The sequence below is a fragment of the Hippocampus zosterae genome, chromosome 18 (genome assembly GCF_025434085.1).
Source record: "Hippocampus zosterae strain Florida chromosome 18, ASM2543408v3, whole genome shotgun sequence".
Classification (NCBI taxonomy): domain Eukaryota; kingdom Metazoa; phylum Chordata; class Actinopteri; order Syngnathiformes; family Syngnathidae; genus Hippocampus; species Hippocampus zosterae.
Window position 1 is genome coordinate 16,485,677 of NC_067468.1, and position 494,838 is coordinate 16,980,514.

The 494,838-nt window shown below is 50.5% G+C and overlaps 57 protein-coding genes and 2 long non-coding RNA genes across 124 annotated transcripts; 26 read left to right on the forward strand and 33 right to left on the reverse strand.

Annotated features, from left to right (window-relative positions):
* Window positions 1–3,108: 3,108 nt before the first annotated feature.
* Window positions 3,109–6,470, reverse strand: cdk9 (cyclin-dependent kinase 9 (CDC2-related kinase)). The gene is made up of 8 exons (XM_052051993.1): window positions 6,298–6,470; window positions 6,075–6,188; window positions 5,644–5,725; window positions 5,149–5,239; window positions 4,859–5,025; window positions 4,515–4,686; window positions 4,111–4,259; window positions 3,109–4,011 (listed from the first exon to the last, which is right to left on the reverse strand). Exons 1-8 carry the CDS (start codon window positions 6,336–6,338, stop codon window positions 3,646–3,648), a joined length of 1,182 nt encoding a protein of 393 aa, XP_051907953.1. The 5' UTR covers window positions 6,339–6,470; the 3' UTR covers window positions 3,109–3,645.
* Window positions 6,471–6,707: 237 nt separating this feature from the next.
* Window positions 6,708–11,999, forward strand: fpgs (folylpolyglutamate synthase). Its single transcript, XM_052051992.1, has 15 exons — window positions 6,708–6,878; window positions 7,812–7,940; window positions 8,083–8,136; window positions 8,380–8,444; window positions 8,578–8,692; window positions 9,035–9,112; window positions 9,284–9,345; window positions 9,524–9,626; window positions 9,755–9,832; window positions 10,079–10,226; window positions 10,315–10,398; window positions 10,658–10,808; window positions 10,888–10,963; window positions 11,066–11,132; window positions 11,291–11,999. Exons 1-15 carry the CDS (start codon window positions 6,726–6,728, stop codon window positions 11,671–11,673), a joined length of 1,746 nt encoding a protein of 581 aa, XP_051907952.1. The 5' UTR covers window positions 6,708–6,725; the 3' UTR covers window positions 11,674–11,999.
* A 563-nt stretch (window positions 12,000–12,562) lies between these two features.
* skp2 (S-phase kinase-associated protein 2, E3 ubiquitin protein ligase) lies at window positions 12,563–16,451 on the forward strand. The gene is made up of 10 exons (XM_052051869.1): window positions 12,563–12,731; window positions 13,289–13,557; window positions 13,850–13,961; window positions 14,138–14,281; window positions 14,422–14,556; window positions 14,783–14,881; window positions 15,137–15,264; window positions 15,363–15,414; window positions 15,618–15,725; window positions 15,810–16,451. The coding sequence occupies exons 1-10, from the start codon at window positions 12,718–12,720 to the stop codon at window positions 16,018–16,020; spliced, it is 1,272 nt and encodes a 423-aa protein (XP_051907829.1). The 5' UTR covers window positions 12,563–12,717; the 3' UTR covers window positions 16,021–16,451.
* Window positions 16,452–16,462: 11 nt separating this feature from the next.
* Window positions 16,463–22,136, reverse strand: nadk2 (NAD kinase 2, mitochondrial). Of its 2 annotated transcripts, XM_052051871.1 has the most exons (13): window positions 21,988–22,136; window positions 19,293–19,515; window positions 19,119–19,207; window positions 18,920–19,008; window positions 18,660–18,741; window positions 18,402–18,485; window positions 18,006–18,145; window positions 17,816–17,909; window positions 17,641–17,736; window positions 17,438–17,493; window positions 17,301–17,354; window positions 17,102–17,225; window positions 16,463–17,026 (listed from the first exon to the last, which is right to left on the reverse strand). In XM_052051871.1, the coding sequence occupies exons 2-13, from the start codon at window positions 19,512–19,514 to the stop codon at window positions 16,888–16,890; spliced, it is 1,269 nt and encodes a 422-aa protein (XP_051907831.1). In that variant the 5' UTR covers window position 19,515; window positions 21,988–22,136; the 3' UTR covers window positions 16,463–16,887. The 2 variants fall into 2 exon arrangements, with proteins under 2 accessions (XP_051907831.1, XP_051907830.1); XM_052051870.1 differs by lacking the exon at window positions 21,988–22,136 and having other exon boundaries at window positions 19,293–20,231.
* On the forward strand, window positions 20,372–24,736 carry LOC127591603 (excitatory amino acid transporter 1-like). The gene is made up of 10 exons (XM_052051862.1): window positions 20,372–20,460; window positions 20,661–20,800; window positions 20,899–21,036; window positions 21,169–21,373; window positions 21,467–21,509; window positions 21,881–22,167; window positions 22,255–22,488; window positions 22,581–22,775; window positions 22,867–23,001; window positions 23,907–24,736. Exons 2-10 carry the CDS (start codon window positions 20,662–20,664, stop codon window positions 24,115–24,117), a joined length of 1,587 nt encoding a protein of 528 aa, XP_051907822.1. The 5' UTR covers window positions 20,372–20,460; window position 20,661; the 3' UTR covers window positions 24,118–24,736.
* Window positions 24,737–25,066: 330 nt separating this feature from the next.
* spra (sepiapterin reductase a) lies at window positions 25,067–26,705 on the forward strand. The gene is made up of 3 exons (XM_052051875.1): window positions 25,067–25,358; window positions 25,679–25,969; window positions 26,197–26,705. The coding sequence occupies exons 1-3, from the start codon at window positions 25,067–25,069 to the stop codon at window positions 26,385–26,387; spliced, it is 774 nt and encodes a 257-aa protein (XP_051907835.1). The 3' UTR covers window positions 26,388–26,705.
* A 699-nt stretch (window positions 26,706–27,404) lies between these two features.
* LOC127591606 (histone-lysine N-methyltransferase Smyd1-like) lies at window positions 27,405–30,827 on the forward strand. The gene is made up of 10 exons (XM_052051868.1): window positions 27,405–27,541; window positions 28,061–28,237; window positions 28,408–28,621; window positions 28,696–28,826; window positions 28,903–28,941; window positions 29,221–29,407; window positions 29,511–29,603; window positions 29,680–29,843; window positions 30,067–30,235; window positions 30,608–30,827. The coding sequence occupies exons 1-10, from the start codon at window positions 27,405–27,407 to the stop codon at window positions 30,659–30,661; spliced, it is 1,365 nt and encodes a 454-aa protein (XP_051907828.1). The 3' UTR covers window positions 30,662–30,827.
* A 1-nt stretch (window position 30,828) lies between these two features.
* Window positions 30,829–38,809, reverse strand: dqx1 (DEAQ box RNA-dependent ATPase 1). 3 transcript variants are annotated; one of them, XM_052051858.1, is made up of 13 exons: window positions 38,553–38,809; window positions 38,357–38,465; window positions 36,523–36,905; window positions 36,226–36,419; window positions 35,062–35,515; window positions 34,610–34,909; window positions 34,156–34,255; window positions 33,835–33,993; window positions 33,262–33,453; window positions 33,006–33,131; window positions 32,635–32,825; window positions 32,072–32,262; window positions 30,829–31,758 (listed from the first exon to the last, which is right to left on the reverse strand). In XM_052051858.1, exons 3-13 carry the CDS (start codon window positions 36,841–36,843, stop codon window positions 31,542–31,544), a joined length of 2,445 nt encoding a protein of 814 aa, XP_051907818.1. In that variant the 5' UTR covers window positions 36,844–36,905; window positions 38,357–38,465; window positions 38,553–38,809; the 3' UTR covers window positions 30,829–31,541. The 3 variants fall into 3 exon arrangements, with proteins under 3 accessions (XP_051907818.1, XP_051907817.1, XP_051907816.1); XM_052051857.1 differs by having other exon boundaries at window positions 38,357–38,809; XM_052051856.1 differs by lacking the exon at window positions 38,357–38,465 and having other exon boundaries at window positions 30,952–31,758.
* A 60-nt stretch (window positions 38,810–38,869) lies between these two features.
* thnsl2 (threonine synthase-like 2) lies at window positions 38,870–44,370 on the reverse strand. Of its 5 annotated transcripts, none has more exons than XM_052051864.1 (9): window positions 44,224–44,370; window positions 41,390–41,621; window positions 41,093–41,287; window positions 40,768–40,920; window positions 40,217–40,456; window positions 39,819–39,967; window positions 39,588–39,713; window positions 39,324–39,478; window positions 38,870–39,103 (listed from the first exon to the last, which is right to left on the reverse strand). In XM_052051864.1, the coding sequence occupies exons 2-9, from the start codon at window positions 41,610–41,612 to the stop codon at window positions 38,878–38,880; spliced, it is 1,467 nt and encodes a 488-aa protein (XP_051907824.1). In that variant the 5' UTR covers window positions 41,613–41,621; window positions 44,224–44,370; the 3' UTR covers window positions 38,870–38,877. The 5 variants fall into 5 exon arrangements, with proteins under 5 accessions (XP_051907824.1, XP_051907827.1, XP_051907823.1 ...); XM_052051867.1 differs by having other exon boundaries at window positions 41,390–41,548; window positions 44,224–44,364; XM_052051863.1 differs by lacking the exon at window positions 44,224–44,370 and adding an exon at window positions 42,061–42,197.
* Window positions 42,909–53,291, reverse strand: tbc1d13 (TBC1 domain family, member 13). Of its 2 annotated transcripts, XM_052051873.1 has the most exons (15): window positions 53,230–53,291; window positions 51,406–51,486; window positions 50,961–51,007; window positions 48,572–48,735; window positions 47,489–47,562; window positions 47,366–47,406; window positions 47,188–47,249; window positions 46,967–47,066; window positions 46,738–46,820; window positions 46,441–46,600; window positions 45,770–45,980; window positions 45,447–45,610; window positions 45,108–45,268; window positions 44,965–45,022; window positions 42,909–44,630 (listed from the first exon to the last, which is right to left on the reverse strand). In XM_052051873.1, the coding sequence occupies exons 4-15, from the start codon at window positions 48,592–48,594 to the stop codon at window positions 44,565–44,567; spliced, it is 1,203 nt and encodes a 400-aa protein (XP_051907833.1). In that variant the 5' UTR covers window positions 48,595–48,735; window positions 50,961–51,007; window positions 51,406–51,486; window positions 53,230–53,291; the 3' UTR covers window positions 42,909–44,564. The 2 variants fall into 2 exon arrangements, with proteins under 2 accessions (XP_051907833.1, XP_051907832.1); XM_052051872.1 differs by lacking the exons at window positions 50,961–51,007; window positions 51,406–51,486; window positions 53,230–53,291 and adding an exon at window positions 48,825–48,884.
* Window positions 49,332–58,069, forward strand: zer1 (zyg-11 related, cell cycle regulator). 2 transcript variants are annotated; one of them, XM_052051860.1, is made up of 17 exons: window positions 49,332–49,543; window positions 49,628–49,759; window positions 50,535–50,752; window positions 50,871–51,021; window positions 51,341–51,795; window positions 51,983–52,156; window positions 52,233–52,347; window positions 52,537–52,683; window positions 52,783–52,956; window positions 53,187–53,402; window positions 53,485–53,526; window positions 53,695–53,814; window positions 53,933–54,048; window positions 54,341–54,529; window positions 54,933–55,030; window positions 55,203–55,305; window positions 55,528–58,069. In XM_052051860.1, exons 3-17 carry the CDS (start codon window positions 50,586–50,588, stop codon window positions 55,613–55,615), a joined length of 2,355 nt encoding a protein of 784 aa, XP_051907820.1. In that variant the 5' UTR covers window positions 49,332–49,543; window positions 49,628–49,759; window positions 50,535–50,585; the 3' UTR covers window positions 55,616–58,069. The 2 variants fall into 2 exon arrangements, with proteins under 2 accessions (XP_051907820.1, XP_051907819.1); XM_052051859.1 differs by lacking the exon at window positions 49,628–49,759 and having other exon boundaries at window positions 49,335–49,543.
* A 231-nt stretch (window positions 58,070–58,300) lies between these two features.
* On the forward strand, window positions 58,301–65,010 carry LOC127591666 (endophilin-B2-like). Of its 8 annotated transcripts, XM_052051969.1 has the most exons (13): window positions 58,301–58,499; window positions 59,218–59,359; window positions 60,975–60,986; window positions 61,242–61,370; window positions 61,549–61,682; window positions 61,764–61,856; window positions 62,439–62,501; window positions 63,765–63,788; window positions 63,897–63,986; window positions 64,190–64,290; window positions 64,382–64,473; window positions 64,549–64,622; window positions 64,872–65,004. In XM_052051969.1, the coding sequence occupies exons 1-13, from the start codon at window positions 58,437–58,439 to the stop codon at window positions 64,977–64,979; spliced, it is 1,125 nt and encodes a 374-aa protein (XP_051907929.1). In that variant the 5' UTR covers window positions 58,301–58,436; the 3' UTR covers window positions 64,980–65,004. The 8 variants fall into 8 exon arrangements, with proteins under 8 accessions (XP_051907929.1, XP_051907926.1, XP_051907930.1 ...); XM_052051964.1 differs by having other exon boundaries at window positions 58,303–58,499; window positions 64,382–64,622; window positions 64,872–65,010; XM_052051966.1 differs by lacking the exon at window positions 63,765–63,788 and having other exon boundaries at window positions 58,302–58,499; window positions 64,382–64,622.
* LOC127591669 (uncharacterized) lies at window positions 60,043–63,738 on the reverse strand. The gene is made up of 2 exons (XR_007959921.1): window positions 63,260–63,738; window positions 60,043–61,819 (listed from the first exon to the last, which is right to left on the reverse strand). It is a non-coding gene; the product is annotated as an uncharacterized LOC127591669 (long non-coding RNA).
* A 1,202-nt stretch (window positions 65,011–66,212) lies between the features above and the next one.
* On the reverse strand, window positions 66,213–70,658 carry pip5kl1 (phosphatidylinositol-4-phosphate 5-kinase-like 1). The gene is made up of 10 exons (XM_052051972.1): window positions 70,527–70,658; window positions 69,300–69,500; window positions 68,850–68,900; window positions 68,623–68,777; window positions 68,070–68,194; window positions 67,618–67,652; window positions 67,480–67,535; window positions 67,147–67,259; window positions 66,892–67,054; window positions 66,213–66,736 (listed from the first exon to the last, which is right to left on the reverse strand). The coding sequence occupies exons 2-10, from the start codon at window positions 69,498–69,500 to the stop codon at window positions 66,295–66,297; spliced, it is 1,341 nt and encodes a 446-aa protein (XP_051907932.1). The 5' UTR covers window positions 70,527–70,658; the 3' UTR covers window positions 66,213–66,294.
* A 474-nt stretch (window positions 70,659–71,132) lies between these two features.
* dab2 (DAB adaptor protein 2) lies at window positions 71,133–79,927 on the reverse strand. Of its 2 annotated transcripts, XM_052051962.1 has the most exons (15): window positions 79,734–79,927; window positions 77,029–77,301; window positions 76,253–76,392; window positions 75,986–76,084; window positions 75,744–75,875; window positions 75,581–75,664; window positions 75,065–75,091; window positions 74,963–74,998; window positions 74,716–74,778; window positions 73,753–74,301; window positions 72,603–72,723; window positions 71,939–72,517; window positions 71,710–71,864; window positions 71,494–71,561; window positions 71,133–71,411 (listed from the first exon to the last, which is right to left on the reverse strand). In XM_052051962.1, the coding sequence occupies exons 2-14, from the start codon at window positions 77,171–77,173 to the stop codon at window positions 71,508–71,510; spliced, it is 2,184 nt and encodes a 727-aa protein (XP_051907922.1). In that variant the 5' UTR covers window positions 77,174–77,301; window positions 79,734–79,927; the 3' UTR covers window positions 71,133–71,411; window positions 71,494–71,507. The 2 variants fall into 2 exon arrangements, with proteins under 2 accessions (XP_051907922.1, XP_051907923.1); XM_052051963.1 differs by lacking the exon at window positions 73,753–74,301 and having other exon boundaries at window positions 79,734–79,925.
* A 3,925-nt stretch (window positions 79,928–83,852) lies between these two features.
* c9 (complement component 9) lies at window positions 83,853–87,368 on the forward strand. The gene is made up of 11 exons (XM_052050352.1): window positions 83,853–83,985; window positions 84,301–84,391; window positions 84,526–84,676; window positions 84,776–84,917; window positions 85,003–85,141; window positions 85,210–85,431; window positions 85,666–85,906; window positions 85,989–86,120; window positions 86,378–86,553; window positions 86,670–86,904; window positions 87,029–87,368. Exons 1-11 carry the CDS (start codon window positions 83,921–83,923, stop codon window positions 87,184–87,186), a joined length of 1,752 nt encoding a protein of 583 aa, XP_051906312.1. The 5' UTR covers window positions 83,853–83,920; the 3' UTR covers window positions 87,187–87,368.
* A 311-nt stretch (window positions 87,369–87,679) lies between these two features.
* On the reverse strand, window positions 87,680–90,099 carry LOC127591598 (fructose-1,6-bisphosphatase 1-like). Its single transcript, XM_052051853.1, has 8 exons — window positions 89,858–90,099; window positions 89,281–89,443; window positions 89,078–89,170; window positions 88,867–89,007; window positions 88,634–88,771; window positions 88,445–88,564; window positions 87,974–88,163; window positions 87,680–87,838 (listed from the first exon to the last, which is right to left on the reverse strand). Exons 1-7 carry the CDS (start codon window positions 90,025–90,027, stop codon window positions 87,975–87,977), a joined length of 1,014 nt encoding a protein of 337 aa, XP_051907813.1. The 5' UTR covers window positions 90,028–90,099; the 3' UTR covers window positions 87,680–87,838; window position 87,974.
* Window positions 90,100–90,916: 817 nt separating this feature from the next.
* Window positions 90,917–96,129, forward strand: trim23 (tripartite motif containing 23). The gene is made up of 11 exons (XM_052051845.1): window positions 90,917–91,081; window positions 91,716–91,878; window positions 92,085–92,206; window positions 92,275–92,553; window positions 92,642–92,824; window positions 92,907–93,122; window positions 93,201–93,335; window positions 93,748–93,877; window positions 93,969–94,079; window positions 94,444–94,568; window positions 94,763–96,129. Exons 1-11 carry the CDS (start codon window positions 90,983–90,985, stop codon window positions 94,940–94,942), a joined length of 1,743 nt encoding a protein of 580 aa, XP_051907805.1. The 5' UTR covers window positions 90,917–90,982; the 3' UTR covers window positions 94,943–96,129.
* Window positions 96,130–96,388: 259 nt separating this feature from the next.
* ppwd1 (peptidylprolyl isomerase domain and WD repeat containing 1) lies at window positions 96,389–99,854 on the reverse strand. Its single transcript, XM_052051844.1, has 11 exons — window positions 99,680–99,854; window positions 99,285–99,387; window positions 99,082–99,185; window positions 98,844–98,964; window positions 98,196–98,643; window positions 97,923–98,113; window positions 97,655–97,844; window positions 97,364–97,545; window positions 97,213–97,294; window positions 96,689–96,871; window positions 96,389–96,604 (listed from the first exon to the last, which is right to left on the reverse strand). Exons 1-11 carry the CDS (start codon window positions 99,804–99,806, stop codon window positions 96,461–96,463), a joined length of 1,875 nt encoding a protein of 624 aa, XP_051907804.1. The 5' UTR covers window positions 99,807–99,854; the 3' UTR covers window positions 96,389–96,460.
* Window positions 99,855–100,114: 260 nt separating this feature from the next.
* On the forward strand, window positions 100,115–147,401 carry cwc27 (CWC27 spliceosome associated cyclophilin). 5 transcript variants are annotated; one of them, XM_052051847.1, is made up of 17 exons: window positions 100,115–100,310; window positions 100,400–100,496; window positions 100,582–100,694; window positions 100,866–101,009; window positions 101,081–101,179; window positions 101,252–101,355; window positions 101,465–101,534; window positions 101,604–101,683; window positions 101,895–101,925; window positions 101,995–102,119; window positions 108,576–108,676; window positions 111,043–111,152; window positions 111,260–111,369; window positions 113,052–113,210; window positions 139,486–139,589; window positions 142,771–145,335; window positions 146,287–147,401. In XM_052051847.1, the coding sequence occupies exons 1-15, from the start codon at window positions 100,269–100,271 to the stop codon at window positions 139,520–139,522; spliced, it is 1,422 nt and encodes a 473-aa protein (XP_051907807.1). In that variant the 5' UTR covers window positions 100,115–100,268; the 3' UTR covers window positions 139,523–139,589; window positions 142,771–145,335; window positions 146,287–147,401. The 5 variants fall into 5 exon arrangements, with proteins under 5 accessions (XP_051907807.1, XP_051907806.1, XP_051907809.1 ...); XM_052051846.1 differs by having other exon boundaries at window positions 142,771–147,401; XM_052051849.1 differs by lacking the exons at window positions 142,771–145,335; window positions 146,287–147,401 and adding an exon at window positions 138,462–138,545.
* adamts6 (ADAM metallopeptidase with thrombospondin type 1 motif, 6) lies at window positions 117,010–145,892 on the reverse strand. 2 transcript variants are annotated; one of them, XM_052051841.1, is made up of 24 exons: window positions 145,741–145,892; window positions 145,189–145,565; window positions 143,168–143,339; window positions 142,014–142,219; window positions 141,842–141,925; window positions 141,585–141,733; window positions 140,536–140,579; window positions 137,859–137,964; window positions 136,089–136,235; window positions 131,141–131,282; window positions 129,183–129,290; window positions 126,735–126,880; window positions 126,037–126,100; window positions 124,885–124,987; window positions 124,366–124,499; window positions 124,101–124,224; window positions 123,688–123,768; window positions 121,901–122,064; window positions 121,685–121,823; window positions 121,395–121,524; window positions 120,619–120,823; window positions 120,208–120,384; window positions 119,965–120,121; window positions 117,010–118,567 (listed from the first exon to the last, which is right to left on the reverse strand). In XM_052051841.1, exons 1-24 carry the CDS (start codon window positions 145,838–145,840, stop codon window positions 118,458–118,460), a joined length of 3,369 nt encoding a protein of 1,122 aa, XP_051907801.1. In that variant the 5' UTR covers window positions 145,841–145,892; the 3' UTR covers window positions 117,010–118,457. The 2 variants fall into 2 exon arrangements, with proteins under 2 accessions (XP_051907801.1, XP_051907800.1); XM_052051840.1 differs by lacking the exons at window positions 117,010–118,567; window positions 119,965–120,121; window positions 120,208–120,384 and having other exon boundaries at window positions 120,670–120,823; window positions 121,395–121,823; window positions 129,183–129,286; window positions 131,141–131,220.
* A 157-nt stretch (window positions 147,402–147,558) lies between the features above and the next one.
* On the forward strand, window positions 147,559–150,965 carry LOC127591599 (placenta-specific gene 8 protein-like). 2 transcript variants are annotated; one of them, XM_052051854.1, is made up of 6 exons: window positions 147,559–147,766; window positions 148,143–148,270; window positions 148,727–148,843; window positions 149,454–149,578; window positions 150,580–150,724; window positions 150,880–150,965. In XM_052051854.1, exons 3-5 carry the CDS (start codon window positions 148,759–148,761, stop codon window positions 150,682–150,684), a joined length of 315 nt encoding a protein of 104 aa, XP_051907814.1. In that variant the 5' UTR covers window positions 147,559–147,766; window positions 148,143–148,270; window positions 148,727–148,758; the 3' UTR covers window positions 150,685–150,724; window positions 150,880–150,965. The 2 variants fall into 2 exon arrangements, with proteins under 2 accessions (XP_051907814.1, XP_051907815.1); XM_052051855.1 differs by lacking the exon at window positions 147,559–147,766 and having other exon boundaries at window positions 147,857–148,270.
* A 932-nt stretch (window positions 150,966–151,897) lies between these two features.
* cops4 (COP9 constitutive photomorphogenic homolog subunit 4 (Arabidopsis)) lies at window positions 151,898–155,143 on the reverse strand. Its single transcript, XM_052051852.1, has 10 exons — window positions 154,980–155,143; window positions 154,511–154,590; window positions 154,262–154,413; window positions 154,067–154,170; window positions 153,837–153,990; window positions 153,482–153,632; window positions 153,089–153,259; window positions 152,786–152,901; window positions 152,531–152,615; window positions 151,898–152,284 (listed from the first exon to the last, which is right to left on the reverse strand). The coding sequence occupies exons 1-10, from the start codon at window positions 155,051–155,053 to the stop codon at window positions 152,151–152,153; spliced, it is 1,221 nt and encodes a 406-aa protein (XP_051907812.1). The 5' UTR covers window positions 155,054–155,143; the 3' UTR covers window positions 151,898–152,150.
* A 336-nt stretch (window positions 155,144–155,479) lies between these two features.
* On the forward strand, window positions 155,480–164,336 carry lin54 (lin-54 DREAM MuvB core complex component). 2 transcript variants are annotated; one of them, XM_052051842.1, is made up of 14 exons: window positions 155,480–155,628; window positions 157,913–158,547; window positions 159,343–159,454; window positions 159,553–159,692; window positions 159,790–159,945; window positions 160,488–160,680; window positions 160,745–160,818; window positions 160,897–161,094; window positions 161,200–161,294; window positions 161,683–161,751; window positions 162,352–162,454; window positions 162,535–162,672; window positions 162,768–162,970; window positions 163,415–164,336. In XM_052051842.1, the coding sequence occupies exons 2-14, from the start codon at window positions 157,942–157,944 to the stop codon at window positions 163,614–163,616; spliced, it is 2,289 nt and encodes a 762-aa protein (XP_051907802.1). In that variant the 5' UTR covers window positions 155,480–155,628; window positions 157,913–157,941; the 3' UTR covers window positions 163,617–164,336. The 2 variants fall into 2 exon arrangements, with proteins under 2 accessions (XP_051907802.1, XP_051907803.1); XM_052051843.1 differs by lacking the exon at window positions 155,480–155,628 and adding an exon at window positions 155,665–156,815.
* Window positions 164,337–165,244: 908 nt separating this feature from the next.
* Window positions 165,245–174,826, forward strand: sec31a (SEC31 homolog A, COPII coat complex component). Its single transcript, XM_052051839.1, has 27 exons — window positions 165,245–165,548; window positions 166,351–166,430; window positions 166,530–166,653; window positions 166,722–166,923; window positions 166,997–167,092; window positions 167,279–167,419; window positions 167,501–167,643; window positions 167,756–167,855; window positions 167,946–168,107; window positions 168,287–168,439; window positions 168,580–168,804; window positions 168,926–169,000; window positions 169,286–169,318; window positions 169,596–169,632; window positions 169,794–169,972; window positions 170,101–170,227; window positions 170,363–170,508; window positions 170,656–170,832; window positions 171,430–171,633; window positions 171,717–171,818; window positions 171,921–172,023; window positions 172,225–172,503; window positions 173,296–173,351; window positions 173,435–173,647; window positions 173,726–173,836; window positions 174,015–174,086; window positions 174,152–174,826. The coding sequence occupies exons 2-27, from the start codon at window positions 166,352–166,354 to the stop codon at window positions 174,329–174,331; spliced, it is 3,519 nt and encodes a 1,172-aa protein (XP_051907799.1). The 5' UTR covers window positions 165,245–165,548; window position 166,351; the 3' UTR covers window positions 174,332–174,826.
* Window positions 174,827–175,631: 805 nt separating this feature from the next.
* Window positions 175,632–177,940, reverse strand: enoph1 (enolase-phosphatase 1). The gene is made up of 6 exons (XM_052051837.1): window positions 177,577–177,940; window positions 177,138–177,239; window positions 176,848–177,050; window positions 176,470–176,602; window positions 176,074–176,197; window positions 175,632–175,814 (listed from the first exon to the last, which is right to left on the reverse strand). The coding sequence occupies exons 1-6, from the start codon at window positions 177,658–177,660 to the stop codon at window positions 175,675–175,677; spliced, it is 786 nt and encodes a 261-aa protein (XP_051907797.1). The 5' UTR covers window positions 177,661–177,940; the 3' UTR covers window positions 175,632–175,674.
* Window positions 177,941–177,982: 42 nt separating this feature from the next.
* Window positions 177,983–185,729, forward strand: LOC127591586 (heterogeneous nuclear ribonucleoprotein D0-like). Of its 17 annotated transcripts, none has more exons than XR_007959915.1 (8): window positions 177,983–178,444; window positions 179,234–179,402; window positions 179,853–180,014; window positions 180,098–180,413; window positions 180,551–180,697; window positions 182,815–182,930; window positions 183,284–183,384; window positions 184,686–185,729. XR_007959915.1 is itself a non-coding variant. In XM_052051832.1 (8 exons), the coding sequence occupies exons 1-7, from the start codon at window positions 178,272–178,274 to the stop codon at window positions 182,895–182,897; spliced, it is 951 nt and encodes a 316-aa protein (XP_051907792.1). In that variant the 5' UTR covers window positions 177,986–178,271; the 3' UTR covers window positions 182,898–182,930; window positions 183,284–185,729. The 17 variants fall into 17 exon arrangements, 11 of the variants coding, with proteins under 11 accessions (XP_051907787.1, XP_051907786.1, XP_051907788.1 ...); XR_007959916.1 differs by having other exon boundaries at window positions 183,284–183,348; XR_007959917.1 differs by having other exon boundaries at window positions 182,815–182,926.
* si:ch73-234b20.5 (uncharacterized protein LOC449923 homolog) lies at window positions 184,845–189,843 on the reverse strand. Its single transcript, XM_052051838.1, has 4 exons — window positions 189,694–189,843; window positions 188,292–188,496; window positions 186,779–186,943; window positions 184,845–186,242 (listed from the first exon to the last, which is right to left on the reverse strand). Exons 2-4 carry the CDS (start codon window positions 188,292–188,294, stop codon window positions 186,105–186,107), a joined length of 306 nt encoding a protein of 101 aa, XP_051907798.1. The 5' UTR covers window positions 188,295–188,496; window positions 189,694–189,843; the 3' UTR covers window positions 184,845–186,104.
* Window positions 189,607–196,318, forward strand: LOC127591584 (aryl hydrocarbon receptor-like). The gene is made up of 11 exons (XM_052051821.1): window positions 189,607–189,764; window positions 190,985–191,163; window positions 192,625–192,725; window positions 192,810–192,899; window positions 192,980–193,091; window positions 193,164–193,273; window positions 193,583–193,770; window positions 193,942–194,051; window positions 194,148–194,289; window positions 194,619–195,732; window positions 195,838–196,318. The coding sequence occupies exons 1-11, from the start codon at window positions 189,706–189,708 to the stop codon at window positions 195,919–195,921; spliced, it is 2,289 nt and encodes a 762-aa protein (XP_051907781.1). The 5' UTR covers window positions 189,607–189,705; the 3' UTR covers window positions 195,922–196,318.
* A 786-nt stretch (window positions 196,319–197,104) lies between these two features.
* LOC127591585 (kinesin-like protein KIF2A) lies at window positions 197,105–203,892 on the forward strand. Of its 2 annotated transcripts, XM_052051822.1 has the most exons (21): window positions 197,105–197,285; window positions 197,958–198,052; window positions 198,119–198,238; window positions 198,317–198,371; window positions 198,502–198,636; window positions 199,115–199,215; window positions 199,295–199,390; window positions 199,495–199,549; window positions 199,632–199,794; window positions 200,107–200,197; window positions 200,266–200,329; window positions 200,409–200,500; window positions 200,651–200,793; window positions 200,889–201,093; window positions 201,175–201,285; window positions 201,405–201,472; window positions 202,914–202,991; window positions 203,165–203,309; window positions 203,382–203,483; window positions 203,552–203,687; window positions 203,761–203,892. In XM_052051822.1, the coding sequence occupies exons 1-21, from the start codon at window positions 197,225–197,227 to the stop codon at window positions 203,844–203,846; spliced, it is 2,202 nt and encodes a 733-aa protein (XP_051907782.1). In that variant the 5' UTR covers window positions 197,105–197,224; the 3' UTR covers window positions 203,847–203,892. The 2 variants fall into 2 exon arrangements, with proteins under 2 accessions (XP_051907782.1, XP_051907783.1); XM_052051823.1 differs by lacking the exon at window positions 202,914–202,991 and having other exon boundaries at window positions 203,761–203,886.
* Window positions 203,893–204,365: 473 nt separating this feature from the next.
* Window positions 204,366–218,882, reverse strand: LOC127591582 (membrane-associated phosphatidylinositol transfer protein 2-like). The gene is given in 27 exon segments (XM_052051817.1): window positions 204,366–206,251; window positions 206,254–206,514; window positions 206,679–206,807; window positions 206,878–207,061; window positions 207,345–207,494; window positions 207,575–207,723; window positions 207,791–207,907; window positions 208,001–208,117; window positions 208,202–208,350; window positions 208,649–208,849; window positions 208,923–209,081; window positions 209,304–209,423; window positions 209,492–209,662; window positions 209,784–209,959; window positions 210,034–210,248; window positions 210,312–210,431; window positions 210,917–211,106; window positions 211,182–211,335; window positions 211,548–211,763; window positions 211,843–211,947; window positions 212,063–212,158; window positions 212,311–212,646; window positions 212,786–213,019; window positions 213,081–213,202; window positions 213,303–213,517; window positions 214,395–214,540; window positions 218,455–218,882. Coding segments are annotated over 26 exon segments (4,413 nt in total). The 5' UTR covers window positions 214,473–214,540; window positions 218,455–218,882; the 3' UTR covers window positions 204,366–206,002.
* A 501-nt stretch (window positions 218,883–219,383) lies between these two features.
* On the reverse strand, window positions 219,384–226,407 carry LOC127591583 (M-phase phosphoprotein 9). Of its 3 annotated transcripts, XM_052051820.1 has the most exons (23): window positions 226,319–226,407; window positions 225,383–225,649; window positions 225,019–225,169; window positions 224,843–224,932; window positions 224,395–224,717; window positions 224,035–224,237; window positions 223,705–223,817; window positions 223,370–223,480; window positions 223,071–223,285; window positions 222,852–223,004; window positions 222,446–222,533; window positions 222,102–222,275; window positions 221,980–222,027; window positions 221,662–221,726; window positions 221,494–221,595; window positions 221,279–221,422; window positions 220,997–221,133; window positions 220,790–220,924; window positions 220,521–220,641; window positions 220,363–220,454; window positions 220,139–220,299; window positions 219,977–220,051; window positions 219,384–219,881 (listed from the first exon to the last, which is right to left on the reverse strand). In XM_052051820.1, the coding sequence occupies exons 2-23, from the start codon at window positions 225,607–225,609 to the stop codon at window positions 219,771–219,773; spliced, it is 3,039 nt and encodes a 1,012-aa protein (XP_051907780.1). In that variant the 5' UTR covers window positions 225,610–225,649; window positions 226,319–226,407; the 3' UTR covers window positions 219,384–219,770. The 3 variants fall into 3 exon arrangements, with proteins under 3 accessions (XP_051907780.1, XP_051907779.1, XP_051907778.1); XM_052051819.1 differs by having other exon boundaries at window positions 220,139–220,454; window positions 221,309–221,422; XM_052051818.1 differs by having other exon boundaries at window positions 220,139–220,454.
* A 410-nt stretch (window positions 226,408–226,817) lies between these two features.
* On the reverse strand, window positions 226,818–228,860 carry LOC127591637 (cyclin-dependent kinase 2-associated protein 1). The gene is made up of 4 exons (XM_052051917.1): window positions 228,541–228,860; window positions 227,763–227,857; window positions 227,458–227,584; window positions 226,818–227,299 (listed from the first exon to the last, which is right to left on the reverse strand). Exons 1-4 carry the CDS (start codon window positions 228,605–228,607, stop codon window positions 227,232–227,234), a joined length of 357 nt encoding a protein of 118 aa, XP_051907877.1. The 5' UTR covers window positions 228,608–228,860; the 3' UTR covers window positions 226,818–227,231.
* A 1,134-nt stretch (window positions 228,861–229,994) lies between these two features.
* Window positions 229,995–241,209, reverse strand: sbno1 (strawberry notch homolog 1 (Drosophila)). The gene is made up of 33 exons (XM_052051918.1): window positions 240,818–241,209; window positions 239,124–239,243; window positions 238,942–239,040; window positions 238,621–238,851; window positions 238,420–238,552; window positions 238,235–238,335; window positions 238,062–238,158; window positions 237,212–237,372; window positions 236,978–237,111; window positions 236,820–236,910; window positions 236,258–236,419; window positions 235,992–236,127; window positions 235,804–235,909; window positions 235,271–235,424; window positions 234,996–235,178; window positions 234,706–234,803; window positions 234,469–234,620; window positions 234,187–234,396; window positions 233,848–234,021; window positions 233,597–233,766; window positions 233,382–233,513; window positions 233,170–233,305; window positions 232,979–233,091; window positions 232,829–232,900; window positions 232,556–232,655; window positions 232,394–232,468; window positions 231,993–232,139; window positions 231,795–231,889; window positions 231,450–231,536; window positions 231,137–231,274; window positions 230,967–231,043; window positions 230,610–230,803; window positions 229,995–230,387 (listed from the first exon to the last, which is right to left on the reverse strand). The coding sequence occupies exons 2-33, from the start codon at window positions 239,241–239,243 to the stop codon at window positions 230,245–230,247; spliced, it is 4,221 nt and encodes a 1,406-aa protein (XP_051907878.1). The 5' UTR covers window positions 240,818–241,209; the 3' UTR covers window positions 229,995–230,244.
* Window positions 241,210–241,889: 680 nt separating this feature from the next.
* Window positions 241,890–248,854, forward strand: kmt5aa (lysine methyltransferase 5Aa). Of its 2 annotated transcripts, XM_052051929.1 has the most exons (7): window positions 241,890–242,296; window positions 242,918–243,059; window positions 243,443–243,686; window positions 243,778–243,865; window positions 244,308–244,367; window positions 244,649–244,839; window positions 245,396–248,854. In XM_052051929.1, the coding sequence occupies exons 1-7, from the start codon at window positions 242,288–242,290 to the stop codon at window positions 245,604–245,606; spliced, it is 945 nt and encodes a 314-aa protein (XP_051907889.1). In that variant the 5' UTR covers window positions 241,890–242,287; the 3' UTR covers window positions 245,607–248,854. The 2 variants fall into 2 exon arrangements, with proteins under 2 accessions (XP_051907889.1, XP_051907890.1); XM_052051930.1 differs by lacking the exon at window positions 241,890–242,296 and having other exon boundaries at window positions 242,983–243,128.
* On the reverse strand, window positions 246,889–254,212 carry rilpl1 (Rab interacting lysosomal protein-like 1). Of its 8 annotated transcripts, XM_052051922.1 has the most exons (10): window positions 253,491–254,212; window positions 252,880–253,027; window positions 251,999–252,117; window positions 251,545–251,775; window positions 251,063–251,224; window positions 250,297–250,347; window positions 249,156–249,316; window positions 248,987–249,085; window positions 248,301–248,388; window positions 246,889–247,415 (listed from the first exon to the last, which is right to left on the reverse strand). In XM_052051922.1, exons 1-10 carry the CDS (start codon window positions 253,803–253,805, stop codon window positions 247,410–247,412), a joined length of 1,380 nt encoding a protein of 459 aa, XP_051907882.1. In that variant the 5' UTR covers window positions 253,806–254,212; the 3' UTR covers window positions 246,889–247,409. The 8 variants fall into 8 exon arrangements, with proteins under 8 accessions (XP_051907882.1, XP_051907883.1, XP_051907880.1 ...); XM_052051923.1 differs by lacking the exon at window positions 248,301–248,388 and having other exon boundaries at window positions 251,063–251,179; XM_052051920.1 differs by lacking the exon at window positions 248,301–248,388.
* Window positions 254,213–255,081: 869 nt separating this feature from the next.
* Window positions 255,082–264,787, reverse strand: LOC127591639 (huntingtin-interacting protein 1-related protein-like). Its single transcript, XM_052051919.1, has 33 exons — window positions 264,373–264,787; window positions 264,187–264,251; window positions 263,405–263,546; window positions 263,144–263,200; window positions 262,954–263,034; window positions 262,517–262,593; window positions 262,372–262,433; window positions 262,052–262,192; window positions 261,756–261,813; window positions 261,597–261,672; window positions 261,349–261,471; window positions 261,060–261,182; window positions 260,621–260,804; window positions 260,436–260,524; window positions 260,203–260,319; window positions 260,034–260,132; window positions 259,453–259,635; window positions 258,861–258,971; window positions 258,559–258,753; window positions 258,247–258,394; window positions 258,022–258,108; window positions 257,774–257,881; window positions 257,550–257,686; window positions 257,262–257,372; window positions 257,086–257,144; window positions 256,979–257,009; window positions 256,829–256,891; window positions 256,657–256,757; window positions 256,478–256,583; window positions 256,281–256,404; window positions 256,154–256,215; window positions 255,493–256,035; window positions 255,082–255,409 (listed from the first exon to the last, which is right to left on the reverse strand). The coding sequence occupies exons 1-33, from the start codon at window positions 264,451–264,453 to the stop codon at window positions 255,368–255,370; spliced, it is 3,786 nt and encodes a 1,261-aa protein (XP_051907879.1). The 5' UTR covers window positions 264,454–264,787; the 3' UTR covers window positions 255,082–255,367.
* A 1,496-nt stretch (window positions 264,788–266,283) lies between these two features.
* Window positions 266,284–269,000, forward strand: denr (density-regulated protein). The gene is made up of 8 exons (XM_052051960.1): window positions 266,284–266,477; window positions 266,936–267,030; window positions 267,614–267,633; window positions 267,707–267,791; window positions 267,884–267,964; window positions 268,056–268,172; window positions 268,260–268,399; window positions 268,670–269,000. The coding sequence occupies exons 2-8, from the start codon at window positions 266,946–266,948 to the stop codon at window positions 268,712–268,714; spliced, it is 573 nt and encodes a 190-aa protein (XP_051907920.1). The 5' UTR covers window positions 266,284–266,477; window positions 266,936–266,945; the 3' UTR covers window positions 268,715–269,000.
* A 399-nt stretch (window positions 269,001–269,399) lies between these two features.
* On the forward strand, window positions 269,400–284,703 carry clip1b (CAP-GLY domain containing linker protein 1b). Of its 3 annotated transcripts, XM_052051955.1 has the most exons (21): window positions 269,400–269,552; window positions 270,431–270,581; window positions 270,775–271,313; window positions 271,817–271,941; window positions 272,232–272,433; window positions 272,511–272,708; window positions 273,027–273,130; window positions 273,216–273,276; window positions 274,018–274,122; window positions 274,608–274,769; window positions 274,843–274,938; window positions 275,334–275,391; window positions 275,612–275,697; window positions 276,229–276,303; window positions 277,583–277,668; window positions 279,058–279,148; window positions 279,230–279,395; window positions 279,698–279,750; window positions 279,827–279,939; window positions 280,110–280,393; window positions 284,622–284,703. In XM_052051955.1, exons 2-20 carry the CDS (start codon window positions 270,473–270,475, stop codon window positions 280,342–280,344), a joined length of 2,664 nt encoding a protein of 887 aa, XP_051907915.1. In that variant the 5' UTR covers window positions 269,400–269,552; window positions 270,431–270,472; the 3' UTR covers window positions 280,345–280,393; window positions 284,622–284,703. The 3 variants fall into 3 exon arrangements, with proteins under 3 accessions (XP_051907915.1, XP_051907914.1, XP_051907916.1); XM_052051954.1 differs by lacking the exon at window positions 284,622–284,703 and having other exon boundaries at window positions 280,110–282,563; XM_052051956.1 differs by lacking the exons at window positions 274,018–274,122; window positions 284,622–284,703 and having other exon boundaries at window positions 280,110–282,563.
* On the reverse strand, window positions 283,100–287,659 carry bcl7a (BAF chromatin remodeling complex subunit BCL7A). Of its 2 annotated transcripts, XM_052051958.1 has the most exons (6): window positions 287,460–287,658; window positions 286,099–286,180; window positions 285,572–285,668; window positions 285,338–285,487; window positions 285,074–285,156; window positions 283,100–284,995 (listed from the first exon to the last, which is right to left on the reverse strand). In XM_052051958.1, exons 1-6 carry the CDS (start codon window positions 287,549–287,551, stop codon window positions 284,927–284,929), a joined length of 573 nt encoding a protein of 190 aa, XP_051907918.1. In that variant the 5' UTR covers window positions 287,552–287,658; the 3' UTR covers window positions 283,100–284,926. The 2 variants fall into 2 exon arrangements, with proteins under 2 accessions (XP_051907918.1, XP_051907917.1); XM_052051957.1 differs by having other exon boundaries at window positions 283,100–285,156; window positions 287,460–287,659.
* A 776-nt stretch (window positions 287,660–288,435) lies between these two features.
* On the forward strand, window positions 288,436–315,913 carry LOC127591612 (microtubule-associated serine/threonine-protein kinase 4-like). The gene is made up of 30 exons (XM_052051876.1): window positions 288,436–288,905; window positions 293,697–293,835; window positions 294,775–294,911; window positions 297,973–298,004; window positions 301,040–301,120; window positions 306,275–306,363; window positions 306,453–306,522; window positions 306,618–306,696; window positions 306,911–307,064; window positions 307,148–307,227; window positions 307,304–307,513; window positions 307,584–307,685; window positions 307,751–307,883; window positions 308,905–308,966; window positions 309,050–309,141; window positions 309,245–309,453; window positions 309,527–309,665; window positions 309,747–309,879; window positions 310,020–310,185; window positions 310,277–310,378; window positions 310,460–310,582; window positions 310,654–310,766; window positions 310,882–311,018; window positions 311,088–311,257; window positions 311,509–311,697; window positions 311,783–312,012; window positions 312,102–312,224; window positions 312,365–312,501; window positions 312,581–312,765; window positions 312,836–315,913. The coding sequence occupies exons 1-30, from the start codon at window positions 288,768–288,770 to the stop codon at window positions 314,884–314,886; spliced, it is 5,805 nt and encodes a 1,934-aa protein (XP_051907836.1). The 5' UTR covers window positions 288,436–288,767; the 3' UTR covers window positions 314,887–315,913.
* Window positions 315,914–319,664: 3,751 nt separating this feature from the next.
* On the forward strand, window positions 319,665–334,140 carry pik3r1 (phosphoinositide-3-kinase, regulatory subunit 1 (alpha)). Of its 4 annotated transcripts, XM_052051878.1 has the most exons (15): window positions 319,665–319,928; window positions 321,183–321,745; window positions 324,857–324,949; window positions 325,078–325,152; window positions 325,503–325,634; window positions 325,874–326,075; window positions 326,164–326,246; window positions 330,078–330,279; window positions 330,368–330,548; window positions 330,631–330,756; window positions 330,827–330,969; window positions 331,049–331,225; window positions 331,412–331,486; window positions 331,574–331,744; window positions 331,826–334,140. In XM_052051878.1, exons 2-15 carry the CDS (start codon window positions 321,400–321,402, stop codon window positions 332,013–332,015), a joined length of 2,196 nt encoding a protein of 731 aa, XP_051907838.1. In that variant the 5' UTR covers window positions 319,665–319,928; window positions 321,183–321,399; the 3' UTR covers window positions 332,016–334,140. The 4 variants fall into 4 exon arrangements, with proteins under 4 accessions (XP_051907838.1, XP_051907837.1, XP_051907839.1 ...); XM_052051877.1 differs by lacking the exon at window positions 319,665–319,928 and having other exon boundaries at window positions 321,139–321,745; XM_052051879.1 differs by lacking the exons at window positions 319,665–319,928; window positions 321,183–321,745; window positions 324,857–324,949; ... (2 more) ...; window positions 325,874–326,075; window positions 326,164–326,246 and adding an exon at window positions 327,554–327,844.
* Window positions 334,141–336,412: 2,272 nt separating this feature from the next.
* LOC127590774 (tenascin-like) lies at window positions 336,413–353,257 on the reverse strand. 3 transcript variants are annotated; one of them, XM_052050200.1, is made up of 27 exons: window positions 353,139–353,223; window positions 352,189–352,293; window positions 349,782–351,405; window positions 348,891–349,154; window positions 348,577–348,692; window positions 347,849–348,002; window positions 347,496–347,765; window positions 347,002–347,187; window positions 346,739–346,828; window positions 346,400–346,663; window positions 345,497–345,772; window positions 344,756–345,028; window positions 343,748–344,020; window positions 343,399–343,671; window positions 342,229–342,537; window positions 341,075–341,347; window positions 340,114–340,236; window positions 339,573–339,716; window positions 339,373–339,492; window positions 339,156–339,293; window positions 338,941–339,074; window positions 338,465–338,597; window positions 338,167–338,318; window positions 337,875–337,971; window positions 337,642–337,803; window positions 337,362–337,525; window positions 336,413–336,923 (listed from the first exon to the last, which is right to left on the reverse strand). In XM_052050200.1, exons 3-27 carry the CDS (start codon window positions 351,367–351,369, stop codon window positions 336,813–336,815), a joined length of 6,087 nt encoding a protein of 2,028 aa, XP_051906160.1. In that variant the 5' UTR covers window positions 351,370–351,405; window positions 352,189–352,293; window positions 353,139–353,223; the 3' UTR covers window positions 336,413–336,812. The 3 variants fall into 3 exon arrangements, with proteins under 3 accessions (XP_051906160.1, XP_051906161.1, XP_051906163.1); XM_052050201.1 differs by lacking the exon at window positions 352,189–352,293 and having other exon boundaries at window positions 353,139–353,257; XM_052050203.1 differs by lacking the exons at window positions 341,075–341,347; window positions 342,229–342,537; window positions 343,399–343,671; ... (1 more) ...; window positions 344,756–345,028; window positions 345,497–345,772 and having other exon boundaries at window positions 353,139–353,214.
* A 4,588-nt stretch (window positions 353,258–357,845) lies between these two features.
* LOC127591560 (TNF receptor-associated factor 2-like) lies at window positions 357,846–364,822 on the reverse strand. The gene is made up of 11 exons (XM_052051777.1): window positions 364,666–364,822; window positions 363,498–363,710; window positions 363,262–363,340; window positions 362,986–363,084; window positions 362,725–362,886; window positions 362,321–362,395; window positions 362,176–362,250; window positions 361,562–362,107; window positions 360,993–361,170; window positions 360,763–360,911; window positions 357,846–360,638 (listed from the first exon to the last, which is right to left on the reverse strand). Exons 2-11 carry the CDS (start codon window positions 363,683–363,685, stop codon window positions 360,420–360,422), a joined length of 1,770 nt encoding a protein of 589 aa, XP_051907737.1. The 5' UTR covers window positions 363,686–363,710; window positions 364,666–364,822; the 3' UTR covers window positions 357,846–360,419.
* A 655-nt stretch (window positions 364,823–365,477) lies between these two features.
* Window positions 365,478–369,221, reverse strand: LOC127591562 (GRAM domain-containing protein 2B-like). Its single transcript, XM_052051781.1, has 13 exons — window positions 368,797–369,221; window positions 368,579–368,672; window positions 368,089–368,158; window positions 367,887–367,990; window positions 367,731–367,826; window positions 367,524–367,595; window positions 367,191–367,271; window positions 366,951–367,107; window positions 366,677–366,772; window positions 366,371–366,443; window positions 366,180–366,284; window positions 366,004–366,073; window positions 365,478–365,933 (listed from the first exon to the last, which is right to left on the reverse strand). Exons 1-13 carry the CDS (start codon window positions 369,123–369,125, stop codon window positions 365,895–365,897), a joined length of 1,386 nt encoding a protein of 461 aa, XP_051907741.1. The 5' UTR covers window positions 369,126–369,221; the 3' UTR covers window positions 365,478–365,894.
* A 1,322-nt stretch (window positions 369,222–370,543) lies between these two features.
* On the reverse strand, window positions 370,544–374,552 carry c18h2orf42 (chromosome 18 C2orf42 homolog). Of its 2 annotated transcripts, none has more exons than XM_052051776.1 (9): window positions 374,119–374,552; window positions 372,994–373,289; window positions 372,106–372,766; window positions 371,714–371,836; window positions 371,534–371,638; window positions 371,351–371,455; window positions 371,161–371,261; window positions 370,925–371,087; window positions 370,544–370,838 (listed from the first exon to the last, which is right to left on the reverse strand). In XM_052051776.1, the coding sequence occupies exons 1-9, from the start codon at window positions 374,183–374,185 to the stop codon at window positions 370,636–370,638; spliced, it is 1,824 nt and encodes a 607-aa protein (XP_051907736.1). In that variant the 5' UTR covers window positions 374,186–374,552; the 3' UTR covers window positions 370,544–370,635. The 2 variants fall into 2 exon arrangements, with proteins under 2 accessions (XP_051907736.1, XP_051907735.1); XM_052051775.1 differs by having other exon boundaries at window positions 372,994–373,348; window positions 374,119–374,259.
* Window positions 374,553–374,665: 113 nt separating this feature from the next.
* LOC127591564 (cytotoxic granule associated RNA binding protein TIA1-like) lies at window positions 374,666–380,969 on the reverse strand. The gene is made up of 11 exons (XM_052051783.1): window positions 380,730–380,969; window positions 379,701–379,797; window positions 378,928–379,026; window positions 378,173–378,227; window positions 377,610–377,697; window positions 377,379–377,454; window positions 377,196–377,301; window positions 376,767–376,865; window positions 376,516–376,600; window positions 375,851–376,135; window positions 374,666–375,714 (listed from the first exon to the last, which is right to left on the reverse strand). The coding sequence occupies exons 1-11, from the start codon at window positions 380,753–380,755 to the stop codon at window positions 375,591–375,593; spliced, it is 1,140 nt and encodes a 379-aa protein (XP_051907743.1). The 5' UTR covers window positions 380,756–380,969; the 3' UTR covers window positions 374,666–375,590.
* A 1,079-nt stretch (window positions 380,970–382,048) lies between these two features.
* On the reverse strand, window positions 382,049–384,610 carry dtwd2 (DTW domain containing 2). Its single transcript, XM_052051790.1, has 6 exons — window positions 384,310–384,610; window positions 383,980–384,070; window positions 383,632–383,726; window positions 383,205–383,403; window positions 382,860–382,988; window positions 382,049–382,373 (listed from the first exon to the last, which is right to left on the reverse strand). Exons 1-6 carry the CDS (start codon window positions 384,495–384,497, stop codon window positions 382,194–382,196), a joined length of 882 nt encoding a protein of 293 aa, XP_051907750.1. The 5' UTR covers window positions 384,498–384,610; the 3' UTR covers window positions 382,049–382,193.
* A 124-nt stretch (window positions 384,611–384,734) lies between these two features.
* On the forward strand, window positions 384,735–390,481 carry LOC127591565 (homer protein homolog 1-like). Of its 3 annotated transcripts, XM_052051784.1 has the most exons (10): window positions 384,735–385,600; window positions 386,797–386,953; window positions 387,043–387,174; window positions 387,254–387,346; window positions 387,586–387,627; window positions 387,902–388,044; window positions 388,231–388,390; window positions 388,591–388,701; window positions 388,780–388,860; window positions 389,238–390,481. In XM_052051784.1, exons 1-10 carry the CDS (start codon window positions 385,596–385,598, stop codon window positions 389,424–389,426), a joined length of 1,113 nt encoding a protein of 370 aa, XP_051907744.1. In that variant the 5' UTR covers window positions 384,735–385,595; the 3' UTR covers window positions 389,427–390,481. The 3 variants fall into 3 exon arrangements, with proteins under 3 accessions (XP_051907744.1, XP_051907746.1, XP_051907745.1); XM_052051785.1 differs by lacking the exon at window positions 387,586–387,627 and having other exon boundaries at window positions 384,739–385,600; XM_052051786.1 differs by lacking the exons at window positions 387,586–387,627; window positions 388,231–388,390; window positions 388,591–388,701; window positions 388,780–388,860; window positions 389,238–390,481 and having other exon boundaries at window positions 387,902–388,048.
* Window positions 390,482–391,169: 688 nt separating this feature from the next.
* jmy (junction mediating and regulatory protein, p53 cofactor) lies at window positions 391,170–399,304 on the reverse strand. Its single transcript, XM_052051773.1, has 10 exons — window positions 398,181–399,304; window positions 396,041–396,214; window positions 394,785–394,935; window positions 394,540–394,709; window positions 394,100–394,265; window positions 393,837–394,036; window positions 393,649–393,723; window positions 393,476–393,568; window positions 392,941–393,388; window positions 391,170–392,706 (listed from the first exon to the last, which is right to left on the reverse strand). Exons 1-10 carry the CDS (start codon window positions 398,922–398,924, stop codon window positions 392,396–392,398), a joined length of 2,532 nt encoding a protein of 843 aa, XP_051907733.1. The 5' UTR covers window positions 398,925–399,304; the 3' UTR covers window positions 391,170–392,395.
* Window positions 394,180–401,137, forward strand: LOC127591569 (uncharacterized). Of its 2 annotated transcripts, none has more exons than XR_007959908.1 (3): window positions 394,180–394,290; window positions 399,804–399,926; window positions 400,997–401,137. It is a non-coding gene; the product is annotated as an uncharacterized LOC127591569 (long non-coding RNA). The 2 variants fall into 2 exon arrangements; XR_007959907.1 differs by lacking the exon at window positions 394,180–394,290 and adding an exon at window positions 399,193–399,309.
* LOC127591563 (betaine--homocysteine S-methyltransferase 1) lies at window positions 401,065–403,481 on the reverse strand. Its single transcript, XM_052051782.1, has 8 exons — window positions 403,383–403,481; window positions 403,164–403,296; window positions 402,864–402,976; window positions 402,525–402,716; window positions 402,075–402,222; window positions 401,822–402,004; window positions 401,433–401,661; window positions 401,065–401,306 (listed from the first exon to the last, which is right to left on the reverse strand). Exons 1-8 carry the CDS (start codon window positions 403,404–403,406, stop codon window positions 401,126–401,128), a joined length of 1,203 nt encoding a protein of 400 aa, XP_051907742.1. The 5' UTR covers window positions 403,407–403,481; the 3' UTR covers window positions 401,065–401,125.
* A 1,422-nt stretch (window positions 403,482–404,903) lies between these two features.
* dmgdh (dimethylglycine dehydrogenase) lies at window positions 404,904–413,204 on the forward strand. The gene is made up of 16 exons (XM_052051772.1): window positions 404,904–405,195; window positions 405,799–405,967; window positions 406,193–406,291; window positions 406,880–407,044; window positions 407,282–407,486; window positions 408,898–409,146; window positions 409,590–409,788; window positions 409,857–410,026; window positions 410,161–410,314; window positions 410,383–410,548; window positions 410,617–410,747; window positions 411,009–411,226; window positions 411,493–411,650; window positions 411,727–411,786; window positions 412,154–412,288; window positions 412,689–413,204. Exons 1-16 carry the CDS (start codon window positions 405,071–405,073, stop codon window positions 412,899–412,901), a joined length of 2,616 nt encoding a protein of 871 aa, XP_051907732.1. The 5' UTR covers window positions 404,904–405,070; the 3' UTR covers window positions 412,902–413,204.
* Window positions 413,205–413,479: 275 nt separating this feature from the next.
* Window positions 413,480–424,335, forward strand: arsb (arylsulfatase B). Of its 2 annotated transcripts, none has more exons than XM_052051780.1 (8): window positions 413,480–413,999; window positions 414,653–414,839; window positions 414,947–415,137; window positions 415,341–415,548; window positions 415,752–415,995; window positions 416,772–416,842; window positions 417,433–417,555; window positions 424,219–424,335. In XM_052051780.1, the coding sequence occupies exons 1-8, from the start codon at window positions 413,748–413,750 to the stop codon at window positions 424,233–424,235; spliced, it is 1,293 nt and encodes a 430-aa protein (XP_051907740.1). In that variant the 5' UTR covers window positions 413,480–413,747; the 3' UTR covers window positions 424,236–424,335. The 2 variants fall into 2 exon arrangements, with proteins under 2 accessions (XP_051907740.1, XP_051907739.1); XM_052051779.1 differs by lacking the exon at window positions 424,219–424,335 and adding an exon at window positions 417,916–418,998.
* A 3,503-nt stretch (window positions 424,336–427,838) lies between these two features.
* Window positions 427,839–429,123, forward strand: lhfpl2a (LHFPL tetraspan subfamily member 2a). Its single transcript, XM_052051791.1, has 2 exons — window positions 427,839–428,271; window positions 428,665–429,123. Exons 1-2 carry the CDS (start codon window positions 427,839–427,841, stop codon window positions 428,919–428,921), a joined length of 690 nt encoding a protein of 229 aa, XP_051907751.1. The 3' UTR covers window positions 428,922–429,123.
* A 44-nt stretch (window positions 429,124–429,167) lies between these two features.
* On the reverse strand, window positions 429,168–436,072 carry LOC127591566 (secretory carrier-associated membrane protein 1-like). 2 transcript variants are annotated; one of them, XM_052051788.1, is made up of 10 exons: window positions 435,846–436,072; window positions 434,660–434,772; window positions 434,456–434,542; window positions 433,994–434,101; window positions 433,816–433,927; window positions 430,991–431,119; window positions 430,743–430,902; window positions 430,559–430,660; window positions 429,958–430,075; window positions 429,168–429,890 (listed from the first exon to the last, which is right to left on the reverse strand). In XM_052051788.1, exons 2-10 carry the CDS (start codon window positions 434,720–434,722, stop codon window positions 429,750–429,752), a joined length of 1,020 nt encoding a protein of 339 aa, XP_051907748.1. In that variant the 5' UTR covers window positions 434,723–434,772; window positions 435,846–436,072; the 3' UTR covers window positions 429,168–429,749. The 2 variants fall into 2 exon arrangements, with proteins under 2 accessions (XP_051907748.1, XP_051907749.1); XM_052051789.1 differs by lacking the exon at window positions 434,660–434,772 and having other exon boundaries at window positions 435,846–436,071.
* Window positions 436,073–436,637: 565 nt separating this feature from the next.
* Window positions 436,638–443,244, reverse strand: prkaa1 (protein kinase, AMP-activated, alpha 1 catalytic subunit). The gene is made up of 9 exons (XM_052050048.1): window positions 442,867–443,244; window positions 441,449–441,590; window positions 441,126–441,219; window positions 440,432–440,576; window positions 440,201–440,288; window positions 439,885–440,109; window positions 439,185–439,704; window positions 438,991–439,117; window positions 436,638–438,825 (listed from the first exon to the last, which is right to left on the reverse strand). The coding sequence occupies exons 1-9, from the start codon at window positions 442,961–442,963 to the stop codon at window positions 438,554–438,556; spliced, it is 1,710 nt and encodes a 569-aa protein (XP_051906008.1). The 5' UTR covers window positions 442,964–443,244; the 3' UTR covers window positions 436,638–438,553.
* Window positions 443,245–444,834: 1,590 nt separating this feature from the next.
* On the reverse strand, window positions 444,835–449,740 carry aif1l (allograft inflammatory factor 1-like). The gene is made up of 6 exons (XM_052050049.1): window positions 449,548–449,740; window positions 449,347–449,408; window positions 447,953–448,019; window positions 446,373–446,414; window positions 446,088–446,253; window positions 444,835–445,488 (listed from the first exon to the last, which is right to left on the reverse strand). The coding sequence occupies exons 1-6, from the start codon at window positions 449,570–449,572 to the stop codon at window positions 445,398–445,400; spliced, it is 453 nt and encodes a 150-aa protein (XP_051906009.1). The 5' UTR covers window positions 449,573–449,740; the 3' UTR covers window positions 444,835–445,397.
* A 4,298-nt stretch (window positions 449,741–454,038) lies between these two features.
* Window positions 454,039–485,166, reverse strand: lamc3 (laminin, gamma 3). The gene is made up of 28 exons (XM_052050197.1): window positions 484,376–485,166; window positions 481,698–482,002; window positions 476,997–477,127; window positions 475,707–475,891; window positions 473,538–473,726; window positions 472,623–472,743; window positions 471,246–471,344; window positions 470,241–470,377; window positions 469,935–470,054; window positions 468,886–469,084; window positions 467,548–467,651; window positions 465,423–465,662; window positions 460,116–460,304; window positions 459,804–460,049; window positions 459,581–459,734; window positions 459,370–459,512; window positions 458,910–459,088; window positions 458,043–458,223; window positions 457,612–457,832; window positions 456,646–456,722; window positions 456,441–456,575; window positions 456,044–456,206; window positions 455,805–455,951; window positions 455,633–455,735; window positions 455,268–455,470; window positions 454,809–454,949; window positions 454,646–454,745; window positions 454,039–454,512 (listed from the first exon to the last, which is right to left on the reverse strand). The coding sequence occupies exons 1-28, from the start codon at window positions 484,749–484,751 to the stop codon at window positions 454,250–454,252; spliced, it is 4,851 nt and encodes a 1,616-aa protein (XP_051906157.1). The 5' UTR covers window positions 484,752–485,166; the 3' UTR covers window positions 454,039–454,249.
* Between the last annotated feature and the right edge of the window lie 9,672 nt (window positions 485,167–494,838).

Consider the following 494,838-nt stretch of genomic DNA (forward strand, 5'->3'; position numbering starts at 1 on the left):
GCAATGTGCAGATACAGATGTACTTGAAACCACAGATATCATGGACGCGGAGAGTGAATTGGAGCGACGTCGCAAGTTGCAGCCATCTTCACCCAAAAAGTCTCAACCCTCCGCTTCATTGAGTTCTAGTGCCGTCAAGTGATGATGAAACAAATTCATTGCACAATATGAGGAGATTGGGATTGTTGTCATGGCTTTCTTTGATCCTTCCATGTTTCTCCTGTAAAATTGAATTGCACCAAAAAAAAAAAAATCAAATCTGACTTGACCGGCATCTTTCTGAGCCTCTTCTCACATAACCAATTGTGTAAACTTCTCGCTTACAGGTTTTAGTTGCCTGACTCCATTTGTCATTTCAACCACTTCCTGTCAAATCCCAAACACCCCGCACGGGGGCTTGCATCCGACCAAATGGCATCGTCTCTGCGATTCCAATCACTGTTCCGTCATCAAGGTCGAAAGTCTTCATAGTGTAACATGAAAGTCAGAATTTCGCCCTCCCTGGAAAAAGACCTTTCGCGTATTCGGATGATCAAGCGAGAGCTGCAATGATCTCATCACAGCTCTTTGAGTCGCCGCATTAAAGCGACATGTAAAAAGCGCCTCGGGAGCGAAGCGAAAGGGCCCGGATTCCTCCTAATGACTTAATGTGCCCCCCCCCGACTGTGTTCATTTCAGAGCAAGCCAAGCTCATCTTCTCCCCACTGGGCACCTAATGCAATTACACCCTTGTATCTGCAGGGGGCTCTCTCTCTCTCTGTCTCCTCCAGCTCCACATCAGCCCACCGCTATGACTTTCCGTGTGTGTGTGTGCGCGCGCCCGGCGTGAAGGAAGAGGCAGAAACCGAGACTGGTAGGTCTCATGCCCACGATACGGTTAATCAATCATCGCGCCGCCTTAATGACACCCTGCTGCTTCCCTAATGTCTTCTGGCAGAGGCGGCCCGCTGCTGGCGCGGAGCTCACGCAGGCACACATATGGTCGCCTCCAATTGAGTGACAGGACCCCTTTCGCGCGTGCTGCCCCGCACGCCGGTTGCCATCAGCCGCGTAGAAACGCCGTTGGCTGACTCAGAGGGTTGGCCAAGGAGCGAACCGAGAAACCAAAGGGAGCGAAGAATGATGGAGTGATGCACCCAGCAAGAAAGAAAAAAAAACAGTATTTCCCACCTGAGTGGCTTGGCCTCCAAGGCTTCCAAAAAAAGTAACTTGTCAAGAACAAAGTAGCCTGACAATACATTGCACGGCCGCTATATTCCATACCCCCCCACCCCCATCTCCCCTCAATATTTAAGCAATATTTTTTGTTGGTTTTCACAGTAAAGTCTGAATTACGATGGCTTGTGGTGCCATTCGGTGCGGCAACATGTCAGGAAGCGCTGAGCTCTACTGGAGGAGATGCGGCACAATTAACGGCAATAAGAGGCAGAGAAGGCCGCCAACTGAGCTGCGGTAATTGTCACTTCGAACACAGCAGAAAGAATAACTGTTAAGTATTGTTGGATGCTCTTTGTGAGTGTCGCCGCTCCATTTGTGAGGAGCAACAATGACTTGAAGGTTTAGAACCATTGCAACATCCATGCTAATTTTCACTAGTCCATCTGTAGGGTTTGCATTAAAATTCTCTTTTGTTTTATGAGTCAGTTTCAACTAGAAGTAAGGAATATATCGATTCTCAGATTGTACCTCTATGACCAAACCTCTCAGTCAGCCAACAGCGTTTATATGTGGCCCAAATTAGCATGTGCCCCAAGCAAAGCCAAGTGTATCTAAAAAAAAAATACAATACAAAAAAACACCACAAGCCATTTGGACCGGTTTCAAAGTTGAAAATCCTGTGGCAGCACCTGGCAGAGCTGACGGCATCACTTTGCTCCAACCTCTTATCGATGCAGATAAATCGTGCGGTCCCTATGACATCGAAGAGGTGGAATCCATTTGGTATGCAGGATGCTGTCGGAGGCCCATCTGTCCACTGGAGCGCTCTGTAATTTATGTTAGTTGTTGTCGTTGCTGTCAGCTTCTTTCTCTATGGATGCGACAGTGGCGGAGCGCTCGAATTAAAAGAGCAATCCATCATTCGAGTCGAGTTTGAGCTTGACACTTCACACAGAGTGAGGGGAAAGGGTCGCCGAGGTGGTTCATGGCAAACATAAGAAGTCAGATTCAAGTGACTTTAAAAGCCACTGACTGACTACAGTAGAGAGCTGTGTTTTTCAATCTTTATCGTGCCAAGGCACGTTTCTTTCACTTGGTGAAAATGCGAAGAAAAAAATCATTTTAACAAGTAAGTTTTATATCGTTATTAGAGTCAAATATACATCAATGCCATATTTGAACATCTTTCATATTTATTCTCACTCACTTTGATAAATGGTTTGGATGAACACGAATCTGGTATCCTGGCAGCAATCGATGAAAGACAAAACTCTTCTATGTTTTTAGTTTTTACACTATTCAGGCCATTTCTTTAGCCGCTTTGGGTCCGAACATCTCATTTACAATGGCCTGGCAGGCGGCAAGTATGAATTGCTCTGCCATTTTTTTATTTAGCCACAAGTTCAACGACACGGTACCTTGCTTTCAAGGATCTCTCGTTTACCTTTTGCGATTTTCTCACGCACGTCGCTTGTTTCTCCGTGTGTTCACGCAGGCGATTAAAATACTCCACGTTGTTGTTTCGAGGTAAAGGGCGTTTTGTTTGGAGATGGACTTTAAGCTTACTTGGGACAATAGTGCTGTTGGAGAGTTGCTTTTCGCCACATACCGAGCACACCGGAGTCTGCGCCGTTGCCTCTCCGGTAAAAGTCAAGCCAATCCAAATGAAAGCTTTCGTCCGTCGTATTGTTTGGCGCCGGAAACTTCGCTCGTCTCGAAACACAAGGCGATTCGCTAGCAGCTGCTGCTCCCTACCGGCATGGAAGAGTACTACAACAATTACTTTGCCGGTGGGAAATTTCCCACGACACACCACAGGATTTGAAAAACACTGACCTAGAGGACTTCCATGCAGTTGAAAATACCCGAGGACAAATCTTAAGACCAAATTTCACCATCTAAATGCAACGCTCCTGTGACTTTAAAATAAAATTTCAAAACATGCACGTATTCCAGGGTTTTGATTTTAATTCAAAATAGACACATTTCTGTACAGAACAAAACCCACTATATCCACAGTCCTCCAGTGTCCAAATATATATTTTGGGGATGTCACAGTTGCCCGTGCGAGGAGTGCGATTTTCCACACTTTAATCCCTCAAAACGCTCCATGTGTCCAAAAAGCCGGACGAGTGAGAACACTTAAAAAAGGGAAAGAAAACTCTCAAGGTTTTATATTCAAAGTCCGACATGGCCACTCTTTGAGCGGAATGTTCTCATCAGTCTTTTCAATTGTAAACCAAGTCTTGTGTCAAAGCACAAATGTATGTTGCGCAGGTTTTGGGATTGACTGAACAGCAGTCGCAGTTGCCATCCCAAGCAGGAAGCTATCACGCGGCAAAGCCGGACACGATATGATTAAGGAACATGTCGTTTTCCTTAAAATGAGGCCACTAGCCATGTGTTTTCAATTCAAACATTCACCAAGTTGTGCTCCTCAAAAAAAAAAAAGACAAAAAAGAAAGTAAGCCCCAAAGTTTTTCTTGTCTAAAACACTCGATCAAACTCAGTCTGACTGGTGGTGGCGGGGTTTCTGTTCTGGTTGGGGGGCTGTTGGGGCATGTGCCCTCTCCGCCGAGGAGGAGCCAGATATTCAAACATGGAGGTGTTGTGGGTGGAAAGCATGTTCTTCAGGTCCGACGGCATCGGGTCGGACCAGAAAAAGTCATGGTTGAGCGCGTCGTCGCTGTCTGTACGCTGGGCCGGGTCCAGGACCAGCAGCTTGTCGATCAGATCCAGCGCGTAGGGGTCTTTGACGTAAGCTTTCAGGCGATCTTTCACTTTCCTCTTTTGGCCTTTGGGGAGCTCCATTTTCTGGTACAGCTCGTACTTCTTGTCTACGCCTGGCCAAACCTTCAGAAAACAAAGACCATCAATGAAAAACGGCGCTGCCTCGGCTAACAAGTGGCCCGTTTGTTTTTTCAAGCTGTAACGAGGTTTTTTTCGACGTACCTCAGCCGTGATGGAGCCACAAAGCTGGCTGATGAGAGTGAGCTGGTGCTGCTCGGTGTTCCCTTGCATGATGGGACTTCGCGTCCACATCTCTGCCATGATGCAGCCCGCTCCCCACAAGTCGATTGGGGGGCCGTAGTCTCGCTCACCTAGACCACACAAAGTAAAATCTTAGTCAAGGCTGCGGTTTGTGGAGGAAAGGGGTGCGGGGGGACAACTGAAAGCAGTCAGAAAGTTGGCTTTATTTTTTTTTCACAACTTTGCTCGAGCGGTCCGCGCTTGCATCTTTGTTTCGTGAAACATGAAAAGCTACAGAGGTGTTTTGCATAATTGTCGTCATCTGATTTATGAGTTTCTGATTGATGTTCACGCCGCTCTCGTTTGGCAGAATTTTGTCTTCTTACCAAGCAGCAATTCCGGAGGTCTGTACCACAGTGTGACCACACGGTTGGTGTAGCGGTTCCCTTGGCTGTTTTTGGCCAGGCTGAACGCTCGAGCCAAACCGAAGTCGGCTAGTTTCAGGACGCCGTCTCTGGTGATGAGCACGTTGGCCGCCTTCATGTCTCTGTGAAGGATCTGACAACAAAACGGCATCATGTACTCTATTAGTAAGGTGAAGAAGAAAACTGGTTGACCTTGTCGTTCCCGTCTGTTTAACAACAAACATTTGCTTTTCTTTTTTCCTCGACAACCCTGCGTATTTTTACACTACTTTATAAGATGTGCTCCAACTGTGAATTGGCCCTACCTTGTTTCTGTGAATGTAATACAATCCATTGAGCAACATTTGCATGACTTTCTTGATCTCCGCCAGGGTGAACTTCACATTGGTGTTGCTGAGCAGCCCGGCCAGGTCGTGCTCACAGAAGTCAAACACAAGGTAGATGCTGCCTTTGTATCGATTATACTGGGTAGCTGGAAGAATGATTGCAGACAAACATCATCCAAGCAATCAAAGGTTCACAACATATATTGCATTTTTGCGGTTGATTGACGTCACACCTTGAAAAAAAGAGCAATGATTGTTTGGACACCAACCTTTGGTTCTGCAGATCTCAATCAGATTCACCACATTCTCGTGTTTGAGCAGCTGCAGGATCTTTATCTCTCTCAGGGCAGTGATTGGGAACTGAGACAACAACCAGAGAGCAATTTTCCAAACTCAAAGTTTAGTCACTTGGACACACAACGACAGGTCTAGAAAAACGGTGCCCGATTAATTGAAGCTAACTGATGCACAGCGCCATTCATGCAGAGATGCTCAGAAAGGGCAAAACCTCTGGAAGTGAATCAATGATCCTAGAAAATCGGAATCTGGGGATCGGTCTCTAAGCTTGGTTTCCTTGCAATAAATTGATTGATTGATCGAAGATTAGGCTAATTGATGCCATTGAGAAGTTTGAGGCTGTCTAAAATTACAGACTATCCGTTTCCAAAACAAATGCTGTCTGGACTTTCCCCTGGATGGAAAAAAATAAAATCAAATAGCTGGGGCCAGACTAGCCTTAAAAAGTACTGAGGAAAACGTCTTACCCCTTCCTTCTCATTTTCCATTAAAACTTTCTTCAGTGCAACTTTCTTTCCAGTCTGTCGGTGTTTTGCTTTGAACACCTCCCTGTGAAAAACATGTTAAAGTAGACGAGTTGATCACGGGTAAACTCATATTAAACAATTGTGTGGTGTATTAAACTTTAAATGTATTATGGTTTTCTTATTATAAATGCGACAGAGTATATTAGACCAGAAAAATACACACAAATATAACCACGCACTCGGCTGCAACACGTTTGTTAAATAAAGTCTCACAGAAGAGGTCATCGTTATTCGTTGGCCGACCAGCTGTTAACATTTCTTGACATACGCTTAGTCGATTGCTTTGTTTACAAATCGTTAGCAACTAGCTTGGCAAGTCATGTTGAAACGTGGCGACGATTCTCTCTCAGGTATGTACATATATTACTCACCCAAATGTCCCTTGTCCTATTTTTGCTAGTTTTTCATATTTGGAGAACTCGTCACAGAAGGGGAATTCAACTCCATCGTAGTATTTGGACATAATGGCGGCCTCCCGGTCAGGCCTGCAGAGGAGACATTGCACTTGATATTAAGCGAACTATACACACGCTGAACAAACCAAAGTGCACATTAGAATCATAAGTAGGAAACATTTTGTGTATGCAATCTTACTTTTCAGCCCCGCCGGAGTTATTGTTTTTTTCTCGCTGCATGACTGCTTTCTCAATTGAGTCCGTTGTTTAGCATGTACAAGGAGTGCAGCACTTTCTTCTTCGTTTTGGCTTCGGTTTGCAACCAGCGTTCAAGCGCATTACCGCCACCAATTGGACTGGAGTGCAAAACAGTCGCTCGTTGGAACACATCAGCGCGACTTCCGGTGTTGCGAAACCAAACAATAGCAACGTGGGAATGTCAGCCGTTGCAGGTTAGAAGAGAAAACGCCCCTCATCGGTAAAGAGATTTGTTTTCAAAGGTCTCCCATATTTTTTTGGAGTGAAAATCTTTATCGAGACTATAAACAAACATGCGACATAGTAATTTGCTTCCGGGACGTCATGATAGACGTCACGCCCCAACACCATATTTGGCTCCAACTTCCCATGACAGCTCAACATGCAATAATGGTTTGTCTATCGTGCGTGTGGAAACCGTCCGTGTTCGCGGCGAGGCTCAGAAAGCGAGTCTGGCCGGGCTTTTCTGTTCCACACTATAGCACCAAGACTGCGCCTCATATTCCGGGAATGGACTACCAGGTCAGCACTGTCCGTACGAACCTTCCGCGGCACGCCGGTCGCTAGCTCGCCTGCTGGCTAACTTCTCAGACAAATTTGAACCGCAACTTTTGAGTTGCGTCAAAGTTTTTCCTCGGTAGTCATCATGGCTGACAGGAGGACGCTCCCAATAGGCCTTATTTGAGGAGAGAAAAATAGGCGAAGCCTCACGACTGTCCAGTCTCGATCTCGTGCGTCTGTGTCATCCGAAGCGTGGACGGAACTTTTGACTCAAACCGAAAGGCAATGATTGTGCCTTAGCCAAACGTCAAAGTGCAATTAGATAGAAAACCCAACACTGCTATTCTCTTTGCGAGTTAAATGGAAAGAGGCGGAGTCGAGGTTATTATGATGCTGTTTAATCGTCGCGGTGATGCCAAAGACTCTTATGTGAACTCGCAGTAAACGTTAAATCGCTCCCCGTGATTACTAAATTGCGATTTTCTTACCTCAATTGAATATGTAATCGCAATATTATCATTTTCAAGGTCCGCTCCCTAATTGTGAATAATATATGGGTGTGGAATACTGCAATATCAATTATTTAGAAATGTACTGAAAGTAAAATACATTTTTATCATCCAATGAAAGGCATACATTTTTTTCATGCGGCAAAATAAAGAGGCTCAATGTAGTCTTGGTAACTCAATTGTAATATGTAAAATGCTTCATGTAATTGTGGACAGCTTAATTGGGTTTCTAATCAAGTAGTAGTTGTGTTCTTTGAAAAAAAAAAAAGACCTTTGTTTTGTTGACAAAGGCGGTACACCTCATCAATGAACGATAAGAGCTCAATTTGAATCTGTAAATCAATACTGTATTCACAACTGTATTACATCAGCAAGATTGGGGCGATTGCGTGATTAATTCCAAAGTAGTAGCGGCTTGTAAAGGCTTTGCCCGCTTGCGTTTTAGGATGCAGTTTGTACCCTGAACACGCTCCAGACAAATGCCAGTGCTCTGGAGCAAGTACGGCGAGACCGGAGCCGACCTGAATTGCAGCTTCAGGCCATGCGGGGATTCCTGGAACGGGCCGGCCTCACTGTAAGTACTGTAGTAAGCTCAAATAGTCCGAAAGGTCACATTATATGGCTATAATCATTACAAACAAAGCTATTGCTGTTTGCTGTGATCCATTCATTACTTATTACATCATCCAGGTTATCTTGTGTTTTGTTTTTCAAAGGTGAAGGAACTAGACCACCTCAACATCATTCACGTGACCGGAACAAAGGGCAAGGTGAGTTGACCTGCTGTGAATGATGAAAGCAAAGCAAAGCACGTTTTTGGAACATGCAAGTTGTATGCTTTAATTAGAAAATATTTATTGAGTTATTAATGATTGCGTTCTCGGATTTAACTCGTGCAACGCCTCATGTTTTATGTACATCACTTTGTGGTTAAAGTCCTCAGAGAATAAAGTGAAGTCATTTAAGAAGGAATTGCCTAATACAAAATGCAATTTCCTTTTTTGTGTTTTCAGGGGTCAACGTGCGCATTCACTGAGCACATTTTGAGAGGTTATGGTTTCCGAACGGGATTTTACAGGTTCACACCGTTTTATGATTCATTCGACTCGCAATTCCGCGTGGGCAGATTTGGATTTTTTTTTTTTTTGGTGGAAAGCGCGTATCGAATGCTTATCAGCGCTTGTTTGTTTTTTTTTTCCCTCTGGTTGCAGTTCACCACATTTGGTGGAAGTAAGAGAGAGGATTCGAATCAACGGACAGCCGATTGGAAAAGACCTCTTTACCAAATATTTCTGGCAGATTTATGGACGGCTGGATGAAACAAAGGTGGGTCGGGCAACAGGTCGGTCGCACATGTAAGACTTGACGGCGTTTCATTTCACGTGGTACCGTCCATTAGCGAATACGTAGAAAACCTGCTGAGCATTAAGGCTTGTGAAATGGTTTTCAGTTGAGTTGTCTCGTCCCAAATGAGGCCCTTGACATGGCGATGAGGATGAGCCGCACGTGGCACCGGAATTGGTTCACATGACTTGCATCAAGTGACGTGGAATTCTCTCGTGACTGTTGTCGAAAAGTGCTAGCGCTTGCTATCCTGAAACTCGCTGGCATGTTCATTGACCCATTTGCAAATTAGAATTATAATATTTTTTTTATTTTTTATTTTAGGAAGCCCACGATGGGACAATGCCCGCGTACTTCCGCTTCCTCACCATCTTGGCCTTCCACGTCTTCCTTCAGGAAAAGGTGGGCATTCAGATTACAGCAGGTTTTCCAGTTTCAAGTTCAGATTCCATCGCTCCCGTGCCGCATAGCCAACAATTCGTTCCTCTACTTATCCAATGACATTGCTCAAGATATGCGCAACTACATTTGGAAGGAATCCTGCCAGTCTGATGTTTCGGTCTTTTTGTTCAGGTGGATTTGGCCGTGATTGAAGTTGGGATCGGTGGCGCGTATGACTGCACCAACATTATAAGGCAAGAAACGATTTCTGCTGTCATCATAAGCTCCAGGGAAGAAAAAAAACGAAGCGATGGACAGACGGGCTTTGCCGTTGTATTTGGAGCTACGGTTTGGATGTGTATCCCGTGGAAGCGCCGGTCGCAGTTAGTGTTTGCTCATATTTACCTTTTGCTTGGCTGCGCATCTCAACAGGAGACCGTGGGTGTGCGGCATCTCTTCTCTGGGGATCGATCACACGCAGATCCTCGGAGACACCATCGAGAAGATTGCCTGGCAAAAAGGGGGCATCTTTAAGGTCAGCACTTCATTGCTTTAAAAAAATTGGGCTTTTCCCCCCCCATCATGCGGCGGGATTTTTTGCTCTAACTCCCGTGTGCCCTTTTTCCTCCGTGTTTCTTTGTCCAATTTTTTATTTTTTTTTAGCCAGGGGTCCCTGCGTTCACCGTCAAACAGCCAGTAGAGGCCATGGAGGTGCTGAGGGGAAGGGCCAAAGAAATCAGCGTAAGCAAGCGTCCATTTGATGTACCCGTTTTTGGGACAGGGACCATAATCATGGAAAAAAACAAATGTCGAATTGCTAGTTTACTGCCCACCAATTCAATCTGGAACCATTTCAAGTCAATTCTTGAGCCTTTGTGCAATTTGGCCGAAGAATGTCTGATACCTTTCTTGATTTCGACAACCTGGGAATAGTTTGAAACAGTCTGGGTGTCAATTGATTTTGTACGACTGACCTTCTTGTCGCAGTGCCCCCTGTGGGTGTGTCCGGACTTTGAGGACTACCAGGCCAACTGTGGACCTTTAAAATTGGGCTTGGCGGGGCAGCACCAGCGATCCAACGCCTCGCTGGCCCTGCAGCTGAGTCACACTTGGTTGCAAAGGAGATGCCTGCCGGGTAAAGGCTTGGAGACTTGCGGGGGAAATTTAAACCTGGGGAAAAAAATTCAGAGGATTCTAAGCTTTTGTTTTGTTTTTTTGAACAGAGGAAAAGTTTTTATCTGCCGTTGTTGAGACTTCAAGTATACCTGCAGCAACTCCCTTCACGCCCTCCCCCGTCATGAAGAAAGGTACATCTTTGGAAAAGCCGGCCAGTAGCGCGCTCTATTTTGGGACCTTGAAAAAGATGATTGTGTTTCATCATTTAGTTTTTTTCCCCCCGAAAAGAAACACACAGCAACATTTAGTCATTAAAACAAATGTGCACATACGTCGGCCGCTTTGAATCATAAGCGTACGCGGGTCTCCGTGTTAAAACGTGCGATATTTGCGGAGAAACGGGTCACACCGGCGGATTGACTTCTTACCGTGCTTGTGTGTGCGCGTCAGGACTGGCAGACACCGAGTGGCCCGGACGAAATCAAACGATTCGACACGGCGCGGTCACGTACTTCTTGGATGGCGCTCACACCATGCGCAGTATGCAGGCCTGCGTCAGTTGGTTCCGAGAGACGGCGGCCCAGCGAGAATTGAACACGAGGTGCGCGCACGCGCACGCGAGCGGCGGTCTCGGCGGTCAACGCCCGATGGGAAGATGAACCTTGAAATCTGTGTTGCAGTGGACCCGTTGCGAGAATCTTGCTGTTTAATGCCACAGGGGAGAGAGACTGTGCGGCCATGCTCAAAGTTCTTGCGGTGCGTAGCTGGATGTACTGCTTGAAAAAAAAGGATTACGGTACATTACATTTGAATAAGACCAGATGGTTGACACTTTTTTTTTTCCTCTTCTTTTTTCAGCAATGCCATTTTGATTTTGCCGTGTTTTGTCCTAACATCACAGAGACCACCACGTCGGCTAATGCAGGTAAGAGTCCTCCGCTAGCTTCATTCACCGAAAACGTTCTTTTGCACGATTTGTAAATGGCAAACGCTTTCCGCAATTTCTCAGTGTGGATCGCGCGTGTGTCGTGTGGCACTTTGACCTTGATAAAGATGAGCAAAGCTTTCCCTTTTGCTTGTCAGACCAGCAGAACTTCAACGTGTCCGTGGAGCACATGCTGACTCGCTGCTTGGAGAACGAGAGAAGCTGGCGTCTGCACCAGAGCACGGGGAAAGCCAGTGGCACGCCGCTGCTAATCGAGGACGGGCTGCCTTTGGTCCCTGAGGAGAAAGAGACCACGTTGGTGTTTCCCTGCATCCTCAGCGCCCTCCAATGGATCACACAGGGAAGGGACGCGGCGCTGTCGCACCCTTCCAAAAACGCCATGCCCCTGAAAGCCAGCGTGATGGCCAAGGCCGCCCCACTGTGCGACGCAGCCGAGATCCACGTCCTGATCACTGGAAGCCTCCACCTGGTGGGAGGGGCACTCAAACATCTCGTCCCCGAATCCTCCAAGTACATTTGAGGCTGTTCAAATTGGAATTCCAACACAGGAATATGAATGTCAGTTTTAAAATGGACATTTCGTGCGACCCACAATAACGAAAGTGAGACTAACGATACCCCGTGTCAGTCATTTGGAGCGAGGCAGCCCCCCCCCATTCAGAATGGCCCAACTCGCATCAAACCTTTTGCACAACGGGCCGAGCTCAAGTCTTAAGTCCCACGTGAAGTCAATTGTGTTTACATAATGGGTACATTCAGCAAAACGAGCTAACGTTGTTTGTACTTCACTGATTCCAATTGCTACCTGTTGTATTTTCAATAAAATAAAAACATGTCGATACTGTATTGGAAGAACATTTATATTTGGAATACTTTTTTTTTTCTTTGAAAGAAAGCAGCTTCCGTCTTTTTTTTGGTCCATATTTAAATTACATTTGTCCGTGTAAATTAAACGAAAAAAAATTCTGTACAGTGTCTTGTATTTCGATTGTCGTAAGAGTTCTCTGCACTTTCATCGGATTGTAATACATGACGTTACACGTCCTGTTTATTCGTGTCAGGTGACCAAAATGTGTAGATTTCACACGGACGCAGGCCCTTACTTTAAATTGGTATTCAGTGGCATAAACACGAATGTTCACCCTGCGCAAAACTCGAGTTAACGATTTTTAAATGACACTTTTCACTTATCAAGTTTGTTGGGGATGAACGTCATTTGTAAGTCGTGAGTACTGAGTGTATGAAAAATGACATTTTTTCCTCTCACCATAGTTCCTACAAGGATGTGTATACAAATACAAATTTATATTTCAAATACAAATAAGGTTATTGTCGAATACGAATTCGTGTATTTAGTGGCAAAACTAGGAGAGTGCGCATGCGTGGATTAACCCGGACGAGACCGGATGTACAAATTGGCGCGGCGTAAGTGACGTCACTGTGCAAGGCGCCCTGCAGCTGGCGGTGAGTTTAAACGCGTCAGAGTTGAGGGCTGCAGGACGTAAAGTCGGAGGTGCCGGGGAGGGTTTTGGTCCACTTTTTTTCCCCCCCTAAAACAGAGGTGATGCCAGGAGACAGGTAACGTTATATTTCTTCACGCTTGATTTAAAACTGAACTTTGGGCCATTCCATCCCCCGTGTAACGAAACAAAGTTCCTCGGCGATGTTCCCGTTTCCGAATGGCTCTGGTCTTTCATGCTTAACTAGTTTCTAGGTTCAAATTGTGCAACGCTAAAAGTCTATCCGGTAAGACGTCCACTTTAAAATTGCCGGATCGCAAAATGAACAAGATTTAGCCTTATGCGTCCAGCGCACCGTGCTTAGCGGTGGTGGAGCCTTCTACCAGCCATCTATCCTTTCTCCGGAGTTTAACAATCCTTATATTCGGGGAAAGCCTTGCAGAGAGAGGTTTCTACGGTCGCTTTTCCTGAAAGTTGTATGCGCACGCGTTCCAGTCATTTAAATGACCGATGTTGAGAATTTGCGCGGTCAAAATGTTGTCCCAATATGGCGGGCGACGCTATCTTGCAGGGAAATGTTGTCTCGCGTTGCATTGTCCGCAGATCTTGAACGGCACCTTGTCATCCGCAATAAGGACGCAAAACGACACGCGTGTTGATTTCTCTCGCACCCAGCGTGCCTCTGCAGGATTTGCTTGGCTTCCATGTGCAAGGCTCCATGTTGTCCCAGGCCACGAGCAGCAGCGGCGGGGGCAGCGGCAACAAGCGCGAGTGGCAGCACGTCCTGACCGAGGGCCTGGACACTGAATGCACCCCAACGGAGCTCATCCAACAGTGGTCACCCGGGCCCAAACGCCAACACTCGGGGTGGAAGGGCAAAGAGAACGACGGAAAGCCTTTTGTCATTTCCAGACGATCGAGGAAGAGGAAGGAATCCGTGCTGGGTAAGAAGAGTTTGGGGTTTGTTTGTTTTTTTGAAAGTGTGCTAATTCGGTCATGCTGTAAAACTGCAAAGAAATGCATTTAAAATCAACCGCAAAGCTTCAGGTGTGACCGTAGTTGAAAAGTTTTGTGAAACATAAAATTGAGTTTTCCTTTTTTTAAGCATTCTTATTTTATTTTGCTAACGACTGTTTTATGTTATTTAGTTAGTTTTCCTCAACTAAAATAACAGCCGACCCCGTCCTGTCCTGATCATATCTGGTACCAAGTGTGGTGTGTTGATGGTGTTCGCAGAGGTTTCATGGGACCACCTACCAGATGAGCTGATCCTCAGGATCCTCTTCTTCCTCCCTCTGCAGGACCTCCTCAAGGCGTCCGTCACTTGTAGGCGATGGCATCGTTTGGCGTAAGTCTTGAGGCCCCCCCACCCCAAAAAAAATTTTTTTTTTAATTGTTAATGCAGCACACACGACAGCAAGAGGAAGATGCGATTGTTGTAAAACGATCTTTCCGATTGCGCAAACCTGAGTGGATGATTTGAGAAGCCCTTGGGTTGATGGCCTCTCGCTCGTCCCCTTCCAGGTTTGATGAGTCACTGTGGCATAGTGTGGACCTGGAGGGGGTGAGCGAGATGGCTCCGGCGCTGCGGCAGGCCTTGAAGACGGGGGTGCGCAGGCTGCGATGTCCTCGCTCTTTCATCAACGACCTGCAGCTAACGGGCATGTGGTGAGTTCCGGCATTCGTGTGGCTCGTCTGTCTGAGTTTAGTACCTAATTGGCCCTAATCACTTAGGAACTCTTTTTTTTTTTCATTTCCCCGCGTGCCGAATTCTACCAAACTCGATTGCGTTTTGTCCTGTTGTTTAGCGCACTGCAGATTGCCGAAATGGACCTTTCCAGCTCCATCATCACCACGCCCGCCTTGGAGAGCATCATCTGTCGCTGTCATCTGCTCCGGTGTCTTAGTCTGGAAGGCCTGCAACTGTCCGACAGCATTATCAGGTGAGTTCTCTCCTCCCCGCTGCCGCCGCCCCCTCTGGAATTGTGATCACAGCTTGCTACAGCCACGAACTGTTGTGAAATGCCAAATATGGTCACGTCATGTTGTAAAACGCAATTTACTCTATGTACTCCAAAGCGGGTGCCTTGCAACTGTTGCTAACGCGGACGTGGATTTCTTTTTGAAACGGGAGGACTCACATGTTGCCGCTTGGAATTTCTCTCGCAGGAGTCTGGCCCAGAACGCGCACCTGCGGCAGCTCAACCTGAGCGGCTGCTCCGACTTTGCCGCCGATGCTCTCGGCCACATGCTGCGATCCTGCTCCAGGTCCGACGACTCGTGATGTGAAATGCGAGCTTGGTGACACACTTATTTATTTTTTGAACTCTCCGAGATGGTGCTCTGGGTTTAAAGATAAATGGGAGCGCAAGGAAATTGCCGCTGCATCTTTCAACTAAGGGCGCCATCTGGAGGGGTGGCAAGAAATCACAAGTGCTTTCACCAAGCTTCCTTTTCCACCCATTTGCCATCACGAGCGCCCAACCTTCGTCTTCCTTTCCTTTTGTCGTCTCCTCGCTACAGAATAGAACAGTTGAACGTGTCCTGGTGCCAGTTCACCAACGATCACGTGAAGAGCGTCGTCAATCACGTCAGCGCCGCCGTTACGCACCTCAACCTCAGCGGCTACAGAGACGGCCTCACGCTAGATGGTGAGATCTTGACATCTTGTCAACTACGATTGAATCTTCGGGCGCAAACACAAAAAGATATCAGGGGCTGACTGTTCTCACTCTCTCTCCCTTTCTAGATGTGAAGGTCTTGGTTACAAGATGTCCTGATATTCATACGCTCGATTTGAGGTATGTTTTGTGTGCGTCAAGTGTTTTTGGCGACACAGCCATGTGCTTCCTTTACTCGAGAAAAATGACAAGGGGCTAAATTGCGTTCAACTCTTGTCGAAAAAGTCACTCTGCCGTAAGGTCGCGTTTACCTTCAGATGCCGCGGTAGAGTACTCGAGGAGGATTTTGTTCGTCCGCCCCCCTGAGTTCTTTTCCGTTGCAGCGACAGCGCCCAGTTGATGGCCGACTGCCTCCCGGCGCTCTCCGGGCTGCCGCGTCTGCAGCATCTGTCCTTGAGCCGCTGCTACCACATTCACGTGGCCGCCCTCAGGTGGGCTGCGCCCGCCGTCGGCGCCGCCGCTCTCGTTTTAGGGGCCGTCTTCATTGCAGTCGACTTGCGTTCTTGGCTTTGCAGTGACCTCGGGAAGACCTTCCCGGCGCTGCGTTACTTGGAAGTCTTCGGCCTCGTCAACGACGGCCACTTGTCGTCCTTGAGGAAGGAAAGCCCCGGCGTTTCCATCAACGGCATGCCTTTCTCGGCCGTCGCCCGGCCCACGCCGGCCGGCGCCAGCCACGGCATGTGGGACAGGAAAATTCGACTGCGCTTCAAGCCGTCGGCCTTTTGACCTTTGACCTCCGGTGCAGGAGGAGTCCAAAAAGAAACGTTTGTAGGTCGCTTAGGGAATTTATCAAGCGACTGGTGTTGTTAGCAAGCTTTCGACGCCACGTTGAATCTGCGGAGAGGCTCATAACATGTCGGATGAGGTCCTTCGACATTTCTGAGAGTTGGTCTCCAACCTGTCTTCTATTCAGTGTTTCAATGATATTTTTTCTACATGGAACTCGAGTATAAGTGGCAGATTTTCTGACAAATCGGCCAAAGTTGCATCCGATCGGCCGCCCCGCCGCCGAGTGCGTGCCGGACTGAAGCGGGTGCCAACGAAAGCTGCTCTTTGCAAGACCGGATCAAGTTGGACCTTCTTGTCCTTTTGGATGAACGGTTGCCGTTCGTATTTTCTATTCAAATGGAATTCTCATCTGCAAATAAAACAAGAGAGTGCCAAAGCCTTTCTGAGCGTCATTTCCATTTTATTAGTGGACGTCGAATGTGCTCACGCTTGACCTTTTTTCTTTATGCGCCAAATAGTACGGCGGTGCAACGGTTTGGCTCGGCACTCCCCAACCCCCCCACCCGCCGGTAACCGGGCCACGGCCCATTTTGCTGGCACTCGAGCTGACTTCAACATAACAGGCACTCCATCTCAGAATCACCAAACGAGCTGCTTTTTTTTTCCTACTCGACATTTGACCAGGAGCAAAAGGCCCCTCTCGCCGTTCAATTCTCTTTCGCACGCTCATCTTTCTTTAAAATCTTATCGGATGCTAGCACAACTACAAAAATATCTTTTCGGAACAAAGACAAAAAGTATTTCCCCCCGAAACCCACGGTTGTCGTAACAGTTGCCTCGTTGTCGGTCTTACGCGCTGCGGCCTCAGTTATCCAGAACGAGCGTGCGGAGGCGATCGTCCTCGCTCATGCCGATGGTCGCGATGGCGCCGTCGTTGAACTCGAAGGAGCTCCCGCCGTCCACCACCATGCAGGCGTCCCAGCAGCGAGAGCGAACGCACACTCTAAAGGGAGAGAGAGAGCACAGTTGAGCCCAGAGAGCGTTCGGTCTCGGGAGGCAAGCGGCGGCGGCCACCGACTTGCTGGCGAAGCCTCTCTGCCGGCTACTGGAGAACACTCGGTTCACAATCGGCTCCCGGATGCTGAAGAACAAGCGGCGGTCCTCGGGACTGAACACCAGCGACTCGTTGTACTCGTCGGTCACTGAGCGCGCAAAAAAAAAAAAAAGGACGGCGTTGAGAAAAGCCAACTGTGAAGAAGGGCCTCGGACAAGCTCACCTTTCTCGATGAATTCGAGGTGGAGCGGAATGGCCAGGCCCGTTTGGCATTTTCCTGAAAGAAAGAAAGGAGCGACGCGCTGACGGGCGACCGGAGACATGCTTCGGTTTCACAGACTTTTTAATAAGGCGAGGTACCTATTTTTAAGATCTCGTTCACCGCTTGCTCAGCAAGTTTGTTGATGTTATATGACCTGGAGGCAGGGGAGGAGGGAAAAAAATAAACAAGTCTTCAACAATCAAGCGGTCGGGCCTCGATTCCCCTTACGGAGAAATAAAAAGAACCCACGCAAACGGCCGAAAACCCCTTTTGCAGCGTATCCACAGCTGGGTGCGCTTACCAGGCTTTGGATCCTGTTCCTGTACAAATGCTGAGCCCCGAACTCTTCTGCTTTTCCCACGGGCCGTCATCCACCGAGATCTCATAGTAGGACGCCCTGAAGGAAGAGAGCAAGTTCAAGGGGGGGGGCGACAAGCCGAGACGGACGACCCTGATGGCGGTCGCTTCGGCGCCACCTGGACGAAAGAGACTCTCCGATGAAGATCTCATTCAGGCTCCTGACGGGGAGTAGCCGGGGCTTAGAGGAGCTTTCGTTGGGCGTTCCGGTTTCTGGGAAAACGGACAAGAGGAGCCACGTTTGAGAGCAAACAAAAGCCCGCAAAAGTGTGGCGAGGGGGCAAAAAAGGAGGCGGGGCCGAGACCTACTCTGTCGGTTGCCGACGGTGGTGATGCGATGGGCCTGGCTGTGCTGCACCAGGCTCAGCTGCTGCTCGTGCAGGTCGAGTGGCGTGGGATTTACGCCGGTGCCCTCAAGGTGCAGTCGCAGCCTTTGGCGCCACTGCCACCTGAAAGCCACATCGAGAAGCTCAGAAGCAGATGCGCTCCCCGATACGACCACACAGCCTCGCTTTGATGCCGCGTACTCGGCCTGGCCCGTGAAGGACATTTTTCATTGAGTGGAAATCAAAAAGTACATTCCCTCAAATATCAAAACCACGCTCTCCTAACTCAAGAACATCAACATGAAAACAGTCAGTGATTGCAAAATAACAGCTCCTTGCAAGATAAACGACGCGCCGATGAACAAGAATATTTACGCACCTGAACTCACCACGGAAGAGTTTCCCCAGCGCCTCTGGGAATTTGCGAGTGTACTTGACAGGCAAGCACAGATGACCCTCTGACCTTTTTTTAGAGACCAAAATACACAAGAGTTTGTGATTTCTATTTTTTTGGAGGGGGGGGGGGTGAGGATGATGAGACAATTAGTTGGAGCAGAGCATTGTATTTACTTCAAATACAATATTTATTTATTCAAATACAGAGCACTGTATTTGAATGAATTGTGTTGTGTGGTACCTCTCCGGGTCTGTGTTTACTCCAACAACTGGTTTGTCCTTGCTCAAAACTTTACTGGCAACAAGCAGCATTGTCCCGTCACCTAACAAAACAAGCTGCAGTTAGAGAACGTGGAACTGGACAAGTTTTTGAAGTTTTAGGAAGGAAAAAAAACAACAGGTAGCCACCGCCATGCTCCCGCTCGACTTTGCAGTTTGATAGAGTGGCAGATCGTGTATGTGAGAGAGACAAAGAACTAAATGAAACGTACGCAAACTTACCTCCAGCAGATATGATGGCATCTGCCCACTGCACTACTTCGGCATCATATTCGCCCCTTTTCACCACTTTCACTTCAATTCCTTCATTCCTACAAACACATTTCAAAGTGCCTTACGCAGGAGCACCCACCGCAAGGCAAAAAAAAAAAAACACCATCTCCAAGTTTAGCCGCGATGATCTGTTTGGACGGCATCTTACTGCAGGCTTTTCACAATGTGCTCCACGTTGCTTGTGTGGATGTTGTGTCTTTCCAGCAGGCCGCTGTAGCTGGAACCCTTCATAGCAAGCTGCGAAACACATTCAAAGTTCATGTTTTGTTTAAAAAAATCTTCAATCGGCTTTCAGCATCAAGTAAGGACACTCAAGTCTCACCAGGTGCTTTAGATCCTCCTCGGAGAGTCCCGCATAACGATAACGTTGCTGTTCGAACTCGTATCGAGTCGTCTTGGTAACCACCGCGACTTTGCCAGGTTTGAAGCCGTAGTTTGGTTGGGTTGAAGAGTAGCGCGAGGAGGTGTGAATTGGACGTAGGGAAGTTCGACTCGCCACGTGACGCCCAAAGCACACCAACGTCGTCACCGAACGGCTAGCCATGCTTTAAGAAACGCAAAAACACTCAACTCCGAGTACCCCAAAGTGTGCTGAGCGACGTACCCGTTCGGTGCGAGTCGTAAGCGTCCAACAGAACGACTCGCGTCAAGTTTGTTCATCCATTTGTAGTGGCGAGGGTCTCTTCAATAAGAAGCGGGAGTACTACGCAAAATCTGGAAGGTCACCGTGTCCACAGGCTTACGTGAACTGTGGAGAACTTTTAATAGTTCTCCAGTCGCTAACATCGAACACTGGTGCACATGTCATAGACGAAGTGCTTTTCGTGCCCGTCTGTTATTGCGGGTACCAGTACAAGGCTAGCACGTTGTTAAAATATTGTAAACAAGAAGTCCCATGCTTGATGTAGCGACTGGTTCAATCTTATCGTAAATTGGACCGAAACTGCGTCCTACACACACTCCCACTAATGGCTTTAATAAACGACGGGAAAATTAAAATTCCAAAACAAAGTGTGGACCTGACCGCTCGATACGACCGTGGAGCTTCTTTGGCAGTCCAACTAGCACGTATTTTTCCTACGTAATGACGTCAACGCACTCCTATTGGCTACGTGGAGGATGATGTCAGATTAGTGGGTGTGTAGTGTTAGTAAAGTCGTTGAACATGTGGTGCGTTTCCAGTGAGGTAAAATAATTGGAATTTAAAAATACGTCGGTTCAATACTTTTCATCTTAAGACTTTGAGTTACAAAGATTTTCTATTGAATATTAAGATGTCATGTATGTCAGAGGGATAAGCGACCAATGGGAGATCATTTTCCAATTTGTCTTCTGCGGTGTCCCGCCCTGTCCCTTTTGCTCCCTCTCTCTCCTCCCGATTATCGTATGGGTAGGAGAGCACCATCTATCTCTCCTCATATTCTGCGTTCTGCAGTTTGACAGGCTGCTCCTCAAAGAACCCCAACGGCTTTTTTCAGTACACCTGCAAGGTAGGCCTTAGTTAGCTGAGAAGTACTTAACAGCATATTTTCTGCCTTGAAATGACCGGCTCACATGTTGTGCATTGCATGAGGTGCTTGTGAATTGTTAGTATTTAATTTTGTGTGTGTACCAATCAGATTTACATAAATCATCCCAAAACTTCACTTCTCAACTTCACCGACTGTAAATTTGTGCTCGACTGCAGCAGGATGCAGCGTTTCAGAGAAGGCATCCACATCCGCACCATGAAAGCCAAGAGGAAAGTGGAGGAGATCTCCAAAGAGGACATCCAGACTTTCCTAAAAAAGAATGCCTTTGTTCTGTTCACGGTCGGTGCAGTGATTGCAGGTGGGTATGCCTCATCAAAGTAGACAGAGGGAGCGGGGGTCGGGGGGAAAGAGTATTCATATGATACGGAGGCTCCTTCACCTCCGTTGCCTTTTCAGGGATCATTTTGGGCTTTGCGTTGCGTCCCTACAAGATGTCCTATCGAGAGGTGAAGTACTTCTCTTTCCCTGGAGAGCTACTGATGAGAATGCTGCAGATGCTTGTTCTACCCTTACTGGTCTCCAGTCTAATAACAGGTATAAAAAAATTTAAAAGAGCTGTCTTGGTCATAAATCTGTCAGCGGATCATGGATGATATTTTGTTTTGTGTCGTGCTTTTTGAAAATGTGTTTGTTTGGGTTATGTTTGTCGACCCTGGTGCGCTTTAGGAATGGCAGCACTGGACAGCAAAGCCTCGGGGAAAATGGGCATGAGAGCTGTGATTTACTACATGACCACCACCTTCATCGCCGTCTTCATCGGTATCCTCATCGTCCTGATCATTCACCCGGGAAAAGGATCGAAAGAGGAGTTTGGGAAGCAACAGATGATCGAGCAAGTCAGTCCAGCAGATGCCTTTTTGGATCTGATCAGGTAGCTGGCAATGAAATACCAAAAGTAGACTATCGGACGCTGCTTGAAACCTTGCTGCCCAGTTCAACTGTCTCTAACTGACTGCTTTTTCAGAAATATGTTTCCTCCAAATTTGGTGCAAGCCTGCACACAACAGGTGAGCCACCGGAATAAGAACGTCACGCAAAAGTGGCCCGTTTTCGTTCCGTATTCAAAGCCGTGTAGACATTCACCCTCCTGCTAGCCACCAAAAGTCTCCCGCTTCACCTATTAGCATCGTCACTTCTAACAGACCTTTTTTCTCCATTCGGTGTTATTCTACTGCGTAACAAATGCATAATGATATAAAATAATGCAGAGAACAAAAAAAAAAGGACCAATCCGGAATAAGAAATACGCTTGACAATGTAAACAGATTCATTTTGAAGTTATGAGTCTCCATACGCCGTTAGCATCCTTGCTACTTGGAAACGTGAATGATCAAAATGTAACACGAGCGATTGCCGCTTTCGTCCTCTCTTTGTCCAGTTCAAAACCAAATATGGAAAACGAGTCATTCACGTGAGCGTGAGCGTCGTCGTGAACGACACCCTCTTTAACGCAACCAACGGCACCGAGGAAGTCACGGAGCTCACCCGAGAGGAGGTGATCCCCGTGCCCGGTCAGGTGAACGGAGTCAACGCGCTGGGCTTGGTGGTCTTCTCGATGTGCTTCGGGCTGATCATCGGCAACATGAAGGAGCACGGCCAACTCCTGAGGGATTTCTTTGACAGCCTCAACGAAGCCATCATGCAGCTGGTTGCTCTCATCATGTGGTGGGACTTCACGTCGTTTGCTTCCTGTAGCACATGCATCTCCACCGCACGCGCACGTCTCTTAACTTGACCTCCTTGTGCCGTCAGGTACGCTCCCATTGGTATCCTGTTCCTCATTGCGGGAAAAATAGTGGAGATGGACGATCTTACGCAAATGGGGGGCCAGTTGGGCATGTACACCATCACGGTCATCATTGGTCTGATGATCCACGCCATTCTTATTCTTCCCACGCTGTATTTTGTCATCACTCGGCAGAACCCTTTCATTTTCATTGCCGGGCTCTTGCAGGCTCTGGTCACCGCATTGGGCACCTCTTCAAGGTGAGTCCCCAATCCGACCGCCCATCGCGGAAATGGTAGTAATCGTGTCCCGTGTCGCCGCCAAGTCTCATTTCCGCGCCGTCGTCTCGCAGCTCGGCCACCCTCCCCGTCACGTTCAAATGCCTGGAGGAAAACAACAAAATCGACAAGCGGATCACTCGCTTTGTGTTGCCGGTGGGTGCCACCATCAACATGGACGGCACCGCTCTCTATGAAGCGCTGGCGGCCATTTTTATTGCCCAAGTCAACAACGTCGAGATGAACTTTGGACAGATCATTACCATCAGGTAAGAATGTCCAAACGGGGGGGATTGGGGGGGGGGGCTACGGCAAAGAAGACCAAATCCATACGGATGAAGTCTCTGCCCTGTGATCAAGCATTACAGCGACGGCAGCAAGTATCGGAGCCGCCGGGATCCCGCAAGCAGGCCTGGTCACCATGGTGATTGTGTTGACCTCCGTTGGACTTCCGACTGACGACATCACTCTGATCATTGCGGTCGATTGGTTTCTGTGAGTATCCCGGGTGTTCAAGAATGTGACGCCGTGTAGAGGCGAGCCCGCAGTCAGACGCGGACAGACGTGAATGACCGTTGTCTCTCCAAAGGCCCAAAGTATCCCCACCTCGACCACCACCACCTAGTGACACACTTTTTCATTCTCCCTCAAGTCCTGCTCCACATCTTTCCCTTTGTGTTGAATATTTTCTGCAGTGAGTTTTAACATAGAAACATAATTAGGTTTCCCAAATTAATAATTCCAATTAGAAGACCCTGCTCGGCAAACTGGGGCAATGTGGAAAAATCCCTGTCTTCTCTACCAGGCTGGTCCAAATATGAACATCTCTCCTTTTTATAGACCACAGCAGAACAGACGAGTAGCGAGCAGTATTTACGAACATTGTTATGATTTGGATTGGATTGGATTTCCGTTTGACGTGAGCTTGGAGAAGCGTGTAAAGGATAAAGAAGAGGGGGGCTGAGCACCGGGCCTTGGAGGACACCTTGGAGGACCGGGGCTGTGTCGGACTGAGATTTATTAATGCTGATGAACTGGCAGTGCCAGTGATGTTAAGAGAGGACTTAAGACGGGTGCGGAGGATGGAGTCATTTACCGGGTCAAGAGCGGCACTGAGGTCGAGTCGGATGAGAAGAAGGGCTGTTGCCGTGCCACGATAGGATCGGAAGCCGGATTGAAATGGCTCGTAGAGGTTATGGGAGTCGAGGAGGCGACAATTCGTTCGAGTACTTTTGAAACAACAGAGGACGGACTGAGGTCAGACTTAAAACCGAGTAACGGGTCACCAAGATTCAACCACATTGCCCCCACTAAAATCAAAACGTTCACGCAGTTTAATTTGGATTGCGAAAAACGTACCGTCCAGTGACGTTGCGCGTCCTCTTTCTTTTGTGTGCTAGTGACCGCCTGCGTACCACCACCAATGTTTTGGGGGATTCCATTGGAGCCGGCATCATAGAGTTCCTCTCTCGGCACGAGCTTCGCAGCAAGGATGTGGAGATGGGAAATTCTGTCCTGGAGGAGCGAGAGAGAAAGAAACCGTACAAACTCATTTCACAGGATAGTGACTTGGAAAATGACAAACGCGGTCACAACGAATCAAGCATGTAGTTCTTCATCAATCGCTGCTCCAGCTTTTGAACGTGTGCAACCGATGCCGTTTTGTTTTGCAAAGTCTCGCTTTGAGTTCACGCCACGATTGGTTTTTACGTTGATCCACAAAAGGCACATTGAATACATTCCTCTTCCAGCCAAAATAACCCAGACTGGTTGCTTTGATTACATAGTCTAGGACTGCTGTTTTTTTTAATACTTAGTATATGAATGAATGCTCATTGATGTAATGTCATATGATCTTCATCTAAGGGGCGGGGGCGTGCATGCATGGCTTTGTGGCCAATTAGGTATTTGGCGTGAAGTGCCGCAATGTATTTTTAAAATAAAGCCAAAAAGACTTAAAAAAGCAGGTTGCAGGTTAGAACAGTGTCAGACGATACTGATTTTTTTCACCAATCGTTCTTATCGCTTCAAATATTGTTGCGCGTAACTTCCTTAAAGGCTTTCCATAAATCTACTATGGTCTCCTATTGCTATTTAATATTACCATGTTAAAAATGCATGTGTGGACGTTGACATTTTTAATCAACCCAGACAAATAAACACATTTGACTGTTGGATGGAAACGATCAATATTTTATCGCAAAATAAAGTGTTTGCATTGTCTACGTTTTGTGTTGTGGGCTTGTGGATGTTGTGTTTCCGTGGCCGAACTGCTGGTTCTCCGGATTTCTCCCATTGGTCAGATTTCAAAGTAGTCCTTTTCGAAATGGACGTCCCCCCCCAACAAAATCTCAGACGGGGAAAATGAATGGGTGTCAAATGTTGCGTGAAACCGAGAGATGGCGATAAGACAACAAGCGGTGGCGCGCCACGCCTATTGAACAAAAGAAGAAGAGCCCCAAGTATACCTCAGCGAATTGACAGCCGGGAGATTAGAAATCGTTCGGTCACGGCCCATTTGACAAGTGTACTCCCCGCGTTGCAGTGCGCCGCCGAGGCAATGGAGACTCTCGGCCGAGCTCTGTGCATCATCACCGGCGCCTCCAAAGGTTTTGGCCGGGCCGTCGCGAAGGAGATGGCCCGGCTGGTGGAGCCCGGTTCGGCGTTCGTCCTGGTTGCCCGATCCGGGGACGAACTTCGGACTCTTCAGACGGAGCTGGCCGAGTCCGGCGTGGAGGCTCGGTGTGTGGTCTTGGATCTGTCCCTCAACGAATCACCGGAGAGGGTCGTCCGAACCGCGAAGGAGGTTTTCTCACCGGACATGGAGCACGTTATTCTCGTTAATAACGCTGGTAAGAACATCTTGTCCTGTCGGGCAGATGTTGGTTTGGAACCGACAGCTGGCCCATATGTCCCCCTGCAAAAATACTCAACATGTGTCAGACTGTGGATACTTGCAAAACACAATTATCAAGTTATAAACCGTCGTTTAGACGAAGGTTTCGGGAGCAGTTTTTAAGATGGTTCCACATTGGTCAACCGCAACGCACATAACAAAAAAAAAAATTTTTTTTAATGTTTTGTTTGATCGAGTAAACTTTAAGAGCGGAGACAAAAGTTTGTTGCCAAATTAACTATTCCCGGGCGCCCCTGCCTCATTGTGTCTTCTCAGCCTCACTAGGTGACGTGTCCCGTTTCGGCAAAAGCTTCACCAGCATGGCCGAGGTGACCTCCTACCTCTCCTTCAACGTCAGCTCAGCTTTGTGCCTTACTGCCGGCGTGCTGCAGGCCTTCCCCGAGCAGTCGGGTCTGCGCCGCTGCGTGATCAACGTCTCCTCTCTGTGCGCCCTGAAGCCCTTCGCCTCCTGGGTGCTGTACTGCTCTGGCAAGGCCGCCCGGGACATGATGTTCAAGGTTCTGGCAGAAGAGGAGCCGGACCTGCGCGTGCTCAACTATGCTCCAGGTGGGGAATCCGTTACATTGATGTTCATGTATTTATCCTGTCGTGTTTAATTATAGCTCAATGAATACAAATGTCAACTTTTTGAGGTATCAAGAAATAAAGGAAAATATGGCCATGAGGTAGCGCAGATATTGTGCAAGTGTTACACCGCAGCGGTGACGACTTTGGCTTATTTTCTAAAATGTGTTCTACCTCCCTTTTTTTTTTTTTTTGCTCCACGTCACCAGGTCCTTTGGACACAGAAATGCACATAGTAGCCAGGACCGAAACGAGGGACTCCAGCTTAAGGAAGGTCCTTTCTGACATGTTTGCCGAAGGCAAGCTAGTCAAATGCGAGGCCTCATGTGCCACGATGATGAAGCTCCTCCTGGAAGACAAATACAAATCGGGAGATCACATTGACTTCTATGACATATAGATCAGGCGGCTGAACACGCCGTTGCTCATTAGCCGGGTGTGGTCCTGACTGTTGACACGTCTTAAAAGATGTTCTGTGGTTCCACTTACAAATTAACGCCGCGATATTTGTCAAGATCTGTTTTGAAACAAATGTGCCGTCCCACTTTGTGATTTGAAACTAGAAAATGGACCAAAGCCTTAATGTCTTTGAGGTAATTCCTCTCATGTTATGCGTCTCACTAAATATTTTGTCTTGTACACATCAGGAACTATGAAGAAAAATTGAAAATTGTCGAGTACTGTACTACCATCTATATTATATCACCAAATCAATAAAAATTGCACAAATGACTTTTTTTTCGTTGTGATTTCTTGTTCACCTCATTCAACCGCCTCCTGTTTTTGCAGTGACATTCCAACCCTGAGTGACACTTGGCCACGAGTATGACTTGAGTCACATGGTTAGTTGAAAAAGGTGAAGGGGGGGGGGCAGAGTGAGAAAGGAGGTGCCATGACTATTCATAAACATGTTTAGATTGTATTTTTGGAGCGATGCGACTCACGCCCTTTGTAACCTCCGTGACATCATTTCAAAATGGCCGTGACCTTCACTTTTTCAATCCATCCTTGATTTCCGACTTGCCTCTCGCTGCGCTCACCATCCAAGAAAATCAAAACAAGTGTCGGCGTTTCTCTTGCTTTTCAGTGATGGAAGGTGACAGGTGCCGCCGACAAAAATAACTCAGAGGGAGGTACCCCAACAAGGGAAAAACTCCCACCTTGGGCCCTCGGCCCCCCTCACCTCTCTGTGCCGCTTTTCCCTCCCACACTTCGGACCCCTTAGAGGAGGCAAATGTATTTTTGGGCCGTAGCAGGGGTCGGGCCAAGGAGCCGGCCCCCCTTAACGTGTCTGAGAATCCCGTGAGGACCTCGCACTTCCCGAAAGCCTTTCCAGGCCGCGGCAAGCCTTCTGCGACTCTTTTCTTCTCGTCTGTCTCCGTTTTTTTTTTGGGGGGGGGGTTGTTCAGCCCGCACAATGACGGTGGGGAACATGGACAGCGTCGAGCTGTTTGACGCTGGGGAGAAAGGTCGCGGCCTAAGAGCGGGCAGAGACCTCAGCACCGGGGAGGTGGTCTTTGCAGAGGCCAGCTTTGCCGCTGTGGTCTTTGACAGGTAGGAGGAGCCTCTTGTTGTTGTTGTTGTTGCTCCGTTAGAATCTAGCAACAATTGTTTCGCAGTGAGCATGGTTTGGGTTTTTTTTTTGACTGCAGGTGCTTTCCAGCAGCCTTGTCTGGGTTGTGAGCTTATTTCCAAATTTTCCAACTGCCACGACATCAGCAAAAATAAGATGCCTTGGCTGACAAGGTGCAATTTTAACCTGAACGTGACTTTATTTTGGACTTGCGTGTGTTAATTGTTCACTGGAATCAAATCCTTTGTAGTTGACTCGATCGGTCTCCGCAAACATGAATGGTAAAGTCAATTTAAAAGGAGTGATGGGAAAGAAAGTGCTTCGTGAAGCTTCATGAAGCACTTGCGATTTGTTGGTACTCCTCTAGAGGGCGCGCTTCGTGAAGCTTCATGAAGCACTTGCGATTTGTTCGTATTCCTCTAGAGGGCACGCATACTTGAAAGACGCATGCTTTTGACGTCATGCGTCAATAAAACGTTTCTGGACTTACTCTCCCTCAGCACGTCCACGCAGGTGTGCCACAGCTGCTTCCGTCAGCAGGCCGAGCTACATGGCTGCGCCCAGTGCCGCTTTGCCTTCTACTGCAACCGCACTTGCCAGATTGCATGCTGGGATGAACACAAGGAGGAGTGCGCGGCCATCAAGAAGGCTGGCAAGGCACCCGCTGAAAATGTTCGGTAAGAAAAACATCCCGGCGCCAAACGAGCGCCAAGTTTTGGGGGCCGAGGGGGGCAGACAATTCACAATAGTGCAAGCTTTTGCTCTTAGCCATGCTCGGGTTTTTCCCCCCCCTTTTTGATGTTTTGAAAAATGTATTGTTCTTCTCCCGCTTGTATTTCACCTGCAGTCTCGCGGCTCGCGTGCTGTGGCGCCTTCACAAGGACACCGGCATGGTGTCTGACAGTCAACTGATCTCAGTGGAACAGCTCGAGGACCACGTGTCCGACCTGCCGGAAAAGGACCTTCGACAACTCCAGAGGGATGTTGAGAGTTTCCTGGGCTACTGGTCCTACGGGAGGAAACGACACTCCGTCGACTTCATCTCGCATATCTTTGGCATTGTAATATCAAACAACGCCACCCGTGACGTTTCCCCCGCGGCCTTCGTCTTGACACGCCCCCTTTGTGTGCGCAGATTACGTGTAATGGCTTCACAATGAGGGAGCAGAACGGGCTGCGAGCCGTCGGCGTGGGCCTTTTCCCCAACCTGTGCCTGCTCAACCACGACTGCTCACCCAACTGCTCCGTTGCCCTCAACCACGGCAAGTAGGTGTCACGCACGACAACTGAGGGGAAAGAATTTTCTGGCTCATAGAAACTCATTTGCCGCTTTCTTTTGCAGCCAAACCGCCGTGAGCGCTGCTCTCCATTCTCAGAGGAGGTATGTGTCTCACCATCGAGAGGAATGGGAGAGATAAAAGCACTCTTTGAAGTATCAGCGATCAGAACTATAGGAAGGGATAAGCAAACGGTGTGGGATGCACAGTCGGGGTGAGATCTGAATAAAAACTGGTTCGGTCTGCCCGGGGCGCAAAAGAACGTCCTGGGTGACACTCACCTGTACAAACGTCTTTCGATGAAAGCGTATGTCCGTTCTTCGCCGTGGTCATTTTCCCCTCTTCCACATGATGAATCCAGTCGTGGGGTCTTCTCCGTACAGGATCGAGCTGCGAGCTTTAGGACCAATCCCTGAGGGTCAGGAGTTGACTGTCAGCTATGTGGACTTCCTAAACCTGTCGGGTGACCGCCAGAAGAAGCTGATGGAACGTTACCACTTTGAGTGCACGTGTCAGCGCTGCAGCGGGCGCCTCAAGGATGACCTGATGATGGCCGCAGCAGAGGGCAAGGTGAGAAGGGGAGAGGAGGAGTGGGGGGGGGGGGGGGGGGTGCATTTGATGGAACACAGAGCACTCGAAATACTTGCGCCCCATGCTTGCGTGTCCCTCACAGCCGTCTGCCGAGAAGCTGAAAGAGGTGATCGCCTTTAGTGAAGATTGTCTGGAAAAGATGGACAAGTACCGTTCCGAGAAAGATTTCCACGAGGTACGCCTTTGTCGTCCCCCCCGACCCGATCCCCAATCCCCTTCATGTGTGGCCACTGGCCTGTTTCTCCTCTCAGGTGGTGAAGTTGTGCGGCGAGTGCTTGGAGAAGCAGGAGAACGTCCTGGGTGACACTCACTTGTACAGGCTGCGTGCGCTCAGCGTAGCCAGCGAGGCGCTTTGCCGCCAGCGGTTGTTCTCCGAGGCTGCGGCGTACGCCAAGAGGATGGTGGACGGATACACGTAAGGCAGGCTTCACTGCAGTGTCCGGCACATACCTGAACGCCGCAGTGCGCTTCCCCCACAAATCTGGTTGTTTTCCTGTTCTCAATCACACAAGCAAGGCAAATGTGCTAACTGCTAATAAATATGTCTTAGAAGTAAATATACACAGGGTTGCAAGTTGAGGAAATCATTTGAACCTCAAATAGGTTAACTGTGTTGGACCCCCCCCCCCCTTCAACAGGAAGTTATATCCCCACAACAACGCTCAGCTGGGCTTGGCCATCATGCGCGCAGGCGCCATCCACTGGCAGTCGGGCCAGACTGAGCTGGCGCACAGCTTGATCTGCAAAGCTTACGGCATTCTCATGGTCACCCACGGGCCCAACCATGCCATCACCAAAGACTTGGAGGTACAGCGAGACGAGACGAGACGGGAGCGAGCGAAAGTCAAGCTAAACGGAGCAGAATGCGGCGTTAGCGGACTTGTCTCACCACGCGCTTAAGTGTTTCAGTTCTGGAAGACGCTCTATTTTTAATGCGGGTGTGCGGAGGCCCGCGCACGGGTGAAAAACGGACCTCCATCGCAATCGACCCATCTCAATGTTGTGTTAAGCGTCACCTGATATCGTCATTCAGAAAAAAACAAAACAGTACGGTACTTTTTCTTTGTATTGTACACTAACGGGAGTGCTGCCAGGGATTTGCGGGGTGGGGATGGGCGCAGGCTGTAAAAAAAAAGTGAAAATAACCACGACGATCTGCATTTTTCTGCCTTCCTGTAGTCCATGCGCATGCAGACCGAGAAGGAGTTAAAGAAGAGGAAGACGTTAACCTGAGCCACGCTGATGTCAAGAAGCAGCTTCTCTGTGGCTCGCAGTCGTAGCAGGTCAGCTCATGTAAAAAAGATGGCTGCTCAAGCACAACAAGTACAGTCAAGACCGATTGTTCAAAGCAACTGGAGGACGTGCGGAAAAAATAAAATGTGCTGTCGTGATCGCGCAATGAGTCATTTGTCATTTTTATTTTGTTCTTTTTTTATAACAATGTCAATTTATTTCGATGTCAGGCTCTATACAATCATAAATATCCAACGGAGCGCATGTCAACACGTAAGACGACTTCCCAAGAAAGATTGATTGAAGATATTTTAATGACAAGGAAGAACTTCTTTTTAGATTCATTAATTCAATACCTTTTAAGACTTCTCAAGGTTTCCGTGGAAAGTTCAGATGCATCCAATTAGATACAAATCCACTTTTCGTTATTTCCAGAAGAAGGAAGACTGTAAAGTCTTTTTCAAAGTCTTAAAAACAAGTTAAAATATTTTGCCTGGAAAGTTTTTTTTTTCATAAAAGTGCATCGTCACACACTGCATTTCGAAATTGCAGTCCGAAGGTGAATTTCAATATTGTCAGCTTCCTTTTTTCCCTACAAAGTTGCTGAAAGGTGGATAGAAAGACAGAAATCCGATCATATAAAGTTAAACACCATCGAGTTTTTGTTTTTCCCATAAATGGACAGAATTCTATAAATAAGTCAAAAGTAGAGTAGTACACCTGAATCAAGACAAAAGACATATGAGGTTGGCATTTTCCCCAAATGATGAGAGAGAACTTACTCAATAAAATATATACGAGTGTTTTCCAGTACCGGTCAATAATAAAAGTCCAATTTAAGATTTAAAACCCTATCAATCCATCAACGACATGTTAGTGTTCATTGCACAACGCAGAGCTCGGTGCTGGCCTGATTTTGATCGTCTGCAGCGGCGGCGGCGGCGTCCGGGCCTCTGCGGGCCCCGCCGCGAGCGTCCGTGACGCCATCTTGTCGGTAGGAGTGAGGCTCCGTATCCTGCCTCAGCTTCACGAGCAGTTCCTTGCCATCGCTCGAGGGCAGGTTTCCCAGGAAGTACTGCGGCGTGAGCTCCACAAGCCTGCAATGCAAGACGGTGGAAGGTGAAATTGAACAACAACAAAAAACATTTTTTTTTAAGTAGCCACACACTCAGGCAAGGAGGCAGCGAGGCTCCGTACAGATGCAATGCAAATCAAAGCATCCTCGAGCGTTTTCTTGTTTTTCTGTTCAGTCACATATATTGTTATAATATTATTGATAATATTTCTGGCAATACGTTGAACATCGTAGCTATCGCAATGTTATCGTGGGGGCCACATATCGTCGTCCCAGTAGCAAATGGTCTCGTCTCAGCCCCGAGTGCCGAGTCTCGAATGCGCCGGTTGACTTACATCTGTGGGTGGACCTCAGATATGATGCGTATGCAGTTGTCACAGGAGATAGTGAATTCGTGGTAGAGGACCCAGGTAGGGGGGGCGGGACGTGGCTGACGACACAGGTACGAGGACAGCGGGTGCAGGTGAGCCACGTGGCGGTGAGTTAACAGGAGGTAGTTACCGGAGCCGTCGACATCATGAGCCACCTGAGGAGGAAAACGACACCAATCCTAATGACTGAAAAGAAATGTACCGTGTGTACGGATAGTGGAGGATGAGTCTTTTTTTTTTTTTTCCTCGACAATAATGAGTGAAAATAGGAAGGGTAGATGAATTTGCTTGCGGCCGGGCTGAACGATGAATTGCATTTGATGGAGCACTGATTTTTCCAGAACCCATTTCGTGCTGCGAGAGTCACCAAGTTAGCCGGCCGTTTGTGTTTACTCAAAAGTAGAGACACGTTTTCCATCCTGCTAAAGTGCTATCGTTGACGTTTGGCGCAGTGCATTGTGGGAAGTGAGACGTCAACATCCGGAGCTGAATATGGTTCAATACGGTACCTCAAAGTGGGAGCTTACTTTAAGGAAGAGGCCGGAGATGAGAGCTCTCTTGATGTTTGTGCAGTTGTCTTGGCATCCAAAAGCAGGGTGTGACACAGGAAGTTCAATTCGCCGCATGACCTCCAGCAGTTCGGCCCTGATCACCACAGCCACCCGCAAGGCCGCGTGGTTCAGGAAGTGCGTGGCGCACCATGCCTCATCCTGATTATCTGCAATTAGCACGGGCGGTACAAGTCAGCGATGCGTTTGCTGAGCCACTTCACGGCTATAAACGACGCGCGTTTTATTCCGTGAACGTGTCTTGATAATATTCCAGTACATTCCCATATCACGCTGCAGCGAACAAACTGCGAATGACTGAAAAAAAATTGCGCGCACGGGCAACTTACTTTCCACGTAGGCGTTAAAAATGTGAATGAGAGACATGTGGTCGCCTTCCACGTGCATTAGAGGTCGCCAGTGAGCAATAGCAGCCTCCTCTCTGCCAGGATCTGGCCTCGCAAAGCAGGAAGGAGCTGAGCCAAGACAAAGAGGAGACCATTGACTTACAAAAGGAGCTGATTTAAATTGATTGTTTTTTTTTCCAATTGGGTAACACTTGTCAAATATATTTTCAAGCTTTCGAGTTGAACTTTCAATCTCTACCCGTCAGCATGGCAGCTATTGTGAGCAGCTCATCCACGCAGTCATACTCGCAGGCTGCGATCAGGGCTTTCGCCAAATGCGGCTCCAGTGGCAGTTCTGACATGATGATGCCCACTTCTGATAGGTTGCCATCGTCATCCAGTGCTGCTAGGTAGTCCAAGTCTTCCAAGGCCTGCATTAAAGCCTCCGGGGCTGCGAGCGATGGAATGAAAGACGGACAGAGAAAGATCGAGGAGAGAGACCACGTTGAGCATGCAAATGGGGCGCCACGGGTGTACTTTAAGTTTGGGCTTTTAGCACTAGCGCTCCAGTTCGAAGCAATTAGGCGACTGTTGCCCCTCTTTGAAGTGTATGAATAAATCGGCAACAGACTTCTTTTAGAATCAAGGACTACAGCGAAAATCAACTCGACCCAATGCAATAGGGCACGTGTGTGCAGAACTTTCAAGATTTTCCATTCTAAAAAGACATTTATGAATTTACCAGACCATTTTTTTCAACCATCAGGTTAGCGTGACGTGCGCAAGGGTCAGATTAACACAGTCTTATTTTTTGCGACATACAAAAAGGTACCTGGTCTGTCTAAGAATTTGCATTGACCCATGTCGGCAATGTCCAGTCTCTTGAGCAGCAAGACTAAATGGCTGAGATTTTCCTCCATGACCCCTGGACAATGCGCTTCGCCCATGCCGTGATCATACACGGACTGGGGGTAAAGGCGCAAACACAGCCCTACATGGAAACAAAACGGAAAACATTCAGGAAACTCTTCCGGCATCCGTGAGCAAAACATCCACACAGCAAATCCGAGTGTTTTTGCAAAGTCGGGTCATTTGTGGAAAAGTCTGCGATGCATTTGACGCTACTACGGCGCAGCTGTAACCTTGAGCCTACCGGGAAGGTTGCTGTTCACTCTTTGAGCTCGCATGTCCGCCTGGGTCTTGCTGATTGTCTTCAGCATCTGTGAGTTTGCTCTTATCTGAGGATTGTAAACCTAAGGAGGAACATTAAGAAAAAAAAAAACATTTGACATGTCAGAAATGTGTGCTAGTTATTTTCCGATTAGGCTTACTCGAGACTTTAAATGAGCGCTACATGCTACATTGCTTGACTTGCAAATCCAAGGTGCAACTGGTAGGCAGATTTGTTCACAAACAAATCCTTTTCAAAGTTGGTGGAGGTAAACGTGTTTGTACCCAAGAGGACCCGAGATATACTGTACAATGTTATCAGGGGTAACCAATATATCGATCACGATCGCCCGTCGATTGCCAGTGTGTATATTTTTGTTTGAGTGCACACTGCACCCCAAGCATCCTATCACTGTCTGTCATGACCGCAAACTTACAGTTTTGAGTTGCAGGCCCGTGTCTATGACATAGCGGATGTCTGGCAGGGAGAACGAAGCCTCGGCCAGGCTATTAGTCAGGATGACTTTCCTCTGGATGGCCGGATCTTCCACAACCAGCGTTGCGCTGTCCTTTCCCTCTGGCCACTCATTCTCCTTGTGAGCCGACATGTCTGCGTTGTACACTCGTTGAGTCAGCCCACCCAGTCCGGCGTGGAGGGGAAGGATCTTGAGGGAACCAAGTTGAGGACTCAGGGACACGCGCTCCGCCTCGAGCTGTGTAGCGCACTCCTCAATTTCCTACACAACAAAACAATGAAGAGACTACTCGTCAGTTCTTTCCAACATCCAGTGATGGACTGCTCAGCAAAACCAGTGAGGTGATTTGGGGATGTTGACAAGTTATGATGATGCCCGGAATAATCGTCAAGCATAAAACGTAAAACTTTCACCTGCGCACTAGCAAGAAACACCATCATATCGCCCTCCTCTCCCCTACGGTGAAGATCGAGAACCATGTGACAGGCAGCGCCCACAGCATCCTTCCCAGGTGATAGCTCCCGATACATGGTCTCCACCCCGTTCCGGTTCATAGAGTTCCTCTCCTCTTGGACCGGGCTTTCTTTTTCTTCTCCACTTGTAGGTGCCTCAGAAGAGAGGTTGTCCGTGTGGAGGTGAGGGACGGAGGGTCCCAGGAAGGAGGCGAGCCGAGGGGCGAGACTCGGGTGGCTCAGAAGGACCACGCGGAAGTTATCCGGCCTCTGGCGGCAGACGTCGCACAGCAGGCCAAGGAGCACGTCCGTTGCCACGGTGCGCTCCTGGAGCTCGTCCAAAACCACGAGGCCATATTGATGCAGCAAGGGATCCGACATCATTTCCTCCAGCAGAAGAGTGTCGCTGACAAACCTGAAGACAGAAAAAAAAAGGTCAACTCGAACCATCGCAGAGCACACCGTCAGGCAGGTGTCAGGGAGCTCCAAGATGTGGTGGTGGGGGGGGGGGTCGAGCCAAAGGGCGCCTCTTCAGGCGTCTGGAGGAAGATTAGCCCCTCGCCAATATTTACCTACTGTTATTTTATCCCGTAGCGGCTCAAACCTTCCGTTTCTGTTCTTAAATATTCTTCTGGAAGAGCGGACCCTAACCAAATATTAATGTTCTAGAGTTGATGTAGTACAATGTTTCCGCCGTTTAAAATTGCGGGGCGGCCACCTCCAGCTAATTTTGTCTGCGCCCCCGCCAAAAAAAAAAAAAAAAAAAGATTGATGATTTATTTTACAGAGTTTGAGAGTGCAGTGAAGGCAACACACAGGTGTCAAATTACATTGCCGTAACACATTTACCTCCGCCTTTGACTGCAAAGTGCAGGGAACAAAGAACACTCAAGGCGTGGCAGCAAGTAAAACACGGACCATGTGACATCATACAAAACTGGCAAAGTCCAATAATGTCACCTCGTTGGACTGCGGGATAACCATGACACAGGGCATGTTTTAGACGTGGGGGAAAATGAAATCGTTTTATGAGAAAGAGTTTTCAAAAGTAACAACTACTGTATTATTTTTGAAGATTGAGAAGTCGTCAGGTTTGCAAAAGACAAAATGTCACGTTGTCCTGACCTGAGCAAGGTATCTGGCGTGCAACTGTCATCATGAGCCACCCCGTAGCCCACCTCCAGACCCAAGCTGAGGTCCATCTCATCGGCCACACGAAGGGCCAGACTGACGGCCGCCACCGAGTGAGGCTGGGAACAACACACCGTGCCCTGAGAGAATTCGTAGGACAAAGCATATTCCACACACCACTGTGGCACCTGGAAGACAAGAATGAGGCAGAGAAAAGTCAGCGGGAGGAGGAAGTCGTAGCATGTTGTATCGCAGAGGCATGCGATGCACTTTTGATTAAAATCGACTTACCTGGGTGCTTTTTCCAACTCCGCTGGGTGCGCTGAGCAGCACCATGTTGTGACTCTCCAGGTGCTCCAGGAGAGTGGGCCTTAACGTCCATATGGGAAGTTGTTGCCTCTCTTGCAGTAAGGTGTAGTAGCGGGAAGAAAAAGGCAGACCATCGAATGGGTTCACTTCAAGGTCTCGAAGACCATCCTCGTCCTGGGCCCCATCTTGTCCTTCTACCCCATCCTCCTCCAACTCCCCAGATAGAAGGGAAGACATGGATAGAGAGTCCAGCGCTTTTGAAAGCCCAGACTGGGGACAGGGCTTTGCTGGTGATGAGGACATCAGCAGCGGGTGGCAATGAGGACTAAATGAGAGCGAGAGGCTGGTTTGCAGTGGGAGTTCACCTGCACAACGGTGAAGAAAAAAAAAAATGAATGCACCGGATTCCAACCGAAAACATTTTGATAGTACGGCTGAACAGAAGCCTCACGGTTCCTTTCGAATGGTGCGTGCACACCAAATCCATCATTACTTTTTCACAAAGGGTGCTTCCAAAAGCGCCCATCCAATATTTTGTTACAAAAAGCCCTAACAAAACCTAAGCAACAGGACATAAGTGAAGGGTCACATAATGCAAAATGCTCTTTAGTTGTCACATGCACACAAACAGTGTGATAGAGGCAAAGAGTTGGGGGAGCAGGAGGGGCAGGAGAGAAGAAGCGCGGAGATTGCGAGAGAGTCAGGAATGCAACTCAAATGTGCATTTCAGTACTAAAATGTGGGGAAATGGACAAAGTTCAAGCAAAGATGAGACACCGTCAAGAAAGTTTACAATGAACACCAGGGCCAATTGCTTTGTACTCTCGTTTCGTGAAATGGGGTTTATTTCCAAACCCAAAGGTTTCGGGTTTTTAGTCTGGAAATGTAAAAAAAAATGTTCCTGCTATCCTGTGGATTGTAAACAGACAAGGCTTCAAATCATCTTCATTCACAGATCGATTCATTTAATCAGGTGACTGCTGAAACACAATTTATGATTGGAAGTAACATCGGTAGGTCAAAAGATTTGCAGCTCAATCACTGTAGACCGAACACTTTAAAGCATTTGTGTCATACAGAATTACTGCACTGGTGCTGATCTGTTGGGTTTACTGATCTCAAAATGTACTTGAAGCGGGTTTACAATGAAATACAGACATAGCAATACATATCATACAACTACTTTTTATTAAGACTGAGGATTTCGGGCTTTCAAGAACCTACTTCAATATGTTCCTTTCTTTGCATCCTGACAAAATTGCTCGAGATTTTAATTTAAAAATCGAGATTGAAATGTTGAGGACTGATGGTTGGCCATTGTTTAATCTGATCAAATGCCATTGAGTTAGTTTCATCTGTGATCTTTTGTATTCATATTTTAATAGTAGGCCTACTCCTTTATTAGGTTCTTGGTTTTTACTTACTTAGTTGGTTACTTATGTAACGATTTAAGCGGTCAATCCAGGTGAGGTCAGCAATGACGCCACGGTAGTGACGTCACCATTGTGGCATTGGACCACTACGCTGTTTGTGTATCCTTCACTCAATTTTCAAAATTTCACACATTGAAAGGAGAAACTGTGTCGTTGAGGCATTTACTTTGCAGACGCCCAATTGAACGTATGCAATTCATTTATATTCACTTAAAGCAAACGTTTTCGAAAGGACACTTCAGTTGTTTATATTCTTCCCTTTGTCCGAAACGACTGCTCTTGGTTGTACATTTCCGCTGACCAAAACGAGTCATCAAGTCACACGAGACATTTTTTTCCCAGCAAAGCCCCAAATAAGCAGGTAGAGTCAAATCATGTCTGACCTGTTTACCATAACGCCTGAAGTGAGGAAACCAAGTCGAAAGTGTTTATGTCCCGTCCAAAGATGTTGTGGCGGTCGATTCCCTACTATCTCACAGGCCGCCTCCTCATCTTCAAAAGCAAGTCGATTAAAATAATTTATACGGAAGGTGGAAAAATGCCAACAGCTGATCACAGTCACTTCCTACTAATCCTCACCCATCCAGCTTCCTTCCTGACAGCTGACAGAGAGACAGTCAAGAGGTGTTGACGGCACTCTCTAACAGGCGCCATGTTTGCTAGCACGCTGTCAAATGGAGCGTTGCGTTCACAAGTCCTCGGAAAATACAAAATCAACATGGAAGCACGTTTGGCTCTGCCTTCATTAAATTAAAGGGAATCTTTCTGGCTTACATAATTTGAACTTAAAAAATGTTTTCATCCGTGTTTGATTATGAATTGCTTGTGCAAATGATTTTTAAAAAATGTATAAGATATAAATTGTAGCAATCAAGCAAATAAAATCTCTGAGTAACTCCTACAATCATCTGTAAAAAGCCACTCCGTTTTTCCTGGCTGAGCTCACAGACTGGATTGTCATTCTCAGTCTCTGCTCCCAGTCTTTGCACCAGTCAGAGGTGCGTTCCAGGTTCTGGAAACGCGAGGGTAATTTGTCCAAAGCCTTGATTGCATCGGGTAGGTCGAAGTTTAAGCCGGCCCTCCTTAATGATGCTTGAAACTTGGCTGGGGATGCTGTGGCAAAGTAACACCTGGAAAAGATCACAATTGGAATCAAATATATTGGCCAAGTATGTGATAAACACACAAGGAATTGAGTTTGAACATTGGACGACTCGTCAAGTCTTTCTAAACTAGGGGGAAAACCTTTGGGAGCAGTTACAGATACACAGATTTTCCCTCTCGCGAGTTCGTTTTGGAACGTAAGCCCAACAATAAGCGAGGCTTCACTGTATACTAGAATGACATCACCTTTTCACAGCAGGATCATGGGGACAGTGGAAGTGATGCCATACGGCCACCGCAGTGTGAGGGCACAGCACATATTGGTTTTCCTCCCAACATCGCCTCATTATCGCTATGATGCCTTCATCATTCACTGTTCCACTTGACAGCGTACGAGACAACTACAAGTGCAAAAGTGGGAAGAAAATGCAACGCTCGGTCAAAGTATTGGAATGTTACTTTGCGCATTGTTGAGCGATAGTGGGAGCAAGAAGTCGACATAGTCTGTACCAGTTTGTGGTGTTTTTCAAGCAGAGTGTAACGATGTAACTGTTGAAACTCCTCCATGATGTTCTTCACCGCAGCACAGTCTCTTTCCAGAAGCAGCCAAAAGACTCGCTCCATGTTATAAGGGTCCTAAATCACAAATCATGATGATCAAAAGGCATTTCCACTGTTTTATGTGCGACCGCGTAACAATATGCGACAATGTCAGGCTACTGACAGGTGCAATAGCAATACCTGGATGTCAATGGCAGGAGCCAGTGTCCGCGTGACATTACGTGCCATGGTGAAGTCACCGGAAGTTACTGTCCTGTGAACAATGTCATTGGCATTCACCATGGCCACCAGCTTTAGGGGCAACCCCATCATCTTCACGATGAAGCCAGCTGAGACAAAGATGGTCAAAAATAAGAGATTAACGAAAGAAAAAATACCTGTCCTGTTTAAATGCACTTTCAAGTGATCCTGTTCCAAGTTTTTAATGTCATCATGAAACCTCCTGCCTTACGTTTTACACTTAGGAAGGGCCAATTGAAAATGGATTCTTCCAGAGGTGACGAGTGATCTCAAACCAATGGTACGTGAGCATTGCGACATATTTTATTTTGCATTTGTACTGTGGGTCATCAGCCTACCTGCAATGTTACCTGCTCCCCCGGTGGGCACCACCACCTCCAGTTCGGGAAGCGGTTGGTGAGCCTCATCCTGCGCCATTCCACTTAGCTGCAAGTACGCATAGATGAAATGCGCAAGCTGGATCAGGATACGAGACCAGTTCACAGAGTTTAGGCTCATGAGGCCATAAGATTTCACCAGTTCCAGATCAGCAAATAAATGACGCAGAGGCTGGTCGATGTCATCTGATGAGCCGTCCGCTTTGAAAACACAAAAGGCAGTTAACCAGTTTGAAAAGAAAAAAGAAAAAAAATTCTAACTCAACTACATGAACATTGTTTATACTCCCTGAGAACATGCTGGCAATGAGCACAGCACTGACATCTACTGCAGTGGATGTACAATTACACTACGACGGGGGGGGGGGGGGGGGGGGGGGGACATGTTCCCTGGGGTCACATGCGCCAACCGCCGGCATTACACTGCACGCTCCCATGTGGTCCTGCCCCATTAGTTGAGAAGGAACGGTCGAGACTCCAGACCAAATGCTGACAGTTTGCAGCATGTTCACCTGCAAAGACGTGGATATTATCCTCCAGGCAAGTGATCATTTGTTTCTCCTGGACAGGGGTGATGCGTCCTCGAGGGTAAACCACCACCACATCCACCCCGCAAAGCCCTTTTGCACTCTGGATGGCCGAGCCACCTGTATCACCTGACGTACCTACATTGGAATGCAAGTGGAGAGAGGTCACGGAAGAAATATTTAAATTCTGTTGCAGTATCCGCAAGTTACCGTGACTACTGGAGCCCACCCCCAAATAAATGCATTTAAAAAAAAAAACAGCCAACATTATAACATTCAATATTATTCATGACAGCTGCGACTTTCATACCAACAAGAACAGTGGCTCTGCGTTTCTCCTTCTGCAGGAAGTAGTTCAGAAAGCGCACTGTGCAGGTCATAGCCAGGTCCTTAAAGGCGAGCGTATCTCCATGGAAGAGCTCCAGGATTGACAGGCCATCATTCAGCTGGACAATTCTGATCACATCAGGCACAGCAAATCCAGACAAAGCAGAGTGCACGAGAACTGTGACAGGGAAAGAAATGCAATTAATTGTAAATTATACATTTCCCCCCCGAAAGGATTTCAAATCCTGTAGTCCTCTTTCCCCTCCGACAGTGAGCTCACCATTCAGGTCCTCTCTGGGAATTAGCCGAGAGGGAATGAAGATCGAGGCTACTTCCGCCACCAGTTTGGGATAAGACAGTCCACTCCAGCATCTTAGAGTTTCTGGAGTCAGCGTGGGAATACTCTCGGGCATGAACATCCCACCATCAGGAGCATAACCTGAGAAGAGTACATCCCGGAAGTCCCATCCGTGGACTCCGCCACGTGTACTGCAATACTTCATTAAACAAACCTAAATAAACAAAAGCAGGTTATGCATGAATTGGAGTGTGATAACGCATGTAATTGTAATACAATTTAAAAGGCCACAAATATCTGTGACATCAGTAGACTTTTTTATACTTGCTTACATTCTCATTCATAGCCATCCTAAGAAGCTGCCTGTTCACAAAGACCCGTGTGTAAGTAAATTACTAACTATATACATGCATATAAACGTTTCTGGCCGATTAACGGTTGACAAACACAATTACCTCAGTACCGTACAAGCTATGTAGGGAACCCCGGTTGAAGATGGCGGCTAAGTCTGCACGTCAATAAATAGCCAGAGCTCCCTCGGGTGGGTATATATGTCTATTACTCTATGTACACGCAACAAGCAAGCAAGGATAGCGGCTAGGGTTTAAACTTTAGTCGAATGGATTCTCTTCTGCACCGCGACAATTACATACCAGTCAGATACTTTTCAAACTTGTCGGTTTGTCCGCACGCTCACACAATGACGAATAGACACGCCAAGCGACCTTTAAACCTTCGTCTTCGTCATTTTTATAGAGTACGTACATGAGTGATCCCTGCCGTTAATGGTAACTTATAGTGATGTGTCGTTCGCGAACGAGCCGGCTCCCAGAGCCGGCTCTTTGAAGTGAACGATGGGAGCCGAAAAAAAACAACACGGTGGAAAGTGGAAAGGTGAGAAAATGGATAGGAAACGCAGTGAAATATGGACTCATTTCAATTTAAATGATAGTTCAAAGGCAGCGTGTAGACTGTGCATGTTGAGTATGTTCAGAAGAATGTAAATAAAGCCATATAAATAATAAATATTTGATGTCTTTTTTTGCATTAGTACTTCGTTTTACACATATTACGTTATTTGTGGTATTAATTAATTTCATCAACAAAAAAACTGAGGAGCCATTTGGGAGCCGAAAGAGCCGGATCTTTTTAGGGAGCCGATCCAAAAGAGCCGGCTCTCTAAAAGGAGCCGGAATTCCCATCACTAGTAATTTACCGTCAAAGGTCAATCTCACCACACTCTCGCGGGGAGTCGCGCCTACCGTGCCTTCAGACACCCACGGAATTCATAAACGCCAACATTAACCGTGTCATCCAACCATCCATCCATCGATTCAGTAAGTCCTTGGAAATTACGTTTTTTTAAATATATATATATATATATACTCTCTCTGTCATTTTATTCAGTGTATCTACACTTCCGGTTTCAACTGTATGCTCAGCTTAACCTGACATGGTCAGCGGCATCATTCCGGTGATACAAATCAACTGCCTGTAAAGGAGGTTACACCATCATTCATTTTAATGCACACCTGAAAACGAGTAAAAACATATATACAAAGTATTAACACTGGAGCCATTACAAAAATCATGATTATAAAGTTTGAAACATGCAACTCGACAGATTTTACATCAAGTACAGCAGGGGGTGTCCAAACTTTTTCGTTTGAGGGCCGCGCAACGAAAAATGGAAGGACGAAAGGACCACTTTCAAATTCTTCAACTTTTTGAAATGTGCCAACGTCAGTCAAGAAAGCAATTCTCGATTGTAGCTATATTGTCTAGCTAATTTCATCCTCTTTCTGTTAAAGGCAAATAGTTGAGGATTTTTTGGAGTGGATAACAGGCATCTATCTCACAGGTAGACCCAGCTCCGAGACCCCCAAAAGAAAACAAACTGTAGGAAAGTGACCATCGTTTCCCCAAAGAATTTCTTGAGGATCATTCACATGATGTCATCATAAATCAGCCACATAGCACAAAGTGGCCGCTGAAAAATGCCCCCTCAGGCTGTAATTCCGACACCCCCCCGGTAGACCAAGGTTGCCTTGCTGTGATTTAATCAGTCAGGAACCCGCGAGGAAGCATTTACAAATTAACAAGTGTAATATTCTTCACGTTTATCGCCACAGTAGGAAAACGTTGAACGTCCCCCAAAAGTGGGTTGAACGATTGCACGAAAGGCACAGGAGCCGCAAAGGAAAATTAAGATGGATCACAACAAATCCCCCCCCCCCTCTCCTCATCAAGACAAACCGAAACGTACAAGCCCGTAGTCACATTCTGCCACATCCAGGATGTCGCGTCAAATGTGCAAAGCGGAAGACGTGTCCCGTCAAAGCTTTCGCTAGAGTTTTCACGTGCGACGTAAACCTGGCTCCGTCAAGTAGTTGTAAAACGTTTGACATGTAAAAATAAATTTACCGCACTGATGGCATAACATCTTCGGTAGTGTGAATTATCTTGGGATGTCTTTTTCAATCCTTTCAATATTTCATGCGGTCAAGGGCGATCAAGAGGAAAACATTTTGAAATTCATCACAGGGCTAAAGGCACAATGCTGAAGTATCGTCGACCTTATTTTCCAAATCACCTTGTCTGATCACTTCTTAATTACCTTTCAAGTACCTTCAGTGATCAGAAAACTATAGACGGGATTCATCACATTTCAAAAACACGCAACAATCAAAAACGTAGGAAAGGGGGGGGAAAAAAAACATGCACTCCTGCTCAAACCAACCGAATACGCTTCAAAATACGAATGCAGTGTTCAAATATCGACTCCGTTGTTGCACATCTCTGGAATGTTTTCATACCGATTGGTTGGAGCGATGTAACAATGCCTCCCGGTGTCCCCGAAGCAAACGTGGTCAGGACAAGTCTCCGCGGGAGAGATGGCTGAGGACAGGGAGGATGACCTCGCGGGACCTGCTCCCCCACAATGCACCGAGACGCGTTTTCCTCCTCACCGCGCCATCATTCTCTTCGCGGCCCCCCTCGGACCATCATATCAGTCATCCTGTTAAAAGGCAAGTTTTTTGTCCTCCGCAACACATGCGTGAAGGGTTTTAAACATAATTGCTAATGCTTTGTCGTCGTTCGGGCCTCCGCTCGACATCTGACAGGAAGCGGCGGATTGGAAGCGTTACGAAGAGGCTTATGAGTTGTCCCGCAGCTCTTTGGCCTTGGTCAGGATGGTATGGACATCTGAGATGGGGTAATCCTGAGGACAAAATGAAAGCGTTAGCAAGGGCGACATCCTTTACCTTGGAGAACATCTCGGGGTTTACATTCCACAGCTGTCCCTCAAATGTTGTCGCATTCTTCCCACCCATGACCGTTCCACAGTCTTGACACTTGGTCTTTTTTTGTTTTTTTCTTTGTCGCCCAACGTAAAACGAACCACGAATCGTCTCGCCGCTTCCTACCAGCGTTATCGTATCTATTTTAGCTTTTGTTTCGTTTTTGTCTGGAAAAAATATACATTTGTGAGGAAGTGAATAATTAAATTTCTTAGTCCACACTGGTTTAAAAGCCCGTCGGCTAAAGACACCCACCTGTAGTAATCTCATATTCACTGTGAAGTCTCCTGCCAGAAGGTTCTCCCGGATCAGTCTGTCAATGTGTGATGTGAAAGAGAAACCGTGAACGTGACGCAGCACGAGTACTCATTTCATCAATGTGGGCTATAGTCTCTCACATGAGCATTGCGCAGCAGACCAGGATGAGGAAGTGGAAGCGGTCCTGGTCAGAAAACAGAGTATCCCAAATGCGGATGACATCTGGTAAGAGGAACTCCTGTGATAACAACAGGGTCAGCCAGCGGAAGGTGAAGTACTGAGGCTTGATATTCTGTTCTAGCTATGTGCAAGGAAAAAGGAGAAACACACCATTAATGACAAAAAGAATCCCCCCCCCCTCCTTTACGCCTCGCGATTGACAGTCTGCGGGGTACCGGTCGATTGCGATGGACATATCGGGCACCCGTGATTTAGGCGGGAAGACAAACTGGACTGAGAAAATTTTCTTGTATCCTTACAAGCTTGAAATGGAGCTCTTGATCTTTTTCTTTGAGCATCGAGTACACACTCTCCATCTTGTACGTTATGCCACACTGGGAATCATCCAGGCTCTTGATGAAATTATCTCTGTTTTCTGACATGAGGTTGGTAAAACAGAAGAATGTGTCTGCTTCTGCATGCTCTGCAACGGAAAAAAAAAAAAAAACACTATTTCAAGTGTACAAGTGTTGACTTTGACCTTCCGGTTGCTTCAATCAACATTTTCAAATAACTGTGCCTCAGGTAGATGAGTCTACGGTTCAACAAATTGTTTCACTTGAACGAAATGTTAACCACCAACCTTTCCATTGGCTGTTGGGGTCTGTGGCAAAGGTGTAGTAGATTGGACCAACAATTTCATTCATGCCCTGGACGTAAGCAATCCCAGGATTGAGTTTGGCATAGATGAAGAGAATACGTTCCACCACTTCCCAATGCGCTTCACTCCCATTGGGCAACACCTCGTATTCATTAGATGGGTACAGGTTCAAAGACTTTCCGGGGGAGCTGACCTTGGAGGACAAATGCAATTCACTCAAGTGGCTTTATCGTGGGCAATGACTGCATCAAAGCCCAAACAAGTGGTTTCGCATCGCAGTTTGCAACGTCAAATTAGCAACTGCTAACTTGTTTACACGCGTCACACAAACTTATTTATGCACATGTCACACAATGAAAAGTAGGTTGCAAGAAATAGGTGCACTGTGCCACGATCCAACATTCGGTGGGGAAATGGTACAGCATTTGATTAAAAAGAACACGATGCCAACACTGAATGAAGCATGGCGGTGGTTTTGCGACCCATCACCTGCTAATGTCAGCAAGGAGTCAGTGTTGACATTGCTAAAACGTGCTTAGCAAATCATCGCCATCAAGCTCCAATGGTAAATGTGGAGAGGTATTCTCATCGCGCAGACCGGATCAAATGTGTTTCCCCAAATATAGTGTATGAAAGAAGAACTTAGCACTTACATTGGTTACTCCGCTGCGGTTGCGATTGACCGTTTGTGCTTTCAGGGTGGTTTGTTCCACTCGTCGACGTAATGTCTCATAATCATTCTGAGGGTCCAAGATGAGTTGGCAAGGGTAGTCTGTCGGACGCTGAAAAAAGGCCATGTCTGGATACAGCCTCCTGTCAAATAAAAGCATTTGTATTTTACTGCAGGTGCAAGAAACCCCACATTCAGGAACTCGAGTGAACTTCTGATGCAAGAGGACAAAGAAGATTTTGGAAGAAACAAATATTACAGTATTAATTTAGGTGCATACCTTACATCCTTATCAATTTGAAGTAGAATTTCATTATCTTTGAAATATGTATTCCACCTGCTCTCTGGATTCGGATTTAGAGGCTGAAAACAAAGCAAGAATAAACAAAAACATTTGCTTGGTTTGAAACCTTTGTGTGTGATAGATCTCTGTGGCTCAGACATCTGTCATGTCACACAAACTGTGACATGAGTGCCCTATTGCAATCTATTTGGCGATTTACACTCACATGGTCTTCCATTGTAACGTCTTCTCTGGATAGGCCCAGGTTGGCCTTGGCAATGCCAGGTTGGATGATCATTTCTTTCAGAAACTGTGAATACACCTCCCTGTATGTAGTCAATGAAATGTTTAGGACAATTTGACCACTGCCATTTCTCATATTTTTCACTGCAATCTCCATCCAATCATTAGCAGTGTTGCATTGAACACGTACAATGTTTAGCCTACCTCTCCTTTTTGAGGAACGAGTCCCATCGTGTCTGATCAAGAGGAAGGTAATTGAGAAGGATCTGAAAAGAGTAGAAAGCAGATTTTTGACAAACGTTTGTGATCAAAAGGGTCATCCACAACTCGATGTTGGGCTGCACGTTGAATAATTGGCCTGCGGGTCATAGATGATGCTTACCTTCCAGCTAAGTGCCCGTATGCCTCCTTCAAATGGAATTCCTGCGATGAATAAAGAAAAGGACGCTCAAGGGCTGTTCGGCAATGACTTACCAGAGCAATAGGACCCAAGACAGAAACTTACCATTGAAGCACAGCTCCCTCAGTGTTTGCAAGTTTATGTTTTCTTCTGTCAAAGCTACTTTGAAGTCCTGTATTCTACGGAAAAACAATGGAGAATGTTTTTATCTGAACCTTCCTAATGGAATTGGAAACATGTACATTCTGCATACCCAAATATTTTCAATTTGAGAATATCTACAGGATAGACTATACTTCACAGAACTTAAGCACATATATGCGCACATGCAGTGTAAACCATGTACACTTATACGTATGGATTGTTCTCAGAGAACTTGGTCCAGGTGTGTGACATTTGAACCCAAGAGTAAGCTTGTGCAAACTAGTTAAAGATATATATGCTTTAAATCAAACCTTCCTCCGGTGCAATACAAATAAATAAAGATAGTTCACGTTCACTCAGCCCTGGAGATTGTTGAATGCTATATTTTTTACTACGATGTCACCCATGTTGACACGAAGCACTCCTCCAATTTGCCATTTGCTAATGGTTAGAGAAATGAAAATGTCAAACGTGATTTGGATCAGTTTCTGAATTTATCAGGCGCTTATGTCCCGTTATTAATTAAAGCAAGACCTGTAAAAATAAATAAGCACAGAACACAAATAGTTATTTGACGGCAAAATACCATGAAATCATTGCAGAAAATGAGGGTACGTCTGACGGAAAAGGGGTTTGAATGCCAAATGAGCACAGTCGGTCGATTCAATTAAACCGAGTCTGACTTTTTGAATTTAGCTTGGAACACGTTTTCACAGTCAACAAGAGAGCAAAACGTTTGACGTTAGAGGCTCGTGTTAGTTGGATGTTATCAGCTGACATGCTAACGGGAAGCTAGCATCGCTAGCTTGTCAAGCGAACACCTAAATATTAGTTTTTGGGACAATACCACGATGTACTGACGACATATGTTACATTTCAACACAACACAAAATTGTGTGGTCCGGTGTGGTCCGCAATAGCTCTTGAATGTAAGTTTACGGTTCTGCTAGCCCGAATTGTGGTCAGGATGCTTTTGTCGCTGTAGTAAATACCGATTGTGTATTGCATGCTATTTTCACGCCCATCATCCCTTGCAGAACGTACCTGTTTTTGTATGAAACGGACATAACTGGGCAAGCGGCGATATTTTCATGCAACTAGTTCCAAAAAGGTGCCTGAAAAGTCGTCCTGTCACTTCCGTCTTCACAACACAGTGAGAAGGCACCACACTACAATCTACGCAGCCCGGTGTTCTTGCTTGCACGTGACTGTACGTACAGAGGAGGGGAGGGACATAAGTAAGTACGGTACCTTGACTTTCGCGTTTAAGTCATTCGAGTTTCGAACTCAATCTTACTTGTACAACAGATGATTTTCCCCATTGAAATGCCCTTCTCCGAGTGCCGCAAGACTGCAATCAAGTGGAACTGGAATTATGAGGACATCTGTACTTATGCCCACTTCTGTCTCTGAAAATATAAGAAAACCCCCCTCCCAATACTCTATTAATCCAAAATAGAGTATTGTTTCTTCAGTTCCTCCGTTAAAGTGTGGTTGTCTTACCCCTAGTTCGCTGAATGGGTGTCTTAATTAACTGCGACCTTAAATTTAGGTTGCACATTGGCCACCCCACGGAACCATTTCTGGCTACGCCCCTGTAAGAGCGCTGCATCCTGCAGTGCACAATCAACATAATACTGTAGCAGTCGATGCATTTTTAAATTTGGCAGATCAACTCACATTTTTGTTCATTTCTATAAAACAGGCACAACTGCACCACTGTCCACAACAAAGCTGCAGTACCACAAACTGATACTGCGCATATAGCCTAGATGTGATCAGACTTTTTGGGTACTAAATCTCATTGCATTGACAATCATGTTTGTTTTTCCACCCCGTGCATAGCAACGCGAGGAAACGAGGAAGAGGAACAGGAGGAAGGGAGGACTTGTAGTAGAAGTAGGAGGAGTCTGTTTGTTGACATCAGAAGAAAACGAAAATCAGATGAGCGAAGACTGGTGGTAATAACTCCGTTTCTCGCCTTTAGCCAGACGGAAAGCCTTGGCGAAAGCTAAGGTAGACCATCAGATGACGACTTGTCCACTGAGACACCGCTGACCACTGACGGTTTTCTGTGTTTCCACATATGTTTTGGGCTAGCGCTAGCCGCACTGCTACGTTCGCTAACACTGCAAGGAAAGTCATCGTTAGCCCAAAGCTAACGTAACCCGAAATACACAAGTGATGTACACTACCGGCTACTGGAAGCCCAATTCAGAATAACAACTACCTGTAAGTCGTGTGAGTCATTATGGACGCGCAAATAACCTTTCGCTACCCGATCATATCTGACTCTGTCGCGTTGGTGTTAGTTAAGTAAATTGTTCCACTTCATCGCTAACTAGCTTGTTTGCTAACTTAGTGGCTTTGGATTCATTGCTTTAGTGCTAACAACCTCGTAATAGCCCAGAGAAGACGAAGAAAGTATACATTTAACTGAGGTGAACCTGGCAAGAGTCCCTTTCGCTTAATCATACGTCAATAGGTCATATTGTTTTAAATGTTTGAACAAGTTGCAAAGTAGCCAACTTCAGTCGTTAACAAGCAGCAAGATGGCCAATATTGTGTTTTTGCTTGGCATGTAAATTGGAAGTACAGATTCCGTGGAGTGGCTTGTGTCCTTCACCGCGTGACATTATTTCCCCTTCACACATTCCCTTTTTATGAATAATTTCAACATTAGTCCTATAGATAGAATTTAATGAAACAATGTTTATTTTTCTTTCAGTGACAAGTATGCACATGCAGCAGCCTTGTGTTTACATATAGAGAAGTTCTGATTATATTGACACTTATATTCAGCGGTGTTAAAACTTTTTTCCTACAATATTTACCCCATTATTTTCCATTGTGAAGTTAATCTCTCCTATATGTGACTGTAACGTGTTTCTTAAGCTCTGGAGGAAAAACAAATGAGCAAAGGTTTGTCAAAATTGTGGTACTCCCCACCCTCACTCAAGTCCTCATCCTCATCATTCATTTAATTTGTCGCTACTTGTCTCATCAGGTCCCCTGCACTGCCAAGTCTTGGATCTGAGCCAGACAAAAAGAGGCTAATATGGCAGCCAAAGCAGGAGACAACCCCGACAGCCTCATGACTCTGGCAACGGTATTCTGCCTGAGGAACCTGAGAAAGACGATGTGCTATCAGGGTTCGAGGGACAAGCTCTGCTTGCGCTCAGACATCTTTCTTCCCAGTGAAATCTGTGACAAATTGGTCAACGTGTATGTATATGGCCTTACCACGATGGCACGTTGCTCATTTCACTTAGTTAGTCAGTTGCGTGTGCCCTGAATGTATTGCAGAGCTCATGCGTCCTACCTTTTTTGTTTGTTTAAATAGGTACATGGAGTTGGTGCATACAGAGAGTAACTTTGAACCGGAAGAGAACTTTTTCCAACTATTCTCAGAACCTCGGAGCACCAGACTCACCAGGGTGCAGCTGAAAGAAGACTTTGTCCGTGACAGAGACTTGGAGTCTATAAAGAAACAGGTAAAAGGCTGGACTGTATTATTCAATGAAGATCACTTTTCGATTGTTATTTGATTGTTAGGGTGTAATAGAACAGACCATCTGTGGGGATTTATTATTGACTTAATGCTGTTTGCGTAAAGTGCTCGTCCAAATTTGTTTGGCCGTGTGTGATGTCATGTCAGTTGGGCTCGTGTTTGCGTGTTGAAAGAAATATGCGATTGGAAAACGCTTTTGGTGGGTTGACCCCAACACTCAGGAGGAATGATAAGTTCTTGAAAAATAAATACATTTGTCCTCCATTAAAAGTCCTTAAAATATGTTTCATGTTTTCTTCCAGGACCTGATTGAGCTTCACCTCATGTACTGCAACAGTCTGTCATCCCGCAGCTTGAAAACACTGACCTGCTTCCGCGAGACGCTGGTCTCTCTTTGTCTCTTTGGCTGCAGCAACATCTTCTATAGGAAGGGTGGCGCCCCACTCGCCTGCAATGAAGACACGGAGGATGACGAGGAAGAAAGCCCCGTGTCGAGGCAGGCGTTAAAGACGGACTTTAACTTTCAGGGTTTCAACCGCCTGCGGTTGCTCAACCTGGGTGGCTTACCAGATGAGATGCATGCCGAGACGCTGCTCAAACCCTTGAAGTCGCTCACCTCACTCGATCTGTCTAACGTACAGTTATTAGGAACAGCTTTTCTCGCTCAGTGGAAAGACAGACTGGCATCTCTTGTTCTCTACAACGTGGACCTTTCAGAAGAGTTGGTCAATACGGTGGTGGAACTTGTCAATCTCAGGTAAGTACCAAGTTCTGCTTGCATTTTTTTCCATGTCTGTCAGTTGCCGAAAACTTGGTCAACATAGTGTGGATACGAAAATATATTCATGGGTTTTTGCACCATAAGCCTAGCTTAGTTGATAACCAAATAATTGTGTTATTCACTGTCCAAGTCCACCAAGAACTCATGAACCTGCATTCCTCAGGCATCTTGACATCTCACGTGAGTGTCGGAGGACCTCCAAGTTTAAGATGACCAGGAAAATCTTGACTGCTATTGTTCAGCGACTGGTCAATCTGGTCTCACTGGACATCTCGGGTCACATCATGCTTGACAACTGCACAGTTCCACACTTAGAAGAAGCTATGGGTCGGCCGAGGTGGGTAAATAACACAAAACCAAGCAGATATCAGAAGCTCTTCCGGGATTTTCTGAGATCATTTTCTCTTCTCCAGTAACGAGCCTTGCAAGAGCAGCATCTACCCTTTCCAAGAGCTGAAGAGGCCTCTGCAGTTTTTGGGTTTATACGACACCACCCTTTGTAATGTGACGCATATCCCTGCTTATAAGGTACAACTGACAGAAAAAAACACAGCCCCCATACCATGGGGAATGGCTGCCATTCAGCCAAAGTGTTTCTGAGGGGACCCTAACGCGGAAACAAACGATCTGATAAAATAAGACAAAAGTTTGCGTGTATTCATAATGCTTATTAACAGCTTTTGTTTTGTGCTTGTTGGCGTTGTGGCGCATTGGCAGGTGACTGGATCAAAGAACGAAGACCAGGTCCTGAATGCTATTGAAGCTTACACCGAGTTTCGCCCTGAATTGGCCCACAGAGCCATCAATCAACTGTTTGACATCGCCAGGATACAACATTGCATCCAGCTACTCCGAGCGCTGCGGGTATGAGAAGGACATTGACTAATCGACAAAATTATTTCTGCCCCCACCTCAAAAAAAAAAGGGTCTGTTTACATGACTGCTAAAAATGTCTCGTTTTAGCTCGTTATAGCAGCACTGAAGTGCCATAAATACGACAAGAGCATTCAGGTGACAGGTAGCGCTGCACTCTTTTACCTGACAAACACCGAATACCGCAGCGACCAAAGTGTCCGTCTTCGCCAAGAGGTCATTCGAGTGGTTTTAAATGGAATGGAGCAATACCAGGAAGTCACCGTAAGTGTACTCTTCTTCTGTTTTTTTCCGATACAAGGGTCATCCTTCAAACAATTCTCTAAAATCTGAAATGTACCTTGCTGTTCAAAGTATCTTCACAAAATCGGAAAAGTATTGACGTAAAATTGATTCTTCCCCATAGTGAGGATGTGTGCTGTGTCATTTGTTTGTTTGATATGATTGTAAATGGAATAATCTTGCCCCCCCCTCCACCACCAACTCAACAAAAGGTTCAAAGGAACTGCTGCTTGACTCTGTGCAACTTCAGCATACCTGAGGAGCTGGAGTTTCAGTATAGTCGGGTCAACCAGCTGCTGCTCAAAATCTTGGAGCCGGCAAGGCAGGACGAATCCATCCAGAGAATCGCTGTGCACCTCTGCAATGCTTTAGTCTGCCAGGTCGACAACCACCATAAGGAAGCTGTGGGAAAAATGGGATTTGTTAAGGTAACATCAAAATTCAGTTTCTCCCCCCACCCCTCTTAATATTTCTTCTTGTGAGGTTTCACAAAAAGACCTTTGTTCCCAGACAATGTTGAACTTGATACAGAAGAAGTTGCAGGATCGATTGGTGAGTTACAATGTCACAGAGTGTGGATCCTGAGATCTCAAAGTTTTCTTTGGAAGACCTCAGTATGATTCCGAGGTTTTGAATTCTATGTTCATTGATTTAATGGAAAGTAGATATGCTAGAGCTACAGGCTCAAGAAATCACATTGTGCGTTTTGTTTGCATTCAGTGTGACCAGGTGATGGAGTTTTCTTGGAGTGCTCTGTGGAATATTACCGATGAGACACCAGACAATTGTCAGATGTTCCTCAATTGTCATGGGATGAGTCTCTTTCTGGACTGTCTGAAAGTGAGTGTGGTCCCACAAGTTCCAAAAACGCACAAGGACCTATGATATATCAGTTGCGTTCTTAGTTTTCTTTTATTGTGATACAAGCTTCTTCTGTCTTTTTGAAATTTTATTGAAGGGGTTTCCAGATAAGCAGGAGCTGCATCGCAACATGTTGGGGCTTCTGGGTAACGTAGCCGAGGTCAAAGCGCTCCGACCAAAGCTGGTGACACCGCAGTTCATCTCCGTTTTCAGGTAACGCATTACTGAGGCCAGCGAGGCGTCAAGTCAATTCCTATTTTTGCACATAAAAGTACAAATTCTCTGTTGAAGCGACGTACCGGAACAGGTACTCATGACCAAAGTGTCCTCATGAAAAAGATAATAAGACAGTATTTGTTTTGATACCTCTCAAGAAGTTTGACAATTGGAAGGCAAAACTTGCATGCACTTCAATGTTTCCAAATGGTATACAATGCCATACTTCCTTCCTTTCAAACATTGGTCATAATAGTCTTTTCTGTTTTCCCCGTCACTCACGTGGCAGCAATCTACTAGACAGTAAGGCCGATGGGATCGAGGTGTCATACAATGCATGCGGCGTGCTTTCCCACATCATGTTCGATGGACCAGAACTTTGGTCGATGGAAGAGCCGCTAAGAGACACGGTGATGGACAAAATGTGGGATGCGATTCAGAGCTGGGATGTCAGCTCACGTCGCAACATCAACTACAGGTGACAATCTCTTCCTCACCAAGGAAATAATGTGGCCAGCGGATGTTAGTTTACTTAGTTTTGATTTTCAAACAATAAAATGATTGGGGGGGGGGGGGTGTTCATTCAAAATGATTTTCTGCGTTTTTTATGAAAATGAAGCAATAGTGCGGCAATCTGATTTACCAGTAGAAGTGTGAATCATCATTTCCTTAAACGTGCCACCCGCCCGAAATAATTGTCATTGGTTGCGAGTTGTGAACGCAGACATAAAAGGCAACAAACGTGTAATGTAAAGCTCATAGAAAATTACAGTCAACGCCTGCCTAGTCGCATCGCAGTTCAGCAAAATGGTTTTGACTTAATCAAGGGGGCATGCAGCTGTCATGGGGTCTCCTCCGTTTAAAATGTTCTATTCTCTCAGGTCTTTCGAGCCCATTCTGCGACTTCTGCCTCAAAGCATTGCTCCAGTTAGTCAACACTGGGCCACGTGGGCTCTTTACAACCTCGTGTCAGTTTACCGTGAGTATCTTAAGATTCAGCCTACATGTCAGAACATAACATTTCACTTTACTGTACTGTTTTTTTCCCCTCACTTACACACATAGACAGTGGCCTGCTGATCTAAATACATTTTGCGATATCAGGAATAATGTTCGCATTGGTCCAACCTTTGCTCCTGTTCCGTGTGCAGCGAGCAAGTACTGTCCCCTGCTCATAAAAGAAGGAGGAATCGGCCTTTTGGAGAGAGTTTTGGAGTTGGAAAGTTCCCAGCCTGAGACGAAGGATATGGCCCAGTAAGACAATCTTTTTCACACACCCATGCAATTTACATGTCATCACATCATAAAGTCAAACACAAAAGATAAATAGCTCAACAAAACAACTTCAAACTAAACACAACACCAAATGGAAACACAACTGCTTTGTTTGTCATTAAAAACACAAAATAGAGCCAAGTAATTCCTTTCTGGAGGATTGCATCATCCCACAGATGAATCTCTTGACTTTTCTTTCAGGAAAGTAATGGAGCAGTGCGAGAGCTTTAAGGAAGACCCCATGGAAACAAATCATGCCCAGGAGGTAAACTACGGACAAAGAGGTTGACGCCGCTGAGCCCCTGTATTCGGCAAACATCGAGCAGAACAACCGAAAGCTCCTCGTCATTACCACAAGGGTCAATGTGTGCATTTTCTTATTGTGATTAGTTTTCATTTTGTTGGCAGAACTGTCTCTCTGACCCTTTTCACAGCAGTTTGGGCACCGGCTTCACATATGACGTCTAGGGGTTAAGGCACGGTGCATGGTGTTTTTACCTTCGCTGCTCACAAGCCTCTCATCTGATGGGATGGGGGTGGGGGGGGGGGGGGGGGGGTCGTGTGGATGGCTGATTGTTATCGCCCAATGTGTGTTTTGTGAAATATTTCATGATAGAATATAGCAGCTGGGTTGATGCTTGATTCTCGGCGGAAGGAAACACAACACACATCAATAACCAGGTAGCATTGACCACGGCGGAGGCTAAAGGTCACGTGGTGTCGTGCGACACCCGCATAAGGTGGCCAACCTCTCCCAGTTAGCTCGCTGAGCTGCGGTCACATGAAGCTGAGCCAAGAGGCACGTAGGCTGATGTTGGCTTGAGGGAAGACTCTGCAGATAGACTTTTTGTTATATATGTAAATATTGTTTGTCCCTTTTACCGTGTGTACGTTTTATAATATAATTGTAAACAGCCACAACTGTACCCTCTATTTAAAATTATTTAGATTGGGCCGGCATATGCTTCTGTGCATACTCAATCACTCAAACTACGGTTTAACGATCCCCGGTCGCTAAAGGATCGTTTGGATGTAGTTGCGGCCTTTAAAAATGGAATGCTGTCCTTGCTTGCCGTCGGTGCAATTGCATTGATTTCCTTCAAATTTACATGACACATTTGTTGCCTTTTATGTCTGCGTTCACAAATCACAACCAATGACAATTATTTCGGACGGGTGGCACGTTTAAGGAAATGATGATTCACACTTCTACTGGTAAATCAGATTGCCGCACTATTGCTTCATTTTCATAAAAAACGTGGAAAATCATTTTGAATGAACACATTTTTTGGAGCAAGCTTCCCCCCCCCCAATAATTTTATTCTTTAGAATGTGAAGGTGTCAAATAAAGGTTATCTTGCAAGTAGTTGACATGTGTTGCTCTCACTTGCGGGTGCAGGAGTCCACATACCTGACTTGTGTGTTGCATTCACTTCCCGCTCAAGTGTGAGAGTGAGTGGTTATCTGGCGACCAGTCGAGGGTGTGGGAAACCGGGTTATGCTTTAGCTCACCCGTGACCCTGAAGAGCACAAGTGGTCAAGTTGTCACACAAGGATTACAAATGTTGCTGTGAAAATAATAGCACCCGTTGTCGAGGTTCAGATTAGAAAGCTTTGCAATTACGCCATTCAGTTCCGTTTGTCATTTTGGTGTTGGTGAGGAGCCAAAGTGAACATAATCCCTGAATTGTAATTTATTTCTATGTTAGTTGGGGGTTTTTTTGTGTGTGTGTGTGGGGTGGGGGTGGGGGGTAAGTTACTGAAAAGATAAGATTTCCGACCCGCACGATGGAATGTTTTGTTGATAGAATTTTCAAAGTCTCTCAAATACATCAATCGGTTTTCTGTAGCGCTTAAGGTCATCAGGGCCACAAGTGAGCTGGAGTTTAACCCGTTGGACTCGGGCCGCGAGGCGGAGCACAACCTGAAATGGTCGTGCCCTTCTACATGCAGATGGAAAAGAAAGACACATGATTACACCGTTTAAAAAAAAAGTGTGAACTCAAAATTTGAAGGCAACTGATTTTAAATTAGGCAATTCAACAAAACATTTTAAGTTTTGTCAATGTGAAAATTGCCCTTCCCGCATTTTCAACAAAGAATCACGAGTTGACAGAACTAATTGCCTTTTCATTTGCCCTCCTCCCCCTTTTTTCCCCATGACTGTCAATAATTTATATTTTAAAGTTGTAGCCTTAAAAAAAGTTCAAGTTGTCATATCAGTCAAGGATCCACGCTGGCTTTACTAACTACTCTTCTCGTGTACAGTTTTTATTTTTGCGGTGACTCAAGGCAGTCTCAAATCTCTAGTCGTCAGCGATCTGAGAAATAAATGCACTTCTTGACTTCAATTTTATATTTCTGTGTGTAGGATTCATCACCATTGCAAATATGTTCATTAAGGTGGAGTTTTCAGCGACGAGGATCACGATGGCTCAGTTTTCCTAAGCTTTAATCGAGTTGAAAATGTGTCGCGGCGCTGTTGCTACTGTTGAGACGCCGTCTTTCCTGTTCACACATTTGTACTGAAAGTAGAGAAAATCACTTGGGACTCTCAAACCATTTGTCGGTTTCACCAATCGTCATAAAAAGCCTGCAACTGGTTTCTTCTGTAACGGCAAGTGTAATCCAGATTTGAGTGAACATCATCCACACGCTGTGGATTTTTTGGGTTCCTGATCTAAATTGTACCAGGCCATTAGTGTAAAGGTGAACAAGCAATAAAGATGGAGTGGTAAACAAAGTGTGGTATGTTTTTTAAATTCGGTTTTAATATTAATTATTGTTTGTTACTTTTCATTAACTATATTAGCCCTGGTTCACACAGCCTCATAATATTGTATTATACTGAGCCCGGATCCACTTATCTGGGCCTTTCAGAAGGGGCGCTTGCATTGTAGCGTTATTATTTGTTAATGCTACTATTACTGAGAGGGGAAGAAAACCAGACTGTCTCTTTAAATGCAGGGAAGGGAGTTGATTTCCGATCGTTGGATGGGGCGGATTTACTGCTTCAGTCTGCTGCTACATCATCTCAGCTGATTCAGAGGATTCCCCCTGCTGGGAAACGACCAAGTAGCCCCTGTGCAAGATTAGCACAGCCGACCAGCATGGACTTTAACGTCAAAAAACTGGCTTCCGATGCAGGGGTCTTCTTCACCAGGGCGGTGCAGGTAAGCAAAATCGCTTGGACAGTCCCTGAAAGACCCCCCTCGATTTACCGCGTCAGTATGGAACTGCATCAAACGCTGATGAATGCTGCGGGCCTCTGCTCGATCTACCACCGCGCCACCCCAAAGTGCGGCGTTCTAAGTAATTTCTGTTTGTGGAAACCCAAAACCACTCGAGTTATTTTCGCGTCGCCGGTAGCACTGTAAGCCGATGAACGTCTGTCAAGCCTCCAATTATTGATAACTGCGAGGCTTGAGTCACGTGATTCCACGCTCTGCTGGGTACCGCCAACAGGAAGCTCCAAAACTCGACAACTCTAACGCCAGACGTAATGTATTCCAATTTTAACAGGCACTCGCAGTTTTCAAGTGACCAAGTGGACATTCGTTGAAATTGTATACTTCCCGATAAAGCTCAAAACGCATGTACTCCAGTGCCTCCGTTTAGGGGGTCGGGGAGCGTTTTTTTGGGGGTTACCACGCACACAGCTCACCATCATGCGAGTAGGAGCGTACATCAATCGCTTGATCGGATTCTCAGCAGACCGATGCAGTCATCTCATCACTGCAGACGCTGCCGACAATGGCCTGTCAATGTCCAACTACTAGGACCTGAATGATTTGATTGATATTGGGTTTCTTATTTTAATGATTATTACTTTTTTTGTAATAAGATGTGAACGAGACAAATGTAATTTACATTGAGGACCTTGGAATCTAGTTCACAGAAGAGAAGTTTGGCCAGGCTGAGAAGACTGAACTCGATCCTCACCTTGAAAACCTGATCGCTCGGGCGGACTGTACCAAGAACTGGACTGAAAAGATCTTGAGACAAACAGAAGTGCTCCTGCAGCCAAACCCAAGTGAGACCTCTCATAGTTTTTGGTGTTTTGGGGAAATAAACAACAACAAAAACATAATATCCCGCCAAGAAATTGCATTTTACACCAATAGTCCGAGACTTCAGAGGACGGCTTGTTCACAAACAGGGACACAGTGAGTTCTTTTGCATCGGTGTTTACTATAGTCTTAGTTGTCTCTCTTTCTACCACAGGCACAGTGTAGAACTAGAGACAAACATAATGGTACACAATTAAATACACAAAGCATGACGGAATATATAGAAACATAAAATACAAATGAAACACACACACCACCTGGCCACCTAGTAAACAGACGGGGGTGTTTAGTAGTGAGGGGTAACATGACACGGGGCTTAGATGCTTGTATCGAGTAAAAGCGGGCGTGGAAAAGGAGGTCTTGTTTCAAGGCGCGTGTCAGTGAGGTCATGGTCACATGACCAGGGGACAGCGACGTCTCGTTTGGAGCTACTTGTGCCGAGCAGAAAGCGTCACGTGATCATGTACGACGAGCCTCGTACTTGTAAAGACGGGTTGAATCTAGCGCCAAAGCGTTGCGAGTTGAGGTGTTCGGGGAGAGAGATTGTACTCCTCGTATTGTTTTACGAGGTATTAACCTTGAATTAGTTGTTACAATCATTACATTCAGTTAGCTATGCATTAATTGTAGTCAATCACACAGTTAATTCAGTAGCCCAAACATAGTTTAATCGTCTCAATCACAAAGCATGACGAAAAGAGCAGAAAACAATGTCTTCCCCTTAATTAGAGTGATTCAGCGTGTCCCTACACAAATTATGACACAACAGTGTATTAAAATACTTAAACTTGGAAATAAAAACGTTTTTTTTATTCCAGCTCTAAAAATGCTTACCTTGCCCTGAACATCCAGAGAAAAAGGAATGAGTCAAAGGCGGGAGTTCTACTTTAAAGAGGCGGTGCCACATTAATTATTGAAGTAGAGAAACACGTAAAAATGTTGGTTCCACCCTTTCATAATGGAGGATATAGGAAAAGAACAAGTATTTATCATTTCACTAATTTTGTCAAATGATAAATTCTGTCCAGTTGAGTCATTCAGATTATTTGCAGTATAGAGTATTATGATTAGTTTATTCTTTCATAACTTTGCTGCTGTGAATTGGGAATGTCTCCATTGCGAGACGAATCAAGGTTTTCTTAGCTTATCAAATACACAGAATTTGGAGTGAAGTTTACATTATTTCAATCTCAAATACAAACTGCAATACTTCTCACTGTGCAGCAGGGGTCCTTAAAAAGCTATATTTTAACAACACTTCATCCCAGAAGGATTTGGGAAGTGAGAACACCAATTGTAGAAGCTTTGTAGGTAAAATGCATTGCCATTCTTGCCTGATGTACAATTTTAGTTGCTCAACTGCCACGGCTCTCCATTGTCATATTTTGCACTTCATCATTTTCAATGGGAGACATGGCCTGGACTGCAAGCAGGCCAGTCGAGTATCCACACTCTTTTAAAACGAGGCAGCGCATGTTTCTCCAAGTGGATGGCGGAAAGGAGATTGGTAGAAATAGTGTAGTGGTCGAGATGTGTGTTATTAACTATGTTTTTTTTTTTTAACCCTTCACGCTTCAGTTGACCACACTGGTGAGTTCGGACTTTATTTTCCAATGCAAGTCATATTCGTATATTGAAGAAAGAAAGAAGATGTGAGCATTGACGAAAAACATTTAAGTGTCCCATTTCTGCCGTTGACAATATTTCACCAGGTATATTCTGCGACGACCTTGTGGTGAACATAGTTTCTTTGACATTTTAATTTGACTTCAGAGAAACCTAAGAATTAAACACACTTATCGGACATTTCAATTAAAAGTCTGTCCTCTTTCATGGTCTACGTAGGTGCTCGAATAGAGGAGTTCATCTATGACAAACTGGAGAAAAAGCTTCCTTCCAGGACAACAAATGCAGAATTGCTCGGCCAATACATGCTGGACGCCGCCAATGAATTTGGCTCCGGGACACCGTACGGTCAGTTGAACACGATGAGACTTTGTAGGATGCTGCCATTGACGTTGCCAAATTAATAATATTCAGTGTGCGGTGGTGATTAAACATCATGATTTGGGCAATCCACTCGACAACCGATTGATCGTTATACACCATCTGAACATAATTTGAGTTTGTTTGCGCTTGCTGCCAACTCTAGGTAGCACCCTGATTACAGTCGGCGAATACCAGAAAAGGCTGGGAACTGCCGAGCGAGAGTTCCTTCAAACCTCTGCCACGACCTTCCTCGCCCCTTTGCGTAACTTCCTGGAGGGAGACTGGAGGACTATATCGGTGAGTGCCACTGTCAGCAACATTCACTTGCCTTTGTAAGCCCAACACGTTTTCTTGCCGCATGGCACACGCCTCCCGCAGAAAGAGCGGCGAATTCTGGAGAATCGGCGGCTGGATCTTGACATCTGCAAAGCACGCTTGAAAAAAGCCAAACAGGCCGAGGCCAAGGCAGCAGTGAGTTGGATTATCATCATCATTATTATTATCTTTTCCCTTATCCAAGTACCGGTAGGTTCGAATTCAGTGAAAAGTAGTGAAAAGGCGTTAGGAATTATTGTCATCTGAATCGCTCACTTTCCTCTGAAGACTTCACTTTACTTCATAAGACATTATTTTACTACTTAGTTTATTATTATTATTATTTGTGTGCTTCATCAACAAATTTACGACGACTAAACGAAGCGGCCCAGATTTTAGCGGAGCACGCATACCAAAGGAGGCACGTCGCATTGGCATGGCCCCTTTTTACACGGCTTTTCAAGCATGACAACTCATCTGACGGCATGTGTTGCTTTTCCACAAGCCTTTTGGTTAAGTTGGAGCGAGCGATTGACTGATTTTTGAATCTCAGACTATGTCATATTGGTGCTTTGGGCTCATCTTTTAAGACTGGCGCACAATGTTGGTCACGAGTTGTTGTTTTTTTCCTCCCTGCACATATGATGCTTTTGTCGGCGAAGATGTTTTGCTTCACTAATGACTGAAAACGCACGACTTTGCCAATGTTTGTTCCCTCCTCCCTGCTCTCGTTTGTAGGCTGCACCCGATTTTCAGGAGACAAGACCTCGAAATTATGTTCTTTCCGCCAGTGCATCAGCGGTAAGAATCACAATAGCGTTTTTTTGGGTTTTTTTCCATTTGTGGTTTGATGCACATGCATGTTGGAATGAATGCTTCTATGTGCATGCCTACTCCAGGGAAGGAAATTACTGTGCACCACATCAAATGCTACTTCTTTTAGTTTGTTTCTTTCTTTCTTTTCCTTGTTTTAAAACCGAATTGGATACAGAGCGGCTGGGAGAGTTGGGATGTGGAGGCAGAGCCTCCTAGTATATCAGAGCAGCACAAGGTTGGAAACATGGGCCTTTAGTCTGATGTGTCAATCTTGTGTTGATTCTAGCTCGAGCTGACATTTTTGTAGAAATGTCAACCCTGTTTTGTGTACAGTATTTGGACAAGAACGTGCTTGGTTCCGTCCCTCATCAAACCGGAGGTCACCTGTAGTCAGTGTCACCAAAACGTTTTGCTCACTAAATTAGCACCAGAAAGATTTTTAAACATTTGATGAACATCGATTATATCCATTCATTTCAAACACTACTGCACAACAAATGTAAAATAAACTACGAAGAAATGGCCCAATGGGTAATAATAAATACGACTTATAATGTAAACCTAATATTTTGGAAGTTGTCATCCGACATGCGGCGTTAGCATCCTTGCTACTTGCTAACGTGACCGATCAAAAGACGACACGAGTGATTGCTGCTTTCATGCTAGTTCTTCGCGACTAAACTGCTCACGTTGACGTGATCGAACTGTGCTCGCCTTTTCACCCTTCCCACTGGATCACTTACGTGCTACTTGTTCAAATGCTTCAACGGCTTTCTTGTATCGACTGTTTTTTTTGACGACTTAGCATGCACCACAGCTTCTTCGTCCACGTCGCTTGGGAGTAATTTCTCTTGTCCAAATTGCTTCATCTTCGAAAGACACGGATACTACTGTATCTCTTTCTGTTTACTTTACCGGCTTCTTCTTTCATTTCTCGGCCAAATCTGCTCACTTGAGTTCACTTGCAAGCCAACGTCAGAAAGGGCGACTCCGACTGGCGAGAGTCGCGCACGTTTCCCTCCACGTCCGCCGATTTGCTCACAGCTCGCAGGCGCGTTTGTCTCTGTGCGGACCGCTACCAAACGGGCCGAGGCTATAATATGTCAGGAAAAGATGATTTAAAATTCTACATTCCATAGTCCTCCTTTTTATAGTTTCCCCTCATTGTTTTAGATCCATCGACATTTCCATTGTTAAGTTGACGTGGTGTTGCTGAGAACTTTTTTTTTCTTCTTTCTGCTCTCTCAGCTGCTGAGTGAGGAAGTGGACAAAGTAAGTCCCACAGCTCCTTTGCCCATCAATACAACACCAAATTTAAGCGCGTGTTGTTTACTGCTAATGACAAATACGATGCCTCAATTCTTCCTGCTCCGTGTGCAGGCGGAGCACGAGCTGCGCGTCGCCCAAACCGAGTTTGACCGACAAGCTGAAGTCACCCGGCTGCTGCTTGAGGGCATCAGCAGCACCCACGTAAGCGCTCAAGCATTAACCGTGACACTCGCGCGCGACCGCGCAGAACAGCCCAAAGATGCAATGTTGGATGTGCAGCCTCAGCTAAAAGTGATTTCACAAGAAGCGCTCCTTTGACGCGTGTCGTTTTCGTGTGAGGCTGCGACTGTAAATAATGGCCAATCATTTGTCCGACTCTTGACGCTCTGCTCTTTTGTCCAAAGCTGAACCATCAGCGTTGTTTGCAGGATTTTGCGGAAGCTCAGGCCACCTACTACGCTCAGTGTCATCACTTCATGCATGAGCTCCAGCGGGAACTCAACAGGTGAGCGCAAAAAACACTTCCAACGTCGTGAACGACTGTCCTCTCTCTTGACTGAACTTGGGAAAACAAATTGTCGGCGCTCTTCATGCAGATGCGGCAACGCGGTGGGCACCCCCCAGCAGTCCGCCGCCTGTCCCAACCCCGTGTCTGCTGCTGCGTTCCCATCTGGAGCGCCGTCACCTGGTACCGCAGCGCCCGCTTCTTCCGGCTCCAAGGCCAAAACGCCGCTCGTGGAACAAACGCAGCTTCCTATTACAGGCACCAGAAAGGCCAAAGTCCTGTACGACTACGACGCTCACGATTCAAGTGAGCTGTCCCTCTTGGCTGATGAGGTACGTTTCTCAATCTCATTACATACGTAAGCAGAAATGTCACCAGCCCGGCTGGCTCGAGTTCAACTCGCCCTTTTCACTTTTGTTGGTTTGTAGCATTGAAATGTAGGAACGGGACTTGGGGAACTTTGGCGCTAAGAACGTTTTTGTGGAATTATTCAGACACCCAAAAAATTGAGATGAAATAATACAGGATGGATGGGGTAGAGCTAATAAATGACGTCTTATTTGCTTTTGCTCACGTTTCAGCTTATTAGCGTCTACACCGTACCCGGAATGGATCCCGACTGGCTGGTTGGCGAACGAGGCAACGAAAAGGGAAAGGTGCCCGTCACCTACCTTGAACTGCTGAGCTAAAAAGGACCAAAATCCCAAACCAAAACACGCTTGTGTACTAACGTCGCGCATCAACATCACGGCTAATACTTTGCCTGATATTTGGAACACGCAGTCAAACGGTCTACGAATACAAAAAGGAGCGAGCCCATTGGATCTTTGGCTTCGGCGACGGATTGAGGTCACATGGAATTGTAAATGCCGATAGTTTCACACTTTAGCGCCCGGCGCGTTTCTTTTATTTATTTTTTTCGGAAACAAGTTGAAACATTCTCACGATATTTGCGTCCGCATTTCTAACTCGTTCGCTACGCTTCCTGCATCCTGACAACAGGACATAGCGTGCAGGTGCGTTGTCACGGGGGAGGCGCCGGAGAGTATCGCCTCACCTCTTCTTGCGCGGCCAACCAAGTTGACGGCGCGGGAAAACGCTTTTGTCGATGTTTTTCTGCCGCTCGTTGGAGGGGAAAGCTCCGTTTTGTTTTTTGCGACGCCTGTTGTCCCGGACCTTTTTGAACACGCCGTAGATTGACCTCCAACGACAAAAATAAAATTAGCTTGGAGAATCGTAGCGCTAACCGGCGCCGTTTAGCGTTCATCAATTTCCGTTTGAAGTGAGCGCAGTTACATGAAATCGTCAATGTGATCGTACTTCATCTGTGGTTTCTTTCTGTGCAAAAATTGATGGTTAGAAATAACTCGTGACGTCAAGTGCCGGCCGGGGAATTGTCTTCACTAATGATCACGTCATAGTTGGACTCGCTTTCCCCAAAATAAGGCCAGTTGCGCATGTAACAATACAACAGAGTGTTTTGTGTGTGGGGGGGGGGGGGGGGGCATGTCGGTCCCGCAATTCGGAATTTCCTTTGGCTGCTGATGTTTCGAATTGGATGTCTTACGTGGAATACCCCAACTTCTTTGCACTTGCTGTTGACCCGGTTTTTGTTTGGCTTGGAGCACAATAAACTTGCATGAGTGGAATGGCAGCTGCAGCGTCGCCTCTTGATTTTCGACGTTTTACTCAAGTCGGCCATTAGTCACTCAAGTCACTCATTTGCCGCGAGGAAAAAAAAAAAAAACACCGGAATTTATGGATACCACCGTGACCACACCCACCGGAGATACCGCGAATGGGGGTTGTAACTCCTCCAACGGCCAAAGCTTATCAAGTGGCTCACCTAAAGCAGAATCCAGCTCGCGCATCGTGGCACGCGAAAGGTCAGAGGTGAGATTCAAACCCTTCGGAGTCAGAACTGTGAGTTGCCAGTGCACCGAGTTGCTTTAATTGCTTGCAGATGAGTAGTCGAGACAAGTTTGGTTTGGAGTCAGCGGCCGCCTACTTGCTATGCTCCAGCACCCACCGGCAAAGCCGAGTGCAATAAATGCGCGGACTGACTGTGGAGAAGGTGCGGCCGGGATGCCTCAGTCTCTTCCACCAATATTCCAGTCTCTTCTTCAAACTATAAACTGTAAAAATGTCAATGATGCCAATGAAGTAGCGCTGCTCGGGTCCATCGATGACATGCAGAGCGTTTTTTAAGTTGAGCAGTAAACGTCGGTTTTGGACCTCCGAGTCGGGGAGTCCTTCGCTTTCCCCGGCGGCAAGGTGATGCGCTTCTCCGCCCGGGCCGTCTCTCGCTTGCGCTCGCTTCGAAGGCTCGCTCTCGGTTTCGGATGAAACGCAAGCGGCGGCGTCGTCGTCGTCGTCGTCCTCCGGGACAGCTCCGGGAACACAAGGCGTGTCCTGGGCGGCGGGGCTGGTGCTTGGATTCACCGATCTACAACAAGTGGTGCACGGAGCATTTTGTTGATGAAAAATACACCCCCCCATCCCCCGTTACGTTTTCCTGCACTTGTAGCGGACATAAAATGCGAATATCTTTGACAATTTGGGCGGTGTTCTCATTCCGAAAGTACAAATCACGTTACTCACCGCTTGGTTCGCACGATGAGCGAAGCGAAGGAGAGCGCCTGGTGACGCTCGTCTCGCTGCAAAGGTTGGTGGGCCAGCAGAAGGCTGTAATCCAACACGTTGAGGCTTCGCAGAAACTCGGTGTCGATCTCCATTTGTCGCAGGAGCCAGTAACGCTGCCGCTCTGTGTGCAGACATTGCCGGATAAAAGCTTCCGTACAGTCCGCGCGCGCGCAAGGGTCGAGTACGAAATGAGACGCGGCCCTTGGCCCTTACCGAGAGTGATGTACTGGCCTTCGAAATTGAGGTCTTTGAGGACCACAATAATCTGGCATCCATCCGGTGAAGGATCCGTCCAGCGACTCACTTCACAACCTTTGATATCGTACCTATCGTAAAGTAGCAGCACATCATCCCAATCAACATGCTTGGATCTCAAGTACATTTTCAGGTGTAACGTGAGCGAGCTCCGAAAAGGGGGAGTTTGCCGACAAAAAAATGATTTATGATTTTTTTTTTTTTTTTGAATGGGAGACATCGAAAACAGGGCAGACCGGGCACGCTGGGATCTCATTTGGATTCCCGTTGTGCCAAAAAAACGGTTCTTACCTGGCACTTATTCGATCATCTGGATAAAAGACACTTTGCATCACGATGAAGTATTTCTGCAAAGGGGAGCAAAACCTACTTGACATCCATCCGGGTTCTGTTCCACCGAAATATTTGATGACGCAAACACCCGCTTACCTTTTGCCTGTAGGAAATTTTGATTCTGTGAACACCTTGCAAAAAAAAACAAATCAATAAATTCATGAATTAATAATCATGTAATTACAAATGAAAATCAGTTATGTGGTGTCCGAGTGTGAACGGGAGAGGCGCCGTGTAAAAGGTATTCATCAAGGGGTGTCCAAACTTTTTCATTTGAGGGCCGCCGACAGAAAAGCGGAAGAGTGAAAGGGCCACTTTCAAATTCAGTCCAAACCCCCCCCCCCAAAAAAAAGCAATTATATTTTGTCTATTTCATTTCATCAGCTTTCTGTCAAGGGTGTTTAGGCAAACAATTAAATGTTTGCCGACTCCAATCATCTGAAATTAGCAGTCGAAAGTGCAATTACACCCAATATATATGGGGGGAAAAAAAATCGGAAATCTCCGACCCCATGTAATGGCCATTTCAAGTGTGTTTCCTTGCATACCGAGCAACTTGACCAGAAGAGAATGGGGGTACTTCTGCAAATGTGCCACATAGTTGTTCAGGTTGTCCAGAAGGAATCGGATTTCTCGTTCATTCTGGGTCTTCAAAAAGAAGCGTTTGTCATTCCTAAAAATGGAAAGACACCAAAAAAAAGCACATCTCAATGAGAGCTCATTCACCCAGATTATTTCTTTCCCGTGTTTGTCAGTAAGTAAAATGCCATCTTTCGAGTAGTTTTTTTTTCCCCGCCAGTGGAGGCTACAGCTTCTTGTTAACTTTCAAATTGGCTTGTAGCGGACGTGTGCATATTTTGAGCAGGATGTCTCTGATCCACTAATGAAAGGACGCTTTGATTCTCTCCCCTTTCATCGAGAACCGCTTCAAACAACAAGGCGGATGCGGGGAAAAGTAGCTCAGATCGCATGACTGCCGGGGGCGAGGTGGCGCGAGGGCCTAGTCAGAAGTCTGCGTCACCCCAATTGCACCCCTTTCCAGCATTTCTGGGGGTATTCTAGACCCTAGAAAAAAAAAATACTTGTGCAGAGGTGACTCACGTGAGGAAGAAGTCAGCCTTGCTTTTGGAGTTGCTGATGAACTGAAGGTAGCACTCGTCAGAGCAGAGCGACTGCTGATACTCCTGCTCCGTCACGCCTAAAGAGCGCCGTAGGTTGGCAAACACCGGGCCCGCAAACGTCTCCCATGCGAAACCCTACACAACACACACACACGCGTAAACCGGCAAACCATACCACTGTGAATGAGACCATGACATTCGCCTCGCCTTGTGAATCCGAGTGTCCTCCGCTCTGAAATCCTCTTCGACCAGTTGACTCTAAAGTGAAAGAGAGAGTTTTGCGTCTGTAGTTTCTTACTTTTTGTGATCATTAATGTGACGTAAATGTAAAATGTTAACGTGGGGGAACAAACAACGCGTTCTCTATTGTTTTCAGTCTCAGTTGAGACATTGTTATCTTGTTTTCAACTCTAAACATGGCGGCGGCAGGGCAAATCCGGGCAGTCAGCAGGCTGTGCTCCACTGAGCTGAGCTTCACCGTGACGTGGCGGCGAACAATAGTCCGTCCATACCGGCAGTACAATTAAGAGTGTTAGTCCAGCACTACCGGTATGGACTCTGCTTTCGATTCAAGGGGCTTGTTTTGGGGACCACCTCGTACGTTTTTAATTGGAGATGCCATGTCTCAAGTCCCATGAGCATCTGCCTGACACTCACCGTAGATGCACGCTCAACGGTGGTTTGGATGGATGAAAACAATCCCTCCTTCATCATGCATGTCAGGCTGTAGAACTCGTGGTGCTGATCAATTTCAAATAAGCCCAGAAGCTCCCACTGCCGTCTCAAACCGCCCCATCTTTTTCTCTTGAGTGCGCCGGAGTGCTTGCTGCAGCCGCGAGGTGCCACCTCCCCCTGCATCTGACGTCCGGAAATAATACAACAAATAGAGACCGTTAACCGTGAAAACTGCACAGACAAGATATTCAGGTTGGCGGATTTGCTCTCGGTTGAAGAAACCTAACGCGAGAAGAAAGAAAGAAAGCATCAAGGCTAGCGACAAACTAGCAGACCGCCGAGTGCTCGTTGACTCTTTATGAAGGTAACTATGGCGACCGTCACAAAAAGGATCATCCCTCGTCGCTACAGTTCCACACCGATTGCCGTGTGGCCTTGTTATCCTTCTAGACATCCACTCGTTTGCACATAAGTTACTTAGTGACATTACTCCCCACCACACCAAACTAGCGAGTACTGCGCTCTAAACTCTGGCCGTACTTAAGACGTCAAGTTACCTTTTTGGGAACCGCGCTAAACCGGAAGCGCTGGACAGGAAGTGATCGTTCAAATTCACATTCAAAATAAAACAAACCCACTACTGCTGTGACTTAATTACAAAGATGATTAGGGTTATTTACACTTCTCTTTTATAAATGTACGAGTCAAAGTGGGTGGGAGCGCTACACAATGAAAGCCCTGAACCTAGAATCGCCCGTGTGTGGAAACAAATAGTCACCTCACGGACTCATCGGTTGAAATGTGAATACAAGACAATAATGGGATTGTCAGTTTAACCGACAATCCGAGTGCAACGCACTATACGCAGACCTTGTTTTTGTAACATTAACGGCACTGCGCTCTCACCGCGGGTCCCGGGAGTGCAATTAAATTTCATGTGACATTTCTGAAGAACAATCCCTCGGTCACCCGTCCAAAAAGTCTGATGACACAACCTGTTTTGAGTTAGCGATAATCCCGAAAGAAGTCAATTCTGTGTGTTTAGTCCGGGGGGGGAGAATGTGATTCCCGAAGCACTATCACCCTCTCAATTGTATTTAAAACTCTTGCCGGTTACAGTTTACAAGACAAACACGTCCGTTATTTGACTCCAACTGTGGACGACACACATTTTATTCACGATACAATCTTTGAATGGACAAGTCTTACCTGACTGCTGTGGTGGACGAAGAATAGAATGCGCGCGATCCATCACGTGCCAACTCACATGCTCATGGTGGGAAGCGCAGCCTGTTCCAGAGGCGACACAATATCCAACTGTACGGCGTGTCTCGTGTGTGTGTGTGTGTGTGTGTGTGTGTGTGTGTGTAAATGTGAATGCGTGTGTGGCAGCGCGGGGGCTTGCCAAAAGCTCAGCGAGACGACCGTTTCAGAGCACCGATTTGCTGGTCCAATTTCACCCAAGATCGAGTTTGTTTGCTTCAGAGAAGAAGCCAGTGGGTCCGGAGTCTGCGGGATGCCACCATCCTTCTGACCTCGTGACCTTTGAAATTCAACAAACGTTGTGCCATCCAGGTCTTGATTTTCCTCCTGACGGTATCAAAGCGGCCTTGATGAGAAAGCATCTTTTTTGCTCAGTGGGACATGGAACTGACAGTCATCCATCCGCATAGCAGTGGGAGGAAATTGCAGGTTTCCTTAAGATGGAACTCAAAGGGAGCAGATAGAGAACATCTACGACATAAAAAAAAAGGCCAATAGGATTCCCCCCCCCCCACCCCCAAACGGCTTGAAATAAATTAATCGTCAGAGTGCTGCTTTGTCATTATTTTATTTTTCTTTTCAATACATGCAACATCTTTGGACATTTCTCTCATACCATGTTTTTTTCCCTCTCTCACTCTTTCTCTCACTTCAGCAGATCATGACGTAACATGTGTTGGATCAATGCTCTTAGGAAATAAGGGAACGACTAATCAGACAGAGCAAATAACAGACAGCCACGTGGAAGAAGGCTGGACGAGGCCATCGTTTTGATTGTCTCACGGCGATTTGTCCCCGAGATGATGTTACTTCATGCAATCTCCATTTGAGCTGGGGGGGAAAGAAAAAAATGACAGAATTAAAAATAAAGTAGATGCGTAAATCAAATAAAATGACCGAATTGGTGACTTACAATTTTAAGTATGGTCAAGCAAAGGGATTTCCAAAGGCACCTGTGGAGTTCTGAGCAATAGGAGCAGTCTGCCGTTCAAAAAAAAAAACAAAGATGAATGATTACAAAAAAGCCGAGCGCTGCAAATGCGAGGAAAGCGGGATCGCGGACGGATTTGACGGCAAACTCGATTGGCATCTTCTACCACGTTTAGGCGCACGAGTATGAAATGTGTACCGCTGGGACAGGCGGGACCCCGAACGGAGCCGCGTTGGGGGCTCCAAAGGCCTCGTCAAACTTGTCTAGGCTGAAGCCCGGTCCGGGTGCCGAGCTGTCGGAGGAGAAGGCGTCAAGGAGGCAGGGGGCGTCGACGCTCAAAGGCGGCGGCGCGTCTGTACGGGAACGGAGGAGAACGCGTGAGGACGGACGACGCGGAGAGAGCGCGCTCGCATTGGCGCCCGCTTACCGTTGGCCGGCGCCGACATTCGACTGATGTCAAAGTCGTCGTGGTCCGCCACCTCTTGAGCCAAGCCCACTTTCTTGGAGAAGTACTGATCGAAAGCCTCCGATTCCGAGGCGGCCGCCTGCTCGCCTTTCCGAGCGGGGATGGCGGGCGGCTTGGCCAGCTGGAAGTCCTTGAACATATCTTTGCCCGTCTTCTTCTCTTTGTCGCCAAGGGGGTCCAAAGCGGTGAAGGCGTTTCTCTCCGGCTTCGCCGGGGCCTCCTTGGCGGGCGGCCGGGGAGCCGGGCGGGACGGACCCTGCCGCTCGCCCAGGCCGGGGTAGGGCCCGGGCTGGAAGGGGTTGGCGGGGGCCGGGTGGCCCCAAACTGCGGCCGGCGGCGCGGGCTGGCCCCAGGCGAGATGCGGCGCGCCCAACTGAGGAGGGGCCATCTGCTGACCCCAGGCGTTGGGGGGTATGGGAAGACCGCCGAAGGCCGACGGTTGCGGGTAGGCGCCGTACATGGAGGGGGCCGCGGTGGAGGCGGGCCACATGCCCGCGGTGGGGATGCCGGTGCCGGTCGGCGGACCCAACTGAAGATCTCCTGGAGATGAAAGAACACTCGTTTAAAATGTTGCCGCGCAAGCTAGGAGCCCGCCGAGGGGGCGGGGCTCGCCGCCGTATCTCACCCAGGGCTGCAATGGACGACTGAGCCGAGTTGGCTGGCGCGTTGTTGAACAAGTCGCCGCCGGTTGACGCGCCATCGGCTCCGGCAAACAGTTCCGCTCCAAACAAGTCGCTTGCTGCCGACTAATTGGGGACCATAAAGAGCCCCCCCGCCCGCCCCAAACAAAACATCAAAAATCTTTTAAGTACCACATTACATGAAATGTTTTCAGACTCGAGGTGCAACTCCACAGCCTGGAGCTACCCGGCCACCGGCAATTCTTTTCCGGAGCTTGGGCCAAATTGATGATTTTTATCTTTTTTTTTTAACCGTTGGCTGCAAAAAGGGCATTTGCGGCTGGCAGGCCTGGTGCCAGACCAGCACCGAAAATCCATCACTGTGCTCAATGCGCTGTATGGCGCATTGAGGCCACAAGGCGGCGCCAAATCCCCGTTTCAATAAAGCACGCGTAGCTTTCTCGCCAAAATGCGCTCGCTTCTTCATTGACCGGTCTCAAATTGTGTCTTTTTCAGAACTCGATACGTCCTACTATTCCCTCTGCTGTGAGTGCACCCCGAATCCAAAATTTCAAATCCATCGTCACGCTTTCTTCCCGCCATGCATTGCCACTTACCGGCCCTTTCATCGGGGCAAGTGTAAGCGTTAGCAAAAAAAAAACAAGGAAAGGAGGTTACGGCACACAAAAGACACGGTTGACATTTATGATTGTCTCAAAGAAAGCTTGTGACCACAGGTGCATGCGTTCAGACAGACCCCCTCCCCATCCATTCTACCTTTGGTATGGAAAGCCATTTGAGTGAGGCTAGACGTGGGTGTGCTTGCCGTATGACGAGTCAAGTGCGCGACGCCAACGACCGGGAGTGGAATTTTGGGTCAACAGTAGGGGTGGAACCGATTTGTCAAAAAAAAGTCGACGGACGCGTCGCATCGACGTTGACCGCTTGAAATCGACGAGTAGAGTCGAATCTCAATTCAGCGCCGGTCGGTTCCAACGTTCACATCAAAGGGGACGGACGACGGGCTGAATGCGCAAAGGGCTTTCCATACGTCGCGATTCCCCCCGGAGAACCCGGTGCGACCGCTCAAGACCTGCATGCGGCCACCCTTCAGGCATCACGCATGCAGCCGACGCCGTCAAGCGACATGGTCACCTTCTGATTCCTTCGACCTCGTCCGGTCTTGGAGCTCTGCGGAGGCGGGTTTAGAACCACAGAGTCCTTGCTCGCAATCTCCGCCACTTGGCGACTCGCCCCGTTCGAAAAGGCGTCCGAGTGGAAAAAGGGGTTTTGGGCCGACAGAGCCGATCCGGGCTCGCTGCCATCCATCATGCCGCCGGGTGTTATTCTGCCCCCTAGCGGCCACTGGCCGTTACTGAGAGCGAGGATCATGTTCTTACTGGTTAAGCCCAGCATCTGCCGGCCGAGCAGCTCGGCGTCGCCGCTCAAAGGGTCGCTAACGGCCGTCCTAGCGGAGCCCATCGGGCCGTTGTCGGGGCGGGGGGGCGTTTTGGACAGCGGATCGTCTCTGAAAGGGTCGCTGTCCGGGGTCGGAAAGTAGCCGAATGGCGAGCAGAAGGGATTCTCTGTCTGGGGCGGCGCCCTGTGGTCGGCGGCACAGGAAGTTAAAAGCTTTCCCTTTATGCAATTCTGATTGCTGTCGACTTCGGCAGAAAAGTCCAGCAAGAGAATAGCATTAGAGTCCTGGTTCACATGAGAGGGAGATGCAGAGATCAGATCAACACACGGAGGTCAATAACATGACAAATTAATCACAAAAGAGAAAACGTTGAAAGCTGCTACGTGCCGAGAAGACAAATGGAGAAATTTTAGACTGCCGAGAGTCAAGTTGTAGTCAGATATCGAACACATTTCAAAAAGCAACTCTTCCTCACGTAGCAGCTTTAAATGTTAAATGATTTCATGTCAACATCAACTCAGTTCTAAAAAGGACAACATTCCACGCTCCTTTTTTTCCATGACAATTTGATGCCAAAATGTGCTTTTTAGAAATGAGTTTACACAGAGATCATTTTGCACAACGTACTGCCGTAAGCAGGACTACAAACGTTAATGAGAGATGGCGCGACGGTGGCCGAGGCACCGCGGCACACTCACGTTCGGGGCTTGGATGTCCGGAGGGGTCGACATGTCCCCAAACAGGTCCAATTGCTCCACTGGCTGTTAGCGACAAGCGGAACAAAACATCACTCCGGGATCATTTATCCCGTGAATAAAAATCGACCCGACGGCGTCAGTCGATCGATCGATCGATGCGAATACAAACGTCAGGATGGGACATCGTTTCATGCCCTTGATTGCACACCAAGCGATTTGGATCCTAATTTCAACACAGCTGACTTACCTGAGCGTCTTTTACCGGTACGGCATGACTTCCATTCTAAAAGCAGATGCAGTATAAATTATGAATAGAAGTGAATTACAGAATATGCTTCCATGTGCTCACCTCAACGACCGCGCTGCCATTTTCTCCCTGAAAATAAACACAAAAAAGGAAGCAATGAACAAACAAAAGCAAAGAACATACCAAGAAGGAAGTGCAAATATGCAAACATTTAATGACAAATAAATTGTCATATAATAAGTAAAAACTACAATATTGTACCGAATAAAAACAGTAACAACATCATAAGGAGTGATCGTGACCTTTTCCTTCTGCTGTGCGCGCCTTGGCCCACAGAGGGCAGTATAGCACAGTCTTGCAGACTAACGATAGACGTAGCCCGTCAATGGCCTTTTCCATTATATGTTAGCACAAAGCTAGCTGGGACATTCTTAAGGCCAAGTTGTTTGTCGGGTTCAAATAAAATTCTGACACCAAGCAGGGGGTTTATTGCAAGTTTGAGCTCGCTAGTCAAAGCATTTTTTTTTTCACATGACGACTAGGGAAGTGTTACTTCCAACCACGGGTCTTTGGGCAAGTCACAGAATTAGCACAGGGAAGCAGCGTGGCATTCCTTACCTTCTGGGAGGCCTCAGCCTCTTTCTTCCTCACGTTGAAGATGACTTGGAAGAGGTCCTTCAGATCCAAGACCAGTGGCTCCGCCTGCCAGGTGAAAAAGGGCAACGGCGTGTCAGCAACGGCGCAAGAGGAGGCGGACAAACGTCACCAGGCGCTCGGGAACCTGCTGCGCCGTCTTGATAGCGAAAAACTGATGCTGGCCCTCGGCGCCGCACACGTAGCCGAAGGCCCGGTTGTCCGTCACGTCTCTGGCGATGAAGGAAATCTTGTTGACCGCGTGCTCGTGCTCAATCGCCTGAAGCGGAGAAACACAATTGAGAAACTAAATAATCGAGGTGCCAAACTGAATTTCAACAACGGTAGCCATAATAGCATTGCGAGTGGAAAGACAAATTTAGAACCTACTCCTGATTTCTCATCAATGATTTTGATGCCAGACATGGATATGTTGACCCAAATGCGCTGTTTGTGTTTCCCTTGTGAGCGAGCAGCTACCGCCATTCCCTGGAAGAAGAAAAAAAAAAAAAAAGAAGCGTTTGAAAATAATCGACATCCGGGCGGAGCCAAATGTTGAATGTTTCAGTGCTATTTGCATATCCTTAGAAGTGGTGCTCATAATAGTAATAATTTTAAAAAATAAATAATCGAGTTGTTTCAAGCGCTTTTAGTCACCTTTAGCTTCATCATGGAGTCCTGGCACATCTTGTCTCCTCGTGCTTCGGGCACATCGTCGATTCCGATCAGTTTGGCTTTGTACCTCACGCCGTCCCCTTGAAACCTGGCCAGCAGGTACTCGTCGGTTTTGTCGGGCACTGAATGAGAAAAGTCCAATCGCATGTTGGTCGTTGGGTCACGAGACGAGTTGGCGCCGTCATTTTTTTTTTTACTCGGCAGAATTTGTGGCTCCAAAAGAACGGGAAGGAAATGACTCGGTTAAGTTAATGGCTTGAAGTAAACAGCCAAGCCCGAAATGAGGAGTTCCGCCTCTGAAGCAGTACCACGAAATTCCAGGAAACTCTGAGGTATACAAACAGATATCATAATAAAGAGCTGCAGGAAGAGGAAAAGAGCAAAGAGAATCCATACTTGTGAGGATGCCGCGTCCACAAGCGCTCCCATGCTAATTTCAGTTAGCCCATCTATTGCGTTTCGCATTATACGTTAGCATTAAGCTATGGTTGGGTTGAATTTTTTTTTAGTGTTTGCATGCACAATTTTGAATTCTCTTTTGGTGTTGGCTTTACAGAAAACATCAACAGGTAGTGACAAGGAATGAAGCCAAACACGCTGAGCTCTCGTTCGGAGATCCCGAAGCCACAGTTTGAGAACCAATGCCTTAATACATGAGTTGGGAGGCCAGTATTTTAAAAAAAAAAAAAAAAAAAAAAAAAAGCCACTTTTGACTTCCTACTGCAGTTTTTTTTTTAAAGTATACTTGAGCATCTCACCTTTCTTCTTGTCTTTCCTGAACGGGACTTTGGATGCTGCGGTCGCAGGGGAGGCGGGAGGGGAGTGGGAGGTCAAAGCTGCGGGCGGCGACGCCGCAGTCGGGTCGGCGGCGACTGGCACGTTGGCCTCCACAACGGCAGACATAGTGCGGGGAGGGGGGTGGGGGGGTTGCGAATCTCACTGGAGGAGGGGTCGTCTGTCAGTGGCTCTGACGAAAGGCAGCTCAGCAGGCGGGAGTGCTTTTAGCATCCGCGCATGCTTCACGTGGTTATCTGCGACGATAAATCAAAGAACTCCCATCACCAAAAAAAAGAAAGAATCAAGCAAAACTTCTGCCTCAAAGTCCCGCTGGGATCATTTTTCCACTCGTACCAAGAGGCACGCAACAATCCAAGCAGAAATAAGTTTGCGTGATAGAGGTGAAAAGGGGAAAGAGTCGATAAAAGAATATTCAAGGACAGACAGCACAGCAAGGAAAAAAACAAACACACGTAAGAAGCCTTTTAAAAGCAGGACAAGCTCAAAGTCGTGACAGCAGAACATAGTGATCCCAACCCCCCCCCCAAAAATTAGATACCAGGACGTCCCGTGCACTTTCTCAACAATGCAAAATTGATATTCATCCTACGAGTTCAGGGGTGTCCAAAGTGGATCCTGGAGGGCCGCTGCCCTGCCCGTTTTCCAACTCACCCCCCCAAGAGCAACACACCTGATTCAAATCATCAGGAACGTTCTAAAGCTGCTTCAGAGCTGGCTGACGAGCTGATCATCATCTGAATCAGCTGTGTTGCAGCCCAGAGGGAGATGCAAAACAGGCACGACATGCCTGTATTAGTTGATCCGTCGACAGAATACTCAATTAAAAAAAAAAAAAAAGTTGCAGCCCTAATTTACTGCTCAGCTACCGAACAGACTAGATTGACAACCCGGCAGTAAACATTTACAACCTTAGCAGGAGCCTAGACATGTGACCCATAAAGCATCTTGACCTCCAAGACGACAAAACGCGCTGAATAAGCCAAGGTGACTGCTTTTACAATCAAGACAATAGTACACCTCATTGCCTTCTTTTTTTTTTTTGGAGGCGGGGCAAAGGTCCAGCAATTAGACCAGGTTCATCCCACGCCGGCAACATAAAAGATCTCGTGACTCTCAGCAGAGCACCTGCTGATGCTGATCAAGAGTCGAGCCAACGGACAGTAAAACCAAAGCTGGCCGCAGATAACGGCGGAAGCGTCGAAAGTTTACGGGATGTTTTGTGAAGAACCACGCGAGCACCCGCAATCATTAACGCTCATGTGACCATGGATGACCCATGGAAAGCCATTTTGAGATTGACGCCATTAAAGTAAAAAAGATGCCAATTTCTGTTCGCCTGTCCAGAGCGTTTCAAATGACGCTAGCGTGAAGCTAGCTGCCCTTTGTTAGAAGAAACTGTGTGGCTTGCGTGAACATTTTGGTGTTAAAATCCATGTTCAATTTTCACTTCAAGAGAGCGGGAACGGGTGCGAACAACATGTTATGAGTTTGAATGTGTAGAAAAGCATTTGTCTTTCTAACTTGTAGATTTGTAGCCATTTTGGGAGCGGGACACAAACCGAGACGACTTCCAAAAATGACGATGAGCTGATTGTATAAAACTGTTTGAAGATAGCGCTAGCGGCCTTTGACACAACGGGGTGAGAAAATGGCTTCCTCTGCATATCTGACTGATGCTTACTCAGTGTTTGGCAGAATTTTGTGACGTTGTCAGAGAGAACACTTGTCAAAATGTTTAGTAAATTAAGTCTCATTGAAGTCAACAAATAAACTTTGTCATGCCAGTTCATGGTTCATTTCACTTTATTTTAGCGAAAGCCTATCCAGTAAGACAGTGAATTCATATATATATTTTTTTTAAACTGTAATCCACGTTAATTTCATGATTGTGTTTCTTAACACAGCACATGGGAAGAAGATCTCGGAAAAAAGATCGCATATTAAATAGCGATCGCAGTAATGGTTCCCAAAGCATTTCGAACTCCACTTTATGAGAGCATTGTTGGGAAAAAAAAAAAATCAGGACCGAAAAGTTTCCAAACCCCTTGGTCTCTGCATTAAGTGTCGATTGGACACCTGGCTGGAGATTTTTTTTTTTTTTTTTGCCCCAAATGCGGTTTTTGTCCCTCCGTTCAAACGTAATCCTCGTCGGCCATAAAAAGTCAGCTGTTGGTCGCCAAATTACAGTTAAAGGATAAACTTCCCAAGCGAACGTCAGCAAAACGGGAGCGGGGGGGGGGGGGTGAGAAATGTCACAATCCTGCACATCTGGAGGAAATCAGCCCGTGAGTCAGCGTGCTAGCGAATGAGATGTGTGGAGAAAAAAGCCAAAGCACGAACACGAAGCGTGCATGCATGCCAACATGGGCCTCTCTCGCGCACAATAACGAGGAGGAGAAGAAGCTGCGTGGACTTGAGAAGTCACTTTTGGACTGCTTGCCTGGACAGTCAGCAGAACCAAAGTCCACCCCCCCCCCCCAGTCCAACCCCCGTGATTTAGTCTCTGGTGGAGCAAAAAAAAACTCTCGACAAAACCGTAAGATTGAAGCCCACGAAAGGTTGACGACAAACAAAAACTTGGGCACGTCAAACCTTCATCTGTGGATAGTTGCAAGAAAAAGGCACACGCGTGCACGAAAAAGTGGGAAAATGGCCGTGGACTTACCGTGTTTTTCCGTGGGAGTTGGGGTGGGGGGGGGGGCTCCGCTTGAGGAGTGGACGTCGGTGTGAAGCTGCCGGTCAGATGTTCTGCTCCGAGAAAAGTGGAGCACAGGAGCGCCTCAAACTGTGTGCCGCAAACTTGTCACACTTGAAATCTTCCTCGCTCGTCTGCAAGCTAACGTCGCTTCAGGGTGGAGGGGGGAGGGGGGCGGGGTAGTGGGCGGTGCCTGCCTGAGACGAGAGCGCGCAGGATCGCTAATAATACCTTGGACAAGACACATTCGATATGTATTTGCACCCCCTCGTGCTTCTGTGTCACTGTGAGAAATGCAGTATATATATATATATACTGTATATATATATAGTATATTTTTTTGGCATTGTACATGTGGATTAAAGCCACTGGCGTCATCTGTTGCCACTAGAGGCCACTGCAGGAAGACATGAAGAGTACCGTTACTTGAAAACGATTCAATTAAGTTAATTAATAGCGTGTGTGTGGGGGGGGCACGCAGAGGTGAGCGTACAAATACAGCATACAATAAAACTCAAAGGCATCTTAAACATGGGGGTGCAAAAAATGAACTACGATATGGTGGGGGGGGTGCTCACTGCACAGCAGCGTGACATTGTTTTTTGTTTGCACTTAAGTGATTTTGCAACCCACTCTCCACGCTTCAACTTCATCCAAAAAAATAGAAACAGAAAAGTTGGATGTGAATGCATCGTAGTGGGAATCCCACCGTTTAGCTGGAGGAGAAAAAAAATCCGCTGCTGCCAAGATGAATGTGGCGGGAAAAAAAAACAAACAAGGAAAGTCATGATGGCATTTCCAAAAGAAGAGCGAGAGAAGGAGTAAGCGGATGAATTTGTGTCATCGCCTTTGCACAGGAAGCGTTTGGCCATTGACGCCGTTGTTGCCGATTCCCGTCAATGACGGTGCGCCGCGGTGTCCCAGTTTCAAGGACACAAAACGTCAGTGTGACTATTTGCTCCAGTGCCACAAGGACTTTCACTTCTGTAAACTGCGCAAGGGGAGTCACATAGCAACGCGGTCACATGTTAGACTCGACATACCACCGCCCCCCCCCCCTCACAAAAAGTCGGGCTTTCCGCTCGAATTTCAGGGTGAACCGCAAATGCATTGTGGTCTTTATAGGTGAACTTTCAGTGCTTTGTACACAACTTACTGTTCTCTACGGCACAATTCGCAGCAGGTGTTTGAATGAATCACATATATTTCCTTTTTCAGTTCTGATTGGTATTCATATCATTTGTTCATCATTAAGTGGCCTATTTTTGCCATGACAGGGTGTAGTTAGCTAGCTAGCTATTAGCTAGCGAATGCGTCTGTTTATATGAGACATTTGGAGGCCCCCGTAAATCTGGAGACCAAAGGCAATGCTTGTGCTTGCCAAATGGGACGTCGGCCCCTGGGCGGCGGTGGGCTCGGTGTGAACGGGGGCTCCTTTGCGTGAAACAGGACTGCCGTCGTCAGACGCCCGAATTTCAAGAGCGCACATATCTTTTTGTCCGTTGTGGCAAAAACATTGCGCGTCGTTCACCTGCTTTGTCCCCCAGTTGCCATTTTGTGGAGAAAAAGTATCGGAGGGAATGAACTGTATCATTGCAATCATACAGTTATCAGGAATTTTGAAAATTTGCAGTGATCGAATCTTTCCAATGGTTTTGATGAGACGTAGAAAAGGAAGGACGTCCTTCCTGGTCTTGTCGCATCCTGTCTTCTGCTGACAGAAGCGTTTTTTCTTTTTTTCTTTTACATGACTTGAACCTCTCATGACTTGCATATTGACGAATCTCTGCAGAAGATCACAAGTTTGAGTTAAAACATCAAAAGGAACAAACAGAGTAAGAGGCTTGCAGTTGTTGTTTGGGATTTTCTTCTTTGGACTTTCGAATGTGCTTGAACAAAATTCCAATTTGTGTGCAGAAAATAGCACAGACAGCTGTGACCCCTTTTAGTTTGTTTGTAACGGTGGGTCATCACAAAGCTGATAATATGACTGTGTGCCAAATTGTCTAGCGTAAGAAATCCATGTACAATGCGCGGTGAATCCTCGAGTACACGTTTTGACGAAAAAAGGACACAAAGAAAAATGAATAATGTCAATGTCAATAGAAAATGTGGATATTGGAGGTGGGGGGGGGGGGGGGGGGGGTTGGGACGTCATATCACGAGCCTTGCCCAATAATTCTTCATGGAAGCCTTTATGGCTCAGCGTACCGCAGTACATTGTTAAAGTAGAAATCACGCCTTACACGTGACGCTTCCCCCTCGATGATAAAAATGAAAATCACTCCTCAGAAGTGACGCTCACTTTGACCAGTTGTTTTCCACGCAAGTCTTACACAACTGGCTTGACTCTCATCACAACAAGACACCGAGTCACTTTCCGAGAAACAATTCATCACAAATGTCATGTTTAACATTAGCACTCCTATTTTGTAACAGTTGTCATTTTCATTCAAGTGTCGAAGGAAGTTAAACGTAGCTTAACTTCGATAAGAAAGTTGGAACTGCTTAAAAGTCAGCAGCCTGCATCTTAGCACTTAACGTGAGCAACAACTTTTATTTTTTGACAGTGTCAGTTTAAAATTTAAAAGAAAAACGAGCGTATGTGTAGCTAGTGCCTAGCGAGTTAGCACAAGTACTTCATTACTTACTGTAAAAAAAAAAAAAGTGCTATTATTTTCGGTATCTGATTTGAGTATTTAACCTAAAACAAGTAAAGTGTATTTCATTTATCGTTAGCTAATTTAGCATTGTTAACGACTCCCACAGCATACGTCAAGTCAACATTAGCTAGCGCTTGATCAAAATAAAAATTTAAAAAAATCTATCGGAACCTTTTTCCTTCATTCAGGACAAATTAAAAATGTAAATTCCCCAAAAAGAATAGATCTACTTTGTGCGCAGAAAATTATTTCTCGTGCCAAGTGATGAAGTATAAAATTGACAATATTGACAGTACTTTGACCCGAATATTTGTTATACATGCACTCCAACTGAAATTGAGAGCACGAGTACTTTTGCCTTCTCTGATCATTTGTCATGAAATCCCGACGGTTGAATTGCGTTAGACCTCCAGTTTCATTGCACCTCCCCCCTCCTCCCTGCTCCCTTTTGGCCCGAAAAAAACAGGAAGTCTTTCGAGTCAGGAGAAACACTGGCCTAGCACCTTGCCCTCGCCTCCAGCTTCCTGCTCGGAGGAAACTGCAAAATCTCGTGAAAAGTGGGCACATCAGCACATATTTGTGACCGCACAGTCCCCTCTCCGCGCTTCCCCGATATGAAGAACTCACACTTGCTGCCCCCCCCCCCCAAACTGGCAGCACGGTGTTCTTGTAACTCAGCACAAAATGGCTGACGTTGTTCCGATCGCGCTGGTCCACTCAACAAGATTGATTGAAGATCCGCTCATTTGCTGGCATGCCTACACCAGGAACGGGTAGTCATTAGCATCACTGGCCTCCATTAACAACATAACTTCTCTTTTTTGAGATACGAGCGCTCATTTGATTGATTTTTTCCCCCCGCTTTGACTTACAAGCGGAAACTTGAGATACAAGCACTGTATGGGGACAGTGGACTGAATTTGACTCCCTTCACAATATGCGGCGGTTTGGCAGAAAATGAACAATTCTATACACATTTTTTAAAAAGTGCTAAAAAATGCTAACATCTAACACCAATAGTTGCGGTTTTAGAAGCGATGGATATTTGCACACAAATTGTGGAGCAACACACATAGACAAATCATACAAAACTCACATATATACATTTTATACGTAAGAAAACTAGCTAATATTCCAGCATCTGAAGTAAGTGTTTTACGGTAGTAGGACAAATGTATTCTTTGCGGATGCTAAATTAAATTAGCTTCAGGGCCTGTTGTTGTTATTTTTTTAATCCGTTAGACAGGACAGAGTGAAAAAAGAAGAACTGCTGACTATTTTGATGCCAAATAATACAGAACAAATCATTCTGGCTTCTTAAAACAAACATTGTCTCTGCACTTTGGGAGATTCCCAGCCACTGATCAATATCACTAAGCCTAAAATCCAAATTTTGCAACGTGACAATCATTGACAGAGCGACGGCTTAAAAAGTCCCTTCGGTCCGCAGCTTTGTGTACAGTCTGCTTGTGTACCTTCACTTGCAAATTCAAGATGAGGTTGGCATTTGCCGCCCTGCCGGGTCTCTTTCTCGTGCTGGCATTCCCTGGGGAAGGAACGTACGTATCTTTGTGTATATTTTTAAAATATACACGTTCTTACATTTCAACCACAGCAAAAGGGAGCGGAGCCATTTTCACAAATACAAGTAGAGGAAAGGTCAAGGTAAAGAAGTCACGAAACAAGCTCGATAGCTGGCGTGTTTTTAGTTCTGCTGCTTGCAACTAAAACATCTGGACGACAAAAAAAAAAAACATGTTTCACAACAGTTGCGCGGTAGATTTTGAGGCGATAGCCAAACGACGCCCTTCTTCAGGTTCCTCCCATGGGAACACTCATTTTAGCTAATTCCGTCACAAATGGTGTCCTTTCAGGGGTGTGGAACTTCCTGATCCGCCGGCCGTGGACTGCGTGTGGAGCCGCTGGTCCGAGTGGAGCGCTTGCGATTCGTGCGCGTTAACCAGAGTGAGTCCACTTGGGTTGTTGCGATTGAAGGCCGCGACGTCGCGCGCTAACCAAATGACATCATGAGACGAAGCGGGACAAAATGTAGACTCTCAAGCATCTGATCTTGATTTCCTACCACGTCGTTTGTCCAGAGGCGTTCTCGGAGCGCCGTGGTGTTCGGCCAGTTTGGCGGCGAGTCCTGCCAGGGTTCCATCGGCGAGCGGGAGTCCTGCGTAAGCGACGCCGCGTGTCAACAACCTCCGCGTGCCGCCTGCTCAGACGCGCAGTTCCAGTGCGAGTCAGGTGCGTTCCTCTCTTAAGAAGTACAATGAGCTGCTCTGGATAAAATACGGTCATGCCAAGAGAATGGCCTGAAGACTTGTGAGTGCGCACTTCACGCAGGTTCTTGCATCAGTAAGAGGCTCATGTGCAACGGGGACTACGACTGCGAGGACGGATCCGACGAGGACTGCGAACCCGGCCGCCACCCGTGTATCTCCGCTGTGCTGGAAAACAACGAGCAAGGAAGGACGGCAGGATACGGGTACAAATCGGTTGATTCGACAAATACACACACACACGCGTGTGTGTGTGTACTGCAGTTCTCCAGCTTGTCGTCCTTCCACCAGAATCAACATTTTGGGGGCGGATCCTCGCATGAACCCCTTCAACAATGATTACTTCAACGGCCAATGCAATCGAGTGAAGAATCCGTACACGGCAAAGTACGACAGGCTCCCGTGGAACGTCGGCGTGCTGAATTATCAGGTGAGTGGGAAAGACGATTGGGCCCATCGGCGCGAGTGAGATGGTGATTGACGCCTTGGCTTCCTCAGACGCTGGTGGAAGAAACGGTCTCCAGGGAAATCTACGAGGACACGCACAGCCTGCTGAAGGAGATTCTCGGCGAGATGAGCAGGAAGGTGGACGCCGGACTTTCCTTCAAGTTCAACCCTAGCGAGGAGTCCATGTCGGGCGCACCGGCCAGCGTGGGCTTAGAGTATCAGTATGAGAAGAAAGCCATGATCAAGGAGGTGTCCGAGTACTCCAACATCCGGGTATTTTTATTTTCAGTTTTTTTGTCACACGCTCATTCAGTTCAATCCATGTTGGGCTGCTGCTCGTTCTGTTACGTGCCCCTTGGCCACTAGGGGGCAGTATGAAAGCCAATTCGCACTTCTGTGCCTGGATGATTTTGCCTGACCTTTCGTAGCCGTCTCAAATTGGGCGGGGGGGGGGGGGGGCGCTGGCGCCCACGTCATCCTTCATTCATTCTTCTTCTTCCCGTTCAGAACAAGAGCTTCATGAGGGTCAAGGGGAGGATCCAGATGAGCACCTACAGGCTTCGTTCCCGTGAGCTCCAACTGGCCGACGAGTTCCTGGCGCACGTGCGCTCTTTGCCTTTGCAATACGACAAGGGCGTCTACTTCGCCTTCCTGGAGGACTACGGAACGCACTACACCCAAAACGGAAAGACTGGCGGAGAATATGAGCTCATCTATGTTCTCAACCAGGACGCCATCAAGGCTAAAAGTACGCCGGTCATCGCACGCCGGCCGGGGTGTTGGCGGCTCCATTACATGTCTTCTTCGTTTTTTTTTTTTTAAACTTCCAGATCTAACGGAGAGAAAAGTTCAAGAATGCGTCAAATTGGGCATCTCGGCGGACTTTAACGCAGAGAAAGTTGAGGATGGGAAGGTTCACTACAAAGAAGACAAGTGTAATGACGTATCCACGAAAGGTCAAGGTTCGTCTTGACTCGCCGGGATCTGAAAGTGCGTTTTTTTTTTAGGAAGACTTTTTTTTTTCCCAAATGCATTCGATGGGCGTCAACGAGAAGCAGATTTCCTCTCTTGACGGCTCGACCCGCTTCCTAACCCCTGCGAGCACTTTTAATACTAACCTATTTTGTTAGGAGCGTGCTGTGGCGCAACGTGGTACTGCGTTGCAGGGGACTAGCTTGCAAAAACCGCTGAAGCGGGACTCCCATATTTTTACCCGCAGCCGAGATCGCGGGCAAAGCCGTGGTGGACAAGGTGATGACATCCGTGAAAGGAGGCACCCTCGCTAGTGCGGTGACCATGAGGGCCAAACTGAACAAGGACGGGCTGATGGACATCGACACCTATCAGACGTGGGCTCGCACCATCGCCGACGCTCCTGCGCTGCTCAACAGCGAGGTGGGAAGCAAGAGCGAGGACCTTTCGGCTTTTGCCAGACACAAGAACCCGAATTGTTTGTCCAATTGTCGTACGGGACTTTGATGAGCCCTTTTGGCGTCCCGTTTCTTTGCCAGCCGCGGCCCATCGATACGCTGGTTCCCTTGCACATGGCCGACGCCAACGTGAGGATCGCCAACATCAAGCGGGCCGCGGCGGACTACGTGGCCGAGTACAGCGTGTGCAAGTGTAAACCGTGCCACAACGGCGGCACCGTCACACTCATGGATGGAAAGTGCTTGTGTCTGTGCCCGCACCTCTTCGAGGGAATGGCTTGCCAGAACTTCAAAGGTGACAAAGCCAAGCACACAGGTGAGAATCCCAACTCTGCCGACGGTCCCCGCGGTAGATATTTCCTGCCGACTAACTCCGCTGACCATACGTCAACTGTACTGACACGGTTTATCGTTACTCACGACCGACATTTCTTGTGCAGGCGAACGGCCTGAAGTCTCCCAAGAAGGCAACTGGTCCTGTTGGTCCGGCTGGTCCGAATGCAGCGGGGGCAAACGGACCAGGACACGAAGCTGCAACGTCGACGGGCTGCTCGATGCCCGCTGCAAGGGTGACACCAGCAATGAAGAGTACTGCTGAGGAGCATACACTGCCGCCTCGTGGTCGCTCATGGAATCGACATACATTTGCCGTTGCGTGGAAATATTTTTTCTTTTTCTATCGGCGGCTTTTCCTCCCTTTTCAATTTTTCTTTAATATTTAATGCAAAGCAATTATTCAATAGCTACATCAATGTGTGTAAATAAACTTGGTTCGAGTCATTATCGTGTTGTACTGTTTTGAATTAGCCTACGGCCGTCCTGCCCGTTTTCCAGCGCCCCAAAGGGGGCAACGCACCTGAATCAAATCATCAGTATCGTTCCAAGGCTGCTTCGACGTCTGACTTGGCTTGAGCTCCCGAGTTTCCACGAGAGAATCGCCAGTGACGGGCTGCGATGTTATTTCAACGTCACACGCCCGCTGGGCCGTTTTCCAGGAGTGACGTGGACAAGGGAGGGAAACAAATGACGCGCTTGGGAGTTGCGAGAGTCACGATTTCGAGTCCTGACGGAAGAACGGTGCAAAACCAGACTTGTATACCAAACTTTTATTTGTCTTTCTCTCTTAAACAAACGGAGACGAAGTCGACTCGTGAAATGCAAACGGGAAGATCCGTCATCTTTGGAATCCGTGTGTCCCCCGAGGGGTTGTCGTTGTCGCTTTGCGGTTTCAGTGCAGTCGAGGGAATGAGCTGGACACCCCCCCCCTCCCGAATGAGCCTCTTTCATGTCAAATCTGAAAACACGTTTGATGTTTGTCCAACGTATTATTTTGAATCGGCGGATTGGGTTGAAAAGTGATGAACTATTGGCCCCGCCCACCTCACCTCATTTGTGGTGCTTCTTATAGATGGCAATGTACTCCCGCACGTCGTCGGGCGAGCCCAGCACCACGGGGACCCTCTGGTGGATGTCGGTGGGCTGGATGTCCAAAACGTTGCCGGCCCCCGTGGTGGCCATGCCGCCCGCCTGCTCCATGATGAACGCCATGGGGTTGCACTCGTACAGCAGCCGCAACTGACGGAGGGGGCGGGGTCACAAAGGTTGGAGCGTCGTCATCGACAAGAAGCACGACTTGAAGTTCCTCATCTCACTTCGACATGGTTCCGAGATGCGACGGGACGATTCTTTATTCAACTTGAGCTAATTTCCATGAGACCTCTCTGTGTCGTTTTATATTGCTATGCTATATAGCAAGCTCCTTGTATGCTAGCAAGGAGCTGAAACGGCGACGTCGAACGCGTCTTGGGACTAACGTGACACGCGGCAGCGTTGTTGTTACGCGGTCAAACGCTCACCTTCCCCTTTGGACTCTTCGTGTTGGCGGGATACAAAAAGATGCCGCCGTAGACCAGCGTGCGATGGACATCGGCGACCATGGAGCCGATGTAGCGGCTGCCGTATGGAGCCGAACCGTCCTGCGAACGCAGCTCAGCGGTCAAGTAGCGTCACGCCGATGCCCTTTTGGGCTCGAGAAATCGATGTACCTCAGGGTACTTCTTCTTCTGAATGTATTCTGTCACATCGGGGTAAAAATGCTGCGCATAGCCTTCGTTCAGGCTGTAGATTTTCCCTTTCTTCTTGATTTTGACGTCTCGATCCACCAGGATGAACTCGCCGATGGCCTGAAGGCGAAATTATAAAAAAAAAAAAAATTAAAAGGAAAAAAATAACCCCAATACATTTTGTCACATCACAGTCTCGGCTCGACAAGTCTAACCGGGTCAAGCATGAAGCAGTTGACGCCTTGTCCGGTGGACAGGACCAACATGGTGGCGCTGCCGTACAGAGCGTAACCGGCGGCTACGAGGTTCCTCCCCGGTTGCAGGGCGTCCTCCTCGACGGGCGCGTCGTCTGTGCTCTGCGGAGGACACGGAATGACCGTCGCCCTCACTCTAAACAGCACTTGCGCCCTGAAAGTAGCATTTTACCTTCTTGTAGATGGCAAAAATGGTCCCGATGGAGACAAGACAGTCAATGTTTGAGGAACCGTCCAGCGGGTCAAAGCAGACGATGTATTTGCCCTGAAAGGGAACCATTTCACGGCTTACGCGACGGGGATGCTACAGCGACGTTCGGCTGACATGCGATGTCGCGAATGTCGTGCCGCGTGCGCCCTCCCCCAACTTCTTACTCTCTTGTCCGCTTCCACGACGATGGCCCGCTCGTTTTCTTCGGACACCAGCACGCAGGAGGTGAAGGATGACTTGATCATGTTGATGACCATGTCGTTGGACAGGACGTCCAGTTTTTTCACCTGGTCCCCCGTCACATTGGTGCTGCCGGCGATGCCGTACCTGCCGAGACAGACGCGAGAAAGGAGACCTTTGACTTTGTTGACACTGATAAAGGGCCGTCAATGCAAAAAAAAAAAATACAAATAATAATCCCCCAGCCCCTCGTCAGCATGTACCTTTGCCCAGGTTGAAGTACAAAGTGCTACTTGTGCGTACAAGCTAATTGTGGCTGGCTAAGGATTCCACTTTTAGAGAATTTCCCAAGAGTGACGGTTTTATGAAACTTTGTCAGAAAGTGTCTATACTACTTCAGATGAATTTTTTTTTAAAAAAGGCAATTTTCAACACTCGGAACCCTCCAATGAAACACATATACAGTCTGTCCAAATGGCTTCAACAACGTCTTCGAATCTTTCGAGAACCGACCGAGGGACCCATCAACTGTGAGATGAAAGAACAAAAATCATTTCTCACAGGTTGGCGATGCCGGCCTTCCTGACAGCGGTGGAGATGGCTTTGACGGCCGTGCAGATGGAGTTGAGCAGGTTGGTGAGCTCGCCTGTTCCATGGGCCTTCCTGCCCTCCTCCAGCACAAACCTGGTGAGGGTCAGCACGTTGGTGTCGAAGGCTCCCTTCTCGGACATTTTTTGCCGTCAGGTGCGAGGACCTCGTGCCTCGAGGGAAGTGCAGCCGCAGTTAAAGGTGGCCCGATCGAGCTGGGAGACTACAGAGAGGAGGGGGGGGGGGGTCGAGAGGCCATTGTGGGGGGGTGTGAGAGCATGCCAGCCAATCATAAGTGACTGCATGTTTGACTGGGCAAAGTCCAACAGATACAACAATGAACCCGAATAAATGTTTAATTACGACACTGCATTATTGCTTGTACACAACAAATTGATGGATCAGTACAGCCTGATATTGAACCTGAAAATATATGAAAAAATAAATACTGTGGACTTGACTTGACCGAAAATGTCAGGCTTCCGCAGAGCTTGCTGATGATCTGATCATTTGAATCAGGTGTGTTGCAACAGCCAGACTCGGAAAACATGCAAGACGGCCCCCCTCCAGGACTTGAGTTTGACACCCCTGGATTAGTAGTTTTGAAATCAGTCAACTATCCCTTTGTTGTTCGTTCAATTATTGAATTTTTTATTTTTTATTTTTGTTGAATGCGACAGTTACTCCAATGGGATTTTGGAGGTCTGAAAAATCTGGAATTCAAGGGAAAGTCGCAATTCCACTGTGAAATGATACCGTGTTATTTTGGAAATCTTGGCATGTTAAAAATAGTCGTTTTGAAAGAGCTGAACATTTTGAATTCGTAAAGGGGAATGACGAGGAACTTCTTTTTTAAATATCTCATTCTCTTGAATGCGGAAATGGTTGAAGGTTAAAAAAGAGCAGAGAGTTGAATGGAAATATAATTTTATTCTAGAATAGCCTCTTTTCAAAGTTTAGGGGATGAATCGCTGAATAATGAAGAATAAATCATAAGATTTCGAATAAAGATGACGTAAGGCAAACCCGGAAGTGTGGCGGGGCTGGCTGTGTGTACGTTCCGCGCATGCTCAGTAGGCTCAGCGCAGATGTATCGCAATGGCTGCCTCTGCAGCAGGAATAAACAAGCAGGTCTCACTGACTACCATGGAGCCGTGCGTTCGCCACGGTCGGGTGGCCAACGGAGGCACCGTCAAGGTCGGCGAGATTTACAAACTGCAACTCAAACACGATCAAAGGTTTTGTTTGGACCGTTTCGCCGCAAGCCTTCTAGGGAGGCAACGTTGCCTTCGTGGGTACTGACGCGAGACTGAACGCCGCAAAGACGTCTCCGAGATCACTTAAATGGCATCTCTTTGGAAATGTGATTGCTAAATATCACAGTGCAGCAGCGTTTTAATTGGAATATTAATCTGCCGCTCGTTGGTGTCTCATGTAGCATTTTGAGAATGACATCGCACGAGTGTGCGTGCGTGCAGAGCAGGCCCACGGCTCCATATTTATTTCTGTCAACAATATACATATTTCGTTTCATGAAATTGTATTTATTCATTCCCTAACGGACTGCAGTGAATCCATGAGGCTCCATTGAGCGTTCGCTCTTGTGGAGCCCCTTGTCACCGCATTCTTATGCGCAATCCGTGGACCAACTCTTACTGCGTGCTTTTGTGTGCGCTGATGGGTGTTTGCGTGCAACTTACTCCCAAAAGAAACAATCACACATTGTCCTAAATCACTGTGCATGTGCGATGTAATTCGTAGTGACAACTTGCACGGGTGGTCCAGGCAACTGTGGTCTTTTGATCTCGTGTGTATGTGTGTTGACTGTCAGGTGCTGGAGTGCGGCGTGTGTGAGGACGTCTTCTCCCTCCAAGGCGACAAGGTGCCCCGCCTGCTGTTGTGCGGGCACACCGTGTGCCACGACTGCCTCACCCGGCTACCCCTGCACGGCCGGGCGGTCCGCTGCCCCTTCGACCGGCAGGTGACGGAGCTCGGTGAGTTTTTTTGGATGCGGAACCACAGAATTTTGTGAATTAGTGAATGCTTAAAAGTGTTTAGTAAGTTAGCAACTCTAACCTAACGGCGCTACAAAAGCACAGGCTATAGTTTACAGTGAAAAACACCCTAAAAGTTGCCGAAAAACAAACTGAATCGGACCGCCGGGTGTAGCTGGTGCTCAACTGTTCACCACTCCCTCTAGGCGACTCTGGAGTGTGGGGTCTGAAGAAGAACTTTGCTCTGCTGGAGCTTCTGGAGCGACTGCAGAACGGCGCCACCAACCAGTTGGGAACGGCAGAGGACGCTCTGAAGGGAATGGGCGAGGTAAGCCCAGCGCGGCGTGCGCACGAAGAACGAATGTTTGAACGGCGTTTTCTTTGGGCCCCGGGCAGCGCGTCATCCGCTGCGACGAGGACGAGAGCCACACGGCCACCGTGTACTGCACCGTGTGCGCCACCCACCTGTGCGCCGAGTGCTCGCAGCTAAGCCACTCCACGCGCACGCTGGCCAAGCATCGGCGGGTGCCGCTGGCCGACAAGCCGCACGAGAAGACGCTGTGCCCGCAGCACCAGGTGCACGCCATCGAGTTCGTGTGCCTGGAGGAGGCGTGCCAGCCCGGCCCGCTCATGTGCTGCGTGTGCAAGGAGTATGGCAAGCACCAGGGACACAAGGTCACTTGGATTTCCATCTTTCCGCTCGCCCGGCGCCGAGCCTCTCCGAGCAATCGCAAGGTGTAATGCGTTTCTTGTCCTTCTTCAGCACGCCGTCCTGGAGACGGAGGCCAACCAGATCCGGGCCTCCATCCTGGACATGGCGCACTGCATCCGCACGTTCACGGAGGAAGTGTCGGACTACTCCAGGAAGTTGGTGGGGATCGTGCAGCAGATCGAGGGCGGCGAGCAGATCGTGGAGGACGGCGTGGGCATGGCGCACACGGAACACGTGAGAGCGCCCGTCGGCTGTCGGCGCGTTTTTTTCCCAAAATGCAAACTTTCCTCCCTTCTCTCCGCGTCCCGGCCACCAGGTGGCCGGCACGGCGGAGAGCGCTCGCTCCTGCGTGCGCGCCTACTTCGCCGACCTCCACGAGACGCTGTGTCGTCAGGAGGAGATGGCGCTCAGCGTGGTGGACGCCCACGTCCGCGAGAGGCTCATTTGGCTGAGGCAGCAGCAGGAGGACATGACCATCCTGCTGTCCCAGGTGTCCACCGCCTGCCTCCACTGCGAAAAGACGCTTCAGCAGGTGTGGCGGGGGAAAAAAATGCTTTTCCGTGCTTAGCGACCCCATGACTCGTCCCATCCATACCAACCGGCCTTTTAGGACGACTGCAGGGTCGTACTGGCCAAGCGGGAGATCAACTGTCTGCTGGAGACGCTTCAGAAGCAGCAGCATCAGTTCACCGAGTTGGCCGACCACATCCAGCTGGACGCCGGCATCCCGGTCACCTTCACCAAGGTACCCCCTCCCGACCGAGTCTCACAGCCGCCCCCCCCCCCCCCCCAAAGCGCAAACTCGGCTCGAGTGTATTTCCGGAGCACTTTAAAACGACCGCCGCTGTGTGCAAAGTGCTGGACGTGGAGCAAAAATCATTCATACATACGAGCAATAAATTAATCATGAAGGCAGTGGTCGGCGCAAAAAAAAAAAATCAAGTCTCACGCCGAGTCAAAAGACGGGCAGCGAGTGAGCGGCAACGGAAAAGGCCGCATCTGCCGTGAGCCGCCGCTCGCCTCCCGACTGAACTAAGCGGCATTCTGGAGCAACTGGAAATGCTTCATGGAGGACTCCAAAGTAAAGTCCAGCCCAAATGTGACAAAGGCAAGAAGGACTGTTTCAAAGTGCTCTTGAGAATCTGCTCCGTGTTCAGGACAACCGCGTTCACATCGGTCCCAAGATGGAGATCCGCGTGGTGACTCTGGGCCTGGATTGCGCTGGCAAAACCACCATCCTCTTCAAGCTCAAGCAGGATGAGTTCATGCAGCCCATTCCCACCATCGGTACGCCAAAGATCACTTTGAGAGTCCAATGAAGTCGCTCCGTGCATCGGTCGCTACAAATGACACTTTTTTGTTTTTGTTTTCAAACGAGGTTTCAACGTGGAGACGGTGGAATACAAGAACTTGAAATTCACCATCTGGGACGTGGGCGGAAAGCATAAGCTGAGGCCCTTGTGGAAACACTATTATCTGAACACTCAAGGTAAGAGTGGGTAGAAATGATCCAATATTTACGATATTTCACTCTGTAATGGATCTAAAGCCTTCATTTTGAAAACGCAAGACTCGATGAGCTTTTTCGAGAACGCGTTGAACAGATTGAAGACCTTCGCTAGAAGCCCACAGAGTGGGCAGATGGATCGAGAAATGTTCCTCTTATATCATTGACATTCAAGGATGTTATAAGGCTGAATTTCGCAAAGGGAAAATCCACTCGGACTAAATTTAACGGATCTTTTTCACAAGATCTAATAAGGTGTCAACCAATATTTGGACCGGTAATAAATAACGAGGCGTCTCGATGACGCCCAAGTGTCACGGCTCTTTTCCTCCCGTGTTGCACGCAGCGGTGGTGTTTGTTATTGACAGCTGTCATCGGGATCGACTGATGGAGGCGCACAGCGAGCTGGCCAAGCTGCTGACTGAGAAGGAGCTGAGAGATGCCCTGCTCCTCATCTTTGCCAACAAACAGGTAAAAAATAGATCAAAAAGTAGATCATGTGTACAGAGTTGCCTTCGGATGAGAGATCTGAGAGTCGGCTCGAACAAATTACTGCCATTTCCATTCACTTCAATGGGGGAAGATGATTTGACGTGGTCACGGTGCCAATTTGCCACCGTACTGCTCTTTCGGGATTCTTTTTTTTTAAATTTTAATCTGCTCAGGACGTTCCCGGGGCCCTTTCTGTGGAGGAGATGACGGAGCTGCTGAGCCTGCACAAGCTGTGCTGCGGCAGGAGCTGGCACATTCAGGGCTGCGACGCCCGCAGCGGGATGGGCCTCCACGAAGGCCTGGATTGGCTCTCCAGGCAGCTGGTGGCTGCGGGCGTCCTGGACGTGGCCTAGAACGTCCCGCGGACATCGGCGCTTTGATGACGCCCCGGGAGTGCTTCTCTGCCAACAAAAACTTGACGGTACACGTTGGAAGAGCTTTGACACGTACTACCGCTGTGTTCCTCTGAGGGGAGACGCTGAGCTACTGAAAAAGCCCGCCACCTCCCCACCCTACAAGAAGGTTTTTTTCTTCTTGCGGGGTGGGCCTTTCCAGTATGGAAAGCAGGTTATCGAGCAGAGCGATTAAGTGCTCATTCATTCGCCATTCTTAATATTGTTAGCCCAGTAATGTGATTGCCTTTTTTTTTTTTTTTTTTTACACACACACACCCTCACAGACTTGTGATTCCGAAAAGCGTTTTGTCTTGTTTTCCCAAAATGTTTAGATATGACTCAGGCAACTCTGCTATTAAGCTAACAATATCCAGCGTAATCGTAATTTCTTTGTCCTCACTAGTAGATAGTTCAGTGCACTAGTAAAACAACAATGGCGTACTGCAATTATTATTATTATTTTTTTTTGCAAGTGCCCGACTGCTTTGGGCCTACTAGTGTGAAATGAAACATTAAGTCAACTCCTGTGCTGCACACGCAGCCCACAAGCGGCACCACAGTCCAATTTGGGGAAACGGAGGATTTCTTCGATTGAATCATATAAAGGTAGAGGAATGAATGTGAATATTGCACCCTAGGTTTTTCTTTCTTTTTTAACAAGTGAGGACAAACGGCGTACTAGTACATGGACCTTAAGGCTGGATTTCAGTCATTGAATAAATGCTCGCTGCAGGGAGGGTACGCAATAGTAGCTGATGTTTCTTGGGCAAGTGAGAATTCTATTGTTGGGTTTGTGCTCTTACAGAACAAGTTTACTGACAATATTTATTGTATTGAATTCAAAGGTTTTTTTGTTTTTCCTTTTGCACATTAACATGGAGCAAAGGCACCTGCTGTCTGCTGCCTCGCTGCCGTCGGGCGGGCAAATTTTCAAACGCCTCCTTCCAGTATTGACGTGACGACTCTGGACGCTCTTGCGGAAAACGTTGGTTAGCTTAATCCGTCATGCGATGTGAACCTGTGAACCCCCCCCCCCCCTCCTCCTGCCACTTCATCAGCAAGTACAACACAACCTTTGACCTTATTCATTGCCATCTACAGTAATGTTAACTACTTGTGTAACCCCCCCCCCCAAAAAAAAATAACTACAGTAAATGTCAGTGTGAAATGCTTTTTTTCCCCCGCATAGTTGACAAAAACGTAGAAGCACAACGCGCCTCAACAACTCGTTACCATCCGACTCCAAGACGGCTTTTTTGGTTGTAAATTATTCGTATTGTGATGCTGTCAAATAAACTGATCATAGTTTTCTGAATGTGTTTTTTTTTAACTTTCGAGGAGTAGGAAGTGATTGAGCTGCTTTGACAGGAAATGCCTCAATTTTTTATTGTGACACAAGGTGAGTCAAAATATCCACCATTTAATGTCTAAAGTATTGTTTAATATAAAGGCAATGTACAGGAAGTGGACGTGCGATCATTTAATGGTGATGTTGATGATGCTGATGTCTTCGTACGGTTTGTCCGTTTTGGGATGAACTTTGGCGTTGGAGATCCTCTGCACAGCCTCCATGCCTTTGGTGCACCTCCCGAACACCGTGTGCTTGTTGTCTAGCCAAGGCTGCCGAGCACATACAACTTCAGTACTTTTGATTAACGCGGAGCTTCTCACAGACACCAATTGTGGGACGCTGGCTGAACTCACCGTGGGCACCACGGTGATGAAGAACTGTGAGCCGTTGGAGGCGGGGCCCGCGTTGGCCATGCTGAGCGTGTAGGGCCGATCGTGTCTCAGGGTGGCGTGGAACTCGTCTTCAAACTCGCTGCCCCAGATGCTCTCACCACCCATGCCGGTGCCGGTGGGGTCTCCGGTCTGGATCATGAAACCCTGAAGACGCCAAATCTGAGTTTTGTCATCCATGATATTTCCATCTTTATACTTCCCACGCTACTAAACTAAATGATTGTATGTCCTCTTCTTCGCTTTGCATTGTTAAGTTAGCATTAGCATTAGCTGCAGTTTTGCTGATTCCAATCAGAGTACCATTACCGCAGAAAGTAGTCACATGTAGTCACGCATATGGATGACAGTCATCTTCAAGGATTGCTGGGAGATCATAAAAATCAGCAGTCCTAAAATAGAGCCTTGAGGGACTCCCAGAGAGCAAGCCGTTTTGGGCGACGCACATACAGATCCCTGCGTGGTCTGATCCTGCCGACAGCACAAACCTTGATGACTCTGTGGAAGATGTGTCCGTTGTAGTAGCCGTTCCTGCTGTGCACACAGAAGTTCTCCACCGTTTTCGGACACCTACAAGGATAAGGAGAGGTGAGCGCTCGTTGGAACATCTGAGGCGCGTCGGCAATGGGCGCCACTCACTCTACGGGGAAGAGCTTGATGTGGATGTCGCCCATGGTGGAGTGAATGATGGCGCTGTCTGACACTCGCTTGGGGCCTTCGGCCTGCGTGGCGGCCATCACCTCCTCCTTGGAGGGCTTCTCGTTGAAGATGTCTCGGTCGGAGTCGGCACTCTTGGTGTCCTCGGGTTCCCTCTTTGAGAACTTCAAGAGAGAATATTTGTGTGAAAACCTCACCTGTTGCCAGTTTTTCCAGTACACTTCGACTGGGGTGACAAACGGCTTGTCTCTCTTCTCATCTACAGTTTGTCACCATGTAGAATCGGTTCTTCTTGAAGGCGGTGCAGAATACGGTGGGGTCCGGCTCCACGTTCTGTAAAGCCGGATTGTCTGAGGCCTTCATCTCCACGGTGGGCGCCACTTGCATGGCCTTTGCGACCCCTTGAAAGAGACTCAGCTGGACCACACGGATGTTCTCCTGCTTCCCAAGTATGCGCACGCATCTGCAGGGGAAAAGAAAAAAGAATTCTGACATTTGCCACTTGTCTTTTTGTTTTTTCTTCTTTAGCTTGAGCACAAACCTATTGGTTTCCACATTGATGACCTTGATACCCAGCATGGTACCGTACAGGACGAAATGGCCCGTTTCGTCAAAGACGATGTTGGTGAGTCGGATGCCGTCCACTTTCTCCAACTCTCGCTCCACCGCCATCCGCCGGCCAAACTCCATGTCTGGCAGCTGTTGCCTCATTTGCTGCAGCTCTGTGAACATCTGGTGCGGCGGCCAACAAGCCACAGTGGTAATGACTGTCACCGGGGGCACTCTTTAGACGGTAACCCTAACTAGTACTTACCGTTAAGGATTCGTCAAATACTCTCATCAGTTTCCCCGTGAGAAAGCGGAAGATTCGGACTTTGCGGTCAGACGCCATGGTGGCCATTTTCTTGCCGTCAGGCGAGAACACCAGGCTGGTAGGGTACGTTTTGTGTTTGGCGAACTCGTACAAATCCGTGTCAGTCTTGTATTGCCACTGCACGTGTTTGGGGAACTTGAATTCCGAGGGGAGGCCAGTCCAGTACTCCAGCATTCCCGCTTTGTCCGCGGAGACGACCACTCGAAATTTGGCATTCAGGCGGATCTGGGACAGCGGCGAGGAGTGCATCTTCACAAAGACGTGGAGAGGCTCGCCGCTCCCCCGGCCGTCGTAGACAAAAATCTTGCCGGTGGATTTTTCCGAGCAGGCCACCGTGGAAATGGCATCTCCGGGATTGTGGATCCACTCGCTCTGGCCGGGGTGGAAGCTGCAACGAAAAACGAAATGGATGAACCTCTCAATTCAAGCCTAAGGAATTTGCGATATCACCAACGCAACAGTTCATGGCAATGCAACCAATTGTTGTGAATTATGCGCCAGGTTGCAATGTCATCCAAACATCAGAGGTTCCGGCCACTTTCGGAGCCCAACAAAATTGCATCTGTGCGATTAGTCTCGTGGACTCACCCCAGCTTGAGCATGTTGATCATGTCAAAGTTGACGACGTCAAAGACCTTCATGGCCTGGTCCTCGCCGACCGAAGACAGGAGAGAGCCGTCAGCACTCACCGCGATACTCTCGATCACACCTGCACAGAAACCCCCCCACGTGCGGACAATATTGTAGAATCTTACGATCTCATTTTGGGCAGATTTCTATGGGAAGACAAAGGGGAGACTTTCAAATAAAATAAATCACAGCTTACCAAGATGACTCCGAAAGTGTTTGACAAATTCGATTCCCTCGTCCTCCTTTTTCTTCCAGAACTTGACGTGACCATCCTGACTGGCTGTGATGACAAAGTCTGTCCTAAAAAACAAACAAACAAACAAACAACAACATAGTCAAGGATCCATTAGCATCCACTGATGGACGCACAGGAAAGAGCTATAGAAAACAGAAACTTACTTGGAGCAAACAATGTGTGTGATCACATCTCTGTGCATGTAGCTCTTTTCATACATGGCAGCTGAAGGCAGGTTGTCCAGGTAGACGCGTTCGTATTCCAGAACTGGGCCAAACAGTGAAAGAACGGTGAGCATTTTGTAAATATCTTCCCACACCTTATTGGTTGTAGCATCTTCTCGTGCAATGACCGCAGCTAATGCTGCAGGATCTCTTTGTAAACGTGCTAGTTGCTCGGCTGCCTCATGTCGAAGAGAGAAAACTACCGGTTAATAGTTTTGGGTTTGATATTTTCTTGCAGCGTGTACATATATCGTGGTATTTTCTAAAACGCCGAACCATTCAGTTCGGGTTCTTGCGCGATGACTCGGTCTCGGTGTTGAACAAATCACACCCACCTTTCCTCTTCTTGGTCGTGACGGCCTCGCTGGGCATGGGCCCGACCCATTCCTCATTTTCTCTTTCCTCATCCTGAGTTTGATCAGCTTTTCGCTTCAGTTCCACATTGTTTTCAGCTGCCGCCATTGTCGACGAGCTTCCGCCATGTCCCGTTCGGAATTACGGTACTTCCGTTCGGCGCCCAAATACCCGGAACCCTTTTGATTGCCGCTGTTTCACGTAGGGACGATTTTCTAACGGCACGTGGGTCAAACCAACTCATCACTTTTAGCGGTGCATTGAGAATTTCGTTCCTTATATGTCGCAAATGCACATCCACCGATGTACGCCTTCAATCCAAGCATATATATGTGACGAAAATCTTAAAAGCACGAAAGTTTATTTAAGTGTAAATACTGGATAAATAAAGAATCAATAACCTCACAATATTATTATTCCCCCCTCACACAGGGACGTAAACGATACGGTCGCACCAGGCAGGTAGCGTCGCAAATTAAACCGTATCTTCTGCCCCAGAGCGTCGTTTTGTTCAATAAAAACTTAAAGCCCGCCATTAAAAAGTAGCGGGAACCAGTCGTTGTCGCGAAAATGAGCAATATATACATCCAAGAACCACCCACGAATGGAAAGGTGAGTGAACTCAAATGTGTTACATTTAACGACAACGAGGGCCTTTTCAACTAATGTGTTTCACCAATCCACTTCACTTGTCGTGGAAGGTCTTGTTGAAGACCTCCGCGGGTGACATTGACATCGAGCTGTGGTCCAAAGAGGCTCCGAAAGCATGTAGGAACTTTGTACAGCTGTGCATGGAAGGTAAACAGTTAGAAAGGTTCAAGTTTGAAGTCGTTAAATGGACACAGCTGCTTGAATAATGGCTCTCATTCTCCTCGTGGCAAAGGTTACTACGATGGGACAATATTCCACAGGGTGGTGCCTGAATTTATCATACAGGGTGGAGATCCAACTGGGACCGGAACAGGAGGAGAGTCCATCTACGGCAGGACGTTCAAGGTTGGGATGGAATGCCAGTCCCTCAAACTCACGGATGAAAAAAAATCCCTAAGACTATCACCATGACGTCACACCATCTACCAATAGCCACCCATTGGTTACAAACATTGGGTATTGGCCTGTATGGAAGACGTGCAGCGTAATATTTGTCTTTACTGCTTCCACCCTCAGGATGAGTTTCACACCAGACTGCGCTTCAATCGAAGAGGTTTGGTAGCCATGGCCAACGCTGGGACACACGACAATGGGAGCCAGTTCTTCTTCACGTTGGGACGTGCCGATGAGCTCAACAACAAACACACCATTTTTGCCAAGGTGAGTTTGAAACGAAGTTCTTCCTGTTTTTGCGTCCAGGCGTTCGACTCAAACAAAAGCGTTGCTTGCAGGTGACTGGAGACACGATATACAACATGCTCAGGTTAGCGGACGTGGAATGTGACGGCAACGAAAGACCTTTGAATCCCCACAAAATAAGAACGGCTGAGGTAGGATATTCCGGATTCTCAAATCATACACGATTCACTCATTTGATTTTCTTTCTTTCCTTTACGATCTAGGTGCTGCACTGCCCTTTTGACGACATTGAGCCACGTGAAACAAAGAAAGCAAAGAAGGAAAAAGAAAAAGATGAAGGAAAGAAATCACAGTCAAAAGCCACAAAGTAAGTCACGCATAGTCACGATTCACATGAACGGGTAATTTTTTATGTATTTATTTTTACTCATAAACCCAGGCGTCATTGTATATATATATTTGTCCGTCAACTGAAGGAACTTCAGTCTGCTGTCATTCGGCGAGGAGGCCGAAGAAGACGAGGAGGTGGTCAATCAAGTTAGTCAGGTAGAGATGGCGGCTTGAAAACATTGTGTGCTTCGGATCGGTTTCCCTCTATCTTTGTTGTCGCCCCAGAGCCTGAAAGGAAAGAGCAAAAGCAGCCACGACCTCCTGAAGGATGATCCCAGGCTGAGCTCCGTTCCAGCTGTTGATAAGTAATTGGATTCATGAAGTCATTCATCAGTGCTCCACTAAATCATTGTCCGCAAAAAAAGAGTTTTTATTGAATTTTTTTAATCAGAATGTCAGTCTTGCAAATTTCAGAACTGGCATCGGCCTCATAAAATTCATATTGGGCAGGCACTGATAATAATTTGATAACAATAAGCAGGACTAATGACAGGTCATCATGTTTGTCTTTTCAAGAGGAGAGAAGACATCTGGAGATGAAGCAGGGGTACGTTCAAATTAAACTCGAAAGACACTCATCAATATATGACCCAGACGTGTGGTTGCATTCTTACAGGAGGACGACAAGAGCGAGAAAATGAGCGAGCTGGTCAGGGCCAAGCTGAAGAAGGAGAAGAGTGCCGGGAAAGCCGCCAGCGAGCCCCAAGACGAGGAGGAGCGGGGCAAGAAGAGCAGCCGCAGGTATGACTGCACACGTACGCGTATTTTACACAGAGCCCAGCTGCCTAAGTGTCACTCTCACTTGACGTGGGCCGAAAAAACTGTAAAACCGACATATTAAATAAAAAAGAGGGAGACTGAGACTGTGTATATTTAAGGACCAACATTTTCACCCAAAGCACAGCAAAAACGGGCTTGTTTTCCCCAACCCCTTGTATTATTACACTTGTACAGTAAGGTTACTCCCTACTGGGGGCGCTGTTGATCTTCACTTTGCTCAGTGGGCGATCTGCACCTCTGTTAAGTTTGACCATGTGAACCCTTTTGATTCCAGTGCAGAGTCTCGAGTATTTCAGGTTTGCTGTTCCAAAATAGTCATTGTTAATTTACTTTTATGGGCTATTGAGCACTCCCTAATTACTATACCAGGATAAAAAAAACAATTATATAGTCAATATTCTTGAGCCATTACTCGGGAGTGCTGTTAATTACGACATTGCTAACACATAATTGCAACATGCCAGATCAAAGTGTCTTTTGCATCATAATTATGCAAACACATTTCCATGCGTCTAATGGAAAGCTTCTAATTTGCAGTGTTCCCAAAATTACCCATTAATGTTTCCACTATCATCTTACCTCATTGAATTGAATGGAGAAAAAGTAAACCTAACTAAAATTTCCATGCTTGTTAATAAACGTATCTATAATCTACAGTATATATCTAATATTTCACAGAGGATAATCAAATGGACCGTTTGTAGATCATTACGTTTGCTTTTAACAATGCGCAGCTTGAAGCCTCTTTTTTGATGAATTATTCACCATTGAAAGTGAGATAGTACCATTGAAAGCATATGCAAAGCGTCGATGATTAAAAAAAAAAAGAAAAACACCCGATGAGCGCGTGAGAGAAAGCGACTGTCGCGCTCGTCTCACTCGTCCCGTCAACATCGTAGCCCTCTCAGCACATCGAATGTAACTCGGCCTTCTCATTAGTGCCAATGGGATAAACTTGTGTGTGTGTGCACGTGTGTCTGCGCGCTTGACTGACAGCCAGGCCCAGTGTAGTTTATTAAACACAAGCACAGATTGTTTTGCGACAAGAACTTTAACCCAACACAGTAGTTTGTCTTGGCATGGCATCACAGAGCTTGCTGCAAGGTACACTGTTAGTCCTGCACAAAGGGGGCATTGTTATGTTTGAAGAGGGGCTGGCGGGTGGGCGGGGAGGAGGGGCTGAGGTGCTCTATCAGGCCACCATCCCCAACACTCTGCCGCCGTCAACTGCTTCAATTTGATTCGACCAGAGTTCACATCCACTCAAAGTTTGGTTACTTGAGTCGTAGTGTCATCTCCGTGCAAGTCTTGCTGATATGTGGCAGAGGGGGTAGCAAGCATCCAGAGTCCAGACCTAAAGTCAAAATATGGCAAGACTTTCAGCGAAGAACTGAGGATAGATTGCGTAGAAAGCAAGCCCAGACTAAAGGAACTAGCGAATGACAACATGTTATGTATCTGATAATTACACTCGTTTGATGCTGTATTCATCTGCAATTGGAACTATGCGCGCGGGTGTTATGTGGTAGCAAAGTGGCTCCATATGTCTGCTTTGTGTCACCATTGGTGGCCGAAGACAGCAGTCGACTTCCTGTTAGTCATCGTCATGGTTAGTTAGCTCTGTACTGGCGTTTTCACGCAAGTACTCTTTTGTCTATTTTTAATGACAATCTAGTTGGTTTCGCCCTCTGGTATGGACCAAATCGAGCACAGGTGGTGCGAGTACGCTTCCAAACGCTGCCTCGCCTGCTTTGCGTGTGATGTTAGAACCAGTCTGGAGCCTGCTTGCTTGTCTGGAGAATGTTTGCGATTTTCGAATTTGCGAAATTCACGTATTCACTCAGGCCTCGGCTCCAGACTGCCCCTAAATGGTGGCAATTTGTTTTTCGACTGGTGCGTGTGCATCCAGTAAATTGCCTTTTTTTAAAATTTGGATTATTCTGGGCCTTATTTGGTGTTCCTGACAAACTCTGGCTCCACACTTCAGCCCATTTATGATGACTGTAGTAAAAATGAGTGGAAAACATTTACACAAGTGAATTTACAATGTCTGTCTCTTTAATGTTCAACTTGCGCTCCTAACATTTCAGGTGAGGGGCCACTGTGCTCCTAGTTAAAGAAAAAAAAAGAGTTAGTCTGTTATTTTGGGGGAACGTATCCTCGACTATTTGCTGAGAAACTCGCCCATGAGGTGCTCAGGCCAAAGCAATGTCTAATATAAAAGTTGTCCTATGGCGCCATCTTGTGGCATCTTGGTGTCAAGGAAATAATGTAGACGCAGGAGGAAAAACCTGGATTGCCACCGCTCAAATCCCTTTGATTTGCTGTCATCTTTTGCCATCAATAGGGATCAAATCTTTTTGCTGAGGTCTCAATACCATTTTGTCTGCCTTCAATGAGTCCGTACGGCAAATTTTCTTCCTCTTTGCGTTCTCGTGACCAATAAGAGAAGACAACCAAGTCACATGGCAGGGTGGGGCGACTTTGTGTGAGAGCTGTGGCTGACAGCAGCTGCCGCGAGAGTGTGCTCGCTGTGTTTAGCTTAGCTCCCGACAGTCCAGTCCCCGCACCCGAAAGGTTTGCGAAACCCCTGCCTTCACCGTCGTGTTACATCATCATCCTCATCGCAAGCCGCAGAGTCATTGACGGCACGCCCCGGATCATCTGCATCCAAAGTGGGTCATCAGACACAATGCGCGGCCCGGCCAGCAACGCCGCATCTTCGCCGGCTTCATTGGATGCGAGCCGGCGCGCTCTCACTCACTGAGGCCTTGCAGAGTTTATGCAGCCTCGGTGCAAGTGTGTGTTTGCGTGCGTGCATGTGTGTGTGGAAAACCACTTGAGATAATCCAGCGCTTGGCTGCAGGATTGTGTACGTTTGGGAGCTGCCAGGTTTACAGAACTCTGGCCCAGTGCAACACAGCTGCGCCGCATGGGTCGCTCGCTCCCTGGCCGGCCGGTCGGAAAGGCTTCCAGACAGACTTGCCACCCCGAAGGGTTAAAATAAAAAAAGAATGCGTAAAAATGACAGCAAAATACCTCAGACCTTGTACGAGTTTGGTGTCCCACTCGCCATCGGCGAAAATCTATCATAGCGAAACACTTTATCGTTTTTCCCTCTCCCACATGTTTTCCATCGTTCAGCTTGTGAAAACACACTGTCTTCCTTGCTCACGTCTCCAAATAAGAGGTACGGCGTGCTCGAGCTCTTTGATTGATTTTATTGGTTCTATTTAAAGACCAAAACGGTCACCCGAACCATTCGGTTTTATCGAACGAAATTCCGCTGTCTCAAAGCTAATAAAGTATTGCGAAACATCCTCGATGGACTAATGCAAAGTAACATTGATTTTGTGTGTCAAAAGTCTGCAAAATAGCCGGGGCGCATCGAGTAAAACTGCGTTATATTTCCATTATACCCCGATAAGAAAGATGGCTTCCCCCATAGAGGGTGTAAATACAACCCCCACTGCAGCGTACTGTATACATTGGAAGCATACGCTTTGCTGTCTGGCATCATGGCGGCGGCCAGATAGGGAGGCGGTTGGGGGCCGTGGTGTAATATGGGGGCCGGGTTGTTGCAGGGGAGGGGGGTGGACCTTGCGCGGCAGACGATGTTGTAAAACGGGGACCCGCGGTGGGCCGCGCGTCGGTCTGGAGCGCCGTGCCGAGTCATGCAAATTCCTGCGTGGAGCTTTGGATTCTTGCTCTCCAGCTCACAGTTCTCTTTGGCCCGGGCCCAAGCCGTGGAGTGCCCCCCCCCCCCCCCCCGAGGCGAGTTCACCCGGCTCGTTGGTCCGCATCACTCGCTCGGTCGTGACAGGAGACGGGCTCGGCCATCCTTGCGGTCTCCTCGCTGTGCGCGGCCACATAGCGAGGCGTTAAGTTTGACTTGTTTTCATAGACCTCTAACTCATTTCAACGGCCGCTTTATTTGAACAGTTGGCCTTTATTTCTTACTCCAAGCCCGTAAACTGAGAATGCGGAGAAGTCCAAAAACGACAAGCACGCCCGCACCGATATTTCGGAAAACGATCGGGTTTTCGTGCAGTCATCGCGCGGCTATTTTAAGCTCTGTAAAAGTCCCGCGTCAGCCTCAGACCTTTTGCCAGACACCCGAGTCTTCTGGAGGTTCTGGATCACCGCCAGTCTCCTCGTATACTTTCTTTTTTATGAAAAGGTAATCGCCCGCAGCTCTTTCTTTGACTTTCACTCCGTCTTATCATCCTGAGAGAGGGACAGCAGCTGCGCAGTATCTTGAGAAGATCCGGAAGCGGACGCATTTCAGATGTTTGTCTGTATAGACCGATGCGTCCTGCGGCCCTTTCATTTTGGAGAGTGTGCAGTGCAAAATCACCATGCGTTATCTCACACTCTGGCTGTGTTTGGAATTGTCGACTCATTTCCTACTCCCTAGTCGCTATGTAGGGATTATTATATACCGCAGCGGCATTTATAGGTCAGGCATTGGTCAGAGGAAGAACAGTTTTTCAACATTACTCATAATTACAAAGTACCCGATCAACCTCATCTTTCCATAATAAAAAGTCAAATCACATTTATTTCTCCAGCCCTTAATCGCAAACAGTCTCAAAGTGTTTCACATGACCACAGTTGACAAATATTCACGACATCCCCTGACCTTAACCCCCAGGAGGGCAAGGAAAAACGGGGCGGGGGACAGCTCGGTAAAACCTTGAGAAGGGGCCGCAGATGGGACAATCCCCCCTCCCAGATGACCAGGTTACAATGGATGTCGAGTGGGCACCATTTGACACAATATTGCACTATTGTGCAATGTTAGTTTGATGCCTGCGGAAGAATTCGTGGAGCCCTGAAGAATGTTCAAATTGTTGTCGGGACTTCTCCGGTCCCTTTCTGGTCTCCTTCCCTTTATTGGTGGCAATTTTTGGGCCGCGGCGACAGAGTTGTATTTTAAACTAGGCATAAAACAGAACGCTTGCACAATGCACACTGTGTATTTAAAACAACCGCACAACTTTTGCTTTGGAAAGGCCGCTTGCTTAATTCTTAAACAGCATGCAAAAATGTGTCAGTCAAAGCATTGCAGCACCCCATGTGGATCAAGTAGACCTTCCACCAGGGTCTAAAGATCTATTAGAAGAAGAAGAAGAAAAAAATGGACAGTCTGAAGAAGCAGACGTCAGAAACAAAGGCCGTCATTGTTTAGTCTGGAGATGCTTCACGTTGCTGCTCCGGGGGCCCAGACGCTGCAGCTCACCTGAGCTTTGAGAGCATGGCAGCAACACAATAAGTGTCAGGCTTAGCAAAACATCATCAGTCCCCAGCTGAACATCTGCAAGCCTGCGTCATATGAGGCGGCGCGGGCCGACCTGACCGGCACTTCTCGCCCCGCGGGAGCCCCGCTTTTCGGGCTGCCCGCCAAGTGGGTCGGCTCCGCGGGTCAAAGAGGCCGCATCGCTCCCCCCGCCCCGGCTTGCTCGTGTTATCCGCCTCGCTTGAAAACTTTATGTAACGACTCCACATTTGAAGAGGGCGAATATAAACAACATTTACTGGCACGCATACAGAGGTGTCATGGAGTTTAAAGACGCAGTCGTATCCCAAACGATCCTCTCCTCTACGCGGATGACCGTTGAGAGCTTTTCCCTCAACGCCGCAAACCACTTACGAGAGAGGAGGAGATGTTACTCATAACTGGAAGACGTATAGCTCCATAAATAATGTGCGTAATGATGATATACGGTAGAAGGTGGGGACGCCGGTCAGCCTCAAATTTGTTGGGATTTACAGTCAACTTTTCCCTTAGGAGACGCAAATAGACAGACAACACTAATATTAGTACTTATTCGGAGAGGATAAAGAATATATGCCTGTGACTATTGTTATATTATGTTTCTTCATGTTTGTGTTCAATTGCCTGCGTTACGGTGTTTGAAGCCAAATCGACTTTACGAATATGCAAAGCTGTGTGATTGTTTACGATACACATCCTGTAGTACTCGTTGTTCACTTTGATAGTGAACTTGGAACAGTTCCAGTTCGTCACTATCAGTATATTCTACCTTACTGTACGATGGGCAGTTGATTAATTTTTTTTTTTTGTAGATGACATTTGAATATTTGTAACTTTGCATGTGCAAAAACAACACTATACATGTTAACGTACAGGGAGATTACTGCGTGTGGCATGGCGGCGAGTCTCTTCAGGCAGCGACTTCGGTCTGCTGACCTTGCCTTATACCAGACATCCATTTTCTACTGCTTATGCCATCCATGTCATCGTCGAGCAACTGTTTTCTGGGTGATTTATGCAGTTGCGCAAAACCATTCTTCATTTTTTTGGGCCCTTCAGATGGAGGCTAGCGCCACCCGGGTATGGACAGTTCTGCCAAATCCTCTCCTTTATTCATTTGTTTGGTTCTCCCTCCCCAGCCAAGAGTTGCGCAAGGAAGTTCGCCAGTTGAAGAAGGAGCTGAAGGCGTTGAAGCAAAGAGAAGATGGCCCTAAGCCCGCCACGGATGAAGTCAAGGAGGGTATGTGGGCCGTGTTTCTTCACTCTTATTGTTTTGTTTTGTTTTGTTTTGTTTTTTTAAATACAAGGCACATTTTAATGGTGTTTTAAAACCGCCTCCAGCAAACTCTTACCACTCTGAGAGCCGGGTGGTCCGCGCTGCATTCTCAACTAATGGTCACTAAGACTGACTTGATTGTGTCAGTTAGTTGCAGATGTCTATTGTTATCTCCTACGGGGTTCTGCATTCTTCTTCTCGCAGAAAATTACATTTGGAAAAAAACAAAAATCGGTGAATATGCAAATCTGCGGGGCCAAGCCGCGAGTATACGGGAGTCTGAGCTTTGTGCTTCCACCTCGGCTGCAGGACGGGGCTCCTTTTTTGGAGAGCTTTGTCACTTTGCTCCCGCATTTGGAACAGAAGTTAATTCCACCATGTTGGAATTGTTGCAAGTCACGGGCTGGTGGCCGCACCATGTCTGTCGGGGGTCTGTAAATTACAGCTGCACGTATTGACAAGACCGTATCCGCCATCTTAAATCACCCTCCTGCCTTCTCGCCAGACCCCCAAGCTGCTCACTTCTCTCACGGGGGGAAGCACTTTACATTGGCACTAAAATATTTGAGGGCTGCAATAAATGATTACTGTGCCACTCATTGTTCTCGAATAAGTCATTGACAAATCATCAGGCTTTTAAAGTGTCAAAAAAAAACAAAAGAAGTTACAACATCTCCTTGGCGCTCCAAACCCCAAATATTTGACTGAAGCAGCAAAATCAAGCAAAGAAGAGCTTGCGACCAAAGGAATGTTTTGTATCTTGGCGCCGCACTCGTGTTGCAAAGCTCCAGATGGGATGGACCCGACTATCGTATGTGGGCCGCAATATCGTCCGCGCTCGTGGAGGTAACCGGCAAGGTTGTTAAGAGTGAATGCAAAACGAATACATTAACGAAAATTGAAAACAACTTTTTCGTAATGTTGACATGAAATAAAAAGGAAAGTGCTGTTCACAAAAGAAACAGAAGCTAATTTAAACTACATTGTCATCGGTGTCTTTTTTGATTGATGATTGAAAGCGAGGCTGCTTCAGAGATTGGCCTTGCGTCGCTCGCCAAAAAAACAGATTGTTATCTTATAAAAGACTGGTTGCTACAACACGGAGCATCTTGATTTGTTGCCCTGGCAGAGCCCGGGTGACTGGAGAGGGCAGGAATCTAGCGCGGAAGCCCGTCAAACTTTAAGATAATCAGGAGGGACAACAGCTGGACAGGCCAATGCGAGTTCAAAGACGAGATTTTGTCTGTACACAAACAACATTTTTGTCTTGTTTCCACCAAAGAACCGTTGACAGTTCGTTTGATTTGAGGAGTTCTTTTCCTCGAAAAACATAGACATATTCAATGCTTAATATGTTGCAAATGTTCATGGTTTCTTATTTGGCCAAGCGCGTGTTGCGAGAGATGACGAACCCGGCCCGGATGCCGATGGAACACATCAGTGACACATTTTTAAGATAAGATAAGATAAGATATCCTTTATTCGTCCCACACTGGGGAAATTTACAGCCTCCAGCAGCAAGAATGTATGTAGAAAGAAGAAAGGAGAAAGAGAAAAAAAACCTGCCCTATTCTGCAATGTGTTCAGAGAGGTGACTCTGAGGCAGCCGGACGATTCATTTTCTGATTTTAAATGACATGCGGGACAAACATACGTTGGTGCAGTGTTAAAATCTTTGAGGGAATTGATTTTTGTGAAAAATATTCTTGTCTACGGACCGATAAACCATCCGCCTTGATCACAAACTTGACATTGAAGCATGCGACGGCTGCTAGCTGGCTCGCCAGACATGAAGCCGGCTTAGCTGCGGTTTCTGTTAGCTCATTTGTTTGTTAGCGCAGCAAAACACGAGCATCGCCACAGACGTCTGTCATGCGCGCCCCGCAACAAAACATCACATCACGCTGCATCTTCCGCCAGCCACACCAGACAGTCTGCTGCTCGGTGACTTCACGTCGGGACTTTCACACCAGACACCGCCGCCAGAGGTGGGGTGGAAAAAATATTCTCAGCTGCATTTAGTACACAACACTTTCTTGTTGTGTTGGACTTGCGGACGGACGGGTATATGACTCTCGAGCCAGTCAGAAAATAGTACTCATTAAAAGCTGCGCTTCCGCCAAGTTCGGTTGGCTACATGGGGCTGCCGGCTATTACTTTGTTGTACAAAGTACCAGAAATCTTAATTCTCATCTGTTTGAATAAACCAGGTGGTGACAATCTTTTCTCTCTGATCACATTATCCACATTTTCTGGCTTGCCCAGTGCGTTAGCCGAGGCTCAAGTTGTGGTGTTACGTACGGTCGGTAACACGTCGCCCGTTTGTCCAGAGACCAAAAAGCCGACCAGCGAGGCTGTCGCCGAGTATCTAGAGGAGAGGAAGAAGTACGAGGAGCGGAGGAAAGACAAGCGCAAGAGAGGCTCGGGCAGAGAGGAGCAGGTAAACAATCCCGACATCAATGCCCGACGGGTATGAACCCTGACTTTGCAGTGCAGCGGACTTTGGAAAAGAACCCCCGCGACGTTCATGTTGAATTTCCTCATCAGACGATGGAGCTGCTCAATCGTTTCAAGTCCAAGCTGTCGACGGCCATCAGCGAAGCCCCGGAGGAGGAGGAGGAGGAGGAAGAGCTGGCCGAGGACGACGACAAAGGATGGTGAGTGCCCCAATGGTGATGGCCATGAGCTATTTTGAAAATGGGCTTGGATGGGGTGCCCTTTATTGCTCTAATTAAATCAATTGGACAATTTCCAAGATGAGTGCAGTCGTGTTGGAAAAAAAAAATCTTTCACAAATGGCAAAGATTCATAAAAAGAATCTAGTCAGCCATGAAGGCAAGCGCACGCATTGAAACTGCCCAGTCAGCTCAACGATGGCATCGCTCATGACTCTAAGACCTCCGAAAAAGAGTTTCCAGACACTCATAAAGTCAGGAGGATAATGAGGTCCCGCTCATACGGAATATCTTGATCACGTGAAGCTCATCATGCTTCAATTTGGCGAAAAAGTTCAGGACGCGGGCCCAAATCGCATGTTTGTAACTGGCACCTGCTACGTTTCATCGTGCCCGAATAGAAAAAGCCGCGGCAGCGCATCCAACCTTCCACTCACTTAGAGGCGTGTCATAGTTCAGGGGGTACGTACAGTATGTGCACGCGTCAGCTCGCCGCCGCCAGGAAATGGGTCTTGACGCTCTGTTCTGCTCTCATATTCTGTTTTTCAACGCGGATCTTAAGAGCAAGTCCAGTTTGAAATGAATACCATGTGTGTGAATGAGAGATTTAGAATAACACAATCTGTTGTTGCCATTAGTCTCCAGGAGTGTGTGCGAGCGAACGATTGTTGGGGTTGGGGGGGGTGGTGGTGGTGGGGGGGGTAATGAATTTGAGAGAAGCCTTGGTTGGTAGACACCTCCGCCGCACTGCCCCCGCCAGGTATGGCAAAGACTCAGGGGGTGGTTAGCCGCGTGTTCCTGGAAAAACGGCAGTGGGAAATGTGTGCCACTGCAGGAGCTGCGCACTCAGAATGTGGGTTACAACAGGTCAGACACTGGAAGTCAAGTCTGGGACAGAGGAGGTAAACTATTCCATCTGTGTCGGCGCAAAGACCCTCCACCCCCCACCCCCCAGGCCCCCCCTCGCCCTGCTGCCTCGACTTTTACGAAACCCACCTCCCCACCCCGCCAGAGAGAACAAGGCCAGAAAAATAAACAGCAGAGGCTTCTGTAGCTTTGCATCACATCCTGCGTCTCGCCGTAACCCCTTTCTCACAGACGTCCAGAAGACGCAGTCGAGTGGCTGTTGTGTGGAAAATGGAGCCCTTTGAAAATGGACCCCGGGGTAAATATCTTGCTGCGGGTTTTAGAAATCTGCCACATTTCGCCTTAAGGTTAATCAGGGTTAAGCTTCTAATGGTAACTGTGGCAGCCAGAAATGATTTTTCATTGATGCTTATATTTGTTCATATTTTATCATTATGAACACTTCAGGGTCGAACTGGGCAGCAGTCCATATTCTGTGCGGGTCTTTTTGCCCAAGTTCCTGCAACCTAGTGACCTCACATTTACCTTATACACAAAATCCAGATAAGCGGGTGAAACTTTGACTTCACTTTACCCGGTGAAAAAAGTTATTGTATTCAAACCCCCAATATTTTTTCTCTGGACCAATAAAAGTGGCACTAACAGTATCTACAGTCAGTTGAGTCATGAATTCTGGCCCACCTCATAGTTGCTAAATTAGCCATCTCAACTAGCTAGCCCTCCCGGTACAATTGATGCGAAGAAATCAATGACCCGGCAAACTCATTGAGCCGCTCTCCCATCTCCACCGCATCCAGGCTCGGCCACGTGCTGCAGTTTGACGAGCAGTCCCGCAAGGTCAAAGACGCTAACATGCAGGACGAGGACACCTTTGAGATCTATGACCCGCGGAACCCCGTCAACAAGCGGCGGCGGGAGGAGAGCAAAAAGATCATGAAGGAGAAGAAAGCTAAGAGGTGAGCTCGTGGGGGGGGGGGGGGGTGACGGGTGGTCTGTGGCTTCGAAAACTCGGGTCCTGTTCGAACCAGACCCTTCTTTATTAAACGGTTTCCAAACAAATCGATTCAGGGGGCCGACTGTATTGTGACCGGAGTGGGACACTTGTGGACAGTCGCTTATGAGTCATTTGTGATGTTTTTGTGATGAGCGGGTTGACAATAAACTGGATCGACTAGTGATTGATTACAGACTAATTATTAGTTTTTGCCCTTTTCTCTTGCTTGTGGTCTTTGTACAGTGACCCCCCCACTGTATGGACTGGAACACACATATATATACTGTAAATATATCCCTGCAATAAATGGTATTCACTGTACTGTACTTCAAAACAAATGTTGAACGAGTCCTTGTAATGCAGCAGATAAAGCAATGTCCCGATTCAGAGCTCCAAGATGTCAAAGCAAACACTTTGGTGGTTTTGGGCGCGTATGACCAGAAGCTGCATTTGGCAAGCACGCCAATTTTTTTTTTTTTTTTTTTTAACCGCACTTCTGGGATTAAGCTTAAACATGCATGTGGAACAGGAAGCAGAGTTAATGTTACATGAGCCGCCACTAATCTAAAACAGGTGTCACCGCGGCACCAATGTGCAAGCCGGGATGTCATGGGACACGCCCGCCTACAAGGTGTGACTTGACATGACATTCGGATGGATCAATCACATAATCAATGCCCACCAGTATTCATGATGACCGCTACCTTGCACAATAGCAAGATATTGGACACTGTACACACAAAGTCGGGAAAGTTGAAGTAATACAGTGTTGGATGTTGAAGTGATGAACATTTAGCAATCTAACTTAATTTTAGATTGTTGCTCCCACCGCTTATTAATGATAACCGCCTCCTCACACAAAAGCAACAAACAGAACTTGAACTCCTGTAAAGCATAAAGTCACGTTGTTGCGGTCATGCAGTGTTGTATCATGAGGCAAAGTTTTTCCCAAAGTGACTGTGAACGTGAGCATTGGGTGTTGTTAGCCACCTAGCGACTTGCTGTGAGTAAAGTGGGTCAGCAATTCAAGAAGTAGGTCACTTGTTTGCTATCAGGGAGGGGGAACCCCCTCCCCCTCACTCCCTCCCCTAATATTCTCACCTCTGTGGTCTTAATTGCAAGCAAGTCTCTCCAGACTGTGCTGGCTATGTGAGAAGACGCAGGCGTGAAGACGGAAGGTTCCGGAAGGGTCCATATGCTGTCGGTGGACCTGAGGGCTCAAAGGCCTCTTGCGACAACACGTGACCTGGTTGCCAGCCAACATGTTTTGTTGAAAATGCAAGTGTGCCGTGACTTAAGCAAAATTGCTTTGGGCATATTGGCCATTTTTTGTGGCCCAAGTCCCAGGTATAAACAATCGAGCTTCAGGATGGCCTGAGCGCTTTGTTCTTGGGACTGCCACTTGGTTCCCCCTGTGGATTATTCCGCTCAACCTTTGACTCATTCATTTGAGCCAACAAAATGAATAAAATCAAGGTTGATGAAGAACGCTAGCTTTTCAATCCAGGGGCTTCAAGGTTGCCATCATAGCCAAGATTGGACATCCTCATGGATGTCCTGAATGAAGGACACAAACACTGTCCAAGTGGGACAGGAGCGGCAGGTCAATGAAAGCCTTCATTACCATTTCTCCTCATTAGCCGCCCGTCGTTTCCAGGAGGAGACGCTCGTAATTCACCCCTGATGGATTTAGTGCTCTTCTCTCCTCGCTTGCTCAGAAGGACCTTCGAACCAAAACGGCACCGCTGTTTTTTCTCCGCTCTCTCGGCCTAAGTGATTGACTATCGATTCTTTATGAATGTAATCCACTTACCTGGAGCCTGTAGAGGTGACACAGCAATCAGCAGAAGCTCGGAACCGAGACCACGCAAATTTTACCGAGCATTGTATGTAGTTCATTGGTCAGTAGCTTAGTCGGCCAGGAGGCGGGGGTTCAGGGACGAGCAGGTTTCAGACTTGGACCGTGTTAATACAGTATGAGATTGCTTTTCAATAGTAAGCGGCGTCGGCTCTTGCTTCACAGCTACTATTGCCGACCGCATACGTCACAAGAGCTCTTGTACCAAAATCCTCCAGTTTCTGAAGTCGTTGCAGCCGCAAACGTTCTCTTCACATTTTTGACATCTTCCCGAACCCTCCCAGTGGGAACTTTCCCCTCCGAGGCTTTCATCTGGGCGCCGGCAGTCCTCTATGGACATCAGCTGCGGGAAAGAACTTTGGCAGGGCTTACTTGCACCGAGCCCCAAGCAGACCTCAGCAGATAGCAGGTGCCGGAGCCGCCACCTTCCTATTCCGGGCCAGCATTCCCGTCTGTCGGTCTGCCCACCCCCTTGCCCCCTCGGACCCTACCCGAATGGCATGCTCTGTGTCAGAGTACACCATCTGGAGCTCCTCATCCTGCTGTGCTTTGCTAAAGCGCTAAAGTGTCCACAACACTCGGGAGTTTTCATCGCCCAAAGCTTGATTGTAGACAGAGCCGCGCTTGGCTCTGATGATTAGTGCCTTGTTGGTGTTCTTGTTGTTAGCGTGTCGGCGCATTCAAGCGAAGAGCAGACTAAAGCCGCGATTCCCAATTAGCGAACTGCGGGAAATGATCCCATTTGACTTAAGTTGTTACAAAATTATTAACCCTTGTCACCGAAACATTTGCAATGGCATATTAGTGTGACGTTTTTGTTGTGGCGGTGTGCGGTGACATTTTTCTCATGTAAAACGGCCTCAACAAAGGACGGGAAGCACTGTACTAATGAACTTCCACGGCGGGACCTAAAACACCAGCATCCCCCCCCTTATCGGCCTTGTTACTTTGTGTCTGTGCTTCAAAGTTCAGTCCACAGATTTTGTTTTGTCAGGAGAAAGTTCATCGCAACCTCTAATAAAGAAAGGGTGGGGGAGAGAGGAAGAAAACTTGAATTCTATCAGCTTTTTTCCCCCAGTTGTGCTACCATGTAGGGTGCGGACCACCTCATGAAATAAGGATGGTGTTCTGAACATCATGACATTTCAAGTCAAGGACTGAGTTTTATCATTCAAGAAATGGGGGATAAAGGTACTCGCGAATAATTGGTCAGAAAATGTCTAAATGACTCCCACCTCTGGGAGGTGGAATCAGAGGGATAGCAGTGGAAAGCCAGGACCGGCGTGTGTGTGTGAAATTTAACACCCAACATTGCCTTCTTGTGTCGTGTTGAAAGCCATTGTCGCTGTCCCACGAGTACTTATTTAGCTCGCACCAGGCTGCGCGCCATTGCTTCATTGTGTGAAAGTGCACACAAATCAGGTCGCCGCGTCGGTGGGCTCTGTGTGAAAAGCGCCAGCGGAGAAATCCCGGCTCGCTCACACGGTTGCATCTTCAGCCCCTATCACAGTGCCTTCTCCAACTGGCACAACATTAGTGTCGGCGTTGCTGGCATTTGAGCGCCACAAATACTCACACAGTTGTCTCTTTGAAAAAAAAAACTGCTCATTTTATTGTATCTGACTTTTTGTTTTTTAAAAATGTATCATTAGGGCTGCATCGCTGTATTTACCCCCCCAGATGCTAAAATGTCAGTCGCATGCAGTGAAAATAGAAGTAACTGTGAGGCAATGCAATAAATTTGCATCTCATTTACATTTTGAGGAAGGGGGGGGGGATTTGTCACAATGTAACAACATCAACACTGAATATAAAATATACACGACTCATCACATGATACTTTTCATTGTCTTTTTAGTATGTGAGCAATGTAACATTCAAATAGTTCACAGCAACGAGTACCTTTTTCTTTCTTTTTTTTTTTTGAGTCTGAGCGCTTTGAATCCAAACGCTCTCCCGCTGTCCTTTTTCCACATCTCTTGACGGCCTCCTTCAAGGAATGACGTTGATGTTTGCTACCAAAAAGTAGCAGCAGCAGCAACAACAATAACAAAGAATCCGATATGAAGTTTCGCTTTCCTGAGCCAGCAGTAATGGCTTGTTAGTGATGGGATGCAAATGTCCTGTCATTTTTTTTTGTTTTGTTTTGTTTTGTTTTTGCCATACAATACTCCAACAAATACATTCCCAGTGTGAGGTACAACAAACAACATGACAAGAACACGACCAGCATTTACCATGATTAGCACCACAAGCACCATATTGAACTTTTTTTTTTTTTTTTGCGTTTTTGTTCTCATTGGCTGGAGGAACTGAAAACAGCCACAGATATTCAACATATGGGACGCATATTCCGTGCCCCATCAAACCGGAAGGGAGGAAGCCCCCAATAAAACAAACAAACCAAAAAAAATAATAAAAAAATCAAAGTTTCAGAATCATTGCGATAAAGTCTCATGATCTCTTTTTAGATGCCAATTTGTCGAGAGTATCGATCACAAGTCTTGCGTGCAGATTTGCTGGCTGAATGTTGGCAAGCAGGGCACCCTTGTGGTCGGTGGGCGTCGGTGGAGGGGGACAGAAAATGGCTGCGTTCAAATCAGCTGCTAGTGAATGACTAAGGTACTGTAATGCCCTCACATGTGGGCAAGGGGAGCTATTTGGTATGGATGACTGCTGATCCTTGACTAACACGTTTTCATTCAATTACTCTTAATTTCTTGGTCATTTCCAAAATGCAATATTGCTTTTTTTTCCCTTTGTTTGGTGGCGTGCCTTGAGATTTTTTTTCTAATGTAAAATATGTGCCGTGGCTTCGTAAAGATTGGGGAAACACTGCATGGCATTACGTCAGGCTTTTGTTCGATGACGCGTATTCACTTCCAAGATAGTAGGCTACAATGTGACTCTTGGATAATAAATACACAATTACGCTGATGATCGAGGGCGGGGCTTGCTTGGCGCTGTCGTATATCCTTGGCTGTTCGGTATTTTACACCCCCCCCCAAAAAAAAGTGCAGCCAAGCCAAAGGTCTGCCCGTCGACAGCGTTTCTCGCCTGTCCATCCATCCGTCCTCTGTCAGCCAGGTGTCCAGCACTTTGGATCAAACAGCAACTCGGAGGAAGACGCCACAATGATACGGGGAATTATTATTATAATAAAATAACATCACCAACCGATCCTCCTCCGAGCTCCACTTCACAGAAGTGAACAGTTTTTGTGTCAGCTTGTTCGGCTGAGCAGTGGTTGGGCTCCGCGAAAGGTCGACTTCTCGTTTTGGGTGCTGCGGAGTCGTCGTCGGTGTTGGCACTCCTTTCCGGGCTCGCGGGCCTCCCATCTTTGCGTCGGGCTCAGTGGCCCTGACACGTCTTGCAGCACATCTGACGGAAGTAGGCCCGACTGCAGAACTTGAACTTGAGTACTAGTGGGCAGTAGGCCACTTTGTTGACATCTTTGCACTCTGCGCAGACAAAACGACAACGGGTCAGAACGTTGCAATTGAATACAAATTGGAAGTGCTAAGTGATATTTGCGCCCTAGATTCTTGTGCAATTCAGTCATTTGGGCCGTGTTTCTTGGTTGCATTGCTTCCAGTACGTGGATGTTGGATTTATTTATTTTTGTGCACTCTGATTTCATACGAATGTGATCTACTCAGCTTTCAGACATATGACAATAACTTCATCTTATTGTTTTGATGACTCACACTGACGGATGACGCGATACGTCACATATGTGTTCCACTTGTGGTGGTAATATGACTTTACACCGCATTTCCCCCAAAATATTGGTAACTACTGTAAGCGAGAACCGTACAATGCATCACTATAGCCGGTTGTACTGATAAGCGGTACTGATGCCATACTTTGTTAGGATAGCGCCATCTGTCTATTAGTGTGGATGATGTAGCAAGAGAGACAACGCCATGTCTCAAAGTTGATATTTGTTGCATTGATAATATTGAGATTTGCTCCGGCTGCATCACTAATGTACCATAAGAGATAGCAAAACGCCACATCTGGTCTTGTTGTATCTCTAACAGAGCGTACGACTTCACCCGTGAGCCGATTGAAACAGTCGAGGTCTAAAAATAACTTGAAGAACAGCATGCCGCAGTGACTCACGCGTAATTGTAATACTTATGCGGCAAAAACCTCCCTCGGGGAACACGGCAGCTCGACTTGGATGCCGAGGCGAAGACCGAGAAGGATTCTGGCCCGCTCGGCTCTCCGGGCTCGCTGCCACGACTCGCACGCACACAGCGAGCGCACCGCGGCTCCAAATGCCTTATCGTGATCCTAGTGTCTTCCCTTATTAGGTTTGGGCCCCCCACCTGGGCCGGGCCCAATGAGACCAGACGTTGCCTCACCGCCGTCCGTGAAGCGACAATTAGCCCGCGGCTAATCCCATTAACTGGCCTGCTCACGTCGCTCACGTTTTCCATGCAAGCTCCACTGACCGTGTCGTACCACAAAAAAAATAATGATTAAAAAGTACAAGTGTAACACTGTCATGAAAGTCAAACAAAATAGACTCTGTTAAACTATAAATGCATTCATTTATGCGCTGTTTATTATTTAATTCAACTATTATAGGATAGGAAAAATATGAGATGAACACATGAAAATGTGTTGACATATTATGAAAATAAACTAATTTAAAAATACAAATGTCTGAATTTAAATCACAGATTTCAGAACAAAAATGCAAAGTGTACTATATATATATATATATTTTTCATTTTAGAAAGGACACATCATTGTGTATTCCAGGATTATTATTATTTTTTTGTGGTACAAATTTGAAAAGCTACTTTTCCTTTTTATTTTCTCAACACACGCGACCCGCGCATCTTACCGTCGCCATTGGAGATGGGCGTGGCGTCGCACTTGCTCTCGCACTGCTGCATGGCGCTGGGCCGTAGGGCGTCGGCGCACTCGCTGGATGGCTGCCCCGTGTAGGATAGGCACTGCACTGTACGCATCTGCTGGCCCAGGCCGCACTGCGCTGAGCACTGCAAGAAGGGGGGTGGGGGTGGGGTAAAAGAAAAATAAAATAAACCACATGCGCGCACACACACACACACGTGCAGAAACGTACCTGCCCCCATTCGCCGGGGATCCAGCGCGCAGGAGGACAGCGGCCGATGCTGCAGCGAATTCGAACCGGCGGCTTGTTCTGGCTCGGACAGTGGGCGGGCGGGAAGGTTTTGCTCAGGTCGCTGCTCTTGCACAAGGCGATGCGATGCTTGAAGCCGGGCCCGCATTTGGGCGTACACTAAAAACACAACAAGTGCCGCAAATCGGTTCTCCTCCTCCATGTTTTTTTTTTCTTCAAAATTTCCATGCAGTATTACTTAGGTGCGTCGTTTTTTCCCCTACATCGTATGCATTGTTTGCAAATTTTGTAATCAGTCTCTTTTTTTGTTGTTGTTGACATTTTTGGATTGTTAATGCCAATTGAAAAGGGAAACCGTATTTGTTAGGACGTGAGCTATGGCCGACACTTTACCTCAGACCAGTCCAAAGTGACCCACTTAGGTGGGCAGGACTGGTTGTTACAGGCCTCTTGCTCAATGGGTCTGTGGGTGAGACAGTGAGTGTCCTCCAGGGTCTCCTCTTGGGCCGGCCCGATCTTCCTGATGCACAGGACCGTCCTGGTCCGGAGGCCGCCGTCGCACGTCTTAGCACATTGGGACCAGTCCCCAATGAACCACCTGGTAGGGCGCAGCAATACAAAGACTCAAAAAAAAAAATGCTACATTGCAGACGCAACTGTTGCTGCATCATTTGACTGTGTGGCTGATATGACATCATCATCCACGCGCAATTGCCAGCCCATAAAAGACCCGGCAAAGAGCTTGTAGGCCGAGGAGTGCATCCAGACGAGCAATACGCACGCTCTTAAGCACAGAAAAAAAAAAAACAACGGTCTGCTGGCGTCACGCTTCGCACCACTTGGCTGCCGTGTCGCCCCCGCACCTGCGCGCACGCTAATGCCAAGAGCATCAAACGCAGGTGGTCGCTCTCCAGGCTGCGTATTATTGCCGCCGGGTGAGCGCGCGGAAAGTTGTAAATCTGCTTGCTTTATTATTTTCCTCCACACACTTTTTTAAGGGCAAAAGCCAACTGATATCACTTTTACGGAACGTTCCAGAGTTTATTTGAGGACGGGGTATTCCATTTTGCTTGCGATTCTGCTGTTTTCTTTTTGGGGGGGGGGGTTCTTAAAGATCGCAAATTTTCACCGATGGTTAGCGATGAGTTTTCAAGCACGTTTTGACATACTCAGGAGGGCAGGGCTCGCTATTGCAGTCCCGCTGCTTGTCGGGGGGCTTGCTGTCCGGGTCGCAGTAGCTGTTCTGGACCACCGAGTTGTCGTCCAGTCGCTTGCACACCACCTCCTGCTTCTGGGAGCCTGACGACGACGAAGGGTGGGGCAAGACAGATGGATCGCTTTGAGGATAAGCGATATAGGAAGTGGAAATACCGCAACGAAATACAAAATGGTACTATGGTGGACGGGTGGATTAAAAAATTTTTTTCTTTGAAATCAAGATTGCAGAATGCCCACTTGCCTCCCGCGCATGTCGCTGAACACTCGGACCAGGGCAGGTGGTACCAGGAGAAGCCCACCTCGTTGTCGCCACTTCCCGTGCGCTGAATAGGCACGTTGAACCTGTAGCGGATGCCCTGGTTTTGTTCCTGGAGGAGGATCTGTGACGGACGCGGAGAGAAAATTTGGTTTCCGCCGAGCCGCATGGTCACTTGAACCGATTGGCTTAAGTTGTTACCATGACAATCAGGTTCTCTGTAGTTGCCCCGAGGGCCTCTAAAGACTCGGGTTCATCGGTGGGCCTCTTGTAGTGGAAGGCGGTGCCGGCGATGTCGAACTTTCTTGGCCAGTCGATGGTCCACGCGCCGTTGATGTAATAGTCGGCTCCCTCGGATTTCAAAGCTGGACGGAAAGGGCGAATAGTGACGGTCCTCAGAAGAGTGGATGGCTTACGAAAAGAACTTTCTCGCATGTCACAAAGTATGCTACCAATAATTTGAACAGATTTTAAGAAGGAAAAACAAATCAGTCTAACTCCTAGCCCTGCATCCCTGAACGTGGCCTAAAATGACTCGACAGTTGGGCATGCCGTCACTCCTGACGGAAAGCTCATCAGTCCGCCAATGAGGAATGACGAATGAGTCCTGTTTTGATATGAGATTGAGAGAGATCAGCATTCTATTGTGTCGTGAGTTGTCTTAGATTGATCCACTACTGCTGCTATTGAATGTTTGAGTCAAAGAGACGACATTCCTGACCAGATATGACAAAAATGGCATTTCAAATTTGGACAAAATACTTGGTACGTTCCAAAATGGCCATTTCAAGACACAATGTGAGACTCCCCGTTCAATTCCCGGCACGGGTCTTTCCGATTTTTGCCTAGTTTTACTCAAGAAAGACTCGTCGACCAAATTTCATGTTGCTAACTCACCTCAGGAGACGCGTCACCGAGCCAATCATTGGTGCTCTCTGACCTATGTAAGATTTGAGTATGGCAAAGCCCTTTAAAAGTCCTTTTATTTGCCGCGAGATAATCCCGACGACCAAACCAAGCGATTTCGGAGAGGCCCGAGAACGAGAAGCAGATGTGCACGGTAGCTGAGGGAGTCTACAGGTGGAGACAATCAGCGGGTTGTGATGTCATCCACCTCGTTCGTCTTCAAGCCGCCCAACGAGCCTCCGTCCTCGCAGACGGACGCAGACACGCAATACGTATGGGAAAAGACTTCAGGTGAAAGGCGCCGCTAATCCGCTCGACGGCATCCGGCTTTGCCGTTGTCAAAACAAACGGCGCTCTCGGAACGCACGTGAAAGAATCCCGGCGTCACGTGTTTACGACTCGGGACAGAAGCGCACATCTGGCGCTGATTGCGAGTGCTGTTGTGTGTACAATTGGTTCAAATGTTTTCAAGCGCGTCGCAGATTAGTCATAAATTGTTCCGAGGGAGAAAAATGAGCCAGGATGCGTCGCGAGTGCTGCGTAAGATCAACTTTGGTCAAGTTTCTTCTGCCAAAATGTGCTATTAAGCTACATTTCCAGGGGAAACTCCAGGGAAATTACAGGTCTTGGCGTCGCTTGTATACATGTATTTCATCGGAACCGTTCCTTTCCAGGAAGTGCGGGTAAATTACCCCAGAACGGCTCCTGTCGTCTAAAAGGCATCATGGTGGCTCCCAAAGGTGCTCATTCGGGGTTAAGTTCCCGCTGAAATGTGCATCGGAGGAAATTCTCCAGAAAATTCTGATCTTGGTACTGGGAACGTATACCGTATACAATAATTGGAACGTTTGAGTTCCAGGAACTAAATGGACGCGGTTCTTTTGGGAGACGACGGTGTGTTTGAACCATAGGAATTATGATCTACTTTTGGATTTGGGGGATAGACGTGTAGCGTAATGCAATGCAATGTGGCCATGAACATATGTGGACTGTATAGAATGTCTTTTTATGACTCGGCAGCCGGCGGCTGCGTCTTGCTCACTTCAAACGAGGAGATGCGCGTGTGATCCGCACGGCCTTACCGATGTAGTTCTTGGATATGGTAACCTCTCGGATCTCGATGTGAACGGAACCTTTGGGGATATGGACCACCTCCATGTAGCCTGCAAGACAAGTGCGGTGTGACTTTTTTTTTTTTTTTAATGAGTGGATGTATAGAATGGAGTCCAAATGAAAGGCCAAATGGTCCAAAAAAGGACAAAAAGGGGGAGGACGCGTAACGGGTATTTTTAGACGCACGCACTCAGCCCACCATAGAAGGACAAAGATGTTTGTCGCTTCCAGACTACGTCACATCATGACGACTTTCTTGCAGGGCCAACTCATAACAGAAAATGTCTAGCAGATTCCATGTCGCTAACTTTAACTGCCTTTGTGGGCCGCCATATTTTTTAATGACAATGTACGTATGTGTTTTTATTTTTTTTTATTTGACCTCCTCGGGGCAGAGAGTTGTTGAAGAGTCCCTCGGAGGCCTCGCAGGCGCTTCCGTCGCCGCCGCACACTCGGCATCGATCCTCCTTGGCGTCCGACGCCAGCACGTTGTCGCAGCCCACGTGCTGCAACGCAGGAAAAGATTTATCGCCCTCGTATGTCGTCGTACGCAGAGGTGCGCTTGCGGACGCACACGGTCGACCTTGCGCAATGGAAATAAACCCGAGGCGGCTTTGTATCACCAAGCGATGAAGGAGCTTGCTCACCTTACACTCGCCGTTGATGCAGATGTCCAGGGAGTCGGCCTGGCATCGCGTGCCATCGATGACGGCCGGGGAGCGCTCGGTGTAGAAGTTGTATCCCTCCGCTAGGCAGTTGAGGGCGCACGGCTTGACCCCCCCTGTGAAACAAGGCAACCGTATGACTAACTTTTTAAGATCTTTCTGGTGGAACGAAGATCTTCCATTGAGATGAGAATCTTCTCCTGGGACCAGAGGTGTCAAATCCAGGTCTCGAAAGTAAAAACCCTGCCACAGTTTGGCTTTTGCCACCGTTCGGCTTGAGCCACAGGTGCTTTTACTCAACCGGCAGCCAAATGGCCTCCGGATTTGACACCCCTGCCCGAGACTTGAACCTTCTTTCTGCACTAAAATCTTCTATTAGGACCAGAATTTTATATCAGGACCGGGGCCTTCTCTAGGGACAAAAGGCCTCTTGATGAGCAAACTCTCACTTGAGTTTTGGCTCGTCAAATGATATATTTTCCATGATTTTATCGAACCCACCGCCGGTGTAAGGCTTCCAGTTGTAGTACTTCCCTCGGAAAGGCATGGCGTCAAAGTCGCCGCACTGCTTCTCGCGGAAATCACGGGATCCCGAAAGACAGGCCTAAGCGCACGTAAAAAGACAAAAGACATTTTTTTTGTTATTGACAGATTTCCATCTTTAGCATTCATTCGTTCACACTTTTGATTCACAAAGTTCCAAATACACATAGTCGGTCATGTGCATGAAATAAAAAAGATACACAACAAATGATGCGCAGATTATTCTTTGACAACTGACCACGCATGACCCGTCTTAACCCGTTTTGTAATCCGACGCCACTTGACCTGACGCAACCTTGGCCAGGAACACATCTAACTGGATTTGACGTGATGCTGACCCAACTTGACTTGACATTTACAACGCGGCCCCTTTGCCCCCCTGACTGAACTCAGTAAGTGACGAAGCGAGCACGCTGGTGCATCTTTTTGGATGTGACCGAGAATCTTTTTATTCATTTCCTCCAAGTGACGTGGCGCTAATGTATCCCATTTTTTGACAGTGAGGAGGTTAGAACAGCCACTCGTTTCTGGTTTTTAAAAGTAGTTGTCAAAGATTTTGATACGGTTTCTCCGTGTTTTGATCTATTGTGGGTGGGTCTCGACTTTACCCCCCGCTATAAATGGCGGCTCAGTGTAGTGTATTTTTCATAATTTTTTTTGCAAAGGGACCGGAGTGTCTCCAGCTACAAATTCCTCATGTAGTATTTGACATACTTGGCCAATAAAGATGATTCAGATTCTTGCATCGACAAGAACAAAAAAAAAAATCGGAGGTGGGGTGTCGACGCGTGGCCACGTTAAATATTTATCTGAAGTGTTGCTCCAAACCCCTCGGCCTGTTGCTTTTCACGCAGTAAAGTGCGAAGCTGTCGTCCGCTTGCGCTCCAAGGAAATGTCATGAGCAATGTGTTTGTCGGGAATGATCCCACGCGGGAATACTGAATCATTGCCTTATTTTTTTTTTCTTTTAAATCTCTGTCTCACTGGACTTCCACCGAGACGGGAAGTCAGGAAGCTGTGCATTGACCTTCAAAAGACCTTGCCCAGAAAGTGTAGCAAAGCCCCCTGCAGGCTTTCGGTTGCACAAGAAGAAGAAGAAGAGAAACTCACAGCAGTGTTACAGGACCTGTAGCGTTTCCTCTCCCCTAGGCAGTACTTTCCTCCTCCGGAAGGCCTGAGTGGGGGGGACACGGGACACTTGAATGAGAGATGACATCATTTGTCGTCATGGCAACAACCTCAGCAAACACATGCCCTAGACAGAGTAGTATCTGTGCCGATTGCAGCGAACCCTCTCGAGCAACCCCGCGGCTTCCCTGGGGGCCTCCACAATTCCATCAAAGAAAAAAGTCAGAAAAGAAGGACATACACAATAACTTGGGAGTTTTTTTTTTTCAGCTTCCAAGTTAGGGCCCTGCTGCACAAGCGAAACGGCCGAACGGTGAGCATAGGTTCGATTCCGGCTCAGCTTGCTAACCTGGGCTGCTTGCTTCGCCTCGTCTTGCTAATTTACTACAGAGAGTGAAAATGAGTAAGCTTGGTCTCACTAAGGCTCGGTACTCAAAAATGATTTTGTTGCGAAAGCTTTTGATTGGTCGTTACATCTGCAATGTTGTCGAGCTGTCGGCCAGTCATTACTTGCTGCCGCAGCTGAGAAATCCCGCGTATGAGGTAGCGATACGATCGTCTCCGCTTTTGTTTGGCGGCTCCTGCTCCCACGCACACGTGCCGACGAGCGCACGCGTGTGTCGGCGACGCCCACGGGTGCGTGTGTGTTTGGCTTGCCGTGGCTTACTTTGCCTACTTACGCTGGGCTGTCACAGTGCCTCACGGATGAGGAGACGCCGCCACCGCACGTCCTGCTGCACTCCCCCCACATGGACCAGGGGCCCCAGCCTCCGTCCTCGCTCTGCGGCCAGGTCCCGAACAACACGCACTCGCCTTGGTAGCACCACTACGAGGAGCCGGGAGAGTACCATAAGCTAAGCGGCAACTTATTACAAGCCGGGACAGCGCAAGTGTCAGTTTTACTGTTTTCCAAGCGTCCCGTCCAGGCTGTAAATTTGCTGCGGCATGAAATGTAGACTACACAGCGCTTGAGTGATGATTTTTTTTTTTCCCCCCTAAGCAACACGTGCGCGATCCTTCTTCAAGCCCTTTTAAACACACACTAACTCCCAATCGCGGCATTACTCTGCCCATAATTTCATTTACGCATTAGTCCACTTCTGCAGCCATCCTTGTAGGGCTTTTATGTCTGACTCAGCTCGCTTGTGTGTGTGTGTGTGTGTTTTTTTTTAAACCAATGCGTGTTTGTCACATGGGCAATTATTTCTCTCTTTGCTTGTCTTTCTGGAATTTGCTGAGTAAGCCAAAAGTTTTGTGGGTCAGGATGAAAGCATTGCAAATCCCAGGGGACTTGGGTGCCTTGAGTTAAGAGTGACACGACTTGCACCTTCTTTGGGATACGAGTCGTCGTCGGGATGATTTGTGAGCCAAAATTGGCGATTCGAGCGCTGTACCATAGCGGTGAACTCAACTGACTTCACAGCACTTTGGCAGACGGTGAACAATTCTTCAAAAAAAAAAGAGGCTTCACGCTGTTTAATGCCTCTCCCAGGTGAAGTTTACTGTCAAGCTAAACATAAAACCTGGAGAATTCCAGTTTAGATATTTAAAAACAAGCGCATAGCTTTGCCTCATGGCAATCTCTTTAGCTTCGTGCTAAGAAACATTGCAAAACAGCACAGATGGGATCACATCAGTGTTCAAAAATGTCATTCTCACCAATGAAGTGACATTTCCGGCGGCGCACTAAGTGGTCGGGAATCATAGGTGTAACCTAGATGACTTATCCCGGTCGCCATATCTTTTGTTTCCATCTGACCTGAAACCTTCTTCGTCCTACTTGCCAGCATTTTGGGTGTGGCGTGTACACAAGCCCACTTAGTCAGCCGTTTTATCTAATGGGGAAGAGCTCTTTTGTTTCTTTGTGTCTCCTGTGACGATGGTTGCAAAGGGGCGGCGGCCTGGCGCCTCGGGAGGGTGCAAAGCTGCATGCTAAGCCTGTTGGGAGATCTGAACGGATCAGAGGCAGGTCTTTTGTTTCACCAACTGTGTCAGTGGGTTAAGAGCCCCGAGCGAGCGGGAGCTTCAAGGTGAGCAGAGGTAGCAAAAGTACTTGCTTTCCATACTTAAGCAGACAAAAAACAAAGACTGGTCTAGAAGTACTGATTCAAGACCGTGTGAAGTAAAGTCAGAGATTTTAGAGAGCCTCGTTGTCACCAATGAAACACGTATGCCACGGTGAGAAAGCTGAACGGGCGAGTAGAGGCGTATTCCAGTACTGCTAAAGGTGCGTTCGAGCTACGTCGGGCCACTGTACTCTTTCTTTCGCTGGTTTTGTGCCGCGCGTCCGCAGAGACTCTGGAAAACGAGATTATGCTGCAGGCGCGAGGTTTGCATTACACAACCACCTCCGGCAAGGTGAGAGCATACAAGAGGCTCAGTTCACCGGGTCACTTTTTGTCCGTCTCCCCTCCGCCCATAGCCGCCCCCGCCCTCGCCATCCTTCCCCCCCCTTCCCCTCTGCCCTCTCCTGTTAGCCGGGCCCCTCTTCATTACACGGCGGGTGAGAAACGGCTGACAGTCACGTTCCTTTGAAACTATCGCGGCCGGGGGCAGACAGGCAACGGTGGGGTAGCGCTCCTAAAAAGTGCTCCAAAAGCGCTTCCAAAAGCCCCCCCGGCTCAACCTGGGGCCCCCTGTGTTGTCCAGGACCCCGTCCGCGGGCCCCAAGCCTCAAAGGCTCCACTGAGCTAATGCTAATGGCCACTGACAGCTGGTGACACTCTCCCATTCTTCCCTTTTACCCCGCCGACCATCCGTCCACAATAAGTGCCGTAATCCGCGTTAAAACTGTCTCTCCCTAACCTGGCTGCCATGGACGGGGCACCGGTGACGTAAAGCTTGCCTCTCGAGTGTGCAGAGGTTGCAAAACTACTCACACTCTCTACTTAAGTTGCAGTACAGACCCCCTGCCCCCGAAAAAAAAACAACAACCCCCCACCCCAATTGATCCAATACACAAATGTTTGGGTTTCTTTTTTAAACCCGAGCATGTGAGCTCGTGAGAAAAAAGCAGGTCAGAAAATGGATGGATGGATGGATGGATGCACTACACATATTCTGGTTTACAACAATACCCAACCATATTTAGTATTTTTACAACAGGGCTGAAGAAGAAGCTGACTCACCCCTTTCTCGATGCTCCCCGTCTGGCACAGTGTTCCCTCGGCGGCAGGAATACTGTTTGTAACGCAGCGGTTGCTTTTGCTAAGGCACCAGAGCTCTCTACACACTTCCTAGGAAAGAAGGCAAAAAACAGTTGGTCAGAACACATGAACAAACATTCTGACGGAGGAATCCCACGCGGGAAGGCCAGAGCCGGAACCCAACCCTGCACCTCGGCATTGTGAGTTGACCGCCCGATACATAACATATATTGAGGGGGAAAAAAAATTTGAAATTAATGACCCAGGAAACAATTTCTGCTACGAACAGTCTTCTGGAGGGTAACTCACTGGTGACATGGGGAGTTTCTTTAATTCCTTAGTCTGCAAAGCGGTCATTTGTGTTTGAATCTGGATGAATGTCGGTGCAAAAGGTCCTGGTTTTTCTCAATGTCTTGAGTCAGTCGTGACTAACGCTTGCTCACCTCGCCACCGAGCCCGATTGTGAGGTCAAGGAAGTCTTTTCCCAGCTGAGAGACAGGGCTCCCGGGTCGACAAGAGTCTATCTTGAGTCTCACTGACTGTCTGGACAAACACCACCGCGTTTATTCTCCACGCCTTTGCCGTCTCGATACCCAAAACTTCTCTTGGGCTGCCACCGGTTGTCTCCCAGTCTTCCTTCGGACTTTTCCAGCCACGCGCCGCCTTCAACATCCTGACACAGTTGTGACTGTATCTGTCCATGTCATTTCTTATGTTTTTCTTCTCTGTCAAGAACCCCGCTAGGGTTGATACCCAAAATTCACTTTGCCTGTTGAGATATTGAACCCCCAGGTCGCATCATAGTTTGGGAATCTCTGTTGTAAACTTGGAAGTTTCTTGAATGAAAACAGTTTATTTTGTTGTTCCCAAACCCATTTCCTGACAGAATTGGGGCATCCCCTTTGTCTGTACGTGATCGAGCAGAAAGTTTGGCTAGTCCAGTTGCCATGAAAACCCCACCAGGTCTCCCGCCATGTTCCAACTTCAAAGGCTTTTACAGGACAAACATGCTCAGTAGAAGAGCTGCTCCATGAAGAAGAGTTGTGATCTGGTGCGCAGACTCTGACCCGCCGGGTCAGTAAATATGCTAGAGGCCCCCCCCTGCCTCCCCCCCAGATTAAACAAAGCGGTAAACTACCCCTCTCTGGTTGCAGCCACTTCCCACTGCCAGCTGCTTTCAATAAGCAACTACGCCACTTGCGTCCGCTCTTGCGGCCGAAGATGAAAGGTCAACAACCCGGGCCCTCGCCAACGCCGATATGGGCCTGATGGATTGACGCCAGGGGAGAAGAGAACAAGCTGGTGATTTAAAAAAAAGCCGAGGGTGGGAGGCTCTATGGAAGAGCCACGAAGCCACAGATGACAACTTCATCGGAACTTGCTTGAAGGCCATGTGGACATGTTGCCTAACGTTGGCGATCGCCAACTGTTTTCAGCAACAACGTGGAACGATGACTTCAATCTTTCGCCTCTTTGGAGGTGCTGACGGAAACCTCACAACCGGCTCCACTTGTCAGACCAGAATTAAACAGCCAACCCCCCCCCCCAAAAAAAATACCCTACCCTCTTCTCTCAAGCAGGAAACGAAGAGCCTATTAGATCATTTCCCACAAGGACAGGCCGCCTGCGTGAGTCTAAATATGTGCACGTGGGTTTAGGGGGAGGGGGGGTGTCAAATGCGATAACCGCTAAGTGCTTTTCAAAAACTCTCCATGATTTTTCAAGGACCCATTTGAAAAAAACTTTAAGACCATACGTTCCAGATGCGACGACGTCTCGATTGGCTGCTCATCCATCAACAGAGTGGAACATTCAGGCAGACTGATTGGCTCACGCCCAAAAGCCGTTGTTCGCGAATCCACCGCGCATATTTATATAATAGACTCCCGCTGCGCACTTTTGAACATTGTAGAAAAAAAAATATCTCTACTCTTTCTTACCCCATATTTGCACTGGCGCGAGGAGGCACCGTACTGGAAGCGGCACTGTTCGTCGGCGTCGTACACCTGCCCCGGAGCCACTGTTGGGTACAGGAAGTCTTGTTTCAGAGGTTCATTGTCCAGACACGTCCCCCGACCTGAGCTGTCAAAAACACAAAGCTACAATAGGATTGTTTCTTGCACAAATGGACTCGGACCGCGTCAGTAGCCACCAGAACCAAAAAAGGGGCTGCAAACGTGCAGGTGAACGCTGAGCTGAATTGCACAATTCACTCTGGACCCAGACGGATTTAGCGCATGCAAACCCGAGATGGCTCGCAGTGGCCGCTTTTGCATCTTGAAATACCGATTTACGGATGCAGCCCATTCCCACGCACTACGAGACGCCTTGAGAGAGACACGCAGTCGCAGGAAAGGATGAGGCCGGGGCAATACAGACCGCTGGTCTGTATGCCGTTTGCTCAAAGAGAATCGAGCGCTGGCAAAGAGAAGGCGCCGGAAAATTAAAAGACTTGTTGTTGGATTTAACGCGCGTGTTTACTGCGAAGCAACTCGCTGAGCTTCTTCAACGAGGAGCTAACATTAGACAATTACCCAATTAGGATATAATGGAGCTGGTGTATTTCATTTGGAAAAGCCTGTTTACTATAACGCCGTGTACTTTCCAGCTGTGGCAGCTGTGGTGGAAGGCTCCCGTCCCACCGCAGGGAAAAAATGGGCGCGCTGACAACACAAATGCGGACGACAAGATGACTGAAGATAATTCGGGCCTCTTCCAAAAAACGTCTTCTTCTTTAATAGTCCTACAACATGGAGACGGGCTACGTTTCCCGACGGGGGAATTTTCCACCTTTTTTTCACAGGTTGCTATTCGGCGTGAAATGCGATGTACCCGAAATGGGCCTTTAGCCTTGCCACTATTTGCCTTCTTTTTCCAAGCTTGTTGAATTCACCCGCATTTCAGGGTCCTGTCCTGTCCCTTCAGGGACACTGTCACTATGTCTTATTTATTCGAACCGTCACGGTTTTCACCGCCTGACCTCTGCCCTTCAAGCATTGCATCAGCATTTAGCACTGGTGGTTAATTTATTGGTATACAAAATGTCTTCTCCCTTTCTGGTCTAGTTCTACAACCTTGGTATATTCGGCTGCTTTGGGGGTTCTGCCCTGTCCTCTGTAACAGGATCGTCAGCGTGTGGCTGTTAATTAATTGGCAAAGAACAGAAAGTTTTGCTACTAGGTCCTGTACCGATTCATTCCGTTCCGTATCTGGATCATGTCAGTCGAGCTACACTGCACCTTCCAAACGTGTCCATTTTAAAAGTCAAATGTGGGCCTTGAGCACAAAAGTACAAAGGTGCCAAGAGTACTTATGGCTCCATGGGCCCGATTCCTCCCGGCCGTTTCAACCATCCCAAGCGTTGCTTTCAGGTTGGCCGCAGTCGCGTCAACTCGACCTGAACTCTTCCACAGAGTGTGTTCATAAAGCATTTCTTAAAAAGCCAAACAAAGCCTCGCAAGAAAGTGAATGTCGGCCAACGCGATGGCCAAAGTTGTTTACTTGGCAGGGAGAGACGCGGGTGTGTGATATCCAAAAGCTCTGTCTGGGGGAGGCTGGCTACGGCGGGGTAATTGGAGTTTACGGACAAAACCCTTTTGTTGGAAACACTAAGGCATAAAAAACGAAATTAAAGTTAAAAAAAAAAAAAAGTCGAATGGGGTGTAACATAAGAGAAAGACGTGCGGGGGTTCGGTTACCGGATTCCTTTGAAGCACACTAAATGGCTCTTTGTTTGTCATCTCCATCCCGAGTGCTGCTCGCTTCACAGCTTTCAGTCGGAAACATTTTGTGACAAGCGCGCTTGCTATTATCCGCTTTGCTGGAGGGCCTTGCGAGCTCAACGGCAGTACCTTTCCATTTTTGCGCGAAAGGTACTGACCCGGCATGGGTGCTTGACAAATTTCCGCCTTCCAAAAAGTAGTACGTGAGTCAGAACAAAAACTGTCGGCAAGGGTCATCTTCGTCAACAGAGACTCTCCACACTTTGCTTTTTTTTAGCCACAGGTACAGATGAAATCATACATCTTGTTGATTACCGTAAAACACACTACAATGCATACCGCAAAATGATTGGCCGTTAGATCTGTGACGTTGCCGTTCACCTTAATGTACGGATTGTGTCGTGGACAATAGCGAGAGGGAGTTATGCGTAACCTTCAACGGGGATTATTAAGGAGCAATTTCTGTTTATCTGATGAAGAACAATCTCGAAAGGTGGACGTTTGACAATCGCCCCTTTGGATTGGCCCATTTATCTGCGTGAAACTCCTTCTGAACGATTGAGGCCATTCACGCAACAATCTCCACAGAGTTCACGAGAGCGTCAAGGCCGAGCGAGCGAGACATTGTCTGCAAACCCGCCTGGATGTTCGACCGCACACATGAAAGCCTTTTCTATTGCCGCAGACAGCGGCGCGGGGTCCGCTTCATAAATCACGTGGCTGCGCACGAATGCGGCGGGGCAATGGGTGCAGAGGGAGCGAGCGAGTGAGGGGGGGGCGGGTGGGTGGGGCGGCTTTCAAAAAGGCCGCCGTCTGCTACTTTGGTGCGACTCTGAGGTCGGAGAATCTCCCCCCCAGCAAAGGTCTGTTCTTCCATCAACTCCGTCTGAAAGGCGTTTTCTCCATTGCCGCGAAATGTTTTCGCCGGAGTGGTCTGTCTCTCGTCGGACGTTTGCGCGGCGAGAATTCTGTCGGACTTGGACCGAATCACGCACCGAGCGCATATAAAGAGGCTTAAGGGGTGGTCCTGCGCAACACGCAAAACCTTTAGCATTTATGTCCCTAATTATCTGTACTTTACCGAATGCCTCCATTTATTCAGGCCAGCGGTCCGCAACCTGCGGCTCCAGAGCCACAAATGGCACTTTCGACCTTCCGCTGTGTCTCTCTACGAGCGACATGGACGTCATTCAAAACCAACTTGGCTCACGCCGCACAGATGACGTGTGTGTGAAAATGAAGGTGATGTCAGCTTTGACGTGTCGAGGTTGCGCGCTGATCCTCGCGAGCAAAAGCTCGCATGATCAAATGAATATTGTAATTTTCCAAAGATGCATTTGACATCGCCATGCGGAGTAGTCCTTTTGAATTCATGTTGACAGCTGACTGCACGCTGCACATGCGAATAAATGATGACGGAACACAGAAGCAGACAGCAGTTTTTGTTGGCTGCACATGGATCATTTAAGTTTGGCTTCCATTCCAAGAATATGGAGGGGGGGGGGGCGGAGGGGACTCGACTAGATATGGACTATTTCAGTTGAAAGTCAGCTTCAAAGGGCACGTGTTTTTGTTGCGCGTGAAAACAAAATGCCGTAGCACTTCCCCAGTAGTTATCCTCACTTTGGATGTCCAAAAATTTTTGTGACAAAACAACATTGCAGCGGTGACATTTCGTTTTGGGGCAATATTCCATCATCGCGTGCGTTATGACTATTTGTCGATGTATGAGTTGATCTTTTTTTGGGGTGGCTTTTGAATGAGACGGCAACGAGCGCCTGACTCCAGCGTCCGCCTGACTTCTGGTCGGGAACTGGCCGTGTGACGTGCGAGGAGCACGCGGGCCAGGAGCTCCCCGTCAGGCTGGCGGGGGTATCTGCTTTCTGCCAGACGCCGAAGGCCGACTCCAGATGTTTTGTCTGGCTTCGTCTGACTTGAGTCCCGTGCACGTTTTTCACCGTGCCAGGCTGGCAGCCAGCGGGGCCTCATTCCGACACCCAAAAAAAAAAATAAGTATGAGCGTGCCGTCTCGTGTGTGTGCGTATGCGCACATGGCAAGCCATTGGAGCATGTATTCAGTATCCTTGATATCCAACTTTAGGTCCAATGACGAGTTGATGAAATGGAGGCAATTAAGTTGATGGGGAAAGTCACTGGCGGGCAGACGACCGGCCTTTTACGTCACCTTCGTTGAGATTTGCTCTTGTGGAATGGACGTTTAGAAGTGTGGCTGCTCTGACCAAAAGGTTTTATAAGTAAACCCTCTCAAATGCTTTTACCATCTACCGTCGTCTAGGAGACCAGGTTCAAATTAGGTGGTCATCGAACAAAACGAATGAGTTTCTATGTGCAAGAGCCTTGGAAATGGCTGAAATTCAATTCAAAGCAAAATGTCAAACTCCAGGAGGACTTTGTTGTGCGTCTGTTCATGATGGACATGCCTTCCAACCTTCATGTTGCCAAGTGAAACTGGCTCTTGGTGGCCGGATTCTTAAAATAAATACATTGAAATTTGTAGGATGTTAACGCTTAAATTCAAATGGCAGGTCTCCTATGTCTTTTCAAGGATGGCTTCCTGATACTTTTTCGTGGCTCTACTCATGATAGACATGCCTACCAAATTTCATGCTGTTAATTTCACGGCCAAATTCTTTTTGAAATTCCGGACGGCCACTTGCGAGCCAAAATGACCGTTTCAAACCCAAGTGGCAGACTTCCTGTTTCTTTTCAGGCATGGCTTCTTGAGACTTTTTGTGCCATCTACTCATGACAGACATGCCTACCAAATTTGCATTGTCAAGTACAACTGGCTCTGATGTTTTTGTGTGTGTGTGTGTGTGTACAGAGCGAGTGACTGAATTCAAAAGACCCTGGGAAATGGCCAGAATGACCCTAGGATGGCCGCCTCAGACCAAAACAGCAGACTTCCTGTTTCTTTGAAGGCGTGGCTTCCTGAGGCGTTATTGTGGGGCGACTCTTGTCAGACAAACTAGTATGACTTGTGTGCATCAGTACGACAATTGCGTTGTACTCGAAATGGTTCTTTCCACTTCAGAGGCCACTTTTGGTGAACAAGTACGACTTTAAGCTCGATCGAGAAGATTGGAAAAAAAAAAGGCTTTGCTTTCCATAGGCCCTTCAGGACGAGCAGGCATCATCCACTTACTCGAGAAAGCTGGTGATGTAGTCCTTGCTACAGGCCGACCAGGAGAAGGGGTTGGTGTTGGCCGTGATGTGCGCCGCCATCAGCTTGGCCGTCTCGTGGCCTTTGGTGCCGCACGAGTTGCCGATGCCGTCGTGGTTCATGCCGAAGCTGCGAGTGGAAAGCATCATGAGTAGTGAGCACAACGGCCCGCCGCCTCGGTCCCTCGGCCGTAAAGAAGGCGCTCCCCGGGCTCTTAAAACAGCAGCCCCGGGTCAGGGGTCAAACCCCGTCTGGAGCTCAGCAGGAATGAGCAAAAAGGTCTAATCATCACTGTGATGCCTGCCTGTCAATCAACGCTTGCAGGTCTGAGCAGGTCACCGGGGGGTGGGGGGGGGGGGGGCAGCGAGGGCAGGAATCCCTCGGATCAATTACTGGAGGGTTCCTGGACTCATCAACTTAAAAACATTTCATTTAAATATTTGTCCCACAGCTGATCTTGACTTTGACTTTTAAATGAGCCCAAATGGCAAAAATAGCAGATTTCTTCAGTTTTTTGGGGGGCATGGCTTCTTGAGGCTTTTTTTTGTGGGTCTATTCAATGATAGAGATGTCTCACAAATGTTTCCCCAAAGCATATTGGCTTTGGGTGCTAAATTCTTTTTCAAATTCTGAAAGAGGTGCATGTGCCAAGATGGCCACTTCAAACTAAATGGACGGACCTCTTGTGGCTTTTCAGAAGACTTTTTGTGGGTCCTGATGTGATAGACTTGTCGACCAAATTTGACGTCTTTTAGTGAAACGGACTTTTCGGTACGGTTTCATGTTTTACGGACAACCATCCAAACTTGCTCCTAAATTTTGTCCTCGTCACCCACGTGATGCCCGCCTGTCAATCAGCGCCGGCAGGTCTGAGTGGGCCGCCAGAGAGGCTGGAAAGTCGGGAGGGGATGGCCCGCGACTCCTTTGGATCAATTACCGGAGAGATCCCGGGCTGGAGAGTTTGAAAACTAATCATCTTAACAATCAATTTCAACTTTTCCTTGCCGTTCCCCGAGAGCACAAATCAGCTCTAATGTATTTAACAAACCCGACCGCATCGCGCCGTCTCAAGCTGTTTTTCTAGCGCGGGCCGCCTATGTGACATTTTAGAACGCTCTGGAAATAAATCCGGCCCGGCCACGCTGTTATTCCTTATACATCTTCTACAGGCATTGACTATTTTTACAACGGGCCCCTTTGCGACAGAAGCAGACACGAGACATAATAAAAGGAAATGGCCATCTTGCGCAACTCTCCGGGGAGGCTAATACATCATCATTATTGCGCGCTGGAGTCGCGAGCCAAAGGTATGCACGCGCCACACGCCGCACTCGGAGCCCGACGGAGCTCGCGCCAAGTCCCGAGGCACGCGGCTTGGGGAGGAGGGTAGAAAGGCTTAAAGGTGGTTGCGAGGCACACGGGAGGTCACGCGACCTTGGACTCGGGTCACACGATGGAGCCTGATCACGAGCCCAATCACGCTTTCTCTCTCAAAGAACGGACAATCCGTCTATTATAGTTCTGATAGAACTGGTGACCATTTGTGGAAAACTCTTTATCTTCACTGCACTCATTCTGATATCTGCCCGAGCCAAAGTGCCTCAGCCGATCATCATTTGCGTTTTTTCTGCATGTTTTTAGCCGTGCTCTCCCAAACGCGGATCGTGTATTTCGGAACAAATCTTTCAATTCACTCGAGGGTCTTTCAGTGGTTGAGTTTCGTGCCGCAGGAAAAAAATCATTTGCGCTCACTTGTGGCCGATCTCGTGTGCGATGGTGAAAGCCGAGCCCAGGCCAATGTCTTCATTGATGCTGCAGCTCCGCTCCGGCTCGCACATTCCTGCCACCGAGGCCAAGCCTGGATGCAAAAACACACACACACACACACAAGGAGTCAAATGAGAGCACACTTATTAGGCTTCTTAGATTTCCTGACTTTAGAGAGCTTAGCATCAACTGCTAGCTTTTTGCTTGTACTACTACCGGTCCTTTCTGTATTTATTGTTGTTGTGATTGTTTTTTAGCAATATTGCCAAAGGGGCCACTATTTTACATGGCCTCAATTTCTCACTTTTGGTTGCACACGAGAGCAAGAGACGTTTTCAGGATTGGCTTCCGGCTACTGGAAAACATCGAGACGGAGGTTTGCACTTGACGAAGCGCCAGGCCTCGCCTAAAACGCCGGCCAAGGAAGGAAATGTAGCAGCCGCCGCCGCGCCCGAAAAAGCTGTCGGGAGTTTAAGAAAAAAAAAAAAGGATGTTTTCCTCATTTGGGAGCTGTCGAAAGAGAAGAGAGGAGAAAGGGAGAGCGGGAGAGACCGCTTCAACTTTCAGCCCCCCCCCCCTGCAATCCAGGTGTCGCAAGGCCTTTTTTCCCAAAAAAGCCTGAGAGGTCACATCAGGAGACAGGAGGCAATTCTTCACAGATTACATCTACAGGTGAGTGCAGAGTGGATTGGATGACACCGCAAAGCAGGTGTGTGTGGGGGTGTGCATGCGTGTGTGTAGTGTGGGGGAAGGGCTCTTGTGTGTGTGTGTGTGTGTGTGTGTGTGACTTTCAAGCGTGATCACTCTGGAATGCTGTTTCAGCATCGATCCACTAACATTGCTACGGAGATTACTGCTGTCCATGTAATATCTTCTTTCTCTTCTCTAGTAAGACAATTCAGCAGTTTTAGAAGGACTGTCCCCCCCCACCCCCCACCCCCCGCCCCAAAAAATACGTGTTTCGACGGTTTTATGGAAGGCTGTTTGTTGCATTAGGACAAACTACTCCATTGACTGTCATTTACTAGCAGCATTTTCCCAATAAATGCTCTGTTTTATTTCAAGCCATCGTAGCGTTTCCTTGACGAGAAAGACGATTCAGCACACGACTTGTCTCACGCAACATTTGTGTTGCGGTTTCGCTTATTCCGATGCTCGGATGCGCAGTGACGATTGCTTTCAACAGAAAAAGAGGCGTGGCCCACGATTCCCCAGCGCTCGCACAGGCGCCTTACAAGCGAGAAATAAACCGGCGAAAATTCAGCCGATTTGGCCGGCGCGGAAGAGCCCGTAAATTCCCCGAGGTCACGAGAACTGGAAAACACACAGATTGCATTTTTCGTCTGGTTCGTGCGGACATCCCGAGCACTCTTACTAACACACATCTGCTTTGTCTCCGATACAAGAACATCTTTCTCTCTGCGTCTGTCATCCATGCTTGAAATATGAAGAACATCTCGGCAGCACCCGGTGTTCATCCAAGTCGCAAAACGCCCAGGTCTAATTCGTTTGAAAATGATGTGTACTTGTCAATCATCTGCCAATCTATTGACTATTTGACCCCGTTCTAGGTCAGATAAAGCATTCAACATTCTCATTTGCATGGTGTTAGATCTTTGCTGGTGATCTCCAAGGCGCAGATCCCTTGAAACCAAAGTGCAACATCGGCGGGCGGCACGCCGGAGGGTCCGCCGAATGGCAAAGGCAGCCGCGGCGGTGAGTTTGCGCAAGCTCCCCCCCCCCCCCCCCCCTCGCCGCACCTTGGCTAAGAGTGTCACGGCTTTTGTATCCTCTTTGCTAAGAGGCTAAACAAGAATAGACTCGCAAATCGCGATGGTCCCAAATGCAAGGAGGCGAGCCTGAAGGTGAGGAAAGGAGGCGGGAGAGAGGGAGGGAAAGGAAGGAGCGCGGCGGCTACTCTGCCATTACTTGAAGAATGCGTGCGTGAGTGTCAGTTGTTTTCTTCACACCGGCGCGGACTGCGTACTATCTGCGGGCTCCGTGATTACTCCGTGACCCCGAAAGGCCAGAGTTGTTGCCCTGGAGCACGATCCCCGAGAAGAGGGCGAGGAAGCCAAGCAGATGCCGGGGCAATTAAAGCCACCGGGGGAATGTGACGAATGCGCTCAATCCGTCAAAGCCCTCCCTCCAGTCACAAGAAGACCTCAGAGATATACTGTGCCGCCCGCGGGCCCTTGCGCAGATAAGATGGCCAGAGGAGACTGGGGATGGGAGGGGGGGGGGGTATGGGGGGTTGGCCGTCGTTGGTTTTTCTTTTGCCTTTGCTCCCTTCTGAAAGTAGCCTCAGCCGAAAACTGCGCACGGGAGATCCCCCCCCCGCCCCCCACTTCGCTCCGTGAACAGCAGAAGCTGATGAATCCCGACTCTACTGGTCTGAATTTCAAACTGCGGGTCTACGTTCTTGGTCTCCATAGTCTTTAAAACGGCGATAAATCTGCCTTTTTTTGTGTGAAAAGCAACCAACGTGGAATCAGGGGTCAGTGAAGTCGGTGAAGCCACGAGTTCCAGCTTTCCTAAATCGGATCGGAGGCGTAACTTGAGACAGAATGTTGCCCATGTGGAAGGCAATTCAGCACTGCCGGGGTTCAGGACTGTCAACGCTCCAGTTTTAGGACTTCTTTTTGAAGGCCAAAGTTCTCACCTAGCGTTCCACAGGGCTTGTTCTTGTAGGTGCAGATGTCATACCTGAAAACATAAGAGAGGGTAGAAGATGAACTTCAGCCGAGACGCGAGCGATCTCGGCGCTTGTCGTGACTGCTCCGTTGCCATCTTGCCGCACGAAGGTGGACCAAGTCGCTGTGTGACCTCACCGTTGACCCCGCTAACTCGCGTGCCGCGCCGCTAATCCAATACGGCGCAGCCGAGGGAGGCCGCGTGCAACTTACGATGGCCACGAATCGTAGCGAAAGCTTTTAATCTATTAAAACCAAGGGCACCGCAAATTTGATTTGCCTCCGCTTCCCGCCTTCTTCCCAACGCAGATTTTCACACGCGAAAGCCGACAAAATACAGGAGGAATAGAAAAGTCCCCCAATCCTAACCCCGAAACGTAATTCCGGAAAGAAGACATGGTACCGTAAAGCCCTAGCCCAAGCCCAAAACCTCAATCTCAAAGTAAGATCACACTCGGAGTCACCCTGGAGAGCAGACCCCGCCCTCTCACATCAAACAGTCACCCTTGCCCCCCCTCAAGGTCATGTCCAGCCACTTGATTGCGATCAACATCGCCAAAGGCTTTTGTATATTTCACCGTTAGGCAAAATCCCGTTCGCGGTCAATTTCTGAAACGTCGAGTTTGACAGAGGATCTCGATGGCATCTTTTGAGATTAAAGTCGCCGCGTCGACTTCAAACACAGCGCGACGTTCAGATTGAAGGAGACTACCAAATGAATTCCAGGAAAACAAAGAGACGCGAGAGAGAGAGAGAAAGGCAATGTCTTCCAGGAGACAATCTGCAGAGCGTCAGCGAGCAAGAGAACTCCGATGACAGAAAGTGAAGAGACTGTTCTTGAAACAGAATCCGCCCGCAAACACTCGAGTTGCTCGAGTTCACCGGGCCAAACAGCCCGGCCAACAACAGCGCAGATAAAGACGAGCGCGCCTTTTGACATTGTACAGAGCGCCTTCTATTTTCATTTCCTTTTGATTGGGCCCTCGGCATTGTAACGGCTAAGCCGACTTGTCCTCACCGAGTGATGAGCACGGCGTTGTCGTGGTGGGCCATCCCGTTTTCCGGAATGCTGTTGCCACTGTCGCCGTGGTGGGACAGGATGGACTTTTGCCATTTGCAGAAGCTGTCCAGAGACTTGTCGGCGTGATGGTTGATCTCCAGGTTAGGCTGGGGGATGGAGACGGAGATGAGAATGCACGGGGAACGTCAACGCGATGCGTTTCTTCCATCCGAGACGTCCGATCCAAATGCTGAGGTTCCCTGCGGTCTTCGTACCTGATCTTCGGTCAGAACGATGAGCCGCGTCACGATAATGTTCACAACATTTCCTAGGCTGGCGTCACGGTAAAGTTTGGCAACCTGACCTCCAGAAAAGAAGAAAAAACACAAAGTCAGACAAATGGCGTCCACCGGGGGGCGCCGTCCAGGAAAGTGCCATCCAACTTACAATATTCATGATGGACAGGATGTAGTGCTCGATGTCTTTGCGGCCGTGATAGCCGACCATCATCTTGTCGGCCACCACCAGCGTCTCCACGAAACGCTCGGTGCTGACGGAGCGCCGCGTTCGCCGCGCGCCGTTGCGGCCCGCGTCTTCGGGTCGGCTTGCGGCGGATGCTCGGGCCGGGGCGTGGCTGCTGTTTTTAACCGGATCTGTAAATCACAGTCACCCGGGTCAGACAAACAAAGACTTTGGAATAAATATTGCCTCGGTTCAACCGCTTTGCTTCAGTTGACAAACCGTCTTGTGGGGGTTTTGGACAGATCTATAAGTACCCTTTACGGGGCGGAAAAGACCCTGTCCCAAATCGCTCCATATCCGCCTGTTTCGCCTTTCTGCGTCTTTTGACATCAACGTCTTAAGATATATTGAGAGATGACTTAACCGGAGTCGGACTTAAGTCCCCCAATTTTAAGACTTCAGACTTGCTTGACGAAAGCTTATGAAACACTTAACTTGCCTTTGACTTTTAGACTCGGCCTATGTGACTTGACGTGTGTTTCTTGTCCGTCTATTGATCTACAACCTTTATCCCGGTAAGGCAGTTAGTTGAGAACGCCCTGGCAGCAGACAGCAGAGTAAAACCAAGCAAAATACAAACAGCGTACATTCACAACAAACGCAACAGGGTGACATAATACATACGTGGCACGTGTGATTTAAAAGTTCTGTAGGATTCATGAAATATCTTTTTGCACTGCAGCGCAAAGATAAAGAGACGGTGACGACGGCGACATGACACTTCACCCATCGCGTTGAAGCCCAAAGTGTAAGGTAAGCGGCGTGAACTTCACAGTTTAGCTAACCGGGAACTGGTCAAACATGAACTGAGCTGCATATCAGATGTGCCTTTAATTGGGACAAAATGGAGATCAGTTTAGTTTATAAGGTTAGTGCCTGGTATGTGACGATCTGTTTTGATGACGCGGGGCTGTTTGATGACTTGCTTAACCTAAGCCATGACTTGACTCTTCCTTGAAATTTGCCACGGTAACTTTAGGACTTGAAGGGAAAGAAATAAAGGTCAAGACTTACGACTTGCATAGGTGCCACTAGCGTCTCTTACGAAATACCCCCCTGACGGGGGATGGTGCTCCCACCTGAAATGCCGCAGCTCGACTCGTGGCTCTGCTCCTGCGACGAGGGCATGGCGGACATCTTATAGATGACGTGTTGCTGCGCTTCATCCGGGTTCCGTTCGCCGGCGGGGGAGGAGGTGTTTTTTAATGGCTCAATTAAATACTGTTCTTCTTCCGTCGTTATGATGCCGTGCTGGTCACGGGGGAAGAAGAGCGACAAACAAGAAAAGTACGTCATCACTTGTTGGCTTCGTACAACAAACAAGTATCAGCTCGTTAGTTTTTTAGAGAAATTATTGTTGATTGTTTCATCATCACAACGTCAATCATCATTTCAAAGAACGTCACAAATACAACATGTGGAGCATGCGCGGGCCGCATCGGCAGTACCCTAACAAAAAGCTGCTAAGCTAACGAATTCATGAGCTAATATTTAGCTGCTATCCATTCTTTGACTTGATTCAAATACAGAGTCAACACAAGGAAGTCGTATTTTGAGCATTTTGAAGAAATATTAGCGTGTGGCACTTTTTATCATTAGCTAGCTGGCAGCTAACAGCGCATTTAGCTACAAAGGGTAAATCTCCATTATTTTCTGGCTTAAACGAATTGGCTAACCTTGCGAGTGTTTCACACATGTCGCCTTTTGGCCAAATATTACCTGGTGCCAAAGATTCCTCTCAAAACTGGTTGGTGAACAAGTCAACCATATTACTTGGCCTCCGCTTTTGATGCTAAGCAACATATTGTATTATTGTCACTTTGTAAATGGCGACTTTCACATCTCTGATCATATCTCGTCGTGATGTTTGATTGCCTGTTGGGATTGTGCTTGACAAAAATGAACATCAACATTTTGAGAACCCCTGCGCCGGCTGCCTTTTGAAACGGCGTGACTCTCAAATAGCCGTCAGTGACCCATATCTGTTGTTTTTGCGTCTCCTCCAAGATTCCTGGCCACAAAGAGGAGCGAAGCCAAATAGTTGGTATTTAAATACGTAATCCTTGAGCAGCCAGTCAAACAAGCAATTAGAGTGAAGACCGGCATTCAAACAATTACCCTAAAGCACCTCTTTTGAGCACACAAGAGTGTCTTGGCGCTGTGAAAATATAAAACGTATTTTATTTGGGTCTTTTCAAGACTGAGTCAAGGTTTTCCAATTGTCCAGACGGCTGATTGCATTAAAGTGCACGCTCGCTTTTGACCATTTTTGGTGATGTGAGCAGGGGGGGGGGGGAGCGGAGAAGGGGGCGCGGAAAAAAAAAAAGAGAGCAAACACTAATTCAATTTATGACGCCGTGTTTCGATGCTGCCAGCACATTTGGCTGCGAGGCGAATACATCTTCACATGTGCGAGCTCCGCTTCATTTTCCTGTCTTGACTTCTTGTTCCTGCCAAGTCGTTTGTTGCATTACATTATCAGTGTGATATGTTGACTGGCCAATAAGTGCGCAAATTGTGACTGAAAGAAAAACGATGGTGCGTTGACCGAAACAGAAGCCACGGCATGGCAGAAGAATACATACTGACTGGGCAGGTTTTACAGTCATTTGTCCGCCGCGGCCTCTGACTTTCGGTCGCCGTTTCACAAAATACATCGTTACCTGACCCGGGTACACACAGTGAGTCGTTTTCCCACCTCTGTTACGAGAATGGGCGGCTGAAGAGGAGTCAGGGACGACATCTGACATTTTACGAGTGCGACAAGCCGACACCGACGTATGCCCTAGTTGATTTTCCTCTGGCGGCAAACTACAATGGCGCTAATGTTGTGCGCTGCTTCGTCTGAACTCTCGGCTGGCCGGCCGGTGCCCATACTCCGTTTCACCGCCAGGCCACCCCGTCTTCGGGGTCTGCGGAACCACGAGTGAACGAACCCTGGTGGGAGGTTTCACCAACAGCGGAGCGATTAAGAGAACAGGCTGTACTTTTGACTCATGTTGAACTGTCAATTTTCCATCGCCTTTGCTAGCAATTCACCTCCTGTAAGATCTTTGTGAGTGACACCTGAAAAAGTTTCTGGTGGTTACTTTGCGCTCACCAGGCCATTGCAGTTGCTGAGCACCACTCGAGTGGCCCCGCGCCGGTTTGTCAAGAATCCCACATAGTGGCAATTGTCCACCAGGTTGTGGCGCCACTCCAGGCCATCGCGCCCCCAGTACTCCACCGTGAAGCGCTTGGAGACCAGGTGAGGGGTGAGAGTCAGGTTTAAGTGGAAGTGCTTCCCGTAGGCGGAGAGTCTGTAGAAAAGCTGGGAATCGGGCGGCTCCGGATACGGGCCCGCCGAGGGGTCGGCCGCCCCGCGTCTCCGCCGTCCGGGTCGGTGGTGCTTCACGGCGTAGCTCAGGAACTCGCCATTCTCATCCACTCGCACGGGAACAGTCAGCTGGTAGTGCTGCAGGTAGGACAGGAACTCCTCTGTGAACGCACGCCATGAATGCTCAGGTTAAGGGGACCGCCAGAAGTCCGGACAACAGCAATGCTGCGCTTATCGCATGCTCGGTAGTTGGTAATTCACATGATTGGCAAACGCGAACCCTCAGATGTCAACCATTCCAGGATTCCAAACTCAAGGTTTGTTTCGATATCCTACCTTGGGAGTTGTGTAGAAGTGGATCGACGCTCTGAAATTCGGAAGCAGCCATGACCACCAGGCTCAATGTCCAAGTCAGCGCCTTCCACAAAATTTCCATAATTCTGGGAAAGATGTGACATGAGGGAAAGGGTGGCGGAGGATGGGATGGGATGGAGGAGGAAGGGGAAGTGGGCGCTACAGCCGGACTAAAAACATGCGCTCAGTCCGAGGCCAAACCATAACAACTCCATGGTTTGCACCTCCTCGCTGGCTTGGGGGGAGGGAGTGGGGGAGGGGGGGAGAATAGGTCTGCGCGTATCCCGGATGCTCAGATTTCTCCCGGAGGCAAAAGCGTCCACGTTGCGGCGGAGGCCTCACGATTCATGTCCGCAGCTTGGCCAAAACGCGGCGATCCATCAGACGCTCAGGTGGCGGTCCGGAGAGGAAGCTCTAAATGGGAAACTCGCCTGGGCCCAGCCATCTGCATTCCTGCCAAAGGGAATCCATCAAGGCGTTACGACCACTCTTGCTTCACTCGTCAACCACTCTTGTGTTGTAGCAAAGCACAGGCTCACGGGTTGGACCGGAGTCTGATTGACATGACCACCGTTGCTAAGATGAAGGTCCAAAATGTGCCGACGCTCAAAGAAGATCCAACCAAGACTGATGAGTAAGCGGCATCTGTCACCGGTGAAGGAAGGTTTTCATCATCTTTAATGCTAACGACTAAAATATGCGAGGACATGACGCGAAGATATTTGACGAGATTGGAACAAAATCCAACTAAGATGGATGAATCAAAGGGTAACATTTCCATCCATAAATGCAGCGAATGGATGGTTGGATACATCAAAGACAATGACCAGAACATGTTTTTTGTTTCAATTATTATTTTTTTGATCAGACAATCTTCAGTCTTTAGCTATCGTGGGACTGACTTCAGAGTCTCCAAGCACCCAAAGTTTGTTTTGGTGACGATGATTGTTTGTCCTCAATGAGCAAAATGACAACTTGGATGTTTGCCAATATCAAAGACAGTCTTCTGTGAAATCAACGCGTGGGTAGTAAAGCTCTAGTAAAGAGTGGCTTTTTGGACAGCACTTAAGTCATTTCTTAAACAACAAGCACCTGTTGTCATACAGTTTGGTCAAGTTAGTGGAGCGCTATTTACCATGGTCGTGGTCAGCTCAGGTCCAAGTGTGCAGGATGTGCGTCCAGAAAGCCGATGTCCGCCCCACGAAGCACCGGCCCGGTGCGTGCTCCTGCGCTCATGTCCTGGCGGGCTCCTCGGTCATCCTTTCGCCTGCGCATGGAAGCAACCCGGTCGCTCGAAGTCAAAACCAAACAAAACAATGCACGCTCTTGCAGCGGGGGCTCCCTCTCTATTTCCAACCCGTTATAAATCTTGACTCAGGTTGGCTTAAAAAGTGAGTTCAGGTTGCAAGAGGATGCATGCAAAGCCAGAGAGCGAGTAGGGCTGTCGGCTTTGGAGGGGGGACGGAGGGGGGGTAATTCCTACTCATTGCACTCACCGGGGTATGTCCCACTCGCCCGGCGTTCAAATTGGCAGCTCTTTTTCTCTCTGTCTCTCTTTTAGGGAGGCGGTGACGTCAGTGCAGATGTCTCTCTCTCTCTCTCTCTCTCGCTCACTCCCCCCCACCCCCCATCCTATCCCCAAATCATCCGTGCTCGTGTCCATCCGGGCAAAAACCTCAGCAACCCCTCCGGGTTTCTCCCACAAAGTTGAGCTGTCGTCACGGTGACGAACTACTTTTCATCGTTGCCCTTTTTTTAATTCATGAAAGTAGTCATGAGAAATCGACGATTGTGTTCCACGGTGACTCTGAAAGGCTTAGCGGTGAGGGTGACTTTTTGTCACACGCAAGTGATCATTAAGTGCCAAAACACGACTCGCTTCACTATGTGGTAGGCAGCGACCCCGTCAGGCTGAACGAAGATGTGCAACCTGTCAGCCTCTGCACTTTCTGACCTGGCACCACCCCCGTGAGGCCGAACAGTGGAACTGCAGTCCGTGTGTAAATTTGTGAGTAAACGTTGTATCGGTGTATCGCCTATACGCTTTGTGTATTTGTAATGTAAGCAAAGGTTGGGAAAGACCGAGTTCGTAGAACATAAAATGTACGTTTGTCTTTCGCAACCGAGTTGTGGTCGCCTCTTGATAAGAGAGGGAAGTAGACGTTCACACTTGAGTAGTTCCTCTCCACTTGTGTAGTGAACCAAGGTGGAAAGCGTGGAAGCAACCATGTCAACTTTGTAACTGCGGTACTAACCCAACAATCATCACGTTTACAAAAAAAATGACACATTTTTTCCCTCGCGTTTTTCATGTGATGTTACTCGTGATGTGTTTGTTTTTTTCTCCTCTAATATAACCCAATACATTTTGGATTTCACTCAAGCGTCAGGTGCTGCTCTGAGTAAGAAAAAAAAGCAGGGGCGTGATCTTCAATAAAACATCCCAGCTAGATAAGGCCGCAACGGACGTCTCCCCCCCTTCATCACTTCCTCATCAGCGGAATCTCACACGGTAAGAGTCGCCTATTATTCTCTTTTCAGAAATGAGTAGGATTGCTACTTTCTTTTGCAATATGGCTCATTTTCTCAGTGTCTTAAATGAAGATGTGAAATGTAATCCAATATGTATTTTATTATTACCACCGAGGAACATATTTTGCAACACACCGAGCGGTTGTTCTCTAACTGGGCTCTGCAAGCCATAGTGTGGTGGTCAAAAAAGCTTTTGAAATAAATAATATATCTTTTTTTTTTTAATGGGCATAAATGCTTTTGTGGACTGGCATGCCCATAAAACAAATCACTTCATGACTCCTGCCTACCTTATTTTTCGGGTTAAAATAAATCTCTGCTATGATTCTTTGACATTTATGCATGAAGACATTTTTGTACTTTGTATGCAGCAAAAGCTATCTTACTACTGGAAGAAAGTCAACTTTTTTTCTGACTTTCAAAACTTTTGCTACAGCGACAAGCTCCTTCTTATCCCAGACATCCCTCATGGCGGTGACCAGCCAACCAGGCAGATATCCAGCCTCGGACTTCCAGACCGGCTTGTGCGACTTCTGCGACGATTGTGGAACTTGTAAGTTTTCTAAATGTAAAAAGTCTCTTTAAGTCCCCTGCATCAATATGCAAAATTGTTGTTTCCATTTCAAACTTGACAGTGGCATGTTGAGCCCATGCGCCACAAACAGTTGACCTACAGTCGTCAAGAATAAATACATAAAAATGAGCAAGCAATAAAACGATCAAAGTCTACGGCGCAGCTCCAAATAACCGTCATGGCAATAAATCAGCCAGTTTTAACGGACATATCAAGTGGGTTTGGCATCACGTGGAGCAATTTTGCAACATAGAGATGGTAGTAGTCGAGCGGTTAGCACGTCGACGTCACAGTGCAGAGGTTCAACGTGTTCATGTTCTCCCCATGCTTGCGTGGGTTTTCTCCGGGTACTCCCACATTCCAAAAACATGCATGGCAGGCTGATTGAACACTCCCAAATTGTCCCAGAATATTGACAAAATGCTCCTACGGAAGGTCGCCGCATTAGGATGTTCCACTAGTGCACTTACTAAGTGAGGACAGAGAGCCTACGAGTACAAAGTAACAACTGAGAGTGTGTGGAGGTGCACCCCCCCCCCCCCCCCCCCCCGTTGCGTTGCTCATCCCCTTCTCCTTGTCGCGTCCGCAGGCTGCTACGGCCTGTGGTGCTTCCCGTGCTTGAGCTGCACCATCGCCGGCGACATGGACGAGTGCTGCCTGTGCGGCCTGAGCATGGCCATCCGCAGCGTCTACCGGACCCGCTACAACATTAACGTATGTGCCCAGTGGGTCCGTTGTTATGAAAACATGCCCGTGAGGTCTGTTGAGGAGAGAAAATCGGATTTCGCGGATTTTACGAAAACACAAATTTCAAGGCAACATGCTATGCTAGTCATGTCTAATTCATTATTATTATTTTTTTTTTAAACCAAATTCAGGTTAATTGAAGACTAAAATGCGGTTGGTCTTTCTGAAAATTCATTTTTTTTATGAAGGCATGCATATTAGGTTCTGTGAAGACTACCGGTACTTGAATTTTCTAAGCCTGCAAGTTAATTTTATTGAAGACTACATCATCGTCATGTTTACAAAGCAGCTTGGGTTCATTGAAGATTTAACTGTGAAAGTCAGTTCGTCTGTTACATTCACTGAATACAAAAAGCTTTAAATTTTCCAAAATAGGTACAGTATGTCGGGTTCAAATGTCTACTTTTTTTTTTAAACAAAAACTTGGGTTGTGATTTGACGACATAGGCATTCATAAAAATACAGCTTAGGCTCACTGAAGACCATGTTGACTTTTTGCGAAAATATAGCTAGCTATAGTTAGAGACCAAAGTTACTTTCATTTTATAGACGTGACCAAAAACACGGACTTTAGGTTGATTGGGAGACACTAAATTGTCTCGGGTTTAAAACTTTGAACTTGTCAATGACTGTCATCCTTTTACGGAATAACTAGAATTGCGAAATGAGCCACATCAACCAGTGTCGGTTTTGCTTTTTCATTGCTGACGCCAAACTTCCTTTGTGACAATGAGACTGCGAGTTTACTCAGCGAGCCGTTGTTCTCCACTCTCTCTCTCTCTCTGGCACTCCAGTAAGATAAGATAAGATATCCTTTATTTGTCCCACACTGGGGAAATTTACAGCCTCCAGCAGCAAGAATGTAGGTAGAAAGAAGAAACAAGAGAGACAAGACAAGAGTACGAGATGTATGTCTCAAGATCTCAATGCGTGCGGCTCAGCGTTTGCGCCTGACGTTGTGTTTGCAGGGTTCCCTGTGCAGCGACTACATGGCGAACGCGTGCTGCCTGGTGTGTGCCACCTGCCAACTGAAGCGAGACATCGACCGGAGAAAGGAACAAGGCATCTTCTGAAAAAAAAGGAGGGGGCTCCCAAGCCAAACCTCCTGACCCGGTGAGTTCAACATGACACACCCCAAGAATGGGAAAGATAAGTTAAATCCGGCTGCAGCGGGATGGGAAAGCCGCTTTCTATCGTCATCAAAAGAGGTCACGATTGGTCAGGACCTTGGTGTTGTGAACGCCTTTTTTTTTTGTGATTTGTTGCAGGTGCCATCATCTCTGCGAAGTGCGAAGCGTCTTTGTGTATGAGCGTGGAGGTGGCGTTGTTTCAATAAAACAGCTTTTAATTGGGAGCCGGCCGGTGGTTACGCTTTTGTTTGTCGGTGCGAAGGTTTGAATCGGCCCAGCTCCTGAGCAAAGAGCTAGATGGTGTCCGTCAGAACTCCTTGGCTCACCCTCTTGAGGAGACGCCCAGGTGACGCGCAAAGCGCTTCATTCCTGTCCAAACATGGGCATGGTTTATCAGCGTCTGACGCGAGCGAGACTCGGCCGCACCTTTCAAAGTCCAGGTGAGTCCAAATGGTCGCGTTTTATCGGATGACATGCTTTCCGCGATTTATGAGTGGACAACGTGGCACCGCTGATTGCACTGAGACTCGATTATGCGCCTCTAACAGAAACTAGGGAGGATATCACATGTCACGTAACTCATGGTTTTGGCCGCCGTGCGCATGTGTCATGTTTCCCACCATGGACTACGGAAGGGACAAGGCTTAGGGAGGGAGGTGCTACAATTGCTCGCCTCAGTCGCATGGTAAAATGTGAGGGAACGGTGCTTTTTTTCAGATTTGAGTCATTTAGTCCCCTCATACCCCCCCTCCAAAAAAAAAACCCCTACATATGAATGCATTAATAAATTATAATTACACACCAAACAATTTTTTTAAATCTAAAATGTGTCTTTTATGTTGTTTAAAAAAAGTTGATGCAAACTGTACTTGTTCAATCAAGTCTGAAATGTATATGGAAGGACATCATTCCAGTATGGCCAAAGCTAAAATGTCTTTCAAATACACCATCAAAGACTTTGCATAAAGAGGAATGTTGTCGACAAGATTATCAGTGTTTCACAAATTCCCCCCCCCCCCCCCCCAAAAAAAAGACATTCATCTGAGGCACCCAAGCATCTCCAATGTTTGCAAAATCCTTTTTACCAACATGCTGTGAACCTTTTTGTAGTTTTTCAGCGGTGTCACGAAAAACGGCAGATGGGAGTCGCTGGCCAGGCCGTGTGCAAGTTTAATCAGATTTTATGTCAACACCGAGCGTCGTCGCGGCTTACACACCAGAGCGCTTGTGTCGTCAACGCAAACATGAGTCACTGCGGGGAGGGGCAAGAAAAGTTTGCCCTCGGAATATTCAGCCAATGGGATGCGAGCGGCGGAGGGATGGATTTCCTTTTCGGCGCACCTTGCGATGATGCTTCTGAGTGGTAAGACGGAACTTCAAGACGGGGGGGGCTGTAGCTGGGGCGACTTTTACTGACTCATTTGGGTCTCCATGGCTTGGGCGGCCCACTCGGGAGCCGCTTGTCGGATCTTTTCCAGGAGATTGTTGACCTGGAAACACAGCGACTGGATCTGCTTGTCCCACGTGGGAAGCGGCTCTCGCGCTGAAAGCGAAAGAAAAATGGTGTCGTTATCTTTTATCTCGGGCCTCGGGTCGACGTACTCGGGCGCTCTTTGTCCTCGCTGATAGGAAGACAAACGCTTCGAAGAAATTAAAATAAAAAAGAACAGTCAGGCCTGACTGATAAAGAGTATAAGGGAGCCCCCTGCTGTCCGTGCAACACATTGCACTGAGTAAATGTTCAAAAATCTCGTTTTTCACCACGGCTGCAAAACAACGAAGCACTCACTCTCAAAGTGTACGATGCCGTCAATCTGGTCGATGAAGCCGTTCATGCGTCCTTCGGTGATCATCTGCGACGCAATCTTCTCAGCCTATCGACAGAAGTAAAAAAATAATAATAATAATTCAATACAATGATGCATTGTTGACAGGAGGAAAACTAAATCAACATAGCAACAAACACCAGTTCAAAGTGGCACATTTGGGAAGCACAAAGGCGGCGTCATGGGCGGCCCTTTGGCCGCGTCTAATTTCCCCTCACTTTGGCCGGAGGGATTTCCAAGAGTGCGCCGAGCTCTTCGAAGGTGATGTTGTTGTAAAGTTTACTGGCGGAGAGCAGATTGTGTTCGATCACAGCTCTGTCCAGGATGCTGGAGCCTAAAGAAAAGTTCCGGGTTCATATCAATAATCAGGATTCAATGATAGAAATGATATCAATACATCGGCTCCATTAAAAAACAACAACAACAAAAACGGGAACTTAAAAAATGTCGTTTTGACAGGTCCGGGCGTCCCGAATGCTGCAACCGACAGGGCGAACAGGAAGTTCCTGGTGGCTACTGACCGTCCGCCGTGGTGGCCTTCTGGTGAGGCATAAGCATGGCGGCAAACTCCTGCAGCTGGTTCCCCCGGATGATGCGGTCCAGGTACATTTTCTCCAGGATCCCGTAGGCGGCCAGCTGTTGGCAGCGCTCGTCCTTGAAGAGGGTGGCCAACATGCGGGACCGTTGCTGGCCTGGAATTCCGTCAACATTGAAGATGACCATCGACAAAGTCCCACCCTACCATTGGCGCCGATGCCAATTTAGCGCTTTTACCGCTAGCTTTAGGTACATTGATTACATTTGCAAAAAGAAAACCGTGGGGCAATAGTAAGATCATCTCTGGATCATTGGATAAGGAACAAAATAGACTTTTTTTTTTGGAAACAACATTCCCCCCCAAAATAAGTCGGTACCTGCGGACGCCAAAATGGTGCAGTTGAGCGCGTGCTTGAGCGCCTCGAGACGCTCGCTCTCATGGACGATGGATTTGTAAGACAGCTCGTTGTACCGCTGCGCGGCTTCAATGAACTTCCTCCTGAAGTCGAGGACTCTGGCGTAGCATACCTAAGTGGGAGGGCCACGCATTACACAATGGGACTCCGCAGTCTTTGGTGCCACAAGTGGGACGCTCATTTCAGGTCCGACTAATGAACTAGCCCCCCCATACCGGGCTCTTTTAAAATCGGCTTTAAAAAAAATCCACATCAGATTTGAATCCGTGTGGACCGACCGCCATCGTTTGACAAGCGGGATGAGGATTTCACTCACCTTGTAATGTATTTGCAGTTGCTCGTTGGAGGACTCGTTCTGGAGCAGCGAGGCTCTGTTGATGTAGGCCTCGGCCTGCACCGGGTCGTCGTCCTCCAAGTAGAGACGGGCTATTTTCAGGTAGGTGTCCAACTTGTAGTCGACATTATATTGCCTAGACGAGACCGAGTGAGAACGGTGAAAAGATTAGGAAGGATCCGCTGGGTGGAAAGAAGCCGCTTGTGCCTTACTTTTGCCCCGTCTCGAGAGGAATGCCGACTAAAACCTGGGCGGCGTTCCTCCAGTCGCCCTCCTTTTCGTAAATGGTCGCTAAGTGCTGTCTGATGGAGGCCACCTGAGCATTGTTAAGAACATCGCCGTAACGTGCCGCTAAAAAGACACAGCGACCGACTGGTATTCACATATATGTGCGTATGTGTGTATACCTGCTCCTCGAAGGAAATGACCCTCGGCTGGATCTTCTCCAAGGTGAAGTGATACACCGCCTTGGCCGTGGCGTCGGGCAAGTTGGGCAGATGTGTGCAGAAGTCGGTGAGCAGCTGTCTTGAGATGACTAGACTCACGTTTTCATTGACCACTACAAGGGGTTAAAAAAAAAGAGAAATCTGTATTCTTCTGGAGAAAAATACTCCACGTTATCAAGCACGGGAAAAGTGTATTGCGGTGCTTCATACTTGCTTCAACAAAGGCTTTCAAGGATTCGAGCTGATCTGCATCTGTGAACTGGACTGCCTTTTCCAAGATTTGTCGATATCTTAAAAGAGATAATATGAGATTATGATGCAAATGTTTTCACACTTTAAAACTACTCTCAACGATATAATGTAGAATGTTGACCATCGTTGAGCTCAAAGTCCTTGCTAGATACTAACATGAAAATGTGCAAATTGTCCCAACGTCTGTCTGGCACGTACTTTCAGTTTACATATTTTAATCTACAAAGATAAAACTGTTTTAATCATAAAAACATTTAATTTGAAAAAGAAACACCCATTTCGCTTGCGAAGCAAAGAAGCTAACGTTAGCTTAGCTTGGTCTGTCATAGTCAGCCCTGCACCGCTTGAGTCAAACGGGGTGCCTCATATTCTGTATCCAGGTATGAATGAAAAAATAAATAACACGTTTCACGTGAGCACCGCGTACTTGGCTGAGAGGTCTTTGTGGGAGCCAAACGAATTCATCAGCTGTGCGAGCTCCTGCCGCACTTCAGTGGCCATGGTCGCGCCGTCCGGGTTGTCAACAACACTACTTCCGCCACCAAAAGTGGAAACTTCCGCTTAGTGATGAGTTTTTTTAGTCATGATAGCCATAATGACTGCTCAATGTTAGTTTCGTATGGCACTTTTAAAATGCAATTTCAATTTAATGGAAAGAATGACAGGGTCCCAACGATCCCGCTCACAATTAGGGGATAATATTGCCCACAGACACTCGATTGTGGAATCCGCGAACGACTTTTTCAGATCTATGATTTCAAGTTTGCTAATTTATCCGTTTATGTTACATCAAATTAAGAGCAACTGTGCATTCATGGAAAATGTCGGTTGTAGTGTGTTGGTCTACTGAAAGTTTATACTCGATGCGCACGTAACGCGCGCGCGCACAGAAATTTACACACGTGTGACAACTGCTACGGTAACTTTAAGAATGACGTCAGTGTGACGTTGATGCGGAAGGCGTGGCCGACCTGTGAAATGTCAGGGAGGAATGGCGCTCGGCGCGGTATTTTGAACAATCGTCTTTTGCGCTGCTCGTTTCGCTCGCAAACGCTGGCCCGGGTCAGATAACTCAGGTAAGTGCAACTCGGTGCCGGAGGCTGGCCGCGGTTCCGGCGGAAGACACCACCACCACAACACGCGAAACTGTTTTTAATGTGGACAAAATAAACGCAGAGCTGAAGCTAGCTTGGGTTAGCGCTGCTCGGCAAGTTTGCTAGGAGTACAGACAGCAGTTGTGCTCCTCGCCCTGGATGATGCCGCTTCATACTGGGGCCCGGCCGTCTGACAAGCAACTTCCGCCCCTCAAAGTCTCCAGTTTAGGCAATTTTACAAACAGAGGCAAAGAATCTCCGCTTTCACGGACACATCAAGTTGTCCGAAGTAGGCGCTAACGTCCCATAGTCGATAACTGGACGTTTATTTTTGCAAGTGTTGTTTTGGTGGTGTGGTGTTAATTCACCACACTTGCGTATCATGTCCACATTGTTCTCTTTTTTTCTGGTGGACTTTTCCGCAGTGCTAGTGAGCTGACGTTTTAAAGATGAGATCCGATACACACACACACATATATAAATAAATATATATGTGGGGGGGGGGGTTAAGCAGCTGATTTATTGCTTGTGTCACAATACAACCTGTTAAAGATACCCCCCCCCCCACACACACACACAAAATCAAATAATGCATCTAAAAAGGCCATTTTAATGAGTCTTAGAATCGATAGTATTTTGTTTTCCACTATCGGAATGATCTCAAGTGACAGATGGGGAGAAGGGTATCGCAAAACTAAATTTAGCCACGTTCGCCAAGAGTGTATAACCTCTTTGCATATTCGTGCAAACTTTTAGGTCACTGTATAACGTGTTTTTTCGCTTCGTTTAATATTTTTTGTTTCAAATAAAAAAGACAGCACCCTCCCTTCTGTTAGCTCGCTGTTAGCCGTGAAGCTAGCAGGACTGATGACGAGAGAAAAATGGCGGATCATTCGAAATCCAAGCCCGGCCTGAAATAGTAACGCAACCAAATAGCTTGCTGGCCCCCTCTCTCATCCTACCCCCCGGATTGGAGCCTTCTTGCCGGGATTGTTTTCATTTCCCTCCACACATAGAAAGTACCGGTAATACAACTTTGCGGCTGTTTGTACAAAAGCAGCCGGTTAGCCAAGCTTTGAGCAAGCGAGCCCCTCAGTGGGGAAGATACAAAGATTCTGCCGGCGATGAGGATGATGATGAATGTCGTCGTCGTTCACCTCTTCTCAGCTGTCAGTGTCATTTGTAACGCTTTTCTGGTGACGGTAAAGATCGCTTACTGGCACCAGTAATTTCGAAAAGACGATGTTTGGGGTGGGTGGGCTAACGTTAGCTGGGTCATCCTGGCTGGTTTGTTTACGTTCTCCGCAAAGCTTTTAAAAGGGGAACACAAACGTTCTTAAGCAAGGCACCTGTGTTTACTTTTCATTATTAAGACATTTGCGCTTACGGATCATGAATGTTGTGCTGAAATGTGTTGTTCTGCATTCTAGAACTACTACAACTCTCAACTTAGACCTCCAGTGGGGCGACCTTTTGTGTTTATGCTGTAAACTTGGTCAATAACTGCAGCTACCTGCTTCCTGTCAAGAAGGTCACGTGGATAATTAAAGTTTTGTGAATCTAAACGAGACAATCCACGGCTCCAGATTAATTCTTTTCTTTTTAGATTTTTTTTTAATAGGAGCACAGTGGCCCCTACCCTGAAATAGTAAGGCTGCAAGTGCAGATTTTATGGATGCACATTGTAATTCAATTTGCGAAGTAACAAGGTATTCATATTTTCATTCATTTTCACTATACTACGTATAAATGGTCTGAAGTTTGGAGCAAATATTTGTCAGTCAGAAAAAAAAATCAACAAGTTTACTGGTTGCACATGCCCGAGTAGATGAAAAAAATCAGTCTGGAGTCCTGTACACAAGCGCTGAATGTTGACAATGAACGCAACTCATCTCACTTCACAACAAGTAGCAGTTTGGCAGACGGTGATCGATCCTTCAAAAAAAGGTTTACGGTCAAAGTTAATGATAAAAGCAGGAGAATTCCATGTTCTGATTGTTGACGAGCCTTGACAAATGCCATAGATGGGCTAACAAATAGCATCGGTGTCACAGTGTCTAAACCTTTTCGGCGACATATATTTGTGCAAAAAATGGCACAAAAGATTTAGACAAATATAAGCACAATGCTCACTGGCATATTCTTTGTTATTTCTTACTTGGCAATTGTGACCGTCTTCATTGTGTCCATTAAGATGGAAGCAAAAGCAAAACGTGTTAGTGTGCGGGAGTGCACATGTTACAGGCGTGTCTGTTTTTTGTTCAAGGTGTACCGGGGTGCTGAGTCGTCGCCAACATGGACGTGGTGTCACCCGAGCTCAACAGCCTCCTCCCAGATGAAATCATGGACATGGAGGCCATCGAGGAGGTGGCTCAGTCCGGCCAGGACCTCCCCGTCGCCATGGAAACGGACACGACCCCGGACAGCGTCGGCTCCTCGACGGAACGCGTCGGCGTCTCCGCTCCCGGTTTGTCCTCCCCGCTGGTGAGCCTTAGACCGGCGCTGGCCACCTCCAGCGCCGCCACCAAGACCACGGACAGCATCGCGGGGACGACGGTGACCGCCAGCGCCTTGCAGAAGCTGGCGGTGCCGTTCAGCATCTCCGCCGCCAACCATCAAATCATCCTCAACAAGGTGGCTTCGGCCCAGGCCACGGAGGCGGCGGCGGCGCGTTCGGCGGGGGGCCAAAAGCTTCTGGTGACCACCATCGGGAAGACGGGACAGCCCATCGTGCTGCAGCTGCCCCACGGCGCCACCAAGCCCGGAGGAGCGGCGGCAGTGGCCGACGCCAAGTCCATCAAGTTGGTGACCATCGGCGGGAGGTCGGACTTGAAGCCGGTGGTCGGGAGCGCAAGCGGTCAGGTGGCCGCCTTGCAAGGGCAGCAGCTCAAAACGGTGCAGGTTGGTTCGGATGACGGCGATTATCCTTGCCCGCGTGACTTGCAGCCTTGCTTCTTGGCGAGATCTTTTGGGGCTTTCTCTCATGGTTACCATACACCAGTATGTACACGACATTCGAAGGTCTTTAACCGAAATGACATTTCATTTCACTCCTTTTTTTTTTCTCAACCAAAATTGAAAGAGTGCGCATTAAAGCGCTCCATGATGCTGCTTTCTTTATGACAGCTGGTCTCATTATGTAGCTGTCCTTGCGTGAGCCGACTGTGTTTTCGTTTTGGTTTGTTTCTTTGGTCTTGATATGTCGCTCGGATTCCGCCAGTCTTGTTCTCACCGGTAGCGTATTCGTTCGCACGGCTGGCGTTTGTCCGTCTCGTGAAGTCGATTCCCGTTCAGGAACGGGCAATGTTTGCGTGTCGATATTGGACCCGTGATTGACCAATCCAGGGTCTGTTTTGCCCTCATTTATCTGGGGGTTGATGCCAGTTAACTCCCAACGGGTTTAAAGAAAAAAAAGGCAGATGGGCCTGTGCCTGTATGCACCTTTTCAGATTACAGCGGCACCATGTTTGTTCCATGGCAAAGATTGGAACTCAAGTTCCGTGTGTCAAATTTTACCATTCAAATGCCATTTTTTAGTTCTGGCCTCCAATGCCAAGCTTTGAGATTTTTCTCTTGTTTTTTTTGGGTGGTCGAATTATTCAAATGATTGGATTAGTCGTTTCAGACTGACAGTCGTGCACAGAACCGATTGGAACACACCGGACACGCGTGACGCATGTCGTTTGTTGCGCACAGATTGCAAAGAAAACGCCGGTGTCCTCGACTGCGCCCATCAAGTTCATCATCAACAAACCGGTGAACAGCAAAACGCTGAGTCCTCAGACGTCGGGCGGTCCCGTCATCGCGGGTGAGCGGAACCACGCTCCTTCACAGCGGCCCGCGGTCACGCCTACTCACGCGCGCGGGGTTAGCGATTCCGCAGCTAACGCGGCATCGTGTCGGCAGGACGCGTGCTGGCGCAGAATTCGCCGACGATGCCTCAGAGGCCGATCGCGCTCACAGAGTCTCCCCACAACGCCACCATCAGCATCCAAAGCATCGCCGGCAAAAAGATCGCCATCTCCCCCCTCAAGACTCCAAGCAAGGTGAAGCTTCACGCCGACTTGTAACGCTCTCACTGGGTAGAGGGGGGGGGGGGGATGTTGGCTGGTACTCGATTCATCTTTCTTGTTTTTCCTTCAGGTGACGGTGGTGTCTGTGGCGTCGCCGACCTCCGGGCCCGCTCCAAAGTCCATGACGCTGCCCGTCAGCGTGGCGCTGAGCCAGCAGATCCTCTCCATGCAACAGTCGACGGCGGTGTCGCCCGTCAAGGCGGCCAGCAGCCAGGCGGCAGCGCAGGTCAACGAGCATTTCTTTGACATTTCAGATCTCTTGCTCACCTCGCAGATTATTGGGGTACGCGGCCATCAACCCAAAAAAAATCACTTTGATGTGCCGGATCTTATCTGTAAATGAAAAAAAAAGTGAAATTATTCTACAGTTTTAAAAAATCCCATTTAGCATTTCATTCATTTCAAATAAAATATTCAGCATTGCATAGAATTCAAAGAAACATAAAGTAATTAGTAAAAGCATAAATATTCCAAAAACGCGTTCATGTACTTGTCAAATCGGATTAATCAGTGATGACAATCCTCCGGAGTTTCCTGGAATTGCGGATTTTCAAATATTTATGAAAATTCCTCTGGAAAATTTGCCTAAAATTAATTATCTGTCAAATGTCTTTTTTTTTTTTTTTTTGCTTCAATGTGGCATCATCCATTTTGTTCAAGCTCGTTCATTTCGAATCAAAAAAATTGGCGTCTTCCGCGTTGTCCGGGAAATGGCGCTTCTGGTCCTAAACGCTGGTCTCTGAAACCAATCCTGTGACCTCTTTCCAGAATCTCAAACCGGTCCAGTCGGTGGCGGTGGGCGGCTCCCAGTTCAAGACCATCATCCCGCTGGCGGCCCAGTCCAACCTGCAGCAGATCCAGGTGCCGGGCAGCCGCTTCCATTACGTTCGCCTGGTCACCGCCACCACGGCCAGCGGCGCCATACAGTCCAGCGCTCCCAGCAGCAGCGCCGTGCAGACGGGTGAGTCCGCCGCCTTTTGCGCGAGACGGGAGAAAACGCGGGCTAAAAATGGCGTGTCCCGCAGCCAAACCCATGGTGGTCGGCACGGGGGCGGTGAGAATGTCGGTGCCCATCGTCACGGCGCAGACGGTCAAGCAGGTGGGGCGCGGCGCCTCAAACGCTTCTTCTTCCCGCTTGGAACGGAGAGCCGCGCCTAACGCTCCGCTTGGCGCGCAGGTGGCCCCCAAGCCGCTGACGTCGGGAGCTCAGGTGGTCGGCGGCACGCCGTCCCAGCAGCGCCTCATCATGCCCGCCACGGCGCTGCCGCAGATCCAGCCCAACTTCGCCAACTTGCCGCCGGGCACCGTCCTGGCGCCGGCCCCGGGCGGCGCCAACGTGGGCTACGCCGTGTTGCCGGCGCAGTACGTCACGCAGGTTCGGCGGCGTTTTCATTTGGAGGCCGGCGTCACGTCACCGGGGGCGTGGCCGTCATTCCCGAGTGTTGTGATGTTGACGTGTGTGTGTGTGTTTGTCGAGAAGCTGCAGCAGGCACCCATGGTGACCCTGGCCAACAGTTCGGCTTTTCCCACCTCCTCCGCTGCCGTCCAGACTCAGGCCCGGCTCCCGCTCAATGGGTGAGGAGCCACCTCATTTCTCATTTTGGAGCGGGTGGATTGGAAATTGTGTTTTCAGATCCGTGGGAGGGGGGGGGGGCGCATCACAACATTTGTAGAGTTTGATTTCGGTCTACATTCGCCATTTGGACTTCACATGGAAAACATGCATGCCGCTCCGGAGTAATTGCTGTGAGAAATGTATTTTCCCAAGAGCAGTAGAAGTCCGAGCTTCTAATTTCAAGAGATACGAGTCGCACCCGAGTAGAAGTACGTAGAAGTCGCAGCCGAAAGATGAAACAAAGTGCGAGTTATATTCGGAAGAGGATAGGACTTATTTATTATTCTTGTTATTATTATTTTTTGTTATTGTTATCTTGTTATTGTTCTTATTCTTGTTCACTCGCAGGATGTCGGCGGAGGCGACGTCGCGGCCAAGGAAACCCTGCAACTGCACCAAGTCTCAATGTCTCAAGCTGTGAGTATGACCAAGCATCTTTATTATTTCTCGTTGTGTCACAATGGAATGATGTGCAAGTGTTTTGTCACCGTCATTCTGTCAAAAGCTACAAATTGACCGGCATTTAAAATGTGACCGTTTTTTTTTTTACATGTTTTTTTTCCAAGAAAGAAAATGATACCGCATTTTCGTTTGCAATTTCACTGTTTCACAGATGTTGTCATCGTGCATCTCTGTGTCAGTGATTTTTTTATTTTTTTCACGGACTTCCACGTCACTCACCAGACCAGGCCCCGCCTTTTCAAGCCACACACACATTCAAAGTCATCGATGAGATTGGCGAGCCCAAGTGGACCAAAATAATAGCTGTCCCTCACACGCAGATTTCTTGTCAAATCAAAATAAATAATCAAATAATTGTGTGGCGGTCGCTACTTTTTGGAGTTTTGGTCTTTTGCAGACTTTTGGAACTCCGGTTAACTTCAAATCCAAAAGGGTTTCCAATATAATTTCCTAGTTGAGCGTTTTTAGCCGTTGTGAAGTCGAACCCTGGAGTGCTTGAATCTAACTTTGGAGAAGGCGTGTATGAACCAATCCGCTTTTAAACCCTCTCCCAAGATATTGCGACTGCTTCGCGAACGGCGAGTTCTGCAACAACTGCAACTGCAACAACTGCTTCAACAACCTGGAGCACGAGGCCGAGCGCTCCAAAGCCATCAAGGTAATTCTCGGCCCGGCCTTCGAAGCGCGTCCGATTCGAGCCGAGCCGTGACGGTCGGCCCGTTTGGTTGTGCGCCGCAGACGTGTTTGGACCGCAACCCGGAGGCGTTTAAGCCCAAGATCGGCAAAGGGAAAGAGGGCGAATCGGACCGGCGCCACAGCAAAGGCTGCAACTGCAAACGGTCGGGTTGCCTGAAGAATTACTGCGAGTGCTACGAGGTGAGTCTTCCAACCAGCGTGGCCTCCGGAAGGGACAAAACCTCCCCCTCAACCCCCCCCTGGTCTCCTCCTACTCTGTCGTGTTCTGGCTCCAGGCCAAGATCATGTGCTCGTCCATCTGCAAGTGCGTGGGCTGCAAGAACTTCGAGGAGAGCCCGGAGAGGAAGACGCTCATGCACCTGGCCGACGCCGCCGAGGTCCGGGTCCAGCAGCAGACGGCGGCCAAGACCAAGCTCTCCTCGCAGATCTCGGACTTGCTCATGAGGACCACGCCCGTCATCTCCAGCAGCGGCGGCAGGTACTGAGTCATTTATCTGAAAGGTGGGATCCATTCTCCACCGTGAGGAATTATAAGATGATATAAATAAGATGATGCACAGTTTGAACAACAACGCTGTGCTTAAGTAGAGGTCCGTAAAAAAAAAAAAAAAAAAAAAGATGGACTTTTAATTGATCCATCCAGCGCTGGTCTGAGCTGCTTCTCCTCACACGATTCAGTTATGATGCATTGCACATACAAGTTGAAAAAAATGGCACCTAACTGGAAACAAGGAGTTCTCAGTGTATGTAAATGTATTTTAATTGCAAACGTAAATACAACTGAACTGCTTCAGTGATTATTTTATGTACCACTAGAGGGCGCCTGCCTACAACACGTTGTGAAACCCTGACGCAGAAATGACATGAACGTGTTTAATTTTTTTTTTTTGTTTGTCACTGCTAATAACGATTTTTATTCCAGGCTCCCGTACACATTTGTGACGAAGGAGGTACTGGAAGCGACGTGCGAGTGCCTCTTGGAACAGGCCAAGCGGGCAGAGCAGACGCGGCAGCCTCAGGCGGAAGCCGAGCGCTTGATCCTGGAGGAGTTCGGACACTGTCTCATGAGGATTATCAATTCGGCGGGCAAAGCCAAAGCGGACTTCGCTGCCATCAACAGCTAGGTTCACAATCGTGGCCGGCTTGGAACGGACACGCGTGGAACATCAGAGACGCTCATCTTTGCGCAAAAGAAGTGCTGCGCTTCCAGCTTTTGTTCCCCCCTTTTTATACTCCTTTGCTTTCCTCTTTCCTATCTGATGTCTTATGGCAAAAAAAAAAGGAGTAAATGGCATATTTGTGCTCTCACTTGATAAAACGCAACACATTTTTGATATTTATTTTGAAAAGTATTTGTAATTAGCACTAATCTTTTGTTGCTTACACTGTTAATTATTTTTTGTTATTGTTATCATCATGGTTATTAATCTCCAAGGATAGGCTACATCTATTCGAAATTTGTGCACATGGGCCACAGCTGCAAAAGATAAAATACTAAACAAACATTTGCAATCTTTGTGCTCAAGACAAGCAATGCTGTATTTGGAGGAAGAAACAAAGAACAAACAAAAAAAGCGATGGAAGTCCAGAAGCACAAAAATCATCAAAACATTAAAACCGGGCAAGGATTGGTTGACAGTGTAGTGTGCCTTTTTACCTGGTGGTGGAACCACAGTATGACACCAGTTTTTAAGATCTTCAAAACCACCAGAATACACTTGATTGATGCTTTTATCCTTCTGTTGATCAGAATCACTGTTATAAAGAACGTCTCGGCAGTACAGCAATCTTGTGGGAAATTGTGACATAGGTAAATTGTACCAAAATAAAATGACAAAAACAAAGCTATTTAGCTATGTATTTAATTTTGAAGGGTGGGACGGTGAGTGACCGGTTAGCACGTCTGCCTCACTGTGCAGAGATGCAAGGTTCGATTCCGTCTCCGGCCTTCTTGTGTGAAGTTGGCGTGTTCTCCCCATTGCTTGCGTGGGTTTTCGCCCCCGTGCAGTAGGCGGCGCTGTGAAATATTCAGGGACACGATTTGACTTGATTTAAAGTAGTTTCTAGTTTGTTTTTGTTTATTGAGTCCTGAAGTTTTGTTTGATGTTTTAAGCGAGTACTGTAATAACATTTTCGCTTATTGGTAACGTTTTGAAAGCCCAGTAAAGCACATTTAGCATCGTGCCGGCGACTGTTTTTAACAGTCGAAGAAGAAAACGAACAAGAGAAGAAGAAGGTGCAGAAGATTCATCGAAAGCATGGCGCGGAACGTGCACTGTACCAGAAAAGTAAGTATTTTACATTTCGTGCAAATTAATATGACTTAATAGCCATCCCAATGATTATAGCAATCACTACCCATCTGACTCATTCCCAAAGTCTGGGAAAGATTATACACGGCATAATGATGAGGGTTTGGGGCATTTAACTGAAAATATTAGTTGTACGAATGTGTGAAGTATCACATTTTAATCAATTGTTTTGCTTCTTGCAGAGTTGTCCTAAAGTGACCGTGGAGGCGTCTCTATGAAGTTGTTAACCCAATAAATAATGTGTGACCTCAATTTTGTGTTGTTGTGGTTTTCTATCGTTGTGTTCACGCAAACAGAACACTGGGATGAGTGTGTGGGTGGTACTTGGAGACCGTAGTATTAGAAATATTCTTAAGGATATTACATTATACGAATGTCTCGCTTTTCGGTCAGGTAAAACGCAAAATGACATGCTAGCATGCTATGCTAAGCGGAAGCTGAACCAGAAGCGACCGTGTTTCTTCTTCGACACTCAAGGTATTTCTTCTTCGTGGGAGGAGGCCTCCAATCGTCGCGTAGTGCCACGTTGATGGAGCCCAGTGGGGACGTGGAAAGCCGAGTCGACAGCGAGCTCAGCGGGTACCGGTAGCTACGACTAGCCGCTGTCTTGTCCTACGTCGCGGGGCGTTCGTCGTTGAAACACCAGCGTCAAGAGAAAAGGGAGAGGCGCGAAACCGCTGCTTCTTTATTCATTTTGTGCCTGCGCGTGTATGTGACACGGAGAAAAGACCAAAGTGAAACCAGGTAAGCCCATTGATCAGCTGTCACCTTTCTGCTAAGAGTGTTAGAAGAGTTACGTTTATTTATTGATTGATTAATCATGTGAGGTTGATTAAAAACCCTCCATAGAGGTGAATGGGAGAGTGATTGTGTGTCAGTCTGGATGTGCGACCAATTAAGATTAAGATATCCTTTATTTGTCCCGCAATGGGGAAATTACAGTGCGGTGTTTTTCTCTTGCCAATAGTTATCTTAGGTTAATTGAAGACCGCTTTTTTTCTTCAATTAACGTAAGTTGACTTCTGGCAAGAGAAGCGTTACTGGTGCTTCGGCAAAATCGAATCGGGGGTCGCCAAAGTGGCACCAGAGAGCCTCCGAGGACTACAAAAGTAGCCGGTGGACATTGTGGGTTTTCTTGGCATAGCGTATCAAGAATCTTTTGGAAAATGCAAACAAACACTGGCAGATATGTTATAGATTGACTCCATTGTTTGTGACTACTTGTCTGTATGCCCGCTGTGAATGACAGACGACCAGTCCAGGGTGACCTGTCCCATTTGTCTTGCCAGAGCTCATCTTCGGGTTAAGCTCTTGCTCATATTGCATCGTGCACTTTGTCATGTTTTATCTTCGTCAGGGGCAATCAATTGCACGTCACTTCCTTCCACGAGGGAATGGCTTGAACAAAATATAAAGCCCCAAAATCTCAAATGTTAAAAATTCACTTTGATTTCATACTCCCCACCCCGAACCCCTCAAAAAATGCAAAAGAAGTCTACACTACACAGAAGTAAGATTTTTATTGATCTATTTTGTTTTTTTCCAGGATGAAACTGAAAGAGATCAACCGTACTGCCATCCAGAGCTGGAGTCCGGCTCAGCAGCACCCGATCTACCTGGCAACCGGTGCGAGCGCATGCGAGCAACCTTTACTAGCAAAATCTTCTTCTGTGTTTTGCTCAGCAGTCGATGTCATGTTTCATACCCGCATGAATTATTGTTCAGGCACGTCGGCGCAGCAGCTGGATGCCTCCTTCAGCACCAACGCCTCCCTGGAGCTCTTTGAGCTGGACTTGTCCGACCCATCCCTGGACATGAAGTCATGTGGCAGCTTCTCTTCGTCTCACAGGCACGAAAAAAAAATGTGGGGGGTGTGGCATGGAGGTGTTTGATTGTCATTACACTTGTCACCCTCAGGTACCACAAGCTGGTCTGGGGTCCCTGCGGAGCAGACGCCCGGGGTCACCCGGCCGGCTTGGTCATCGCCGGGGGCGAGAACGGCAACGTCATCCTGTACGACGCCGCCAAGATCATGGCCGGCGAGAGCGACAACGCGGTGGTGGCCGAGAGCGACCGGCACACGGGCGCCGTGAGAGGACTTGATGTCAATCCCTTCCAGGCACGCCGCCGTCCGCTTCTCTTCTCCCGCCTCTCGCTTTGCTCGCGCTTCATCTTCTTCGTCTGTGGTTTAGACCAACCTCTTTGCATCTGGCGCAAATGAGTCCGAAATTTACATCTGGGATCTAAACAACTTTGAGTCCCCCATGACGCCAGGACCCAAAACACAGGTACGCTACTTTCATTTGAATTTCTTTGCTTTGAACTAAAAAAAATGCCGGCGCATGATGAAAATTTAAAGGACACAGGAGTAAGAATAAAAAGAAAAACGTCAACTACTGCGACGGCAAATCCGGACGGCGCGATGGAGTTTTTATCGCTCTGCGTTGTAATGCTCGCTGCTTCTTTGTGAACAGCCAGCCGAGGACATTGGCTGCCTGTCGTGGAACCGGCAGGTCCAGCACATCCTGGCCTCGGCCAGCCCGAGCGGTCGCGCCTCCGTGTGGGACCTCCGCAAGAATGATCTCATTATTAAAGTCAGCGACCACAGCAACAGAGTAGGTGCTTCGCCCGCCGACAAGTAAAAAGGCTCCCGTAAAGCGGCAAGTCGTCGTCACGCGTCGTCTCTTTGCTCGTAGATGCATTGCTCCGGGCTGGCATGGAACCCAGAGGTGGCCACCCAGCTGGTCCTGGCCTCCGAGGACGACCGCATGCCCGTCATTCAGATGTGGGATTTACGATTCGCTACCTCCCCGCTCCGGATTCTGGAGAATCACACCAGGTGACGGTCTCGCGTAGCAATGAAGACGCCCACCCATTAAAAAAAAAAAACAACAACACATCTGATGGTGACGCTTACGCTATCTTGACCCGCTGCATTTTTCCCCCCGCAGAGGCGTCCTCGCCATCGCCTGGAGTGCGGCCGATCCTGAGTTGCTCCTCAGCTGCGGCAAAGACAGCAGGATCCTGTGCTGGAACCCAAACACGGGCGAGGTGAGCGAGTAACCCAGCCAGCCGCCTCGCATCATTTTGAAGATGCTCCATGACCGATGCCGCCCCGCCCCCCGCCCCGCCCCCGTTCAGGTGCTGTACGAGCTGCCCGTCGGCAGCCAGTGGTGCTTTGACGTGCAGTGGTGCCCCAGGAACCCGGCGGTGCTTTCGGCCGCCCGCTTCGACGGACACATCGACGTCTACTCCATCATGGGCGGCGGCAGCCTGGCACAGAGCCAGAGGCACGCCGACCAGGTGGGTCGGGCGTTTCCTGCAGAACCCAGCCAAGCAGACTGCTTTTGCACTTTCACGTAGCAACGCATCATACTGCATTTTGCCACACAGAAACAAAGCATAAGCGGGAAGTCTCCAGGTTGGGTTCACCCGAGTTTTTCAGATGCATTTGTCTTCACTTAGTGTCTTATTTTTTACAGATCAATAACTCCTTCGGCAACGTGGATCCTTTTGGGACGGGACAAACGTTGCCCCCGCTGCAGCTACCTCAGACCACCACTCCCGCTGCTAGTGTCAACCCCTTGAAGAAGCCCCCCAAGTGGATTCGCAGGCCCGTTGGGGCGTCGTTTGCCGTGAGTATTTGAAGTCGCGCACGTTTTTGGTGGTTGTGTTTGTTGCCCCTGGCACCAGTCTGGCTTCCTTGCCTGCGGTGTTCCTCAAGGGTCAATCTTAGGGCCTATCCACACAAACGGAAATGTTTGTTGTCGTGCAGTTTGGCGGAAAGCTAGTATCCCTGGAGAACGGTCCGGTAAATGGGCAGGAGCCCGGTGGCCCCCGCCTGGTTCACGTCAGCCAGGTGGTGACCGAGACGACCTTCTTGACGCGGTCGGAACAGCTGCAGGCTGTGCTGAGCGCCGGCACCTTCCAGGAATTCTGCCAGGAGAAGATCCAAGCGGCTCAGGATCAGTTTGAGAAAACTGTCTGGTCTTTCCTCAAGGTGACGCTTGGCCATTTGTTTACGAACGAGCGGGTTCTTATGTTGTGCCAATGTGAATGGACGGATAGATGCTCGAATGAAAAGGATAGACGAGATGTGTGTGTGTGCGTGTGTTTTCCAGGCCAACTTTGAAAGTGACATCCGCAGTAAATTCTTGGAGCTTCTGGGCTTCAACAAAGAGGAGCTCGCTGAAAAGGTGAGACCCACCCGCTGTCGGTGCAAATCTATGATGGAGAGACCAAACACGGATAACACGCCACCGCCGTGTCTGCAGATATCTGCCGCGCTGCAGGGAAAGCCCGCTGAAGCTCTGCCGGCGCAAGCGCCGCCCGCTCCGGCCAGCTTGCAGCTCGACAATCCGGAGGCGGCGTTTGACATGATCGCCGCCGCAAACATGAAGGAGGGCGCCGAGCCGGAGAGCCAGGACACCGCCGTGGGAGGACCGGGCCAGAGTGTAGCTCCTCCGGAGGAAGTGGAGGAGCAGCAGGAGCAGGAACAGGAAGAGGAAGAGGAGGTAAGCCTCCATGACGGGACAGTCCAAAGTCTTTCTAAAGGAACAGAGAAAATCAAACGGTCCTCTTCAGATTTGGAACAATTTTTTTTTCCATGGGAAACGATCATCTGGGTTATGGTCCAACTGTCTCAAAAAAGTGAATCACTGCCAATTTTGAAAGAGGGAAATTGTTGCCGCGTCATGTAAGGACACTCGTGTCCTGTTTTTTCAGGAGGTGCCGTTGGATGAGGAGAAGGAGCCCGAGACTCCTGGCCAGGTCAAGGACGCCGCCACCGAGGCTCCTTCGCAGGGAGTCGACCTCAGCATCAGTAAAGGTAAGCAACATAGATGGGGAGTTGACGCTAGCAAGAGATTTTTTTTTTCCTTCTCTCTCGTTGTCAGTCTCAGCAGCACCCGATCTATTTTTAGATTAAAATTTGTATTGTTTATAATGGAAGAGAATTTTTTGTCTTGTTTTATTTTTCCCGCTCTGCAGACACGGACGGTCTGATCACGCAGGCCCTTCTCACGGGCAACTTTGAGGTGGCCGTGGAGCTCTGCCTCCTTGATGGCCGCATGGCCGACGGCATCATTCTCGCCATTGCCGGTGGCGACGACCTCCTGGAGAAGACGCAGAGGAAGTATTTCCACAAGACGCGTGGCAAAATCACCAAGGTACAAATGAAGGAGGAGGCGGCCGGGGCTCAAAAAACCGACACTTTTTAGCCAAAATCGCTCAATGGCAATACGACACTTGAAAATGCCGTTTGTTTGTTTTTTTTGTTTGTTTTGCTGTCCGCTAGCTGATTAGCGCCGTGGTGACCAAGGACTGGCGTGACGTGGTGACCGCATGCAACCTGCACAACTGGAAGGAGGCGCTGGCGGCCGTCATGACCTACGCCAAACCCGACGAGTTCTCTTCGCTGTGCGGTAAAGTTGAGCGCCGAATTCGCCGTCGTCGCCTTGCCTCATAAACGCCAACTCACAAAACGTTAGCGCCGCGCGCGCGTATGGCCCGCCTCCTCTCCTCAACGCACCCGTGCCGCTGCTCGCCGCGTCTCTCAGACCTCCTCGGCGTCCGTCTGGAGGCGTCGGGCGAAGCCGCTCTGCGCGCTCACGCCTGTCTGTGCTACATCTGCGCCGGCAACGTGGACAAACTGGTGGCCTGCTGGAAAACGGCCGGCCGGCGACACTGCCCGCTGGCCCTGCAGGTGCGCTTGGGGAATTAGTTTTTTTTCCCATGATGTTTCTGCGTAAATGCGTCAACATTTTTTTTTCTTTATCATGAATACACACGTGTATGCGACGGGTCCGACTTTTTATATCATGTGTGCAAAACTTTACCGTACTCCACACAGGACCTGGTGGAGAAAGTGGTGGTGCTGCGGCGCGCTGTGGAGCAGACGCAACGCTCGGCTCCCGCCGTCGGCGTGGGCTCCCCGCTGGCTGAGGAGTTGGCTCGCTACGCTGGGCTTCTGGCCTCGCAGGGCAGCCTGTCCAGCGCCGTCAGCTACCTGCCCGACGGCAGCGGGCAGGTGAGCTAGCCGCTAACTAAGCTCGAGGAATGCGGCGCCGTTCAGATCGTTAGCTTTTAACGAGCCAAAGCTAGGAAGAGCTCATCATTGACGCCCCACGAGCTCTTTCGAATTTAAATAACGACAACACTCTGTGTTTGAGCCAGTGATGTTCGAAGCGATTCAATCTTCAAGTAAAGTTGTTTGGAGGGAAGCTTTTACGAGCCGCATCTGAGAAAGCTAACATACGCTAAGGCTTGCTAACATGCGCTAAGGCTTGCTAACAAGCCATGTGTTGGAGATCGTGGCTTTCGGAGGGATGTCATCATTTTACATATGTAGCCTGTCTTTATGTTTAAGCCCCAGTTGCTTTCACAAGCCTAATTGTGCGCAAATGTTTTTGGTAGAATTTACAGAACAATTGTATGCACAAAATGCTAGCTCTACGTGTAATAAAGCCCAGTAGCTGTTTTTTCATAGAATTGAAGGAACAATTTTTGCTTTCGAACATAATTTTGAGAACTACTCCGTGGTTGAGTCTACCACGTTGGGCAAAAATGTAAATTGCCCACGTTAGCATAGGAAGCTAACGTGTGCGCCTGTATATTTGCCCAGCAGGGGGCCTTGAAGGAGCTCCGTGAGCGCCTCAGTCGGGCTCTGGGTCAGCAGGTGGCTCCGGTCCAGACCTCCAGAGTTCAGCCTCAGCACCCGAGGCCTCACCTCCGCCAGGCCTTCATCCCGGTCCAGCCTGCCACCCCCATGGCACCCGTACAGATGCAGGCACCCGCCTCCGCCCCGTCCCAGCAGCAGTATTACCAGCCCGTACGTTCCGCCATCAACCCGGGATTCTTGGCCCGATGACGGATTATTCATTGGAAGGAAAAAAAAAATTGCGTGTGGTTCAGGTGAGGTCTGCCTCCACCGTCACCTCGTGGAGTAACCAGACGCCAACGGCGCTGCCCAACGTCACATCTCCTCTGCAAATGGGTCCTGCCTCTGAGCAGCAGCAGCAGCGGCAGCAGCAGGTCGCCGCCATCGTTCCCGCAAATCCCCTCACGCAAGTGTACTGCCCAACCCCTGAGCCGCGAACAAATGTCCCCCTCTTTGCCCAGCAGGCTCAAGCGCCGAAGTCCGCGTATGGAGTGCCGCCGTCCGGCTCGTCCGCCGCGGCCTCCGCCGGCCCCGCCTACATGTACTCCCAGCAATACCAGCGTACGTCTTTAATGTGAACACTGAACCAACAAGTCGTAGTCATTTTCCCTTCTGCAAAAATATCAGGGAATGAAGATGCCCGGCTTGTTTATTTCCTTTCAACCGGAAAACATTTCACGGCGGAAATGTTTGGCATCTTAGCATGTGGCCGTGCCTTCTTCTCGGATTGTTTCCCCACTAACGGCGTCTTTTGAATGTCAGCCCAACTCCAGGTACAGCACTTCCCTCCTGGAGCCCGTCAGCCTCTTCACTACTCTGAGCCCCCTTACCCTCCTCAGCCCCCCGGCTTCCTCGCCCGGTGCCTGCCCGACTCTCCTTCCTCTTTTCCTCCTTTGTTTCCCACCTCCTCCTCCTCTTCCGGAGCGTCTTTCCAGCATGGCGTGCCGGGCTCTCCTGGGTCGTCTGCGCCGCAGCTTCCACCCGGCGCAGTCTCAGGTACAAAGTTTGAGCTTGAGCAGACACTCGACCCCGACGGAACAGGTGCGAGAGACTCCCGCGACACCCTTTCGTCGTCCTCGCTCCTCCTTTGTGTCACTTCCTGTTATTTTTCCTAATAACCTAAAACAAAAAATCACCTTTTGATTTACATGGATTTACTTCCAATTTACCAACTGCACCGTAGCTTTTGGCAGCTTGAGCGACCGCACAATGATTAGCTTTGAGCATTAGGCAGCAAAAAAACAAAACAAAACCATACAGCGCATTTCTTTTGCGTACGGTGTTGGCTTTAGTCAGCAAACGTGACCACGGTACGCTTGTACCGAACGAAAGCTTGCGTTAGCTAACGCGGCAACAGTGCACCCGTTTTGCATGTGTTAGCTTGAGCCAGCTAACATGAAACTTCATGACGACTCGCCTCTAATTTGATGTTTGGAGGAGTTCAATAAGGAATCGCTTTTGTGTCATTTTTAAAGAGGACAGGTGTTTATTTGTGGAAACTATCAAGAAAATCGACCTGTGGTACCCTTAAGGATATCTTATCTTATCTTAGTAGATGCCTGCTACTCTGCAGTTGCGTAAATTAAAGACTCCAATTTGTGGTCTTTTGCATCTGAGTGAATGCTCGCATGCCCCAAATGATTTAATCACTTTTCAGTCTTTGGTTGACTCCCAATAACTTGATGACGGGTGCCCACCCAGTGACCTGATCGCCAATGACTCGATAACAAAGGACTGATAACTTGATGAGCAATCAATTAGTTAATAACGTCTGAGCTAATAACAAATATGGTGGCATGTTTCTGAATCGTTACGTTATGTTTGCATGTGCAGGGCCCCAGAACGGTTGGAATGACCCGCCATCTCTTAGCAGGGCATCCAAGAAGAAGGTGACTCCCTTTTCTGGAAGAACACTTTACAGTTCTCCGTATTATACAAATAAATTCCAGAACGGACATCTTTTTCTTCATAGATCCCGGAGAACTACACCCCACCCGCCCCAATCACCGCGCCCATCATGGCTCCTTTGGGTGGGGACTCTCACGCCCAGCCCGTAGCTTCTGGAGCGCCACAGGGCTCCGTCCTCGGTCCTCAAGGGGCGTTCCAGCAGATCCCGCCGCAGACCCTCAACCCAAGCATACCCACTGAGGGAGCGCCCGGGGGACCCACGGGCGATTCCATCCGGGTGGGTATCCTTTTTTTTTTTTAATGTTTCATTGCGGGATAAATGAAATTAACGAAAGACCGCATCCATCCCGTGCAGTCGATCCCCGCCGAGAAGATCGCCAAGAAGCCCATCCCAGAGGAGCACCTGGTCCTCAAGACCACCTTCGAGGGCCTGGTCCAGAAGTGCTTGGCCGTTGCTAGCGACCCGGTCAGTGCCGAAAGGCCGCCGTCATATTTGAAGCTTTGCGCTTCTATTTTTACACGTTTGCTTTCGCCTGCGTTGGCCCCAAATTAGGCCAAGGGAGCGGCTTGCACATTTTATGCAGGAAAAACCGTGTTCTCAACAGCTTTAGACAGCCAACGCGCTTTCTTTTGAACTGTTCCAGCAAACTCGCAGGAAGCTGGAGGATGCCAACAAGCGTCTGGAGGCGCTCTACGACAAACTGCGGGAAGAGACTGTGAGTGTTCATTTCCAGGCGCCGTTGCTGAAGTCTCTCTCTAACTGGTCTCCTTTCCCCCGCAGCTTTCTCCTGCCATCGTGGGGGGCCTGCACACCATGGCGCAACGCGTGGAGGCGCGCGCCTACGCCGAGGGTCTGGGCATCCACACGCACATCGTGAGCAGCAGCAACTTCAGCGAGACCTCGGCGTTCATGCCCGTCCTCAAGGTGGTGCTGACGCAGGCCAACAAGCTGGGTGTTTGAGCCCGCGTGCTACCTTAACCCTCAATTAAGGGCTATTCCCCCCCCCCCCCCCCCACTACCAATCATGCTGATTGCTTTTAAATCGACTTTATATGAAGTGATGCAATCCAGATGAATCATTTTCAATGACGAGGAATGCCAACAGGAAGAAAAAAAGGGAACATTGTGGGTGTCTCAGTGAGTAGAATTAGCCTGTTTTCTTTTTATTATTTTTTTTAATCTTCTGTGTTCGCATTGCCCTTCAATGTTTTGATCAGCTTATCGCACTTTTTGTCCGCCCTCTCCCCCCCCCTTATTCTTTCACCTCTGCCTTATTGGACCAAGTTTTAGCGCAGCAATGCAATGCCGCAAACGTATTTTTACCGCTTCACTTTTTCCACATTTTGTCTTTTAACACCCCCCGCCCCCTTTTTGTAATCATTATGCACACACAAGGCCAATAATGATTTTTAAAAAATGTTGTCGCTTTTTTAAAAATGACATGATTCTATTCAATGTCAGTCCATCCGCAAAATATCATTTCACTTTGCCTTTTCCTCACTTTTTTTTTTTAATCAAGGAAAATTCACTTTTTTTTTAATTCAATAAATGTACAACACCCCCCCCCCCTTTTCAAAACTGCTGTTGTGTGTGAAATTGACGGGCGAAAAAAAACATTTTCTAGTCAGGCTGTCGTGCATTGGGAAAGTATTCACAGCACTTCAGTTTTTTTTTTTAATTCAAATTTTTATTTGGATTAAGTATGCAAAGATCAGCCAAAGTAATTGTGTTGTCTGCACTTCCTTACAAAATAATTAACAATTCACCAGCCATATTCCAAAATGCACTTAAAAAAGCTTATGTTTTTGGGCTCGAAATTCCTCCAACCTTACTGTAATAACTGGCTGCTTTGTGAACAATTTGAAGGGGAAAACATTTCTTCAATTTTCTATAACAAGAAAATGTGGAAAAAGTGACATTTCAACTTTGTGCAAAAAAAAAAAAAAGAAGCCCCCTGTCCCAGTCGGATTGATGAGCCACGGTCAAGTCTCTTGGTTTTAGTCTTTCGTAGATGGTCCACATGCAATATTTTCAATACTCTATTTATTTACAAGATCGCTGACCGTGTTGGGGACGACGAAGCTTTTGTGCAAGATTAGGCGTTTATTTGTACGCTCATTGGACACCTCATTCGGAATTGATGCACAATGTGAAAATCAGGAGGAACGGAGTCACTACGACAACACGTTTACTGCAAATAAGACTGACAAATTAGACACCACTGAGGTGGAGACCATTGAGCTGTTTTTCTTTTTTTAAATATACTGTATATTAGTATACTTGAGGTTTTTCTGGCGCCTCGGTTAAGGTCGCCCCGTCACTTGCAGCTGGCCGAAGGACGTGATGACATGGTAGTGCGCCGCTTCTTCTTCTGTCAGTTCAATGTTACCCGGCCGCACCACCACCACCGCGTTGACGCCGGCGTCCTCCGCAGCTTTGGCCTCTGCAATCACACACACCGGTGGTTAGATTTGCTCCAGTTTCTATATGACGACGTGTAGCTTGTGTAACGCTGACGTTTATGATTGAGTTTAAAACAGAACGCCGCGCTCCACTAAATCAATGTTTGGTTTTTTTTTCCAGCTCTGAGGAGAAATGCGGTCGCGCTTCACTGTGTAAATTAGTCCGACAAAACCCGTTCCTAAATATGTCCCCTAGCTGCATTGTTCAAACAATTCTAGAAGAAAAAGATTGGGCAGTACCGCGGGTGACATCCGTCAGGAAGGTGATTTCCCCTGGCGGACAGCCGATCCTCTCTGCGATTCTTTCGTAGCTTTTGGCGTCCACCTTGGCGCCGACGGCTGTGTCAAAGTGACCGTCAAATAACTGAGGAAGGAGAAAACACCGCTCAAACTAACACACCAAGGTAGACGAGAACAAACGTAAGTAACTTTCTACGTATGTGACGAAAAGTAAGTCAAGTATCCTTGAAAATTGCCCCAAAATGTCCGGTTCAAAACAAAGTGGCACTTTTCATTCAATCGTGGCTTCAGAGGTCATTTTTGTGGGCCCACTCAGGATGACGTGCCTCGCAACATGAAACAGACCTTAAGGAATTTTCCAAAAGTTCCAGGGGGGTGCTTGAAAACAAAACTCACATCTAAAACATCGCCCTCTACCGAGTGTGCGAAGAGGAGTTTTTGGGCTTCCACGCTGCCCGACGAGTAGATGAAGACCTTGAGGCCGTGCCCTCGCCACCTTCGGATGGATTGCGTCACATCCTGGTAGATCCTGTGTACATATGCATCGCAAACATTTGGAACTTTCCGGACAAGTAGAAACAACCAACAAAGTAAAAACGAACAGCAAAACCAGGATTGAATTGTGATCTCACTGAAACGAGAACAAAACCCAAAAACAGACTATTATAAAGTTACGTGTTGGTTGCCGCCATCATGGTCTCCAGGAATTGCGTTGAGGTGACAAGCTTCACTTTGATAAAAGTCAGTCACCGACGAGTTGAGGAGCCCACTTACTCGCCTCTGATTGTGCCCGACGAGTACGCCGCTCGCCACATGTGACCCTGGAGCCGCTTGAGCGCCGTGGACTTGCGGTCGGCGGCCATCTGCCACAGCACGTCGTCCACCACCTCCCGGATGGCCTTCTCCTCATCCGTGTGCACCGTCTGGTCCACGGCGTGGACGGGACGCGCCCGGTTCTGCCTCGTGTCCTCTTCGATCTGTCACAGGAGTTGCCATAACATGTGACAAACCTTTTCAAAGGAAAGCTCCCCCCCCCCTTTTGATGGGATAATGCATTAAATGACCTGTTTTTTGAGAAGATGAACATCCTGTTTGCACTCATCTTCCTCCCAGTGATCTGACAGATAATCTTCAAGATGCTCCCGTATGTATGGAAACAGAATATCCTGCAGTCAAAAGTGCAAATGAAAAATAAAACTGCAACTTTTCCGATGAGAGAGTCAACTCAATGAATCTTACGGCGCAACCGAATCGTTGGCATTGATGCTAAGTCAGGCGCATTTACACTGTTTATTCCTATGTTGATTAATGTGCACCCTCCCAGTGAAATAAATTTAAAAATGCTGTTTCAGTTAACGACCGTCAGTGAACCTACACATCTGAGATTTTATTACAAAGAAATAGTTTGATCAACACAAAACGTTATTGCTGCCTGCCTGCAGCGAGCAGATGTTCAGGGCTACTTAATAATATGATCGCTTGCTGTAGTTTATTAAAACCTACCTTTACAAAGGTGATTGGAGTGGTTGTGCCCTCGATATCCAGCAAAAGAGCAGTGGTGCAAGCGGGAATCGCCACAGTGGCCATTAATGTTGATTTATTTATTTCTTATGTATTACAGTTTAGCTAAGGTTTTAGCGTAATTAGCTTCTCCGAGCCGGTAGATCGGCGTGTATGTGACGTTCGCCGGTTGTCCAAAGCTCGCGAATCTATTGGAAATGTGCTAAAAAGGCTTTTTTAAATTGTTGTTCTTTTACGTTCTCGATTGGTTTTTATATTTAATTTGCTAGCGTGACTATCATGGTTGCGCGACAAAGCGTGAGCTAGAGCCTGCAGCAATGTCCATCAAGTCCACGACATGGTAATAGCGCCTCCCTTCCAGCTGGTGGCGCTGCGCTATATCGCGTTTCGTCACCGAGGCGAGCGCAGTTTGAGCGAAGAAGACGTGGGCGAAGAAGGAGAACCGCCGCCAAGTAAATAAACGACAAACATTACCAGTTAAAACGTATTATATCAACATTTCGTGTAACCCGCGGCCAAGCTGAAGTACATGCTCCAATTTCAGAGGCTAACTCTCCAGCTAGCCTCGCGGTGAGCCTCCGGAATTTTAGCTAGCCTATAGCCTAGCTTCTCCTTACTGACGCAACCCCAGCGACAAATAAGAACTACGCTAAGAACGAGGGAAAGGAGGAACAAACATGTCGGAAGACTGCGAGTTCAGTGAAGACGTGGGCATCATGAGGATGGAGGAGGACGGGGAGGCTTACACCGACGACCCCATGACGGCCGCGGCGGCCGTCGACAGCGGCCTGACTGAGGGCGAGGCCGACGGGGCGAGGATCGACGCCAGTAAAAATGAGGAGGATGAAGGGTAAGACTTTAATGTTTTAAATATGTATCAACGGCTAGAACAAGTGGGATTCAAGCGCCGCGTGCCTGCTCCTCGTCAAGTAATGTTGCCAAAATATTGTACGGTGAATTCGATTAAACGTTCCACCTCCCGCTCAATTGTACTAAATGGTGTTCGTGCTCTTTCCTGACCCGCTAAATCGCCTTTTAAAGCCATTTGTTTTGTCTGAATTTTGACTTGTATGCTCTAAGTGTAGTAGCAGTGGTACCACAACATGCTCGATACCGCCGAGGTCCACTAGAAGAATAGCACTTTCCGTAGCGTAACAAGGAGAGGCAGAGAAGGTCCCCAATCACGCACCATTCATAGTTGTAACATTCAGAGCATCTGTTGTTGTACCGTGAATGTTAAAGTAGCAGCTGTTTGACGATGTCTAACAATTACAATAATTTGCATTATGGTGTTGTGAAATCCTTTTTTGGTTTGTCAGTTATATATAAACTTGACACCTGGGAATGACAAATAAACACCATGAAGCCAGCGAGCTTTGCGTCTCATTTGGAGAACGGTGCAAGCGAGTTGTCCGCTTTTCATTTCTTCAAAGACATGTTAGATAGCCTCCCATTTCTTGACGGTGAGAGGGTGGGAATCGACCGTGGGATTTTATTGTTGGTGTTTTTTTTAAACACCAGTATAGCAGCTGTTTCACTGAGAAGAATGATTGCAGCACGTTCACTAGGTTGTATACCTCATGGCGTGCCCTGTGTATGTATAAAAGTTACATCTCAGTAATGGTCACATTGCCAATAGGAAGGTGTTTGTCGGCGGCCTCAGCTGGGACACGACCAAGAAGGACCTGAAAGACTACTTCTCCAAGTTTGGGGAAGTTATCGACTGCACTCTGAAACTGGACCCCATGACGGGCCGCTCAAGGGGATTCGGATTTGTCCTCTTCAAGGAGGCCGCAAGTGTTGACAAGGTACATGGCGGCATTGTTTGAAAAGCCGTTGGAGCATTTGGCTCGATACCCTTGATGTTCCAAGGAAGATTCGTGGGCTTCTGTGTTATTTGTTCTCATGAGTAATGAGCGCGACTTTTGCATTTATTTGATATCCTTGATATCCAGCTTAAGGTCTATTGTCTCGTCCTGTTTGTTCTTTGTCCCCAGTAGTACGACAGTTCAGCTGACTAGCAGGACAACGGTCCTTTTTCCCTTTCGTGCTACTTTTGGCCCAATAGTAGGACCTTAAGCTGCATATCAAGGGTATTGAAATAAATGCACCAAAGGCATCTGAGCGGGTTCCCCGCCATCCTTGCCTGTAACTACACGTTGGGCCCCGTGGGATTACTAATGCTCCAGGACCCGTCGGACGTGCAACTTCATCAGGATTGTTTTCATCTCGACTGGATGGATGATTTCATTGCCCAGGTCACTGCGCAGAAGGAGCATAAACTCAACGGGAAGGTCATTGACCCCAAAAAAGCCAAGGCCATGAAGAGCAAGGAGCCGGTCAAGAAGATCTTTGTGGGCGGCCTCTCTCCAGACACTCCCGAGGAAAAAGTCCGAGAGTACTTTGCCACCTTTGGAGAGGTCGATATCCCGTGCCAGGCCTCCTTTTTTTTCTTTTTAATTGTTAATCGAACAGGAATCATACTTCCATTGAATCCCATCAGGTGGAGGCCGTCGAGCTTCCCATGGAGAGCAAAACCAACAAAAGGAGAGGCTTCTGCTTCATCACGTTCAAGGAGGAAGAACCGGTTAAGACCATCATGGAGAAGAAGTACCACAACATTGGGCTGAGTAAGGTAATGCCTTTCTCCGTAAGTCGCCGTCACCCGCGGCGGGACAAGAAAAAAAAAAGATATTTGGGGACTGTGGTGTGTGTGCAGTGTGAAGTGAAGGTGGCCATGTCCAAGGAGCAGTACCAGCAGCAGCAGTACTGGGGAGGCAGAGGAGGTTACTCGCCCAGGTCTCGAGGCAGGGGAGGCGGTGAGTCCTTGCCTGAAAAAGGCATTTGGGGAAAAATACGTCCACGTTGTACCCCCGCGCTAGTTTCACGAGCACGCCGATCAACGGTCGCGAGCGTGTCGCCGAGGCCGTTAAGTGATCCGAGGATGTGATCGTAGGTGGCGGTCCCAACTGGAACCAGGGTTACGGCAACTACTGGAATCACGGCTACAGCAACTACGGCTACGGCAATCAAGGCTACGGCGGATACGGCAACTACGATTACTCTGGTTACGGCAACTATTACGGATACGGTGGCGACAGTAGTAAGTCCATGTGTGAAGATCTCTGTAGACCCTTTGAACGAACTAGATCATATTTTTATTGAGGGTGGGGGATTGGGGTGGGAGGGTGGGGGGGGGCTCTGTTGGTGGGGGGATATGGATATCCTGATGTATTGTATTGTCTGCTACAATACAGTATCGATACACCCGCATCAAATATCAATATTGTCACTGTCACTCTTGTCAATCTTTAATGTCAACACTGCATCTAAACATGTTTTATTAACATTGTGAGTGTATTTTTGGTTTTATTTTCTTTTATTTTTTTTTGTACCTAATATGGAAGGACAGTTTTGATGGGATTTCCCTTCTTCTTTCTTCTTATACAGGTGCATCTCAATAAATTAGAATATTGCCATTTATTTCAGTAGTTCAATTTCAAACTCAAAAATGGTTTCAACATTTTTCAACAGAAATTCTTTTCACGAGGCAAATTCCTACATAATTTCTATATTAACAAAATCATTTTGGATTGTGTCATTCTAATTTCTTGAGATGGTGTATTTTGTTTTTGTTTTTTTTTTAGCTGTAAGCTACAATCATCAAAATTATATAAAAAAAAGAAAATAAAATCCTGAAATATTACACTCTGTGTGTAGTGAATCAATGAGTTTCGCTTTTTGAATTGAACTGGTGAAATCAATGGACTTTCCCACTTAGTGAGATGCACCTGTATAATGTTTGGTCGAGCGGATAACACCATCGTAAATAGTGCGAAAATAGTTCATCGTAATCCTGCTATGACACCCACCATTGGTCTGTCTGCCGTGGTCTTCCGTGTTTATTGACGACAGCATTTCACCTTTTTTTATTTAAATCTTGGGGGGGGGGAAAAAAACGTCACACTCAAATCATTGTCACACCACAGCGCTGCTGACGTTTGCGTTCACAATACGGAATTCAACTTGACTTTGCCACTAATGTGTTTTTGACACGCTAATGTGACATCGCCGACTACTGGCCTGGCATGCACATTACAGTGTTTAGTTTTTGTTTAGTTTGTTTTTTTTTCCCGCAAGGTTGATTGTTGAGTTGATTGTCCTGCAGCGTTTCATCATTTCGATGCTGACTTCATAGGCCAGTGGTGGGCAAAATATGGCCCCCTCCATTCTAGTCGCAGTTGATTATAAATCATAAAATAAAACATGAGTGAGATGCTATTTAACGGTGTAAGATGGCAATATATTAATTAAAATAATTTAAAATGTTCACGCTATATCATGAAGCACTGGTCACCACTTTTTTTTTAATATCAGAGATGCAGGTAAACTCCCCCCCCCCCCCCAAAAAAATTCTCTAGCATATCAGGTTTGCATTGCGATAATTTGTAATATATTGACTAATCTTCATGAATTAAGTACCAATGCCTGCAAGAATTCTCGCCCTATTTGTGAGTATGCTGTGAAAAACATTGTATCCTGTGTTAGCACCGTGTTACATTATATATATATTTTTATTTTTTTCTCTCTCATCTTCGGTGCGTTTTAAAAACAAAACGCGTCCACCAGAATTTGCCCACGCCCGTCACGGAGCCTCTCGTGCTGCTTTGGGTTGGATTACGTCACGATACGTGTCCCTTTTTAATTTTTTTGCCAAGTCTGTAATGCGCCGCTTCGGATTTGCGGCATTCGTCTGGGACGGCAACGGTTGCAAAGGGGCCTGGCCAGTGAGTATTGCGTATTAAATGACACACTTGTTGGATGGATTGCCCGTTTGGAACTCAAGTGGGTTCACACTGCAGAAGTTGCTTTCTTATTCGTCAGTTTGCACTCCTCGCAAAACGGGGACATTATGTGACGTTTGGGGTGAAAATTCAACATGAAGTAGACGGGACCTTCGATGTTGATCCTAAAATTTCACTCGAAAGCCAATTTAGGGGTCGGACTGGAGATGATAGCGTTATGCTCGATGATTCTACCGAGTGTCCCATGGAGTAATTGGATAGATTAAAAAATAAATAAAATCATCTTCATTATTCAACGACAAAATCTGCATGCGAGGGGGGGGGGGGACTTGAATTTGTTAAATATGTGGCAATTTGGAACAGTTTTTGCTTCTTGTTTTGGTTTTACTCTTGTTATTATTGTTTTGTGGTTTTGTGCCCTCATCTGTAGATGAGCCGGTGGGCTACGGCAAGTCCCCGCGGCGCGCCATTCACAGCAACAGTTACCGACCGTACTAAAGCGCTCGGGGTCGCCTCAAAGGACACGAGTAGGTATGTCCGCTCCAACGCCCGCACTTCCCGTAAGATGTAAAAAAAAAAAAAAAAAGTAGTCCTGTTGATTTAACTGTTTGATAATATTATGTTGTCATTGATATTTTCCTTTTGGTAACGTAGAGGCTACACGGGGGCGATTATTTTAACACCTGCAGCCTCCTTTGCACCTTGTTTGTTTTGGTCTCTTCTTTTTTTTTAACTGTAACGTTAACAGGTAAACCACTACTACTACTACTACTACTACTACTGCAGTAATGGATGTACAGTTCACGGAAAATCGAAAGAAAAAAAAACAAAGAGGAAGTATGTTGTCTTTCCTAACTCTGACATACCTTGTTTGTACCTGCCAGCGGAGCTTCCTTGCAGGCCATGAGCTGACTCCAGATACTCTCAGGGCCCGCTCAATGCGGACCGGGTACGAGACGCATACGCTCTCGCTTGCTGCCGTTTGGTATGGTCTCACAACATCCTGTATATCAACTCAAAATGAAAACGACAAAACCAAAAAAAAAAAAAAAATGGGATACGAGGTTGCCATTTTTTTCCTCCAATTTTGCTTCATCTCGTTTTTGAGTTGTTTGAGAAAGATGTACAGTGGTGCCTCGAGATACGAGTGACGGCGCAGACGATTGGCCGATTTTCCGTTTCAAAAAAGAAAAAAAAGGCGGTTTTGAGCTGTTTGCCACTCCCACATGACATTGATTTCCAAAAGAAACATAAAAGAGAACCACATACATTCAGCTTTGGTGAACTATGTTTAGCTTCATGCTAACAAACAGGCTAAAATACCCCTGTCGAACTTGCATGTGTGTGTGGTGACATCATCTTTCAACCAATGGAAAGTTGACCACAGTGGTGGAGCAACACATGTAGACGGATAATATCATGATACAATACCTGTATCATGATATTATCTTTACCCTCAATCCTCCAAATGCAATTATCTGGGGGGGTCCACTGTATCCGTATTTTCATATTCTACCGGACCCAGGAGGTCATGTGGCATGCACCGGGAGCAGCACAATATCAATTGAATTGAAGGGAAAAAAAAGTGGCAGAAACGATTTCGATGTCACTGTTAACGACTGCGCATTATAAAGCGCTAAAGTTTGCAAAAAGACATTGCAAAAATGTGCGTTGTTTTTTTTTTTTTTCTTTTGGTTGGCCGGGGTGTCCGGAATGTACTTTGACGATCCGAGCATGGTCAAGGAATGAATGAAACCCGTTATCTCGAGGCGCCGCTGTATGTGGTTAAATTTCCGTCATTTGTTTTTTACAGGCCCCCCACCACAAGTAATGATTATTTGGAATTAAGTATTTGCTCTCCAAAGGGTACTACGGCCAAGCAGTTGTTAATCTTTCTGCACTCCTGATGCTTTTGTCTCTTGTCCATGAGCTAACAGCTTCTCTGGACGCCGCCATTGTGTTGGGGGATCACGTTTGCTTTCTTCGACATGTCTTCTCCTCTGTATAACTGACTTTCTGGAACTTTTCTGTAAAAGTAGACGTATCCAATGTAAAGCCACGAGAATCGCAAGCATCATTTGCACGCAGTGTTTCCCTTTTGGATTTTTTTTTTGTTTTTTTGTAATGACCAATTTTTCTTCTAGTCGTCCTCAAGATTGCTTTTCTATTTAAGGTGTTTTAATGTTAATATATCGTCATATTACGTCTATTGACTTTTTGGCACACGGGGGATTCCTGTTGGGTGGCGCTGTGCGCCGGCTCTGACGTGTGCGCGTCTTTTCTCAGGTGCGGCGGGGCAAGAGGACGGTGGCTGACGGGCGGCGGAGAGGCCACCGAGCGCTCGTTGCCGATCGTAAGAAAAGAAAAAAAAAAAAACAAACTGAAGAGCCCATATTTACTCTTTATTTTCTGGAGTGTTCCGTGAATCTGACACTTTTTTTCCCCCCGCCCCTGGTTTGATTTTTGCCTGCATTTAAGGGGAGTTTTAGCCCCTTTATCCGTTTTTTTTTAAGGCTTTATGATTAGGTCGACACTTATTTACAAATGCAGATGCACATTTATCACATTCTATTAGCCCTATACAACATTGGTATATATACACACACAAAATGTATTCAATGTAAGCGTGAGGAAACAATAAAATGATTATTTTTGTGGGGGTGGGGGAGTGTGATGCCAACCATTTCTATGAGCATTTATTCCATATCCAGCTTGAAGTCCATGGACTAGTCTACGCTTTGTCCTTCGTGTCCTTAACTAACAAGTGCAGCCAGAGAGCATCGTAGTACGTGGTTTTTGGAATTCTGTCTTACTTGTGGCTTTTTGGGAGGGGGGGGGGCAAGGAGGCTGCTCGCATGTGGGCCCTGCTTGCTCGTTGGGCCTTGCAGTGTTACAAGCACAGACGTGGACTAGTTTGGTCTGATGACATACTTTTGTAGGCTGGACATGGTCCCCAAAGAAATCACCAGTGAGAGGCAGTGTTGAATCGTTAGCTTGTAAGACTGTCGTACTAGTAATTAGAGCGCCCCCGCCCCCAAAAAAATGTAATAATAATCAAATGGATTTTCCTTTTCAAAGTGATTCAGAAATCGATTCTTTTAATATGCCCCCGCCACTCCCCCCAATCAATTCATGTGACTTCTCCCGTCCCACCAGATCCCATCAAAACAAGCTTAAAGGCCCGTGTCTAAAAGTTTTGGCTCGTTTGCGAGACGGTCAGGAATGGCTTTTGACGATGTGTTTTGACACTTGATTTGCGCTGAGAGTGCAAATGATTGCAGTGTATTGTTTTGATCAGCTCATGTTCAATAAAAGGTCCGATTAATGTAACCGCATTGGCTTCCATTCTTAATGTCACTATTCAGATTAGTACCGTATTCTTTTTTGGAACTCATGCACCGAGTTAGAGGAAGACGTTTGCACTTCTTTTACGTTCATCTTTGTTCCAGTCGGCCTCACCGGGCTTTCGCCATTTACGTGTGCCGGAAGGAAGTGTTTTCACTTGTTTTGCTGAATGCAGAAGTCGGTTGCGCGTGTACCTTACTCGTGAGGAACCCCCCCCCCCCCCCCAAAAAAAACCCCGGCATACACGTACATGGACCTTCAGCTGCATACGCAGGCGTCTTTGATTAAATTGCTCAATTCTTCTCAAACAGGCTTCCCCTCGTTGCCTTTCAATTCATCCAAAATGGCCGCGTGCAGCGATTAGATGACTTTGGTGGAAGCCAAGATGATGAGGATGAGGACGATCAGCACGATCACGCCAATGATGACCAGCATTTTGATGTTTCTCCACCAGTACTTCCTGGCCACCCGCGTGGAGGTTCTCTGGAAGGAGTCGGCCTGCAAACGGCAACGTCAATGTCATCAAAATGGCCGCCCGCATTTCGGGCCCCTTTAGCTACACCAAAGCACAGCGAGTAGTTTGACTTTTGCCACGTCGCTTTTGAATTTCCCAACAATGGTCTGTTATTCTCCCGCAGCCAAAAGAACGTCCTGCGAGGAGGCTCTTTTGGGGAGTTCCAGAAACGTTTGGGGCGGTGTCGACAATAGCGTCCCATCGCGCTCCCACAGAAAACAATCCTGCCCCAGTGCCCGGCCATAGTGAGATAAGTCCTGCTCCCGGTGAAAACGACTCCGGTCCTGCTCCAGCTCAGCACCTACGCGCTCTACCACTGCTCCCGTCTTGGAGGTCAGCTTACATTAAAAACTAAGCGGGATCTTCTTTTGCCCCACATGAAAAAGCCCAAAACTGAATTCGGACGCAGTACATGCAACGTGAGCGCAATGATCAAAATTCATATGGGAGACATGCGCGCTCCAGGCAAGTCGATTTCCCCCCGAAAGAACTCGCCTGACGCCAAATGTCCAAAACTCACAGAGGCCTGCAGGTCTCCGGTCTTGCCGATCAAGTCGTCCAGCCGGTCTCCTCGCTCCAAAACCTTGTCGATGTTGTCCTTCAGAATGACCTTCACCTCGTTCACTTGACCTTGCACGTGCTCCAGCTTAGAAGCGGAGCCGGACGACGGGACGTTCGGGTCAGCCTGTGGGGGGGGGGGGGGTCCACAAAAGCTAATTAACAGGTTTTCTAATTAACTGGCTTTATAATTAACTAGTTTCTAATTAACTAACTGGCTTTCAAAAACATCACAGACTATTGAGTCAAAGTCGAACCTGGTTTGTTTTCACTTTGAAGAAACCTAACACTGGTTTCCAAAGACAATTTAGTCTCGTATCTAATCTCGTTTTTCCGTCGACCTTAAGGACCAGCATTCTTCAATGTATCTTTCCAAATCCGCTCAAGATTTGGCCTTTGACGACTTCAACCAAAGTCCAAGCTTAGCTGTCCTTTTGCTCTTTCATTTTGTACAAATCTTGGACACAATCATTACTTTGGCACCAGAGCAAGGACCCAAACGTGGCCGAGAATCCTCGTTTACAGCAGCGTCCGCAGTCAGGCTTTCATGAAGCAAAAAGACACCAATCGTGATGCTCGTATTAGGAGCAAACAAACGAAACAAAAACGATTCAGATATATTTTTTAAATAACATCTGGACAATTCAAATGAATGAGTCGCGCTTGTGTCTTGGTAAACATCAACAGCTTAGAAACCGGCGATGTCGTCTTCAAGGATAACGTAGATGGTTACAAGGAAGCATGTGCATTTTTGAAAAATACTGCATTGAATTGCCTTAAAAAGTTTGCCCTTCGTAAACACCCGAGACAATTTAGCGACGGGCCACCACCAGCTGCGGCCTCCATTGACCGAGCGCTGGGATTTTCCCCAAAACACCAAAGGCGTGTTTTTAGTGAGCCTAACCCGTTTGTTGTAAAACAAATGTAAAAATAGTCAGTCTAATGAATACCGTTTTTGATCATATTAAAGACAAAGTCCGCGTACCCGCTCGGGCCCTCTTCCTCACTGCAATAGAGCGACTTAATGCTATTTTCAGAAACATGAACGAGTTGGATGTCTGTATTGGCAGTAGCAAAGAAAGTATACTTTTTGACACAAGCAGACAATTTAAGAGTCTTCAAATACCTGAATAGGTCTATTTTTTTTTAGGGTGGGGGTATTGAAGGCAATTTCCTAGACCTTGCATACTAACCCGGAACCTTCTTGTTTTTATCAGCGTCAACTTTACGGCATGATTAAGTCAAGAGTGTCTTCACACTTCCTGCTTCACAACGGTACAGCGTTGGGCTTTTGCGTCAATCTAATCCATCGGTGAACGGCACAAGCTAAAAGAAAACTCATAACTTCTCCCGCAGCTGGGCGTCATCTCAGCCACCGAGCCTCGACCCTGTCCAAACACTCGCAGGAAAGGAAAAGGGCCAGAAAGAAGAAGGGGCGAGGGGGGGAAGTGGAACAAAAATAACTGAGCACTCACCATCGTGACGCCACTTGCGGGTTAATATCCAAAACTAAAATTGGCAAGCAGTGATCTTTGCTGCTTCTTGTGACTCGACTGCTGAGGGTTGCACCTCCGCTGCGTTACTCATTAACTCCTGCCCGCCTCAATCAAAGTCTCACTGGCTTGACAACAGCTGCCACTGGCGCGGGCCCAGAAGCCATCTCTGCACTTTCATTTCCTCCTTTGGAAAGCAAAAAAAAGACACAACAGGGGTTTGTGTGTGTGTGTGAGAGAGAGAGAGAGAGACTGGCTCTGGGTCAATGCGGAAGGCACATGTAAGCTCAAAAGGTCACTCGAGAATCGTCAGCCGTGAAGCGCAGTCAGCTGATGGCGTCATTTGGTTTCCTCATTCTCGCGTCTGGCAACTTAATTGCATCGACGTGCGGCATGATGTCCAAATGTGCCAAAGTTAAGACAACTGGACGCTTCTTGTTTGTTGAATTTGTTTTTGTGTTCCAAATACTTTGACATTGTCCATCCATCCATTCATTTTACGATCCACTTCTCTTCACAAGAGTCGCGGGGCGTGCTAAAGCCTATCCCGGGTGTCTTTGGACAGCAGGCGGGGGACACCCTCCCCAGCCAATCCCAGGGCACTACTTTGACTTGGTACATATGCTGTTTGGGTCACTGGGTGGTTTTCTTCGAATTATTTCCTGTAATTGTGGATACTACTGCGTTGACTTTGGTTAGTGAAAAGACTAAAGCGCGCGTTTGGACTTCAGGGTGTCCCCCGCCTACCGCCCAAAGTCAGCTGGGAGAGGCTCCAGCACGTCCGCGACCCTCGTGAGGATAAAGCGGGGCTCGGATGGATGGATTGGGATCGCAGCGTCCTTGCCATTAATGCCCATTACCGCTCGGGGGCGATGTCGTACGAAACCAAACCCGGGTCACAGGAAGCGGCGTCACTATCGTACAACTCTAGCTAAACACTCTCACCTCAAAAATACAATCAAGCGATAGATTAATTAGTTTTACGTGTAGAGAATGTACAAGGGTACTGAAAAAGTCCATTTGGCGTTTGTTGATTTGGAAGGAAACAAAGGGGAAAGTTTGCTCCAATGACAACGCGCGACTTAGACGGCTGCTCCTGTATCGGGCCCGGTGATTGGCCGAAGCGGAAAAGAGGCTGTCGTCCACTCGCGACCAAGTCTACTGGAAAACTTGCGAGATTTTTTTTTTGGACATGCTCTCGTGAATGTTCTTTCCCTCGGCTCGCGTCGAGTGGTTAGGATTACATATCAAAGTGGAGACGCCGCTGATGAAAATCCGCTTCCAGAGGCGTCGAGGAATCCGGATATCGGTGTTAAATGCGACTCCGGAGGACACTAGTTGCCTTCCTCCCGTTGAAGTAAAGTGAAGCTCAACTGTAACTAACCCGAGCGCCACCATGCAGGGAAATGTTGGCGTCTACGCGGTGAAGAGGAGGAAAAAGCCCATTCAGAAGAAGTACGTGCTCAAATCCGCACTCTTTACACTTGCGTAGTCACTCGTTGACTTCTAACAAGTGTTTTCTGTCGACGTCGTCCATCAACAAGTCAGCTACGTCATCGTGCCACAGTTATTGTAACGTTGGCGTCATAACCACAATGTGGTCAGCTTTGTCCGTGTTTCGCAATAAGGCACACGGGGTGCCTCCCTCTCCCAAAATAAAAAAAAATCAGGACAATGAAGAAGGAAAGATATTGTTTATGAAATAAATTATATCAAAAACCTACTGGACATAACCCTGTTTTTCTATTTTACAGGGGAGGGAGGGGGGCATTAGGGAGTTTCCCAAACCCTGACGTGTCATTGCAGTCTCCGATGGGTTTTCATTGCGGTCGTTGATAGGGACCAGCATCAGTCGTGTCTCTCGCCCCCCTTTAGCTAACTAAAGGAGGTAATTGCCCGTTGATGCCATTACCTGGTGCCAAATCACTAGTTTTGTCAGCACGAAGGCCCTCAACTCCAACTTGGTTCCTTGTCACCAAGATTTTGGCAAAGCAATACAGTACTTTGGTTGAAATGAAAGCTCCTCAACTCCAATGCGGGTATCTGGCAAAGCACCATTGTAATCTAAGTGGAACTCCTCACCTCAGTTCAACACAAATTCCTTGGTACTAAGAGAGTGGTTAAGCACTACTTTTGTCAAAGTCTCCGCTCATTCGACAAAGTTCCCTAGCACCAAGGCGGTGCCAAAGCTTTACTTTTGTCCACATGAATGCCTCCAACTCGCGTCAACGTTGCTCCTTGGCACAAAGGTGGTGGCAAAGGACTTCTCGTGTTACTCTGGTTTAAACACAAAAGCCGCCCTTTTTTCAGTGAATAGCGACGGCTATAGGGAAGATGCGTGTATAGTTTTACTCTTTCCACGTGTTACGAACACATTCAAACACACTCACTGGCAGATCTTCTCTTTTTGGCACTACACTGAAGGCACACAGTTCTTAATTTGGAGTTGCCTGTCTACATTACTCTAAAAAACAATCCCCCCCACCCCCCAAAAGAAAAAGATTGCTTCAATGACTGCACTAAAGCAGAGGACCACAATATTGCACTGTAATTTAGAGTGGCGCTGACTCTGTCATTAAATATCCTGGTTCATCTTTCCATGTGGGAGGAAGGACGATGTGTGCTTTTGCTCTCACTGAACCCCTCGCGTTGTTGTCGTTGTCGTTGTTGTCCAGTGCCGCGCCTCCGCCCGTGAAGACCAATCCGTCCAAGCGGCATCGGGACCGCCTCAATGTGGAGCTGGAGCGGCTGACCGGCCTGCTGCCGTTCTCAGAGGAGATCCGCAACCGTCTGGACAAGCTGTCGGTGCTGCGGCTCAGCGTGGGATACCTCAAAGTCAAGAGTTACTTCCACAGTAGGTTGGGCGTGGCGTCTCACGCTCCAGCGCTTTCCAACTTATTCCAGCCTGATAAGAGCTTTTTGTCATTTCCCACATGGGATCGAGAAAGCGCCAATCTGGACGCCGTTTGCGCCTGAAGCCGCGCGAGCGCTTCTTTTCCGTCCGACGCGATGTTTCGTGAGCGATCTGCTGAGCTTACCGCAAATGCGAAGACGAGAAAACAAACGTGGTCACGGAGTACCCGCGAATGGTGTTTTTTTATTTTTGTTGTCTATTTTTTTAGATTGACATTCATTCGTTCCTATATCACCCGCCCCCCCCTCACCATTTAAAGCCCCCCCGCCCCACTAAATTTGCCCTCCTGTCCTTCTCTCAACTGTACGGTAATTCTTCATTGATTTTTCGAGTCATTCTTTTGTGTTTAGTCAAAGCAGGCCCTTTGCAAGCATCTGCTTTTACTTTGGAAAACACCAGAAACTGAATCCGTTTCAAAAATGCTGCCGAGGACGTTAGTCCCTTTTGTGTGATGTTCTTTAATCGTTGCATCGTTTTTTTTAAAAATCGATAAACAAACTAAACCATAATTGGATCATCGACAGAAAAATGCAAATCAAATTTTATCCGATTGTGTTTGGTTAAATGATGTCATCATTGAGAGAATAATCGATTGTAAAGTTCTTCGATTAGTTGATTAGTCAAAACCCCGCTCGCGACGTGCACCGTCTCGAATTGAAAGAGGCTCCCGGTAGCAGGAGCGCACATGCGGTCAAGTTTTTGCATCGAGAGCTTAACTGAGAACGCCTTTTTGCCGTGGCGGAACAGGGCGGCGCTCCACGAATTATGGAAGCACTTGCTTGGAGTGGGGGTGGACGTCGGCTCGCCGTCTGGGACGAATCGGTGGAAGCCCTGAAAGTTGAACTGGGCAGTTGGAAGCCCCCCCCCCGAGCGGGCTCCTGCTAACAACAACAAACGGGAGGATTCTTGCGCTCACGTGACGCCCGCTTCTCGAGATGAGCGGCCGATCAGGCGGGTTTGTTTTGAAAAGCCAGGCGCAGCGAGTGGGAGGAGGAAGGGGGGGGAGGGGGGAGGAAGCTGCCTTGCGTGCCATACAGTCATTACCGTAAGGGAAAAGGAGTCATTGTTGAACCGACGGGAGATTAGATTAACCCTCAAAGAGGTCCTTTCCTTGAAGCAGCCAGAACGGCAAAAACATCCCTCAGCTTCTCTGCAACTACTCGAATACTTTTTTTGCTCATTCGAGGGGCCTCAGTCGAGGCGGCGTTTACCCACGACGTGTTGAAAGCGACATGACATTGACTGCAAGTCGCAGAGCCCTTTAAGCACCCACGACGAGTCCAAAAATCCGTCCGACTAATCCGATGCGGGCGGCGCGGCGGACGGCCGCTTCTCACGGCGCAGAGGCGCAGCGTTCCGCCGCCACAAAATCCCTTTCAAAGGTCTTCACTTTCTTCGCAGCGCAGCGCAGGAAATGCGCGGGGCTCCGCCCCCCCGACGGCGACGGGCGGTCGGTGTCGCTGGACGGCGTGGGCTTCTCTGAGGGCGAGTTCCTCCTGAAGGTGTGAGGTCGCCGTCGCTACGGGGGGGGGGGGGCGTTCTCTCTCCGCCGCTGTCGGCGCTCATCGGCTTTGCCTCTTGCACAGTCGCTCAACGGCTTCGTCATGGTGGTGACGGGCGACGGCACCATCTTCTACACCTCGCCCACCATCCAGGACTTCCTCGGCTTCCATCAGGTCAGACTCGCCTTCTTGCGCCGGCCGCGCCGCGTCCCTGCGCGGATGGACGGACATTTGTGTCCGGTTGTCCTTCTCAGTCCGACATGGTGCAGCAGAGCGTCTTTGACCTGGTCCACATCGACGACAGAGAATTGTTCAACTGCCAGCTGAAGCTCGGCGTCCACCTGGGCGAGACCGCGGCGGACGCCCGTAAGTTGGAAGGATGACGACGACGACGATGATGATGACGATGACGACATTTTCGCTGCTCTGCCGTAAAAGTGACACAGAGCAGCTCGTTGAGTCTCCAGCCTCCGGAGAAGCCCTTCTTCCTGGAGAGGAGCTTCTGCTGTCGCCTGCGCTGCCTTCTGGACAACACCTCCGGATTCCTGGTGACTGATACACGACTCATCAAAAGTTTGAGGTTCTCGGAATTATGGGAGGAACAAGAAACGGCTCGATAGCTTGCACATTTTCACCGTCTCGACAATGGATGGATTTCCCACGTCCAAAACAGGCCAACGTCTAGTCACTGTGTTGTAACTCTCGTTTTATTTTGAAAGGAAAGACATTTTCCATCCGTGCTGCATGTCCACATTCAGCACATTTGAAAATCAAGTTGTCTCCAATCCAGGCCGCCGCCAAGCCTCAAATGAGCTTTTTTTTTTTTCTTCACGTGGGCGTGACTTTTCCTCCCGCAGGCTTTAAAATTCTCCGGCCATCTGAAGTACCTGCGGGAGGACGGCGGCCCCGAGGGGAATCCTCTGCTGGCCCTGTTCGCCGTGGCCACGCCTCTGCAGCCGCCGCCCGTCATGGAGATCCGCACCAGGACTCTCATTTTCCAGACCAAACACCGGATGGACTTTGCCCCCATGGCCGTGGACACCAGGTAGCGGGGGGGGGGGGGGGGGGGGCGATGCCTCGCATCCGGCGCCGCGCCGACTTACCAGCCGGGGCTGAACAATTTCGTTCGGTCGCCAGCAGCGTGGCGACAAAGTCGAAGTTTGTTATTGTTTTCCGCCATTTTGGAAATTGAATTCCGCACGGGTGCTCTTGTCAGGGGCAAACTGGTGTTGGGTTACTCTGAAACGGAGCTGATCACCCCGGGTTCCGGCTATCAGTTTGTTCACGCCGCCGACATGATGTACTGCGCCGACAACCACCTCAAGAGTACGTTGCCCCCCCCCCCCCCCCCCCCCCCCCGAGACGACGTCCCGACTCGATTTGCGATCTTGATTTGTTCCCTCCTTCTTCCCGCGGCCGCAGTGATCAAGACGGGAGACAGCGGCTTCACTTTCTTCCGGCTGCTCACCAGGACGGCGCAGTGGTTGTGGGTGCAAGCCACCGCCCGCGTGGTCTTCAAAGACGGACGGCCCGACTTCATCATCGCCCGCCAGAAGCCGCTCACGTAAGCCGCCCCCCGCGAATCTGCGGCGCCGTTCTTTGCCTTTTTTTTTTTTTGCATGTTTGCACTGAGGATGGAGAGGAAGAAATGTCATATCGATAGTGCATGTCATGCATCAAGCATATTAGACAAGGAAGATGACCTTTGACCTTGACCTTGACCATTCGCTTTCCCCCAAAAAGGACCAAACTTTTTTTTTTTTTTTAATTTGGAAAATGAAGCTCTCTCTCTCCTTGAAACTTCACGATCACGATCGGGGCCCCGGCCGAGAGATCCCAGATGATTTTCCTCTTGGGATGTGCTTGAATGAAAAATGCCAAACTGCCTCGCAGGAACGAAGAGGGAGAGGAGCACCTCCAGGCGAGAAGACGGCAACTGCCCTTCAACTTAGCCACGGGAGAAGGCGTCCTGTATGACCTTTCCCTGGATGACTTCACCGTCCCGGCCGCGGCCGGCGCCGAGGCAGAAAGTCCTCTGGATCCCAGTTCCCTCTTAGGATCCTTACACCGGCAAGACCGCTCGCTTTATTCCCGGGAGCCCGCCCCCCGCCTCGCCGACTTCTCCCAAGTAGACGAAATCGACCCGGAGCAGCCTCTGGAGCGAGCCTTCTCGGACAGCCGCGCGCTGCTCAGCGTTCCGGGTCAGCTGGAAGAGACGCGCGGCTCTGCGTCGCACCCCGTGCTGGACTCGCTGGAGCGGATCCTGGGAGAGCTGGGTGACGGCGGCCTGGACGATCTGGAGGTGGAGGGACGCGAGCTGAGGGAGTGGGAGAACACGCTGCTCAGGATGAACCAGAACCGGGACTTGGATCACATCCTGGCCAGCGATGTCTTTGCCTATGTGGAGGAGGCCCTGGGATTGAAAACCGCAGGAGGCGAAAGCGCTCTTCAGGCTTCCCCCGACCCTGACAGCTTGTTAGACTTTGGGCCAGAAGTTCTTTCGGGCGTGTTGTTTTCCGGTGCGGAACCCCCTTCTGACTCTCATCTTGGACACTGGCCTACGAGCGACACGCCTTTCCGCCGCGGCGTTCCCTCCCGCTCCTGCCGTTTTGAGACGGCTTGGCGACCTTCAACGGTGACCCCCGACAGCGACCTAGGGGGCGCCCACTCGAATCCCTCCCAACAGGCCGCCTGGCCCCGCCCCCGCACGGACGCAAGCGGCCCACAGTTTTACGGCAGCTGCATGTATGAACACTTGGCCAATTCTGGCCCCGGTCCCCCCCAGGCCCCCCCGTACATGATGGGACTTTCCCACGTCAGCGCTCCGAGCGCAGGCTACGCCCTGCCGCACGAGGTCGGAGAAGCACGGCCCCCCGACGCAGCGGCCCGCCAGACGCAGCTTCCCGCCCTCGGCGAGGCCTGGGAAACGGGAGCGTCCCGACCGGAACGTCACGCTGAAAACGGAGCGTTGGAGTCGACCTTCTTCTGCTGGAACGGTCAAGCCCAGGTGAGTCAAACAAGCGCGCCTAAAACTCAAAGGTGGCAGGAGTCGCGTCGCCGCCTAAAGAAAGATTCAAGAGTTGAAACGGATCCGCTTGTGCACTTTTCCCAGAGGCCCAAAGATCCCCTGAACCCGTACTCCTTCCCGGTGCATCCGCCCGGGATGGTCAGCCTGCCCCGGAACAGCGGCCTCTAGACACCCAGGCGGGCGCAGCTCGCCGCTCGGAATGCCGCCCGGAACGGCGCCACCTCTTGGAGAGGAAAGAAAAGCCGCCTCATTTCAAAGGGACTCCATCTCTGCTGCGTTTTATGCTCCTTTCACAAAGGCCGAGGGATGTCACGAGAAGGCCATCCTATATAATAAGTCATAGCGACGACATATTTGTATAGCCACATTCAAACGTTTCACTCAACTCTTCGGACTCGCTTGTCAAGCGTCGGCGTATATTCAGACATGTACTCATGCAGGTGATCGACGCTATTCAGGCAGCTAAAGGAAGAGAGCAAACGTCGGCGTCAAACGTGATCTCTGCCGACAAGCCTTGTGCTTTATATTCTTGCTTTTCTATTAAACACAACCTCAGTGAATGGAACGAGCGGCCTCGTCGTTCGTCTCTGGCTTTTGCCAATGGAAATGCCGCAGTGGCAACTCGCTACTTGGACCGACACACTTTCGAGTATCTGCTTTTGCCGATGCAAAAGGGGTTAGTAGCAAGTTGATCTTATAAAACAGGACCGTGAAAAATAATATCTAAGAAAATAAAGTTATCTTATCTCCCCGAAACGACCTGCTTTTTCCTCTGGGGGTGCCTACTTTTCCGCTGGCAAAAAGTACCATTTCTAGTACTCTGTAGTACCTACTACTCATCGTGGCAAAAGCAGGTAACATTTCAGGCACTTTAGCAAGTATTTGATAACGAGGACAATGTGTGTCTAGTGTAAGAGGAAATGAAGAGCTTCTGTTTTCGAGTCTGTCCAAACTGCTGGGATGACTCAACTCTACTCTCGGCCTGCCTTCCAACCAGCTCGTTGCTGTGTTTTGGCGCCACCGTGTGGCAGAGGCACGAGAACCTGGTCAACAACTTTTTCATTTATTCAGACCATTTGATTGTCAAACCTACCGGTAAGTTGTAGCCCAACTTGACACGACACGGGGTGCGATAGGCTCCAGCACGCCCTCGGGCCTTCCCGATTAGGTTTCCAGCTAAAAGCCCATTTCAATGTATGCCGTATTATTATTATGCTTCAAGTAGCTCCAATGTGATGATTCTGCTAATGCGATGAAACGCTGTCATTGAGCAGCGTCGACGGTGACGCTGGATGGACGACGTCCGCGCATGCGCGCTGGAGCCCCGCCCTCCCTCTGCCCGGTGACCGGCGGCCAACGCAATTTGGCACGCGCGAGCTCACCAAATCACCCTTTATTTAAATAAATAAAGCAGGGGAGGGGGGCTGGGGGAAGAGGGAAGGTTAAGGGAGAGACGTGGCGGGGGGGCGCGATGGCCGCCATCTACGGGAAGATCTTCGTGGGCATCTACGTGGAGATAAAGCGGAGTGACGGTAGGTAAGCCGAGCCCGCGAATGACTGACATCCGTGTGCCAGCGCCGGGATGGAGCAAACGTTCCCGGCAGCTAGCAAGCAAGCACTCGCAACATCCCCGTCGTCATCGTCTTCTTTCCCGACCTAGCATGTCCGCCGCGGCGGGCTTTTGCCATTCTGACACCGACCTAGTAAGAGATGTCACTTGCCCCCCCCCCCCCCCCCTGCCGAGGTATTCCTCTCGCGGTCCACCGGTGTCGGATGTGTGTCCTGCATCCGCCGGTGATGAGGGAGGGTGGAGTGAAAGAAGGAGGAGTGAGAGGTCTCCATCCCAGGAGTAGATAGCGTCTTCCTTCAAATGGCTTCTTGCTATTCTTCTTGCACTTTGAAATGCGGCACATTGGGCTGGCTGTCAGTCAAGCGGGCCTGTCATGCTGCCACGCCCTGACTCGGGTCCAGCACGGAGCCTTTTGAATCCTCAAGGTCCGCCGTTGTTTTTGCTTTCTCGTTTGAGGCGTCAATTTCAGTCCCTGCCCTTCCGCGATTGGATAGTAGATGCCACAAAATGGCGGGAAAGCTTTCTATTCCTATTAGACAAAGTTATGTCCCGTCTTAGTAAAACGCCTGCCCTCACTTCAACATAGTTTCTCACTCGGGGTCATGTGATGTGGTTTGAAATTGCCCACACGCAGGTCGAATCCACCAGGCCATGGTCACGTCGCTGCACGAGGACAACGACAGCGTGACGGTGGAATGGATCGAGAATGGCGACACCAAAGGGAAAGAGGTGCGCATCCTCCACCGCAGACGTTTTCCGCTTCATCGGAATAATCCCGCTTTTCTCTTGTCGTAGATCGACCTGGAGAGCGTCTTTGCACTGAACCCGGATCTGGCCCCCGAGGAAGACGTGCCCCCAAGTCCGGAGACGGCTCTCCCTCCTTCCAACGTTGCCAAGCCCGGCAAAGTGGCCAAGGTCCGCTCTTCTCCGTCGTATTAATCAGGCCTCCATTTGCGCTTTCAACTTGCCCCCCCCCCCCCCCCCCCCCGCCAGACTCGACGAACCACCGCGATACCCAAACCCGAGAACGCCCCGCGGGAGAACAGAGGTACGCCTGCTCGACAAAGTTAGCGATCGCACCAGCAAGAAGTGTTTGTGGGTTGATGACGCTTCAACTTGCAACCTTGTCGTCACTCGATTCCCGATTTCCACTTGCGGACGATCGCGTGACTTTTCAGCTGCGGCGGTGGGAACCACCCGAGCTCGTCCCAGCCAGCACGGCCAGCATGTTGAGCCCCCTCCCCCGTCCATCACCACCCAGCCTGCAGCAGCTCCGACAGCAGCCAACCAATCGCTGATCCAGCAGCAGAATGGTAACACACACACACACACACACACACACACACACACACTTGGCCCATGAGCACGATGATGTCATGATGCTCACAGCTTGACGAGACCGCCTCAAAAGAGTCTTTGACGGAGATGAGTCCTAGCACACACACACACACACACACATTCCTGCACTTGTAGCACAGTGAGGACCGAGTAAAAAGGCCTGCAAAGCGAGGACCACTCTTTCTGCAGAACACACACACACAAACACACACACACACATATTTGTATGAGAGCTGCAAATTTCTCCATTGTGGAACTAACAAAGTTGATCTTATCACACATACGATAGTCAAGACTCACAACCTGCTTGGATTGACCTGAATAAATGTTTACAGATGTTTATTTCGTCTTCCAAGATGGCAAAGGGCTCTGAACCCCCTTGCCCCCCCCCCAAAAAAAGCCATTCTTGTCAGATTTGAAGCGGTGACGCCGACGACTTTTGTGCTCCCGCAGCGCGAAGGAAGTCCAACTGCGTGAAGGAAGTGGAGAGGCTGCAGGAGAAGCGAGAGAAGCGCCGACTTCAGCAGCAGGAACTCCGAGAAAAACGAGCTCAGGCGGGAGCACGCACAAAACACACACACACACACACACACACACACAATCGTACGTGACGCAACGCGCGTGTGCTTGCAGGAAGTTGACGTGAACCTGCCAAACTACGAGATCATGTGCATGATCCGAGACTTCCGGGCCAGTCTGGACTACCGGCCCTTGACTTCCGCTGACCTGGTACTTTGCGTTTCTGATCACCCCCTCCAGCGTGAGGGCAACCGAACGGAATGGCCGTCAAACACGTCGACCGACGAGTCCCTCCGCCTTTGTTTCCGCTGCAGATCGAGGAACATCGGATCTGCGTGTGCGTGCGGGCGCGGCCGCTCAATAAAAAAGGTAAGGCGGCGCGTCGCGCGAGTCGTGGAGCCGGGCGACCGACCGCACGCGGACCCGATGCGTGTCTGCTGCGCCCTTCCAGAAGTGTCCGTCAAGGATCTGGACGTGATCACCATTCCCAGCAAAGACGTGGTGATGGTCCACGAGCCCAAGCAGAAGGTGGACCTGACGCGCTACTTGGAGAACCAGACCTTCCGCTTTGACTACGCCTTCGATGAGAACTCCACCAACGAGATGGTCTACAGGTACGCCGCATATATCACGCGTCACGTGCACGTGCAGCGCTAACTACTACGATAGCGCCACCGGGCCGTAGTAACCTGGCGGCCGAGCTAAAGTCCTGATTCCTAAAGTCGTGATTCCTAAGCTCTCTTTCCGGGATGTTGGCTCAGTGCCGCACTGACGACTCATCAAATGACGGACAACACCTGAAACATATTTCAGCATTTCCAAACGGAGTTAGCCCGCTCGCCCTTCCGAGCGATAAGAAATAGCGGCCGCCGAGGTCGAGGTCAAGCTAAAGGTCCGAATGTCTGGCGGCGGCGACGTTGTTGCAGGTTCACGGCTCAGCCGCTGGTGGAGACCATCTTTGAGCGGGGGATGGCCACCTGCTTCGCCTACGGCCAAACGGGAAGCGGGAAGACGCACGTGAGTGCTTCCATGTCGACGGCCAAGACCGGCGCCGTGCCTTCCTTTGACTGGCTGTCTCCTTCTAGACCATGGGAGGGGACTTCTCCGGAAAGAACCAGGACTGCTCCAAGGGCATCTACGCACTCTCTGGTAAAGGGCTGCAGGCCCGACGCTCCTCCTTAGTTGCAAGCCCAAACCTTCTTGCAGCTCCTCTTCTTCTGGCGTGCAGCCCGAGACGTCTTCCTCATGCTGAAGAAGCCAATCTACAAGAAGTTGGACCTCCAAGTCTTTGCCACCTTCTTTGAGATCTACAGCGGCAAGGTAAGTCGGCCCGAGCGAGACCAGCGCTTTAATGGCGGCGTGACGGGTCGCCGCCACGCTCTCTCCGACGCGTCTCGGCGCAAGCCTGGGGCCTGCCTCCCGCCTCCCGCGAGCGAGATCTTGCCCTTTTTTGCTTCCGACCCGCAAAAGGTGTTTGACCTGCTGAACCGCAAAGCGAAGCTGCGCGTGCTGGAGGACGGCAAGCAGCAGGTGCAGGTGGTGGGCCTGCAGGAGCGGGAGGTGAAAGGCACGGAAGATGTCCTCAAGCTCATCGAAGTGGGGAACAGCTGCAGGTGCGTCACGCCCCGCCCATCTCGGCCCGCAAGCAAATTGGGCCACAAAAAAAAGTGGCAACGCCCGCCCTCGCCTTCCTCCGCGTCTCCCTCAGGACATCCGGCCAGACCTCGGCCAACGCCCACTCCTCGCGTAGCCACGCCGTCTTCCAGATCATCCTGCGGCGCCGCGGCAAGATGCACGGCAAGTTCTCCCTCATCGACCTGGCGGGGAACGAGCGCGGCGCCGACACGTCCAGCGCCGACCGCCAGACGCGCTTGGAAGGAGCCGAGATCAACAAGAGCCTGCTGGCCCTCAAGGTACGACCCCCCCTCTACTCCCCCCCCCCCAAAAAAAGCGGATGCGACGGTGTCACTGATGATGTCGCCGACTCCGGGCAGGAGTGTATCCGAGCTCTGGGTCGCAACAAACCGCACACTCCTTTCCGCGCCAGCAAGTTGACTCAGGTGCTGAGAGATTCCTTCATCGGGGAAAACTCTCGGACTTGCATGGTAAGATCCGCCTGGGCGCTTGCTTCCATATCCTTTTTGGCCAAAAAGGCTTTTCCGTCCCGCGTCGCTTCACGGGATACGGATGAGGGCTACGTGAGGACCGTCTCTTTCCTTCGCAGATCGCCACCATCTCTCCCGGGATGGCGTCCTGCGAAAACACCTTGAATACGCTTCGGTACGCCAACAGGTGAGCAGCCTCGCCCAAACCGTGCCAGTCGGGTCAAATATCGGACCGGGGCTGTGAAAGTTCCGCCGATTCTGTTGCGAAAAATAGGATTTTCAAAAAAATGACTATGCATTTTTAGCCCAAAAAACCCCCGACCATGTATAGTAAGGCGTTTTTTGCCGAAAAAAAAAGACCATGTACAGTAAGGCGTTTTTACAGTCAAAAAACGACCATGTATAGTAAGGCGTTTTTAGCCTGAAAAAAAACGACCATGTATAGTAAGGCGTTTTTAGCCGAAAAAAACGACCATGTATAGTAAGGCGTTTTTAGCCGAAAAAAACGACCATGTATAGTAAGGCGTTTTTAGCCGGAAAAAAACGACCATGTATAGTAAGGCGTTTTTAACCGACAAAAACGACCATGTATAGTAAGGCGTTTTTAACCAAAAAAATGACCATGTATAGTAAGGCGTTTTTTGTCATTTTTTCCGGCAAAAAAACGCCTTACTATACATGGTCGTTTTATTTCGGTTAATAACGCCTTACTATACATGGTCTTTCTTGGGGGGGGTTAAAAACGCCTTACTATACATGGTCGTTTTTTTCGGCAAAAAACGCCTTACTATACATGGTCGTTTTTGTCGGCTAAAAACGCCTTACTATACATGGTCATTTTTTCCGGCAAAAAAACACCTTACTATACATGGTCGTTTTATTTCGGTTAATAACGCCTTACTATACATGGTCGTTTTATTTTGGTTAAAAACGCCTTACTATACATGGTCGTTTTTTTCGGCAAAAAATGCCTTACTTTACATGGTCATTTTTTTCGGTTAAAAACGCCTGACTATACATGGTCGTTTTTTTGGCTAAAAACGCCTTACTATCCACGGTCGTTTTATTTCGGTTAATAACGCCTTACTATACATGGTCTTTCTTGGGGGGGGTTAAAAACGCCTTACTATACATGGTCGTTTTTTTGGCAAAAAACGCCTGACTATACATGGTCGTTTTATTTCGGTTAAAAACGCCTTACTATGCATGGATGTTTTTTTTTTCGGCATGGCCGTCCTTTTTGACTGTAAAAAACGCTTTACTGTCCATCAAGGGTGTGAAATGAGGAAAAATTCACGTCCGCGGTTGCAGGTAACGCTATTTTTAGGCCACGTTAAGTTCTTGTGGGCTTTACCAAGTTGCAGTCAAAACATGTTCTGCGCTCAGCTGGCGTAAAACTGGCCGTGTCCAGCTCTATTGAGCCACGTTGTAGGAGACACGGTCACTGCGCAAGGCTATTCAAGCCAAGTAGACCCCTCCGTCTACCCCCCCCCCCGATGATTTTTTGATGTGAAAATAGAGGTTTTGTGAAAATCCTATTTTTCACAACAGAATCCACGTCAGTTTCACAGCCCCGTCGGCCTGACGCTTTCATGTCTGCCACGTGTGTGCGTCCGCTGTGCTTCCAGAGTGAAGGAGTTCGGGATCAGCCCTTCGGATATTCCCTTTTCGCAGAGCGCTCGCTCGGACCTTTCGCCGACTTATGAGTATGACGTCACTGCTCACCGTGGCTTCCTTTCCCGTGTCCTGTGCCACCTCCTGTCCTGTCCCATCTCACGGCTGCATGCTTCTGGTTCCTTCACGTCCTGCCCGATTGCATTCCACCCCCGCTCTTCTCTTCTATGAATTAAATATTCCTTCCTGCATGCGGTGCGGTCAGGGTGAAGGAGCTGTCGGCGGAGCCGGCGGCCGTCACGGACCCTCTTGCGGACGGACACGTCAACCAGCTCGACGTCCTGGAGGCCCAGTGGGGCGTGGGCAGCTCCCCGCAAAGAGATGACCTCAAGTTGCTCTGCGAACAGAACGTGAGCGTAGCTTCGCAGAAGGCGAGCTAACGGGGGGGCTCCCCGTTTCACCTCAAGCGTGTTCATCTGCAGGAGGAGGAGGTCTCCCCGCAGCTCTTCACCTTCCACGAGGCGGTGTCGCAGCTCGTGGAGATGGAGGAGCAGGTTCTTGAGGATCACAGGGCCGTCTTCCAGGTAAGGGCTCGCTCCTGCGCTCTCTATGCACACACTATGAGTGCTAAGACACTATGTTGCGATTCCAGGAGTCCATCCGCTGCCTGGAGGACGAGAAGGTGCTGCTGGAGATGACGGAGGAGGTGGACTATGACGTAGAGTCGTACGCCACCCGGCTGGAACAAATCCTGGAGCAGAAGATCGACATCCTCACCGAGCTGAGAGGTAAAAAGCCAGTCTGAGAGACGCGTCTCCATCCGGACGACCTCACAGGCTCTTCTTCTTCTTCTTCTTTCAGATAAAGTCAAGTCCTTCCGCTGTGCACTGCAGGAAGAGGAACAAGCTAGCCAACAAATCACCCCCAAGAGGCCTCGTGCATTTTAGACACACACACAAATCCAACAGGGAGGCAGCAGCTCATGTAAATTTCGAATAAAGGATATCTTATCCCAAGTGTGTGTCGTCTCCACTGTACACGCTTGAAATACAATACTCCAGCGATCTGTGCATGTCAGAGGGCTCCTTAAATACAAACTGAGACTAATCATCGATTGGCAGCAGGTGTGCACCAAAAGTCCGCTGATGCCACCTGCTGGCCAGACTGAAACATAACCGTGACAGTTTGTATGATATATATATATATACAAACCACTTTCCAAACAACTATAGCAAAATCAATTCTTAAATAAAATGACTAGTTTTATTAGATTGAAAAACTACTTCACATAGGTCACACACATGTTTTATTTTTCGACAAATGACCTGAACCATCCGTATGAGTTAAAAATCAAAATGTGGCCATCGAGCTCAAAGGTTTTCCCACCCCTGATTTATTCGCGTGTCTCCAACGACTTTGACAATGGGATGCTACATATTTCAAATATATATATTCCCCCCCCCCCCCCCCACACCTTAAATGCATGGACGGCGTCGTGGAATGGTAATTCTCTCTCATCGGCAAACAAATCTGGAACAGGTAAGTCAGTCGTACATCATCATGCATCTTTGCAGTATGTACATCCCGTGACACATTCAAGTTCTTTTGACCACCACGACGCCTCCTTTCGTTTGCAGCATAAATCATTTCTTCCAAGTGGAGTAACAATGTACAATAGTGCCCCTTTCCTTCTAAAATAACAATACAGATGTACTGTCCACTATTTGGCACATTGACGGAATCGTCTTCATCCCCTGAAATGATTGAAATTGATACATAAATAAGACATGCACTACAGAGTTAAAGTCATTTTTTCTCGAGTGAGGTTATGCAGTTGGTTAACTACAGTGTGAAAGTATCATTTGGCTTTTGCGCTGGAGTGTTAGCGATAGCGTCCTTTTTTTCCTTGTAAGGCCTTTTAATAAAAGTAGATTTCGTTACAAGCTAGCACCGGGTCCACCTGGAACACCAGCTTCCTCGTTGGAACCGAGCCGAGGCATTAACGTTGCAACCCGAGAAAATGGCGCGTGCAAAGTTAGGAGTGCTGACTAAATCCAACATACAAAGCTGAGAAATTCAGCCTTTCTTGTGCCATTTACAGGAGATGTTGCAAAAAAAAGGGGGGAAAATAAGTACTGTATTGGTGTAAGTTCCAAGCTGGGTGCCAAGACAGCCTGTCTGAATGCTGCTGCTCACTAGAACAGTCAGTTTGCCTTGCCTTGATTCATCAATAAACTTAATTTCCAAGTGCAAAGGCAGTAGTCTTAAACACACACACTCCGAATCAAGCAAGGCAAAGTGGAGTCTTTCAAAGTTTAAAAAAAAATCTCACCTTTCGTGGAGGCAAAGCTCCTTTACGGCAAAAACATTCAGTAGGCTGCCCCCTGTTGGCGAGAAGTGTAAAAAAAACAAACAAAAAAGAAAGATCACGGTGCCAGCTTGTCACGAAAACACACGTGGAGAGATTGCAAAATGACACCCGTTAAACATTCAAGCGGCAAATATCTTGGAAAAGGAGCAAAAAAGTAGAAACTCCCAGCAGCAGCGTTACCGTACATAGGAGGAACACAGTGCCACCAGCAGGTCGATGAGAGGTATTGCAAAGCTAAGCACTAAAGGGATTGGTGCGGTGAACGTGACCTGTTGAAAACGGAAAGTGGAGGGCTCGTAGAAATCAACAAACATACACTGGTGGCAGTGGTGTGTGGCACAGGACGGCGGCAACACGTCCGGAAAGCGCTTTGAGCATTTATTTCAGAGTCTCTTTTTTTTTTTTGGTGCCCTCTCATGCTCTTTTTGAAGCGATGAAACCAATCCAATCGCGTAATTTTCAGCTCCTCGGCATTGGCTTTTTTTTTTCTCCAATTTGTGACAGTTTAAATGCCACAAAGGGACAAAATACAGCCGAGGAACAACGGAGCGCCAATTGAATGTCAAAGAAAGGAATAAATGCTCAACCTGCTTTCCAAAAGAAACAAAGAGCGCGTTGCCGCGGCGACGCGCACCGAACAAATGAACCTGAGCTGTTATGTTGAGCGGGAGGTCTGCCTTTGTGCAGGTTGCCGTCGGGATGCGTCGTGAATGAGGTTAGCTTAAGGCTCGTTTACATCAATGGATTGAAGGCTCCCTTGTCGTCTCCTCTAGAAAAGTGTGAGTGGAAAAGAGTCACGCTACACAGTGGCCTCGAGTCCACTCCCTGTCGGGGATCACAGGATGGGGAGGGGGGGGGCGCCATCCAGCTCATTTGGGGCCGCACGAGCCGGCGCTTCCCTCCTTGGCGCTTCCACTGCGTGCCCAGCATCCGGCCGCCACGCTCATGCTGCGCTGCGCCGCGCCCGCCGCCGCCGCCGTCACGTCGCGCTCCGTCTCGCACTGGCTCCGCGTTCGCTCCGTCCGGCCCGGGGGCTTGGGCGAGCCGCAGGGCGCCCCGCCGGGCTGCTGCGAGGAAATCGTGCGGAAGATGTGGTTGCGCTTGCGCAGGAAGTCTCCCGAGGCGGCGCCCAGGCCGAAGCTGCCCTTTCGCAGGACCATGCGGGCGCTGGCCGGCTTGGCGGGACGGGAACGCTGGTTGTACTCCAGCTGGGACAGGTGCGAGGCGTAGCCGTCTGGAATGAACTGCCACAGAAGCGCATTGCCATCAGCCCTCTTCCCGGCACAGACCCCCCCCCCCCCCCCCCCCCACCCCGAGGAAAGCGGGACCGAGGCGACCCGACTCCTTATTTCTTGGTGCAAAAGACAAGCGGATAAACGCTTTGCTTTTTTTCCCGTCCTCGTCATACCTGACACTGGTGCTGCATCTTCTTCGTGGGTCTTCCCACGATGTAGATATGCGACGGCGGTAGGCCCACGTTGGCGTACACCGAAATGTCCTTGCTGGAGCCGTAGGCGGCGAAGATCCGCATTTGGGCCTGAGCACATTAAGAGAAAGAGGGAGTGAGGGCTGCGACCCTCTTCGGGGGATGCCATTTCGTGGCCCACCTCGCCGACGAGGCACTTGAGGAAGTTGGCCTTGTGGCGCAGCGGGTCGTGAACCAGGCCGTCGCAGAAAGAGACCACGCCGTGCGGGAAGTTGTGCTGCGACAGCCACGCCACCACGCGCTGCTTCTGCATGTCGGGACGCCCCGTCACGTACACGATCAGGTAGCCCAGGTCCTGCCAGTACCTGGGACGCATCCGCCAAAATCTCAATTATGCCAACGGAATCTGTCCTTGAAGAGGATCAATCGAGTGGGTGTCGTAAAAAGTCAAGAGAAAAGAACAAGATGGGAAGCAAATGTCCCATTTTTTGCTTTTTTGCCCATCCATGTCGGAATTTGGAAAGGGACAATTTTATATTGAATGGACAGGTCCCTAGGATGGAGCCGAGTGGCACTCCTAAATGCATTGTAGGATTCAACCCAAATGAAATACATTTTGAAATCAATGAAAAGGACAAGAGTTCTTACCTGACCACATCCACGGCACCCGCCCGCACCTTGGGGTCACTGCCCATGATGGAAACGCTGGCGGCGAAGGAGCCGTCGATGCTGAACACCACAAACTCGGTCCCGCGCGGCACCACCGTGAGGTAGCTGTCGGCAAACGTGTGGTCGCCCCTTGTGGCGGGCAAAAAAAAAATGTGAAGGCGGCGCGCTCGAGGCGAGCGATCCCCGAGGCGGCCCGCCGTCCCGCGTACCTCACCACCATCTTGGCGGGATACACCCCGACGCCCAGCCGCTTGTTGTCGGGGAGCGCGTAGGAAACGCGTCCGCCGCCGTTGGTGAGCTGCGTGTCGAAGTGGACCCACTCGCCCGAGGGAGGCTGCGTCATGATGTGAATGTCGACCTGCGGCGAGGCAAAAGCGCGGCTCACGTCGGCCGCTCGCTCGGGAATTTCCGCCTCGGACGCTGACCTTCTCTCCCGTAAGCGTCACCATGTCCAGCGGGCCGTACATGAAGCGACCGGTCAGCGTCTGGGCACCGTCCTCCGTGAACACGGCGTCACTCGCGCGGTGGTTGGCCGTCACGTTCTGACGGGGGGCAAAAGAACGCTGACGGATAGGCTGTCTGTCCAAAGGTCAAAAGTCAACGCGGCTCTTCTGAGCGCAAGCCAAAGCACTGACCCGAATTTTGACATGAGTGCGTTTGCGCAACCACTTCTCCCTGGGCTTGGACGGCGTGAACTCCGACACCTCCTTCCCATTCAGCTCCAGAATTGCAGAGTTCTCGTGCCTCATCACCTGCGGAAGCAAAGACGGGGGCTTCTCAAATTTTGGACCCGCAACAGGAAGCGAAAAGCCAAGCCGAGCGAAGACTCGGCCGACCTGTCGGAGCAGGAAGGACACCACGTCGGTGGACTCCCAGTAGGAGGCGTGGAAGAGATGCGGCAGGGCCACGGTGGGGAAGGCCGTCAAGGCGTCGGGGCAGTAGAGGGCGTAGTCCATCCGCTTGCTGCCCCACCAGCGGGACGCAACTGCGCAATTGCAACGAGACGGCGTGGAAAACATTTCAGGACGCGTCGGCGGATTGGGAGGAGGTTGCGCCGGCAAAGGGGCCGTTTGGGGTCCTGCCTCAGAAGACCGAGAGAGGCCCGCTAGAGACGGAAAGCCAACTAGGGGTCGGAGCCGCGGGCCATGGCCGCGCGCCAAAGGACGGCGTGGGGGTGGGTGGGGCGGGGTCTGGCCTACGGAGGGAGACGAGCCTACGGAGGGAGCGGCCAGAAGGGCGGCGAGGAGGGAGGTCGCGTCCTCACGCTCAACATCCCGCCGTACCTTGCTCCAAGTTCGAGCCCAGGTCCGCCGGGTCAGCGGCGCCGTCCGAGCCGGCGTCCGACTCGGCGTCGGACTCGGCGGCTCTCGGGAACACCTGCCGGCTTTTCCTGCGCGAGCGCAACGACGGCGTCCGGGAGGCGACTTTACGGGAGGTAACGGGCAGCCGGGACAGCAGACTGGGCCGTTTTCTCAGCCGGCCGGCTGAGGGGACGTTTAGGCGTGACGCCAGCGAAACGGTGTGCGGCGGCGGCGGCGGCGGGGGAGGCCCACTTACTGTTGGCCACGTTGGAGGCGGCGTAGGAGTCGGCCAGGCCCGACGCCTGGCTCGCCAGGCTGGCCTCGCTCGCTCGGCGGTGGCAGCGGATGTGAGGGAGCCCGGGGGATGCGGACGGGGGCGGGGCCGGGGGCGGGGCCGGGTGAGCGTTGCCGTCCACTGCGGTGGAAACAAAGCAGGCTGAAGCGGCGGGGCGGGCTTTTCAAAAATGGCGGGGACACGCCGCTCGTGTCGGCGGCGCTTCACGTTTCCGACGGCAACGCGCAACCGCGGCCACCGGAGCAGCAAGCGAGCTGCGAGCAGACGGTCTTCCAAGTTTGAGGACACGGCTCGGTTCTTCTCAAGAGGTAAGACCGGGCTCGTTCGGCGACGGCTACTCACCGCAGGGGGTCCGGTTGAGGACGGGCACGTGGATGCAGGTCTCGCTCGCGGCCGTCTCCGGAGCGCCACAGAGCGCCGGCGGCTCCATCAGGAGCCGAGGGTTGCTCCGCACCGTCTCCGCTGCAGGAGCAAGGCAAAAAGTTCAAAAGGGAACTCAGGGCGAGAAACGGATGCGCGCGCGCGCCCACCCAGGAGAGCCGAGTGTCCGTCCCCCAGAGGAAATCGCTGATATCGGGGGACGCAGAAGGGGGGGAGCAGGTGGAAGCGTTTGTCTAGCAGGGGCTCCAGGCGGGAGGCCGACGGGTCCGCCGGGTGGAACAGGTTGTAGACCTGCCGGCAGGCCGGACGCAGAGCCGTCACTGAGGACGACACAGAGGAAGGGGGGGTGGGGGGGGGGGATTGCCGTCACGCGCGGGACACGGCCGGGAAGGACTCGCTTCGCGTTGGGCCCGATAGCGCCCGCCGCCGCCTTGGCCTCACCGTCCAACGAGGGCACCACCGTCTTGCGCAGGGCCAGCACCAGGCCCAGAGGAGATCCGAAGAGGAAGAAGTCGGTCACCTCAAAGTCAAACTTGCCCAGCGACCCCCCCTCCAGCATGGTGCTGCTGCTGGAGCGGCGAGAGCAGGACTCGGCGTGGATCACGCTGGAGTGCAGGCTGCTCCCAAAACAACAGCGACGATCAACACCGAGGATCGACATCACGGATGCCCCCCCCCCAGCCCGCCTGACCTGGACAGGAAGGCCTGATGATGCTTGATGGTGTCGATCTCGTAGGTGGAGGAGTCGCTGCGTTTGCGCGGCAGCTGCGTCTTGAGTTCGTCGGGCCCCGAGCAGCGAGGGATGTCGATGTTGCTGCGGCTCAGCTGTCGACTGGCCCCCAGGGACGGCGACGACGACGGCGAGGCGCTGTTGACCACGATGCCGGGCGAAAGCAGCTCCGTGTCCTGCGCGGGTCACATGCGCGCCCTGAGCGTCGGCGTGACGCGTCAGCGTGCGGCGGACGTTACCTGCACGCTGACGGCGCTGCCCCGCCTGCTGCTGTTCGGACTTTCCAGCAGCAGGACCGAACTACTGCACAGCGCGTCGAAGCCGAGGATGCTTCCCACGCAGTCTCCGATCACACACACCTGCAAAAAGATGGGGGGGAGGGGGGCGATACGCTCGCAGTTGAAAAAAAAATCTAAAACAAAACACTTTTTTTTCCCCAAAGAAAAAAAAAACTTTGATTTTTTTGCTTTCTCAGGAAAAACAAATCACTGAACAAAATATTTTTTAAATTCACATTTTTCCTCTGAAAAAATGGCCGACATTCTATTGGAACAAAATTGCACCCTCCCCCTAAAAAAAATAAAAAAAATTAATAACTTTTTTTTTTCCTTCACATTTTTTCTCAGAAAAAAAATGCACACAGACTTAATGCAGACTTTTAAAACACTCCCCCATTTTGTTCTCTGCAACAAATTCCAACAAAAAATATTGCGACTACTTTTGGTCTGGAAAAAAAAAACACACACATTTTTCCCTTTTTTTTTGTGACGTTACATTCCCCCCCCCCCCCCCCCTCACATACACACTCACGGCCACACAAGCGTGGAAGAAAGCTCGCGCCGACCTGCCCGTTGAAGGAGGCTCCTTCCAGCGACCTGATGAAGTCGGCGTAGACCTGATTGGCTCTGAGGATGACGGCGGCCACGGCGTCCTGGTACTGCGGCGCCGACGTGGCGAGGAGAGGCAGCGCCGCCAGCGGGATGTGATCCTGACTGCTGGACAGGCAGCCCTCGTCGTAGCTGTACGGGCTCAGGCTGCGGAGGGAGCGCACGCCGCAAATTCTAATCCGCGCAGAGCGCCACTCCAAAAGCGGAAAAAGAAACACTCACTTGGACACCAGCGAGAAGGCCTCCACGCAGACGGCGGGACACGGCACGGTGCGGACGGCGACGCGGCCCAGCGCCGTCGGGTAGTGAACCCTCATCACCGTCTCAAAGGCGGCGCTCAGCGTGTTGACGTCGCCTTGCTTGCTGTTCTGCTCGCCTGCGTGCGGACACGCGTCCGTTGAAGCCGAGCGCTAAAAGCAAAGGCCTCGCGGGGGTCGCCGCCATTGACGAGCTGACAAATAACCGTTACGGGCTCGCGATGGGAACGGAACACAAACGGTGGAGCAACACCGACAGACAAGATGACGATACGCTCAGGCGGCGGTGCTTCTTCCTCTTTTCCAATACGCGTGTCTTATATTGTCCTACCTGAGCCCGTGTCCAGAATATTTCCTCCGTGCAGGACAAGAATCAGGACGTGGATTTTGGACGGCTGAAGACACCGCTGAGGCGCCTGCGGGAGGAGGCGCCGACAAATATCGTCACACCATGGGGTGAGAAGAGCGTGGAAAGCACCCACCTCGGCGCCGGTCTCCTCGTGCGTCACGGCGCCAAATTGGCCCGCCGATTCGGGATAGAGCGACTCTGCGACACAAAGGCTGCGCGTCACTGCCGATGGAGTGCCGCCGCGCCGCGGGTGAGGCCGAGGTGGCCGCCGCCTCACCTCCAACCTCGTCCGCTTCCATGCCGTCCATTTTGTCCATCAGGTCGTTGGAGCCCCACTTGGCCATCTCCTTGGGGAAGACCTCCTCGCCGTCAGAGAAGCTGTCTGAAGGACACGTCCGCCGCGGCGGCCTAAGTCACTTTGTCCCCGTTCAGCTTTGGGTGTGTGGACACGCTACCGTTAGCGCGCCGGGTGTCAGCGTGTCACCGGGAGGCTTTACCGTGCGCGTCAAAGAACTCGTCATCCGCGCTATCGTCGGATTCCCGCGCGATGCTCTGCATCCTCCACTCGCTCAGGCTGTGGTGAGAAGGACTCCCTGCGGGGAGACGCCAAAGCGGAGTTCTCGGAGTTACGCGTCCGCGCGATGCTAACCCAACGTGCTCATTTAGCATTTGCATTTTCACCATGCGCCAGAAAACCGACCGCTCATGGCCAACACGTCAGCCCTCCAGAACGGCGCGAACGTACCGCCTCTCTTGGATGACCTGTTGGAGGATCTGGACGACGTGGACCACTGCTTGGTGAGCTCGCCCCGGGTGTCCGGCACCGCGGCCGCTTCGTCTCGGCCGGCCTGGGCCTCGGCCTCGGCGGCGACCCCCGGCTCCCGGTCCCGGTCCTGAGGGTCCGGGCGGCCGTTGGTCTCGGGGCCTCCCTCCTCGCCGAGGCTGTACTGGGCCATCTTCTCGGCCAGGGCCAGCTGGGTCTCCAGCTCCAGCTGCCGGATGTCCTCCATGGTGAGGCCGTACCACTCGTCCTGCCAGCACCACGCCTGGCGGTGGGCTCGCACCATCACTTTACGTAGACCTGCGAGGGCGCCGGCGACAACTCCAATTACCTTCGGCGCAGGTTCCCCGCCCCCCCGGAAACCCAGAGGGCGCCGCCCCTCTCTGGGTGAGAACCGAGCGGACGGCTTCGGCGTCAGAAGTGGGCCGGCCGCACCTACCCACGTCGTGGATGAAGCGCTCGATCTTGGACTGCATGCCCCAGTAGCGGAACTCCACTTTGCACAGTTTGTAGGCGCACATGACCGAGCGGCGGGACGGACTTTGCTCGATCTCCTGGATCCAGTCTTCGGAGAGCGGGCCTCGCCCGGTCTTGAGCGAGCGGTACAGTCGGGGGTCTTCTTCTGCCAGGTACTCGTGGGGAGCGATGTAGTCCTTGACGATGTCGATGGGGTCTGCGGGGGAACCCAAGGCCGTCGACTTTATGGGGGACGTCCGGCGGCGGGCTCGACTTACCCACTGTCCTTTGTCTCTTCTCGGCCGAAGACAGACCGAAGACGTCGGCTTGGTCGCCGGTGTCGGGCATGTAGTAAGTCTCGATGTCAATGGAGAACTTCTCCACGAAGGGACACGTGTACCTGCGGTATAACGGGCGTCGTCATGGCAAACGGTTCTTTTTCGGAAGCGGGAGCGGCACCGTCGCCGACGCGGTGGAGGCCGAGGAAGCCCCCGCCTCACCTGGTGCGCGTGTAAGGGTAGGCGTTCCAGGACTCCTCCTCCACGCGCAGGGCGGCCTGGGGCAGGATGGAGCAAAACCAGGACGGGATGTGCTTGCCGATGTGGTACACCTTGCGGGTGTACTGGCCCGAGCCTCCGGGACCGTCCCGGTACGGTTTGTTCTCCAGGATCTCCACGCCGCTGCCCTCGCCGCAGCTCTCCTCGCGGCTCTTTTTCTGACGGGCCGCGTCAGCGGCAGCAGAGATACGCAAATACGTCGACGTCAAGATGGATTATTTGGGACTTTTTTTAGAAGACACTTTTTTTTGGGGGGGGGGGGGGGGGGGGTTGATGAAGCCGTGGCGTCTGGGTACCAGCCAGAATGTACCCCAACCGGCATCCTCAAGTTGTTGACAACACCGGACAGGAAGCAGAATGCCCCCCCCACCCCCATTTCCCCAGCAGGTGGCGGCTGCGTTCCGATCCGCTAAAGCCTGAGCTTGTTTTTTTTTCATTTTATTTTTTTTTTAAAGCTACGCCTGAGATGACAGCGGACTGGCCGGCCCGTTGTCATGGCAACCTGGACTCGGACGAGGAATGACGGTGCGCCGATGTCATCCGTTACCGGGGCGACGGTTGTGACGCTGAGCCAGAAAAGGGGCGGGGGGAGGGGGAGGGGGAGGGGGCAGCGAACAGCGGTGTGAGGGGCCGGCAAGTGTGTGTGTGTGTGAAGTTAGCGTGTGCTAATTTAATTCTGCACCGAGGTACTAATTACTCACGCACGGAATCCTGGAAAGACGTTGCCTGCACTGAACTTGCATCAAAACATCGGAAGCTTCCAGATGACGGCGAGATGGCACACGAGAGTCAACGTGAGGCACATTTGACGCCACGTCACGTATGCGCGGCAGCGTGCGCGGGGTGGACGGGACGTGACGGGATAAGATATTAAGGCGCTGCATCGGGGAGGTTGGACGCTTTGGAGCGTCGCGAAACACACGATAAAACATTTTACGTCGGTGGATCGCCTCGCACCCAAAAAAGAGCCGCTTTCTTTTTAGTCATCGACGACAGAACGCGAGTTTTGGTTTTGCCCCCCGTGCGTAGCCTGACCTGTATCATGTAGAGCTGAGCGATGCGGTACTCGTCCACGCTCATGGGCATGGGGATGCGGTACTCCTTGATCAGCATGGCGGCGGCGGCACCCGGACCCACGGTCAGCGCGGCAGGAAAAACGGGAGGCCAGTCATCGCAGGCGCCTGCCGAGAGAGAGAAAAAGGCCCGCTCAGTCCTCGCCGCCCTCCAGCCGATCTATTACAAGGTAATCCCCTCCGAGCCCAAATCCCCCGGCAACCTAAATCCTCAAGCGGCTCGGCCCCCGCCGACCTCCGGGCCAGAGCGACGGCCGAAGCCTTGCTCCCCGAAGACGCGGCGGCGCGAGTCGCTCCACGCCGTACCGGCCGATCGACACGGTGGGGGGGCCTGGGGGAGTTTACATATGATCAAGCGTGATTGCTTTGTGGGAGAGTGAGTTTTGGGACGACGAGCTCAAAGGGAAGGCGCCCTCCCTCAGGGGAGCCGCCACGTTTCTTTTCCCACCGACGGAGAGAAGTGCGGGAAATCCAAAGGGGGAGGCCGCCCCCCCCCCGCACAGAAGGCAAAATGAGTCCGGCCGGGTCATACTTTAGCCTTTTTTCATGACAGTTTGCTTTTTTTCAGAGCGGGTTGCACGCTTCCATTGGCAGCGCGCGGGGTCAACGGTGATCACACCCACAACGGCGCAAAACGGCCTTTTTGAAATGCGCTCACTTGCGCGGGTCTGCAAATTGACCAACACCGACTGCAAATTTGCCATGGTCACCAAAATCGAGCCCGTCGCGATTGAATGAGGGGAAAAAAAACTATTCAGACTCAAGTCACGGTGTCATTAATTCTTGAAATGATGCGCGCGTGCGCACACGAACCTGCGCAAAGTCAGCCATAATGCGCACCAACGACGAAGCGTTGCGCGTACGCGTACCTGAGCACGAGTCTGCCGGGGCGACGCCGAGACGGCGGGCCTGCAAACTTGCCGGCCCCGCTCTTCCTCCTTCTCTTCCTCCTCGTCCTTTTTCCCGCTAGCGTAATACAGAGAAGCTGGCGTGTCTCTTCCTCGCCCCCCCACCTCTCCCTCACTAAAGCTCTGTTGCCGTGGAAACGCACGAGGCCGTCGCCTGATTTGTGGACTTTGTTGTGATGCGGGTGAGCCGGGGCCGCGGCCGCCGCCGCCGCCTCCTCCTCCTTCTATCCTGTGTCAATAATCTGATATTGGCTACCCAATCGAGTCAAATGTGCGGCTCAAAAGGTTTTCAAAGGCGCTGCGACTCCGTGTCCCCGATCGTTTCTATTGATCGCCACCCACTTTAGGATGCTTGTTATTGAAGCTAGATAATACACCGTCCGCGGCTTGAAAATAGGAAATGTTCTCTCTTTCCTTAATGGCCTTCTCATTTGAGGTCCGGCGCACACGTGACGGGAAGGTGAAGTCGACGACTCCCACAGAGCCCGACTCTTTTCAAATATCTCCTACGCGGTGGGCACACGTCTTGCCGGCCGGCTGCTGCGGTTGCGCATTTTGTCACGCTTGAAGCCGTAGCACAGCAGTCCTTAAAGTCCTTAAGTCCTTAAAAAAAATTAACGTTCATTTTAGGACGCTAAAGTTGCAATGACGTGCTTTTTTTGGGGTGTGGGGGGGGGCTGTTAATTCATCACGTGAGAATAAAGTGGCAGTTTGCTATCGCAAGCCACATCATGAAGATGTTGGCATGACACAACAGGAAGGTGTCACACACGCACAACATCATTGCAACAGCAGGGGGGCGCCGTGCATCACAATGAGCTTGATGCGCGCACGTGTGTGTGTGTGTTTATGTGTGTGTGTGTGTGTGTGTGACCCCTTCCTGTCGCATGATGCCAACGTCTTGACGTTACTGGTGGCATCCAATCGGCACTCGGCGCGCATCTCAAGCACGTCGCCCGGGCGCCACAAGCGCGGCCAGAGCCACACGCTAACACGCTAACACAATCAAGCTGTCCGCACTTCAACATGCGGCCCTGCGGAGTCTTCATTTGTTCGCGATGGCGCGCGCTCCTTCTCAAAGACGGCTGCCCTGCAACGCAAATATCCACGGTTTCTTTTTTCTTTTACTTTGGAAGTGGTAAGCAACATCGAGTTCTGTATATATATCAGTGACACTTTATTCAAATTTTTTTTGCCTCCCTCTCCAGTAATTGGAAAATGGCGCCGACGTTGCAAGCCTAACTGGAAATCTCCCGGGCCGCGCGTCATCTCATCACCGCCACGACATTTTTGTGGGTGGCAACGGGCCGAGCCGCAAGCCTGTCCTCACAACAAGCAGACATCGCCGACCTGAGCTCGGCGGCCATCCCGCCCCCACAGGTCCAAACGTTCTCGCCGACATTTGATGCCAACGCGCCGGAAGGCCAACGACAACTCCTTTAGGTGACGGCAGAGGGCTATTTTTAGCTCTGGCAGTGGGTCAGGGGGTGTGGGGGGGGGTTGCCATCATGCTTCTCCAAATTCAAATGCCACTGTGTAAATAAATAAATAAGAACAATCATCTAGAATACTGCCAAATGTTGTTTTTTTTTTTTAAAAGAGGAACAAAATCTGATCATAAAATGCCAAAGCGGCAAAACATATCAGATAACAATGAAACATGCTAAGATGGGGGCTACAAACTAAATAAGAATAATAAAGGTCACGTGTGTGTGTGTGTGTTTGCAGTGTTCCTTGAGATGCTGTGTTTACCCAACTAAAAATAGCATCCAATGACGTAGCAACTCGTGACAAGCACCCCCCCCCGTACTCCCCCACCCCTCCAAGACCCCCATCATCATCATTACTGTACTGCTATTGACATGCATGCGCCGCTCGCACCCAGGAGAAAAGGGACGGGTGCACTTGTGTGTGTTTCTGCTTTTCTATGTGGGGGAGTGGTTGTGTGTGGGCGCTTTGGTGTATGTTTGTGTGTGTGTGTGTGTGTGTGTGTGTGTGTGTGTGGGTGTGTAATAGTAATCAATAGTGTGAGTCATTCTTTCTGCGGCGGCTACTTCCGAACAGCATTCATTAGCACAAACGCAATCTTTGGGCCCGATAATCACATCCTGCCAGGCTCCGTCATCTTCTCTGGTTGGCATCGAACCAGGAAATGAAGATAAGCCGCTCATCATGTCTGAAAACAACCGCCCGCATGCTCACACCCGCCAAATCCACACTTCTTATTTGGGGCGAGGCCACCGGACCGCCGTTGGTCCGCCGTTTCGATGCGCTGGCCATGAGCTAGCTGGTAACACTGCAGAATACTAAAATGCCGCAAATCAATGTTTTGCCTTTTTTGTTTTTCTTCTTCTGGTGATGTTATTCGCCGCCGGGTTTCAACGTGACCCCGATGAGCACGCAGATTGGGGAAGCCAGGTGGGCGTTCAAGTTTCGCGATCCACTTCCTCTGTGACAACTGTGCCATGTTTTTACGGTTTGATAAGAGAGACTATACAGGAAAGTAGATTTCGAAACCTGATATGGGGGTCGCAGTTTTTCCATTGCGGCGTGTTGGGAAATGGGTGCTACTCAATCACTTGGGTGAGTGGCGAAGAGCCGCCGGCTATAAAGTTGCTTTCTATGGATGCCTTTGTATAGATTTGAATGTGGTGGACGTGCGGATTTGTGTGTACAAATATTAAAGTGTCTGGATTTGAATGTGTATTCGTGTGTGCATGTGAGAATTTGTGTGCGTGCATGTATATTAGTGTGCGTATTTCCGTGTATATGTGTGTGGAGGGGGAGCGGGGGGGGTTCTGGGTGTTTGCATTTATTTGTGTGTATTTCGTGCACATAGGCAGCGTATGTATGTGTATGTGTGTGTGTGTGCGGATGCAAATGTGCGCGCGCGTGTATTTTCGTGCGTTTGGAGCCCCTTTCGTACTCGTGTGTCGGTTTGGACGCGTGTCGGTGGAAAGGCGTTGGTGTGCCTGCGTGGGTTTTAGTGTGCGCGTGACCGCGTCCCATTCCACAGCGCCCATCACCGATTATCGAACACAAATTCTTCCGTCTGGTTGACGGCCGACGTCACGCTCGACCCCATCGATCCACGAATCGGGCGGCTGCGCTCACCTGAGGCTCGGCCGGCCGGCGGCGGTCAATCCCCGGTCGTCTTCTCCCCGCCGCGGCATGCCGGCTCGCCGACGAAAAGGGTTCGAGAGCCGGGGGTTGTGATGTTTTTTTTTTCGTCGTCCGTCCTCGTCCTCGTCCTCCTTCACAGGGCGTCGCATGTCCCCTCGGTACGCTCCATCTTCCGCTCCGGCGTGTCGTCGTCTGACTCTTGTTGTTGTCCGTCCGTCCCTCCGCGATGTGGCTTTCGGGCCGGCGTCGACAGCATAGCGCAGGTGAAAGGGAGGAAAGGGCGACCTCCGGCGTGACAGCGTGTCACTGCAAGCACATGCACCTTGGGCCCCAAGAGCCCGAGCAGGCTCGTTGTCCACGCTTCCCTCCTCCAACACACCTGTTGCGTCAAGGACGGGTTCTGTGCCCCTTTGGGTTTGCCTGCAAAGATCTGCCCTGACCAGCGTTTTCGTGGCCAATGGACTTTGCCGATGAGAACCGAAAAAGGCTGACGGATGCACAGGAATAGCTTTCCATTATTGCAATACAACCTTTGTTTAAAAGATGATTTTTCTTTCCACCAATTTTGAAGACTTTCCAATAGTTTTGCACGGTTGTTTTCTTTTCTTCGGGATTTTGCCCCCATTTTACGCCAGATTTTTTTTCCTTGAGGAAAACGCACTAAATGGTTGTTAGTTTTTTTTAGATTTTTTTCTCCCTTCAATGCATTTCAATGGCCATCAACATTATGCGTCTTTTTGATGTTCGATTCGACTGGATCACACATTGTTTTGCTGATTTGTCCATGATCTTGCAATCGCCGTATCTCGATTTTTTGGGGTGTGCATGGAAAATTTCTATGCATTTCCCCTTTCTCAGTTGCATAGATTTGCCATGTCATGACACGAGAGTCACTCTGAAGTGGAGGAAGACACTTTGAATAGAAAATAAACAGAATTTATTGTGCAATGAGGCTCATATTAATTAATAGTTGCCAAGGACAATTTGGATAGGCATAAAAAAGGCTGAGTGTAGAGATGATTGTGCTGGCTCTGCTATAAAACTAACAAAAATAATCACGTGTTTGGGGATAATAAAAAAAAAAGTCGGAATGTCAAGTAACACAAAAGTATTTCATTCAATGTAAATGATGTAAACAAGAGCATGACGAAATTATTGCGACTGTGTGAAACAGCCTTGATCAGAAATATATATATTTATATACACGTCCTTTAAAAAAACAAAATCTGCGTGGTACTAAAAATATAGACTTCCAGAAAAGACGTATAAAAAGTATCCCTGAGTGATAGGTTAAAAAGATGCTAACATTAGCATGCTGCTAGGCTGGCAGAGGAGCGCAGTACATGGAACCTCTTGAGCGTCATGCGGATTGACCCAAGGTCTCGGTTGAGACGCTCCAGACGCTCCTCTAAGGCCACCTGAGACACACGCGCGCACACACACACGCACACGCACACACATTACCTCCGCCCAGAAGCTCGTGCAACCGATGTAACATCTGAGTGTCGCTCACCTGGTCCAGCCTGGTCTTCCTGCTCACTCGTCCGCCCGACGACGGCGGCGGCATGCGGCTTAGAGACGCCTCGATCTGCACCATGCACACACAAAGCAGATAAGACACACACACACACACACAAAGACAAACGGACAGTGGCGGCCGATGTGGTCAACCGGCCTCAAGTTTCTCCTGTGTGAGCTCATCAAAAAGCCTTTCGGCCTCCGCCAAGGACAGAGCTTTGTTGTCAGAGGCCGGGCTTCCTTCCGGGTATCCTCTTCCGTCTTCACACGGCAGCTGCGCATCACCACGGACGGGGGGCTCTGACACCACAGCAGCAGCTGCACGCGGCGAAAACCGTAGTCCCGTCAAGTCTATTTTACCATTTTGATCCACTTTCGTACCATGACGGTCAGCTGATCCAAAGTGCAGTTTCTTCCTGGGACTGCCGCTGTGGAACGAGTGGCGCCTCGTGTGGTCGGCATGTGCATCACACCTGCGAGATGAAATCGGCAATCATGCTTTCGTTTATATAGATGAGAGAGAGAGAGAGAGAAGTGACCTGTTGCTGAGATGCTCCTCCCGTGGCATCATGTGACCAAAGGCGGTGGAGTAGTTCTCGGTGGGGCAGCGCTTGGGGCTGCCCTTGGCTGGCAATGGTGCAAGTAAGGTCTCTCTCTTGGCTGACGGGGAACACAGAAGAAATTCACAAAAGGCCGAGAAAAATAACGATGAAATTCGGAGGCATGCGTCCGATAGAAATAACTCCGCCCACTAGAAATAGTACATACGATACATCGAGATAATCGACAAAATAAAATCAGTCAGTACCGGGCGTGGTCGCGACGGCGCTCCGTAGTCCTGGCGGAGGCAGCGAGGACGAGCGATGGCCGTCCGGAGACAAACTCCTCTGACTTCTTAGCGGACCTCCGCTGCCGCCAAGTGACGTTGTGTGATTGGCGGGCCCTGCGGGCAAGCGTATGCGGGATTGCTGATTGAAAAAGGCGGGCCGTTGGCTAACATGTAAAGCTTCTTTACAGGGGGCTCTGGTCTCGGTGGCGCGCGTCTCCTCCATCTCGATCAGCGCCCTCATGATGGGCGTCAAGATCCCGGCGCCCTCCTCCCGCGCTCTGGACGTGGACGGCGTTTGGTCGGGGTCTCGGGGGGCCGTGCATCTGCAGAGGAACCGCAATGCAAATGAGTCCGGAGTTACATTTGAATGAAGGAGGCTAACCTCGTCAATGCTAATTGCAAGTTACAGGGACGCTAGGCTAGTCCGCTATTAGCAAACATGATGATACAAATCGGGAGTGCACTCGCCTCATCAAAGTTTCGGAGGGGAAGGCAGACTTTGCAGCGGCCGCCGGCCGTTGGACCTCCGGACGGGGTGACCGGCGGCAGGCGACGTCCGGCTCTGCGTTGCCACTGCCGGGTGAGCGCAGGAGGTCGGGATGGCGGAAGAGACTGCGAGATACGTCAAAGACGTCAACGCCGGCAGTTCCTCCACGAGGAAAGGCGGAGGCGGCTACGCTCACCCGGCTGCGGACGGCTGGGGGGCGGCGCAGGGAGTGCGGCGCGCCCCGGCCCGGTGCTCATGCTCCAACTGCCGCACTTGAGACTCCAGCTTCGAAACGGTTCTGAATGGAGATGACACCATTAAAAAAAAAAAAAAAATATGTATTTCAGCCAGAATGAACAATCACCTTTTTAAGTCTGAAATGGAATCGTTGGCTTGGTCAAGTTTGTCCTCCGTTGACAGCAAGTTGCTCTGTCAAAAAAAAACAAAAAAAAAAACAAAGATCGGCAGTCACCACGGTGAATAAATTTTTTTTTTTAAATCACGATTTCATTTGTATCTTTCATAACGTGGACTGAAGTAACGTGATATCTGTGAAAAACTAAAGACCTGATAAAGGACCACAGCATCTTGTCTTGTCGTCTGCCGCTAGCATCAAAAACTCTCAATACATTTTTCGATCGGTTTCCGTCACAAATGTTTGTCACCTTTCTGCGTGGCTTACCTTTAGTCTGTCGTTTTCCTTCAGCAAGCGGTTGTATTGCGCAAGAAGCTGCAAGGGCGGAAAGACAAACCATTTAAAAAAAAAAAAAACTTTATCCCCAGACATCGGCGAAGGGTCCTCGCCTCTTTCTTGGCCCGGAGCTCCTGTTCCCTCCCGGCCTCGCTGTCGTCAATCTGCCGTCGCGCCTCGGCCACGGCCGCCGCCTTCTCCTTGGCCGAGCGCTTGCCGTCCTCCAGACGCCGACGCAGCGACTTGACGGTGGCGCCCGCCACCGCGTAGCGCTCGGGCCACTCGGCCTGCGCGCGGGATTCCGAGAGGCGGTCAGACAAATTCCTGCTTTCGTTCGCCTTCGCTGCGCGGATACGCTAATGGCCGTCGCGTCGCATCTCGCCAAAAGGGCGGCCGGTTCTTTTTTGAGGTTTTCTCGCCGCAAAATAAGCCGTCCGAATGCTGCCGAGGCGATTACCAGCCGTTTCTCCAGCGCGGCGTTGCTTTCCTCCAGCCGCTCGATGCGTCTCCCCGCTTCGGCCAGAGCTTTGTCCAGATGCCGACACCTGCAAAGCGTAAAAATAGAACCATTCAAACGTTAGGCAGAATCCAGTTTGTCAATTTACAGTCTACGGCAGCAAGATTGTGGGTAGGAAGAAGAAAAACAAGTGTTTGCATTGACAAAATAAATGTGCGCCGTTCAATTAAGTGCAATTTAGATACGGTGGAGGTGCTAATTACAATTGTTTTTCCACATCATTTTATTTTTTATTCCGATTTTTTTTCATTTTTCACACGTGACTTCTCCAGACTTCCTGGAGGGTGTCCTCACAATAGACACGGCGACTCAATTTCATGGGGCTTTTGGGGAGAAGCATTCAGACCTGTCTGAGAGCATCCGGTTGCTCCTCTCCAGGTCTGCGGGGGGGGGATCTTGGAGCTGCAACTTGTCTCGCAGGACTTGAATTTCGTACTCATAATACGCCTTCAGGTCGGCCACGTGTCGCGAGTGCTTCTCTCGCAAGTTCTGTCGTAGCCTGGACAGGAGCAGATGTGATATGGGAAGGCGGGAATGGGGGTCGGGGGCTCCAGTTGGTACTCACAGAGAGAGGATGACGGGATCTTCGAGGGAAGCGGAAGCGGGCCTCAGAGTGGAACCGCGGGCACGCGTGACCTCTTCCTCGTCCTTCTCCTCGCCAGTCCTCGTCCGCGGGACGGACGACGGGACGGACGACGGGACTTCCTGCGATGCGTCGGAGACGCCGCCGAGGCTGAGAGGCGCCGGCGAGGTGGGCCGCGATGCCTCCGCGAGCGGCGGCTGCGGCAAAAGTGGAATTCCAAAGTGAAAGAGCAACGGCCGAAAAGTCGGAAAAACGGAGACGAGCGGTTTTGTGCGACCGACCCGCAGAGATAACGGAGTGGAAGTCCCGGAGCGTTCCCACGCGCCACGTTTGACGTCCGCCCTGCGTTTGTGATGGTAGAGCTCTCGCAGAGAAACACCAAGGTCCTCGGCCTGCATGAGAGCACCATTTATTTCTTTGTCGTTATGCTTTCGGACTTGGAACAAAGGACATTTGGACTTTTTCCAGTCGTATTATAACTTTTTTTTTTTAACATTGTTATTTTGGATGTTTTGACCCAATTTACATACAGTGCCTTGAAATTAGTTTCGACTTTCTTCGGGTTCCGATTGGCTCAAAGAGCCTTCCGGATGGAAAGGCGGAAGGCTGGGGTCACCTGATGGGCGGGAGCTTCCTGCAGGAAGAAAGCGGCGCCGCTGCCGTCGGCGTCGAGGGCATCGGGCAGACGGTGATAGAGGTCGCACTCGTTCAGACGCCAGTAGGTCAGCCCTGAGAGGAACGGGGCCACAGTGACGGCCATTTTGAAAATATCCCTTTTTTTCACAATAAAAGGCGTAATATTATGACAACGAGGCTGTATTTGATTAGATCCGCCTGATAAAAAAAATGTGAGTCTTCCGTCATTCAATTTTACTTTTAACTCGATTTGGTGTCTGCGCGGTTCCTTGGAAAAGTAGGCGAAGCCCAGATCGCCACGACACGTCACCTGAGGCCTCAGACAAAAGGCTGTCGCTCCTCCGCATCCCAAAAGAGGCCGAGGGCGAAGAGGCGGCCGGGCGGCGGGAGTCGGCGGGACCTGACTGCCCCGGGCTGCGCGGCAGCTCCTCGTACTCGGGAATTTGGGAGGCTCCCGTCTTGATCTTCTTGCCTCGCAATTTCTGCCTCAAAGCCCAGGAGGTCAGACCCTGACTGGACACAAAAGAAGAAGAAATAAGACATTTTAATTTGTGGCCACCTTTCTAATCACTCAAGGACATATTACAACAAGCAGTTAAGATACACACACACAGAAAGCGCAAAAGTCAAAGGCATGACTATTTTTTTTTTAAATCATGGTTTTGCTCACCCCGAGGTTTTGCGCTGACCGGCTGCCGACGGCTCCGCCTCGTCCCGAGACTCGGCGCGGTCCCGCGCCGCCGGAGCGGTACGGGCATCTCGGGACCAGCGGGGCTCTTGCGTCTCTGCCGACTCCCAGGCGGACAGCGTGCCGTAGCCGCTGCTGAGCCCCGTGGCGGCCCGCTCGTCGGCGCCGTCGGGCCTGCGAGGCGGCGAGGGGGAGCCGAACGGCGAGGGGGCGGCGGGGGTGGCCAGGCTGTCACTGTCGCTGGGCGCGCGAGTGGTCAAGGCGCAGTCGCCGGTCACCAGCGCCTTGATCTCGTCTTGAATCAACTAGAAAACCAAAGTTGAATGAATGGCAATACATTTGAATGAGGGCAAATTTCCATTCATGTCGCAAATGTGACACCAATCTTGGTCGCGTAAATGCCGCCGGGGGGGTCTAGGTGAAGGGGTACCTGGATTTGGCACTGGTACTGTTCTTGCTGAGCAAGGATTTGCTCCTGATATTGCTTCTCCACCAGCTGAAACAGATGCAGCCATCGGCCCTGAGGTCAACAGGGGGGGGGTTAACCGCTGCGCTCGACCAGATGTTGGTTTTAATGGAGGGATAAGCGGGCTGGCGCTGTCGCACCTCGCAGTCCTTCCACAGCTGCGGGTCCGTCTCGCCGCTGCTGCGAATCTCCTCCACCAGGGCTCGAAGGGTCTCCAGGGAGCTCGGGTTGATGAACGGGAGGTTCTTGCCCGGAGCGAACGCGTCATCCTCGGGACTCAGACAAAGACCCCTGAAACGTGCCAGATATTTTGCTTCTGCACTCCGACATCTGACCGGGGTCGGCTTGTTTTGGAAAATTCAGGCCCCGAAGGGAAACGGACAAAATGGCTGACTTCACGTGTCTTTTCAGGCATAGGTTTTGGGACGCTTTTGTGAGTCTGTTCGTCATCAATGGGTTTACCAAATGACACAGAAAAGCCGCCAAAGAGGCCAAACGCCGCACCTGATTTTATTGCACGCCGGAGTGCCCTTGACGGTCCGGTTGGCCACAGTGCCCCCTGTGGTCTGGGAGTCTGAACGCCTGCCCTCAGAAACCCCCAGCCCAGATGCTGTGGTAGCCTCGGAGGACAGCGGAGACGCCTCGCTCTCCTTGCCGCCGCCGCCGGCCCGGCAGAGACTGTGGGGCCCCGAGCTAGACACGTCCTCAGAGACGCTGTCATCTGTGGACATGTTTTAAGGGCCCGTGCAGAGGTGGGCGGAACTCTGACAGCTGCAAAACAAGGGGGGAATACAAAATGGATGCGTGCGTCACGCTGTCACGCAAAACAAATCATCAAGCCGTTATGAAGGATTTTCCATGTTGTTTTTAATTCTTATTTCGTTCATTCCCTTGGACGTGCGTTTTACCTTAGATCCTTTCTTCCTATCCTTGAAACTACTTTTCTGCTTCCTTTGGTACTTGTCCAATACACCTTTGGAAGCTGTATTTTCTTTGTTGACTCAAACCTTTGACCATTATTAATGGGATGCTTAGTGCTTTAGTGACCATAGCTCTTGCAACTGGTGTATGAGCTTGGGTGAGCCGGTGACAGCGGAAAAGCCCCATCTCTTATAAATAAAATTTATTATTATTATTATTATTATTATCTCGCCAGCTGTAGACGGCGCAGACGTCACCCCGAGACGCCGCGCGCCAGTTTCGGCGCCCAACGTCGGATGACGTCGCGAGCTTGTTGTGGTTGACTTGAGCGCGGCGGGCTACGCTAGCGTGCTAAGGGATAGCTGACTAGTCTCTCTTCAGGCCACACTGGCGGGTTACGCTAGCTGATTAATAAGATTGGTTGAAATGCATTTGAAGGAACCGTAACGCCGTGAGCAAGATTATTAGTTACTCAATTAGAAGGGTCGATATAGTACCCACCACATGAGTTCACCTTACCCGTTTACTCGCGTTGTCCTGTCATCCATATTTGTCAGGGAGATGCTAGGCAGGCGCTCATTGGCTGCTGAAACTGACGTAACCGTGCGTCATTAAATCTTGGTATGTGATTGGTGGACTGTGTCGACTGGTTTTTGCATTGGCTGTTAGGGGAGAGGAAATCGACAATTGAATTTAGGCAGCAAAGTGTAACTGTTAAGATTTTCATTTCCGTCTCATTTTGAGTTTTGGTGGTCGAATTTCGGTTAGGGTCTTACTTTATGGATTTGGCTTCCTCCCTTTCTGAAAACATGCATGTTGGATTGGATTGGATACAACTTTATTGTCAAATGTGCTGCATGTGTAACATACAGCAACAGGTGAAATTTCTTCCCTCTCAAGACAACATAAAACATTTTGGGTTTATTGAAACTCCTTTTCCCTCACCAAACATCCCAGTTTCATTCTGTAGCGTTCTGGCTCAGAAAGCAAAAGAGAAGGAGTGACCAGGACAACTATATTGAAAATACAATTTATTACACGGTGTAATAAATACATACAAAGATGCAAGTAACAGCATTTTCATTTTGATAACAAAAGCAACCTGAACACGAATGAATTGACACGCACTCACTCATATCAAAAAGAAGTCTAACCTCTGTACAAGACATGTGGTGTCTACACTTTTATCCTTTTTGCATGCAAAAATTATATCGGAAAAAAAAAAACAGGAAACTTAAGTTCCCCAAAAGTGGGTACGGGGAAACAAGCTGAGAGTTTGACTCATTAGTACAAGATGGAGACAGGATGTCTCCCTCCTCTTGGGAAATCACATGCAAGTTCAATTTTGGATGATTGTTTGTTTTTTTTTTCATTTTCATTTGTTTCAAGACACGCATTGTGAAGTCTCCTTGCACGGAATGTGTGATTGTCGCTAGGACCTGGCGTTCCTCTCCGTCTCAGCCAAGCACTCGCGCACCAGGCCGCGGGCGTGGATGATGCCTGCCAACAAGAACAAAGAGGAGAAAACCAATGACATCGTAACGTCACGACACCCGCTTGTATGAATTCAGACACACTTCACTTTCATCGCTACATCGAGATTTCTAGTGGACTTTTAGTTAACTACTGAGTCAACAATTAAGAAAACAAAAAAATACCTCTTTTGAGCCTCTCCATGGCGCTCTTACTGCCAGCGTACGTGGGTCGGATCTCCTTGCCCAGCTCCTCAATAATGGCCAGCAGCTCGGCATATTTGTTTTGAGGCACTTGGCTGCCAGTCAAGCCCTGCAGAAGTCAATCGAGAAAAATGTGAAATGAGAAAAGTGGACATGATTAAGAATGCCAACATAATTCAAGTAGGAAAATTCACTTTCAGGTTAGATCTGGAGCGCGGTATGTTTTGCCACACCTATCCAACGAATTTGGGGAAATTAGGAAGAAAGAGGTTGTGTGTTGGTGTAACCTGTGAGAATCCCAGAGAAGGTGGTCCATAGTCGCTCAGCAGAGGCCTGTATGACTGCAACGGGCCCAGGTTGGCTGCTGACTGGAGGCTGCCAACTGTTGAAAATAATTAGATGCATATATTTAAAACTTTTTCATGTTAATAACAGTCACCGTTTTAGCGCAGAATTTTTTTTCCGTCTAAGAATAAATTCAGAGTAAGTTACTGTACTTTAATGTTGGTTAATAACGTGGAACAGTACTTGGCGAGCAAAGGATTTTGGGGGAGTGTAGTTGCAAGTACTGCACCACTGTATAAGGTTGCAGTAGCGGAACTCGGCCAGCAGATGTCCGCAAAGAGGCGCCTCACGTCGGCGAGGATCAATCAAGCAGCTCGCAGCCGGGGAGCATCATGGAAGGAGGAAGCGGAGCGAGGCTTCCTCGACGAGACACGACCGCTACATTTTAACGGTCGCCGCCTAAACGGCGCCCACCCGGGCCGGGAGCGCGACCCCGGACGCCGGTGAACGTCGCGCGAGTCACCGCCGCCGCCTTTGTCCCGGTCGAGTCAGCGTCCGTCGAGTTTATTTCTCCCTCATCGTTCTCGACATTCGTAATAATGGCGGCTACGAATTAGCCTAGCTCCCAGGATGTGACCCGACATATGTAACCGGACAAAAAAAAAAAAACTCCACGCACACACACGGGGCTTTCTCTTCAGGTATTCTCCGAGAACCCCCGAATTTAAGCGACGATTTAACCGCTACATGCCGGGACCCACTTGGACGTTTTGTGCTCACCCTGGTTCCCTGAAGTTCCCGGAGTGTGCTGGTGGGCATTGGGCTTGTAAGACATTCCCAGAGACATTGTAAATGAAAGAAATCCAAATGACCCGACATTCAGCGAGGCGTCTGTCTCCCACTTTTTTTGTTGTTTACGGCGGCGCCGGCAAACATGGCCGTCACTGGATGTTGACACCCAGCCAGCCGACGAGGCGAGCTCCGAGCCCCGGCGAAAGAAAAGCCCCGAAAAGGCACACTTTTGTCGGGCAAAAGCGGCACGTTTGACCGGAATCCGAAGCGCATTTTAGAGCAAAGTTGAGCCGCGCTTTTGGGTCACTTTAGGCGACTTAAGAAGCAATTTCAAGTATTTTTGACGTCACTTTCGAGTTGGCTTTGTTTGCCCCCTCTTAATATTGTTTCATATGATTTATTTTTTTGTTTTCATAATCTAATCGAGTAGATGAATACATTTCTGACTAATCACTTTTGGGGTGAGATAATTATATTGATGTCCACCTCTGGCTCGTATACAAATGGTTTGACCCAATTTTGACACTAATAAAATTATTAATGAATTAATCGAATTAACATTTATCATTTATTATCATGAAACACACACTTTACACTAAACGCCTGTGCCCTATTTGACTCCAGGTCAACAAAGTGAATTACACCTAATCCAATTTAGCATTTATGATGAAATTAACATTTTTTTAGCAGTGGAAGTACAACGTATTTTTCGTAGCCCATGCAGTAAATATTGAACTACACTTGACATAGTGCGAACATTTTTAGAACATGTCACGGTCGTATAGGTGACCCAATTTTGACTACAGTAAAACAGTGAGTGCCACTTGCTATTAAGTATTTTATTAGTAATGCCAAAATGTTTTCTTTCGGTAGATGATAAAACCTTAAATTAGGATCACAGACATTTTTAGTGGATGCCCAAAAAAATGGATCAAATTTTGACTCTAGAACATTTCATTTTACTTATTAAATTAGTATTAATAACCAAGAACTTGATTTATTTCCCTGCTAGCAGACAGTGGTGGGAGAAAAGAACATTCTGACCAAATGGTTTGCAAGTGAATTTAATTTGACCTCATTTTCACGTCTGAATGTGCACCCGTTTCATGTGCTGGGACTTTTTGCACAATTTGCCGTATTGACCTGAAGATGGACGACGACATTTAAAACAGCAGTGAAAATGTAAGACCTACGTCTTTCCAATCTCTATGCAATGGTGCCAAACGGTAAAACGCAAGAAGTGGTTCAGATTGTGTCAAAGGTATTGCAAACTAAGTTGGAGATGAGCATTTAAAAGGTCAAATTAAGTTCACCCCGAAAAATGACACTTGATTTCTGGTCAGTCCAAAAATTTCCCCTAGCAGGCCAAAACCTCGAGCACTATCAAGTATCAAGCGAACAATCCCTCGAGAGAATCGCGGGAAATGAAACAAGGATCAAAGTGAAAGTCTGAAGGGTTTATTATTGGATTGTAACGTAGCGGTTAGTTTCAAGTGTTGCCGGGAAGGGGGGAGGGTGGGTCGTCGTGAATCTTCCACTCTGAATGTCAGAGGACAAAAAAACATCACCCCCGTCGGATGAAGGGGTGATGGCAAGTCTTCCAAATTAAAAGAGAATAATAATAAAAAACAAAACAACAACAACAACCCTGAAACAGTTCTTTTGTATGTACAGCAGTCTGCGTTGGCGCCACTATGTGTTGGGCGCGTGGCTCAGACTTTGGGGGTGAAGCTGCTGCCTCTTGTGCTGCTCCAGCACAGCCAGCTGCTGGAACTGGTCCGAAGTGGACAGCTTGTGTATTAGCGGCGACACGCAGTTGGCCGGAATGATCAGTCCTACGTGGGGGAAGAGGGGGGGAGGCCATTTAAAAGTTTGACGACGTAGTCATTCATCATCACCAGTTCCGAAGCGATTCCAAGGTTTTTCCGGCAATGAAAATCAGGAGGACGTCAATGTGACCCAACTATCAACGGCGTACGTGTCCAATATTGGATGGAATGCCCCAACTTTCATTGGTTTCGGGATGATCAGAAGCGATGGCCGACGCAAGCGCTCACCGACTATCCGCTGGCCGTCTTCAGTGCGCAGACGGACGATCTGCACCTTGACGTTGGTGCCGCTGACGGGCGTGAGCACCTCCTCCAGCTCGTTCCACACGCTCAGCACTGAGCCGCACAGCACGTAGTACGTGCGACAGCGCAGGCCGATCTCGCACTGCAGCCCCACTGAAGCCTTCTTACAGTTGCCCCGCCTGCGGACGTAGACGGCACACTGACATCTGGAGGCAAACTTGAGCAGTGCAAGCCACATGCTGTATAAAACGGACTATGTTTGTTTATATCTCAGCCCCCCCCCCCCCCCCCCCCGCAAACAAAACCAACCATTTTCTCCCCTATTGCAAACAGGAAACGTACCAGAAAGCGTGCGAACAAATCTTGGCCGATGAGGTGTGCTGCTCGTTCCAGTGTTGCTTGGCGTCTTCCGACAAGACCTGACAATGAGCGACACGAAAATGCTCAAAATGAAAAGACTGTCCGGCTTTGTGCGCAAAAAAAGTCCTTGCGTGAAAAGAGCTGCGGGGAACCTTCTTAAACTTCTTCTTGATGTCGGCGTACGTCTCCAGCTTGAGCTGCCTGCCCGTGTTGGGCCGGTAGACCAGGAAGAGCCTCTTCTTTGCGTTCACTTCCTTCACCAGGATGGCCGTCTTCTTGTTGTTCCGCGACTGGAAGAGTCAAACGCGTGCGCCGTGTTTCATTTACCTCCCAGAAGAATTGTCACCACGTGATGTGACGCAAACCCCCCGTGTACTCCCAATATAAGAGTGAAACTTGGTTAAAAAAAACTAAACAGAAAACTTGCAAGTCAAGGTACTATGATATATCGTTTTTTGATCATACCTGCACATAGAAACCATCATCGGGTCCGTTCTGTTCAGCCCAGGCGTGCGTCGCTTCCTCCCAGGACATCCCCCGTTCCACGCCCACCTGCCCCCGCCCACACACAAATTCCAAGCAACCTCACTCACTTTGTTTACATCTGTGGCAAAAATAAATAATAATAGTCATGCAATGTTCCTAAGTTTGTCCCTCTCAAATAGTGGCAGGGGCCTCACTTGGGTTGGGGGGGTTGTTTAATCTGAAAATCTCAACTGCTGTTGATTTGACCTTTGTGACGCCCTCAAGCAAAGCACAGATCCCTGAAGTACACGAGTCCCCAGCCGAAATACGTCGACAGAAACCCACCGTGAAGAGCTCGACGTGACCCGACGCCGTGTAGCCCGGGGTCAGGAACTTTTTGCAGTCCACCTTCTTCACCTTCTCATCACCGGAACCGAGATCTTTATTTAAAAAAAAAAAAAAAGGGAATAATTTTAGCTGGATTGTTCACAGACATCGACAAATTGGGGGGGGGGGGGGGGGCTCAGGGGTGATGCCTCGCACCGAGAATGCCCATGTCGAATCTGCCGTTGCGCTTGGCTTCCTGGATGACGGCCGCCAGCGTGTCGGAGAAGTACTGAAACAAGGCGTTCTGCTGATGCACCTCCATGCCCAGGATGCGGTTCAGGAACTTCCCAATGTTGTTATAGTCTAGTGGGGAGGGGAGGGGGGGTAAATTACGTGAAATACAGTGATAAAAAGCTAACAGCAGCCGGAAGGCCGAAATACCCGATTTTCACGACCACAAGGCACACCTAAAAGTCCTCCATTTCCTCCCAAGCAGACGGGACCCCCGATTGTACGCTGCGCCTTGTGAGCCCCCGGAAGTGACACGACGCCCTTTAAGGCGGTACGCCGTGCGGTCGTGAAAATCGGGTCCGATGCTTTCCGGTTGTGAAGCTCACCTTTGTCCAGGGACAACGCGTTGTATCGCTCCTCCACATTGATGAGGCCCACGCCTATCAAGCCCCTTTGAACGTCTAAACAACAACGACAATCCATCAGGCCCCCCCTCAAACTAAATCTCTGCAGTCCACCTCGGCTAGATCACAGTTCAACATTTGTACCTTTGAAGAAATCTCCCTGAAAGTCAGAGGGCGGCGACACGAGCGGGGTGTCGAGCTTCACTATCGACTTCATCACGATTTCCAGAGCGTTTCGGCCGTACTGCAACAAGACCAAAATGTGCGCGGTCGAGTCACCCAAACACAAGACAAAAATCTCCTCCGACTCGCACATTAAGAGGGCGTGTGACCAACAATGGCGAGCGTTCAAGAGTTAGACGGCGAGTCGTTTCGCAATTTAGCCTATTCCATGAAAAGCCGGCATGTTGCGCTTACTTTGTTGTCAAAGTTAAACCTGCTGAGATCTCGCGTCTCCGTGGCTCTTCGGTCACCGTGCGTCAGCGCCCCCTGTTGGAGAGAACCCGCCACAGTCAGTCCAACGTGAAAAACGGAACAACTGGAATGCACCGAGAAGCGTTCACGTACAAGACTTTCTAATCTTTTGGCCACGATGGAGGCAAATCTCTGCTCGCCGGCCAGCTCGGAGATGAGGAAGACGTACTCCGGGGCCGTGACCTGGTTGGACCGGTGAGTTCTTCCTGCGGGTCACACGGCAAGCGTGAGTGACGTCCTCTCGCCAGCCGCAAGTCTCGGCGGCGACTCCCGACTGCACCGACCGAACTGCTGGATGGCCCGGTCGGCGCTCCACGGCAGTTCCAGCGTCATGTGGACCCTGCGGCGCTGGTTCTTGACCCGGCGGTCGGCCTGCAGCGAGATGCCCGAGCTGGCCGCCTCCGAGATGATGGCGATGTGCTGGCGGCAGAAAAGCGGCGGCCGTCAAGACTCGCGTCCAGCTGGCGGGCCGCTCTTGCGAAGCGTCATCGCTTACTTTCTCCCCGTCCATGAAACGCTGCTTCTCGGTCAGGTTGAGGATTTCCACGGGGACGTCCAGCTCCGAGCGAGACTCGTACGTGATGGTGCCGTCGTCGTTGCTGACCACGCGGCCTTTGCGACCGGTCATCTTGACCATGGGGAGACAGCGGAAGGTCGACTTCAACATTCCTGTTTTTTTTTTGTTTTTTTTTAAGTGTCCACATTTTCTACCTCTGCAACATTTTCGGGTCCTCCGAGCTCATCGATGAGCTCGTCCAGCGTGTTGGGCGGCAGCGCCTCGGCCAGCTCCTCCAGTTTCTCCAGGAGGTCCCGCTTCATCTTCTGAGCGTGTTCCACCGCGTCCTGGCTGGTCAAGCAGCTGTCTTCAGGCTCCGCTTTCACTGCACAACCACGCGGCCCGTTGGAAAAAAAGTTCTCCCGGTTGGGAAAAAAAGGCGTTAATGAGGGCGGCTGCCGCGTACCTGCGGCGGGCGCGGGCGTAGGGGCGACGGGGGCGGAGAACGTCGGCCGGGTGGAGCCCAGGCCCGAAGCCAACAAGGCACTTTGAATGGAGTCGGGGTCGATGCTCTTCCTTCGCTTTTTCTTCTTCTTTTTCTCTTTGCTCTTCTTGGGCTCCTTTCGGATGAGCCAGGGATCTGAACAAATGGCAGAAAAGGCACGTCGGCACGGCACGGACCACCCTGAACCCGCATGTCAAAGGGATGCTGCGCGACTGGCGGGCGGGACGGGAACTTATCCTCCACGAGCAACGACAGGGGTGCGTGTTGGCTTTCCACAAATGCGGCGGTCGGGTTTCTCACCGTCCTTGTCGTCCTCATCGGTCTCATCTCGAAAGGGGTTGAAGTCGTCGTCCTCGTCCGCCGAGCTGACCGATTTGAAGCTGTCGTCGCTGTCGAGGTCCCTGGCCGAGTCTTTGTCCGACTCGTCCGATTGGCTCTCGTCCGAGCTGGTGCCCGAGAGTCCGCCGTGCTTGCGAGGCCTCTTCTGCTGTTTGGGCTTGCTTTCCGGCGCTGGAGAAACCGCAACGCACGCTTTTCATTTCTCTGGCCACAAGTCAAGACGGCCACTGCGGATTGCCACACCTTTTCTTTTCTTTCCCTTCTGCTGGGGTTGCGACGTCGAGTCGTTGGGCGAGGGGGTCTTCTTGGCCGAGAGGTCGATACCCAGCAGGCTGTAAAGCTTCTGTCTGTCAGGAGCCGGGAAATGCTTCTCCACCAGCGACTGCAGCACACCTCTGCAACACGACAGGCGGGAATGCGTCTCTTGTGTGAAACACAACAACCCCCCCCCCTTTTTTTTTTGTCAAAGGGAGTTCCTACTTTGCGGTTGACACAAAGTCGTTAAGCTCTCCGCCGCCCTCCTCCAAAGCCTCCAGAGTCCTCGCTTCTCCGGTGGACTGCAGGCCAATCACCACACACTGCCGGGGAGGAGGAAAATGACTCGCCGTTGGATACGGTAGATGCCCGTTTTTTTATTCGTACTGTCAAAGCAACCAGAGTAATAAAATACACGAATAACGACTGTGACCAAATGTGTTTTATTTTTTAAAAAATTAAGCTATCTCGAGTGCTGAAAAGGGCTCGTTTGTGTCGAGGCGCTCGGATCTCACCTTGCCATTCTGGACCTCCTCCCTGGCCAGTTGGACGACCCTGCGGACCTTGGAGGCAATGCAGAGGTACTTGAAGAACCTCTGGTGAGCCGACCAGAACTGGCCCCACATGGACTTCTTCATACGCTGCTCGGCCTCCATCAGGTTGGCCGCCTGCTGGAACTTTTCGCGGGCGCTCACCCACTGGAAGGGAGGCGGCGGCATTTCCAGATCGTTTGGCCACGGGTGCGCGCGAGGCGACGCTCAAGGACGCTCGCGGACGACGGCGGACTCACCAGCCGGACCGACTTGTTGTACATGTGGATGTAGCGCTGAGTCAGCGGGACCTCATCGATCTTGAACGTCACGCCCGTGAAACTCAGCTGCCGCGCGATGTACATTCCCCTCAGCTTCATATCCATGGCGACGATCTCCATGGCGCCCACGCCCCTGAATGAGAGAACCCGGGGAAAAGTCTTGAGTAGATGGCAAAGACTGGCCTGGAGCAGGCAGATTTTCCTCAAGACCGGTTCATGTTTTTCTTTTTTTGTCTTTGTTTTTATGGGTGGGCTCGGTTCTGGAACAACTTTGCTAATTTGCATGATGCGCTAGTAATCGGCGAGCAGATTTGCGTTAAACAAAATACGGTTTGGTGATACCTTCTCGTGTGGATAATATTTTCATTCTCTTTTATTTCAGTTTTAAAGCCAACTTGAACCAAAAGCGTCAACCAGCCTGAAGCAAGCACGCTGGGCCTCTTATTTGGAGAACCGTGCCGGCGAGGGAATGACAACAGGCGCCGCGTTTTCGTACACACGTTTGCAATCACCTGCGCTCGACTGCTTGAATGAAGTTGCCAAATTCCTTGAAGGGTGTTTTGTGGCCCCAGATGCCCAGGCGGTTCATGTAGGCCATGTTTCGAGGTTCCGAGGCACCTGGTGAGAGGAGAGAACACGCATTCGATGCTTGGCGGGACCTCGAGGGGTCGTGGCCCCGTCATCGCTCCATTCTTGTCACCTGTCGCACTGGCGTACACCACACGAGCCTTGGGGAGTTTGTTCTGAAGCTCCAACACCGCCAGCCCCGTTTTTGTGGGTTTGGATGAGCCGATGGGACACACATTTTTAGCTTTGTGACATTCATCGTAGATGATCTGAGGAGGCGGGGTTAAGGCAAACACTTTAACCTTTCTCACACGATAAGACTTCCCCAAAGTAAAATGCACCACGGCTCAGACTGCGGGAAGCGCCGATCCGTTGCGTTCCAACAAGACCGAAGGATACGACGCCGTCAAAGTCCTCGCCGCACCAGTGGAGCAGTTGCTCAAACCTGGTCTTGTACTTGCCGCCCGACTGGCTCTCTCCGATCAGCGAAGAGTAGGTGGCGAAGATGACGCCCTTCTTCACGCTGCCGTTGTGTTTAGAGGAGATCTTGCCATACTTGAACTGGAAAAACAAACGTGGCGGCTGAGTCAAGTCCTGACGCCAAAAGCGGCCATCTGATCACGCTGCCAAATAAGGAGAAGTGGAGGGGAGCGATGCATGGGCGGAGTAGCGCGTGGTCGCAATGGAGAACTCGCAACAATTAACTCGTGTGGGGAAGAAACTCTTCCAGCGTCACTACGGAGAGGAATTTCTGAAAGTATACGGCCAAAAGTAGGAAGCAGCCATCAAAAGAGGCCACACGTCGCAAAAGTGTCTTGGCAGAAGCAAGCAAAGTGAAACCGGAATGTGCACTTGGCATCGGGGCAGTGGATGATATGGGGTGGGGTCGCGACTCCTTCCGATGCGTGACACAGGACTGGCCCCGAGGCCTCCTTAGCAAGTATGGCACATGAAATCGTACCTTGTTCAGGGAATGAACTTGGATGTTCTTGGCTCCGATGTCCCTCAAATCCCGCTCGGCGTCATACTTCAAGTCATTGGAAACGCTAAACCTGAACACAGGCGATTGAGATGAAACAAAATGGAGCCCAGATGGCAAAGAGACTTCGGTGTGCTTACCAAAGAGATCTCTTCCTGCCCAAGAGGTAATTCTCATAGATGATCCCGGCGATGGTGCGGCCCTTCCCCACGCCGGCACCGTCGCCGATCAAGTAGGCCGCTCGGTCGCCGCTGGGCAGGAACGTCTCGTGTTGCTGCGGCGGCAAAAGGTTTTCACCTTCCTGACGAAGGGGGGGGGGGGGGGGGGGGGGGGACGTGACGTCGGCGAGGACGAGCGAGAGGCGCTCGACGCACCTGGGCGGCGTACGTGATGGCTTCCAGCTGCAGAGCCGACAGGCAGCCGCGGTCGATGACCTCCTCCGGGATGGTCAGGCGGTACCACACGTCAGGCGGGCTCACGCTCGACAGGGAGCTGGTCTCCACCACTGGGTCGGGATGGCGCAGGCCAACTTTTACTGCGTGGCGCAAAGGGCGACTTTTCAGAGGCGGGCCGGCGCAAAGCAAAATGCTAAATGCTAACGCGACGGCTGCCTGAAGAGGCGACCGACTGCACGGACAAGTTTTTCGAGATACGGGCCACCCGCTGGATCATTTTTGCTTTGACGGTGGCAGCCAACTCCATTCGCTACAACAACAAGCGGCAGTTCGGCAGACGGCGCAAATACTCATTTTCAAAAAGAGGATTCAAGCTGTGCAATAGCACTCCCAGTTGAAGTTTCGCATATTCAACATGAATCAAAGAATTGGCTTCAGCGTGGGCTAACGGGTGTGGCTAACTAATAGCATCTGTGTCGTGTCGCTCCAACCCAAAAATCAACAGCTATTTACGTCGCGCGCATAGGCAGGACAACGATGGTCACAGGCACTTTTGGAGTATCCACCTGAAGAGCGGTGAACATACCCGCATGCACCACACTGCCCCCAGGTGGCCATGGCACACACACCGGAAGGAGCAGCACAATTTTGTTCATTGAGAGGGAGGCAGTGATGTATTAATGGCATTTAGATCCATCGTGGAAAGAGGTTTCGAGATACAATCGCGGTCACGCAGCATGTCAAACTCATCTCTAACATTCCATTTGGTATTTAGGAGACAACAACGCAACGCAACCCAATTCAGCAGCCTGCAGTTGGCCATACATACGCTTCATCGGCATGTACTCCGCGTACGTCTCCGCATGACCCAACTCCTCCTCTTCCTCCTCCTCGGGCTCGTCCTCCTCCCTCATCCCGGGCGCGTTCTGCACAGCGACGGACAAGTGGTAAAGACGTGCGTCTGCTTTAAGCAGACGCGATCGAGCGGCATCTCGCACCCACCGGCGAATGTGAGAAAGCGTGCATTTTGAGCTCGTCGTGATTCCAGGTTCCAATGTTTTCTTTGGCCGGGTTTTCCTTCTTGACGCCATTGTTCATCTCACCTGCGGCCGGAACACGCGGGTGGCATGTTAACGTTTGGGTGTAGTGTCACCTTGGCATAGGGCGGGGCTGCACACCAAACTCACCGGGGCCCGTAGCGGTAGCAACCGGCGTGGCGATGTCCGGCGGCGGCTTGAGTTTCATGAGCTCCACCAGACTGTTGCCCTTCAGGGCCGAACTCTCCCCCCCTCCCGCCCTGAGGAGGTCTTTTAACTGAATCTGTTCAACAGGTCAAAGCGCGCATCAGAGAAGCCGGCAGAAAGGCCGAGAAAATGGCACATTTTTACCTGGTCGTGGTTCGAAGGCACAGCTGCGGATGCTGAGGGGGGGTTGCTTGCGGAGGTGGCCGTGGATGAGCCCCGCACGGCACTGTTGGCCACGTGGACCACCTTGGTGACGGTGATGGTGTGCTTGACCGGGTTGCCGGCCGACTGCTTGGTGGGCGCCGCCCCGAGCGAGGGCAGCTGATTGAGCTGATTTAAGACAAACGTGGTGGTCGAGGGCTGAGGTTTATGGTGCTGCGGGACAGAAAAAACAAACGACGCTTTTAATACAGCAAAAGCCCGCCACATGTAATCATATTTTTTTGATATATAATAATTCATTACCCTGATAGTCACGATGGGGCCTGGAGACTGTGTTTCGGTTCGAGCGACTTCCCCGGACTCTGTCCCTAAGCCGACGTCCAGGGCGTTGATGGAGATAGACTGAAAGATAAGCAGGAAGGTTATTAGCCCACCCAAATCGTTGACTGGACTCTTTGCGGGGAAGAGGGGGGGGCCCATCTTACTTGCTGAGCTGTGGAGGGCTGCGCGACATCCTGAGAATCGACGTCAAAAACTCCGATGTCGTTGGGGCAAATGCCGCTCTCGCTGAGAGCCGTGAGAAGTAAATCCTGCCCGGGATCCATCTGCAAGATGCAGAAAAAATAAAATAAATAAATCGTTGAAATATATTGTCAACACCGCAAGACAAAAATACACTGGAGGAATAAAGCTCAACTATTGCAAGAATAAATCAGCTTTTAAATGCTGCAATTTTACACAGAAAAAAAGTGAAGTTATATTACAAGTGGGGGGAAAGGCCGGGAATGCATTAAAAATTTTAATTCAAATTGTATTTCTTAAACCGTATAGTCAACATGTTTGGGGAATCTTGTAGCATCTTCCCACGTGCATGAACATTGTACGATTGCAGTTAATTCAAAAAAATGTGACCATGCTTGACCAAAATGCATTGCCAACAGCAGGACATCCACATAACACCAAAAAATGAGTTCCATGGTAAATCGCTGAATTTTGGGGTGAAACTTTAAAGTCTCAATGGCACCTTATGGTAATTCTTGCATGAAAAAAAAACGTGTTATGAAGATTAAAAACAATCTCAAGATGCAAATGGAGCGATAAAAAGACGAGAGATACAAACTTAGAAACCACAACCAAAGACATCGCTACTTTGCCAAAATGCCAGCTAAATTATTTTTGGGGGGTCGGTAAATTATGAATATGACGATGTAATTGAGAAGGTCGGGTCAATCCAGACACGTGTTTGCTGCGTCCGACTTCCTGCTTCCTCGGGACAACGTCGCTGATAACAACGCATAACAGCACCCTGCAAATCACTATTTTGCACATAAACACGCAAAGGGGTTCGGGTCGACTCAATACTTGTAGTAGTACTCATTTTGTTTATTTGCTGCCTGATTTTTTATTTTTATTTTTTTGCTCGACTGCCCTCGGGCAGGGTGACACAGCTCGGGCTAGCTTGGCTAGGCAATACGAAACGAAAGCAAACCAAATTTGTAATTTTGATGCCCGAACGCAAATGGGGCTAAATACGAGTTGAAAATTTGATCGTGCCGTGCCTTGCCGAATAAACAAACGCTGTCATTGTTCGTGACAATAAACAACCTCGGCGAGACCGCAATGTCAGTTCCTAAACCCCTTTCTTTATGAGCAATATTATTACTTGTGTCACGGGGTATGCCGGAGCATAAGCAGTGGTCCAAGTGGGGGGAAAAGGGACCAACGACTTAGTAAACAGCCCCGGCGAACTCGCAATGTCAGCCGCGTAGCTGAACGTAACACGATGGTACCTGAAGGCAGCATTTTATTTGTTTTACGTGCCTCCTTTTAAGCACGTTTAGCTCAGATTAGTTATTAGAAGAGGTAAGATTTCGAAAGGTTCAACCGAAAGCGAGCTAGCTAACTCGACTTGTACCGGAGACACGAGTGCACCAAGGGCGAAGACGTCGGGCGACCCCTCCGACTACTGCACGTACAGGGGACACCTAAACGCGACCAAGTTCGCGGGTTTGCCTCGCTTGTTTGTGTCATTGCCGCGGCTAAGCTAACGTTAGCGACGCTGAATGGAAAAAGGCTGCCACCGCACACCGGGTAGTTCTGAAAAAGCGCACACACAATAATCCCAAGCTTCCGGTAAATTCTTGTTTTCCCGACGTAGTTCCGAAGAGAGTGGCCTTACTTGAGGGGCGGTTGACGGGGCGCTGTACGTCCGCAATAAGTGCGCCTCGCAGCGCTCGTTCGGTTGTTGTCCTGTCCGCGCCGCCGCGCTCACGCCATCTTCTTCTTCTTTTTTTTAATCAAACTCTACGCCGCATGCTGGTCACGTGACGTGCACTAGGCCTCGCTTAGCCGCCTCTGGCCCCCGCTCTTCCCGTCGTCGAGGGCTTCGTCCCGGCGTCGGCCCTCCAGCACCGATGCGGTCGTTCGAGCCGGCGCACCCCCACGACAGAGCATCGGCACAAAGGAAAAGCGCGGCCTTCTTTAATGCCTTTGACGCAAACGACAAACATCGCATCGATCAAACGTAGTAGCAAAGCGTCACGTGATCCCCGGACAATTCTGAAGTCTTCTTCTTGTTCCCGTATGAGTTCAATGAACGCTTGGCAGCCTGGCGCCACCTGCCGACTCGAAGTGTGAAAAATAATAATCTATCCATCTAGCTATCAATTTCCAATTCCCTTGAAATCTGGAAACATGAAAACACCAATTTCTGAAGTTGGACCCCGATATGGAATTCTAATATTGCCTATGCAAATTCCATTTTCATTAAATGTGTTTATTTTAACCATGTAGTGAATTATACTACTTAATTGTGACTCGTGGCGATACCATAAGAGGAAGTGACACATTTACAGATTGGATTTTTTTGGTGTCTTTCCGCCCCCCTTTTGTTATAGATAGATGATTCTCAAAATGGTAATTCGGGTGTTACAGCAAATATTTGAAAATAAAAAGGGGAAAAAACAAGAAATATAATAAAAATACACGCCAAGAAGGTGTTATTGACAACGCCCTTTTGAACGGCAAAGTGGCATCCAAATTCCAGTTGTGATTTTCAAAAAGCGTTTCTCAGAAGCGAAAATGACGAAGCTAACTTCGCGGGTTGCTGGAAATGCAACTGCAAAAAAATAAATTTTAAAATACAAAAACACGAGGAAAGTTGAGTCGTTAATATGTTTTTGTTGTTTGGATTAAACTCGTTTCTTTTAAATATGTTATGAAGTGGTTGGTTCGAAAGCGGAAGTGACGACACAGATTTCTTCGCCGGGCGGTTCTGGTTCTCCAGCTCATGTCAAACTTTTATAAATGCACACTAGTAGTCACACGTTTAGGAAAAGATGTGCAGTAAGATAGCTACACTAAAAACTTTAAATATTATTAAATCAAAACGATAATACGTGCCGTCGTTATTTTATTATTTCAGTACAGTACGTGCTACGTGGAGGGCGACATTTCCCCCCCTCTCGCCGCTGTTACGATACATGAGGGAAAAATGGCGAACTCGCCGTAGCAGCCTTGGACGCCGCTTTGGTTTGAGCCGCGTAAAGCTGAAGACGGCAGACGGTTTAGTGTCTTTGGACCTGGTGTTTTGATCTTCGCAAGGACGGGGGTGGTAGGAGAGAGCTGTGCGTGGAACCACTGGTCGGATATGAACGGGGTAAGTTGGAGACATTTTTGACACAATGTCCCAGCTTCCCAGAAGAGGAACAAATAAAATGACCAAATGTGAATTTCTAGAGTTTAATTCTACACCCCAAAGTTGGAAACGTTTGGAATTGTATCATATTTATTGGCTAGCCAAAACGAAAAGGGGCAACTAATGGTTGCTAAATAAATACTAATAAAGCTTGCTATGAATTATATGACGTTTATTAAAGTTAAAAACAGCTGAGTTAACAAATTTAAACCCGAGAACAGCTTTAAATACATAGTAGCTTAGTTTTCTTGTTGGTTTATTGACCCTTCTCATCAGGCATGTCGCCTTGTAGTTTGACTGAACGTTTAAAGGAAACTGGGTGTGGGCGTGGTTCCGCCTCCAGCCCACGTAAACTCGTCCGTAATTGGTGCTTCCATATTGAATGTGGCATAGTAGTGTGCTTCACCACCAATTATCTATTTTTTCCCTTCATTCTTGGATTTGCTTGATTTCTCCTGATACCACACATGCCTTGAAATATTTTCTCTTCAATTGATCAGAAATGACAAACCAATTAAATGCAAATCCATTGTACGCACAAGAGGAGTTGTCAGGATGTGACTCTCGCCTCTGCTCCTACAGGAAATCATATGCTGTCCACAATGTGTCACCGTTTCAAGTTGCCTTCAGTCCACGTCTCCGGTCCGCGATGACAAGATGGCGCAGCAGGGAAGATGCCCTTCCCTGTGTTGTCAGACGAATGATGTCCAGAGGCTGGGAGAAGGTACATATCTGGTTGCAGCAGTTTAGGGAAAGGTGGACCAGGGTTTTTCATGGCTCAAAGTGAGGCAGGGTGGGTCTGATACTTTGTAAGCTACGTCCCCAGCTGGCTTTTTTTGTAACCTTTACAGCGTATGCATGCAATTAAAAAAATAAAATTATCATAGTTGTTACAGGAGTCATTCTGACTTCACAGTTGTTCATGATATTATTTATGAAAAATAATTTTTGATTGCAAGGTACAGTGTAACTTTTGTAGTACAAAGCAACTCGACACAATTTAATACCAATCAGGTGGCCAGCTCTACATTTGATATGGAGGAAAAACACTGTGGACATGAAACAAATCATTGAAACTTCTGACAGATTTGTTTCCCTTCCCACCAGGCCGGTTGGCAAACGGCATCGGCTCGATGACGGAAGATTGCAATTCTTCGGATGCTGCAAGGCAGCCGACCTCTTGCTGGTCAGACGAATGCACATCACCTCTACCGTTTCAACGTCGCCTTCAGCCTGCCACAGAGCGGCCCCCGCCATTGGCTCCTGACAGGCCTCCGGCTCCTTTGCACAGCAGCAACCGAAGAACGGCCGTGTCCCACCGTTATGAGAAGAAGAGAGTCCTGTCCAAACCGTGCGCTGGTTTTTGTCACTATTAATCACCTCATGTTGATTTAGTGCGTGTCTCATCCGTCGCCCCCCCCCTTCCCTCTGTCCCCAAACAGCGCCCAAGGAAAAACCTCCCAGAACCGAAAAGTTACCGACTTCTTTCCAATAAGGCGCAGCTCACGAAAAAGTAAAACGGAGCTCAAGGTAACATGAAACTTTTAGTTTTCTCAAATTCAGTTTCGTCCAGTTCTGATCCAGATTGCATCTTAGTAAAATATTTAAATTTGGGTGTCAATTCATACATTGATGTCATTACAAATAGGATAAAATTAAGGGGAAAAAAATCATACAAAATACTCCAATTCTTGCCTATTTCAAACAAGTTGAATCCACAATTTAATCTGCACTCATTAAAGAATCTGCACATTGATGAAATTAAGACTGATAACGTCAATCATCTTTTTAGGATGCATGAAAAAAAAAATGCTCGATCAATTCCAGATCAAAACGCAATGGAAATGTTTGTCATTTCTTGCTTTCTCAAACGATCTTCCATGTGATGTCTTCAAATTCTACCAGGAGGTAATATTGTTCACTCACATTATTGCTACAAACGATGCACTAACTTGCTCCCTTTTGTGTCCAGTGCGAAGAGAAGAACCTCATCGACCACCTCATCACAAACGGGATCGAGGAAGGAATGCAGGTACTACGGACCTTTCTGACTTTGACTCCCAACACCTTGAACATGCCAGGAAAAAAAGAGAGAGATATAATTAGTGAAATCTTTGAAAGTTAATTCGCATCAGTTCTTGACTGCGCATTTGTCTGCACTGTCAACACTGGTGGGAAGCCACAATGATTACTTAATGATAATCATAACATGGGTCGTATCTGGTCTAATCCGGATCTGATCCAGATATCACATTTCAAAGCGATGTAAACACATCATGTAAAAAAAAAAAAAAAAAAAATGTTATTTTGAAGGTGCGGCACATGGAGGGAAAGGGCCGAGCGGTGTTTGCCGCACGTCGCTTCCGCAAAGGCCAGTATGTGGTGGAGTACCACGGTGATCTCTTGGAGATGGCAGACGCCAAAAAGCGCGAGGCGGAGTATGCCCAAAACCCAGAGACGGGCTGCTACATGTACTACTTTCAGTACCTCTGCAAAGCATACTGGTACACGCTCACTCACTATGTCAATGCTGAAGAGCAGAAATGTGCACTTTTCCCACGGGAGAAATTCCATTGAAACAAATGACGCGATTTTCCACATTTAACGAAACCTAACATAACACAACCTAACATCGACCAAACTGTTCATCACATTCTGAAAATTGCCCCGTGGCAGAAAAATTTACATTCGCCCTCCACGTGTGTCAACTGTTCCAAGCATTTCAACTTCAAAACGTTAAATGAAGTACTTACGACAAGTGTCCAACTGCAATGTTTTTTTTTTCTTCAAATAAATGCAGGTATTTAACATCTTTACTTTCCACATTTCTGATCCGATTCAAACTATTCCAATTTCAAAATGTACAGCTCGCTCTGGATATCCACAGAGCCATTTGTCACGTTCCAACCTTTTCCCCATTTCACTTTCTTCATTCAACAAGACTTAATTCCGCAGCATTTCAATTTGAGATCATCTCTTCAGCATTCACATGCAATTACTTTTGGGGGGCAGGGGGGGGTGATCACGTGACTACTTACGCAATGCTTGCGTCACATCCAGCGTGGACGCCACCAAAGAGACCAATCGTCTGGGGCGTCTGATCAATCACAGCAAGAGCGGCAACCTGCAAACCAAACTGCACGACGTGGACGGCGCACCGCATCTCATCCTGGTGGCGTCGCGGGACATCGACGAGGGCGAGGAGCTGCTCTACGACTACGGCGACCGTAGCAAGGCGTCCATCGCCGCGCACCCGTGGCTCAAACACTAACCCTGAGGAGAACCTCTTTTACTTTGAAACACTCCCCCCCCCAGAAGGTCACATTGGGTGTTTTGGGTGACGGATTAATTTTTACCCAATATCCCCAATTTTTTGGGAGCAGCACATTCTGGTCTTATTTAATTTTTTTTAATTTGGACATTTTCTGGAGATGACGCACTTGGGCATGCTTCTACAGGTAGGTGCAGTTTTATACAATTTTCACCCTAATTAAGGCACTAGTTTTTAAAGGACATTGAATTCACATGAGAATATTCTCCACACGCCACAATGGCAACATTTTGGGCACTTGTCCCCCCCCCCACCCCCCTTTTTTTTTTTACACTTTGATGAATTTCAAACGTATTGCTGTTTGGTTTTAGCTAAAATTGCTTTTTTTTTTTAAACTTAACTAGCCGGGGCAGTGTTACAGTTTACATTCGGGGCCACACTGAAAATAAAGCAATTGTACAACCAGGAAAGCATCAATGTCATGAAAATTCAGCCTGTAATATTGAAAAAGGATTTGTCGTAATGCCGAAATTGTTTCTTAGCTGGTAATTTAAAGTATTCTACTCATTATAACCCTGTGCCGATTGAACCGCTTCTCCGACATAGTCTAGAAAGTAGTTTTATTTTTTTATATGCAGCTGAAGGGTTGTGTAAAAATAGAACAACTCACACTTACCAACATATTCAATATATTATTGAATTTCAGAAGAAACAAGCATCTCGTTAGCATCATGTGGCTCTCTTTAAAATGTTTTGTTTTTCTATATTTCTATACCGGTATATATATTTTTCATTGACTTATTGCAATAATAGCCATCATCATCATCATCATCGTAGGTGCTACATCATCCAATAAATCTTAATGCTGGTCTTGAGGACAACTAACACTACACTTGTCTGCCGCCCATCATTAAAAAATAAGATCTTTTTCTTCTGCATAGATGACAAGTAATCAGTACACTAAAATCAGGACTTTGTTGTCCAGTCAGCCTATATTATGTGTGCAGTTAATATCTTTAAAAAAAAAACAAAAAAAACGTTTCCGTCACAAAGCTGATGTCGGGCTACGCAAAACGGTTAATAAAAACAACGGAAAATAAGTTACAAAGTTATAAACAAGGCCATATTCACGAGTCACACAGCGTTCCAAATTCTTTCTTGTGTACGTTTGTTAGTGTTGATATCAGTTGTATGTATAGTTTCCCTTCAGTGCAGAGGTGGGGAACATTTTTCCACGCAGCGCCCACAAAGACGTACAGCCAAGCATTTTTGGGTCGAAGTGGCCATTTGAGACATTTCTAGCGGTCCTTCGGGGAGACTCGTGTTTTGTGTTTTCAATTAGCCCCCCAAACCACCAATCAATATCAAATTGAGAATGTCTACCAACAATAGCATGCGCCAGAAAGTCTCAAGGACCCCCGGCCCAAATGGAAGCAGCCATTTTGGAGTCAATTCCAGGGCTTGAACTGGCAAACTTCTATTATGAACCCACCTTCATTTGTTTCCAAGAAAATGCTATGATTGGCTGTAGGTCCCCCCCCCTTTTCAGTCTTTCAAGAGCCGTATGTGTAAATGCCAGGGAAGAGAATTAAATAATGCCTCCGTATGTCACAGTTATGCTTGAAGGGATCGGGCCCATGGGAAACGCGCATAAATAATAACGACCTTTGTTTGAAGGGGGCGGGGTTGGGTCTCAGAGGTGACGGCTAAACGTGCGGTAAGGCCTCCTGCGCTTGTTCGGTGAACGCGTCGTCATGCGCGTTGCCACGCTGCCAACTCCGCTGCTTGTCACGGGAAAACAAACTAAACCTGAGAACACAAAGAAAGAACTCTGTGTCACGTGAAATTGGGTGTTTATCATGAGTAGACCCACAAAAAAAGTCCCAGGGAGCCGTGGCTGAAAACGGACAGGAAGTCTGCCATTTTGGTTCAAAGTGGCCATTTTGGCTGAGGCCAGAATTGTAAAAAGAATGCGGTGCCCAAAGCCAGTTTCAATTTAGCTAAATTTGCGTCTACAACGCGTCTACCAAGAGGAGACCAATAGAAAAGTGTCAAGAGACCGCCAACCAAAGAGGACATTTTCGGGTAATTTCGCCTTTTCCAGATTTGGGAGAAACTTGAGCCACTAAAGTCTGTTTCAAATGTGTCACTTGGCAACCTGACATCCGGTAGCCAACTTGTTCACGAGTGGACTGCCATGCTTGAAAAGACCCAGGAGGTCAACCATTTTGGTTTGTAGTCAGGATTTTAAGCTCCCGCCAGAGAATTCCCAGGAGCAAACGATTATGACCAAATTTGAGTCCTGTAATTCGAGAAATTGGCGACGTGAAATGACCAACAATTTTTTTGTGCGGGCAACGTTTGACCACTCATGATGAAATAAGACGTTCAATGAGGTCAGAGCAAGTTTCACTTCAGAACCTGTAGTTGGGTCGGCATGTCCGTCACGAGTGTTTGGAAAACCATGCTTGAAAAGTCTGCAATTTTGGTTTGCACATTTGGGAGTCATTTCCTTGACAAACTCTTCCAAGGGATTTTGCCCGAGATCTTTTGAAAACATCTCCGTGGACACATTCGATTAGTTTTTAGTGTCAAACCACACCATTGCCATCGTTAAGCTATCTGACTGGGATTTGTCGGGAATTAAGAGGAGGTTAGAGTGGGGAAAAACAAAAAAACCAAATGGGGTCATACGAGCGCCGCAAAGCCTCGGGCAGGCTGTAAAGTGGGATCGCCTCGGATCAAACCAGCCGCCACCATGGGCATGAAAGCCGTGAAGATCCTGTCACAGAGAGGAGGGGAGGCGGGGGGGGGAGGGGCAACAAGGACCTTGTCAAAGCCTTCACCTTGACAAAAGTGACCACAAATTGCACAATGCCGGTCTTTGACCTTCCGTTCAATGTTCGGCAAGGCCCCTCCTGTCCATTTTCAAACCTCGTTTAAAGACGCATCATTAGTCCTTGGCTTTCGACCCAACGGGAGATTGACACTGTTCTATTGTTTCCTGGTGTCTCCCGTGTGTGTGTCAGTATCATTTACTTGTGTTTTAATTCACTGTTTTCACTTTTTTTGCTTGTTGTATTGTTGTTATTTTTGCTTCTGTGTAAAGTGCTTTGTTACAGCTGCAAAGGAACGCGCCATATAAATTGTTGTTTTGTATTTTAAGCCTCTTACTTGGCCATGTAATTGTTGATGTATTTGTATATTTTGTACACTAGATTGTAAATATATTTTGTTGTATTTATGTATATTTTATGTAATTATTTTCAGTCCGTTGCTGTTGCGTGAGTGAGACTGAGCAAGTGTGTGAGCCTGTTGCGTCTGTGTTATTATTATTACGTATGCGCTCATGTGTGTGTGTGTGTGTGTGGACAACATACAGGCGTTTGATCCCAGACTCTGGCTGAACAGCAAAGCGCGATCGCGTCCTGGATTCGGGCTCGGGACTAGAAGCGGCCGTGTCTTCTTCCGTTTCGTCGCTAGAGGGGCATTGGCCATTTTAGTGCCATCTTGTGAATGGGAATGGAAATGACATCTTTATCCGCTGACCTTTTGTAGTAGGCTAGCTCCTCCTGCAGCAAGAAGACTTTGGCTTTGAGCTCATTGCGCTCGTGCAGGACGTCCCGCAACTCCTGCAGGGTGAACCGGGCCCGGTTGGGGTCCTTGAAGTCCGGGAGCTCCGTGGTTGTGTCCTCCTGGCACAGCGCCTCCTGAGAGAAGAGAGTGGGTACGGAAAGCCGTTTGAATATTCATTCCATATCATTCATAGGCAGCTCAAGATCCATGTATTTGTACGCTCTTTGTCCTTCCTCGTAATACAATTTAGCACACTACTTTTAGTATTTAGTGAGCTTCGATCCAGTAAATGCTTCTCAGAAATCCATGGATTAACGTGGTGTGCTGCAGGGATCCATTTTAGGCCCTACCCTGTTTAGTTTGTACAAGTATATGTAGAACAACTGTCTCCCCCCCCCTCCACTACCTTCCAATACGATATTCCTGAATACTCGAAGGACAACAACATGTCACTGTTGAGGCAAAAGTGCATTCGTTGACATCCGCATGCATGCTACGAGTACTCTACAACTATGGAAGTAGTGCTTACTTTGGTTTGTATCGCAGGAATATTGGTCATGCACAAAGTTGCTGAAGAGTTTCAAATATTACCTTTGCAACAGCCACCGCAAACTCGCAACAAGCTTCAGGTAAATTGTAAACAAATGGGGGGTGGGGGTTCACTACATAAAACACTGAAGTTACGGTCCAACTCACGGTAAGTGGTGCACAACAAGTCAAACGCACACAACTACCAATACACCAAGGGGAAACAGTCGTGAATAAATTGTTACGAGTGAAGACACCGTTCTACAAATTCAAATTAAACAGGGCAGGACCTAAACTTGATCCCTGCGGTACACCACATTCTTGAATGAATATCTATGCCTTCCGTGAAAGTTTTGTCAGTGACGTAAGATTAAACGAATAAATAAATGAATCGCGTACAACCCCAAAGAGGTCAAACCTCAGCGCTGTTTTAAAAATTGACAGTAGAATTGGGTCTAGAAGACAAGCGGTGGGCTTCACTTGCTCGTGGGGACAAAGAGAGTAAATCCACCTTGAGATAGATTCTCAAGAAAATGAAATAAATGCTCAAACGGCTTTCCACAGTTGAGACAGAAAGTGAGGATACCTTGGTGAAATATTGGTACACAGCAGGCATGTCGTCATCGCACATGGCCTCCTGGTGGCACACCAACAAAGCACGCCTCATTGTTTGCCTTCCACATCAGTTTGATGTCGATTTCTTTTTTTTTTTTTTTTTGGACTCATTATTGGACATCACGTCTTTTAATTAGCAAACAGCACATCGCAATGGGTCAATTTCATACTCAAGTCATGGCCTACTTAACTGCAGACGGTCTAGTATGCTGATCTGAAGTTGAGGAGATCCCCTTCCATTAGCGGAATTTCAAATAAATGTACTATTATTAGAAAAGTAGTGCTGTGACACTATCTTGTGATAACTACCGGCAGAGTGAGTGTGTTTGGCACGAGTCGTGTGTGTGGATGATTTTATTTTGTCGATGTGAACGCGCGTCGGAGTGAGTTGTGTGTGCATGTGAGAACCTCTGTGACACACACATACACATATTGCTCAGGCTGTGAGAGTGTCCATGCGCACGCGTGTGTGAGATGCACTTCTAAACTTTTTAAGTGGGGCTATGTGACTGGTTATATTTGAGCCGAGGCGTTTACTTGAGGAAATCAGGTTATTTGTTTCTTTCGCACAAAGATCCGGGCAAACGGCATCAACCGAGTCAAAAGCGCCTTGAAATTTCACACAGAACCCAGCCGAGTGCGACAGCGCCGTGACGCGCCGCTCCCCGCATGAGAGTTAGTCGCACGCCATGCAGTCACTGATCATCACCCCAGCGTTAGCGGTCAGTGCGCTTTACCCAAAGCAAGGCCGCCTCGTCCTCCTCGTCCTCGTCAGGCCAGAGCGAGCCGGGCGGCGGCGGGGGGGTGGAGGACTCCAACCAACCCTCCGCCCCCACCACAGCTGACGCTTCACGCTGGTTCAGGAGATTGCCGAGTGAATGACAGTTGTGCACTTTTGCCTACGACCGAGATCAACAACCGAGCATCATTTGCTACAAGACCGCGAAGCTCGCAATCTAAGCACGGAGCCTTCGTTTGAGGAAATACAACATACATACACCGACCGTAGTTCTTCAAATTCATACGGAATAAATATATGGCTCTCCTCGTTTCCATAAATTGTTTCGTTCGAAGAAATACGGCCCCTTAAATGCAGCCATTGATTTCTTTGATTGCCAAATCGAGAGGCATCAATTCCAAATGTTATGATTGTATTTTTGAAATCAACCAAAGAGCATTGTGGAATCGGTGTCAAGAATGATTCTGATATTAGTATTACCTCGGCCGGCGAGGGGGGCTGGGGCAGAGCTTCCCGGACGTCACCCTTTAGCCGCTCCCGCAAGCGCGCCACTTCCTGTCGCAGGGCTCCCACTTCTTGGCCGCGGCTCTGCGCGCCGGCCTCCAGCTCCACCTTCTGCTCAATCAGCGCTTTGCCCTGAGCCTCCACCGCCGAGATCTTGTGACGCAGATCGTGGTTTATCTTCATGAGGCGGGACTGCTGCTGCTGGAGCTGCAACGGGGGAACGTTGCAGTCAGCGCCATATTTGTCGTCCGGATGTAAAATGACAATTTGAAATGAAAACAAAAATGGTGATGTTTTTTTTTTGTTTTTTTTTTTAAGCTTGGTTTGGGTGTCTATTGTGTAAAAAAAAAAATATATATATATATATATATATATATATCTAGTAATAAAGTTTTCTCAATGAGGCGACTTGATTGTTGGACAGGCTTACCGCCTCGATGTCTTCGCTCCTAAGCGTGAGCTGGCGGTCTTTGGCCCGGATCTCGTCCCGTTGCTTGTCCACTACCTCCTTCAGCTTCTTCATCACCTGACGCTCACGCTCGCTCATGCCTACGACAAACACAGGCAGCCAGACGACTTAGTCAACGACACCCAAGTTTGAGCACAGATACCAGAAACTACTGGATGTCAATCAGCAGTGGTCGAGTTTATCACACCGAAATCATTTGAAAGCATGTCGAGAATGCCGTGCAGGAAGCGCGTGTGTAGCAAGTATGTGTGGACACTGAGGCTAGTGTGCGCGCGCTCAAGCCTGACTCTGGCTTCTGTGTACAAGCGGCCAAGAGAAGGCACCCTTTGTGCGCGCGTGCAAACCAAAAACATCTTTGTACTTTGCTTTCTTTCTTCAATAGAAATAGTGGAGGTAAAAATAACCAGGAATCCACCCAAAAGTGGTCAAATCTAAAATATAAAAAGAAATGTTGAAAACAATTCAACACATTTGGAGAAACAATCGGCGAGTGACAAGTATCAAATGATCCTGAAAAAAACAGTGCGAAATAGGCACTTTTAACTTCCTGAAAATTATGACACACTTTCTAAAAATGGGCTTTTTCTTGTTTTTGGGAAATGTTCACAATAAGAAAAATAGAGGAAATGTCATCAGGAGTGCTGTGAAAATCAAACCTTCTGAAAGCAGTGCATTTTTTTAACAGCTGTTAAATTGAACAAATGTCAATAAAAGAAATAGCAAAAACATTACAAGGAGTGACCAGTTGACAAATATAAAATACTGACCACATACGATGGCATATCAATGAGTTGAGTTTTTGTACTTGTCTGTATTTCTGAAGGCTGCGCACACACTCTCACCATCGGTCCTCTGCAGGTCTTCGTCACTCGCAGAGTCTCGCAGGGACACATTGTCCAGAAGGCTCTTGTTCTCCTCTTGCAGCTGAGCGATTTGGCAGAGTAGATCCTGAGCCTCACCTCGCCATACGTCCTCGACCAGCTCCAGCTCCTGCATCACAATTCAATCAAATTTAGCAACTGTGTGGCTTCTGGTGTTCTCCAAGGTTCAATCCTAGGGCCCTTCCTATTCTACATTCAGTTGATATACCATACTTTATAAGCAGGGGAAAATTGAAGTTGGTCGAAAAACACGCCAACTCGAACAAAAGAGGTTTCCCAGGGAAGTAAATGCCAATGGTTGGCAGCCACAACTTTGGGAACACCTGCACAATCTAAGAAACTGATCTAAGTTTCAGTACAGCGTTCCTCTACTATGGATAGGAAATTGAGTACACATTCAAAAGGCTTAAAATTCCTATAGATGTCACAAGCACTACTTTTGTCTAACTTAAATTTCGATGACATCAAATTTCAAACCAAAAATATTGTTATGGCACAGACAACCACTCCACTTTGGGGATGAAAGCCAGGAAGCTTCATGCCGATATGATACTGCGGAGGTGGGTGTGTACCTTCCTGTGCTTCCTCTCCTTCTCCAGCCTCTCGGTTCTCTCCAGCCTGAGTTTGTCCAGCTCCAGGCGCAGCTCGTCGGCTTCTGGCCCACCGATGCTGTGGCGGCTCACCATCACCTCGAGGATCTCCAGCACCCTCACCACCTTGGGCATGAGGCGGGACAGAGCCTCGCAGCCGTACTGGTCAATGATTCGCTCGAACTCGTGCCCCACCGCCGCGGCGATGTCGTACACGTCCATCACTGTCAGGTCGGCCGGGTTCTTTTCCATGGCCGAACCGCCGCGGTCCTCCGGGATGTATCGGTGGCCTTCCATGACTTCGTCTTTTTTTCGTGTTTGTTTTCTCTTCTTCCCGCTATGTGACACAAACTTCCTCCCTTCCCTTCCTTCGCGACACGACACGTCCTCTGACTTACACCGGAAAGCTGTAAAACGCCACCTAAAAGTACCAGTCTACCGTGCGTCCATTATGTAGTCGTAAAGAAAAACCCTAAAAGTAATTTGTTCAGCGTAAAATTGGCCGTTGTCCGCTTGTCCTCCCTCCTCTGTCGCCTTGACATGCGGCAAAGTTAGCCGCCATCTTGTGAGCTTCTTTTCCGCTTTCCTTTCAAAACAAGAGAGCAGAAACGGGGCATCGTGTCTCCCTCCAAGTAAAAACCCAGGGAATGCTTCGTCTTTCCCAATAAACGGGAACTCCACATCCTTCACAATCAATTAACGGGAAAGCAGCATCCTTCAGAATAAACAAACAGGAATGCATGCACGCCCTTCAAATTAAAATATAAATGGAATGCTTTGTCCATCTAATTAATACTAGACGGGATTGATGCTCATTCAAATTAGACCATAACAAGGACGCTCCATGCCTTAGAACGAAAAGAGGTTTTATTCAAAAATGTGAATGTTAATGGTGCATAAAATAAAACCGAACTGGATGACACATTCAACTTATTAAAATTGCCCTTAAATAACAATAATAATGATAATAATAATAATAATAATGGTGATGATATTAATAATAATAATCATAACACTGATTAGGATGCAGCATTCTTCATGATGCAGCATAATATGACATTTTATTTTGAAGGTTTAAGCATTCCTGATGGTTTTATTGGGAATTGTTTTTATTTTTATTTTTTGTCATTATTTCTGAAAGACGTGGCATTTCTGTTTGTGTTTGAAGGATGCCACGATGTCGTTAGATTTTATTGCGAAGGATTTAACTCCGGCCCAACTTGCTGAATAGTGTGCACATTCCACTGTGTGAGCTCACTGAACTAAAATAACACGTGAGTCAGCTGGCAGAATATTTTGGGCTGCGGGGTGAAGTGATTCATATTTCCCTTCTTGAATAATGGGATCCGCTAGAATTCGACGACGACGCATTCAGTCACATAAATGAGCGGTTGTTCTTGTAAAATGACAACATTAATCTCAAAGTGCAATTCAATTATAAATATTTAAAATTGGTAAGATTCTCATAATAATGACAACTGTATTAGCATAACACGACTACCGTTTCCGTGACCTGACTACAATGCGCGCAACATTTAGCATACAAACGTGGAGCGGCAATTCAAAGAAAGGATTGGCTTTCTCAGGCATTTAATCAAGCTTCAGAATTCCATCAAAATACAGAAAAGAGACGGACCGAAAACGTGCGGGAATTTGATGGATATTAACAGTGAAGAAAGCTGTCTCGGTATGGCTCCAAGTTAGCGTTAGCTCTACGGCGAGTTCCGACATCCAAACACTAGATGGCGAAAGCGTTTTCGTGCTTCTTTTGATCACTTTGGAACGGAAAGATGTTGGCAGACATAAATGAGATCAAACTGTTTTATCCCCGCGATCCGAAGCCCCGCTTCTGGCCGGCCTCAAGACTCGCCGGTCCCGCTTCCCGCTTCCCCTCGTCTGAACTGCAATGGAAATTACAAACATGCAAAGCATCCTCTGGCTTCCAAAGCAGCGCACAGACTGTAGTGAGCCGTTGGTCTCTTACCGCGTTCTTGAACAGGTTCCCCGATTTGGAGAAGATGCTTGGTCTCCTCAGGTTGAGTTTTCCGGATTCCGCGCTCTTGGAGTCGGTGCTCTGGGACTGCGGCAAGCGCTGGGAGTGGCTAGCTGCCGGCGAAGAGGTTTGGGAGCTGGAGTAGGACTGACTTTTCAGGTAATTCTGGCCAGGCATTGGAGCGTACGCTTGGGAAGACGCGTACGGTGGCGATGACATGTAAGCTTGCGATGGCGCGTAAGCCGGAGATGGTGAGAATGACTGCGACGGCGCGTAGGACCGAGGCTGCGCGAAGGATTGCGATCCGGCAGGCGCAAAGGGGTTCGTGGACGCAAAGGAGGGAACGGCAGCGGGCTCGGGTGGCGGGAAGGAGGCGGCGTCCAGTAAAGTGGGCGGGGGCGGCGGGGGGAAGCTCTCGTCACCGTCCAGAATGTCGCCGTCCTGCGGGGGGCTCAAGTCGTAGTGGCGCTTCCTCAGCTCGCCCAGGCGGACGCGCTCCTGATCCAGCTGACTTTCCAGCTGCAGCACCCGCACCTGGGAACCAAAGCGCCGGAGTTCATTTCAGCCGATGTCCATCAAGAACAACGGCCAAATATGCACACGAGGAAATGAACCCGCAACCGGACAGTTTACTGCACGATGAAGAACTCACCTGAGCCTCCATTTCCTCTTTTTTCAACTTGATGAGTGACATTCCGGAGAAGTCCATCACTCCTGCAAGGACGCGAAAGATCAATCAAAGCCGTAACAGTCGGCTAGAATGAAACGCGGCTTCTCACCCTGCTCCGAGATTTGCTGCTGCCCGTGCTTCGTGGAGGTGACCACCACGGCGGCCATGTCGTTGACGTGGCGCGAGGCCTGCTGCAACGTGGACAGCTTCCTGTTGCCGCGCTCCGCCTTCACCTGCGGGAGGACGGTTAGCGTTAGCCCACTAGCGCTGGCTGAGCATTCAAAGGGTGAAGCCGCGGGTGGGCACCTTCGAGGCGGCGACCAGCTGGGCGGTGCTGGCGGCGATCTCGTGGGAGCACGCGATGAGCTCCTCGTACGTCCCGTTGTCGGTCACGACGCGGTCGGCGGACTCTCTGGAGATAACCACGAGCGCTTTGTCATCCGCTCGGAAATCACGCCGGCTTAATTTGGGGTCGAGAGACTCACAGCAGCTGCGTGGCGCCCCAGCCCACCGCTTTGGAGGCCGAGATCAGACCCTCTGTCCAGCGGGAGTTTTTGGCGTAGAATTCCGTGACAGAAGCTGCTCCCTGCAGGAAAACAACAAAGCCAGAAGACGGATTTAATCTGAAAACGGTTACGGAACCTGCATTCCACTCACCCTGCTTCCTTCCACAATGTCCTTCTGGAGATCCGTGGAGGCCGTCACCAGCATGTGGACAGCCTGCAGACACGGCGCAACACATTCACGACACGGATTGGCATTTTGTCAAAACGTCAGATCGGAGCCTCGCCGATGAGCACCGGCTACCTTCATGAGGTCGGAGCAGGAGCCCAGGATGCTGCGACGGGACATAAAAGCTTTCAGTCAAGGTGAAAACAAATGTCAAATAGCGATGAGTCTTGTGGTGATCTCACCTCTGGTTGACTTCCAGCTTCAGGCCACTTGTGTCCCTTCTGGCCTGGGACAAAATCTCCTACAAACGCACACCAAGCGTCATCCGAATGATTCTACATTCAGCCCACTTCTCAGTCAGTGAGATATTCATTTAGCAGGCGCGTCTTAGGAGTGGACAAGTCTCACAAAGACTTACGTCCATTCGCAGGACAGCTTCTTCAATGGCGGTGGAGGTGGCGATCATCTCCTTGTCCACCATGTTGCCCAGCTCCTCTTTAAGGACGTCCTGCCCCTTGGGACGCAGCTCCTATTGACACAGAGAATTGTCATCTAGCTATTTGAAAGGGGGCTACAGTCATTACCATGGGGTTTTTTTTTGGGGGGGGGGGGGGGATTTTCATGGATACGGTGGAATTGTGGGCAAAGTGGGCAAAGAAAGAAAGCAGTCGCCCGCATGTCCTGAACGACGCCTCGGACGGCCCACCTGCCCCAAGGCCAGGATGCGCTGTACGGCGTAGCGGATGGCGGTGGAGTCGGCTCTCTGCAAGCTGGCCTGCAGTTTTAAGTCCTTCAAGAAGTGAAGGCAGTTATTGGCGCAGTCCCGGCAGCTGTCGGTCAAACCTGCACCACACAACACGCAAATTATTATTTTTTTCTTATTTTGCACGCCGAGGCCACATATGGCGTTCAAGTTTTCGGGGGACTCACGATCGGCCTGGTCGGTGGGGGCCGAGTGCGACGTGGCGCCGCCGTTCACGATGGTGTCGGCGGCCATGTGGGAGAACTGAGTGACCGCCCGCAGCAGGCTGCTGGCGTCTGGGAACAATGACCAAAAGCCGCAACGTTGGTGACCGGTAACAAATGAGACAAACATTTTTTTTTAAAATCTCAACAACACAGCCAAGCAACCACCCAACGGCACACACACACACACACACTCCGAGTGCCAAACTAACCATTCCTGTTTGCCAGGTAGATGACATGGCTCTGCTGCATTTTGTCCACCGACACCAAAGTGGTCTCAGCGCGATTCACTAAATAATCTGACAGACAGAAGTAGCAGAAAAAGAGAAGCACGATGGATTCAGCAATTTTCCTTTTTCAATCATTTCAACAAAGTCCTTTTGAAAAATGTCGCAAGTACTTTGCAGAAGCATTTCAGCGTACACGCAATCACGTACCAGGCGAGCAGATGCAGCGCACGTGGATGGGGTCGTCCAGTTTGGCCAGGGCGTCCAGGATGATGCCCTCCGCCTCCACCACGGCGCACTGCAGCAGGCAGAACTGCTCCTCCTGCAGCTTGTGAGCCAGCTCGCCTTCGCGATTGGCCTGCTCGCACACGCGCGCAAAGTCAGTCAACTGCAGGAAGCGCAAAGCGGCTGGCGTGGCGAACGCCAGGGGGGTGGATCGAGTCTCGGGTCTTAACGTTCGCGTCTCGATCAAAAACCGAGTCTATTAAAAAGTTCGCGCGGATGGCGAACGGCGCTCGGCACCTGCTGCTGCAGCTGGGCGTGCAGGGTCCCCAGTTCCATGTTGCTGCGCTGGCGTTCCTGCTCCAGAGAGCTCTGCTGTAGCTGCGCCTGCTGCCGGAGCGAGCTCAGCTCGGCCTCCCGCTCCCGCGCCGAGCGCAGCAGCGTCTCCCTCTCGGCCTGCAGGCCCGCCAGCGTGCTGCTCAGTTGCGAGCCGCTCTGGAAACAGCCGGCGAGTTTGTCAGAGTGGCCCCCGCGGCGAAAGGCTGGACTCCAAAGCCATTTGAGGATGAACCCGAGCCATACGGACGGACGGACGGACGTACCAGCTCTTTGCTCTGCAGGCTGCTGGTGACCCGCGCCAGCTCGGCCCGCGCGGTGTCCAGCTCGCGACGCAGCCTGTCAATCTCCAGTTTTTGCTGGGCGTTGATGTTCAGCTGTGGCACACAGACCGCTGCGGGCGTCAAGTGTCTCCTCCCTCTCCCCACTTTCCCACCTTCTCCTGACTTTTCCTCACCAAGCTCGGGAGTGTACTTTTCTCGATTCCTATCTTTCTCCTCTTCAAGCTTTGAAGAACCGAAGCGCTAAAGTACTGCCACTTGCCGTCGCCCGAAAATGTCATGGCGGTGCCTCGGGGCCCGGCTTGTGAAGGTCACATGACCAAGCCCTTAGGCGCCGCCATGTCATTTTCAGTCGACAACGAGTGGGCTGCCCCGGCATTAATGTTTGAAGACCGCGCTGCCACCTTGGTCAGGCATTTAGCCGCTCCACAGAGCATTACGGTCAGCAGCAGACGGATGAGTCCAGACTCTTCGGGAAATCCCCTGACTGGAAATCCCCAAACCACCTCATCCTCTCATCCCCGTTCCCTCTATGACCTTTGCCCTCTCCTACCTTCCCTCTCTCCAGTCTTCTTACCTGCTGCTGCAGCTGCGCCCTGAGCGTCTCCAGCTCACGGCTCAGGCGATCCCTCTCCAGGTCAGCGGTGCTTTGCTGCTGCCTCAGTGACGACAAATCGACGTCGCGCTGCTGGGCCGAGCGCAGCAGCGCGTCGCGCTCCGCCTGCAGAGCGGCCAGGCTGCTGCGGGCCTGGGAGCCCTCCTGGAGGACAGGGGATATTCTATCATGCTAACCAAGCTGGGGGTGGAGGGGGGAGGGGGGGTTATTCAATTATTTGTTGTGTAAAAAATTATTTACCCAGATGGATGCAGGCTGATGCATTGATCGGGAATTTTATGATAGTGAGATAAGGCTGAGTTACTATCTATCACGGTGGCTAACCAATGATGGAATTGATTTCCATTTGCTTTGAGAAATTTGGTCTCTAGATATTCATAACAAAAGCCAACAGGAACCTCTTTGTCGGGTCCGAGGATGACTGAAATGATCTGCCGCATACAAGGGCCACTAGCTTTGGCGCTAACAAGCTTAGCAAGCTGAGCCGCCAATGCTAACACCGCATTGAAATGTCAAAAGTTGATGCTACGCTAACATCTTACCATCTCCTTGCTTTCCAGGGTGCTGCGAAGGAGCGCTAACTCAGCTCTTTGCTCCAGGAGTTCCGTATTCAGATTGGCCTCATTCTGCTGCAGCTGAATCTGACGGAGTGAAGCCATCGCGCAAACGTTAATGCTTTGCGTTGGTGCGCGTGAGCCCGTGAGATCTCACCAAGTTGTTTTTCTCCCGACGCAGGTTTTCCAGCTCGCTCTCCAGTTTCTGTTTGGTCCTCCACATGTCCTCCTGGTCTTGTTTTGTGTGGGCCAGCTGTTTGGTAGTGTCCGCGTTCTACACGCCCGGAAACCCAGTTGATTTATTGAAATAATGCACCAGATGGTTGGGGTTTTGTTTGTCATTTTGAGAATTGTAAACTACGAATATGTGTGTGTGTGTGTATACCGTACCTTCTTCATGAGATCAGCGTGACTGGTGACCAGTTCGGCGTGTTTCTCTTTGAGTTGAGTGAATCGAAGTTCGGCCGCCTGTGCGCGGCCTGTCGGGTGAAGGAAAGTGAACCACGATTGAACGGGATTAAAGCAAAACACAAAACAAAACAAAAATCAACACGAGTTTATCGCGCCTCGTTTACCGTCGGCCTCCTTGAATCCGATCTGAGCGCCCACGTTGGCCACGTTGGCATGGCGCAGCGCCTCCACCTCCATGCGCAGGTGCTCGTTCTCCACCTGCGCCATCTGCCTGTGGGTGCGGTGCTCCTCCACCTCCGCCTCAAGGTGGTTAATTTGAGACCGCAGCTCCGTCACACACCGCTGAGCCTAAATTTTAGCATGTATTTACATTTGCTTGTGTTTTACTTTGTTTTAAGACTTATATATGAACTCTTTACGGTATTATATCATATTCTTTAAATGTTTTAAACATTGACTACATATATTTAGATCAATTATTTTTTCAGCGGCGCTTGACCAGTTAGCATGTTGGAGCGCAGTGTACCTCAAGGTTCCCATTTCGGGCCACGCTGTTTTTTTGTTGTTTGGATGAAATCCACGAGGTTTCCGACTACGGCGTACCTCAGATTTGATGAGTTGAAGTTCTGGTTTTAAGACGTCCAGTTCTCGCTTCAGGCTCTCATTCTCATTGTAGTGCTCCTTTTGGTCTGCGTCAGGCATGCCCATCTGATTCAGCAGGGAATACTACCGGGAGACAAACGTTGACAAATATAGCATGTTAGCACAGGTTAGCTTGTGGTGGTCAATCATGTTGTTCTTGTCTTTTGTTTTATTATTATTATTATTTTCGGTATCTGTAGTCTGAGTATTATTCTTATGCCGAGTTTAGTCTCTACATTTGAAAACAGACCTGCTGGGAATCCCGTAAGTCGGGTTGTGGCTCGATGTCATCAAAGCGCTCCTCATTTTCAATCACCACCACTGGCCTCTTGTACTCGGCCAAGGCGGCGGCACGCAGAAAGTTCGGAGGTTCCTTTAAAGAAGAGAAAAAAAAATCAGAAACAAGAAAATCAAGGTAAAATCCAAAATTAAATTTTTGTTATCCAAAAGAAAACACGTCACACTGAAATTAGGGAAAAGACTAGCAAAGTTACGCACATCTGGCAGTTCCGGGATCTGGATGATGGTTTTGAAGAACTCGATTTCTCTGGCCTTGTTGAAGAAATGCTTGAGGCTGGCAAAAAAGACACGAGATAGAACTTCGAACATCGACTGTAGCATCTGTATCTTTGTGGACCAGTATTGATTATTCGGCACCTGTTGAATAGCTCCCGGAAACGCTCTCTGTGGCCAAGAAGAACATCCGCCGCAATCCCTACAAGGCGCACAACATTAGGCGAGTGGTAACGTGGCTGAGCATGCAAAGCACAGTGATTCATGGGGGGGGGGGGGGTTGTTTGTTTAAAATTGAACATTGTTTAACACTGTCCATCATGAAAAGACCAACAAAAGGGCCATGCCTGAAAAAATCCGCTGTTTTGGTTAGTAGCGGCCATTTTGGGCTCAGTCGCGCCCTCCAAATCATTATGCAAAGAATTCAGGCCGTCACTCACGGCTGTGGAGCTTGAAGAGGAGGCGGACGCAGAAGTGGTACAGGAAACTGCAGTCGGGGATGAGCGGGATCAGAGGGATGAGGCGGCACTGACCCGCCGGCGTGTTGGGTTTGGCTCCGTTGGTCTCCAGCTGACGCAGGACTGACAAGACCAGACCAAATGACAGTCCTTCTAAAATCCTGGCCCACGCGTGCGTAATTCAGGCAGATTTTTAAGCGCGTCTATTTTTGTATTGCCGATTGTTGACAATTGTGGGTGGGTGTGAAATACATCCTCCGCGACACCCGGGGCTTGACCGCATGGAATAGACATCAACAAACCGGTCTCGGCCATCTTGAGCCCGGCGTCCAAGTATTCCAACAGCTCCTGAGTCATATCCAGCCTGCAGACAATCGAAAATCTCATCGTAGCAACTCAGCAATAAGGCCCACAAAAAGAACGACACACATTTGTGACAGCGCTCACACTCTGTTCATGTCGCTTCCGGCTTCTCGCTCCAAAGTCTCGTCAGAGGCCTCCAGGTTGCCGGGAATGACTTTGTGCTTTCCGGTGGAATTGAAAACAAATGAATGAAAGGACTTTGAATCATTGAACTTGAAATCATAAATAAGACGACAAGCTAAAATCACAGGTGGCCATGAATACGATTCACTTAGTTCAACTAACTGAATGCATTTGAATTCAGTTTGATACAAGAATTGGAGTAGAGGTTGATTTTTTCAAATTATTATTATTATTATTATATTTTTGGGCACACATAGATTATGGAGGCATTAGGGGAACATACAAACTCACCGCAATCGAACACAACAAGCTAACAAGTCGCCCACTGTGTCGCTCAATGTAAACTTATTGTGTGTGTTTTTGGACACACACACACACAAACACAGACATGGATTTACCTGGTCGTGAAACTCCATTTTGTGGCAGAGAAATTTTGCCGATAAGGCGACGATGTGACCGTAGCGATCGTGCAGGTTTCCCTGCAAGAGCCACAATGTGCCGATGTAATCCGATCCCATCGATCCATCGATCGATCCATGATACAACATCATCATCATCGTCATTATCAAACGACGGCCACTCACGCACCCACAATGCGCCCATGTCTTTCACGTTGCGACAGTATTTGTGCGAGTCCCTGACAGCCTGGCGAAAGGACAAGTGAGGACATTGTTGATGAACAGCAGCTCTGTTGTGGCTTGCATCGTTTCTTTTCAAAGTGCTTGGCTCCAGTACGGAGGGGTGTTATTGTGTGCCAATCAAACAAAAATACAAAATTAAAACATCGGATATGATCGAAACCCTTGGGAAGACCCCCCCCCCCCCCTCAAAATGTTGACAGGCTCTTACGTTGCGATGTCCGTCCCTCAGCACTTTGTGCAGCAGGTAGCAGAACTTCCAGCTAATGATGGCGTTGCTGGACAGCGGCAGGTTGAGGATGTACGACCACATGGTGGCCGCCCCGCCCTCCTTGTGACTGCCAAGAAGGATGTCTTCAATTGCTGTCAAAGGAAATAGTAAAAACGCCACAAATCTGCAACTTTCTGGGAAAAAAAATCGAACAAAAAGACTCCAAAGTCAGAGTCACGGGGAAGTCACTTTCCTATGGAGTCAGCCGAGCCTCCATTGAGCATTTCCAGTTGGTCCAGAATGCTGCCACTGGCCTACTTGCAAGAGGGAGCCCAAGACTCTTTCCTTGCCGATCACGACAACCGATCACTCGCGGCACCCTGCAGCCAACTCCAGACCAGCTAGGGTCCAGTGTCGCGTCCCCATTGACATTGGAGTCAGCAGCATCAAACTCAGGGTGTGAACACTCTTGAATTAATACTGATGGCAAAGGGAAAAGCTGAACCGAGACATGACCCCCAAAATGGGGCTCACATTGTTTAGTTCTTTTCAGTGCGGGATCTAGAACTGGTTTGTTGCTGGTTCTGGTTCAAAGAATACTTCTCTGGCTTGTGATACGGCATTTGGTGCCGGACTACGTCGGGTCCTAGAATTAGTACCGGTGCCACCACAAAAGGTAGCGGGATGATGACAAGAAAACCGAGACAATGGCACTCAACAATGTGGATTTACGTTGCGGTCACAGAGTTGGGTCCAGGTTGTGAACGCCAATAAAAAGGATATTGCGCACATATTTCGATTTGGGAGGTGCTTCAGTTGAGGTCAGGCACTTGCTGATGTATTGCAGCTGAAACACACACACACACACACACAACTTTGAGACAGACTTGGCTTGGTACACCCCATAATGACATTGAACACACAAATAGGCATTTGACTTTGCTCATTTGTAAACGCGTATGATGAACCTGTTGCTTTCCAAACTGTTCCTTCTCCGCCGCCAGGGCCTTTTCTGTCTTGTTCTCGCTTTTGTTCTTGGTTTTGCTCATCTCGACGCTCCCGTGAAGCAGAATTGAATCCACTCGTCTCAACTGTAAACAAGCACGTCCAAATAACAATAAAATCTTAGTCCGTTAAATGGCTTTTAATCCAATCGCAGCTTGTGTCAAATCCAGCGCAAAGAGCTTTTGAGTCTACTCATTCCTTTCAACTGCAAAAAAAAAAAAAGCCCAGTGAAGAGCGTCTTTTGTGTCTTAAAAAAAGAAGAAAAAAAATACGAAAAATGTCAGCGATTAAAATCACAAAAATGATGTGTGTGTATAAATCAGTGGCCAGGCAGTGGGCAAATGAAGTGAAGGCGGTGTAACTGGTATGACAATACAAGGAAACAAGCGTGAACCTTGCAAGACAGGTTTCACGACACTCGCACACTCTTAACACATTCACTCCTTCATACACACACACTCACTCATTCTCTCAATCAAATTCTCACATGCAGTATTCACAAACACACTCACTTTCTTTTTGAGGTTCTCTTATTTGTGCCTGGCCCCGCCGAACCTCTCTGAGCCCCTCCGCCCCTGCCCGGGGGTCATAAATGCCCCCTTGTTCATGATGGTGAATTTGCAGCACAGGGTATGCGGATGCTAATGCCACACATCCCAGCCTCACATTTGCCTCTTGAAGTGTCGGCAAATCTGGCCCAGCCTGCCTTTCCCCCCTGCTGGGATGAACAGCAGCTATCTTTGGGTGGAGCTGCGGCACTCTGAAAGCAAAACATGTCAAGCGTGGACACACCCAAACCGCACTGAGTGGCAGTTGAACACCTGAACAGACTTTAACCTGGGCAGGTGGGGTGTTTATGTGTCTGGCGGTTCTGACAGCAGAATGAGGTCACCGGGGGCCTTGAAGCCCCCCCCCCCCCGGCTTCTCCGGAGTCATCCGCCAGCCGTCGTAGCGGTGGCGGCGACATGCCCATTAAAAAGAGCAAAATTAATTTGGGCTGTGACAGTGATCCACAAACTGGAGGAATGTAACTCAACGGGAAGCACGTCGCTCGCAAACAGCGTTGGTCCTCACTTCCTTGTGGCGAGGGTGAGGGAATGGCAGATAGAGAGGCTGCTTTTGGGTGCCCGTCGCAGGAAGTGCAGCTTCGACGCAGCGCCGTCCTGTTTGGAGTGGGCCATTTGTAGCAGTTCGTCTTTCCAGCTGTCGTCTTCTCCTGAGCAAAGGAAACAAGTTTGACGTGATGCAAACTGGATGTACAGTGTGATACAATGATTCGCCTACACAAGGAAGTGAATTATTAAGACTGGGAAGTGACTGAGTGAACGTTGACAGGAAGCTAGTAGGGCTGTGCAATATGACCCGAAAACAATAATAGTTTTTAGCAAACACTCTAAATTCTTCTTCGTGTGAGTGTGAGTGCGGATGGTTGGTCGTCTGTGTGTGGCCTGCGATTAGCTGGCAACCAGTTCAGGGTGTCCCCAGCCTACTTCCAGAAGACAGCTGGGTGGGATAGGCTCCAGCCTACCACATGACCCTTGTGAGGATAACCGGATCCGAAAATGGATGAATGGATAGTTTTTAGTAGTGTTGCTACCTTGCGCTGAAGTACATTGCAGAGTCTGTGCACTTTAACTTAAACAAAGGATTTGGATTAGCAATTCTACATCTTTTCGCAGAATTTTTTTAAACCGTTGTCATGTACTAATTAGAACCTATTTCGTATATTTAATGCATAGAAAACATGGTGAATGAATGTAAGTGACAATTTGAAACGATGACTATCACGTACGTTTCCGAGCCACACCGGGAATCCGTTGTTGTCTTCCAAGCCTGCAGGAGGCACTAATGCTAGCGCGCACTCTTTCGTCCGCACCCTTCCATCAAACGAGCGAGCGAGGCGCTGCGTGCGTGCGGGGTGTGCTCAAAGTACGCCAACTGTACTACGATAGCTCCTGGAAGAAAGCAAACAAGCAAACGAAAGAATGACTATCTGAAGCGTCCATCAACGCCAACAATGCCAACGTTGTTATCAAGAAGAAATTGCGTTTAACGGATATTCTGCAGGGTGCGTTGCGCGGTTGTTTCCCTTGAGTTAGGGGCAGAGGAGCTAGCCTGCTAAGCTAACGAGGCGCTAACGGTGACAGCTGTGTGTGACTCGACACTAGGCTGAAGGAACAATTGGTCTGACGCGACTGTGTGTGTTTTGAAAAGCCAATTTACGATACTCGTAGCACAAAAAAAAACAACTCTGCCTCCGTACTTTTTAAAAATGCTTTTCAAGTTTGACAATATTTACGGGCGTGCGTTAACCGGAGCCGGCTCGTGTACATTCATTTAGCTATAGGTGCTACCGAGGAAGCTAATAATGCACTCCATCACACTCCAAACCCCCTGTGTTGAAAATAAATAAAAGAAAAATTTGTATACACCTCTGTTTAAAATAGGCCTTGTATATAACGTGTGTGTGTGAGAGAGACGGCTTTAAACTCAAACAATGTTTAATCAATGTCTTGTTTTTTCCAGACGTTTTGTGATGGCTACGACTGAGATGGAGTCTACAGAGCATGAAACGGTCGATCCCGATTCAAAGTACCCATTGAAAGTTCTTTATTGTGGAGGTAAAACTATTTGATTTTCCATAGGTGTATATATTGAACTGGGAAATTAGGTTTACTTATTCATTGTTTTAATGAAGACGGTTCGATAGTTCATTGCACCTTCCTGCTGATGCGCACTTTTTATGCTAACAACGTGGCTGTGAAGTGAGAGGAGCCAGAGTACTAAGGCTGGGTCAGTGGTGCCAACTTAATATGTTCTCTTTGCCCCCACTAGTTGGTGTTAATATTGGACTGGTGAATAAAAATTGTCGATAAACCAATAAATCCACCCGTGTTTAACCAATCCAAGATGATATTTTATGCAACACTGCCCCCTGCTGTCGACTGAAATTGACATCTCGAGCTGGCACTGCGAACATCACGCTTCACTAGTTTTCTGGCTTTGGTCATCAGATGTTTGCAACTTGAGATCACCGACACTATGATGATTTCATTAGTAGTGCCTTTGTTCGGCCATCTATGGCATTTTGCATTGGGTGTTAGCATTAAGCTAACGGACCTTCGTAAGTATGTATCGCATGTCTCATGTCTTGTCTGTGATGCAGTAGTTGGATTCATTCCCTTTTCCTCCCTCCCTCCACAGTGTGCTCTCTCCCTTCAGAGGTGAGTGTTGCATGTTAAATACTCTGTTTATTCTGTATGTCCAATTATTAATTGTAATCTGTTCCATTGACAGTACTGCGAATACATGCCCGAGCCAGCCAAATGTCGGCAGTGGCTGGAGAAGAACTTCCCAGATGTTTTTGCCCGGATGACTCTCGGTAAGTGTCAATGAATGAGTTTTCTTTCTTTCCTTTGTGATGTTGGTGTTTAACAGTTTGCATTGTGTCCTTTTGTCCTACTGGCCCTGCAGTCAAAGCCCCCAAAAAGGACCCTGAGGCTGGAGACGTTCCCCCTGCTGCCGAGGAGGAGGAGAAGAAGAAGCAGAAGAGAGGTTTGAGCAACGACGATGTAGTCTGGATGGAGTGAATTGTGGCCTATGCCACCTCCTCCATTGCACTCACTTGTGTTGCTTTCCTCTCCAGGCGGGCGAGGCCAGATCAAACAGAAGAAGAAGACGGTCCCTCAGAAGGTGACGATAGCCAAAATCCCCCGAGCCAAGAAGAAATACGTGACGCGGGTGTGCGGCCTGGCAACCTTTGGTGAGTTTGTTGCACGAATGATTGCATGTATACTGCCTACAATTTGTATGCTGAAACACTGTGTCATGTGGTGGCGATGGTCTACAGACATTGAGCTGAAAGAGGCTCAGCGGTTCTTTGCTCAGAAGTTCTCCTGTGGCGCCTCCGTCACGGCCGAGGACGAGATCATCATTCAGGGAGATTTCACCGACGACATCATCGACGTCATTCAAGAGAAGTGGCCCGAGGTGAGTTTGTCTCTCGGTTTATGGGGAAAACAAAGACGACAAACTTCATGCTAACAACGTAACTGTCAAGCAGCGACATTTGCTCACACTGGCTAATTGCATACAAATCGGTTGAGGCTAGCTACTTGCAGATAAATTGCTTCAACCTGGCTACGAAGCTCAGACTGGCTCATGAAGCTTGTGACGGTTACCCATAGCAAAATTAGCTCAAAGTTGCTAACCCTCTAACAAATAAGCTCAAAGTAGTAAAGTATGCGTTGTGTGTTTCAGGTGGATGACGACAGCATCGATGATCTGGGCGAGGTGAAGAAGTGAAGACCAAAATGTGCACTTTTACTGAAAACGTGGATGTGACCAGAACTAACAACTCGGCCAAATGTACACCTTAACGTCATTTTATACCTATTTTATTTACTGTACATAAATCGCTGCGCAGTACCTGGCCACTCACTTGACCTTGTTTTTGGTTTCTTTCATGTTTCTCGCCAAAGGGTGTGGTCTCATGTCAGCACCTCCACACACAGTGTTCCCTGAAGTGAAAGCGTAGGCTCATCGATTCCGGTTTTTCCCTTGTTTAAACCATTAAAAAGATTTCTTTTCAGGGGTGCTCATCTGTCCTCACCTGCTGCCTTTGAGCGTAATTATCTGCCGGTTTGTTTATGACGCGGATTGCATTTACTATTTTTCTTTGAATAGTGGTCAATACAATTCCCTGTGCCCAGACCAATCTGACAATATCAAAACAATCCCCTGAAGATTTTGATTTTCCTCATGAACCGACATTATGTTTGAGTGCGCACCCATTGGGAGGATGATGGTAATGTCCCTACAATCTCAACTATTGGTGTGATCGTCTGCCCCTCTACGAGTGCGATGAGTTGTGTTTCAGCGACAACAAAGAGCGGACAAGTGCGTGACACCAAGATGGATATCGCGAGAATAATTCGGGATTTTCCACATCACGCCGAATTTGCCGTTGCCAGATGACCGAGCTTCTAGCGAGGTTCCTGAAGGGGACCTGGAGTCTGCCGGTGACGTCACACTAGGCGGCATCGAGCGCCAGGAGGAAAAGGAGGAGAGGGAAAAGACTGCCTGCCTGGAAAAAACATGTCCTGTAACGGTAATAGGCAGCATCCACTCCGGCCGACAGCAAGTAAGCGTCCACGGCCACACACGCGCGTCCATCTTTGACGTAACTGTCGCGTTAAAAGCGGCGACACGCTGTCATTTCTGTTCAAGCCGTCCCCTGTTGGTTTACGACGTTCTATCGCTAATCTGTTGCTAGCTAGTTCGGGAATTACACACACATGAAAGGGGCTAAAAATAGCATAAAATTTGTTTAAAACGTCGCCGTTTTGGGACGCCATTTTAATTGTGAAAAGACACATTTTGCGAAAAAGTATATTTGGCGGGGGACTGGCTTAAAAGTCAGTCCAACAAGACTCCCGACATAAACGCAACAAATTCCTTTTGATTATGTTTTGTGTACGGGTGACGTGTGGGAACATAATTAGGACTCGTCAGAAGTAGTTGGAGGCTGACATCAGGGCCATTTGACAGGGCAGAGGGACTGCTCGTTGTTTGGGTGCGAGTGCGCCGCCTGGGCGGGGTCAGCGAGCAGAGATTTGTTGATGTTCAGTGCTGTAGTTCCCTTTTCCCGCAGCGTCCTCCCGCACATTCGCGGTTCACCAGTCACGTACTCGTCTAGTCCGACAGGACCAACCGCTGTTTGCTGGGGGGGGGGATTGATGCAGAGAAAGGTATGGGATTGCTAATGCTCGTGCCCAGTCCGGTCCTCGAGAGCCTGAATCCAACCTGCTGTACTTGTCACGCTCCTTCAATGCACCTGATTCAAAAGATCATTACATACTGTAGTTTTGCGACAGAAATGAAAACCTTAGTTATTAGTAAGAAAACATTTCTCGAGAATGTGAATCTTGAATCGGCGGGGGTTCACTTCATACAGAGGCTGTGTGATGATGTGTGCAAGATTCTGTATTTGATCTGTAAACACACATGCACGTATTTCAGGTCCCGCCAATCACATGGTGGGGAAGGACTCCCCCCCATAAGATGGACAAAGCAGGAGCCATGACTACAGCGGGCAAAGTTAGTGGGCTCAAGCCACCCACTAAAATATGCCGTGCACCTGTAGTGACCATGAAGACCACACCTTCCTCAGGTACGAACCCAAGCGAGGATTAATGTTCTATTTAGTTGAGCGTACAACAATACTCACAATTGTATATTCTCTGCGAGGTGGAAACAATAAATACAGTATTAATAAAAGAGGGAACCATGGGCGATCGGATAACAGTTGAGACCCACTACCCTGAATGAATCTCATAAAAAAATCTTGAAAACTGCCATTGCAGGAACTCCAAAGCTGCTTCCAACTTCTGAGAAGCCCCCCAGCGGTGGCGGCACCGTTCCCTCCCCTGTTCAGGATGACGTGGCTGACTTCCAGACTGGGGAGCGGGTATGGGTCAACGGCAACAAGCCCGGCCACGTGCAGTTCGTGGGCGGCACGCAGTTTGCCCCGGGTCAGTGGGCGGGCATCGTGCTGGACGAACCCATCGGCAAAAACGACGGCTCGGTGGCGGGCGTGCGCTACTTCCAGTGCGACGACGGCAAGGGCATTTTTACGCGGCCCTCCAAGCTAACCAGAAGCCCGCTGCTGGAGAAGGAAGCCAACGGGGGGCAGGCCAAGCCCACGCAAGTGGCAAGCGAGACCGTGCCGGGTGGGGCGCCATCAACGGGAACCATCGAAAACTTGCGGAATGTCTCACCTGGCGGAAAGCTAACCGGCACGCTGAGCAGAACCGTCCAATCCACTGAGACGGCGTCCAACCTGTCTGACACGGAATCCATGAAAAGGAACAATTGGGAGCTCAGGAGAGGAGAGCGTGTCCTGGTGAGGAGTCCCAATTAACCGCTCAAGTTGTTCTGTCTACACTCCACTGAAAGCTGTTTGATTATTTCTTCCATATATTTAAATTCAGTTCCGTGTACTCGCAGTATGATAAGATAAGATAAGATAAGAAACCCTTTATTAGTCTCGCAATGGAGAAATTCCCAATTCACAGCAGCAAAGTTATGAAAGGAAGAAGTAGAACAACAAAATATAGGAGCTGCTGGACCCTTTGCCCTTTGACCTCAAGTCGTAAGACAATTCGGCTTGCTAATACAACAAACTGGGCGCACTGGTCGAATGACTGTGTTTTACGAGTGAAGTTTTGTTTTTCCATTTGTAGACACAAAAAAAAGCCGTTAATCGAGTATTGTAACATATTCTTATCATACCAGCAATGAGTTTCCCTTCCAGAAAGTCGCAAACTACTACTCGACTTTTTCAGCCTGCACGAATGGGCTGGAATGGAATTTTCCATTCGGTTACGTTATGTCTGTTGCGGTCAGGTGGGCGGGACCAAGGCGGGTGTGGTGCGCTTCTTGGGCGAAACGGATTTCGCCAAAGGGGATTGGTGCGGCGTGGAGCTGGATGAGCCTCTGGGCAAGAACGACGGGGCGGTCGCTGGCACCAGGTACACGGCGCGCCCGCTCACCGGCATCTGCTTTTCCTTCACATGCACGCATGCAACAATGCCACAAAACGTCACCAGATTAGTTTCCGGTTGCCTTTATTTGTTTATTTTTAATCGTTGGAAAAGTCAAAATTGGGTCGCCCAAATGCCGCAAACAAAAGACAAACTCAGCATTTATATGAGATGGGGAATTTCCGTTTCCCTGATTTCCAGTTATTCCATCTCGTCGTATGATTGCATCATGCGGACATCCCAATTGTGTCGTGTGCCCTTCCCCCCCACCCGCCCAGGTACTTTCAGTGCATGCCCCGGTACGGCCTCTTCGCCCCCGTCCACAAGGTGACGCGCATCGGCTTCCCGTGCACCACGCCGACCAAAGCGAGGAGCTCCCGCCGGAGGTCCCTCCTCAAGAAGAGCCCCAGCGCCTCCTCCATCAGCTCCATCAGCTCCACCGCCTCCTCGGTCAGCGGCAAACCCAGCCGAGCGGGACTGGTGAGGCAGTGGCATTTCGGCATCGTTTCAATGAGAATTTTTACTTCATGTCATTTTTGTTCCTCTCGCTTCCTCAGTTGACGGAGACGTCGGCCAGATACGCTCGCAAAATCTCAGGTACCACGGCCCTGCAGGAGGCCTTGAAGGAGAAGCAGCAGCACATCGAGCAGCTGCTGGCCGAGCGCGACCTGGAGCGCTGCGAGGTGGCCAAGGCCACCAGCCACGCCGGCGAGGTGCAACAGGAGCTCGCCCTGCTCATGAAGGGCCGCGATCAGGTGTGTGACGCCAACACCTCCAAATGTGATCTTCATTGACATTTACTCCTTGTTTTCGTCAAGTCATCTTGTTGGGCAATGTCTTTATTTGATATTTGGGGCACTTAGATGTTCATTCACTGATTCAAAGAAATACATCTGAAATTATTCCTTGCTACTCAGGACTTTATTTATGCGGTTTTTTTTCCCACCGAGTACTTGCTCAAATAATTACTTACAGGACTACTTTTCACTTTTACCCGAGTCACATTTTCGTGAGGTGACAGTGCTCCCAGTTGAGTGCACCGCGTACTAACTTGCTAAATATGCGCGTGGCAGTACGCTGTGGAGACAGAGGCCAAGCTGGACCAGCTGAGGTCGATGGTGGAAGCGGCCGACCGGGATAAAGTGGAGCTGCTCAACCAGCTGGAGGAAGAGAGAAGGTAAGCCGCCCGACCGAGCCTGACGTCGCCTCGAAACCTTTCTGCTCACAAAAGTCTTCCGGACTGTTTTGTCCTCCCCCGGCAGGAAAGTTGAAGACCTGCAGTTTCGCGTGGAGGAGGCGTGCATCACCAAAGGCGACCTGGAGGTAACGTGACGTTTCCTTAATTGGTCTGTTTTTCCACAAAGCCCCGATTCATAAAACTTGAATCCACCTCAAGATGAGTGTCGGCGAATCGTCGTTGTCGCAGCTGCTCCATGGGCTTCTTCTTCCGCGCCAAACTCTTAGAACAGGGTTCATGTACCGCCCCCTCCAAATAAACGCAACACGAGGCCACGGCGGTATCAACTGCTGGCGACTTAGGTGACCGTGCGGAAAATGCCAAATTTGGACTTTTCCTTTTTGCATTGCGTGAAAGTCGACCTCCAACTTTTTAGCTGTCCATTCTTTTCTGCATTGTACGTCTTCCTCTTGTCACATCTCTGTCTTTTCAAAGCCGATTTAGCAGCGACGAGAGGAGACCAAAGCGGGCGGAGTCTTTGGTCACCTTTCAATCTCGGCCTTCATTTTCCATATTAGGAAATTTGATCACCTCAACACTTGTGACGTGTCCTTTCACCTCACCTCATCTACCCACAGACCTGTCAACCCGTCACCTCACCTTTGCCGCCTTACCGTCAACTCCCCGGACGCTCTCCTCTCTTGTCTTCTCTCATCGGTGCTAAATTAGCCGCTGGCACACGGCTTGTTGATGTCACACCGTCGCAGCGTTTTGATTGTCTGACCGAGTGCGCTTCCTCTCTGTGCCGCTCGGATGTGGCCTCAAGTATGCACGCCAGCCGCTTTCTGGCTTCTCCCTCTCTCTTTCTCTCTCTCTCGCACTAACAGACGCAGATCCGCCTGGAGCACGGCTGCATTAAGGAGCTTGAGCAGAGCCTGCTCTTTGAAAAGACCAAAGCCGACAAACTCCAGCGGGATTTAGAGGACGCCAGGGTAAAAATCTGAAAATGGCCACCGGGTACCGGAGCTAGAGTAAAAAAACACAACGGTCATCAGTTGGGTCGCCGATTCCTATTTCACTCCGAGATCCAGCAAAATGAGCACGTCGGAGCCGCAACTGACGCTCCAGCATCCGCTTTTGCCTTTTAGCCGCAGCCGGGTGAAGCGCACGCTCCTCCTGCCTCTGTCCCGACTTAAATGCTAACTCAACTTCAACACCCTGTTCCATAGCACAAAAAAAATAAAATAAAAGCACAGCAGGCTGATTCCTTCCGAAGGGAAATCGAGCTTTGCATTTTTGTAGGATTCCGTGTTGGTCGAGACCTTTTTGAAACTGATTCATCACCAAAAGCCAGGTTTTTCTGACTCTTCCTACTTCCGTTTTCAACACTCAACAGTAGCCAGCGCTAGCGCGAACAGATTGCTCGCGTCCGGCCTGGCGACATACAACAGGACTCGTTCTCCTCCTTGCCGCGCAGGTGGCCACGGTGTCGGAGCGCTCGCGCATCATGGAGCTGGAGCGGGAGGTGTCGGACCTGCAGCTGCATCTACGGGCGTCTCTTCAAAAGGAGGACGCGGCGTCGCTCTCCCAGCAGCAGCTAGCCAGCCTGAAGGCCCAAGCCCAGTCCCAGGAGAAGAAGGTGGCTTCTGGCTCCTTGGTCAAACGCAATTCCTCAGATGTCCATACACGGGCCAACGTCTTGTCTGCCGCAGATCAGCGAGCTGAGCGTGGACCTGGAGAGTCGAGACAAGGCGCTTCGGTCCGTTCAGGATGAGAAGGACTTGTTGCAGCAGCAGCTGAGCAGCGTGGTAGGAGAAAGAAAAGTCTCAAACACCTTGAACATCCACTTCATTTTTTTAATGATCGTAAAAATTCCTCACCGCTTTTTGGTAGGAGGGGGAGTGATGGCTCAGGTTTGCCTGCTATACTGCTTGACCGCCCGGGGATTGCGAATCGGACACGAGTCTTACCTCCTCAAACAAACAAACATGTTCTCCTGCCCGCAAACGATGTCACGTTCTGTTCGAGTTCAGTCAAGACGGGGCGTGCGAGCGCATTTACGGCGTACGCGGTTGTCTGCATTTCTTTGGACTCGAGGGCATTCTTCAAGTGGCCTCATTAGGAGGCATTTGTTTCACAAAGCTCATTCCTGCCCGATGGAGTCAAAGGACGAGAACTCCTCTCGTGTCTTTCTCCTCCGCAGAGACTACAGCTGCAGCGGGCCGAGCAAGACGGCGGCAAGATGGCGAAGGCCACGCAAGGTAAACGCCGCCTCCCTTCACCTCAACCGCCGGCTCTCTCTTTGTCGATCCTTCTCGCCACCTCATTTCCTCCAGAGCCCGTCATGTCACCTGACCTCTCCCTTGGCTTTCTTCCGAACCTGCCCGGTTTACCCGCCTTAGCCTGCCACCTCACTCGCCGCTTGAGCGTCAGCGTTGCCATCACTGACCCTATCCTACAATGTCGCCTGCCGTTTGACAGAATTGGAGCAGCGGAAGAAGGACTTGCAGGAGCTGAAAGAGGCCAGTCGGTGCCGGGAAGAGGACCTCAAGGCTCGGCTGTCTCAGGTTAACGTTGTCATTGAATTGCACTCCGGCACTGGGACTGGCATTCTCCATGAAAGCAGACAGAATATCTTTGTGTCCAATCAAAACAAAGCATTTGCTTTTACTTTGGAAAACAATGTTAAACGTTGATTCCCCCCCCCACACCCCCCCCCCCCCACACCCCGAAATGATAAGGACCAAACCACAAAAGTAACGGAATCATAATTCCTTTACGCTTGTCCATTTCCTACACAGTCATTAGGGACGGACATTAAAATGTAGTTTGATTGATTCATCCACAAAATGGTCGGCAGTGCCGGCCCCGGAAAATATCTTTGGTTTACGCCCTCTGTGGGTTCTGTGTTCCCGAACGGGGTCTGCGGTTGGCGAGCCTCGCTTTTAAAAATGGAGCACCTTCACCCCCAGGGGCCGGCGTACTCTGCGTTCCCGCGCACGCTCCGGTGAACGCAGAGCATCAAACGTATTATTTCATGCTCTGGGGCGGCTGACGCAGCGGTCGTAAGTCACATGCTTCCTATCTTGTCCACGCAGGCCATCGAGACGTCGGAGGGGAATTTGCTGTCCGTGGAGAAGCTGAGCGAAGAGAAGAAGGCGCTGGAGACGCAGGTTAGAACGCGTCGGCTCGCCTTGCCCGCAGGAAGTCGCCGCGCACGTTTTAAAAGCGGTCCGGCGTGCTCGCGATGACGCTCTCAAATCTGTGTGAGGTGTGATGATGTAATCCTCACGTGGCACACCTCATGTGACAACGCTGACTAATGGAAAGAGAAATAATCCCTTCAGGTGGTTAAAGCGTTGCCGTCCTCGACCTCCACTCGCTGCGCTTGGGGAAAATCTGAGCCGAGTGACATTTGAAAGGAGACAGAGTAAAGATTTTTAAGAGTGCCCACGAAGACCCCAAAGTCAAAGTGTGAGTCTTTGTGTGGCCGTTATCAAGTCAAGTCAAGTACAACTTTATTGTTCTTGACGAGCGGCACCCTCAGCCGATGCTTCCAGCCTGATGCGTGATGCTTGCCGTCGCCGGCGTGCAAACTAAAAGCAGCAGCGGCGGCGGCGTGAGGGGGGTGGGTCTTAGTCCCGCTTACATAATTGAAACCAGAGAGAGAGCAAAAGAGAGAGAGAGATGGAGAAAAAGGCTGTTCTGTCTCCCTCACAATCGCTTGTAGAGTATTGGCGCTGCTCGTAGTGGGGAAGCACTTTATCCATGCCAGCATAGCAGGGGGGCAGCTACCACGCAGGTATGGACGTTGCGTCGCTGCGTCACGCTTACTCCGGAGGCGTGTACTCGCCTTGCTACCAGGTACCACTCGTTGCCTCTTTCACACTTAGTGACTCACTTCTCAAGACCTGCGCAACTCTGTCGGCGGCTCATCGTGCAGAAATGTTGCAACCGGAGTAACCCCGTGATGCACAGACACTCGTTTGCTCACGGGACATTTGTTTTGAAATGCCTTTGCTGCACATTGGGACAAGTTGGGAGTCACAGCTCACAACTGTCCTATCGAGGGATGTCAAGGGCTGGAATTCTTTTGATGGCACGACAAGATCCAAAATGAGCTCCTTGAACCGAAACGGCAGACTTCCTGGTTCCTTTTTAGCAGGTCTGCTCTTGATGCGCACGGCTAGCGCATTTCATGTTTCCAAGCGAATGGCACGTGTTTGACGCGGTGTCATCACGAATGTGAGAGTTCTAATAAATTATTGACCCCTGCCGCGCGCGTTTGAAAGTTTATTTTTAGCCACGTTGGAGAGTTGCAGTGGTTCATATGCGTTTGCCGTTACATGGAAGTGTTGCTTTCCTGTTGTCCTGCGACCCCCTGCCGCCACCGCCGCTCGTCCTGGACGGTTTATTCAGTTTTCCGACCTCCACGCGTGTTTGCTTGTGCAGGTGGACACACTGAAGCAGCAGAATTGCCAATACCAGGAGGAGCTAAGTCTCGCTCGGGAGCAGCAACAGCACATCCGGAAGGACGCGTAAGTCGCATTCATGAGATGCTGTTTGTTTTTGGAGGCGTGCTTTGTTTCTCTTTGTTCTTGTCATGTGTTCAGAAGTTCAAACGGGGACAATCTGCCACATTGAGAGGCCATATAAAAAAATATATATATTAACATCTGATAGTTTCTAAAATGTATGGCATAGTTTCATTTTAGATTCGTCTTACTGTTTATTGTGCATGTTAAATCGCTCCATGTATAATCGGTCTGCCTGTGAGAACGACGCATCCTCCTGCAACTTAGTTGGGGAACCTCTCTGCCTCTTTTTCTTGCGGTAGTTAAAAATAGTTCTTAATGTTGCAGGCGATGCGTTCATTTATTGGCACGGACGACACACCTACCGATGAATTGAGACGCGGCGTCTATCGGAGCAGAGGCTCCCTTCGGAGGAAAGAGGCCGTAATTATTCAAAGTAGCAGATGATGCGTGTTGTTTTTCTGGTGAGCTTCTGCCCGATGTTCACATTTATTTTTAGAATGTCTGCGCATGTGCGCGGGTTCTTTTTGCATGGTACACGCCCCCTCCCCACCGTGATATGTCAGAGCTGCGGATGCATGGAATTGGCTGGGCTATCATCACACACACGCGCACATAAAGCAATGAAAGACTTCCCGCTTCCTCCCATCACTCTGCCGGTGTTATGTAATCGCCGTCCTTCTTGCACCGCCTGGCTCCAGCGGTGACATCACCGTGTGTGCGTGTGGCTTTGTAGAGCGAGAACATCTGTTATCTCCGCAGCTCAGATGTTTGTTACAATGAAGACCGACCAGGCAGTGAAGTTGCTCTCGTTTTTGTTGTTGACATGTCTCCAAGCAATGCTCGGATCATTTCAGGACAAACATCATTGATTACAGGATGCATGTTCTCGAGATGCGTGCCCGGGTGGCTTTTCTCCGGGTACGCGGCATTCCTCCCACGTTTCAAAAACATGCATGGCAGGTTGACGCAAAACACTGGAAATTGTCCAGAGGTGTGAATGGTTGTTGTTTGTCGATGTGTGCCATGCATTTGGCTGGCGACCAGTTGCGGGTGTCCGCCGCCTACTGCCCAAAGACGCCCGCCGTCCTCTTGTGGAAAAAGCGCTTCATATCATGGATGCATAAGAATCCATCTGACGTTGACGTGAATTCAAATGCGACGCGTACTCCTCAAGTAGCGACAAACGTGAATCAAACGTCAAAATATCAATTCCATCTTCCAAAGTTCGAATCAATTCAAGCTTGTATAAAAACGACTGTCAATGCGAGTTTTGAACGTAAACGGAGGCATCGATATGAATCACCATCGAGACGTTCGTTCGTCTTCATCAAAAATGGGACTACGTGGAAATGGATATCAAAAGTCTGTCTGTTTTGTTTTTTTGTGCAGAAAGATGCCCGCCGATGACTCCGGTGCCCAGGAATCCCCGGACGCGGTCGCCAACGACAAAGAGGGCGAGCTGCAGACGCTGCGCAACGAGGTGGCTTGGCCGGAAGAAGGACGCCGCCATCGATCCTCCTTGCTCTTCATCATGGCGTCTACTCCGCTTTTCTCCCGTCAGGTGGCGGCGTTGCGGGGCCAGAACGCCGTGGCCGAGACGCTGCGTTCGGCCGTGGCCACGCTGGAGCGCGACAAGGCTCAGCTGCGGGAGCGCGTCCGCGGCCTGGAGCAAAGGCTCGTCAGACGCTCGGCCTCGGAGGACGGCGAGCGGGAGGAAGCTCTTTCAGGTGACCGGGGTTCGAGTTTTCCGCACCCTCCTCGGAGTTAAGGTTGGGGGATGTCGGGAATGCTTGTCAACTGCGGGCACGTGAAGATCTTTGAGGCGTTTTGTGATGAACGGCGAAATCAAATGCGACTTGACTTGAATGCAAATATAAATAGCAACCTTTGGACCAGAATCTTCTCAAAGAACTCGACCTTCACTTGGGATTAAAACCCGGAGGCGAGAGCGGGACCTTCTCTGTCATTTTCGTGAGTCGGAGCGACCACGCGTCCATTTTGTTCCTTAACTCGCCACCGCCCCCTTCAGGTGACAAGGCTCTGGAGCAGCTCAAGGAGGAGAAGGAGTTCGCCGAGGGTCAGGTGAGGCGGGCGCCCGTCCGCGTGCCGTCGTCGTCGTCACCAAAGCCGACGTTTGTCCAAACGTTTCTCCCGTCAGATCAACTTCCTGAACAGCGTCATCGTCGACCTGCAGCGCAAGAACGAAGAGCTGAAGATAAAACTGAAGAAGCTGGCCGTGGCCGAGTTCATCGGCAACGACGGCGCAGATGGGTAAGAGCGCACATCAAAATCATGAAAAGGATCGGTCGATATCGATATACATTTCCATGTATTTGTGGACTTTCTTGTCCTTTACCTGGGTTAAATCGTACATTTGTTGTAGTTGGCTCTTTGGTTGCGTACAAACGGACCGAGAAAAACGTTCCCCTCATTTGGTTCAGTGTGGAGCCGGCGGAGTCCAAGCGTGACAAAAAGGCTCCGCTGCGTCCCTTCTGCGACATCTGCGACCGCTTCGACCTGCACGACACGGAGGACTGCCCCACGCAGGCGCAGAGTCCCGACGCCGTGCCGCACTCCAGCTACCGCGGCCACCGTGACAGCGAGCGGCCGTACTGCAAAATCTGCGAGGTCTTTGACCACACCACCGAGTCCTGCAGCGACGATCGCACCTTCTAGACCTTTCCCGGATGCGAGACCTCACCGCTCCCGATATTCGCCCACCGACGTAAGTAGTTGACCGCGGCCGTTCGGGAGCAAACGTTCCTTTTGAGCCGCCCAACCCATCGGCTCACCTCATGTTTGATGTCATTGGACTTTGCCAACATGGAATGACGAAAATGAGTTTCTCTTTGAAGGACCCACGAAAACGGCCAAAATGGCCCAAAAAAAGTCTGCTTGAGACCAAAACGCCATGCTCCCTGTACCTTTTCGGCTCTGTGCTCCACCCACATGCGCTGACCCCCCCCCAAAAAATATATACAGTATATCGAATTTATATTTGGTGTCGTTCATCATCTGTCTGGTCGAAGAGGTTCAAATTTGGTCGCAGTTGGACAAAAGCCCCCAGGACTCTGTATTACGACCCCACATAACAGCCGAAATGAATCTAAAATGGGTGCTACCCCGTCCGTGTCTTTTCAGGCATGCCATTGTGAGAATTTTTGTTTTTTTTGTCGGTCTACTCTTAATAGACATGGCTACCAAATATTGTGTGCTCAAAGTCCAGACTGCCCCATGGGGCTGAATTTACACAAACATGTTCCAAGTCAACAAAAGTCACCGATACTGCACTGATGAAAACGGCAAAATTTTGTCATTTGGCCTCAGCGAACTGCTCTCGCTAACGTAGCTCAAATTTTGGTCAAAATCCAAAAAAATCTCCAGGACAAGTTTGGCTCTGAAGAATAAACAAACCAGATTACATTTTTATGCAATTCCATAACCGGGCGTCCTGTTGCGTCATTTCCTAGTTGAATTTGCATCGACAGCACATTCTCAAAATGTTTTAACCCCCCCCCCCCCCCAAAAAAGGGCATTTTCTGAACCAAAGCACATCCATGAATCCAACGCGTTTGGAATGTCCGTGATGTTAATGTTTTATTTTCAAACTCCACTAGACTGTTCTACTTTCACAAAAGCTACACTTAAAAAAAAAAATTGTCCCTGCTATGCTAAGAGGAGGCCCGATGATCACCTGGAGAGCACGTCCGCCTCACAGTGCCGAGGTCCGGAGGTTCAATTCCAGGCTGCGGCCTTCCTGTGTGGAGTTTGCATGTTCTCCCCGTGCCCTCGTGGCTTTTCTCCTCGTTTCCTCGCGCATTCCAAAAACATGCATGGCAGCTTCATGGAACACTCGAATTAGTCCCGAGGTGTGAGTGTGCGCGCAAATGATTGTTGGTCTATCTGCGCGATGCAATTGGCTGGCGAGCGTTTCATGGCATCCGCTGCCTGCTGCCCAAAAAAACGGCTGGGTTAGGCTCCGGCACGACCCTCGTCACGATTAAGCCGTTCGCATACTGGTTGGATGCCATGTGAAGACATTTTTTTGCTCTTAAAACACATTTTAGCATCAACACATTTAATAATTCATCATGTTTTCCTTGTGATTAATCTTTGTTTCGAGTCGTTTTGTTTTTTTTACCCCCGATATTCGCGGCTGGCCTCAGCGATGTAAGCGAGCCATCACGATTCCGTTCTTACTGTAGCAGCTCTGCTAACTTGCCGTCTTTGCACTGTTCACTTTAACCACGAATAACGGCGTCAATGCGGTGTTTGCAACCAATATTGACAAATATGTTGCTTTTTTTTTTTTTTGCGTGTGTCGGAAGAATGATTTAACGTAATCACTTTCAGATGACCGTGTTTGTAATCACTGTATGAAGCTGTTCTTTTGTTTTAGCTTTAGCGCTAAGGCTGGCTTGTTTGTTACGTTACGTGGAATTCGAAGGCGGCGGCGGGAAAGAGAGAATCGTAAAGTGAAAAAGCTTGCTTGGCCCCGCCCTCATGCTAACAGAAACAGAATTTCTATAACATATCAATGTCATGGGGAAGCACAACTTTGTGGATCTTACTGAATTTCCGCGCGTACAGTGTGACTCGCGTTTTGAGGAAAAAAAAAGAGAGTATATAATACAGATCAGAAGCTTCTTGTGTGACCAATGTGCGCACACTGCCATCATGCAGCTCAAGTGTACAAAACGCTTTATTTTTCTGCTCTGTTTATAAGATGGCCTCCCATGTATTATATAGAAAACTTACAACTTGTGCACTTGGTATGTGATGCATTGTTTTATATGTCGCGGGCATCTCCGGATTTGTTTGTCAAATGTCCCTTTTTCTATGTACTCTACCTGTACTTTTAACAGTCCAATACAACAAGCAGCAAGTCCACTCTTTCACCGACCCAGATTTTTTTTTTAAATATTGAGAATGAGGCATGGGTTGCGACTTCAAGTGTAGTACCGTCTTGCAAAGTCACCCAAATTTGTCATTAAAAAAAATAACACTTTTTCCCAGTTTAACATTGCGCGTTTGTCTTTAAAAAAAAGAAAAAAAAAGCTATGACATTGGGACAAAATCGAGGAAAGGGTCGTTTTAAAGGGCCTCTGGAAATTGACAATTGTACCTACAACAGCCACAAGGAACCAACATGACAGACTCCCAAACTTGTCCTCTAGAGTGTTTTTGCCAAGTGAAACTGGTTTTGTGAATTGGATTTATTTTAAAAAAAAAATTGTGTGTGTGTGTGTGTCAGGTTTTACCGAGCCACAATTCCTGCTTCAGGCCCAAATGGCGCATGACTCCATGAGACTTTTTTGTGGCTCTACTCATGAGTTTACAGAATTTCACATTGCTGAATGAAACTGGCTACGGGGGCTCCGTTTTCCAAATTCCAGCAGGGTGCGAATGGCGCAAAGAAGAACAGAGTCCAAAATTTTGAGAGTTTTATTAAGAAAACAAAACCATTGGACGATAAAAACCAAGCACTACCGATGGAATAAATAAGTCAAAACAAAGCATAAATCTGTACAGGTTCTAGAATGAAACAAACAAAACTGGTCCAGAAGGTGTGAGAAGAGGAAACAAAAGAGGTACAAGATTTCACACTGTGAACACACTTGGAAGCGACTCCTGGGCTCAAATCGGGTGAAAAGCTACAAAGTGTTGGGGTGGGGGTGAAAAAAAGGAGCGCAAATATTAATGCTATGTCATTTCACTGTCAATGTCATACAGAATAGCATTGGAAACTCCAGCGCGGCTGGACTGGGAATGAGGTATATGCTAATCCGTCCTCCGAACAGCGTCTCTTCTCTCCGACCATGTGCGCGCACCCGTTAGCTAGCCGGCTAGCCAGTCTGCTATCTGCGGGAAGTTCACATCGAGAGCCATGCGGATCCAGCCATTAGACAGCACCAGAAAACAAAATGTTCACGGAAAACATTTTCTAATTGCAAGTTAGCATCGCTTTGTCCTGTTTCTGACATGACCTTTCCTGGATGTTAAAACACGCTAACCTATTTGGGAGTTAGGATGACAGTGATGATAAAAAAAAACGAACGCAGTAGTTTCAAAACAGGGCTCTTTGTCATCTCATTTTCCTGATTTTATGCTAAAATATCCTAACCCGGTTGGTTGCCTGGATAGGTCCATTTAAAAAAAAAGCAGCGACTTTAGTATCAAGTCAAAAACGCCTCGTTTTGTCATCCTATTTACTGGTTTCGTCCTGCATTCAGACGTTTCGTCAAGCTATGCCAACTTTGTTGGGTTCCTAGAATATTTTGTAGCTAAGATGCACGAACATTAATGGGCATCGTTGACATTAAAAATGCGAGGACGGTAGCGCCAAGCCCACAAGCAGCAGGGTGCACCTCCGTCTTTCCTGTCTCTTGGACTTTATGCTAAACTACGCTACAACTGCCACATGGAAAATTCAGCATTCAGCTAATTAGGCCGCAATTTGTACTCCCGTTTTCTGGTTAAGATACACTAATTTTGTCAGGTCACCTGGTTTATGCCGTTTAGAAAAGAAAAAAAAAAACCCGTCAGGCTAAGAAGTTACCACTAAACCTGGAACCCCCCCAAAATAAATGCTTGCGGACTTTATGCTAAAATATGCAACATTAACTGAACCTGTAGTGTACGATGACATGGCCCCTTTCATTTTTTTGTATGGAATCAAGTTTAAGGCAAAATAAAAGATGGCACCACCAACTGCCAGCCTCTCATCCTACAAGGAGGACAGAAAGGCTCGATATTGCTTCCTGACTTTGTGCTAAGCTAACTGAACCTACAGGATGTCTGTCCGGAATGAATTTTTAAGGCAAAACCAATAAGATGGCACCACAAGCCGCCTTCGGTAAAAAAAGCGGGACACCGTCTCCATGGAGAGAGAGAAGAGACTTCCACTAACAGCAGCACATTTTTTTTCTCCTGTGATCCGTTTTTCGTAACAGTGCGTTGACCCTCCTGAGGAAAAGAAACCCTAAAATCAATCTAGCGGGACCATCAGGGCACCCCCCCCCCCCCCCCCGCACCCGGAAACCACTGGAATCATCTATCCCGGTGGATGCTCCATGTTGGTGGACTGGAAGCGCGGCCTCAGATTTCTAACATCCGTGGTGGACAGAAGGCGGATGAGGTGGGGAGGGTGTGCGTGTCGATACTCCCTTTGGTACGGAGAGGGGGGGGGGGGCGGGGGTGTCTGTGGGAGTCCATTAGCCCTAATAGAGTTAATGGAGGGGGGGAGGCATCGAGGAAACTAACTCTCCTCAAAGTCCTGAGACTCCACTTTGCACTTCTTTGTGGGCGGGGCCTCTTGGTCCACATCCTGAGAGACAAACCCAAAACACCGATTGGTGGCTCCTTTGTCTGTGGTGGGTACAAGCGGACCCGTTGTCATGGTTACCTGAGTGGCTTTGCCGTTGGAGTCTTTTTCGGGGTCCCGCTTTGCGCTTCGCTCAGACGCTTCCGCCGACGCCGCATTCTTACCTGAGAGGATGGCCGCAACAGAAACGACACGTGGGCTAACAATGCCAATACAAGCCGCTTGGGCTAGCTATGAAGATTTAGCCCTTTGCGGGCGCCCTTTGGTGCTCCGTACACTTTTCATTTTAAACCTCACCGCTCCGAGGCTAATTGTTGTCGGGACACGTTAGCGTGAGTCTCTCACCCCTCTTAGTGTCTGGACTTTGCTCGGTCTTGATGTCGCTATTCTCGCGGTGAGAGGCTCCGGCAGACTCTGGTGCCGGGCTGGTGCTACAACTTGTTTCCTGTTTGACGGGCGAAGAGTCGGCGATGGAGCTCTGGTTGCTGTTGTCATCTGCAATGCACAATATTGAAATATTGGACTGTTCTTTTCCCACCCGGTGTGAAATGCGGGACGGGAAGCATTTTTGATGCCCACCGTGCATGTCCATCATGCCGGGAGAGGAGCTGTTCTCGGGGGTGGTCAACTCGGAACCGTATTTCTCATCCTTGCCTTTCTTCTTGTTCTTGTTTTTCTTCAAAACAAGAAGAATGAATAAAGCAATCCAAAGTCACACATGGATCAGACCGCCAACCTCCGGGTTGGGAAACGACCACGCTACCACTGAGCCGTGACCCCTTTTATATCCCAACGGGATGCTCGGATGGGAAATATTCCAAACTGCAAACTCTCAATGGAAAGTGAAGCTAAGAAATGTATTATAATGAACCTTAAAAGAAAACTTTTGTCCTCAGCAAACACCCATACAAAATCTCTTTCCTTCCCCACGTATTCTTTTGTTGTTAAATCAAGGTACATGCATGAAATCTGGTTATTTTAGCCAGGACGATGTCACAGTATAAGCTGTGTTAAAAACCAACATTCAGTTTTTTTTTAAACTTGTTGTAATTCCCATGGAAAATTTCCAGCTTTGTAAATTTCTGGAATTTTGCAATCCTACTCACGTCATCCGACTTGGGCTCCGTCACCGGCACCCATTTGTAGATACGAAGGGACGTGTCTCCCACAGTCACCCATTTCTTCTCCCTGGACACAAATCAGCAGAATTACACGGCAGCAGTAAATCTTCTCAAAACTGCTCAATTCTAAATAAGTCCAGTTTCATGTGATAGTTTTCCCATCATGCATTTGGGGGGAGAAAAAGGGAAATTATCATTTTATTCCATTCATGATAGGCGCTGCGAACTAAATAACAGTATTGTGACTGGGTGACCCGCGCTAGCAAGCGTTTAATGCTGTGCTAATTTCACACACCCGCGTAAATGGCAACTGGGTGTGTAACTGTTATAATAAAATAATAACTGATTTGTAAGTTGTAATATTACAAAGTTCTGACCCAGTGTTGTGCGTCCAATTAGTATTATGAGCAAGCAAGAGTTAGCACACACTAAGTGACTAGCTAAATTCACACATACTAACTGTCGAATCTGATTCAGCTGTCCAAAACAAATTTGAATTCATCACAAGAATTTCGTTGTGTGGAAAACTTTGACCCGGCCGGGGTATGTGCATTTATCAATGCAATTGTACTATACAATGTAGCAAGCATTTTGCGCTGTGCTAATTCCACGCACGCAGAGTGTCAATTCTAATTGAGCATGATCTAGTGATGACAGTGATGTTCTATTTATTTATTTATGAACTGTTGGCGCAGGTGAAATGCGCTCAAGCCACAAGTTACATTGCGACCGGGCATAACATGCGGTGACAATTTAACACACCCAAATGTGAATGCTAATTAAACGTGATAGTTTGAACTAATTGCAATTCAGTGAAATCATTGTTTTTCCAAGCCATTCACCGCCCCGTCCCAGCAGCCGACTTCCCGCACCCCACCCCCACCGCCACCCGGGAGCCTTGTTCTCTTACTCACTTCGACCAAAAAAAGGCGCTTGGTTTAAGACCCCCTCCCTACCCCCGCCAAAGCGCTTCAAAGTGATCGGAGTCGAGGACTTAGTCGTCCAAACGTCGCCGGGTCCGAGCATCGCGGCTCTCCGGCGCGTTCAAAGGCGTGTGTGCTCGGCTTCAGGCGGTTTCATGTGACCGATTTCGAAATGGCTCCTGGTTTCCACCGCGCGGGCAGGAGGAGCTGCTCCGCAGCCGGGCGACAGCTCCTCTATGCTGGTATACACACGCGCCGCGAACCAGCTCGACCGTCAAAAGCCTCCCAATTGTTTCATTTCAGTCGGTTCCCCGTTCGCAGCCCCGGCAACGCGGCTTTCTCTCGTTAGATAACCACAGAGACGGCTTTTTGTCTCTCACCCCCCTCCCTCAACACACCGCCTTCCCCTCCACCGCCTCTTACCATTTTCGTACTTTCTCGATCGCGGCCATAACTCGCTTGATGTCATCCTTGGCCCTGCTCCGGGTCTCCGCTCGGACCGACCTGCCCGACATTGCCGCGTTAAGGGGAGGGGGGTTAATATTCGAAGGACGGGCTCGCCGGTCCGGCTCTGTTCCGTTCAGACACAATGCAAACAGTGGAGAGAGCAGGGCACTGTGCGCATGCGCCGCCTGGGGTTAAGCACATGGGTAAGGGCGGGGCGAGCAGGACCAAGTCAGTCTATGCTAGCAGCACCAATTGCGCTCGAAAAAGTTTGGATGAAAATGACAAATTGCTGGACACGTTTCACATTTATCACCCACGTAGTCTACAAATCGCTGTCTGGTGACTTTAGACTGAATTTGAGAGGCTAACGCGTGTTCGCAAAAGCATGATTAGGTCTTTTCCAGCCAACGTTTCTGACTTTGGCCGATAGAGGCCGTTTTTACTGCTGCAAAAAGGCGATAAACTCGGCAAGAGTGTGCCATCATGCAAACGTTGCAACGCCTGCCCCCTTTTTTATGTACTTTTTTGCATTATGATACGAGTAGTAGTAGTAGTAATAATATATATTATTTTTTCTTGAACACATTTCTCAAAAATATGAAAAATAAAAGATGCAGTGACAGTAGTTCGAAGCATGATATGACTACACCCCACGACACGGGGTGTATAGTGACGTCATACATCAGCGACAATCCCAAAAACTTAAATAAACACTTAAACACAACACTCGCACCAAGACACGAGAACAAACGCTTTAACGGGGTTTTTATTCAAATCCTAAGCATGTAGTTGCAACTTTTTCTTTTCATATTAACTTTTACAACATCGTTATTAGCGTGACACGCTCAACTCGCGATGACTTCCGTTTACTAAAGTTGGTCAAAACTCGCCGCGACGCGATTGGTCGGCGCTCCCTCCATGTGGGCGCGGTTTACGTTTGGCTCTTTTGGGCGCTGCTCTCCGCTGGATTAGTTGACGCCACGGTAGCGAGAGCTCAAGTGGCGGAAGCGTTAGCGGCCGAGCTGAGGGAAGAGGCGCTTGGAACCGAAATATGGACTTCTCTTCCGGCAGGTGACAGTGGTCGCCACCCGGTGCGAAGGAGCCACAACTCCATCGCTTACTTCCGCGGCCGTTTGTTGTGTTTATACCCGCCGCGCGGAGAATGAAGTCAATGCGCAGGTGCGGGATAATTAGCGGCTAACGCTTACTTTTTGGGGGGCGGACGGACGTCCTCGATGGGGGGTCTTCCCTTCCTCCTTTTCTTCGTCCTTGCGTGAGACGACCATGGAGGGGAGTGGAGAAATGTCCTCCCAAGTGGATTTGAGAGGCGGCCACCTCGACTCGGATTTCGGGAGGGTTTCCAAAGTGGAAGAGGATCCATATCCAGGGAGTACAGAAGATGAGTGTGAAGAAGACGAGAAGGTAAAAAAAATAAAAAGCCTGCATAACTTCAGACCGTTTTTTCGCTGTAAAACCACATTTTGGGACCCACGCTTGGCAATCACTGGGTCCTTCACATCTGTGTACTGCAGTGCATTTTTATTTTCACGTCCATGGACAAAGTCTCAAATGTGGGCAGCCGCAATCAGACGTTTATCTTTTGTTCGTGAAAAAAGAAGACTCCACAGAAGATAAAAGCAAACAATTAACATTAGAATTTTATCAAATGCTCATTTCTAGTCCTCCTTTTTCTTTGTCTTCCTGTCCCGTTTCTGACTTTTGTGCTGCTCCATTTTTCTTGTTTTGTGCCATCAGGTTACATTTGTCCATGACACGCTTAAAATGACCCCAAAATCAGCCAATGGGGCCGTTGTCAATTATGTTAGGGCTGAAATCTAAAACTGGGATAACCGCTTCACTTTCCTCGTGTATTTGAAACGATATATGAAACTGCACGTTAATAATACTTTGTAGGAATGTCAACATAAAACGAATCCATTTTCCACCTTGTATCCCCTTTCAAACATCCCAATAAAGGAGAAGGAGCAGTGAAAAACAAGTGTGTCATTCACCGCTTTTACAGCTATGACAGGCCATTACTTGCCTTTTGGATGCTTAATGAGTTAATGCAACTTTCTTTAGAAACTTGGCTGAAGGCATTAGGCATGTTTATCAGCGCACTCCCAAGTCAAAGGAGAAAAACTCGTTTGAATAAAAACAAGATTTCCCAGAGCCACACCAACTTTGAGGAGGCACTTCCTCAGCTTGTGCCAAGTTGACAAGGTGCTTGGCCGAGGTTATGATCTGCATATTGTCTCTTTTTCCCACGTGTGTACTCCTCCCTGCTTCTCCCCAGGTTCTGAAAAAAATTAAACAAAAACCACCACAAATAACCATTATTTGGCAACTATAAGCACCAAAAATGTAACCCGTATCCTTTCACAGTCATTACTTAAAGTGGATTTGTGTGTGTAAAATGGGTGTTATGTTCCAGGCCCACCCGCGCTAGGTGAAAATCTGCGATATTGAGAGAACATTAAAAAAAAAAAAAAAATTAATTGTTCTTCAAACACATTTAAGCTTCCTGTAACACTCATGAACGTCAGTACAATTTTCTTTACGGTTACATTTTTAGATGCACCATAAAAAGTATTTTTCTTCGTGTCTGTTCTGACTCTCGTTGGCGCAGGGGGGGGCGGGGTTATCGGCAATGTTTAGATGACTTTTATTCCTGAAATAGAAGGATGGGAAAATGAGGAACTTATGGATGTTTGCGAGCGGCTCAGAAAAGTGCCTGCGAGTGTGGAGAATTCCAGCAGCAGTTACTCCATAAAAAAAAAAAAAATGGCGGCAGTGTTGAAGTATCAAAAACCTGTCAGCTCGTCCCGTAGGTGTGAGCATCCTGCTTTGCTGAACAAGCATCCTGGGGCTGTTGCCGTGGCACGAAGACGACAGGCAGCCCGTGTGCCTGAAAATCACTTGAGTCGGGGGGGGGGCTTGTCGTGCCTTTCCATCTCCAAGCACCTGTTGACTTAACTTGGAGGGAAGGAAACCGACTGGTTGTAAATGATTGCACCGCCCCAGCAAAACCCGCTATCTGCGGGGGTGCCTGCGACTGATAACGGGGCCATTGGCGAAGACCCACGCGTCTTGAGCGCAATGAATACCCAGTGAAGCTCCGTTGATCATATTTGCGTACGTTGCAGGCCCACCCACAATTGGTAAAAACAAAAACAAAAGGATATATTCTAGACACTTGTCCAAAAAAGAAGTCAAGTGTGCTTGCTTCAAGCTGTTCTTTGTCACTTTCAGCTGAAGGTGACTGTAAAGCCAACGTATCAAACACCAGAGCGTTTAACGAAAGCATATAATATCGTCGGGTAACACTAGTTTAAACATCCAAGGGCTCAAACGGATGTTGATTCCATCAAAGCGACCTCATTGCTGGCCCGGCGGTGCTTCACTCCACTATTTGCTCGCACTGGATAATGTTTAACTTTGTATTGCTGTCAGCCCGGACAGCCGGACGGACACCCGCTAACTGCGTACGCTTTAGCGGCTAATAGGATTAGCGCAATCTGATTAACTCCCCTTTTACCAGAGAGCGTTTGCCTTCCTGTCGTTGCATCTTTTTGATTTTTGACACCTGTCCTGCCGCTTTTTGAATGACACACGACAGATTTGGACTCGAACGCCGGCTAACATGTCGCATGGTCAGAATTTACCCTGCGGCCAATTTCTGGAGGGAAACAAGGTAGGCGGAGTTAGACTTTAATTGGAGACTTCAGATGTCACTGGGAATTTTGATTTTCTGTGTAAATTATGTCAGATTTTCATACATTTTGATACTTTCACTTTGCCTAAGAAGCATCAAGATTTTACTACGTAACTCACATATGCCTTGTTAATAAATCAGAACGCTGCGTTTTGACGAGTGGGGTTGCATAGAACATATTTTTGGGTTGACTCCTACTGAAATTTGATCCACCCGACCTGCAAAAGTCCTTCATGACATTTTCCACAATCATGACCCCCAATAGTGCTTCACGTTTTTTTTTCGACACAGCAAAATATAGAAACGCTTGTCAGTGCTTCTGGACACTTTCTGCCGCAGCGGTGTGAAGTCACCGTTGGAAAGCGCCTCCTATATTTTCCAACTTTAAATCATGTCGACACAGGAAACGCGACCGCTCTCCGAGTTCAACAAACGCGAGCTGCGGCCAGTTGAAGGGGCCGAAAGTGTCGGCGTCCGCTGGGGCCATCGCGTCTGCTGAGCTTGTTGGCTTTCCACTGTGAGAGTTTGATTTCACCCTCTCCCTGGACAAAAACACTGAAGGAAGGAAGTAGGGGGGGGGCGGGGGAAATCCCTCACGGGGGTTAAACGAGACGGATGTCAGCTGAGAAGGTCTGGCGGAACATTCGTTTACTTTACCGCCGTGAGCCCAGAAAGAGAGAGTAATGATGTTTATGTCACAGAGTGCGTCCTACCACACCGGCAAGTAAAGTGAGCTCCTGCTTATTGGGGGCGGTGGCGGGGGGGGGGATACTTTTGGGCCCACCGGCACTAAGTGGAAAATCACTAACATGGAGACAATGTAAACTTAATTCAAAGCCTTCTTCCTTCGCTGGATCGCGCAGCTCCCCAAATTGTTAGCCTAGCTGCGCGATTGCGCGTGCAACATCGGTGAGTTGGCGCTAAAACTGCCACAAGACAATTGAACGTCGGGTATTCGAATGGCAAAACGTTGAGCGCAACCATTTCCTGTTGCCCACCAAAACGAGCTTAATCGTAACATGAATGCGAAACGTCATCAAGGGGCTAACCGCAATTAGCATCAAATTAATGAACTCGACACCCGCGCGCTGACTAGGTGAGCCCAAGGAACCGCTTTTGGCTCACAATACGTTCCAGTTAGGGTGCCGCCCTCGAATATTTTTAGAAGTGATTGTTGTATCGCTGTTTTGTCAGCTGGCATTTTATTTGGCATTGAAGTGGATTGCAAAACAACCCCGTTCCTTTCTCGGAATCCATTATCGTCGCTTTTTTGATATTTGAGTTTTTCCTTGCCCTTCCCCTGGGGTTGAGATCAGATGATGTCGTTAAGATTTGACAAGTGGGGGGGGGGGGGGCATGCAAATCCATTTGAGACTCTTTTGTGATTCAGGGCATTTGCACTTGGCACTTGGCACTTTCGCTAGGTCCGGTCTGAGCCAGTCATTGCTTTCTTTCATTGAAAAAAAAAAACCAAACCCAAACAAAACCGAAGGATCATGTGTGTGTCTTGTTCATAGCAGTAGAGCTTGGTTGCGGTGAGCCGCCGGTGTTTGCTGTGGAAATAAACTCTTGTTGGCAGTGTCCACAGCAGGCGGCCCATCCGACCAGCCAGCCAGGAAGGAAGGAAGGAAGGAAAGAAGGTCAGGTTAGGTTAGATTTGATGTTGCCTTCAGGAACCCAGGAGGAAAGGTCAAAAGTCAGGCCCGGTGGTTAGCGCGCCGACCTCACAGTGCAGAGGTCGTGGGTTCGATCTCCGGCCTCCCTGTGTGGAGTTTGCATGTTCTCCCCCGGGCCTGCGTGGGTTTTCTCCGGGTACTCGGGTTTCCTCCCACATTTTAAAGACGTGCATGGCAGGCTGATTGAACACTCTAAGGTGTCCCGAGGTGTGAGTGTGTGCGCCGATGGTTGTTTGTCTGTGTGTGCCCTGCGATTGGCTGGCAACCGGTTCAGGGTGTCCCCCGCCTGCTGCCCGAAAACAGCTGGGATAGGCTCCAGCCCCCTCCGCGACCCTAGTGAGGATAAAAAGCGTTTGGGAAAATGAATAAATCGGAGCGCTCTTTATTGGAAACTTCTGATAGCTTATCAGCAGTCATAACCCGCTCAAACTTTGACCCCCCCTTTGGCGCCACTGCACAATTTATTGATCTATCTTTAGTTCAAATATGTTAACTGTGTCAGGACAATGAAGCTTATTTACATTTCAAAGTTAAATGACCAAAGTTCGCACGTTTGCATCTTATTCAATGTTTGTAATTAGTGACAGATACATAATCGGGGCGATGGCCTATTTTTGTGAAATGTTGTAAAACTTTATTTACTTCAGAAAATGATCGACTTTCTGAGATGAAAAAAAACATTTCAAATCTGCGCGTTAAGGCATTTCATTGACACGCCAAGTCACTGTCCCATGCACCGTTTATCCGATGTGCCACCTGGAGCAAGTTTGCATTTCTGACGTCGCTACACGGCTAACGCGGCCTATATTCTTTGTTTTCCAGCTGGACCACATCCTCAACCCGCCGTGCTCCGCATCGCTCAGGAAGTCCAGCCAACCCGAGCTGACGCTGCGTCTCAAGCGCCAACTCAGCGATGATGGCAAGCACTTAAGACGCCGCAGCTTGGGCGGAGGACTGACGGGTAAGCGTGGATTGACGACGCGTCCATCGTTCACGTGACTTTCTGATAGCACGCTTGGTGACTTCTGCATGCACGCGTGGACTGATGACAGTTTCTGTGATGTCGACATGCCAAGAAACGGGGCTTACGAAGAAGGAAGGACCGCCGGTTTCCTTCCTCGTCCTTTTGGCACTTGACCGCTTATGACACTTTCATCTTAAGAAAAAAAAAAAAAAGGAAATCAATGCGGCTAACAGCAGGCCTATGACCGCAAACAAAGTATCAACGTTAGCTAATTTCATATAACCTGCTGTCGCTAGTTTTTCCATCAACCTAATTTGAATGTATGCACCTGGGATGCACCATATTTACATATACATATCCACATTTTTATAATATTCATGCTCGCGATGACGTTAATGTAGAATATACACACCCTATGTATGGTGCAGCACGATTAGTTGCAAACTAAAATGCAGCAGACGAAGCCAAAAAAAACGCTTTTGGGTGGCCTTCACATTGCGCCACAGTCGATGCAGCAGTGACCTCTAGTGGACAGTCTTATACTGTACACGCACACGTGTACTTGGTTTGTTATTTTTTTGGTTTGTTTTGGGTTTTCTGGTGTTGAGTATCTTCATTTTGTGACCAGGTCCTCGCGTTGTTGCTCTACTCCTAAGTACAGTCGTACTTTTAAGAGAATCTTTTTTTTTTTTTTGCCTCGCTCCTCCAAATCAGGTGTTGAGGGGCGCTTTTTTTCCAGAGAGCCCCTCATAAAACTAACGTCACTTCAACATAACTAGCATTAGTGGCTAGCTACAGGACAATAACAAACCTTATTTTCTGAGGGGTGGGGGGGGGGGGGGGTCAATTGCTCGTGGCTATCGCGAAGTCCTCTTTTGTTGTTGATTTTGTCGCATTTTGATTGGCTTTGGTTGTTGGTTCCTCTGACGGCGGCAGGACAGTACCTTCTGCTCCCGGCCCACGCCCAGCAAACACCATGGCCGCCGCAATCGTTTTCCGACGCCTCCTCCAACCTGGTTCGCATGCGCGCTCTCAACCTCGGCAAGTCGGACCCGTCCCTGACCTCCAGTCTGGTGAGTTGCGCGCCACGTGGCTTTGTTGACTCCCACCTTTGTTTATTTTCGATTTGGTTTTTATCACGCTGGAGTCATTTCCTCAAACCTTGGTGGGAGGGTCCAAGAAAGGACTCATCAAACCTTTTGTCACAGTCGAGGCCTCGATTTGAGCCGGGAAAAGAAAAGCTGGCGAGTACGCTCAGTTTAAAGGCTCATTGCCAGACCGCGCGCGGCTGCGCGTCGTCAAAGTTATCGGTCAAGGACATCTCCCAGCGGCATTATGAGAGGAGAAGGCACAAGATGGGCGGCGCGGGGATTATGACAGCCTTATCTTCATATCGCACCGCCAGCGGAGTATTGATTTGCCGCGGGCCGCGGCACCCTCCGGGTGCGGGAACGCCACAGACAAAGGCGAGGTGTGCCGCTGACAAGGGCGGAGGCGCAGAGGCCAGATTAGGCCACAATGGCGTTCAAGCGAACCGCTAAACTAGCTTCGAAATGTCCGATGAGCTTCATGCTCACGTCGAATGCGAAATGCCATAGACGGGCGACACGGTCAACCACTGGAGCTCGTACTGGAATTTTAAACCACTTGATTGGTGATTTTTTTTTTGTGCCATTTGGGGTTTGTCGTTTTTATTTTGTTTTTGATTTGTGTTGAAAACGCATCATGAATTGGGGCCTATTGGAGGCTTTTCAAATTGCGCGAATGTCCCTTAAAAGCTCCCGTTTTAATGTAACTCATGAATTGATTTTTGGGTGATTTATTTGGTTTTGTATTTCATGTTGGCACCAAAATCCCAAATTTGGATTTGAATAAAACTCTTTGTAATGCGCTCTCTGACGCGCGCTCACCCCCGACCCCCCCTCTGGGCTATCCTCTGTGGGAATTTGGCTGCTGATAAGGAGAACGTGAGAGATCCACTTAAAATGCGTGCAGTGCTTCTGCGCTGAATTAAAAAGAGTGGGGAGGGGGGGCGCACACACACACACACACACACGCAGTCATGGAATACAGAATTGTGGCGGCAGGCCGAATCCGGAGGTGTGAAAAAAGGGAACCGGACGATCCGCCTGCCTCCGTGCGGACTCGTCGGGTCTGATGCAGGCTGTGGCGTCCGGCGCCTGTGGCGTGGCGTTGCGAACGGCAAATAATCTCGCCCGCTGCCTTCCCGGAGCGTCTTCTCCCGCCTCGTGAAGCGCGACAATGCCCGGAAGGACATCCTCTCATTTTCATGCCTTGGAAGAATTGTCCCAAAGCTTCCTCCACCTTCCTCCCCTTTCCGTCCCCCGGTTTCCTCCCTCTCTTTCGTCTGCCCGTGGGGGTGGGGGTGGGGATGGGGGGGGTTGCAGAGTAGACGAGCCAGAAGAGGCATATAAGCGAGCGGCATCGCGGATCAGATCTTAGCGAGGTCGAGCCGGCCGCCGCCGCCGCATCCGCGCAGAGGCGAGCCGTGACGCCGCCATGGACGAGTCCAGCATTCTGAGGCGGCGGGGGCTACAGGTAGGCGCGCGCACCCGACTCGTCATCGTCGTTGAAGGTGACCGAAGTTAGCGCTCACTTTTGTTGCCTTTACGTCCTGCCGTGCGTGCCCGGGAGGAAGCCGATTGAATCGACACTTTCTTCACACGACGTTTTAACAAAGAAACTGTTCTCAGGCGGGATCCACCAGTCCCATCACCCCCCCCCCCCCTCCTTGCTCCTCTCCCAGACAGAATACAAGTAAAAGTATTTTTACATTAATGTCGTTGTCAGGTTCCAGTCACTTTTAATGTAAAACATGCCAACTTGAAAATCCTTTTCGCCCAAATATTCAATGTAATTAAAATTTTAAAAAATAATAATAATTTAAAGAAAGAACTTGGAGCATCGCCACATCCGTAACGTGGTATCACTCCACCCGCCTAGAAGGGATACTGCTTGGTGCTTCTATTAGTTTTATTGATTGATTTTATTTTTAAAGGTTTCGACAGCACCGTCGATACTGATTTCATGAGCTAGTCGGCTGTTCTCTTCAGGCTAAAACATACCAGCTATACGTTTTAGTGACTTGAAACTTGAACGGGGATTGTCAATAAAAGGCGCCAAAGTCACGGTTAGCAAAGAGGGAGCGTTCCACCTCAAGGTGCCGTTTCTTGGCGGATCGCTTCATAGGTTTCCCGGCTTGCCTCGCCTCATTGACGGCGTTACGGCCCTCCGTTATGTTGCGTCTCGGCTGCGGTTGAAGTTGCGCCCGCGCGTGCGTGTGGCTAGCTAGCGTTGTGTTTGGGAGTGGGTGCTCCCGTCTTGAATGGGATTTCCTGAGAGTTTAAAAATGAGAACTGAGAGCGGGGTTAGGAAGGTTACTCTTAAAATGGATTCTCACCGTTAAAAAAAACAAAATGCAGTCTGGAACGTCACCCAAGTGGCATAGCCTTGAAACTGGACTCCGTTCAATGTCGACGCATTCACCGGCCACTGTTTTGACTCATCTTTCAACACACTGTAAACGCCCAAAAGAAAAAGTCGACTCTCCCTATTCATCAGGGGGGAAAAAAAAGTTTCTGCAGCTTTGTAAATGGCAGGAGAATCGGAGCTGCCGAAAACACTTGTTCGAATCGCATTCGTCATTCCACTTGGCGTTTACAAATGTAAATTTCACAGACGAGCTGCGTGCGGAGCGCCCCCTTTTGCCAGCGAATGATATGAAATGCTAAAGAATTTCAGTGGAGCTCATTAGCGGGGGGCCATGTCATCCAGTTAATGGGCGGCCATTTTGAAAAATGGCCTCCATCACTTGGACCAGCATTCCGTATGAAGCGGAAGCTAATTACCCCGCCCCCCCCCCCCCCGGACTACAGTTAAACTTTTCAATAGAACATTAAATCAAACAGAGTCGCAGGTGATTACGGCTGTGAGGATTTGGCGTTATCCTTCCAGTAACGAGTGGCGCGGGGCCGTTTAATCCCTCGCGGCTTCACTGAGTTCTTTGTTGGGCTCTTTCACGACAAGCCTGACCTCGGTTTAACCTTGTGCGCTACATCGTCTCAGCGCTGCTCTCTTAATACTCGTTTTTTGTTTTTTTTTGTGTGTTCACAGAAGGAGCTCAGTCTTCCCCGGAGAGGCAGCCTGTGAGTACACGCATGTGTGACGCCTCAATCAAAGTTATGCTTGTTGCGCCGCCTTCCACGTTTTATCCGAGGTTTTGCCGGGCTGTGAGGCTTTACGCGTCTTTGGATAAATCAAAAAATAGTTGGGCAATAGTGACTAAATGGCGCCTGGCTGCAATATTAAACGGTCAATGTAGAAGAATGTCAATCGACTGTTCCCTCAAAACAACTCGACACACAGCCATTTATTGTCCAACAAAGGTGTGTATGCCCCGATGTGAAATCAGCCCCTCGCCCCCCGTGTCTTCAGCCTTTGTTGCGGGTGTCAGCATCTGTGTACATTCTTTTTATTTCAATTCCCCCCATCCCAAACCACCATAATACTCTTTGCATCACTGTGGCACCATTTTGGTGCCATCTAAATCCTGGACAAATATTCCACCATGAGACCTCTTTGTTGGCTAAAACTGTGTGCGTGTGGAGGTGGGGCTGGGGGGGTTGATACTTCCTGCATCCGATCCTTCTGCAAACAGGTTGCCGCGTCCTCCAGTGACCTCAGTAACCATGGCGATGCCGCCAGGCTTTTGAGCGGCGGCCTCCGATCAATCGCGACCGCCGCCGCGCGTTTCGATAAAGGAGCTACTTTGATTGAACGCGGCCCAAAACCGATGTGGCGATCGTTCCCCGCAGATCGAACGGAAAATGTCCAGCCCCTTTTGCGGCCCCGCCGCAGTGACCCGACTGTTTGTACGCGGCGCATTCAAGTGTCATCCAATATGCATTTGCCCCCCCACCCCTCGTTTGGCACGTATGCCAACACCCCCCCCCCCCCCACCAAGTGTGATCGTCTCTCACGTGATCGGCCACCTATGGTTGCATTGCAGCTCGTCGCCAGGCGGCGGTGTCACTTGCTGCCGGGGAGTGGGGTGGGTGGGTTCTGTCAAAAGAGGGAGGTGAGGGGTGGTGGGGGGGTCGATTATGAAGGAGAGGGAGGAGGAGGGGCTATTGTCCCTCCGCAGGCAGCCGAGGGTCTTGTTTGACAGCTTCAAGGTGGAAAGAGCAAAACAACAAGCGCCATCCCCATTCTTGATATTCTTCCATTTTGAACCCCCTTTTGTTTTTGTGGGTGGGGGGAGGGTCGCTGTCGTCGTTTCATCGCACTGTTTTGACTGCTCTTTGTCAGCGCGAGAGAGAGAGGGAGGGAAGGGGGGGGGCTGGGCTGGCGGACGGACAGACGGACGGCATGGTCGGGTTGCAGACAGGCGGCGAGCTCTTACGATGATCACAATCGAGCAAAGAGGCAGCCATGAAAGCGCAACGGGAACGCCTGAGAATTCCTGGTCTGACGCTCGAGTGAGTATGCTGCCTTGCTAGCCTTAGCATCCGCAGCAGGAAGTCACTTATCGTGTGTGTGTGCGTGTGAGGAGGGGGGGGGGGGCTGCTGGCGCACGTGCGTGCGTGATGCACATGCCGCAATGTAAACGTTGGAAGCAGCCGCGGGGTTAGCGGCTCGTTGCTGACTGCGGCAGCTTCTTCCTGCCGTCTTTTGGTTGCCATATGCGGCAGACCTGAGGTGTTTGTCCCCCTTCTGGTGTCTAATCCGCAAATGGGGGTGAAAGAGCGGGGGGGGGGGACACGGTTCTTGGATGCAGTTCTTTCTGTACCCGCAATGTCTATTTGCGTTTCCCAGACCCTCCGTCAAGGTTATTTTGCGGTCCGCGCTAATAGGATTAGCGCGCACACGCGCGGACGACGAGTTCAACTCGGGCTGCGACATGACGGTCCCGCGCGAGCTTGTGCCGATACGGCAACAGCGGGTATCGGTACTTGCGGTGGTCCGCCGCCTACGACGACATCGAGTGGCGCGTAGTCCGCCGCTAACCGATTCCAAATTCTGGGACGTATTTGCGCGGATCCTGTATTCCACGGCCTCTGTGGTTTTTGCGGCCGGTTACGACTGCTCCTCTTGCGCAAGGGGTCCTCGGCTTATGCCGGAGTGCGCCGCCAAATTCTTGTACCGGTCATGCTTTCTCAACCGGCTGCGCAATCTCGGGTTGGCAAGACGATCGGTCTGACGCTACGATACCCGCGAGCAAAAATACCCAGTTGGGCAAGATTGGAATCCCAGCGCGAAAATGTCCGACTTTGCACCGTTTGACCGTCGACTCCACTCGGTAGCTACGTTGCTCAATGGAAAAGTCGAATTTTTTTTTTCTTTCTTTCTCAGTCGACGAGTAGCTATTTCTCTGTTCGTTGTCAAGTCGTGCCGGAGCGGATGTTAGTGATGCTAAATAGCTTGTTATCAGCTATCCCCTTTCAGCACGCAAAATATACATCCATATTGCTGATTTCGAGTTTCAGCTGTTTTGGAACCGTGGCTGTTTTCAAAACCTTTTACCTTGAACTGGCAGGTCAAATACATCTTCCATTGGCCGCCGAGGATTTGTCCACCAGGTGGTGCCGTTGAGTTGCGACCTTAAAAAGGGGTGAAACTTTGCTGCATGCTTTGAATCAGGCAGTGTAGCTCCATCTGGTGGGCAAATTAAAAAGAAAACTCGTCCATTAGACTAAAATCTTGTTACATTTAGTTCGTTAAAATGATCACTGAATCATTTTTGTTGTTGCCGGTAACAAGAGTCACTTTGTTTGTGTCTTCCCAGTATGGCTTCAGAAAATGAAGTGCATTGGGGGGGGGGCGCATCTTAAAATGGTTGCATTTTATGTGATTAAAAAAAATGCAGAATTAGATCTGTGGCTTTCATGTGGGCGTAATCTGATGCTAATGAGTTTCTAAAGCCACTGCAGTAAAAGTTGCTGACCTCCGCGTGACCTCAACACTGCAGCGACACTGCGTGTTCTCTTTTTATTTAGATTTTATTCCTACCACAGAGAAGACGCAATGTCATAGCCATTCATCTGACACCAGCAGAGAGACAAACGCCTCGGCCGAGTGCACATGACCTTCGTAATCTACCCTGTTGGGTGTGTGCGTGTTGGGGGGGGTGAGGTGGGGTGGAAAGTGTGAACTATTTCACTTTGCTCCGTTTAACTTGCAGCCTCACGCCTCGAAGTTTGAGCCCCACTCCCACTAGTCCTTGCAGTCCGTGCAGCCCTCTGCACGCCTTTCACTTCTGGAGGTAAGCCAGTGGCGCCACGCCCGCCCGCCCTGCTGCACGGCGGCAAAATAGCCGCGTGGTGATCGAGCGCCGCATTTGACTTTTCCCCCCCACATTGTACGTAACGGCAACAATGGGATGAAATCATGATGGGATTGAAACAAAGAATCGGCAAAACTTGTCCAAAGATAACAACAAAAACGAAACGATTCATTTGGAAACGTTTTTCCACCAAGCTGGGTCTGATTAAGCGCATTAGGCTTCAGCTTTATTTTTCTACTCGTCTTTTCCCGTAATGTTGCTTTGGCGCCGAGGGAACTATGGCAAAGTGAATGGAGGAGCTTCATTCAGACAGGCCGTTGCCCCGTTTCATAGAAAAGTGATGCTTTGCTGCCATCTTGTGGCCTCCATAGGCAACCGCAAACCTTTTGAGAGCCCCTCGTCTCTCATTCGCACGGATTTTTCGCGGGCGTCGCTTCACTCGAACGTGAAGAGAGTGCCAAAGGCAGCCGAGAAAAATTAACGCCGGTCCGCGTCGGCTCTTATCTCTCGACTTTTATTGCGGAGCGGGCGACTTTGGTTTTTTAAGCACAGCTGGGACTTTGCTCTCCCTCCCTTGAGGTTGTGCCTCTATCCTAAAGTCCCCGCGCCCCCCCCCCCCCCCGAGCTTTTCCCAGCCGCTAAATTCATCGGCGGCGTGACACAATGCTCGCCGCGGTGCCAATCGACACGTCCCCAATGTGAGACGTATCAAAGGGGTCAAATTGGGAGCATCCAGCACGGGTGGGGGGGGGGTCTCCAGGGTTGGGGAGTGTTTCTCCTTTTTGTTGGTTTTTTTTAACCACACATTACATACCATAACACAAAGATGGTGACAGTCAAACATGACCCCCCCCCGACCCCCCCCCAAAACAGCAGATTTGGGTCCGGTCTACATGGGGCCACTCTCCCTCCTTTGTGTTTCGAACACAACTGGAGGAATTCCCACATGCATACGATGACCCGTCAGAGTTTTGGAGGCGACCCAAGAGGAGGAGGATGCTCCAGCTCCTCCTCCTCCAGTCTCCTCCCCCCGCGTAATCGGCGCTAGGTGCCGCTTACGTTGCAAACAAAGAGTCAGCTGCCCTCGCCCGTCGCAGCTCCCCCCCGCAACCTGACCTGGATCGTCCAACGGGAGATCCTGCGGGGGATTACGTCTTTTTATCCGCGGGAGGACGGCGCGTCCTCATGCCGCAGCCCGACGCGCAACGCCAATGTCGCCGCTTCCAGTCGAGCGCCGCCGCCGCCGCTCAGCTCCCGTTGCTCTGTCCCGACTCGGACGGCGTGCGGGGGGATTGCGGCGCGTGGACGCCCGTGGCCAACTTTTACGCGCCGCATTTCTTGGGAAGAGCTCGCCTGCGACGCTCCCAAAGGTAGCCGGCCGCTCCGCCCTCGTCCTTGGGACGGATCGCTTTGGAATGAGCTTGACACGGAAGCGTGCCGCGACGTGCTTTCTGGACCGGGGGGGGCGTTTACGGCCACTTATTGCGGCTGCTTTAGGGCATTGTCACGTTATACTGGCCGGACGGAGCAACTCAGATGGGGGTTGGTTTCTTTTTTTTTTTCTTTGTTAAAACGACTTGAAATGAAATCTTTTGTGAGAGTGGGCCAATTTTTTATTTTTTTTTTGGGAGGGGGGCGTTTCTTCCAAATATTCACACTTTTTAATCTTTGAAAAAGACGTTATCTTATTGGGTTTTTTTGTTAACTTTGAAAGAGAGCTACGGAGTCAGTTTTCAAGTTAAATATTGCATATTTTCAACAAAAATCTTTTGTAGAAAAAAGTTGCAATCTTATTTTCTTGAGCTATAAAATGAAATAAAAAAATATATATATATACTATTTTTTTCCCTGCGTAATAAGAGGCTGTTTTGTCGTACTTATCAATTTAAATAATCAGAATTTACAAGAAATGTCTTTCCCCCAAAAAAGAAAAGACAAACTTAATTCCGCTTGCTTCTGCAATAGAAACAGGATTTTTTTTTTTGCTCAAATCCAGATCCAAAGTTGTTATCTGAATACTGTACTCTTATTTTATCCAACACAAATTGCGTAATATAGTTACCAGATAGATGCTAATAATAATACATTTTATTATTTTTAGATTTTTTTTTTTTTTTTTTTTTTACCGTGGCGACTTTGACGTCATGTGGGGAATGTCGTACTCGGACGGCGCTGTCCAACTTTGACTGTGGCACATTTCTCGCCGCCCCAAAGTAAGCGCTCAACCTGAGACGGGAGACGTGCCGCGACGCGCTTCCTGGACTCGGGCCGTGTTTACAGCCGGTTGTCATGTGTCATGTTACTGCGGTCGGCTCGCAGTTTTTGGTTTCTGTTTGCAAAAACAACAACCGAATCTTGTGATGGGGTTGGGGAGAATTTGGGTGTGGCGTCTTGATTTAGTTAAAAAAAAAAAAAAGTCAGCTAAAATCATCGTCATTAATATTAAAGCCGTACTAAATGTGATAAATGGATGTTTTTTTTTGGAGACACATCGGCACCATTTGAGAATAAAATCATCGTCATCCATTATGATGATTTATGTATAGCTGACATATTTGGGGGTGGGCACACCACTCGGAGAGAAGATAACCCCTGTATGTATGCCGCAACGAAAATCCCTTTGATGACACCTGAGCGACATCACCGCGTCTTAAATTTGGCTTGCCTAATCCTGTCGAAAAAATTGCCGTCCCCGAACGACCGTCGTGAGACGCCATGTTTACGCCGTGACATCCGGCAAGGTCTTTGCAAATGGATTGAGCTGCTATAGAATATTTTTTTTTCTCATTTTTTCCATTTTTAATCCTCGTCCTGACCTACTTGGAAAACGGCTTAGCAGTCAATAGAGGCTGGCTTGTTGCAGTCCGTGAAACATTCTGATGGCGCGTGGAGAAATCGGACTTTGTAGGAGCGAGAAAAACGTTCCCCCCCCCCCCATGTTGTATTTTTTCAGATATAAAAAAAAAGCACTGGCTATTTCCTTAAGGACGACGTCTCGTGCCGTTCACGAAAGTCGGCTTATCGTCCGCCTGCCACTCTTGTTGAAGGGCGACCCCCCCCCCAGGTCGGCGAGGAGTTTTGAGCCTCGCCGCAGCGACTGGCCCCCATCCCACAATAGGATTCAGGTCTGGAGAAAGCACGGGCCGCTCCCTTTGAGGAACGGCCCGTGCGCTCTCCAACCGCCGCTCCCCGTTGAGGCGACCCGGATGAGCCGCGGAGATGAAATTTGGGGCCGTGGTGTTCATGCGGAATGCGTAAATGCGCCCCGTTGCCCTTTGTGGGTCGTCGAGCAGGCAAACTGCGCTGATGTTAATGTTTGCCAATGGTCTGATGTGACACCCCCCCCCCCCCGCCCCCCAAAAAAAGAAAGGTGCCTGCAGTTGAGTGGCGATCATCATCGGGTTTCTCAGAGCGTTCCTTCACAACGTAGCCGTCATCGGCGTGGGGCGTGGCCAAAGGACGTCCGCTTTTTGTGTGCCGTGCGCGCTATTTTTAGTTTTTCCAACACGATGAATCGAGGCCGTAATTGTCAGAGATGCGACTTTGCCGTCGTACAAAGTAGCTTTGCGCTTGATGCAAGTCGGCCCCCCCCCCCCCCCACCCTCCCGACAGCTCTGACGGCACAAGGCGACGTCTCTGAGCCCCGGCTGCGTTTGTTTCCTTTATCGCCGTCTATTTTTGCCTGGCTTCATATCCAAAAGAAGTTAAAAGGCTCGTTTTGACAGATTGAGAGCACTTTGTGCCAGGGATGAAAAATAAAAGCGTCCGCTCACTAAAAAACAAATTGATGATTGCCCCCGCCCCCCCCCCCCCCCCCCCGGCCTGTTATTCAAAAGCCGTTTGGCCGTTTGTTTCCGGCCCCTGTCGGTTTTTCTTCGAGGCGAAACCCCGCTCTTGCATATCATTTTTAGGGCTGAACGATGAATCCAATTCAAATCGACATTTGCGATTTTTCAACTCGACAAATACGACAGAATTTTTTTTTGTCAATTGCTAGCCCCGCCCCCCCTTTAACATTAGCCCCTTTCTCACTGGCCAACTAAGCTAGCTTTTACGCCGGCCTCCTATTCCGCGCGTACCATTGGGCTCTGAACTCAGGCTGGCGTGAAAGGGGGGTGGGGGGGGGGCTCCTCACTGTCTCCTCGGTCGGTAAGTAGGCGCTAACCGCCGAGCGACTCTTTGATCCAAAGGCAGCGTCAGGAAGCGCGAGGATCAAGCGTGCCGAGGGCCCATTGGGCAGCGGCATGGCATCCGCCGGCCTAATCCGAAGCCGGCGCGTATAAATAGACGCCGTTAAAGCTGATCCGCTTTGACGCCCGCACCTGTGGAACAGATGCTTTTCACTCCGTCACCGTGAATGAGCGCACGCTTAAACGACGAAGGCTCTCACTTGGGACGGTCCGCGTGTTGGGCTGCGTGCGGCAAATCGGCCGGCCCTTTGCGGCGCGTCGGCGCGCTCCTGCTAGCGGATTAGCCGCGGGCGGGCGGTCCGGCGGAGGGCCACGTGTCGATCCACACTTAACTCATTCAGTACCAGCCACGTCTGAAAAGACGTTTAAAAACGTCTTTGGGAGTGAAGGAGTTCAGGGAACGCACGCTGCGTTCGCTTGCCCACCTAATGATGGCGGCGAGGTCACGCAACGCCTTGGCACCTCGCTCGTCAACAACACTTTGATCTGCATTGTCCAATTTGCAAAATGTTTCTTTTTTTGGGGGTTTCGGGGGCAAGGTGTGATATCTAAGCACGCATCCAAACCTTGTTACCGTCGGATACGGTAGTCATCAAAGTGTGTAGCTCAGCAGTGACGTGCGTGCAGGCGTGACGACGGGGCACTCTGCGTGGCCTCTGCAGTGATGCGTTGACAACCGCGCCCGGTCCGCCTACTCGGGCATTTTGACACACGCGCACAGAGCGCCCCATTGTTCTTCCGAGTGTTCCCGGCGTACGAAACGCTCGCCGACGCGGCCCGATTGTTCCCGTCTGGCGTCTGTCGGTGCGTTCAAGCCGCTCCGTCGTCATCTCCTCCTTTGAAGCTGTGACGCGCGCACGCGCCGTTTTGTCTCAAGATTTTATTTACTTTTACGATTCCGATTGAGATCTGGCGCTCACTGACTGCCGATTTCTTTTCGCAGCTGTCGGACGAGCAACAGGAAAAGCCTGATCGGAAGCGGCCAGTCCAGCGGTTTACCGCGACCCCACTCGCCCCTCTCGTCTTTCGCAGGTGCCTCGTTCGTTCATTCGTCGGTTGGTTCACTCGCATCGCGTCGCGGTCGGCGCTCATCCGACATCATTTGCGTTTGTTTCCCGCAGGCACGAGTCCGCAGGACAGCCCGAGGAACTTCTCCCCCAGCGCCTCGGCTCATTTCTCCTTTGCACGAAGGTGGCGGCGCCGTTGTTGTTGTTGTCGTCGTCGTCGTTTTGTGGCTCGCAAGACGAGTGGCGCATTGTTTTGGCTTTTGCGTTTGCGCCCGTCAGGAGCGATGGTCGTCGCTGGTCGCTGGCCTCCCTTCCCTCCTCGGGATATGGAACCAACACGCCCAACTCCACCGTCTCGGTGAGTATCCGAGAACCGCGCGGGTGCCGTGCGATGACGTTTTGGAGTCGAGGGGAGTGATCTGCTGCCATCTGGTGGTGTTGATGGGCATGTGCAAACGGGCTGTCACTCATAAATAGCCGTTAACTGCGTCTTTTTTTTTTTTTTTTTTTTAAATGACTGACTGTTGTTGTGTGTTGTTTTCTCGTTGAACGTATATTTGTTTCACTTCCAGTCGTCCTGTTCATCACAGGAGAAGCTGCACCAGCTGCCCTTTCAGCCCACGCCGGACGAGCTGCACTTCCTCTCCAAGCACTTTTGCACCGAGAACATCTCCGCCGACGAGCGTCGCCGGGGGGCCGGCATGCGGCCGCGCTCGCGCAGCCTCAGGTGGGTCGCCCGCGGCGCTTTGCCCCCCTCCCCCCCCCCCAAAAAAGTTGCGGCTCCCGCATCACTTTGGCGTTTCTTCTGGGCAGCCCCGGCAGGTCGCCGTCCTGTTACGACCACGAGATCATCATGATGAATCACGTGTACAAGGAGCGCTTCCCCAAGGTGGCCGCCGACATTCTGCGCGGCCCGACCTCACCCCCCCAAAACCCCCCGGCCTTACCTTGGCGCTCGTCTTTAGGCCACCGCTCAGATGGAGGAGAAAATCCAGGAGATCATCCGCGGCAACTCTCCCGAGAGCGTCCTGCCGCTGGCCGACGGCGTGCTGGGCTTCGCCCGCCACCAGATCATCGAGCTGGCGCGCGACTGCCTGGAGAAGAGCCGGCTGGGCCTGGTCACCTCCAGCTACTTCTGCGAGCTCACCGACAAGCTGGAGAGGCTCGTGCAGGAGGTGGGTGAACGTTTTTTTTCTTGTCGTCTTTACGTGTCCGCTTCACCGCCGCGACTTTCTCTCGCCGCAGTCCACCGAACGTTCCGAGAGCGAGGAGGTCAACTTCATCCGCGAGCTGGCCAAGAAGATCCTCATGGTCATCGCGCGACCCGCCCGGCTGCTGGAATGTCTGGTACGCCGCTGCCCACGTCAAAGCCCGCTTTGTGGAGCTCCGCTCACCACCTCTCCCCGGTGCAGGAGTTTGACCCCGAGGAGTTCTACCACCTCCTGGAGGCGGCCGAGGGCCACGCTAAGGAGGGGCAGGGCATCAAGACCGACATCCCTCGTTACATCATCAGCCAGCTGGGACTCACCCGAGATCCTTTGGAAGGTGTGCCGCGCCGCGCCGCCCGCAAACACGCACACACACGCCTCCGTTCAAATCAACAAAAGCGATGCCGATCATTTCCAAACTTTTGTTTTGAAACTTTTCCACTGTGTGACCTACGATGTGTACAACTCAATTCAAAAAATGGATGACAGCCAAGTTTAAAAAACAACAACATAGACGATGTGGTGGCATAATATTCTTGCTATACATTTGAGTGGAGTACATTTTTCCGATCTGATGTTAATTCAATCCTGCACGAATCGACATAAACAGGATTAATTGAATAATAATTGAGAGATTTGTTTTCATTTATTTTCCGGGTGGGGGGTTGTTCATATTCCGCAATTGACGCTGAGGCACACTGCTTATATGAACAACTTACTGTAGATGAGCACAGTCAGGCGATTTGGTCACTAGATTTTTCTTCTTTAATAACCGACTTTTTTTTTTAATTTAACTCTTTGAGTCCCAAAAAAAAGCAACATGGTGGCTGAAAATTGCAGAGGGGGAATCTGCCTGGCAACAAATGTAAGCACCCAAGCGGAGGTCTCTGGTGTGCCATACGCGTCTCAGTCGGGCTGTAAAAGCAAGAAAAGTCCAAGCGTGTCTTTTTGAACAGATTGTCTCGCCAATGGCCCGCCGCCTTGCGGAACATCGACGTCCATTAGGAAGGAATGGCCCGCGCTCACGGACAGATGTAAAATGGCGGCAGAAGCGTGTTGCGCGCTCAGCTGGCGTAACGGGAACACGCCGAGCTCGGCGGCTTTGATTAGGATGCAAGGTGGCCGCTAACGACTTTTAGATGAGGCTCATTTCGGTTCGCCCCAAAGCCACTCAGTCAGCACACTTAACACTTTGTTTTGTTTTTTTTGTGGCGGGCCGCAAATGGCCCCCCCTCCGGGCTGTAATTTGGACACCCCTGACGCCAACCTCCAAACAAACGTTCCTTTCACAAGCAACGCACACAGTCCAATGAAATGACGATGCCGCTTGTGCTTTTGTCTTTGTTTTTGCGCTACAGAGATGGCGCAGTTCAGCAGCAGCGACAGCGGCATTGCGCAGACCCCAGAAACTGAAGACTGCGTAAGTCATATCGATCACCCCCCCACCCCTCCCCCCTTTGGTGCATATCCATTTCCATCTTTTGTTCCCCCCGCCGTCATCAGTCCCAGAGTTTGAGCGGCGCCTTGAGGTCCAGACGCAAACCGTGCGAATTGGACTTTGAGTTGACCAAACTGATCAGCAACGGCGCCTACGGGTGAGACCGAACGTCCTCGACACGGCGCTCGCGCTTCCGGTTCCAGTCGACCGTCCGTCTCATCGAATTTGAAAACGGGCGAAAATGCGTTTGCGGCGGGCAGGGCGGTGTACTTGGTGCGGCACAAAGAGAGCAAGCAGCGTTTCGCCATGAAGAAAATCAACAAGCAGAACCTGATGCTGAGGAACCAGATCCAGCAGGCCTTCGTGGAGAGGGACATCCTCACCTTTGCCGAGAACCCCTTCGTGGTCTCCATGTTCTGCTCCTTTGAGACCAGGCGCCACCTGTGCATGGTCATGGAGTACGTGGAAGGTGGGCGGAAAATGCACCTTTGCCCTTCCGTGGTGGCTTTGGAGCCAATTTCCTTCCTTTGGACGTTTTTCAGGAGGAGACTGCGCCACCCTGCTGAAAAACATGGGCCCCCTTCCCGTGGACATGGCCCGCATGTACTTTGCCGAGACGGTGCTGGCCCTGGAGTACCTGCACAACTACGGCGTCGTGCATCGAGACCTCAAACCGGACAAGTGAGGACACCCCCCCCCCCGTCTACTTTCAAGTCTACGATCTTGGAGAAACCCCCCCCCCCCCCTGTGCCTTTGTGTCAGTTTGCTGGTGACGTCCATGGGCCACATCAAGCTGACGGATTTCGGCCTGTCCAAAGTGGGCCTGATGAACATGACCACAAACCTGTACGAAGGCCACATCGAGAAGGACGCCCGCGAGTTCTCCGACAAGCAGGTGAGCAGCCCCGGCGGTTGCCCCATCTGCGGCCCCTCCTCGGGGTTTCCGTCGAAGGCCTACGACTTGGCCGCCATGGCGGATCTGATGCGGTTCTCGCATCCCGGCCGCTTAGTCCTTTGGATTTGTTTGCGCTTGAGGTGTGCGGCACGCCCGAGTACATCGCCCCCGAGGTGATCCTGAGGCAAGGCTACGGCAAACCGGTGGACTGGTGGGCCATGGGCATCATTCTCTACGAGTTCCTGGTGGGCTGCGTGCCCTTCTTCGGGGACACGCCCGAGGAGCTCTTCGGGCAGGTCATCAGCGGTCAGTGGAACGCCCCGAATGGAGAGCGGTCGCGGCAAAACGTGTCGGGCGATCAAAAAAAAAAAGCGGCTCCTTCCCGACGTGTGCGCAGATGAGATCAACTGGCCGGACGGAGAGGAGGCGCCGCCCGCCGAGGCCCAGGAGCTCATCGGCGTTCTGCTCAGACAGAATCCTCTGGAGAGGATGGGGGCAGGTACGCGCCCACCCGACCCGACCCGGACCGGCGGCACCGTTCCGACCGGAGAAAGAGAAAGATTGCCGCGTATATCCGCAGGGGGCGCCGCCGAGGTGAAGCGCCATCCCTTTTTCCACCACCTGGACTGGAACGGCCTCCTGCGGCAGAAGGCCGAGTTCATCCCTCAGCTGGAGTCCGAGGATGACACCAGCTACTTTGACAGTGAGTCGGCCTTTCGGGGGGGGGGACTTTCTCAGACGGCTCAGCGTCGTTTTGCGCTCTGCCGTGCGCAGCTCGCTCGGAGCGCTACCGCCACCTAGAGACGGAGGAGGACGACGACGCCAACGACGAGGACTTCAACGTGGAGCTGCGCCAGTTCTCCTCCTGCTCTCACCGCTTCTCCAAGGTGAGCGCCGCCAAAATGGCTCCGGCGTTTCTCGACAACGCCGCCGTTCGTAAAAGCCTTAAGCGATGGCGGGCCAGTCGACGTTCGCCATCGGGAGATGATTGTCGTCTTTCAGGTGTACAGCAGTCTGGACCTATCGCGCGGCCACATCGAGGAGAAAGGGGACGACGACGACGCCGCCGCGGAAGAGAAGAAAAGCCGGAGCCCGCCCGCGCCAGACTCGCTCGGCTGGACGCCCGACTTCACCGACATGTAAACGCCCCCCCCTTCGATAAACCTGAGCGCTCCCCGAAAGCTGACTTTGGTATTGGCGTCCCGCAGGCCGCCGGCGGACGGCGCCTCGCTCCCCAAGTTCGCCATCTCGGCCTCGGAGAGCCAAGAAGACGCGGACGAGTCGTCTGGCAAAACCTCCTTCGCCGTGGGGGAGCTGCCGCGGGACGAGCCCGACGCCGGCACGCCCGGCAGCACCCGCAGTGGGGCCACGCTCTCCGGTACGGGGGGGGCAAAAATTTGACAAATAAATGTAACCATTTTTTCATTTATTTACTCCATGAATGAAACTTGATTTCATTGGATTATTTGTGGGGAATTGTTTTTAATTCATTTTAAAATATCAAATTTGACCCCCCCCCCCCCAAAAAAAAAAACCCCAACAGTTTTTCTTTTCTTTTTCCTGTCGTCAAAAATGACAATCATCTCACTGTGCCGCCCGTTGCCCACTGGTCTTTGTGCGTCCCGTCAGGGAGTTTCTCTGAGCATTTGGAGCAGCTGACGCCGCGGAGCGAAGGCGTGCAGAGCCCGGACGGAGACCGGCGGCCATCCGCCGTCTCCCCGAGACCCGGCGCGGGCGGCGGGTCCGAGAAGTCTCGGACGGCGCCCAAAGTCCCCAAGTCCGTTTCCACCGGGGCGCTGTCTCTCATGATCCCCTCAGGTCAGCGCAACACAACAGTCACCAAGGAGCCCCCCCCCAAGCCACCCCCCCCCCCCCCCTGACTTGACCTGCTTTGTCCTCTCAGACATATTTGGCGCCTCGCCGCTGGCCAGCCCGCTGTCCCCTTACTCGCTGTCGTCGGACCCCTCCTCCTCGCGAGACTCGTCCCCCGGCCGGGACCCGTCCTCCGCCTCGCCGTCGGCGCGGCGGCCGGTGGTCATCCACGGCAGCGGCAAGAAATTCGGCTTCACGCTGCGGGCCATACGCGTGTACGCCTGCGACGGCGACGTCTACACCGTCTACCACATGGTCTGGGTAAGGCCGCCGCCGCCGGCGCCGTTCCGCCCGACCTCGGGCCGACTGCTGCCGACCGCCGCCGACCGCCGGCTCTTTTTGCGCCACAGAACGTGGAGGACGGCGGGCCCGCTCACAAAGCCGGACTCCAAGCCGGCGACCTCATCACGCACGTCAACGGCGAGACGGTCCACGGTCTCGTCCACACTGAGGTCGTGGAGCTTTTAGTCAAGGTGAGTGGACAGACGTGACTCCTCCTCCACTAAGGAGGAGGAGGAGTCACAAAAGAGCCATTTTGACAACGGGCCATTTTCGCTGCTTCACCTTCAAACTTGACGTCAATGGGGGGCGTCTCCTCTTGGTCCCCCCTCAGAGCGGCAGTAAGGTGTCCATCGCCACCACCCCCTTCGAGAACACGTCCATCAAAAGAGGCCCCGCCCGCAGGAACAGCTACAGGAGCAAAATGGTGCGGCGTGCCAAGAAGGCCAAAAAGGAGAAGACTCCCGAGAGGCACGCGGGGGTGCGGGGGGGGGTTTGAAAAAAAAAATCTAAGCCGGGGCCGTGACGATTGTGGTTGTCTCCCGTCCAGGCGGCGCTCGCTTTTCCGGCGTTTCGCCATGCAGCCGTCACCTCTGCTCCACACCAGTCGCAGCTTCACGTCGCTCAACCATTCGCTGTCGTCCGGGGAGAGCGTGCCCGGCTCGCCCACGCACAGCCTCTCGCCCCGTTCGCCCACCGCCGCCTTCCGCCCGCCTCCCGACTTCACCCTCTCAGGTGGGTTCGCCGTCTTTGACTCCGACAATGAAATCGTGGGCCGACGGATTTTTCTTTTGGCGTTTTGCAGGCGGCAACTCGTCCCAGAGCAGCTCGCCCAGCTCCAGCACGCCAAACTCGCCCGCGGGCTCCGCCCACATCCGGCCCAGCACCCTACACGGCCTGGGGGCCAAGCTGCCGGGCCAGCGGCTCCGTCAGGGGCGGCGCAAGTCCGCCGGGAGCATTCCTCTCTCCCCTTTGGCCCGCACGCCCTCGCCCACCCCGCAGCCCCCCTCCCCTCAGCGCCCGCCCTCCCCGCTGCTCGGCGCCCAGGCCTTCCCCGCCAAGATCCACTCGCCGCCCGCCATCGTCCGCCACGTGGCCAGGCCGAAAAGCGCCGAGCCGCCGCGCTCGCCGCTCCTGAAGCGAGTGCAGTCGGAGGAGAAGCTGGCGCCGTCCTACGCCGCCGACAAGAAGCATCTGTGCGGCCGCAAGCAAAGCCTGGAGGTGACGCGGGAGGAGGCTCGGGATCGGGAGGACGGGGGCGCCGGCGAGGGCGGCGACGCCGTCCCGCGGCTTCGGCCCGTCGAGCAGGGATGCCTGAAGAGGCCGGCGGGCCGCAGGGAACGCCGGGAGACGCCGGAGGAGCTGGACAAAACGCCCGCCGGGCGGGAACCCGACCCCTCGGCCGCCGACGGCTTCCTTTGCCGCGAGACGGCCAGCGTGGCCCTGAAAGACGTTCTGTACAAAAAACTCCTGGCCGGCGACTCGGGCGACAAGACGGAGCGCTCCGCCGACCTCAAGGCCGCCGGCGCCGACTTCACCAGGAAGCGACTTTCCTTCGAGGAGCGCGACGACTTTGCCTGTCGACTCTCCGCCGCCGCCGCCCGCTCCAAAAGTCTCCTGCCGGACGCCAAGACCGGCTCGGGCACCGAAGCTCCCGCGGCCCCCAAGGCCTTCTCGGGACGAGGGGAGAGCGCCGTGGAGAAGCTGCAGCTCATCTCGTCGGGCGAGGGTCCTCTGAGGAAGGCGTCGTCCGACTACAAACTGGAGGGGCGCCACGCGTCCCCCCTCAAGCCTCTGGAGGGCACCCTGGACATCGGCCTGCTCTCGGGGCCCAGGGTCTCCAAAACGGATCCGTGCTTAGCCAAATCGCTCCAGAACGCCGCCGAACGGCAGCCGAGAGCTCCGGACAAGCCCAAAAGTCCGCTGGCGTGCCCCTCGGGTCCCGACTCGGCCCCCTGCCAGAACGTCTTCGCCAAGAGCGGACGCCATTGTGACGGCTCCAAGCAGGAGAGCAGACCCTGCGCCAAGGTGGCCGCCGCCCGCCACAGCTCGCACTTCTCCTACGGGAAGACGCCCTCCATTCGGGAAGTCAGCAACGAAGACCAGGATGACGAAGTGGATCAGCCGCCATGTTCTCTCTTTGCCCTTCCCTGTGACGGGTCCGCCTCGAAAGAGGTCACCCATCCAAAAGCGGCGCCGGCTGCTTCACAAACGCCGTCCGTGTTCAACCAGGGCGACGTGTCGGCGGGTGTCGCACCGGCGCCAAAGACGGAGCGACCGGCGCCGGACCATCCCCAGGCCGAAGGCGCTTCAGAGCCGCCGGAGGTTCCGAGGAGTTCAGAACTTTGCACCTCTGGCGGCCAGGACGGCGCAGTCGCCGCCGCCGCGCGTCCTCGAGAAAACACTTTTGTCCCCGGAAAGAAAAGCAGGTCCGGCCCCCGGCCCGACCCGGGCCACGATCCGAAACGTTCGTACCGAGAGGACCCGCCGTCGCCCCCCGCCGGTGAGGGATCGGTGCAGTCGCCGCCGGAACCCAAATGCCCTCCGGCGCTCAAAGAAAGCGCCGACTCAAAGGCCAAAGTTCCGAAGGCCGCCAAGCCGTCCGCGGCGCCGCCCGAGCGGAAAGAGCCCTCGCCCAAAAAGGAGCAGCGCCAATCCAAGCCAAAAACCCCCAACACGGGACAAGCCGGGGCAAGCGCCGACCCCGTGGAAGCCCCCGACGACGCGCTGCCCCCCGACAAGCTGGCCAAGAAAAAAACGGTGCGTCGAGAAAGCGCAAACGAGACCCGCGCGGGGGCGCGGACAAAACCTCTGGCCGAGGGAAGGCGCCGGGTGGGACTCCCTGAGGCAAAATGAACATTTGCGCCTTTTCATCGACGCCTTCTCGTTTTACCAGCTTGGAGCCGCCTTGTTGCTTTGATGCGGTCCAGCCGCCGCCGCCGTGCTTGGCGTCCACCGGCGCTCAAAGGCGTCCTCACATTCCTTTTCGTGCGCTTCGGATTGGTCTCGGAGCGTCCGCTAGCCAACGGCTTCCTCCTTGGGAACGTGCGGCCATCCATGTAGCATTACGCAAATAAAACTGTCAGACCGACAAAAAAGATGCACCGGGACCTCGGATTGTGAGCGTCTTGCTTAGATGACAAAGACTGAATAGGGAGGAGTTTTTTTGGGGAGGGGGCGGGGGGCTTCTGTCATGAGATGTTCGTAACATTTGACAGGTCGGCGTCGGGTGCCCTCGGATCGGAGGGATTTAAGTGACTTATCATTGTTTGAGAGAATGTTGTCAACGTTCTGTATGTTTTTGACGCATGATGCCACCCCGGGGGGGGGACAGGGGGGGTTTGGTGGTGCCTGGATTGTTTTCAAGACGTGACGTGACCTTGTACGCTCTCGATGTCGCGTGACTTTGGATTGTGAGCATGTGTCGCTTCAAGAATCATAATCTTTCACGTCCGGGTCCTTGGGCCTCCGTGGTGCAGTGATTGGTTGAGAGGAACGGGGGGGGGGGCGCGGCTCACATGATCTCAAGTCGTAGCGTCGCTTCACTTTGTTGTCGCATTAGTAAGGCTTAGCTTTGCGCAATTCACCCGTTTTGAGGCCTTTAAAAAAATTAACACGAGTGAGTTGACGTTTGAGATTGATTTTTGGCTTTTTATTGTAGGAACTGACAAATGCACCTTAAAAACGCTCACAGCTCGGGCGTAGTGAATTAAAGGGGTGGGGTCAGGGGGGGGACTCATTTGTCTCTAATGGAGCCATTCAAGCGTCCAGTCGAAAGCACATTGATGTCTGTTTACCGCCTTCACCGCTGTATATTTTTGTATCGTGCTCATTTGCCAAAATTTGTGTCGCGTGGCACCCACGGGCTTTGGTGTAGGGGGGGGGGGGGGCAAGTCATCTCCAAGCAGTCTGCCCATCCCGTCCGTCCGTCCGTCTCCACTGTGCTGTTATTTCCACTGTGCAAACACGAGCGCGAGCCGTGTTTGCTTCCCACTTGCTTTTTGGTCTTTTAGAAGATGTGCAATAAAAAAGTTGTTATTGAGTTTTTGTATTTTGCCCGAGGAGAAACGCTCTATGGATGTCATAGATGTTGTATATTAAACAAAAAAAAACAACAACACAGATATTTATATACTTCGAATGTTGCGTCATCACGAGAATAAAGAAAAGACTGAATCTGACCACACGTTGCCTTTTTTTTTGCTCCTTTTTCTCATGTCACCATCGAAGGAGGATTCACCGGCGACCGTCAGGTGGCGCTGTTGATCCATGTGTAACCAGCCATACGTCGATGCAAATCTCACCGTAGTTTATTTGGAATCTTGAATTAATTCATTAGTTCTTGTCGAGAGAAGCACTTTTGCCCTGGACTGGTTGCCAGACAACTGCAGGGAAATTCTCGACTAGGCACACGCACAGACGCCTATTGTGCGTGTCCATTTGGTTAAAAAATGAAACCCAACAGGTTTCCCTGTTTTTGCCCCCACCCCCCTCCCCCCAATCTGCAGGAGTGTGCCGTGATTGACATTATCAACAAGTTTCACGGCCCACGTGACTCCAGTCATCGGGTGAGTGTGAGGAGAGAAAGTTTCCATCAATCCGTGTCGATCGCTGTGAAACGAGAGATCTTTTATTCTTTATTCATCTCTGTCAGTCTTGATCTATCAGTATTGTTAATCTGTCGTCTGATCCGTTTATTAAAATGTCATTCTTTTTTGCGGAGATGATATTTAGCTTAGAAGCACGTGGCCACACCGTAAAAAAAAAAAAAAAGAACACAAGAATCCGTGTGAAAACAAAGCTCAGGTGCACATGATGTTCCGGAGGACATATGCTGGTGCACAGAAACACAAATCTTCTAACCTGTGACTGAACCGACCCCTCCCCCCCCTCCCCTCTTCTCCCTCCCTCCCCGCGGCAGAGGCTAAAGCTCATCCAGCGGCTGAGTTTGGGAACATGAGATTGGCGAGCTGCAGCGTTGGCCTGGCCCCAAGTCACACAGTGTTCCGCTGGAGCGCACCAACATTCTACGCGCACCATCCACTCCGCTCGAAGGCGGGACAGCTGAACGGATGTCTTCCTTCTCCCGCCTCCCTCTGCTCTCGCAACAACACAACTAAGTGTCAACACGGGACATTTTGTCTCTTACATGCGAGACAGGCCAATGGCACCGTTACAACCGATGTGACCTCAGGGAAAATTGCCCATTTTGTGTCGAGTAATCGATGTTAACGGTCTTTGGTGTTCCACATGGGTCAAGGTCGGGTCCCCTCCTTTTCTCGTTATCTGCTCGAGGGTTTGTTTTGGTTTTGTCATTTGTTTTTATTTCGTTTTGACTTGTTTTCACAAGCCAGTTTGAATGGAGTTTTGAGAGCAGGTTGTCCAAAGGTGGAAAATTGTTGGTGCCCTTCACCCAGAGGCTGACTTTGGGGTGACGGCAGAGGCGGTGTGAGAGGGGCGGTGGTGAGTTTTGGCTCTGTGGCATGAACGTGGGGCCCAAAGAGCTGCAGCTTGCATAAGAGCTGGCGGAGCGAGCGGCGACAAATCAGCTTTGGTGGAAGATTAGCGTTAAGAGTGGGATTGAGGCTGTCCCACATCTTTTGCCATCAAATGATTGGGCAAGCATGCCGTCGTTGGCTCCTCTTTCCTCTCGCCACTTTGGTTTTGCCCCCTTTATTTAGTTTCATTTGATTTGATTTTTCACAAGCTGAAGTCAAAGATCTAAGACTGTTTCCTTGATGCAAAAAGGCCCATTTGTGCATTTTCCTTTAAAAAAGGAGGGTTGCCGATTGCCAGCCCCAAAAACCAATCAAAACACTCCAATTAAGTGGAGTCCAAAATGATTTCTGTCCATTCACGTGGACAGTACAGCCTGCCTAAAATCTGTCCATTCTTTTCATTTTAATGAGGTTCTACAGCTGGTTTGTTTGCGTTGAATTTGTCTTCATTTTACTTCTTTCCTCTTCAATATACGGACGATCATACACTCGTGATGTAAGCATGTTTGTTCATCCACACACACATGACGTTATAATACAAAGCGTTCACTTACACGCGTTAACAAGTCTATCCATTCATCGACACAAATGCACAAACATGTCTATTGTCTACGCCGTACACGTACGCGCAACAACAAAAACCCTGTCCAGTCGCGGACACATCAACTGTCTGTCTGTCCTGATCCATGCGGTAACATCTCTCTCTCTCTCGCTGTCTGTCCTGCATTTGATGAAAGTGAGTGGCGGTGGGCGATTTTCTCACAGACAAAACGAAGGGAAATGGGTCACATGCTGAAGGTGCCTGCCGAGCTGGCGGCGGAGGCCCCAGTCCGGGCCTGCTCTTGCCGCGACCTACTTCATGTGACCTCCCATTCCTCCATCTTGCCACCCGCCTCCAAGGCATCCCGACGAGACGCGGGCACATCCTTCAAATGTAGTGTACATGTGAAGGAATAGTCCGACATTTTTTTTGGGGGGGGGGGGTCGGGGGGGTTGGCTGCGACCTTCATGCTCACATCTAATTCCAAAAGCCATCAATGCGGTAACAGAAATGAGCGTTGGCGTTCCAGTCATCGAGACACCAAGCAAGAGTTTTCCTTCTTTTTGGCGCAGTGCAATGTTGACCGTTCAAAGATGCCGTGTGGAGTGAATATACCTTTCAGCACATTTTTTTTTTTTGGAGCACTTCTTTGACAGAAGACAAGCATCGGCGCCGGCCATGAATCATGCAGGCGAAGGACGCCCGGCGAGCCGGCAAAGTGGGTCAGACCGTTATGGTGGCGTCCAAATGGGGAATTGTCGCTCATGAATCATTGAGCGAGGTGGAGAGAGGAAGGAAATGTGCTAGCACCACATACGTAAATGCTAAAACGCACGCAATAGCAGACTTGGGAAGCTGGGGTACTTTTGAGACTTTGGCAAAACATTTTCCAAACGCGCTTCTCCGTTTTCGGGCCGACAGCGGCCTTTTAGGTCACAGGGCAACGTCAATATTTTGTCTTTGGATGAAATTCTAACACGCATAGTCTGTCTGTCCTCTTTCTGGGACAGTGCAACGCCAATCGTTTGTCCTCTTCTTGGGAGAGTGCAACCGCGGTCGAAAAGGAAGATAAGCCTTTTGATTTCTGCGTAGTGGGCAGTAAGGCACAACGTCCACTTCCCACGCTGTTAGGCCATCCCGCGAGGGCCCGGCCGGCCTGCGCCAAAGCTGCTTAGACGGCCTCCGTTAGCAAGGCACTGAGCTTTATTCTTGATAGGAGCCGGGGATTTCTACCATAATTAGGCCAACCGCATTAAGCAGCGTGCGCCCCCCCACACACACAGACAGACCAGAATTTATCGTAGTTCTCGGTGGCACTGTTGACACCTGGAAACTGGGATTACGAAACCCGTTTTAACGTTATGGTACTATGATACGTATGCGTCCGATTGAATAGCGCAAAAGCGAGAAGCAGGTCGTAAACCTCGCAGAAGGACTTTGTCGTGGTTACGTAACATCCACTGGCGGCTCGGGTTGCACGCGTCCCGGACGGCAAGAAAAAAAAAGGGCGTGACCGCGGTTTCGATTGGTCGCGAGTGAGATTGACAAGGAGGGAGAACCAATGGGCCGCCTCGTTTTCGGCTCGCCCCTCTCGCGTCCCCTCCGGTGCCCTCCCTTCCAGTTTGGCCGCACAGGACAACGTTTGTCCCGGACTCCGTTGCAGGCAGCGCTGTAACTTCGACGAGCAACTGCGGCTCCTACTCTTCGTGAAGCACGTCAACTCGAGCGGGGGAAGATTTTCGACGTTCTGTGGCCCGGCCGTCGGCACGTTGAAACACTTCGTGGAGTGGAAGTAAAAGAAGAGACGGGACGGGAAAGTGGACGAGAAAAAAACGACTGGGAGGATTCAAGCGGGCTCGGTGGGTACGTGGTGGGCGCCACTGCGCATGCGTCAAATGCTTAATGTACATCAACCCCACTCGGTGTGACTTTAAAACGCAGACTTTCAACTCGATGACTCAAATTGCTGAGGTTATTTGAATCCAGTTGCGACTTTTATGTAGACTCTTCCCCATAATTGTATACTTAAAATAATTTCGGTAAGTCCTCTTGCGATTCTCGACGGCGGACAAACCCCCCCCCCCTGCCCAAACTTGCTAGCCGCTAGCATTTCGTTAGCCACCATCTAATTTTCACTCTTAGCCCAACAAAGTCCGCGACGGAAAACGTCCAAAGTGCCCCGCCTGGTCGTTTAACGCCGCGCGGCAATCGACCGACGTCGTCGTGGTCGCCCCCGGGTCGCCCCCGTGCTTGTTATATAACTTTGACGCCGCCGTACGTTGAGCTGTCACGAGAGCAAGTTAGGAAGGAGGTTTTAGCCGCTATGGTGCTAAATGGATCCCATTATGTGCCAGGGATGCACACGTAACGCTTTTCTTTTTCCTTTTTGGATGGGACAGATGACGGTGGACGCCCGCATACTCGCGGCTCTCCACACGCTTAATAATTTAATATTTAAAGACAACGGCAGGGCGTCAAGGTTTTGACCTACATATGAAGACTTTCTTCGAATGAATTTTTCACTGCATTTATCATGCGTATAAATTAAATGCGGATGTTTGCGATTCGTTGGGCTCGTCTCCGAAATCCTCTTTACCTGTTGAAATGCCAATAATCTGTTACAGCTGGCCCAAAACAAAACATTTTTGTATATGTTTTCTCTCGTGGCGGCAAATGACACTCTCATATCGTATTTTATAAAGCCGCCGAGTATGAACAAAGGAAAAGAAAGCATTAAACAGTGCGCAGGAGTCCCTTTTTTGCTGCAATTCAGTTCATTGCACTGCTCCTTAACAGAAGGACACAAATGAGGACAAATAGTTCACAGCTCCTCTAAGTCAAGAGTCCCCGACCACCCGTCCGCGGCTCGACATTTAGTACCGGTGCTCACAAAGAGTCAGCCATTACCTTCCGCATCGACGGTATGCGTCTGCACCGCGCGCACAAGCTCGACCTTGCCCGACGTCGGCTCGCTCCGAACTTCGGGTATCGCTGTAGTCATAAATCCAACGTCCATTCTGAATTTGCAACAGCGTTTATTGCCTCGTATGCTCTTCTGACTCCTTGCGGCGTCCATATTAAAGGCGGCGTGTCTTCCCCGCAACTCTGCACAGCCTCCTTGCAGCATCTCGGCGAGGCCTTCATCTTCCCCCATGGGTGCACCCTGCGAGGACGCGACACGCAGACGCAAATCACCCGAGCAAGACGACAAGTGTGAAAGAATGAAGACCAGCTAGACGTGTCCCGTCTCCCACGAGTAACTGCGGTTTGAGTTTTTTTTATTTTTTCCCCTCCCCCCCCTTTGGAAACGCGCCACATCTTTTGGACAACATGAGCACGGAAGGTTACCAGTACCGAGCGCTGTACGACTACAAGAAGGAGCGCGAGGAAGACATTGACCTTCACGCCGGGGACGTGCTGCTGGTGAGCAAAGGGGCGCTGGTGGGCCTGGCGTCCCTGAGCTACACCGACGGCCTGGAGCAGCGGCCCGAGGAGATCGGCTGGCTGCCCGGCTTCAACGAGACCACGCAGGAGAAGGGCGACTTCCCCGGCACCTACGTCGAGTACGTCGGCAAGAAGCGCATCTCGCCGCCCACGCCCAAGCCCCGCCCGCTACGCCCCTTGCCCGTGGCCCCGGCCGCCTCCAGGGCCGAGTCCGATTCCGACTTGGAGCAAGGTGAGTCCCGCCTTTCGCTTGCGCTTGCGCGAAATATGCGCCCACCCGGCGAGACTTTACATAAGACGGCACTCGGCGCGATGCGGCGAGCCTCCGGAATGTTCTTGTTGGGCGGCAGACTGCTCGCTCGGGAGACTTTGAGGCATCGCTGTAACAATGTCGCCGCAACAATAAACAGCCACCCGCGGAAAACCGGCCCGGAGATTTCTCACCTGATTACCTCTGCCAAGGAACTTGTGTTGTGCGGGCGGAATTCCTCAGAAAGCGCCTTTTGGAAACAAACGCGTTGCTTGCAAACGGAAATTGGAAGACAGACTCTCTGCCTGCGAGCGCATTTTCGCCAAGCGGTGCGGCGTTTCGTTTTGGCTTCTTCAGCGCCCGGCGGGTCGAGACGCGACAAAGTCAAAACACAGCCGTTTTTTCTTCTGTGGATTTGAATGCGCTTAATTGTTCAGTCTTACGATAGTGAAGGGGGGGGAGGTTGGGGCGTTGCTGGACAGACGGCGACAGCGAGTTGTCCTATGTGAGCACCGATTGGTCCTACAAAGAGCATCGGGGTCCACGGACCTTGAGTGGGACCTGCGGGCATAAACGCTCCGGCGGCTTTCCGTGCGCGTCCCGCATGCGCCGGCACATCTGGAAACGCTCCGAGCGCGGCAACTCCCCGAAACCTCACGGGAAGGCCGTCCGCCGCCGCGCCTCCAATGGGCTTCGGTCCCCCGCGGAAGGCATGAAAACGCTTTTGTTTGTCCGGGCCGGCACATGACGCGGCGTTTGCGAGCGCTCGAGGGCGGAGAAGGAGGACGCTCCTCTGCGTTTTGTTTGCCCACACTTTTGTGGAAAGTCACCACGGGGCACATTTTGGAAGCGCTCCAGTCGTTTGGACGGCAGCGTGAAATACCGAAGGCTCTCTTTAAATGTTTGCGCCGGCGCTGCGTGACCCCAGCGGACCCGCGTGAGAGCGAAGCGGAGCCGCGCTCTCGTCGGGCGACTCCCCGCTTGCCGGCGCCGCCCGCTCGGGCCTGCGGGCGGCGCCCTTTTCTCCGCTCGGAGCTTGGAATGCGTCGGGGCGGCTCCGTTCCGATGCCCGTTTGCGTGTTGGGCAAAACGCGCGCCGGTCTTTCCGCCGCATGCGGGAGCTTTTGCTCTCCGTCCGCTGTCGCCGCCTGGTCGATGTGAAGCCGAAAATGGCGCTCGCTTGAGCAGCTCCTCTATATTTAACGCGAGCAGGCGCTATCTTTAGCGTCCTGCCCGGTCTTGCCCGCGCGGTTTACATTTCGCCCCGGTTCAGACACGGGTGGCGTTGACCAAGCGCTCCCCGTCAACGCCACAGCGGCGGTCGCGGGCCTGTGCCGACCTGCCAGGAGGGGGCCGGGGGGGAGACGCATTTGTTCGAGGGCCGCAATTATCCGCAGACGCGTTGACCTTGCCGTCTGTCTGTTGCGACGCGAGGCCCCTTTGGCACGGCCGCTTTTTCTTTCCTGTGGCATCCCGCTGACAGCCGAGATCTACGTTCTAGCATCTCCCTTCCTAAAATATTGGCCAAAGACGTTTTTTTCAGCTCGTGCCGCCCTTTGGCAGTACCGTGAAGATTGGGCGGCCGCCGCGGGGAGGGGGGGGGGGCCTTGTCTTCTGCATGTGATTTACGCAAGGAGGCGGCGGCGCACGGCCAAAGGCTCGCCTCTGTCCGAAACGCTATCTCCAGGAAGGCGGGCTCACTCAGATATTGCAGTCATTTTTATGGCTGCGATGGAGGGAAGAGAGGGTGGGGGAGGGGGTGTTGCTGGCGGGGCCTTCAAATAGAAATCCGGCTTGCAAATGAGTTTCTGAGAAAAAGCTGCCATCCGAGTTGGAGAGCTGCAAAAGGGGAAAACAACACCAAAAAAAAAGAAAAGAAATGGCAGCACACCATGTCCGCGCCTCTATTTAGAGTAACATTTGGTAGTCCGTCTCAAAGTTCACTGCTTCTGAGAAGAACCCCCCCCCACCCTGCCACCCCCCTCCCCATCCCGCCCCCCCTTAATGTCTTCCAGATGAGCACTTGTCCTACATGCACTTTTGCGTGCGGTCGCAAAAGAGTTTTCTTCACACGCGACATGGCAGCCAAAGAGGAAGTGGCTTTGGATGAAGCGCTTCATTATTTGCCCGAGTGAACACATGCGTCGGCGCTCATGTTTTAACTGCCCGATTTGAAAAAAAAAGTAAGGGGGGGTGGCGGCGAGGGGGGGGGCTGAGTTTTGAAAGCAAAATATGGTTTTAAGAAAGACTTCTATTCATACTTTGCTGGTCTCTTTTGAAAGCGGAGACAGTCCGGCCTTTCAGCGCTGCGCTTTCATGTCCACACCTGCTACTAAAGTTCGAAAGGGGGGACGGGGGGGGACCTTCGGACCTGGCTCACCTCACATCCAAGCGTATGTACTTGGAAATACTTTTTTTTTTTTGGTCAAACTTCACCGGAGAGTCGCCGCTATTTTCTTTTTTTTTTTTCAGCTTCCTGCCAACTGGTAAGGCGAGCGCGGCGCTTCCTGTGCGCGGCTCCTAACCGCACTCCAGAACGCGCCCCCCCCCCTTTTTTTCTTTTTTCTTATTTTTTAACTTGCCGCATATTTCAGCAAGGCAGCTGTCGACCAAATTGCTGCTTTTTTTGAACTGTTGGCTAAGCGACAAAGCGCGCTGCGAGCCCAAAGTGCACCGAATGACATTTCACCACTCGACAGGAGTCTTTGAAGTCGTCCAGAAGAACCTTTTTTGCCATCACGATGAAACGATGAAAATGTATTTTTGCATAACAATACATGCCTCACATTCCGAGGCTTGCGGCATTTTTTTTTGTTTCACTTCACTTGAGCTTTGTTGGCCAAAATGTTTTGTCTGTCGAACGTGAAAGCGACGGCGTCTGTTCCTATCCGACAAAACTTGTGAAGCGCGCGATCGCGTCGCCGCGGTGGCTTTACATTATCAGGTAATTAGATGCGCGCTAGCAGATGATTGCTTTCAATTCAAAGGGGCGTGGCCAACTCTCGGCCTCACCGCCAAACTGGCTTAGCTCGAGTTTTTGGCCAGGGGACTATTTCTTAAAAAAAAATTTTTGTTTGTTTTAATTCCGCGCAGGCGCGTGGCTGCTGGACCTGACGGAGCAGTTTTCCCTCCCCGAGACGGCCCCGCCGCACCTGGCCCGCCTGCTCGACGCCATCGAAAAAAAAGGTGTGTTTGATTTGACCGCGGGCGCTCTCGGTCCGTTGTCTGCTCATTATGGTTGTGTCAACGAGCCGCTAGATAGTAGATGCCTCCAGAAACAAAGTCACGCCTTAAAAACTTTTTTTTTTTTAAAGGTCTGGAGAACCCCACGTTGTACCGGACTTTTACTGCAGGGGGCGGTAATGAAGTCAGGCAATATTTGGAGTCCGGTAAGTGGATTTGTCACAATGTTTAATGGCCAGCCCCCATTTTTTGCGGAGGACAATCGCAACCCACCCGCCGTTGGTGAAAATCGCGCTAGAAAAAAAAAACGCCAGAGCGGATTCAGAATCGGCCCCGCAAAAATTGTCTGGAAAAGTTGACCGGCATCTTGAGATTTGAAAGGATTCGTACGCGTTTGTTGACGTCAAAGTTGACGTGCGGCGACCTGCCCTCCACCGGTCCCTCCGACAAAGGCTGGCGTCCCGCCTCCGGAGTGACGCTCTGAGGCTGGCAAATTGGCAGGTCCGCCTCAGGCGCCCATCCGAAAATCTGAGCGGATGCGTTGCGGCGCTTGCAGACCCGGCCTCGGTGGACCTGGACCAGATGGAGCTTCCCGCCCTGTGCGACGGCCTGCGTCGCTACCTGCAAGACCTCCCTCAGCCCATCGTCCCGACCGCCGTGTACGCGCAGCTGCTGCACGCCGCCAAAGGTGAGCGAGATCCCCCAAAATGGCGGCAACGCACGACTTTTGTCCAAATGAAAACCGTAAAGCCTTGTTCAGCATTCTTTCTTGGCAGCGAGTTGAGACGAGTTGGCGGCACAGCGCGCATTTTATCGACGCGAAACTCCTCAACTCACTGCACCGAGATGGCGGCCCAGCACTATTTTTGTCCTAATGGCGTTCTCGCCCGCGTGGTTTGCTTTTGTTTTGCGGCCGCCGCTCCGCAGAGGTGTCCAATCCCGAGGAGTGCGCCCAACAGCTGCGTCGCATTGCCGGCGGCCCCGCCCTGCCCCCCCAGTACTGGCTGGCCCTCCAGTGCGTTCTACGCCACCTGGCCCGCGTGTGCCAGAGCGCCGCCAAGAACCTGTTGAGCGCCCGAGCGCTGGGCGAGATTTTCAGCCCGCTTTTCTTCAGGCAGCAGAGCGCCAGGTGGGAGAGTCGCACGCACGCACAAAACGCACAAAAACGTTTGCTTCAGTCGTAACGCGACGACGTCCTTCCTCTTGGTCTTCTTCAGCTGCGAGCCCAGCCTGGAAGCCCACGTCAGGATCATCGAGGTTCTGGTGGCCAGCGAATGGACCGAAAGTCAGGCCGCTCCAGGTAATTTCAAGGCGTCAGCGTGAACGGGAACTTAACCGTACCCGTTGGGCATTCGTGCTCTCGGTTGTTCGGCGGGTTCTTGCCGTCCTTGAATGTTCGTTTTTAGCCGAGGGTTGGGGGGGTTGTTTGGGCATCCGGCTCTGTTTTTTTCTCTCTGGCACTCGTTTTGAAGTGGCAGCTTTACAGTTGCCGTGTTTGGAAAAGTGGGCCAGCGCTCAAAGAAGCTTCTTGATAGCATCTCGTAGGAGTGGAGCGCAAAGTCTCCCCACGGGGATTTCCGAGCGCCGCGCGTGCGCCGGCGGCCGTTGCCAAGAAACGAAACGATGATAACGCCTCGCCGCCGCGTTGTCGCCTCGGCTTTTTCCAGGCCGGCGGTCGGGTCCTCTGGCGATGTCCCCGTCGGCTTTGCGCCCGGGCGCGCTTTTACAAGCGTTGATGTTTGACCGGCCGTTCCGCCGATACGTTGCCGCCGTCTAATTTGTCAGGGAAAATCTGATGCTCGCGAGACAAACGGCGCCGTCTCAAAGTCGACCGGCGGCGCCGTCTTCAATCATTCACTCGGGGGGGGGGGGCAAAGAACACGTTGCGGCACAACGCGCTGTCGTGCCCCGTCCGTTTTTTTGTGTGGCCTCAAGAGGAGCGCGCTTGCGATACGTCAGTCGTCTCTCGAGTTTCCGCTCTGTTATTTTGGTCACAAAGCGTACTTTCTCCATTTAAAAAAAGAAAAAAAAAGTATTTATAGCTGTGTTACTGGGGCAGTTGAGTTTCCAAAATAAAATGATCATTATATTTCAAAATAATAATCCTGCCATTCTGGAACGCAAGATTTGAAAGCCAGACCCAAATGAATCATGTTGAATATGGGGGGGCCCGAGGTGCGCCGAATGAAGCGGCGACATTTTGGGAAAACTCAAATGATTGGGCCTCATCATCGTCGTCATGACGATAAGAATAGGGAGGAGCCCAACTTCTCCACTCCCGTCGGCCTGATTTTTGCAAACAGGAGCTCTTAAATGAGATGAAAGTGCTTGTGGGGGGGCGGGGGGGCTCGCTCTCAAGCAAAAAAGCAGCGGCGGTCGCCTCAGGTGCTCAGGAAGTGTCAGACACGCACGCATGGCGAACATTTTTGAAGCGAAAGCTCTGTGCGTGCTTTGCCTCCTCCCGGCGACCGCTCGTCTATTTTAAGGCAGCGACAAAAGGTCCACTTAGATTTGGTTGGCTGGAAAGCCGAGCTGCCACAGAGCGCCTCTTGTTCGGCCCCGGCCGCCTCCCGTCGCAAGCCCCCGCCCCCGCCCCCTCAAAGTGTCCAGCTCAGCAAATATTTGAAAGTTTGCAAGTTAATCATAAGCTGCCTCCTCTTCTCCAAACACAGCAGCGAGAGATAGAGCGCCGGGGGGGGCGGGGACTAAGAGGGCGAGAGCGAGGGTGCCGCTCGCAGCGCCACGCGGGAGGCTCGTCATTCGCGCACGCGACACATTCGCCGGATTTGAGCGCTGAGGGAGGGACGCACGCGCGCTGCCGCGCCATGCGACGCCAGCCCGACAACTCCAGTTGGACTTAATGCAAAGGCGAGAGAGGAAACATGCACAACTTGCAACGTAAGTCCACTTGCGGCCTCTGCAAATTGGCGACGAGAAACGATCGGGGCACAAATGCGATTTTCGGGACACGCAAACTTGACCCCCCCCCCCCTTCCTAAAAAATGTGTTTTTGTTGTTGTCGGGCTTTGGCGGGGGGCCGCTCGTCGGGCTCAAAAGTCGGAATTCTGGGAGGAACGCGGCTTGCGGTTCCGAAATTGGCCAATGAAGGTGACGTAGTGCCGCCCGAGCGCATCCCGACCGGACGCCTTCGTCGAGGTGTGCGAGGCGGCCATTTTGCCCAACATTCGATTTGCGAGCCGGCAACCGAATGAGAACGCTGCCGTCATCGTCGTCTTTTGGGTTTCGCTCTCAAACGCTGCTCACTAGTCACTACGAATCCCAAAATGTGTTCAGGCTCGATGATTAATCGAGAAGTCACCGATGAGCAACTTCCTAACCTTTTTTGGAGACTCTTAAAATCGTCCAAATGCTCGGAAATCCACAGTCGCTATCGTTCCGCTTCTGCCGTCGTCCACGAAAGCTCGAATCCAAATAAGTCTTGCTCTTTAAAAAAAAAAAAAAATTATTGTCCGATGACGTGACAAAATGAGGGACGGATTCATCGATGATCAAAGTCATGGTCGGTTGCAGGCCGAGAACAAACGCCGGGTTTGTCACGGCTAACGGCGCAGGTTCGCTCGTCCCGGCCTCGCATTTTCAGACGCGCTCGCCTTTGGCGAGCCGACTGCATTCCGCTTGAGCCGTTCCACCTTTCCAAGAAGCGTCGTCTATTTTAGCATCGCTCAGGAAATGGAGGCGGTTATCCGTGTCACGCCGCGGGATTACCGGCGTATTTTGGAGCCTTGTGCCGGAGGGGGGGGGAGATTTGAGCGCGTCGTGCGGACGTGCATTGCTGCGGCACAGCTTGCTCGGCGGCTTTGTGCGCAGGCCACAGCGCGGAAGGGGAGGGGCTGAGAGAGCGAGAGAGGGAGAAAGGGAGGGGGCGGGGGGGTGACAAGGAAGGAAGAGTGCGAGGCAGCCAGAGGACGAGAGATGTCGGACGCACGCGAGGTCTCGTCGCCGCAGCACGGACGGAACATTTTCGGAGCCCTTTAATGATCCTCTTGCGTGCTTTTTTTTCTTTTGGTTTGTTTTTCTCGGGGGCGGGCGATCAAAGCCAGGCGGGAACACAGGGAGGGACTTTTTGCGATGACTTCATGCCGTCGGGAAACGAAGGATGCCAGGGCGCCCGGTGACACGGCTCCCGCCTGATTGGCTGCGGTGAGTGATGTCACGCGTTACCGAGCAGGATCTCCTTTCTTCTCCCCGCGTGGCCATTTTACAAGGCGCCGCGTGCGCGGCCGACCGCGCGCGCCAGAGCTTCGGTGTCGCGATCCGTCGCCGCGCGCCTCTGACGGCGATCCGTGCCGAATGCTCGCGCCCATGATGGACCGGCGACCGGTCCCGGGTGCGTCACGCTCGGCCGGCATGGCGTGCTAGCGAAGAAATGACAAAGGGTCCGCTCACGTGGCAACTGGCGGCCAGTCGGCGGCTGGACTCGGCCCGCGGTCCTTGGTCCAAAATGAAGATGGCTTTTAGGGCGTTTCTGTAGAAGGGGGGGTGCGGCGACCGCTTTGGGGTGCACCCTGGCGGGGAAAAGCGCTGTAGAAGACGTCAAAGCGGGGTGCCGGTTCTATGAATGAGGGATTGGTGTTTAAAAGAAAAAAAACCCACATTTAGTGGCGTGTCAATGTTAAAGTGGAGGCTGGCCCCATGCAGCAGCATGAAGCCCCCCCCCCCTTCCCCCCTCCCACCGCAAAGGCCGGTTAAACATAGCTCGCTACCTTTAGCGCCAGCCGTGAAACTGTCAACGCGCGAGGAGCGCCGTCGCCCAGTCGAGATTATTCCGGGCGTTCGCAATGTTCCCAAGGCTGGCACGCCATCTCTGTCGCGCGCGCTCACGCACGCCAGCTGTTGCCTGAGAGCCGCACGCACGCTTGCGGCGCTCAGAAAAGGAGACCCGGATCGGGAATGTTCCGGCAATGAACGGCCCCGCGGCAACATCTGCACTTTTTCTTAGTGGATTTCCTTCTTCCGAATCGAGATCTCAGCCCGTCCTCGGCGATCACCATCGGTGGGGATTTGATGGCCGGGAGAAGCGCTTGGCTTCTGTGCTTCTATGTTGCTTCAGTTCCAAACGAGGTTCCGCGCCGAGACACTGAGCGAGCATTTCCTTGCCCCCCCCATTCAGCTCTACCTCCCAAGCCGCCCAAGCCCGCTCCCGTTCCTAACAACGTTCAGAACAACGGCATGGCGCTCCAGGACGCCGAATGGTACTGGGGGGACATCTCCCGCGAGGAGGTCAACGAGAAGCTGCGGGACACGGCGGACGGAACCTTTTTGGTCCGCGACGCTTCCACCAAGATGCACGGCGACTACACGCTAACGCTGAGGTAAGCGGCCGGGCCGGGCTCCCGTTCGCCTCGCTCGCTTCCCGTGTCATTTGGGAAATTTTTTTGGGGCGGGGGTGGCGCTCCACAGGAAAGGCGGCAACAACAAGCTCATCAAGATCTTCCACCGCGACGGCAAGTACGGCTTCTCGGACCCGCTCACCTTCGGCTCGGTGGTGGAGCTCATCAACCACTACCGCAACGAGTCGCTGGCGCAGTACAACCCCAAGCTGGACGTCAAGCTGCTCTACCCGGTCTCCAAACACCAACAGGTGGGTTAGGCCCGTGCCGACGCCCACGCCGACCGCCGGCGGGGCTCTCGGCGGTTGCCGGTTTTAACGCCGACGCGCTCAGGATCAGGTGGTGAAAGAGGACAACATCGAAGCCGTGGGCAGGAAGCTGTGCGAGTACCACCAGCAGTACCAGGAGAAGAACAAGGAGTACGACCGTCTGTACGAGGAGTACACCAGAACCTCGCAGGTACGTAGCATCGGCGTTGAGCCGCGGGGACGCCCGCCTGAACGCCGCGCCCGCCGTCTGCTCCGTCCAGGAAATCCAAATGAAGAGGACCGCCATCGAGGCCTTCAACGAAACCATCAAGATCTTTGAGGAGCAGTGTCAAACGCAGGAGCGCTACAGCAAGGAGTACATCGAGAAGTTCCGGAGGGAGGGCAACGACAAGGAGATCCAGAGGTGAACCCGCCGTTAGCGTTAGCGTTAGCATTAGCGGACGCCGGGGGCCCCAACTGAGCGAGGCCGCTGGTGCTTTCAGGATCGTGGGCAACTACGAAAAACTCAAGTCCAGGATTAGCGAGATCGTGGACAGCAAGAGCCGCCTGGAGGAGGACCTGAAGAAGCAAGCGGCCGACTACCGGGAAATCGACAAGAGGATGAACAGTATCAAGCCGGACCTCATCCAGCTGCGCAAGACCCGAGACCAGTACCTCATGTAAGGGATCATTTGTTTGTGACCCGATTGACGCCGCCTCGTCTCTGGTACGATGTTGTCGCGTCGTCCTCGCGATCGCATCTCAAAAGTTGAGTCGATGTTGCGAAAGTGACAGCGACACGGCGTGCCGGCTCGGTGTCGGCTTTAGCATCCGATGCGGCTAACGTCCAAGCGTGTCGGCTGCAGGTGGTTGACCCAGAAGGGCGTCCGGCAGAAGAAGCTCAACGAGTGGCTGGGAATCAAGAACGACAACGTGGAAGAGTAAGCGGCGCGCCTCGGCCAAGAAATGACGCTCGCCCCGTTGCTCCCCCCCCCCTCCCCTCACGCTCGGTTGCTTTGTTCCGGCAGTCAGTACTCGATGGTGGACGACGACGAAGACCTGCCCCATCACGACGAGCGCTCGTGGAAGCTGGGCAACATCAACCGGCTGCAGGCCGAGGCGCTCCTGCAGGGCAAGCGCGACGGAACATTCCTGGTGCGCGAGAGCAGCAAGGCCGGCTGCTACGCTTGCAGCGTCGTGTACGTATGGCCGCCTCTCCTCTCCCTTTGATCACGTTAAGGCGAAATTGAAATCCCCCCCCCCCCCCCCTCTCTGCGCAGCGTGGACGGCGAGGTGAAGCACTGCGTCATCAACAAGACGCCGTCGGGCTTCGGTTTCGCCGAGCCCTACAACCTGTACGGCTCGCTCAAGGAACTGGTCCTCCACTACCAGCACACGTCTCTGGTGCAGCACAACGACTCTCTGAATGTGACGCTCGCCTACCCGGTCTACGCGCAGCAGAGGCGGTGAGGCGGCCGGGGGCCCGCGTACGACAAAGGAGGCTTCAGCAAGGACGGGGAGGGGGGGGCGGGCGGGACGCACCACCCAAAAAGGACGAGCTTTTCGGCGACTGCCCGACCAGTCTGAATGTACTTTTCATCTTCTTTTAAGCGTTTGTGTGCCCCCCCCCCCCCCACTTCCCAACCCAACCCCCTCGGGACCCCCCCCCCCGCCCCAGGACACTTTGAGGCCTTTTCCTAAACGGTGCTTGCGGATTTGAGAGCGCTTTACCGGCCGCTGTGGAACTCCACCCCCGACCCCCCCACCCCCCCCACCTGCCGCCCCTTTTGTTTTTTCATGTGCGTGTGCACATGTTTCTTTGTGTTGAGTTCGTGTTGGTGTGAGTGCGCGCGAGACTGTGAAAGAGTTTGCGGCACGAAAAAAAAGTGAACGTGTGATTGCGTGTGCACGCGAGAGCACGTTTCTGTCCTTGCGCGTGAGTCCGTTTGTGAGTCGGCGCGTGCGTCCTTAGCAAGACTGTCCGTGTGACCAAAACTCATGAAAGGGTGAAAGAGGCGCATCGCGTGCGTGGAGGTACTCGCTGGTATCGACGGTCGAATAGCAGACGTGGATCAGCTGATCAATGTAGCATAATGGCACTTTTTGCAACCGCCCCCCCCCCCCCCCTGCCCTTCCTATTGGACGAGTCCTATGGACTTTTGGGCGGGAGGCGGTTAAACTATGAACCAAGCGCACCAAAGCAGTAAAAAAAAAAACAAAACAAAAACAAAAAAAATGTTTCCGTTGAGTTGATTTTTTTTTTTTCCTTTTGGTTTCTGATCTGCTATGCAATTGTTTGTCCACACTCTGTTGCAAAGCCTCATATAAGCTTGTGTCAATATCCACAGTGGTATTTTGAAATGTACAAATGCCAACCTGCCGTCAACATCTGGTTTTGGTTTTTTTTCTGGAAATAATAATTTAAAAAAAAAAAAAGTCCGACCGACGGAGGGAGGAAAAAGCTATTTTATTAGTCCTGCGTCGCTTCAAACTGCTCCCGTCTCAGGCAGAACGGTCCAGGCTGCTTCGCTCAGAAATGCAGTTGACGCGGAACACTGTTTTCACGTATTTTCATATAACAACTAGAGAGAGAGAGAGAAATATTTACCCCCCACCTCCTACAAAGCCGTGGCAAATCAATAGAACATCCGTGATTCACTTTAGTATTTTTCTGTATCAGAAAATGAAAATATCGACGGCGGGTGGGTGAGCTCATTTCACTTTCCGTTTCCACGCTAACGTGATTAGCATTATTAGCGTCGCCATTTGAAACGACTTTGCCCCCGATTGCACGCCCACCTTCGTTTCCCAACTTTGACATTTAAGCTACTTACAAAAAGGTTTGGCATATTTGGATGAAAAAAAAATGAGTAAGATGCGTGCGACGGTGCCATGCGCGAGACCAGGGGAGTCACAGAAAGCCGTGTAAGGAAATAATGATGATTGCATCTCAGATTTCTGACAGGTTTCCCATTGAGTGGATGTGAAATCCTGTTGCATGGACAGCAGCAGGCGGCTAAAGAGAATTCCCTCACGCTATTATGTTGCCGCTATCGAGAGATGATCGAAAAATCTCCATCGTTTGGAGGAAAAAAAAAATTTCTTCGGACCAATCAAGTGAAATTGGCTCATTTCCCAAGACCCGCTGCGTTTGCTAACAAACAAACAAGCTAGCTGTAAACGATGAGCGCAATGCAAAAAATGTCGTGGCTAACTAGTGGGTGTACATCGCTTTTGTTTTGAAATGTTTTTGACTGAAAAGGAAAAAAAAGAAAACTCATCAAGGCTACTCGATGTGTCACATGTGACGTTTTGTCTCACCTTTTTCAACAAGCTGCTGATGTCGTTTCATTTGATGATGAGGAGGAGTTGTTGTTGTTTATTTTTACGAGTTGTTTTTTTAATCGTTTCCTCAGCATCACGAAGCATTCTTTTTGTTGTTTTCTCCTCCGGCTTTGGACGACGATTGGGACTTTTTTTTTTGCCAGGAGATCCCCAACGTGTTTGGTGAATTGACATGATGGTTTCCCTTTGTTGCTTCAAAACCTGCATCGGGCTCCCTTGAAAAAATAAAACCCCTTTCTTTTTAACAAAACCTTGGTGCCATTTTTGAAAGAATACGCCTTGCCACCGATTGTGTTCAAGTATACATTCCGAGGTCAACGCGAGACCCACGATGCTAATTTCGTTAGCCCCCTCCCCCCCATCATTTGGCAGCCCCGTTGGCCAGCCAGCGGTTGGGCAAGAAAAAAGCAACGCAAAAGATAAGGCAGCGAGTTCAGACAAGCTTATCAGCGAGAGGCCAGATAGTGTCAGAGAGCGGCCGCGTCAGGTCTTGCTTGATCATTGACAGAAAGAGCCGGCACACACGAAGCCTCTCCGCAACATGTGAAAGCGCCTCCGGCTTCATTTTCACCGTAATCCCGTTTGATCCCGTCAAACCCCAAATGAACCCAAGGCTGCTGGGAATCGTAGCCTAATCCGCCAACGGCTCGGCAACCGAGCCGGGTTCAGATGGGGTCGTGTTGGGCAGGGTTTCAAAGTCGGCTTTCCAACTCGGGTTAGGCTTTGAAATTAAGCTAAAAACGGCTTGCTATCCATGGTCGTTTTTTGGGGGGCTGAAAACGACCATGTATAGTAAGGCTTTTTAGCCCCCAAAAAAGACATGTATAGTAAGGCGTTTTTAACCCCCCAAAAAAGACCATGTATAGTAAGGCGTTTTTAACCGAAAAAAACGACCATGTATAGTAAGGCGTTTTTTGCCGAAAAAAAGCGTCCATTTATAGTAAGGCGTTTTTAACCGAAAAAAACGACCATGTATAGTAAGGCGTTTTTTGCCGAAAAAAAGCGTCCATTTATAGTAAGGCATTTTTAGCCGGAAAAAAAACGACCATGTAAAGTAAGGCGTTTTTGTCCGAAAAAAACGTCCATGTATAGTAAGGCGTTTTTAGCCGGAAAAAAAACGTCCATGTATAGTAAGGCGTTTTTTGCCGAAAAAAACGACCATGTATAGTAAGGAGTTTTTTGGCCGAAAAAAAATGACAATTTTTTGTGTCAAGTATTTTATAAGTATCGGAAGGCGTTTTTAACAGCCAAATAAGACAACCATGTATAGTAAGCCGTTTTTTGCCCCCCAAAAATTACTTGCGTGTAGTCTTCCGTTTAAATCACTCGGCCGTTTACTTTGTGGATACTAAAAGTACACTTAATGATGCACTCTTTGTATTTTCGTGGACCCTTTGTTGACAATTTGTGCACCCTTAATGTATATTTTTTGTCGTCTTTTTGTGAAACACTGGAGACTTTACATACCCTTCTGTTGACCTTTGGCGGAACCTTTGCGGCGCTGTTGTGCTGCATTCGTCAGCATGGCGCAGTGCAATTCAAGTACATGTTGGCGACTGAGCTGGCCAAGGAGAAGAAGAAGAAGACGACTGCCTGCGGGAAAGCTGCCTGCTCGCACGGCCTCCCTCAAACACGCCGGGCAGCTTTCAACATGTTTTGTGTGTGTGTGTGTGTGTGTGTGTGTGTGTGCGTGCGTGCGTGCGTGCGTGCGTGTGTGCGTGTTCTTTTCTTTCCAGGTATCATTGTTCCAGGAGCTTGCGTGCTGCATGTGTGTACATGTGCGTGTGCATGTACTGTATATATATGTATAGATAGATAGATTGATGGAGATATAGATATCTATATAGTATATCTAGTCATAGAAAACCCACGCAGGCCCGGGAAGAACTTGCAAACTACGCACATGGAGGCTGGAGCTGGAAGTGAACCCTGCACCTCTGCATTGGGAGGTCGACGCGAACCACTGGAGCATTTTTGTAAGGTGCCTCTACAACAATAACAATAACCCAAAGGCGTTTTTAGCCCGAAAAAAACGCCTTACAATACATGGTCGTTTTTTTTCGGCTAAAAACGCCTTACTATACATGGTCGTTTTTTTTCTGCTAAAAACGCCTTACTATACATGGTCGTTTTTTTGGCAAAAAACGCCTTCCTATACATGGTCGTTTTTTTGGGCAAAAAACGCCTTACTATACATGGTCGTTTTTTGGGCAAAAAACGCCTTACTATACATGGTCGTTTTTTTCGGCAAAAAACGCCTTACTATACATGGTCGGTTTTTTTGGCAAAAAACGCCTTACTATACATGGTCGGTTTTTTCGGCAAAAACGCCTTACTATCCATGGTCGTTTTTTTTTCGGGCTAAAAACGCCTTACTATACATGGTCGTTTTTTTTCGGCCTAAAAACGTCTTAACAAAGGATCCAAAAGACGCACACAAAGGTCAATCAGGCGTTAACAGGGTGCAGACAAAGTGTAGGCTCCTTTGAATTATCAAAAATAAAATTGAGCAAAGCCTCAAATATCGATTCTGTCCTTTATTTCTTATTTTTCATTGTAAACTAAACATTACATTCTGTCGACAATGTTTTTTGTTCACAATGAATGACATTTAAAATGACATCGTGTCGTTTCAGTCGAAAAAGTCGCTGACCAAGTTCAGAACTCTTAAAAACTGGTAAACACTCTCACCTGCTGGCCGTTGACAGAAATGACATGCACATTGCAAAGAAAAAAACCCCATCCAACACTTGGATTTGCGCTTCCCGTTCCTACCTTCTAGAAAAACAAAACTCACTTTCATGACGACCTGTACAGAGTTCATCTTCATACATATCACGGGGCACTGCTGATCTTGTGGCTGTTGTGCCGAATGGGTTGTAGTCAGTGTCTTGTTTTTTTTGGTCATTCTTATCGAAGTTTTCAGGATCTCTTTCTCCTGCTCTCGGAATTCCCGAAGTCGGCCGGTCGGAGTTTCATCTCGGCAAACTCGATGGAGGTCTCGTGGCCCTTCCAGTGGAACCAGTTGACACCCTGTGATGGGAAGCAAGCAAGTAGAAATACTTGGTTACTGTACTCGAGTAGATTGCGTTAACTATTAAGACGGTGGATTTTCTTGAGGAAAAAAATGAAATGTATTTACCCAAACAACTTCAAACGTAGGGGACAGGGAATGAGCCCTGACGCAAAAAAAAACATAAACTGACCACCCCCCAGCGGCAAAGCACCACTTTTGCCTGTGCGAAACTCCTCGGTGTCCAAAATACAAAGGCCTTCTACTTTCTGGACCTGCATTTGACACTTTTTTCAGATAGGAGGATTTCTTTATTTTGGCCGTCGTCCTTCCTGGGCAACGAGATGCCGTAAGATGAGCCCCAAAGCACTACTTTTATATCAGACGGGGCTTTGGCCGGCAAATTGTGGCACACAAAAACAGTCGTCGGGGGAATAGTCTCCTTGGAGTCTCCGTACCTTGCTATGACTTTTGTCTCCGTATTTCCCCATCAGGTTGACACGATGGCAGTTTTTGTACCAGAAGGCTCCCTTGTAGGACAAAGCACAGTTGGTGACGGCGATGTCATTGTCGTTGTCGAAAGTGGAGAAGGGGCGGCCCTGGTGGTACGTCATGGAGTCGCCTGGCGCACAGGCAGGAAGGAACGCGTTCCAACTTCATCACTTTGTCCACCTTCTCTTTTTCACAAGATTGCTCGACTGGCTATTTGGTCAAATGACATTCTTTGGCCGGCTTTACCTGCTGTGCCGCTGTAGGCGCCGATGTAAAGCTTATAGCGCGTTCTAGGCTCTGCGATGGAGAACTTGTCATACTGAGCGAAGGCCGACTCTCCGGCATCCCTCAGGTCGATGCGCAGCACGTACTGGCCAGCAGTCGTAATCTTGTGGAGGTTGCCGAGACCTGATTGGAAGGGTCCATTTGATCGGGAAGGCGCAAAACACTGAAATCGGCCCAAGGGCGGAGAAACGCACCTAGCCAGAACTCGTCCTTTATGTTACCAAAGCCGGCGGTGTAGTTCTTCCAGTTCCTGAAGAACTCCAGCCTCCCGTTTTGCCGTCGCAAGAAGACCTGCAGAAGACACAACCAAACCCAAACTCCTTCACTTGAGTAGAAGTGAAAAAATACGCACTCTGTCATGCATTTCAGAACAAAAAACCAAGAATAGAATGTAGGCATGAGCAATGAGCGCACGTGTGGTTCATCCTGAAATCTCCGTCAATTTGCGGGGAGTAAAATGCTGATCAAATTGTAGCAGATGCTCACCGTCCACCCTCCGCCGTCCGTCTCCATGTCGCAGTAGACCTGGACGACCTGACTTTGAACGCCGGCAACGTAGATGCTATACACGCCGGTTGTGCGCTCCCCGTTCAGGAAAATCTGAGCGCAGTCTTTGGGGTGCCTGTGCAACTGGCCCACTGAAAAGAAGCAAAACAAACAAACAAAAGCAAACGGAACAAAATCAAAACGGTCTGAGACTTTGGCAGCGGTGCGAAGCACTTTCCCCGCAGATCGCAGCTCTGGAGGCACTTTGGGACTGCGGTGGTGAAGCGGTGGTCCTCGCCTGTACTGAAGACGGCGGTGGCGTGGCGACTCCGCTCAGCCGTGGAGATGGCTTGCAGTTGGACCGTGTACTCCGTGGACCTGGTGAGCTGGGCCATGTTGTACGAGGAGGCTGTTGGACTCAGCATGACCTCCTACAAAGTCATGTGCGACAAACCAGGAGAGCGAGTGGCACCATTAAAAAAACAACAACAAAACAAGAGCAGACCCACAGATGTCTTTTCACAGCCTTGTCGTGAGTTGAACATGACAACTCGAAGCCAAAGGTGATGTCTTTCCATCGGAAGAGTGGCCACCACGGATCTTTTTTTGCCTCCGGGGCAGTGGCATGCAAAGCAATCATTCACCGCCAGTCCTCCCCCACCCCCGCCGGGCAACGACGACAACAAGCCTCTTGTCACCATCGCAAGGATTACAAGGGTCTCTTGTAAGGAGTCCCTGCATTCTAAACTTTTGAGGACCCGAGGTGTATTGTACCCGCCGGGTTGAGCCATCGGACGCAGAGAAGGTCAGGGAGTAGCCGCTAATGGCCGCTTGCGGCGGTCTCCATGTCAGAGTGGCGCTATCCGTTTGAATGTTCAGGGCCACCAGATCTCGAGGGGCGTCCAGCTCTGGGAACACAGTGTCAGATGTGGGTCATCAAAGTTCAAAGATGTTCAAAAGTATTCAAAGATTGATCCGATTTCTACTACTTGTGGTGAATTCTGTCAAAGCAGAGGCACTCGTCTGCGCCCCCCTGGTGGCCACCAGTTCCACGGAGTACAGAGTTCCCGGAAGCAAGGGGGCTATCTCCAACTCGGTCTCAGAAACGCGCTCCACCATCGGGGACCCTGGGAAACACACCGGGCGCTCCCATCACAGCAAATCAAGGTGGAGACAATTTCAAGTCAAGTAGCGGAACAGACAAACCTGACTCTGAATTGTACGTTATTACGTAGCCGTCCACCGTGGCTACGGACGCTCGCCATTGCAACCGAGCAGAGCTGTCCGTGATGTTAACCGCGGTCAGACCTTCAGGTGTGTCCAAAGCTGAGGGGGAACAGACATGAAGAGTCATCCGAGGTGGCTGAGGACTGAGTCAGTGTCAGTGTCGAGGCGCGCAGACAAACCGGTGGTTACGACGTCGCCGCTTGGCTCGCTCTCCTCCAGACCCTTCACCGCACTGACCGTCACCTGGTACATCCTGCCGGGACTCATGTTGGGTAGCAGAGCCTGTAGCACGTCGCCATCCACAGTTACGCTCATCGGGCTTCCTGCGGATGAGAAGGAGTCCCTTTGGGCAAGACAGGGTCGAGTCACACACGTACATGCCTCAAGGCTCAAAGTCTAGCTTTCAAGCAAGTCCCAAAACCTTGTGTCATCGGCAAGTCAAGTCACAGGTCATCTCGAGACAATTCCTGTGCTAAGTCCCGAGTCAAGTCACATTGCCACTGTGGTATCAGACAGCCGAACTCCATTCAAAACATTTGAAGCTGCCAAGTCCACTTTTAAGACGCAAGTCTTAACTCCCAGTTCCAAGTCGAGTCCCAAGCCTTTCAGTTTTTGTCAGGCCAAGTTACGAATCATCAAAAGAGTGACTGGAGTCATCACCTCTGGCCTCGAAACCCAGGACTCATTCTTGGGTCACCAAGATTGCTCTGTAAGTCTTACCTCCCTCAAATGGCACGTAAGTGACGTAGTAGTTGTCTACTGCAGACTGAGGCGTGGACCAGTGGACCACGGCTGACGAGTCTGTCACGTCAGAGAAACGAAGGCCCTTTGGAGTTGTCAGGCCTGGACGAAGAAAAAGGAGTTCAAACGTTAGAGGCGGCTTAGACTGAAGTGGTCATCAGAGTAACGAAAATGACTAATTGGTGACTTAACCCAGAGGTTAGTATGAAAGCAGTGGACCCAATTCTGAGATGTTACTATGGAACCAGGGGGTTGAGTTCAAAAGCATCCAAATGTTTAGTACAGAACCTAGCAGTGGATCAAACTCTGAGACTTCCCAGAATTAACATGTGGTCAATGGACTGAGTTTTGAGACGTTGGTATAGAACCAACAGATCCAGTTCTGAGGAGAAGCAGATGTTAGCATTGAACCTGTGGATCCAGTTCTAAGTCGTTGGTATTGACTCGGGGGTTCTGGTTCTCCAGGGTTCCCAATAGTTACTATGCAAGCAGTTCATCCTTTTCTAAAGGGTTGCAGAGTTTAGTATTGGATAAGTGTATTCCGTTCTGTGAGGTCCCAGAAGTTAAAAAAAAAAAGCCATAGGAAGGAGTTCTCAGAACTTAGCATGGTTCCAGAGGTTGATGTACCACCACTGGATCCAGCAGTTCTACAAGGTCCCAGAGGTTAATAAAGAACAATCGGTTTTCAGTGGTGAAAGGTTTAAGAGTTTAGTCTGAAGCACTGGATCCGGTTCTGAGAGGTTCCGGAGGCAACAAATCCAGGTCTGGGGAGGGCCCCGAGAGTTTAGTATACAAAAAGCAGATCCGGTCCTTGAGGCTTTCAGAGGTTAGTCTAAACCAGCGGATTCAGTTCTGAAAGGAGCAAGGTGTTAGTGTGGACCAGCGGATCCAGTTACGAGAGGTTCAAGATTTCAATCTGGAACCAGTGTAGCCGGTGTACCTGTCTGAGCGACCCCAAAGATGGGCTGGGAACGGTGGTCCAAAGAAAGGCCGTAAAGTTCAATTTCATACTCTGTGCCTGGCATGAGTCCAGCGATAAGCCGGGTTCGCTCATCGCCGTGGACCGTGTGCTCCTGAGGACGGGATAATCTTTTGCTGTCCCGTAGTTTGATCACAAATCTGTCAAAGAGGTCTTCGTCTGCCGCCCAGGACACGCGGAAACCGTCGGCCGTGATGTCGGAGACGAAGAGGTGCTCCACCTCGGGTTCTGCCTCTGGGCCAGAAAGGAAAGTTTGTCGGTCGATTCATGTGGATGATCAAGATTTCGGAGACAGATTAGAAGGCTCCTTCCATTTTCGAATGGAGGCCTCCGATCAGGACGCGAGTGCAAGTCAGTCCGAGCACAACGAGAGGCGCACAAGCTTTTCAGAGAGTTTCGATCAAGTCACTTGCAGACGAGAGGCAATCCGCTGGCAGGAACAGAGTTTCGTGCAAAGCGTCCTCCCGCCGGCCGCATTTCCAGCGCATTCATAGAAAATGAGACAGATTTGAAGTTAGCTCGGCGGAATGCGTCATGCTCAGTGTTTTCCTTCCTCTGACAGTTTTGCTTACTGCACTCCAATGCAGCAAAAAAGAATGACACGCTTTGGATTTGGGCAAGTCAACAAGACGAGAGAAAGGCTTTGTATATGGACCGAGGCCCCGAGTGCTTGAACTGTGAGTGTGCCCATCTCCTATCGTACACAGACACCTAGAAACCAAGCGCAGACACCCTTTTTAAAACATCGGAAGGAAAACACACCGTCAAATATGAATGCAAACCAACGATCTGGCTCACATTTTATTTGGGGAGGTAGGAAAAAAAAGGGACGGGAACAGCACAATGCCTGCTCCTGCAGCTGCACGCCAAGACGGCGACTCTGTCTTTCCTTGCCCACATGCGAGGGCATTACATTCACTCCACACGAGGCGTGCCGTACCTCCAGCTTGCAACTCAGAAGTTTGACCGGCAACACAAAGCAAACGGAAATCGACCGAGCAAGGACTCGTAAGCGGAAGAAGCGGTGGTCCGGGCACTCGGATTGCAAGTCAAGGTACCACTGCGGTTGCCTGAGTAGCAGTACGACAAGAGGTGCGACCCTGCGCTGTTGCTACCTGTGACGGCCACCGCGGTGAGGGGCCGGGAGAAGAGCCCCGCCCTTGACACGCCCGTCAGCCTGATCTCATAGCCTATACCGGTGATAAGCCCCCAGACGTCCAGGTGGGTCTGGTTTCCCGGAACCGTGAACTTCTGAGGCTCCAGAAGCCATCCCGAGTCGGTCACCACCAAGTTAAAGTGGCTGAAAGCCCCCGCGGAGTGCGCCGATTCCTCCCGCGACTGCCGCTGCTTCACTCCCCACGACACGCGGAAGCCGAAGGGGGTGACGTTGGAAATGGTCAAGTTTTCCACTTTGGGCAAAGGTGCTGCGGGAAGGGAGGAGTCGGGGGAGTTGGCAGGGTGTCATCAGTTAGCACGCAGGCAAGGCTTGCGACAGCAAATCCGCAAATTGTCTACCTGATTCATTTCTCAAATAAATATGTCTGCAGAGTAATTGCCCGCCACCCGTGAGGGGATAGGGTACGCGCCAAAGACTCTCCAGAACTCCCACTAAGGCTACGACCGGCGCCCGACACACCAAGGTGTCTCTCAGTCACGTGCATCGCTTAAATGTTCTTCCTTGGTGCTGTACTACTCGATCATCTCGGAAGGGCTCGGGCTGAATTAGCATCTCGGCTCATTTCAAAAAGACGGTTCGTAGGTACATTTGGGAATGACTGCAAACATGCGCGGCATTACTGTACTTTGTAGGAGCCATGTATCGTTCATGTTCTTATCTTAGGCTTTGTTCACACTGCCGCAGAGATTTCCAGACCAGAGGTCTCCTCAACGGCCATGTTCTGATTCCTCAAAATGGGTACCAGACCCTCGTTTGGATGACGACTTGCCGGGGTCCTTCGTCTCGAGTTCACCTGCAGGAAAGCTACCGGACGTCAATGCCACCACGCTAGTAGCTGGCCATTCGAACTGGCCTCAAATGAGTTCTACTCTAAGAACCAAATTTGATTCGGGGGCAGTGTGAAGAAGGCCAACAGATCGCGCGGCTGTAATAGTTACACGACTCACCAAAACCCTTGTGAGGGTCGGGTTAAAGTCTCGGCAGTGCCTGTTCTGCATCCCTGCCCAATCGCAATCTGATCTAATTCAAGACAAATCCTCCTAACTTCTGACCTTGGCTTCATGCAGTGAGCAAAGTGCTGAGAACAAGGGTGAAGCTGGCGGGGTACCTGTGATGGCGTGGACTAGCGTGGAGGGAGTGCGGCGGCCGTGAGAAAAGCCATAAACTTCCACGTTATAGCCCGTGGCGTCCATCAGGTCGGAGACGGTAAGGTTCGCGGCGTGCCCGGGCAGTCTGAACTCCCGCGACTCAGACTCTTGCTCGGCGTCACCGACTCGGACAACAAAGTCATCAAAGTGGCCAGACGCAACGCTCCAGCTCACGCTGAGGTTATGCGGACCGGCAGAGAGAGCGGTCACGGGCCCCAAGAGGGGGGCGTCCTCTGAACACAAAGAAGAACACGCCAGTTGAGCGGCATCCGGTCCAGAGCCGCCGGGGGCGGCGGCTTCGCTCCCTACCTGTCGTGGCGACAGCGAAAAGCGGCGGCGTGTTGCGGCCGCCGGCACTGGCGTACAGCTTTATGTCGTAGCGTGTACGCGCTTTAAGGCCGGCCATGACCGTGGAGCGCGCCCGGCCCGGCAAGGCCTGACCCATTGCCTGCGAGGGCAAAGCAGACTCTCTGACTTCTACTACAAAGTTATCAAACACCTTGGCGCCCGCCCGCCACGTCAGCGACACGCTGTCTGAGGTAACGTTAGCAACAACTAGCCGGGACAAATCTGGCTCTTCAGCTACAAGAGGGGAGAAAGAGATATACAGTACATGATTGGCAAACTAAGAGGAGGCACACAAGCTAGGTTGCGGTGGTGTCGTCCCTGCAAAGTCGTCCAAATAAATCAAAGTGTCACCGCGCTTCGATTTTTAAGGGGACGATGGAGGAGCGCCCGCCCACCTATCGAGCGTGGTGAAGCATTCATCGGTTTTCTGAGCTGCTCATACTGACTCGTGTGAACAGGAGTCTGACTTGGGGTGAGAGACGGTGCACGCCCCAGAATGGTTATCGCATTGTACCACGAGACAAACCAAAGACGCTCTTTCATACGTACTCCATCCACACTTGAGTAGCGAGGCTGGATAAAGCAACCGGGAATACTCGCAAACGTGGCCGTGACCAAGTCAAAAGCTAAGCCCAACTCTGATGACTGCTAAACACTCGAGTGTTGATGCCGTGGGCCACCGGTTGGCAGCGCTGCAAGCGCCACCCGTGCGGATCGGCATTCTAGCTGCATTCTGCTGATGACGTATCGCCTCCTCGGCTGAAAATACAAAGGATGCCAACAGGCGTCCGTCGACGAGCGGCGACACGGAAGTGGCCTAAGATCCGTCTCGGACGAAAAGGAAGTCAGGTAGACCATTTGAAGCATATGAAATCCTTCGCAGGGACAACAGCAACACATTTTTCTCAAATCTTACTGCCGATTATTTCTTTTTGGTGGGGGTTAGGGTAGGGAGTACACATGAAATACCTGTGGTCGCAACAACACTGACGGCACCCGTTCGGGCCCCCTTGAACGTGCCGTAGAGGTAGGCTACATAGTCCGAGTCGGGCCGCAGCCCCGTAACCTGATGTGCCGTCACCAGGCGGGACAGGTTATACTCCCTCGGCTCCATCAGCCAATCCGAATCGATAATCTCCAGGACAAAACCATCCAGGCGGCCCTCGGTGTGATCCCAGACCACCAAGAAGCTCTCCGACGTCACGTTGGACACGAAAAGTTGGCCGAGCGACGGCTGACGCGCTGAAGGGAGACACCAAAGTACAACGAGTCCACCAATGAGGTGGCGGGAAACGTGACCCGTTTGCTTTTGCCGTGCTTGCGGCGCGTCGATGCAAGGGCGGGGCCGAGCTTCGTGCATTTGGATGGAAGGATGGGATGCTTTCGAGGGACGGCGCCACTCAAGATGGTGATGGAAACACAAAAGAAAGAAAAGAAGAAAACCAGAGGAGCCGACTGGACTAAGAACAGGCAGTGCGGTCGAAGACAAGGCAAGCAAACGGAGAAAGAAACAAAATCAGCATATCCGCATTCAAAAGGGTCCGAATCAGCCGCCTCCATTCCACGTCCGCGAGGGATCATGCCGAGCGTCGCGGCCATGCACCGATGCCGCTTCTGAATGCCGATGACATCGCTGAGCAAGGTTAAGCGTCGCCGCGCGTCGCCAAGCGGTTACGGGCGCAAACGCTAGCGAGGCAAGGCCGCCTGTACCTGTGGTGGCTTCGGCAAACACGGGTTCCAGGAAGACACCTTGGTGGAGGGGGTAGAGGCCCACCATGTAGGTGGTGTTGGCGTTCAGGCCCCGGAGGCCCAGGCTGAGCGCGTCACCCGACACGCTAAGGTTCTGGCTCTGCGCCGTATTGTCCAAGTTTGTCACCTCCACCACCAAGCTGTCAAAGTCGCCGCCCGAGGGGCTCCAGGAGGCCGTAAAGCCGTCCCATGTGACGTCAGAGAAGGTGAGATTGGCCACCCAGGGCCCGGCTGCCTCTGCCGGGTGACAAACAACCAATGCTCAAGGCGGCGCGGTGCCGCGGATCACAAAATCGCAAGATCCTGGAAGAAAAGCGAGCTGAGCGATCGAACGTCGGCTAAGCAAGAGACGGGCTCATCACGGCCTGCTTTGGAACTACTCCAAACTTGAAAGTTGTGGCTGGTCGATTGAGAAAGGCTGGAAACCGCCTTGAGTAAGAGCAAGAAGCAGCGTTAGAAGAAAGGTCTTGGAGTCGCTCCTCTGTGTGAAACCGCAAATTTGGGCCAGCACTCCCTGGAAGTAGCAAAAGCTGAGCGCTGGCAGGCCCCGCCTTCTGTACCTGCGCCTTCAGTGGGGACGCGATGCGACTCTTCATTGCACCGCTAGCACAATCGGATAAGTCATGGTGTAATGCTATTCTCTCAACGGGGGGGGGGACGAACAACCAAAAGGAGTCCCAGTGATCTCCATTCAACGTTTGAGAGTATCATGACAGACAAGGCGAGAAAGGCTTTTTCTCACCCCCCCCCCCACCCCCAAGTTCAAAAGACCCCAAGAGTACCTGGAAAGAAATCGTTGAGTTAAGGTGGTGGGCCCCCCCTCTCCCCCACGCATACGCCCACCCCCCTGCCGGCTCCACCCACCTGTGGATACATTTAGAGTGACTGGCGAGCTCATCCTGTGGCCTCGCTCCGCCGTCAACGTGACGGCGTAACTCGTCGCCGGCGTCAGGTCGGCTAAGACGAATGTGGTCTCAGAGGGTGCGATCTCCGCCTCCTCCACTTGTCCATCTCTGGAGACGTACACCAGCCGGTATCGCGACACCTTAGCGTGCGGCTTCTCCCATCGGATGCGAATGGCCGTCTCCGCGGACTCGGTTTGCTCCAGACCTCGAGGCGGGTCCAGGTCTGACAGAAAACCGTCAATCGCGAATCCTATTTGGAAAAAAATGTTTCTTCCAGATTGCGAGGCGACTCGCTCACCGGTCGCTGCATTTATGGTGGCCGGGAGACTTTCCCGCTCGTTCTTCACGCTGGTCACTCCAACCCCGTACTCGGTCCCTGGCTTTAGCCCTGGAAAACCAACACATTAACTGTCCCGCTTCAAGAACACAGACCAGATCCGGCCTCGCAATTGTCACCCGGCACCCTGGGGGCAACCGTCAATGACTAGGACGTGGTCCTCGATGAAAACACTCGCGGTCCGGTCTCGTCTTTGAGAGGTCGACTGCGTCGGGTGGACTTACCCGTGATGGTGGCCGTGGTGCTTTGTCCCGGTCCACGCGAGAACACTTCCTCCCCGTGAGCCGCGCCGGACAGCGGCCCGTATTTCACACGATAGCCGTCCACGTCGGCCAGAGTGTTGCGCCACATCAGGGTGATGCTGTCTTCTGTCTGCCGCGTGGCCAGCAATTCCCTGGGGGCGTCCAGCGCTTCGCAGAAAACGACACCCTCGTGTTAGTCGCTTGTAGGTTGGAGGCAGCCCCAAGTCCTCACCATCAAGATTAAAGCAACTCCAAAGCGTGCAATATGACATGAGGCACTTTGCCTTTGTCACAAGTGGGACTAACTCAAGAATAGCAAGTTAAAGTCAAGTTGAGAAGCTGGAGTTTTAGCCAAGCGACTAGCAAGCCTTAAAACTGCTGACTTAAGTCTGACTGGCGTCAAGTCACGCAGCCAGAGTCCCCCCGCCTCTGTGACACCGAACTGACAGTTTGACAGTTGTCCGTATTGAGCCGACCTGTAGTAAAGGTGGCGACGGCCGGCTCGCTACTGACGTCTTGGCTGCGGGCCACGAGCGACACCTTGTACTCGGTGTCGGGCTTCAGGCCCTCCAGGCTGTGCTGCCCGTCCGGCGGGAAGATCTCCACTTTGGCGCCCTCGGAGGAGGCTCGGCTCGGCTTGCAAAACAGGGTGAAGCGGTCCGTCGGCGCCGCCGGCTTAGACCAGCTGATCAACGCAGAGGAGTCGCTCACGTCCGAGACTCGGAGCTGCCGCGGGGCGTCGATATCTACAGAAGAAAGGGTCACGCCGTCGGTGACGACGCTCGCGAACCGTCGCTCGGCGCTTCGCGGCAGCTTCCGTCACGCTCACTGGTTGCGACTCGTCGGACGGCCGGCGGTCCCGTGGCGTTGTTCTTGATCACGCTGACGGACACCTCGTACTCCTGACCCGGCCCCAGGCCCGATTGGAGGAAGCGCTTTTGAGAGGGGGGGACTGTGCTGACCACCTTTCCGTTTTCTTCTTTCTTAAAACCAAAACAAAACAAATACAAGTCAGACGAGATGACGGAGAAGTCGAAGGGCAAAAACAAGAACTCAATACAAGGTTGCGGTCTGTGATCCTGCGACAAATGAACTCTGTCAGCTGCGCGTCTTGAAGCGCTCTTCCATTCTTGAGGTCTTGGCCCTGGCCCCATCTCGACACCTCAAAGTCTTGATCTCGACTTGGTCCCGACCTCTCAAAGATGGCCTTGGCTCTCTAAAGCCTCAACCCCTCCAAATCTTTGTCTTGCCTTCATCTCACAAGTCTTGGTCTTGACTTGATCTTCACCCCTCAAAGTCTAAGGTCTCGGAACTGATTCAAACCTTCAAAGTCTTTGTCTTTATTTCCTCTAGTCTCTTTCAAGTCTTGGCGATGGACCTCGTCTTGACTACAGCGCTCCTCCGCCGTACCAGCCACCAAAGCCCAGCAGTCGGTGGATCAGAATCAACGCAACTTTTTCCATCCTTTTCCGACGAAAAATCCAAATTGCGGCGAGCAAAGATTTCCAGGAAAGCGGGCCGACCGAGCGGCCGGGAAGGCTTTCGCAGGGGACCCACCGTGTTACGGAAGCCGATCTCCCAGCCATCGAAGGGAACGTTCAGCTGCTCCCACTCAACCTCGACGGCGGTCTCTGTCACGGACGTGAACCTCATACCATCTGGCTGCGGAAGAGCTGCAAGGATTCAAACCAAAACCATCAGACAAGGTCGAGAATGCTTTGAAAATGCGTACTAGAAATGCAGTGGAACTGAACTTTTCAAAGATATCTCAATTTGGGGACCTCATTGTGTGAAAATGTGGCCATTTGGATTCGAAACGTGGATGACATTTCCTTGAAGGAGTCGGAAGTCACACGTGAGCCTTTTGGTACCTGTGGCCGCGCTGGCGCCAACCGGCACGCTCCTCTCGTCGCCCAGGACGGCATACACGTTAACGCGGTACTCCAAACCCGGCTCCAAGTCTTTGAGCGCGGCGCCGGTTCGGTCTCCCGGCACGGTCAAGTCCGAAAGGAGCCCGCCGGGCCGAGCGGGCCCGTACGTGACCAGGTATTCGGTCACCAGCATGTCGTTGATCCAGGATAAGTTCACCGTGTCCGACGTGACCTCACCCACGGTGAGATCCTTTGGAGGAGACACTGGAAAAAAAAATATCAATAAAAAGTTGGAACTTTCTCATGGTCCGGCGGTGCACACGAGCTAATGCGAGCACCAGAGAAACATCTGGAACTTGTGAGAGAGCATGCCAAAGATAGAAAAAAAAGAATAAAAAAGTGCTCACATGAATAGATTTTGGAGGAGTGGGGAGGGGGGGCGACTTTAAAATAGGCTCCCAACCATATATTAGGAAAGACACTTTAGAGCAGCGCTTCTGAAACTGTTCCAGGAGCCATAAATTGGGGGTCAGCAAAATCATTTCTGATGCCATTTAAAAAAAGATGCATAGCTACATATGGGAAGTGGCGTGCCAATAAAACCAACATGCACAACACATGACAAAAGCCCAGATGTTGGGGGGCTGGGGGGGTCTCGGGGGTTCAGCTTTCCTTGAAAAAGAAGACTTTTTTTCCCCCCAGTTCAAAAAAACTTGAATTTGTTGTTCGTATATTACAAGGTAGAAACAAAACTTGAACTTGGCACCATCTTGGTGCCAAGGAACCACGGTGAAGTTTGAGGGAGGGGGAGGAGCTTCATTTCGAGCGGGTCTGCGAGAAACCCTGGTTTCGAGTCTTCGATGATGGGAAAACCGGTTGGGGTTAGCTTACCTTCGGAGCAGTCATCTGCGACGTAGCCCTCGTCGCAGGCGCACCGTCCCTCGACGCAGAGTCCTCTGTCGCGGCAGCCGTTGAGGCAGCTGCGCTCGGCGCAGCTCTCCCCTCGGTACCCGCTCTGGCACTCGCAGCTCCCCCCGACGCAGCGCCCCCTGCCGTTGCACTCGTCCGGGCAGGTGAGCCGGGAGCAGTCGGGGCCCGAGTAGCCCTCCCGACAGACGCACTCGCCGTCGTCGCAGCGGCCCCGAGCCAGGCAGTCGTTGGGGCACGCCTTCCGGCCGCAGTCCTCCCCGGCGAAGCCTTCGTCGCACACGCAGCGTCCGTCGAGGCAGCGCCCGCGGTTTCGACAGCCGTCGGGGCAGGTGAGCAGGGCGCAGTCGTCCCCGCCGAAGCCGGCGTGGCACTCGCAGCGGCCCTCGATGCAGGCCCCGCGACCGTAGCAGTCGGACGGGCAGGTCCTGACGCCGCAGTCCTCGCCGCCGAAGCCTTCCCGGCACACGCACTGGCCGTTCACACAGCGCCCCCGCCGGAGGCAATCGTTCGGGCAGGATATCTCGCCGCAGTCGTCGCCCCGGAAGCCAACGTCGCACGCGCAGCGCCCGTTGACGCAGCGGCCTCGGCCATTGCAGTCGTCGGGACACGCCGGGTGGCTGCAGTCGTCGCTCCCGTAGCCGTGGCGGCAGACGCAGATCCCGTCGAAGCAGGCGCCTCTGTCGCTGCAGTCGTTGAGGCAGGTGAGGCGGGAGCAGTCTTCGCCGCCGTAACCCGCCGCGCAGGCGCAGCGGCCGTCGACGCACATGCCGTTACCGTGGCAGTCGGCCAGACAGGCGAGCCGCCCGCAGTCCTCCCCGGAAAATCCGGGCTGACAGTGGCAGGTTCCGTTGAGGCAGAGCCCGCGGCCGAAGCAGTCGAGGGGGCAGAGCAGTTCGGAGCAGTCCGAACCGGTCCAGGGCTCCTTGCAGACGCAGCGGCCGTCCTGACAAGGCCCGCGATCTTTGCAGTTGTCCGGGCATACACTGCGAGAGCAGTCGTCCCCAAAGAATCCCTCGGGACACTCGGGCTCGGTGCAGTTGCTTCCCTTCCAGCCGGGCTCGCACGTGCATGCGGACGTCTCCGCGCTGTAGTTTCCGCGTCCGCCGCACGGGGGCCCAGTGTCCCCACCGCCGCCGCTGCCGTCACACCGCCTCCTCAACGCCGACACTTCCCCCTCCAGCATCTCGATGCGGCTCATCAGGTCGCCGATGCGCGGCGAGTCGGCGGCGCAGCCGCACGCCCCGCGGGGGATGTTGATGCGGTGGGTGAAGATAATCTGGCTCTCCCCGTCCGCAGAAAAGTGCCGGCCGGAGGCGCCGTCCGTTTCCGCCGAGCTCTCCGCGGCATCCAGGTCGACGGAGCACAAGTGGCTGTCGGGGACGTTGATGTTGTAGACGTGGTTGAAGACCACGGACTGGTGGCGCGAGGTGACGTTGTGCTCCGGAGGCACCTGGCGGCGATGCCGCAGCACTTTTCTCACGAGGCCCGCGGCCGAGAACCCGAGCCAGGCGCTCGCGAGGAGGCAGATCACAAGAACTCTTGCGGCCATGGCGCTTCGCTTTGAGACCGGGGAAAGGCGCTTGATCTGGAACGGGAGAACCGGGCTGCATTTCAATCACCAAAATGCTCTTTCAGCAACTTCTGTGGGTCCGTCGCACCGAGTGACCCCGTCAGCTGGCCCCTTGCCGCCGCCTGAAACACGGTCGGAGCTACGGCTCAGGTGCGCGGGCCTGGACATCAACTCACTGTGAAAAATTTGGAGAAGACGCAAGACGCCGGAAAACAGTCACGGGGGGTGACTCTGAGGTCAAAGTGTCACGGGGTTGCCGGCCCGGTGCTAAAACGTCGCTCCGCGGTTTGGTGTAGGCTACGACGGCAAGTCGACGAGGCACGGAAAGCAGACGCGGGGGCGGGTCGACCGCGGCAAGCTAGAAACCAGAGACCGCCGTGCCTTCCCGCAGTCTGGCAGACGAAGCGCAAGTTTCCAGCCCGGAAAAGAGAAAGCGGGGGAACGTCGCGGCCCGGCTGCCGAGCGCCAGCGCCTCCCGCCGTTACAAAGTGACAAATGTGGGACTGAGCTGGCGACTTCCACTCCACCAAATTGCATCTGGAAGTCATCTGGATGCCATTCGGGGAGGCAAAGCGACACCTCACGGCCGCATTTCTCCATTTCCTGCTGTCAAATGGCAACAATTCTGTTTGTGCGCCGGTTCTGGGCCAACGACGGCGCTGTTGACTTGGCCCAGAAACACTCGGCGGAACGTCGTATGTCAAAACACCAAATTGGCAAAAATAAATACATAAAATGATACTAAAATTTTTCTGCAACAAAATATCGGAAGTCCATTGTTCTTGGCGTAATCCATACCTTATTGTTGCAAGTGCTGAAGTGAATTGAGTTTCAGACTTTTCCTTCGTGCATGTTTTTGGAGGCTTTTTTGCAAAGTTTTGCCAGGCTGGGCTGCTTCTTTTTCTGAGAGTGGAAAAATGAATTTGGGAGACTGTTGTCACTTGGAGGAAACAGAAAATCTCTCAGATCTGAAAAAACTCATTAGAAAAACTTTCCCACATGCTTTGTGGAGACTTCATGTATTTTTTTTCTCTGGGGGGCAACGGGGTGGTTTGGCTGAATTTAGGTTGGATGTTTGAATTTGCAACAAAAAAAAAAAAACGCTTTGGAAATTGTTGTCACGTGTCGGACAGGGTCTGACAATGGCCTTTTTGTCGCTCTCTCAGTGATGTTTCCGTGACATTTGTGTTTAAAAAAGATTCAGGGACGCACTGGGATAGCCAAAAAAGGTGACGCGGGCCGATATCTGCCTGGCCGGGCGAAGGGAAGTACAGTGGCTGGAAAGGGGCAAAAACGCGCTTCATTCGAAAAGCTCTGATGAGAGGATCAGAGGCAACATTAAAACCACACTAAGCCACATTGAGGCTCCACTAAGCAGCGCTAATGGCCTCCGCGCTTGCTTTTTCTTTTTTTTTTTTTTTTTTGCCGCAGTCAAACTCCACTTGTCAAAGTGGTTTCCTTTGCACTTTTGCAATCTTACGAGAAAAAGAAAAAAAGCGAAAATGAAGATGGAAATCATGCAATGAAAAGATGTTCCAATCAAAATGATCCAAATCTTGAGGCGAGAATACACTTCAAAATAAAATCAAATATTTTCCAGAAAAACGTCAAACATGATCCAGAAGGCGTCCCCCCCCCCCGGCGTGCTGGGCACTTGACTTTGAGAACAACCGCAAGACGAGCAAGTGCTTTTTTTGTGTGTGTGTGTGTGTGTGTGTGTGTGTGTGTAAAATGAGCGCTGTCCTTACCGTACAGGCTTGTCGTCACTGGCGTCCCTCAGAAGATGAGAGCATGATGCTGGTCAGAATGTCTCCGGCGAGGTCCGGGCTCCTCGGCGGTTGCCGCTCGGCTGCTTTGCGACTGCGAGCGCGATGCAGAAATGGAGAGCGAGAGCGGCAGTGAGAGAGTGTCTTTCAAAAGTTGGGTCAGCCACGCTCCGAGTGTCCCCCCCCCCCCCCAGCCTCCCCGCCCCCACCCCCCATCTCCCACTCAGCCGCTGAGGTTGGGATGTTCTTGGAATCCTTCACTCCTTTTCGTAGCGTTGTGCCGCGGGGATTTTTTTGTTTGCGCTGAAGCGTTCAACTGTCGAACACAATCCGTATGCAACGCGGCTTCACCATTGTGCACACGCGTCTCTACTCCCGTATTACTATCAAGCGATTGGTCACCTCCCAAAAATAGAATATAGAATAGAATATTGCGCCCGCACGAACAACTTGCTCATCCTCCTTTTGTGCTAGAGGTAACGTGACTTGCGTGGCTGTTTTGGCGATCAGTGGACCCGGCGACATAAATCCTCACCGCTTCCACACCACAACCTTTAATAGCGTCACTCTCTCGGCGACTCGGCCGCAACGTTCCTGTGGATCATCACCGAGTGAGCACTGAGCGGAGCTTGCGGTCGAGAGGGGGGGGGGGGGGGGGGTGAGGAAAAGGGATGTCAGATTTCGCTTTTCCGCATCTGCCCACGTGAACACATTCACTCCGCTTCCAGGCCGGAAGATCTTTGCGCTCCCAGATGAGAGCGGGTGGCCACGGTATGGCTTTATGAAGCTCGGGCAAGTTTTGTGTGAGGGATGGGCGAGGACAGCTGTCTTGGGGCAGTAGGCTGGGGACACCCTGAATTGGTTGCCAGCCAATCGCAGGGCACACAGAGACGAACAACCATTCGCACTCACACTCACACCTAGGGACAATTTAGAGTGTTCAATCAGCCTGCCATGCATATTTTTGGAATGTGGGAGGAAACCGGAGCACCCGGAGAAAACCCACGCAGGCCCGGGGAGAACATGCAAACCCCACACAGGGAGGCCGGAGCTGGAATCGAACCCGGTAACTCTGCACTGTGAAGCCCACGTGCTAACCACTGGACTACCACCCTCATTTGGTCATCAGACGTTGAAATGGGCCCGATGAAGTGGATTTGTCACTTTTCATTGCAGGAGCGCCAACGGACGGCGACGGCTCCGGATTGGAATAGCACTCCCGGTAAAAAAAAAGCCCGTTGAGGCGATCTTAACACGCCGTCACCGTTCATCAATTCAAATGTTCGTTTAAATGCGGGGAGATCTGGAACGTGCCCCCCCCCCCCCCCCCGCAAGATTTCCTTCCCAAGTAAGAACATCCAGCTGACAAGAGTCGTGAATGAATTGCAACGGCAACGCTCACCCTGCGTCTCGAGGCGCCGCTGTTGGGCATTTGTTTGCGCTAGCAACAAACGACATGCGCTGAATGCTCATCCAAACGCAAATGTTTAGCGTATGACTTCATGGAACTTTGGAGAGCTCTGCGAGAGGCAAAGTAAAACAAAACCCCAAAAAGACAAACGCGCTTCAACTTCAGAGACGGCAACATGCGGGAAGAAAGTGACGTTTTTCCGTAGAAAAGCCCCCCCCCCCACAAATAATTTATGGCAGCGTTTCAGGTTAGCAAGTGTGCGCACGGAATGGCTCCGCCAAGCCGCCGGGGGGGGGGGGATTTCGGGTGATGTCACAGTCGCGGACGGGCTACTGGAGGCCTCGCCGCGTAAACACGTCGGGTGTTATCTTAAACAACGGCTCCCCATCACGAAGAATTATTGGCGGGAGGCGCGCAGACTATAATCAAAAGTTCTGCTACAACAATAAATAAAGTGGCGCCCGCCCGCCTCCGCCGAAGCAGCCACTTTGTATTCATGACTTGACTAGCCAACAATAATAGCGAGACACTTTTAAGCGCATGACGTGAGGTGGAGGGGGGTGTGGGGGGGTCGTGTCGTTTGGCCGCAGCTGTAAATACCTCTGCCTATTGTTGTAGTTCGGTCTGCTAAATAGAAAAACAAAAATCCATCAGGTGCAATTGCAGTTTTGTCACCCGATTGTCACGGACGACACAACAGCAGCCTGATCGCCTTTCACGAGCTCCTCCGCCATCCACTAAATGCTCAATGAAAAGACGTTTCACGGCATTCACCCCCCCCCCCCACCCCCCACCCATTGCCTTGCCGTCTCACAGATTGTATGGATGTATCGGGATACCGGCCTTGATTTTGCTTTGATACTAATTTGACATTGACACTACTTTATTCGAGTCGACCCCCCCCAAAGACCACCCGCGCACACACACACTTCCTGCTTTGTGATGGATTATGACGCCTATCAAGACTGAGATTTGAATGATCAGATTAGAATGAGTCAAATTCATATTTACACTGAGAGAAATCTGACATTTAATCCGCGGGGGATTAGAACCCCCCCCAATCCAGAATGAGTCAACCCAAGTGGTAATCTGGCCATGGAGGATTTGCCGGCGTGGGTTGGCGTTCCGACAAAGTTGATGTGCGAACATCCGCCGCCTCCGGCAGGAAGTTGAAGTCTACCGGGTTGGAGCGTCCCAATCAATCATGCTAACAAAGCGACAAATGAGGTCGCATCCAGCTCGTGCCAGGTCATTCAGCCAAAATACGTGCGCTTGCTCTAATTTTAGGGGGGGGCGGCATCTGTGAGTGACAAAGCCTTTGAGGAAGGCGCGCTTACTCACCCGTGCCTGATGAAAATCCAGAGAGACCACGTCCGCAATTCTTTTGGGATACACGACACGGAATCTACGAGTGACAGGAACAGGTTGGAGAAGGGGCGGGGAACTCGGCTTCCTGCCCTCCCGATTCCAGCACACCCGATTCAAGTGATCGCCATCGTTTCAGGACTTGCCGATGAGCTGAAAGATGGAGAGAAATCCAGTCAGACTGCGCTTGTTTGAACGTAGACAAAAACAAAAAAACATTCATACAGATATGCTAACCGCATGGGAAAATGTGCTTCAAAAATTCAACTGGAGGAGTTTCCAGAAACTCCCAATGCGAGATTCCCAGATTCCGAACGTCTGTCGTAACCTAGCGTACTCGTCGTTACGGCTTTAAAAGAGAGAAGAAAAACGATTTCCAGTCAGCCATCAAGTGCCTTTGCCGTTCCCAAAGACGCCCCGTTGCGTCAAATATTTTGTTGCCAAGGAGACGTGTGACAAATATTTGGAAAGGCCCTCTTTTGACACCCCCGCTCAGCTCGACTTCCCGCCAAACAATAACGGCGCGACGGATACGACGGATTGCAAACACGCCGGAGGATGGCGCAACGGTAGCTGCCGGCGTGGCTCTGGAACGCAAGCGTCGTCAATTCAAATGTTTTCTTTGTCCCGTCATGCGAGCGGTGTCGTGTATTTGTGCGGCGATACCTTAGCGCTGCGAACGGCAAGACTTTATGAGGAGGGCGCTGCAAAGCTATCTTCTTCTGTCTGACATGACAGAAACGAGGGACAAAAACGGTTTAAGGTTAAAGGCCCCGCAACATAAACGATGAGGAAAACCACACAGACAGTCTGTGAAATACAATCGTGGCACGACGGTTAGTCCGCCTTGAGGCTGGAAATGTCCTGAGCGCTGCTGGTTCGAAGGCGCGCCCTCGCTACGCGTGAGCCGGCCCGGAACAAAAGGCCCACTTAATGCTTTGGACATATGTTACGCGGGGGCCGGCGCCATCCTGTTTTTAATTATGTATCGACACCGCCTCGGGGGCTGACCTGCTTCTATTGGAACCGGGTCAGAATGGGATAGCGCGCCGTTAAGCATGAGAGGGGATATGGCAGACTATCACAGCCACTCAAAGCCAACGGGACGATCGCAAGCTATGCTACCCTCACTTAATGAGTTACATTCATCCGTTAGATGGGCAAACAGAAATACAAGTAGATGTTATGTATATTAAGTATACATACTATCGTTATGTAACACGATAGTATGGAAGCGTTTCCCTGAAATGTTTTTTCATTGTGGCTCCAAAACAGCCTTGTCCTTTCAAGTTGCCAAACTCGCCTTTGATGCTTCCTGGGTGTGTAAATTTGCAACTGCAGAAATGTTCTCATCAGACTTCGACTCCTATGTGACATGACACAAACGCCAAGAAACGTTTCGCTTGCCAACTTGCGTCATCTCGAACCTTCTAAAAGAAGCGGACGTGCTCGTATAAAATCACGGAGGCGTTTTTGGCGTCCTCTGGTGGACATTGTTGGAAAATAACTCATGTGGAGGAAGAAGCTGCAATTGGGACGCGGCGATTGACAGCAATGAAGCTACATTATTTTCAATCGCCGCAAATGGACAACAACTCATTTATTTTGGTCACTCTACAGTCAAAAGTGGCTTTCAATGTTACCTGAGCCACTGCCACGCGTATCCCTTTGTCATTTATTAAGTTTCAACTCTGCAAATATTTTCAAAATCGCCCATTTTATGACTCCACTTACCTGCCATTTCAGGGCGCCAAAGCGTCATTTCAGTTGCTTGAATTAATCCGTGTCATCGGCTGCATTTAAAAAAAAAAGTGGCTTGTTGTCACTGGTCGTGCGAGACAGTGAGCGTCCTTTGCGTTCATTGCTGGCTGAAAAGCACAGGGAAAATAAGAAAGCTCGACAATAAACCGTGGTCAAATCACCAAACTTTATTACAGACCGCCGGCTTCTTCTGAGCTTTAAAACACATCAAGTATCAACAGCGGAATACTCGTATGGCTCCTGCCTTCGAGGTACACCGAGAAAAAGACCCTGTTTGAACACGCAACCAACGCCAAGTGCAAAAATAAGACAAGTTGCTTTCCTGTCGACCGCATCCCAAAAGACGCGCACACGTGTTGACTTTCTATGTTTTTTTTACATTCGCGTTACATGAATGTGAATATGGAGAGGAGAGTTTGGTGGCGGCCACTTACCAGTAGTTTTTTTTTTCTTATAGTCTTGATCAGAAGTGGCCCATGTGTTCATACACACGCGCGCGCTAACAGCAGCTGAAGTTGAAATAATCATTTGGCAACATATGAAGAAACACCTTGCATTACAACATGGAGGTCATATCTTGAGTTTGGCACGACACGAAAGCTTATCATAATATACACCCCCCCCAGCCCCCGACTCCTGTAATGGTTACTTGGTTACATGCTTGCTTTTCCCTTCAGCTAAGAAGACACCGTCAAGCCACACAGAGCACAAGAAGAAAAGTCCTTTTGCGTCATTTCCGCCGGCATATTGAAATGGGAAAAGTTCAAAGTAGATTGGCGCAGCGGCAACAAATAGCGCTAAGTTGCGCGGGGCGACCCCCGCAGACCCCTAAAAAGCGTCCTATCGCACTCCGGCGGGACTCGCGCCGCGCCGTGGGAATCATTTCTGGCCTGTTTTCAACCATCTTCAGCGAACCCCAAAAAAACGGATACAGAGATATAGAATTCATAGCGTATTGGGTAATACTAGACTTATTATAACAGCCGCCGCACGTCCACACGGACGCGCGGCGTTTATATATCGATTTATGACATGGAAAATGCCTATTTTATACGTTGCTTTCAGCACTATATAGGCCGGTGCGTCGCGACGGGCGCGGCCGGATATAACATAATAGCTATTCTAGCGTATTCTCCTCCAAACAAATAGAAATAAAGGCGGCGGCAACGGCGGGGGCCGGCGCGGGGCCGCTCGAGGTGATTTTTTTTTCCCAATTAAAGTCTCCCATGCACAGAGAGGCTTCAATAGCGGTCAAGACTGGTTTGAAAACAGGCCAGCGGGACCCCCTCCAAAGACTCAAAAAGCAGTCCGACTCGCAAGCTTGAAGGGCCCGTTTGGTCGGCGCAACCACGGCGACTTGTCTTTCTGTACATTTGCGGTGAACCCTCCGCCTATTCGTGTGGGTTGAGGCGCATCTTTTGGACAAAAGTAGTGCTTTGGCACCATCTTGGTGCCAAGGAGCTATGCTGGAATAAATTGAGGCGCTTCAATTATACACAAAAAAAGTGCTTTGCTGCCATCTTGTGGCATTTTGATGCCATGGAACTATGTTGAAGTGTTTTGAGGCGCTTCGTTCGCTCCGCTTGGTCCCCAAGTCCCGTGAATCGAGAGTGTTGACGCAATAACAATGTCGAGCGCCTCTTTCTGTACACGTGCACCCACAAACTATCGGAATCATAGCGAAACGCCGACTCGGCGAGCGGCGCACACATCACATTTTGGACGCACAAGAAAACAACGTTCCTTCTCTCGGTGAGTGGGGGGGCAGGCGTGGGAGGGGAGGGAATTGCGCCACCTGTCGAGATGCGAGCCAGCGAGTGTCATTGTAGGGGTCACAATGTCAGGCCTGCGCCTCGGACACCTCGCTCACTCCACTGTATCTTCCACAGATGTAACAAAGCTCCGGTCGCAAAGCCCCCCCCCCCCTTCTCACCCCTTCTGACCCCGCCTCCCCGAGTCGGAACCAGCGCAATCTTTACACGAAAAGGGACACCTGCTTCGAAACGAGCGATTCTCAAACTCTTTAGGCCTACGAACTCTTTACAGGGGAGAACTCTTTCCGATGTGCCGCTCATCATCGCAACTCGGTGGGATCCAAATCAATATTTAATTCAATATGGCCGTAAGGTGTGGCACGAAACAATATCAGGTTTCTGCCTGCGGACCCTCGGAAGTCCGAGGACCCCAGTTTGAGAAGCGCCCTCGTCTACACAACACAAGCAGGTGAGAACTAACGGCGGCGTCGCTTCAACGGACGTGAGGGGGCCGACAAGCATGCACGTGGCGCTTAGGGGGGGGGGGGGGGGGGGAAACGAAAGAAGAAGGGGGAGCCTTGTTGATCACGTCATTCCACGTTTGTCTATGCAAAATGTACTCAACACCAGACCAGAGAGGCTCACGACACCGACAATCTCAAGAAGAAGAAGCAGAAGACACCCCCATACCACCCCCCCACCCCCACGCGCGAACTAACTACACTGACGATATCCCGGCACCCAACTTTCCCCGCGCAGTCCTCAACGTCCCCGGCCGCGTCCCCGAAACGTAACAGCGGGTGGCAGGACGTTGCGGCCGCAATGGCGGCGGCGGCGCCGGGGCGCACGTTTGCGGCAGAAGGACGGCGTAATCGCGGCACCCCGGAAGGGGGATTACCTCGCAGCAAAAAACGAAGACCCCGGTCCGGTCATCCAAACTTGAGTAGCCGGCGTGACTCCGCCCCCCGCCCTCTAGAGCCCGGTGAGGTCCACGATGGCCTTGATGAAGATGGTGTCGTCGCGGATGTAGGAGTTCTTGGCATCCAGCTTGGAGAAGGGGCAGAAGAGCGGGCAGCCGCTGGCTATGTTCATCTCGCTCACCGGACGCTGGAAGGACGACGAGGTGACGTCGGGCCGGAAGGCGTCGATGATGTGCTCCCGGTTGCTCTGGTCCAGCAGCATCAGGGTCACCTGGGGCGGGGAGGAAAAACTTTTTGCCATGGTTCTCGGTCGCAAAGGAGCTTTATTGGTCTGAAAAGGCGCGACTGTCGGGACGCGTTTGTTTGGCTCTTGGCAGGAGTCCCCTTTGCCGTACCTTCTGGTTGAAGGGCCACTTGAGCAGGGCGTCGCTCAGGCCCCGCATCACCACGAAGAACAAGGACAAGTGGCTGCCGCGCCCCGTCCCGTCCCCGTTCAGGTAGATGCGCAGACACATCTTGTAGCCGTACTTGCTGGTGTAGAAGGCTGCCGGGAACCAGAGCAAAGGATCCTCTTGCGATTACCGGCGGGCAGCGAGATGGGAGCAAGACCACGGGCCTTTCTTACCTGGCGAGAACATGGCGGGGGCTCGGCCGGCGACGGCGTCCTGCCTCTTCTTGGCAAAATCCGAGATCCTCCACACAAAGACGCCGTCGAAGGTGGTGGCGGACATTTCTCGAAGGCGGCCCTCCATCTCGGCTACCGTCAGGTCCTTCAGACCCACCGTCCTCTCCAGCTGCCGCACCTGCAAGGCCGGTTCTCGACTCAGTCCGAGACGGGGGGTGGGGGGGTGGGGGCCCCGAACGAACGATGCTGCGGCCATTTTGTCTCTCCACAACTGGTAATTGTCAATCAAATAATTCCCATTTCAAAACAAAAACCAAGCTACTCGTTTTATGCTAGCTAGCGCTAGCTGCATCGCCACAATTCAGTACCGAGTTTTTCTTTCTTTTTTTTCCTCTTTTTCTTTTCAAATGAAAAAGTGGAAGTTGAAGGAGCTCCCGCCCATGTCGTTTATCGTAAAAATGACAACTAGTCCTCGGTCTCCACTCATATGGAGGTACAGTGGTCCCGTTTCTCCTCGCTCAATTGCGTAATAGTGAGTCTCCCACTCCGAGTGTCGCGCCGTTGCTGACCTTGTTACTCAGGGCCTCGATCTTGTCCTGGTCCAGCTTGTGCTGGCGGTTAGCGGCCTCCACGGTGGTGGCGAAGCGCTCCACCTCTCTGTTGAGGACGCACACCACGTTCTCAAAGGTGGCCGCCTTCACCTCCAGCTCGGTGCAGCGGCGGCCCAGCTCGGCCACCTTGGTCTTCTCGCTGTGGAGCTGCAGCTCCAGGGCCGCGCCCACCGAGCTGGGCAGCGGCGTGAAGGAGGTCGACACGGATAGGGTGGGGGCCGGGGCGGGAGGCGGGGCCGGGGGGGGGCCGGAGGAAGGGGACGAGGACGAGGCGGCGGCTCCCTGCACGGGAGGCCCGGAGGAGGCGGTGCTGAGCTGGGAGACTCGAGCCTCCAGTTCTCGGAGGGACTGCTGCAGTTCCAGCAGTTTGTGTCCCGCCACCTCCAGACCCTGCGGCTGCAGCCCCTCCATGCTCACCTTCATGCCCATGATATAGTGCAGCAGCAGGTTCAAGTGCTCGTAGGCAAAGGCCCGCTCGTGCTCGTGAGTCTTCTCCTTCTCCACCTGCGCGCAAGAAGGCGCCCAATGACTTTGGAAGTCCCTCGACGTATCGGAGAGCGCGGTCAACTCACCGACATGTCGCAGCCCACGACGTGAAAGCGACACGGCATCCTGAACTTGCTGCAGAACTTGATGTGGTCCACGTACTGGAAGACGTGACAAGAGACGGCACCGGTGACAGTCGCAGGGGCAGGAAGCGGAAAGCCTCCAGCTTACCTTCTCCCTGGGTATCTTCTTTTTGGCGCAGCCTTCGCAGATCATCGGGTACTTGGGGCAGATCTCATCGTGGGCCTGGTGAGCAAACACAAATCGGACTCGTTTATCGACAACTGTTTTCATCATCTGCAATTTTTTACATGACGTCATAATACGATACCAGACGTCTTGACTTATATAGCATAAAACAAAGATAATGCCAGTCGGTCAAATATTCTGTTGTACCTTTCTTGTTGTAATTGTTAAAGGGAGACAGAAATAAATTAATCGGCCATGGCCGATTAATCGCGATTAATCACCCATGGGCGATTAATTGTCCGATTGTTAATCAAATAATGGGCCATAAGCGTCAACTCTGATGAGTACGATGTAAGGTGTTGCTTTTTTTTGTTTTGTTTCCTCACCTTGATGTTCTTGAAGTGAAAGGGTTCCTTGCAGTACTTGCAGTTGAGCGTCCTCTCCGGGCACTCGCGCTCGCTGTGCCGTTCCTGCTCGTTGAAGCGAATGCGCTCCTTGCAGGACGGGCACGGCACAATCATGAACTCGCACTTGCCCTCGTGGTTCACCTTGACACATGGCGCATGCAAAATAAAATGCCGGCCACATCCTCTGAACACCCCCCCCCCCCACCCCCCCGAGAGCGGCCCCCGACCCCTGTGACTCACCTCATACTCTTTGACAGATCCTCTCCAAGAGCAGCTTTCATTAACGCATACAGCGGTCAGGTTTTCCACTTCCCGTCGAACCGCGTTGTCGGGAAACGCCTTGAAAAAAAATCCGGGAAAAGGGTAAGCAACTGCCCGACTTCCCATGGAGACGGGAGTCAGCACGGGTGTCTTCAGATGAATTGAATTGTGTCAAAGTAAGTTTCACAGATGGAAAAGTGCGCGGGAGGGACAATTTTTTTCACCTGTTGTGGGTGTGTATGTCAGTGTACTCACACATCCTTGTTTCAGGATGGACGTGGTCTCTTCAAAAATGTCCTCCTTGATGCAGGCGTTGCATTTCTGCGGTCCGTTACTGCAAGACAACAGGTCGGCAATGTAGGCGTGTCTAGCGTGACTGGACGTACCCAAAAAAATTTTTTTTTTAAGTCACAAGGAGCCTGGCCTTCAAAACCTAAATAAATGTGCAGCAAATGAGCCCTGGTTGTTTGTTTGTTTGCACGGCGGCTGACCTGATGGCCAGGTTGAAGCAGTACGAGCAGAAGCGATGGCCGCACTGCGCCTGGAAGGGTCGTCTGAGGATGTTGTGGCAGCACTTGCACAGGTGCTTGTCCTCCAGCTTGTTGCCCAGGATCTTCTTGGGGAAGCCCGGCTTGTTGCTCTCCATGGACGACGGAGGCGACGGTTCCTGGGAGGCCATGCTGTCCGATCACAAGCGTTCACACCTGGGGGAGCCAGACGGCGCCGTCATTACAATTTGTTGCGGCGCAAAAAAAGTTACGCCGAGCGGGTCGGCAGCCTGGCGCTCGTCAAGGACCACGTGAGGGGTCAGGAATACACAAATGAATGTAATTAATAAAAACATATAATAAATAATTTGAATCAATGAGTTATTTCAGAAATGTCCGTAAAAGCGATCGCTCTGAAAAATATTTTTGGACCAAAATTTGATCATTTTAAGAAAATACATTTGTCAAACTCTGGGATGGAAAACGTATTTTTTTTAAAACCAATTAGTCAAGAAAATTGTTGACATCTGAGACCGATTATTATTACAATCATCGTTAGCTGCAGCCCTACAATCAAGTTAACAAACACAACAGAAAGTCTTGCTCTGAAGAGAACGAAGGTATATTAGCAATCATAATATGAAGAGAATTAAGTCAGAAGATTCCTAATCGTAAGGGAATAAAGCGTGAGGCAAATAATCAATACGATTACGATGGAGAACGAATGAAATTCAGAGAACGGCGGCGACAGTCTGGATGACCCATTCCAACAACTTTATTGTTGAAATTTAAGAAAGAAGGTGCAGCGGTTATCAATGAAGTTGTTCCCGTTGAATGAAGCCCCCTGACGTTTAAACGAGTCGGGAAATTGAGTCGACGATTGTGTCGCGAGCATCGTTCGAGCATTTAGCGGCGAGGCCCCCGCCGCCTTTTTGCGGGCACGTCGGCCTCCTAACTGGCTGCTTGCCGCCTCCTCCCTCGCTTCCATTGTCTTCTTGTTGCTAAGCCGTCACGGCATCCTCCAGTCAGAAGAAGAAGACGAAGAGAGGAGGAGGAGGAGGAGAAGTGGTACTCGGAGGAGAGAGAGAGAGAGAGCGAGAGAGGGAAGGGGTGGGGTAGGAGGGGGGTGGGGGGGTCGGAAATGCCCCCCCCCCCGCACACCCCAGCTCACCTGCTCAGTCTCCCGGTCTTAATGAGCCGCCATGGCCTGTCTGTCCTTGTCCCGAGGCTCCACTCGACGTCGTTTACAGGCGCGAGGACGGCGGGCTTCTTCCTGCCGCCACATAACAAGAACACGGACGGGCTCCTCGGCAGCGGCGGCTGTTTTCGTCGAGCGACGCCATTGCTTCCCTCGCAACACGACCGCCGGTGACGTCACGGGGGGCGGGGCTGACGGGGGGCTTGATGACACACAAGCGCGAGTCTAAATGAGGAAAAAAAAAAAAAAAAACAGCGGCGCATCCCCGCGGCCCCCGTGACCAGCGAACATGCCGCCCATTAGCAACGCGTTGAAGGAATCGCATTTTTTCCAAACCCCCCAAATTCGTGACTTCCAATAAGCGACCTATGGGGGTTGCTCCCCCGCCAAATAAATATTTATTTATATATTGGGGGGGGGGGGGTGCTTACAGAGGAATCCGCAGGTGTCCACTTCAGTCATTTCCAATGCAAGAATCCCCCCTTTTGGTGAGATTAAAAATGTCTTTAGCTAAAGTCATATTCTTTCCCCAAAAAAATCATGAGAATGGTTGCATTTCAAAAACATTGTTAATGATCTAGCAACACCAATTTTTTTGTATCAAAAGTATTTCTGGTGAAAACATATAATTTTGGATTCACGAGTCATTTTTGACCAGAATTAAGGAATTCTGGCTTGTGATCCTTCCTTCTTACAAATGCTCACATCGTATGAAAGCCACGACTCCTTCACGATACACTATATTGGGAGGGATACTTACATTCTTAATATAAACACCACACCCACCCTTCTGAAACGCTTTTAATGGACAAAAAGTTGAGCGCCGAACATAACAATGTATTTACACACAACATGTGTAAAGTTGCACTCTTACTTAGCATTCACAATGGGCACGTATTCAGAAATGACAAACTGGACCTTCGGACAAGAAATGCAGCTGTGAAAATGCAAATGAAATAACGTGGACAAGTCTGAGCTAAGCGGTATTTAAAAATATACTGTATGTCATTTACATAAAAATCATTTCAGGACCATTTTTTAAAGGTACGGTACATAAAAACAGTAGAAGCTCTGGAGCGCTTCCAATGGGGGGGGGGGCTTTTTTTTTTTTTGAGGGCATGAATACTACAGGTGATCAATATTCAGCGCACACTGGAGTCACAGAGTCCTGAGTGGAGGAGATGATTGGTGATATATTTTTTTTAGGTTTCATCCAGAAGCTTCTGGAGGTTTCCCTGAATCTAAGCACAGAAAGAGTAGCAGTGCCGTGCCAAAACAACATTTGATGACGGAGGGAAAATCTGCACAAACCTTTTCAAGCTTAATCATGCTCGCGGATAGTTCGCCAACGATCGCGGCATCCTGGAGCGTCACTGCGTTTCTGCAAAGACATTGGCGCTATGTTCATATTTCACGCAGTACTGAAAAATCGTATTCTTGGCAATTGAAGCATTTCAAAGCGTCTTTTCCCAAAATTCTCCTCGTACCCTCCGTGCAAACGATCCCTGGCGGACATCATGGCATCCAAGCGACGCTCGAGGGCCGCCATCTTGAAAGCCATGTAACACGAGGACATGAGCAGGACGCCGACTCTGTTTTTGGAGGAGAGGCAAACATCTCAAAAGAGCCTGGACAACAAATGTCATCCGGCGTGGCACGTAGTCAACGGACTACTCACAGGAGCAAATAGATTAGCAGCACGGAGAGCGAGGACGCTTGAGGCCCGGCTTTGTCCGTTGTCAAATGCTGGGCTGGAGAAGGGATGGCACTCTTTTACGGCGGCTATAAGAAGTCTACACACCCCTGCTCAAATGACAGCTTTTTGTCATTTCAAAAAAACAAACAAAACAAATGAATAAGATGTGCTGTGGACTTTTGTGACTGGATGATTTCTCGTCATGAATTGTTCCAAGGCGGCAATTTGTCACGAATAACCGACGAGATGAACCACGCGAGACGGAAAGACCAATGAGTGCGACGGTACCGTTGTTGCCTGGGCTCTTTTGGCCCGGCGGCAGGTGGACGTCCGCGTGCACCGACACCTCCCTGCTCGGAAACGAGTCGGGGAGGCCTGCGAATTCTGCTCCATGAAATGCAGAGTGAGGGAGAGACGGACAGAGTTGAACGCAATCACACAGTTCTCAATGCATGTAGAAAAAGACCCACGGTCACCAGTTGCCCATTCGTGGGACAATGGATCATTTTGTCAAGGAGCCCGGGTGAAAAGCGGCAAGCTCACGCACGTTCCCGTCACCCACCGTCCATTTTGTCACATTCGGGAGTCCGCGACCCAGAACTGCTGCTACTCTCCGCCTCCATTTCCCGTCGCCTCTGTCGCACCACGCCGTCCAGCTCCGAGAACGCGCGACTGAAGTCCTGCCGAGGGCGCACAGGAATATTTATACAATGGGCCCACTGCTGAGAACAAGGACCTTGTTTCTTTCGACAACGCTCGACGGCACAAAAATGGAATGAAAGAAAATGACGACATTCCAGACCAGAGGAAGAGATGGCAGGAGCTCGACTCCAAAGCCGTCCTCGCGGGCGGGGGCCGCATGGCTGCTGCGTGTCTTCTCCAGCTACAAAGTTGTCGCATGTTATGGTTAGCATGTGCGGGATTTTCTTCATCCAAATCCTTCTGAATGTGTTTGCTTGAAACTGAAATTGTTTTTTTTAAAAAACTATTTTATTGTTCTCTGGATGACTCGAACCGCCGCACAACAAATGCTAACCCAAAAACCGAAACCGGACATATGAGCAATTGAAATATTAGCGTGGAGCTTCCTTGGGCTCCACAGAATCACTTTGGGAATGCGTTTGTTTGGACTGACCTCCAGATGAATGCAAACGGACCTCAGGAACTTGTAAGTGGTGTTACGAGACAGGAAGGAAACAAAGACATGCTGGAAAAACACAACGTGGGCTCAAGTTAAGATGAATTTGGACTGTGGCCGGTCAAACTGTGCTCCAGCCCGCTTCACTCCTGGAATCTGCTGGGCCTCCAGATTGGTACATTTTCACAATCGGTGGTATTATACCTGCTCCCGTGTGCTTTCGATCACCAGGGCGTTGGGCACCAGCAGTGCTGTTTTCGTCTTCTTGATGAATGTCACAGACGCCGTACGGATGGCGATCTACGGGGGGAGTTTTTCAGTTTTTCAGAGCCGGCCACCTGCCAAGAGAGTACGTCGTACCTTTGTATCCCTGCCAAAGACTTTGGAGTGGAAGCAGATCCAGTTTGGTGAGACAAACATTTTGCCCTGATACAAAATGTCTCTCTGCAGGGCGCATGTGTAGCCTATCAACAAAAAAAAAAAGGGTGGGTGGATGGGGGGCCGGGGAGAAAAAGTCACATTCGGAAAACAAGCAGTTTCTTTACCGCGCCGGCGGACATACTTTGTGCGAGCGCTTCGTCTCGGCTCACTTCCTTGAACAACTTGTGAAACTGCACGTTCGTCTTGGAGAGCTGGAAGAAAACAGAAAACTGGAATACACATCAAGCATAACCAACGCGTTTATTTGTTTTCAATATTAAGAATGGAGCTCATCATGTGGTGCAGCAACACATGGAGACAGACAGAAAATCTTTGTCCACTTTTTTTGTGGCAAACTCTCCGGCATTACTGATAGAAAACCCCGCTTATTCACTTTTTTTAATCCGAAGACAAAAGTGGGAGATGGATCCATAAGCGTTTTCTGTGAAAAAACAGGTTGGCACTCCTCAAAAAACACACAATATGCTGAAATATTTTCCAAATTGAAAACACATCCGTGGAGCAAGCGGGGTGACACAGTTTCTTAAATTCCGGATGTTCCTGAAGGTACCGCCTCGGGAACGGGAGCTCGGCTGGTGGTTGCTGGAAAAGCAGGAAGTATGGGAACGCACCTGGGCGGACGGCGACTTTTTTCCCTCCGGCTGTCGAAGTCGGAGGTGAGAGGGCCTCCTCCGGCCAAGCGGACCTTCGTTGTCTGCTTTGTAACTGCCACAGAATCCAACAAAGTCGCGTAAGAATCACTTGAATACAACTTGGAATGAATGTTTCATCCAACGCTTCGTAATAACCGAAAGGAAGTGAAGTTGAGCTCCAGCTGGCCCGAACTCACCTCCTCCCGCGTCGGCACTCCGTCGTCCGGCACGGCGGAGTCAACGGTCGCTCGGCCGGCTCGCCCATCACCACCGTGTCGTTCGCCCCCTCCTCCCCCGCCGCCGGCCACCCCCGCGAGGAGGCATACGAGATGACCCGCGGGTCCAGGGCCTTTGCACAGACGGGAGAAATTGTGGGAAAATTGGCTAGATGGAGGAGGAGGAGGAACCGGGGAGGAGTCGGGGGAGAGGCCGGGAAATGGGGCGCGTAGCCGGGAGCGCTGGAGGAAGAAATGGCCTCCTTTTGATACGAAAAAGAACTGCACGACTGCATTCCTCGCCATTTCATTCACTAATTCTCGGAGTTTTCACAAATTCTAATTACGATTAAAAACAACACTAACTAAGAAATCCTTCCTTTCTTATGCTTTTTGGGCCACGTCGATGTGATTGACCAAGATGTCCACTAGAGGGCGGCACCGTCAATAATACAGTATTTTCAACATCCGTTTTGTAAGGCCAGACTCAAATCGTCAGGAGCTCAAATGAAGTAAAATGATATATACTTTATTGGGTTTCTTGTTCAAGAATTGTGAAACAACCCTGAAATGGGCTTTTCATGACAGAACAAAAGGTTAAAAACAGAGTTAGTGTTTCAAAGGTAGGACGTCCAACCGGGGTAAGAGTGCAAAGATATGCGGAGATTTTCAACGCAGGGTTCCAAGACAGGATTGCTGATGTGTGTAATGTTGATCAGATGTTCACCTGTCGCAGGTCGGTCTGGAATATATCACACAGTTTTTTTTAAAACTATTTTTCTTTCAGTCTCGGAGCATGAAGGTGCTTTAACCGCTCAAGTTGACTGATGTGGCTCAAATAACTATGAGGAAACAAAAAGACGCTTGATAAAATCTTCCCATGTCCTTTGGAGATGATTTATTCTTCACACAAACAATGGAGTCAGTGTGTGTGTGTGTGTGTGTGTGGGCGCACAAGTTGCCCTCCTGAGAGGAATCTGGCATGAAAATTAGATGACAGAGAGGGAATCATATTTTAGATTTATTTGACAAAATACAATTTGCTAGATTTACAAACATACAGAGCCCCTGATTTGCGACCCCTCCCCCCAAAATGTTAGGTATAAGTATTTATTCAACTGTTGTACTCTTGAAATAAGTGGAGTCTGAAATGCAAAATAGCAACCGATCCATCAATGCAAGTTTAACAACAACAAAAAGAGTGTAGATAAAAATATCTTCAATAAATCCTGAAAATATTTAAGAGTGTGTTGTAAAGCTAAAACATGATACACACAGTATATAAAAGCAACATTAAATAAAAATGATTATTATTTGGGTACCATTTTATCTGGCCTTGATGTGCTCATGTACATTTTAAACGAATCCTTCTCTTTTTTTCCCCCACGTGTGCAAAGGATGAGAATGCGGAAGGGAGGACCTGGGGGGGGGGGCGCCATTGATTGTCTGCCATTTGGGATGGATGAAGCAAGCATCTCGCATCAGTCAGTTAAAAGTGCATGATTGACAGTAGAGGATAGCGGCTTTGAAACTTCCATCATCATTCTCCCCTCCCCAGAATATTGTATTGAGCCCACCCCGTTCATTGCGGGAGATGCATCCCAGACCTATTCCGAACATCAAGAGACCATTTAATGCAATTTTGTTTTCATCAAGTTAGCCCTCCTACACACTTTCCAACACACTTAAAATGATCAAACTATTGATTGCTTTGGACCCCCCCGATGAATCAGCAAAATAGACCGATTTATTGGTGAAATATTTTCTGGTTGAAGCCCAAAGTGCATATATTTATTCATCTCTTATCGTCATTTTTAAAAATTAATTTGATGATGTTGGCTCACTTTTGACGAGTCCAGTGGTGCCGTAATCGTCTTTCGCGGGACATTCCGATTGCTGTCCGCTCTGCTGATGTCCAAACTGGAAGAGGATCCTCAGCTCGCCCATGTGACAGCGTGGGAGCACTTCGGGGGTCCACTCGATGACAAAAGGGCTGGGGTCGTCTGGGTCATCCGAGGTGGGCCCTGGTATGGCCGGAGATGGAAAAACCCGCTCGAACGCGTGCTTAGGGTGCTAACGCTTAATGCTAATTAGAATACGAGGCACTCACCAACTTTGAGGAAGGTCCGGAGCTCCATGGGACGAATGGCTAGCGTCCTATCCGCCCTGATGCCATCCGGCGGCTCGGGTTCAGGCGGAGGTTCGGGACAGTGAAAGCGGGAGTAGGAACCATCCATGTTCCGAACGAAACTCTGAGTGAGCTCCAACTGCAACTAGGCGGACAGACGACGGCGATGCGGACATGGGACGCCAGGAAGGGAGAGTACATTTGGTGGGGTTGTTTACCTCAGGGGTGTCAAAGATGCGTTTGACCTGCGCGACGTTGGTGATGTGCCAGGTGTACTTGGAGATGGAGCCCTGAGGGACGCCGTCATTCCTCACCAGCACTGAAGCGGACACCGAGAGATCAGGCAATTTGGGCTGACCTGAGTTAGCGATTAGCCTGGTGAAAAAGGCAGACCGCGTGGTCCCCCACCTGTGGTGAAGTTGGGCAGCCGCCTCTTGGAGCCCGGCGACAGGCGAGCCTGCAGGGCATTGAAGTAGTGCTGCGGAATGTAGTACACCAGAGGCTCGGGTTTCCCTGCGGGGAAAGAAAAAAAAATAGTTCCGAAATGACTGTTACTGAACCAAAGGAATGTGTGGAAATGTGCTTGCCTACCGTCAAACTGGTAGTGCATCGTCTGCTGGATCCTCTCTGTGACGCTGGCCAACCACTGGCGGAAACTCATGGACACGGAGGCCTCGTCCGCCACCTGACCCCCACCTGGGCCACGGCGGTTCAATGACCAGGAACAAGTCACGTGAGGAAGAAGAAGCCTTAAATGATTTGGACTCGTACCCGAAAGAGCTTCGTCCGGGCGCGGCTTCTTGGCTTTGTGAGGGTATTTGATCACCTCCGCGGGAAGAGGAGGGGGCCTCTCGCAGGGAACGAGGACTCTGCCGGTCGGGGGAGGTAGAATGCCTGAAAGACACGGCCGTGAAAGGCTCTTATTGATTTAGCGGATTCATCAGACACCATTGAGTACCTTGCAATCTCAAACATCAGAACGCGCATTTGTCCGCTTGAGGTTAAAATCATCTCGTTCCGGGTACAGATTCAAAAGGCGTGCCTCAGCCTGGCGAGCGACGGAGATCATTTCCGTAATCGACAGGGACAGTTTCAGATTCGGAATATTCCCAAGCTTAACTTCACACGGAAACCCTGCGAGCGCATCAGATGACGACTCGTACCAGTTGTTGCGGGGTCGATAAAGGTGGCAAATTCGCACGCCAGTTTTTCGTCGCTGGCGAAGGCGCAGACGCAGGCATAGAAGTGCAGGCACGGGCGCAAAGGGTCCAAGTCGGTGGCGGCGCACGTCGTCTCGACTCTCCGCGGGCGGCAGGTGCAGTGAAAGGCCGCTTGCCGCTGTGCGATGACAGCCTCCCGAGTCCTCCTGGCGCCTTTCGCCGCCTCGGACGGTCCGGCGCCGACGGTCAGGTGCAGAAGGCCCAGGGGGTGCGCGGCATCCGGCCGGCACTTGACCACCAGCGTGTCGCCGGACACTCGCTGCACCAGGGGGCCCGGGGACTCGGTGGCCAGGCTCCACAGCTCCTCTTTGGCGCGCACGGAGGCCGTCAACGCCTCCAGGGCGGAGCTCTTGACGCTGAGGGGGACGGCGCAGCGGTGACACTCGATGGCGCTCTTGATGTGGACGCAAAGGGCATCGGGCGAGCCGGATTCGGACCGGTCCGACTTTGAACCCTGGCCGCAGGCCGGCACGAAGCAGCGGCCCATGTTGATCTGAGAGAGCGCGGGGTCCCGCTGGCCCGTGGAGATGGCGGCGTCGGTGGGTGACAGCTCCACAAAGCCTAGCCGGCCGCATCCTCGTCCTCGGTGGCGCACGGAGAACACCTGCGTTCGATGTAAAACGACCCAAATGACATCTCGGAGATCGGCATTGAGATTTAGCCTCGTGCGAAAAGGAACAGCGACAACACGGCAAAAGCAGCGTGCGGCGTGCCGTTTGCTGCACACAGAGCTTTGTGGAAAGTTTAGTATGGAATTCTAATCGATCAATGAATTCAACGTGCGGGTCCGTCCGTCCACGGGAAGCTACGTTATATACGTGTGCAACCGACCTGAATGCCGCTGGCTTCGTCGTGGTCCCGCTCCCTCCCGTCTCGCCCCTCACTGTCGATGATCACTCGGACCGCATCCACGGAGCCCTTCCGCCCCCCCTTGGTCCCCGGGGTGGCGTTCCGGAGCGATATCCCGCATGCCTTGTTCTTGCAGCTGAGTCCCCGGGTGCCGTTGTAGACGCCGCAGCGGGGACACTTGCGGATGCCGCGCAGGGTGGCCCTCCCCAGGTTGGAGAGGAAGGACGGGGTTGAGGCGGGCCCCGCCGCCTTGGAGCGGGCGTCCCCCTGTTTGGCAGCTAGCGGGGGCGCGGACAACGCTGGGATGATGGGGGGTGACGCGCTTTCCATTGTCTGACTGGTCAAGAGGCAAATGATTGGATTATTTAGCGTGTACGGGTTTCAAAATAAAACACTTCTAGGCTGTGTGTAGTTCCATTCACTCATCCCCTACTCCCGAATCATGATACAGCACACCCCCGCCCCCCATTTTCACAGGCTGACAGTTGCTGAGTCTGTTTGTTTTTGAAACGGTCCTTTATTTTCCTCTGAAACTCGCGTTTTCTGTTTTGAGCTCAACGCCAAGCAATAAGAGCGGTGCTTTGGCACCGCTTGATGGCACATTGGAAGACGTTCATTCGGACAACCTCCGAACTGGGGGCCCGACTGGGAAAAAAGGTACTGGAGTCCTTTTCCTCCACCCCGTGGCATCAATTAGAATACACCGTGGCCCTCTTTGTTTCACTTTGATTGGTGAACGATGGGCGTGAGACGCCATCCCAGACTGAGACATTCATTGTAAAATCGACGTTACCATATCAAACAGAATGCTGGAAGAGCTTAAAGGGGGCTTCGCGATTTCTGACGGGGCTATAGCACCCCCCGGTGTAGCGCCATCGCTCGCGGGAGCATATTTTCACAGTCATGCAAGCACCTACAACACTTCTGAGTTTCGAAACCCGAACCACAGAAATTACGCAGCAGACGTGCGTTAGTCCAAAGTCTTGGCGTAATTCGCAGCTACTTGAATAAAATAAGTTAATCTTGACCCCTCCTTGGGTCTTAATAATTTCTTAACGTTAAGTGCAAGCACTTGAGGTGACTATGACTACATGTCGCGTCAGGTACCTGTGAAGGTTCCCTTTGGACAAGCGTGGCTCCATTTCTGCCTCCAGATACGTTCGTCCGTCGCCATTGCTCCTTACATCGCAACAGCCGCATTGCGCCTGTAACGACACTTCGGATTGGTCCGAGGGAGTCACGTGAAAAAAGTGGGCGGTGACTCCCGGAGGGAGGCATTCTGGGACGTGTAGTACATAGCAAAAGACGGGGAACGGATTTATTATCCCACCCCCGTCACACCGTTCATCGCCAAAATACAGCTTGTAAACATTGTTTAGCTAAACCAGCAGCCGATTCTTTTGCTTGGTTTCTGTGTAGCAAATTGCCCAAGGATGGCGGCGAGTCATTTTCCGTGCTCGGCAACCGGAAAATACACGCGCAGCCTTTTTATTAGCATACGTGCTTACTCACAGCTCCAAAACACATGTGAGGGCTCACACGTTTTGACTGATAGTGTAGCGGTACTCTCTACTGTACACAATTATGTACTCACCACATCAACTCGCCTTCATACCGTCATATGCATACTCACATAGTCACGCATACAAGTGTCCCGAATGATCATCATGTCTTTATACAGATACAATTGAACAGAGCGCTCAGTTATTTACAATAAGACTTCCAAAATGATGTTACAAAACAAGGTGGAATGCAAAACAAAAACACTTCAAATTGAGTGATTTTTCTTTTTTAAGTAGTTGTGCAATATTTGTCTGCCTGGTAAGTAAAGACGAGCGTGGCAGTTGTTTTCCCTGCGAGAAGTTGAAAATCCAATTTAAAAGATCAAAAATAAAGTAGGCAGCCGCTCGATGCTTCCGAAACAAAATCGCCGTGTGACTGCGCAGTCAAGTCACCCCAAATTAACAACAAAAGAAAGGCAAAAAGCTCTTTAATCAAGCCGAGAAAGGTGAATAATGACTAAATTAAAAACGGTGTAGTCCTTCTGTCGGATCGAGAGGGGTGTAGGATGCGGGAGGGGGAAGCGGAAAGGGCGTAATAAGAGCCCGACTTGTGTGTCAAAGTATCAGTTCATGCACACAAAATCGTTCAGGTTACTCAGTCCGTATTCTTTGCTTCTTCCTCAGTGATTTCCTACATTTCACAGAATGACTTCAGCACCCTGAGAACTGGCCAGGACTAACGGGGGAGGGACGAGACAACACGGATCGGATCGGGGAAAGGGAGAGGGTGGGGAGGAGAAAAAAAAAATCTCTTTGGCTCTGCAAACAAAACCTGGCGACGGCAAATACCTGAACCGACATCGCCTTTTGCCGATCTAAATGGTAGCTGTGCTCAGCTCGTCATGTACATGATAGCCGGTGATGGCGGAAAAGACGTGGGGTGCGCGCTTTTTTTCTCCAAACCAAACCAAGTCAATTAAAAAAAAAAGGGGGGGGGGCTTGGGGGAGAGAAAGAGAAAATATTGCCGAAGCGATGTCCCTAACCAGAGTGTAAGGAGTGGCGTCCAGCGGGCGAGATCAGTGGGTGTGAAAGCCAGCCTGGTTGGCGAGCATGGTGCCGTTGACGCCCTGGCCGGGTTCCACCATGCCGCCGTTGCTGACGGCGCCGACGCCGGTCCACCCGGCGGCGGAAGGGAGAGGGCTGAACACAAGCACAAATGGAGGGGGCCTTCATGTTTCGGACACAAGTTCAACTCCACTGGATTTCTGGAGCGCTTGAAAACAATTGCTCGGGCAATTCATTCTGTGATGAGGAAAAGCGGCCCGCAAACACTCACTTGTAGCACTGCTGATCCCAGCTCTGCCCGTAGACGCCGTAGCTGGGTACCTGCCAGCCGTTGGGCACGTACTGGCCGATCTGCTGCGTGTTGCCGTACCACTGCCCCCACTGGTTGTAGGGCTGCGCCGCAAAGCTCACTGTGCTCTGAGGCAACTGGACCTGTTGGATGGGGTTGACCATGTCCGTGGTCTCCTTGCCCCAGTAGCACTTGACCACAAAGCCCTCCACCGACGTGCCGTTGACGGAGACGATGGCGTGGGCGGCCGCCTCGTGCGAGTTGAACCTAGACACAGTCAAGTCTTGCGCTCTTCATCTTGAAATGTCACCAGACGCTAGAACGGCTTTGGGTCACTGCCTATCAATGCCACAAGATGGCGGCAAAGCACTTGTTCATAAATCCTTCATACGCTCCGAAGCTACAATTATTCAACACAACCCAAACTCTCGCACATGATGCTCATCAATAGAATTAGCTTTTATACGAGCCTGAATAAACTGCTCGACCAAACTGAGGTGACAATCATACACTGGCAAAATCTGAAGACCAATAGCGACCACACGGCTGCATATGGCGCCGCTGACTGCGCTCAGCTGACCACAGCCGCGTTGTGAGTAAAAGGAGCGCCTCAAAAATGGGTACGCCTTCATGGCTTCAAAACTCACCTCACAAACGAGTAGCCCTTGTCCGGGAAAACGCGGATTTCCATGATTTGTCCAAAAGGCGAGAAGGTCTGTCTCATGATTTGCTCTGTGAAGAAACAAGCATTTGAATGTTGATCTCATAAGGGCAAGCCCCCAATTTTAAAACTGTTCCCAGGTGTCTCCTGAAACTATCTGCGCCGAACTGTGTTGGTTGGCGTGACGACTTTGCAAAGGTCACCGCGCTCACCACGTTTCTCGTACTACATCCTCACCAGTGAGACCTGCCGTGACTCCGCCGCAGTAGACGGTGCAGTTACTGAGACTGGACTGGTTGACCACCTCGTCGAAGGACAGCTGCTTCGTGCTGCTCGCTGCCAGACACAACAAGGCATTGATGTTCGTTTGCGACTTTCATGACTTTGGAATGGTACAATGTCACTTAAAAACATTCCCTGTGCCCCTGGGTCAAGTTTTCTGACACATTTAGCGATTCCAATTCATTGGAATTGTCCAAACATTCAGGATTATGCATCTTCCACGACCAGATTGCCAATAGATGCAATAGACATTTGACAAATTCACCCAATCGCGACATACACTTCAATATCCAATTCCACAATATTTCAGTCGCTCGTCATCTTTTCAGCATTCACAGACATTTTCCTCAAAAACGGCATTTTTGTAGTTCTTGCAAGACTTACTCTCATTGGTGGTTTTGGGTGTGGGCTTCCGTGTGGCCCAGTTGGTCCTGATCTGCCTTCCTCCCAGCCACTGTCCTCCCATCTGCTGGATGGCGTTCTCCGCATCCTGAGCACAACAACAACAACAACGTCAAGCCGGCGGTCCCGCATCCCACCCGCGACGTGACGAAACAAAGCGCTCACCCATTTGTTGAAGAAGGACACAAAGCCGTAGCCTTTGGACTTGCCGGTGGCCATGTCCTTAACCACCCGACAATCCCTGCAGACAAATGATGCACACAGAGAAACAACGTGGCAAATTTAATTTAAGAGCGTCGCACCTTCAGTGGGGTGCCACAAGTCAGGCAGCGTTGAGGTCTAGCATGAAGCTAGGGAGACTAAAAAAAAAAAAAAAGCATAACACTATTGACTTACGATATTTTCCCAAAGGGACCGAAAGCAGCCTTGATGTCATCTGTGGTGATCTCTGGACTCAGATCTCCGACAAAGACGTGGAAGTGACCTAAAAACATGTTTCCAGTATTGGCGCATTTACAATGCACACAAACGCATCAACTAAGGAGGGAAGAGTTTGCAGGGGGTGGCTGGAGTGGAGTGCCAGCTCACCTATCGCGTGTCAAATTAAACCGTGTCAATCTTTTGTTAGCTGCTTAGTTCTGAACATGACACGGCGGGGCTAATTTCCATAACACCGCCCATATATGTTCTCCGCCCAACATTTGCAAGCTAGGCTGTGTGAAGATCCGCTACGCTGTGTAAACATGATCGTATCAAAGCCATAAGGTAGAGAGGACCGCAGCAAGCTTTTTGAACAAACAGATTAGCTTTAGCTTGAGCGTACAAAGTGTAGCGCATGAAGTGTCGCCTCCACCAGTGGCTTGGCGATCGCTCGATTGTCTTTTTCACACGGACTCATTTTGACGGCGATCCATGAAGACAATATTGCTCTCTTAGTTATGGTGTTTATTGGCACGTACTGCTCGTGTCCTTCTTTTGGCTGGTCGGCGTGGTGGCCCAGTTGACCTTGACTTCCTGCAAAGAGACACAACATGGCAAGAGAAAGCGTATGAGACGTGATCGAGGAGGCGGAGAGCGCTTATGTTCTGATTAGGCCACTTGTCACAAACCACTTTTACTTCAATTTGCTGATTTTGAGGTTGTTGTTTTTAATGTGGTGGCTTCTGTTCTGCACCATTGCACACCACTGCAGATTATTAGTTTTTTTTAATAATAAATTGTACGTACCTTTTCATAAACTAAGCACACAGTAAGAATTTAAGAATGGGCTATCAAGATGTCACACCCTCATAAATCAGGAAAAATGGCAGTCAAAAAATTTGGGAGCAAAAAACTGAAGGAAGTAAGGTCCAAATAACAAGGGACTTACAAACAAGTGAATTTTACGAACTTGTTCTACTCCTCAAACGCTCCTTCAATACCTGTTGAGGAATAGAATATTTTCAACTGAATGTTTGTCTTGCTACAAGTGTGCCGGCTAATGGAAAGAAGGTGGTACAGCAAAGAAATAAAAGACAACACACAGACCAGTCAAAGAGGCAGGAGAGGATCATCATCCTTTCGCCTTCACCCAATACAATAAAACACTTGGCTCCTTTAAGGATGAAAATATTTTCGCTTTTTTTGGGGTGGGGTTGGGGGGGTGTTACTCGTCAAGAATGGCACACCCAGCCCGTTCCGAGAGGCTCACAGCAAAGGGGATAAGATCGCTTACCTTACCCAGAATTTTCCGACCGTTCATGGCCGCAATGGTGGCCATGGCGTGTCTATGCTCATAGAATTCCACAAAGCAGTAGGGATCGTGACCCGCCGTCTGGAAGGGACCAGAGAGACAAAAAAAATACAAATACAAATACACTTTCAGAATCAATTACTTGCATTATTAAACACAGTAATATGCATATGAGTTGCAGGTAGTAGTTTTGTCCACACGAGAGCGCATCTGTGACTTTGCGTGTCTATGGCTTTAAAAGGTCGGGCCCTGGCCTGATGAGTAATGTGGACATTAGCGAATGACAGTGTGCGTTGGGCGGCTCGTACCTGGCGAACGTGTCGGCCAGTCTGCGTGTTCAGTGACGCAACGCGGCCCTTGTTTGGGCTGCAGTGGGTAATTGTACCACCTCACATGATTGAGTAAATAATGTTCTGGGCCTGTATTTGCTCAATTGCAAAAGGTGCGAACAGCAGCTAATCCGTACAGAAGCTATTTGTACAGAAGAGAGTCAATCAGAAAAGTTAACATGATATTTTTTTCCCGAGAGGGAAAAAAGGAGTCTATTCGAAGTGTACTGTTTATTTAAGAGGACAACGTACCCTTGCGATATGTTGGAGTATGGTGTTAGCTAGAGTCACTTTTAGAGGAAATGCGCACTATCACCGCACGAAAGCTAGTCCACGCTTGATCTCCTGGACTGGATTTGACAAACAGAATAAGCTACATGATGGGGGACAGGGGGAAAAAAAAAAAAAAAAAAACAAGGGACTCACATCTACGATCATTTTACAACTCTTGCAGGGTCCGATCTGGCCAAATAACTCCAGGATAAGGGCTTCCGTCACATCTCGTGACAGGTTTCCCACGTACCTGTGCACAAGCAAACAAGAGGGGGAAATGTCAGATGGAAACAGACTTTTTTAAATGGATTACACGTTAATGGGGCACGTTGAAAGACTGAACAAGAAATATTTTCGAGTGCCCGGGTGTTGTATAGAGTCCTTTCACGCTGTGTGCGAGGCGGTGATGGTTTCTAAATGGGATAGTATGAACAAGTGCCAGAGGATTTGGGGCAAATCGGAGCCAGGAGGGTTTTGGCTTGTTTTGAAGGTTGTGAAATAGTGACAAAATGATCTGCAACCCATTTATGTAAAAGGGTGGTGTTATAGGAGTTTTCGATTGTCAATGGTTTGGTGATACTTGAGTATGTACACATGAATACAGACAACATTTTAAGGGTGGCGCCTATTTTTTGAGAAACTCTGCCATTCGCGGCGGCTCTTGGTCCCTATCCCCCGCGAATAACGAGCCGATATGTACTCTGTGCTTCTAATTTGACCTGAACTTACCTCGAGCTGCTAGCTTTTAAAATAGCACCGAGCTAATCTTAAACCAGGAAATACAGTCCAGACAACCGGTTTTCATCTTGAGTATCGCTTGGCCCCGTTTATGTAAATGAAACAAAATGCGAATACATGAAGGAGCAAACAATAAGGAGATGTGGACACAAAAAATGAATATCAAGGCCCAAAATGCTCGATTTTTAATTGGTCGGTTCTTGAAATTAGCTTGTCAGCGCATTACATTGTCCATTCTGCTGTAATAAAAGCGTACCCTTTCTCTCCATTAATTTAGAAAATAATTTAAAAGAATCAACGGTATGTATGCCTATTGTGTCATTTTAATAAGCGTCAGCATGGGTTTGGAGTCCGTCGGCTGATTGGTTACGTTAGCACGTTAGCTTCATGTTACGTGAGCAACACAAGTGAGCTAAGCTAACAAGACAACCGAAGCACACTCACAGGGTTTTGGGCTGCTCATCGTCCATCCTGTTTCAAACGTGTTGGCCAAGACCGAGTTGCAAACGCCGGGCGGAGGACAAGTCCACGACCGTCGCGAGCAGCTGCCAGTGACACCGTGTCCGCTAGTGTTTTTGTGGCGCAGTACGAAGACGATAATACCGCCGAGACTGGGGGCGGGGGAGAATACGAGCCACGGAGCGAACAATGGGGCAGCCGACAAAGATGGCGGAACGCGGAGACCTCGGCTGACGAGTGAGGCGCACGCGCGGCACTCTTAAAAGGAAAAAATATCACTAACTGCGCGTCAACTCGTCGATATAAAATCCATATACACAGAAAGTCACAGGATCATTTTCTTATCAGATTTATCCAGGCATTACAAATGTAAACGTATCAATACGTTTATTTATGTGGTTCCAGCCCACACATTAAGTACTTCGTAGCAGACCGACGTGACCCGTGTGCCTACGTGGCGGTCATGTTGGCAGGGGCGACGTCCCCATCAACGGAATCACATGGACATTTTTTGCCGATGTTCATAAAGTTTACTTTGTCAGTGTCAAAACGTGTGCTATCAATGCACAATGTTTGAATTCGAAGACAAAATTAAAACATGTTAAAATAAGGACGGTTATTCCCAGTTTCCTTGTCGCAATTGTCCGCAAATGTATGCAGCACAATGTGACGGCATCCTTGGTCTTATGGTTTTATTAGCGTCCACAAGAGGGATGTGCTCATGTGCTGACGACTGACCCTCCTAGCTTAGCTTGGCTGTAGGCACGCCCCTCAAAGGAGCGAGTTGAATATCCTTGCCACTCGTGACAGAGACGAACATTGGGCACGCGTACCACCTCGGCAATATTTTTTTCCCTCATAATTCTCGTTCCAACATGATCTCTGTTGATTTTGGAGTCACTCATCTACTTTGCATGCGTGCCAGTTGGAGCATAGCTCCCCAAACCCTCCCTCCATCGCCAAAGTACAACTTCCGGCTCTCAGCATCCCAGGCTGTCTCTCCACAGGCAAGGATAATGAATGCCGACCTGTCAGAGCAGCCATCGTTCAGCAGATATAAAGTAGTGCCTTGATTTGAGTTTAATTCGTGACTACTATCGTAACCAAAAACACTCATATCTCAAGCCATCTTTTACATTGAAGTTAATGAAAATCCCTGTTAATTAATATTATTTTGCTGTCTTATGTTAGCTGTTTGTTATGTTTATATTAACAAACCTTCCTTGGGACTATGGCCGAAAACTAGCATTTATTCTTGTTTTGATTAATGTGCTCTAGAAGCAAGAATACAATACAAGCAAGAATGTTTGAAAGTGCGATTAGAACACAAATTTATTCGCATTAAATACATCAACACCAATTTTAAAAAAATCCCAGGAAAGAAAGTGTCCCTGTAAAAGTGACCCAAAAAAACATTGTTGTAGCCTTTCAACGCTGGTTCGCACGTGGTCATTTCAGCAAGCAGTTGCGGTCGGTCACTAGCTTCTCCAGCCTCTTGATCTTGCGCTTGTTCTTGGGCATGGTTTTGTCGTACATGCCGTTCTTCAGCAGGTGTTCCTTGCTGTGGTGCACCTGGGCGCCGTGCTCCAGCTGGAAGGTGCACAGGGCCTTCAGTGGCCTCAGCAGTACCTGCAGTACAACACGGGAAGAACACAGGCTCCTTAGAATCCAAACTGTATCATTTGCCATTTGGTTTGGAGTTTTTGTAACTTGCAATTTTTTTGGTTTTGATTTCGTTTTAGACCATTTTGCAATGTCAATATGCGGATAAAGGGTCTTCAATAAGCCACGGTAGATTTTTCGATTCGAGCGGATTGTCAACTGAGAAAAGCTTTTGTTGCAGCCGCACATCCCGCCCCCAATCGCATTGTTGCTTTATAATTGGTCGTGTGGCTCGGTGCAAATCAGCGGGCTCGCGACAAGATGGAGTCACAGGGTTTTGTCAACTCACAAATACAGCGAGAATTCAGCTTGCAGGCAAGGTTAGCTTCTCCCCTCATTTCAACAATGTTCCTTCACCCCAAAATGTCACCAAAGCTCCTGTGCAATAATAATAATCTACTAAGACATATCTACTCGAACTTGTGGTCCATCCCTATTTGTGTTGTACCGTACCTCTTGGAAAATATCATTGCACTCCAGTATGGACAGAGCGACGGCAGCGCACTCCAGCGTGGACAGGCAGATGTTGGTGGGCTGCGTGCGGATCACATACTGACTCGAGAGACTTCGGTTGAGCTGCACCTGGTGGAAACAAACGTGCATTGACCACTGAGACCGTCGCCATATACCGTTTGTCCTTATCATGCGACCCCCCAGGCGGCCAGGGGTGCACTAAGGGCACGAAATAAGGGTTAAAACCTACATCCACTCAGCATTTGAACAACACTCTACAAGGGCAAACTTACTATTTAGTGATTCCAAAGGCAGCCTAATTGTTATCGCATTGACTCCACCCACCTGCTGGGGAAGTTGCAGCATGCTGTTTTTGAGAAAAATGTTCTTGGCCTGGCTCCAGGTGCCATCGATAAGGATGATGTTATGCGTCTTGTCGCCCTCTTCTGGCAACTGTACCAACTCCTCCAGGTTCTGGGAGTTGGGGCCCGGGTACAGGATCAGAGTCCGGCTGTCCCGGCACACTTTGGCCAGCTCCGGGTTCCTGAGAGAGAGAAAGAGAGAGAAGAAAAACAGAAGCTATGGTATGGGCCCAAGGAAAAGTAAAATATCAAAATATAATTCTGATATTTTTCTTGGCGACACGGTAGGCAACTGCTTAGCACGTCAGCCTCACAGTGCTGAGGGTCAGATCAGGGTGTACCCCGCCCTCCATCCGAGGTCAGCTGTGATAAGCTCCAGCACATCAGGGTTTCAAGTGGGTGCTGCTTACTTTGCCTCGTTAAAGCGCCTCCCGATAATGACGTTGCACTTTCCTGGGGGTAAACATGCGGCGAGAAGAGGTACTGTGCGAAGAACTCGACTTTCCTGAAAGTAAGGCACACATGGAACAAGATCTACACAAGAACATATCATTTTAAAGACATTTCATGCAAAGCACCATTGGATGTTGCTCACCAAAACAGCAACACTTACTGGCGCACAGAAACAATCTCTGAGAGTCCAATAATGGCATGAAAATAGCGTATAAAAAAACGATTTAAATACCTGTACATCATACTCACCAGGCAGTAGAATTCGGGGTGTAAATACACCGAAAACATGGCGGTAAAGGGCTCACCTCTGCAGGGTGTTGAACGATGTAGAGACATGTGGACACGTCCAGGGGTTGTGCGGGTAGAAAGGGACACAGACACACCTTCTCAGGGCGACTACATGATGAGAGGAGGGGAAAAAAAATATTTCAACTTGCCGCCATTTCTTCTCGTGAGTTTCACGACTAGAGCAAACACATGGTCGAATGGTTTCCCCTTGTTTGGAGCGAGCATTTCATCCCCTCCCCTTAAAAAAAATCAAAAACAAAAAACTGTCCAATGGCGTCTTTGCACTGCTGGGCTGGGGGCCTGGGGTCCATTAGCTTAGCTTCAGTCAGTGTGATAATTTTGCTCACCGGCACCGTAAACACGTCGGTCTTCGCTCGCTAACCTCTACCGGCAGCGCCGCCAGGTCGCCGAACACGTCGCCCAAGCAGTCGTCGTCACTCGAAGTGTCCGGGGGATCGTCGTCATCGTCGTCGTCCTCCTCCTCCTCCTCGTCTTTGGCGCAGCAACGTGGCGTGCTGGGGGAGGCATGCTCCATTGCGAGTAGCTAACTTTTAGCGCGAGCTGGGTGCTGGTGAACGCTACAGCCCAGCTAGCCGCCTCCTCCTCTCCCAGGGGTTGTTTACATGACGCGAAGGCAGGAGAGGGTTAGGGCTATTTCGTCGCTTTGTCAAATCCTTTTGGAACAGTTTTTTTGAGATATCAAATAAAATCGATTTGATATGATTTCATTCATGCACACGTATTTTTACAGCATGGTTATGTTTATCAATAACTAAAAAGTGTGAATTTGAGAAAATTCGATTTCCCGACCTTTCAAGACCTTTCACAGTGAATTCATGTACAGGAATTTGTGTTTAAATCCATTGGAGATGAAGGCATGGTTCAAGGCGTGGTAGAGAAAACGGACTATTTATCAGAGGGCAAACAAGGCTTTGTCGATATTTGGAACTCATGTCCAGTTTTGGAACATGAAACAAAGCACACTAAGTAGCAAACGTAGAAGTGGTCGATAAGGATATATGCTGCTTTGTACATTATTTTAAATGTAGCTTTTATATGAGTGGCGACATTTATACGCGAATCGATATATTTAAATCGTTAGCGTTAATAAATCAAACCCTGATACATGTCTGTCAAGTTCCCTCCTCCCCCTCGTAACATTCAGCCAATAGCGTGAAATGTGAAAGTTTTACGTGATGACGCCACTGTCGTACGTCTGCCCACTTTTATGGAACCCACTAGCCATGAAGCTAGCAATGACCGATGTATAATAGTGAGTTTACACTGGGATTTTACAATAACAAAACATTTAAAAAAAACATTACTAATAATAACCTCGCTTGAGTGCATTTCGCAACAATTCGTAACAAAAGTGAGTTGTAATTGCTTCGAGCCGAGTGGAGCTTTCATGAGTCGAGCCGAGTGCTAGCAGGTGCTAGCCGGGCGGCGGAGGCTGAGCGTTCGCGGTAATCATCATCATGCCACTTCGGGCACGCGTGCACCGACGGCCGCCAACGCGTCAAGCCATGTCGGAGTGAATCGTGAGAGCGCGGACAGGAGCGAGAGGACCAGCGAGGGCGGGCGGCGGCTGGAGGGGAGCGTCTTGGGGACCGATCGGACTACACCAGCAACCATGGGGTACGTGTTCTGCGCTTGTTATTTGCCGTGCGGTGCTAAAGCCAAAGCGCCAGCGGGGTTTGTTTTGGCGCTCCTCGGCACAGTCCTGCGCGTGCACTTGTCAGCTCGTCAACGCTCGCTCACCAGCGGCAGCACCGATAGCCGTTACTAGCCTCGCCTAGCTGGGTAGCCACCGCTGGCTCGCTAATAAACGCTCACAGGAGATTAAAGCCGCTCGCGAGGACAGCAGCTGTCAATAAATCCACTCACACAGACTGCCTGAAGCATCATGTCGCGTGTCGATTCGGCAACACGCTGTCGCCGTTCGGGGTGTGGATGGAACCGCACTGGAAAGACTGTTTTTTGAGGGGTTTTTTTCCCCCAAAAGACCGTAGTTTGGTTCTTTTTCTGACCAATTCAGTGAACCTCCTTTTAACGGTGGGGTTGTACCTTCCACAAGTTTATTTTTTGTATTCTCGTAATCATAAAATGTCATTTATCTTCAAAATATTGTCTGGGGAAAAACATACAGTACATGGTTTACATTATCATGATAAAATCTTTTAAACTGTACATAACATCTAAACAAGTCCACCTCCTAATAGCGGATCACATCAGACTGGCTGAGTGAGTTTTTGTGGGAAGGCGAGAGAGAGAAAGAGTGAGAGAGATGCGGTCACGTGGCCTGTTGCCTCGTTGTCATGGCGACACAGCATCTAAATCAGTCATGCCGGTTTACGGCTGCCAAAACGGCTGCGTGTTTTGCAGTCAGATTATTTCGAATTACGCTGGGGAGGAGCCCATCACGTGCACAGCTTTGATTGATAGAATCACTCCGAATCACGGGAAGGTTCTTACGATGGTGATACTGTGACCGGGAACACAGCTTCTTTTGAAAACGTCTTTTGCCACAACAAATTCCTGTGGCTTCCCGATCGCGTTGTGGCTTTTCATTTTGGGCGACAAAAAGGGATTAACTTTGAACAATGGCTACTTGGAAAACCCAAGGTCGCTTTGGGTCCGGGCCGTGCTGGAAATATGACACCGTTTGTCACATCATTGTTAGGCCCCGCCTTTTAAGCCCCACACACTCAAAGTCACCAATATTTTAGTGTGCAACGTGAGGATGGCGACCCCACATGGTCAACAGCAACAGTTACGCCCTCACATTATTCCGTGTATTATTTGAAAAGTCACCGGCGTCTGTCCCCGTGCAGTGAGCAGCCCATCTTCAGCACGCGGGCGCACATCTTCCAGATCGACCCGACCACCAAGAAGAACTGGCTTTCCACCAGCAAACACGCCGTCACCGTCTCGTACTTTTTTGACAGCACCAGGAACGTTTACCGCATCATCAGCCTGGAAGGCGCCAAGGTCTGTTCTCACTCAATGTCGGCGCCTAATCGCGTAGTTGCCGAAGTTAGAGCGAAACGTGTTTGGAAATGAAGTCAAACCTTCCGCAGGCCGTCATCAACAGCACCATCACCCCCAACATGACCTTCACCAAGACCTCGCAGAAGTTCGGCCAGTGGGCCGACAGCCGCGCCAACACCGTCTACGGGCTGGGCTTCTCGTGCGAGGGCCACTTGAGCAAGGTTTTTGAATGTTGTGTTAGTTTTCACCGCGAGTATGGCGCGACCCGTTGGATGGTTCTTTTCTGTTTTTTTTTCCCAGTTTGCGGAAAAGTTTGCCGAGTTCAAGGAGGCGGCGAGACTTGCCAAGGAGAAATCGCAGGAGAAGGCGGAGCTCACCAGCGCACCCCCGCAGGTGGATTTTGTTCAGTCCAAACGCATGACATCCAGGTTTCAACGTGCACACTGAAAAAACTTGATTGCCCACTAAAATCGTTCAATCGGCAAACTCTTCAGACAAGTGATTTTGTCATTAATTTACCAACCGCGCGCAATTGAGCTACCGGCCAATCCAGCAACTAAGCTAGCCTTCAACTACCATCAGTGTAACCCCCCCCCAACCCCCCACCTCTGTTCTGCCCGACAACTCCGCAGGGCGGCACTGTCCGAAGGAGCGTGTTGCCCACGTCCAAGAAGGTAAATGTGCCGTGAAGCCCCCCTTCCGTGGTGACCCCTTTCTCCTCACTCTTACAAACATGACGTCCCCAAACCCTCGCCCCCGCGTCCTATGCGGCGCACTGGCCTCGTCACTCTCTGATACTCGCACTCACGTTCCCTCGGACGAACCTCTGTGCTCTTTTTTGAGGCTGTGTGCACCCGCGGTGAAGGGGCCTCCGCTGTCGCCACTTCTGTGCGTCAATCATGTGTTTGCACGTGTCTGTTTTTGAAGGCGCGAATGATTGTTGTTCAGGCGTCCCCGAGCCGCCCTTTGCCGTCGCCGCCGACGCCCGAGAGCATGAACGGCGCAGAAGACGAGAGAGCAGCGGCGGACAGCCCTCAGCCCGCAGAGGCCCGAGCCGAACCCTCCCACAACGCACTTCCCGTCTCGCACAGGTGACGGCACGTCAAATTCACCCGCCTAGTTCACACCCGAGTTCACTTTGGCGCCGCGTCAAATTGTACAGCTGCGGCTAGGGAGCGCACCCCGCCGGAAATATCGCGATGCACCCCGAAATGGGGTTCGTAATGATCGCCGAGCGCCCATTAACGGGGCCGGGGTCTCTTTCCCAACGGCCGTAGTTCCTCCGGCATCGGGCAGCACTTGGAGGTGGAGTTGGCGGCGTTGAAGGGCAACAACGCGAAGCTGACGGCAGCGCTGCTGGAATCCACGGCCAACGTTAAGCAGTGGAAGCAGCAGCTGGCCGCCTACCAGGAGGAAGCCGAGCGGCTCCACAAACGGGTAGGCGCGCACGCAAACGGGGGGCGGGAAGATCACGTTCGGACATTTTTTCCCTCAAAGTATTCATATCCCCTTGGACCGAAAAATTTGAGTAGCCACAGGCTAACTCGTGACCCGCTAGCGCGAATGCTACATTGTTGCCACTGTTGTATTCGGCGTTTTTGTTTTTCTCGTGACGTTTTAATTGGCGGGCGTGGAAGGTGACGGAGCTGGAGTGCGTGAGCGGCCAGAGCGCGGCGGCCAGATCGGCAAAAACGGAGCTGAACCGCACCATCGAGGAGACGGAGGCGGCGCTGAAGGCCAAGGAGGACGTACGTTCGCCGCCGCCGTCGCCCCTCGACTTTTGAAGCGGAACCTCGGCTCGAGCCGCTCTTTGTTTCTGGCGACAGGAGTTGGAGTGTCTCAAAGCAGAGGTGCAGAGTGCCAACCGCTTTCAGTCCCAAAGAGACTCGCTCGCGCATAAGCTACAGGTAAGCATGGGAATGGCAGCTTCCGCCCAAAAACGGCCCACTTCCTGTCCTGCTTTTATCTTCAATGGTTGTTGTTGTTGACTTCCTTTCCAGCTTCTAACCTAAATGCTTCACTTGTGTTCATATTCAAAGCAAAGAGCGAGCGGGCTTGCAGTTCACGGCCTTCCCGAAAGCGCTTGACTTCCTTTTAATTGTTCACTTTTAACCGTTGTGGGTCGACTTCCTGTTCACTTTCAAAATAAAACGGCACATCTGTATTTACCGATCTATATCCAATACTGCGGCAAAAATCGGCTTGTCAAAGAATCCGGATTCCTTCCCTGCTGCGTCCCAAAAGTTGCCATTTGATGTTTTTGGGGTTGTTCTTCTTTTCCCAGGAAGTGGAGCGTCGTAACGAGGCGCTGGAGGTGCAGCTGGGCGAGCTGGAACGGCGGCTGAACGCCAACCTGCGGGAGCGCGAAGTCTTCCGCCAGAGTCTGCGCTCGCTGCTGCAGCTGCTCGACGGCAAGATCTCGGAGCTGAGCCAGCTGCGCGACGCTCTCGCCAAGCTGCTGGAGTGCAGCTAAGGCCGCCCACCCAGCGCTGCTCCCGTGCCCGTCGGGTTGCGGCACGTGTGCACCTCGCCCGCGCCGCCAATGCACTTGGGTCGCAACTCAAGCGCACCTGGGATGCGGCTGTATGGTAGCTCGTGCACACCCGGTGGGGTCCGTTCGATCGCAGCTCGGATGCACCCGGCAAAGCAACTCGATTGCACCTCCGGTGCACCTGGGGAGGGAGGGGGGGGGGGGCTCGATTGCCGCTCGACTGCCCCTCAGATACACCACGGAGGTTGTCGATTGCGGCTCAGATGCAACCGGGGACGTCACTGGAACGCAGTTCAATTGTGGGCGTCGCTTTTCACTGCCGCCATCACGTCCCCGCAATGTTTACAAACTTTTGACGCATTTATGGTACTCGCTCACCTTTTTTGCCACATCCGCTCGGCTTGTTTACAGCAGCCAAGTGAACGGCTGGGATCATCATGAAGCCTTTACTGCCGTCATGTTTTTTTGTTTTGCTTGCTTATCCAATCATCCAAGTCGGGAGGGCTCGCTTTTTACAAACGGCATCAGCCGACTTAGCCATTGGTGCGAGGACTTGACGACGGTACGCTGTTCTCTCGTAGGACCCGGGAGGGAGACGGCGAGCCGCCGAGCAGCAATACAAAGACGACGCCGCGGCTGAGGCTTTAGGCCGGGCTTCGTCACTTTCAGGTACTTTGCTTTTCACCTTCTGTGGTGAAACCTTTGAGTGAATTGAAGAAATCATTCTTTCCAAACTGGCAATATATTTTTTAACTATTTGTCAAGTAACTAAAGCTAGTTAGACCCACTTTTTTTTTCTTTCCCAAACGTTTTCTCTTCCCTCGACAATTTTTTTTTCTCGCTGGCATTGCCTTTTATAGTCAGTTGCCAAAAAAAAAACGTCTGAGAAACACCTCGCGACTTTAAGGGCTTGTCGTCAAACGTATTTGAATTAAAATGCTGATGCTGACTAATTGTCATTTTGGAGTTTCAAAGTAAAAAGGCGATTTAAATTTGAGATGTATGCATTTTTGGAAATAAAAAGAAAAATCACAGGACACATTTTTGAGAATTGTTTTTTTTTTGTAATCGTACAAGTATGAATACTTTGAAAGATTTGAAGAAAAAAACAAAGTGTCATATTTGGGCAAAGTCAAGTGGCATCGTCTAATGAGCGCCGAATCAAAGAAACAGAGCTGCCAACGATTGTGCCGCGTTTCATCGCCAAGCCACCCAAACGGCATTTCTGAAGCATGTCGAGGCCCGAGGCAAGTAGCCTGCTGATACCCGTCAACAACTTTGCCCAACATTATCGTCAGAAGCCCGTACTAGTGGCGCTCTTCTCTGTGTACACAACACTGCAGCTCTGCTTACCTTTTGGCTGTGACATGAGAGTGCTTCAGCCGTCAAAACAAAGAGGCTCTTCCGCCCCACAACTTTGCCCAGCCAGGCTCACCCGTCCGTCATTGGCAGAGGAACGTGGTGCCCTGAGATAGGAGCTGTCGGTTGACCAATGACTATTTATTGAGGTAGGATATTTTTTTAAATTATTATTTTCAAGCAAAAAATGGTAGCAATGAATTGGTTTGGTATCTATTGAAATTGAAAATTACATTTTGTGAATCGAAAACAACCACACCGTCTTCTGGCAGCCAAGTCGTGCCATTTTCCTTTTTGAAAAGCACCACAAAGGCACACCACACATGTCCCATTGAAATGAATGACAAACCTTGATCATTAAGTTACGACTCAACCTTTTTTTTTTTGGTATTTATTTTTAAAGTAAAGCAAAAAGGAAGGAGGAATGTCAGGAGAGCATAAAAAACAGATATACAAATCTTTTTTTTTTCTGAGTTTGAAGCATCAATAAATACTTGAATACACATCGGCATGCAGACATATATATTTTTGGGACGTGTACACGCGGCGTCTTATTGCACGTCTGTTGCGAGGTCCGAGTACAAATTGTGTCAAACTTCAAAATAAAAGCCATCACAAAAGCAGACTTATTCCTTTAAATGGGGGTGGGGGGGGGGGGGGGGGAGCAACACACTAGCAGCTTTCAGGGGAAAAAGAAGAATCCAAAACTTCTACTCTCATTTTCCATTTCTGTTAGCGCTGTGAGGCTAATGCTAAGCTAACTCCCACCTCGACTTTTCCGGCGGGAGTTAGTGTTGCTCCACGCTTGGAACAGTACGTTTGACACATTCCATACACGGGATCAATGTTAAAAACAATCAAATGTCACGCGCACACACGGCACACTTCATATATCTTAGAAAAATAACAGGGTACAGGAATAAACGGAAAACAAAACATTGTAATCGGCATAGAGGGCCAAGGCAGTGTGTTGGGTAGAAACTATTTTGAGCTCCAGAACGCAAGTCTGGTTGCTTTAAACGGCCGATAAAATTCAACACCTGGCCACGCGATCACTTCCAAAATAGCTGATCAAATCAACCCCCGAAGTGGCAAATTCTTAGTTGAGTTGACTGACAAAATGAGCCTTGGAACTTGCATATTGTTGCTTTAGCTCGATAAAAACGCTAAGCTCCAGAATGTATCATCATCTTGAAACGGCGAGCCAGAACTTGTGTGGTTGTTTTCAAGGGCTTCCAAACTGAGCTCCAAAACTCGCCGGCAATAAAAAACGGAGCTCCGGAACTATCGTATTGTTGCTTTCCATGGCTGACGACGGAGGCTCCGAGGTCGCGCAGGTCGTTAGCCCACACGACACCAAAGGGAAAACATGACAGAAAATTTTGAATTTCGTAATAGAAGATGATGAAATAATAATGAAAAAAAAAAACCCTTGGAATACTCGTTTGTGCATTTCCATGCGCACCTCCTTCAAGGAACGGACAGTACGACGACAAACATCAACGTACAGGGATGACAAACGCGTTTAGTGGTCCACTTGTACAAAACCCACATTGAATCTCCCCCGAAAAAAAAAAAAAAATCAGGCGCTTCTAGTTCTCCCAATCGGTGCAGGGCAGGCCCTCGTCCTCCGACTCGGACTCGGGCGATGCCTCCTTGATCCTGCGCAGGGCCTCGTGGATGCTTTGCGTCAGGGCGTCGGCCGAATGCGCAAAGCGTTCGGCGCGATGCGGGCGCTCGGGCGGCGCGCGCACCTGCCGGAGACGCACGCCCTGCCGGATCTGCGCCAAGATGTTCTCGCCGTCGTCGTCCGGGTCGGGGGCCAGGACGCGCAGTTCGGCTTTACGCAGGTGGAAGCTGCCGCGCTTCAGCGATGCCAGGACCTCGTCCATCGGGGAGCTCGCTGACCGTACCGGGGGGGGGGGGGGAAAATGGCGCCTGCTTACAACCACGTGCCAGTGTGCCTCTGAATACATGATTCCATCATCAACCGTCCTATACTTTGTGGCATGATCAAGTTTTTTTTTCCTCCTTAAAATGGGCTCATTCTGAGCTCCATATTCACTATACTAAACTATAAACTCGTCGGTGACGTGTTGTTTTTGCGATGGCCGCGTTGACGGCGTCTCTCGCTCACCTCTTCTCCACTGCGCAGCGTCCTCAGCCGACGTTTTCCTCAGTTTCTTCCTGGCCGTCAGCAGCTGGCTGCTGTCAAAGAAGCGGGGCGAGATGGGAGCCAGGGGGAGGGAGGCGGGCGAGGCGGGCGAGGCGGGCTCCCGCGCCAACGCCGGACGCGGCTCGCCCGCTTCGGATGGCGGCGGCAGAGGAGGAGGCGGGGGCGGTGCGGGGGCTCCGTCCAGGGTGACGACGGTCGTCGGCAAGGAGAGGAAGGTGGGAGACGAGTCCGGGTCGTCCGGGTGGACGGCGGGGAAGGACTCGGCGGCGCCCCCCGCGGGAGGCGCGGCGAGTTCCGGCAGGTCCGAGGCGACGCGCTCGGTCTGGCCGCCGACCGCCTGACTGGCCCGCCGCCGCGTCTGAAGCAGCCTCAGGCGACTGGACTTGAGCATCACGTGACCTGGATAACGCTGAGCGGAAACGGGCGCGGCGATTATCGCACGCGGGGGCGGCAAGAAGACGAGGCGTCATTTGAAGAGGGCCCGCCGGCGCGTTACCTGCTTGAGGCTGCGAAGTCGCTCCAGAGTTTTCTGCCTCTCCAGACTCACCCGCGCATTGCGCTCCGCTTCGCCTTCCTCCGTTTGGCGCACCTGCAGCGCAAAAGCAGACGGCGTCACGTTGGGATGCCGGCGCGGCTCCCGCCGGGGGGGCGGGGGGTCGCGGGCCCTACCTGCAGGGACGCGCTGTGGGCGAGGGCGCCCCGACGCGCTTCGACTTTCTGCTCATGATTGGAGATGCAGATTTCCTGTTGCGAGAGGAAGGAAAACAAGATGACGACTCCTCAGGCGTTTGAGGGTCCGTCGGTGGGGGGGGGAAACGCTTGCTCGCTCGCCAATCAAGCGCCGGTGGCCGGGTCACCTTCTTGTTTTTGAGGTAGACTTTCTTGGCGGTGATGCGTCCCCTGCGGGCCTCCAGCTGCCGAGTCCTCTGCCGCAGCCTCGCCAGTTCTTCGTCATCTCGGAGAGGCGGCGCGGGCGGGGGTCCGGCCGGGTCCTCCGCCCCCTCCATGGCGTCCGGGCTCTCAAAGGCATCGTAGTACACCACCTCGTCCTGCCTCTCTGTGGGGAAAACAAAGCAAGAAAAAGGTGGGCCCCCCCCTTTCCGAGCGGCGCCGGTCTCACCTGTGATCTGTCTGCGCAGGCTCTGCAACTGCGCGGTGAGCAGCAGCTCTTCGCAGCGCAGCACTTCGGCCTGGATGTCGTACAGCTGCAGCTGGAGTTGGTAGTAGAGCGCCTCCAAGCGGTCCAGGTGCAGCATGGCGTCCTGGCCGCCTTGCAGACTTCGCATCTGCCCCAAAAGAAGCCACGCGCAGGTGAGGATCACATTTGTCATACCAAGAATGAAATCCAACTCCCGGTGTCGCTCGCTTGGCAAGCATTCAACACACAATCACAGAGGGACGGGGGCGACGCATTATGCCAGCGTTACCAAACGACCATGCGCTCAGAAAGCAATACAAAAGGCGTTTTTAGTACTGGCTCTTATCGACACAGCGGGGGGGTTGAAGGAAAGTATTTTTTTAGACACAACCTCGTCAAACACGTGCGTGCTCGCTCTCTACCTCCTCCTTGAGGCCGTGCTTCCTCTGTTCGAGGCAGATTTCCTTGGCCCGCATCAGCTGCAGCGTTTCTTTGGAGACGGAGTACTGCAGCCGCTCCATGCGCTCCACCGCCGCCCCCCACGCCGACTTGCCGAGCCGCCGCTGGTCGGCGCGCATGCGCTCGTACAGCGCTGGAACGCACGCAGGCGACAGGCGCTTTGTGGCGTGCCGGACGGCGATGCCAAGGCGACGCCGAGGCGCTTTACCTTTCTGCGCTCGATTGGTGGTTTCAAAGTACTTGACGGTCAGATCCTGGACGGCGAGGACGGCCGCGTGCCCTTTCTTCTGCCACTCCTCGTCCTCCCTCCTCAGGCCGTCCACCCGGCGGGGCCCCAGCCGCTCCGTCTCCAGCGAGATCTGACCCCGGAGAGAGATCGCCCGCCGGGTACGAGTCAGGGAGATGTAATGTACACCGTGAGCAGCAGATGGCGCCGCAAGTGTGGGAGGGGGGCCGAGGTGGACGGTCGCAAGATTTCTCGGTCAACTCTCGCACGCTTTGGCATCACGCGTCTTCCCGGTCGTACGCCAAAGTCGTTCTACGAGTGAGGCCATTCGAGGAACAAATGCTGGAACGTCCGCCACCCCCAACCCCCCCCCCCCGGTCCCTCTGGAAGGGCTCGGCTCGCCCGACGCGCTCTCGAGGAAGCCGAGGCCCAAATGTAAAGCAGATGTGCGTACAGGCTGTACCGCAACCAGCGAGTGTGTGCGCACGTGAGGCGGAAAAGGAGCTCGACGTTCGGGAACGAGTTAAGGGCAGAAATGCAGGAGGGGGGGGGGGTTGCATCACTGGCCGCAAACGTGCACGAGCGCACAAAGAGGCCTCTGTGTACTGTACTGTGTATCATACGCCCTTGGAAGTCGAGATCAGATTTCAAATCTCCCAATTTTTGTTCTCTCGAAAGGATTATCTGTCCCACAGTCATCGTAGTTCTCATGAATCCAGTCAGCGCCAAAGAAGAAAGGCGCCGAGCGGGCCCTCCGGCTCGCAACGGCCCATAAAAGCCGTCTCGCGCTTCGGCTTTCAGGAACGCTACGCGAGAGCTCGCCGCTGATGCCGTTAGCGTTGCATCGCGTTCAAACGCTTGCCCTCCCCACTTGCCACTGTGTTGAGGGCAAAAGTCAAGCGCAGCTTGCCGGAAAATGCAATGCCGGAGCAAATTGTCTGTCATTATCCTTGAAGATGACAGTGCTCCAAAATGCCCCATTGTCAATTTCCCCCGGGGGCGGAGCCAGGGCAGGCCAGGCCCGGCGCTATTTGCATACAGGTGTGCCGCCAGAGCCCGGCAAGCGGGTGCTGGCGCTTTACTTTCCGCCAAATAATACAAACGGCTCCGAGTGCGTATTGGGCTTTGCTCCAGGACAAAGTAGTTAGTCGGCAGTGCTACTAAGCCCTCAAACAGATGGCCTTTGGTTGCGTGCGTGTGCGTGTGTGCGCATGCGTGTGTGTGTGTGTGCGTGTCACCTTAATCTGCTGGCGCCTGAGCATGGCCAGCTCCCTCATGTCCCTGAAAGGCTGCAGCAGGTAGTGGTAGAGCTGCGTGGCGGCGTCCAGCATCTGGCCGTAGGCCTGGTCCTCCTCCCCGTAGACCCGCAGCAGCTCCACCATGCTATCCAAGGCCCGGTGCTTGTCCAACACCTGCCGGCACCACGCCACAGTTTAGCAAATTGAGATGAGCTTCGGGCCCGACACTTTTATACGAATTGACGGCAGGTAGACACTTTTGTCGACTTCTCCTGACCGCTGACAGTTTGAGGAGCGCAAAAACGGCCAGTCTGAATGCCGTTTGCGCTCGCCGCCAGTCTGGTGACGACCAAGAGCAGCGAGGCCCCCGGTGAGCTGCATGCGCTAAGAGCGGCGGCCGCAGATTCCCCCTAATCCCAGATTAGAGAGGGTTGGATTTATGATTGGGATTGGAGCGATTTTGATTTTCTTTTTTTTTTCAAATTAGACCGCGTCTGCTTGTTATAGTTTACCACAAAAAAAAAAAGGCATCCATTATGGACATAGAAGAGAGGTGCCTTTATGAGGAGCGGGCCGGGCCGGGTCTCACACACTCAACCATTCAAGCGAGGTGAACACTGCTCCTACTGTTTACGGCCGTGCGCCATCTCCATGGCAACCACACACCCCGCGCACGTCTGTTGGGGGGCGGGGGGGGGGGTGTAAAGGGAATGCTTGACAGGCGGGTCAAGGATGGTCACTCGGGTCGAAGCCGGCGTCGCGAATGAAAACCCGCACGAGCATTACGAGGCTGCACCCCAGATTTGAACCCCTGACCTCAAAACTGTGTGTGTGGAGGGGGCGGGGGGGTTGCTAGACACTCATCCACCTAGCCTAGAATTAGAAATAAATGACATCGAACCATCAAAATGTCAATAGAAGATAGAAAAAGTCTGCTAGTTTAATGCTAACAAATAATGCGCAACCCCATAGACAGGCTAATTGAAATTAGCGGTGAGATTCCCATTTTGACGCTCACACCGAGCTTAAAAATGAGAACCGTTGACCCTTTTTGATGAGTTGAAGCCAAGAAAAACAGAATGGAATCCAAGGCTTGCCTTATTTTGGGCATCGCTGGCTTCCAAGGAGCCCTCACGTGCTGAATTTAGCAGCAAGAAGGGCTCTGCGTGTAATTACAGGACCACGTTGCCGCGGCAGCGGCAGCATAACCGTCAGCCACGACGCACTCGACCAGTTTGCTCAGAACTGGAGCTGCCGACCGGTCTCGCTGGTGCACTTTGTTTTTTTTTTTTTTAAGTCGACTTTACGGAAACAACACACCCCGTTTGCCAGGTTAGGAAAAAAAAAGACTCAAGACGATGTGTCACCAGGCAGGTTTGCTACTTGTTGTTAGCCAGAGTTGATGGCAGTTGACTGAACCTTGAAAACTTCCAAGGACGTTCTGTTCCTATGCCTCTCTGTGACTCCACCGGTCTTTAAAAAAAATGTTATTGCTGTACTCTTATTACTGGAGTTGCCCAGTTGACCCCTTACTAGATCGATATTGTACTCACGCCACCCAAGGTACTCAGTATCGGTACAAGGTCAATTAAGGTACCAGATATAGGACCCAGTCAACTGAGGTACTAGAAATAGTATCAGGTTAGTCAACCAACTAGAAACGTACTAGCAAGTTATATTACTATTACTATTACTATTACTATAAGTAGTACCAGTAAGCCAAGGTAGTAGAAAATAAGACGCAATCAGGCAAAGCAGTACTTCTAGTACAAATGATACCTTGTTCAACCGGACTTATGCGAAATGTTTTAAGTACAATGACTGACTGGTCCAAGGAAGTAGTTGCCCGTCAACCAAGTGTCTAAGAAATCGTATAGGGTCTGACAAATAGAACATAGTCAAGTTACTCGAAAAGGATACGTGTCAAAAGAGGTTCTCTTTCAGTACGATAAATTAGTAGATAAGTTGAATTTAACAGCACTACGACTAACCAAGGTACTAAAAGGTACGGGCAAGTCACTACGAGTGCCTCGACAGCCACGAGAAACTAGCAGCGGGTCAGCGAAGGTACTAGCGCTGATCCTAAAAAGTGATCAAAAGCATGCATGACACGAGTTGTTGACGATTAGTGCGCCCTGACCTCCTGCAAACGCCTCTTGGCTCGGTCCAGGGCGTCCTCGTAGCCTTTCCTCCGTAGCTCGCTCAGACTCTCGTAGTACTCCTCCATGTCGTCGCTGTCGGCGAAGAGCACCTGCGAGAAGATCTTCCAGCCGCAGGTATCCAGAGCGTGGCTCAGGTACACCTGCAGCTGGTAGCACAGCGCCTCCTTCTCCCGCTCCGACGACGAGGAGGCCGAGGCGCCGAACAGCACCGACCACACGCCGGACGGCTGCTCGGGGAAGGCCGGCAGGCAGGGCTCCAGCTCGGCGTTGACGGCGCACAGCTGGAGGTGAGCCGCGCGGAGCTCGTGGAACGAGAAGAGGCCGGCCCAGCTGAAATCCTGGCGGCCGTCAGCCTCGCGGCCCTCGGCGGGGGGGCTGAGCTCCCCCGCAGGTTCCACGAATTCCACGTCGGTGACCCTGGGCGACACGAAATCCCAACCGTCAACTTTTCCCTTCGGGCGAACTTTCGCCGGACGACCGGCGTCTTTCGTCGACGCCGCGACGGGCAGCCCGTCGTCCGCGACCGGGCTCCAGTCGAGGAGCGGGTCGAGGAAGGTGGTCCGCTTCTGGACCGTCCGGTTGTGGCAGGTTATGGCGAACTTTCCGTCGATGTCGTTCCACGCCACGATGAAAGCGAATTTGTGTCGTTCTTTCTCGTCGAACGCTTTGGGCCGGACGGACACCCAGTCGGACTCCAGGTTGTCCTCCATGGCGAAGGACATCGAAGCCGAAGCTTGACAACGGGCGGACGGTTACCGCGGGGGACAAGGGGGTGGGGGGGGCTTACCAGGCTGTTGAAGCTAAGTGCTAATGCTAAGTAGCTGGAAAAGTACAATTAGAAACGAGCTACCAAGCCGATTAGCACAAAACAAGCGGCCGAAACAAAGGCTCTCGACACGATCCGCCGGACAGGCGAACCAACGGCGGCCCGGAACGAAGGCAGGCCCGAACGACGGACGTCCAATCGGCTGTCATGACACCCTCGGCCCGCCCGGCTCCGTTTAGTCCGCTGGGTTCTTTCGAACCTTTTCTCGTTAGTTTTCTTTTGTTGTGTCCGTGACGACGACGTCGACGAATCAGATCACCTCAGCTTCAACGCCGTCACGTGTGAGTTTGTGTTTACAAGCGGAGCGCGTGCACGCGAAATCCGGAGGGGAGCTGCCGCGTTCAGGAGCCAACGAGAAAATTGTACATCTACTATTGTACTGTATCTATTCGTACCCAATCACACGAGATACAAGAAAATAGTACCTCATCAAAAAGGTACTAGGAATAGACATGGACCGCCAAGGTACTAGTGATACCTAGTCGTCAGTCAATGTACATGTATTAGAAATGAATCCCGTCAGACATGTATTTTCCGAAGCGAGCGCGTGCGTGTTAAAACTGGAGGAGGGCTGCTGCCTTCAGTGACCAGAAGGAAAATACTACGTTTACATTTTACTTCCAACAAGTGGCTGCAACTAAGCAGTATTCACATCAATCATTCATCGAATATTTCTTCTCATTCGATGTCATTTATGTATGAGCGATGAAATGAATACATATGTTTAGTGAAGCAGATGTGAATCTGGTCCCTTCTGTTCTCTCTCTCTCACCAGCACGAGGAGCATAAACATCTGCACGTGGGAAAAACCATGACGTCATCGCGCAAATTTGACTGCGGTACCGAGGAGGCGGGCCTTACGGCTGAGAGCCTTCTACGGCAAGACAAGAGGTTTGAGGTACAGTACTAGAGTAAATATTAAACGACGCTTGTCTTACCTGGTTCCCCGTGACTTGGAATTCGACACAAAAAATGTTGTTGTTTTTCTTCCGCACGAAGTTCCTGGGAGCTGTTTTATAACCTTTAATTACACGAGTCGATATTGTAAAACATTTTCTCGACGTGTAACTTTAGCTAGCTCAATATACCTATATGCCTATTTATTTACATAACGTATGGTGAAGTTGCTTCCGGGTTTGAATTATAGAATGTCATGGCGATGCCCTAAAACTTGACTTAAAAGTCAATAGTTATCCTAAATAGTATATCAGTAATAAATAACCTTAAGAAATTGTGACGCCTCATCAAATTATATATCACCCAAAGGCAAGCTGTTGAACAAACGTTATTTTTGGCTCGAATTGAACCTGGCCCACCAGGGACGTAGTTACAAAAACTACCCAGTCAAATAATATGCTAAAAATAACACCCAGTCAGTCAAGGAGCAACTTGTCAAGCAATTGACACGACTAGATATTTCTTCAATTCGTCACTGCACTTGACAGCCAACATCAAAGATGGAGCACCTCTTGGTAAAATAGTAGCTGGTCAGTCAAGAGACAAGATATTGTACCCGCACAGTCAAGGTTAGACAAAAAAGTAGCATTTCAGCTGAGGCATAAGAAATAGTACCTGGTTAGCCAATGTACTCGAAATCAACAACTGGTCAGCCAAGGTACTAGAAAAAATACCCCACAAGTCAATTGGGTACTACCAGATATTGTAGGTAATAGGACTCATTTATCTGGCCAGCCAACGTACTCTAAATGCCCGAACGAGAATTAGTACTTGGTCATTCGAGGTACTTAAAATGGTACCCGGTCAGCCGACAGACTAGTTATTAAAAGTAATACTCGATTAGTCAAGTTACCAAGTACTGTACAAGGTCAGCCTGCGTACTCGAAATGATGACCTGGTCACCCAAGAGACTTAAATACAGTACAGAACTGTACAGTAGTACCTATTCAGGCAATTTTTCAAATATCCAGTAGATGTCAGAATTGTATTCCTTCGCGGGGCCCATTTTAGGTTCGAGCCACGGGCTGGGACAAAGAAGCGCACTAAATCCTCGAAGAAGAACCCAGAAGACGTGAAAATGAAGGTTTTGTATCTATTTCATGTTGTTGTAAAAATGACATTCCCACACGTGACTGGTTCTCACTGGCCTTTGTCGGCCTTGTGGAACAGAACCTGGAGCTGCTCCTTGCTGGTGGCTTCTTTCTGCTGCATGAGGTCGGCGTGACCTTTGGTGATCCCCCATCCGTCGGGCGTCGACATAGAAGGACACAGGGGGCGACCTGACGCCGGCTTCAGCTTCTCCCAGTAGTCCCGGCGGGCCCTGAAGCAAAGACGATGAGGTGAGCCACGTTTTGCTTTCAACGCACGGCAGCGATCTCCATAGTCGCAGCCATGCCGTTTCCAATCGGCGCGCCGGTTTGCGCCACGCGGAGCCATAATATGGTACCTGGCTCTGCACCAGGGCTTGGTGTGCATCACCAGGCCGCCGCCCCACAGGCCGTGCTTGTCGGAGCCCGCCGGCAGGAAGCCCCTCTCGGGTGCCAGCTCCTCGGCCAGGGCGCGCACGTGGTAGGGCTCGAAGCCGCAGCAGCCGCCGATGTAACGGATGCCGGCGGCGTACGCGTCCCGGGCGTACTTCTGCATGTCCCAGCGGGTCAGGATCCTCGGCTCCAGACCTGGCGGGGGACAATTTTCTCAAGGTGCTGTGTTTACTACCGCAGCGGCTTCCCCTCTTTTTATTCTAGAAATTCCAGATGCAACAGTCTGCCCCCCCCCTCCTCCCCACCCTCCTTGTAATCACGAGGAACGAAAGATGACTTGTGGAGTGCTACGTACTGAAGGGGAACTCGGGCAGGTCAATGAATCCCTGTTTGTTGCAGTCGGGCGTGTGGTAGGCGAGCGGCTGGCTCATGTAGTGCGCCTTCAGGCCGGCCTTCTCCACGCCCGCCTTCATCATGGCCACCGTGCGCACGCAAGTGGCCGGGTCAAAGTGGCAGTTGACGCCCACGATATCCGCACCTGCGAGCGAGGGAGGCGGGGGGAGGGTTGAAAAGCGCCGCGCCATATCTCCGGCGTGACCTTTTCGTACCGGCTCTGACGAGGCGGGCGGCGCACTCTCCCGGGCCGACTCCGTTCAGGTCGCCCTCGGGTCCGATGCACAGCGTGGCCGCCACCGGCTTGCCCGTGCTTTTCAGGACCTCCACCGCCCACTCTGCCTCCTCCACGTGCTCAAAGTACTGCAGGCAACAAAACACAACATAACGTGTCCAACTGGCACAGAATAGCGCCAACTAGGGCTCAGGAGGACTCACTGTATGGCAGATCTATATTTTTGGGGGCCTCAAGTATCGGTGGTTGGGATCGGCAGCCTCCATAAGCACCCGCTTGCTTAAAATAAGGCCTGTGGCGGCCCACGGCGATACCCGCCCATCATTCGTAAAAATGTAATTGGTATCAAATGTCCCGGTAAAGGCTGCGACCGCCACGTAGTACTGAGGTGAGGCATTCGTCGGCCCGGATGCGGCGTCCGTTTCAATACCTCAGCGATCAAGAAATCGACGTTCTTGCGCACAAAAACTTCCATCTGCTTCTTGAAGATGGCCTTGACATCGTCCTGGCTCTTGCAGCTGAGGTACGAGGGCGTCTGAGACACGCCGCCCGCCACCAGGGCGTCGCCCTCGTCGGCCACCTGTCTGGCCAGGTCGCATGCCGCTTCGTTGATTTGCTGCCCCTGCAGGCAGGGAAAAGTCAAGCAAAGCGAAGGAGTGGCTTCAAATGACATGCTATCCCCCCCCCTGCGTCGGCGGCTGATGCGACTCCATCGGCCGAGCGCTCGGCTAACCGACCTCCGTCACGAGGGCAGAGAATCGGCACTCACAGTGAAGCTCTGGGTGTGGCCCCTGTTCTCCAGCTTGTCGTCGCTGGCGTAGAAGGTAAAAGTCTGCATGACGTTGGATCCCGCCCTGAGGAACTCCCTGTGCAGCTGCCGCACTGCGAAAGAGCGGTGAAAAGACAACGCCGTTCAAGATTTTGGATTGACGGCTTCGCCTCCGTCTACAAGGACACGTTCGCGCTTAAGGAGAAGGACCCGGCGGGCTCCCGAGTTGGCGACTACGACTAACTCCTCCCGCAACCATAACGAAACGCTCAAAAGGGCGTTTTCAGACGAAGGGGATACCGGCTTCGGGGTGCTCGCAGGCGGCCTCGGGCGTCCACGGCCCCGCCTTGACGTAGCCTCGCTTCTCCAGGGCGAAGACGAAGCCGCCATCGCCGATGACCACCTCGCCGGCATCCAGTCGCTCCAGGATGCCCTGAGTAGCCACAAAGTCCACATCAGAGGGGACTAAGTCCAAGAACCGCTACTTGCGACCAAGTAAGATTTGACGCTTGCTTGTACCTTCTTTGTCCCTGCCGGTGCCATGGTTGCGCTCGGTCTTCTCGGAGACGGGGAAGGGCTCTCTGCAGCCAGCCGCCTCTCTTTTATACCCTCCTGACACGGCGGGTGACAAAGAAAGGGGCTGCAGTTTCACTTTTAGAACAAGCAGCCTGACCCACCGGTCAGGTTTCAACCTCCCCCTGTCACACTTTGCTCCCCAAGTGTCAACCAGCGATATTCGATCCCTTCCTCAGCTTCGCGCATCTTGTGCTAACCGTGAATCCAAATACTCCCGAGCCGTTGAAGAGAAAATAACACCTTTTCCCAATTCGATACTGACTTACCCGACGTATAAAAAGTATGTAACTTGTAGTGTAATATTCGTTCAGTTTTTTTTTTAAATCTTGAAACCCCAAGTGAAGTTACTGTTCAGTTTAATGACAACCGTGAGCCGTGATATGCTAACTGCTGGGTTGGCAGCTGACATAGCATTAGCCATTCGTTGCACTCCTCAAGTGCTCATCCACAAGGGCCTTGTCTTGAGCGCTCTATAAATACAGTTGAGTTGAGTTAGGTTATGAATATCAAACAAGTTAAAATTCATAAAGAACAACGGGTAGGACTTGATGCATTTTTGACTGTATTTAGGACGTGAATTGCCGCCGAGAAGCGGACCGCATCTTTCCACCGATAGACATTGTGCTGATCCTTTTGGTGTTTACACCTTGTCCACATGGGGGCAGTATCGTACAGACATATGACTATACATGGAGATTGTCATATTTGAGATCAGTCACCCGCAGTCATATTTGTTGCTGTTTGCCGAGGACAAAGAATAAATGCCTGTGCCTGGGGATTCACCCATTTGGGGATTTTTTTTTCAATACGAGGCCGCCGCTGTGCTGTGACGCAACTTTACACAGATAATCTCAAAATGCATATCGTGAGGAGCAACAATGTCAGCGTCTTGCATTCTCATTGGAATAAAGACAACGAGAGAAAGTCAAGTTGTTGTCGTATGTTATGCCACTATCAGGAGCAGGGTTAGGGTTAGCCCCCTTTTCCCAGTTCAGACTCGTTCCAAGCAGGTTTGTCGTTCGAAGCGATTAAAAAAAAAAAGCTCAGTGAGCACAGAGATAAAACGTGTTTCTGTGGGAATTCAACCTCATTCAGCCTTGTAGACCAGGAACTAGTTTTGCTCCGCTTGTGTCGTATATGATCCAAGCATTCTGTTTGGTTTAGAAAGGAGACACTTGATTTTTTTTTCATTCGAATCGATCTATTTATTTAGTGATTTTCACAAGTCCTTTTTAGGTCATTTTACATTTTTAATTAACTAGAAAAAATAGATATTTCCATCACCTTTTCTGCAGCCGAACTCAATTCAATGAGTTGAGGTCAGCTCTGAATTTCTAAAATCCACAAAAACCTAAATATTTGTAGAAAATCATTTCAATGCATATTTTCTGTCTTTCAAAAAAGGAAAATCCTATATGCAGAATCGTAAAGTGGCGTGTGTGTGTGTGTGTGTGAGTGACCTACATTGGAGAGGCCTGCGGGGGAGAGTTCAAGTTACGTCCTCAGACGCCCGACGACCCTGCAGGGGCGGGTCCAAAGGCCAAATGGGAGAGCCAGCGAAGCATTTATAACTCCACCGTCAACTTCTCCAGTCTGTGGCTTTTTTTTTTTTTTTTTTTTGTAGGGGAGTCATGTCTGCTCGCATGTCGAAGCTGCTCACGGTGCACCTACGCTCCAGGAGGCATTTCTGTCCACTTCCCCCGCTTCAGCCTTCGCGGACGTTCCGCTGCACGGCAAAAAAACGAGATGAGCAAAGGTGAGACGGACCACCGGCTGACTTACTTGTTTTTTTGGGTTTTTTTGCAAGCACACACACACAAACTGCATTGAAAATGAAGACAAATGGTGATGGACAGCAAAGAATGCACGCAAAGGTATTTCAGTGCTCGGCTGCGACCAGCAGAGGCGCCGTTGATTTATTCTTTGCTTGGGTTTTTTAGAAGAAGAACAAAACACTTGGACCTGAAGCAGCGCTATACACAGCGCTTTCATACTAATACGAAATCATATATTTGCTGATATATTTTTTTTTAGGCGTTATCTGAACATTTGTTTTTTTTTAAATGAATAATCACGAGAAAAAAAAGCTAAAATATGTTTCTGTAACTTACCTCACAATTAAATGTCACTTTTCCAAACTTTGTCAACACGTAGTGATATTTGATCATGGGACAACCCCCCCCCCCCCCCAAAAAATAATAACTTGGCGTGCAAGGATGTTAACTTTGCTTTAATTGCCGTGCCACGCTTGCAACGATCACTGAAAGTTCAACATGGCAATCGTAGCAAAGGAGTCCGCGAGCCGCTCACCCCCGTGAAACAAGTTTGGCGCGCCACATGTCTTTCCCCATGCCGCCAGCGACCCGTCTTCCGCCTTGGGCAAGCGATGGAAGGAGACGGCCGAGACGGTGGTCATCGGTGGGGGCTGCGTGGGCACCAGCGTGGCCTACCACTTGGCCAAAAGCGGCATGAAGGACGTGGTGCTGCTGGAGAAGTCGGAGCTGACCGCCGGATCCACTTGGCACGCGGTACTGGGCCTCCCCTTTTGCTTTGCTTTATTTTGGGGAAAAAGGACTTTTATGTTCCACGTTGGGTGTTCCAACCTTGCGACCCAGCGGTGCGCTGCCACGTTGAACTTGCGCGTCTGCCGTTTAGAAAACGGTGTCTTATTGCCTTTGTTGCACGCTTCAGGTTATCAGGCACAGCGAGGGTCCCCAGACTGAGAGTGTGATTTGTGTTTTTCGCCATCCTAGGCTGGATTGACCACCTATTACCATCCGGGCATCAACCTCAAGAAAGTCCACTATGACAGCATTAAACTGTACGAGCGGCTGGAATCCGAGACCGGACAGGTGAGCTCCCCGAGTCTCGGTCGGTCCGTCCGAAGATGCTCAGCGCTGGCGCTAGGCAAAAGTTGAGTTGAGGCAACCGGATTGTTCAAAGACGTTTCGACGGCAATTGTCTGCTGCGTGAATGCGCGTTTCGAAAAGCAACTGATCCTTCACCAGCTCGTCGCTGACCTCTTTTCTCATTGAGTGAGTTAATCATTGGTGGAGAGATGTTTGGACTTGACTGCAAAAACCTTTGTGGAGTGTGGCTTCCTTCAAGCCGGTGGTCCTCTCCCCGTCAAGAAAGGAAAGTCAAGTTCCTTCTTTTGCGATGGCCTCCCATTTATTCGTGCGGCGCTCGCTCGGTCTGGCCGTCCCTCGGACAGAAAATATTGTCTCACTCATTGGGCAGCTGACGGCTTCATGGCGTGGATTCCTTAGAGGACACGACTACAAAAGACAAAGGGGGGCGGGGTCGTTAGACGGATCATTTTGAACTGGCCGTGAAAGGCGATGAAATGGCAAGAAGAGTCCGGTTGCTTCCATTCAACCTTTGGCGAGCTCGATGACTTGAGAGTTCACGCGGACAAATTCTGGTCTGGGCGTGAGCAGGCGGTGGGCTTCCACCAGCCGGGCAGCGTGCGCATCGCCTCGACGGCCGCCCGCGTGGACGAGATGAGGTACCAGATGACCCGCACCCACTGGCACGTGACGGAGCAGTACATGATCGGGCCCGACAAGGTCCAGGAGCTCTTCCCTCTGCTCAACATGGACAAGGTAGAGTCCGACCGTGAGTCAGCGAGATGTATCCCGTCAAGGCTTTGACCCGATGGCCCGTGAACTCGGAATACGAGGATTGCTAATTGTGCCTCGTGGGACGAACGTAGACCGAACCTGACTGTGCTAACGTGAAATCGAAAGCAACCTTCCTAGACTTGACCACCCTTCCCCTAACTCTCCTAACCCTGACCCGTCCTTGTTGGGCCTTTTATGGTCGGCGTCCACCTTTTTTAGGTCTTGGCCGGTCTGTACACGCCGGGAGACGGCCACATCGACCCTTACTCTTTGACCATGGCGCTGGCTGCGGGCGCTCGCATGTACGGCGCTCAGATCTACAACCCGGCCCCGGTCACGGGCCTCGTACCCACGGCCGGCGGCAAATGGGACGTACGCACGCCTCACGGAACCATCCGGGCCGACCGCGTCGTCAATGCCACAGGTTTGAAAAGACTGAAATGAAGCATGTAAAGGTTTGGTCCAATTAGGTTCACCTGTGACGGTGATGCTGCGGTGCATTTTAGGCTCATCCTGAAATGTCACCTGGAAGCCCCGTAAGCCCAAGTCGTGTACTCTGCAAAAGCTTTACTCGGCGTCGGAAGTTTGAGTCGACCCAATTTCAGGCAGCATTCCGTCAAAAAAAAGTCTTATCTAACTCTTGACTTTTGTACCCGACGGACCGCTCACTGCTGGGTGAGTTCAGGGAAAACTAACGCCAACCGGGTGCCGGCGGTTTTCACAAGGGATTTTGTTGGCATGCTTGTTTTTCAGCAGCCATTCTCTGGAACCTACTGGCCAGCACGTTGTCCAATAATTAACATCGGAGTAAACTGTCAAAACCGGCCTAGATTACAAGCGTGGCTAGGCCGAGGTAGAAAAGCAGCACAAATCTCCGATGATGGAACGCCGTAGCGGCCGCATGGATCTGCTAAAATGAGATGACATTTTGTGGCACGAATCGGAGGGGTTAGGAGGTCGCTTCCTTGATAAATGCTTGGGTCAAAACCAAGGGCCACATCGTCGCCGGTCTTAACCGCACTGTGGATCCGCTTCCTCCTAAAACCGAGTGAGAATGAGCTTGACAGCGCCATCAGGGCAAGGCGAGATAGTTCAAAGCAAAGATCTAAAAAGTAGTTGAGGAAAAGGACAAAAAGTCAAGTCGTTGGCATCGGAGCTCAGATGAGTCAATGAGTCCTCCGCTATGTGACCCGATAAGATCGGTTTCAATAGATTTGCCTGGTATGCGACGGCCACGACAAATATAAATAACTTCAGCAACTGGCCTGGAATGGACAGCTGCTTGGTGGACACGGTCGAGTACATTTTATTGACTCGGTGCTCCAGCGTTCAGGTGGCGAGTACACGCGAACCTTGGACTTTAGCCATACTTTTGAATGACGTCACACAACGGCGACACGTGACCCGGAGATATTTTTCACGCATTGAGCAAGTGTGGGCGTCGGTGGAAGTAAATCTGAAGCAATGACACGGTGACTATTTGTGGAAACAAAGACAAAGAAATAGGAAAAGGACAGTTTGAAATAGACTTCATCGTTTCCCTAAGCTAGTAAGCTAGTAACAAAAATGGCTTTGTTAGTTGAAGATAACAAGGGACACTTTACCGACAAAACAGATCTTACTTCAGTTCATTTGATCGAGAAATGAAAAACTTGTTGGTGCTGAGAACCTTCACCAACTGTCGCCACGAATGGGGAAGACGGTATCGCGCAGGTTTCCGTGACATTGCGTTTCTGACGTCCTCTTCGCCTACTTCAAGTCGAGTGGACCGGTGTTGAAACTCACGATGAGCATGAGTATGCCAGTTAAAGCCCCGTCCACGTCTGCGGTTTCAGGTTTCTGGGCCCGCGAGGTGGGAAAGTTGATCGGTTTTGAGCATCCGACCATTCCGGTGCATCACCAGTACGTGGTGACCGCCACCGTGCCAGAGGTCAAGGCCCTGAAGAAGGAGCTGGCCGTCATCCGAGACCTGGAGGGCTCGTACTACCTGCGGCAGGAAAGGGACGGCCTTCTCTTCGGGCCCTACGAAAAGATGGAGAAGATGGTCCTGCAAGACTCTTGGCTTCGAGACGGCGTACCCCCGGGTCTGTGCGTTCGCAGGAAACCTTTGTCTTCTTACGCTTATCCAGGTCGTGGCTACGGTCCGAGCGGGGAGGCCTGGACCTCCCCAGCTCTGGTCCAGGGTTACGGAATTTTGCAAAGTTGGAAATTGACATGTAATGAAGGGGAATCCGTGGGAATAAACCGTGAGAAACCAGAAATGGACAAAATCTCAAAGTCTCCTAATGGGGAACTTAAGGATAGTTTGGATTTGACGCCGAGGCATCCCCTGCGAGACCGAGTAGCTCCATCGTGTCCTCCCCGTCGTCTCCTCAGCCCTCCTTTAGTTAATTGTCCATGAACTCATTCACTCCCAAAGACGTTTTTAAACGTCTTTTCAAACTCGGTCCGGAATCGGTTGGTACCGAATGAGTGAACAGGCCGGGGGGGGTTGCAAGTCATGAAAGATTCTGTCGCGCCGCTCCAGGTTTCGGCAAGGAGCTGTTTGAGTCGGACCTGGACCGGATCATGGAGCACGTGGAAATGGCCATGGAGATGGTCCCCGTGCTGAAGAAAGCCGACATCATCAATATCGTGTCCGGCCCGATCACGTACACCCCCGACCTACTGCCCATGCTCGGACCGCATCAAGGAGTTCGCAACTACTGGACGGCCATCGGATTCGGGTACGGTCGCGTGGGACGGCGGTTCGGCGGCCACGGCGACGCCCGTTCCCACTGCCTCGTGTGCTCAGGTATGGCGTGATCCACGCTGGCGGCGTTGGCAAATTCCTCAGCGAATGGATTAGAAACGGCGAGCCTCCGTACGACCTGATCGAATGTGACCCCAACCGCTACGGAAGCTGGGTGGACGTACCCTTCCTGTGCGCCAAAGCCCGGGAGTCCTACGGCTTCAATAACGTGGGTAAGAACCATCGATCGGCTTTGACTTTTTGTCACCCGGAAGAACGTGGCCGATTGTGTTGACGCGGTGAGGAATCCGGTTCGGTGCTGACCAGAGAACCAAATGACGCGGGCCTCAACTCCTTGCCTCCCTAGTCGGCTACCCCAAGGAGGAGCGCTTTGCGGGGCGGCCGACCTACCGCAAGAGCGGCGTTTATGATCTTCTCCAGGACAAATCGTCCATGGGCTTCCATGCTGGCTGGGAGCAGCCTCACTGGTTTTACAAACCGGGAGACGACACCGGATACAAGTAAGGTGGCCACGGATCCGGGAGCCCGGACCAGTTGAGCGCTGATTTTTCTCGGCTTCCCTGGCCAGGCCCAGCTTCAGGCGCACCAACTGGTTCGAACCCGTCGGCAGAGAGTGCAAGCTGGTCATGGAGAAGGTGGGCGTGATAGACCTGAGCCCTTTTGGCAAATTCCTTGTCAAAGGGAAGGACTCTCACAAGTTGCTGGACCGCTTGTTTGCTAACACCATGCCCAAGGTGAGAGCCCTCGTCCAACCGCGGCGGTCGGGCCCAAGGGCCCGGGCCTCACGCTCTCGCGCTTTCAGGTGGGCCAGACCAACATCAGCCACATGTTGACGCCCACCGGGAGAGTCTACGCTGAAGTCACCGTTACCCAGGTGGCGCCGGGAGAGTTTTTGCTCATCACCGGTTCGGGATCGGAGCTCCACGACCTTAGGTGAAAACGATACCGTGCCGAGAAGACGTCTCTTGCCGTTGCCACATTGTTGGCGGCGTGAAACGGGCAAAACATGGAGTGTGGACAAATGAATTCATACGAGAGAACACCGATTGGAACGCTTTGGCGACGAACTCCGCTACAATGCTCGAAACCCAAAACGTTGCGGCAGCTGCTAGCGCAGCCCCGCCTTTGGCTGCAAGCAGCAGCCCGTAAATCAGGGGCTTCATTTCAACCCCCCCACCCCCCTTTGTCCAACAGGTGGATTGAGACAGAAGCGGCTGTCGGCAGCTACGACGTTGACATCTCCAACGTGACGGAAGAAATCGGCGTGCTGGGGGTGGCCGGACCCAACTCCCGCAAGGTCCTTCAAAAGCTCACCCAGGAGGACATGAGCCATCCGGCCTTTAAATTTCTCCAGTGCAAGTCCATCCAGTTGGCCGGTGTTGTGCTCCGAGCCATCAGGATCTCCTACACGGGTACGTGGCCCGGGCCATTTTCTCTTGTCGTATTGTCTTGATGTTATTTTCTGTTTTGTTGCTTTCACGTGTCCAGAAACCTTCTTTTTTTTTGGGGGGGGGGAGATTTGAAAAAATGTCTACCTATATTACTATAGATCCTTTTTATGAAAACCTGGTGTGCAAGAAAAAAAAACAAGGGCTGTATGTTTTTTTGGGGGGGTGGGGGGGGGTTTCCTATGTTGTTGTGCATTGTTGTTGACCTCTCCGGTGCACGTGGCGCTCAGGCGAACTGGGATGGGAGCTGTACATGGACCAGAGGGACATGGCGGCAGTTTATCAGGCCATCATGGATGCGGGAAGAGAAGACGGCATCGACAACTTTGGCACCTATGCCATGGCCTCCCTCAGGCTGGAGAAGGGCTTCAGAGGCTGGGGAGCCGAGGTACAAAGACTGACGCGCGCCCAACCCTTTTCAAATGCTTTTTTTTTTTTTATCATTCCATTGCTCGTCTCTCTAGATGAACTGTGACACCAACCCACTGGAGGCGGGCTTAGATTACTTCATCAAACTCAACAAGGTAACACTGGGTAACCTTCGCTTGGTTAACTAGCTGCTCCGCGAGCTCGCGACTCTTCTACCTTCATCTTTGCGTTAGCAATTTGCCGCCTCTGCCGGCGTTCCTCAGTCCATCATGTGTCATGCAACTTGTGATTGACATGCTAACAAAGCTAGCCATTCCGCTAGCGACTCTTCTGCCGCTGTCATCATCGTGTGTCTTCCTGCTTCTGTCCGTTTGTTAGCCGAGCCGGCGCACAGTTGCTGAACTGAACTTTAATCCCTGATACAAAAAGACGAGATTACATATTTTGAAAAAATGGGGTTCCCTGTCACTACACTTTGAATCACAACACCCAATATTATATATATTTTTTGTGGGGTTACAGCCCGCCGACTTCATCGGCAAGGCGGCGCTTCAGGAGATAAAAGCCAAGGGCCTGAAGAGGAAGCTGTCATACCTTGCAGTGGAGACGCAGGACGTTGACCCCGAGGGCAACGAGACGGTGTGGCTCGACGGAAAGGTTAGCCGCCGCCACTGTCAGCGACTGATCGGGTTGCAAAATCCCCAATGTTTTCAAAGTTAGAGACTCCCCATGAGAAGAAACTCCAATTCAAAGAGTTGTTGATCTGCGTATGCTGGATGAGCAATCTGTTTTGCGTAGAGGCCCGCTTATGACAACATTTAGATCGATTTACAGAGGATAACATCGCTTTGAGGAAGGGGACAGAAGACCCTTGCTTGCACCATTCTCCAACTACAGATTTCACATTTTCACATAAATTCCCATGAAAAAAGTCCCCCAAATTTTCATGAAAATTCACCAAAAAGTTTCTACCCAATTTGCGATCCGAGCCGCTCCCTCCCACGTCCCCACCCCGCACCCGCCCCATCATCTCGCTCACTCGCTTCTACTCATTCAGGTGGTGGGCAACACCACATCGGGGGCCTACAGCTATAGCGCCCACCACAGCCTGGCGTTTGCCTATCTGCCCGTGGAGCTGTCCTCGGTCGGCCACAAGGTGGAGGTGGAGCTGCTGGGGAAGAAGTACCCGGCCGCCGTCATCCAGGAGCCCTTGGTGCTCACCGAGCCCACGCGGACCCGCCTGCACAACAAAGCCACGAGCAAAGCATGACAACATCGCCACATGCCGACAAGGGATCACGTGACGCGGACACAAAGAAGTTTGCTTTCTCGATCTAGGACAAACTTGAACCGCAATGTCATTTTCTAATTCCATGGTTTACATTTTGTTTGGTACAATCAGAGAAATAATGTCATTGTCATTTTAGTGAGTGACAGAATTAACATTTGTACAGTTTTGATAATCAATGTATTTTTAATTATGTGTAACGGAGTGATATATGCAGAACCCGTCACATATGCAATAAATATACTGTACGATATTACCTTGATAAATAAAGTATATAGAATTCGCTATTGTCTGGATATCAGCACCGATTACTGTTTTATGTTATTATTTAGAAGACCTTTCAGTCAGATTTTTCAAGACATTCCTACTATATTAGTAAAGCCATGCAACATAGTGGTTGTATTTAGTTCAACTACATCTTATCAAGTGAAAGTATCACATTCTTATTTCATTCCGTGATCTCAACAAAAAAATAAAAATAATCATAATAGTGATGGTGGCGAACACGAACATTAACGCCATTTCCGTTTTGCGAGGGACCACTTCCTGATTCGTCACGTGACCCGGGGGACATTCCTTCCCGTCACCTGATTGGCTGCTGAGTCGACAGCAGCGTTTTCAAGAGTCGTGGAGAAAATGAGCGAGGGTTAAGTGGCTTGAGTGGCTTCCCCTTTTCACAGCAAAATGTGCCGATTAGTTCAGAGGAATTTTACGAAAAATTTACATCCGCATATGTTTGTGCGGCCCTGAACCGTTCAAACCACAAGGCGGTCTTCCCGCTTCACTTTGTGTTGTGACAGCCACTTCCGCCACAGTTGATAGGAGATAATGGCCGTGAAGCTTCCTTTCTTCGCCTTGTTGTTGACCGTCGGTTGCCGCGCAGCGTCGGGCTCCGAGCAGCCGCACATCGTGTTCATTCTGGCGGACGACTTGGGCTGGTACGACGTGGGCTACCACGGCTCGGAGATCAACACACCTCACCTGGACAAGCTGTCGGCCGCGGGGGTCCGCTTGGAAAACTACTACGTCCAGCCGCTTTGCACCCCGTCCAGGAATCAGCTCATGACCGGCCGCTACCAGGTGAGACACCCGAACGATACCGCACTGCACCCGGCATCGTCACACACCGGTGTACCCGGAACCCAGTGAGTACTTTGGGGCCTTAATAATAATAACAATAATAATGGGGATTAATTGTTAGAATTATAATGACGACGGTGTGTTGTATTTTTTTCAGGTGCTGTTTGTCGTCAGAATTTTAGTACTGTTTCGGGAACTGCTAACAATACTAATTGTAGTATTGTTTCTAGTACTGATAATAATAATAAGTACTGCTTCTCGTATTGCCTGTCTGTGATCAATTTCGCTGGACGTTCTTTTTTTAATACTTGTTTTTGAATGTCTTGTAATTACTATTGGCTGCTGTCACTTGAAGGAATTTTGGGAAGCTACTTTTTGTTTTTGAATGTCGGTTTAGTTTGTGAATGCTTTCCCTTTGATTGTGTGCAGCACATTGACTTGTGACTTTTGAATAGATTTTGCCATTTGAATAACCCTGATCACATTTTGGGGCACCCAAGTCTGATTCACATTATGTTGAGTGTATCTGCGAAAACCGAATCAGCGCCGTCGCCTGCAGACGGTGAAATAAGAAGCGGCTTCGGCGCGGCCACCGTCGTTCGCCCCCGGGTTGGTCTTTTTTCACCAGCATGTTGCGCGTTTGACGTCGGCAGATCCACACGGGCATGCAGCACCAGATCATTTGGCCGTGTCAGCCGTACTGCGTGCCGCTGGACGAGACGCTGCTGCCCGAGCTGTTGTCCGAGGCGGGCTACGCCACGCACATGGTGGGCAAGTGGCACCTGGGCATGTACAAAAAGGACTGCCTGCCCACGCGCCGCGGCTTCCACTCCTTCTTTGGTTTGTACGCGCCACGCGTTCCCCTCGCGTCATCGTGCCAGGCGACAGTTTTGCAGCCTCCTTCTTCCCTTCAGATATCTAACGCCGCTTTTTGATCTGTTCCCCAGGCTACCTGACCGGCAGCGAGGACTACTACACTCACATCCGCTGTAGCCCCATCGCTGCCCTCAACTCGAGCCGCTGCGCTTTGGACCTGCGGGACGAGGAAGCGGCCGCACCGGGATACAAAGGCGCTTATTCCACTGAGCTGTTCAGCCAGAGGGCCGTCCGGATCATCGCCAAACACGACCCCAAAAAGGTGAGCGCACCCTTTACCTAAATGCTAATCAGAGCAACATCTAAATAACAACAGCAAGAGTACATTCAGTTTATATCAAGATAAGGTTAAAAAATTATTGGTGACCAGTCACACACACACCCGAAACGTGTTTGTCTTTTTTTTTTTTTTGGAAACGCCATGACTCTTCTTGTAATATCAAGACTTTTGTGCTTTTGTTTCAGCCTCTCTTCCTCTACGTGGCGCTGCAGGCCGTGCATTCACCCCTGCAGGTGCCCGAGCACTACGTGGCGCCCTACGCCTTCATCCGCGACAAGAATCGCCGGGCGTACGCCGGCATGGTGGCGGCCATGGACGAGGCGGTGGGCAACATCAGCCTGGCCTTGCGCCAGGCCGGACTTTGGGCCAACACTGTCCTGGTCTTCTCCACAGGTACGCCAATTCATGGATAAGAAATTCTGATTATATAGTCCAAAAAACCTTTTCTGAAATAAATTACCTTGTGAACTTAATTGATTAACTTTTGTGGAATGACACCCTTTAAAAAAAAAAAGTTAAAGCAAAGCAAAATGCCCCCACCCTCTTAAAAAAAACTTCTTGCTCTGAATTGTGACACGGTTCGGTCCCTTGGACAGATAACGGCGGCCAGACGCTCGAAGGGGGCAGCAACTGGCCGCTGCGAGGCAGGAAGTGGTCGCTATGGGAGGGAGGAGTCCGCGGGGTGGGATTCGTGTCTGGCCCGCTCCTCCAGCGGCCGGCCAGCGCCAGCCGGGAGCTCGTCCACGTCTCCGATTGGTTGCCCACGCTGGTGGGACTGGCGGGGGGTCGCCTCAATGCCACCAAGCCTCTGGATGGATTCGACGTTTGGAACACGATCAGGTGACGGATGCTTGATGATCACCACTCTTATCAATTTTACATGAGACGACTTTACCAAATATTTGCTCGCTGTTTAATAGTCGTTGTAGTATCTAGTCATGTGTGTCCGTCATCAATCACAAGCTGCTTGTAACAGTTAAAAGATGTGCCATGGTCATGAGCTTCCGCTTTGATACGCTGCGGTCTCGTCCAAAAGAGAAGCAACACTGCCCTCTGTTGGCCATTTATCATGTTGACTACATTTGATGCTCTTTATTATAATACAGATTCATTTATGGCTTGTAAGAAATATATGGGAGGGGAGGACCTTGGAATAAAACACGTAAAATTGCAATCACTGTATTGAGGGGGGGGGGTCGCCATTTGATTTTTCTTCCAAATCATTCAGCCCTCATTTGGTTGATGCAAGAAGGCCCAACATCGGACATTCCGCGCGACTGCGCGTTTGTCTTTACTTCGCGACGGCAGGGTCCGCTTTGACGAGCGCTTCCTCTTGCTCGCTGTCTAATTGTGGACGCGGCGGAGGAGGAGGTGAAACCGAAGGTCACCATACCACAAAGTGCTCCCTTGCGTCCCGGCGCTGCGCTCCCATTGGCCGACGCGCATCGGCCGCCCGCCGCTTCTTTCTAATTGGCCGCAGAGCGCGAAAGCAGGCGGACGGCGGGGAGTTATTTGTGTTATCAGACGCTGCGGTCACCGCACATGACGGGTGGGTGTGCTGTTTTTGATTTACACACCCTGTGTGTGTGTTTAACACACCTTTGTTTATATTCCAGCAAAGGCTTTGCCTCGCCCAGACTGGAGCTGCTGCACAACATTGACCCAATGTACAACGATGTCGCCCCGTGTAAGTCGATGACGCACAAGCGCCACACTCGTCCCCCTCGCAAACACGAGAGTTGCTGACAGTTCAGCCTCGGCTCCACTTTTTCTTTGTGTCAGTGAGATGGTCTTGGTAGTTGTGTCGGGCCCTCGGGAACACTGCGAAGGTGGAAAGTGCAGAGTACGGTGTCAAAAGGGGAATCACTCAACGACACTTAAATGTGAGCTTCTTGACAGTCGATCCCCCACCTGTGAGTTTGGTGGACCGGGCTCTGTGATTGTAGGGCCTCTTCCAAGAAACGGATCTCGTGACTGCTTTGTTCTCTTCAATAAATCGTCATTCTTAGCTCTCTTTTTTTTTCATGCAAGTCTAAAACACGCTCCTAGTGAAATCCCAAATGATTTTCCCCATTGGAAATTATGTCAACAGAAATCACCTGTTGCAGGGTTATCACAACATCATGAAACCAAAGTTTGAGGTCATATTCATATGCAGAAAGTGTGTGTGTGTGTGTGTGGGGGGGGGGGGGGGCGAAGGGAATATGTTCCAGACCCGCCCTTGCATTTGATGTAGATCAGCGAGACCACACACTGAGTCTCTCGGTCTGCATGCAGGTCCCGGCTCGAAGCGTCTGCGAGCGTTCGATGGCGACAGAGGAGTCTTCCGGTCCGGCTTCAACGTGTCCGTCCACGCCGCCATCAGATCCTCAAACTGGAAGCTGCTGACGGGATACCCAGGTGAGCGCTACGTGGGTCGGGCGCAAAAGCCATCCACAAAAAAAAGACGGTGGCAGAGTTAATCACCACAAAAAATACATTTCTCCTCCTATATGGAATACAATGGAAAAAAAAGTGCAGCTCCAAAAACGCAAACGAGAGCTCATCTTTTCATGCCAAAGACAATGAAAAAAACATTTATTTCATGCAAAAATGCCACAAAACAGTGTTACTCGGTGTTGGAGCCTATCTTGCGAAAAAAACGCGGTTTGTCCAATAATGCGACAAAGCTAAACCCGGCGATGGTCCTCCTCAATCCTTTGAGGCAAAGAAATCCAAAGAAAAAGCCAAGCCCACAATGAATCCTTTGGTGCGGCCCAGGTTGCGACGTTTGGTTCCCGCGACCCGGCCAAAACGGGTCCTCTCCGGGGGCCTCGGAGCCCCTGAAGCCCGTGATGCTGTTCGACGTGCTCAAGGACCCCGAGGAGAGGAACGAGGTGTCGGCCCTTTACCCCGCCGTGGTCGAGCGCCTCCTGGGCCGCCTGAGCCACCACCAGCAAAGCGCCCTCCCCGTCCACTTCCCCGACGAGGACCCGCGCTGCGACCCGGGCCCCGCTGGAGCCTGGGGACCCTGGGCCTAAGATGGTCAGAGGGATGGCGATTGACACCCACTTCTTAGACATTTTTCCGGGACATATTTGCAATCTCATGTATGTATCATCAGAGCTGCATTGCACTGTTGCCAAAGCGCTATTTGTGGTCAGCGGGTGAGGAATTTGGCTTGGAGTTCTACTTGCAAACCAGGAATTTGTTGGAGAATCTCATTTTCCTTGGGCGTTTTGAACTTTGACCCCTTGGCGCTTGACCTCTCCAAATAAGACGCTCCTCCCCCCAAGCTCTCATGCAGGGCCAGCGACCTTTGAACTGTCACGCCAATAGGAGAAGACCAACAAAAATCTTTTAAGAAGCCAGTCCAGAAGAGAGAAATTCTGCCCTCCAGATCATCTCCGCCTTGGCAAAAAAAACAAACAAACCCATACTTGATTTGGTTGAGTGGGCCACAAGATGATTTTGGAGCCCTTTAGAATGTCAGCTATTCACTCAGCTGTTAGCCTCCCTGATCAAAAGGTTCAGACACGGATTGAAACAGAGATGGCTGCCTCACAGAGCCGGATGACAACAGGGATATTGCTTTAGATATTCAAGTCATCCTTCTGGAGAGCTTAAAGGAAATGTGCTTACGTACAAAATGGAATATAGCATGGAAAGAGAATGGTATATTCGTAGGATTGTTTCAATTGTTATATATTTTTTCAATCATCACCTTTATTTGTCATGATTTCAGATATATTTTTTAATCGTTTGCAAAATGAACTATATTATAACTACTATTTGTATTATTGTAAATAGTGGTATATATTTTTTAATCTGTCAATTTTTAAATAAAATCGAATCATAAAAGAATTTGTTTCGAACCACAATCACGTTTGCTGGTGCCCTGTTTGGCGAATTGGCCACGCTGAGATTCGAACCGAAGAACTATGAGACAGATGTGGCAACCTTGCTGCTGTTCATAGTGTTTGTGTCTATTTCATATTACAGTATTGTTACTACACTTTGGGGAAAAAAATAACTGTTTATTTTTTTTTTTTACTTCGATCGTCTTCCTCGCAAATCGCGGCTGTTGGCATCCTGATTGGCTACTTACGCGGCGGCTTGCTTTTGATTGGTTCTTACCGGTAGCGCTCTTTACTTGGTGACTAATCATCAATCAATTTACATTATTTTTTAAAATATATATTTTTTTCAACACATGAATATTTTACATTATTATTATATATTCTTCTAATTTCATCGAAGCGGTTTGCCATAATGAGGAACGCGAGCGTTGTCCTGATTGGCTCGTTCCACGGCGGCTGGCTTTGGATTTGTTGTTACCGGTTGCCCGTCTGTGATTGGTGACTCTCCGCCATGTTGATCACGCCCACCGAGGCAGCGGTTCGCCACCGCCTGGGCTGGCCCACTTGGTGGACCTTGGCGACGGCCATTCATTATTCTGCGGTCCGCCGGAGGACGTGGAACCAAAAAGAGCAGAAGGCAGCAGACTCGAGGGAAAGGGAAAGGGAAAGTTTGCACGGTTCTCATCTCACGCCTAAAAAGCGGGGGAAACGTCCAGCCACTTTGACAAAGGGAGTCATCACCTATCGTCGTGTGGGAGTTTTAAAAAAGCTTCCCTCAGCAGCATCCTCAGATTCACGTAAGTTCAGAGATATTTCGTCTTCCTTCGCTACTAAAGCACCTTTTCGTACGTGTCCCCCAATTTTTTCCTACTTTCCACTTCGGAGCCCAACCGGGATACTCGCCTGGTCGCAGTCGAGCTGACAGACACTTTTTTTCGGCTCGGAGCTCCTCTGATGTGGCGTCCATCCAGCTCATCTTTGTTGTCTGCTTGAAATACTGTAGTTCCATGTCGAAATGCCCGTTAAGACTCAGGGACGAACAAGCTTATTTGAGTGAACATAAATTGGATTGAATTGAACGATGAATTGTGCTGAATCTGCTACTTGGTTTAAAAAACATGACGTCACAAATTGTGAAAATATATCTTTTCTACTTGTGTAGCATATATTGTATAGTACACCCGTCGAAACCCCTCTCGCTCTCTCTCTACATATGTATATATGCATATTTGATTGGAAAGCGCCCTATTTGATACAATTTTCTTGGTGAAATACATATTCGGTTATTATTATTTCAGCTGAAATTACTATTTAAGGTCGATAGTGGATCGATACCAATCGGTGCTAGCTGGTTTCACGGCTGGTGAAATGTTGACACTGGTGTGAGCTCGCGAGGACGTACAGTACAAACAGATGAGTTTTGGGTTAGCCTTAGTGAGGACTCCAAATTGTCCATAAAGCAAAGCGTGAATGATCTCGCTGGGATCGGCTCTGAGGTTAAGCATGAATATGGATGGATAGTTTCCTGCCAAATAATGGATGTACACGATGAAGAATCAATATTCTTGGATGTTCATGCTCGATACAAGGGATAGGCAAGCGTAATCGTTTGATCGTTCGCAAGCCCAGTTTTGAGCCCAATATCGCATTGCTCAAGTGTCACGTAGGCCTTGACTGACGTGCCGACTTCTTGAAGGGGCAAGATAAGCGGAAGCCATGGCGCTACTACCGGTTGAAGATGAATTTTTGATAGTTGAGTAGGCTCATGAATTAGCTAGTCGGCTAAGTTTATGGGTGAATTCGTTTTGACGGCGAGCTAGTAAAAGAAGGAGTATCTGGCTGAATTAGTTGCGCGAGTCTGCCCAGTGAGTTAATAAATTAGTTGTTAGATAGCTGACCGCATTAGTGCGTTTAGCTAGTTGAATACATTTGTGAGTTCACTACCTTTGTGACTGCTGTTGAAAGTGTGTTGACGAAGCACTTTGGTGTCCGGTGTCGGGCAGTAAAGGGAAAAACAGGCCCATGCCTGGAATCTGTTTGTGTGGAACAAGGGATGTCTTTCCCGTGTAAAATAAGAAAAAGTCACTGACGTATGGCCACCTGTGAATTCTGTTGTTTGGGGAGGGCTGAAGTTTCACACTGGATGCATCTTTGCACGGTTACGGTTATTAACCTGTGTGACAATGCTTGTGTTTTGTGCTGGTGCACGGTGTCCCTCATGGTTCCGTGTTAGGGCACCTTTCAAAGGCACCCCAACCCCCCCCCAAAAAAATCCAGGGTTCATTTATCCCTTCCCCGCGGAACACCGCTCCCCTTCTTTGAAGCCACAAAAAAGTGCTGCGCTGTAATTCTTGGCAGGCGTATGGCACAGATGCATGGAGGAAAGCTGCGTTACGAAACTTTCAAAGTGCGGAAAAAGCTGACCGTCCCGTCGTCACGCGTGCACTTGGACAGAAATTAGAGAGCGTCGCTTGTGGCAGAGAAACGACAACCTCGCGCACGTGGCCCACATGGCGAGCCTTTCATGCGCTTCAGAAGTTGTCCACGCTTTGGTCTTCACTCATAAATCCTGAAATCCTTCTCAGAGGCATTTTGGAAGCTATAGAAAAGACGCACAAAAAAAACAATTTTCCCCTTGCGAAGAAGTCATTTTCTCGTAATGTGACTCCTCTTGGAAATGTGCACCTTTTTTTCTCAAAATGAACATTCCAAGAGTATATATTTTTAATGGTAAAACTTGGGCTTTCTTCTAAATACCATGAATAACTCGGGCAGATTTCAATTTGTATTTGTGTGTGTGTGTGTAAAAGTACAGCCTTATACTCGTTCTAATAAAAACTTTGTGGTGAGCCCCCCCCCCCCCCCCCTTATAAGATGACATCCCAACTCTGCTAATTTAGTTTTTCTTTCTTTTCAATGTTGCCTTCTTCCGCCTTGACATAAAACAGCTGTTTTTTTTGTTCCAGTCGATTGTTACTTTGGGCTCGATGGCGTCATCCATCTACGTTTTTCCGACTTTGAGATGTAGGACAAGCTTCCAAACGGGACACACACGAAAACAGGTCACGTCCGTGTGAAATGTGACAAAGTGCAGCGGAGAGCCTTTGACGTTCCCACGTGGCTTCCTGCCACAAATTACATCTCTATTAAAAAATGTTGTTTTTTTTTTAAACTATTGAACCCCCCACCATCCCCCCCAAAAAAAGACTGTTATGGAAAGAGCCCCTCCATAAGGTTGCAAGCTGGCATGAGGGCGCCGTGGCCGTTTCCACGTGGGCTTCCTGTCCTACTTCTTCTGCCAAACAGCTGATTTGGGAGTTGACGCTCTGCCGTGAAACGTTTTTGCCGGGGCAGTCATGCGCTCTTGATTAGATTAGGCGGCTCTCTTTGGCGGTGGTGCTGGGGGAGGCGGGGGAGGGGGTCCTCCTTGCAGCCCCTGGGATTTCCGGGGTGGGGTCCTGGCTCAAAACGAGGCACTCCCTCGAAAAGAAAAAAATATGTGTGGGGGGGGGGGGGGGGGAATGGTGGTGTTGATTCTTCTTCTCGTGCAGTTTGCCGATGTGGCGTCGTCATCATCTCCGCGGCCGCCATCACGTGCGAATATTGTTGATCAAAGCGCTTCCCGCCGTACGCAGCTGCATGCTAATGTTTGATGCTTAGGCGGGCCCGGGTCACGGGATCGCCTCGCAGCTGCGTGAGCCTCAAATCAACACCCAAAAGCCAACCACTCAAATCAAGGGTTTTCTTCTTCTTCAAAATGGGATTTCTTTTTTTTTTCGTAATCACATTTGGACCTGAAATCGTCTTGTCCCATTGAAATGAATGGCAATGCTATTAATCCGTTCCACTCCACCCCGCCATAAAACTATTTCTTCAGTAAGAACAATAGCTCCTTAAAAAAAGAGTGTATTTTTTCAAAACATCCCGCGGCTACAATTGATGAATGGTAAGAATGAAACCGTTAGTGCACGTGCGTCGACTGTGCGTGCGTGGCGTAAAAGTTAATTTGGTGTCGCGTTCCCGTAGCGCGGAGCTGGCTAATGGCCTGAGCAGCTGTGCTTTGATTTGTAGTGTGATGACTCCGTCGGTGACTCGCGGGCCGACTCGGGATAACGTTACGCCACCCGCGGGACCTCGCGCCGTCGCACAAAGCTAGCGTCATGTGTCGGCCCAAGTGTTCTTTTCTGAAATTGTCTTTTTTTTTTTCACACACCAAAATCGAATTGAAACTCGCCGCTTCTTTCACAAGGGCGAGACCAAATGCACACTTGAGAGCATTTGGCAAAAAAAGTCGCTATTTTCGAAACGGCAAATGCTCGATGCTGTCAGTTTTTTTTAAGCTAAAAAACCGCCCCGGCTCTTGAGCAAAGGGGCAGATGCATTGATTCGCGTGACGCTGGCGTGGTGTCCCGCTGTTGTTACTGCCTCAAATTCTCAAGCGGCAAGTTTTAAAAAACTGAAGCGTGTTTTTACCAGCAGGGGCTGGGGGAGGGTTGATTTGGTCCCTTCTCGTTTTACACGTCGTCAGCATTTATCCCAGCCGCTAACAATACGTTCTTATCCCAACAGTCCAACTCCCCCCCCCCCCCTCATTGCATCACATCTTCACAAGTTTTCCTTCAATTTGTTCCCCTCTCGTAATCTGCCTTTTTTAGTTTTAACTTCTTCGAAATAGTCCATTTAGCTTTTTGCTCATGGCACGTGCCCCCCCCCCACCCCCTGAAACGACTTTTGTCAGGCTTGTGGATCGAAAGCCCCGACGCTTTCAAAGTGAGTCGGCCTATGCAGGACGGTGCCGACCACCAAAACAAGACGCGAGGGACGAATAGCTCGGAGATAAAAGCGCGAGGCTTTTTCCTTTGACGATTAAGTGCGGCCTTCCAGGGTCAGACATCTGTGATCCATCTCCCGGGGGCAGGCGTCTGGAGTCGCCCCCCCAGCACCCCCGCACCCCCTCAGAATCTGCCGCCGCCCTCCCGAGTCGGGTTTGTGCGCCGAGCAGGCCTTGGAAAGCGGAGTCTGTTGATGCCTTGTTGCTTTGGAGCCGTTTCTTTCGTACGCTCCGGTCAAAGTTCGCCGTAAAAGTAAAGCGCCGCGCCGCGTAGCGCGCATCCCGACCTGAAGTCACAGCGCTTGCTTTTTGACGCTAGCTAGTTGAACGCGCAAAAGCTGACGTTCCTTCCCTGCGGAATGTGTGATGGTGTCTTTTTGTCTGTCCTTGCAGAGGACGACCTGCCTTGATGAGCGCCTCCCGACCGTCCCCGAGAGTTGCATTTTCAGAGCGCGGTCACGCCCCGTGAAAATCTCGTCCGGAGTCTCCGCCTTCCGCTCCGCGCCGTCCCGAGATAAGTACGTAGCCGCCGGCCGTCGCGGTCCTTCCGAGCTCGTCGGAAACATTTGGTCCCGGCTTTCCCGAGGAGCAGATTTCCCGCTTTGCTTGCTTTTGGCCTTTTGGGCCCTCTTTTGGTTGTCGCCGCCCCCCCCTTCGTGGCCCCCGTCAATCGTCGGCAAAGTGCGACGCTTCCAGCGGATGGCGCCTCGTCCCCTTTGGACTTGACACAATACGCTCGCCTTCCATATTTGGCTCCCGGAGGCAAAGCGGCGTCTTCCACCGACTCTGGAAATTGCTGCAGCTTGAAGAAGGAAGTTGCACGTGTGTGTGTGAGGGGGGGGGGGGGCTTTGGCCCTTTGTATGTTTTTCCAATATGGGGAAAAAACAATGGCATGGCCAACAGACGGCGGGGACCACCTGTGAAGGTCATTTTGTGTGCCCCCCCCACCCCTGCCATAACAAACACGCTGATCATTTGTCACGTCCGTGCGGCAAAATACTTGATGTGGCGGCCGCCCGTTTCCTGTTAGCGCTCGCTTGTTTTTCGGCTTCTGTCGCGTTTGGGTTGGGCACCGATGGCGCTCTTCTCAAAACGTGCCGAGAATTTCGCCGCACGTTTGCCGACAGTCGGGCCCGTCCAATTTGAGCGTCCTTGCCGAAAATGGCCACGTGGCCCGTTGCATCGAAAGTAGTTGGCACTCTTTTGGGAGTGGGGGGGGCGATAGGTGAAAATATGTCTGAGTGATCATCCCAAGCTCCGCACGCCCCCCCAGTGCTGTTCGGATAAAAGCCGCTTGAGAATTCTGGCTCGGTCTCGTTTGTGGGAATCTCAACAGGTCGGCGCCCGGGGGGGGGGGGGAGTGGGAGCTCATCCCCAGCGCAAAGACGGTGGGAACAATGCTTATCCCCCCAAATACCTTCCACCCTGAGCTCTGCCGACTTCCCGATTTCCTGCGTCTGGCCTGGAAAACACAAGTGCCCCCCCCCTCCCGATTCTCCGTTTATGGATCCTGGGGCTGTTTTGGGGGGCAAAGGTGGGGCTGGAAGCGGTTAAACATAATGGATGCAGTGTCGAGGCTGACCCCCCCACCCCCGCGAAACCCCCTGGGGGGGGGGGGGGGGGTTGCCGTAAAACCAGGATGGGGCGTCGGAAGTTGATGCTTTGTGTGTTTGTTTTCAGGGCCGGACGGGTCAACGTTTTCAAACTTGGATGACTCGCCTTTGGGGCGGGAAGGCAGCACTGTGTTGCGCCATACGTTTGGAGTCAAAAGATTTTGGGTTTTTCAGTTGGCACAATGCGCACTCCTCAAATGGAGCCGCCGGAAGTGTCTGGGCCCCCGCGGCCCCCGCAGGTGCGTGGTCTGTTGACCGCAACTATTCTTCTCTTGCGCTCTTTCCCACGGTTTCCTTTGGACGGCGCCGTTGGGATTTCCTTACCTTCAACACATCCGCATGTGGATTTGTGGCGTCCCCCTCCCGCCCACCGCCCCCGCCCCTCAGAAGAGACTCCCGCACCGTAGCCGCCTGCAACCTCAACTATGTCGAAAGTATTCCCAGAAGTTGTAAAGGTGGACCAAAGACATTTGGAGCTCCTCAGTTTGATCCTGGAAGAGCTGTCAAATGCGCGTTTGGGGGGGATGGGGGGGGCTGAACGTTTAGAAAAAATGGCGTTGGTGTCCTCGTACGATTGTGCAAGGGAGATATTCTTGGTCCCACCGCGTGGCGTGTTGCTTTGGCGAGCGGGCGTGGTGGGCGCTCTTTGACGTGATTGTTTGCATATTTGGCGTGTGCCTCCCACGTGCTCGTCGGGGCCTCTTGGCGGCGTCCAGATGGTGCAGGCGCCACTTGCCCGCCCCCCAGCGGATCTTTTTTTTTCTTTTTTTTATAGTTCTGGAGCGCAGCCGTCAGCTCTCGGGCCCTTTGGCCCCGGCGCGTTTGTTGCGGCTCTTTCGGCCCGTCGCCTGGCAACCCGCGGTCGGCTTTTATGTGGCTCGTATTGGATTTGATTATTTCTTTCCCTCCGCTGGAAAACTCTCGCCGGGTTCCTTCCAGCGCCAAACGTTCCGTCCTCCATCCGTATCTTTTTTCACCGGCTTGCCCCTCCGGCGGCCCGCCGGCCACGAGGTCACGCGCGCGCCAGCGGATGCAATAGCGGCGCGCGTCGGGACGGCCTCCCCGAGGGGCTTTGCCATGCGGATGAGCTCATCCGCCTTTGATCGCGAGCGCTCGTCGCCGGGCGGGGGCCGCGTGACGGGATGTTGCTCTTGGCCCGTCGCCGAGCGCTGACGAAAAGCCCGGCGAGACAAAAGAAGGGAGATCCGGCGGCTTGGCTTGTTGTTTTAACCCAGATTGGCCGACCCCCCCCACCCCCTGCCAGAGGAGCCCATCGGAAGAGGGAGGCGGGAGGGCCAAAAGGGGCAAAACGCTTCACGGTGGCCTCGTGCCGGGGAGCCTTGGCTTTTTCTTTTGAATTTGGGGACTGTGATTCATTTTTTTTTTTTTTGCAGGACAGGCGGCGGCGCGGTGCAGCCGACGTCATGCGCCGATCAAAACACGGTCGCAGATGTGCTGAAGCGTTCGGAAAGATTGGCCCGCTTGCCGCTGGAAAAGCTGACTCGGCCGTCCCGCTCCCGTTTCACCCGCGTGCGATATTTTCTCGGGCTGCCGACGAGGCCGGTCGGGATCGATGGGCCCACCAAAATGCGCCCGCGAGCGACTCGTCCCGTTGTCGGGATGTCTGCCGTCACCCCCAGTTGCTTTTTTCATCGTCGTTACCGTGGCGATGGCAGATGTCGAGGAAGGGCTCCCCGGCGGGAACACCAGCCTCCCATCGCCTCCCTTTGATCCTTTCACGTGGGCTTTTCCAGTGGCGCGTTTAAAAGCCCCCACCTTGAGATTCAATTTTGACATCTCAGCGGCGGCCGCGCGGAACCGAGCCGTAACCCGAAAGCTCCTTTGTGGGCGCCTTTTGCGTCCAAATGACGCCGACGCGGAAATGCACATGAAATGGCCGTGGAATAAAAAGTCACTCGCCTCCATTTGTTTTTCTCATCCGGCAGGCGTGTGGCGGGCGAGCCGGCTCACGGGGGGGCGCCGCCGCAAGAGGATGTAGAGGTGGAAAGCGCCGCCAAAGTGCCTGCCAGGAGGGGACCGGCCGCGCCGAGATAAGCGCAAGTTTATCTCCACCAGGAAGTGCAAAGTCCCGAGTCCCAGAAGGACTCAAAGAAGGGAGCGCATGTGTGGGACAAGGAAGCGACGGGCTGAGAGGAGAAGTCCGCGTGCGACTCGGCTCGAGGACTGAAAGTCAAGAAGTCAACGAAGAAGGAAGAACCCGAGCCAGGACCTCGAGAACCGAATGCCTAACGCGGGACTGAAAGAAGGACTCGGAAAGTGGAGCTGAAAGAAGGAGAAGAACAGAAGTGGGCCAATTGCGCCGACTCGGAGCGACTGCCACAACAGCCCGAAAGAAAGCCCCCCCCCTGGCCCCGGCCCCTCCCCCGGCGAGTCTGAGCATGTGCCACGTGATCGTGACGTGCCGCTCCATGCTGTGGACGCTGCTGAGCATCGCGGCGGCGTTGGGCCAGCTCATGGCCTTCATGAGCAGCGACTGGCTGGTGGGCTTCCCGCGCACGCCCGAGCACCACCGCCACGGCCCCCCCTCGGCCGGCCAGGCCTACCGGCCCACGCTGGGCATCTACGGGCGCTGCGTCAAGCTGCCGCACCTGCAGCACGGCGCCGGCGGCGGGGGCGGCGTCCTGTGCGGCCCCTACGCCGGCGGCTTCGGGGAGATCGCCAGCGGGTTCTGGCAGGCCACGTCCATCTTCCTGGCGGCCGGCATCCTGCTGCTGTGCGCCGTGGCCTTCATCTCCGTCTTCACCGTCTGCTTCCAGAGCATCATGAAGAAGAGCATCTTCAACGTCTGCGGGCTGCTGCAAGGCATCGCCGGTGAGACGAAACGCTTTGTCCAGTGTTCTTTCATTCAGGCCTTGTCCGAGTGTGCGTCTAGCCCACCAAAGGCGTCCCTTCCGTGCTCCGGCGCGTCACATGTCAAGCAACATGTGGAAGGAATTTCTGACCTACTTTTCATTTCCTCCCCCCGCCCGCCTTCCGCACAAAGAGAAACAAAGCCGCAGAAAGGCACCGTGAAAAGCCCCCAACCCCGAGTCCCTAACGCTCGATAACGAACCCGAAGCCCCGAATCCTCGCTCCTAAAACTAGTCCCTAACCTTGAACCTGAACACAAGCCCCTAGACCCCAGCCCCCAACTGTTCAATTGTTGGGAATAGTCCGAGCGGTCCTCCCAAGGACTGACGCGTCCCTTTTCCTTTTCCTCCTCAGGCCTGTTCCTGATCCTGGGCCTGATGCTGTACCCGGCCGGCTGGGGCTCGGACAAGGCCCGCCTGTACTGCGGCGCGGAGGCGGCGCCGTACCGGGCCGGCCTGTGCTCCATGGGCTGGGCCTTCTACACGGCCGCCGGCGCCACGGCCCTCACCTTCCTGTGCGCCGTCTTCTCGGCGCAGGCCGAGATCGCCACGTCCAGCGACAAGGTGCAGGAGGAGATCGAGGAGGGCAAGAGCCTCATCTGCCTGCTGTGAAGGATGCCCGCGCCAGAGACTGCCTTGCGCTGTAAATACCCGCACAGAACGCCGGCGTCCTCTCGCCCCCCCCCAAACCCCATCAAAACAGAGGTCCACAAATAAACCAAGTCGGAACACTTTCATGGAAAAGAACCACTCGAGAATTCTTCAAAGAATTTTATGTGATGTGGAAACAATAAATATCCCAACGTGACCGTCATGTCATTGTCCGTACCGACATGGTCAATGCTCGCCGTGCCTCCTTTTTGTCTTTTGAATCAGCCGCACATTTTGATTGTCAGTGTGATTTGACTTTTTCAGTGTTTCAGGACATCTTGAAATGAACACAATTCCAAACGGCAACAAAACAAGAGGGAAAAAAATTAAACTCCCGAGTGTTGTTTCCAAATTCAGACCCATTTAAGGTCCTCCTCACTTGTTGATCAGCTGAAATGTGGAGACCTGACGTCTTTGTTTTTTGTGCGAGTCGCGTATAAGGCAAGCGCGCTCTCAATTAGTGTCGAAAAAAAAGTGACGTTTCTTCCCAACGAGTCGTGTCAGCGCGAGAAAAGTCGGCTCAATATTCACAAGACGAATGAGAGTGGCGGCGGGCCGTCCTGAGTCAAAGTGAGGTCAAGGCGCACCGACCGCAGACGTTTAAAGTGCAAGCGCCCCGTTGAGGAAGAAATCGACTTCAAACGGTCACCATGCAGTGCTCGCAATGGCAAAGGGGGGTTAAGCTATTTTCAAAGTTTTCAGGGCCATTCAAAGATTTTTTTAAAAGGTGGCGAGGCGAGATGTCGAGGCACGCCGACGCCGAGGAGCGCGCCGGCGCCATCCTGCCGCTCAGATGCGCTCCTTGAAGGCCCCCCGCGCCGCCCCGGAAGCGGCGGCCGCCTGCACCGTCTTGTTGGCCATGACGCCCGTGGCCAGCTCCTGTTGGGCTTTCTGGAAGCTGGCGCCGGTGGTGCGGTACATGGCGTGCACCTGGCGGAGCAAAAGGCGTTAACGACGGCGGAGGGGCCGTTACCACGGATGGGACGGGGCTCCCGACCTTCTTGAACATGACCAGCGACATGACGGCCAGAGCGGTGAACAGCGCCGCCACCAGGATCATCAAGGCGCCCGCGGCCACGCTGGTGTTGAGGCACATCAGCGCCGAGATCCAGCCGCTGAGGACGGACCAAAAGGCCTTCTTTAGCATCAAGCGGCCATGAAGACTATGGTGTGTGGGGGGGCAGGGGGGGGGGGGCTCTCTCCCTCGCCATTGTAAAGTGCGTTGCTATTATTATTCTTCAGTCAATTCATTTGAATTTTTCTCAAATTTCACTGGAGGGTGTTTAACTCAACTTTTTCAAAATAATAAAGAATGAGCTGCCCCTCACGTCTGCGTTTACACGAATGAAACGGAACCGTTTTGGGGCAAGATTTTAAAAAAAGAAACGCATCAAGTATCTGACAGCTTCAAAAGTTTCTTTGATTTCATTCACGAACTGATTTGCGTTCGAAGCCTACTTGTCGTATTTCAGTGGGCGGGACGATCTCGAGTTCCTCAACGCCCTAAAGTACATCGGAGGGGTAAGGTGCCGATCGGAGTGGCAATCAGCATCGGCGCTAATTATTGATGTTGTCAGGATCAATGCGGTGTTTCCTACCAGGCTCCCCATCCCGGGATGCCCACGCTCTGCATCACGTACACGCCCAGCTGGCACACGTACACGAAGAAGAAGAGAAAGAAGCGGAACGAGCTGTCGCTCCTGCCACGCACAAACGAGAAGAAAAAGTCAAAAGACGGCGGCGTGGCGCGGGAACGTCAAAGGCGCTCGGCCGGCAGCTGACTTGAAGGCCCCGTAGACGGGGCGGTACCAGCACACGAAGGAGCACGGCGTGAACAGCATGAACCACAGGAAGGCCAGACCCAAGTCCGCGCCGCGGGAAGAGTCCACGCCGAACCACGCCAACGAGCCCGCCAGGTTGGCCAGCAGCGTCCCCGTGTGGACTGGAAGAGAAGGACACACATGGCAATTCCATTTTTCGCCCCCCCCCCCTCCCACCAAGGGCAAAAAAAACCCTTCAAAAAAACGCACACATCCACAGGTAGTACATGATCTTGACCGTCTTCTGGTACTCCACGGGAATGTCCACTGTGATATCATGATAGAAACACGGGACCACCGGGAACTTCTCCGGGAGCGGGGGCCAGTTGTTTCTCCTACCTGGGGGAAGGTGGGGGCAGGTCAGATAAAGAAGAGATTCAACACACAATTCTGTTATCAGAGAGAGCAATTAAGTTAACAAAGCAGTGAAATCCGCCGTAGGGCCACTCTGTTTTCCACAATAGGGCAGAAGTATTATGATTATTATAATTATTGGAGAGTACCATGTAGAGAAAGGCTGTTGCCGAAAAAAACGACCATGTATAGCAAGGCGTTTTTAGCCCGAATAAAACTAGCATGTATAGTAAGGCGTTTTTTGCCGAAAAAAACGACCATGTATAGTAAGGCGTTTTTGTCAGAAAAAAACGACCATGTATAGTAAGGCGTTTTTTGACAGAAAAAAATGACCATGTATAGTAAGGCGTTTTTAGCCGAAATAAAACGTCCATGTATAGTAAGGCGTTTTTTGCCGAAAAAAACGACCATGTATAGTAAGGCGTTTTTGTCAGAAAAAAACGCCCATGTATAGTAAGGCGTTTTTTGCCGAAAAAAACGACCATGTATAGTAAGGCGTTTTTGTCAGAAAAAAACGACCATGTATATATAGTAAGGCGTTTTTAGCCGAAAAAAGCGACCATGTATAGTAAGCCGTTTTTAGCCCGAAAAAAACGACCATGTATAGTAAGGCGTTTTTGTCAGAAAAAAACGACCATGTATAGTAAGGCGTTTTTTGCCCAATAAAAACGACCATGTATAGTAAGGCGTTTTTGTCAGAAAAAAACGACCATGTATAGTAAGGCGTTTTTTTGCTGAAAAAAACAACCATGTATAGTAAGGCGTTTTTTGCTGAAAAAAACGACCATGTATAGTAAGGCGTTTTTTTCGGTTAAAAACGCCTTACTATACATGGTCGTTTTTTTCTGACAAAAACCACCGTACTATACATGGTCGTTTTTTTCGGCTAAAAACGCCTTACTATACATGGTCGTTTTTTTCGGTTAAAAACGCCTTACTATACATGGTCGTTTTTTTTCGGTTAATAACGCCTTACTATACATGGTCGTTTTTTTTCGGTTAATAACGCCTTACTATACATGGTCGTTTTTTTCGGTTAATAACGCCTTACTATACATGGTCGTTTTTTTCAGCAAAAAACGCCTTACTATACATGGTCGTTTTTTTCAGCAAAAAACGCCTTACTATACATGGTCGTTTTTTTCAGCAAAAAACGCCTTACTATACATGGTCGTTTTTTTTCAGCAAAAAACGCCTTACTATACATGGTCGTTTTTTTCAGCAAAAAACACCGTACTATACATGGTCGTTTTTTTCAGCAAAAAACGCCTTACTATACATGGTTGTTTTTTTCAGCAAAAAACGCCTTACTATACATGGTCGTTTTTTTCGGTTAAAAACGCCTTACTATACATGGTCGTTTTTTTTTCAGCAAAAAACGCCTTACTATACATGGTTGTTTTTTTTCAGTAAAAAACGCCTTACTATACATGGTCGTTTTTTTCAGCAAAAAACGCCTTACTATACATGGTCGTTTTTTTCAGCAAAAAACACCGTACTATACATGGTCGTTTTTTTCAGCAAAAAACGCCTTACTATACATGGTTGTTTTTTCAGCAAAAAACGCCTTACTATACATGGTCGTTTTTTTCGGTTAAAAACGCCTTACTATACATGGTCGTTTTTTTCGGTTAATAACGCCTTACTATACATGGTCGTTTTTTTCAGCAAAAAACACCGTACTATACATGGTCGTTTTTTTCAGCAAAAAACGCCTTACTATACATGGTTGTTTTTTTCAGCAAAAAACGCCTTACTATACATGGTCGTTTTTTTCAGCAAACAACGCCTTACTATACATGGTTGTTTTTTTCAGCAAAAAACGCCTTACTATACATGGTCGTTTCTTTCAGCAAAAAAAGCCTTACTATACATGGTCGTTTTTTTCAGCAAAAAACGCCTTACTATACATGGTCGTTTTTTTTCAGCAAAAAACGCCTTACTATACATGGTTGTTTTTTTCAGCAAAAAACGCCTTACTATACATGGTCGTTTTTTTCAGCAAAAAACACCGTACTATACATGGTCGTTTTTTTCAGCAAAAAACGCCTTACTATACATGGTTGTTTTTTTCAGCAAAAAACGCCTTACTATACATGGTCGTTTTTTTCGGTTAAAAACGCCTTACTATACATGGTCGTTTTTTTTTCAGCAAAAAACGCCTTACTATACATGGTTGTTTTTTTTCAGTAAAAAACGCCTTACTATACATGGTCGTTTTTTTCAGCAAAAAACGCCTTACTATACATGGTTGTTTTTTTCAGCAAAAAAACGCCTTACTATACATGGTCGTTTTTTTTCAGCAAAAAACGCCTTACTATACATGGTCGTTTTTTTCTGACAAAAACGCCTTACTATACATGGTCGTTTTTTTCAGCAAAAAACGCCTTACTATACATGGTTGTTTTTTTTCAGCAAAAAACGCCTTACTATACATGGTCGTTTTTTTCGGTTAAAAACGCCTTACAATACATGGTCGTTTTTTTCAGGCTAAAAACGCCTTACTATACATGGTTGTTTTTTTCGGTTAAAAACGCCTTACTATACATGGTGCTGTTGGACCATCTGCGGCTGGATGGATAGATGCCTTGTGGAGCCGACGATGAGAAGAAAGATGCATTTCATGGCTCAAACATTTGAAGTGTCAGCCGGAAAAGGTAACAATGCGATGAGTGACGCACCTCCAGAAGCGCTGAGCGACTGCATCTCCCTCTCTCGCCGGTCCAGCTCGGCCGCCTTCTTTTCCAGCTCTTCCTGCCTCTTAAGCAGCTCGCCTGCGCCCCCTGTGGCTTCCTGAGCGGCAGTGGCGGTCACAGCATGCGTCAGCACAAGCGGCGGTCAGCCGCGGGACGACGGTACCTGAGCCCGAGGCTGCGAAGAGACGGGAGCTTCCTCGCCGTGCTTCAAGACGGCGGGCTGCGTCGGGACGGCTGGCGCCGCCGCGGGGGGCTTGCTCCCCGTGTCCGCCTAGACGGGAAGCGGGCGTTGAGAGTGAACACGGCGGATGGCGAAAACGAGGGCGAGCCCTTTGATTCATTCGACCAATGAGACAGCGCTTTCAAGTTGTCAGGGTTTTTACTGTACGGGTGAAGGAAACGTGGACCTGCCCGTACGCCGTCAACAAAAATTCAATTGAAAACAATGACATCAAAATTGGCAATTCAGCGAGAAACGAGACAAAGCGATAAAACTGGCTCGCTGCACTGCAGTCAATTGGTCCTAAAAGCATCGACGCCAGGCTAAGCTAACGTTAGCTTCTTGGGTTGGTTTTCCTCAATTGCCAAGACCACAACCGAGTCCTTCAGATAGTGAAAGGCTCACTTGTTTGGAGTCCGTGAAGGGATTGCACTCTTCTAATCCCACTGCCCCCGCCGCTGCCGTCTGTCTTGCTAGTGTCACCGAAGGGTCCTGAAACACATGGCACGAAATCAATACTTGCAGTTTGGGACGGGGGTGGGGCAAAAAAAAAAAAAAAGAAGAAGAAGGCTTTAAGTAGTGCCGGTGATAAAAGCTGCCCCCAACTACCTTGGTTGCCATCCGTAAACTCAGCGCAAACACCAACGTCCTGCCCACCCGCTCGCTTGGCATCAGCCTCGCACGCTCCTCCGATTCCGAGTGAGGCGGACGTCGCCGTCCTCCTGACCAGAGCCCCCAAATCGCCCTCTGTTAAACGCACGCGCACATGGGCTCCAGCTTGTCAGCTGACCGCCATCCTAAATAATTCACATGGAGGTTGTTGGGACCCCCCCTACCCTACCAGTTCCATACATACCTTTTTTTTTCTAGAAAGTCAGACTGAAGTCAAACTACAGAAGGATTGTCCCAATTGGCAGAGAAAGTGGGCCGAGTGTAGCCTGTCGTGTCGCCTGAGGGTGGGGGGGGGGGGGGCAGTGGGGCCTGTCACCGGAACATATGCTTCCTCCCTTCCGTGGGCCCTCAGGGGCCAGAAACATGTTGGCCCCGCAGGGTTCTGAACAATTCATGATTTGTAAAAAAAAAAAACCCATTTGCCGTCCGGCCGTGGTTCAATCGCTGTTATTTACTCTCAACTCGTTTTCTGAAGGCCTTTCCGATTCATCGATTTCAGTCGATTCTATTTTTTTGTGTGTGTAGATGGACGCGGGAGGGGGTCATTGTAACGTGTTAGCACTTCTCCAGTTCTGTTTAGTTCAATGAGGTGCTGCTGGCCTTTTTTTTTATTATTAAATCACGCCAAGTTGCCTCTATGGTCCTTTGGGGCTCAACACTCACAGTGGTCGGCCTGATGTTGGAAAACGAAAGGGCCGTCAAGGTTCGGTGGAAGGCAGATGGTTGAAAGCATAACCGGTTACTGTATACAGTAGGTTTCTTTTCAATCTGCAACACTCATGTTGATGGAAACTCAAGCAAACTACAAAATGTGCCAGAAAACGCACGTGAATTCAACGGGCGGTCAAGCAAGCAGAGTTAATCAATGTTTTGAGGATTCAGTCGATTTGGTTCGTTTTTGTACATTAGAAAGGATATCAGCTCCTGTCGCTCATTCACACCGCCCCCGGTCCCCTAAAAAAAACGTTTTGTGGACATTGAACGGGCTCTAAAAGGGGCGTAGGGGGAAATTCATTTTTCATTGTCGTTCGAGCACGTTTTAAAACCGGCTAGGCGCGTCCAAATGTAAATAGCGACGCGGGGAGGATGTGGCTAAGCTACGGAGCTCGCCAGACAGCCTTACCTCAAACGGATTGCTGAGCTCCGACTCCGTGAACGGGTTACTGTCTTGTTCCGACATGACTGTGCCGCCTCCACCAACGCGACGCTCGATGAAATGTTAGTTTTTATGAGTCGATTATTCGTGAACTGAAAAGATCACAAAAAAAGCTGGCAGTCACGTTCTAATGTTGACCCGGTCCTCACAGAGACTCTTTTGAGAAGAGATGAACACTCGCAATTGCGGAAACGGTGGACAAAAAAACAGGCAAGATGCTAAACTATTCAAAATAAAAGAAAGTGAAACCATTGTTGTGAAATCACAAATAGGCGATGCGTGATATTATACAGTAAATTAAAAATACGCAGCTCAAGACGTGTGACGTGTTTGCATACGACTGTATTATGTTGCGCCCTCAGAGATGCTATTGGAGAGAGATGAAGCAACTAGTATGTTTTGAATACAAACATTTTCTATGTAATACACTATACACCTTTCATCGTTTTTGATACCACTGTGTTTCCCAGATACATTAGCATGTGTTTGTGAACGGCTGGATGACATTAACTTTGGAGGAAGTCCCGTTATAAAGTTCAGGCCATTGACTTAGCTTGCATATGTTAACGGGGCATATTTGACACATTCAATATGGCAGACGCCCTTACGTATTGCACTAGCTGACCAACTGCGCATTGCGGGCTGTACCGATGTCGAGGGCTAACATTCATTTAGAGTGGTGGGTGCCAATCATAAATGAAACAACGACGCCACAGTTGCTCTTAAATACACGACTGAAACTAAATACACTGACAAGCCTTTAAGGTTTGTGTGCAATTTAGCATTTTATTTAGGCAGTTGTGTATACAAACGATTCCGACACTATCCATTCATATGTACACACACACAGATCACTCTTGGAAAGTTGGGTCCCTTGACATAAAGCAGTTCAAATTTCACCCCAGTCACATATCCCCCCCCCCCCCCCCCCATTCGTCTTTCGACACGCGCGCACACATACACGCACAAAAGTTTTTTTTTACTCAAAATGTACACCCTTCTCCAAACTGCCTGGTTCTTACCATACTCCATAAACTCTTATTTCAACAAAAATGTTAAGGTGTTCAGTCGGAATGAAATGTAACAATCAACATCTTTTCTAAAGCTGTCAAAATCAGCAACCACTGATACTGCTTCATCAAAACCAAAGATTGTGTCAAAACAACGAAACAAAAAAATCTCCAACAGCCATCAAGGATCAGAGGTCTGCAGTAGTTTGGCAACAATTATTTCAAGTGTGTCAATTCACCCCCCCCCCAAAAAAAAACAACAGTTTGATCTTTTTTCCTTATGTGGGACTTCACCCTGACAGTTAAATGGAGCCAATTATTCAAAACAACAGTACTGATTATGATTGTTAGGCAGCAGCAGGGAACCCTTTGTCTGATTTTCAGCCCTCTGAAAAGAATACCACGTTTTGGGGCCATATTAAGGTTCCCTGCCCCCGTCAACTAAGGCAACCCGACAGTAGAGACTAGAAAGATTTCCGTAACGGGTGACACATTCATAAGATCGTCGGGTCTCGAAATAGCTGATGCTGTTCGAGTAATTGTCATTAGAGAAAAAGTACATACATGGGGGTGAGAAATGCTTGCTTACGGCATTTTGAACAAACTGCACAGAGAGAAAGGCAACGCTCCACCATGACCGACACAATTTCAAATGATATACACAACAATAAAAACAAGCAAACATCAACAAATGCCATTTTAATGGTTGACAATTGGGGGTTGCGGCGGGTGGGCGGCGCCGTCAGAATTTTGAACTGTCAAACAGCGTTCGGTAGCTCCAGCATTTCCAAACTGAGGGGGTGATCCGGATTTAAAGATTGTCTTTTTTTTTTAATTGATCATCAAGAAGAAACCAGATTTCTTGGCAAAAGGGATGTCAATGAATACCCCCCCGCCCCCGTGTTGTTAGAATGAGTTAATGGGAATTGAATACATTGTGAAACAACGCTGGATTCTGATTGACAAGTGATGCGGATTACAAAAAGTACACGAGGGGACAAAAAAAACAAAAATCCAGCAATCCATCTGGAGAACCAAAGTTACTTTTCACTTGGGATGGATTCACACAACACAGATTAAAGAGCAACTGGAGGAACTACAGAAGGACTAAGAAATGCGCGTCTTTGAAAATTGACTGGATCAAACACCCTTTGTGAATTTTGATGTTCGGCTACCTGTTGCAAAGATGGGGCCAGGTGACACTTGTCAGAACAAAGACGGAATTGGAAGAAAAAATGGTGAGACCGAGAAGGAGGGGTTGGGGGCCACTGCACTTCCTGACGACTTGAACGCCACTTGAGGAAAACCAAACCAACCCCCCAGGAATGAAAAGAAAGGTGTGCAAAAGTGCTACTTCATCTATCTCTCGCACAGGAAAAAAAACTCAAACAAACAAAATAAAAAGTTGATATTTTTTGTTTGTTTGCACGGGAAGCTGGCTGACCTCGACAGGACAGCGAATTCAGTGTAATCACTTCACAAGGTGTTGACCTAGCGATCCAAAATACGCTCTTCCCTCTCTCTCGGCTCATCCGGGCGTCGCCGGGCATCCCGGGCCGAAGCGCCGACGGATTGCCCGCTTATTGCTAAAAACACAGTCGGAGAGCAAACAAGGCTATAGCGATCGAAGCGCGCACGTACGCGCGGGTGTGCGCCTGCGCCCGGCTATCGCGCCAGCAGTTTGATGAGGTTAGCGCACATCTCAAAAAACTCGATGGTATGACTGCCGGGGCGAGGCGCCGACGACACGTCGGCGCCTCCCGTCGAGTCGATGGATGAGGCGAGCGACGACGCCAGCGAGCCTTCGGCGGCCGTCTTGGGTTGTGGGGCGGCCGAGTCGGCGGCGTCCGCCTCGCTCTTGATGGCGGTGCGGTAGTTGCCGACCGATCCGGAGCGAAGAGGTGTCGCCGTGCCAGATTTGTTTTCTAAGCTATCGTCTAAAAAAAAAAAAAAAACAACATCACGTCGGGCAGAAGGTTTGGTTTGCGTGTCCCAATCCCCTCAACTGAAGGGATGCAAGTACCCAAAGGCAGCAAATGTCTGCGGCCCGTTTGGATTCATGTTCAACACAGCACGCGCAGGCGGGTGAGCTTAGGACGTACCGTCTATGCTTCGGAAGTCGAGGAGGTAGGTTCGGCTGTCCACCTGGTAAAGTTGAAGGCTCATCTTGGTCTGCGTGCCAGTCACCGGGTTTTTCCTCTTTACGCGTAAATAGTAGGGGTTCACAACCTGCAAGCATGGGAGAACAATTCCCGTCAGCGTCAGCATTTCTCTCGATTGTTGGTGGTGGCTTCACCTTCCACTCGTAGTCCAGCTGCTTCATGGCGCGGCACACTTCGGTCATGATGTCGTTGGGTCTGCTCTGGCTGCGGATGCCCAGGTGCCACTTGGCCCGCCGCACGCCCTGGTGCTTGGACTTTTGCGGGTTCAACTCGTCCAGGGTGTGGCGCGGCCGCGGCGGCGTCTCCGCCACCAGGAAGGGCACGCGCTCCGGGTGCGGCTTGAGCGCCGCCGCCGCCGAGGCGCCGGGCGAGGCCAGCTGCTGGTCGTCCAGGAAGGAGTCGGGCGGGCTGGAGGCCAGGTAGAAGTCCTTGGCCTCGTTCATGATGCGGCGGTTGTCGATGATCAGGTGGTAGGCCACGGCCAGCGGGTCCTGGTGGTTGCGGCTGTAGATGCAGGCCAGCACCTCCTCCTCTGTGCACTCAAACTTGTCGCACACCTCCTTGAGGGCCTCGTCGTCGATCATGTTGTTGCTGTAGGACGGGTCCTCGGGGAACAAGTACTTGGGAAGGTCCTGCTTGAACCAGTCGTCCTCTCTGCGAGGGCAAACAAAGGCCACGAGTCACCGTGGGGCTCTGGCGGCCGGACGCCCTTCGGCTTTTTCTCCGTGCGCCGTAGTCGCTTTGTTACCGCAACACTAAAGTATCCCGGACCGCCGGAGCCAGATTTCCTTGCGCGTTTGACGCGCCGGGCCGATGAGGGCCTCCCGTCCTCACCTGATCTCTTTGATGGTGGCTCTCTTCATGGGGTCCACCTGCAGCATGTGCTTGAGGAGGCTGGTGACGGCGGGGTTGAGGTACGGCGGCGTGAAGAAGATGCCGTCACAGATCTTCTTGAAGAGCGTCGGCACGTGGTCGTCGTCGAACGGCAAGGTGCCGCACAGCAGGGCGTAGAGGATCACCCCGCTGCTCCAGATGTCCACCTCGGGACCGGCGTATAATCTCACCACAAAAGGCAAAGCGGGAAGAAGAAAAAAAAAAGATTGAAACTAAGCCGGAATGTTTACGGGCGCCGGCAGCCAACGCTCCTCACCTTCCCGAGATCACTTCCGGGGCGGCGTAGTTGGGGGAACCGCAGCTCGTCCGCAGGAATTCTCCATCGGACATCATGTTTGATAAACCTGTTCACACGTCAGCGCTTGGTTTAGGAGACTCGATGCAGCCGGACCGGCTTAAGCCCGTGAAATGCAACAAATGGCCGGGACTCCTTCAAAGGCAAAATGCGCTTTGACGCCGCGCCGCACTAAAACGGGCATCCGCTCACCGAAATCGGCTATCTTGGCATTCTTGTGCGCGTCGAGCAGGACGTTTTCCGGCTTGAGGTCCCGGTGCACCACCATGTGCCGGTGGCAGTAATCCACCGCCGAGATGATCTGCTGGAACAGTCGGCGGCTCTCTTTCTCGTCCAACTGCCGGAAGGAAAAGGCGCAAATTGAGGGCCAGGTGAGACGCACAAAAGCGACCGACCGCTCGCGTCGTGTTCCGACGTCTCGGTAAAACGTACCGAGGCCGACAACGTGGCCCGTTTCTTTATCGCCTGGCCGCTCTCAAAATAACAAAAAGCTCCTCGGCGCTAACATAAATCCAGAGAATGGAAGCAATTTAACCGCAAGTTCATTTTTCGTTGCCCATTCTGGTGTTTGTTTACAGCACAACACCTACAAATAAGCGATATTAGCCGTTTCCCACTGTGGCTCAAGAGTATTGTTATATTGTCTGTCGATAAATGTCGCAGTATTGGTTGCTTAAAGGGTTATAACGCCACAACGTTGCTGCTAAATACGTTAGCCCGTCAAGGGAATTTTGCACTGCGTGTTAGCATGAAGCTATCTGATGCTCAAGTCGTGCGGTTTTATCAATACGCCACGTGATTCTCTCTCCCTCTCTCTCTTTTTTAGTCGGTCCATGAAAAACGGTGAGCCCGAAAAGAGAAACGCCGGGAAGTAGGAGGAGATCACCTTTCCATTCTTGAGAATGTAGTCAAAGAGCTCCCCTCCCGAGACGTACTCCATCACCATGAAGATATCCGTCGGGGTGCTGATAACCTGGTACCTGTGAGGATGGTCGTGGGATCGGACGGTTAGAAGGAAGCACAATCAACAGGAAAAGGTCACGACTAAACGTTGCAGCCTGGTCATCCTGGAAGGGGGATTCCCCCATCTGCAGCCCCTTCTCAAAAGGGTGCTCGTTTCCCCCCCAGATGTTTTTTTTCCTTGCCCTCATGGGTGGCGGAGTTAAGGTCAGGGGATGTCGCAGATATTTGTCATGGTCGAGGACTTACAATTTGATAATGTGAGGGTGTCTGAAAAGCTTGAGGTTCTGGATTTCCCGGCGGATCTTGCCCACCACGTCCAGACTGCGTATCTTCTGCCGATTCAGGATTTTCACGGCCACTTGGTGCTTGGTCAGCTCGTGTTGGCCCACTGCGAGAGGACACAAAGAAAACAATGAAATGACATTTTGCCCCGTTTCCAAAATGATCAATAGAGATTTCAAAAGTGGAAGGGCAGGCGATGACGCTAAAAGATTACTCAACACGGTGCCGGTACAGTTAATAAAACATTTTTATGAGTCTATAACAGTCCTTACCAACCTTTATTGAGCCAGGGTAAACATTTTACAACAGGAAAATCTCACAAAAATATCACGGCGAGGGGTGAACAGTACAAGCGGCTCAAATTTGGCCAAAGTTAGTTGCATGGCAAGCCTTTGGTTTATGAATGACCAAGTCGACCTTGTTCCACCCGGCTCGCTGATTTTTTTTTTTTTTGTGCCTCCCATTTCCTTCCCCCTAGCAGACGGACAACAGTCAACAGCGGTGTATTGCTATTTGCGTCGACAAATACATATTTATGAGTGAAACCATAGGTTAAAAAATAAATAAAACATTACCCCGGTAAAGGTAAAACATTACATTTTATTTATTTATTTGCAATTTTGTAAATAATTTGACAACTTCTTTTGTTCTTTTTACGTCGAAGACATTTAATTACTTGACGCTGCATCTTTATAGTTTGGAGGGATTCAAGAAAAGCAAGAGGAAAGGCAAAGCTGCAGCACCACCGTGTCATCGATGCAAAGACACATTTTCAGATCAACAGCTACTTCATGGCGGGGCTGCTTGGTGAGGAACTCCGGAAGACCACAAACGAATCAAAGACAACAAAATAATAAGAGCAGAGGGATAAATTATACTCGGGTCACGTCACCCCCCCCCCCCCCGCCTACCCATCGCCACCAAAGTACAAAACTTCACAGTCCCCACCCTCACCGAAATACCACGAGTGTCGCTTCAAAATAATACGCCTATTAATGGAATAACCATGATGACAGTCTAAGAAGTTGACGCCAAACATGATCCTCGGCGGCGTGGTTAACAGCTCTCGACCCATGTTAGCTCGCGTTAGCGTCAATTAGGAGAGCTTCACTTCCCGGTGGCTTCCTTGACGAGCGACTTGTGGCTCACTCCGGCTTGCCCCCCCGCGCCGCCAACTAAACCGCCCCGAACAAAACGTGCGGTGTGTAACATCTTTACGAGTTGAGCAAACGGGGAGCAGGAAGAGACAGCAAGTGCGATGCCTTTCCCCAGTTGACAAGTTAGCTTGGGAAATTAGCCGCAATGCTAAAACGGTTCGCCGGCCACCATCTTTCAGTCGAAGTAAGTGTGAGGGGGTGGGTTCCTGTCTCGCTGCTTCTTACCTTTAACCTTCCCGAACGTGCCCACTCCGAGCGTGTCGCCGAGGATGTAGTGTCCGATTTTGACTCTGCCCTCGTGTTTGGTTTTCTCCGTCGACATCTTCCCGCAGTGGCCTCGGGAACCGAGCAGCAAGCGGCGGGCAGTTGGACTGAGAGCTCCGAGCTCGGGGAGAGCCTCCTCGCCGCACGTTGTGGGAGGGGTCGACGCCGCTCGCCCGACGTCGTCCAACGTAAATGACGTAGCGCGATGCCTTCAGGCTACCCTCGGAAACTTCAAGGGTGAACCGCTGATTCCGTTTCAATTTCAGTTTACTCACGTTGATCTTTTCGAGGGTTTAAAGATTTTTTTGGCACGTCAACATGAAATAAAATCAGATTTTGAACACAGTAACGGTGTCCTGTCGAGTCTGTTCAAAAAGCGTAGACCACTCGGGCTCGGGGACATCCTCGCGTCCTTATCTTCTGTTTACATTCAACGTGCACTTCCCAGTACAGTAATCTAAACAAAACAAGGACCCGTTTACCACATTTGGCCATCAGAGTAAACCAGAAAAGCGTTGGTCTCAAAAATGTCCTCATATTTGGCAGCATTTGCGAAGAATGAAGGGGTGGATTCGTGATTGAGCCGAAAATCCTTTATAAATAGCTGAGAAAATTTCCACGCGTGAAGGCTTCAAAGCGCCGCTGCCGTCATATCAACTCCATTTTATAAAGTTGATTTGTTTTTTTAATCTTCTTTTTGAGGTCTTCAATTTTGGGGCACACCCTCGGTTCGATGCATGCATAAAATGATCAGCAGGTGGTAGCAGCGATGCAAAACACACGTCACTCGTCGCTATTCAGAACTCAAAGCAATCGAATATGGTGTTCTCAAGAGACGAGCACGTTTTGACAGGTAGAGTGAGATGCAAAATGGTTCCTGCTCCTGTGATTTGCAAAAGCACCACATTAAACATCCCACCGTAGACACTGTCAGAAGAAATGTTTAATTCCTTTGGTGTCTGCAAAACAAACCAACAACAACTATGTGCATCTTTTTAATAAACAACGCAAAAAAATGCTTGCTAGCTCCCAATAAAACAAAAATGCATGAGATGGGCCTAAAAATATGACACATTCACAGTTCGAGTGCGAGTGGAGACAGGCACAAATCATAGCGCACATACACAGAGGACAACAAAAGTGATAATTGAGTGGTACATCTAAGGTCCTCAAGCTGTTAAAATTTGGAAAAACAACCCTTTAAATCACTCAAAGATTAGCATCAGTGTACCCAAAGTGGACATCATAAGTGGCTTCATTTCAGGAAACCCCCCTCCCACCTAAATACTTGACTAGCGAGGTAAACTGCTGCGTTAGCTTTTCGTGCTCGCCGTCGACTGGTTAGCTGCCGCGCGTGTCACTTTTGATTTTTGTCTCTTTTGACTGAAGTGGTTCGAGACGGTTGGAAAGTTCATATAAAACGTTTGTATTTGGTGCTCGCCGGGTCTTACAGTTCTATACACACCAAAAAGTTGGCGTGTGCTGCTAAGAGCCTAGAACGGACAAGAACACTGGTGTCCAAACTATGGCATGGGGCCATTTGCGGTCCGCGACTCAAGTAAAAATGACAATTGACATGGACCAGCAAGGTTAGTTGAGTGAAGGTGAAGGTGGGCAGAGCGAGTAGGGAGGGTGTCAGAAAAATAGGTGCCGTTACTACTACTAAATTCGTTTATAAACTATGCCAAAACCAAAATGTTCAGTCAACAGCTTTTACAGTAACATTTAAAGAGTTAAAAAAAAAAGAAAACAAAACCAAGAGGAGGGGGACGGGGTAGAGGCGGAGCAATCACTTGTAAACACTCAAAGAATGCGGCGCAGCATCAAAGACCGATTTTCAGGGATTTGTGGAGTTCTGATTTACGGCTCGGGATCACACCCCCCCCCCCGCACCCCCTTGTTTCCACACCGAGGCACTTGGAAAGAACGTGATTGTACTCTTGTTATCGTTGCCTTTATACATTTGTACCACTTGGTCACAGTCCTCCTACACGTGCACTTGACTTCAAACTAGGGCGCAAGCGTGAGTCAAAAGTCCAAAACGCAGACTTGACAAACGAGTTACTGATTCCAGATCAGTGTTGCAGCGCCGCAGGAAGTGGGGGTGGCTTGTAATCTTGTAATCTCTGAAACGCGGCCTGAGGTCGGCGTGGCGGGAATCCCTGCGAGGCTACTGTGGAAACGGGAGGAAGAAAGCTGCTTGTGCTTGGCTAACACATAAAAGCATTTTCCCTTCATACACAAAACGCCACTATTTAAACAAACGAGAAAAAAAAGACATACACTACGAATGCTACCATTTACCTAAAGGATAATAATATTCACAGTCAAACATCGTTTAACGACGATAGCCACCTCGCACGCACCGTACATCACAAAAAATACCCTCATTCGTCCATCCGTGGTCCACCGGGGGTTAAGAAAATTGGAAAGCAGCCTGTGAGGGCAGGGGAGGGGTCGGAATTGGGGCCGGGTTAGGGGGGGGGGCAGGCTTAAGGCAGGCTGGCGATGTCCCGCTTCGGAGGCGGGCCGTCCGGCTTGCAGGGCGCCGCCCCGTTGGCTTTGTCCTCGAACAGCAAGACTCTGTGGAAGGACGAAAGAAAAAGAAAAAAAAAAGAGTCAAAAACAAAATGGCCAGGGTGCCATGTTGCACGGCCCGCGTGAGAAAACCCGAGCGGATATTTTTGCGCCAACGCTAGTTCCGGGCCAGAGCAGCTCTTTTGTTTTCCACAACTAAAATTGAAATCGATCTCCGGCGCTTGAAACTGGCGCCTAAGCTGGCAGCAAGGACGCCAGGGGGCGGAGTTATCGTGACCACGGCAGATGTGGAGGAAGTTTTGTTGAGCGCTTGAGGGGTGAGGAGATTTGCCGACTCAACCGTGCGGCCGGCTTAGGCCTGCAGAGCTGACGTGCATCTCACCCCCGAGGCCGAGGGCAGCTGCTTTAAAAATGATCATCCGCCATAACCCGATTCAAAATCATCATCGTAATAAACGTTTCAAATTTGCTGGCCTTTACGTGCAAAACTTCTGGCGGTCTCCGGCGACTCCCAAATAATCACTTCCCTAATCCCGCAGCTAAGAATAACGGCGGCCGGGTTTTGTTGGCGTGGAGATTAACGGGCGAGGCGGCACGCGGGCGCTCATCCCCCCGGCGCGCGCACGCACGCGGTTCCCACTCACAGTTTGAGCACGGCCGAGCGTTTGCCCAGCATCATCTTGACAAAGTCTCTGTAGTCGATGCTGTTGCTGCTGGCGCCGCCCGTCACCTCCACGATCATCTTCTTCAGCTCCAAGTGGGTCTTGGGCACGCCCAGCTTCTCCATCATGCGCTTGAGGCCCATCAGATCTGAGGCAAGAAATAGAACGCACGTTGGGGAAAAGAGAGTTTTACGATATGCCCCCCCCCCAAAAAAAATAAGTTCACCGCGTCGGTTGTCGTTTGACTTTCATATCCGAGTGACTCACCGATTTCGCCTTGGTCATTCAGGTCAAATTCAGCATATTTATCTGTGAAACAAGCAGAAGAGGAGATGAGGAGGAGGGGTGGGGGCAGGGGGGGGGCACACAGAGCATGTCTGCCGAAAGAAGGAACGAGCAGCTGATCACGACAGGTGGCTTTTGTCTCATTTGCCAAAGATCAGCTGACTTGCGGCCGACCCAGATTGAGAGAGACGCTTTGGTCCCCCCCCCCCGATGAATTATTCTCATTGACAAGTGTACACGTTTTCATCCATGTGGTCCCCCGAAAGGTGGCCCTTCCCTCTCCTCTCCTCGCATTACACGTTCCGCCACACAATGCGTTGGCCTGTTGGGAGGCTGCGCCGGAGAGACGCAAGCGTGTTAACAGAGTGAACCTAAAGGGGAGCGGGAGGGGGACAATGATCAGCCTGTTTCCCAACTTGGGGGGGGGAGTAGGCCTCGTCTCATCCACGCACGCGCACACACGCACGACACAGCCTGTTGATCATCCGCAGTCACAGAACACAAGCCGACCCAAGTTTGCGGCCTCTTGAGAGCCCTGCACGGGGGGGGGGGGGGCATATTTTCTCTCAGCCGGGCCTTATCCGGAATTTTGGAACACACCACGTACTGTCCCGTGTGAAGATGGCACACGGCCAAGACCAAACGCGATCACCCCCCCCACCGCCTTGACCCCCACAGCTAACGCCGCTAGCCTCGTAGTCTGATGAGAAAAGAATACAAAAGCGGGTTTTATTTGCGCCCAATTCACATCAAGTCGCCATCTGTGTCATCTTGTGTGCCACGGAACTACATTGAAGACGGATGAGGAGCTTCATCTCCAAAAAGGGATTGCTTGACCGCCGCGGTGCGGTGCCCGAGTGCCAACAAACTCTGTTGAAGTGAGTTGAGGAGCCTCGCTTCGTGCTCTTGCTCCCCAGTGCAAAATATGCGCCTCGGAAAAAAAACCGGCTGATATTTGAAAATTCTCAGCATGAATAAACACCCAGAAGGAAGAAGAAAGGCGGCGTTTGTGGTCTTCAGGGAGCGCGGGAGTCTTTTGTTGCGGTTTCTGCAAGCAGCTTGACGTCATGCTAAAATTTGCAGCTGCAGTTCAAAACCCAAAACAACAAGAGCGGTGCCCAGGGAAACGACAGGAAGTGCTCAGCACTTTTATTGCACTCCGTTTTATTTGATACTTTTTGTTTTGGCCAGCGGGTAGGAGCAAAGGTCCGCATGGCGCGATAACGGCAGCTGAGAAAAAAGAAAAAAGTTCTTTCGCATTCCATCGCGGACTGGAATGGGCCTGGCAAACCGCAAGGCAGCCTATTCCCATATGAGGAAGCGTGTGTGAAGTCATTTATGAAACTATTGAGGCTGAGACACTCGCCAGTAAAACAATAAAACCCGTTTGACATATTTCACCGCTAGCGCCCAAGCTCAGTCGCATTTAAGCTTGTGCGACTTGACCTCGAGAGCCGTAACAATGTTTGGACGCTCGCAAAGCATTTTGGTTAGCGGCCTCGTTTTTGCCCAGTGTGGCGTTCAAAATTGCGCCGTACAACCGACGACACGCGTCTGCTTACTTTTGAAACCCTCCAGCTTCTCCGCGAGGTCATCTTCATCACGGTACTTCTGGTCCTCCAGGAATTCCTGATTGCGGGTGGGGAAAAAAAAAAAACGCAGGGATTAAGTCAAGTCTTGCTGTCAAAACGGGTTACAAAACATCCAAACGAACAACGGGGGCGCTCGTCCGAGTTGATTTGTCGCCACTGAGTGCGCTTATAAAAAGTAGGACACCTCGCCAGGGCGTGAAATGGGGGGGGGGGGGGTGATGCCAGGAGGGATCCACGCTAATGAAATGATAATGAAGCAATCCTGCCATGTGGAGTCAACATTCTCGTCTGACCTCCGGAAGTCTGCCGCGTTACGAACGAAGCGTGACGAGGATCGCGACGGGGCCGCCGCGAGCCTGGCGTGCTCGCACGCGTTCCAACGGCCTTGCGATGAGCATTACACCAAGTCGTGTGGAGAGAAGCAACGCAGCAGCTACTGTCAAATCGGCTGCTGGGTGACAAATGACACATTTTCGAGCCTAGAGCCGTGCCAGTATCGTGTCGGCGCCGACACCGTAGACTTTTGAACCATACTTGGGGGGGGGGGGATGCTACAAATGGTAAATGTCGGGCAAGTCAGCGCTATCCTGCAACCTGGGCCCTTCCGTCATCGGACGACCGACTCGAGCGCCTGAGCCGCCGTCGCCCAAACAATCGGTGTCCCTGATATTCACCTTCAGGCCCACGTCCCAGTACGCTGTAGGTCCTCACCCGTAAGACGACTCAGCGCATTACTCAAGTGACGACGGCGCACCATACTATAGTGTATTTTCAAGCCGGACACAGTCAGACTATAGTGCACTTGGCTGTCTTCCGAGTGAGGACAAAGACAGAACGTAGTCCGGCCGGCCTTCAGATGGATATCAGGGCAGGCTTTCCAAAAGCGACCAACACCGATTTTTGGCTCACAACCCTCATCTTGGGGGGACGGGGATCCCACACTGCCAACGAGCACATGACACACATAAGGATGCGGTGATGCAGAGGAATGTCCCACGGGCCTCGTGCACTGCGTTTTCGTGTTCTCACAATGGGGGGCGGGGGCTGATTACGAGGAGTGGAACAGGGAAATAACACATGCAAAAGTGGAACTTCATCCCCATCGAGACTCCATCAAAAGGCACTCATGCGCGCGCGCGCGCACCTTTTCCATCGGGTCAAAGCAGCGATGAGACTGACGTTGGGCGTGAAAAGCGTCCTCGCAGACCGACCAACCCCAACAACAACACCACCACCATGCCGCACAATAAGCTCGGACATTTTGAGGTGACGTCCCCAAGCTTCGTCACACTGTCAAGTGCACGCGCGTACTTCCACAGCCGACACGTTTGCCGTCGAACGTCTAAACAAAAGACGCCGTTTACCTGGTTCACCTCCTCCAGTTTTTGCCTTTGTTGCTCTTTTAACAACCCGAAGGCTTTTCCTCCTAAATGGAACACAGACGGAGCGAAAAGACGTCAAAATAGACGTGACCTAGCTTCGACGAGCCATTGCAATGACCGGAATTGAAGCTAGTCAACCGAAACAAAAGGAATAACGGCCAATTTAAAAACATGTCGCCTTACCTTGTACGTTTTTACTCGCGGGCATCCCAGCGGCTTGCGTGTTTCAATCCAGTTTTCGGGTTAACGTTAGAGAGCCGAAAAGACGACCGCAAGCGTGCGGGCGGACGACGATGCTCCGACCTCGCTCGGTCCAAGACTGCGTGTGCTTCCCTCCCTCCAACTCCGTGGCCACCGGCAACCGCTGTCGCGCCAGACCTACTGGGATAATGCATATCCGGTGATCTTTATTCACAATAAATTGGAACATCGCCGTAAACGCCGCGTTCGAGACGTAATGAACCGTAAAAGTGAACTATTCTTTCTTGACTATTATATGTAAACATAGTAACGTTTTCTGAAACTTGTCTGAAGCGACAAGCGCGCACAAGAGCAGTTCCTAGCTTTTATTTTGAAAATTGCAACATTGGTTTCCGCTCCAAACGCTGCTCACGCTCGCCCTCGCGTGGCGATGTGATAAACCTGAATTCACTTCATTGAAAAATAAACCAAATCTTGTTTGATTCAATTATACGAAGTGACTCAAAGTAAAAGTCTGCTCTAAACTCACAAAATAAAACCATTCAAAATAACACCAAAGATCTAATAAAGGCCAATGTGCCGATAGTTCAGCAACGGCACTACATCATAAAAGCATCGTGAGAACAATTGGCTCAAGTAGAAACAAATGTCGTTGGGGAGAATGCAACCTATCAAATCGAACGAACAACAAGCGGTCGTGCAAACCGGATAGAACAGAGGAAAGAATTGCAGAAAGGATGCACCACTCCTCTCGAACTAAAATGATCGCCGATTTCTCCTTTCGTGCCACCCAGTTTGAAAGAGTTCGAAGCAAAGTTTTAATGTTTTAAAAACGAAGAACAAGCCGACTGGTCACACGTTTGAAGGCGGCCGATGCAAATGAAGTCGTGGCTCGCACCGCGCTGTGGGTGATAATTCAAAACCGCCTGCAGAAAAAAAACCCCGAGACTTAAGGTGAACCGGGTCAGATGTTAAGGGGTAATTGCATCCTCGGAGGCATTGGATAAAAAAAAATCTCAATCCGTGGAAAGAGAGGAGGGTAGCTGCGGGGGGCCGAGGCGGGATGACTAAGATTGCAAAATGCGAGCTACGTGAGCAGAAAAGACGATTTCGATGAGTGTTACCTTCCGCACTCGCTAGAGGTGCAATGCGAATGGGAGTGCATGTGATGGAGGCCGGCAAATTGGAGCAGCCGTTTTGACTCGCGTTGTTTTTCACACAACAGCCTTGAAGTTGAGCAATTCCATCTTCAAACCCCGTGGAATTTTGCCAAACTTAAGAAACTACCTTGATCCAAGCATGTCACTATTTTATTCCACCCTGTTCCTCCTCAAGACAAGTAATTATAAAAAAATAGCTTAAAACAATCAAATAAAAAGAAAACAAAATGCTCCCGCGGGTTCTGTTGACCGTCAACACTTGGACAGCTCGGGCCGACGACCGCAAAGTGTTGACGACACAGGGTGTACCTAATGAAATGGCCGCGGCAGTGGTTCTTCGCAGCGGCCGCACGAGGGCAGCATCGAGTCACGTTGGAGTGCTTTTTTTCCCTTCCACCCCCAGATTGGGAGGCCACTTTCGCTGCAGCAATGCTCCTGAAAACACGAACAAATACGACACTTGATGAGCCGGGAATGGCCTAAAATGGCCACCAAGATGTACGACTGTCTGTGTGCTCTTCGGAATGGCTTTTTGAGACATTTTCGTGGCTCTACTCATGGCCAACTTTCATGTTGCCAAGTGAAACTGGCTCTGGGGGCTGCTGCGTTTCAACACAATTTGGGAGGAGGGCTAAGTGCCGAGTTATTACAGATTCCTATTTTATGGCGAGTCATTACATTTCATTGCTACGCTATGGCCACATTCAGTGATGAAAACCTGCGATTCAAATTGAGAAGCCAATGGACAACATCTGTGGGATGATTTTGCATATGAAGGCCACCTGGAAACGGGCCAAAAATATGGCTTTCCACCAACACGGCGGACTTTCTGTCTCTCTTTTGGCCTCGTTACTTTCATGTTGTTGTTTTGCGCATTGCTCGAATTAGTTGTGACGAATGAGGGAAAACTGTGCCCTTGTTGACTGACATTGGATCGCAATAGGCCAACTTCCGCTGGATGTTCATGGCCGCTTTGAAGCAAAGTGGCTGGCTTCCTTTATCTTTCAAGGTGTTGATTGCCGTGCCCGGGTGGCACTAAAAAGAAAAGTTTGCCGAGCGTGCTCATGTCTCAATTTTGAAAGTAGACACACAAAAAAAGGCACAAAAGCGTCGAGTGATTAATGAAAGGCGCACACCTCCTTTCCTTTTTACCTGAATTAAATTAACGCTGAACCAGATGCTTTGCGGTGTCACACTTTACGCTGACGTCGGCCATTTTGTCTGCATGAATTTAGGCGTCGCACGTTTCCTCGCTTCGTGCAAAACAAAAGCCAGGACAAATTGGCTTGACTAATTGGCTCGATATGTTTTAATTAGATGATGTGAGGAGCTGCAAAACAACAGCGGGTGCACTCCGACCAGGACAATAATGAAGCGGCGTTATCAATATTGATCTGCTTAATTTAATTATACATTTTGTAAGAAGAAAAAAAAAAGTTGTTACTTAAGGTTGTGACATGAGAGGCCCAGAAGGAAATCCAATTACGGAAGGAAAGACTACTGCGTACATGCGTACAGTTTATACACAGTACACACAGTATATATTTATCCATTTGCAGTGCATGGATGAGGTACATTTTTCTCGTAGAATAAAGTAAGGCGACGTTGCTTGTTTACATCCTAATTGCTCAGCTGTTGCCTACGTCGATGTGTCGGGTGTATCCCGATATTTTGTGATGTGCTCCACGTGATCCCAAATCAGCCATCTTTGTTTTTTTTTCGATGTGTTCACGACAACACCGCCAACCCGGCTAGCTTTCGTCCGCATTTTCGGGCCGTTTTTTACCACGAACACGCATCTCGTTAGCTGTAGTGGTTATTGAGGGCTCTGCTCCAGAAGGAGAACCCTCCTCACCCCCCCCCCAAAAAAAAAACGCTTACTGTGACTCAGTAGTCACACATTTATCTCTGCTCTGACTCAGCAGGCCCTGGTGTTTAATGGCCTGTCGATGGGGGTGCTTTTTTTTCTCTCTCGCTCTCTCTTCTGCAAGGTAGCGCCATTAATTGGGTTTCCGGCTTCGAGGGAGCGCCGAGGCTTAGTCACCGCTCCGCTTATGCTCTCGCTCTGATCGATCATCTTGCAACATATTTATAAGCCCAAGTCCCGTTTGAACTTTCTTACGTGTCCTACAAGTCAAAGACTCGTGGCAAGAATTTTGATCATTTCCCGAAAAGAATACGTCGTTTGGAGAAAGTGCCAAAATGGAGTGATGAGGCTTTCATCAGAATTGAGCGCACAGCAATTTTCAGCTCGCCCGTTTAGCTTCACAAATGAACACGAAACAAAAGGCCTTGGTTACGTTTGCCCGGACGAAGTCGGTGCTTTTCCACCAACCAATATGGCGACGGCGACATTTCAAAGTTCCTCATGACTTCATTTTTAAAAATGTAGTTTTTAAATCCTCCCACATGATCGCAGACACATTTTTTGTGCTTTTAGCCAAAAGCAAAGTAAAGGACGAGAGCAGCCTTTTCTGGTTAAAAAAAAAAAAAAAGATGTGATTGTCAAAACTCGCTGATAAGGTACCAGACCCCCCTAAAATTTTCCCAACGGATTTAGACCATTCACAAAAATGATAAATTGAAGAAATAAAACGGCGGATTTCCTGGAAAAGAGATGATTTTCTTCCTTGAAATTTGACAACTTTTTAGGGGGGTCGGGCAGGAATATGAGTTTCCTCGCAATACTTGGACTTGAAATGATGCCATTTTGAAAGAAATGAGAATGGAAAGTAGTTGAGAGTCCTTCACAATTTTGGGTCAAAATGGACGTCCAAGAAAATCAAGCTTTCAACGCGTCCGGCTGCCGCCGCTCAGCGGTTTCATTGTTCTTGTTCCTGATTGTAAAGTGTCCTCGAGTGTTTTGAAAGGCGCTTATAGATAGCATGTATTATTATTATAAAAACAAAAACACTTTTTTTTGTGGAAAAAATGTGTTTTTAATTCAAAATAGCACAGTATTGCATGAAACATAAAAAAAAGAGGGTGGAAAGATGTCACGGAAACAAAAACACCGAGTACTGCAGTACTCGTGCGGCGGATGTGTGCCTTGAAAGGGGCAAAGGGGCGTGGCCTATTGCGTGACATGCGGAGCCGGAGTCCATTTCAGGGCTTGTGGCAGCCAGCAGCTCCCTGCCAGTGTTCTCATTTTCCATTTGTTTCAAATCAAGGGTTGAAAGTGCGTCGGCGACTGCGGCTCTCCTCGCCCTCGTTGGTGCGCGACATTCAAGCGCAGCGCTAGCTCCACTTACGAGTGACCCGACGGAGGGTGTGGGCGCATACGAGATAGGAGCGGATGCTGGGATGATTTGTGTGTTGTGGTTGCTCATACTTGGAGCACTCGGCGCTTTTTGTCAGCGGTGGAAAAGGGAAACCAACTGACTGACAGAAACAACACGACCCACAAAATGGACGGGGCGGGGCGACAACTCCCGAGTCGGGTCACTCTTAAGTCAAGCTAGCAGCGTATCCCTTTTGTTTTGGTTTTTTTGTTTTTTTTTTGCCGGCTGAAGACGGTTCAGTGGTTAGGCCCGCCCCTTTGCGCCGGCCTCGGCGCAGGACGCCGGCAGGTGTAGGGCGATGTCCCTGAGGCCGTCTCTCTCGCGCGCCATTTCCCGCACGTCCTCTTCCAGGAGCGCCAGACGGCTACGTTGGCCCCGGGCCGCCGAACGCAGGGCTCCCATCTTGCCGTGCAACTGGGGGGAGTCCACGCTGCCGCGCAGCGCGCTCAGGCGCTGCGCCGTCTCGTTCAGGATGCGGTGGAAACGCTCCAGAGGCACGTCGGCATCTGGCGCGGAGGGGGACGGCAAATGGCAAAACGTGGCCATGAGAATCCCGCGCCGAGGTTGTTGGCGTCATTCCCAATGGTAGAGTTTCCCCGCATCAAAGGTGGCGGCGTTTCGAGAGAAAAAAGCTTTTACCGATTTTGCCGATGAGCTCGGTGAGAGTCTGCGAGTAGGCCTCCAACCGCAGCTTGGCCGCCTCCACGTCCTTCTTCACGTCGGCCAGAGGGGGCGCCGTCTAGGAAGGCCAGCCTGGGGTGAGCGCACATCGCGACGGAGCAAAGTGGTCCGTCAACTCTACCTCGGGGGGCACGTGGAACTTTGCGGCGTCGGCTCGCAACGTCTGCGCGTCTAGACGTTGCCAGACGGAGTCCGCGTCGGCGCTGAGGTGAGCCAAGGCGGTCCTGGCGTGCTTCGCCTGCGTCAGGGCGCCTTTGGATTCCTGCCAACAACACGGGGCTGCCGTTGGCGCGATTGCCACTAAAGGCTTCATCTCAAGACAAATTAGGGTCGCACGAATCCCGGCTCAGCGTTCAGAAGCCCATAAAAGAAAAATGTCGGTCATGTCGCGGGCCGCAAATGGCCCCCGGCCCGCATTTTGGACACCCGTCCATTAGCGTCCTCAGTTAACCCGCCACGCTCGTTTTGGGAACGTGGGAGGAAAGCGGAGTATCCGCAGAAAAGCCACGCAGGCTAAATGCCGCGCCGCCGCTCAAATAAAAGCCCGTTTCTCCACCGGGAATCGAAAAGTTTGACGTACCTCGGACGCGGCGTGGCCGGTGCGCTCGGCTTCCAGCGAGAGGTTTCTGGCCAGCCGGGAGTTTTCTTGCGCCGGCACGAGTATCTCTCGGACCTCCGAAAGCAGATCGGTGACGCCGGCCAGAACTTTGACCTCCAGGGGCTTCTTTTTCTTCATGGCGGCTCCGGCGTGGGCCTGCACACGCGGCCACTCGCGCAGCACGTCTGCGTGGGAAAGGAAGAGCGCATCCAGACGTGAAAAACACGCGCCCAATGCGTCATCGCTCCGGACAATCTTGATTTTTTGCCCGATCAACTCCGGCGCCGGCGCCGCCGCCGCGATTTGGACTTTTTCAGCGTTTCTCGCAGCAAAGGGGACATCCTCACTTTGGAGATGGCGGCGCAGGGCGATTTCTTGCGACTCGGCCGCTTTCCCCTCCACCACGGAGGCCAAGGCCACCACGTTGAGCCAGCGGCCGCGAGCTTGCAGCTGCAGAAATCAAAGCGAGGGTGAGCGCCCCCACGCCGAGGCCGTCGCCCCCGTCGCCGATTGCATCACCTCCGCCGCGCCCTTGAGAATTTCCCGCTTGCCGTCGACGGCCCGGGCCAGCGATCGAGCGTCGTCGGCCGTGTTGCCGACCAGGTCGTCTTTGGCCCGGAGGCTGCGATCCAGTTCTTGAGAGTTTTTCAGCAGCGAGTCGCCCCGCTAAACCAGGAAGGACAACGTGAGCTCGGACCGGCGCTCGTCCCGCCCGCCTGGCGCCCCTCCAAGCTTCACGCCGGCCCCGACGGGCTTACCCGGGCCAGCGCCTGGCTGGCGTTGGCGCGAGCGAGCCGCGACGTGACGTTCAGGACGGCCAGCCGCAGCCCGACGGCGTCCTGGCGCCGGGCCTCGGCATCGGCGTGGCTTTCGTTCGCCAGGGCGGTCAGATGTCGTCTCTGCCGGTGCATCTTTGTCATCCTGAAACGGGCCACCGGGGGCAGTATCATACATTCATACAGACGCAAGCGAGTAAGAGTCACCGAGTGTCTCTGGGATTCGTCCACCGGGCTGTTAGCGGAAGCGCTTATCCGCTAAGCGGCGATATTGGTTTTCTCCGAGGGGCGCAAAACCGTGGCCGTCCGGCGGTGCCGTTCGTCAGCCTGTAGGCGGCCTCCTTTAATACGTGTTAGCGTGAAGCTAGCGGGAAGCTACCGTTGCGTCAGGTCCTCGACGTACTCGTCGCCGGAGTGGTCCCGCAGGAGCGTCATCAGTAAGCTGAAGGCGCGCTTTGAAGTGGCAAGCGCCCCGGCGGCCGCGACCTCCGCGCGCTCGGCGGCGTCGCCATGGCTACAAAGGCAGAAGAGGCGCATGTCATGGCGGGAGCGAGCCGAGTGACGCGGCGCCAAGTGACGCCCACCTTGTCTTTAAGGCTCGAGACTCGTTGAGCGCCATCTTCCATGGCTTTGGTCCGGAATCCGCCTCAAAAGGGACCATCTGGAAAAAGGCAAACAAAACAAAGTCGGCGGCTCGTTTAGCGTCAGAAATCAATCCGGCGGACAGACTTTCAATTTGTGGGCACAAAAAGGGGCACTCTCGTCTGTACCTTCTGTCATCTTGTCCAAGAACATTTGATGGGCTTGCCGTTTGACAGCCGCCGAGCATCTCTGACGAGCAAAAAAGTGGCCACTTCAAATCAAAATGGCAGCCCTGCGGCCAAAATATGAGGTTGCAAAGTCGAACTGGCTGCGGGGGCTGAATTTTTTAAAAAAAGAATCAAGGCACTCTCCAGAGAATTGAAACGGCGACATTTTTTTTGTGAGCAGACGGGGGCCTAATTTCCAAATTGTTTGGGAGACTCGCAGTAGCGACTTGCACCCACTCGGCTGCCTCGCATTACCCAACTTCTTGTTGTTCTTGTTGTTGTTCCCCCCCCCACCCCCACCCACAAGTAAAAGTGGTCGCTAAACTTTGAAAGTCTGGCAGCATTGAGAGAAGCGGCGGCCACGTTCACCTCCTCAACTTTTTAATATCCCGCACGCTTCAAAGCCAGGCCACAAAAAAACCCCAAACCTCCTCTTCCTGGAGTCCTGCCACAATCGTGCAAATCCTGCCTGCCCCCCCCCCCCATTTTTTGCCGCTCACAGGGTGGAGAGAGGAGGCGGTTGGATGAGGAATGAAAAAATTTGCTTTTGGGTGGGGTGGGGGGGGATTTTGTGGCTGGGCTCCATCAGGTTGGAAGCGAGCTCATTTGGCGTTGAAACGCCTTCTGAGCAAAAACTCAACGCCGTACGGCGTATGCCGTATGGCGTACGCGTTCCGGTCTGACTCGTTTCCGAGGACTGACGTCGGCATATAAAACAGGCGCCTGTAAGAAGTCACCCACCGCCATCTCCAGCTCCTCGGCGGCCCGCCGCAGTTGCGTCCGAGACTCGTTGATGACCGGCGCCATCCGGGCCAGGGTCCGGCAAGGGGCCCCCGAATTCCCTTCATCTTTGGTGCCGACGCCGCAGTTGAGAGCGGCCGCCAGCTGGCGCAGCCGCGCCGCCAGGGCGCCCGTGGACGCCTCCAGAGAGGAGAACTGCCCGGCCGAGGCCCGCTGAGCCTCTGCAAGCAAAGAACATCCCACAAGTTCTTAGACAACGGCGGGAGGGACTTCACATTTCACGGCACCAGAACGACATCAGAGGGCAGAAAAAACTCAGAGTGTGCATTTACAATCTCCGATGGCCGCCCTTTGCTTTGTTTTGTTTCATGACTATTGCTGCCCCCCCCCAAAAAAATACTTTTTTTAATGAGAGGGGCGCCCCCGGTTACCTCGGAAGGCCAAAAATTCCTCCAGCGCGTTGGGCGGCGCCGGCGGGTCGCGCTGGTTGTCGTGAACACCGACGGTCAGGTCACCTGGCGGGGGGGGGCGGCGCTGGGCCGATCCGCCTCGGCAATCCGAGCCGGCCAGGAGCTTTTCGGCGTCCCGCAGGCGCCCCCTCAGCTGCTCCGCCTGGAAGAAAGTCACCGTTTGGCGTCAAACAACAAGAGCGGCGACGACGGCGGCGACGACGGCGGCGACGGCGGCGACGGCGGCGACGAAGACGACGGCGACGGCGGGAAGCGGGACTTATTACGAGCTGGGAAATGCGGTCGTCGGGCAATGAATAAAAAGGACTGACGAGGGCGAGGTTTTTTGCGCGCGTTTGCTCCGGAGAACGGAAAGCGAGTAAAGCGGCCAAAGTCGCTGCCGGAAACGTTGCGGCGTTGCCATTTGCGCGGCCTTGCCTTTAGCCCCGTTTGCAGCGGCTGGAAACAAACAAAGAAAGGTCGAGATTCTACGGCCGGAACTCCGCCGCCCCGAAACGCAACAACAAAAACTGCACAAGGGCAATCCGGCCAGGCGGGAAATGAAGTCGTCCCACAGAACCAATGAATAAATGAATAACAAACGCGCGGGAAAGGCCGCTTACTAGCTAACAAATATCTCCACCCCAAAAGTGACAGTGCGGGACATTTTTTTTGGGGGGGGGGAAGGGCGCTGGAACACTTGTCATCACCAAGATGGTCTGAAGTGGGTTGAGGTTTTTTTCCCCCCTCGCTCTCCGTTTTTTCAATTGTGGACCAAGTGTGAAAAGACGTTGAAAAACGTCTTTGGGAGCGAAGGAGTGAATTCCGCCGTGGGCATTGCGCACCCACCTGCCGCCGCAGCAGTCCGTAGCAGGCGGGACACTCTCGGCACTGGTGCGTGCCTCGCTCGTAGAAGTGGTTGGGCCGGCACTTGTCGCAGCGGGGGCCGCCGAAGCCGGGCCGACAGCGGCACGCGCCCTCGCCGTCGCACTGCATCGACGCGGCGCCCATCGGGTCGCAGTCGCAGGCTGGAGAGGAAGATCATCAACGGGAGCGGCCAAAATGGCGCTTTCGGCCCTCCGACACCGAACGGCCTTTTTTGGGGGGGGGGGGTGGACTTGAATTGCAAAGATCACTTGGGCAAGCGAAATGCCTTTAGCTCGTACGATTGTTCTTCTCGTTTCTATTGTGGCTGTCGTGTTGACAGAAGACAAATCGCCTTTGACGTCTTCTTTCTCCTCTTAGCAAAGGGCTCGTCGGGACGCTCCAACTCTTCCTGCGCCTGAAAAGAAAGTGGAAGGCGGCGTACCTCTGCATCCGCGCGAGGAGAATCCAAAGAAGCCGGCTCGGCAGGCGTCGCACGAGCGCCCCTCCACGCCGGCCCGGCACGAGCACCGTCCCGAGATCGGGTGGCAGGCGGCGGACGAGGAGCCGACGGGATGACACGCGCACCTGGAGGGGGGGGGGGGGGGCGCGACTGCTCAAAGTGGTCTTCGACGACGCCCCGAAGGTCTCCTTACCTCTGGCAGCCGACGCCGCGCCGCAGGTTGAAAAAGCCTTCCTGGCAGAGGCCGCAGTCTCGCCCGGTGACGTGGTCCAGGCACCGGCACCTTCCCGTCTCGGGGTGACACTCCTCAGCGCTGCCCGAGGTGCCGGCGGGGTCGCAGCCGCACGCTGAAAATGACAACCAGCACGTTTGGCGCCCGAGAGCATCGGGAGTCCATCGCCGTTCCCGCGACTCACGCTTGCACTTGGGTCCGGGGGCGCGGCCGCGGGCGTCGCCGTAGTAACCGCGGCGGCAGCTCTGGCAGCGGTCGCCCTTGGTGTTCCCCGTGCACTTGAGGCAACGCCCGCTCAGCCGGTCGCACGCGCCCACCGCGTTGGGGTCCGCGTTGCCGCTGCAGTCGCATCGGGCGCAGGGCCGCGCCTCCCCCGAGCGCCCCAGCGGGTCGCCGTAGTAACCGTCGTCGCACATCTGGCAGCGGGCACCTGCCAAAGGGAGGGAGGTCGGCGTCGGATCGCGACCTCGGGGAAGGGGGGGGGGGCAGCACTCACCCGTTTGCCCGGCGGGGCAGTCGGTGCAGACCACCCGATCGGTCTCGGCCACCCGCGCGCAGCGGCTACCGCCGGGGCAGGGGCAGGGGCGGCAGTCGTCCGCCGTGCCCGCCAAAGCGTTGCCGTAGTAACCGTCCAGGCAGCGCTCGCAGGTCGGCCCGCCGGTGAAGTCGGAGCACTCGCACTCGCCTGCAATGGAAATGAACATCTCGAAAGGCGTCGACGCTTTCCATCCTCAAAACGCTTTTCAGACACGCAGGACGCAGTTCCGGCCACTGACCGGCCGGGGGCGCCACATCTCAACGTGGCTGGAGGGCACACCACCAGAAAGACAAAGCGGACTCCTCGGGCCGTCATTGCTTGTGGCAAATACAGAAAGAGACTCTGATGGAGGGCAGCTAATGCCCTCAAGGAAGCGGCCTTAGAGATTAGCGCGCCCATCCCGGATTAATTCTGCTTCTTGTTTTTGTTTTTCTCTCTCCGCGATTTATTGCGCCGCAAGCGCGGGCGAAGATGATAAATGACGGAGGCCGCGCAGGCCGGTGGCTCGGTTATCTCATTGCGCCCGACACCGTGTTGCCGTACGAAGCGGCGTCCTTATTCACGAGCGGCTCGGATGTCATCGTACGTCTCGACGCGGGATGGCGGCAACGACGCCGCGAGATCGGGAGGCATTCATCTGCTGGATCACCAAGCGTGTCCCCGTCACAGCACATATGCACCATTAAAAGTGAGATTTTCCTCTCGTAGATCATAAATGATGATGGGGTGGGGGGGGGGGGGAGTGTCGACTGTGTGGATGTGGATGAAAAATTTATGTCGAGCAACACGTCAGGGAAAGAAGAGTGAAGATTTTTTTTTTTTCAAGAGATTCTTCCAGTCCCTCAGAAGGGCTTTCCATCGCCGGTCTAATCACAGCAGGAGGAAAGGACGGCCCAAAACGGCAATTTATTTGCTGCAATAATCATTCCAATTAAAGCCGTTCAATAATGCGCCTTAGTCGCTCAAATAAAAAAAAGTCGAGCTGTGAGGGATTTACTTTCATTCGATTAAAGCGGTAATTACAGCAAGCATTTTTGTTCTTCTTCTGGGAAACGATGTTTCTTTTTTTTTTTAGGGGTGGGGGTGTGGAGGCTTTCATTATTATTATTCTCGTTATTATGCCGACCAAGTGATCAGGTTGCCACGGTGACAGCACGGGCCGCACACTCCCTTTTTTAACCACGAGGTACTTTATCACCCGGATGACTTTGAAGCAGTTATTTTAACCTAAAACGACACAATGGCGACACGGCCTCTGCTTCATAGATTTTCTTTCTTTTTTTTTTTTTTTTTTTTGCCCAAAGGGGGTTCCGAATTGTTTTCAAAATAAATGGCCAAGCCATGACATCGCCGGCGGGCGCTCTGAGTGCACTGTGGATCCCCGATGAGGCGTGATGAATTTAACGGTGGCAGAAATGCGCCGACTTTACTGTGTGTGAAGATGACCGAGCGGGGGAAGGGCTTCGCGCCACCGCCATTGTCATTCTGAGCCCGTTTTTGGAGGGCTTCGATGAGAAGCGGAAACAGATTTGACTGAAAGAAACCTCTAACATCCACATACAGAACCATCTGCGGGGCTAGCGCGGCTAGCAAACGTTTGCGTCGGCCCAAAGCGAACATGACGCAGCCGAGTTAGCATCTACGGAGCTAGCTAAGCGAACGAGGCAAGCGACGCGCTTCCGTTTTCAACATTTGGACGGGCCCGTTGCCAAAACGCTCACGTTAGGAGGTCGGGTTGCCGTCTGTCGCATTAGCACGCTTAGCCCGAGAAGCCAAATGGGCTAGCTAGCTCTGTTTTTGTCTCATTTTAATGGGACGAGTCAAGTAAACGGGGCTTGCTAGCCATGTCAAATTGTCTGTGGAGCGAGAAACCTTAGCAAGCTCAGCTAAACAAACGAGGCCAGTTACAGTAGCAGCTCTTCGTTTGTTTCTCCTCCCGCACGTCTCGCAAGAGGACCCGCTCTGAAAAGCCGATTCCCCGCTCCACCTCCCGCCCGCACCGTCGGGAGCGTCTCCCTCCTGCGGACTCATTAAAGAAGATCCCGGCAGAGCGAGCGCATCGACCTGCGGGACCGGCCGACCCGTCCTAACCTCGCCGCCGCTTTCCAGAAAGCTTTCGACTGGGCTCAGACTGGCCGGGATTTCCTGCCTCCGAACCATAATGAGGTCGCCTCGGCTTTCGTGCCGGCTCACTTAGCTGCAAACACGCTGTAGGATGATGGCTGGCTGATACTCCCCCCCCCCCCCCGAAAAAAGAGTCAAATCATATCTGTTGGCCGTGTCCATCATGAGTAGAAGCCACGCCTACAAAGACGAGGAATTATTTTGTTGTGTAGCCATTTTGGCATGTGATGTCCCTCAAATGTGGTGGGCATGTCTTTCAAGGGGGGTGGGGCACCCACAAAACAATCTCAAGAAGCCATGCACGGGAGGTCGGCCATTTTGGCTCGCAGCAGCCATTTTGACCATCTCCGAGGATCCTACAGTCCGATGGGTGAAGCTACCATTTGAGTTTTCATTGCATATGTGGGCGGAACCTTGATAACTTAGCGTAAATCGCACAAAACCAATAAGGTCGGGGAAGGACAAAACATCCGGGGATTCAGAGTCAACTGGCAAAAGGAGGTAAAGACGCAATAACTCTGCCCCCGCCTTCCGATGCTCTGATTTGTTTGCAGCTTTTGCGCTCATCCATCATTCGCCGCCTTCTGCTAAGCGCGCGCGGCCCGCAAGCGGGACAAAAGCCCAAACAAACAAATAAATAACATTCTTACAGTCCGCAGTTCAGCACATACTTGTTTGTCACGTTGACATTTGTGCGAGGCCAACTTTTCGGGGGCCGCGGTAGGGGCTTGCCGAGCGGGAACAAGGAGCGGCCGCTTTGCACGGCTTAAATGTCACGAGCGCTGCAGTCTGGCCGAAGACGCCGAGAAACACAAGTCGACTTTTTTTTTTCTCTCTTTTTTTTTTTTAAGTTAAGCAAAAGCAGCGAGAAAAAGAAGAGAACTGCCTTCAAAAGAAGACTTGTCTCATTGCATCCATGAATGCAGAAGCAAACACTGGCCTCATTAGCATGCTAGCCGGTGACTCAATGTTTACTAACAAAAAGAGTCCCCCCCCCCTTCTCAAATGCCGTCCCTCCGAGGCCATCGGCGCGAACGGTGCGGGCAGGAAGCCGACAAAGACGGGAAAGCGGTCAAGCGTCGTCCGCTTCGGACGGAGTATGTCCCGAATGTCGTTAGCCTCTGGGCGGAGCTCAAAGTTCAACCACGAGGCCGCGCGAGATCGGTGCAACGTTGCACATTTCTGGGACCGATGTTAACCTTTCGCAAGGTGCCGCCGTCGCACCGCGGCGGAGAAACCACAGGTTGGGTCATGCCTCACCGACCCCCTGGGCAACATTTTCAGTTCTTTGCGCGGCCAAACTGAAGCCCGGCGACGAGCCGCGGCTAATTTTAGCTAGCGACTTTCCGTAGCCTAAAGGACAAGCCGCGGGATTGGTGTTCGGCGCGACTTAAAGGGACACCCGGCGCTCCAGATTGCATACGCGTTTCCTCATTTGCTTGCGCGCTACAAGCGGCATGCAAATATCTTCAAAGTGGGAGCGCGTGGCTATAGTTAGCGCATTGGCTTCACGCGCCATTGTCGAGAAAGTCAAGATTGAACTTTTGTCACAACAACTGCGTTGTTGAAAAAGGAAAAAAAAAAATCGACTTCCTTGTCCTGTCTGATGTCAAACGACAAATTCAACTGGATTCCCGACTTGGTATCGAGAAGGATTTGAGTCCGTAAAGTAAAACTGGAGTTGAAAAGGAACTAAAAAGAAATCGGAACCTCCCCAACAGGATTTTCCGTCAACACCACTCCAACCTGGCTTCACCGCTATTTGATTCATTTTTTTGCTAGCTTTTATAAAACGTGATTCCCCCCCCCCCCACCCCCCCCACGTCCTCTTTACTTTGGGTCCGCGGAGATCAACCTGTTCACACAACATGCAGCCACGATCAAATATCAGCCTTCTGTCAACTCCGCGGAAACCATGTTTCAACATTTGATCATCTTATTATTTACGACCGCCATTTGCTCGGCGGCGCCGTTTTGCTACGCGCATTTACTCAGCCCTTAGCTCCACCAAGTAGGCCTGATCTTTGATAACGGCAAATTCTAATGACAACGTGGGAATGCCCATGATTCCAGGAAAAGGCCAGGCCCTTGAGAAAAAGGCAGCGGCGCTCAGGAAGTGCCGCGCCATGAAGACGAAGCGAGGAGCAGGTGCAACGACAAGATGAAAAAGAGCAGGAACAAGCCAGCCAGTGTTTCGGGGAGGGGGGAAAAAAAAAAAAAGTCTCCCGCGACACGAAGAGCCGTACGGAACGCGCAAGCAAATGAGACGCGGTCGCCGGTGAGACGGCGAAGCGGTTTCATCAGGCGCTCAGGAAAAACAGCGCTGGAAGACCACCGCCGACTTAATGAGGCTTTTGTCACGGATCAAAATCAATTGAAGACTTGTTTCTTCACACAATCTTTCCGCATTTAAATCCATGTGGCGGCGGTCGCTGTTCCGGCGGCGTCCCATAGGTGGCGCGTGCGTGCTTTCAAACTGCTGCCGTTCAAACAACTTGACAAGAAAAAGTCAGGCGATGCTCATACCAATAGCAACGGCACAACCTCAAGTTTCAGTCCATTGGGGTGCCACCAAACGGGTTTTTTAATCGCTTTTGTGCCCCCCCCCCTCCCTCTGTTATTAATGAATCCAAATCACCGTATTACAATCCCGGCCGGCCTGGAGTAAAACACAACATAAGCGAAGCTGCCGGCGTCTGCTAACTGGGTTGAGATTGAGGAAAGATAAAAGATGGGGGGGGGGGGGGGGTGGTGGTGATGCTTGCCTCTTCTCTTTTTGTCGGCATTCTCCACTTGCGAGAGCGACATTGCGTGAAAGACACTCCAGGTGGGGGTCTCGCTTGTGCACGTCAAAATAAATAAATGAAGCTGGGGGTTGTTTGTGCCGCCCGCCCAACAGCTGCCGCTTGACTATTTTACAGGACATCGCCTGCGGCAAGTGAATCAGAAAAGCCCAAAAAGTGAATTCGGTTGGCGGGGTTGGGGGGGGGAACAAAGTGTCACATTGATGGTTTAAAGTTCATCGCGGGGAAGATTTTCCGGATCCGAGCAGCCTATTTACGTCAAGAAGGCATTAAGGATTCCTCCAACGACGACGACAAAATGATGGGAAGCGCGTCTAAAATGGCGTCCGTCGCTTACCGGTCTCGGGGTGGCAGCTTCCGTGGCCATGGCAGTCGCACGGGACACACGTGGAAAAGGGGCCGCCGTTCGGGACCTCCCGGGTGAATCCGGCCGCGCATCGCTCGCAGTTGCGGCCCACGAAGCCAGTGGGACAGGTGCAGCTTTCCACCCAGGGGGCAGGGGGCGCCGTCCCGCCGCCACCAGCGGCGCTGTCGGGGGATGCAGAGACCAGATGGACGCCCGCCAGCTGCGATGTGTCTGCGGACGACACAAAAGCCGATGGAAAATTCATCCGTGCCATCTCGGAATCCGAGGTGAGCCGGAGAAGCGGCCCCCCCGAAGGCCAAAGGAGGGGTCGTACACCTCGCACAACTTCAATTGATCGGAGCTGAGAGAGAAGCCATCATTGTTGTACAGTGGCTCAATCAATCATCTGCTTCTCAAACTTGCTTCTGGAAATCTAAATTCCTTCCTTCCCGCTGCTCTCCTTTGCCACCTTTCTGCTCTCTTGAACTCACCCCCCCAAACCCCCCCCCCCCCCCCCCCCTCCCGCTAACAACGCGCAGAGAACGAGAGAGCTGCCTGTCGTTATTTTAATGACTGGGCTGAACGCAATTCCAATCCAAGAATGGAATTCCGCATGCACGACTGATGAAGAGCGTCCGTGAACTCCTTCACTGCCAAAGACGTTTGAAAACGTCTTTTCTTTGAAAACGTCTTTACGCTCTAGAATTGGCGGCTACTGAATGAGTTAACAACTTTGAATTTGTGTGTTGAAAAGGATTTCACACTTTAGACTCACTTCTCAGTTGGCGCTATTAAAATTCCGGAAGACAGGCCGGGCCCGTCTTATTATGCCGCCGAGTCGCCGTTCATTAAAACGGACGCAACGTCGGCACGGCCGCTCGTTAGACGCGGTCACGCTCCGCCTTCTTCGCCGGCGTCGCCCTCATTACGCCGCCGATCGTTTTCATACGTCTCCGGCGAAACGGCAAACGGCAGGGAAACAACGGGGCGCTCCTCGGACGTGCGGGACGGGGAGGAGAAAAAAAAAAAACGTCGCCGCCCCTCGTTTCTCGACATTCACGTCTGGCCGCTTTTAATGGGCAAATGTTTTTAGTTTTTTAAATGATTATTTTTGCTTCAGTTCTATGGACACTGTGCTGCTCTTTCGAGGGGGGGGGGGTGCGTGTGCGTGCGTGCGGGCGGTGATTTCGTGGAGTGAGCTGTGCTCGTGTTGGATGGTGTTTGACGCGCTGTTTTTGTCGAGGCCTTTCTCCTCTCGGAAGCGGCCCGAACCATTCTGAGAACGACAGAGCAACTTTTGGGAATAAGCGTCCTCCTTTTTTTTTTTTTGTTGCACGTGTCGTATGGCCCGCCGTGTTCTCCGCTTTGAACATTTTCTGCTCAAATCCTTTCTGCCGCATTCCAATTATTGATGAGCATGTGAGTGAAACGTCGGCTCCAGGAGGAAATGGCCCAGAAAAAAAAACAACAAAAACAAAAAAAAAAAACTATACTGTACATTGTTTCCTACACTCCAGCAACGGGTGGGAGTGCCCTTTTCCGGGTTAAACTTCTTTGGGGGTGCGGTGGGGGGTCCATTTTGTAACGCCGCGCGGCCCCTCGCCGCCCATCTTTCAAACGCGTCTCCAAACTTCTTTCTGTTCTTTGGCTTTTGACTCAGCGTGTGTGTTCTTGTGCTTTCTACTTTTACGTTTGTCTTGTTCATTGATTGTTGATTGTTGATTGTCATATGAATGATATTTGCTCTGTCGGCAGCGCTGGTTGTTTTTAAGCGCTCTCGAAAAACACGAGAATTTTTTTTTTTGAAGCAATCCAAATAAAATGGGACGGGGCCTGCGGGCTATTCACGCGGCTGCCGCCACACTTGTTTTGAAACATCCGTTCCTAAAAGTGTCATCGCGTGGCAACACGGCTCAGGAAGCCCCTGCGGCCGCTTGCCAACACGCGTTCGCATTCGGCCGGCCCGCTCGAAGCCAAAGTTGCTTCTCGCCGTCACCATTGCGAAGCTCAAGCCTCCGTTTATTGATTTATTTTTACTTGCAGGTCAAAGCCCCAAAATACAACAAGATGGGTTCGTATGTCAAGGCGCCACCGCAGTGGATGTCGGGTCACTTACAGTTGAGTCCTCCGGCGTTGCTGATGCGCAGCGCCGTCACGTTGCGCAGGAGCCGGCGAAACTCGGAGGCCGACGGCTTGGGCGTCATCCGCCTCTCATCCAGCCTGCGACGACAGCGCAACACGCATCCTCTTAGCTTGCCGCAGATTAAACGGCAGATGCCGAGCGGCTCTTTGATCACGCTTTAGCCGCGCCGCGCCGCTAATCTTCACATTTGGGGATGATTACAAGTTGGACGCCTGACGCGGAACCGGGCGGGGGGGATGCCAATGCGCCCACTTTGACGTCTTCGGGGCTCTCGACGCGGCGGAGTGCGGCATACGACAAGGAGAAGAGGGCAGCGCCTCGCGCCCGCCCCCGCCAACCAATCATCTGGCCGCCTTATCTCCCGGAACCTCGGCTCCGATCCTCGCGCCTCCGTTTAATCCGTTGGCCCCGCCGCGATGGCGCCGCGATCTTTGAGCCGGCCGCGGCGCGCCGCCGCTTAACCGGTTAACAGATTTGCCGCGCGGCAATTGCCGGACTGTCAGTCAAGAAAGTGGCGCTCTGAATCGCAGGGCGCGCGACGCCTTCGATTGGTCGCTGGTTGACATTGTCGAGCGGCGGTTCTGATGCCAAAAGGACAACGGCAGATCTGCACGCTCGACAATCAAGTCGCAAGAAAGCGGTGCAAAGAAAATCGGAGGACATCAATTGGAACATTTCCAAACGAATAGAAATAGGGGGTTGGGGGGGGGCAGGCGAAGCGAAGATGATGTGAGGAGTCTAATGAGACCTGCAGAGAACTTCTTCTTCACGGGCTCGCTCCGCTGCCTGCCTCGCACAACCAATCAGCTACGCTAACCGGCAGCTCCTTGCGTGCGTGAATGTTGTGCGGTCATTCACATTTGGGGGGGGTGCCCGGCGACAAACGTGCAGGCGAGCAGCTGATTCATGACACCAAAGACATGACGGCGCTCGCTCTGTTGAAGTGCGTCCATCAAAAGGGATCGCCGACAACTGAAGCGCACGCGCGCAACATTGCGGAGTAAGCGCACGTGGGCCGCTCCTTTTGGTGCCCGCTACAAACGCCAGCCAATTTCTTCTTGCCCGTGGCGAAGCGATTCCCATTCCGAGCACGGGCGTATTCGGGACGAGGCCGAGAACATGCGGCAGAAGAAAAAAAAATAAAAAAAGAAATGAAAAAGTCATGTCATGCGGCAGCTCTCCTTGAACAAGACGCGCACCTTCCCGCACGGATGCTCCGCGGGGAGGGTGTTGCGGCCGCTGCGGTATTCCGCACGCACACGCACAGCCGTGCATCCTCTTTTTCTCATTTTTGGTTGCGGCGTTTCGTACCTGAGGACAAAGGTCTTGCGCGGCGAGAGGCCCGGCTCGGCGTGTTGCGCGGGGTCGGCTAGGAGCTCGCTAGCGAGTGCCATTCCGGAGCCGTCCAGGAGCACGCCGATGCGCTCGGGAAGCAGTTGCGCCCACTCGGAGGTGAAGGTGATGGAGAGCGGCTGCAGGTAGCTGCGGCTCAGGTCGCCCAGAAATTTCTCTAAGGGACAAGACCCACTCGCCATTTTGCCTTGCCAGCATTTTGACTTTCCATCCCACAACATGTTATGAACAACACAAAATGAAAAGCGACTTTTTGTTGCAACGGAGTAGAAGACGCACTCTAATCTAACCCCCAAAGACCCAACCTAAAAATGGCCATACGTAACACCATTAATGCCGACCAGCCTACACCCCAAAAATATGAGCCTGACCACGAGAGATTTTTGGAGGCCCATGTTGATCTATCACCGACCAATCAGACAATTCATTGACAAGTATGCAAACAGTATGTAATAAATAACGGAGCGAATTACAGACGGAAGATTTTTTTTTCCCCATCATTTGTCTTTTCGTATTAGTTTAATTCCAAAGATGGCGAGCGCTGCCTATCAGGGCGTCCGACGGCGGCGTCGGCGATTTAGGCGGAAACCCTGCGGGAGGGGTCGTTTAACGGGCTTGCGCGGGTTTCGCTTCTGGCCGCGGACGGCGGGGCCCCGCCGGAGCTCCTCACGCGCTCGGCGGCGCAGCCAATTTCCACTTTGTAGCCTCTCCAACGCGGTCAATTCCGCCAGGCCTTCGCCGCCGGGGCGGCCGATAGGAACCGGCCGGGAAAAATCCTGCGGCCGGGGCCGGCTTATTCCCTTATCTTCTAATGGTCGCGATAAAGGAATATCCGCGGTCGGACCCGCCGCCAAATGCCACAATTAATCTTCGGGACAACAGATACGAGGCCGGCGTATTCCAGACGGCGGCTAAAGCCCGCGTCAATCCCGTCTTGACGACGGCGGGGCCGCTTGCTCTCTAAAAATAAGATAATCGCATTCCGGCGGTTTTCCGGCGGCGCTCACCCGGGGCTCTGAAGAAGCCGGGGTCCTCCTCGGAGAGAGGCAGCAAATGGATTTCGCCCTCCTTCCACAGGAGGGCGTCGAGCCGACCGCCGGAGAACTCGCCCAGCCAGCCGTCCTGATCTGGAGGCGAGAAGAAAGCGGACGGCGGCGCCCGGTTTTTGGCCAGAAAGGGACTCAACAAGATGAAAAGATGCACAAGTGCGTACAAGTGTATTCTTTTTTTACCCTTTGAACCAAAAAAAGCAGGCGTGCGACGTGCCTTTGGCCAAACGTAGCAAAAGCCAATGGCCCAGCGCATACGTTTACCTTCCATGAAATCCGAAGTGACGTTGACGGCCACAAAGCCGGCGGACGAGGAGCACGCCAGCGAGTGACCGAAGCAGAAACACGGCTGGCAGCCCGCCGGGTTGCTGCCTTGCAGGTTGAAGAAGCCCGGCTTGCACCTGCGCGCACGCACACAGTCAACTCCCCCCCCAAAAAAACGTCTTCGCCGACATCTTTGAGTGTTTTTTTTTTTCTTTTGACCGAGGCCGCGTTGGTGCGTTTTGTGTTGAAATGGAACGCAGCTGCAGAGGCGCCGCAACCTACGGGGAGTCGAGCGGAGCCGTCCGTGTGCGAAGGCCAACTAAGCCGGCCATCTGAGGTCAAGTCCATTTGCGCCGTCCACTGTTCGCGCTCTTCGCTCTGTCACGGATTTTCAAGTGATTTTTTTATGTCTCTTGATAGTAGAAGCTTGGAGGCGCCAAGTGGCCCATTCAAGAGCATTCTGGCCACAGGCTGCGGTCCTCTCCAGTAGGCAAAAGGTGGCCATTTCCATGCGGTGTGGAGGAGTTTTCTTGCTTGATTTTTTGTGTTTTAAACATACAGACAAGTAAAAAAAATATCGCGGCAGAAAGCAACACACCATTTAAAAGACGAGAAAAGCACATAAATAGTCAAGCTAGGCAAATGTAACGGGCCAGTCGGGATCAGGGCAGAAACCCTCCGTAATCCAAAACGTCAGCTTCCAATAGTCCCTAATTGTCGAAAAACGTCTATTTGGGTCTTAAAAAAAAACAACAACAAGAAAAAATTCTTGGGAAATTGAGGGGGTGGGGGGCCTCGGGTTCAAACCACTCTCCCATTGAAGAAGGATGCTTGGAGTCTGTCAAGCCACCCCGCCCCCCCCTTCCATGATATTGCGTCCCCCCCCCCCCTTTGGTCATTGTGGTCTTGCTTATGAGAAAGTAAATTCCTCGTGTGTTTGTTGCACACTCGGCCGATGCATGAGTCAGAGGCAACGACATCAGCCAGCGCAAAGGCGCCCCTCACCTGCCGCAGCCTCCCCCCTCGGCGTTGGCCTTGCAGCGACAGGCGCCGTCCAGCGGCGAGCAGTCGCCCACGCTGCCGTCGGGGGTGCACTCGCACGCTCTGTGGGTAGCAAGTCCACAAAAAGCAGTCAGTGAGGCGCCCCAAAAGAAGAAAAGGGGGGGGGGGGGTGTGGAGAGGTAGGCGCTGGGTGCTCGGCAGCCTTTTGCGATTGATTGCTTTTGTTTGGAACAGCAAATCTAATTTTAATGAGAGGCGCTATTGCAAATAATTTAATTATCTCCCAGCAAAGTCGTCTCCCTTTGTTTCTGCTCCAGCGGGCTGAATAATTCACGCTGCCGCTCAGCCGCCTGAATTTTCAGCATCTGTGACGGAAAGCGCTCCGCTCCGCGCGCGTGCGATCGGGGCGTCGTCGTTTCCTGAAATCCAATAAATAGCCGTCAGGTAAGGCAACGTGTGATGCTTGCGCGTGCTCCTATCTCTGTGAAACGTGCATGTTCCGTGTAGGATTGGAGAAAATACCCCCCCCCCCACCCAAAAAAAACATTGAATAGCAAACAAAAGCCAAATGTAATCCCTTTCATTTGATTTCATGTTTTGAAAATCCCCTAAAGGCCGTTTGATGTCACCACATTCAATTTGGTAGGCATGACGATCATCGGCAGGTGCACAAAAACAAACCAACCCCAAAAAAGTTTGAAGTCCGAATTGGATTCAAAATGGCTTCCCTTGGTTTCACGGGCAGGGGCAGTTTGACGAGGGAGGATCATATTTTTTTTTTCTCCGGCGTCTCCATCTCTCCGCCGAACTTTAGCTGATGGATGAGGTCGCCATGGCAACAAGCAGGTTTGGTCAGAGGTCATCCGCACGCGCACGCACTCTGCGGCGCGTAAGCAACTGCGGCACAGCGGGTGGGCGAGGCAGTTTGGGGAGGGGGGTGGGGAGAAAAAAAATGATGGGAAGCTGCCTGAAAACATTTTGGGTTGCACAGTCAGCCGCCGCGGCGGCGGCGGGATTTGCTTCTAAAAATATGCTAATGTGAGCCCCTGACTAATGCTCTTATGCAAACGTGTTGCAGGTGCTAATGCTGTCGGGTGTAGCGCTCGCTTCCCCTTCATGTAGAATCTGCAAACATGCAGCTTGTTTGGAAATTATCAACAAACAAACATTGTCATCCCCACGCGACTCATGGGGGGTGAGGGGGTGGGGGGGTGGGGGGGCTGTCTGGACTCAAGTCTCCCAAATTTGCTACAAACACATTGGGACCAATATGCTGTTGCTGAAACGGAATCAGGGGATTGATCAGAAAAGAAAGAAAATACTCCTCGGAAGAATGAAGACAAATGGAACGCCGTCGGTTTTTGTCGCTGCTCCGCTCACCTGCAACCGCCGGGGCCGAGCGAGTGAAATCCCGGGCGACACGCGTCACACTTGTCCCCCGTCACGCCTCGGCCGCTGCACGCGCATCGCCCCTCGCTGTCGCACTGCAGGCTCACCGAGCCTGGACGACCGGGGCGGCGCGTGTGTGTGTGTGTGTGAGGGAGGAGGGGGGAGAGGGGGCAGGTATGGCGGAAAGACATAAGAGAGAGAAAATGGCGAGCCGTAAGCGGTCAATGCCTGCTTAATCGATTGCGGGAATAACGGAACACCTGCTATTGGATTTGTGTTTGCGAAGGAGGCGGCCGGGACGAGCCGGAAATGATTACGGCCGGCGGCGGATTGTACGGCGGATGGAGTCCGTTATCGCAGACGATCGATTGACGGGACAATCGGCTGGCGGCCCGGAGGAATTGCGTTGCTGAATTGCGAGGAGAAAGCCTGCCCTTTGGTGCCGAATGAAATACTTCAGCTTTAGGGTTAGGCTTTCAAATACGGCTTTCGGAGCCAATGGTTAGCGTTTCGAGTGAGGGCAGGTTTCAAATTTGGCTTCCGGGGGACTCTTAGGCTATCAATGCTTTGTGTTATGCTTTCCAATTCTGCTTTTGAGCTTGGGTTAGCTTTCGAAACAACAGGCGGGGTTTCAAACCGGGGTTCCAATTTCCAAAAAGTCTCAAATTAGGGAGTTGGCCTTGAACTCCAGGCTGGGGTTTCAAAACCAGGGCTTCGGAGTTCAAAGGAGGGTTTCGGGCTTGGGTGCCGTTTCAAATGACGGCTTCAAAAGTCAAAATCCACGAGCCTGCCCGTCTGTGGCGCGACGTTTGCATTAAGCTAGCGGACCTTCGCCAGTTGGTTTGAAATAGACGAATGTCTCTTGTTCGCGATTTCTTTCTCTCTCGTCAGTCAACTTCAACTCACCGTTGGCGTCGCAGTTGCAGGGCAGGCAGGGCCGGTCGAGCGAGGCCCTGTAATGGTTCTCCCGGCAGCGCTCGCAGTGGGCGCCGTCCGTATTGTCCCGACAGCCCAGACAGCGCCCCCCGCTGCCCGTGCTGCGGTACTGCTCCGGGTCAAAGGCGCAGCGGTCGGAGCGGCCGCTGCAGTTGCACCCTGGAAGGAGGCGGCAGAAAGACGTCTCGTCAGCCGGCGGAGGGGCTCTCGGCGTCGTTTCCGAGCCGGCCGCTAATCTCATTTCACGCGGGCCTAATGAGGAGCCGCTCGGCTGGCGGGGCTTGGAGATAGCAGAATTTGTCATTTGTGTTGATACCAGAGCATATTAGTCATCTGATAAGGCTGCAAATCCCTCTCTAGTTTTCGCCCAGCCAACCCGAGGTGGGGGGCGGGGGGATTGATGTGAAATTGCCCCTTTTATGATGACTACGGCTCTCTCTGTTGTGCCAGCGTTAGCCAGATGCTCCGCGAACCACCACCGCTCGACCTTAATAGGCCGACTATGAAAGGAAAATGTTGGCGGCTGCTGTCAAGTTGGGGTCTCCCAACCAACACTTTTGGACTGATCGGTGAGGCCGTTTGAGGGGTGCGGGGGGGGGGGGGTTCAGACATGGGTTACAAAGTAAGGTTGCAAAGCGCGGGTTACGAGTTGAAGCTTCAAATGAGGGTTGCCTCCGTTGGGCTTTTCGAACAGCAAAACCAGGAACAAATCAAAGTCACGCCGAGTCAAAATGCCAAAGTGAGTTTTGAGATGGCCACTAAAAAGCAAGCAGCGTCCACGTGAACGTCGGCGCCGCGCGCTAACGTCTCCTCGGAGGCTCTTGGCCCAGCACATCAGAGTCCCGTCCGCTGCTTCTCGGCACTCTTTCATTTGCATAACGCGACCCTGCAGGAGCAAGGCCTCGCCTCGCCTCACCTCGCCTCGCCTCGCCTCCGGATGGCTCCTCTGGGTTTGAGAGATGACCGTTTTTGTTTTTTAGCGCTCCCTTGGTATGCGCAGACGTATGCCAAACAAGGTATTCACTCCAGTGCGGGTGGGACGACGTGTTTATTAGCGGGTCGCCCCCCCCCCCCCCATTCATTAGGAGTTCCTCCAGCTCAAATTTATGTTGCGGAATGAAAAGATATCATTCTGCAGTTTATTATTCTGTTGATGAAAATTAGCAGAAAATAAACACAGTCCTCCGACGACGCGGAAGCCCATTATGGTGGCTAATGCACAATTACAAAGACTTGTGGACCGAAGACGGACCCCACAGACTTCACATTCCATGATTCATTGATGTATTTAGTATTAGAAGGAACCGATTAAGTCGCCGTTTTATTTAAAGCGCTTGCTGCTTGGAATTAAGGGGAAGAGTAATTAAAAACAAGCCCGGTGCAAAATCGACTTGGAATGGGAGAGGGGGTGGGGGGCTGGGGGGGGACTTGTCGACTTGATGTTTTTTTTTTTTTTCCTGAACCCCAAAGCGAGCCAATTCCGAGTCCTCCCTGACAGCCTTCCGTCAAAGCGTGATGAGCCAAGACTGATAAATACTCCAATTCACACGCACCGCCGATGCTTCTGGCAAACAGATGCGCGACGCCGCATCAAATGTGCGCGTCAACACAAAAAAAAAAAAAAAGCCCCAGATGCTGCTTGAAAGGTACAGTGTGTTCCAGAATCCCCGCATATTTATAGAATGTGCCACAGCGGCCTTTAGTTATTTACTTTTTAATTCGTGACATCCTTTAAGCCGGTCACACGCGACGCGGTTTTAGGAGTGATATTTCCAAATCATGACCAACTTTGGACAAAATGTGACTCACACAAATAACGGACAAAACTCTTGTGACTAAGTCACATTTTTAGCTAAGTAACGTTGAGCCGGAATCGGTCTTGTTCTTTTTCTAAAGCTAACTAACTAGCGAGTTAGCTAGTTAGCTAGTCAGCTAACTCACTCACTCACATTTGCCATGGCGTTGGCTTCGGTAGTTTTGCGAAGCATTTCGAGCTAGCTAGCCAGCTAGCGAACTATGTCATTAAAACTAACATTTGGGAGCTTCGCCAAGGAATTTACGAGAGGAATAAAAAAAAACGTTGAATTTTTGGACTTTTCACGCGTTTGTGGTGCGCGTTTGATAGCACAGCCAACTTACGCAGACATTCGTTGGCCGACTCCCCGGTGGCCCTGGCCCAGGGTCTCTCCTGGTAGAAGGGCCGACATCTCTGGCAGTCGTCTCCGGCCGTGTGATGCCGGCAGGCGCAGATCAGGCGCTCGCGCCCGCCATCTTGACCGCTCGCCGCCCACACGCACTCGCTGGCGTGGCCGTTGCACTTGCATCTGGGAACACGGCGCTGCGGTCGTCACCTTGAACCGATCGTCCCGAAAAATTCAGATCGAAGCCAGCAATTCGGGGCTGCAGTCACGACTTACTGTGAAGTTACTTACTGCAGTAAGTTAGCAGATAATTGGCCGGCGGCTCACAGACAAACATGAAGAAATACCGTACGTGGCTGAACTGCAGTGATTTAGACTATTGCTAACGAGACGAAGCCAAACAGCCGAGTAGACAACAACCTGACCCAGAAAAGCTCCAACAAACAAGCGTCAACATCCGATTGCGCCGGCCGTTTGGCATGCGCCGAGGTGTCAGCAGAATCGTCCGCGGAGTTGTCCACCGCTTCGCCCGCGGGAGCGTCAGCAGGTGCTGTCAAGCGACCGCGACCGGTCTCGTCAACGACCGTCATATGGCGACGCCAAAGTTGACCCGGGGCTTCCCCCTTATTGGCGCCGTCGCTCGACCGCGTGCGAAGGAATGAAATTCCGAGTGCCGGCGACACGCGGCGAACGTCAACTTGTCATTCTGGCAAAGTCCCTGCAAGCCGCGCAATTTTGATGGAAATGTCACGTCGGCCGGCCCGGAAGCGGCACGCGTGGCCTGACTAACACGTTGTCACGCGGGTCTCCTCCCTCCGGTGTCGAGAGGTTGCCGGGCGATCCGTCACGCCTGCGCCCGCTGAGCCTGAGCAGGCGTGACAGGTGCCAGATCCATTTCAGACTGGGGCTGAAGGCTCGCTCGCAAATGCTTGACGGCGCTACCTGCGCCGGGCACGCTGCCGTCTGCTGCTCTTTCCTCGGCGGGTGGCAAACGACCGCGGTTTCAAGTCACGCCAATTGGGATCTTGACGGTTGACGTTCATGAACTAATCCGCCGGCAAACAATACTTTGCCAACCGACTGACGACAGAAACGAGCAAACCGAGTCAGAAATGCCTGACAAAGCGAACAGAATGAGCAAAGACTCGTGCTCGCGTAGCTGCTCATTCATTGGCTCAGCAAAGGACACGACGAGCCCTCTCTCCCGACGCCTTTTATGCCCGTTGCTGTAGACCAAAGCGCGACTCCAGGAAACCGAAGAGCCGCGGGCTGGACCCCCTCCAGTTACCTGCCCCCCACGGAGAAATCCGAGATGGCGTAGAAGTACGAGCGCAGGACTTTGGCGTCCTTGAAGACCTCGTCGCCGAAGGTGTTGAGCCTGTCCAGAGAGACCAGCAGGTCGGTCGCCGTCACCCATTCCTGCAAAACACAAACGCCAGCGGGGGGGTGGGGGGGAGGAACAAAACGGATGCGTCAACACGATGGGGTCCACAGACCTCCTCAGAACGCCAAAGCCGATACAATGAAACAATCCGGCCCAGGCCCGACTCCTCTTTCCCGACAAAGTATCTTTCAAAGAGAAAGAAGAGCAAAACGGTACGTGGCCCGTCACCCGCCTGCTGCTTTTCGACCTCGGGGTTCTCAAAGCGCTTTACGAGCGACTGATGACGCAGCATCGGGAGCCGCCGGGGCTTCGGCGGACACTCGGACCGGGGATGGAGCCGGCAACCTCCGGGGTGGGAGACCGCCGCTCCATCAGCGAGCCACGTCGCCCCGACCGCGTGCCAATTTTCCCCAAAGCGTCGGCAGCGTGCCCGAGCCGTTTGGACGATTTACTCGTCCGACCGCTCGGCGAGATGGTTTCATTCCCGGCGATGAAAACGCCCAACGCAACAGAACTCTGGTGAATGTCAAAAAGAGGCCCGAGGCGGATTACGTCGACCAAAAAGACGTCGCGGGGTGTCGCGGCGGCCGCGCTAAGCTCCCCTTCTCGGATCTGACGTGGAGCGCCTCCCTTTGAGTCGGCCGCCGCGGTAAAGACGGGATGGAGCGAGAAGAAAGCGCCGGCGGGATAACAAACGCGGGGAAGCGTCAACAAGAGGAAGCGGGAGATGCAAGTGAGGCGAGGTAAAAGAAAGGAGAGCGCTTGATGCCGCAGTGGCTCGGAACAGCAAAAGAGAGAGCGGGCAAATTGAAGAGGCTCGCCCCAGAGAAAAAGTTTGATTCCCGGCTGGTTTGTGACTTTGAAAAGTGGCAGCGAAAGCCGCGTTGTCGCGCCTTTGTTGTCGCGAACCAATTAAGGCAGGTTAGAGAATCAACCGGCGCGTACCGTCGTTACCCCAAAGGCACCTGGTGGCATCCGAAGCGGATGCTAATGAGCCGGTCGTCACCTCGGATCTCCACTTCCTGACCTTTAAACAAGCTCTCGTGTAGCCGAGCCAGCGCTAGCACGCCTTTTAACGGCCTTTTCAAAGAATCTCTCCGATGGCAAGCGTCAGCCGAGCATGACAGTCAACCCCCGTTTACATCGTTAGCGTTTCCGAGTGCTTTGTAAGTCGAAAAAGAGCTAAGTTTAGCCCGCGTCGTTAGCGGCAGGAACAGAGAGTCGGCGCTGCCTTGGCTCTTCGGAGTGGCTACCGGAACGCTAACTGGGAAGCTAAACAAACAAACAAAGAAACAAACAAAGAAGCTTGAGCCCATCTAACTGCGACCCAAATCCTAATCAACCCTCAATATGAACCCTACACAGCTAATCCTAAATCAACGCTAGCTCAGGCGGGAACTCACGCTAACAAACCAAAAGCTAAACGAACCACCTCGGCCGAAGAACGAAGGAACCAAATACAAACGCACCAAGATTCAAGCTAACCGAATGACCGACTGACTGTTTGACAAACTTTGACATTTGGCGCCTTCGTTTTTGGAAAACGAGCTTCATCCTGGCGCAAAGCAGGCGTCCTTTGGATGATGGAGTTCATTTTCTTCTACAGAAGTGTCCGCGCATGTCTTTTTCAAGAGCTCGCAACGCAGACAACTTCCGCTGAAATGGCCAGAGACAAACAATCTATCACGGCGGATAAATAGTTGGCTGTGCGCCGTCAATGCGGGATTGGATTCGAAAGAAAAAGGGGCTGTCGGGAATCACGAAAACGCGCGTGATGGCGGAGGACCAAAAAACAGGGAGGCGCAAGAGGCAGGGTGTCCTGAACCAAACGCATGCACAAAAACACCGGAAAGACTAAATCAACACCACCACGAAACTCCTGAAAACACAGAAGCAAACACAAAATACCGAAAAGGCCCATAAGCCAAAAAGCGACACCACAGACGCGCAACCGTCCGACCCCGAGCAATCGGCGCGGCGGTCCGCTTTAACCGGAAAGAACCGACACCAGACGGATAGATGGACAACCGGTGTCCAAAGGTTCAAATGACATTTATCCACGGCAAAAAAAAAAACTGTCAGAAACTGTCGGTGGCGTTGTGCGTGCGGCGCCCCCTGCGTGCGGCCTCAGCGGGGACTCGTGCATATTTCAGCAGGCTTAAAAACCTGAAAATGCATCCTGCCTCTTTTATTAGCATTTTAATCCCTCGGCGGCGCCGCCACTTGTGCCTTCGGCTTCCCGAGACTTTCCGATACGCAGACACTTCACACGCACTTCACTCGTCCGCCGTAAAAGACGCACGCGCGCACGCGGGCGTGCGTGCGCCCGCACAGCGAAGAGTCTGCAGAAAGGTCAAAACAAATCACAATCGGGGGAGAAAAAGGCATACTCGGGGAATGTGCGCCTGCATACGCCGCACGGCCTATTTACACTTATTAGATGTTGCAATGAAGTCACCTTGGAACAAATCCCATTTCACCACTTTGAAGCATTTCCCCCCCCACCCCCCCTTGTAGTTGAGTAATTTGTTCAAAGCCAGGGTGGAATTCGCACACGTGTTTGAAGGAAACTCCTTTTTTATTCATCATGCACTTTTTTTTTCGGGACTCTGCTGGAATTTATTGGAACGCGGGAAATAGAAAAGTCAAATGTGGGAGAAAAAAAGACAATTTTTCAATAACCAACAAGGACCTCCACTTGAAAGAAAAATCTCCACATAATTGATGGAACACAACGTGACGTAACGATCAATATCACCCCCTAGCCAAAGTTGCTATCGATATTCGGAGTTGCCCGCTTTCGACCTCGCCCTCGGAAAAGCGGCCAACAGGCGCCGAATGACAATCTGCCGAAAGACGCCCCCGCGACGGGGGAAGAGAAGCGACCAAATTAAAAAGTCATTAGCTTTGGCAATGGAGGGCACCGCCCCGAGTGCGCGCGCGCAAGGCGGAACGAGGCGCACACCGCACGACATCTCGTCCCCGAGGTTAAAGCAACGCTGGCGATGGCCTCAGAATCTCGGCGGCCGCAAATTGAATCGGGAGTGCGCCACCGCTGGCCGAGTTGCAGCCGACGCCGATGCCGATGCCTCCCCCGCACCGGAATGTGAAAGTTAATTAAGCTTTTGCTGTGATTTGCACAAATGAAAAGTCTGGGTGCTGACTGCCATGCTAATGAACCTCCAGCAACAAAGTGGGGCCTTCTTGGGCGGCTCCGCTTGCTTTTCTTACACAATTAGAACGGTGCCCCCGAGCGTGACCACAACTCCTGCCCCCGCGCCTACCGGAGGAACGGACGCGTTTGCCTTTGTTTTGTAGGGTTTTGTTTTTGTTTTCATTTTTGCGCGGCCGATGCATTTTGAAATGCTAAAGACGCGCGTGATCGTTCGGCAGGATGAACGTCACCATTTCAGCGGCGGCCATCGGAATTGGGAGCGCTCGTTGGCTCAGCTGGAGCGGAGGAAGCATCAAACGTTGTAGCCATGCCTAAGACCGCTTTCAAGTAGCGGGGAAATTTTCGGTGGGGGAAAAAGAAAGAAGCACCGCTAACCTGGTCGCTGCCGCTAAGCGCGCTGGATGAAGCGAAAAGCGCCTTTCACCAATTGCGTCACCCCGGCGCGCCGCCGTTCTAATTTAACGAGCCATAAAGCGGAACGGAGGGACCCTGGCGGCAAATGCCAAGCGCAGTCGCCCCAAATGACCAGTGGCCCGCTTCTCTCTTTCCGCAGGCTACATTTGTTCCGCTTGTTCCTCTGGAAATGACGGCATGGGGAAAACATCCGCGCTTCTTAGCTCAAAGGTCTTACCTATTTGCTCTTTGCCGATTGCAAATATTGAGGCTTTTATTTTTTTGGGGTCACGCTGACATCGTTGAAGTGATTTTTGCAGGTCAGAAAAGAGTCAAGTTTAACCCGGGTTGTTAGCGGAAGTTCTGCAGAGTGCTTGCCATCAAGCGGGTCTACCAGAAGGGATCTGTGCCAAATTCAAAATGAAAATAAAAAATTAAAAATTACACGGGACTCAGTGAAAGCAGCACCGACAAATAGTCTCATGAAATGAATGAATCCATCTTTAAAATGCAGCGGTGGTCTTGCGGGAATCCTCCCCCCCCCCTTTTCATAAGCACTTTATTTTGCATCATTTTCTCCTAGCGGTAGCTCAAGCGGGAACAAGTGCTGTCAGCGCCAGAGAAGAACGCGCTCTTCCGCATTTCGGTTGACGGCTCACTTTGTACCGGCATTGAATGGGGGCTGCTCTTTTTTTTTTTTTTTTTTGGTCACGACAACCAACACCCATCCGCGACGACACATTGAAGGGGTATTTATCGGGGGACAGCGTGTGGAAAATGGACTCTTTAATTGCGAGCACACGAATAGTTGGCTCTCCGGAGCACCCGCCTACACATCAGCCGTGAAAGTTACAAGAAAGTAAATTTTGTTCACGTAAAGCGAGCATGCGAGTCACTGCTGAGGCGCCGCGGCCGTGTTGGGCTGAGGACTAAATGAGGGACCCGGCCAAACAACCAGCGACATACTGTAAGTCATTCTCCAAAACCCCCCAACAAAATATGGGCGGGGCCAAAGCCGCGAAAGGGCGAGGACCCACCTGTAAGACGAGACTGCGGTCAAAGTTGTAGGCGCCGGGCCGTCCCTCCAGGGTGGAGAAGGCCACGTCCCCCCCGGTGAGCGGCGCGATGTCGCTGAACTCGTCGGTGCACAGCGCCGTCCTCTCGTCATCCCCCAGGCGCAAGAAGGCGTGGGCGGCCTTGCCGTAGGTCTGCCCGCAGGAGGCGCTGTAGAACTGATAGGCCAGCCAGGGGCCGGCCGCCTCGCCGCGCCTGTAGATGGCGAAGCTCTCCGGGCGGCTGCCGTAGAATTTCAGGCGCACGTAGCTTATCTCGAAGGCCTTCCCTGGGCAACGGACGGACAACTTGGGGTCAGCTGGAGCCACAGAGGGGTTCGTGACCCCCCCCCACATCTAACTTTTACGGTCATCATGAAAGGGGCTATTGCCGATTTCAGAAGCCATCCGCTTGCGGGCTCTCGAAACAAAAGGCAAATTTGTCCGACGTCATTAGACACGACATCTCCCCGCACACCCGCGGGGGGGCGCCCTCCCCCTCCCAGGTAGCGCGCGGGCTTCTTGTTTTCGCAGCCGTCCCTAATGGCTTCTTTCCTCTGCGAGCCAAAAGATCGTTAAACTTTCATTTACTCTCCGCATGAGGTGACTGCAGCCCTGCCGGCACAACTCATCACGGAGGCGCAAGACGACGCTGGATGCGTGCCCCCCCGCCCCCCCCCCCCATCCCCACAGCCAGCGGGGATGAAAGGCAAACTTGCATCCGCAAAGGATATTTGTGTAATTTCGTGCATTTGACGTGAAATGATTAGTGAATTGTTTTGGACAGGTGGCGAGGGCCCACATTCTGGGGGGGCAAATTGATTCCGCTGTTGCTGTAGCTACAGTCGCGAGGATGGCAACACGCCGAGACGATCGATGGCAAGGGCAAGGGAAGTGATGGGAAATTGCAGCTGGCGCCGAAAAGAAAGACCCATTGACCCCAGAGACTGCAAAGCGTTTCATTTTTCTCCCCAGGTGGAGATTCACATTTGCTTCCGGCTCGCCTCGCCTCGTATTCCAAATGGACCCAAACCCTGCAAAACCCGGAGCCACGTCTTTCTGTATTTTAGCACGCGGGGAAGATTTTGATCCGCGAGGCGCCCTCGTGTGTGCCGAGCCATTTGTTTGACTTGAAGGAAGGATCTCCGGATGCCCTGCCAAGCGTTTGAAGTTCATCCCGAGACCTCCGCTACATATCGGACCTGAGCCAGAGTCTCATCCCTGAAAGATAATGGACCGGGCTTCTTAGGCTCGTCGGAAAGTCTCTCCATTTATCCGGCCGCTATGAAAGGGCAGTCTGGGAAGGTTTTGACCTCTAGTCCAGACTAAACTCTGGGAGACGAAATATTTCCAGCCGTCTTCTTGAAACATTTGCTTGTTGTTTCTACGCGAGTCAGGATGTTGCTGTTGGTCGACTGCGCCCGATGAGAACCAGCTGCGGACTTCAAGGACGCTCGTGTTTTGTTTTTTGGGTGGAGGGGGGAGGGGCTGACCCCGATTCTTCAGCAGCATTTTTTCCTTCTAAGCGCCCCCCCCCCCCCTCCTTATTTTGTTTGCCTCCAGACTCCCGCCGCCATCTTTGTCATTCTGGGGCGAGCGCCTGTTTAGATTGGCCGAGCAAAAGACAACAAATGTGTCCGGACCCCCCGCCGACATCCAGATGGGTAACGCGGCGTTCCAACGTGAAACTTTTGAGGGGGTGATTTCACGCAACGGGGAGGCGAGCGAGCCCCCCTCGTCCAGCTCCTCTCAATTTGGAGAAGTAGCGCACGCCTGCCGACGCTAAAGCTAATGCGCGAGGCGATGAAAAGCACCGAAAATGCCGTCGGACGAGACCTTCGCAGGCTTTGACTTTGGTCAACCGTCACCAAGTTGACATGAAGATCTGAGTGCACTTTGTCCCTCGATCCCAGACACAAAAAGCATTAATATTGCAAGCGGCCCGCGTTGGGGCCTCGGCAAGCTGACGCAAAGACCGCTCGACATCGCTCGACATCGCTCGCCGTCGGGCCACGTCAAGACGCTCCTCCGCAAATGTCACACACTCCGACCTTAAGCCGCGTCAACGTCTTTTGACGCAGAAGGCGCCGTTAAGCGACGACGGCGCAACGGGGGGGGGGGCGAGCGAGGCGCAAAGACGCGGGCGCCCGAGCCGCCCCCGCTAAAACGGCGGCCAAAGCCAAAGCGTGGCGGCTCAGCCGCTTTGTCCCCGTGAAATCCCATCGCGGGAACGGCGGCGAGGCGTCTGCATTCAATTAGGTGGCATTACCGACGCCGGCGCTCGCTTTCTATTCCCGGAGATGGCTGATGGAGAGCACAAATTCGGACGGTTTTCAGCTTTCCAAATTGAAAGAGTGACCTTTGCAAAGTTGAGCCGCGCTACTTTGCAAAACTTTCGCCGCGTCGTCATCGGAAGAAGCATTTTCGGCCATTTTACCCAGCGGCGCCCACTGCTGTCGACAAAAGCGGATGTCAAAGCGCCCGTGGCAAAGCGGGCGAGCCGCGGCGCCGGCACCCGAATGTCAAGCTCCGCCGAGCTCAGTGGCCAGCGGAAGGCAAGTGCCCGACGCGTCGAGAGACCGAGTGCGCGCCACCGCCGCCCTGTTGGTTAGCGACGGCGTTGAAACGGAAGACATTTCAAGACAAGAGCAAAGAGCTCTTACCCAGATGCAGCGTGAGGTTGACGGAATTGGGGTGCTGGACGCCAAAGTACATGGACTGGCTCTGCCACCAGGTGGGCTCGTCGTTCCTGTGGAAGTCGGTCAGCAGGGCGGCGCCGTGGGCCAAGCCCGGGACCGAGGCGTCGCAGAGGTGGCACCGGCGCGCCGCCGAGCCCATCTGCGTGCAGAATTCCTCGGGCGCCGAGCCGCACTGGTTAGACGCCAGCACGCTGCGATTGAAGGCCACGTTTTCAAACTTGGGCATGCAGCGGACGGGGGCGGCCGTCCGCTCGTCGTAGCAGGGGTCCGCCGAGGCGACGGCCGGCGCCAGCAGCAGGCGGGCCAGGAGGTAAAACCACACGGCCAGACGGGCGTCCATTGCCGCTCGTCGCTTCGCCCAAAAAATATCCACGTGCCGATTGCGTCTCTCTCTTCTCTCACAGACGGCGACTTTGATGGGAGGGGTGAAAAAGCAGCCCCGCAGCCAAAGTCATCCCAGCCCGCTCTCTCCGGCCTCAACATGTGTTGCCCCTCTGTCAAGGACCGCGCGGGAACTCCTCTCATCGGAGGAGGATCCGGGGACCGGTGGGGGGGGGGGGAGGGGGGGGTTTGTCAGTGGGTGGTGGCGCCGGTGACCGCGGCAGACTGGGAGCATTCCTCCATCTGCTGGTGGAACGCGAGAAGCTTCAAAGGTTCCGGCGCTCTCCATCGGCAAGTCGAGGCCCGATGTCGGCGCGGTGAACACGTTGCGTCGTTTTCGGGTGAAATAAATTCAGCCAGTCGTTGCCACGACGAGCTGCTCCACGTCCAATCGTGAGCGCCGCTGCACGCTAACTCTTCTTAGCTCGGCATGCTAAGACAACAATGAGCTTCTGGCATCCACGTTGGAGATGAGAGCAACATTAGAAGTTGTCGACGTTGTCTGCGATGGACCGCGGCGAAGATCATTTTCCAAATGTGCGTGTTGAAGGTTTACATGATGGGATGTTTTGCTGATGTGAAGATTTTCCTGCGCCCGCCGACGGTACGGAACGCTTGGTCGCGTTTTGTTTTCCGGATTGTCCAAAAGGAAGACATCACGTTGACATCAAAGCTAAGCTTTTCAGTCTGCGCCGAGAGAGCTCTTTAAACGATCGCAGAGATCAATGATATGTATGAACTGCGCGCAGATCCCGTTAAATAAAAAACAAAGACGGAAATAACACAATTACGTTGGGCAAACAAAGGCAGCCAGGACGGACGGCTGCGCTCGCAATGTGAACATTTATGATCCCGGGGGGGATTTACGGCCAAGTTTTGTACGCGCCGCCGTGTGATTGCTTTGATTTATTGAGGCTGTCTGCACTCAGGCTGGCACATCGCGAAGGGGGGGTCGGGGGGGGAAGAGGAGCGCCATCAGCTAGCTGTCAATTCCTTCGTCGCTCTCCAGGCTTGGCGGCTTTTTAACTGCGGCTCGGCTCAACCCCGCGCCAACGCAGACATTTAGTGTGTCTGAAATATGGAGCTCACGTTTATTGCCGCGCTGCCTGCAGAGACGCAAATTGAGCGCGCCCGGAGGACAGCTCACGCTAGTTGGCTAACGCTAAAAACAACACGGAGAACCGCGATGTTGGTCCACAAAAATGTTGATCTGACCAATAGTCGATGTGATCGGATCAATTACGCCGGCGAAGGACTCTTGAGCAAAAAAAAAAAAAAAAAGAAGAAAACGGACGTGTCGGGCGCTAAACTCGACGACAAACAACAGCGTGGCAGATCATAAAGAAGAGGCACTGGCGCTTGCCTGCTGCTAGCTTAATGCTAACACAGAACTCAAAATGGCTGAGCAAAATGAGCATTTATGTTTGTATGCGAATGCCAAAAATGTTTGTCTCATTTGTGAGTGTCCACACTTGCTCGTTTGCCCGTCTGCCATGTTTTTTTCTTTTCCTTCTGTGGAGCATTTTCACCACAACATCCAAATTGTTTTTGCAACACGGGTTCATGACCGCGTGGAGATGAAAGCATCCACCCGGTTGGTTGATCCATACGCACTTTGTTCGGTGGCGGCGCCTGTTCGACACGATCCGCGTTCCTCTCAAAGCTCTTCTTTCAACCGAGCGTGACATCATTAGCGGGCGCGGCCGCGCTCAACGACACTCCGGCCTACGCTTTCTTCCACGTAGGCGTTTTATGAGTAGTGCCAACCAGTTCATAACCAAAGCTAATGGATGAATGGATGCTTGCTCACTTTGTGTTGTTTTTCGGAGGAGGGGGGGGGGGGTTGGGAGGGAAGAACGCCACTAATGGATGCCTTGTACGCGATGCGGCGGCGCGGAGGGAAAAAAAAAAACAATATTTGTCATACTCTGCCAAATCATCAAAATTCGAGGCTCCGGTGTTTGTTCGGGATTCATCCATAAAACAGGCTCGCTTGTTTCTTTCTCAAGGTTTTCACACCGAAATACTTTTAAGCCGTCTCATCGGGATGCGCATTCCGATCAAGCGGGGGAGCGGCGCAAAGCCTTGAAAGATCCAAGTACAATTTGAAGCGTTCAAAGCTAAAAGGACATGGCTATTCGCTAGCAACCAACTGCAGGAAGAGAAGCCATCAAAAGGCGGATACCGCGCCGCTCCTTCTGCTGCGGGCGCCTTTGCCGTGGGGGGGGGGGGGGGCAGATTGGCGGATTAATGGGTCGGCGCAGATTTTCTTGCCGAGAAATGAGGCGAACCCAAAGCGTGTCGGTCTGCCACGCCGATGGCAGAAAAACTGTCGAATGGTAAATTCTGCCCTCTAGTGGAAGGGCGCTTCATTGTGCGCCGCTGGCATCGATTGCAACCCAAGCCGAAAACGTTTGCGGTTTCCGTTTGTAAAACTTAAAAAAGCATCCATCCGTGAGGTGAACACAACACTGCATTTTTCGGGGGCTTTTTTTCCTCCCCGAGTGCTGCATATATTGACGAATGAGAGCAATTAGTTCAAAAACGACTCGATCCAAACAAAAAGGTTAGTTGTGACTCCACTTGGCCAGCAGCTCCAATTTACACTTTTATATGCTGGCCGCATATTTATCTACTTACACAAATTGAAGTTTGCATATGCACGGCACAAATGTTCTCCATACTTCCACGAGAGCACTTGATACAATTTCATGTTGCGTGCACGTCGACTGGAGCAAATTTCAAACATTTATTCTGTAGTGCGGGCTTCCTTTTTTTTAAATTTGCATTTGGAAGACACTTGACATCAAATGATGCATTTTATCTCCCTTATTACCTCTGTACAAATCGGCCCAAAATGAGTTTAAAAAAAAAGAAAGAAGGCAATAACCGTGACACTTAGTGGAGTGCAATTGGGCATATAAAGAAGCATCTTTAAAGCCAACGTTCGCAATGCGGCGTGCTGATTTTTCCCAACTTCCCACGCCATAAGCCGCCCCCGTCCTGCTTTTCGGGTGCTTTGCTTTTGTAATGAGTCGACTGTAGGTTTGAGAAAGAATCACTGCGCATATTCCCCCCCCCCCCCCCCCCCGTCACCCAATTGTCTTCATTTAGCTTGCGAGAGACTGTAAAGTCATTACAACTGTAATTTGGCGTTTTTTTTTTTTTTAATTTTAAGTTTCATCCGCCACCATTTGGGCTCACGAAACAATGTCAAGACTCTTATGTATTTATTTATTTTGGAGTATTGACAGCAAACCGTCGCACGTCGCCCTGAATGCGGTCAATGAAGAGAAGGAGGGAGCAAGGTGAAGGGCGGGCGCCTCCTTGGGCTGCCTTCGCAACCACGAAGCCACGCCAGCTCTGCCAGGACCCTTTCTTAACGCAAACGATATCTTCAGGGCTCTCCTTTCGTTTCAAAAGCAAAATGTGTTTGTGGTCAAGGGCCTGAGTCTTGGGGGGTGGGGTTTGGGGGGGCAATCTCAAACAAGCTGCCCGGGAGGTGTTCCGGTCATTTGGAAAAATAATAAGATGGTGTGAAAGTGTCCTTCTGTCTCTCAAAGCAGGAAGAAGTCAAATTTTAATTGAAGTCAATGAAGACAATTAAGTGCGGCGTCGACTTCTGCAATACGGCTTGGAAGCCAAGGCGAGGCTCTCAAAGCAGACTTGCGGGCTCGGAATTCAAAGGCTTGAAACGCTCACTCAAACCCCAACCTCGGCGCTCCCTTTCAAATCGGGGTTGGAGCAACGATTGGGCTTTTCAAGTCGGCTATTTCCGCTTCCGCATTTTGGGAATTCCACACTGGGAAAGCCAAGTGGGGAAGGTTTGGGGGTTTTTTTGTACCCTCCCCAGATCACTTTCCGCACGTGGACTCCGACCATCCGGTTGTGTCACTTGCAACGATTTGATTCCCCCTCCGCCCCCCCTTTCCTTTTATTTCGAGCAAATATGATCGCGGCAAACGGCTGCAGATTGTCATCCCGGCATCATCCTAACAACCCGGCACGGTCTAAGCGACGCTAATCTGGGGAAAGTACGAGGGAGTAAAGCCGCAAATAAAAGCACTGATGTGACCAGAATGTTCTTGGCCGTCAATCGGAGTCCTAATAATGTTTTGAGAAGGCGCGCGATGGGATTAGCGGCGGGACGAATGAGCTCAGTCCGTCCCCGTCCTCCGCACTTGCAATGACATTTAGCGTGCCATTTGTCAAGCCGCCGCGGCCACTTTTGCGCCTCTTTTTTTGCATTTGATGCCCTGTTCAATGGACGCACCACGGCGGATTTAAAGATGAAGGGCCGATGAGTCAAGTGATGACCGCGTGCCGCCCCCCCAGCCCCCCTCGCTCCGAGGCGGGCGAACGGAAAGCGTTTGGCGTGAATCAGAGAGCGAAGCGCGCATTCGATTCGGGGGCACTTGAAAAGAGCGGAGGGAGCGCCTTCATACAACCGGCCGGAGGTGGGGCGGAATCGCCTCGACGGCGCCCCTACGGGAGAGAAGGTCGAAGAGGGAATTTCAGTCCGCTGGTGCTTTCTGATCCGCTCCCCGCAACGAGTTTTTGTGACTACTGTGCGGCTCGACAACGAGTCCCGTTTTGAGCAAATTGCCGCGGCTAACGTTAATCGTAGGACGCGTTGGAGCAGTGCAATATTTCTCAGACGCTTGCTGAATTGGTTCGGGAACGGGAGAAAAATATTTTGCAACGCAACGAGATGTGGAGAAGAAGCGAGGGCCTGCCCTTTTTCCCAATGACACCCGAGACAAACGGCCAAAACTAATAGAAAGCGCGCCGTGACGTTTGGGGGGCAGCCCGCACGTTCGCATTAATAGCGTGCGCCATTTTTCCCGACTTGCCCGGCGGGGAGTGCGGTGAAAAGGGCGGCCGTTATTACCCGAGCCAAGCGCCGTCCGTCTCCTCCCGGGCTTTCATCGGGCGGCGCGTTTGCTTGGCCGGCCTATTTGTGGCGCCGTCATTTCTGCTCCTCTGACTGGAGCCGCCAATGTGATTTTCATTAGCAAAGCAAATGAGCTGCGGCCCGGCAGGTGGGGGAGCCGTCACGCACGCACGCACGCACGCACGCCGCAAATTGATTAGCAAAAAGGCAACGCGGCAAACAAGATTGCGCCGTCGCAAATTCCCCCAACCTGTCCCATATGCTCCCCCGATGTCAGCGACGCTTGAGTTCATGATGTCGGACAGACGTTTCCTCGTCGACTATTTAAGCCAACAAAGCCGCCAGGTGCGCTCGGAGGGGAAGAGCAACCGATCGAACAGAAAAAAAGACCAAACGCCGTCATACGATCGTGCCGCAACGGATGCATGATTTTCCTCAATAGCAACACCAAAGTCGATGACGTCGGGGAATCGCAGGTGGAATTCTTTCCCCGTTGTCGCTGGTCCGGGGGCCCCCGTTGTCAGATTTCATCCTTGGTAATGCGTTTGCAATGGCAGGCGGGTCTGGACTGCAGGCGGGCCAGGCTTTGCCTACGCAAGCCATGCGGAAGGCGCAGTCGGAAGAAGCGGGGCCGGTCGCTTGCCACACGTCGGAAGCCCCCCCCGCGGAGCGCCCCTCCAGTCACGAAGCCTCTTCACCGACATTGCCGATGCGATGACGCGCCGCATGGCATCGCATTTCCGGTCCGACAGTCAAAAGTTGCGCAATGCTTTTTGGGATTCTCCGCAGAAGTGACCTTTCCATTTCTTGTGCTGCAATAACAATAAATGTCGCTACGCGTCATTTGTGGGGGGGAGGGGGCATGCCTCACTAAAGGCAGCGAGAGTGACTTACGAGCAAGATCAAATGACTGCAATTAGCAGCTCTTAAAAGTAAAACATGTGGCAGTGACTGGCTTGCCATTTGTCTTCCTATCGGGGCGCGCCCACACGGGACAGTTAACCGAGGCGTGACGCACCGTCGAGCGCTGTGACGGAACGAGCTTGATGCGCCCACGCAAACGTGAATTGGCGGCTGCGGCGACGGCAAAAAAGGCTTCAGTGAGACGAAGGCGTGGCTTTCTGACGCCACTTCGCTCGGTGGCGTTGAAAGGAGCGGCATTTTGCTATCGCGCCTTGCCAAACGCCATCCGTCGCCCGATTGACATCACGTCGCGGCGAGCCCGGAACAGGGTGCCGTTTCCTCCCTCTTGCTCCCCCTGCTGGCTCAGCGACAATGGCGCTCGCGACCCGACCATAAACAATCATCATCCGCTCGTCCTTGTTCTGCCCGGCCAAAGTAGCAAAAGCAGTTTTTTCCCCTCAGCCTGCGCCGGGCTGAAATATCATGTTTGAAACGCGTGCGTCCTTCTGAATAATTCAACAATTTGTCTGGCGTACGATTACTTTGAGAAGGCGGACGTGCGGCAGGATGTTATTAAAGCCACGCTATTAACAGCGGCTGCCGTCCGGCGATGCTGGCAAACGGTTGGCGCGCGGGCCCGGCGGGATTCAGGAGATGCTTGCCTCCGACTTGCACCCGGAACGATCGACGACCCCCCACCCCCACCCTGCCTCCCACCTTCGTCTTTCTTTGCCATGCATTTTTTAGCGCTGCCGCCTGTGGGCTGAGAAACAAGAAAAGCGAACCGAGGTGCATAATTCAATCGCTGCGAAGAAGGAGGGGTGGGGGTAGGGTAGGGGGGGTGTCTGTGACACACTTCCGCAGCTGTACTTGATCTAAAAGTCGCCCGGTTCAACAAGAGCGAGATTCGTCTGCTGCGAACGCCGCCTCGGCGGTGGGAGGCGGCCGCTATGCGATTTTCGGCGGAAGCGGAGCCGGCAAAGGCGGCAAAGGCGCCTGGCGTTTTCCTCGTCTAATTCATGCGCCAATTAGGAAAAAGGAAGGCGAGCTTCCCAGGGGCGACTTTTACTCGCCTTTTGCTAATTAGAGGCGGCGAGCGCGAGTGATATGCGCGCTGATCGGAAGTGACAGCCGGCTCCTTCAGGCGGGCAGGCAAATTACAGGCGGCGCCACCCGCAGCGGCGAGGGCGCCCGCCGCCACTCCGGCCGGGCCGCTCGGCCCGACTTGGGCGCGACCCCCTTTTAGCCCGCCGAGCAGGTTCTCAAGCTGCCCAATTTGCGTCCACTTGCCGACGCCTCTCGGCGTGAGGGCGGGGTGTCGTTTTAGCGCCGACGAGCGGGCGAGGAGCGCACGGCCGCGACGTGCGAGCGCTCGGCTTCAAACTGGCAATTAGAAGGAAATGCTCGTCAATGAGTCCACCCTTTTCCTTTTTCCCACTTCCTCCTGGCCCCCCCGCCAGCAGTCTCGCTCGCCTTCATTTTTATTCGGCGCCCGGCAGACAATTGCCGAGTCAATTTAGATGCGCTCAATAACAAGCTGACGCGCTTTAGCGCTAACGCGGCAGGACGACGGACGCCCCCTTAAGCCTTGGCGCTGGGCCCACCCGCCCGCCCGCCCGCTTCTCTCTAGGGGGGGGGGGCACGCACCCGACACCCGTTTTGACGCTCCTCGTCCGCGTCGTTTCCCGACGTGGGGCACTTTCATCTCCGACGACGCCGTCGCCAAGACAACAAGGAGCAATGTGACCTTGGCCAAGTCATAAAGATGCCGCGTGGGGGCCACCTTGTGAAAAATCCACAACGCAAACCCGCTGACACTGACGGACGCCCGTGACGACGCCGCGACGGGCAATGAGCCTTTTTATAGATGGAGAGAATTTATTTTTTTTTCAAGGTAGGAGATTTGAGATGGAAGAAAATGTTGTGTTCTGCGCACATCATCCAAGTTGACGGCGCCCCAGTGCGGACGGACGGGCCTTCCCTTCCTAATCCATCCCGGACCCGCCTTTGAGCCCCCCCCCCCCACCCACCCCCGAGGGAAATCGAAGCGGGCACAGCTCGGAATGCCGTCCGTGCCTAATCAGGTTTCACCGCCTTCCCCTATCGACCGAAGGGTCAAGATGGCCGCGCGCTATTTTGGGAACGCGAGCGAGGAGACGACTTTTCCGCGCGCAACGGGAGAGAAATGAAAGCGTCGTATCGCGTTACGGCCCCGCGGCGCGAGCGCGAGCGAAGGCTTGGAAAACACAATGAGCCCCGGCGAAACTTAATAGCGGCCTCGCGCCACCGGGTGGGCGCTCGATTACGGCCGCCACGGCACAGCGGCTCTCGTAAAGATCCGTTTGTGTCTCGACATCGGCGGCGCTTTGGATGGGACGGCGGGGCGCGGTCGACATCTTGGCCGCGGGTACATAGTGGGTGGGGGGCGGAGCCGAACGGGGGTGGCGGGGAGGGGAAATAACGGCACCTTTGTGTATTTGGCAAGGAGGGAGGGGCCAAAATGGGGTTCCGCATCAAAGCATTGACGGTCCGTGCAACATACGCCTTTGCAAGCGTTGACGCCGACTTTTAGTCGTGGTCAACGCTAGCATGACGGACGCGCTTTGGGTGACGGTTGCGGAGCGTTGTTGCCGGAACGCTCCAAGAGCATTTCGCTTTTCAAACTAGCTTCCGCCGCTTGGCAAAAACGCGTGCGGCGGGGCACTTTCCGCCCGGCGCCATCTGCGCTTTCCCGGCGAGCGTTTCCACCTGCGGCCGCCAGCAGCTGCGCGAAGCGCCCCGAGGCATGCGGAGACGTGACGAGTGGCCACACAACGACTCCTAAAAATCAGCCCAAAAAACGAGTGCCGCCAACTGTTTGCCCAGGAATCAATTTGTCCTTGCGCGTGGCAGACGGCAGACGTTGCCGTTGAAGCGGCGCGGGCCTCTTTCAATATCCGTTTAGCCTGCGAGCGCAAAAGCCGTCGTGAACAACAACACGTCTCCCCTCCCGTGACGCATTAGCACAGACGCTCGGACTGATTTGGGAGGAAAGCTCGTCAATAACAGCAAAGTCTTTTGACGCGGTTTCAATGGAAGCGGCAGGTGAGCCGTTTGATGGCTGGGGACCGCCCCCCCCACCCCCCAAAAAGAAGGCGTCTCACGGGGGATAGCGTAAATCCCTGGAGCTTGCGTTTCGTTTGCCGTTTTGAACATCCTCTGTGTGATTACGCGGCGTTCCAAGGGAACGACGTACAAATGTGAAGAAGGAGTTTTCCTTTCAAGTCTGTCTTCAGGCTTGCTGTGTACAAATAAACAAGCGCAGGGATAAAAGACAAGCTTGTTGTTTCACGCATTGAAGATTTTTTTTTTCTTTTTTTTTTTTCAAATGAAAAGCTTCACCGGTGCGCTGCCGTCACAATATGAACGAGGATCCGGCGCCGTCGCTCTCCGCCCGGCGCCTCGGCTCTGCATGACACCTTCTAGCCACCAATTGGACAGAATAACACAGGTGCTAAAAATGTGGGTTGAGACCCCCCCTGCCCCCACCCCAAAAGACTACTGATCTTTAACCCCACAGCAGAGCCATTGATTTCCATCACGCCGACATCATTCCCCTATTTGATGACACCCGCCCCCCCCTTACGACTCACCTAACTGTGGTGCGGCAGGCGCGATAAGGCAGTTAGACTTTGACTGAAAGGTCAAAGGTCACCCGGGGAAGTTAGTGTGCCGGTTTGGTTCCGAGTTTGGGCTCAAGACCGGTTGGGAAAGACCACGCGAGATGGAGACTTTGGTGGAAACGCTGAGCCAAAATGGCGACGGCCGCTCTCGACTTTCCCCCTGGGGGAGGTTCAATCGGTTCGCATCTCGGGAACAGATTGATATTTGTCTTCCTGTGCATGTCAAAGGGTCAGCTCATTCATGTCTCCTTGTCATGTTCACAGCGGGGCATGAAAGAGGAGCGGACTCATTATACCGACCCCTGCCCCCCCCCCCCCCCCCCCACACACACACACAAGTGGAGGTAGATGAGCTGGAGTCGAGAGAAGCAGTTCAAGCATGTCAAAATGTGAGGACGTAGCTCGGCAGCGAGCGGCGAAAGCCTCGTCGGCCCGACAGCCGTCAGCGGCGTGACCGAGGTTGACGGCGCCCCGCCTGTTACGGCGCTCGATTTTCATGGCCCCTTTCCGAATTGACGAGAGCTCCGAAACCGTCACGTGAGAGCGCGCATCGGCACCCGACGCATTCCTGCCGGCATCCCTTCGCC

What these genes read in the sequence shown, in the direction of transcription:
- cdk9 (XM_052051993.1), bottom strand. Translation starts at nt 6,338, where the DNA reads ATGCAGCGAGAAAAAAACAATAACTCCGGCGGGGCTGAAAA. An exon ending in ATAGGACAAGGGACATTTGG is followed by an intron (nt 5,726 to 6,074) that starts GTGAGTAATATA and finishes TGTTTTTCACAG; the next exon opens with GGAGGTGTTCAAAGCAAAAC. An exon ending in ACCTCCGGAATTGCTGCTTG is followed by an intron (nt 4,260 to 4,514) that starts GTAAGAAGACAA and finishes TGTGTGGTCTAG; the next exon opens with GTGAGCGAGACTACGGCCCC.
- fpgs (XM_052051992.1), top strand. Translation starts at nt 6,726, where the DNA reads ATGACAGCTCAACATGCAATAATGGTTTGTCTATCGTGCGTGTGGAAA. An exon ending in GACGGCTGGATGAAACAAAG is followed by an intron (nt 8,693 to 9,034) that starts GTGGGTCGGGCA and finishes TTTTTATTTTAG; the next exon opens with GAAGCCCACGATGGGACAAT. An exon ending in CTCCCCCGTCATGAAGAAAG is followed by an intron (nt 10,399 to 10,657) that starts GTACATCTTTGG and finishes TGTGCGCGTCAG; the next exon opens with GACTGGCAGACACCGAGTGG.
- skp2 (XM_052051869.1), top strand. An exon ending in CTGCAGCTAACGGGCATGTG is followed by an intron (nt 14,282 to 14,421) that starts GTGAGTTCCGGC and finishes CCTGTTGTTTAG; the next exon opens with CGCACTGCAGATTGCCGAAA. An exon ending in ATTCACGTGGCCGCCCTCAG is followed by an intron (nt 15,726 to 15,809) that starts GTGGGCTGCGCC and finishes TTGGCTTTGCAG; the next exon opens with TGACCTCGGGAAGACCTTCC.
- nadk2 (XM_052051871.1), bottom strand. Translation starts at nt 19,514, where the DNA reads ATGGCTAGCCGTTCGGTGACGACGTTGGTGTGCTTTGGGCGTCACGTG. An exon ending in GGAACAGGATCCAAAGCCTG is followed by an intron (nt 17,494 to 17,640) that starts GTAAGCGCACCC and finishes CCCTGCCTCCAG; the next exon opens with GTCATATAACATCAACAAAC. An exon ending in GAACGAGATCTTAAAAATAG is followed by an intron (nt 17,355 to 17,437) that starts GTACCTCGCCTT and finishes TCTTTCTTTCAG; the next exon opens with GAAAATGCCAAACGGGCCTG.
- LOC127591603 (XM_052051862.1), top strand. Translation starts at nt 20,662, where the DNA reads ATGCAGCGTTTCAGAGAAGGCATCCACATCCGCACCATGAAAGCCAAG. An exon ending in GGTCGGTGCAGTGATTGCAG is followed by an intron (nt 20,801 to 20,898) that starts GTGGGTATGCCT and finishes TTGCCTTTTCAG; the next exon opens with GGATCATTTTGGGCTTTGCG. An exon ending in TGCAAGCCTGCACACAACAG is followed by an intron (nt 21,510 to 21,880) that starts GTGAGCCACCGG and finishes CTCTTTGTCCAG; the next exon opens with TTCAAAACCAAATATGGAAA.
- spra (XM_052051875.1), top strand. Translation starts at nt 25,067, where the DNA reads ATGGAGACTCTCGGCCGAGCTCTGTGCATCATCACCGGCGCCTCCAAA. An exon ending in TATTCTCGTTAATAACGCTG is followed by an intron (nt 25,359 to 25,678) that starts GTAAGAACATCT and finishes GTGTCTTCTCAG; the next exon opens with CCTCACTAGGTGACGTGTCC. An exon ending in CGTGCTCAACTATGCTCCAG is followed by an intron (nt 25,970 to 26,196) that starts GTGGGGAATCCG and finishes CCACGTCACCAG; the next exon opens with GTCCTTTGGACACAGAAATG.
- LOC127591606 (XM_052051868.1), top strand. Translation starts at nt 27,405, where the DNA reads ATGACGGTGGGGAACATGGACAGCGTCGAGCTGTTTGACGCTGGGGAG. An exon ending in CCGAGAAAGATTTCCACGAG is followed by an intron (nt 29,604 to 29,679) that starts GTACGCCTTTGT and finishes TTCTCCTCTCAG; the next exon opens with GTGGTGAAGTTGTGCGGCGA. An exon ending in AGGATGGTGGACGGATACAC is followed by an intron (nt 29,844 to 30,066) that starts GTAAGGCAGGCT and finishes CCCCTTCAACAG; the next exon opens with GAAGTTATATCCCCACAACA.
- dqx1 (XM_052051856.1), bottom strand. An exon ending in GAGTTGGAAAAAGCACCCAG is followed by an intron (nt 36,420 to 36,522) that starts GTAAGTCGATTT and finishes CTTGTCTTCCAG; the next exon opens with GTGCCACAGTGGTGTGTGGA. An exon ending in ACGCCAGATACCTTGCTCAG is followed by an intron (nt 35,516 to 36,225) that starts GTCAGGACAACG and finishes TTCTGTCTTCAG; the next exon opens with GTTTGTCAGCGACACTCTTC.
- thnsl2 (XM_052051864.1), bottom strand. Translation starts at nt 41,612, where the DNA reads ATGAAGTATTGCAGTACACGTGGCGGAGTCCACGGATGGGACTTCCGG. An exon ending in TAATATCCACGTCTTTGCAG is followed by an intron (nt 40,457 to 40,767) that starts GTGAACATGCTG and finishes GTGTTTTCAAAG; the next exon opens with CGGACGGCTCATCAGATGAC. An exon ending in GGGAGCAGGTAACATTGCAG is followed by an intron (nt 39,968 to 40,216) that starts GTAGGCTGATGA and finishes TCTTTGTCTCAG; the next exon opens with CTGGCTTCATCGTGAAGATG.
- tbc1d13 (XM_052051873.1), bottom strand. Translation starts at nt 48,594, where the DNA reads ATGTCCGTTTCATACAAAAACAG. An exon ending in TCCGTTTCATACAAAAACAG is followed by an intron (nt 47,563 to 48,571) that starts GTACGTTCTGCA and finishes GTTTTTCCGTAG; the next exon opens with AATACAGGACTTCAAAGTAG. An exon ending in ACCGCAGCGGAGTAACCAAT is followed by an intron (nt 45,981 to 46,440) that starts GTAAGTGCTAAG and finishes TTGTCCTCCAAG; the next exon opens with GTCAGCTCCCCCGGAAAGTC.
- zer1 (XM_052051860.1), top strand. Translation starts at nt 50,586, where the DNA reads ATGGCAGCCAAAGCAGGAGACAACCCCGACAGCCTCATGACTCTGGCA. An exon ending in GAAGCTATGGGTCGGCCGAG is followed by an intron (nt 52,157 to 52,232) that starts GTGGGTAAATAA and finishes TCTCTTCTCCAG; the next exon opens with TAACGAGCCTTGCAAGAGCA. An exon ending in AGAAGTTGCAGGATCGATTG is followed by an intron (nt 53,527 to 53,694) that starts GTGAGTTACAAT and finishes GTTTGCATTCAG; the next exon opens with TGTGACCAGGTGATGGAGTT.
- LOC127591666 (XM_052051964.1), top strand. Translation starts at nt 58,437, where the DNA reads ATGGACTTTAACGTCAAAAAACTGGCTTCCGATGCAGGGGTCTTCTTC. An exon ending in AGGCCGAGGCCAAGGCAGCA is followed by an intron (nt 61,857 to 62,438) that starts GTGAGTTGGATT and finishes TCTCGTTTGTAG; the next exon opens with GCTGCACCCGATTTTCAGGA. An exon ending in AGGGCATCAGCAGCACCCAC is followed by an intron (nt 63,987 to 64,189) that starts GTAAGCGCTCAA and finishes TTTTGTCCAAAG; the next exon opens with CTGAACCATCAGCGTTGTTT.
- pip5kl1 (XM_052051972.1), bottom strand. Translation starts at nt 69,500, where the DNA reads ATGCAGGGGGAGGTGGCACCTCGCGGCTGCAGCAAGCACTCCGGCGCA. An exon ending in CCGTTGAGCGTGCATCTACG is followed by an intron (nt 68,901 to 69,299) that starts GTGAGTGTCAGG and finishes CTTTCACTTTAG; the next exon opens with AGTCAACTGGTCGAAGAGGA. An exon ending in AGGCCAGTACATCACTCTCG is followed by an intron (nt 67,055 to 67,146) that starts GTAAGGGCCAAG and finishes GTCTGCACACAG; the next exon opens with AGCGGCAGCGTTACTGGCTC.
- dab2 (XM_052051962.1), bottom strand. Translation starts at nt 77,173, where the DNA reads ATGTCTGCCGTTGTGGAGGCCAACGTGCCAGTCGCCGCCGACCCGACT. An exon ending in AGGCTGAGGCCTCCCAGAAG is followed by an intron (nt 75,092 to 75,580) that starts GTAAGGAATGCC and finishes GTTTATTTTCAG; the next exon opens with GGAGAAAATGGCAGCGCGGT. An exon ending in GAGGTCGAAGGAATCAGAAG is followed by an intron (nt 72,724 to 73,752) that starts GTGACCATGTCG and finishes GTCCCCAATTAG; the next exon opens with TCGGCAGCAAGCGACTTGTT.
- c9 (XM_052050352.1), top strand. Translation starts at nt 83,921, where the DNA reads ATGAGGTTGGCATTTGCCGCCCTGCCGGGTCTCTTTCTCGTGCTGGCA. An exon ending in GCATTCCCTGGGGAAGGAAC is followed by an intron (nt 83,986 to 84,300) that starts GTACGTATCTTT and finishes GTGTCCTTTCAG; the next exon opens with GGGTGTGGAACTTCCTGATC. An exon ending in GCAGTTCCAGTGCGAGTCAG is followed by an intron (nt 84,677 to 84,775) that starts GTGCGTTCCTCT and finishes CACTTCACGCAG; the next exon opens with GTTCTTGCATCAGTAAGAGG.
- LOC127591598 (XM_052051853.1), bottom strand. Translation starts at nt 90,027, where the DNA reads ATGTCCGAGAAGGGAGCCTTCGACACCAACGTGCTGACCCTCACCAGG. An exon ending in AAGGCCGGCATCGCCAACCT is followed by an intron (nt 89,444 to 89,857) that starts GTGAGAAATGAT and finishes CTGTCTCGGCAG; the next exon opens with GTACGGCATCGCCGGCAGCA. An exon ending in AGAAGAAGAAGTACCCTGAG is followed by an intron (nt 88,565 to 88,633) that starts GTACATCGATTT and finishes CTGCGTTCGCAG; the next exon opens with GACGGTTCGGCTCCATACGG.
- trim23 (XM_052051845.1), top strand. Translation starts at nt 90,983, where the DNA reads ATGGCTGCCTCTGCAGCAGGAATAAACAAGCAGGTCTCACTGACTACC. An exon ending in GCGAAAAGACGCTTCAGCAG is followed by an intron (nt 93,123 to 93,200) that starts GTGTGGCGGGGG and finishes CCGGCCTTTTAG; the next exon opens with GACGACTGCAGGGTCGTACT. An exon ending in TCCCGGTCACCTTCACCAAG is followed by an intron (nt 93,336 to 93,747) that starts GTACCCCCTCCC and finishes CTCCGTGTTCAG; the next exon opens with GACAACCGCGTTCACATCGG.
- ppwd1 (XM_052051844.1), bottom strand. Translation starts at nt 99,806, where the DNA reads ATGGCGGCAGCTGAAAACAATGTGGAACTGAAGCGAAAAGCTGATCAA. An exon ending in CACGACCAAGAAGAGGAAAG is followed by an intron (nt 99,388 to 99,679) that starts GTGGGTGTGATT and finishes TGTTTGGCCCAG; the next exon opens with TTCTGGAATACGAACGCGTC. An exon ending in TCATCACCGTGGTGCCCACG is followed by an intron (nt 96,605 to 96,688) that starts GTGAGTTCAGCC and finishes TGTGCTCGGCAG; the next exon opens with CCTTGGCTAGACAACAAGCA.
- cwc27 (XM_052051846.1), top strand. Translation starts at nt 100,269, where the DNA reads ATGAGCAATATATACATCCAAGAACCACCCACGAATGGAAAG. An exon ending in CATCTGGAGATGAAGCAGGG is followed by an intron (nt 101,926 to 101,994) that starts GTACGTTCAAAT and finishes GCATTCTTACAG; the next exon opens with GAGGACGACAAGAGCGAGAA. An exon ending in GGCAAGAAGAGCAGCCGCAG is followed by an intron (nt 102,120 to 108,575) that starts GTATGACTGCAC and finishes CTCCCTCCCCAG; the next exon opens with CCAAGAGTTGCGCAAGGAAG.
- adamts6 (XM_052051841.1), bottom strand. Translation starts at nt 145,840, where the DNA reads ATGGAAATTTTGTGGAAGGCGCTGACTTGGACATTGAGCCTGGTGGTC. An exon ending in TCCTGTCCATCATGAATATT is followed by an intron (nt 141,926 to 142,013) that starts GTAAGTTGGATG and finishes TCTGGAGGTCAG; the next exon opens with GTTGCCAAACTTTACCGTGA. An exon ending in AGCGAGCCCTGCCCTCCTGA is followed by an intron (nt 120,824 to 121,394) that starts GTATGTCAAAAC and finishes GCGCCCTACCAG; the next exon opens with GTGGTTCATTGGGGACTGGT.
- LOC127591599 (XM_052051854.1), top strand. Translation starts at nt 148,759, where the DNA reads ATGGCGGTGACCAGCCAACCAGGCAGATATCCAGCCTCGGACTTCCAG. An exon ending in CTGCGACGATTGTGGAACTT is followed by an intron (nt 148,844 to 149,453) that starts GTAAGTTTTCTA and finishes TCGCGTCCGCAG; the next exon opens with GCTGCTACGGCCTGTGGTGC. An exon ending in GGACCCGCTACAACATTAAC is followed by an intron (nt 149,579 to 150,579) that starts GTATGTGCCCAG and finishes TTGTGTTTGCAG; the next exon opens with GGTTCCCTGTGCAGCGACTA.
- cops4 (XM_052051852.1), bottom strand. Translation starts at nt 155,053, where the DNA reads ATGGCCACTGAAGTGCGGCAGGAGCTCGCACAGCTGATGAATTCGTTT. An exon ending in GAAAGCCTTTGTTGAAGCAA is followed by an intron (nt 154,414 to 154,510) that starts GTATGAAGCACC and finishes AACCCCTTGTAG; the next exon opens with TGGTCAATGAAAACGTGAGT. An exon ending in CACCATTTTGGCGTCCGCAG is followed by an intron (nt 153,260 to 153,481) that starts GTACCGACTTAT and finishes ACGGAATTCCAG; the next exon opens with GCCAGCAACGGTCCCGCATG.
- lin54 (XM_052051842.1), top strand. Translation starts at nt 157,942, where the DNA reads ATGGACGTGGTGTCACCCGAGCTCAACAGCCTCCTCCCAGATGAAATC. An exon ending in GCCCGGCTCCCGCTCAATGG is followed by an intron (nt 161,295 to 161,682) that starts GTGAGGAGCCAC and finishes GTTCACTCGCAG; the next exon opens with GATGTCGGCGGAGGCGACGT. An exon ending in AAGTCTCAATGTCTCAAGCT is followed by an intron (nt 161,752 to 162,351) that starts GTGAGTATGACC and finishes CCCTCTCCCAAG; the next exon opens with ATATTGCGACTGCTTCGCGA.
- sec31a (XM_052051839.1), top strand. Translation starts at nt 166,352, where the DNA reads ATGAAACTGAAAGAGATCAACCGTACTGCCATCCAGAGCTGGAGTCCG. An exon ending in TCAGCGACCACAGCAACAGA is followed by an intron (nt 167,420 to 167,500) that starts GTAGGTGCTTCG and finishes CTTTGCTCGTAG; the next exon opens with ATGCATTGCTCCGGGCTGGC. An exon ending in CGAGTTCTCTTCGCTGTGCG is followed by an intron (nt 170,228 to 170,362) that starts GTAAAGTTGAGC and finishes CGCGTCTCTCAG; the next exon opens with ACCTCCTCGGCGTCCGTCTG.
- enoph1 (XM_052051837.1), bottom strand. Translation starts at nt 177,660, where the DNA reads ATGGCCACTGTGGCGATTCCCGCTTGCACCACTGCTCTTTTGCTGGAT. An exon ending in CTCCAATCACCTTTGTAAAG is followed by an intron (nt 177,240 to 177,576) that starts GTAGGTTTTAAT and finishes TTTTGACTGCAG; the next exon opens with GATATTCTGTTTCCATACAT. An exon ending in TTCATCTTCTCAAAAAACAG is followed by an intron (nt 177,051 to 177,137) that starts GTCATTTAATGC and finishes CTCCTGTGACAG; the next exon opens with ATCGAAGAGGACACGAGGCA.
- LOC127591586 (XM_052051825.1), top strand. Translation starts at nt 178,272, where the DNA reads ATGTCGGAAGACTGCGAGTTCAGTGAAGACGTGGGCATCATGAGGATG. An exon ending in AGGCCGCAAGTGTTGACAAG is followed by an intron (nt 179,403 to 179,852) that starts GTACATGGCGGC and finishes TTCATTGCCCAG; the next exon opens with GTCACTGCGCAGAAGGAGCA. An exon ending in CGGATACGGTGGCGACAGTA is followed by an intron (nt 180,698 to 182,814) that starts GTAAGTCCATGT and finishes TTTGTGGTTTTG; the next exon opens with TGCCCTCATCTGTAGATGAG.
- si:ch73-234b20.5 (XM_052051838.1), bottom strand. An exon ending in CCGGAGACCTGCAGGCCTCT is followed by an intron (nt 186,243 to 186,778) that starts GTGAGTTTTGGA and finishes TGCCGTTTGCAG; the next exon opens with GCCGACTCCTTCCAGAGAAC.
- LOC127591584 (XM_052051821.1), top strand. Translation starts at nt 189,706, where the DNA reads ATGCAGGGAAATGTTGGCGTCTACGCGGTGAAGAGGAGGAAAAAGCCC. An exon ending in AAAAAGCCCATTCAGAAGAA is followed by an intron (nt 189,765 to 190,984) that starts GTACGTGCTCAA and finishes GTTGTTGTCCAG; the next exon opens with TGCCGCGCCTCCGCCCGTGA. An exon ending in ACAACACCTCCGGATTCCTG is followed by an intron (nt 193,274 to 193,582) that starts GTGACTGATACA and finishes TTCCTCCCGCAG; the next exon opens with GCTTTAAAATTCTCCGGCCA.
- LOC127591585 (XM_052051822.1), top strand. Translation starts at nt 197,225, where the DNA reads ATGGCCGCCATCTACGGGAAGATCTTCGTGGGCATCTACGTGGAGATA. An exon ending in CGCCCCGCGGGAGAACAGAG is followed by an intron (nt 198,372 to 198,501) that starts GTACGCCTGCTC and finishes GTGACTTTTCAG; the next exon opens with CTGCGGCGGTGGGAACCACC. An exon ending in GCTGATCCAGCAGCAGAATG is followed by an intron (nt 198,637 to 199,114) that starts GTAACACACACA and finishes GTGCTCCCGCAG; the next exon opens with CGCGAAGGAAGTCCAACTGC.
- LOC127591583 (XM_052051818.1), bottom strand. Translation starts at nt 225,609, where the DNA reads ATGTCCACAGATGACAGCGTCTCTGAGGACGTGTCTAGCTCGGGGCCC. An exon ending in CCGCGCTGGAGAAACGGCTG is followed by an intron (nt 222,276 to 222,445) that starts GTAATCGCCTCG and finishes TCCCGCGCGCAG; the next exon opens with GCCGAGTGGCCCGAGCGCTA. An exon ending in TCACACAGGAGAAACTTGAG is followed by an intron (nt 220,052 to 220,138) that starts GCCGGTTGACCA and finishes TGCATGGTGCAG; the next exon opens with ATCGAGGCGTCTCTAAGCCG.
- LOC127591637 (XM_052051917.1), bottom strand. Translation starts at nt 228,607, where the DNA reads ATGTCTCTGGGAATGTCTTACAAGCCCAATGCCCACCAGCACACTCCG. An exon ending in GGGAACTTCAGGGAACCAGG is followed by an intron (nt 227,858 to 228,540) that starts GTGAGCACAAAA and finishes TATTTTCAACAG; the next exon opens with TTGGCAGCCTCCAGTCAGCA. An exon ending in CTTCTCTGGGATTCTCACAG is followed by an intron (nt 227,585 to 227,762) that starts GTTACACCAACA and finishes TGACTTCTGCAG; the next exon opens with GGCTTGACTGGCAGCCAAGT.
- sbno1 (XM_052051918.1), bottom strand. Translation starts at nt 239,243, where the DNA reads ATGGATCCCGGGCAGGATTTACTTCTCACGGCTCTCAGCGAGAGCGGC. An exon ending in GGCAGGAAGAGATCTCTTTG is followed by an intron (nt 236,911 to 236,977) that starts GTAAGCACACCG and finishes GCCTGTGTTCAG; the next exon opens with GTTTAGCGTTTCCAATGACT. An exon ending in AGGAGGTCCAGAATGGCAAG is followed by an intron (nt 234,804 to 234,995) that starts GTGAGATCCGAG and finishes CCTCCCCGGCAG; the next exon opens with TGTGTGGTGATTGGCCTGCA.
- kmt5aa (XM_052051929.1), top strand. An exon ending in AAGAGAGTCCTGTCCAAACC is followed by an intron (nt 243,687 to 243,777) that starts GTGCGCTGGTTT and finishes GTCCCCAAACAG; the next exon opens with CGCCCAAGGAAAAACCTCCC. An exon ending in AAAGTAAAACGGAGCTCAAG is followed by an intron (nt 243,866 to 244,307) that starts GTAACATGAAAC and finishes TTTTGTGTCCAG; the next exon opens with TGCGAAGAGAAGAACCTCAT.
- rilpl1 (XM_052051920.1), bottom strand. Translation starts at nt 253,805, where the DNA reads ATGGAAGGCCACCGATACATCCCGGAGGACCGCGGCGGTTCGGCCATG. An exon ending in AGGAGAGGAAGCACAGGAAG is followed by an intron (nt 253,028 to 253,490) that starts GTACACACCCAC and finishes ATTGTGATGCAG; the next exon opens with GAGCTGGAGCTGGTCGAGGA. An exon ending in AGACCTGCAGAGGACCGATG is followed by an intron (nt 252,118 to 252,879) that starts GTGAGAGTGTGT and finishes TGTTTGTCGTAG; the next exon opens with GCATGAGCGAGCGTGAGCGT.
- LOC127591639 (XM_052051919.1), bottom strand. Translation starts at nt 264,453, where the DNA reads ATGAGCAAAACCAAGAACAAAAGCGAGAACAAGACAGAAAAGGCCCTG. An exon ending in GCCTGCAGAGCAAAGAGCTG is followed by an intron (nt 258,754 to 258,860) that starts GTACGTCCGTCC and finishes GGCTGTTTCCAG; the next exon opens with AGCGGCTCGCAACTGAGCAG. An exon ending in AAGAGGAAATGGAGGCTCAG is followed by an intron (nt 256,036 to 256,153) that starts GTGAGTTCTTCA and finishes TTTGGTTCCCAG; the next exon opens with GTGCGGGTGCTGCAGCTGGA.
- denr (XM_052051960.1), top strand. Translation starts at nt 266,946, where the DNA reads ATGGCTACGACTGAGATGGAGTCTACAGAGCATGAAACGGTCGATCCC. An exon ending in TTTTGCCCGGATGACTCTCG is followed by an intron (nt 267,792 to 267,883) that starts GTAAGTGTCAAT and finishes CTGGCCCTGCAG; the next exon opens with TCAAAGCCCCCAAAAAGGAC. An exon ending in GAAGAAGAAGCAGAAGAGAG is followed by an intron (nt 267,965 to 268,055) that starts GTTTGAGCAACG and finishes TTTCCTCTCCAG; the next exon opens with GCGGGCGAGGCCAGATCAAA.
- clip1b (XM_052051955.1), top strand. Translation starts at nt 270,473, where the DNA reads ATGGACAAAGCAGGAGCCATGACTACAGCGGGCAAAGTTAGTGGGCTC. An exon ending in TCAAGGCTCGGCTGTCTCAG is followed by an intron (nt 275,698 to 276,228) that starts GTTAACGTTGTC and finishes TTGTCCACGCAG; the next exon opens with GCCATCGAGACGTCGGAGGG. An exon ending in GGCAACGACGGCGCAGATGG is followed by an intron (nt 279,940 to 280,109) that starts GTAAGAGCGCAC and finishes CATTTGGTTCAG; the next exon opens with TGTGGAGCCGGCGGAGTCCA.
- bcl7a (XM_052051957.1), bottom strand. Translation starts at nt 287,551, where the DNA reads ATGTCGGGCAGGTCGGTCCGAGCGGAGACCCGGAGCAGGGCCAAGGAT. An exon ending in CGGAGCCCAAGTCGGATGAC is followed by an intron (nt 285,669 to 286,098) that starts GTGAGTAGGATT and finishes CTTGTTTTGAAG; the next exon opens with AAAAACAAGAACAAGAAGAA. An exon ending in AAGTCCAGACACTAAGAGGG is followed by an intron (nt 285,157 to 285,337) that starts GTGAGAGACTCA and finishes CCATCCTCTCAG; the next exon opens with GTAAGAATGCGGCGTCGGCG.
- LOC127591612 (XM_052051876.1), top strand. Translation starts at nt 288,768, where the DNA reads ATGGAGGGGAGTGGAGAAATGTCCTCCCAAGTGGATTTGAGAGGCGGC. An exon ending in CTTGGGCGGAGGACTGACGG is followed by an intron (nt 293,836 to 294,774) that starts GTAAGCGTGGAT and finishes TGACGGCGGCAG; the next exon opens with GACAGTACCTTCTGCTCCCG. An exon ending in CGTCCCTGACCTCCAGTCTG is followed by an intron (nt 294,912 to 297,972) that starts GTGAGTTGCGCG and finishes GTGTGTTCACAG; the next exon opens with AAGGAGCTCAGTCTTCCCCG.
- pik3r1 (XM_052051878.1), top strand. Translation starts at nt 321,400, where the DNA reads ATGAGCACGGAAGGTTACCAGTACCGAGCGCTGTACGACTACAAGAAG. An exon ending in CGACGCCATCGAAAAAAAAG is followed by an intron (nt 324,950 to 325,077) that starts GTGTGTTTGATT and finishes TTTTTTTTAAAG; the next exon opens with GTCTGGAGAACCCCACGTTG. An exon ending in GACTACACGCTAACGCTGAG is followed by an intron (nt 330,280 to 330,367) that starts GTAAGCGGCCGG and finishes GGCGCTCCACAG; the next exon opens with GAAAGGCGGCAACAACAAGC.
- LOC127590774 (XM_052050201.1), bottom strand. Translation starts at nt 351,369, where the DNA reads ATGGCCGCAAGAGTTCTTGTGATCTGCCTCCTCGCGAGCGCCTGGCTC. An exon ending in CGTCCGACGAGTCGCAACCA is followed by an intron (nt 347,766 to 347,848) that starts GTGAGCGTGACG and finishes TTTCTTCTGTAG; the next exon opens with ATATCGACGCCCCGCGGCAG. An exon ending in TTTGACAGAATTCACCACAA is followed by an intron (nt 339,075 to 339,155) that starts GTAGTAGAAATC and finishes CTGTGTTCCCAG; the next exon opens with AGCTGGACGCCCCTCGAGAT.
- LOC127591560 (XM_052051777.1), bottom strand. Translation starts at nt 363,685, where the DNA reads ATGGCCTCCCAGGAACCGTCGCCTCCGTCGTCCATGGAGAGCAACAAG. An exon ending in TGCTTCAACCTGGCCATCAG is followed by an intron (nt 363,341 to 363,497) that starts GTCAGCCGCCGT and finishes GTTGTCTTGCAG; the next exon opens with TAACGGACCGCAGAAATGCA. An exon ending in TTCACTTCAAGAACATCAAG is followed by an intron (nt 362,396 to 362,724) that starts GTGAGGAAACAA and finishes TTTGCTCACCAG; the next exon opens with GCCCACGATGAGATCTGCCC.
- LOC127591562 (XM_052051781.1), bottom strand. Translation starts at nt 369,125, where the DNA reads ATGAAATGGCGAGGAATGCAGTCGTGCAGTTCTTTTTCGTATCAAAAG. An exon ending in CGAATGTGACAAAATGGACG is followed by an intron (nt 366,773 to 366,950) that starts GTGGGTGACGGG and finishes TTCATGGAGCAG; the next exon opens with AATTCGCAGGCCTCCCCGAC. An exon ending in GCATGATTAAGCTTGAAAAG is followed by an intron (nt 365,934 to 366,003) that starts GTTTGTGCAGAT and finishes TTCTGTGCTTAG; the next exon opens with ATTCAGGGAAACCTCCAGAA.
- c18h2orf42 (XM_052051775.1), bottom strand. Translation starts at nt 374,153, where the DNA reads ATGGAGCCACGCTTGTCCAAAGGGAACCTTCACAG. An exon ending in ACGAAGCCAGCGGCATTCAG is followed by an intron (nt 372,767 to 372,993) that starts GTCGGTTGCACA and finishes CATCGAACGCAG; the next exon opens with GTGTTCTCCGTGCGCCACCG. An exon ending in CCGGACCTTCCTCAAAGTTG is followed by an intron (nt 370,839 to 370,924) that starts GTGAGTGCCTCG and finishes CGGCCATACCAG; the next exon opens with GGCCCACCTCGGATGACCCA.
- LOC127591564 (XM_052051783.1), bottom strand. Translation starts at nt 380,755, where the DNA reads ATGGACGATGAGCAGCCCAAAACCCT. An exon ending in GGTCCCTTTGGGAAAATATC is followed by an intron (nt 377,455 to 377,609) that starts GTAAGTCAATAG and finishes ATTTGTCTGCAG; the next exon opens with GGATTGTCGGGTGGTTAAGG. An exon ending in TGTCCTTCTTCAACAAATGG is followed by an intron (nt 377,302 to 377,378) that starts GTGAGCGCTTTG and finishes TGTTGTGCTCAG; the next exon opens with GATGCGGAGAACGCCATCCA.
- dtwd2 (XM_052051790.1), bottom strand. Translation starts at nt 384,497, where the DNA reads ATGGAGCATGCCTCCCCCAGCACGCCACGTTGCTGCGCCAAAGACGAG. An exon ending in CCGACGTGTTTACGGTGCCG is followed by an intron (nt 384,071 to 384,309) that starts GTGAGCAAAATT and finishes CTCATCATGTAG; the next exon opens with TCGCCCTGAGAAGGTGTGTC. An exon ending in AGGCGCTTTAACGAGGCAAA is followed by an intron (nt 383,404 to 383,631) that starts GTAAGCAGCACC and finishes TCTCTCTCTCAG; the next exon opens with GAACCCGGAGCTGGCCAAAG.
- LOC127591565 (XM_052051784.1), top strand. An exon ending in TGTTGCCCACGTCCAAGAAG is followed by an intron (nt 387,628 to 387,901) that starts GTAAATGTGCCG and finishes ATTGTTGTTCAG; the next exon opens with GCGTCCCCGAGCCGCCCTTT. An exon ending in CCGAGCGGCTCCACAAACGG is followed by an intron (nt 388,391 to 388,590) that starts GTAGGCGCGCAC and finishes CGGGCGTGGAAG; the next exon opens with GTGACGGAGCTGGAGTGCGT.
- jmy (XM_052051773.1), bottom strand. Translation starts at nt 398,924, where the DNA reads ATGTCCTTCGCCATGGAGGACAACCTGGAGTCCGACTGGGTGTCCGTC. An exon ending in CACCAATCGAGCGCAGAAAG is followed by an intron (nt 394,710 to 394,784) that starts GTAAAGCGCCTC and finishes CGTGCGTTCCAG; the next exon opens with CGCTGTACGAGCGCATGCGC. An exon ending in AGCACGGCCTCAAGGAGGAG is followed by an intron (nt 394,266 to 394,539) that starts GTAGAGAGCGAG and finishes CTTTTGGGGCAG; the next exon opens with ATGCGAAGTCTGCAAGGCGG.
- LOC127591563 (XM_052051782.1), bottom strand. Translation starts at nt 403,406, where the DNA reads ATGGCACCGGCAGGGACAAAGAAG. An exon ending in CACCGGCAGGGACAAAGAAG is followed by an intron (nt 403,297 to 403,382) that starts GTACAAGCAAGC and finishes GTGGCTACTCAG; the next exon opens with GGCATCCTGGAGCGACTGGA. An exon ending in CTGCGAGCACCCCGAAGCCG is followed by an intron (nt 402,977 to 403,163) that starts GTATCCCCTTCG and finishes GCTCTTTCGCAG; the next exon opens with TGCGGCAGCTGCACAGGGAG.
- dmgdh (XM_052051772.1), top strand. Translation starts at nt 405,071, where the DNA reads ATGTCTGCTCGCATGTCGAAGCTGCTCACGGTGCACCTACGCTCCAGG. An exon ending in CATCAGGATCTCCTACACGG is followed by an intron (nt 411,227 to 411,492) that starts GTACGTGGCCCG and finishes CGTGGCGCTCAG; the next exon opens with GCGAACTGGGATGGGAGCTG. An exon ending in ACTTCATCAAACTCAACAAG is followed by an intron (nt 411,787 to 412,153) that starts GTAACACTGGGT and finishes GTGGGGTTACAG; the next exon opens with CCCGCCGACTTCATCGGCAA.
- arsb (XM_052051779.1), top strand. Translation starts at nt 413,748, where the DNA reads ATGGCCGTGAAGCTTCCTTTCTTCGCCTTGTTGTTGACCGTCGGTTGC. An exon ending in CGGCTTCCACTCCTTCTTTG is followed by an intron (nt 414,840 to 414,946) that starts GTTTGTACGCGC and finishes TCTGTTCCCCAG; the next exon opens with GCTACCTGACCGGCAGCGAG. An exon ending in GCTGCTGACGGGATACCCAG is followed by an intron (nt 417,556 to 417,915) that starts GTGAGCGCTACG and finishes GGTGCGGCCCAG; the next exon opens with GTTGCGACGTTTGGTTCCCG.
- lhfpl2a (XM_052051791.1), top strand. Translation starts at nt 427,839, where the DNA reads ATGTGCCACGTGATCGTGACGTGCCGCTCCATGCTGTGGACGCTGCTG. An exon ending in GCTGCTGCAAGGCATCGCCG is followed by an intron (nt 428,272 to 428,664) that starts GTGAGACGAAAC and finishes TTTCCTCCTCAG; the next exon opens with GCCTGTTCCTGATCCTGGGC.
- LOC127591566 (XM_052051788.1), bottom strand. Translation starts at nt 434,722, where the DNA reads ATGCCAAGCGAGCGGGTGGGCAGGACGTTGGTGTTTGCGCTGAGTTTA. An exon ending in CCCGTCTACGGGGCCTTCAA is followed by an intron (nt 430,661 to 430,742) that starts GTCAGCTGCCGG and finishes TGTGCGTGGCAG; the next exon opens with GAGCGACAGCTCGTTCCGCT. An exon ending in CGCTGGTCATGTTCAAGAAG is followed by an intron (nt 429,891 to 429,957) that starts GTCGGGAGCCCC and finishes TTGCTCCGCCAG; the next exon opens with GTGCACGCCATGTACCGCAC.
- prkaa1 (XM_052050048.1), bottom strand. Translation starts at nt 442,963, where the DNA reads ATGTCGACGGAGAAAACCAAACACGAGGGCAGAGTCAAAATCGGACAC. An exon ending in CACGTTCGGGAAGGTTAAAG is followed by an intron (nt 441,591 to 442,866) that starts GTAAGAAGCAGC and finishes GTCCTCTCGCAG; the next exon opens with TGGGCCAACACGAGCTGACC. An exon ending in TGCCAAGATAGCCGATTTCG is followed by an intron (nt 440,289 to 440,431) that starts GTGAGCGGATGC and finishes ACGTGTGAACAG; the next exon opens with GTTTATCAAACATGATGTCC.
- aif1l (XM_052050049.1), bottom strand. Translation starts at nt 449,572, where the DNA reads ATGCCCGCGAGTAAAAACGTACAAG. An exon ending in CGCGAGTAAAAACGTACAAG is followed by an intron (nt 449,409 to 449,547) that starts GTAAGGCGACAT and finishes TGTTCCATTTAG; the next exon opens with GAGGAAAAGCCTTCGGGTTG. An exon ending in CGCTCGGCCGTGCTCAAACT is followed by an intron (nt 445,489 to 446,087) that starts GTGAGTGGGAAC and finishes GTCCTTCCACAG; the next exon opens with AGTCTTGCTGTTCGAGGACA.
- lamc3 (XM_052050197.1), bottom strand. Translation starts at nt 484,751, where the DNA reads ATGGACGCCCGTCTGGCCGTGTGGTTTTACCTCCTGGCCCGCCTGCTG. An exon ending in CTGCAACTGCGACGCCAACG is followed by an intron (nt 472,744 to 473,537) that starts GTGAGTTGAAGT and finishes CCGGTCGTCCAG; the next exon opens with GCTCGGTGAGCCTGCAGTGC. An exon ending in CCCCGGACCCAAGTGCAAGC is followed by an intron (nt 459,735 to 459,803) that starts GTGAGTCGCGGG and finishes TGTCATTTTCAG; the next exon opens with CGTGCGGCTGCGACCCCGCC.